Genomic DNA, 576,716 nt, shown 5'->3' on the forward strand with positions numbered 1-576,716 from the left:
AGGACCGTAAATCAGCACTCTTTTGAGGCATCCTTGTCTTTCTACGTAGATCCTACGTATCCACAGACTAGTGTCTGTCCTGTGGACAACGGTCCACTTGGATCGGACATACATGAGCATGTCCGTCCTAAACATCATTGAAGACACAAGGGTGGATGATTCAACTGTGGTCCACATCTTGAGGCGACGAGAACAGGTGAATCAATGCAGTGAACTGCGCTTATTTATAGGCAGAGGAAGGATTGAATCGGATTGAGTCCATTCACCAATCCGAACACGCGTTACAAAATTCAGTCAGCCCGCATCCAATCCGAAGAGAGCAGTCTGTGACGTCACGTGGTCTATATAGATTCGCTAGCGCCTGTGTGCAGTCAATATGCGACAGTGATTCAACATGACGGAAACTCAGAAAACGATCCATTGGGGTGCACCAGCAGTGGAGACCGCCCAAGGGAACCCGGACTTACTTTCAGAAGAGGTAAATTGGGATTTTGTGGATTTTCTTACCTCGCAAGAATTTGTTCCGGAACCTTCGTTACCTTCTTCATTACCGCAAGTGGAGAATTTTAGACAGAGACAGAAAGAAGAATTGGAGAAATTTATACAACGACAAAAGGAAGCGGAACAAGCTTTTCTCCTACAGCAACAGCAGCAAGAAGAAGAGGTAAGAAAAAAACAACAACAGGAAGAAGTAGCAGCAAAGAAACAAGAGGGTGAAAATCAAACGGTCACGGTACTGTTGGACATTTTAGCGGAGTTAAGAAGTCTGAAACAAATGTATCAGACTTCTTTATTACGACCGAAGAGAATACGACCTTCCCGAGCTAAACACGTTATCCCTGTGACTAAGCCTACCGTACCACCCTTAGTGATTTCAACCCAATCATCATCATCAACAGTACGCAGTCCAGAAGTAGGCCTTGGCCGTGGCAAAGGCTTAAGGCAGTTAAAGTTGATTGCTTAAACTCACCCCTACACCTTCTTTTTTTAAAATCAAAACTCAAAGACACTTACCTTATATAATTAATTTATTCTTTTATCCATAGTTACAATCCAATTCACAATTCACAACAGAGCACTTTAAAAAGTTCATTGACTTCTTCTATCTCATTTTTTTTACTCTCTCTGTTTTTTCAATCTCTTCACCGTCACAGTTTTTTCCTCCTCTTCCTCCTCACTTTCTTTCCTTCTTCTTTTCTTCTCCTGTTTCTTTTTCTTTACCTGGCTGCTTTCTTCCTCAGAAGAATCCCTCTCTTCCCCTGAGGAATCCCTCTCTTCTTCTGAAGAATCCCTCTTTTCTTCTGACTCCTCTTGTTTCTTTTTTGGCCAATCTGGAGACCAATGTCCTTTTTCTTGACAATAATAACAGGTATCTTGACTTTTGTCTTTTCTAGCCCCTTTTTCTCTTTTTTGATGGTCTGGACACTCTGAAGACCAATGCCCTTTCTTCTGACAGATATAGCAAGTATCTTGACTTTTATCTCGAAAGGAGGGAGAGTAGTCCGTCGGCTGGTCTGAAGAGAATTTTCTAATGACCCCTCGCAAAGATCTGATGAAACGTTCCATCTGGGTAGTCTCTTCTATCGTTGTGCTCGGTTTGAGAGTGAAATGAATAGTGAAAGGACAAGACACACACCCTTTTATATACGCTGGTCTGCCATGACTATAAATTAGTCCATGGTGTTTAAACTTGAGTCATGTGACGTTTTTTTACTCAAGATGAAACGATCCTATTCATTCGAGAAGAAAGAAGAAGAAAGTAGAGGCAGAAACGTGATCTCGTACCAGAGCTGAAGTCTTGGCACAAATTCATGCCAGTGATTTTGAAGAGGACATGAGTGAACCAGAATCCGAACCCTCTAAACCAAGTTCACCACCCTTAGTCAACTCTGAAAAGTACTATTCCATTCGAGAGACCGAAAAGCGCTCCTCTAGAAAATTGAGAACCACGGCTTACAAATACACAGTGAAGTTTAAAGATTTCAAGGCTGAAGTACCGTTAGAGAAAGCAGAAGGGTTCATCACTGGGGTGTGGGATTCTTTGCTCACCTCACTCAAGCGACAATGTCAACCCAAAGAAGACGATCGCTTGAGACTTTCCATACAACACGACGGTTTGAAATCCCCTGTTTGGATTGAGTTTAGCACCCCTGCAGAATTAACCGCTTCCAAAGTCATGGACAAGATTCAACACGTGCAACAATCTAATGACCAGTTTGACATCACCGATGGTAAAGCCACACTGGACATGACCCAAGTCTCTCCTCCTCAAGGGACCGGACAACGCAATAAGGTGTTACTGGTGAACGAGCTTCGCAGCACCAAAGAGTCTCGTCCAAATTCACAATTATCAAGACCAGATGTGTTTAGCCCGTGCCATCGTGCTGGGACGAACCTATGCCAACAAGAACGACACGGTAGAATGGAAAAGAACCTGGAAAACTATTCAACGATCCGATCGAGCCAAACAACGAAATGAAGCAGAACTCCTGTTACAACAAGCTGGCCTATCCAAAGACACACCCTGTGGCATTCCTGAAATGCAAACATTGCAAGATATCCTAGCTCCACGATACACCTTGAAAGTGCACCCTCAAGAAATGCGCGGGCCTCTGTTGTTTCGAGGGAAAGACTTTAAGGACGGAAAATACATTCATGTCTATTATCACGATGACCATTTCGATACCATTACCAGTATCACCGGATTCCTGGGATACGGTTATTACTGTGAGAAATGTGACCATGGTTATAATAATCGAGAGCAACACAAGCATTGCGGATTGAAATGCTCAGGATGTTTGGCCTCTCAACCCTGTCTGAGCGAAGGACCAGTGCCTTGTTCAACTTGCCTGCGCACGTTTGTCAGCCCTACCTTTTACCAACAACATTTGAAGACGCAAGGTTCACAGAAGAAATGTGCTTGTCAACTGCTGAGATTGTGCCCTACGTGTGGACAAGGCATACGTACCAATAATGCCAAGGCACACGTATGTTCAGGAAAGAAAAAATGTCACATTTGTCATCACATCGTGGACTTGGAACACCAATGCTACGTGCAAAAATACCAACCCCCACCAGAGAAAGAGGACGGTCAAAAGAAGAAAGGGAATTTCATATTTTTTGATTGCGAATGCATGCAAGAGACCGGCATTCACATTCCTAATTTCTGCGTGGCTCATCGAGCGTGCGAGAAGTGCATTCAGGAACCTATCTTCAGTCATTGCCCTCACTGCAACAAGATTCCTGGAGGGCGTGAAAAAGTCTTTCGGGGACCCAACACGTTAGCCGATTTTGCCCAATGGGTTTTAGACCCCATCGACAAGACGTGGAGCCAAGAGGACATCGAACGTTACGGAGATTGTCATCGTCATGCCACGGTGATGGCTCACAATTTCTCCGGATACGATGGACAGTTTCTTTTGAGATACTATACGGAACAAGGCACCGAGCGTCCTAAAGTCACTTTGAACGGAGCCAAAATCATTTTCATGCAAGTGGGACAAGTACAGTTTAAAGATTCGATGAGTTACTTGGCCATGCCTTTAAGCCGAATGCCTAAAACGTTTGGAATGACATAAATGGCTAAAGGGTACTTTCCACACTTTTTCAAATCAACACGCCGTTCTACCCCATTTACCTGAGGCTCACTATTACGACCCCGACAACATGCGTACCGAACAACGAGAAGTTTTCTACGCTTGGTACCAGGCTCAAGCCTCGGACCCTTTCGACTTTCAGGAAGAAATGTTAAAGTATTGTCGTTCCGACGTGGACACTTTACGACGTTGCTTTGGAAAATTTCGAGAACTGTTCATGGAACACGGAGGGGTCGATCCTTTGAAAGAAGCTTGCACCATTGCCAAAGCGTGTTCCTTAGTGTACCGGCAACGATTCATGCCTGCAAACACCGTAGCTGTCATCAGTCCTCAAACGACCCACTATGTCAAACGTCAATACTCGGTCAAAGCCCTACGCTGGTTACATTACTTGTGCGACAAGGAAGACAAGTGGATTCAGCATACCCGCAGGGCCTGTCCTGTACACGTCTCCGTCCTCGACTTAATTTCACTCCACAAAAAATCTATAAAAACCTCAGACCCTTCTCGTCTGTCTCACACACTGTGAACATGACGTCCCTTCAGTCGCATCTTCCCGTCAAATTGATTTGTGCCTTGTATGGCATCAGTCGAGAAAAAAATCCACAAATACGAGCTCGTGTCTTAGAAGCTAGTCTCAAAGAAGTCTTACGATGGTTCACGGTGACGACACGTCAAATACTCCAAGGAATCATTCAGATTCCTCATCAAACCAAACGCTTTTTCGATCGAAACAAAGTTGATTTGACCCAACTGGCCGATCCCCGCATCGACACTCAAACCAAAAAACAAATCATTTTGAAACCTGGAGGGAGCGGTACTCTAGGAGGGGTCATCATTCGCTCTCTCTTAAGATGGGATCCTAATGCCCCCAAACTTCTCCCCAAGAAAAAAGTCAAACGAAGCTCCAAGAAGAAGAGGAAAAAGACCAGGTCCCCAAGAAGAACTTCTCCAGTGGCGGGACCCTCCTCTTACCAGACACCACCCCGGAAAAAGAAAAGAAGCCCCCAGAAAAAGAAACAGAGAAAAAGTGCCCAGAAAAAGAAAAGTCCACAGAAGAAAACTAGTCGCAAGAGAGGCACTTCTTCGGCCAGGACGCAACCTTACACTCGCAAACCACGACCTGCCACGGCGGTGACTGCCTCTCCGGCAGCCTCACGTTCACCCACTTCTCCGTTGATGACACCAAGAACTGAAGAGTACTTGGAGACGTTGATTACACCAAGAACTTCTCCGTTGATGACCCCAAAAAGAACTTCCCCAGTGGCAGGACCCTCCAATTTAGTGGCAGTGGCTGCTGCTCACAAAGTACCTTCTCCCAAAATCAAAGTCCAAGAAAGATCGGGATGTTACAAAGTTTACTGGATTTGTCCAAGCAAGAACTGGCTCGATTTAGTCCGTTGCGTACCCCTGCACGACGTGTCATGCCTGTCCTCAAACTGATACGACGTAAAGACAATCAGTGGCGACGCGTTCCAGTATAAAAAAGGCCTGTGACCAAGTCGGGGGTATCAGTGTTTTTGGTGCTCCTGAAGACTCAAAGATGTCACCCTCCAGAAAACCCCAAGGAACGAAAAGGAAAGGACTACCACCACGTTTAGTCAAACATGGGGACATGTTATCTGTCCTGTCCAAAGCTTCTCCACCTCTACGAAAAAAACTCATTCAATCGGCCTCCAAAGAGGTCATCGATACCGTGTGCGAATGTTGTTTGAACGTCTTGAAAGGCACGATCCCTTTGTCCAAACACCAGAAACAATGCTTAAGCAAACATCGTCACGTTCTTCGCTAAATGGTTCAAAAGAAAATTCCCATTCGTCAAAAGAAGAAGATGTTGGTCCAACGTGGAGGCATTTTACCCCTCTTGTTAGGTCCCTTGCTGAAAGGAGTCTTGGAAACCATGTTGGGAGGACTGGTGGGAGCAAGATAAAAAGGCCCTCGGAAGTCCCAAGATCTCAGAATCGACCCCTGACAACCCCATGGAAGGACGAAAACTAGCTTTAGTGCCTTACAAACGATGGATGGAATTCCATCGTTGGCAAGAACAATGCACCCCGCATTTACCTCCCAATCCCCATCTGAGCGAGATGTCCCAGTTACAACACGAATTGCAGTCCTTGATGGATCGCCAAGATTTGTCCGAAACAGAAAAATCGCAAAAGTACGGTCAACTCTTGCAACGACTGCAACTCTTTCACCAGAAAGCTTTAGACGAAACAGCTCTACCCACTCTGAAAGATTTTAAGACCTTGATGAAAAGTCCAACACCATCATCACTACCACCACCACCATCACTACTACCATCCCCAGGGGTCACCAGAGATGCTACCCCACGAAGACCTGAGGAAGAAGAGATGCGAGAAGTGTTTCAAACACCGTCAGCAGCTCCCATTTCGAGTAAGATTGCAGCATCCTTGTTGACCCCGTCCCCCACACCCCAACGAGAAGAAATGAAAGCTTGGTTTAAAAAGATGATGTCCACTCCTCCTTCGACAGAAATGAAAAAGAAAGAAGGGAAACCAGAAGTGAAAAAAGAAAAGAAAACCAAAGCCATTCCATTGCCACCTCCACCACCACTACCTTCGACTTCTACTCCCGTAGCCCATCGGACACGTAAATCCGTTTCCAAACCACACTTTCGACCCACCCAAAGTAGCATCACCGAAGAGTGGGTGACTTATTAATATACCAACCAACACAAAAAAAGAAATGGAAAAAGTCTTAGCCAGCATTTACTACGATCCCTCGCATCCTGCAGGTTACGCAGGAGTACAAAAATTGTATCATGCTGCCAAAACTCGACTGAAAAGTCTCCGTTCACCTCATGGTTACAAGAACAAGCTACCTACACTTTACACAAATCCATTCGACGCAAGTTTGCCAGAAGTCGCACCCGAGTGGAAGGCATCGATCATCAATGGCAAGCCGATTTAGCCGATGTCTCTCATTTGGCCAGCTACAATCGTGGCTACAAATATTTGTTTTGTGTCATTGACGTCTTTTCCAAATTTGCCTGGGTCGTGCCCTTGACTTCCAAATCGAGCAGCGAGTTAGTGCGAGCCATGCAACGGGTGTTGAAACAAAGTGGTCGTCACCCTCTTCGATGGCAAGCGGACAAAGGCACCGAATTTCTGAACCAAGCTTTCCAAAAAGAATTAAAGAAACGTGACATTCATTTTTTTACCACCGAGAATCCAGAAACTAAAGCCAGCATCGTGGAACGTTTTCAACGCACTTTGAAAGAACGCATGTGGAAATATTTTACGCATCATCACACTCTGAAGTACATCGACATATTACCGCACGTGGTGCAAGCGTACAACCAATCTTACCATCGAAGCATCGGACGTGCCCCGCAAGAAGTGACTCCCGACAACGAAGTACTGGTGTTTGAGCGTCTGTTTGGTGCGTCCCCGACGAGGGCTGTCCCCAAGAAAAGTGGAGAGTTGGCCGTAGGAGACTGGGTGCGCATTGGCAAAACCAAACGCACTTTCGACAAAGGTTACTTACCTAACTGGACGACCGAATTGTTTCGTGTCACTGGACGAGTGTATGGCCGTCATCCTGCCGTCTATAAATTGGAAGACATGAACGGAGAAGTGCTCAAAGGAACGTTCTATTTGCCCGAGTTACAACGTGTCACCAAAAAAGAAGATGACGTGTACGACATCGAAAGCATTCTCGAACGCAGAACCAGTAAAGTGGGCAAACGACGTGTCAAAGAAGTGAAAGTACGTTGGAAAGGATATCCACCCAGTTTTGATTCTTGGATCGACGCTTCGCAAGTCATCGACTATAAAAAGAAGTGACCATCATGCCCTTTCACACAGACGCAGCTACGTCGACCACTCCTTCACCTAGTTCTTCTGTGCAAGATTTACAAAAACAACCCTTGTGGGTGTGGTGTGGAGAACGTGTGCCTAAAACGCAAATCGTCTTTTTCTGCCAAATCTCCGTGGTGTATTGTGTCATCGGGGCAGCCATTTCCAATTTGAGTTTGCAACAAGGAGACAAACAATTGTGGACCATTTTATTGAGCAGTTGCATCGGTTACCTGCTTCCTAATCTCTCCCTGAAATTCTCCTCGAACGGGAACCACGGGAACCTTGTGTCCAGTGCCAGTGTCAGTCACCACTCCAACAACAGCCACAACCAGAACCCCATTTTGGGCGGAGACACGCCTCTAACGTCCAGTAACCCCTCGGACAGCCACAGAACTCTGGAATTATGAGTCACCTAAACCAATTTTACTTAACCTTACCCAGTGACAGTTCCATGGAGGTCTTTCCCCACAACACGTTGTGCTGTTACACGGCCAAATTACCTCAGGCCATCCCATTAGATCACGAAGCCCATTGGGAAGTGGCTTTAGTAGAAATCATTCGCCCGACTCAAGTCCTCAATGTCCTTCCCAATCAAATTTTTTTTACGGTGGAAGTTCATGACGAGCAAATACAAGAGTACTTGGATACCCATGTCAAATATGACAAGAAAACCCGTAACACACAAAATCCAAAGTGGACCGACTATCACTTGTTCATTCCCGCAGGCTATTATTTTAGTGGTTTAATGTCGTGTTTCTGAAAGCTTTGGAAAGTGTCAAAAAAGTGTCACCCTGGAATACCACAAAACAGCTCGACGCTTCCTGATGAAATTTCCTGAGGGGGTAAAATCATGTCTTTCTTATTTTGTCCTGAATTGTTTGTCATGTTGGGCGGGGACATGGAGATGAGGAAGAAAGTAGGAAAAGAAAAAGGCGAATTACTAGTCATTTCTGACAACGATACTTTTGCCAAGTATTTTCCTACCCCGGTAGAACTGAACCAAGGACTGAATTTGATGTTTGTGTACTCCGATGTGGTGGAGTACAACGTAGTGGGACACACCTCCGTACCGTTACTGCGTGTCATTCCTTTCAAAGTGGATTATGCCACGGCCGCTGACGAGGAAAGTGGAAACACTTATCACGTCCACAGCGAATTTGTCCATCCTCACTATTTGCCTGTCAGCAAGTCGTATTTGGACACGGTCAACATTGTTATAAAAGGACATCTGGGACAAAATATTCCATTTACCAAAGGAAAAGTCACGGTGAAACTCCATTTTCGAAAACGGTTATCTCACGACTCGTAAGTCATGTATCCAGTGTACCGAGGGGCTGCTCGACAGCGAGGACACGGTTTAGGAGATATGTTAAAATCGGCCTTTCGTTCGGTGGCCCCTGTGTTGAAACCGATGGTGACACGCGGATTGCACGCCTTGAAAGATGCGGCACTGACGCAAGGCAAAGAATTTCTCCAAAATGTCATCATCGACAAACAAAACCCTAAAGAAGCCTTCATGAGGGCAGGCAAAAATGTCTTGCTGCAAACGGGCAAAGACCTTTTAGGCCGACGAGACACACCTATAAATGCACTGCACGCTACCGAATCAGGCATTCAGCAAGGACAAGGCAGAAAGAGACGACGAAGAAAACACCCTTTCACCAGACTTCACACTTCTAAAGCGAGAAAGGCAAAGAAAAGAAGAACCGTTCGAGGCTTAGACGTTTTCGATTATTGAGACACAGAACAAAATAAAATGATGCACCGAGAATCTTGCGCTTGTTCCAAGTCGGAACTGGATTTGTTTGCCATGCCCCCCACCATGATGACGATGCAAGAATCCCAGTTGGTGGAATTTCATCCCGTCTCCTCATTGACCGATTCCGCTCCCATAGAGTTTGAAATCAAAGGACAGCCCGAAGATTACATCGATCTGAATAGCAGTTACCTATACTTGAAAGTGAAAGTGATCGAACCACCCAACGCTAACCTAGACAATGATGATGCAGTAGCTCCCGTCAACAATTTCATGCATTCCTTGTTTAGCGAAGTGGACTTGTACTTGAATAACAAACTGCTCAGCAGCAGCATGGATACTTACCCTTACCGAGCCTACCTGGAAAATCTCTTGACGTACGGAAAAGAAGCCAAGAACACTCATTTGGATGCTTGCGTGGTATGGAAACCTGACCAAGCGACTAAGTTTAACAGCATTACACTTGTTGGGGATGCTTCAAATCCAACGGGATTTATAGAACGACGAAAGGAAATTCATCTAAGTCGTAGTTTAGAACTGATGGATCGTTTGCATTTGGACATGTGGTTACAAGAAAAATATTTGCTGAACGGGGTGGATGTCCGCCTGAGACAGAATCGGAGCACTGCTGCTTTCCATTTGATGGCTGCTCGTGATGCCGTTTACAAAACCGTCATCCAAGAAGCCAGACTCTACGTGCGTCGTGTGGAAGTGTTACATAAACTGGGAAACGACGTCAGTCAGACGTTGAGCAGAACGACCGCCAAGTATCCGATACGTCGCGTGGAAGTGAAAACCTTCACCATTCATGCTGGACAGCGATCCATGATCGAAGATCATCTGTTCCAAGGACAGTTACCCAAACGTTTGATTGTTGGTATGGTCCTGAATTCAGCCTTCAACGGAGCCTACCATGAAAATCCTTTTGAGTTTAAACACTTTGGTGTGTCCAAGATTGAAGTCAGTCGCGATGGAAAGACCTTGTGTACCCGACCTTTCGAGCCTAACTTTACCCAGAACAATTACTTGAGATCGTACTTGTCCCTGTACGAAGCTATCTGACAGTTAGGAACCAACACCAGTCACGGCATTACGTACGACGATTATGCAGGAGGCTACGCTTTGTGGGCTTTCGATTTCACTCCAGACCAAGGCAGCGACGAGGGATATTTCCACCCTATAAAATCCGGCCAGATTCGTGTGGACTTCAGTTTGCGAGTCCACTGGATGCAGGAAACACAGTGAACGTCATCCTGTATGCAGAATTCGATAATACCATAGAAATCAACAGTTTGAGAGAAGTCATTCTAGACTATTAGAAGCCATGGAAGACTGTTATCCCTCTTTACCTAGTGGAGAAACTTTAGACATGAAATGTGAGGAAACTGTGGAAGAAGAATCCCAAGACAAAGACGAAGAAGTGATCATAATGAAGTCAAGATGGCCAGAACAAGAAGCCCATTTAGTCTGCTGTTTTGCCAAACGCTTGGTCGAAAAAATGACGGAATTGATCAAGAAAGATTGCTATGGATGTCAAAACGATCATCCCAGTCAAATTCAACACGATAAATGCCTGATGCTGAGTCAAGAAGAAAAATTGGACGAGTATCTGGACGAAGCTTGGAGTCTCATCTCGGACGAAGTCGTGTTGCATCAGTGGTATAAAGACTTGCGTGAACATTCTTGTCCACCATTAACCACTCAAGAGATCCATCGTATCGAAGCTCTCCTGAATCAGAGTGAGGAGACGAAACGAAGAAACGGTTATTTGTCAGACATTTTCAAGCAAAAAGTCAGGATCGAATTGATGACTTATTATTACCTGTGAAGAAGAAAAACCACACAAAACATGGATACCTGGGAACTTTATTACCTTTTGAACCACAGTTCGTACACGGCTTCTTGGAATCCTGTCGTCTGTGCTAAAGATGAACTCCCTCATCGCAAACCTCAAGACCATCTAACTTATGTGATCAACACGGACGACAGTCATCTCCCAGGTACCCACTGGGTAGCCGTTTACTTTCCTCAAGAAGGATGTGTGGAATATATTGATTCGTACGGATTGCCTCCTTTGGAAGACGATATCATCGACTTTATGTGAAGAAATGCTCAGACCACCCGATTCAATAATGTGAAATTACAAGGCACAGATTTCTTGGTGTGTGGACAGTACTGTGTGTATTTTCTGCATCATCGCAGCCTGGGCTATTCCTTAGAACATTTAGTGACTCATTTTGATCCTCGTTCTTCTTCAAGAAACGATGTGAAAGTAGATCAATGGTTTTGTGACCATTATGCTTATCTTTTGTCTCAAGCTAGGAAACGTAGTGTCCATCAATGGCCTAATGACTTCCGACAGTGGAAATCACAATTTCGTTCACAACGTTGTCAGCCCTGTTTAAAGTAGAGTGTTAGTTGAAAAAAAATGTTTGTGATTAGAAAAAAGATGTTTGATGTTATATGGTTGGATTATTGTTAAAAATGTTAGAGTTGTTGGTTAGTGTTAAGTGATTTTTGAATAAAAAATGTTGTGTTTTGAAAAAAGTGCCTTTGTCTTTTGTTTGGCTATAAGAATGTTGATTCGTGCTCTTTGACTTCTTACTAGATTGTGAATTGAAAAAAATGTTTATCATTAGAAAAAAATGTTTGATGTTATAATGTTGGATTATTGTTAAAAATGTTAGAGATGTTGTTTAGTGTTAAATGATTTTTAAATAAAAAATGTTGTGTTTTGAAAAAATGTTTGATGTTATAGTGTTGGATTATTCTTAAAAAATGTTAGAGCTGTTGTTTAGTGTTAAGTGATTTTTGAATAAAAAATGTTGTGTTTTGAAAAAAAATGCCTTTGTCGTTTGTTTGACTATAAGAATGTTTGATTGATGCTCTTTAATTTCTTACTATCCCTCTCATGGCACTCATTGAACGTTCCGGCTCGAAAACCGTGGAGGGATGTTTTCCTTCACGTCCGCGCTTTGACTTTAAGAACCGGGGAAGTTTCCAGTCTAACCCTCCATTGTCGACTCCTACGAAGATGTGCTCCAAACTAGCTAAGCTAACCGAAGCCTACGTGAATTTGCATAGGGTCAGACACAGTCTGATACAGAAGCCAGAAGAGATAGAGAATGTGAGAATGTTAAAAGTCACTGAAGACCTGATAGAAGAGCTCTTCAGAGAAGAAGTGAACAGGGAGAAAGAAGAATGGACAGAGAAGTACAGACTTCAGAGACAGCAACAGCAACAGCAGCAACAACAACAACAACAACAGCAGCAGGAACCTGAACCTGACAGAGGCTTTGTCGATTGTCGTATCGACACCAAAGAGTTCTTCTTCTCTTTCCGAAGAAGCAGACCTATCGTCAGAAAGTCTATCCTCAGAGGACGTCGCATTCTTAGAAACTAAAAGATTGCCATAGCAAACAAAAAAAAAACAGCCCTTTTCAGGGCTACCCCAATACTCTAGAAAAGAAATAACAATCGATTTGCCAATGTGTGTAGGTAGAGTAGTGTGAATATAAACACTGACTCTTTTTATAGTGTGAGTGTATGTGTTTGTAAGTGCTCACGTAGGTTGGTGTGAATAGTAGATTAAGATCATGTTTTTTTTTGCTGTTTGAGGTGTGGGGACAGTAGATTTGGGGGTTTGATTGGATTGCTTTGCGTATGTGGATAGTATATTGAAGTGATTAATGAAAATTTTTTTAGAATAGTGATGGGTAGTATAAAAAAGTGAGTGCGTGTTTCTTTTAGGTCAGCGCGTTGTTTTGGTCATGATCTAGGTAAGATCAATTTTATGTTTTTATGGGGATGTTTTCCATCACGTCCGCGCTTTCAGTATAAATTGAAACTCATTCGGCAGTCTAGCTACCCTTGTTGATTGATCAACACCACCAGAATGAACACCAGAATTGTGAAACTGCTAGAACTCCAGATGCACCTGGAATATGCCAGGCGCCCGTTGAACGAACTGGCCGCGGAGGCCATTGTCGAAGAGGGAAGGATGAGAGAGGAGGAGGAAAGAAGAAAAAAAGAAGAGGAGGAAAAGGAGAGAAGAAATTTCAGAATCCCAGAGACAGAAAATTGGGATTCTGAAGCCACTTAACCCACCTCTGCACTCCCAAGAAAAAAGGTAAAAGGAGACTGGGGAAGAAGATGCGTGTGTGGCGCCAGACCAGGAAGGTGCCAGCATTAGATAGGTGCATCTGGAGTTCAAAAACCAACAGCCCTTTTCAGGGCTACCCCAATACTCTAGAAAAGAAATAACAATCGATTTGCCAATGTGTGTAGGTAGAGTAGTGTGAATATAAACACTGATTCTTTTTTTTTTTTCTAGTGTGAGTGTATGTGTTTGTGTGTTTGTGTTTGTAAGCGCTCACGTACGTTTGTGTGAATAGTAGATTATGGGTTTGTTTATTGTTTCTTAGCGTATGTGGAGAGTATAGTTTGGGTTTTGTAACGGCTCACGTACGATTGTGTGGATAGTAGATTATGGATTTTGTTTTAATGATTTGAGTGTGTAAATAGTAGATTTGGGGTTTGTTAAATGTTGCTTCACTTATGTGGATAGTAGATCATATGAAATGAGAAAAGTAGGGGATGTTTTCCTTCACGTCCGCGCGTTGTTAGGTCATGATCTAGGTAAGATCAATTTCGTTTGAGGGGGGATGTTTTCCATCACGTCCGCGCTTTTCGTATAAGAACCCACAGTATTCGTCGTTCAAACCATTCTACAGAGAAGATGGCTTCAAACTACCTCGATAAAATGCAAATATTGCAAGACGTCCTGGACAATTTGGGCATGATGGAACAAATGCTAGTGAGACTAAATGAAGACCACTATTCTTATAGTCCCCATCGAGTAAAGATGGAGATTAACAACTTAAGAAAAGTAAAGGACATGATAAGTGCTGTGATGAAAGAAATAAAGGAGGAGAAGGAGGATGAAGAGGAAAGGATAAGGATAAGAGAATGGAATGAAAAAATTGAAAAATAAGAAGAAAATGAGAAGAGGAAGAAAGAAGAGGAGGAGAAGAAGAAAGAAGAGGAGGAGAAAAAAAAGAAAGAAAAGAAGAGAAAGAGTGTAGGAGAGAAAATAAGAAGTTGGTGGAGAAATAGAAGAAATTAGAAGCAGAAGAAACCCAAAGGCCCTTTTCAGGGCCACTCATAGGTCTCGAAAAGAGAATGACTTTCGATTGCCTACCCCTTTTTTATTTTTTATTTTATTTATTTAAAAAAAAATCCCATGTTCAATTTCCCTTGACGCTATACAGTCCCACCCTGTTTAAATTCCTTTGACGCTATACAGTCCCCTATTCCCATGTTCAAATCCCTTTGACGCTCAACAGTCCCACGATTTTTCTCCATGTTAATTTCCCTTGACGCTAAACAGTCCCACGATTTTTCTCCATGTTAATTTCCCTTGTCGCTAATCTGTCCCACGATTTTTCTCCATGTTAAATTTCCATTGTCGCTAATCTGTCCCGGGGGAGGGGGGTCTGTAATGCTAATTCCCATTGTCGCTAATCTGTCCCCCTTCACTACTCTTATACAACTGAAATGGTCGGTACAATGTCGTCTCCGTACCAGTAGAACTATAATTATTTCAGTTATATAGGCAACCGTCCTAAATCAATACAAAATAGGTCACTAATTACAATCAGTATTGGGACTGCAATGCATTAATTAATTTAATTTTCTGTTTCACAAGTCAGCCCTATAATTAAATGGAATTCACTCTGAAATCGATGAAGAAAAAAGGTAAGTGCATGCAAGTTGTTAAGTGAAAGAGTGGAGAACAATTAATGAAAAATGAACACACGAACTAAAACTCTAAAGAAAAAACTAGAAACAAACCTAAGAGACTTTCGACAAATATTAGAATTGCTAAATATTTGAATTTACAAACGAAATTGAATAAACAAGAGAATAATATATTACCGTAACATTTCGCAAAGCGGACATTACAACTTTTTGAATGGTAATTAAAGATAAAAATTACGATTTTGAACGGATCTTATATTTGAATGGTAATTAAAGATAAAAATTACGATTTTGAACGGATCTTATATTTGAATCTTTTATATTTACCGCTCATTTCTAGGCCCAACAACAATGTATATTTTTTAGCCGACATATCTCTAATTTTCAAACCAGATGATTTAAAGACCACAAACATGTATTTATTTCTTGTATGTCCTCAAATGGTTTTAATTGTATCTGTGTTATTTTGTACACACTGGTCTGAGTAGAGAAACATAGTTCTCGCTGTAAAAGACATTGTTCGGTTTAGGCTTTACACTGTGCATGCTATGTTTGAAGGCAATACGGAGATTCACGCTAGGTCTTGTACGGAATTGACATCAAATTATTTATATTCTAACAAGGTGATTAAGAAATTTTCCATATTGACAGATGATAAATCAGTTTTATACTCGGCGGAAATCAGCATGGCCCAGCATGCTTGTTGCCCATCGGCTACCCCATCCTTTGTACTCGGTCAAGATCCAGTGAGTGTAAATTAGTTCTTCCGATTTGTAATATATACCAGTGTAACTTGTACTGGAATTTGAGTTACCACTGTTGATTGCATTATTCCACGGAACCAAAAATGCAACTATTCTGTCCTGTCCATCTTCACCAGTCACTATATATTTGCCGGATAATTCATAAATCTCATATCCGCCGTTAACAGGAATTCTATATATACCATGTAGTGATCCTTCCCCACAAGAAACGTCTATAAAGGACCCCAGATCATTTATCCAGGTTCCATCAATTCCACAGGGATGACACAAGTTTCTTTCACACTGGTTGACATCTACAAAAATAATAATAGTCATAATCACTATTGGACCTTTTTGAAGGTGAATCTGTATAAATATTCATTTTAAATGCGATACAACTTAACTGTGTGTGTCTAGCTGGTGTCTATACCATAATGCATAATATTCCGAATTTTACACACTGTAGCAACATATAAAAATGGAGGGAATGTTGCTTGTTGATGATTATGTATGTTTCTTACACAGATAATCCATACAAGCTATGATATTACTTAAAGGAAAAACTGCCCACTGATAACCTATACAAGGTCTGATGTTACTTCATGCTAATAAGTACCTTCATGTTATGTATACAAAGCTTCATATTACTTAAGGGAAACATCCGCACTCAGATAATTTATAAAAAGGCCTCACATTACTTTTGGGAAGTTGCCACCATCAGGTAATGTATACAAAGTCTGATATTACTAAAGGGACACAACCACCCTCACGAGATAGAAATAATCCAAGATAAAACAGTGACTGTGAAGTGCAAGCATTGATCTTGCGATGAGTTTCAAAGGCCAGCATCTATAAATTATTCTTAGACAAACAAGTCTAACATCGGTGCTGAATGCGGTAATATATATATATATATATATATATATATATATATATATATATATATATATATATATATATATATATATATATATATATATGACACAGACTTATATTTTTCTTTTGTTTAGTCTTCACTTAGACAAAACACATGAGCAGATGCTTCGTCCAACCCAGAATGTTTATACCCATTGATTATGTCACCTCTGTCTTAGTAAATTATTTTACATCTTCTACATATATAGCCTTAAATGTTTTCAAGAAGCTTCCGACATTTTCTCTTCAATCTGGGATATTTCATGGATTTTTATACAAAAGAAATGACCGAAACAAAACTTAAAAGAACAAAAGCAAGAATAATGTTTCCTTAAATATCCATCCTTCATTAAACAGATCAAAAGAGTTGCAATATTTTCATAAATCAGGCTCAATCCTTTTTTTCAGCAACTGCAATGCTGTTCTACGAGTTTGGGTTTGATCACGCCTCAGTCTTTAATAGGTATAGTACGACTACATGCAACATAGACTGATCTACCGTCACATTCTGCACAGGCAGGTCTCGGTCTGTGATGTATATTCTACTTATTAGTCATAGACAATTGCGTACATCGGATTTCTGTATGCGCATTAAATGCGGTAATTTCGCGTTGAAGTTTTCCTTTAAAATCATACTCGTGACCAAAATAAAAACATAATCTTTAAAACAGCAACTATTATCGTCGTGTAGAATAATATTAATAATGATTAAGTTTAAGACAACACTAAAGTCAACAACATCATATATCCAAAAATAATGAAAGGCTATGAACGAATTCTGGTTCACGAAAGACAAATAAAAAATGCATGTATTTGGCAGAATTTATATAAAAAATAAATTCCTTAACGCTTAAATGTTTTTTAAATGTATTGCTTATTTCTTGCTGCATGTACGTATTTATTTATTTATTTATTTATTTATTTATTTATTTATTTATAAGAAAGGCATAATATTGTAGAATTAATGCATTTTGCAAATTTTATTTAAAAAGCATAAATTACTTAAGGTTCAAATATTCTATATATTTATTGCTTATTTCTGACTTTACAAACGTATCTATTTATGCATTGATTATGTCCTATGTGTTTTATGCGTTGTGAATATGTCACGGAAAAAGACAACAAAAAAAAACACATTTTGGTATGCCTTATGAACAATTTGGTTTATTAAGTTCACTGACGCATACAGAATTACATAGGATGGGTCTTATTTTGTTTTGCATGACTGAACATTACATGCATCTCGTCGTACATCGTTCGAGGCAAAACACTCGTACAGCACGTTATGCACGGGTGCTTTACCCCTGGTCGTGAACATCTTTTATCTCATGTATTTGTAGGAGGAGTATTTGTTCTGTGCGATGCAGTGATCACTTTGATCTTGTCAGAGTGTCAAAGCTTTCTTCGAACTACAGCCATACAGCTGGCTGGCTGGATAGACGGATAGATCGGCTAGAAGAACCAGTATGGTGAATCTAGTAGATGTAGTATGCAAGTGAAGCCATTTCAACCGACAGTGTATATGTTTCATGATTAGAACTGATGAATATGGACGTATAATTCTGGAGAAGGACGAGGAATTATGACGTGAATTATCAACTCCTGAATAAGGACTATTATGACGTGTAATGTATACAGGGACACGAGGTTGTGAACCATACTTATTTTTTTCTTTGCAACACGTGGTTTTTTTAACCATACATACTTGACTTCGTGGCATTTGGTTATGTGAACCATTCGTATTTTCCACTGCTATCATATGGTTGTGTGAACCATTTATTTTTCATTGGTATTACATGGTTGTGTGAACCATACTTATTTTATATTGCATCATGCGATTCTGTTAATCGTACTAAAGTATGTTAATTTGTCTTGTATGATTCTGTATGCATATTCTTATCATTGTGCTCATTGTGAATGTGAGAACCATATAAATATTCTTGTTTACATGTATCTACAACATGTTCAGTAAAGTAGAACTGTATTATATGTAGTGGGTGGGTGTGCAAGTCAATTTGCATGCGTGTTATAGTGAACATTTATTTATTCATCTTTTATTTTTCATAAACATTCATAACTCTGTGTTGCGTTATCATTCAATACAGGCATCCATTTGGTTTCAATCTTGTTACAGAGGGGCCCCGAGTTGCCCAGTGGTCTAAAGCGCTCTAAGTTACGGATCACTTCCATCTCATTTGTCTGCGTGGGTTCGAGTCGAGGATTCTGCCAATGTGGGTATGTGAGAAAGCTTGCCAGTAGCTTCTCGTGTGGTCGGTGGTTCTTCCCGGGGTTTTCTCGGGTTCTTCCTCCACCATTAATACTGGGTGCTATGCATAGCATATCGTGCGCTGAATAATGGCGTTAAACCCAACAACAATCAATCAATCAATCTTGTTACAAAATGGTTTCTTAAGTTTTTTTAATTCGACATTCAAAGCAGATTTTCCATACCGAGATATTTATTGTTTCTTTAAATATTTGTTCTATGAGCTTTTAATATGAACTTACCATACACAGATACACTGATAAGATATTCGTTGTAATTTTATATTTCATATTTAAAATACTTACCAGTTTTTGCAGTGATGTACGTGAGGAAAAATAAGGGGAACAAGACACCACTTTTGTTCATCGTTGACCTAATCTATGAAAGAGAGAAAGTGTTCTTATGAAAAATAGTCCGCATTAATGTATTATGAATTGTATATAGCTAACCATTTATATATTCTTTGTTGGAATGAATGTTCAATAGACATTTAAATCTATGGAGAATAACGATTAACGGATAAAACATCCATGTTAAATTATATATTTTGAGACACTTAATAAGATGAAAGAAAAGAACACAATATTTTGAGTCATGCTGTGCCAGCGTAACGTTCTTCGTAACCCAGCCTCTCTCTCTCTCTCTCTCTCTCTCTCTCTCTCTCTCTCTATATATATATATATATATATATATATATATATATATATATATATATATATATACATACATACATATATGTATATGATGTATATATATATATATGTGTGTGTGTGTGCATGTGTGTGTATAATAATAATAATAATGAGGACTTTGTATAGCGCCTTTAGAGGCTCTGTGTGCTTTACAACATTAGACAACACCTATAACATAAAAAACATAACACTATTACAAAAAAAAAAACATAAATTAAAAAAACATAAACAACATGCTGAAAATATTTAAGGTAGGAAACACTAGGTCTTTAAGTTTGTCCTTGCAGTCGACATAAGTGAGTTTTAAGAGCACTCTTGAATGTGATCACTGTGTTTTTGTGTCTAAGTTCTGTGGGCATTTCATTCCACATTGCTGGGCCCTGGTATGCAAAAGAACATTGTCCATATGACTTTGTTTTCATAGTGGGAATAATGAGTATACGATTGTCAGAAGAGGAGTGTAGGTACACATGGGTAAGGTCGGATGGGTATGTTGCCAGTTAAAGGTAGCACAGATAACAAATGCTGTTTGATTCTGGATGGAATGGATAGCCAGTATAAGGTACAGAGCAACGGGGAGGTGTGGTCTGATCGTGGTACTCTTAAGTATGATTCAAGTAGCTGTGTTTTGAAGTTTTTGAAGTTTCTGAAGTAGATATTGAGATGAACCAGACATAATTGAGTTACAAGAGTCCAGCCTTGAAAGTGCTAATGAACACACAAGAGTTTTAGTGGCATCATCTGAAAGATATTTGCGAATTCAGCTGATGTGTCTCAGCTCAAGATATGCAGCCTTGCATGTGTTCGTGACATGTTGGTGTAACATGAGAGCACTGTCCACAGTGACAACTAGGTTTCGTACTGATTGTTTGAATTTAATGTTGGTGTTACTGATATTTACTGTTGGAGGTTAAGGATGTGACTGAGAAAGTATGTGTTGTGATCAGAACGGCCTCAGTTTTATCATCATTCGTCCGCAGCTTGTTACATGTCATCCATGATTTCACATCAGAAATGCACCTCTCTACACCTTGGATTGTATCAACTTCAGTTGGGTGGCTATATTTGTATATTTGGGTGTCTTCAACTCACAATTGGTGAGACACTGGATGATGATATACGTATGTGTGTATGTATGTATATATGTGTGTATATATATATATATATATATATATATATATATATATATATATATATATATATATATATATGAGAGCAAAATAAAGTGTTTTTCTTCCTTTGAATTGTTTATATTTGAGAATGTTTTTAAAATAATTTCAAATTTTACTGATAATGTTTATCAAATTATATTGATAGATCATTTTTCCTATTCAAGCTCGTTTTCGAATAGAAATTATCCTATAAGAAATAATGCTTTTAAAACTTCATAACAATCCATATAAAAATAATCCATATATTTTATTGCATGACATGACAGCAAAGATGACACGTTGGAAGAAAACTTGTGTAAAATGCAGGAGGTGGTTATTTTTGGTGGAAAAAAAAGGATGAAAAGAACACAGATCGTATTTAATCATATAATTGTCAGAAATTACTAACTTTAATAAGATAATGCAGAAAAATAATGATTGATTACTTACCTTTTATGCGCTCTCTGTTCACATGCAAACTGTCGATATGCTATCGTACTGTAAGCTGGCTCTTAAATAGATGAAACGTTTTGACATGTTTTGATCTATTCAGACGTAAATAAAATGTACTGACCTGTCATTGCTTTCGACTGGCTATATTAGATACAATTTGTGTATCAGCAAATTTCTAATTTCGCACTTAACTGATCCCCACGTATGGGTCTGTATTGTTATGATTATGCACTTTATTGATGTACTATCCAGAAACGGGCTCCTCTTAAAACATGAAACGTTTTGACCTTTTCATGATCTATTCAGATTTGTATAAAAACATACACTGACCTGTCATTGCTCTAGACTGGCTGCATTATAGACAATATGTGTGTGTACATTTCCAATCTCGTAATAAACTGATCCCCACATTTAGGTCCGTATTGTTAGGAGCATGCCCTTTATTGATGAACTATCCAAAAACAGACCACACCAACGTGTGTATATTAACAAAATGGCCAGTAACTTTCCTTTGTTCGTTGCTTCTTACGTTGGTCTACACGGGTTACCAGCGGTAGAAGAATATTTAGAACGAGGCTAATGGTGGACGAGATGTTGCCCCACTGCCGTACAGCTGGGGGACGGCAAGAACGTGATAGACTTAAAATAGTTCTACCGTAACAAATGCTCTCGTATAGAATGTATTTGAAGGTATTAATTTTAAATGGGGCCCCGAGTGGCCGAGTGGTCTAAAGCGCTCTCCGTTACGGATCACTGCCATCTCACCTCTGTCTGCGTGGGTTCGAGTCTCGGATTCGGCTAATGTGGGTATGTGAGAAAGCCTGCTAGTAGCTTCTCGTGGGTCGGTGGTTCTTTCCGGGGTTTTCCCGGGTTCTTCCTCCACCATTAATACTGGCCGCCATGTATAGCCAATCGCGTGCTGAAAAATGGCGTTAAGCCCTACAACAACAACAACAACATTAATTTTAAATAATGATTTTATAACGTAACTAAATCCATATTTTGTTGTTTATTCATTTCAAGTTAATTTTTTGCCAGTTTTTAGCTTCTTTTTTGTGTTCTTTTTTGTTGTTCTTTTTTAAAGTAAACACTTGTCGAAGAAGCTCCTATATTTATCAAGTGCTGTTAGTCGGTAAACTGGCTTTTGTAGTTCATTATGTGTGTATGTATGTATATATGTGTGTGTATGTGTATATATATATATATATATATATATATATATATATATATATATATATATATATATATATATTTTATTTATTTATATATGAGAGCAAAATAAATTGTTTTTCTTCCTTTGAATTGTTTATATTTTAGAATGTTTTTAAAATAATTTCAAATTTTACTGATAATGTTTATCAAATTATATTGATAGATCATTTTTCCTATTCAAGCTCGTTTTCGAATAGAAATTATCCTATAAGAAATAATGCTTTTAAAACTTCATAACAATCCATATAAAAATAATCCATATATTTTATTGCATGACATGACAGCAAAGATGACACGTTGGAAGAAAACTTGTGTAAATGCAGGAGGTGGTTATTTTTGGTGGAAAAAAAGGATGAAAAGAACACAGATCGTATTTAATCATATAATTGTCAGAAATTACTAACTTTAATAAGATAATGCAGAAAAATAATGATTGATTACTTACCTTTTATGCGCTCTCTGTTCACATGCAAACTGTCGATATGCTATCGTACTGTAAGCTGGCTCTTAAATAGATGAAACGTTTTGACATGTTTTGATCTATTCAGACGTAAATAAAATGTACTGACCTGTCATTGCTTTCGAGTGGCTATATTACATACAATTTGTGTATCAGCAAATTTCTAATTTCGCACTTAACTGATCCCCACGTATGGGTCTGTATTGTTATGATTATGCACTTTATTGATGTACTATCCAGAAACGGGCTCCTCTTAAAACATGAAACGTTTTGACCTTTTCATGATCTATTCAGATTTGTATAAAAACATACACTGACCTGTCATTGCTCTAGACTGGCTGCATTATAGACAATATGTGTGTGTACATTTCCAATCTCGTAATAAACTGATCCCCACAGTTAGGTCTGTATTGTTAGGAGCATGCCCTTTATTGATGAACTATCCAAAAACAGACCACACCAACGTGTGTATATTAACAAAATGGCCAGTAACTTTCCTTTGTTCGTTGCTTCTTACGTTGGTCTACACGGGTTACCAGCGGTAGAAGAATATTTAGAACGAGGCTAATGGTGGACGAGATGTTGCCCCACTGCCGTACAGCTGGGGGACGGCAAGAACGTGATAGACTTAAAATAGTTCCACCGTAACAAATGCTCTCGTATAGAATGTATTTGAAGGTATTAATTTTAAATAATGATTTTATAACGTAACTAAATCCATATTTTGTTGTTTATTCATTTCAAGTTATTTTTTGCCAGTTTTTAGCTTCTTTTTTGTGTTCTTTTTTGTTGTTCTTTTTTAAAGTAAACACTTGTCGAAGAAGCTCCTATATTTATCAAGTGCTGTTAGTCGGTAAACTGGCTTTTGTAGTTCAGTATGTGTGTATGTATGTATATATGTGTGTGTGTATATATATATATATATATATATATATATATATATATATATATATATATGAGAGCAAAATAAAGTGTTTTTCTTCCTTTGAATTGTTTATATTTGAGAATGTTTTTAAAATAATTTCAAATTTTACTGATAATGTTTATCAAATTATATTGATAGATCATTTTTCCTATTCAAGCTCGTTTTCGAATAGAAATTATCCTATAAGAAATAATGCTTTTAAAACTTCATAACAATCCATATAAAAATAATCCATATATTTTATTGCATGACATGACAGCAAAGATGACACGTTGGAAGAAAACTTGTGTAAAATGCAGGAGGTGGTTATTTTTGGTGGATAAAAAAGGATGAAAAGAACACAGATCGTATTTAATCACATAATTGTCAGAAATTACTAACTTTAATACGATAATGTAGAAAAATAATGATTGATTACTTACCTTTTATGCGCTCTCTGTTCACATGCAAACTGTCGATATGCTATCGTACTGTAAGCTGGCTCTTAAATAGATGAAACGTTTTGACATGTTTTGATCTATTCAGACGTAAATAAAATGTGCTGACCTGTCATTGCCTTCGACTGGCTATATTAGATACAATTTGTGTATCAGCAAATATCTAATTTCGCACTTAACTGATCCCCACGTATGGATCTGTATTGTTATGATTATGCACTTTATTGATGAACTATCCAGAAACGGGCTCCTCTTAAAACATGAAACGTTTTGACCTTTTCATGATCTATTCAGATTTGTATAAAAACATACACTGACCTGTCATTGCTCTAGACTGGCTGCATTATAGACAATATGTGTGTGTACATTTCCAATCTCGTAATAAACTGATCCCCACATTTAGGTCCGTATTGTTAGGAGCATGCCCTTTATTGATGAACTATCCAAAAACAGACCACACCAACGTGTGTATATTAACAAAATGGCCAGTAACTTTCCTTTGTTCGTTGCTTCTTACGTTGGTCTACACGGGTTACCAGCGGTAGAAGAATATTTAGAACGAGGCTAATGGTGGACGAGATGTTGCCCCACTGCCGTACAGCTGGGGGACGGCAAGAACGTGATAGACTTAAAATAGTTCTACCGTAACAAATGCTCTCGTATAGAATGTATTTGAAGGTATTAATTTTAAATAATGATTTTATAACGTAACTAAATCCATATTTTGTTGTTTATTCATTTCAAGTTATTTTTTTGCCAGTTTTTAGCTTCTTTTTTGTGTTCTTTTTTGTTGTTCTTTTTTAAAGTAAACACTTGTCGAAGAAGCTCCTATATTTATCAAGTGCTGTTAGTCGGTAAACTGGCTTTTGTAGTTCAGTAGGTTAGCATATTACAAACTATCATAATTATTTTCTGCCATAAATAACTAAGGATAACATTATGCTCCTAAACTACGAGGTTGTTCTTAGAAGATTGCATTACCGAGTAGTAAATAGGGGTTATTCTAGTTAAAACGACTAGAGTTATTAACTGTTCAATAATTTGATCGTTTTATTTTGAAATTGTGACGTATAATTTGTATCCTGTACAAATAATCAAAAACTACAGGATAACATAAATGGTGAACAACTGAGACGATACAATAATAAATCTGTTTCTTCAATATAGTAGTTTACATATTGCTTGCCTATAATTATGTATATAAAACCACATGAAAATATCGCAAGGTAGGAACAGATAACGGATAGATTTCATCTCGGGGAGTGAAAACCATAAGTATTTGTAGCCACGAGAATAATTATAATAACCATTCACTAGTTTCAAGTTAATATCCTCAATGTAACTCTTGTAATCCACACTGCAAGGTTGACAACTCTTGACATCCACACTGCAAAGTTGACAGCTCTTGACATCCACACTGCAAGGTTGACAACTCTTGACATCCACACTGCAAGGTTGACAACTCTTGACATCCACACTGCAAGGTTGACAACTCTTGACATCCACACTGCAAGGTTGGCAACTCTTGACATCCACACTACAAAGTTCGTCAAGACGCTGCACAGCATTCATGAAATGACCCTTTTAGCTATAGTCAATTATTAAAAATATGGAAAGGTCTTTTTAATATTAAATATAAATGCATGTTTTTCTTTAATCGATTAAAATTCTTTTCATAAATCCAGATTCTGAAGAGACTATAACATGTGACAACCATAGACAAGACCAGACCATTAATTTTTAAAAAGTTTCTCTCACTTCTGATCATACAAACTAGTTCAATAGTCCAAGACCAATTCAGTTTGATATCCAACATCTCGGCGGCTATCGAATTCATCAGAGATCATGTTATTTTTTCTAAAGAAGCATTAATTAATTACTTGACTCGTACATACTGCCCGAACTGTTAACCGCAACCTGAGTGAACTATAGTTCAGTACCTAGAGACAGTGAAATATGTTTCGAACCTGGGTTACCTTTTGTTCTAAGGTGATCGCCTTTGCGGGTCACTAACGCGACACGTTATCAGCGTGCCTTCGAGCCATGTCTCGATCAATATGGGAATGCATGATTGCTTACCTCTACCTTCTCGCGAATCAGTGTTTGCGGGGTCTTCATGCTGAAAAAGTCTGGCCGGCATGTTTAATTTATGTTGTGCTCAAAATGGCATTAAACATCCCCAAAAATAAACTTCCCCAAAAATAAATATTTGATGCGAGGTAAGAAACTCTTTGATCCATCAAAATACAGATTCGTGGGTTTTTTTGGTTGAAGTGCTAGGTATTGACCAGAAAAGTAATAAGATGGTACTTGACAAGATTATAGTAACTGGGGTCTCTTTATGGATACATTTGTCATCAGAAACCCTCCAAATAAATTCGGATTGACTATGTTTATGCCAAGCATACTGCTGTGGATATCACACTTTGTGGTCGTAATTGGACTGGCACTGAAATATTGACACGGGTCTGCATGTTTCCCAACAACGCTTTCGTACGTTGTACCCCATTGATTACTTTTCAATGGAACATCTGGATTTGTTCTGGCAATCCGTCACTGGCATATATTTTGATGCAAGTGTCCATAACGCTGTTGGTGCTAAATACAAGTGCTATGTTGTGATACTTTCTGACAAGACACTGTTTCTGTAGGTTGATGGTGGTCCAAGGATAAACCTGTGGAAAATTTAAAATTGAACGTATTACGCATTTGAATAATAATGTCCTATCTCGACGTGAAGATCGATCTTACTCAACGGTAGCTGGGACAAATGAAATACGCAATCAAAAACAATTCTAGAGTCACACTGAAACAGTTTACAGCGCAATTAAATTGAAATTTCCCTATGTTACTGACTCAAATACAGCTTGCTCATCTTAATGCGGACAAAGACAAAAACACTTCAGTAACATAACAATTGCCCAAGTAATAGGTGACACACATGTTAAAACTGGTGATTTGATTGCCATGAATAATAACTCTGTGGGTCAAACTTCACTGAATATTGGTCAAAGAAAAAGAAAAACCAACTAAAGAGGTAATCGTAACAAATAAACAACTTTTATTCCGTCCTGGTGCAAATGGTTTGGATAGATCTAAACCTCACATTGTAAAGGTGCACAAAACCGGAATAATACTAACTGTCTGTAAAGGTGGCCATGTGGTCGCGGAATTTACTAATGGGGTGATAGTTGAGCTGGCAGCAGATGTTAATATCGATGACAATTTTGTTCCCCTTGTTGAGGAATATCTGCGACAAAACGGTGTTACCAAACAATCGTATGAACTGTCATATAACTTCGCCAAGGGTCAATTAGAAATTGCGATTTTGAATAACTCTCTAATGTACCACTACCAATTCAAGCCTGCTTGGAAGCATCACACATGAGAGTGAAAAGCCGAAACGTTAACTACAGCAGCAGATGCAAAACCGAAGTAACATTCGCTGTTGTATCCCCCTCCCTTCTTACTTTTACCATCGCATCTTTTAAACTAACATTGATTCAACTGAGAAAAAAGGTCTCCACCATTATTTAACAAGGACACGCTTGTTTGAATGACAGTTAGTGAGCAGACATGATCGCTCATTGAGAAAGACTGTCATGAATTCTGTATGTTTTTGTATGAGAAGTGTACCAGGCCACCAGAACGCTCATCGCCAAAGATATCAATATCCCCATGGCAGATATCTCCATGATCATTGTTTCGGTCTAAAAGGGTAAGTTAAAGTACAAGATTGTATTATAGATACAAGAACTATGACAAACTCTCAGTTCCACCGATTTGAAAACAGAACTGCAGAGTTGTATTGCCTCTCTCTCTCTCTCTCTCTCCAGGCTTTACGTTTCCACAGACACTGCAGATTGAAAGTAGGACTGAATGACCTTATTCGAAACCCTATGCCCTATGGGGACACGGACAGCAATACAGATCCTTACCCACACAACTGGGTCACACGCGTCATGTAAATGTCTACTCCTCAAGCGGCCCCTCAACAAAAAGTTGATACAAAATATATGACCTGCGCAAATGATAATTTGCAATGGAGCTTATTGGCGTGGATGGGTGTCCGTGGACACATATGATAGCGAACAGTGCAAAAGACCCACGTGCTTACTACTCGCCGTCCACATATTTTCAATGAACGGAAGGAATTTTAACCCAACATTTAATTTCACACACACATAACTACACTTCCCACCATAAGGGAAAAGCTTGATTTAAACGGACAATCACTGTCTTAATCTTTGAAAGTGATCATCTAGAATACTAAGTCAACCAGAGAATGTGGCATATCATGGAGCACCACTCTTCCTCCTCTCTCTCTCTCTCTCTCTCTCTCTCTCTACAAACATTATTCAGAAAAGGTTTTCATTTGAACAAAAATGAAAACGTATTTTTTGATAACATTGCTCAACTTTATATATATACAAATACAGCAGATTATGTGTCTAAATATAAAGGGTGCAAATGGAAAATGATTGTGTTAGTCTTTGGAAAATGATCATCGCAGAATGTAAGACACAGATACAAATTGATATATGATGGAGCATCTCTCTATCAAATATTTTCATTTCATATACACACTCACATAAGTGCACACCAGATTATGTTTATGTATGTACGGGTTGTGGTATTTCCCATAATAAAATACATTTAAAAGGTACCACAGAAAAGACAGTGACCAAAGCAATGATATATATATGGTTTCAATACATGACTATAATATGAATATAGGTAGATTTCGTTTGATGGGATATCCATTGTATCTTTTTGCCATTGTCAGCATCCTTTCTATGAAATTATTGATGGAGGGGCATTAAATCGTCATCCAATGGTGACAATAGTTCTTCAGATTGTGGCAGTGGCTTGACAATTAGTAGGATCTTGTTATATGTACATACACATTACTTTCTCTCCCCAATATTGTTCATGGGAGCCATGCAAGGAAGTATTATTATATGTGAGGTCTGTACAATGATAATATGGATATGTCGTGTAGCTAACTATTTTAAGCTGATTGAATAGAACGAGTACATATGATACATTTAATAATAAATTTCATGCTATAATAGCAATGAAATAAGCATATTTTCCACACTGTGCTGGAAAGTTGTTGTATGTCACTTTTATTTATAAATTATTTTGAATGTTTTTCACTAACAGGTGATCTTTTTTATTTTATTTTTCTATTGCTTATAATATACATGTATTATAATTAAATGAACGAATTGTTAATAATGTTTTGAAGAACTGATCTTATCTTCAGAGTTTTACTTAGCATCTGCAGGTATATGACTTTCTAACCGTGTTGAAAAATTGCACATATATTGAAACTTTTCAGCAAATCTAAAGATATCATAATACTTGGCATCATTACTTAATGGGAAGCAAGCATTCACTTGGTAAATATTTATAAAGCTTATTACGAAAGTAATAAATATTTACAAAGCTTATAACAAACGTAATATAATTTTACCCAACATTATTAGAGTGTCTCAGTTAAACTTAATAGGTTATGCTGTATTTATTTTCGGAAACAAATTATCTGTCATTCATAGTTCTTAAGTGTTTGCTGTAATAATGAGTTTAGAATTTCATATTTACTTTACCAGATTTTAAAAAAAAAATTGTAAATGATTGTTATGAATGGATTTGTATGCACACAATGTATAAGACTTACTACGAAATATCTTACTGCAACTACCATGTTAATCCTTGACCGTTTTATCTATATACAGTTCACAAGGAATGATATGGGCTGCATCATTTGCAAGGGTGGAGCAAATAAAGTGCTTTCAAAAGATATACATACGCAGGTACAAATATACTGGTTTCAGTGAGCATAAATGTAGTACATGTTGAAGGATGAAATGATCTTGGATCATGCCTGCATTGATTTTTACTGATAAATGTTAGAAACTAATCACACACACACATACACACAGAAAGCAAATATACTAATATATAACCCATATTAAAAATGTTCTAATAATACTGTCTGCTACATCAATGTTATTATCAAGTATACATCATACAACAGATAAATAAGGATCATTATGACTCGCATACATTTAAGATGTAATTGTTAGGTATTGTTGTTGTTGTTGTTGTAGGGTTTAACACTATTTTTCAGCACACGATAGGCTATACATGGCGGCCAGTATTAATGGTGGAGGAAGAACCCGGGAAAACTCCGGAAAGAACCACCGACCCACGAGAAGCTTGTCCCAACATTTAAGGCCCATCAAGTTACTAAACGCGTTGGTGCGGCACGTGACCGGTACCTTCTTGTACGTATTGTCTTGATGCAACATTGGTTGTTTCGACATAGTTCTTGAATCATGCAACCGATACACCGCTGTCTCGGATTTCACCGTTGCCAGTCGACTCAACCAGATTCCTTTGCAGAGTTTAACTTTACAATACTAGCTTGAATGTCTACATTAGACGCTTTTAGTTTGTCAGAGTTATGTTCACAAATAAAAATTTCAACGCCAACAACACAACTAGTAAACTCAGACAAATTATCCTTGGTGGCAGATCTGTGTCAGTCCGTCATCGTCTAGCTCAGTAACTTCAGAAATTGTTAATAAACATGTATAATGCTAAACATACGTTAATGTGAAATCAACAAGGGTTTGCGTGGTTGATGCACGCTAAAGGGTGCAGAAAGCATCAGCATCAACATCAAGATGACCGCATAAGGCCCATTCAACCGATTTTGTGCTGTCATAGTTGAATAAAATAACGATTGATGTTTGCCGCGTTTGGTTAAATAATTAACAACTTTAACAAACAACTCTACTCCATACTAATCAAAATGAACTCAATGTTGTGCGACCAAGTATGTGAGTGTCTGGTCCTCTTGTCAAGTCTCGTTTGACGATGCGTGTTTCACGTGTGAGTGGCACCATTGATGCAAGTTCATGTCTCATCAATAAACACGATTATGTTTCATTCATTTTACCATCGTCAGTAAAGTAGGAATGGTAAACAACGTGATTTTTAGAGCTCTGGTAATCTAAGACCTTTGCCGGAGGGTTTCTGGACGACTCGTGCCAGGTAGTCAATTTCCCTTGTTATACGGGAACCAACTGCTTTTAATGTCATTCCTGATGGAGTGCCTACAGCCCCTAACACTAAAACTTTTGCATATAAAAATCACGTAGCCTCTGTATGTCCTTGATAAGAACCAATCAATTTACTCCGAGAATAAAAGTTGTTTACTTGACCCTCAGTCAAGGCCAGTAAGTAAGTAAAAAAAGACACAAGTGTTCCTATAATTAGGTATTAAAGGAAAGATTCGGGTCAAACTGAATTGTCTGGAAAATATAAAATTCCCAGTAAACAAAATTACATTACATTGATATGTAAAGAAAATAAAAAGATTCCCAAACCCGGAAACAATCAAATCAAATCTAACACAAATTAAATCAAACATAAATTTGATCAAATATAGGTAACAATCTTCGCAATTTGATTTGCAGTAAAACTGACCTTTTCCTCGTAATATAATATTGTATTTATCTTAATACATAATAGGCTTAATTATGAGTCATTCGAATTTTCCACAGGTGCATCGATAACCGTCATTCGGTCTCCATCACCATCCAACAATGATGTCTTCTCAGAAAGTATCACAGTATATCATCTGTAATTTGCATCAGCCGCATCTACATGTGCATGAAATGACAAGTACACGAATGATTGCCTGATCAACTCCAAGTGATCCAATGAAAAGTAATAAATCTGGTAAATCGTGTTGGTATCCTCACGCCCGTCTCAGTCTATAGATGCAGGTCCTTATACGACACAAATTGTGATGTGCACGTGCTGTATCATTGGCTTCAAAGTTAAGTTGAATTTCTTGAAACCCCAGTCACCTCTAAGTGGTTAAATATAATGTTACTCTGTGTTTGATCATTGCCTAGACCTGTAGGATGAAAAGCAGCATACGTTTTGCTGCAGTAAAGTTATGTTGGATATGGATTTTCCATGTGAACTGTCCCACAATAGTAGTTGGTGGCATGTGCGAGAAATGACCGCGTTGAAGCGTTTCCACATTGCATAAACGATAATAAACGTGATTATGCAGACAGCAAAGGGAAAAACACACTGGTCCACACTGTTAACGTTTCTAATTCAACGCTACCTTGAGCATTAGCTGCAACACACCAGATAACATCATTGGGGTTGTTTATACGACTTAATGTGACTGTCTATTTTGCTTCAAAAATAACTTTGAAAGCATATCTATTAGGACAGAATTTTTCAGTACAAGTAACAAGATTGAAAATTCCTTTAAATTGTGTTAAGAGTAAGTTTTGATTAAACTGTATTAGAAGTAAATTGATAAATCATATTAGAAGTAATCTTCTACTAGAATATATTGAGATTTAATCCATTTATTCGTATCCTACTATTCAACAGTGATTGCGCTATTATGATCAAGTACGAACCGTCTTATACAAAACATTACTTGTATCTCAGACTCAGCAGAAAGAGAGTACATTCATCAGGTTATAACAATAGCGAACTAGACAGATTCCAAAAATTCTTATGGAGGGCAAATGTGCTGATCTTGCAGAAGTACTTACGTAATAATGTACATAGGCCTAGACAATAATCTGTAAGAGACTACGAAGCCTCGCTTTGAGATTCTGGCCAAACGCAAGAGCTAAAGAACACGCCATATTTGGCGTTGTCTTAAGAAAGCGGGTATATTAAGCCCAGCCGCGGGTCGACACCAGTTTTGCTGGCCAGAAGCTCAAGCAGGCTCTGTCTTTTGCAGGTAAGATAACCGTCTATGTACAGTTTTTCATAGTATAAGACTTTTTAGTGTCATAAGAATTTTTAGTGTTATAAGAATTTTTAGTGTTAAGATGTGAACCTAACATCAGTATGTTTAAACATTAGATAATTTTAATATTTCTTTGCTATTCTTTAATATAATGTATCGGAAAGTTTAATTGTTTGAAGAACTCATATTTACTTATAATTATATTATTGATTATAGTAAAAGTAACGTTCGCTACCAACTTCATACTCAGTAATGGTTAATTTGGAAATAAAATACTCTTTAAATAATAGAGTTTAATATGCTGACATTTTAGAATAAATTCAGTAAAATATATTTGAATTACGGTATTAGTCTGAAATATTGAATTTTAGATTCTTTTGCTATTGTGAATTTATTCGATATTTAATTATCTGTATTACATTCAAAATGGCAGTTATTATACAAGTATGATGTTGGTACGTGAAAGAATATCGTAGTTTTATATGTATTTCTTATATCCGTAAATTGAGCTTGTTGTAGTTTGAAATTGAAATGTAAGTTTATATGTTGAGTATTTCAATAAAGTTTTGCGGGCCAGAAGCTCAAGCAGGCTCTGTCTTTTGCAGTTCGATCCCGAGTACCTTCAATTCCCCAAGAATGTAGTCACGTCTTCATCATCGAGTGACACTTACATCAAATGACTTGAACTTCCTTTCTTTTCTCTCTCTCTCTCTCTCTCTCTCTCTCTCTCTCTCTCTCTCTCTCTCTCGGAATTGAGAACGGATTGACTTAGAGTTTACGAAACAAATCTTCACGTAAAACCTGAAGAAAAAAATCTTCTTACGTAAAAGTTGGTGGAGAAAGAACAAAACAATTCGTAAAATATCTAAAAAAAACCAAATATGTGTCTGACGAGAATTGCACATGAAAATCGTAATTAGGCTCCACGAAGTTGTCCTTTTGTTGCACTAAATAAATATACAATTAAATCTACCGTCAACACTTATAACAACACCTTAGCATCATTAGCAGTGTCAGTATATCTTTCAGGTCGCCTAATCGCATAATGCTGAGCGTCAGGATTGATAAACATCATTGCTAGGCGAGATGTTCTCGTTATAATCATCGCAGTATCTGGGTTGTCCAATAATTGTTGTGGGAACGTTACGTTGAATATAATTCATTCGATTTCTTTTTATTTGACGGAATAGTGTGCACAGGTAAACAACGTAATTATGCCATAATTAATAAATCTAATTTTGGCGTTGGTAGTATAATTGGTACAATCGTTTTGTACCAGCTTTTCCTAAGCTGCTAAGATGAAAAAATAACTTGTAGTATTCAACACTTGCAATTATTTTTAATTGATTGGGATCCCTGGCCGGATATGAGTACTTCTGAAAAATCTCTCCTGCACCAATGTCAAATGCGGGATCATTAAACTGGGCCATGTTGAAACTATACATTGTTGATTTTTTTTAATATCACTACGCATCAGCTTGCTGTTTAAATCCACTCCCACTTTGCCAGATTTTCAATCACAATCCCTGTTACACTGACTCATTAGTAACTTTACCAACTGCAATCGGCATTATCTCTGTTGATGGTAACGTAATTGGAAACACCACTAATGGTGCATGTATCTCTAATCGTTGGAATCGATCTTGAAGCCACTAAGTCGCCTGTACTCACAGTCGTTTAAATCCATCCGAGTCGCCACGTACTAGATGTAGTCAATGAAGCTGCATCGATTTGTAAGCGGTTGATCACCAGTCGCACCAAGGATAAAGACACATATCGTGCTTTAATGAATAAACTTATTATAGGTATTCCTGATGTATACGACAAAGTTTCGTCAGCACTGATGGGTTCTGAGGATGTTGATACACCCCGTGTTGAGATGCTCTACGTCTCGGATGAAATATATGCTAGGATGCAACAGGTGGTTGTTAAACACAATACAGGACGTTATATGATCATCCTAATCTTCTCCATAAAACCAAAATTCAATGTTTGCACCTGAGTCACCCTAATATCACAGTAAGTGTATTACAGCTGACCTAATGTCCGATCTCAACAGTTTGCACGCCTGGCCGCATTTTTGTTTTCATCAGACAACGGTGCCACCTGGAATACTGTTGAACTCACTGAAGACACATACAATATAGAATCGAACAATGAAGTAATTTGAAGCCGAATCAATCTGGTGATCGGTTAAGACTAAATGTTTCATATGTGCCAATGAGCCCACACTCAGTTATGGTATTGCTAAACGAGTGTTACGTGTGGGATAGCATATCTAGCCTGATATTTTCAGCATTACTTCAAAGACTCAGGTCAATACATCTTGTGACGCTGTCAGTGATAGTTACGAAAGCAGGTCTGAAACGACAAGCGTAGTTGATCAGGGTTATGTTCTGTTTAGGTTTTCGACAAATGTGGAATCAGATGATTTATTATCGATCAGGCTCACTGCACATGTTTATCTTCCATCACATAACAATCGACTGATATATTCGTTCTACACTTGTGGATCAAATCTGGCACGTTGTCGATCCTTGCTGTGAAATATAGACGACACACCTGTACATTTAGCATGTCATTTAATAACAATGACAATCGTATTTGGATGTGTGAAACCCGTTCGTACGGTTAACGCAAGAAAACCCGTTTACATCACATATTACAGAGCTGGCTTTGGTGATACTGTTCGTGGATTATCTGCAGGCGCACCAAAAGTGTTCTCGGCCTTGTCATCTCTCGCTGCACCTATCGCAAAGCAAGTTGCAATGTATCTCGTGGAAACATTAATACCAATACCAATCGATCCTAAAAGTTTTGTCCATCAATCAGCAAGGTCGTTAGCGTCCCACAGTTCAGCAATGCCCTCTCCTTTTTTTTAGACGGCTATACATCCACTTATGAATTTGGCTTGCATGCCCGTGCCACATATGTACTTGTTTCTTAACCCATTCGGATTTTTCAACCGGTGAAGGTGTGCATGTAGGTACATACCGCTGCCATTATTTGGCGCTTAGTTTGTTATCTGCTATGGTTAGACCGTTTCCCTTTTTGGTACCTGCTTGCCAGGACGTATAGTGTCTTGCCACTGTTATACTGGCTTTCTTTTGGCACTGTTCTTATGTTTCCGGTGAGCTAACGTTGGGGTCTAGGTTGTTATGTTAACCGCTAGTTATCTTCTTATTACGTTTCTTGATATGTATGTTGTTCCTCTGTTATATATTCAATGTCGGGGTCGTCAGGAGGAAGTTGCTTTGGTTGGTCAAAGTAATGAACGTTCAACAAAATCTCTCCAAAACGCTTCACCGTTTTCTATCTCTTCACTCCTAAATGCTTTATACGTTTTCAAAAAATGATTGCACCAGATATCGGCAGCTTGTTTCCTTTCGTTAATCTCCATGAATACCATTTTGGGCCATTCGCTACACATGTATGTATCATGTGTCTTTGCTGCCACTTTTAGCGGAATTTCTGTTAAGAGCAACTAAATTAGGAATTGCAAAGATTGTGTGGCGAAGCTTTCCTTTAAAGAATTCAGGCGGTGTTCGCATCTCAGACTTGTACTCAGGTGCCACATCTGGTATGTTGTCAAATACCTTTTCATGTCCTCATCAAGTGCATGGGTACCTTTGCAAGTACATTAGTGGCGTATCCAATTTCATCAAGGTCTTATTTGACTTCCACATTAGCCTGTGACAAATGTGTTATAGTCCCTGCAGTTGCTCTTGTGCCTACTGGGATATATATGAAAGATTCGGCTATCTTAGGAAATGGACCAAGTGCTTCTGTTCAGTTCACGTTAGCGCTCCCACATGTTCTACCGTGACCTTTGTAGCAGTTTTAATATCCTCGGCTCGTTCAGAAATATACGGTGTGGGTTTAATCATCTGTGCATAAGTTTGTTCAAACCCAGCTGTGAGGTCTTCTCGTGCAGTGTTTTGTGACAGTAACACATCTTTGACTACTGTGCATCCTTCTGTCAATTTTGAATCAATTCTTTATGTTCTATTGCGACTTTACGGGGTCCTTTTCCATACTCATCTAGGACGACACTGATGGGTACTTTAAATGATTAGTTCTTGATTGTGAAGTAGACGCATCCTCATCTAAAGTAGCACAATATCTACCGCGGCAAGTGCCAGTCAAATCAATGGTGAGACAAATGTATATGTATGAGTGGATCCGTGCAAACATGTCATAAACACGTTTGATTAGCAGTACACCAAGTCCAAAGAATGTTTTCAAGCCAATGCCAGTCAGTACAATAAAATATTATTAAAATGTTATAGTTGTCACTAATCAGTGTATACACATGAATGGATCGTTGAATCAGATAAATCACAACTGCGTTATGCTGTTGGCCTCGTGAGAATATTTGTGCGGTATTGACTTGATTCTCAAGCATTACATTGTTGTAAACGACAACAATAATTTTATTTGCGTCCAAATCATCAATGGCAGTTGCCTCTTCAATGTTGGAAAAATGAAGGGTAGGAATACTACTGCTTCCCAACTATTCTGTATCCGTCAACTCTTGCACTGGAAGGCAAAGAATCTCTTTAAAAGCACATTTATATCCGAATAAACAACGGATACAAAACTGACATTATCCAAACTGCACAGCTTATGGAGTGGTGGAGCAGCCGTGAAACAGCTAGCCAGTGCATTCAAGGTCTCTCTTGTTTATTCCCGATCATGGTTGGACACAAACTCTGTGGCAAATGTACCTGCCAATACCAAGAATATATTTACGTGGTTGGTTTGATGTCCAAATACCCAAGGAGGTTTATCAGGCTGATTTGCTGTTTCTTTTACGAAATAATACCCGTAATAAGCAAGGTATATTGCACACCTAAAACTACGCGCTAACCATTGTCACTATGGCCAGAGGAAACAAAGAAGCGGAGCCGCGGACATCAAAAGATTCAGCGAGTGTCGCAGATGCACTCGAACGTATTTAGGCACGCGGACCGCTCCATTCAAAACACGTTATTACAAATGGATTTGGTAAATAATTTCTCGGATCTTTGGCTGACCAAACATCATATGCAAATACGTGTCGGACATGTTAGTGTAGCACTGTGATCAAGCTATTGTAGAATACTTTAGTTGCACTCTTGCAGAACAGTTATTCAGTCATCATTACTTGCAGTAATTGTTTATGAGGCCAGATCGGTCTCAGAAACGGCTAACCCGACTCCCATTAATCATCATCATCAGTCTTTCTCAGTGAGTCTCTCAGTGTTAAGCCTGTCCACTCTCGAATGTTATCTTCCCACCTATTTATTTGCCTGCCTCTCTTTCTTCTTCCTTGTACAGTGCCTTGTATGATTGTCTTGGCAAGTCCTGATGATCATGAGACATGCCCATACCACTGCAGTTGCCGTTTTTTCTCTATGATCAGGAGATCATCGTGAGACCCAATGGCTTGTCTTATCCTTTGCCGTATTTCTTCATTGGTGATATGTTCTTTGTATGTGACGCCGAGGAAAGTTCGGGAAACATCTCATCTCTGTAGCCTGTATCTTTTTTTCCAAGTCTGCTGTTATGGTCCATGATTTGCAGGCATAGAGAAATATGGAGATCACCAGTGAGTGCATCAGTCTGACTTTTGAGCTGAGTGCGATGTTCTTGTCCTTCTAAATGGGCTTCAGGTTCGTCAGCGCTATTGTTGTCTGTGCAATCCTGGAGAGTATTTCAGGTTTCAATTCTTCATCTGTTACAGTTGCCCCCAAATACTTGAAGCAGTATACCTTGGACCCCGATGTCAGTGCTAATGCTTTTGATGTTGTTGGTCATCATGTTGGTCTTCTCTGCACTAATTTCCATGCCATAGGCTGCAAATATTTTGTCAAAGCTCTCTACTAAGCTAGCTAATTCTTGTTTATTCCCTGCTAGGCCTGGAGAGGGTTCAGCTCCGCCAGGCGACAGCTGCCCTAGACACACCACATTAATCATAGCAGTACTTAATAATGAATTCATATTTAAGTAGGGATTAACAACATAAAATGCGATTCGATAAAAGACTGCTACTGTTAATCGGAAATAGTTTCACAGCCAGTAACGTTAGAACTATTAAGAAACGAGATTTTTCGGCATATATATTCACTTGGGTAGGTATAATGCAGTAAACAACGTCGTGCAACAGGCCCATTAATGTCCGTGAATGTTTTTTTATTATTTCAGAATGGATTGATACTGAGAGACAACCAAACCGTCACTGATTTAGAACACCACTTCGTGAACCAAAACGTCCTAGCAGAACATTTTGAGAAAGGAATAGCATGCCGTTTCAGCAAATATAGAACTGCCACCATGATTTTGTGTTAACATGTTATACATTATCTGTGCAACAGCACGATGTCCCAACGCGTAAGTAGTAAATTCCATCCAGGTGTATCGATCTCTAAATAACAGGCGGGGACCAATTCTCTTTGCTGCATCTGTAAACACCCATGCGATGTTTCTTGGATCGAATTATATTTGTTGTGTGTACAAACTTACGCCTGTGTCGAGGACACTTCGACACTTCATGTATAGTTCATGCTTGAGATCGTTTTGCATAATAACCTCTGGCCATTTTAATATTTTTGTCGGAGCCACAAACATCAATCGAGTACATTTTGCGTAGCAGTCCCACAATCCTAGCGCTTAGTTTACCTCATCGTTTGTCTGGAAACTTAGCATTATTTTATCATTGATGTTACTAAACAATCAATGATCTTTAATACTAGCTGGTATCAAATTCGTTGTCCCAACCTGGCTGTGCCATGTCCGATTGCACATCATCGGTGATGATATGCATCAGCAACAAATCAGTGTCAGCATAAGGCATCTTGACAAAGTCTTGGTTAAACGGTGTGATCTTGTCATAGTAAAACTCGCACATAAGCAGTTGCGATAGATTGAACACGGACAATACAACGTCTATTGGTTTTGTCAGCCTTAGTTTTTATTTTTTGTACTGTGAAAGGGAAAACTTCCACCATCAAAGATATTCCTGATTTCAAAGGCCGACTCCGTAATGAGCAATTGATGTTCATTTTGTTCATTATCACAGACAAGTTCGACTCGAAATGGTTTGCACCAATTCTACTTGGTTTTTCCAAACACGACATTGTTCTTGAGATTGAAAAGGTCCTTTACAAAATCATTGTTGGGTGCGTATTCATCCGAGTAGACAGCACCATCCAGACTTGTTCTTAAAAACAATCACTCGAATGAGCTTTGTTACATGCATACCAATCGCAGATACAACTGCAAATTGCGCACGTGTAATACATAATGTACCAAAGACTTGTAGATGACTGGTTAATTCACCGTATTTTCGTTCGGATTCATCAACGCTCGTGCATTCATACTATGACAATCACGTACCGGTCACAGACAGCGCTTCTGGTGTCAGCGGATAATCATTGTATGCACCATGTAAATGTCTTCACTATTCCAGATCAATTTCAAAGATTTTGCCGTGGTCACGATTGATGTCGATATCGTACACTTGTTTTAGCGGTCACCGTGTAGGGGATCTATCCACTAAAATACTCCAACCGGAAGTGGTTGCATCTTTGCCAAATCATAATGGTTATGCGAACTAGAACATGATGTAACTGTTGTGGTCAACGGCATCATATCCATCCACGTTTGGTTTGTTGGCACGAGCGTATCTCTGAATCGACATTGACATTCCGTCACGAAGTCATCGCTCGATGAACATATGCTGATCAACGTCAGTAAGTACTTCCAGCTTGATTTCAGTTTTGTACAATAATGCATCCCATTCCATACGCATCGACGAAAACTTATGCACGGGATCCTGCCGTTACACGCGCATGGTTTATCACGAAATTCCTCAAACACATCAGCGAGCAACAACACATCAGTGCGTAGATACAAATCGTGATAGTCGACCAGGTTTTTCGCATCCGAACGCATATCAAACTTTCTTTGCATGTTCTTATTCGTCTTCTGAGAGAGCTTCACGTGAGAACGATGAAAAGAACGCTTTGTTTGGTGTCAGCTGAGTTTCACACAATTTGTTCTAGGTATTCATGTACTCCTGTGGATATACACCTTTTCTCGTCAGCAGGTTTGTGTTGGTTGGAAGGATAGACGAGTAATTACAAAGTTATTAATGGTTAGATGGTTCAATACCTTGTTCAGTGCTGAATTCATGAACTATAATGAATCGACAACCAGCGACTGACCCATCATAAATGGAATGTATTTTTCTATGTTGCTGGGGACCACGCTTATTGGTAATTTTGATATCATGGCTACTGCTTGCATTATTAAGTAGCCATCGTAACCACGCAAGTTATAAAGTACCTCAGGCGTTTTTGTTTTGCTGGGGGTAAATTATCATCTGTAATTTACCTGAGCTGTTTGTGGCTCCTCTGTACGTGCCACTGATATGAGAGTGGTCACGAACTTTGGAACCAGGACTTTGCAGTTCCGTAGAAGTAAATGCTGTCGAAATATCAAGTATTTTATAATTCGTCTTATTGTGACTGATGTATAGTGGAGCTGCTGTCGAATCAATCTTGACGTTCCTTCAATCGATCTGAGAAACACATCAACTGTGTCTGGAGCAATGGTGCTCTGAGAACTGCCACACTATAGGCACGATAAAGGTCTGGTGGCTCTGTAGCTACCATCACATCGAACTGTTACATAAAGAATCCGGCATGGGATTTGTTTAGCGACGTGGACTATTATTATTGATAGTATAATTATCAGAGCTGGGTGTATTAGGGCCTGCCACTGAAACGTTCGGACATTCACATGTTATAAGGGGCATTTATCTTTCGCTGCACTGCTGTAAATTTGACAATGTTTTCACCAGGATCTCGCATTATTTTACGCTAGAGTTGTTCACTTATACCACCACAGTACAAGTCATGACTTGTCAGCAGTTGTTCAGTCATAAATGCATGCATACAAAATTTGCATAAATATTTTTATTGCGATGATTGCTGTTTCGGTTAGGCAGCCAAGAATGATTCGTTATCCATGCATAGGGTGATACCAGTTATGTTTCTTTCATTTCACTCAGCAGCAAATCAATATGCTTACGTCTGCGCTGTCCTTATGGCGATAATGCTAACGGATACAAGCCTCTGTCATATATGAACATTAACAGCGGTACCTGGATTAAGAGGATCAAATATGCTAGAATTGGTTTTGATAACCTACACGGGAGATTCAATACCACCAAAGTTAAGTTCACCCAGCTGATGCTGATACTTTTGAGACAGTTCGTGGTTAAAACTGGCCGGATATAAACTTGCCCATTCAAAACATTGGTTATCATTTTTTGTACCTTTATAACTATCATTGCGGTACCCACGGTGGTGTTGCTATGTAACTGGATCAACGAAACGGTTGATAATGTAAGAGATGGGTCTCATCTTAAGTACATCGCACGAAAGTCTGTTTCCATTATGCATTGGTACATTTGCCCAGCATTTCGAAAACCTATTTAGTTTCTCTGCCAGTTTCACCGCTGATAACGCTTTTGTCGCTGAAGTTCAGGCTTACAAGGGGCACCACTGTGAATGCATGGTGTAGTAGTTTTAAATCGATCCATGTCACAATTACGCATCATAACCATATGCACGCTGCTTTAACGCCAGCGCGACCAACTTTGTGTTACACCTCTATGATTCCAGGAAATGTATTTATATTTGTCAAGAGTTATCAAGCGTCTTTGCTTGGTTTGCATGTGGGTGGGATTCGATTGTGAGCCTACCAGAGTCTATCATGCGCCTTTATGGTAACTCGAAGTACTAAACCAAGTTTTTCAGATAAAATAGCTATTTATTATGATTCGCATGATCACAATCAAGATAGATTCAAGTGTCTCATCAGCCCAAACGAGTTCGAATAACTCGTCACGAAGAGAACTCTGCCAAACCGAGCTGGGCCACACTCGGTGCCTTGAAATCCAATATCGTCAAAGACAGCTGGCAAATTTCCTCCGTCGGATTTGCTTCGTAATATTGCGGTCGGTTCTTGCGCTGTTGTTCTTCTGAGTCCTGCTAATACCTTTCGCAGACAATCTGAAGAGTAGTGAGTTTGAAATACAATCTTATATTATGACGCAAAAACACTTGTTTAATTTACCTGAACTTGGATATCTTCATCAGTGACCTCAATAATAACGTCACTCCCTTCAGACGCAGTTGGCGAGTTATTTTTCTTGTCCGGTCTTTCTTTTTTCATGTACAATAATGTGTACATTCTCTTTTAGATTTTCTTTCTCAAAACTATATCTAGGTCTATTTCATTCCATATCAAGGGTCAGACTAAAGTTCACGAATTTTTTCAATGTATTTTGTGCATGATTCCGAAATCGCATATAGAATCATATGAGCCTTCCTTATGATGCATTCAAGCGATACAGCGATCTCGTGTTAACCCCTACACTTTTGACATCCCAGCCTCATGGCAGATCAATGCCACTGTAATAGACCTCCTTAAATGCCTTCAGTACTCTTTGAGAATTGATCACCTGACAATTGCTCATCATTTCTATATAAACCTCCGCAATACTTTCTTCAGCAGGAAAATATTTACAGCTTAAGCATATATTTCTTTTTCGCCAGTACACATTATATAGTATAGGTCTGTTTGATAAGGGGAGTATAGTCCCTTGGATTATCAATTTCCCTTATTAACTCATGCACAGTTCTATCCTGTGTGCAGTATATCTTTATAAATATTAATATAAGTAGTAAATGGGGATAGATTAGCGACAATGGGAATTAGCATTACAGAGACCCCTGGGTCAGATTAGCGACAATGGAAATTTAACATGGCGAAAAATCGTGGGTCAGATTAGCGACAAGGGAAATTAACATGGGAATAAATCGTGGGTCACTCTAGCGACAAGGGGAATTTAACATGGAACTATAGTGTGGGTCTGTCTAGCGACAAGGGGAAATTAACATGGGGAATAGAGTTCGGGCTTTTGGGATTTTTTTTTTTAAATTTAAATTTAAATTTAAATTTAAATTTAAATTTAAAAAAGGGGTAGGCAATGGAAAGGCTATCTCTTTTCGAGAAATATGGCTGGCCCTGAAAAGGGCCTTTGGGTTTTCTTCTTCTGCTTCTAATTTCTTCTTTTTCTCCACCAAGTTCTTATTTTATCTCCAACATTCTTTCTCTTCTTCTCTTTCTTTTTCTCCTGCTCTTCTTTCTTCTTCTTCTCTTCCTCCTCTTCTTTCTTCCTCTTCTCATTCTCTTCTTCTTTTTCAATCTTTTCGTTCCATTTGCTTATTCTTATTCTTTCCTCTTCATCCTCCTTCTCCTCCTTTATCTCTTTCATGACACCACTAATCTTGTCCTTTACCTTTTTTAAGTTATTAATTTCCATCTTTACACGATGGGGACTATAGGAATAATGGTCTTCAACCAGTCTTATCAACATCTGCTCCATCATTCCTAAGTTGTCTAAAACGTCTTGTAATGTTTGTATTTTGTCCATTTGGTTAGAAGCCATCTTCTTTTTTTATTCTTTGCAGAATGGTTTGAACGACGAATACTATGGGTTCTTATACTTAAAGCGCGTACGTGAAGGAAAACATCCCCCTAAAACGTAAAATTGATCTTACCTAGATCATGACCAAACAACGCGCGAACGTGAAGGAAAACATCCCCCTACTTTTTCATTTCATATAATAAAACCCAAACTATACTTTTTCATTTCATATAATAAAAACCCAAACTATACTCTCCACATACGCTAAGAAACAATAAACAAAATCCATAATCTACTATCCACACAATCTTACGTGAGCGCTTACAAAACCCAAACTATACTCTTCACATACGCTAAGAACAATAAACAAATCCATAATCTACTATTCACACAATCGTACGTGAGCGGGTACAAACACAAACACAAACACACAAACACAAACACACAAACACATACGCTAAGAACAATAAACTAATCCATAATCTACTATCCACACAATCGTACGTGAGCGCTTACAGAACCCTAACTATACTCTTCACCTACGCTAAGAAACAATAAAGAAACCCATAATCTACTATTCCCACAAACATACCTGAGCTCTTACAAGCACCAACACACAAACACATACCCTCACACTATCTTAAAAAAGAGTTAGTGTTTATAATCACACTACTCTACCTACACACATTGGCAAATCGATCGTTATTTCTTTTCTAGAGTATTGGGTAGCCCTGAAAAGGGCTGTTTTTTTTTGTTTGGAACTTCATGGACACCTGGTTAATGGTAGCACCTTCCAGGCCTGGCGCCGCATACACATCTTATCCCCCAATTACTTTTTACCTTTTGAGGGGAGAGAGCAGAGGCAGGATATGTCGCTTCAGAATCCCAATTTTCGCTCTCTGGGATTCTGAAATTTCTTCTTCTTCTCTCCTTTTCCTCCTCCTCCTCTTCTTTGCATCTTCTCTCCTCCTCTTTGTATCTTCTTTCCTCTTCTTTATATCTTCTCTCCTCCTCTTCTTTGTTTCTTCTTTCCTCCTCCTCTCTTATCCTTCCCTCCTCCACAATGGCTTCCGCGGCCAGTTCATTTAATATGCGCCTGGCATATTCCAGATGCATATGAAGTTCCAACAGTTTCTCCAGTCTCGTGTTCATTTTTGGTGTTGATCAATCAACAAGGGTAGCTGGACTGCCGAACGAGTTTCAATTTATAGTGAAAGCGGACGTGAACGAAAACATCCCCTAAAAACATAAAATTGATCTTACCTACATCATGACCATAAAACAACGCGCGGACCTAAAAGAAACACTCACTCACTTTTTATGCTACCCATCACTATTTTAAAATTTTTTATAAATCACTTCAATAGACTATCCACATACGCAAAGCAATCCAATCTAACCCCAAATTTACACCTCAAACACCAAAAAAAAAAGACATCATTTTAATCTACTATCCATACCAACTTACTTAACCACTTACAAACACAAACACACAAACACATACCCTCACATTTTTTTAAAAAAGAGTTAGTGTTTATTTTCACACTACTCTACCTACACACATTGGCAAATCGATTGTTATTTCTTTTCTAGAGTATTGGGTAGCCCTGAAAAGGGCTGTTTTTTTTTTGTTTGCTATGGCATTCTTTTTAGTTTCTAAGAATGCGATGTCCTCTGAGGATAGACTTTCTGGCGATAGGTCTGCTTCTTCGGAAAGAGAAGAAGAACTCTTTGGTGTCGATACGACAATCGACAAAGCCTCTGTCAGCTTCAGGTTGCTGCTGCTGCTCTTGTTGTTGTTGTTGCTGCTGTCTCTGAAGTCTGTACTTCTCTGTCCATTCTTCTTTTTCCCTGTTCATTTCTTCTCTGAAGAGCTCTTCTATCAGGTCTTCAGTGATTTTTAACATTCTCACATTCTCTATTTCTTCTGGCTTCGGTATCAGACTGTGTCTGACCCTATGCAAATTCACGTAGGCTTCGTTGAGTTTAGCTAGTTTGGAGCACATCTTCTTAGGAGGATGAGTCGACAATGGATGGTTAGACTGGAAACTGCCCCGGTTCTTAAAGTCAAAGCGCGGACGTGAAGGAAAACATCCCCCACACGGTTTTTGAGTCGCAACGTTCAGTGAGTGTCATGAAAGGGATAGTAAGAAATGAAAGAGCATCAATCCAACATTCTTATAGCTAAACAAAAGACAAAGGCATTTTTTTCAAAACACAACATTTTTTATTCAAAAATCACTTAACACTAAACAACAACTCTAACATTTTTAACAATAATCCAACAATATAACATCAAATAATTTTTTCAAAACACAACATTTTTTATTCAAAAATCACTTAACACTAAACAACAACAACTCTAACATTTTTTAACAACAATGCAACACTAAAAGTTTCTCCACTAGGTAAAGAGGGATAACAGTCTTCCATGGTTCCTAGTAATCTAGGATGACTTCTCTCAAACTGTTGATTTCTATGGTATTATCGAATTCTGCATACAGGATGACGTTCACCGTTTCATCAGGGTCTCGGTCTTTAAACTGAATTTCCACACGAATCTGGCCGGATTTTATAGGGTGGAAATGTCCCTCGTCGCTGCCTTGGTCTGGAGTGAAATCGAAAGCCCACAAAGCGTAGCCTCCTGCATAATCCTCGTACGTAATACCGTGACTGGTATTGGTTCCTAACTGTCCGGTGGCTTCGTACAAGGACAAGTACGATCTCAAGTAATTCTTCTTTTTAAAGTCAGGTTCGAAAGGTCGGGTACACAAGGTCTTGCCATCGCGACTGACTTCGATTTTGGACACACCAAAGTGTTGAAAGTAGAAAGGATTTTTTTCGGCAGCTCCGTTGAAGGCTGTATTCTCGACGATACCAACGATCAAACGTTTGGGTAACTGTCCTTGGAACAGATGATCTTCAATCATGGATCGCTGTCCCTTGGGAATGGTGAAGGTTTTCACTTCCACGCGTCGTATGGGATACTTGGCGGTCGTTCTGCTCAACGTCTGACTGATGTCGTTTCCCACTTTAGGTAACACTTCCACACGGCGTACGTAGAGTCTGGCTTCTAGGATTTTGGTTTTGTAACCCTCACTATCAGCCATCAAATGGAAAGCGGCACTGCTACGATTCAGTCTCAGGCGGACATCCACCCCGTTCAGCAAATACTTTTCTTGCAACCACATGTCCAAATGCAAACGATCCATCAGTTCTAAACTTGTGTCGGCTCCCGTGATTCTCTTTCTTCGTTCTACAAATCCATCATTGTTGTCTTTCTTTTCATCAGTTTCCAATATTTCAAACTTGGTAGGTTCGTCAGCTTCCCATACCACACAGGCATTGAGATGAGTGTTCTTGGCATCTATTCCGTACGTCAAGAGATTTTCCAGGTAGGCACGATAAGGGTAAGTATCCATGCTGCTACTGACCAGTTTGTTATTCAAATACAAGTCCACTCCACTGAACAAGGAATGCATGAAATTGTTGACGGGAGCTACTGCTTCATCGTCTATAGCACCTCCAGTCTTATCTAGAATTTTGACTTTCAGGTACAAGTAACTGCTATTCAGATCGATGTAATCTTCGGGCTGTCCTTTGATTTCAAACTCGATGGGAGCGGAATCGGTCAGTGAGGAGACGGGGTGAAATTCCACCAACTGGGATTCTTGCATCGTCATCATCGTGGGGGGCATGGCAAACAGATCCAGTTCCGTCTTGGAACAAGCGCAAGATTCTCGGTGCATCATTTTTTTTTTGTCTCTTTTCTCAATAATCGAAAACGTCTAAGTCTCGAATGGTTCTTCTTTTCTTGGCCTTTCTCGCTTGAAGTCTGGTGAAAGGGTGTTTTCTTCGTCGTCTCTTTCTGCCTTGTCCTTGCTGAATGCCTGACTCGGTAGCGTGCAGGGCATTTATAGGTGTTTCTCGTTGGCCTAAAATGTCTTTGCCCGTTTGCAGCAAGACATTTTTGCCTGCCCTCATGAAGGCTTCTTTAGGGTTTTGTTTGTCGATGATGACATTTTGGAGAAATTCTTTGCCTTGTGTCAGTGCCGCATCTTTCAAGGCGTGCAATCCGCGTGTCACCATCGGTTTCAACACCGGGGCCACCGAACGAAAGGCCGATTTTAACATATCTCCTAAGCCGTGTCCTCGCTGTCGAGCAACCCCTCGGTACACTGGATACATGACTTACTTACGAATCGTGAGAGAACCGTTTTCGAAAATGGAGTTTCACCGTGACTTTTCCTTTGGTGAATGGAATATTTTGTCCCAGATCTCCTTTTATAGCAATGTTGACCGTGTCCAAATACGACTTACTGACAGGCAAATAGTGAGGATGGACAAATTCGCGGTGGACGTGGTAAGTGTTTCCACCTTCCTCGTCAGTGTTCGTGGCAGAATCCACTTTGAAAGGAATGACACGCAGTAACGGTACGGAGGTGTGTCCCACCACGTTGTACTCCACCACATCGGAATACACGAACATCAAATTCAGTCCTTGGTTCAGTTCTACCGGGGCACGAAATAACTTGCTAAAAGACTCGTTGTCGTAAACGATGGGTAATTCGTTTTTCTTGATCATGGTCTTTCTCATGTCCATGTCTCCGCCCAACATGTCAAACAATTCAGGACAAAATAAAATGGACAGGATTTTACTCCGTTCAAATTTCATCAAGAAGCGACGAGCTGCTTTGTGGTACTCCATGGTGACATTTTTGTTGACATGCTCCAAAGCTTTCAGAAACACGACATTAAACCTGGAGGTTATGGTGCTGACCAAATGTTGACCACTAAAATAATAGCCTGGGGGAATGAACAAGTGATAGGTGGTGTACTTTTGTGTACGGGTTTTCTTGTCATACTTGACATTGCTATCCATCCACTGTTGCATTTGCTCGTCATGAACTTCCACATCAAAAAAATTTTGATTGGGAAGGACATTGAGGACTTGGGTCGGGTGAATCATTTCTACTAAAGCCACTTCCCAATGGGCTTCGTGATCTAACTGGATGGCTTGAGGTAATTTGGCCGTGTAACAGCACAACGTGTTCTTGGGAAACACCTCCATGGAACTGTCACTGGGTAAGGTTAAGTAAAATTGGTTTTGGTGACTCATAATTCCAGAGTTCTGTGGCTGTCCGAGGGGTTACTGGACGTCAGAGGCGTGTCTCCGTCTTAAATGGGGTTCTGGTTGTGATTGAAGTGGTGACTGGCACTGGCACTGGACACAAGGTTCCCGGGGTTCCCGTTCGAGGTGAATTTCAGGGAGGGATTAGGAAGCAGGTAACCAATGCAACTGCTCAATAAAATGGTCCACAATTGTTTGTCTCCTTGTTGCAAACTCAAATTGGCGATGGCTGCCCCGATGACACAATACACCACGAAGATTTGGCAGAAAAAGACGATTTGCGTTTTAGGCACACGTTCTCCACACCACACCCACAAGGGTTGTTTTTGTAAATCTTGCACAGAAGAACTAGGTGAAGGAGGAGTGGTCAACGTAGCTGCGTCTGGTGTGTGAAAGGGCATGATGGTCACTTCTTTTTATAGTCGATGACTTGCGAAGCGTCGATCCAAGAATCAAAACTGGGTGGATATCCTTTCCAACGTACTTTGACTTCTTTGACACGTCGTTTGCCCACTTTACGGGTTCTGCGTTCGAGAATGCTTTCGATGTTGTACACGTCGTCTTCTTTTTTGGTGACACGTTGTAACTCGGGCAAATAAAACATTCCTTTGAGCACTTCTCCGTTCATGTCTTCCAATTTATAGACGGCAGGATGACGGCCATGCACTCGTCCAGTGACGCGAAACAGTTCGGTCGTCCAGTTAGGTAAGTAACCTTTGTCGAAAGTGCGTTTGGTTTTGCCAATGCGCACCCAATCTCCTACGGCCAACTCTCCACTTTTCTTGGGGACAGCCCTCGTCGGGGACGTACCAAACAGGTGCTCAAACACCAACACTTCGTTGTCGGGAGTCACGTCTTGCGGGGCACGTCCGATGCTTCGATGGTAAGATTGGTTGTACGCTTGCACCAGGTGCGGTAAGATGTCGATGTACTTCAGAGTGTGGTGATGCGTAAAATATTTCCACATGCGTTCTTTCAAAGTGCGTTGAAAACGTTCCACGATGCTGGCTTTGGTTTCGGGATTCTCGGTGGTAAAAAAATGAATGTCACGTTTCTTTAATTCTTTTTGGAAAGCTTGGTTCAGAAATTCGGTGCCTTTGTCCGTTTGCCATCGAAGAGGGTGACGACCGCTTTGTTTCAACACCCGTTGCAGGGCTCGCACTAACTCGCTGCTCGATTTGGAAGTCAAGGGCACGACCCAGGCAAATTTGGAAAAGACGTCGATGACACAAAACAAATATTTGTAGCCACGATTGTAGCTGGCCAAATGAGAGACATCGGCTAAATCGGCTTGCCATTGATGATCGATGCCTTCCACTCGGGTGCGACTTCTGGCAAACTTGCGTCGAATGGGTTTGTGTAAAGTGTAGGTAGCTTGTTCTTGTAACCATCGTTGCACTTGAGGTAAACGGAGACTTTTCAGTCGAGTTTTGGCAGCACGATACAATTTTTGAACTCCTGCGTAACCTGCAGGATGGGAGGGATCGTAGTAAATGCTGGCTAAGACTTTTTCCATTTTTTTGTGTTGGTTGGTGTGTTAATAAGACACCCACTCTTGGAGGATGCTACTCTTTTTCTCTTGGGGTATTTTCTTGGATTGCAATGCTTTGCGTGTGCGGCCAGCAATAGGTGTCGAAGAGGAGAAGGATGTCTGAGCGGGGGATATCGGTTCTTGTTTCACTTCTGTCTTCACTTCTGTCTTCACTTTCTTTTTCTCTTGTGAGGAAGAAGGGGTGGCCATCATCTTTTTAATCCATCCAATTCTGGAGGTAGGTGGTGTTGTTAACTTGCGTACTTTTTCTGGTGGAGTTTGAAACCCTTCCTCTTCTTCTCCTTTTTCTGTCTTGGTCACGGGTACTGGTGGTACTGGTACTGGTACTGGTGATGGTGTTGGACTTTTCATCAAGGTCTTAAAATCTTTCAGAGTGGGTAGAGCTGTTTCGTCTAAAGCTTTCTGGTGAAAGAGTTGCAGTCGTTGCAAGAGTTGACCGTACTTTTGCGATTTTTCTGTTTCGGACAAATCTTGGCGATCCATCAAGGACTGCAATTCGTGTTGTAACTGGGACATCTCGCTCAAATGGGGATTGGGAGGTAATTGCGGGGTGTGTTGTTCTTGCCACCGATGGTATTCCATCCATCGTTTGTAAGGCACTAAAGCTAGTTTTCGTCCTTCCATGGGGTTGTCAGGGGTCAATTCTGAGATCTTGGGACTTCCGAGGCCTTTTTATCTTGCTCCCACCAGTCCTCCCAACATGGTTCCCAAGACTCCTTTCAGTATGGGGCCTAACAAGAGAGGTAAAATACCTCCACGTTGCACTAACATCTTCTTTTTTTGACGAATGGGAATTTTCTTTTGAACCATTTGGCGAAGAACGTGACGATGTTTGCCTAAACATTGTTTCTGGTGTTTGGACAAAGGGATAGTGCCTTTCAAAACGTTCAAACAACATTCGCACACGGTATCGATGACCTCTTTGGAGGCTGTTTGAATGAGTTTTTTTCGTAGGGGTGGAGAAGCTTTGGACAGGACAGATAACATGTCCCCATGTTTGGCTAAACGTGGTGGCAGTCCTTTCCTTTTCTTTCCTTGGGGTTTTCTGGAGGGTGACATCTTTGAGTCTTCAGGAGCACCAAAAAACACTGATACCCGACTTGGTCACAGGCCTTTTTTATACTGGAACGCGTCGCCACTGATTGTCTTTACGTCGTATTAGTTTGAGGACAGGCATGACACGTCGTGCAGGGGTACGTAACGGACTAAATCGAGCCAGTTCTTGCTTGGACAAATCCAGTAAACTTTGTAACATGCCCGATCTTTCTTGAACTTTGATTTTGGGAGAAGGTACTTTGTGAGCAGCAGCCACTGCCACTAAATTGGAAGGTCCTGCCACTGGGGAAGTTCTTTTGGGGGTCATCAACGGAGAAGTTCTTGGTGTGATCAAAGTCTCCAAGTACTCTTCAGTTCTGGGTGTCATTAACGGAGAAGTGGACAAACGTGAAGCTGCCGGAGACGCAGTCACTGCCGTGGCAGGTCGTGGCTTGCGAGTGTAAGGTTGCGTCCTGGCCGAAGTGCCTCTCTTGCGACTAGTTTTCTGTGGACTTTTCTTTTTCTGGGGGCTTCTTTTCTTTTTCCGGGGTGGTGGTGGTGTCTGGTCAGAGGAGGGTCCTGCCACTGGAGAAGTTATCCTTGGGGACCTGGTCTTTTTCTTCTTGGGGCTTCGTTGGACTTTTGTCTTGGGTATAACTTTGGGGGCATTAGGATCCCATCTTAAGAGTGAGCGAATGACGACCCCTCCTAGAGTACCGCTCCCTCCAGGTTTCAAAATGATTTGTTTTTTGGTTTGAGTGTCGATGCGGGGATCGGCCAGTTGGACCAAAGCGACTTTGTTTCGATCGAAAAAGCGTTTGGTTTGATGAGGAATCTGAATGATTCCTTGGAGTAATTGACGTGCCGTCACCGTGAACCATCGTAAGACTTCTTTGAGACTAGCTTCTAAGACACGAGCTCGTATTTGTGGATTTTTTTCTCGACTGATGCCATACAAGGCACGAATCAATTTGACTGAAGATGCGACTGAAGGGACGTCATTTTCGCACTATGTGAGACAGACGAAAAAGGGTCTGAGGTTTTTATAGATTTTTTTATGGGGAGTGAAACAAGTGGGTACGAAATCGCAAATCCTCAGGAGTCGTAGGTTTCAAATCGACGAGTAAATAGGCGTGTGGCGTTTGAGTGGCATCGTCGTACGCCTGAGTCAGCCAAGGCGTTCCTAACTGTTTGGCTAAGACTTGCACTTGCGATTTATCTCGAGGGCTTTTAAACAAGACCACGTAATGCGCATTGAGACTGATGGTGCGATGGGCTTTACTTTGTTGAAACAAATTTTGGGTGATGTAAACGACACTGGCATTACGGTGATGCCCTTTGCGCGTGAACCACAGTTTAATTTCTTCTTCGTCTTCTCCTAACATGTCGTCGAAAATGACCAAATGGGTTAGACGGGAGTCAGAGACGATGCCGTCGTCTTCTTTAGGAATGCCTTCCACAAACACGATGGAATCGCCTTGACTTTCTCGCAAGAGGCTGTACGCCGATTGCCACTCTTTGTAACACCACACGATTCGTTGAGGGGGTCGATCGATCAAATGATGTTTATGTTCGATCAAACGTTTGACGAATTCGGTTTTGCCTGAACCGCTAGGTCCAGCAATGAGCATGTTAAAGGGATGGCGAAGATACAAAGCCTCCCAACTGGCACGATCTAAGTGTTCGTCGATGACTTTGACAGTAGAGGAAGAGGGAGCAGAGACAGCAGAGGTAGCCATGGTGTGAGAAATGTCACTTGTGACACGAAAAACAAACAAGACAAGAGTTTATATACTTTTTCAGAACACGTTTATTGAATGTTTCAAACATAAATACGAAAGACAAAAATGCATAAAAGCCAAAGGCTTAAGTACAAGAATAAAAGGCACATGATAACCATGAACGTGGAATAAATACAAGTGTCTGTACAACATGTTTTGGGTAAAGTTCTAACCAGTTCTATAGTAGGGGTAAGGTCACACAAGTGTCCTCCCGGAATGACCTTTCAGGCCTGTCCACGACAGTCCTGTCCTGGGTGACGGGTTCTTCTGGCACCGTCACTAACACAGGTTGAAAAGTAACTTTTTTCCTTGAATAACTCTCGTGCATACTAGGCCACCTCTTGTGTCCAAGCCTCAAAACCCTGGTCTCGGTGATGTCCAACATTTGACTCCTAACCAATCTGGTTTCTTCTTCGTCAACGACATGGTAAGTTACTTCAATGAACAATGAACTATCGATCTTGCCTAGGGTTCCTTTTCATATACAGACCAATACCGACGTGACCGTACGGTAAGGTGAATAGATTGGGAAGTCGCACTCGCTTCTGGTATACAATTTGATAGACTTTTTCCAAGGGTCGACTGACGATGTGGTGAGTGGGTAAACGTACAATCTTGTTCGGTTGATAGGTGGTCACTTTAAAGTTTCCATCCTCTCCCGATTGCAAGGCTTCTTTCAATACCCCAAAGTTGACCACTCGACTGGTACGATGATTCAGAGTCAGTCCTTTCACTTTGCACGTCGTGTGCACTTCTCCTTGTTTGTCCCGGTATTCGTAGCCGTAATTTTTGGGACCACCACTGACGAAACTTAGAATCTTGTCGTCGGGATGCTCGTCTGTCCAGGCTCCTAAACGGTCTCCTTCGATGTCAGGGTGCTGTTGACTCGGGTGATGGATGTAAATGCAACTGTCCGTGTCAAAGTACAGGACGCGTTCTTCTAACAGTTCTAAAGCTTCGTACAATTTTAAGCGAGCATGAGCTGCCACGTAAGCCGCAATGATGACATTTCCAAAAGGGTCGTCTTGTACAAAGTCCAGATCTTCTTCGTAATTGATCAAGATCAAATCCTCTCGAACGACGTCCACGTGTTTCATGTATTTGGTTTTGTCGTGAATCATCTGGAAGTAGCGGGAAGGTTCTGTCAAATATTCCGTCTTGGGTAAACACGGTCGTTGTGCCATTTTACCCCACAAGCAATTTAACATCACTTTGGCAAACGATCGCCTGCCTTCGTTTTTCTCGATGTGGTCTAAAGAGATGCCTTCTTGTTCATAGTATTTCTCTTTGAATTGTATTTGGTCTTCGGGAGTGTGACACCAGGAAGGATAGCCGCTGGCTTCTTGTTTCAGTTTCAAAAAGGCATCCACGTAGTCGGCGAAAATGCCTTTCTGAGTAGGCTCACCCTTGTGGTACTGTTGTGTCTTGGGAAAGTGGCAAATTTCGTACACTTCTAACAGTTGGTATCCCATGTCCAGAGCTTTGAACAATTCCACGCTGACCCAGGTTCCCGTCAAGGCACGTTCTTCCTGGCTGTGATGGCAAGGTTGGTCCTGGTTGCACGTTTCGGCACAAGTACGGCACAAGGGAAACATCAGTTTGCCTTGACAATGGTGAGGTAAGACGGGATGGTATAGGTTCGTGGGAGGCAAAACTTTACACTTGATCAAGCCTTCGTATTGTCGAATGTTTTTCAGGTCAATGTGTTCCGTCAACAATTGCGGGTGCCCTACAGGAAAGCGACAATATTTGCACACGTAGGGATACAGCGAACACACGTCCAAGTATTTGATTTCTTCTCCTTTCTCTTCGTCGGCTTGGTACAGCAAACAGGTGGCATTGGTCCTTCCTCCGTACAAACTATCCCTCGGGTTCAGCGGGTCCATGAACTGGTAACTTTCCACGAGGCGTTTAAACTCGGGATCGGTTTTCAAACGGTGATCGTACTCGTGTTCCCACATTTCCACCACTTGGTATCCTTGCTGTTCTAACTTTAGGCGTCGCTGACAAGTGTCCTGGTACAAGTCTTCCATGGTTCGTTGCAAAAACTGATTTTTAGTGTCACGGTCAGGGTAACAGACGGGACATCCGTGAAATAAGCAACCGTTAAACTCGTACACGATCTTGGGGTTTTCTAAGTCCCAGCCATCTACCGAATACGTTCCGATGGTCTTTTCGCCTCCTCCGTTGCGGGCATGCTGAATCCATTTGTCTTCCTTGTCGCACAAGTAATGTAACCAACGTAGGGCTTTGACAGAGTATTGACGCTTGACATAGTGGGTCGTTTGAGGACTGATGACAGCCACGGTGTTTTCAGGCATGAATCGTTGGCGGTACACTAAGGAACACGCTTTGGCAATGGTGCAAGCTTCTTTCAAAGGATCGACCCCTCCGTGTTCCATGAACAGTTCTCGAAATTTTCCACAGCAACGTCGTAAAATGTCCACGTCGGAACGACAATACTTTAGCATTTCTTCCTGAAAGTCGAAAGGGTCGGAGGCATGAGCATGGTACCAAGCGTAGAAAGCTTCTCGTTGTTCGGTACGCATGTTGTCGGGGTCGTAATAGTGAGCCTCAGGCAAATGGGGTAGAACGGCATGTTGATTGGCTTCCGTATTGAAAAAGTGTGGAAAGTACCCTTTAGCCATTTCTGTCATTCCAAACGTTTTAGGCATTCGACTCAAAGGCATGGCCAAGTAACTCATCGAATCTTTAAACTGTACTTGTCCCACTTGCATGAAAATGATTTTGGCTCCGTTCAAAGTGACTTTAGGACGCTCGGTGCCTTGTTCCGCATAGTACCTCAAAAGAAACTGTCCATCGTATCCGGAGAAATTGTGAGCCATCACCGTGGCATGACGATGACAATCTCCGTAACGTTCGATGTCCTCTTGGCTCCACGTCTTGTCGATGGGGTCTAAGACCCATTGGGCAAAATCGGCTAACGTGTTTCGTCCCCGAAAGATTTTTTCACGCCCTCCGGGAATCTTGCTGCAGTGAGGGCAATGACTGAAGATAGGTTCTTGAATGCACTTCTCGCACGCTCGATGAGCCACGCAGAAATTAGGAATGTGAATGCCGGTCTCTTGCATACATTCGAAATCGAAAAAGATGAAATTGCCTTTCTTCTTGTGACCGTCCTCTTTCTCTGGTGGGGGTTGGTATTTTTGCACGTAGCATTGGTGTTCCACGTCCACGATGCGGTGACAAATGTGACATTTTTTTTTTCCTGAACATACGTGTGCCTTGGTACTATTGGTACGTATGCCTTGTCTACACGTAGGGCACAATCTCAAGAGCTGACAAGCACATTTCTGCTGTGAACCTTGCGTCTTCAGATGTTGTTGGTAACAGGTAGGACTGACAAACGTGCGCAAACAAGTCGAACAAGGCACTGGTCCTTCGCTCAGACAGGGTGGAGAGGCCAAACATCCTGGGCATTTTATTCCACAATGCTTGTGTTGCTCTCGATTGTTATAACCATAGTCACATTTCTCACAATAATAACCGTATCCCAGGAATCCAGTGATACTGGTAATGGTATCGAAATGGTCATCGTGATGATAGACATGAATGTATTTTCCGTCCTTAAAATGTTGGCCTCGAAACAACAGAGTTCCACGCATTTCTTGAGGGTGCACTTTCAAGGTGTAGCGTGGAGCTAGGGCATCTTGCAATTTTTGCATCTCAGGAATGCCACAGGGTGTGTCTTTGGACAGTCCGGCTTGTTGTAACAGGAGTTCTGCTTCGTTTCGTTGTTTGGCTCGATCGCATCGTTGAATAGTTTTCCAGGTTCTTTTCCATTCTACCGTGTCGTTCTTGTTGGCATAGGTTCGTCCTACCACGATGGCACGGGCTAAACACATCTGGTCTTGAGGGTTGTTAATTCGGACGAGACTCTTTTTGGTGTTGCGAAGGTCGTCCACCAATAACATCTTTTTGCATCCAGTTCCTTGAGGAGGAGAGACGTGGGCCATTTTCAGTGTGGCTTTACCATCGGTGATGTCAAACTGGTCATTAGATTGTTGCACCTGTTGTATCTTGTCCATGACTTTGGAAGGGGTCAGTTCTGCGGGTCTGCTAAACTCGATCCAAACAGGGGATTTCAAACCGTCGTGATCTATGGATAGTGTCAAGCGATCGTCTTCTTTGGCTTGACATTGTCGCTTGAGTGCGGTGAGCAAAGAATCCCACATCTCGGTGATGAACCCTTCTGCTTTCTCCAAGGGTACGTCGGCCTTGAAATCTTCAAACTTCACCGTGTAGGTGTAAGCCGTGGTTCTAAATTTTCTAGAGGAGCGCTTTTCCGTCTCTCGAATGGAATAGTACTTTTCAGGGTTGACTAAGGGTGGTGAACTTGGTTTAGAGGGTTCGGATTCTGGTTCACTCATGTCCTCTTCAAAATCACTGGCATGAATTTGTGCCAAGATTTCAGCCCTGGTACGAGGCGATAGATCACGTTTCTGCCTCTTACTTTCTTCTTCTTCTTCTTTCTTCTCGAATGAATGGGATCGTTTCATCTTGAGTGCAAAACATCAAATGACTCAAGTTTAAACACCATAGACTAATTTATAGTCTTGGCAAACCAGCGTATATAAAAAGGGTGTGTGTCTTGTCCTTTCACTATTCATTTCACTCTCAAGCCGAGCACAACGATGGAAGAGACTACCCAGATGGAACGTTTCGTCAGAGCTTTGCGAGGGGTCATTAGAAAATTCTCTTCAGACCAGCCGACGGACTACTCTCCTTCCTTTCGAGATAAAAGTCAAGATACTTGCTATATCTGTCAGAAGAAAGGGCATTGGTCTTCAGAGTGTCCAGACCGTCAAAAAAAAAAAAAACAGGGGCTAAAAAAGACAAAAGTCAAGATACCTGTTATTATTGTAAAGAAAAAGGACATTGGTCTCCAGATTGCCCAAAAAAGAAACAAGAGGAGTCAGAAGAAAAGAAGGATTCTTCAGAAGAAGAGAGGGATTCTTCGAAAGAAGAGAGGGATTCTTCAGAGGAAGAAGAGGAAGAAAGAAGACAATTCTATTTAAAAGAGGAAAAGAAACAGGAGAAGAAAAGAAGAAAGGAAGAAAATGAGGAAAAAACGGTGAAGAAATTGAAAAAACAGAGAGACTAAATAAGGAGAAAGAAGAAGTGTAAGAACTTTTTAAAGTGTTCTGTGGTGAATTGTGAATTGGATTGTAAAAAATGGATAAAAGAATACATGAATGATATAAGGTAAGTGTCTTTGAGTTTTGATTTTAAAATAAGAAGCTACACTCAAGCACTCATACACAGACACGTACTATAAGGGTAAAATGGGTGGGGTTTATTTTTGAGTTATTGGCAAATTGAAATTGTATTTCTTTTCGAGAAATGTGGGTGGCCCTGAAAAGGGCCTTTTTTCTTTATGGTGTAGGAGTGAGTTTAACCAATCAACTTTAACTGCCTTAAGCCTTTGCCACGGCCAAGGCCTACTTCTGATGATTGGGTTGAAATCACTAAGGGTGGTACGACAGGCTTAGTCACAGGGTTGGCGTGTTTAGCTCGGGAAGGTCGTATTCTCTTCGGTCGTGATAAAGAAGTCTGATACATTTGTTTCAGACTTCTTAACTCCGCTAAAATGTCCAACAGTACCGTAGCCGTTTGATTTTCACCCTCTTGTTTCTTTGCTGCTACTTCTTCTTGCTGTTGTTGCTGTTGTTTTTTTCTTACCTCTTCTTGTTGCTGTTGCTGTTGCTGTAGGAGAAAAGCTTGTTCCGCTTCCTTTTGTCGTTGCATAAATTTCTCCAATTCTTCTTTCTGTCTCTGTCTAAAATTCTCCACTTGCGGTAATGAAGAAGGTAACGAAGGTTCCGGAACAAATTCTTGCGAGGTAAGAAAATCCACAAAATCCCAATGTACCTCTTCTGAAAGTAAGTCCGGGTTCCCTTGGGCAGTCTCCCCTGCTGGTGCACCCCAATGGATCGTTTTCTGAGTTTCCGTCATGTTGAATCACTGTCGCATAGATTGACTGCACACAAGCGCTAACGAATCTATATAGACCACGTGACGTCACAGACTGCTCTCTTCGGATTGGATGCGAGCTGACTGAATTTTGCAACGCGTGTTCGGATTGGTGAATGAATTCAATCCGTTTCAATCCTTCCTGTACCTATAAATAAGCGCAGTTCACTGCATTGATTCACTTGTTCTCGTCGCTTCAAGATGTGGACCGATGTGCAATCTTCTACGCTTGTGTCTTCCATGATGTTCCGGACGGACATGCTCATGTATGTCCGATCCAAGTGGACCATTGTCCACAGGACAAACACCAGCCTGTGGATACGTAGGATCTACGTTGAAAGACAAGGATGCCTGAAAAGAGTGCTGATTTACGGACCAACAGTGAGACGTAGCCTAAGGACAAGAAGAAGACCAATGAGGTACCATTTATGTTAATGAATACATTAACATAAACCCAAAGGCCCTTTTCAGGGCCAGCCATATTTCTCGAAAAGAGATAGCCTTTCCATTGCCTACCCCTTTTTTAAATTTAAATTTAAATTTAAATTTAAATTTAAATTTAAAAAAAAAATCCCAAAAGCCCGAACTCTATTCCCCATGTTAATTTCCCCTTGTCGCTAGACAGACCCACACTATAGTTCCATGTTAAATTCCCCTTGTCGCTAGAGTGACCCACGATTTATTCCCATGTTAATTTCCCTTGTCGCTAATCTGACCCACGATTTTTCGCCATGTTAAATTTCCATTGTCGCTAATCTGACCCAGGGGTCTCTGTAATGCTAATTCCCATTGTCGCTAATCTATCCCCATTTACTACTAATATATAGACCGCTCCGGTGGTCTAGTGGTTAAAGCGCCCGCCTCAGAAGTGGCACGTCGTCGGTTCTAACCCCGGCCGAGTCATACCAAAGACTTACAAAGGTGTTACTGACAGCTGCCTCGCTAGACGCAAAGCATAAAGAGGTTAGTGTTAGGACTGGCTGGCCTGGTGTCATGATAATGTGACTGGATGGGGTATCATGCTACATGTTTGCGGCATGATACCCCAGTGTTAGACATCACTATATACTTCCACTCTGCAGACATCGTAGCGATATGACTATAACAGTATTAAAGCAACATTAAAAATCCTAATCACACAGACACACACACACACACATATACATCAATACATGCATGCATACATCCATCCATCGATACATGTTGTTGTTGTTGTTGTTGTTGTTATTCTAGGGTTTAACGCCATTTTTCAGCACAATATAGGCTATACATGGCGGCCAGTATAACTGGTGGAGAAAGAACCCTGGAAAACCCAAGTAAGAACCACCGACCCACGAGAAGCTACTGGCAGGCTTTCCCACGTACCCACGCTAGCCGAGCCTTGGACACGAACCCACGCAGACAGAGGTGAGATGGCAGTGATCCGGAACGGTAAGCGCTTTAGACCACTCGGCCACTCGGGACCCCACTCGATACACACACACACACACACACACACACACACTTACACACACACACACACACACACACACACACACACACACACACACATACATACATACATACATACATACATACATACATACATACATACATACATACATACATATGTAGCAGTAGCATATATTTTATAAGTTTATATGTTCATGTTTTAATTAGGCAGAAGTAGGTATTGTATTATTTTATGTAGTTAATGTTTATTAATGAATTAAATAAAGTCATCAGTTGCAATTATTGTGTTATTCTCATTTGACTTATATTTAGCCATTTAGGTAACCTTGAACCAGAACTACCTGTTCGTGTTTTGTTCACTTAACAATGAAGCTACCCTGATTACTGTTCATGCTGGTTTGTTCTATTGTATGGCAAGTGATAATTAACTTTCTGATCGGTTAGTATAAACAACATAGTATGAACAGCATATTAGTGGTGGTCATTCCATTGGAGCTTCTAAAGGGTGCTGATCATGGCATTGCATTAAGAAAAGTGCATGATGATTCTTTTGCTTGAAGGAAAATGTGACGACATTGGTTCCATATGATAAGGTAAATAGATTTATAATATGGTTAATGTAACAGTTTATTTTATATATACTCTTCATATTTTTCTGGAATGTATATTGATGCATTTTAATACATTTTAATAGGTTATCAACCTGCAGATTCTTTTATGAGCATATCGGTCTGTCCATACACCTGTCTGTATGTTCTCTACTTTTGCTCTAAACACTGATTGTTTAGGTTTAGGTTTAGTTGATCCTCTATCTCTCTAGATGGATAATTAATACATATATGGTGTAGTAAGTTGTTCGTATTGAATGTAATGTAAACAGAATCAATGTAAACATGCAGAACAATAATGCACTGATGACGGTATTATTTATTGTTGTAGTAAATGTACTTTTATTGTATTTTTAGGGTGTAACAAAACAGGAGAAATCTATTAATCTCCGCTTATCAACCTCAATGCACACCAAAATCCAATAATAACAAATGCTGGACTTGTATCATATATTTAGTGAGTAGAAGGCAAATGCTGTAACATACATACATACATACATACATACATACATGCATGCATACATACATACATACATACATACATACATACATACATACACACACAGACATACATACATATATACAACCATACATACAGACACATACACACACATACATACATACGTACGTACATACATACATACATACATATATACATACATACATACATACATATATACATACATACATACATACATACATACATACATACATACATACATACATACATACATACATACATACATACATACATACAAACATACATACATACAGAATATGGTTCGTCGTAACGGTATGAGCACACTTTTCTAGGGATTTATCTTAAATGTTTATAGAATCGATGATTCAAAGTTACAATAGCCTGTCGACAATATAAGGTACGTTTCTTGGTTACAACGCCAACATACAGTAATGTATTTAATGCTTTATTTTTGTTGTCATTGTTATTGTTTCTTAAGCCTAGTAGAATGGTCTATGTGTGTGTGTGTGTGTGTGTGTGAGAGAGAGAGAGAGAGAGAGAGAGAGAGAGAGAGAGAGAGACTTGTTTGGTCGGTAGTAATGTTAAATAAAGCATAATAATGTCTCATATCAATTGTAAATATATTAAATATTTTAATTACCTCTTGTTGGTTCGTCAGTTTCCGTGCTACCCTGACATGATCCAACAACCTAATTTAGGCTGACTTTCAAATTAGCTTTTATCTTCAGCGCCTCTATTAGGTGTTGGTCCTGACCTCTCTGTGGTGTAATAATTATAACACTATTTATACGTTTTGGCACCTTTTGCGGCTAGTTGTTTCTCTAAAATAAACTTCCTATGCAGGAAATAAATCCTTGCGACACTTCTTCTCATACATTATAGCATCTACAGTATCAAGACTCTCATCAGTTATTGATCCGCTTAGAGTATTGTAGAAAAAGTTCCAATTTTTGCAACGTGCACTAATGTATGCCGAAAAGTGATTAGTTGTTTCTCTAAAATATTCCATGCTATGTTACTTGAATGAAGGTCATTTGGTCTATGTGTGGCCACGAACGTTATATAGATATATCGTCATATAGAGGTGTATTTGATTTTACTGTTCTGTTCATCAAAATAACCATATCCGTTTGGGTGTTGTTATTATACGGAACGGAACACATCTACACCTATATGTACGGCTCATAATTCCAGAACTGACTGGTCAATAGTCTGTCACTCTGCTTGAAGATGACTTAGCAATGGTCATCTTTACTTCACAACATTCCCAATTTGATTCTTTTAAAGACAAATAAAAAGATAGTATTTTGAGAAAACTCCTATAACTCTGATTCCGTTCCCTTCCGGGTGCAACCAAGAGCCCTTCTTTGTAGAAATATATTAGTGTACACGTCAGCCACAGCGTTCAAAAAACATTAATTGGGATAAGTTTTAATAAGAATGATACGCATTATATACAAATATATGAAAAGGTATGATTCTTATGAACTGAATAAATATGAATAATTAATGTGTTCCCGTCAAGGCGCGTTCTTCCTGAGTGTGATGACAAGATTGGTCTTCGTTGCACGTTTCGGCACAAGTACGCACAAGGGAAACATCAGTTTTCCTTGGCAATGGTGAAGTAAAACGGGATGGTACAAGTCCGTGGGAGGCAATACTTTGCACTTGATCAAGCCTTCGTATTGTTTAATGTTGTCCAAGTCGATGTATTCTGTCAGCAATTTCGTGTACCCTGCGTAAAAGCGACAATATTTGCAGATGTAAGGATACAGCGAACACACGTCCAAATATCTGATTTCTTCTCCTTTCTCTTAGTCAGCGTGGTGCAGCAAACAGGTGGCATTCGTCCGTCCTCCATAAACTATTCCGCAGGGTCAGTGGGTCCGCCAGCTTGTAACTTTCCACGATGCGTTTAACTCGGGATCGGTTTTCAAACGGTGATCGTATTCGTGTTCCCACATTTCGACCACTTGGTATCCTTGCTGTTCTAACTTCAAACTGCCGCTGACAAGTTCACTGGTACAAGTATTCCATGGTTCGTTGTAAAAACTGATTTTTGGTGCCACTTTGAGGGTAACAGAAGGGACATTCGTGAAATAAGCATCCGTTAAACTCGTACACGATCTTGGGGTTTTCTACGTCCCAGCCATCCACCGAATACATTCCGATGGTCTTTACACCTCCTCCATTTATCTTCCTTGTCGCACAATTAATGTAGCCAGCGTAGGGTTTTGGCTGAGTACTGACATTTGACAAAGTTCGTCGTTTGAGGGCTAATGGCAGCCAGTGTCTTTTCGGGCATGAAACGTTGGCGGTACACTAAGGAAGGCTTCTTTCAAAGGATCGACCCTCCGCGTTCCATGAACAGTTCTCCAAGTTTTCCACAGCAACGCCGTAAAATGTCCACGTCGGAACGACAATACTTTAAAATTTCTTCCTGAGAGTCGAAGGGGTCCGAAGCGTGAGTCTGGTATCAAGCGTAGAAAGCTTATCTTTGTTCGGTATGCATATTGTCGGGTTAGTAGTCGTGAGCCTCAGACAAATGGGACAGAAAGGCGTGTTGATTGGCTTTGGTTTTGAAAAAGTGTGGAATGTAGCCTTTGGCTATTTATGCCATTCAAAAAATTGTGTGCATTCGACTCAAAGGCATGGCCAAGTAGCTCATCCAATCTTTATACTGTACATGTCCCACTTGCATGGAAATGATTTTGGCTCCGTTCAAAGTCACTTTAGGACGGTCGGTGCCTTGTTCCATATAGTATCTCAAAAGAAACTGCCCATCGTATCCCGAGAAATCGCGAGTCATTACCGTGGCATGGCGAAGACAATCCCCGTAACATTTGATGTCCTTTTAGCTCCACGTTGCGTCGATGGGGTCTACGATCCATTGGGCGAAATCGGCTAGTGTGTTCCGTCCCCGAAAGATTGTTTCACGTCCTCCAGGAATCTTGCTGCAGTAAGAGAAATGACTAAATATAGGCTCTTAGATGCAATTCTCGCACGCTCGGTGAGTCATACAGAAATTAGGACTGTGATTGCCGGTCTCTTGCATGCATTCGAAATCGAAAGAGATGAAATTCCCTTTCTTCTGGTCATCGTCCTCCTATTGTTTGGAATGGTATTTTTGAATGTAGCATTAGTGTTCCAAGTCCACGATTTGACGACAAATGTGACATCGTTTCTTCCTGAACATACGTGTGTCTTGGCACCATTGGTACGTATGCCTTTTCCACAAATAGGGCACAATCTCAGGAGTTGACAAGCACGTTTCTGCTGTGAACCTTGAGTCTTTAGACGTTGTTGGCAAATGGCTGGACTGACAAAAGTGCGGTGACAAGCAAGGCAATGCACTCGTTATTGTCCTTCGTCCAGACAGGGTTGAGAGGTCAAACATCCTGAGCATTTCGATCCACAATGTTTATGTTGCTCTCGATTAGTATAGCCATAGTCACATTTCTCACAGTAATAACCGTATCCCAAGAATGCGGTGATACTGGGGATGGCATCGAAATGTTCATCGTTATAATAGGCGTGAATGTATTTCCCGTCTTTGAAATCTTCGCCTCGAAACAACAAAGGTCCGCACACTTCATGAGGCTGCAGTTTCAAGGTGTAGCGTGGCGCTAGAACATACTGCAATTTATGCATTTCTGGAACGCTACAGGGTGTGACTTCGTATAGACGTGCTTGCTGTAACAGGAGTTCTGCTTCGCTTCGTTGTTTGGTTCGGTTCGATTTTCGAATGTTCTCCCAGTCTCTTTTCCATTCTACCGTTTCGTTCTTATCGGCATACGCTTGTGCCACCACGATGGCTCTGACTAAACACATCTGGTCTTGAGGGTTATTAATTTGTACGAGGCTACGCTTGATGCTACGAAGGTCATCGACCAATAACACTCTTTTTCTGCGTTGTCCAGTCCATTTGGGGAGAGAAACGTGGATCATGAATAGTGTCGATTTTCCTTCGGTGATGTGAAACTTGTCGTTGGACTGTTGTACACGTTGAATCTTGTCGATGACTTTGGAAGGTTTTAATTCTGATGGGCTACTTATCTCTATCCAAACGGTGGATTTTAAATTGTCGTGATGAATGTAAAGTCTCAAGCGATCGTGTTTATTGGCTTCACATTGTCGTTTCAGTATGCTTAACAAAGAATCCCACACCTCGGTGATGAAGCCCTCTGCTTTCTACAATGATACGTCAGACCTGAAATCTTTAAATTTCACCGTGTAGGTGTAAGTAGTCATTCTAAATTTTCTAGAGGAGCGCTTTTCCGTCTCTCGAATGTGGTAGTACTTTTCGGGGTTTACTAATGGTAGTGAACTTTTGCTAGGTGTAGACTCTCTGGGTCTGGGTTCTGGCTAACTCATGTCATCTTCAAAATCACTGGCACGAATCTGTGCCAAGACATCAGCTACTGTACGAGGCAATAAATCACGTTTCTGCCTCTAACTTTCTTCTCCTTTCTCCACAACATGATGCGATCGTTTCATCTTGACTTCGAAAAGTCAAATGACTACATTTTAAACGCCACTGGTCACGTTATATCCATGTTAAACCAGCTTATATATAAAGGGTGTGTGTCTTCCCTTCCAATATTCACTTCCCTCTCAAAAAGAGAAGAACGATGGAAGAGTTCACACAGATCGAACTTTTGATCAGAGCATTGCGGGGTGTCATAAGAATATTTCTTCAGACAAGCCGAAAACTACTCCCCCTCGTTTCAAGATAAACGTCAAGATAAATGCTATATCAGTAAGAAGAAAGGACATTGATCGTCATAGTGTCCAAACCGTCAAAAAAGAAAAAGACAGGTGTCAGAAGAGAAAAAAGTCAAGATACCTGTTATCATTGTCAAGAGAAAGGACATTGGTCTTCAGAATGTCCCAAAAAACAACAGCAGCAAGAAGAAGAGAAGGGTTCGGAACAGGAAGAAGAAGATTGCCTTCCCCAAAGGAAGAACCCAGACACGTGCAGAAAGAGAAAAAAGAGAAGAAAAGAAGACGAGGAGAAAGTGAGGACGAAGAGGAGGACAAAGGAGTGAACATGAAGAAATTCAAAAAAACAGAGCGAACAAAGACACAGAAGAAGTACGTGAACTTTTTAAAGTGTTGTGTTTTGTTGTGAATTGGATTGTAAAATTTGTACCAGAATAGCCAGGCAGAAAACGTAAGCGTCACATGGTTTTGATTTTTTAGAATATGGACCTACACTTACGCACTCACTCGCTCACACACGTACATCATGGATAAAAAAGGGGTTTTTGAGTTTTAATTCATTTTGACAATTGAATGACTATCTCTTTTTCCGACAGCAACACCATAGAATTGTACGAAGATGGTGGCGTTAAGCCACTCAGCAATACCTGTATTGCTTTAAAATGTGGTAGAAGGCCCCAAAATAGTAAGAGGTATATTACAGTCGCTACAGCCTGCGCTACAAAATTTCACGGCCGGGTTTGAGCAAACATTTGCGCCGCTCATTAAGACCACCAAAGAAATTGCAGAATGGGTCGAGGATATTAAAAAGGACACCAACAGTTCAGCAAGTGGTAGCATATACTGGAACAGAAGAAATACATAGGCCAGAATAGCTAAACTAAATATATCTAGAAAGTCACAAGAAAACATGTTGAAGAGGTGGCAGCACTAACTAGAACAAAGAAAACCGGAGCTAGTTAGCAAAAAAGCTAAATGTACCAAAGATATTAAAAAAAGCAACAACAGGAGCAGCTGCAGAGACTATCCCACACTTATCGGTGGAGATGGCTGTAGTCAAAGACGACGTTGAAGTGGCGATTATGCATCGTTCACAAGAGAAACCACCCGACAAGAAATATTTATTAAAAGAACCAAAAGAAAAACGAAACTAAGTAACCGGCAGGGCAGGAAATATATGACGATCCTATACGATTTACCTCTTGGTACATTAAGAATGTCATCTAAGTATATGCTGTAAAACAAACTACCAGCGAAAATCGATCATAGTTACTTTGAACAACACTGGCTTGAGTGGGTATACAAAGATTGGACGAAACGAAGCAGATTAAGCAGAAGAGATCTTATGTGACCTGAGTTTGCAAAACCTGTTAACCGCTATGAATTCATAGGTGAGAAAAATACAAACCATATTAGATAATTTCAAACAAAATTGCATAGGGGCACGGAACCTTATCTATGTTTTTTTAAAAACAACGAGTAGATGCGCCTTTTAAGGAACTACCTAGGAGTCATAATAAAATGGCAATCAAGTATATCCCATTACAAGGACAAAGCAAAAACGGGAGAAAGGGCTTTGGGGTGGACTTTGTGAAACAATCTTATGGATCGATTGTAAATACTTGTAGGGTCAATTGGTGCAGTCAACAATGCCCCCAAAGTCATCAATGAAGCCATATATATTTGCCAGCTGCTGATCACCAACAATTTCATAGACAAAGACACGTAACGTGAGCTGATGCATGACGATGTGGAAGATATTCAAGACATATGGGGTGACGCTTGGCGGTGAAACAATTCGTGTGTTAGGCGAAAACGTGAATCCATGCAACAGTGGTTGCAAACAGAGCATAGAGCCTGACCGCAGCGATTACCATTTCATGCATGACTGATAATTTAATTGTTTGTTAAGCTTGATATTGTTGTTTTTGCTTCTTTTCTGTTACTTTAGTTTGCGACCATACAGTCGTAACTGTAAGCGCACCCCAACATATTAAAAGTCGAATAAACGAACATGGAGTAACTGCAGTTGAAAGTACTACATACTTCGCATTAGAAAATAAAGTTAAGTAGAATACTGAATTTCTATTTGACTTCGGTATTATAATATTACTAAACTACAGCATAGTTCGTAAGAAACGAATATCAAATTATACCGCATCGAGACAGGAAAGGCCAGTCCTGAATTGTACCGCATTCCGTGCAATATACCCTACTTACGAAGATGTAAGTGTCGTTAACAATCAGTCGAGATTACATCAGTCTGCTGACAAAGTCCTTAGTGTGAGGACGAAAGCTACAAGTTAGCTTTCTTTGTAATGTTTTGTGTATGTGATTAAACAGTTAGAACATTCTCACAAATAATTAACTCATGTTGACTTCGTGATTTATATTTAACCCATCCCAGGGCCGAATCAGCTTCGTTATACCTATCGAGATCCACGGCAAAATAACCGCGTGCACATGCACCGGGAATTCGGCATGAAACAACAAAATGAAAGCGCACGAGTAGCATATGCTGCTGCATATCTTATCTTCGGAGAAATAAGAAAATGGATACGATTGGTTCTGGGTGAAGCGTGGATATATTTTACGTGCACAGAATTAAGCTGATGGTTCATCATTATCATCATCATCATCATCATCATCATCAAATTGAAATTACAATGTCAAACGTTCATATATTTCCTTGCCTAATCGGAATAGCTATTATAGCTGAATACATTAAATGCGTTATTATATCAGAACAAACCTTTATTTTGCTGCCAAACATTACGTCAATTCCCAGAATACAGCTATATTAATTAGCTGCAATAATTGTACGAACGAGATTCCTGTGACTAACGAACTAACGTACGGATAGTCATTCAAGTGCAAGTAAAGATGCACAGCTGGTGTAAGGAAAGAAAGAAAACCATACTTATATTGCATATTAAAATCTCATTCTTTGTTACATGTGTATTTTCCTGTGTACGTAGTATTATATGTATGCACATCGTACGCCTGACTGACAAAATTAAAATGGCTTACTAAAATGAAAATGTATAGAACTCAATTCCAAATACCCTCTTTTCTGCTTTATGTATCTGTTACAGACTGAAATCAATTTAATTAAGTGCTTCTTTGCTGGCTCGTAATTGCAAATTGCAAATCTATTCCCCCACCCCTTTTCCCTAAGAAACCCCATTTTCATCTCATTACCTACACTACCCCTTTTTGTTGAACAACATTGACCAGAATCCCAAATCGATTAGATAGATGGCGTATCTTTGATGGTATGACTCCATACAAAACGTTTGTTTAAAGAATGCCTAAAAAAGGATTTCACTATTTGTACCATCATTTGTCTTCAACATTCCTGACATTCAAACGCTGTAATGTTCGGAGATAAAACTTCATTCCATGTTAAAGTACTATAAACATTATCTTTAATTTTATTCGTAATATTCTGTGTTTCTGGATTCCTGTGGCCCATATAGCACACTCACTTGGGTACAAATGCCTTTTATTATTTATATATATATATATATATATATATATATATATATATATATATATATATATATATATATATATATATATATATATATATATATACATATACATACATACATATATATATATATATATATATATATATATATATATATATATATATATATATATATATATATATATATATATATATATATATATATATATATATATATATATATATATGTTTGTGTGTGTGTTGTTCTTTAAGAATTTTACTAATGTCTTCTGATTTTAATTGTCACTGCCAAATTCCGTATTGTTATTGCAATCCCAGTATTATCTTTAGTCTCAGCCATATTGTATGATTTTTCGGGGACATTCGCTTAGTCACCACTAATTTTTGTGTCATTGTATGAATTTTAGTATGAATTTTAATAGAAGCCATAATGATTTTTATTCCGGATTTATTTTGGTCTCCGCTAATTTTAGTTCTACTTTTAGTTTAGGCCATAATGTTAACATTTATATAAGCAACAACAAACGTCGGGTATGCTAGTAAAGATAAGAAACAAGCAATAGCAAAATAAACGATATTTTGGATATTTCTGCTTGTGGATATTGAACAAAGTTGATGAATGTTATATTTTTGTTTCTTTGCGAAGCAGCAAATGTTCACAAATACCAGCGTTGTTAAGTTTTGGATGTTGTCTATGCCACACGTTACCAAAGGTTCGCTGGTATTACATAATATAAATCTAGTATTGCGTTTTCATAATGTAAGCTCTGTATTTGGACTTTTGATATTTCTAAAGTAGCTTTAGCAATGTTTGTGAAATATCTACGATGTCTGAAGTGCGGAATTGTTATATTGATGTCGAATATTGGAGCATCATGCAGCAGACATGTAGCATCATTTACCACCTTTTCACATTATTAAGATGCCGGGCCGACCAGTCCTAACAATAACCTCTTAATGCTGAGCGCCAAGCGTGGTAGCTGTTATTACTATTTTTATAGTCTTTGTTATGACTCAGTCGGGATTCGAACCTCCCACATCGTAGGCGGAAGCTTTCACCACTTAGGTCACCGGAGCGGTCTGTATGTATAATAATATAATAAATATGAAAAAGACAGTATAATGTTGAATCTCTAGTTTGATACTTAAACTAGTCCTTAAACATGTCTACTTTTGTAAAAACAACTCTTTCCTTACAACTCAAAATGTGAACATTAAATTAGAGCGTCGTCAACATAATGTCACATGTTGTCTCAGCATATCATAGCTCAAGGAACTCGAGTTTGGACATATAATCATATGGTTGCGATTTATTATTAAATAATGAAAAAGAAAAATGCATATACAGTTTTAACAATCGCTATAACAGCCATGTAAAAGAAACTGATGTAACAACTTAATGTTACGACATCCCTTCGATCATCTGTTACGATTTACGATCTACCGTAATTCGATCATCTAGGAGTTACTTTGCGGAAAACAAGCCTCTGTGAGATGAAGAAAATTCATATTATGAACGAACCACGTGATAACCATCATTGGCTTTTTGCAGACTGTTGTTTTGCCTATCAAAGTGCATTACAATAGCAAGTACATAACACTTGAGCAGAAAATTTATCTTCATTGCAAAACCATAATAAATGAAACGGCATACATAGGTCAAGGTGACCTCGTTTGGATGGAATAATGTTGTACTTCGAGAGACACATCCATGTTCGAATTTGAATGGCTCAACAGCTAACAGCACCTACATAGATACCCTCAACCGATATTATAGGAACATGAAACATTGGTAATAATAATGACAATAATGATAATAATAATAATAACAACAGAGACTTTATTTTCAGATGGTGAATAAATTTGATGTTTATATAATATATTTAATCCACCTTAATGCCCTCTATTATGTATGTATATACTACAAGCTAATACTAATAAATTCACACACAGAGTACACACAACTATCTACATAAATGTTACATTACTGCCTAAATGAAAATGAACATTATAATTAGGAGGTGGATAGTGTAAATTTTACTTTAATACGTACATCACCTGTTTTATATGGGGGGGGTATGATTTTTTTCTCCATCTAATAGATACTTCGAGCTGATTGATACCGTGGAGAATGTTCTTCCACGAAACACCTGAAAATGGAGAACATGTTTTGAATAGCTTCATCTTAGACTTGGGTACTTTGAAAGTGTAACCTTTCTGTGGTTTTAGATTTGCAGTACCAGTAGAACACGCCAATAAGAAGACTTTGTAATAATCATGTTCTACGCCCTCTCGGCCATCTTAATTTTACAGCAGTTTTCTCAAAGCGAGGAATGTATTTATCTGCTTATCTGTTTGCTATAAATGGGTAATAAGTAGAAAGCAAATATTTATGGATGAATAGAAACCTGTAATTGTGTGTAAATGGGTGAGGGGTTCTCCGCCTGCCAGTACTACTTCTTTTAACTGCATTTCCCCTGGTTTTCTCTCTTCTTTCGATTTGAATCTCTCTCTCTCTCTCTCTCTCTCTCTCTGTATTTCTCTATTTTTCTCTCTGCATCTCTTGCCTCTCTTTGCTATTGCATTTGCTCATAGATAATTGCTGATTACTCGGGTTGAGAAATCACTTTCAAACACCAACTCTCCATAATCAACAACTAATTACTAGAATGTGACAAATCTACAACGTGGATGTAAATACAAATAGGATATGCCCTTGGCTTACTACATAATTTAGTGGAACTCATCTGCTACTAATGAGAAATATTTCCAGACTCCAGAAAATGGCATGCAAAATGTTTATTGATCAGCAAATAAATAACCTTAAAAATGCAACGCTTACAATGAACGTATTACCTGAGGATGAATGAATATTCTTTACAAAGGCCAAAATAAGGTATAAGGTGTGTACGAAATATGTCCCCCACCCCCCTCACCTGAGCATCATTTTCCAGCACAGAGAATCTAAAAATAGTAAAACTAAAACATAGTAAAAACTAAGAGGGTTCTTTTTTTTTTTTTTTTTTTTTTTTAAAGAAAACAGTTTCCAAGCCTATCCAATCTAATCAAGGGTCATATTTTAGGTCTGGAATTTTCTAGCAAGTTATACCTAAATTAGGCATCCAGCCATTTAAATGTTCTGCCAATCACCCTGAAAGTAAATGGAAAGATTTCATTACACATTGAAGAACATGATTCCGTCAATGTACTGATACCGGAGAAGATTGGGATGTGTTTGTTTGTTTGCTATTGTTTGTTTTTAATGAATCAGTTCAATAGTAGCTGGGGTTTATTCCTTTTGAACTACAGTTTGGAAATAATGTCCATGGATAATGGAATGTATCTGATTTCATATATAACTTGCGAATGGCTTGTGAAGTAGAAGGAACTAATCTTCACTCTTCTCAGTCGAAAATGAAATTATGGTATGGCAAGTAAAAAGGAAATGGGAGTTCAACTTGATGATAATGTTCTGGATCTCTTACCGACACCTGAAAACTCTTCGGGCTAAATTTGTATGTCCAATGTATAATTGAAAATACAGTAAATTAAATTATATCATTAACATTCCTTGGAGGCGAAATATATAAACAAGCTTTGTCACATAAATATGATTTTACTTTTATGATAGAAACAGGCCTGTTAATCATTCAGTCAATTTAGTTGTACCTACCCCACAGTGAGGGTGTAAATGATGGAATGTAATCTGGTTGTAATGATTTTGCTTTAACCAATCTTCAGAATTAAGAAATATTAAACAATCTGGACCAGAAACATTCAGATCTACAACCAAAATAACTGAGTGAATTAAAATAGTTTTTATGTGAACATGATTACTCGTTTCCTGATGTTCCCCCACAAACAAATTGCTTATTATCATGCCGTTGAGATACATGATTCTATACCTGTGAAACGGTTTCCGTAAAGAATGAATCCTCGCAATCGGGGATGTTTGAAAAATTAATCGAATGTTTGATGGAGAATGATTTCATAGAACCAAATAAATGTTAACAGTGCGCCATTTATTATAGTGCCTAAAACTGATAATACTTTCCGCATGTGCACCGACTATAGAAAAGTGAACAGTGGAACCAAACGAGATTCGTTTATAATGCAATGAATCGACGACAGCTTTAATAAAATTGGAAACGTAAAATATGTCACCAATTTGAGCTCGTGAAGGGATTCTGGCAAATTCCATAACTTAACCAACAAAGGAAAGTTCAGTATTCATACTTCCAAATGGATTAAAATGAAGCCGTTTGGCATGAAAAATCCTCATATGATAATATCTGGTCCAGATAATTGTGACACTTGTATGGATACGTCATCATCTACAATTACATCTGGAAAGATCACTTGGAAACCATTTTTGATCAACTCAGCAATCTAGATTTGACAATTAAAGCATATAAAAGTGAGTTTTGCCTTGCTTGTGTTACATGTTTAGATAATATTGCACGACACGGTGACGAACCAAGTAAAATCACTCGAATTCAAGATATATTCCTGTGACGAAACCAGATGATATCTTCCGTATGTTGCTCGCTATAGAAAAGTGAACAGTGTTACCAAATGAACATATGGTCTATAAATCGTGACGATAAGTCAGCGTCTACATCAATACTTGGAATGGAGCTTGGCAGAAATGGCAGTGAAGGTGTGTGCAATGCCCAGCTGTTTGTCCAGAATGTACAGCCAACTTATCGCGCTTTGTCATGCTATCCGTGTATGATATGGGAAAGACATTGGTAGTCGGCATGCTCTACATGGTGTTCTTGTAGAACAGTAGTGCACAACCTTTTGCAGCCAAGAGCCAGATTGCTTTTTCTAAGACCACTAGAGGGCCGCAAACACTAATTTCTTTAATATAAATATTGTCGACGGGCCAGATTTCTGTGTTGTTTTAATTTGCCCTGAGCGCCGGACAGAACACGTTTGCGGGCCGGATCCGACCCGCGGGCCACGGGTTGTGCACCCCTGATATAGAAGCATTCTTACACTCCTTAGTAGCCTGACTGCAAGCTAGTGAAGGTCTATCTGTTTGTTTTCAGTCACGGTACTGAGCAGTGGAAGAGTGTAGGGGTTCCTATTTTTCACAGTTACTAACATTTCTCATTCCATCAGAAACTGACAATAACATCAATACCCATGCCTTGTACCGTGGTGCTTTTCTTTTCTGTCAGCCACACGCTTAAATAGACATGCCACAACTCTGAAGGCCTTCTGTTTTATTTGGCCGGATGGATTGTCTCCCCTTTCACCGTTTTACTAGTTACCTGGACATTTCCTTCACATTTTGCCTCAATTTGCAAAGAAATCAAGTACCCAAGTTATTAGTTCGGATTCAACAAGACTTATATTAGTCACAAAACTGGACACAACACATATAAAAATCAACATAGACTGTGATGCAATTTCTACAAATTTTATGCATCTGAATTAAACTTTTCTGCCAGTGACCTTTCCAGAACCGACTGAATAATGGTGGCTTGCATTGTGTTATTACGCAAAAAAGGAAGTGACTGAATTCAACAATGATTTCGTTCTATGTTTAGACTCTAATGTTGCTTTCCAGTAATGAAAATAACATTTTTCACTGGTCAGCAAATCTCCAGTACAAATCTTAAGCAATAAACATGAAAGATTTCCGTAAGGACTGCAATACGAATGCAACTAGAGCGCTTTGGCCCGATTAGTGGCGTGATAGTTACCATACATCTGTCAGGGATAAGGTATCAAAACGGTAACATGATCAGACTCAAAACTTCCAGATTTGGAACGGTTTTCACTATCACACATGTTGTAAACATCGTAGCATTTTATATTTCTTTATATTCTCCTTCGGCTTCCTTTTTTTAGGCCTGTCGTTAAGGTGTCAAATTTACATGTATGAAATATTAGTTAATTTATTTACACGGTTGCTATGGCAAATCATGTCGGTTATTTGGATCAGAAGTAAAACATCAAGCTAGCAGATAATCGTATCAACAAGTTTGGGCAATATTTTTTGTTGTCATTCTCAAAATATTGAACGACACTAAAACATTTATATAAAACCAAAACAATCAATTTTAGCATCTTTTTCAGATTCCATTTTCTCAGAAAAATCCTTTAAAGCTAAAATTGTAAACATCTTAATATCACAAGGAGTGCAGAAACACCTTGTTCATACAGTGCGGAAAGCATTTTGCACTGTTGGCTCCCAAGACAAATTCGTATTAAGGGTAATGAAAGTACATATAAGGTGTCAAAAGATACTCTTTGGGCACTTTTTTTGAATGGCATATTCTATATACTGACTAAATATGTACACGTCGGCACGTTCTCTATACTTGGTAAATTATATGGAATTAAAATTAAAGAAAAAATCATTGTTTTCCTCACATAGAACTAACTGCAGAGGTGAGGTGGCATATATTCTGTTGATCGCGTATATGACAAGATTATCGTACACGTGCATACCCCCTGAATGGTTAGTCCTGACCAGAGTGCATACCCCTGAATGGTTAGTTTTGACCAGAGTGCATACATACCCCCTGAATGGTTAGTCTTGACCAGAGTGCATACCCCCTGAATGGTTAGTCTTGACCAGAGTGCATACATACCCCCTGAATGGTTAGTCTTGACCAGAGTGCATACCCCCTGAATGGTTAGTCTTGACCAGAGTGCATACCCCCTGAATGGTTAGTCTTGACCAGAGTGCATACATACCCCCTGAATGGTTAGTCCTGACCAGAGTGCATACATACCCCCTGAATGGTTAGTCTTGACCAGAGTGCATACATACCCCCTGAATGGTTAGTCTTGACCAGAGTGCATACCCCCTGAATGGTTAGTCTTGACCAGAGTGCATACATACCCCCTGAATGGTTGGTCTTGACCAGAGTGCATACATACCCCCTGAATGGTTAGTCTTGACCAGAGTGCATACATACCCCCTGAATGGTTAGTCTTGACCAGAGTGCATACATACCCCTTGAATGGTTAGTCTTGACCAGAGTGCATACATACCCCCTGAATGGTTAGTCTTGACCAGAGTGCATACCCCCTGAATGGTTGGTCTTGACCAGAGTGCATACATACCCCCTGAATGGTTAGTCTTGACCAGAGTGCATACCCCCTGAATGGTTAGTCTTGACCAGAGTGCATACATACCCCCTGAATGGTTGGTCTTGACCAGAGAGCATACATACCCCCTGAATGGTTAGTCTTGACCAGAGTGCGTACCCCCTGAATGGTTGGTCTTGACCAGAGTGCATACATACCCCTTGAATGGTTAGTCTTGACCAGAGTGCATACCCCCTGAATGGTTAGTCTTGACCAGAGTGCATACCCGTGAATGGTTAGTCTTGACCAGAGTGCATACATACCCCCTGAATGGCTAGTCTTGACCAGAGTGCATACATACCCCCTGAATGGTTAGTCTTGACCAGAGTACACGCATCATAAAGGGTGAAGCTCAACCAGAGTACAAACTTCCTGAAGAGAGAACCTCAACAAGAGCCCATCGTCTGCTAGTATTCACTGACAGCGCAACGCATTCATATGCAGTTTATCAGCACACCCACCCGCCCCCGTAACAGGTTTATTTTAGTATGTTTTTCGTTGTTTTTTTTTTTGTTTTGTTTTTGTTTTGTTTGCTTTTTGTTGTTGTAAAACCTCAAATTTTAAAATTCACAATGATATACCACCAGGAAAAATTTCGTAATGGAGGGTGGGGGGTGGTGGAGGCGATTCGGTTTATTTAAAAATGTAACCGACAGATATGACCATGTCTTTTAAGGCTTCTATATTTTTTACTTTATTAAAAATACCTCTGACATAATGGGAACAGCTTAACATTGTATCTATATTTAAAAGTATCTAGTCTTTGTAAAGTTGAACTTTGGGCCAGATTTGTATAATTGCATCATTTGGTCTTTCAGGACTTTATTTTTATTCCACACTATTATCCATTATTGTGTTTGCGTGCCGTTAATATATATGTAACAGGATTAAAACCGAATGAATTTTTGGACTGAGTGATAACGCAACACATTGTGAGTGAACTCAAGTTTCGGATCATCTGTCAACATCAAAGGTGGATGAAGATTTAAACGTTGTTCTTTGGAAGAAAAAATGCGAAATGTCATGAAGTCTGTCTCGTGCGGTTGACATGCCTTACATAACATGATGATATCCTTACGCACAACATGAGACGTTCCGTCATCATTATCTGGGTAGAACAATGGTGTTAGGTGTCGGTTTGCATAGTTAGGGAATCAAAATCGATATGAAAGTCCACATGTTTGGTGACACAAAGTGAAAACGTTGCATCCTCATATAGAACAGTTTGCACATTTGAGGCGGAACTATTACTTTCATGTATGGAGAACGCAAGCCTGACTCTCATAGTCGCTAAATAAGTGATTTCTACTACCTCGCGATAAACTATCTAATTTAGATATTATCCCGACTCCCACCAACTCCGAGATCACGTATGTATGCTAAGAGCATCTAATTAGTTCCAAACATCTGACGCATTGCTTTCTTGATTTTCATGATATACTGGAGTCAGATATTGCATCTCTTGTAATTAATTTTAAACTAAGAACAATCCATTTTAAAAGAATCATTTTTAAAAGAACTGTATGTTAATATGTGCTATTACAAAATGTAAAATTCTCGATGCTTATGGGATCACTTTCGTTGTCAAATCTTCATATTCGGAGGTACGTACTCTGCCCATTGTAAAGCTCTTCATTTTCGGAGGTAGGTAATTTTGCTTGTAGATCCCAATCCCATAAGGACATAAAACATAATTAATTTTATTATATGTTCTCTACATTTGTTTCTCAGTACTGACCTTTCCACTGTGTGACAATCAATACAAATCATGTTATTTAAAATACCTTCAAAGATGACTTCACGGTGAAGTTCTCGTCAAAGGTTGACCTGCTTGTTTTTGAGATGCTGGACTGTCTGCAGCATGTAAACAGAACACAAATTTCACTTCCGGATTATCACCAGGGCATTATTACTCACTGTGCACTGTCGCCGAAATACACACAGACAACAACACCCTGAGCTCATATTCTCAAGAATAAACAGTTACCTTTAAATCCCTACCAAAAAAGCATTAATAAAACCCTTCTGTCACCACCAAAATAAGAGAGGGGAAAATGTTCTAAAAATAGACTAGAACTACATTCGTGGGTACTGAACTGGAAGTATTAAATGTGACCCGATTCCATAACGCCTAAATAGAAGTGATCTGTTTTAAAGAACTCCAACACTTGTGGAGTTTGTCATGCCTGACTGTGTAGACTTACTGAAGCGTGAACTTCGACAGAGTGTACACCATGCCAATATCAACTGACACTAGGAGATCGACCTCTGATATGCGAGATGAAATTGTACTGATATCATCTCTTTGAGAAAATTGTGATGATATACTTAAAGACTCGTAACCTTTTGGCTTTTGAAAGGAATGCTGTATTAGGGCATTGCTTTCCCTTTAATGTTTAGGTTATTTACCTTTTTAAGAACTTTAATGGGTTGCCGTTTACCTTTGAAATTTGAGGAGAACATACGCATTCTTCGTTTTAATGGATTTTACCTTTACATTTCCCTAACTTCTCATCTAATCAACGCTATATAACCTTGACTGTGCTAATGTGTCGTTAAACCACATGCATGCATACATGCCTACCTACCAATATACGTGTATACAAAATCCATGATACGCTTGTCCATCGCCTTATTCAAGTAAGTATAAAGCAATATAAACTACTTATCTACTCGTGCATCTACATAAAGGTAAATAAATAGGATTTAAATATATATATATATGTATGTATATCGCAAACGGTCAGAATAAAATAAAACATCACTTGAAATACTCTCTACAATTAGAATGATTAATAAAACCCAAACGAACAAACTGACAGCGGTGGTAGCAACATGTCAAATTGTTCTTTTTTTAAAATTAAGTTTTCGAATGGATTAAATATTCAGACTTTTTCAGCTCTCTCTCTCTCTCTCTCTCTCTCTCTCTCTCTCTCTCTTATCGGGGCCCCGGGTGGTCTAAATCGCTGTCCGTTAGGGATCACTCCCATCTCACCTCTGTCTGCGTGGCTTCGAGTCTCGGATTCGGCTAATGTGGGTATGTGAGAAAGCTTGCCAGTAGCTTCTCTTGGGTCTGTGGTTCTTCCCGGGGTTTTCCCGGGTTCTTCCTCCACCTTTAATACTGAACGCCATCTATAGCCTATAATGGCACCGGGTAAGGAATCTTATAGAGCTACATTAGCTAGAATAGGTTAGAAGCAATCAAAAAGTTTTTGCCTGTTTTTGATTATTTTAGACACAAATTTCAAGAACGTCAAGAGTCACAAGTTGAATATGCAGAGGGTACAGAAAAAATATTCAAACCTATTAAGAAGGTTACTGAAAGAGTTACAGAAGCTACTGAAGCTATTCTACCAGCAGTAAAACAGACTCCTAAGCAAACAAAGAAACGAGAACTAAACAAGCAAGAGATATTTTGAAAAATCTTCCAACTGATATAACTGCAGCTCAGCCTCCCCCTGCTGATGTATGTGATGCTGAAGGTGGAGAACCCAAAAACAAAAGAAAATATTAAATTATTTGATAAATTTGATGAAGACATTATTGGTATAGTAAGAAAAAATAATTTAAAAATACCAAGAGACTTAGCTAAATTTTCTATTGCGAGTTCTGATAATAGAAATAAATTTTTGAAGCCTGAACATATTGATAAACCAGTTTCAAGAGACGCTTGGTTAAGTTGGATATTTCGATTATGCAAGGGAAGTAAGCAGTTTCAAGAGACACTTGGTTAAGTTGGATATTTCGATTATGCAAGGGAAGTAAGCAATTTCAAGACACTTGGTTAAGCTGGATATTTCGATTATACAAGGGAAGTAAGCAATTTCAAGACACTTGGTTAAGTTGGATATTTCGATTATACAAGGGAAGTAAGCAATTTCAAGACACACTTGGTTAAGTTGGATATTTCGATTATACAAGGGAAGTAAGCAATTTCAAGACACACTTGGTTAAGTTGGATATTTCGATTATACAAGGGAAGTAAGCAAGCTTGAGGGGATGATATTGACTATATTGCATATAAAGATGAAATAAGAAAAATATCGTTACTTAATCAAACAGTTAAAAGAACAACCACTTATACCTGGTATTTGTCTTCAGGATAAATTTACGAAAAGTGGTCTTTAAAAAATTGCAAATGCAGATCCGGAAGAAGTTTGTGATATTGTTAGAAATATAGAAGATGGGGTAATTATTTGAGATCAAAATATGTTGATTCTTTTACAGAAGATGATTGGGAGAGAGATGTGTATCTCATCTTTACTAAGCAAAGTTTTCTCAAGGCTAACTTCAAGAATTTAAAAGAGAATTAAGAAAAATGAAACAACAAGGATTTGTAACTAAATATCAATCACAATCTCCTCATCGACAACTTCCTCAACTTCCAACATTTCTTCCAATTACTCCACACAAAAACAAAATATATAAACTTAACTTAAATCTCAATCTCCAACACAAGATAAAAAAGAATATTCAGAAATTATTTGATCTGAGATGATGGATAAATTTACACCTGTTGGTTTACAAACTATCAAGAATAGTGATGGTTTTAATATATTAAAAATTGCTGAGAATTATGACGAAAGAGATACATATTTAAAGTTTAGGGAAGAAACTACAGAAAAAGATTGGATTGACTATATATTGATTGTTGGTTTTGGTAATGAAGAATTTTTTAATCCAAGATATCGAAAAGAAATTTATAAAGATGTAGCAAACATGAAGGAATATCTTCAATCTAAACAAGAAAAAAAAAGGATTTTCCTGATAAACTGGTGATGAAGCAACTAAACCAAATCCCGGACGTGGTTTATCAATTTGTCCGGCAAGTGTTTTTTTCTGACCTAGATAGATTAGAAGTTCTGATTGGAGGAAAATGTACTGGAAATAATTCGCTGGAAATCATTAATGAAATATCTGATATATTTGTCGAAAAGTATTTACTGGCTTTATTATGGATCGCACCATTTATCGTTCTCTCATCGATGAAATTGCTGATGATTATCACAGTGACTAAAAAAACAATCAATTAATCAAATTAAAAAATGATTGTACACAATACACAACGTAGTCCCGTAATGGTCAGGGAAGTGAACTCACGATTACCAACTTACAAAGCGGTGTACAGAGATGGACTTGGTGATATTGTTCAAGGTCTACTTAGAAGGATAGCCCCAAAAACAATACCGATTATAAAACTATTAGGGATGAAGGCTATTGAGACTGTTCGTGACAAAGGCATCGGCGCTATTGGTAATCTTGCCGGTAAAGCGTTCTCGACAATCAAGGATAGACTAGCACGGTTAATTAGAGGAAAACCACAACCAGTAAAATTACCTAGTACTGAAATTATGCCTGAAAATGTCAGTAAAATAATAAATCAAGCCGCAAACCAGAAGCTATCAAAGTTGGCTGGTGAAGCAGAAAAAATATAACTGCTAGTCGGATAGCAGGACGCGGTCTTCGTGTTAGACGATAACAATTATAATAAAATGTTCAGACCTGTATCCGATTCAGCGTTCGATATAGACGCACGAGTTCTCAAGGATGAATCTATACGTGGTTATCAATTTTATTCTTACGACGCAAGACAACCAAATCAGCGGAGAAGAATCGAATTACAAGTTCACGATATACGTATATATTTCTTACTCGCCGAAGCATTTATTGAAAGTAGAAGGTAGAATTTTGCAAGATGATTGTGAAGCAGTTGCACTCGGTGATGATCTTGGTTTTGTTAACAATGGCATCATGGCGTTGTTTGAAGAGAACCCCTTATCGGTACGGAAAGGTTTGAGACTTCCAGGAAAACTTCGTTAATCAGTCCAATGTGTACCTTTGATTTACTAGATGCTGCTAAACATTAATATACAAAATATCAGAGATGTTTTTATGCGTGACCAATTACCAAAACAACCAAACAATTTTGAAACAGGTATTATTAATCTTGATGATAATTCAGGGCCTGGTACTCATTGGGTGGCTTACGCAATTGATCCACGTGGAATCGTTTATTTCGAGTCGTATGGGTTGACTCCACCAATTGAATTTTTAAAATATATAAACACAATTAAAAACCCAGTCTGGTATTCAACATAACCAACACAAACATTAACTGATCCAGCGATATGTGGTCGTGAAGTAATTAATGTACTCGATGCTATATCAAAATCTTCCGATGCACCTCATAAAGTCTTGCATGATTATACAAGCAACCGAGTCATTTTAAACGGATCTTAAAGTATAATTGTTGATATTTACTGAAGATCTCCTCTTACTGGTACCACTAAGGACAAGAAAACAAAAGATGATATTGATTTGTCAAATTACGCGACTAAAGATGAACTTGCCGATATTATGAACCTCTCTGGGTTGACCGAGATGAAGTTGTTATTTTTCAGAATAAATACGGTGTTTTAAAGACGAATAATATCAAATGGAATGATATGGTTCGTGGAGTTCTCGGTGTTACTGATGATAACTTTCCAATATTTACCAATGATGGTAAAATCAGAGACTCAAGTATATCAATCGCAACTATTAGAAATGAAATTAGCAAAGGTGTTGCCAATCGTTTACGATCTACGGTGATACAATGACAGGTGAACTCGGCATGAATGGAAATAAGATAGTTGTTTTAAGAGATCCAAAATCTGATGAGGATGCTACAACAAAAAAATATGTAGACACAGTAGGTACTAAATTATCCACGCTACGAGCTGAGTATGATTCTCACGCAATCGCCTTTACAAAAATATAACCGGAAAAGAAGCGAAAATAGCTATTTCAGTTCAAGAACCGACGTTATCATCTGCAAGTGAAATATATTCTCCGGATTACATTGTAGATATGTATCAATCATCAATCAGATATGTTTTAGGTTGGCCTGAAATTCCATCAGAGTATGAAAGACTGCGAGAACCTCAATAAGATGAGTTCTCTATTAACGAAAATAAAATTATGAATGAACCACAATATCGAGATGGATGTCCATGGCATAATTATGCAGTTGAAATATCAGATGTCTCCGAAGCTCATTGCTAAAGCATCGAACTCTGATACTCGAAGTCTGGCGTTCGAATCCCATGACTGACAACTATCGATGGTGGCGAATATTTCGCGAATTTTCTATATACAATTGGGGCCCAGCCCAGCCCCGCCTCGAACTTCAACAGAAAAAAAACCCACACCCCTCCACTATATCACCACGTGGTGAGTGATCTTTTGCACTCTCCCGGGGTTGATTATGGGTGTGTGTGAAAAAACATGTTGAACGTAGAGAAGGCTCCCGTATATGTTTTGCTGTCCTTAACAGAAAAATGATATGTATTTTTGCCATCCTTAGAGATAAGATTGTATATATCTAAAATCTTACTAGCCAAATCTCAATTTGGCTATTCTCACTAGACAAACCTGACGCTGTCTAGTCTTCACTAGCCAAATCTTAAGTTGGATGTTCTCACTAGAAAAATATCAATTTGACAAACTAGAAAAATATCAGTTTGGTCATTCTCAGAACAAATATAAATGTGGTTATTCTGACTAGACAAATATCAATTTGGCAAACTAGAAAAATATCAATTTGGCTATTCTCACTAGACAAAGGTCACTTTTTGACGTCTTTATAATTAAGTATATATACGCTGTAAATATACTTATAAACAATGCTGTAAATATGCTTCTATATGCCTTTGTGCCGTCATAAAAAAACGGTTAATGATGACCTAATATATTTTATTTTAAATATATATTTTATAATATATATATATATATATATATATATATATATATATATATATATATATATATATATATATATATATATATATATATATATATATATATATATATATATAATAATAATAATAATAATAATAATAATAATAATAATAATAAATGTGAAAATATTAATGCTATTATTTCTGCAATAAAATTTTCTTAAAAGACGGCATAACAATTCAACTTTATCCTAAAAAAAAAAAAATGTCTGATTTTGAACCATTACAAAGTCGTAAATTTCAGGGTGGATATGCACTATCATTTGAAGATCGACCGATTAAAAATATACACGAAATTATGTTGCAATCTTTATCAACAGTAAAAGATACAGATGTAGAAAACTTCGTATCGCGTTCTATCGCGATTGACAATGTTAGATCAAAATTATCTGACGAATATGAGACAAAAAAGATTATGAATATACGCTTGAGATAACTGGAAAAAAAAAACATATATCGGATATTGAAAGCCAAAACACCGTCACTTATAAAAGAAGTGAAAGTAGCGATTAACAAAATATTCCGCTATAATATATATTTTATTTTATTTTATTTTTTTAATGACACCAAATCAGATTTTTTATTCAGAATTAGACAATATTTTTTTAAGTTGACCAAGTTTAATAAAGAAATGTGCACAATTCAGAATCTGATCTCTATCACACGTGATCATATAAATATGTTCCGCGTCAACAATATTCTTCTTTGCCGCATTCATCAAAAGCTATATCATTTCTTAATTGTTTTGTGTTTACTGGAGACTATAATTATTGTTCCTATGGCATTTTCAAGTACCTCCTCCTTATCGTGCATGAAAACTCTCACATATTGATCATTATATAATGCACCTCTTGATTAATTGCAAAAATCGTTAAAATCTTACGCATAAATTTATATTGAGATTTTCATGTCTTAAATCAGTTAAGTGTCCGGATTGGTCAGTAAGTTTAAAATGCATTCTTTATAATAATTGATTATGACAACGTAGATAAACAGGATTAATAGGTTCTTGTACAAATATCGAGAGGTACTTGCGGAGTGAATGTATTCAGAATATTTCCTTGTTGAGCCTGGTTTGATTTTTCAAGATCTATTTGAAAGCTGCTATCAATTACGTCACGTACAAGATTGACTGCAATCGTTGAAGTTATATTAACGATTCCTGGTGAAATATGACGACCTTCACCATATGGATTATTATTGTGTCTTAGAAGAGATATTTTTCTCTATGACTCAAGGATTTTAGGAACGTTTTCATTGATAAGATCGTTAAGTAACCATTTTAGTTTCAAATTTCAAATCCGGGAAGTATAAATTTTAGTAAATCTCCGTCAGTTATTCTATAGTGATTAATATATAGTTGTCTGATATTTGTTATTTTTTACTTCCGATATCATAGGAACATAAATTTATTATTTCAATAATAACTCGATTAGCAAACTCAATATCTGATACAATTTGATTTAAATGTTGTATCCTTTCGGTAATTTTCTTTCTTAGATCGTTATTAGGATACTCCAGAATATAATTTTAAAATAAATGCACTAATGTCGTGAATGTAGTTGCATGATTTGTTTTTATTTCATCAGCCAATGATCTACGCAGAAATATATACTATATAATGATCTCTCTTGTTACAGTATTATCTCTCTAGGAGTAGTAGAAAAATGAGGGTTTATGAAGATATATTTGCTACATAATTATCTCTCTTGGAGTAGTAGAAAAAAGTTTTTATACATTCCATCTACAAACCCTCACGATGACTTTTTAGGGTCTCATCGACATAAATCATTTTGAAATGATATATTGACAGTTGTGTCATAATTAATTAATTACTGAAATATGATTAATTAAAATTAAATAAATAGTTAGTAAATATAAGCGGAATAAGTACTTAATTACTCTATCGGATATATCTTAACTTGATAGTTATCTCTCTTAACAATAATTGATGATCTTTTGATTATATTTTTTCAAAAAGCCGATTTGTTTATATTTCTGCAGAATTTGTACTGAAGGCATGCAAATATCAAAATATTTGCCAGCTGCATGCATCGACGGGAATATTATTTCTTCGCCAGTCTCTGTATTTACAGACTTAATCGCCCTCTTTGCAATTGTTTAATATTTACCAGTACCACCACATGCAGAATTCTTGCAAATTGCGCAAATCATTATTAAGTTTTGACATTAATATGATCGATCACGATATCGTCTTCGATTACTCCGTAATAATATTCAAATATGAACCTATGGCAGAAATAATGTTTCCCTCCCCAACAAGAAATGTGAGATAACCAGTACTAGTGACACCTCCGACTGGTTTTTAAGTCGACAGTGTCTGATTACACCATCAAGAATTGCTTCGTAATTCGTTATGATTATACGTCTTACAAAGTCTTGGCTTGAGTGTCTAGCAATGTCTGTTTGCTCCATTTAGATATAAATATTATTTGTTTAATTGGTTACTTGTTTAAATTATGACTTTGAGAATCTTATCAGGTAATCTTCTATATTTGTATAACGCTGTCACTGTCATTAATTTTTTTATCATAGTACCTTTTCAGTTCTCTGTATCTTTTACCACCACATAGCATACACAACTGAGTTTTTTCTCAAGCTCCAACACCGCATTTCAAACACGGTCATGGTCCTAGACTTCCATTACGAACGCTACGCAAATGATGTCCGCATAATTCGTGTACGCAAGCTTTATTACAAGGAGTCGGAGAACCTATCATTAACCATATGCATTAATCCTTTGTTTGAATCATTATATATATGAACGAATTTGAGAGATTATCTAAGACCAAGCCTTCTAAAGATAAATTTAATCTTGATAGAGGTTTTCCTGACTTACCGATAAAAGTTCTAGTTAATTCGAAGAATAAAAGTTTGATTAATAAAATTCAAGACGCCAAGAAAGAATTTCGCAAAGATGGTGCTTCTCATGTGTGGTCAACATTCAAAATCACCGATGGTGTCGATGTTATGATAAACGATAAACAAACGGCAACGATCATTAATTATCTCGACACTGGAAAAATATATTTTTTAAGTAAAATTTGTTGTAGTAGCAGAAGCAGACAAATGGATTATTCGTGTCAAATATGATCCTGTCCTTCATAACGAAAAAGTTGCCATACTGAGTAAAAATTCCAAACCAGGAATGTTGACTGGTATTGATAAACCGCATTATGAAAGAGCGTATCCTGTAACCGCGATTATTTATGGAATTTATCCGACAAATAAAAAACCCAACGTTGATAATTTGAAACCAATGAACTATTCAAAAATAAATTGTGCGTGGACTAATGCAGTAACAATATTTTCACAAAATCGAACTGTTACATTTTATAACGATGATATATTTGATTTTATTAACGAAATAAGTAAAAACGACCCTGTATCAGTATGGTTATTTCAGAGTTCTGAAAACGACGATAAATTGTTTGGACCAGATGGAAATATCTGCATCGAAGAAAGAAGTAAATTTGATCAGTTTGTAGGATCAAATGGTGAGATTTATCAAACAGATTTTCTTCATATAAAAATAAAAAATCTTGCATTAAAATATACGGATGATACTGAACAATTACTCAGTAATTGTTTTACGATTCTGTCAGTTGCGGCTCATTTTATTATAGAAAAATTAGTGGAAACCAACTCGGTTTGATTTTCTCAATGATATAATATCAAACTGTATCGAATACGGACACGGTGGATTATGGAATACTAAAGACGATCATAGAGATGTTATTTCGGTTGATATGGTTGCATGTTATCCCGAAAGTTTTCTTGGTATGCGAGAGTGTTCTGAGTATTTTGAGCGATTTGGTCATCCCACACACGACATGATCAGAGTATAGCTAAACAGATCATTACCAGATTTTTACTTGACTGGATTTTCCTGTATTGAATCATTCGAGTTTGCTAAAAGTCTTCATCATATTTGTTATGTTTGGTTTGGCAAACATTTTTCAGAAACAACATGGGCACTAAAAGTATTATTATGATATATGCTCGATGTAAACATACTGATATTTCTGAGCGTAAGCGAAGCAATTATATCATATCGTCCGCAGAAAGAAGTTTGGTTATCACAACAAAAGAAATATTCTGATGATGGAAATCCTGATATAACAGATTATGAAAATAAAATTGCAAAAGATCTTGGCAGAAAAATAATCGGTAAAAAGACACAAGGAGGATTATATGATCATAAACGACATTGTACAATATTTATTATAGACGATGCTGAGTTAGATTCTATAATTGCTGATACAACGGGAGAAAAAAAATACATTTATAAGTAGAAGCAATGCTAACTTATCGGACGGAACTAAATTAGGTACAATTGTGATTTATATGGACGGTGAGTCACTGCAATTTACTCATTTAAGATCTTCAATACTTGTGTACGTCTCGATAAATTTATTATCGATGATAAATAGGTTTATAGGTTTGCTGTCAGAGTCGCTACAGATTCGTTTTATATCAATACAAAATATTCAGGATTGTTGAAAAAATTGAATATCGGCACTTATGCATCATGGGGCGAATGGAGAATAAAACAGGATATAAACGTGATTATTCTGAATCAGCCGACGTTGCAATCAAATATATTTATTGCGAAAAAATCAAATATCGAAGTTGTCATTTAGAGAGGTTAAGAAATTAATCAGACTACAACCGAATAAAGTTCAATGTGATATAATGCGTGATATAATTTCAGAAACTCCTATAAACAAATTTTGGAATTTGTGGAGACCAGATGATTTGATAGTGGCAAGTAGAAAGATAGTTCATGATACAATTCAACAAAAATTATTTATGTTACATAATAAAAGTTTTCAAATCAACCCGTACCATTATGGTATAGATCGGTTGATACGCGCCAGCTGAATATCGAAGTTGATATACCAGGATTGTCAGAAAAACATAATCATGTACTAAATGATATTGTTCTAGTTGATGTCAATGTTGTTGAGAGCGCGTTATCTATTGACAAAACTCCGTGCCGCTATGATAGGCAATGACGATTCATTCATCTCAGGGGTTAACTATTTCTGATATGCGGGTTTGGATCGTCGATGATCGTATCGAACGGTCAAATTTAGTTTATCTCGCAGTGTCTAGAGTTAGAAAAATATCTCATATGGTTAGGGTTATTATAGACATTACAGAAACCACTGGCGATGTTATTGACAATGATATAATAAAGAAAAAGTAGTTATAAACAGTGTGACACAAAATAAGCGCGACTTTGACGTTGATGCTGCACTTATAATGATGCTGAAACAACAGCAAAATAATCATTGTGCGAGCTGTAATGCAGCAATGTTGTGGACATACTCGAGTAATGATCTAAGACAGCTTACTTTAGACAGAATTAATAGTAAGTTTGGTCATACACGGGAAAATGTAATGCTGACCTGTCTTCAATGTAACCAACTTCGAGGTGTTAGTTTCCAAAAGTCAATGCGGTGGTAATTGTGTGTATTCATACTTGTAATTGTTCACGTACAAATCCACGTTGAGGAGCGGTTGAATCTAATTTGCAGATTGCAGGTCTACCGGTAGATATTATCACGCTAGATATTGTATGTGTCGTGACACTCCAAATAGGATCACTCGCATTTTTTTTTACCACCTTCAAGTTCACCGGGTTCATATAAATACCTGACAGTAACATTACCTAATACTGGTTGGTTTGAAAAATCATTTCGTTTTATTGGCATATGTTGTTTTTTGTAATTGCATTAATATGTTTCATGGCAGTTGTTCGAGGAATTTCATTATTTAATGCAGCTATCACTTTTTGCAATCTTGCAACTCACTCGCGGGATCTCGTATCTTGAATTATTTCATTCGCATACTGATATCAATATAACCGCTCAGCAAGCGTTCGATTAAATCGTTCAACAATTGCCTGATCAAGATGTATTGCAGAGTGTCCTCGTCTGATTTCGACGTTGTTTTTCATCAGAGATGATACTGCACCGAGAAGTCCCTTGCCAGGATCAAACTGTAATAGCTGTGACCATCGTTAGGGTCTTCTTTGATAAATTCCTTCAAAAGCAGATACAACTTCAGCAGTTGTTTTAGCTGATAGTGGATCTGCTTTTTATAAGCACTTTCAACGTCAACGACAGCTAACGCGTATTTATATGTTAAATGACGTTTTACAATTTTGATAGTATCGTGTGGTAACAATACAATATCTGCCTGATGAACTTCTTTATGAATGCTGATATCAAAACGTGCATGCTGAATTCGTTTAGGTGGTGGTAGGTAAATTTGCCATATTGCCTGTCGTGCTAACCATTTTGCAGCAGCAAAACGTGTAACATTTGCTGCATCGGCAAGTTTACTAATTGCTGCTCTACCTCTTCAATATCTCCTTGGGCTATAATAAATTGATTCCATTATTTTAATAACTGGTTAATTAATTACCAGCCCCTAATGCTAGTTTACCTTTCAACGCGGATCTTACCAAACAGTTGGCGAGTGATTCTCTGATATTTTTATGGAATTTAACGAATGAATCAACTTCACATCTGCAATATGTCTATCTTGTACACTTTTACTTTTATAAGCTACATCATGAACGTGACATGCTCGATCAATATCATTTATAGGATACTCTCCAGGTCTTGGCTGATCTTGGTTACCAAGTCTGATATCAAGTCGGGTACCAGGACCACAATAATTATATCCAAGATGATGTTTTTCTCCTGGGTATTTAGCCCATGGTGTTCCTGGAAATAATGACATTAATGTAGCAATATCACCACCATCATTACGTTGAATTCTGTGTAAAAACGGGAAAAATCTTGTACATATTGCACATTTTCCACCATATGCTTTATTGTAACCGTGCCTAAATCAGTGGTTGGAGTTTTAACTCTACAACGTAAACAATATAGAGTCATGTATATTTATAATATGGATGTAATTGATTTCTCAGCGACACGAAAGCAAGAGCCAGTAAAACATAGTTCAGCATTACCAAATTCTATCAGAATGATTATAATAGGTCCATCTGGGTCTGGTAAAACGCAATTACTGCTTAATCTTATAATGAGATGGTTAAAGTGAGACAAGTTGTATTTAGTTGCACCATCAGTCGATGATCAGAGATGTTATGATGTACTTAAAGATTTTAATGAAAATGCAAAATTGTTAAATGAAGATGGTGACGACATTATTAATTTTATAACCGAGATTGATGAAGCACCGTCCGTAGATGAATTAGATGGATTTATTAATAATCTCGTAGTATACGATGATGTGATGCTGGATAAACAATCAAATCCAGCTTGAATATTTTCAAGAGGCAGGCATAAAAATAATGCTATAAGTTATGTTACTCAACGATGTACACAAATACCAAAAGTGATCAGAGATAACTGCAACATTTTAGTTGTCTTTAACGGAGTTAATACACATACCTTAAGAAATATTCATCAGACCTGGTGCAGCGGAGATGTGAACATAATTAGATTTAGAAATTTCTTTTCAAAAGCACAGTCTGCTCCGTCAAGAATTTATAACAATAAATTTACACGTTCCTCGATAGCGATATCTTATAGGCCTTGATAAAATTTTGGTTGATAATTATAGCAGTAGAGGAGGCTGGACCACAAATAAGAGTACCGACGGGAAAACAAAGTTTTTAAACAAACAAACAACACTTTGACCTTACTGACCTTTTTTCGATTTGTAGGAAGACTTAGTTTTTAAAAAATAGACCTTCAAGCGATGCTATCTTCACTATCCCTCCTTTTTTCTTCTTATTTTTCGTAGGAAGCCTTAGTTTTAAAAAATGGACCTTCGAGCAAGTATCTGTTCGCCTGCTCTGCTGCTGAAGGTGGTCTTTATACACAGGTAAATATGTTTTGATTTATGTTTCAATGGAACATGTATAAGCTAGATTTTTATATACATGTGATCCTTATAAGCAGGTTGACATTATCGCATTTCGTCTGTATAGTCAATTATAAATGGACCCCGTTGTTTCTTAATCTATTTTCCTTACGTCTTAGTCAGTAAAACAAAAATTGCTAAATTTCATTTAATCCACTTATAAGTCCTCTTCTGTCTACATTATGAAACATAAAGAGGCAAGACATTTTGGGTTAGCCGTGCCCTGACAGTTAAAGCGAAAATCAGCGACAACATATTTACATTTATAAAGAATTTGTTTGCTTGTAACGTAAGGCTAAAGTTACATACTGTGCATATACACGACCTAGTTTCAGTATGTATATCTAGTCTAAAAATAAACATATATGTAATATAGGTCTAAAGTAACAGATGAATGATTCCTTTATAATGCTTCCAGCTCATTGTAAACAGACGGGTGTTGTTTTCCCTCTTGGTTAATATGGTTTATATCCTAAAGTGATGATAAGAATAACCCGACCGTCGGGATTGGGTGGCCTCAAAAAGTTATCAGTAACTGGGTCATATATTTCAACCCAAATTCTGGATGAAAGTTCGTTTTTCACAGTAGCGTACAAGAGGGGGGTGGGGGTGGGGGAAGGGGCAGTTGTCCCTGGCGCCAGAGGTCATGGGGCGTCAAAACCCCTTTGGGCCATTATCGTCGCCCCGGTGCCATATATTCGTAGTATGCTCCAGGTTTTTTCAGTGTCTGAGACGGTATACAAATAATTCTGGCCGACATGTTTTAGAATGTGTTTTTATCATGTAAACTGACTTGAATATCTAACAGATGTGATAAGTGTGATAATATACGTGTTATTTTGACACCAAATATCCATAAAGAACAATCGTCTGAGTTCTTGATATTATGACAACAAATATCCTTATTAGCATATGTACCAAATTCATAATAGTAGGACACTAATTGTCCCTGATTAAAATTCGTACGAGTTCTGGTCCACTCAGTTCACTTATTACTGACTGGGGGTATTACATTTCAAAGGGTGTATCTATAATGGAAATGGTATATCTATAATTGAATATGAAAACCCTTTAAAATAGGGTAGGGTTCCAAATTCTCGTATGGTACAAATCTAACATTTTCAATATACGTGTCCGGCTGGTACATTCTCTCTCTCTCTCTCTCTCTCTCTCTCTTCCATATACAAGATATAAACAAGTATACAAACACAAGTCATTTGCGTGGACGACAAAATAATGCATATGGCATTATAAACGAACAGCCAGAACCAAGCTACGTTTACTGGTCATAATAGCTGTTTCTGTATAACACATGTTTCTTTCCTCTAAATGTTGTATCATTTTATTTAAATGACATCATTAATTGATAAGGAAAATTAAATGAACATAGGAGGAAATAATGACGTTATTGCAAATCAATTTATATACGTGTAAACTATATAGATGTCTGACTTATTAGGGAGACACGCCCTCTTCATCCGACAAGCTTAGCATAAAGTTTGTTTGCCATTACGTAATTATTCACACAATATTTTGAATATTCACACACTGTTTTGAACAGAAACATGGAAATTAACTTACAATTTATGATTTATAGGCTGAATTAGGTGATTCTTCAAATAAAGAAGTTTGGATTGAGTTTAAAACATGGCAATCATAGTGCAGTAGCCTACTAATAAACTGAAACTCCTAAAGCGCAGCTATAATGAAGCGTACTTTAAAATTGGAATAGTTACCCTGGAATAATAAACTGTAAATTCATCACCTGTGTCATGGCTATGTGTTGTGTCTCCTTGTTATCACTGTATATTCAATCAAACTTGTTCATTCACGTACCTCCCAGGACCGCCAAAACTACTTAAATGTAATAATAATTATTTATTATACACCTATGAATTTTTGTACCCAGGACAGATACAGCGATTTTGGATTTTTAACGTAGCTTTAACAATTTGTCAGTCATGTCGCTACGATGTCTGCAGTGTGGCAGTTTATAGTGATGTCTAGCACTATGGCATCATGCCACAGACATTTAGCATGATGTGCCACCCAGTCATCCTGACACCAAGCCGACCAGTCATAACACTAACCGATTAATGCTGAACTTCAAGCGAGGCAGCTGTTTCATTTTTTGTAAGTCTTTGGTATGATTCGGCCGTGGATCGACGACCTCTCGCATCCGAGGCGACGCACTAACCACTAGGCCACCGGACAGATTTTACCGTCACATCATTCAGGTTGAAAAACGATAATCTCGTTTCTATTTCCGAATATTAGTCCACTGTTTTCCTCACTTACGTTATAAATAGGAAAATAATGTTCGTTATACTGCATTGCATATATAGGGCTTTCCCAGCATTACACTGGGATATTTTAGAATGATAAACGTCCATTTACCAAAACCTAAATAAATAACTGAAATTAAAATAAATTTGAAATATAAAATATATATATATATATATATATATATATATATATATATATATATATATATATATATATATATATATATATATATATAGTCGCTGTATCTCTTGACTTGATGTAATAAACAGATATATTCAATTTTTTTAATTACATCGTCTCTAATCAAAAAAGGTTTCATCATCTTTTCCACTTATCTTTTCACACTCACCGCTTTGAATGTGACAACCCATACTCTTGGCTGCCTAGGTACATTAGTACAGAGTTTATAACGGAAATGAAGCAGCCAAAGCTACCCTTCAGTTACATGTTTCAGGAAATACGATTCCATGTAGTGACTTAAAATAGTATATACATTGGCATATCCCATATACCTGCCAAAATATGAGAAACAAAAACTTAACAAAACAAGTTTCGGATCATCAGTCAACAATAAAGATGGATGAAGATTCAATTGTTGGTCTATTGAAGAAAAAATGGGAAAAGTCATGAATTCTGTCTCGTGCGGATGACATGCCTGTCAGAATGTGACTATGAGAATTTCCCTACAGTCGAGGTCGGTGGCTCAGAAAATTATCCTTAACGGGGTCATATTTTACAACCCCAAATTATGGATGGACGTTCGTTGTCAGAATAGCGTTATAACGGCGGGGAAGGGCTGGACGAGGTGGTTTCTCGGGCGACAGAGGTCTTGGGACGTCAAAACGCCTATGCGCCATCATCGTATTCCCGTGCAACATTTACTCATAGTCTGTCTGGTTTTTCAGTGTCTGAGACGGTATAAAAATAATCCTGGTTGACTTGTGATAGAATTTGTTTTTATCAGGTAAATTGACTTGAATATCTAACAGATGTAATAAGTGTAACAACTGAGATGTGTGTATGTATCGTAGGCGTGTAGCATGATATCCCACCCAGTCACATTATCCTGACACCAGGCTGACCAGTCCTAACACTAACCTCTTAATGCTGAGCGCCAAGCGAGACAACTGTTACTACCATTTTTGTAAGTCTTTGGCATGACACAACGGGGATCGAAGCCACGACTGACCGCATCCGCACCGCTCCGGTGGCCTAGTGGTTAGAGCGTCCGCCTTGGATGCGGGAGGTCGTGGGTTCGATCCCCGGTCGAGTCATACCAAAGACTTACAAAAATGGTACTAACAGCTGCCTCGCTTGGCGCTTAGCATTAAGAGGTTAGTGTTAGGACTGGTCGGCCTGGTGTCAGGATAATGTGACTGGGTGGGACATCATGCTAAATGTCTGCGGCATGATGCCCCAGTGCTAAACATCACTATAAACTGTCACACTGCAGACATCGTAGCGATATGACTGAAAAATTGTTAAAGCTACGTTAAAAATCCAAATCACACACACACACACACACACACACTGACCGCATCCGAGGCGGGCGCTCTAACCACTATGTCATTAATAGAGATGTGATGAACATTCGTTTGAGTTCTTGTTATTATGACACCAAATATTCACGATGACAATTCGTTTGAGTTCTTGGTTTTAGGACACCAAATATTCACGATGACAATTCGTTTGAGTTCTTGTTATTAGGACACCAAATATTCACGATGACAATTCGTTTGAATTCTTGTTATTAGGACACCAAATAGCACTGATTAACATTTGTACGAATTCTAGTCCGCTCAGTTCACATATTACTGACCCGAGGTATTCAATGTCAAAGGGTATATCTATAATGGAAATGGTATATCGATAATGGAAATGGTATATCGATAATTGGAATATAAATACCTTTTAAAATAGGGCGGGTTAATAGTTTCGCACCAAAGTTCAGCTCGGAGATTCAATATTTTTCTAATCCGAGTTTCCTCCGAATATTCCAACCCCACTTTTCACATTTGGACATTTAGGATGGAGTGTGTGTTCAGCTCAACTACATACAAAAAATTTGGAATCTGCCGCCAACGTAAGATAGCTTACCAGACGGCCTAGCGAATGTAAACTATTGTTACAAGTCAAGGATATTTACTTGACCGAGCGGTTGTCAAACCCTGGCGCGATTCTAGCTAGAAATCATAAGTTTACCCCAACTTTCCAAAGACTTCCATACAACTTCAGTTGTAAATTAGAAAGCCCGACGTGTCCATTCTATACCTACGTTTACACTAATTAATGTAAGACCACATATAAAACAACCTGCAAAATATATATCAACCGCACATCTGCGTGGTTTATCTTCATCATGTTTCTGTATCGCCAACCGTTCACGCCTTAGAAAATATACGAGTATCGCCTAACAATGGGAACTATTTTACCTCGGCCACCTTAGGCCAGTCAGTGTATGCTCCCCAGGCACATTTCGCCAATATAACTGCACCACATTTACCCCCATGTCAGCATAAACGGTATCTGCCGATTCCCTTCTTATTTATTACCTTGTGTAATTTACCGGTTTCCTACCATAAATACTGCACTGCAGTCACACCACCAATGTATACCACTAGATTTTAATATGGACTATCTTACGATCGGTGTGGCAGGCCAAATTAACCCCTGCCCAGATTAAACCCGGGTATAGTTTGGCCCAGGCCAGAGTATACTCCGGGGGATAAAGTGCCCTAGGCTAAACTATGCCCGGGGGTGTAAAATAGCCTTGGCCAGACCATACCACATCAGGCCAGAATATGCCCCACTTATATATTAAATTAATATTTACTTATCGTTCTGGTCTTTAATTGTAGCAAGAAAACATGAACAACAATCATCACCGCCTTTTCTGAGTTTATTGAGGTATATTTTAGCTTCAGCTTAAAGAAATAAGAATACCATTGTGATTTAAAAACTAGAACATATTGATGGGAGTGTTGGAAATATAATAGTTAATCAATACAATTGGACTGGAAGAATGTGAGGTATATATTGTATCATGATTCTTGATTATTTCTTCAAGTTTTCCACAAAAAGCTCAAACTGTTGTGCATTGACACTACCACGATAGCGTACCACATGATTAATACTGTCTCTGGACATGAAGAGTGTGTGTATATATACATATATATATATATATATATATATATATATATATATATATATATATATATATATATATATATATATATAATGTTATCTTGTATGTATATACCCTGACAGACTACGAGTACGACGGAAACATGTCACTTAACTTACCTGACAAAAAATGTATATCGCTCAACACTATTGATATCATGGGTGTATAATTTGGCCTGAAGGGTGTTAATTGGCCATGGCCATAATATACCCAAGGGGTATAAATTGGCCCAGGCAATAATATACTCGGGTATCATCTGGCCTAGGCCGCATTAACCCCAGGTATAGTCCTGACTGGGGTTATACTATTGCCTGTTACACCGGGACATCCATTCGGTTTGGGCCGGAATTCACTACTAATGAACCATGGAATTGTGGAAACTCACTAACACTTCACTCCGTGACGTTTGCTCCAAGTAATTGGCTAATTATTTCGGGCTATGGATATTTCAATTGCACCGAATTCTAATAATCACACAAGTAATCACACAAATCTAAGAATTCCTTAAAATGGGGCGCTATAACTAAATGCGCATAATCTAAATTTATTACACTATGTTATATCGACTTATACCTGCATGAAATCGATAGGAAAATTATGTATTGGTTCAAAAATGGCAAGTATTATAATAGTTATTTCTTTAATCCGCTGACAGACTAGACGAAACTCAGCATAGATGAAACCTGATCTGGTCCTCGCCATTTGCGTTCATAGTCACATTACTTCACAAATCTCAAACAACGACATTGGAAGTCCAATAGTCACGTGATATCAATAACAAACTCCTTTCTAATGTTGTTGTGCAAAAATTAAATTTCATTAAATGAAAATCTGATACCTTTCGTAAAACCAGAAAGAACATATAATTCTTAACATATTTATTTCGAGAAAAACTACAAGAAACCAGTCTGATTCATCAAGCAGAATAGTGTGGTTCCCTGCTTCGTATGCTCCCTGCATGATATAGCACATGTCAACGTGATAGTCACGTGATACAACAACACTCCGGAAGTTGCTCTCGGAATAAATATAGAGAATTTTGTGCTCTTTCGTTTTTCCTATTTTTTATACAGCCATTATACGACTTCCATATTTTTTTCTACAATATTTGAAAATGACGATTGTGAGATTATGTGTGCTCGTGTCACTCGAAATCGAAATCGCTAGTACCAGCTCAAAGTTCATCAACTCATCAATTGTTATCGTCTTTCAGCAGATTAAAGACATAACGATTTTAATACTCGCAATTTCGATTTCATGCACGTATAACTCGATTTACTAGCCACCATGTTGGTCTCTTGTGATGCTAGACTGGTTTTCATGCGTTCCATAAAAAAATGATACGGATATCGAGCTGTCTGTGAAACAAAAAGTCTACTAGACGAATCGAATCCCTTAAGCGTTTGGATTGTGTCAACAATATATTTATGGCAAGAGCCCAAATGATCCATACTGTAACCTCCTAATATTTTGGTTAGAACTCGATACATTTAACTCACGATGAGTTCAGTTAAGACTCAATTACATAACTGTTTCGAGCGTCAAGCTGTGGAGGAAAATTCCCGGATTTTTCCCGACTTTCGTAAATTCAAGGACTTTTCACGGTCGGGAAAAAAATTATCATTTCTCACGACTTTTCCCCGATTTCCCGGTAGCGTGGGAATCTTGCTGCTTAGAACTAGAAAGGTCAGCTTAGTCGTTTCATACATGCTCTCAGACTAAGTGTTCGATCGATGACAACCGCATTCCAATGTAAATGTTATGTACACCAGGTACAAAATCGGGTGAAACATCACGTGCAGCCGCATGTGTTCAGTTACTAGTGCCGGACTTAGGAAAGTGTACGGCTTCGGATCCAAGCATAAAGTAAACCCAGCTTAGCTTAAGCGATGCGTATCTGGGAAACAAACTTGGATCAAATTTACTTCGACATATGCGTTGCAGTGCCATAAAATACGAAATAAAACGAACAAACACTATAGATGTTCGATCAGACGGTTACTTTCGCTTCTGCCATTTGTCGGAAAAGAAAATAGACGGCGAATCGCTGCAATGCATACCCGCAGAATAACAGAGTCCGAATCAGGTTAATTATGGGCATTTTGCTTTTACTTCTTGTTTTCAAAGTATAGTTGTCTTCATCGAAAGACCCCTTGTCCATTTGCACTCCCGTCTGAGTGATGCAACCATGGCTTCCGTATGTTTAAGGCGAATGTATGCAACGCTAACGTTCAATGTGATACATAAAAAGAGAAGAAAAAACCCGTCTTGAGGAAATTTAAACAACAGATGTAAATCTGTTATGCACAATGCTTACATCTGCAAAAATGATTACATTTTTATTTATTGGGCGGAGGAACGGGGCCGGTATTTGTTTGTTTGAAAAATGTCCCCCCAAAATTCATGACACCGCTTTGAGAGGTAGGCCCCAGGACTGTCAGTATGCCTCACGTGATTTGACAAAGAAATTCTGTTTTGAATAGGGAACAAAATTTCGGAGGTATGGCAACATCCTCCTTGCATGATAAACTGATTGTTGCCCTATGCTTCCTTAAAAAAGCCCTTCAAATGTATCAATTAAATCATTGTAAAAAATCAATAAATGTATCAAATCAATAAATGTATCAAATCAATATTCCGATTTATTTACCCTTAACACTCGTTTTCTGACGCATCGCGCGCCCATGTTCTCTTTGCTGAGGCATTATACATTAATTGAATTCCTTCTATTGTTTTTATGCTGCTGATGATCACATCGTAGAAAGTAGGATTCTAAATGCAATGGTCTTTGGTTAGATAACCGCCCAGACCAGCCTTGTTGTAATAGGAAGGTGTGTTCTTGTGCACGGTATTTATCCCCATTTCAATGGTATGATATAGCCAATAATGAGTTAAACATACTGTAAAATACACCCACCCACTCAAACAAATAATAGACCTTTCTTCCAATAATAAACTCATTCCACACCCCTGACCCTAAACTAAATAAATAAATAAAAATAATAAATAATAATTAGCAATTGTAATTAGCAATTAAACTCTACGATGAAAATATCACGTAAGATTTGATTCAACAGATTATATTCAACAACAAAAATGCAAATGTGAAATATGCTGACCTCGGCATGTAAGCTACAGATATGCTCTCTTGGAACCTGAATTTGAATGTGCCATGGTATATGTGTGTACTCAAGGTTGGCTTTTTCATATATTCTTAGGTTTATCCCACATCGTTCAAGTTGGCAGAACTGTAGTAGTTGGCAGAGTTGCTGGTGTATTTGATCTTAAATGCAGGATTTTCAAACCGACCGGTCGTACTTATAAAGATGTCAGGAGAGGCATGGCTATTAAAGCAATCATGCACGAATTAACATTGAGAAGTCTGTTAATTACCATAGTCAGAGAGAAAATGACCCAGCCCATTTAATTAACTTAAACATCGCCAGCCTCTTAAATTAAATGAAGTTCAGACTTTTTGTTATATTTGATTTACTTGTATCGGATTTAATATATATGTATTTAATTGTTTGTCAGTTTTATTTTATATTTAATTTTTCCTTACATGATATTGTATTGTAAATGTATTCACTAGAGATACTTTTTTAAAGAAAATAGTTTGACCTTGACTGTAAGTTTATAAACACCAGGTGTTGTTCTTAATCCTGACCTAGTTTCAGAATTTGTAGCAACCTTCGTAAACAAGTTCTATTTTATTTTAAAATGATTGGTTGTTTCAATGGTCATGCTGAGACTTTGTCTTTCAAAGAGCAAAAATGATTGGTTTTCGTCAGGCTCAAACTGGGTAAATGTGATCTGTAACAATTAACTTTCCAGAAGATGATCACGTGACCCCTTGTTTACGTTTTAGAAAGACCATATAACCCATGTTTTGGAGAATTAATCTTAGTAGAAGCTGGGCTATTAAACTGTTAGTTGTATGTTGTGCTGTTTGGAGTTATTTCAAATTACTTCGATTCAAAAGGATTATTTCTGTTATTTTTTCTGGAAAATACGCGTGCTCATGTAATATTGTGGAACAAGGACTGTTTTGTTTTTTGTTTCCTTTTAATAAAAAATTATTCATCTATCACAAACCGGTGTGATATTTCTTGTTTCTACAAGGAATTGCAGACTTCAACACTACAGATTGCAGAATACGTCATCGTCTTCCATCCTCGATTCTTCGTCGGGAGTCGTACGTGAAATCAGTAGAACATTTTGTTATTCGGACTACTAACATTTTCTTCTTGGAATATTCGTTGATTATTCTTGGATTATTTTTGGATTTGTTTCTATAAAACCGTTTGTTCGTATTTTTTCATTTTTACAGAATTTTTTCCAGGGAAATAAACTATTGTAGTTTTTCAAAGCTTGTTGTTTTCACTCTAGTTTGTTGTTACTGTTTGTTCGTGCATAAACTAGTGACACAGGACTTTTAAACCAACTTGTCTTACAAATATTGATCCCTTTCCTCTGCCAAGATTACCTAGATTTCTTAAAAGAGTATAATTAGCTTGTCATTCGTTACTAGAGACTTAGGCCGCATTGTATTTTTCTTTATGTCAAGCATACTCCGATTAAGTTTCAGAATTTCGTTTTTGTCAAACAAAACTATATCATATTATATCGTACCATGAGATTCTCTCTCTCTCTCTCTCTCTCTCTCTCTCTCATATACACACACGCAAACGCAGACACACACGCACACATACATGGTACTTCAAAATGCAAGAAATATTTTTTTTTTTAAATGGCGGTACTTAGGTTCAAGCTATATGTGGAAATTATAACATAATATGTCAAATATCCAATACATGTACGAATTACATTTTTGTCGATTGAGTGGATGCTTACAGTAATCTAAGATGGCATACGGTGATATGTAGTATAATTGTTGCATAAGCTTTCAAGAAGGTCATATGTCGCTTATCATACCAGCGATCAAAGCATTGCTTTAAAACGCGCGATATTGACCCCACGACCAAAAGGTTGAGAGAGCAAGTAGAAGAATAAATTATTTTAACTTCATAATGATTCTTTCACTGTATCGACAATCACAGCAATGAGTTTAAGAAATACAGAGCAAATGAAATATTTCCTTCATCAAGCGTTAAGGCATAGTTTCTTCGACAGTGACCTTGACAAGAAGGTCAAATGGGCAAGATTGCCTGCTGCAGTATGAACTGGCTTAGCTTCATAAAGATTCATCCAAAGTATGAATGAAAACAATGATAGGGTTTATGAAGCATACGCAAATGAATAGACACTTACAAAAACCTTAAGGCACATTTTATATCACTGACCTTGATTCGAAGTTTCCATCAGTGTGACATTGATTCCAAGATCAAAACGACGATGTGCCTGTCGCAGACTTACTTGCCTTAGCTTCATAAACAAAGATCTCAACAATGAAGGCAATCAGTGAAGGGGTTTTAGAAAGAAAGAAAAAATAAACCTTCCAAAACCTTAAAGCAAATTTGATTTGACTGCTATCTTCACCCAACGAACAAAAGCCCAAGATAACCTATCGCGGAAGGAATTGTCTTAACTTCGGAATGATTTATATTTCTAAGTATGATGACTAGCCATCAAGTGCTTTAAGAAATGTATATACCAGTTTTAACAACACACCTTGAGGCAAATTTCCTCCTACAGTGAACTTGAAGGCTCAAATGTTCAAGCGAGGGTGTCTTAGTATCGATTATTGTAGCTACATATAACTATTTCACGGTTGTTGTTTTTTTTTTTTGGGGGGGGGGTAAATATATGCAAATGAACAACTTGAACCAAATACGTAACCAACTGTTACTGCCGTCGGAAAAAGACTGTTTTAAATAAAAATCCGTGGTTAAATCAAAATAATGAAAACGTTGGCCTTGGACAACATGGATGTAACTCTCTCTCTCTCTCTCTCTCTCTCTCTGAAATTTATTAGACCAGGGTTCAAACCTGTGTTCCGTGATATGGGAGGCTAACGAGGATACGTGATCGAGCCTATCCAGTCTAGGTGATATCCGTTGGTTCAGGCTCCTGGATAGCATACACCTCTTGAGCGTTAAACTGACATTTTTGCCTCGTCCGGTCATGTAAGCTCGTTTTTTACTGATTGATACTGGAAACTCCGTTTTGTACTCCAGTTGAGAATTTTATGATCTCAACGCCTGATTCGTCGAGATAACACAGAATAAATTGCTTAATGTTTAATAGCTATAACATTAATGATGTTAGAAGAAATCATTTACGTCTGGCAGTGTTACCAACGAATCCAATAGCGCCTAACTTTCTGTCGGGCAATATACACACCTCTGTCTCACAATACGGCTAGTAAGTAAGCGTACTGTTTTGTACTTTAATTCTGCATTTAAGCCCACCTCAAGTTTTAGGCAGCCCCATAAACAGAGTGTATGTGTTCATGTAAGCGGGACGTATAGCTGCCAATTAATATTCAGTTACGGAACATGCCCTAACTATAGGCGGAGGAGCATACGACAAGAGAAGTTATTGTGTTTTAAATAATCCATGTATGGAAATCGTTACGTGTAGGTAGGAATGCACCAACCTGTCAGTGTGCAATCCGGGTGTGCCGGGGTCATTCAGTCATGAAAAAGACGTGGGCATGTGCAATTATTGGTATCGGAAATGCTCGTTCAATGTGACATAGTTTGAGTTCAGTGATTATGCCGCTCGCTTCTCATTAATACATTGGATATATCAACGCTTGGACATAGTATAGTAACTTGGGTCTAAACGTCTGTTAGTGACAGACCTACTTGGTTTTTCTGTATTTCAGGCATTCAGACACGAAGAGATATAAAATGGGTGTAATTCTCCCCTTGAATTTATATATTATTCTATTGTTTCTAATAGTTCAGACTGCAAATGCCTTACGGTTTACAGGCGCGGCTAAGTCATATGCAAAGTTCCCAAAGTGGAATGCATGTGTCAATGCGACTTTCAGTTTCGAGTTCAAAACTACGCAGACAGATGGTCTGCTCATGTACACAGATGACAACGGCACGTATGATTACGTAGAAGTTCTGCTAAAAGACGGTCGAGTCAGATTACGTATGAACATCGTCGACGGTAAAGAAGGTAGCATCGAAATACTTCTAGCATCAAGATTAAACGATAATCGATGGCATCGGGTTGAAATTCAGAGGAATCGTATGGAAACAATACTAATCGTTGATGGAATATCGGACAGCCGGGTTGCGTTCGGGTCGGATTTCAGCTTTGGCGAAATTTCTAAAAATAATTACGTATATTTCGGGGGTCTTCCTGATTATTATACCTTGGACCGAAATAAATTAGATCAGCTCTCACTTCCATCTTCTTATTTTGAGAAGAGATTCACGGGTGAAATTCGAAATGTCATTTATGGAAACTGCACCTGCATTCCAGTCAGAGGAGAAATGATTGAAGGAAATTCCGTGGAAAAATTTCCACAGGAAGCGTGCGAAACTGACAACCGCTGTGGAATTTGTCTTTGCCTCAGCCGTGACGATGGGCCAGGATGCAGGTGTGTTGGATTACAGTGCGCTGAAGGTAAGTTCATTATTGAAAATATAAAATAAAATAGCGACTTTTTCAGATTTCCATCTAGCATGTATATAATCGTTTAGTGAAGTTCAGCCATATTAAAAAAGAAAACTTTGTCATCCAAATGAATTTTGATTGCATAGTGCCAATCCTTGCTAGGGCAATCCTTGAATTGTATCATGCATAATAATGAAAATATAAACTCGTTAAATATATTGCGATTTGTGCGTATTTAATATGCTCGAATCCTGTTCCGAGTGTAAAATAATACTAATATGGACTTGTACTGGTCATTACATTGTGTTCCTGTATTTCAAGTCAGCTTTATGTGATATCTTATACAAATATTGTAGGTGTGGGTGTGTACGAAAACGAGAGAGAGAGAGAGAGAGAGAGAGAGAGAGAGTCATTATTGGAACCAGTTACGTTCGTGAAATTTGGCAGTTTCAAACTAGTGGATTCTTCTAACGAAAGTGTTTGACTGTTCCAACATTTTGTCAAGTTCGCATTGATTTATAAAGGCACGCTGGTATTGTGTTCGCTTTTCCACGGTAAACAGACTTTGCCAAATTATGTTCGAGACCTGGTTCTTACGCTGCTTGAGGAAATTTTAATTGAATGGGTCTTATCCACTATTCATCGTATTCGTGTTTGACTAACCTTGTGATATTAAACTATATGTTGCTGAAATGTAATTAGGTTGTTGCTAAATTTTACTACATCTCCCAACGTGGTTGACAAAATAAGTTTTGCTCTTAGCATGCGTTGCAATTAGATACCAATTTCCAGAAACTTTAGCGGGAACGTGTTAAGTTTAATGCATAGCAGCTGTCGGAGAGAAGGCCCCTTACATCCTTGAAAGAAAATCCTACTGGTGTAATGAACATTTTTAAGAATTCGTTTTTGCTTGGATTGCAGTCAAGATTTTACTCCAGAAAGAAAAACGTATTTTTTTTATGTTTAAATTGAAAAGATGATTTCTTTAATATAAATTTTGAAAATTACATATATGAATGATTGTTAATATTCCCGAAACCGCACAGAACTTAATTGATAAAAAAATGTCTTTATCTTCCAATGAAAATGGCCATCTAATTGACGTAACTAATTGTATAGTATATATTTTGTGCTTTTCAGGCTTACTGAGGTTGACATAATTTAGTTATGTGCATGAATGACATACCTGTGATAGTGTACGGACAAAAACAAATAAACACATCATTTACAAAGTTATTTATATCGTGGCATATTCTAATCTTTTTTGGACTTGGCAATTTTGGCAGTTCGTTATCTGGAGTGCAAAATAAAAGAATTGTGGCAGACACTATTTACTGCTCCATAGGAATGAAGGTCACAGTTACTTACTTTTCTTCATTTATAACAATGAACATTGTTTAAAGGTTAATCACGTTGTAAATTTTCTCGTGACTCGTTAGCAGTGCTAGGGGTGGTATATAAGTTTAGTCATGAAGTGCACTGCATCATTTTGAGTTACCTCGGGGAAAAGTTGGTTACATTGATTAAAAGTTCTCAAACTTTTTGACCTTGCTATGTACGGGTTAGCCCTTGTATAAAGGTTTTATCAGACGTAGACGAGCTTTATTATAAAAAATTTGTAAGGTGTTCCTTGTAATGAATTTGCTGTTTGAGTTGAATCGTAGCATAAAATATCTGTATTAAAAATTACAGACATCCGTTCAGTATTGAACAATTTAAATGTCACTGAATGTATAATGAAATGTAATTCTTCAGTTTAAAATATTTTATATTCTGGCGATATCGCGGCATTAAAGTCAGTTAAAGCTAAAGAAGACATTAGTATGTCATGTCACTTGCATGCTCACTTTTGGAGTGACCGCAGCTGTGACCTATGTGCCTTGTATCCCAAGCCTATCATTGTATCAAAATAGTTAAATGGGGGAAAAGTGATAAGTAGCTATTGTGTGATAGTCTGTTAGTCAGCGGAAATAATACTTTTTCGTCGTCTTGGATTATTGTCTCTGAATCTCTTAGTTTCCTACCAAAACCTTCATTTGTATTTTTTTTCCTCAAATTTTGCGTTCTGACTGGCTTGTAAAATGGTGCATCTCTGGTGTATATGCGATAGCCCTTGGCCACATTATGCTTTTATATGCAATGTTTATAGACGCTAGAGAGCACTGGACATAGTCTGAATCGTTCTATTAGCGGAAGTAACGAATGCTTCTCCTAAATGATCAGAATGGTATTTTTAATTACTGCGTATCTCATGTTTCTTGTTGACATTGCGAACATCACCTTCGTTTAATTGTTTGATCGAACGTTTCGTTTGTGACTCGATGAACTCGTCCACATCGTTATCTTTATCATCTCTACTTTCAAATGGACGAAGCCACTTGTTTAGTTAATTCACAAATATAATCAACCAAAAGCAAAATCGCCTATGATAAGAGTGTATATGGTTTGTTTACATAGTAGTTCTTAATAAACTATACTATTTTTAGGCACACGTGTCGTGCAGTATGAGGCCGTGCAATATGGAAAATACTGCATGAATAAGACAACATAAAGTTAACGGAGAAAGGAACGAACATGTACTAATTCTGTCAGATAATCATTGTAGGATTAAAATGCGTGAGAACACTTGTTAAATTTTTAAATATTAAATCTTATAGTATCGTTTTAAAAGTTTTAACAGCAATGCACGCTTATGTTTTTATTTATGCCACCTTACAGGTGTGTAAAATTTCACAGATGTCACCTTACAGGGGAATAATATTTAATGTATTTCACAGTACAATGTATGGCACAGCATACATAAGTCGATAGGGGAAGTGCTTCATAAACCTTATGATTATAAATTGTTTTGCACTGTGTGTCATAACTGTAACAGTTTTGCGCTTCGTGCACGATTAATTTGTGTGATCAATAAATCATTAAAATTATGTTAAGCCTGTAAATGTTAGTTGTGTTTCCTTATAGTAAACAAAATGATGTTGTCGCACGGTGGACGGTTTGGTTTAATTTTTGGGGGTTTAACGCCATTTTCAGCATACGATGGGCTAAACGTTGTGCTCGGTATAAATGGCGGAGGAAGAAACGAGGGGGAGGGAGACTTAAGTAAAAGCTAACAATCAACGGGCAGATAGTGGCAAGCTTTTTCACATATCCACATTGGCCGAGCCAGAGACTCGAACGCTCGTAGACAGAAGTGAGATGACAGTGATCGGTAACAGCGAGCGCTTTGGGCCACTCTGCGAGCCTCGTCCCGAAACGAAATAATGTTGCAATATATGGCCAATAATGAAAATGTTACTGTACTTGGCCTCGTTTTAAAATATAAACAAGTATTAATAACAGGCAAGAAATGTATTCTTGAGTTGATTTGAATTTCATAATAATGAATGAACTGTAACAGAAACGGCGTGGGTGCTTTTGGCTTAAAACTTTCCTATGTACAGCTATAAAGGCTTGTTATATCTGCAGTGTTGGTTGACGTTTAGATGAGAGAGAGAGAGAGAGAGAGGTGGACAGAATTAATAAGGTATCAAACCTCATATTTGGTTTTACATAGCATCTGACAGATAATCATATTTGGCTTAATTAGTTTTTAATTGTGAACCATTTTTTTTCCTTCTTTCTATTTAATGTTACTATGGACTGATAACATAGTTTTCAACTATGATATATGGAGAGAAGAAAAAAAATATCCACCTTTCTGTTAATTGACTTTAAATCCACGACAGCTTGCTTCACATCTTATATGTCCGTCCCCCCCCCCCCCGGACTATGTAATTCACTCATCCATCAGCTGTTAAACATAAAAGAGCTCACTTTATTTACTGTGTACATTATTGCGAGAACTGTATACATTTTGCCTTTGTTACTCATCGATAAGAGTTTTTATCTTGTCATGATTGACTGATATTCACAGCACAAGTACAAAACTTTTTTCTCCATATGTAGAACAAAAATATCTTCCGTCAATGGCTATGAATACAGTTTTGTCCCACTATGACACTGTTACCCTTGCCTGCCCGTCCGTCCGTCACACACGGGTTCACAAAGTTTACGTTTACGTTATTTCAGACATTATGCTGTGACATCAGTGCTCCATGTACGCATGTCTGGTTTACCACAATTAGATATGTGTAGTTAGCTGAAGAGTTGAATTTTCCCGCTAAGGCAAATTATTATATTTTGTAGTTGTTGTGCTCTGTGCGTTACTGATATAACGTGTGTGTATTATAGTGTCGAGTGCATGTAGGCTTAGACAAAGACAAGAATATTCATCAAGCTTTGGCTGAGTTGAAAAGGAAACTTTGCAACGAATAACATCGAAAGCTGATGCGCAAGATATCTCTTGATTAGACCCGAATTTGTCAGATCCTTTAGGGTAAGTTTGGGGTCTAGGCCTAGACCTTAAATAACAAATAACTTGAGGGGCCCCGAGTGGCCGAGTGGTCTAAAGCGCTCTCAGTTACGGATCACTGCCATCTCACCTATGTCTGCGTGGGTTCGAGTCTCGGATTCGACCAATGTGGGTATGTGAGAAAGCTTGCCAGTAGCTTCTCGTGGGTCGGTGGTTCTTTCTGGGTTTTCCCGGGTTCTTCCTCCACCATTAATACTGGCCGCCATGTATAGCCTATCGTGTGCTGAAAAATGGCGTTAAACCATACAACAACAACAACAACAAATAACTTGAACGACTTGTGAAAAACTTCTGCCACATTTAACAATCTTGTTGTAATGTATCCAGAGATAAAGGGCAACAACTGCATTCGTCTAGTTTTCGTGTGTTATTTTTCTGTACAATTCTTACACGTCGCTGTCAGTAATGTACTATGATATCATCTTTCGCAGTGAAAGTAAGCTTCTCATCAAGCCAGCATTATTTTATTGATATACACACTTCTACACAGATGGTCACGTCATTACTATGCTATTGATATGTACACATCAGGTCAAGTCATTACTATGTTATTGATATGTACACATCTGGTAAAGTCATTACTATGCTATTGATATGTACACATCTGGTCAACTCATCACTATGCTATTGAAATACACGCCTACACAGATCTAGTGATTAATATGCTGTTGATACATACTCCTCTACATAGACGGCCAAGTCATTGTTATGCTAATTATACGTACACCTCTGTTTATGTCATCACTATGTTGTTGATACGTACACCTCTGTTCAAATCATCACTATGCTGTTGATACGTACACCTCTACACAGATCTGGCCAAAGGATCACTGATCTAGTGATACCTGCACCACTGGTCAATTATCACTGATGTTGGTACGTACACCTTTGGTCAAGTCATTATCTCTACAAATATCTAGTCAGGTCATCACTTTGCTGCTGATAGGTACAGTCTGGCTACTGTACCCGGTACACCTGTACACATAATCTGGTAATGTCATCGCAAAGCTATTGATATCTACACGGATATGATGGCACACTTAATACAAAAATTGTTAAATCAAAATTTGTTAACAGCAGACTCTGGGCATTGACAAATTAAAGAGTTTTTCGTGTCCGTTTTTGTAATGTAAACGACCTAAACGAAGTATACAGTAATGTGTATTTAATTTGCTGACTTTTCGTAATGATTATATGTTATGTATATTTGTAGTTTGTACCTGGTCTTGTCCAATATCAAGTTCACTGTGTACCTGACTAGGGACATTTATTTTGTGTGTGTGTGTGATTTGGATTTTTAACGTAGCTTTTTTTTTTTTAAATTCAGTCATATCGCTACGACGTCTGCAGTGTGGCAGTTTATAGCGATGTCTAGCACTGTGGCATCATGCCGCAGAGATGAAGCGTGATGTCCCACCCAGTCACATTATCCTGACACCAGGCCAACCAGTCGCAACAATAATCGCTTAATGCTGAGCGCGAAGCGAGGCAGCTGTTAGTACCATTATTATAAGTCCTTGGTATGACTCGGCGGGGGATCGAACCCACGACCTCCCGCACCCGAGGCGGACGCTCTAACCACTAGGCCACCGGAGCGGTCCGTCTATTTTGTATGCAGCATATTACATAGCTGATATTTTTCTATGAGAATATATTAAATGTTAGGATCATTATCAATGCACGTAAACATGTTTATCTTAATCTGAGTTTAGGACATATGATATCTCTCCATGAAAAACCTGGTCTACCTAATGTAGCTCATGTTCTTTATTACAATTTTAGTAATAGACCTTATCATATTGACAATTCTGAATAATCTACAAAGGAACTTTTGTCCCTCGTCCTGATTCTGTTTTTGTGTCTTAGCTTTTTATATGATGTTGTTTACTTGAAAAATTAGTAATTCTTGCCTTACCATCTTGAGACAGAATCAGTCTTATTGTTTTGTTCATATTTTTATTTGGGTGGAAATATTTATTCAGTGTGGAATTATTTATTCAAATTATTATTCATTAGAAATCCAAAGCGCTCTTCAGTAATATTATTGGATAGAAACATTAATTTGGAACTATAGTGAATTCAGACATGAACGTTTCTGAATTATATTTTGTGATATACTTTTAGCATATCGCACAATCCGGGCCATTGATTCATTACCACATTATAGACTTCAGGCATATGAACACATTCAATATTGGAATTTAATTGAAATACCACTGGAATTCAGTTATAATTATTTACATTTGGACTTGTGATGAAAGATTTATGAATATTTAGGATTTATTTCACAATACTTAAAGTTCTTCTTAAATTTTTACTGTTTTATTTATTCTAGGGAAATAAATTATTTTTAAAAAAATGTCGGTTTTCGCTCTTTTCTGTTACAGAGTTTAGGAATTAAGATTCGTAATAATACACGTTCATCTTACAATTGCATCGTGCAATGTTAGAATATGTGCCAGCTGACTAGTCTATTTATATGTCTGGCCATGTTTTGTTGACATAAATATTTACATTCGAGCAGAATGTCAATGAGGTCAGCGTATTATGACAGTGAAAATGCAGGATATAACTCAGACTGGTACACACGTATTTGCATTCTCTCTGACTTGTGTATTTTTAGATTTTTAACGTAGGTCTAACAATTTGAGTCATATCGTTAAGATGTCTGCAGTGAGGTAGTTTATAGAGATGTCTAGCATGTGGCATAATGTCCCATCCAGTCCAATTATTCTGACACTAGGCCAACCAGTCCTAACACTAACTTCTTAATGCTAAATGACAAGCAAAAAGGAAATATAGCATGACTCGGCCGGGATTCGAACCCACGACTTCCCACATTGGAGTTGAACGCTCTAACCACTTGGGCCACCGGAGCAGTCCTGTGCGATTTTCACTTTTTAGTTGAGATATGCTACAAAGTTCACAGGGCTATAAGTATTTCTCCTATTGGCCAGTCTTAGAAAAACCAGTGACTCGCACGTTAGGAACACAATGTTCTTTGACATGTTCCCCGAGTGGCCGAGTGGTCTAAAGCGCTCTTCGTTACGGATCACTGCCATCTCACCTCTGTCTGCGTGGGTTAGAGTCACGGATTCAGCCAATGTGGGTATGTGAGAAAGCTTGCCAGAAGCTTCTCGTGGGTCGGTGGTTCTTTCCGGGGGTTTTTCCGGGTTCTTCCTCCACCATTAATACTGGCTGCCATGTATAGCCTATCTTATGCTGAAAAATGGCGTTAAACCCTACAACAACAACAACAACAACTTTGACATGTTCTCTATATACAATAAACCTATGTGTTGTTGGTTAACACCTGAGAGTCATTTCCTTGTAATTATATTTTTTTTTGTTTACCTTTTGAACATGCTTATAATGCCTGAATATGTTACGGTTCAAATCAATGTAGAGTATATCAAATAATATCAGCTGCATTATGCAATAAATGTTTGTTTTTCTAGTACGGTAACAAAAGAAAAACTGTATCACTGTCACTTGGAGATTTTTTGATACGGAACGGTGCAAGTCCAATCGTGCTCAAACTATTCTCGGCTGCGATGAACTTTTTGTGTTGTTGATTTCTTATTTCTGCAACCTAGTTTCCAGATAACCGTATGACCGTTTTTTGTTTGAAAATGCAAACATGAAGTGGTTAACGATATGTTATTGGAACGTATGTATGAAATTAGTGTGCATAACTTATTACGTTAAATGCATTAGAAGACTGATAATTTCACGGAATAATGCAATAAATTGTGTAACTTTTAGCCGTTGGTTAAATAGCTAATTTTTGGAGTTAACTTCTGGCATAAACATGTGCATTTAGAATGTATTTATGATATAATGTATTTTTGATAGTACGTATTTATGATAGAATGTATTTATGACAGTTGATAGATTATTTTGAGATTTAAGCCGACATTGTTTAAGATAGCTGATAGACTGTGTTTAAGATAGCCTTTGCTTAATTATAGATTTGTCACCTTTGCAAACCTCCAAATATGTCTTGTCGATCGCGTTAGTGGCATGCTTTTGGACACTCCGATAACCCATTTAGAGAACGAAACAACAACAACAACAACAACAACAACAATAATAATAATAATAACATTTCTTTAATGAGGATACAGGTATTCTAAGTTAGCTAAATAGAGTATTATGTGCGAACCTATTGCAGATTCAAATTTTCCATTTTGTTAAAACAAAACCCTACGCTTTTTTAATAGTTGATCTTTGTTAGCAGCCACATCCGAAGCAAGAAACAGCACCCGTGCTGATTGGGGAGGATAAAATACAAGGTGTACTATAATAATAATAATAATAATAATCTTTATTTAACGAGGATATTACATTTGGTAATGAATGATCTAACATGTGGATCTAACTGTTTTAACAGGTTATGTTTTTAAAAAAACGTGACGTACACAAACTCACATATGCTCGCACACGTACTCGCGTATATTTAAAGTGAATTAAACGTATGTAACTGTTGTGATCAACAGTTACATATATGAACATCATCAGAGTTCGAAATGTTTTTATTAGCGGTCGCTATTGAAAAGGGTAAGAATATAGAAGTTTCGTGCATTTTTTGAACGCTTACAACCTCTGCATTTATTCTTAATCGTATTCATGCAGGTTTTGCAAAAAGTACGCTAGTTTTGGGAATTGAGCATGACCTTGCGTGTTGTGTTCAAAAGGTTATGGGAATACATGTCATGGCTTTCTTGGTCATTTATTGCCCGTAACTCTCCGCTGTACTCGTAGAGGCATGCCTGATACAGGACCCATACTTTCAACAACTAAACACTAATCACCCAAATCTGCCAGTCGAAACAATTAGGCTGCCTTTCTCCGCATTGATTATGCTGCACCCACTTTTCGCCTTGCTAAAAACCTCGTTGAACAAAGAAAATACATTGACTTGACAATCAGTGTAGTGCCTTTCTTGTAATCTGGAATGAGAAAGAAACGTCGGAGGATAAGTATCTTGGAAAATATTAATCTGGGACGTGTTAATAATAATAATAATAATAATAATAATAAACTGTTGTGTGTAGGATGAATCGAAACGGTTAACGTGTTTGTAATAACTCGCATTTAGAATGCTTAAACAACTACGTAGGGACCTGATTTCACACCCATTGAGTCTTCAGTCCCTACCGTAAGAATTCCGTTAATCCGTTAATTTTTCTGCTGTATCTCTTACACAACGATGGATCACGTTGATGGTGAGTCTTGCTACAAATACTGTACTCCCATCGAATATAGAAAGCAAACAAAACATGCGACCGTTAATTCGGACAAACAAAACCACTACTTTGCACTTTTCATGTTATTTCATTTTATTTTTCTTTGTTTCTCGTTTGAAAAAGATAGTTGTATAATATATGTAGTACTTAATGACTGACGGGAATTTATGAGCTTAATGGTCTCGCGTTTCATTACCAAGGGTATGCTAGACTCAGTCAAAACCTTTACGATGAGTCATATATTTTCTGTTGGCTTTATTATGGAGACATGGCAGGAATCTGCCAGAAGCAACTAAAATAAATCTGCAGGTAAGAAAAAGTACTGCGACAATGAAGATAACATAGTTTTTCATACACATAAAGAAAACAACAAAAGGAAAGCAAAACACGCGAGTGATTCATGAGTTGTTTTCAAGGTATATTGCAAGTTGTAACCAAGCCCAGGGCTATGTCTTCAAAATCATACATCTGTCCATATTTGTTTAGTTCGTGTATCAGAAAAGGTCAGAAATATCACCATTGCTAAATATCGGCGGTATCACTGTTAATATCATAGTAATTTCGTTTCGTCGTTTTACTTTTTGTATACGTACTTTTCAACCGTATGTTATGTTGTTGTTGTTGTTATTACAGGGTTTAACGCCATTTTTCAGCACACGATAGGCTCTACATTGTGGCAAGTATAAATGGAAGAAGAAGATCACGGGAAATCCCCCAAAAGAACCTCTGACCCACGACAAGCTACTGGCAAACTTTCTCATGTACCGAGACTCGAACCAACGCATACAGAGGTGACATGTCAGTGGCCATATCTTATGCAGCCCTGGCATATATATATATATATATATATATATATATATATATATATATATATATATATATATATATATATATATATATATATATATATATATATATATATATATACCCGGGGGCCTGGACTGAACAACACATTAACTGTATAAAACAATTTTTTTGTTTGAACAAGAACTAGGAGAGGCCGAGGTGTTTCTTCCCCACAGGGCCCGTGGTCGCTTGCTACGGCCCTGTTGAAAGTTCACGGTAATCGCGGACTTCCTTGCTATAGCGTATGCAGTTTCAGCGGAACAACAGCTACATAGATCCGTTGAAGACCTAAGCACGCTTTTTCCTGCTGCCTTACATGATATGTTGATTAAAATCAGCTGTACAAAGTTTAGAAAATTTTAATATTCCACAAACTTTATGATCATCTAATTGACAGGTGTCATCTAATTGACAGGTATCATCTAACGACTTCACTACGTCGCATTATATTTCAATGCGATAGCATTGAGCGGTAATTCATGCCTGATTCAGTGTGTCAGTCTGCCAAACAGCTGACTAAGCAGGGTGCGTGAATATATTGTCTTGTTTAGAATATGGCTCTTTCAAATACCATATTCAGCCGTGAAAGGTTATCTCTGTCTCACCTCTAGATGTTGCATTTGTGACACAGGACAAATGAGCATTTATTTTTTATCTCTTTGGTATTATTAATTTTCGGCGGATTTTAATTCTAGGAAGTGTCTTCAACCGGTGGCACATTCATGAAAGAAATTATAAATTCTAACCAATACCTTATTAAGTACAAAATTACCACGTGCTTAGTGTTTTATTGAGAGGTAGACCTTATTTTCGACATTAGTTTTTAGGTTTATACATGTTTATTTTCGGGGTCTGGGCGAATGGAATAGCTTTAATTTTCAACAAATTATTTTTAAATTGTTTAACTCTTGCGATAAATTTACTCTTCCACCTTTGGGACCCAAATTTGACAGTTTTATATGTCTTCCTCTTAACTGTAAATTGGACTTGTAAGATAAGTCCTTTGTTAACATTATATTGGACTTGTAGTAGGACAGGTCCCTGTCAACTGTAAATTGGACTCGTAAGGTAGGCCCCTGTTAACTGTAAATTGGACTTGTCAAATTTGTACATAGTTAACTGTAATTTGGACTACTAGGATGGGCCCCTGCTAACAGTAAATTAAACAAGTAGGATGGGCCCCTTTTACCTGTAAAGTAGACTCGTAGGATGGACCATGTTAACTGTAATTTGGACTCCTATGGTAGACCCCAGCTGATTGTAATTTGGACTCGTATACTGGATCACGTTAGGTGTGCATTGGACTTGTAAGGTAGGCCCCTGTTAACTGTAAATTGGACTACTAGGATGGGCCCCTGCTAATAGCTAATTGAACCAGTAGGATGGGCACCTTTTACCTGTAAAGTGGACTCGAAGAATGGACCACGTTAACTGTAATTTGGACTCCTAGGATAGGGCCCTGCTGATTGTAATTTGGACTCGTAGATTGGACCACGTTAAGTGTAAATTGGACTTGAAAGGTAGGCCCCTGTTAACAGTAAACTGGACTTGTAAAATAGGTCCATCGTTAAACTGTAATTTGGACTGTTATGATGGGCCCCTGCTGACTGTAAATTGGACTTGTAGGATGGACCACTTAACTGTAAATTAAACTCGTATGATAGACCACGTTAAATGTAATTTTTACTCTTAGGTTGGACCACGCTAACTGTAAATTGGACTCGTAGGACGAACCACGTTAACGGCAAATTGACCTCGTGGTATGGACCACGTTAACTGTCATTTGGACTCCCATGATAGGTCACTGCTGACTGTAATGTTGACCCGTATGATGGACCACGTTAACAGTAAATTGGACTCGTAGGATGGACCACGATAATTGTAAATTGGATTCCCATGATAGGCCCCTGCTAACTGTAATTTTGACTCATAAGATGGACCATGTTAACTGTAAATTTGACTCATGGGATGGACCACGTTAATTGTAAATTGGACTCGTAGGATGGACCACGATAATTGTAAATTGGATTCCCATGATAGGCCCCTGCTAACTGTAATTTTGACTCATAAGATGGACCATGTTAACTGTAAATTTGACTCATGGGATGGATCACGTTAATTGTAAATTGGACTCGTAGGATGGACCACGATAATTGTAAATTGGATTCCCATGATAGGCCCCTGCTAACTGTAATTTTGACTCATAAGATGGACCATGTTAACTGTAAATTTGACTCATGGGATGGACCACGTTAATTGTAAATTGGACTCGTAGGATGGATCATGTTAACGATAAATTGGACTCGTGGGATGGACTACGTTAACTGTAGTTTGGACTCCTATGATAGGCCCCTGCTGAATGTAAATTGGACTCATGTGATGGACCACGTTGACTGTAAATTGGACTCGTAGGATGGACCACGTTAACTGTAAATTGGACTCGTAGGATGGACCACGTTAACTGTAAATTGGACTTGTATGATGGACCACGTTAACTGTAAATTGGACTCGTAGGATGGACTACGTTAACTGTAGTTTGGACTCATATGATAGGCCCCTGCTGAATGTAAATTGGACTCCTGTGATGGACCACGTTGACTGTAAATTGGACTCGTAGGATGGACTACGTTAACTGTAAATTGGACTGTTAGGATGGACCACGTTGACTGTAAATTTGACTGTTAGTATGGACCACGTTGACTGTAAATTGGACACGTAGGATGGGCCACGTTAACTGTAAATTGGACTTGTAGGATGGACCACGTTAACTGTAAATTGGATTTGTAGGATGGACCACGTTAACTGTAAACTGGACTCGTAGGATGGACTACGTTAACTGTAGTTTGGACTCCTATGATAGGCCCCTGCGGAATGTAAATTGGACTCATGTGATGGACCACGTTGACTGTAAATTGGACTCGTAGGATGGACCACGTTAACTGTAAATTGGACTCGTAGGATGGACCACGTTAACTGTAAACTGGACTTGTAGGATGGACCACGTTAACTGTAAATTGGACTTATAGGATGGATCCCTACTGACTGTAATTTGGACTTGTAGGATGGACCACGTTAACTGTAAATTGGACTTGTAGGATGGACTACGTTAACTGTAATTTGGACTCCTATGATAGGCCCCTGCTGAATGTAAATTGGACTCATGTGATGGACCACGTTGACTGTAAATTGGATTTGTAGGATGGACCACGTTAACTGTAAATTGGACTCGTAGGATGGACTACGTTAACTGTAGTTTGGACTCCTATGATAGGCCCCTGCTGAATGTAAATTGGGCTCATGTGATGGACCACGTTGACTGTAAATTGGACACGTAGGATGGACAACGTTAACTGTAAATTGGACTTGTAGGATGGACCACGTTAACTGTAAATTGGACTTATAGGATGGATCCCTACTGACTGTAATTTGGACTTGTAGGATGGACCACGTTAACTGTAAATTGGGCTTGTAGGATGGATCCCTGCTGACTGTAATTTGGATTACTAAGATAAGCCTGTGTTTGTCATATTCTCCGGTACGTGAGTTGACATAGACTATTTTACATATTATTTATTCACTAAAATGGAGTTTTGCTAGTCTTCTTAGCACGGATTTATATTAGTTGTCTGACTAAATACGATTGTATGTGTTACATAATGGACGTCATACAGTCAGCAGACCGTGGAGATACCGCTGATCGAATTGTGAAAACAAAAATTAAGTCTTTTTACATTCCTGTAAATATTTATATTTCGGTAGATGAGTTTATGCAAATACAACACTAGATACAGGTAAGTGATCTTTTGTGTATGAGACAGGTTAGTGATCTTTGATGTATTTATTATACAGGTAAGTGATCTTTGGTGAATATTTTGCCGTATAACACCTGTCCCATGCTTGTAGCAAATAATCATCATCACTTTAGAAATTATCAGTTTTTACAAATCATCTTTTCATCAGATGGGGTTATTTTTAATTTTATTTAGCCGTAAAATAATAGCTGTACTCATGTTTACCACATCTACCACACAAGGTCAGTTAAGTAAATCCACGCCTTCCACATTTACCACACTAGGTTAGTTAAGTAACTCCCTGTCTTGCACATTTTCCACACTGGGTCACTTAAGTAAATCCCCACCTTCTACATTTACCACACCAGGTCAATTAACTACATCCCCATCTTCCATATTTACTACATTAGGTCAGTTAAATAAATCCCCGTCTTCCATCATTTACTACACTTGGTCAGTTAAGTAAATCTCCTTCTTCCACATTTACCACTCTAGGGGTCATTTAAGTAAATCCCTATCTTCCACATTTACCACGTCAGGTCAGTAAGTACACCCCCGTCTTCCACATTTACCAAACTAGGCTAGTTGAACAAAGTCCGGTCTTCCTCAATAGGTCCGTTAAGTACATCCTGGTCTTCCACATTTACCACACCATGTCAGTTAAGTAAATTTGGAATACAATTTGGTCACCTGATACTAGATGTATTTTAATTATACATTAGTTCAACGCTGCACAGTGATATACAGATACCGACTCAAATTATGCTACTTGAAATTAATGGCTACACTACAATGAATAGTGGGGGGGGGGTGCCCGAGTGGCCGAGTGGTTTAAAGCGCTCTCCGTTACGGATCACTGCCATCTAACCTCTGCATTCGTGGGTTCGAGTCTCGGATTCAGCCAATGTCGGTATGTGAGAAAGCTTGCCAGTAGCTTCTCGTGGGTCGGTGGTTCTTTCCGGGGTTTTCCCGGGTTCTTCCTCCACCATTAATACTGGCCGCCATGTATAGCCTATCGTGTGCTGAAAAATGGCGTTAAACACAACAACAACAACAACAACAATGAATTGTGACAAACGTTTTATTATTTCTTGCAAAGCTTTTTTCTGCACATGTTTGCATTGATCAATATATTATCGCTTCTTGGTACGATTTATCAACTGAAGCCCCATTTACTACATGTGCCACATCTTTGTGCATTACCGAACAGTGTTTTTACAAAGCACTGATTCAAACTGTGCTACTTTCAGTATATGGCTACAGCACTATAAAATTGTAGATAAAATGTTGTTGATAAGTGACTTTGAAGAAACTCTCTCATTATCTGCAAAGCAGTATTCTACAAACAATATATATATATATATATATATATATATATATATATATATATATATATATATATATATATATATATATATATATATATATTTTTTTTTTTTTTTTTCACGATAGGCTCAAACGCATGCACCAGCATCCTTTATGTTGCCTTATGCCAAAGGGTCCTTTGTACAGTAGTTTGCAAGAGGATGCGTATTTAAAATTTAGGACTGACTTCTAGTTTTATCGCATTGCACAACACACGTGTAAACAGTTTGGCAATGTTCATGATAAGCTGACGCAGTTAATCAAACTAAGCCAGGTTTACGTCTTTGAGGTTAACACACATCATAAACTCTAGAAAGCTTTTTGTACCGACTCTAAATTCTTGTAAATTGTTATTTTTGTGTAATCCACGTCATGCCTTTAGTAAAATGGATGGAAAATGGTTAGTTTGGATTTGTGTGCTTTAACGCAGTTTTTCAGCACATTATAAATATACATGGCGGCCAGTATATTTTAGAGTAAGAAGAACCCGGGAAGACTCGGGGTAGGATCACCGGGTCCATTTGAAGCTTCTGATACGCTTTCTCATATACCCACGCCGAGTTCAACCCAGACTCGAACTCAGGTGGAATGAGTGATATATAAAGGTATCTATATTTGTCGTATAAATAATTCTGCAAATGAAAGTTTCACTGTGAGCAAATCTGACTCGCAATCCGATTTAACAACAACTTTAAAGAAGAACAAAGGAGAAAATAACCAACGCCCCACCTCCACCCCCATCAAACAAGAAATAAAACACAACCACGATGATTTCTTCCCGCCCACTTAAAAAGCAACATCAACAAAAGCGACACACTCCGTCCACTTACAGTGATACATGTGTGCAATGTTGGCACGTTTCTTGCAGGTAAGATGTAATGATATTTTGGACTGTTGAAGATAAAGACCGTTTCATATGAAACCAACTACATCGCAGTAATATGAAGGATGAGATGCCGCTGCATGATTATGTAAAGCAGTCCAGGGTGGTTTGTTTTATCACCGTAATATGTTTAGTTGCGTCGGTCGGACTCCTACAGATGATTATTTGGTCGTATATGCTAGACACAATGAAGGTCGCATATACTGGACACAGTGAAGGTCGTATATGCTAGACACAATGAAGGTCGTATATGCTGGACACAATGAAAGTCATATATGCTGGACAGAATGAAGGTTTTATATGTTGGACACAATGAAGGTCGATTATGCTAGACACACTGAATGTCGTATCTGCTGGACAAAGTGAAGGTCGTATATGCTAGACACGATGAAAGTCGTATATGCTGGACACAACGAAGGATGTATAAGTTGAACACGATGAAGGTAGTATATGCTAGACAATGAAGGTCGTATATGCTAGACACAATGAAAACAGCTACGCTTTACTTTTCATGTGCATGGTCTGACGTGTACCTCGTGCGGATATGACAACCTATCACCAAAATTCGATCCAATGCTACGGTTATTTCAATTCATCGAATGTTACGGTTGTCTCATTTGATCAAATCTTAAGGTTATTTAGTTTGACTTAATGTTACTGTTATTTCATTTCATCAAATGTTGCAGTTGTCTCATTTGATCAATTGTTAAGGTTATTTAGTTTGATCAAATGTGACGCTTATTTAATTTGATCAAATGTAAGGGGTATTTAGTATGATCAAATGTGACGGTTATTTAGTTCGATCAAATGTTACAGTCATATAGGTCGATCAAATGTGACGGTCTTATAGTTCGATCAAATGTGACGATCAGATATGACGGTTATTTAATTCGATCAAATGTGACGGTTAATTTGATTTAATGTTATTGTAACTTTACTTTCCAGTTAAATTCCCACGTTGGTGTAGTTCGTTCCTTCCCTCTAATAATACCCGTGTTGTAGTTGTTGTAGTTGTTGTAGGTGTTGTAGTTGTTGTAGGTGTTGTAGTTGTTGTAGGTGTTTCTTTTTGTTGGTTTTAATAACACTATTCATGATAAATCGTGTGGTGAAAGTAGTATTGGTAGTAGTAGTAGTAGTAGTGGTTCTTATATTACCGCTGCTGCTTATCTTCTTCTCGTCCTGACTCTTGTTTCTCATCTTCTGCTTCTTCGTTTATTAAAATAATAATAATAATAATAATAATAATAATAATAATAATAATAATATTTTATTATTATTATTATTATTATTATCATTATTATTATTATTATTATTATTATTATTAACTTTATTAAAAAATCATTTGATGAACTGACCAGTCTTCCATGATGAAATAGATGGATGGATGGATGGATAAATTGATTCCACGAGCTCTTCCACCACCAATTATACAGGCCGCAATGTATAACATGTCATGTGCTTAAAAATTGCGTTAAACCCCAAAACAAAAACGCGCGCGCGCGTGTGTGTGTAGTTCAAACGCACGTCAGCACAGTTCTAGTCAAATAGTGCTGATAAAACGTTTAACGTTAAATGTGCAAGAAATCCCCCCCCCAAAAAAAATAAAAGAGTAGGATAACGTAAACATGTATTTCTGTAAAATAAAACATACAAGTTAAAAAAATTTAAAATTTAAACAAATGTATAACGATTTCGAAAAACAGGAATAAATATAAAATCCTTTAAACGTTTAGTGTCATACTGTGTTCTATAAACTACATCTTTTAAAGAAATCCTAACATTTTCAAACGGCATATTGTTGAAAAGCTACTTAATTTAATTCAGTTTTAAAAAAAAATAAAAATGAACAAGGTTGATGCTTTCAACCAGAATTCGTCCATTTGCCAGTGCACACTGACAAAGTATGATATCAGGTCGAAGTTCACCCTTTAGAATGTATGCATAAGGCAGGTGCGTTTATTCTTTACGCGAACGACACAGTACCACCTCGTTGTTATTTGTTCAAAGTGATGGATGCCAATCTACAATGATTACTTGGAGATATCGAAGTTTATATGTCAATTTTTCATTCCATATATTTTGCCAGGTATATAAAACATGTCAGTTTAAATATTATTTGAAGTCAATATGTGGAATCTTCCATTCAAATAAAAGTGATGGCAGGGCGGCTTTGGCTTTCATGTTACCTCTAAGTTAAAAAATATCACGTGATTCAGTGTATGGTAAAATTTAGAAGATGGATTCCTATAGTTTTTGTTGCTATACAATTCCCCCGATAATTCATACTGTAAGATTACAAACTAAAAGGCACTTTAACAAATTGTTGCTAGCGGACGCCATTTCACAGATGACGGGCTTGTGTGGCCTGATTATGCAGGTCGTTTCCAGAATTAGCATAAAAGACATCGGTCAATTTAACTCTGTGAATATGCTATACTAGAACCGAAATCCCATCTTCTGTCATAACATACAAAGAATGTCATGACCCCATGCTAAAAAGACCTTCAATCTCTGTTTTACGTGAAATAGTATGCGAATGTGGATTTTTTAGGTAACCGATTACTGTCATACCCGATACGGTGACTAATTTCTCCCTCGCATAATCAACAGTTTGGAAAAAAGCAATAGACTCGACTTGCATTATAAATCCAGTTCACTGATGTCGACATTTCAGAAAAAGAGAATATATCTGTCTTATTTCAGAAATATTTTGTTAATCTTACTGGCCATGATAAATATATGGAGAGCAAAGGTTGACTTTATACCGCATTGGATTATAGGGTCACCTAAAACAAAACGCGGATGTAAAACAGACTTTAAGGACTGGAAAAAAAAAAGAAGCTTTAAGGTTCTTAGATACCAGCCGCATTTATTAAGAGTATCAATGTCACTGATACATTGTTTGGAAATTTAAAAATACAGCATACTTCACCGAACTCCTGAGAGGATGGAAATAATCTGTCAGTGTAGAGTGTGTGTAATTTCAACAGTTAGATTATGGTGTCTTTGTTGTTATTAATGTCCGTCAGATATGATATAATTATCTAATTGGATAATTCATGTAGGTCTTGATGCTTGCAACGCTTACGATACCACGTCCATACAGTAAACATTTGCATAAATTATTAACAAAATTATTTACAAATGATAATAAGAAATGGATAGAACATAACAGGAAAATAAATTATACCAGTATATTGGAATGAAATCATATCGACCCTTCGAGACAAATATCTACCCGATACTGAATTCCTAATTCTTCAAGAAACCCTGGACAATATTTTCAATAAATGTATAGCTTTGGTTTCCAATTGTAGGATGTTGTTGCCAAAATGTTGATTGCATGAATTAAATAGAATTTTAGTGGAATAATAAAGTTTTTCTTCTTTAGTTACTGCGCATGCAGTTTGGACATAACACACAAGGTTCAAAACAAAATGGAGGATATTGACCGTTCCCTTTGTTACTGTGTGGCTGTATGTTTTTGTATGGTGTGTTCTGAAAGATGGATTTACCTTAAGTTACTATGTTTTTGTTATATATTTATTGTTGTTGTTTGATTTTAGTACAGCTACGTCAGGCACAGTAGAAGACAACGAGGGTTTCTTTTTTAAAAGTAGTTCTCATCGCGTGTACACCTTGACTGAGACGGCTGGTCTGAGATGACTAGACTGAGACAGGAAAAGTAAGGTTAGCAAAACAGCTTGATTTCTCTGTCACATAAATGAGAAATGACGTACGCTGCTACATTGCTTACGGACAAAGAGCAAGATGGAGTGTACACGTTGCTCAGATAATGTCAATGAGTGCAAAATAGCACTTACCTATTCGGATGCAAGGTAATTCCGCTCCGAATGTGTTTGGCCATTTTTAGGCATGACGTCATTACGCATGGTCTAATTCATAGTCTGCCATTTTGATATTATGTTCGTAGCTAAAATATATGTGTATAATTTGGACTTTTAACGTAGCTTTAATCACTTGAGTCATATCGCTATGATATCGGCAGTGTAGCAATTTATAGTGATGTCTAGCATTGGGCATCATGCCCCACGCAGTCACTAGGCCGACCAATAACCTCTTAATGCTGAGCGCCAAGCGAGGAAGCTGCTGGCACCGTTTTTATGTCTTTGGTATGACTCGGCCGGGTTTCGATTTCGCGACCTCTCGCATCCGAGGCGGACGCTCTAACCACATCGGCCACCGGAGTGATCGGGTAAATGAATGGAGAACTGGATAGCAGCTCTGCCGCCTAAAATTGAATCAAGTATCTCATGAAACAGTACAAGGAACGCGTGAAACAGAATACATATATTTACTGCATATCGTGTTCGCTACATTATTCACTGCACTGCAACTCTCTGTAGTTCAACTCTGTAGTTCAATGTCAACTCGATTAGGACGCATTTTTAGCGATGATCAGATCCCTTATTGGTCTTCCTGAAAGAATGAGGTTTGCATAAATAAATAACAACATTTAATGTAAAGATATTATCTTTTTAAGTTTTGATTTCATTCATTTGCGTTTTAATTATTTGTGATATCATTAGTCTTTTCATCTTTATCTATGTGGAGTACACGTGTAGTTCTATTTTTTAAATTTATATCTTCCTGGAGATTTTAGGATTTTGCTACCTTTACAGTTTTACGGTTGACAGTATATAGACACCTTTGGGCTGACCACACCCAATATATAGATGCATGCATGCATACATACATACATACATACATACATACATACATACATACATACATTCATTCATTACCGGGGCCCCGAGTGGCTAAGTGGTCTAAAGCGCTCACCGTTACGGATCACTGCCATCTTACCTCTCTCTGCGTCGGTTCGAGTCTCAGGCTCTGCTAACGTGGATGCATGAGAAAGCTTGACAGTAGCTTCTCGTGGGTCGGTGGTTCTTCCCGGGATTTTCCAGGGTTCTTCCTCCACCAGTTATACTGGCCGCCATATATAGCATATCTTGTGCTGAAAAATGGCGTTAAACATTACAACAACAACATATATTACATTCAGATCATGTCACGCAACATGTTCCACACCAACCTCTGGCGATTATGTTTCAACCAATCTCAGATGACGCTACTTTTGAAAGGACTTATCTGATTGGATAATGTTTAATACCTAACTCCAAACTAAAGCTGAGTGGTCTAAAACACTTTCTTTTGCCAATCACTGCCGTCTCACCTTTGTACGCGTGGGTTCCAGTCAAGGGCTTGGCCACCAAGCGTGTTTGTGAAAGCTTACCAGTAGCTTCCCGTGGGTCGGTGTTTTTTTCCCCGGGATTATCCAGAGTTCTTCATCTAACAGTTGATGAGGCCGCCATATGTAGCCTAACATGTGCTGAAAATGGCGTTAAACCCGCAAGAAACTCCAGCACTGAGTGTCACGATCTTCATGCTTGGACCATCGTGTCCGTAATTCGTCCAATGTACCTCAACCTCTGTGAATTATTATTATTATTAATACCAAGCGTTGGTCCGTGTTTGCGAGAGAATCCCTCACTGATCTGCACGCCTGTGTATACATGAGAATATTGCCAATACAATTCCGAACTAGACAAGTGTGTCGTCACACAAACGCTGGCATGTGCATCTTGTGATATGTGATGAAATTGTCACTGTTACCGTGACACAAGACGAAACATCTCAGCTGAATAGCCATTGAATTGTCACTGCCACAGTGACAGAAGACGAAACATCTCAGCTGAATAGCTATGGAATTGTCACTGCCACAGTGACAGAAGACGAAACATCTCAGCTGAATAGCCATGGAATTGTCACTGCCACAGTGACAGAAGACGAAACATCTCAGCTGAATAGCCATTGAATTATCACTGCCACAGTGACAGAAGACGAAACATCTCAGCTGAATAGCCATTGAATTGTCACTGCCAAGTGACACAAGACGAAACATCTCAGCTGAATAGCCATGGAATTGTCACTGCCACAGTGACACAAGACGAAACATCTCAGCTGAATAGCCATGGAATTGTCACTGCCACAGTGACAGAAGACGAAACATCTCAGCTGAATAGCCATGGAATTGTCACTGCCACAGTGACAGAAGACGAAACATCTCAGCTGAATAGCCATTGAATTATCACTGCCACAGTGACAGAAGACGAAACATCTCAGCTGAATAGCCATTGAATTGTCACTGCCAAGTGACACAAGACGAAACATCTCAGCTGAATAGCCATGGAATTGTCACTGCCACAGTGACACAAGACGAAACATCTCAGCTGAGTAGCCATGGAATTGTCACTGCCACAGTGACACAAGACGAAACATCTCAGCTGAATAGCCATGGAATTGTCACTGCCACAGTGACCCAAGACGAAACATCTCAGCTGAGTAGCCATGGAACTGTCACCTTTACAGTGACACGTAATGAAACATTTCAGTTCAATAGCCATGGTTTGTAAAAACAAATAACGATATTGCCATTTACCCCCCCCCCCCCGCAATGTACCTTGTTTTTTGGTTGTTTAAAGGGAGTGGGTGGGGTGTAGAGGGTGGGAGGGTATATCACATCAATAAAAGTAGGTTATTTAGTGCCGAGGCAGTTGCAAGTAAAGAGTTCTCATCAACACACCCTGGTAAATGTCCTTATACTATATTGGTGGAGGTAAGATTGGCTTCGATGCGAGTAAATTTAATGTTGATTCTTCAACATTTTGCGTTACTCATTAAATGAAGGAAATTTCAATGCGAATTAAAGTTCCTGTTCTTTGGATACCTGCATGAATGATAATTTTTCACTGTCAAACTTTGAAACTGAGATGCGGTTTGTACTGCAAGATAGATCCATCACCCATGTAAAATTATATTATAGCCCGACTCTTTTATCAGTGCTAATGTTTATGCTTTTGATACTTTTCAAGGGGTAGTATCAAGTGTCCAGATTGAGTACAAAATTGCCCACTTCTAATGGCATGGGAATATTGTATCTGGTCAACGTATTTTAATGTCTCTACTTGTATGGCTGTAGAGTAACATTAACCGTCATAAGTGTCACCTTTTGTCCCTTGATTTATTGTATGTAGTATTGTTTTAAGTAGCTATATAGTGCCAACAAAAGGCTCAAGTTTCAAGAATGTATCACTCGATTTAAAGGATTAGTGACCGACCAGGTAAGACGGATTGGCGGTTAGAGGGAACTAGGATTTTATTTCTGACTGGGGATATTATTTTGTTTTGTCTTTTAGCTCAAGAACATTTTTTAATTCAACTAATTTAATGGATATGACATGTTCTTCATTATTTTATTAATGGATATGACATGTTCTCGTTTATTTTGTTAGTGGGTATGACATGTTCTTTATCCAGTTAATCAGAGAAATACTATTCATGTAAAACTATTTTTGAGGGCCACAATTACATCACGAACAGATCCCAATCCCTCCACCCAATTAACCGGTTGCTCCCTTATACAACACGTATTTGTGTTGGTTTGTGAATTGTTACATATGTGCTGTGCGCATGTTAAGCAAGTTTGTATTAGTCTGTGAGACTTTCAAGACGAACTCTCTTCTTATTCTTAGTTTTCTCAAAATATTTATACTGCATTGTTTTTCACAAGTTTTAATAAATCGGTTGGACAGAATAAGGTGGGGCTAGACTTGTTTGTGTCATGTCGCGCATAATAAGCAAGTACTCTCTGAGCAACTAACATCTGCAGATATGAAACAAAGACTGTATTTTCGTTTAAATCACGTCTGTGATTTAGTATCAACGAAAGTACATTTTCCAGAATGATTTCATTTTCTGTCCATTCCAACAGCTCTCGCTATGGTGTAAAGAAAGTATGTCTGCATAGATCCCGAAGTATGTATCAAAATAAAAGTAGGAGATTATTCTGGTAAAGATATTGGACGCATTTTTTTGTGCATAGCTTTCTTGTATGTATGTGGATAAATAGTTTTCGTTTCGTCAGTTTCTAATGCTTACATATATTTCATTTCACAACGTGCACCTCATAATATATGGATTACTCCAGTTTTTATCGTTTTTCTATCACGTGGGCTATGCCTCGAAATTTTGGTACTGATATGTAGAAACAAAAATATCTAGAACTTACTAGTGTCTAGACTCTAGATGAAGCTTTTAAATTATGAATTTCAAAACGATAACGATATCGATTAATATATTGTAATAAATAGCGATTAACCCTGCTGGATTATTATTTTTGGATTTCTTTTATCGGTGGATTTTATCGTTGCTTTTATTTCCAATATCTGATTAAGGTTTCGCTCTTTATTCCTATTGCAATACTTTGCAAAATAGCTTGGGTAATATACGATAATTAAATTTTCTGGAGAGAAATATATATTCTAACTTACTGTAGATATTTAGATGACGGGTACATTCAGTTTTGTTGAGAGGGTGAGAGAGAGAGAGAGACGTCCACCATTTTAGAATGAAACCACCATAATGAAGTAATATTCGAAACAGAAAACAAGTGGACATACTGCATAAAACATAAAGAGATTCGATGTCATATTTTGTTTGGAGAATAAAGTTGTTTCTGCAGAACGCCATTAGGGCTGAATGCTTATTTTAACTCTAAACTGGTGAACGCTTATTTAAAACTAATGGTACACTAAATGTTCAATTGCCACTTGGAGAAGTGCGTCCGTTGTCCGTCTTAATAAGATATGTCAAGGATAAGGTTTTATTTTGCATATCAACGGGTTTTTCACTTGGTGTATTGCTTAATTCAAAAACGCAACCCAATGTCTCAGAATATAGGTGAATAACTTTATCTATGCCTTCAGATTGTTACCTGTGCTTTGACGAACAAACATCATCTGTTGCAGATTTCATTGCTATCTCGCCGCCCTGACCCAAATTTGCGCTCAGTTGAAGATGCCTTTCAAACTTAATTGTCTTTCAACAAACCAGGAAATTACTGCCGATGTCTGCTTAGGGAAATAGCTAATCAGTCATTGTTTACAGTGTGTTGTTTGAGATGCACTCAGTATCTTGCAGGTCTCTCGGGGCATTAGAAAACTGAAAACGCTAACCAACTGAATGCCATTAACGAGTCGCGGCAAATAAAACGAATCATCTTAAAGGATTTTGTTTTGTCCACCTCGTTGTAGGTGTGCGAGTGAACTGGAAACAATATCACCATTTATTCACACATAAAAACATATAGTATAACAACAATATTTGGATGCAATAAATCAGGATACTGGAAAAAAAATGTCAGCTTCTGAATTTGTGTTTGATGAGTTCTTTATATTCTGTTGTTAAATTATGGTAGTTGGCTTTTTCCACAGTAGGGGGTTGGGGGAAGCAAGGAGGTTAGCACATATGTGTAATCTTGTACGTAGAATAATGACCAAACAACATGCCGTAATGGCGATTGCTCTGCGATTTAATAAGATAGGTGTTGTCACAACTTTTGTTAAATTTGAAACGCAAAACGTTTCGTGCTTGGAACAGTACAGCACAGATATAGTGGCTCAGTTTAGCAACAGATCTAGCAAAACTACAAGGTGACGATGGCTCGGTTCAGGTTTAGTTAATGGACGCTCTTGGATTCAAAGGGCTAATTGGTTCCCCGCGTCGTGCTGCTGCTGTTGGCATGGCAAATTCACCTGCGATGTTTATAATGGACTCAAATTATGAAAATGTGTTTGACATGTGCATTGAAGAACTGGAGTTTTTGTTAGAGGTAATACAGCTGGACGATGCAATTGGAAGACGATTGGTGAACGAATCAATCATTATTGCCTTCTTTTCTGCGCATATATTTGTACATTAGAACCAAAAAACGTATTTAATATTGTTTTCCCTGCAGGTGTTTAACTTTTACAGTTTAGTTACTATGGCAATAAAATGCAATTTAAGTGAATATTGTCTTACAGGGATATTAAGGTTTCAGTAATGGTAATACACCTCACCCCCCACTCCTCTACTGGAATATGTTAATCAAGGGAAGATTTATATCACTTTAAAAAATAACGTTTTCTTTTGTTTGTTGTTTTATACCATAACAACATTGATCTAATCCGTGTAATGGCTGAACTGTTCAGATTAGATGGTAAGATTCGAACCCACACAGTTTCAGTCGTGAGTCCAACACTCTTGTCATTGAGTTACAGCGATTCTTACCGCCAGTAATCGTCACTTATGACATGCACGAGTGCGGGAGAGAGAACATATGACCTATCATGTAACCCCGAGTCCTTCACGCAAACCACTGAGCCGTCGGCCTCCTGCCATCTTTAGTAACCATTGAACTACCGGTCTCCTAACTTCATTAGCAACCACTGAGCCACCGGCCTCCTACCTTCATTAGTTGAGCTACCGGCCTTCTACCTTCATTAGTAACCACTGAGCTACCGGTATCCTGCCTCCATTAGTAACAACTTAGCCACCGGCCTCCTTCCTACATTAGTCACCTTTCACGACATGGAGATTGAGTTGTATTTGATCAAGTGTTCATCTTTATATAACGATCTTATTTCTTTGTAAAACATTTATAGCCAGCATACGAAACGAAACCAGACCTTGGAAGATTACATCCACATGCTGGTTATATACGATAAATAAAGCATGTATCTGTTTTGTGAGGAAAATTACCCCCCCCCCCCATAAATTAAATACCAAGAACCTTTTTTTAAGACTATGCACTTTTTCTGTTTTTCTGTAAGATGGTAAAGAGGCATTTAACTGAAGGCTCTATGCCGCTGTGTCGTGTTTTAAATAATTAAGTGAAACCAAGAATAAAATGTGATGTCAGAAGCCTGTTATTTCTGAGAATGTTTCCAAACGTATAAAATATGTAAACTTTACGATTATTGTATCAAGTTGATATCATACAAGATTGCATGTTCTGCATCAGCTTTGTTTCGATAGTATTGTTCTGTCATCACAAATGATATCCGATCTATCGCCGACACATTAGTCATCATTATTAATAGTGTCATGTCGTCACCAAGCTATATCCGATCTCTCGCCAATACCTTGGTCTTCCCGACAGATTGTACCATTTTTGCGATTTAAAATACGAAAATTATGACGGATACAAACACAAAAATAATGCACAAACATGTAATGCCTTCATTACTAACCTGATTGTAGCCGGAAGTCTCTAACACTCACCTTGTTCACGTTTCAAACCATGCTGGAGATGTCGGTATAAACAATGAACCTGTTCAATGTCTTTTTCCGGTTCCTGGAAAAGATCATTTTCATTGAAAGGTTCAGGCTACTAGAACAGGGGCAAGGCAAGCATATCTGAGACATAAATATTTGGATTTTTTCGTAAAGGAAGACACGTAGGATACTATCTTTGTGACACTGTGTGAGTCGAGGTACATCTTTGAAATAAGTCTTACCCATACAGTGTTTCATGTAACAATATTGACGTACCTCTCACAATTGAATTACTACTAAAGTATTTTTTTAAAATAAAGTGAGAAGTTTCTATATTATTGATATTTACATCAACCTTTACTTACCTCTGTTTCCATTATAATTACATTAATCTATGAGAACGTGACAAAGCTTGCCAGTAGCTTCTCGTGGGTTGGTGGTTCTTTCTGGACTTTTCCCAGGTTCTTCCTCCGCCAGTTTTACTGGCCGCCATGCATTGCCTTTCTTGTGCTGAAAAATGGCGTTAAACCCGATAACAACAATACCATTAATCTATGCTTATTTCAGTTTCCACTACAATTACATTAACCTATACTTCATCTTAATTTCTTCAACCATGTTTCAGTTTCCATTAAAATTACAGTAGCCTATACTTACTGGAGTTTCCATTAAAATTACATTAACCTAAGTTTACTGTAGTTTCCGGTCGTTTGAATCATTACATGTCTGCGCCTTCGTGATTACTGGTATATATCACATGGAAAATTTAACTGCGCCTATACATTTGATTATCAGAAATGCGCTGGAACATTTTCAGTTTTCTTTTTGCTGCATCAGTTCAAAAGATAAGTTCTTAGTATAAAGAATAAGGATGCAAGTTGTGCAAAGTCTGCAATAAATGGTACAACTCGCCAGTCAGATGAAACTCTTTCAAGTGGGGCTTTTATAGCTGATATGTTACTGTAGTATGCAAAATAATTTTCTCATGGACAGTTATCTTCAAGGTCTCCAGTTTTTCTGTACATATCAAGTGTTTCTTTGGGTTACATGTAAACGAGGTTCAATAAGGGACCGACCATTTAATATTTGGTTCGGGAAGGAAACAAGTATAGGGTGGGGATTGCGGGGAGCGAGCTGGACAGGCTTTTCCTTCCATCCATATTTTTTCTCTCAAGATAATTTTTTTCTTCTCTCAAATTAATGTCATGATAGAACTAATTCTTCTTTTCAGTAAATCAGCGCAAGAGCTTTGTTTCAAGCCATGTAGTGGTGGTGGTGGTGTGGCAGAATTTACGTTCAAGAGAGTGCTCCACACCTCCTAAAAATGAAATGGCCGAGTCCTAATAGAGTCTGATATATCTTAATAGCAAATCGTTACAAAAAGTCATGGCTGCACTTTCATTCTAATACATTCATATCCAGTCTTTGTATGTATACCACATGCATCATGCAGAATGCTTTACATAATGTCAAGCCGTATATAAATGCAATCGAGTCCCGTGAGGTGTAGATTTTATTTATCAAAGATACCTATAATATTTGGGGTCGAGCACGACATAATGGCTCCACACAAGTTACTAATTTCTGTTTATTTGTAAGCGGCCCTCTTAAAATTTCATTTTGTTTTTGCCATTCTAAGAGAGCGAACATATTTTATATTCTTTTAAGATACTGTTTCACGTCTATGTTCTTTCTTTTCTTAATTTTCTTGGTTATAATTTTGCTAAGTAGACACACAGCATGTTTATGTTACAATGCCGTACGTACGGAATGTTAGAACAGAACGATTACATTGTATTAAGCAAACAATTACGCTAATCTTTGAAGTCTGGCAGCAAGAATGATCTGGAAGAGACGTTTGTGGCACTCAAGCTTCCATTTCGTCTGTACGATATAGACAATAACGTGTTAAATATGCCATTAAAATCAACAAATGTACCATTTGTGACAAATTGTTACATGAGCGATACCGTAAATGTTGCTTACAATAAAATGCCATAGTGTGGGGAAAGGAAACAAATGTCTGGAGAGAGTGGAACATCTCTGCCATTTTCCATCGTTCATTTATCTGAATAAAATCGATTTAATCGACACAGCGGCGATCTGATTGGCACGTATAAAAGTTATGATATTCTGTTGCCCATTGGAGTTCCCCTTTTTTTAGTGTGCCTATGAGAAAAAACGGTTCAGTTAGCCTTACGGACAGTTATCGTTACTGGTGATGTATTTTGACTGACATATTTCATTTTTGGATATAAGAAAGTTGTAAATGTTATTGGTGTAGTAAAGTTCAACAACATTACGTTGTATCCATGCTCATCGAATCTGCGTGGTACAAGACTTCGTCGCGAGACACGGGATACAACCCATGCCCATCGAATCTGCGTGATATATGACTTGGTCACAAGACACGGATACAATCAAATACGCTCCATTATCACCAGTGTTCACCTGTGCAGAAATTGCCTCGCTTCACACGAATATTTATCAACCTGCTTAACAAATCACTGCAAACGCCAGTAAAATAATACCACCATTGTGACCTATTGTTGCCGTATCGTCTACGCCGATGTTTATGCAGATAGATAAGGTAATTTAATCGAAAATATTCTGGCTAACAACTATAAACCCATACTTTCAATATATCAAGTGAAAAGCAACTGCGTATTTTTATTATTGATTTTACTAATCTAAAATCGAGATACACCTATGCCAATCGTCGCAAGCCACGGGAGTCAATCCGCTACGCTCCTTTATCATCCGTGACTGCATGTGCGGAGACTATCTCTTTTTTCATTAGTTCGCATAAACAAAAGTACGTTATAAACAAATCATTTTAACAATCTCAAACACATAAATGAAAGTATCATTTTATCGATTGTGTTTGAAAGAGAAACTTTTGAATGGCTCATTCAAGCTGCGTGAAAGATTTTGAATTATATTCTTTATAAGTTCTGTAATCAATGGAATAAATACTATCCTTTATCTTAATGAAATACTTGGTATGTAGTCATATCACATTAATTCATGACTCGATATCCAATGAAATACTTGGTATGTAGTCTTATCACATTAATCCATGACTCGCGGTCGGGTCCAATGGAATACTTTGTATGTAGTCTTATCACATTAATCCATGACTCGAGGACCAATGGAATACTTGGTATGTAGTCTTATCACATTAATCCAAGACTCGCGGTCCAATCATTCTGAGATATCGTTTAAACCACCAAGTAGCATTATTAATACATTATCATATAACTGATACCAGAAATAAAAGCAAAATCTCTGGCGGTATCTGAGAATGGACTTTCCATCAAATGGTTTCTGTCGTTGAAGGTTATGAACGATTCATTGATATGTGTAGCATATGGCCATCACATATGGGAAAACCACAACACACACATAACTTGCTTCCATTTCTCCAGTACGGATTAATGTCGTGTACTCCACAATTTCTGCTTGAGTCAGTAAAAGCGAGTTCTATAAGTGGTGCAATTTTTGCATAGATAAATTTATAACAATTGATACTCTTTTAATGTTTTCTCTCCTCGACTACCTGTATTTTTGTCCTAATTAAGTGTTTCCTTGTTGATTTGTCAGGGAATCTGCCAGTGAATGTTATGTAATACAACACATATACCGAAGAACTGTAACTATGTTTGGGGTCAGAAATCAAATTACCACAGTACAGAGGAAAATCTTTTTAACACCTAGGTTTGCCGATGTTCTACACATGCGACCTAAAAATAGAAGCTTTTACTTATATGCGATCTGCCATTGTAATCATTCCAAAACAGGATGTAGTTTAGTGTAGCAGATCCTTTCGGTATTTCGGCAGTCTTGGAGGAAAACCTTGTACTCTCCGGGCGAAATGTCGTTCTATTTTTCTTCAATGTTTAAATGCCCTGATATGTAATACTGAACCAGAGTTCTGAATCGTTTTAAGCAGACGGCAACATAATTCTTTCCCAAACTTTCACAGACTACACAGGATTCATTGAGAGAGAGAGAGAGAGAGAGAGAGAGAGATTTAAGTCGTTCCTCTAATACTGTGCACAATTTACAGCAGTAGATAACGAGGCGCCAAGGTGAAAGGCCCAAGATAGCATCAGATATCGGTGAGTAACGGGATTTGTTATAATCGCACGTGCTCATTATTCTTCCACTGTGAGATGATAAAGGACAATCTTTGCTTTCATTACAACCGATTTGTAATTAGGGGAGTCTATGCTTTTCTTTCAACTGATTAGTAATTAGGCGAGAAAAAGCCAATTTTTAATGATAAAATGTAGCTATTAATTTCCTTTTTGTAGGTTTAGATGTCACATTGCACGAGACGTATGATGAATTAAACATAATGATATACGCCTTCATAAAAAAAATCGCTTTTCTTACCTTCTGGATTATGTAGCATATAAATAGCCATGTTATTACTTTGTTGATAGTTAAACACATAAACAGCCATTTTGTTATCTAGCTGTACAGGCCATTGGTAGTCTAATGATCTAAGGTGCTCCCTTCCTGACGGATCACTCACATCTCACCTCTGTCCGCGTAGTTATTGTCATACATACATACATACGTACGTACGTACGTACGTATACATACATACATGCATGCACGCACGCACGCACGCACACACACACACATACACACACACACACACACACATACATACATATATACATTCTGAGGACCACATGGCAGATGGGTCAGCCATGACCAAATGTGTTATCCTCGTTAAAGATAGTTTATTATTATTATTATTATTATTATACATACATACATACATACACACGCAATTGAATGAAACATTTGTCAGAGAGAGAGAGAGAGAGAGAGAGAGAGAGAGAGAGAATTTTGATGATAAGATCGATTAGTTTTATAGCTGGCTGGTGCTTGTCTTGCTTATGCAGTATCTACAATGATGGAAAGATTAGCACGAACCTTAGCTTATCTGTCTAATATAGTAATCCGCATGACTGTCACATTTATTTTCACCGATGTATGGATAGGTAACGTTTCCCAAAGATATATGCCTTCGGACAAGCGGTATCTAATCATTAATAGTCGCCATGGAATATGTGGATGGACTGCGTGGGCAAATGCCTCTTGTTTCATGAGTCTTACATCATTGAATAAGTGTATTGATCTTAGGCTTATGAATACTCTTTTGTCACATGTTTTGCTGACACCAGAAGTTTAGGTTTATGCATATTTTAGGGTATGTTTTGTTTAATTTACACCAGAGTGTTTTAGGTTTATGAATATTTGTATGGCATATGTTTAACTGATACCAGAGTGTTTCGGTTTATGCGTAATTTTAAAGTTTATATTAAGCTTAATTTTAGCCGAGTGTTAAGTTAATTGCGCGCTCTCTTTGGCATATATTGAGTTTAATCGTCACCAGAACTTTTGGTTTATGCGTGCTCTTTACAGCTGATATTAAGTGTTATGTTTACAAGAGTTATTGGTTATGTATGCTCTGTGTGACGTATATTTAGCTTTTCTTAGTACACAAAATACATCTTAAGAGAACCCTTCCGTCTGTACCTTTTCAGCTCTTGCAATCACTCATTCCTGTTTCTAGAAGAAGGAAAGGCAAAAGTTCGTATGGAGAGAAGAGCTCGATAAAAATACATTAACATGCACATTTTGAAACAGTGCCTTTGTTGTTGATATTATGACATATTTCGTGGTAAAGGGAACAATTGCTTTTTCAGTCTTCAGTTATTTTTAGTTTCTAAATGTTTTTGTTCATCTGACTATATTACAATTTGCCGTTCATTTAACCCCATGAATCTCAAACAGTGGTGCCACATATCACCGAGTCTCCTCCATTCAGGTTAATCTTTATTTTTAAGTTCTTCTTGTCGTAAATCTACTTTGTAAGTTGACAACGGTAATTAGACTCAAATATTCTTACAAACACTAAATGCTGGAGATTAACCATTAACATACGTTTTTAATTAGGTTTCTTTGACAGTAGAAGCATAGGGCCAGTGAATCAGCGATCATTTAGCTGTATGCAAGAGTGGTGATATTTCTGTATTCAGGAGTGGTAATATTGCTGTATGCAAGTGTGGTTGTTGTTGTTGTGGGGTTTAACGCCATTTTTCAGCACACGATAGGCTATGTATGGCGGCCAGGATTAATGGTGGAGGAAGAACCCGGCAAAACCCCTGGAAGAACCACCGACCCACGAGAAGCTACTGGCAAGCTTTCTCACATAGCCGCATTGGTCGATTCAGAGATTCGAACCCACGTAGACAGAGGTGAGATGGCAGTGATCCGTAACGGAGAGCGCTTTAGACCACTCGGCCACTCGGGGCCCCGTGCAAGCGTGGTAATATTGCTGTATGCTAGAGTGGTGATATAGCTGTATACAAGAGAGGTGATTTTTAGCTGTATGCAGGAGTGGTGATATAACTGTATGCAAGAGTGGTCATATTGCTGTATTCAAGAGTGGTAATATTGCTGTATTCAAGAATGATAATATAGCTGTATGCAAGAGTGGTAATATTGCTGTATTCAAGAGTGGTAATATTACTTTATGCTAGAGTGGTGACATAGCTGTATAGAAGAGAGGTGATTTAGCTGTGTGCAAGATTGGTGATATAACTGTATGCAAGAGTGTTAATATAGCTGTGTGAAAGAGTGGTGATATAGCTGTATGCAAGAGTGGTAATATAGCTGTATACAAGAGTGGTACTATAGCTGTATACAAGAGAGGTGGTATAGCTGTATAAAAGAGAGGTAATATAGTTCTATACAAGAGTGGTGATATAGCTGTATGCAAGAGTGGTAATATAGCTGTATTCAAGAGTGGCAATATAACTCTGTACAAGAGTGGTGATATAGCTGTATGCAAGAGTGGTAATATAGCTATATGAAAGAGTGGTGATATAACTGTATGCAACAGTGTTGATATAGCTGTATGCACGAGTGGTGATATCGCTGTATGCAAGAGTGGTAATATAGCTGTATTCAAGAGTGGTGATATAGCTGTATACAAGAGTGGTAATATCGCTATACGCAAGAGTGGTAATATAGCAGTATGCAAGAGTGGTGATATAGCTGTATACAAGAGTGGTAATATCACTATATGCAAGAGTGGTAATATAGCAGTATGCAAGAGTGGTGATATAGCTGTATGCCTGAGTGATGTTATCGCTTTATGCAAGAGTGGCAATATAGCTGTATGGAAGAGTGATAATATAACTGTATACAAAAATGTTTATTTTAGCTGTATGCAAGAGTGGTAATATAGCTGTATACAAGAGTTGTAATATAGCTGTATGCAATAGTGGTAATATAACTGCATACAAGAGTGGTGATATAGCAGTATACATGAGATTCTTTTTTAAAAAAAAGTAATGGTTCAAACGATAAAATTCACATGGTCCCTTACCATCGTGGGTTCGTCCAAATTTCTCCGAATTGTTATACTGCTCTGTTTGCAAAGTTTCGAATTCTTTTTTTTTTTATTGTTGTGGAGTATGTCGAAACACGCACTGAAGAATGACTCTTTAATATGGTTGTCGCGGGTTTTATTAAATATTCTGCAAAGCTGGCACAATGCTTTTTAAGACAAAATCTGAACTTGCTTATTAAATTTGAGTATACTAATGTTAAATATACTTCTTCTTCTCCTCAAAATAATATTACAACTTTAGTAGACAGGAGTGACCGACAGACGGACGAAACCAGAAAGATACAGAAATTCAACACAATAAAAAATAGGTTTATAATGTATTTTTGTGATTATAAATGTCAACATTTTTCCCCATAAAAATTCAAGTTTGTTTGCATCATGGTATAATATGTTTCGTCATAAAATGTCGTAGCAATTGCGTTACACTGTGGCGTAGCACTTAGCAACGCCACACACATACGTAGTTGATTATGTCTAACTCTGGAGAAACAGTAACTAGCGTGTTATGAAAACGTTTTGATTCATGCAAAGTCCTTAACGTTATAAAATAAATATAATTTTTATATTTAAGTTGATTTGACACATATATTATGAAGCTTGTTGAACATGAAAATTAAGCAGATTTGGCGTATGATATTCGTTTAATAAATTTGATATCAAACAAAAAACATATAAGATCCTGTTTAATGATAGTCGATTTTGAATTCATTCCATAATCTTCATATGAAATGAAGATTCGTGTAAGATCCTCTGTTTAACGAAGGGTGATGGGTATTCAAGTTGTTACATAAATTCGATATGAAATGAACACTAGTGTAAGATGCTAAGTTTAATAAAGGTTGATATTCAATCGATTTCATAATTTGATATCAAATGATTCATCATGAAAGATCATGTTGTTCTTGTTGTTATTGCTATTGTTGTGGTGTTTACGCCATAATTCAGCATATAGGTAATATATGTCGGCCAGTATATCTGGTGGAGGAAGAACCCGGGAAAACTCCGGGAAGAACCACAGACCCACGGGACGCTTCTTGTAAGCTTTCTTGAGCCCCTGACTCCAAACCACGCAGACAAAGGTGAGATGTCAGTGACATGTAAAGGCGAGCGCAGTAGACCACCCGGCCACCCGGGGCCCCTGTAAGATCCTGTTTTAATTAAGGTCAATATTCAACCAATTACATAATTTTGATACTTAAGGAACACCGGTGTAATATCACGTGTTTAATTATGGTGGACTGTTAAGCATACAATAAATCTGATACAAAATTAACACTTGTGTAAGATTCCCTGTTTAATTAAGGTCTGCATTCAACTAATTACATAAAGTTAACATGAACTGAACACTAGTGTTAGATGCTCCATTAAATGAAGGTCGATGTTAATCCCGTTACATAAATTTGCATCAAATAGGCAATCGTGTAAGACCCACAATTTAATAAAGGTCGATTATGGCACTCGTGTAAGACCCACAATTTAATAAAGGTCGATTATGGCACTCGTGTAAGACCCACAATTTAATAAAGGTCGATTATTCAATAGGCTCTACAAAATTCTACGGCGCTCCCGACGGATCAGATGGTGTAATATGGTTTTATAGGTGGAGAAAGATGGAATTTTGTGGGGGGAAAGCCATCAACTTTTTACAACCACGTGCCATTGCGCGTGGCAGAACGTGCATGAACTCCAGGTTGAAGAGGTGCACATTAAAACATGCGCTTTACATCTGCGCTATCAAGGCTGCACACATCAAAGTGGTTGTTACTTTTGATGTCAATGCTGTGGTTATCCTTGCTTGATCGTTTGGTACCCTCTTCATTTGACATAAATATATCTACTGCAAAATTGTGCTTAATATCTACTGACTGGTAACTAGGTAACGTTTGGTTAAAAAAATGCCACTAATGGCAATTATAAGTGATGTATAACTTACTAAATTTATCGGAAAACATGGTTTCTGCCAAAGTTTTCTTCAGGCACTATAACTAGCCCATGTTGTTAGTCATTGCCTCGAGTACAATAGACTATTCGGGTCATTTTCTTAGGTCAACAGGAAGAATATTTACAAAGATTAAGGACATCTGAGTGAAGTCGTCAAAGATCTTAACCTCATTACAAAATATTTTACTTTGCCTGATTAGTATCAGTAGTGGATTCAAATTCTAGACAGCAAACTATATGAGAAGCATTACAAGTTTTCCGACCAGTAAAATAACGTTGTAGACCTTAACCTTAGATAATTGCGCTTGGAGCATAATGGCAAATCTCATCTAGATTTAGATACCAACATTGAATTATCTTCATCGTTAACCTTTTTCTCGTACGGGGAAGAGTGCTGGCAATTTACGAATGTATGCGCACCCACGTTCATGCATTGATCCATGCTTCTATCCGTTACTCATGCATACCCTGTATCTATGTCTATGCACGTGCTTATATGCATACACATGTTACTCATGTCTAAGCTTTATCCATTTTTATGCACATGCCTATATGCATACACATGTTACGGATAAATTAACTCCATTCCTGTATGCAAATATTTACAATAGAACAAGTTAAAGTTTTCAAAATGTATCATATAGGTTATACAATCTTGACGGTCCACGTTCAAGTTTTCCAAATGTATCATATAGGTTATACAATCTTGACGTCCACGTTCAAGTTTTCAAAATGTATCATATAGGTTATACAATCTTGACGTCCACGTTCAAGTTTTCAAAATGTATCATATAGGTTATACAATCTTGACGTCCACGTTCAAGTTTTCAAAATGTATCATATAGGTTATACAATCTTGACGGTCCACGTTCAAGTTTTCAAAATGTATCATATAGGTTATACAATCTTGACGTCCACGTTCAAGTTTTCAAAATGTACCATGTAGGTTATACAATCTTGACGTCCACGTTCAAGTTTTCCAAATGTATCATATAGGTTATACAATCTTGACGTCCACGTTCAAGTTTTCAAAATGTATCATATAGGTTATACAATCTTGTCGGTCCAGACGTTGGTGTATGATGCTCATTTTAAGGCACAACAAACTCTAAAATCATAAATAAAAAAAATATTCTGAACTGTGATCCGGGACAACTTAACATTGCATGTATCTGACACGATTTGAACCCGGAACCGCAAAGGTGCACAGAGAGTGTAAGGACGGCACTATCCAGGCATTACAATTGTCAGATCAGCTTTCTTTTGATTTCAGTCTGTATGGATCGTGATACATGAGTCATTATAGTCAGTATGAGTTTGACTAAAAAAAGTCATACAATTATCATACAAAAGTCATGCAATTATCATTATATAACTCATAAAATTATAGTATAGGCTATACAATTACTGTATCATAAAATGTCATAAAATTATCGTAATATATCATACAGTTATCACGATATAAGTCATACAGTTATCATCATATAGGTCATGTAACTATTGTAAGTAATGTGTCATATAATCGTCATAATATAAGTCATATAATTATCATGTCATACAATTATCACAGTATAGGTCATACAATAATCCCATTATAATTCGCACAATTATCATAGTGTCATACAATTATCATAATATAGGTCATACAATTATTATAATATAATTAGTATGTCATACAATCATCATAATATAGGTCATACAATTATTATAATATAATTAGTATGTCATACAATCATCATAATATAGGTCATACAATTATTATAATATATCGTAAAATTATTATAATATAGGTCATACAGTCATCGTAATATAAGTCATACAATTATCACAGTATAGGTCATACAATAATCCCATTATAATTCGCACAATTATCATAGTGTCATACAATTATCATAATATAGGTCATGCAATTATTATAATATAATTAGCATGTCATACAATCATCATAATATAGGTCATACAATTATTATAATATAGGTCATACAATTATTATAATATATCGTAAAATTATTATAATATAGGTCATACAGTCATCATATTATAAGTCATACAATGATAATAATATGTCATACAATCGTAATATAAGTCATGCAATCATGATAATATAAGCCATACAATCATCATGATATAAGTCATACAATTATTATAATATCATACAATTATTATAACATCATAATAAAGGTCATACAATTATCATAATATAGGTCATACAGTTATTATAAGTCAGAACTTAACATATAAGTTATCCAATCATCATAATATACGTCATAAAATTATCATACAAGTCATACAATTATCATATAAGTCATTCAGTCATAATACAAGCAATATAATCATCATCATATAAGTCATACAGTCATCATATAGGTCATATATAAGTCATACAGTCATCATATAACAGTCATCATATAAGTCATATAGTCATCATATAAGTCATACAGTCATCATGTAAATCATACAATCGTCATATAAGTCATACAATTATCATCATAAGTCATATAATCATCATGTAAGTCATGCAGTTATCATCATATAAGTCATACAATCATTATCATATAATTCATATAATTGTTATAATATAGGTAATACATCATGCAATCTTCATTATATAAATCATACAATTATCATCATGCAAGTCATAAAATTATTACAGAGAGGACTTCCTGCATTGCATATTAAGTGGGCAACAATCTTATTATAATATGATTTTAATTTAAGACAGACATTTTCTCAGCTACTTCTTGTTGTTATTTAGATTTCAAACATATTTTTATTTTATTTAGTTTTCAAATAGATATTTGAATTTGATTTAGGGTGTAAACATATATTTAAATTTGATTGGAATTTATAAAAGATGTTTGAATTTGATCTAGATTTCAAATATATATTTAAATTTGATTTAGGGTTGAAACATGTATTTAAATTTGATTTTAATTGTAGAAGGATATTTGAATTTGATTTGGAATGTAAACAGGTTTTTAAATTTGATTTAAATTTTAAAAAGAGATATTTGAATTTGATTTAGATTTTAATTAATATTTGAATTTGATTTAGATTTTAATTAAATATTTGTATTTGATTTAGATTTTAAACAGATATTTAAATTTAATTTAGACACATATCCGGAAACGTTTTCATTTACTCTGTACACTCGAACAGCACGACAGTGATCAAGAGTTAAAAGTTTCAGAACACTTATATGGATCTTACCCGAGTGTTCATTTTCCCGTTATTTAAGCTCTGATAATGTTAATATTTGAGTATTTTTGTTAAATTGTCCCGTTATATATGCTGTGATATGGTTACTATTTTGGTGTTTTGCTAAATTGTCTCGTTATATAAGATGTGATATGGTTACTATTTTGGTGTTTTTGCTAACATGCCCGTTATATATGCTGTGATATGGTTACTATTTTGGTGTTTTTGCTAACATGCCCGTTGTACAAGCTGTGATATGGTTACTATTTTGGTGTTTTTTCTAACATGCCCGTTGTATAAGTTGTGATATGGTTATTATTTTGGTGTTTTTGCTAACATGCCCTGTTATAAAAGCTGTGATATGGTTACTATTTTGGTGTTTTTGCTAACATGTCGGTTATCTAAGCTGTGATATGGTTACTATTTTTGTGGTTTTGCTAACATGCCCGTTATATACGCTCTGGTATGGTTACTATTTGTGGTGTTTTTGCTAACATGACCGTTTCATAAGCTGTGATATGGTTACTATTTTGGTGTTTTGCTAACATGCCCGTTATATAAGCGGTGATATGGTTAATAGTTGAATATTTGTTTTGGCTGACATGTTCCGTTACATAAGCTGTGATAGTGTTTCAAAATATCCACAAGTTGTAACAAGAATGTTAATTGAATGCTCAACACCAGCCAGGAATGAATCTTAATGTTTTCTTTACGTCATTTTAACATGATAACAGTTGAAAGAGCCCTTCACACAGGCCTGTGTAATCTGCACATCAAGACTGCAGCTGGCAGTGAACAACAATGCAACTTGTACCACAACAAATGTTTACTGCATCTTTATTCATTGAGTACTTACGTAACACATGCTCAATTTTTACAACTTATCAGCTGTCTTGGGTTGTTGCCAGAGGGATACATTAGGCAGGTCTATTATTTTCCAACTTGTGCTGGTTCATCGCTTTATTCTTTTGATTGGCATACTTCACTTAAGAAGTGCAGTATGTTTAAATAATACGCAAGGACATGAACGGGAGGTGGGTGGGGTGGAGTAGAGGCTAATACTGTACACTGGAGTTAGAGACCGATTCTTCAGATAAATACACCATCTTTCATATGCAGCAAAATTGATCTAAGAAACCTAAATCATACAATTTTATAAACTTATTAGCAAAAGTAAAAGCATAATGAATTAAAATTCTGGAACGATATTATCGATTGTTTTTGGCATTTCTGAACTTATGTTTGAATTTGTCATTTTCAACTATCCTGCTTGGTGATCAACCCGTTATATGGATAATTAATTGCTTTTTAAGGGGATCGTTTGTTGATTTTTTTTTTTTACATGGAAGCCGCGGTGACTCATGTATTATGCGGGTAAAATCAAACCCACCAGACCAGTCTTTGTTGGCTACCGTAGTGTGTCCTTGGGCAAGCCACTTAACTCTAATTGCCTTAGCATTAAACAACGTATATATGCAGTGAAACAACAAACCAGACGAAATTCCACTCAGGCGGTGTTCTTATATTAGAGATCGGTTTGATAGAAAATTGGAAGAGTTTCCCGATTTGTTACGAGTATTCCAGAAGTTTAATTTATGGAAAAATTCAAGGAAAAATATAAATTAGGCAAAACAATAGGTTCGTTTTCCTTGAAAGAAAAGTCCCAAATAGCGCATATAACCTTCGCCATGCAGTACAGCGCAAATAGTATCTTTGTCATGCCGTAATGATAACGTTTATGTTACGTCAAGTATGTAACAATTTTATTCTTCTCGTGGGTCGATGGTTCTTTCAGAGGTTTTCCCGGGTTCTTCCTCCACCATTTATACTTGCCACATGTATAGCCTATCTTGTGCTGAAAATGGCGTTAAACCGTACAACAACAACAGTTGTATCCTTCTTTGTTTTATGAAAAGGATAATTATTTACAGAAAGGGGATAAACGTACAAGTGAAAGTCTGTCAGCGATTAAGTTTATTAAGTAAATATATTCATTTCATGTATCATTATTTCATTGTACTCACAGGGAATGTGAGGGGCGCCCATATAATTGTTTTCAGGGTGGGGTGGGTGGGTAGCAAACATGTTGTGGTCAGCTATCAAGTTTTATTCATGTTGGCCAAAACATGTTTAGAGTTGAAAACGGGGTCGGGAAAGCTCCCCCTCCCGCGCCCCTTTTTGTGGGCGTCCATAGGAATGTGGGAATTGGTGAACTTAATCGATATAAAGCTGGAACTCCCCACTCCAGTGTCCTTCCTCCTTGAAAATGACTTAGTTTTTATGGGACTGTGCAGATACGTTAGTCATTGAAAATGACTTAGTTTTTATGGGACTGTCCAGATACGTTAGTCATTGAAAATGACTTAGTTTTTATGGGACTGTCCAGATACGTTAGTCATTGAAAATGACTTAGTTTTTATGGGACTGTGCGGAGATATTAGTCATTGAAAGTGACTTAAGTTTTTTGGACTACACAGAGACTTGTCATTGAAAATTACATAGTTTTATTGGACTACACAGAGACTTGTCATTGAAAATTACAGTTTTATTGGACTACACAGAGACTTGTCATTGAAAATTACAGTTTTATTGGACTACGTAGACTTTTAATTGAAAATTACATAGTTTTATTGGACAATACAGAGACTTGTCATTGAGAATTACTTAGTATTATTTGATTACACGGGGACTTGTTATTGAAAATTACGGGTTTATTGGACTACACAGACTTCGCCATTGAAACGTACATATTTTTTATTGGACTACACAGAGACTTGTCATTGAAAATTACATAGTTTTGTTAATTGCGCACATACATTCGTCACATTATTTAAATTTTAGTTTTGCTAAGCATACGAAATGTAAGCATTATATTTAGTGTATTTATTTAGTAGATGTTAGTACGTTGTAAAAGGACTTGAATGACCCAAAGAACAATACAGCTGAGAGAGAGAGAGAGAGAGAGAGAGAGAGAGAGAGAGAGAGAGAGAGTATTGCGGCTGATGTCTGTCATTTGAAACTTTCATATATGCATTGATTACGTCAATAAAAATTGTCACAAATGAGTAACAATTTAATTTTTTTAAGAACAAAACTGGATATCACAGCGGACACTCTTGAAAATTCTGCATTCTTTGATTTTAAGCCGGATTTAAGAAGATGCAAGATACAGCGATTACCCATGTAAGGTCATTATGTTGTATGCTCCTTCCATTTACCCACACCTCGGAAATTTCGTCACGCCAAAACTGACGATGTTTTGTGAGCACGGAGAAACGTTGGTACAAGTTGCTCTAATGTCCAAGTGAATGTTATATTACCATACCCCTCGTGCATGGTGTTATTGCTGTGGACTGTCTGTACATTATTTTACAACAGTGTTTTGTAATGCTTCTTAATAACTTCTTGTCAGCCTTTCGAAAAGGCTTAGTTTTCTCGGCACAGTAATGAAATGTAGTCACAGCCTTAGTAAGAGTCGGAAAATCTTGCAACATAGTTTGATCAGTTCGATGACTAATCGACTATACGGCTATCGCCCATGCTTATACTCCATCTTACTGTTGTGATCTGTACTAGGGTTACACTCACTCATACTACCGTGATCTATACTGATGGTTACACTCACTCATACTAACGTGATCTATACTGATGGTTACACTCACTCACATTACTGTGATCTGTACTTATGGCTATACTCCCTCATACTACTATACTTATTGTTACACTCCCGCATACTACCGTGATCTGTACTTATGGTTTCACTCCATCATACTAATATACTTATGGTTACACTCCCTCATACAAATATACTTATGGTTACACTCCCTCATACTACTGTGATCTGTTCTTATACCTACACTCCCTCATACTACTGTGATCTGTACTTATGGCTATATTCTCTCATACTACTATACTTATGGTTACACTCCCTCATACTACTATGATCTGTTCTTATAGCTATACTCCCTTATACTACTGTGATCTATACGTATGGCTATACTCCGTCATGCTAATATACTTAAGGTTACACTCCCTCATACTACTGTGATCTGTTCTTATAGCTATACTCCCTCATACTAATATACCTATGGTTACACTCCTGCATACTACCGTGATCTGTACGTATGGTTACACTCCCGCATACTACTTGGATCTGTACTTATGGATGCAATCCCTCATACTACTGTTATCTGTACTTATGGTTACGCTACCGCATGCTACCGCGATATGTACTTATGGTTACACTCGCGCATACTACCGCCATCTGTACTTACGTTTACACTCCCTCACACTAGGGCGATCTGTAGATATGGTTATACTTCGTAATAAATGTGTGGTCTGTACATATGGTTATACTCCGTCACACTAGTGTGTTCTGTACTTACGGTTATGCTCCTTCACACCGGTGCGATCTGTACTTTATGGTTACACTCCCTCACACTTGTGTGATCTGCACTTATGGTTACACTCCCTCATACTGGTGTGATCTGTACTTATGGTTATACTCCTTCACACCAGTGTGATCTGTACTTATGGTTATACTCGTCACACTAGTGTGATTTGTACTTTCTATACGTATGGTTACACTCCAAACAATACTCTGATCTGTACGTATGGTTATACTCCTTCACACCAGTATGACCTGTACTTATGGATATACTCCTCACACTTGTGTGATCTGTACTTTCTGTACTTATGGTTATACTCTTCATACTAGACCTGTACTTATGGTTATACTCCCGCACACTTGTGTGATCTGTACTTATGGTTATACTCCCTCACATCAGTATGATTTGTTCTTACAGTTATGCTGTCTCTCACACAGGAGTGATCTGTACTTATAGATATACTCCTCACACTACTGTGGTCTGTACTTTCTGTACTTATGGTTATATTAGTCATACTAGATCTGTACTTATAGTTATACTCCCTCACACTTGTGTGATCTGTACTTATGGTTATACTCCCTCACACCAGTATGATCTGTTCTTACAGTTATGCTGTCTCTCACGCTGGTGTGATCTGTACTTATGTATATACTCCTCACACTACTGTGGTCTGTACTTTTTGTACTTATGGTTATACTCTTCATACTAGTGTGATCTGTACTTACGGTTATACTCCTTCACACCAGTATGAACTGTACTTACGGTTATGCTCTCTCATACTGGTGTGATCTGTACTTATAGTTATACTCCTCACACTAGTGTGATCTGTACTCATGGTGATACTTCCTCACACTTGTCAGATCTGTACTTACAGTTTCACTTCCTCACACCAGTGTGATCCGTACTTATGATTACACTCCTTCATACTGGGGTGATCTGTACTTATGGTTACACTCCTTCACAGTGTGATCTGGACTTATCGTTATACTTGTCACTCTGGTGTGATCTGTACTTATGGTTTCACTCCCTCACACTAGTGTGATCTGGACTTATGGTTACACTCCCTCACACTAGTCAGATTTGTATTTATGGTTACATTCCCTCACACTTGTGTGATCTGCACTTATGGTTACACTCCGTCACAGTTGATCTGAACTTATCGTTATACTCCTCACACTAGTATGATCTGTACGTATGGTTATACTCCCTCACACGGGTCAGATCTGTACTTACGGTTTCACTTCCTCACACTAGTGTGATCCGTACTTATGGTTACACTGCGTCACACTTGTTTGAGTTATCGATACATTCCCTCACACTTGTGTGATCTTTATTACTGTTTAGACCCCCTCACAATTGTGTGATCTGTATTTATGGTCACATTACACTCCCGTACACTAGTTGAGCTGTACGTATGGTTATACACTACACTCCCGAACACAGGGGACCAGAGTGGCCGAGTTGTCTAAAGCGCTCACCGTTACGGATCACTGCCGTTTCACTCCATGGGTTCAAGTCTCAGGCTCGACCAATGTGGGTACGTGAGAAGGCTTTCCAGTAGCTTCTCGTGAGTCGGTGGTTCTTTTCAGTGGGTTTTCTCGGATTCTTCCACCACCATTATAACTGGCCGCCATGTATAGCCTTTCTTGTGCTGAAAATGGTGTTAAACCCTGCAACAGCAACTCCTTAACACATACATATACACACATAAAGTACACACACACACACATACTATATATATATATATATATATATATATATATATATATATATATATATATATATATATATATATATATATATCAAAAAGAAAGTGTTTTGTAAAACCTTTCCAACATTTTATAAACAAAATGTAAAACTACTCATGGACAGCCTGACTTTGGATATAAATCTTCCTTATGTATGTATTATGTTTGCGGCAACCAAAGCAGGTGTCAATGATCAGAAGATATGTTTGCCAAGTAGATGCCTATACTATGCAATAGTTTCTGAATGCAACATGCAGTCGGGAAATAAATATTGTTTATCTGGGCTGCGTGGGTCAATTCGCGCTTTGCAGTTCTAGAAAGTGATTTAGTTTTATCTGTAAGTGGACAGACGAGTATACCAATTTTTAGAGTTATTACAAGCAAAGTGCAAATTCGTCGACCTGCCTCGTATATGGGATCCTAGATTGATGATCTACGCCTTTGCCCAGAGCTGTTAAGACGATAAATATCTAGCATCTTCAAACTTAAATAAATTTTTATTACACTACAAGTCAGACGGGTTTACGGTGTGGTTGTGGCGTAATCATGTCAGGGTTTTACAGTAAATCCATCAATCCCTTTGTCGAGTTGCGCATGACCGTAGGAAAGTGTATAATATACTGCAGAAAAAAAAGTAACCACATTCAGTTAAATGTTCCTCGAAATTATTAAATTTAAAAGATGGAATTGGTAAAATATTAATTGTGTAAGCAGAAAAGGTTTAGCTGAAAGTCCAGATAAAATAGAATTTACATAATTTCATGAACGAGTCAAAATATTTCAGAATTATGAAGGCCTTTGTAGGCCCGTACGGTCATGACAGCAATTTGAACAGATATGAAAAACAAACATCCGGTTTTAAAGTGAATTGAGGTCACGTGTCATGTAAAACGGGTGTTTCTATGAGGGGCCGTAGCGGACAAAACTGGTCCAATCAATTGTTGTTGTAGTTGTTGTTGTTGTTGTAGGGTTTAACACCATTCACGATAGGCTATACATGGCGGCCAGTATTAATGGTGGAGGAAGAACCCGGGAAAACTCTTGAAAGAACCACGAGAAGCTACTGGCAAGCTTTCTCACATACCCACATTGGCTGAATTCGAGACTCGAACCCACGCAGAGGTTAGATGGCAGTGATCCGTAACGGAGAGCGCTTTAAACCACTTTGCCACTCGGGGCCACTGGTCCAATCCGAACGTTGCCGTTGAAATTTTAATGTCATATGTCCAGATTTCCAATTTCACGTGTTGTATCAAAATGCTTGTCCTTAAAGTTCCATTTTCTAGGTCGAGATTTTAGACTGTATCTGTTGAATTAAACAGTAGTGCTTGATTGTTATATTTTCTATGTCGAGGTTTTAGATTGTGTCGTTTGAATTACACGGCGGTGGTTGAAATTGCAATGTCATACGTAGAGGATTCCTAATTTACATATTGGTTTAAAGAGTTTCCGTTGAAAGTTACATTTCATCTGTTGAGTTTTTAGATTTCATCTAATGGACTTATACAAGACTGGTTGAAAATTCGATATCCAATGTCGAGTTTTTAGATTCTATCTTTTGAATTACACGGCGGTTGTTGTTGAATTTTTAATGTCATATGTCGAGAGTTTCAATTTAACATGTTGAATCACAAGGATTGTACTGAAAAATCCATTTCGTATGTTGAGTTTTTAGATTGTATCTGTTGAATTACACAGCGGTGATTGGACATTTTAATGTGATTGTTGTTGTTGTTGTTGTGGAATTTAATGCCAGTTTTCAGCACACGATAGGCTATGCATGGCGGCCAGTAATAATGGTGGAGGAAGAACCCGGGAAAACCCCGGGAAGAACCACCGACCCACGAGAAGCTACTGGCAAGCTTTCTCACATACCCATAATGTGCTTGTCCGAATTGTTGTTTTTATATGGTGAAATGATGTGTTGGTGTTAAAAGTAACATTACACAATGTCCACTTTAACAATTCAAAATAATATCGATTAAGATACATCATTCGTGTATTCAGTTATGAGGTGCCGTTACATTTCATACATTTACAGTTTGAAATTCACCATTCACAGGTCGAGAATTACTATGAATTTTTTCGCTAGAGGTCGCTCTCGTGAACGGACCGCGTTACTTTTAAACAAGGAGGCTGCTTCTAGTTGGTGTGAAATTCAACAGATGAAATCTAAATACTCGCCATATGAAATGGAAATTTCATCACAAGCAGTAGAATACATCGCGTGAATTAGGGATTCTCGACGTATGATATTGAAATTTCAACTACCGTTGTGTAATTCAAAATAAACACTTTAAAACGTTGACATAGGAAACAGAACTTTAAACCAACACTGTATAATTAAACATATAAAATATAAAATCTCGATCTAGAAAATGGAACTTTTAGGACATACAATTTGATCATACACGTGATATTGGATTTCTCGACATACGACATAGAAATTTCAACAGCAACTTTCTCGTTCGACTAGCTTTTGTCCGCTACGGCGCCTCATACATGCTTGCACAGACGTCGCAATGGCTGAATCTTTCTTATCTACCCCGGAAAATTATATGCTTATCCACCATTGCAGATGAAGAATGATCGTACGAAACGCGACGTCCCTGACTAGACTATAGTAGATGTAGAACTCTTTGATGATAGCTGGCTGTTCATTCGAAAACTGGGATTCGTCGATGCTTCTCTTATTATTTGGTTATATACTTAACATTCAACAAAGAGAATAGATTAAAATACAGTTAAATATCTTTACCTCCGCTGTTTTGATTCATGCTTTAATCTTTCAGGAAAATCAGAATTTCCTCAGCTTGGAATATTTCCTAAACTAATTTTGTCCAGAAAATAAAATACCAGATGTACCCACTTCTCCCCTCCCTCTCCCAAGAAAAGAAAAAGAAGTTTAAAAATGTTTCATTGTCTCTTTTTCTTTCCAAGAAAATAAATCTCGATATTTTCAGAAGTTAGGTTAATATTAGGAAGTTAAGTTAATATTAAAAAAGATAGCTCAAAATCTAAACTTGAGTAAGTTGGTAGAGACATTTTGTCAAATCGGGACCAGATAGCAAGTGAAACCGGGACCTGGTAAGTAGTACTTGAAATGTTTCCAATTTAAATAATGTATTTATTGCAAGCATAATTAATTCTCTTTGTGCACGAATACCGCATTGCACGGTGATTGTGTACACTGTTTTATGCTTAAGTAGTGTACGTATTGGCAGTCTACGGTGATTGTGTACACTGTTTTATGTTTAAGTAGTGTACGTATTGGCAGTCTACGGTGATTGTGTACACTGTTTTATGTTTAAGTAGTGTACGTATTGGCAGTCTACGGTGATTGTGTACACTGTTTTATGCTTAAGTAGTGTACGTATTGGCAGTCTACGGTGATTGTGTACACTGTTTTATGCTTAAGTAGTGTACGTATTGGCAGTCTACGGTGATTGTGTACACTGTTTTATGTTTAAGTAGTGTACGTATTGGCAGTCTACGGTGATTGTGTACACTGTTTTATGTTTAAGTAGTGTACGTATTGGCAGTCTACGGTGATTGTGTACACTGTTTTATGTTTAAGTAGTGTACGTATTGGCAGTCTACGGTGATTGTGTACACTGTTTTATGCTTAAGTAGTGTACGTATTGGCAGTCTACGGTGATTGTGTACACTGTTTTATGTTTAAGTAGTGTACGTATTGGCAGTCTACGGTGATTGTGTACACTGTTTTATGTTTAAGTAGTGTACGTATTGGCAGTCTACGGTGATTGTGTACACTGTTTTATGTTTAAGTAGTGTACGTATTGGCAGTCTACGGTGCTTGTGTACACTGTTTTATGTTTAAGTAGTGTACGTATTGGCAGTCTACGGTGATTGTGTACACTGTTTTATGTTTAAGTAGTGTACGTATTGGCAGTCTACGGTGATTGTGTACACTGTTTTATGTTTAAGTAGTCTACGTATTGGCAGTCTACTGTTTTATGTTTAAGTAGTGTACGTATTGGCAGTCTACGGTGATTGTGTACACTGTTTTATGTTTAAGTAGTCTACGTATTGGCAGTCTACGGTGATTGTGTACACTGTTTTATGTTTAAGTAGTGTACGTATTGGCAGTCTACGGTGATTGTGTACACTGTTTTATGTTTAAGTAGTGTACGTATTGGCAGTCTACGGTGCTTGTGTACACTGTTTTATGTTTAAGTAGTGTACGTATTGGCAGTCTACGGTGATTGTGTACACTGTTTTATGTTTAAGTAGTGTACGTATTGGCAGTCTACGGTGATTGTGTACACTGTTTTATGTTTAAGTAGTCTACGTATTGGCAGTCTACGGTGGTTATTCCTACAGGTGCATGTAAGCTAGCACGAAAATTCATCAAGAACTTAAAGTATTGGGAACTAAATCCAAAATAGTCCAAAACGTTTTATCACAAGTCCAGAAATATAGAGTATTCCGAACGAATTCCAAATAAATTACCTAAATGAATTCACCGAAACCATAAAATGGTGGTTTAGTCCGAATGTCAGAGAGAGAGCTTTTGTCACAATTTCATTTATATAACATTCTAAGTTGTCGACAAGATTGTGACTACTACGAACAGTTTCGCAAAGAACATGGGAAATATCAGGTACACGAGGAATCCCTGAGGGGAAAAACCGGTGACCTGAACTTAAGTCCACGTAAACACGTTTACCTTCAAATAATAATTTTAAATATAATCCACAATCATAAATAAAACTTAGCTATGCAATAGGTTTCTTACACACAAAATTTAATAGGTAGGCCCAAACTGCTACTCTCAGTTATGGGCGGACAAAGGTCAATGACACAAAACAAATTAAATGTACATAACACCTGTGTACACACACCGTACACGTAAATGTAAGGAGTATACGATAAGTTTACACATAGACGTATGTGTGCTTAGTGTACGGTGAGGGTACATTCCGATGTATATGTAGATTGTGCATGGTGGCGTACTTTTGGATTTCTGTGTTAATCCTCAGTTGGAGTTTACCTGTGGATGTAGGCATAATTAAAATAAGAATTCATGCATCAAGCTATGTGGTTTCTTCTAAGGATGGTCTGATTTGCATTAACGGCGGCAACGACTACTCCCCTTTCATGATTCAACATATTATATTGAAAAGATGTAATTATGTATGAAATGTAAACAACTGTCCTCGATTAGTGACCCTTTGGCAGTTTTGCATTAAGATAGAGCAAACAACAGCCATTTGAGTGGATCAAAATGGACGCATTTAAGGACACGCGGTACTAATTATATGGAAAAATTGGAACAAGCCTGGAAATGAGTGAACATACAGTAGAGTGTATATGGGTTTGGCTGGTCAGGATTGGTTAATAATGTAGGTTGTTTTAGGAAAAATAATCTTTTGGGTGCTTATCCTAGTTGTAAGTAAAAAAAAACAGCAACAGAGACATTCATTTATTGATGGAATTTCAGTCCTTTAAGTCTTGAGCTTGGAACACTCATTGCTAAAATTGGCACCTGGCTCTTTGGTGCGGAATTGAAAGCACATGGTTCAAACACATGCAGGTCAAGAAAATGCCGCGGCTCGTATTCTTTTTTCTACACAGAAGCTGACATCCAGGTTTCATCTATACTGATAAACATAGGCTTATCATAAGCACTCAGAAATGTTAGGTTATTGAATTTTTAATATCATGGTGTTTGTATAGGTTTACTATAGGAAATGAATTAGTACCGTGAGTCCTTTAAGCCAATAACGAAATATTCGTGTCATAGTCAGGCATATCCGTATCGTTATCGAAATAATTCAGATTGGAAGTGAAATATACTGAGCAATGATGCAAATATTAATAAAAATGCACAAGACAAATACATGTTTATAAATTCACATATAAGATAACGAGTCAAAGAATATACACTGTATCATGTATGTCAATTGTAATAACGTTTTCAACTTGACATTTTTTCCTCATTTACCCTCCGAAAATGTCCATGAATTCAAACCACAAGCTACTACCCAGCCCTTGGTTATAAAAGTCGTCCATTAATTTTTTCAAGCTGTTAGACCTATCGGTTCGCTGTAAGAAAGGAAAAAGATCCCAACAAGACTCATAAAGCATTACAAGGGAGCAAATGTATTGATAAGAAGCCACCTGACGAAAACCGCGAGAGTAGATAACAGCATTACAAGTCAATTTATGATGCACGTCCTACGATCTTTGTCATCGTGCTTGTGGTCTGATTAGTGGAGAGTTAGATGACCTTTGGATCAAAACAGTCCTAGGACATCAATATATTTTAAAATAGTATAAGCCGTGAGGAGAGATAAATAGATCAGCTTTTACATACGGTAGCCATTCATTCGGATAGAAACCGTCTCGTTCCCTTCTGATACGTAATCGTTGTGATACGTTTCGAAATTGGCAGGAATAGCATTCGGTTAGATGTGCGAAAAAGAGATTCTTACAAAACGAAAACTAGTTTACGTTTCTGTAAAATGCCTGAACTTTTAATTCTTACTGTTACACCAGCAATTTTGCAATGAAACATTCGAAAAAATAATTGGGTTTTAATAACCTGAAACTATTGCTTGCGTTGTTGTTAGTGATGACATGTCATCTAGTAATTATAACGCGACGAGGTTATTATTACGTATAAACGACCACGGGCTTGGGGGCCCCGAGTGGCCGAGTGGTCTAAAGCGCTCTTCGTTACAGATCACTGCCATCTCACCTCTGTCTGCGGCGGTTCGAGTCTAAGATTCAGCCAATGTGGGCATGTGAGAAAGCTTGTCAGTAGCTTCTCGTGGGTCGGTGGTTCTTTCCGGGGTTTTCCGGGTTCTTCCTCCACCATTAATACTGGCCGCCATGTATAGCCTATCGTGCTGAAAAATGGCGTTAAACCCTACAACTACAACCACAACAACAACAACCACGGGCTTGATTGCAGTTGCAACTGGCCATGATTTACAACCGAATTTTTTAAATAATTTTAAAAAAAATTTTTTATATTTTTAAATCGTGCAACAGGAAAGGCAGAAGACGCTCCGATTAGGTAGCCCTTCGTTTTGCTAAGGTTCAGACTCTACTTTTTCCTCAAAAGAATGGTAAAATTTAGGACCGTATATGTGCAAATAAAAGCGTACATCTTGCTAAGTTTGTTTGTAAAAGAGCAACACAAACATTCTTCGCCAGTGTTGTATACTTCAGTTACATGATTAAGTGTCAGAATGATTTAGTTTTGTTGTAAAATATAATTAAAACAGGTAGAGCCTTCGATCTGATCAAATATGGATGAACTCCATAAAGGAACAACAAGCAGCGGGGTTAGGCTTTAGAGAAACCGACCATTATAAAAATGTGCATATAAATGAAAATAATACATGGGTTGGATTGCTGGTTTTAATTGCATTACAAACACATCTTTGGCTACATAATATGGAACAAATGGGAGCAAGTGCTTTTCCCAAGGACACGCCAAGGCAGCTTATTTTGGTTTGATTGAACGGTAATTACCCATAATCGTTGGATTACAAATATCACAATAAACTGCTACACTGCAGACATCGTAGTGGTATGACTGAATATTGTTATAGCTGTGTTACAAATCCAAGTCACACACACACACACACACACACACACGACGTCTCCAGATGTATCCCGTTTAAAGTTGGATTAGGGTCAATGATAAACAGCATAAGAAAGGCAAGCCGACTGAAAACAGCCGAACTATTTTTTAATTTTCTCTAAGCCACACGCTATATACTATTCTCGGTTATTACGCTTATTTAGTACTACGTTATCGGCTTTGCTTGTCAACTTTTCACATTATATGTCAACGTAAACTCAATGAAACTTAATGTGTCCCCCACTTGATAAAGATTGAGTTTGCATAAGTTTAGATTTATGATCGGTCACGATATGCGATAAGTGGATGTCAACATTAAAATCAAATACGATCCTTAAGAATGGATAGAAATTATGCCAATACAATTTGAAAACTTGTCTTTCATTTAATGTTATTTAAGTATGGTGGTTTTAAAAAAGGATCAACTGACTGTTCGTTATCGCATTTAATGTAATTCAGAATGTTGTATGTTTTGGTTTTTTTACCTGTAGATTTAATTACATAACAGTGAATTAACTGCGTGATGTTTGCACCTTTACCAGTTTGGCAATAACATAATTAAAATGTGACTTTACAGTAAGAACACTTGTAGTAGAGAAAACCATATGAAAGGAATTTTGATATTAGTTTGTACTTTCATATTACCATAATTACTTTTGTATCCGAATTTGATATGTTTGGATTACAGTCCATTCCTTGAACGCAAGTGTAATCTCAGACATGAACAATTTCCCTTCAGTGCAAGCTAGCTTGTTTGTAAAAGATATTTCGCATCTGTCCGACCGAGTTCGAGTCTCGAGTCGGCCAAGGAGATTACATGAGAAAGGTTGCCACTAGCTTCCCGTGGGTTGGTGGTTATTCCTGGGCTCGTTCTTTGTTCTTATTCCGCCAAAAATACTGTTCAGCACGTATAACCTATTACCTGCTGAAATATAGGCGTTAAACCCACAAAATTTGAATCAAACCGAACTCATTAATGTCCACGTTATGGCCCAGGAGTGGAAATTGTATGCCCTAGGGATGTGTTCATTCAAACACCAATCAGGGATATGTTGACACTTGGCTCAGTGATCATCGCACCTTCTAATACACGCAAGATCAAACCAATACCTGTGTAACACCGACCAGTACTGCAAATAGCAACGATATGAGGCATCAGGTGATTTGCAGACGCCATGAAACTTGTCGCTCTTCCAGTTATAATGTCCGTTAAATAAATAACTGCGACTTCATATTATATACAACATCTAATCTTTATAATTTAAATAGTTAAACATGCTTTATTAAACGTTCAATTTACTCAAAAATAATTACACTGATTCACACGTGATGTTGTTGTTGTAGGGTTTAACGTCATTTTTCAGCACACGACAGGCTATACATGGCGGCCAGTATTAACGGTGGAGGAAGAACCCGGGAAAACCCCGGAAAGAACCACCGACCCTCGAGAAGTTACTGGCAAGCTTTCTCACATACCAACATTGGCCGAATCCGAGACTCGAACCTACGCAGACAGAGGTGAGATGGCAGTGATCCGTAACGGAGAGCGCTTTAGACCACTCGGCCACTCCGATTCACACGTGTCGATGCAGCTATGATTGATTTACATCGGGGACCTGTCAACGCGAATAAGATTTTCATGTGTTGTGCTGTTGAGCTGGCATGATTGTCCTTGTTCTGCCGAAAGACCGCTCCATAAATGTGCTGTTATCATAATGTAGTAGTTATTGTCACTTGTTTCATAGCCGCCACAGATCCCCAGTCCCACCACCAGGGGCTGTAGTGAATTCTAAACCATTATGCACACCTGCAGACTGTATACCTCTCCAGACTATCGTATTTTTTGAAGTCGTTTTGCCTCCAATCATATCTTATTGTTTGAGGTCTGTGTAGGAGGAGTTGCAAATATTTAATAACACACGCATGGGTGTATGTACATAATTCCATCTTTTGTCCAAAATGCGTGGGCATAGTTATGAGACCAGTCGGAGCACAGAACAAAATATTTCTACAGGTAATAAGTGCTGACTAATTCGGGGAAATTGAAGCAAAACATGGTAAAATTAGATAATTGGAAACAATCTAATCTTGATAATTGTTGTTCAGTGTGCATGCACACAGTTGTGACAAATCGGTAGTTACTTAATTATGACGAAACTGTCAATATTGTAAATCATGTACACCAATTAAAATAAAGATATATTTTACATTTTGATACTCTGTCTTATTCTGGAGAAAGAAAAAAAAAAGGAATTACGCTTGGACGATTACTTTAAGTAACGTTGTAAATGTAATTGATATAGTGACAGGGCCGTAGTTTTATTTAATTGTATTTAGAGAAAACGATATTTAAGATGTCACGCTGCAAATACCCACATTGACACTGCACCTTCTTTAACCTTGGACTTTTGAGCCTAATTTAAAGTCATTACGTATCGTGAATGTTTTGACTGAATAGGACCAGCTTATGTATCAGATTGTGTAGACAAGAAACAGATTCATGCCGATGAACGGAAGCTGGCTCCAACCAAGATTCGTCCTCAGGATGAACGACAGCCTGCCACGTTTACGCCTCATGCGTGTTAGATTCGTTGAACTTCAACGTTGGGAGAGGAATTTTAAAAAGAAAGAAAAATTAAATAATTACAAACACTTTTTAAGGAAGTCATTCTTTGACATTTAAAATTGAGTTTGAAATTTACCCCTCCGTGAAATGTTTTGGTGCATATAGTGTATGTATCTTTCTAGAAGTCCTTATGTATCTTTCTAGGAGTATCTTTCATGGAGTCCTTATGTATCTTTCTAGAAGTCCTTATGTATGTGTATCATTACAGATTTGTATGTATCTTTCTAGAAGTCCTTATGTATGTGTATCATTACAGATTTGTATGTATCTTTCTAGAAGTCCTTATGTATCTTTCTAGAAGTCCTCGTGTACCTTTCTAGAAGTCCTTATGTATGTGTATCATTACAGATTTGTATGCATTGGCTGAGAAATGTATTTACACATCGTACTTGCATTACAAAATTAGAGATGACATGCAGGAACTTTAAACCACGTCATGCAGTAAGATTCATCTACAGAATAATTTTAATGATTAATTATATATCCTATCCACTGCATAATAAAGTAGGACGTTGTTGTTTTAATGCTACGAGTTGATAAAATTGTATGGTTTACATAGTTAAAGTTCATAACGACCGCGACACCGTTGTTTTGGCTATTCTTGGTTTCGTCCGAGTCATCTGTTAACATTTAGAATTCAGTTACCACTTTGAAAACTTTAACAGATCAGGTTGTGTGCTGCCATGTCAACTTTGAACAGAATAAGCAGTTTTTCCTTCACACGTGCGAACGAAGCAGAAGAAATTTGTTTTGTTCTCACCTATGTCATGTTTGCATAACAAAAGAGAAATAAAGCGCAGTGTTAACTTCGCGAAGACTTAATCATTAAGGCGTCTGCCCATACTATTCAAATTAGTTACATAGGACCATTGTTTCGCTTTGATTGAGACCATCCAGTTGCAAACTGATTCAGACCGTCTCGTTCCCCTCTGATAGAGACCGTTTATTTCCTTTGATATAGACCGTCCTTTTTGTCTGTTTTATTATTCGTTCTTTTGAAAACAATTTGTTTTACTATAATCGGAACACATTTCAACGTGTACCCTAAATTATTGTAGCATTGAAGATGTATCATATTTTGACATGTCCTTGAACGTGCTCTCGTGCTACGGCAGAGCAATTACTGCTGTACTTCTTTGCAGTTTTCCATTCCTGTTTTGATACGGAAGGCAGATTTCTTAAGTATCTTTCTATAAAGCTTATGGGCAGAACAAAGTCCATTTTTAACTCTTATGTTCGAGAAAAGAATATCCGTCAAACTCCCCATTCGAGAAGGCAAGCATCCAAAAAGATTGAAGTTGATTTCTAAGAGATTAAGATGTCGTCTTTTTCTAAATTCACAAACAAAATTCTTGGAATACACTATATAAATTGGAGTATTTCGGTAAACAAAAATAATTTTTGAAGGATGCGAGAACTCGAAAATGGTCATAACTTGGTCATTTGACCTATAAGTAGGTGATAACACCGATGGCAAAACACAAATAGGTAAACCAAATAGTGGGCAACCGTCGCGTCAGAGTTAAAAGACAAAACAACAAATATCTAATTTATGACCCACATATAGACAATGTTTTTATTACATATAACAATGATATAGTTTTTGTCCTTGAAAATTATCCGCGCAAAAAGGATAGATTTTAATTAAACGATGCGGAGTTCAGTTTTTAAAGGGAGTTTTACAATGAGACCAGGTTAGTGACTCTACGTCTGCATATTATTTCCAGGGTCTTCTATAAGGGTCTGGTAACTGCTGTTAGTTCTTCAACGTGTATGCTTAAAACTTTCTTCCCGGCTACCATGAAGTTCTGAGGTTAATCACTGACCTCTAAAGGGCAATCATTGCATTTAAGTGTGCTGATATTGGAACGTTCTTGGAAAAGTCACGTGTGCTTAAAGTGCCATAAAACTTCAGCCAACCAAAGAACCCATCAGAAGGAACACAACCCGGTGTTGTGTACATTCTTTTTGGCTGACACAGGTGATATGATAACTTTCATTCATCCAGTCAACTGATAGAAAAAGTTCGAGTCAACATTTTCTGCTCGTACCCAATATCCCTAGTTAGTGAAATTTTTACATCAACTGCGCCGTTGTATCAATACATGCTTTGGAGTAGTTATCTGTTTTGATTGCTTTACCTGGCTTTTGATTTGTAAATCTACTGAATTTGTTTGCTTCAGATAATTAATTGATACTCAACATGGCAAGTTAAATACCCCCTGTAAGGACACAGAACCTTAGACAAAGACTTAGTGGACCTATCATACACGCGCCTGTTGTGCAAATATATTACCTGATATACTCAAGTTGGCGTATCTGCGGAAGCCTAGAAGGGACATCAATAAATCAGTTATGTCGTAGCCATGAGATACTATCTCGTGCTTATTGGCGTATCTGCGGAAGCCTAGAAGGGACATCAATAAATCAGTTACGTCGTGGCCGTGAGATACTATCTCGTGCTTACTACATAACATATTGTAGCCACGAGATATACTTTGTTTTAAATCCATGATCTGCACATGCTTTCATACATAACTAGCAATGCTCACTTTGAAATATACGAGGATTTTTTTTTTTTTTTTTTTGAAGTGTGACTAATTCGTTCATAACTAATTATAGAATCTATTTCATACAAGTCTGTAATACAGGGTTCCCACGTTACCGGGAAATCTGGAAACAGTCGGGAGATATGATACTTTTTTTTCCCCGACCGTGATAAGTCCTTGAATTTTGCAAATATTGACAAAAGTCGAGAAACAAGCAGGAAATTTCATCCACAACGTGACGCCGAAACAATTACGTAATTGAGTCGTAACTAAACTGATCGTGAGTTAAATTTATATAGTTCTGACCAGAATATTAGGAGGTTGCAGCATGGATCATTTGGGTGCTTGCCATAAATATATTTGTTGAGACAATCCAAGCGCTCAGTGGATTAGATTCATCTTGTATAATTTTTGTTTCACAGACAGCTCGATATCCGTATTTTTTAAAATGGAAGGTATGAAAACTAGTCTATTATTTATTTTATCAGAAATTGCGAGATTATTAAAAATCGTTGTCTTTAATCTGCTTAAAGACGACGAAACTAATGCGTTGATGAAATTTGAGCTGGTATTAGCAATTTCGATAGCATGTCGCACGAGCAAACATAATCTCGCAAACGTCATTTTCAATTATCGTCGAAAAAAATAATAAGTGAGAGTCGTATAATTGTTGTAATAAAAATACAAAAACGAAAGAGCACAAAATTCTCTATTTATTTAGATACCAACTTTGGAGTTTTGTTGTGTCACGTGACTACCACGTTGACATGTGTTCTCTCACGTAGGGAGCATACGAAGCAGGGAACAAGACCACTCGGCTTGAAGAGTAAGACTGGCTAAGTTTCTTGTAGTTGTTCTCGAAATAAATATGTTAAGAATTATATGTTCTTTCTGCTTTTTACAAAAGGTATCAGACTTTCATTTAAAATAATTGAAATTTTGTACAACAACATTAAAAAGGAGTTTGCTGATGATATCACGTGACTATTGAACTTCCCGATGTCGTTATTTGAGATTTGTGAAGTAATGAGACTATTAACGCAAATGGCGAGTAGCGGGTCAGGTTTCATCTATGCTGAGTTTCGTCTAGTCTGTCAGCAGATTAAAGAAATAACGATTATAATACTTGCCCTTTTTGAGAATAAAAAATTTCCTATCGATTTCATGCAGTTATAAGTCGATATAACCTAGTTGAGATTTGCTAGGCCAGCTGGTAAGCTATCTTACGGTGGCGGCAGATTCCAAATTTGCGATATGTAATTGCTCTGAACTTTGGGTTCCATCCAAAATGTCCAAATGTGAAAAATGGGACTGGAATATTCGGCGGAAACCCGGATTAGAAAAACTTCTAATTTCTGAGCTAAACTTTGGTGCAAAACTATTACAAAGTGACAGCTAGCTTGAAGCATTGGTTTCAGATCTTTAATGGACCCCAGGAGAAATGGGAAATTGTCGTCCCTTTTATTATATATTAAGAAACCATAAGAGCCCATGTATCAATACTGGTTTGGGGACTGGTTTATTGAACTACAAGAAGACAAGTTGATTTTACAGAACATTTAGTCCTTGTTTATACAACAGTATATTATTTTGAAGGTCTTTTGTCAAAATTTAAATCAACCTCTTTGTAAATATCTTTAAATGATGGAATTTTTAACCAAATCATCTTAAGGAGTTTAGGTTGGATGAAAAACCTTGTTTGAGATTTTATTGGCACACATAAATTCAGGGTTAATCTTTTTTCGTAACAAGATAAGATTCGAAAACTTTGCATTTATTTGGGTTTTTCATACTGTGTATAACATGCATACATATTGCGCTAGAATTCTTTGGAATCAAAAGTGTTAAAGGAAACAAAATAATTTATGCTCATTATGTTGTTTCCACGTAGCAACATAATGCAGGTCAGCAAAGTAAAGTTAGGATTTGTATTCTTACATTAAAATGGCTTTAAATGCCAATTTATAGGAATATTGTCAGATTTGTTTTGTGTGACTCATTTTGTTGTTCTGTACATGATTATCTTTTCTGACATATATGTTTTGCAGAGTCTTGAAAGAGAAACATCTTCAGATTTGGAAAATGTATGTTTTATAATCCAAAATATTCTTTAAGTACATTCAGTAATGGTCATATGTTATCCTCTAAAAAATAAAATTCATCCTGGAAAAAATATGGAAAAGACGTGGACATTTATATTTAGAAAAGCGTTGGAATCATGCTAATATTATCTTGCTAACATCGAACAACTTTAAATTTATTTACATTTAAACCGTCGTGAACATACAAGTCCTAAACATATCTGACAGTACACAGTTTAATACTTAATGGAAATAGCCCCACAAAAAACGAATTCTTTAACATTAATTTACTGCTAATATAATATGGTGACATGATAGAATTCACCGCTAATATAATATGGTGACATGATAGAATTCACCGCTAATATAATAGGGTGACATGATGGAATTAAGAGCTAATTTTACAGTGTGACATGATGGAAGTGGATGGAGAGTATTGCTTTTTTTTAAAAATCAGCCATGGACTCGAACTGTAGACAAACAGGACACACAAAAGAGAAAAACGAAACAGCAGCACGAATTGGTTCCGAGTTAATCAACAGTAGCTTGGTATATCTGGATCATTACAGTCTTGTATATTGCATGAGAATAACGTACGACGTCTGACCACCCTATTTCTGACCATTTCATGGCATATACAGTTTGACAACACTGACACACTGACGAGCGCATATTGTGTACGTTGGATTTGACACATGGGTTTCTACGTAACATAACATCACATCATGTCTATCTTGACGTAAACATAGATACAAACGCGACGCCACCTACGACCTATTTTTGCGGGATTCGGTTATGCAAAACAGGACACGATTTTTTCCTCCACCATATTTGTATTAGCTTTCATTTTGTTTTTGTAAAGCGATTTAATGTTAGTTTATTATTTAAAAAATTGAGTTAAATCATAAATAAATTCTAGTGCTTTTTGTTGGGTATTTTGGTCTGGCTTGAAGGATCGCAAGCTCGCCCCGTTTTAATGCAGCCTTGTGCTCATTATCCAAGAGTTAAACCAAAAACCACTTTAATTTATAATTTATAATTGTTTACTCTCCTACTTGACTGTGATAATTAAATGATTACAGTATTTGAGGTTTTGACCAATACACGTTGTACATTTATTTAAATAGGATACATAGAGTAATAACAGCGATAGTATAAAATGCAAGTAATAACATAGATAGTATAAAATGCAAGTAATAACATCGATAGTATAACATGGAAGTAATAACATCGATAGTATAAAATGTAAGTAATAACATCGATAGTGTAACATGCAAGTAATAACATCGATAGTATAAAATGCAAGTAATAACATCGATAGTATAACATGCAAGTAATAACATCGATAGTATAACATGCAAGTAATAACATCGATAGTATAACATGTAAGTAATAACATCGATAGTATAAAATGCAATAACACTGATTTTACAACAGTGGGAATATACAAAACCATTACACTGTAATTGTTTTAAGTTGAAATTAAAATTTTAATTATTACTATAACCAGAATGCATTATAATAAAATAACGATGTGAGCTAAATCAATTTCCATTTGAAATTTACAAGTGGTGATGCATTAATGTGACACATCGTTTAAAAAATTACAAAATACAAACTTCCTTATATTTTCTCAGTTTGTAAACGCTAAGTAAATGTAGACAAATTCTTATAAATAGCAATGTCATCGTATTTAATCAATATCAAGTTTTCCTTTCAAATACAAACGTTTCACGTCTTAGTTCATTGAATAATTGAAATGACAATCAGAAGTTTACTTAATTTTCACTTATTGTTCTTTCATAAATCCGTATAAACTAAATAGACAGTACGAATATACCCCTCCGTCATTTTGTTTTCTGCATATGAAAGTGAAAATTCAAGACGCTGTCCCTTTCTATAATAAAACTAAACATTTATGACGAGTTTCAATTGCTTGATTGATTGATTCGATTGTTTGATTGATTGATTGATTGACTGAAAAGTTCATCAACACTTGAAAGATTACGTAGTGCTAATGTAATTGGAGCTGCCTTAACCGAAAACACACTACTGTCTGCATTGCGCAGGATTCACACACACACACACACACACACACTTATTTTTGTTTCTGCAATTATTCAGTTATGAGTGTACAGTTTTAAACTTTGTTGACCTGAAACTTGGTAAACGTTTTAGGTGATTTCGCAATGCTGACACAATTATTAATGCATTTTTAAATGAACGCTCTTACTGTGTTTCAGCAGAGATGTTAGTCTATGAATCAAGGCTGAAAATGCACGGTCCTATGTCACATTAAAAGCTTTGTGACATTTAATCCAACCAGGTGTATCAGATACGTCAGAAAGTTTCGTTTATTTCATAATAACATGCAATAACAGAATAATAACGATCTAAAAGTATGCAGGTTGGTAAACGTTCTTAACATATCATATTACACGTATCATAATTCAAGTATTGCTGATAAATTAACGGTGCTTGTATATATTCCTTATCTACAGAATCTGAGTATGTCATTTTCCTTCCAACGTAAAGTTATAGACATGCAGTCCGAGTACTATTCCCTGGCCAGTTTTATTTTTAGAACAATAATAAAATCAGATGAAAGTGGACAATGAACGAGCAGAATTTATTCATTCGATGACTAACCAACATTAGTGCTACCCTAGTGAGATCGCAGTCAAAACTGGTTGCAGTATACTCATCTAAACTGCTTACGTGAGAAAGCTTGCCAGTAGCTTCTCGTGGGTCGGCGGTTCGTTCTGGGGTTTTCTTGGGTTCTTCCTCCACCATTTATACTGGCCGCAATGTATAGCCTATCCTGTGGTGAAAATAGGCGCTAAACCCTATAACAACAACAGCATACTTTGCCTTGGGACATGTTTGTGTTAGTAATGACCTTAATTATGGGGAAATTAGACCATTAACCTTTATGAACCTGATCTGTTCCATCCCTTTTCAAACGGTAAAAGTTTTTGTTGACATCTCAGGAATAATTCTGGCTGGTTTCATATTCCTGTCTTTCAGCATAACATTGCGATGTTGACAAAATGCAATGTGCATTTTTCAGATAGCTCACATTGCATCATAAGGGGGTGGGGTGGTGGCGCTGGGCTGGGCTTGTGCTGGACTCTGAGATTTTGAAGTACTGTTCTGTGGTGGGGGGAATAAAGGGGAATATTTCAAAAGGAGTACATCTGGAGTAAGGCCAATCTGTATTATCTACAATCCATATTATACCCATTATACCCATCAATCATACACCTAAAAAGAGGGAATTAAAGGTTCTTTGAACAATACCCAAGTTATACAAGGTCTTTCTAAATATCCAGTATAACCAGCGAGGAAACCCGGTAAAATTCTATTTCTTTACAATTCTAACTCAATGCAAAATACAAAACTGTAGAGCGCGTCATTTGGCGGACGTTTTTTTTTTAGTTTGTTTCTTTACGCCGAATAGTTTTCTTTTGTTAGACTGTCTAGGTCTTGTTAACACAAATATATATATATCATTTTAATAAATTATTATTGTACCCGTCACCTACTCCTTAAATTGAATATAGTAGCCTACATATGTAAAACAGCTCATCTCCGAAAAAGTGAAACAACCGGATTCCTTTCAGCTCTCTTCGCTGAATGCCAGCTTCTGAGCATGCCCAGCAATAATACGTGTGTGATAAGTTAAACTATACACTCCAAATAAGGCTGTGTAGGTAGATGCGCGTTCTTTCTTAGGCTGTTGGGTATACATATACAAGGAAATGGAGACAAAATGCTTTATTCTCCTTTAAATATATATTTCGTACATCACTACAGAAATTGCCACAAAAAAAAAAAACAATTAATTTATCAATGAAGTTTATATCTAATCTTACGATTTAAACCTATTGGATGGATAGATAGTACACGGACGTTAAATCCAGTATATATTTTTCAAAAGACGTTCCATTTCCCAGTTAACAATATGAATTACTTTAAATGAAATTTCTTGTAAATTATGTAAGCCGTCTTTAATGTGTGTGGAGACGCGCAAATAAAGAGATGGGTCGATAATGTTATTTATGTCATTTTTGTGTTCATGTGTTTGTATCATAATACAGCCTAATTAGTATAAAAATGCATCGTAATTAGTTCATAATACATCCGAATTAGTATAAAAATTCATCGTAATTGGTTGATAATACATCCTAATTAGTATCAGAATGCACTGTAATTAGTTGATAATGCATCCTAATTAGTATAAATTTGCACTGTAATTAGTTGATAATGCATCCTAATTAGTATAAAAATGCACCGTAGTTGGTTGAGAATGCATGCTAATTAGTATAAAAATGAAACATAATTAGTTCTTAATGCATCCTAATTAGTATAAAAATGAAACGTAATTAGTTCATAATGCATTCTAATTAGTATAAACATGCACCGTAATTAGTTCATAATGCATCCTAAATAGTATAAAATGCACCGTAATTAGTTGAGAATGCATCCTAATTAGTATAAAAATGCACCGTAATTAGTTCATAATGCATCTGAAACGTTTCTTTAGTGTTACTGGTACTGACGTAAGTATTTTCATCAATGAAAGAACAGTGCAAACATGTGGGTATATTACATGTTGACATTTAAACATTCGGGTATATTACATGTTGACATTTAAACATTCGGGTATATTACATATTGACATTTAAACATTCGGGTATATTACATATTGACATTTAAACATTCGGGTATATTACATGTTGACTTTTAAACATTCGGGTATATTACATGTTGACATTTAAACATTCGGGTATGTTACATGTTGACATTTAAACATTCGGGTATATTACATGTTGACTTTTAAACATTCGGGTATATTACATGTTGACATTTAAACATTCGGGTATATTACATGTTGACATTTAAACATTCGGGTATATTACATGTTGACTTTTAAACATTCGGGTATATTACATGTTGACATTTAAACATTCGGGTATATTACATGTTGACTTTTAAACATTTGACAACTTTTACATCAGTTAGTACTTAAATATATTACAATTTTAAAAATGGATGTCAGAATAAACATGTATTACTCTCCATTTATGTTTTTCTTATTTAATATATATATATATATATATATATATATATATATATATATATATATATATATATATATATATATATATATATATATATATATATATATATATATATATATATATATATATATATATATATATATATATATATATATATATATATTTTTATTTGTTTTTCGGCTACTCTTGTTATGTATGCAAATGTACATATCCGAAGTTCCTCCAGTCAGCTTTATTTGATCTTTGTGTAACCTTGATTAGAAATTTGTTACTCACCATTACTCAAGTGTCCTCTATTGCTAGGCGTCTAGTAACCAAGTACAAACAATGCTCAAGTACAGATCATACTCAAGTACAGAAAATTATCAGACTTGAGACCGACAAACGGTTAGTAGAGTTTTTGAAAGCTGTAAGTTTTTATGAGACTCCAGGTCAATTATAGGTGAATTTATGCATTTTGTGCATTCCATTTTGCTGAATCAGTAAATGGCGATAGCTTTTTTAATAAATGAAGCGTACCGCATAAAATACATGAAATGATATCTGAATTCTGACGTCTTTGACATGTCGGAATGTGTACAAAAGCTCCTTACGAATCCCAGGCACTAACACCATATCATCGTAGCTATTATTAACTTTACGGTGATTTGGTTGCCACATTTCCCCCTCCCTCACCCAGAGAATACAAACTGAAACTGCGGTGCATTATTAAAATGTGATTGTCTATTACATCCTTTGAACATATATAAAAGGTTTCGAGACATATTTGATCCATTGATACATTTAAGTGTGTGTGTGTGTGTGTGATTTAGATATTTAACGTACCTATAACATTTGTTTTCCTCAGTCATATCGCTACGATGTCTGCAATGTGACAGTTTAAAGTGATGTCTAGCACTGGGGCATCATGCCGCATATAAGTAGCATGACGTCCCACCCAGTCACATTATCCTGACACCAAAATGACGAGTCCTAAGATTAACCTCTTAATGATGAGCGCTTAGCGAGGCAGTTGTTAGTACCATTTTTAAAAGTCTTTGTTATGACTCGGCCAGGGTTCGAACCCAGGACCTCCCGCACCCTGGGTGGATGCTCTAACTATTAGGCCACAGGTGCGGCCCGAAACCTTTAAGTAAACAGTGTATATTGCTTCTAGACAACACCACGTGGACTGGTAACCTCATGACATGACGTCTGCGTACAACTAATCTTGCCAGAATAATGTAAACACTTTCGTCGGAGACATTTCATGTTTATTTTTTAAGTTTACTTTTTTAAAGTGTGTCTGGAGTGTTTGTAAACATATGTTACTTGCAGATAGATAAAGGTTACAGCATATGCTTCGAAACTTCTTACAGTTAAAGGAATGTGTTCAGTGATGTATATTTGTGATATTTCATCTTCATGTAAGCTGAAGATGTCTAACTGATTGTTAAAAAAAAGTATACTAAGATAGAGGAAATGTCTGAATCCCACAAGAATTCTTAGGCATAATGTTTTCGTTTTACAAACATTTTATCAACATTATTTTCCGTGTATCGGCGTGTCTCACGTCTACTACTACATATTTATACCGACTAATGTCTACTACTACACATTGATACTGTCTAATGTCTACTACTACACATGTATGCCGTCTAATATCTACTACTACACATTGATACTGTCTAATGTCTACTACTACACATGTATGCCGTCTAATGTCTACTACTACATATTTATACCGACTAATGTCTACTACTACACATTGATACTGTCTAATGTCTACTACTACACATGTATACCGACTAATGTCTACTACTACACATGTATACGTCTAATGTCTACTACTACACATTGATACTGTCTAATGTCTACTACTACACATGTATACGTCTAATGTCTACTACTACACATTGATACTGTCTAATGTCTACTACTACACATGTATGCCGTCTAATGTCTACTACTACACATGTATACGTCTAATGTCTACTACTACACATTTATACCGACTAATGTCTACTATTACACATTTATAATGTCTTTGCCAATGACAAAATGACTTTCATTTTTCAAACATATATATTGAAAGAAGGAGGAATTAGGTATGATGTAAAACCTTCAACTGCCACTTATCAAATAAATTATATTTTCTAAGTTGGGTAAGATGAAATAGAGAAAAGACATCGCTGCATTTTCTGTAGCTTTGTTCATTTAATTAAAAGACCTGAAAGATCGATAGATTTAGCAGTCATTTTAATACTGCGCGTGTGTGTTAACTTCCTTTGTTTAACCAAGATGTCAAGTAATTATAGTACTTTGCAATTTTCGGAAACCGTTGTCAGTATTTATACTAATTTAAATGGTTGTCAGTATTTATACAAATTTGAATGGTTGCTGAAACCGTCAAGTAAATATCGTAATTTGCAATTTGCTGAAACCGTAGCCAGGTAATTATAGTTATTTCCGATTTGCTGAAACCGTAGTCAAGTAATTCTAGGTAATTGCATATTTACTGAAGGTGTAGTCAAGTAAATGCAGTATTTTACGTCTGGTGAAACCGTAATCACGTAATTATATAAATTGCTTGTTTGGTGAAATCTTGGTCAAGCAATTATAGAAATTGATTGTTTGGTGAAACCATAGTTAAGTAATTTTAGAAAGTGCTTGTTTGCTAAAAACTGATAGGGCAAGCTCAGAAATAATTTTCGTGTGAAGAAATGTCTTTTAAAGGTTTAGACTATCCTGCACAATACAATACTACCTGATATACACAGACAAATATTAAATATATATGGTTCTAAACCCACACGTTAACTTTGTTTACCCTTCATGTAATCTTCTTTTGAAATATTTCATAACACTCACTCCCAGCGTGATTTATATCAGAGGTAGATATATGAGATAGATAGATCTTGTCAGTATCCTTTAAGCACTACAGGTTACAGAGTTTTAGCTTTCACGACTACATCACTTAAATTGCAAGCCACGGAATTTGCCATAAGTAGTTGTGAAAGCTATTTATTGCAATTTTTTTACAAACCATAGAATTAGCAGAGAGTCGCAGTGTAAGCTATTGACTACTTTAGTTTCAGAATTCTTACGAATATAGCTTGCTTGCTAAAAAATAACAGAAAAGATTGTTAAAACTTGCTGAGAGAGAGAGAGAGAGAGAGAGAGAGAGAGAGAGAGAGAGATTAGCGTTCATGGAACAATGTATTGTTTATCCAGTCTGCAACGATCACACCCGTAATAAAGTCTATTTTCTGCGTACATGAATGTATTGTGAGGTCTATTAGACACTTGAAATCCCAATAATAGTTACGATCGTGTAGGACTTCAGGTATGAGATAACTGTACTGTTTGGAATCAGATCTGATTCAAGGTCGTGTAGGATTTCATATAAGATATACTGTACTATTTTTAATCAGATATGATTCAGTGTCGTGTAGGATTTCAGGTAGGACATACTGTACTATTTTGAATCAGATATGTTTCAAGGTCGTGTAGGACTTCATGTAAGATATACTGTACTATTTTGAGTTATGTATGGTTCAAGGTCGTGTAGGACTTCATGTAAGATATACTGTACTATTTTGAGTTATGTATGGTTCAAGGCCGTGTAGGACTTCATGTAAGATATACTGTACTATTTTGAATCAGATATAGTTCAAGGTCGTGTAGGACTTCATGTAAGATATACTGTACTGTTTTGAGTTATGCATGGTTCAAGGTCGTGTATGACATCATGCAAGATATACTGTACTATTTTGAATTAGATATGGTTCAAGGTCGTGTATGACATCATGCAAGATATGCTGTAATATTTTGAGTTACGTATGGTTTAATGTCGTGTAGGAGTGTAGGACTTCATCTAAGATATACTGTACTATTTTGAGTTATGTATGGTTCAAGGTCGTGTAGGACTTCATGTAAGATATACTGTACTATTTTGAGTTATGTATGGTTCAAGTTCGTGTACGACATCATGCAAGATATACTGTACTATTTTGAATTATGTATGGTTCAAGGTCGTGTAGGACTTCATGTAAAATATACTGTAATATTTTGAATTATGTATGGTTCAAGGTCGTGTAGGACTTCCTGTAAATTATAATGTAATATTTTTAATTAGGTATAATTCAAGGTCGTATAGGATTTCAGGTTATATACACTGTTCTATTTGGAATCAGGTATGGTTCAAGATCTGGTTCACTGTCAACAAATAACAGCATAAATGTCTTCATGTTTGTTTTGTCAAAAGAGATTTTATTCGTCAAATAAAGATATCAATTGTTTTTATCTATTTGTCGGTCTACCTATCCTTCTGTCTGTGTATCTTTCACATTGATGAACACAACTTAATTCTTCTTTCTTACTGTATGTATATGAAAAATTGTAAACGTCAATATATGAATGAAAACATAAGCTTGCTTGTATATGAAGAATAAGATACATAGAGCGTTATACGGTTTATTCACATTATATTTTGCTTTGATTCTCTGTTATTTCTGTTTTTGAAATGATGAATCAAGCATTTTTTTTCTCGCTCCGCACTACAATAATCCACACAAATTATGACAGCATATGCACCTGCGGTGCAAAATACAAGAGGTAATTTGCAGAACACTACCTGCTGTACCGCAACGTGTCGAACCAGTTCTTACATCTGTTGCTCGTCAGTAAATTAAAAACTTCTGGTTGTACGTAAAGTTCGTTCACGTGTTGTTAGTCTTTCTGCTATTACAAAAAACAAAATAAAAATGGCATGCTTTAAGCGTCGAGGATATTGTGATTTCTTCCATCAGTATGTCTATCTGTCGGACTGTCTAATTCCTCTGTCCGTTATTCGTTGTCCAAATAAAAATATGTACGATAAGAATCACCTAATACATTATGGGAACCATATAAAGTTATATATTTGGATTCCCTTTTCTTGGATCCCCTGGATGGAGTTAGAGGCCAAAAGTACAACTATTTAAATGAAAGTGATATTTGCAAGCTATCTGTATCATGACATTATATATAAACACCCCCATACTACTACTACTATTGTTACTCATGATCAGTGTTGTGACAGGACTAATATATCGCTCTGGTGGGATAATGCTTGATATTATCAGTAAATTGCTGTTGAACTGATAGTTTTCATTCAGTTGTCTAACGGCTCGTAAACTTAAGTTGTTGTCAGTCAGTTAATGAAGAACGATTAGTGAGGATTCAGCCAGGCCATTACATTTATCGATCTTACTGGTTATTTTGACTACAGATATGTTTTGAGAAGTGGCTTGAGAAAATATGTATCATGCACACGCACACGCACACGCACACGCACACACACACACACACACACATTAAAGTGATACCAAAGTTTTGGCGATTACTAGTGTTAGAATCTATTGACTGGATATCAGCCAGATAAGGATAATCGATACAAGCACATATGAATTCTTCTGATCTTGATAATATGGTTCTTAATACATTAAGATATATGTAGAAAATAACTCTCCTGGACTGCTCAGGTGTTCATTTTCTGGAACGTGTCTTTGATGATTAAATTGCATTCTGCGCTTAAAATGTTATGTACATTTGTGCTGGAATACTTACGATTAGCTTTCTGTAAAAAACGTTACCATTTTTACTGATACAGAATGGTACTTTGACATCGGTCGTTAAACTTAAATGCATCTAGCATGTTTATCTCTTAAGCTTACACTGCAGTGACTGCGTGAGAAACAAATTATCTTGGTATCGGCACATTCTTGCGAAGAACCTCGTTTAATCGTCGTCGTTACAACAGCGTGAATCCATACATAAATGCAATTTATAGGTAAACACTAAACTTGCAGGTAACTCACACAGTCGAGTTTAGTAGTTGCTTACATATTAATGTGTGTAGGTATGTGTGTGTGTGTGTGTGTGTGTGTGTGTGTGTGTGTGTGTGTGTGTGAGAGAGAGAGAGAGAGAGAGAGAGAGAGAGAGAGAGTCTTTTCACACATTTAGACGTAAGTGGCAGAAGCAAAAACTGATTCAAGTCTACACCTTGTCGTGATTCATCCCTAGTTTTTGTTTAGAGAAAGCTACTCTCGTTTGATTCTATTTCACCTACTGTGATTGACAATTGTTTCGCCTACTGTGAGTGGCAATCATTTTCAATTACTATGCGGAAAACTATGTGCTGTCTGAAGCAGACAACTGATGAAAATGACTATGCTGTCTTAAGCAGACAGCTGATGAAAATGACGGTACTGTTTAAAGCAGACGGTTGACCAAAATCGTTATGTGTGCTGGGATAATGTATTCAAAATAAAATAATTTCTGCAAATTGAACACAGAAACACATAATGTGGGTGTTACATTATTTAGGTGCACTTCAATAATTTTAAAAAATCAGGTCACTTAGAAAGGTTATGAATACATTTTTTATAATTTAAATTTTAAATTAAAAACCGCTCATTGCGTTGGCAATATTAAATGACGGATATCAGCTACAAGTCCAGGCTGTGTACATTCACAATCCAAATCAACCTTCATCATTTACACATTAAGTAAAGCCTGACTGTGTAAACTCAAATCAGCCCTCATCATTTACACATTAAGTAAGGCCTGACTGTGTAAACTCAAATCAGCCCTCATCATTTACACATTAAGGCCTGGCTGTGTAAACTCAAATCAACCTTCATCATTTACACATAAAGTAAGACCTGACTCTGTAAACTCAAATCAGCCCTCAACATTTACACATTAAGGCCTGATTCTGTAAACTCAAATCAACCTTCGTCATTTACACATTAAGTAAGACCTGACTGTGTAAACTCAAATCAGCCCTCATCATTTACACATTAAGAAAGGCCTGACTCATTAACTCACACTTAAGAGTAGCCCTCATTATATAGATACAAAATAGATGAAGCTGCAGTTTCTTTAAGCCTCCTAGGATTTACACGCTTCTTGTTTTATAACAATGAGTTCCAGATGTGTATCTGTAGTGTCATTTACTTTTGATGCGTCAGTTTAGATTGCATACGAGCTACAAATAGGTGTTTACAAGTCCTAAAATCAATCTTAATAATAAACATGTTGACAAGTTTTCGGTAGTTTCCCATCGGTTGATTTACTCAGGTGGGTTCTGTTCCGGCATGAGGTGTTGTGATATACGTCACGTGGAAGATATTGTAACATAGATAGAGTTCCAAAATATTGCGATATAGAATCGTGATAGAAATTGGGGGCTCCTCTGGGGTTTGAACCAGGGATCAATCACAGCAGTAACACCTTTCCTTGAAATTTGAAACCCACTTTAAACATGCGGCATTCTGGAGCCAAACCTTAAGATAAATGCGAGCATTCATGTAATTTGTTTTTTATTTTGATATGACCATACATGATGTTCTGAATTAATATTAATGATATCTATGAAATTACAAAAGAAATTGCCCTTTCTGCTCATCCTCACTTAAGTTGTCTTGAGGAAGTATTGTATGCAAACTGTGCTTTATTATGAGAACTTTAGAGCCCTAGTACTTGACAAATATGATAACTTAAGTTTAGAAAATATGGATTGTTTCAAGACAAAACAAATATAGCAAAAATTATCCATTTTTGATGGTTTTAAAAACAAACACAGTTAAAGAGCAATGATGAGACGGCAGTTTCCTTGGCTTTCGGGTGTCAGTAAAACTAGCAAACCTTTTACACACTGAACTATGAACACTGCGACAATAACGAGTTACATCAGTTTCAGATTGGAAATTTATCAGCGATATCTGAGAAAAAAATGTGGCAAGTTTCATGTTCCTATCTATTATAACTGCATTGGTTGATATGTTAAGAAATGAAACGTGCTTTTAAAATTAGCGAGATTTCACGACTGTAGGGTGCTGGAGAATGTGAGGTGATGTGGAGATTTTTGACTTAATATACATTGTTACGACTGCACCACTCCGGTGGCCTAGTGGTTAGAGCGTCCGCCTGGGTGGCGGGAGGTCGTGGGTTCGAACCCCGGCCGAGACATACCAAAGACTTACACAAATGTTACTTACAATTGCCTCGCTTGGCGCTCAGCATTACCGTGTTAGTGTCAGGACTGGTCGGCCTGGTGTCAGGATAATGTGACTAGGCGGGACACCATGTTAAGTGTCTGCGGCATGATGCCCCAGTGCTAGACAACACTATAAACTGCCACACTGCAGACATCATAGCGATATGACTGAACAATTGTTAAAGCTACGTTAAAAATCCTAATCACACAAAGAGCCACACACATTGTTACGACTATATGGTCTTACAAAAAGCAACAGAAAGAAGAAACACCAGCAGGTTTTGAAAACTTAGCAAACAATTTATTTATCAAAGTTAAAAAAAATATGAAAGAAACTTACAGTATTAAGAAGTGAATCCAAACTAATCCTTATAAAGGTCTGTGAAAGTCCTAAATAAATGAGAAGTTCCTTATAAATTTCAAAACAGCAAATGTACTGGTCCTCCAAGAACTTTCAAGATGGCGTTGTCCAGAATTCCTTTCAATAATTTATAGCAGTTCCAGTATAGTATTATAGTCCTAATAATGAACACTTCTATTTCCATTATACAGTCCAAACAAATGTCCTTCTGGTTTTTCTCGAAGGTTTGGAGCACCGCTGAAAAACGGTGAAGGCATATAGCTACGGTTATCGCACTGCAGAGAAAATTAACATGTGTGTACATTTTTTCATCTTGTTTATTATTTAGTTTTGATAACTATCAGGGAAACTTTGTTCTGTCTGAAGCAAACAGCTGAAAAATGTTTGATTCTGTGTACTAGGGATATGTAACTTACCTTGATACAGTGCACGTACACTAACGTCGTTAGTCATTCAAATGCAAGAAAAAACAGTTTTGACAGCGTAAGTGTTTATAATTACGTAAACACAAATGCCAACGAGACCTTATAGTTCACATATATTATAGCCTATGGTATTAGTCAAAGGAGGCCTTATTATTCACGTGTGTTATTCCCCGTGGTATCATTCAAGAAGGCCTGTTATTCACTTGTGTTATTCCCCGTGTATCAGTCAAAGAAGCCTTATTGTTCATGTATGTTATTGTCCCTGGTATCAGTCAAGGAGGCCTTATTGTTCACGTCCCCGTGGTATCAGTCAAGGAGGCCGTATCGTTCGCGTATGTTATTCCCCGTGGTATACGTAACTCGGCGAGTTTATTCTTCTCATAGCTATGCATCTACCGATGAACCAACTTCTATCTTCTTCATCAAAACTGATATTAACCCCTGCTATCCTCGAACTCTGCTGCCCTAGTCTTTATCTCGGATCATGCCCCAATGAGCTTCATCATTATCTGGAGTTTAGGCCCCGTGATCGCCATTAGCTTCATAATCATATCTCCCATAACAAGATGGCTGTTCCGTCAAATGACATGCCAACGTACCTCATGCTGTTTTTAATTTAATTTCCTTACAAATTTATATGTACAGTTGTGACAGTAGGCCTCATTACGACAGTGCTTAAAGGATAAGTGAAATCAGTAACCGGCTACATAAATGTTCAGTCAATTAAAATAATCAGATACTTGTAAGTATTTGCATGTGCAATATTGATAATCAAGATCACGTAAAGCTCTAAGCATATATGCATTTACATTATCTGTTATTTGCTTAAAGAAAGAATTGCAGTGTAGCTCACCTTGCAAATTATGTACAAAATTCAACAAAGGTCAGAAACATTTAATGACTGCTCATCAGTCAGTCTCTTGAGAAATCAGTCTCGAGAGATTCTGCAGTCAAATTAATTATTCAAAGGCTATTTGAATGACATATTTGCACATGTCAGTGTTTGTAAACACTGTCTTTCAGTTTGATTCATTTGAGTATAGTGGCACAAGGATACGGAATACAAACTCACAAGCAATATTAATGAAGTACAAAATCAGGTAATTGTAGCCCCCCCCCCCCTTTTTTATATATATATTTTTATAGACAATAACAGACACGGCAGAAAAAGAAGAGAAAAAAAGCCTCGCGGTTGTCTTTGGCACGGCATTCTTCACGCCAAATACTCCTGTATACGTCGTCAGATAGTCTGTATGAACAACAGTATATATGTTGCCCTGATCAATCGGCGTTAAGAGGCATACAAAGTCCACGCGACACGGTCCATCTACAGGTAATGGGAGTAATGGGGCTGACTTTCTGGCCTTCGGGGCTTTCTTGCTTCCCATTCTACACATGATTTGACCCAATGATATACAGTGTATGTCCTTATGCATTCCAAGTTACGAACCCAGTAGAACCTGTCTGGCAGCTTTTGGTACGCCCTGCAGTTACGTCATAATGTCACCAGTGCATTATTTTTTTTAAATAATGAGGGTGGCATGGCTGGCTAATTGTTCTATCTTACTTTAATTTTGAACCCAGTTGAAATATGTCAAAAATCATATTTCATACTCCTAGTATTAAAAGCTGAGATAATTATCCAGTAATTTGTTCTCACGAACTTTTTTATTATCAAGATGTTACAGTGGCACATCAGTCCTTGACCGTTACCGTTAAAAACAGAAACGTCAGATATAATTCACTGTTATTGAGAACTATATTTTGAAATACTGTTGTACCCATGTTACAATATAGTTGCAGACAGAGACAGCCATAAATGGAACATTCTCGACCTTTTCTGTCGTAAAATATGTAATCACCAAAACCCACTAAATTTATTGTATTCATGCAGTTACATACGACGTTGTTTGTTTGTTTTTGTTTTTTATGTGGCTTTTTCTCGCTTCACGCAAATGATCGGAGATATTCCGATTGAGTGGCAGATGCAATTGTACAACGACAGTCCATGCTTAACTCAGCTAGTGGCTAAGTAAAGTGTAAAGCGTAGAAAGCACGCGCTGTCACAGTCCAAGCGCCGCTATAAGACGATTTGTACGTAACCTACGTATAAAAGAACAGTAGACCAAATACAACATCATGACAATCGCCATAAAAATGGGCATGTTGTTAACAATTTAGGGAAGTCAGTCTCGCCAGCAAAAACCACAGGTCATTGAGTATAAATAATGTTATTTCTAGACAACAGCACGAGAGTTCCCGAGAAAATAATCTAGCAAAACTGGCCATTTTATATAATTGTACGCGAGCCCCCTCCCACCCACCCCTGTCTTTGACTTAGGAGTCTAATCCAAACCTCCATCGGTCTTACGTTGTGTCCATGATGTTATACATTGCTTATCTAATAATTTTGAAGTCATTTTAAATTGAAACCACGCCGCCACTCAGGTCACAACAACAAAGCTGCACTGCAATTTGATAACCGTTGTGCATTTGTACATACAATTCAAAATACAATCAAAAGTTGTGCAGTATATATCTTGAACGACAGAGTTGCTCGCTAGAACTCACATACGCACGTATTGACATCCGAATAAATTAGTGATCCCCCCCCCCCTTCTTCGAGAAGCTGGAAGACTTGTATTTTGTTCTGCGATTTTGTACCAAATATAAAAACAGAGGCGCTATGTTGAACACGAGTGATAAAATATTGGAAGAGCACATGCAATATCCGTGTTTAACGTAACAAGTCAAAGGTGCAAGACAAGCGGCCTTATCATGTAAGAAGACTTTATTTCTTTTGGCAAGCTAACCACTCAAACAGTGCAGGGATAATAAAAACTTTAACGAAAACTTATTTGCCAGTCTTTTATGCACGTTCCGATTGCAATGGACAATTAATTGTATGAATATTTCTTATACACGTTAAATTGCAGAGGACAAGAAATTTTGACTACTTATTTATATAAACGCCGATTGCAGTGGGCAAGTAATCATATGGCTATTTCATTATACACATTCCGATTGCAATAGACAAGTAATTATATGACTATTTCGTTATACACGTTCCGATTGCAAACGACAGGTAATTATATGACTAGTTATTTATATACGTTCTGACTGCAATGGACAAGTAATTATATTATATGACTAGTTCATTATACACGTTCTGATTGAAATGGACAAGTAATTATATGACTAGTTCTTCATACACGTTCCGATTGCAAAGGACAAGTAATTACATGGCACTTTTGATTACAGTATTGTAGCTTCTTGTTACTTACCTGCTCAGTGTCTGAGAAAACTTATTCTTAGAGATTTTCAAAAACTGGAATCATTGCCAAAGAATGCGGTTGGAAGATTCTATCAGATTTCATCCCGTCTTAGCCTTTCTGTTTCTTTCTTGTGGCTATACTCTTCAAAGTTAAGAAGTGAGGTCAGATGTTCTGGGAGGTTCGTTCAATACACTTAACATAAAGTACATCCGTTTACGATATGTTTATTTTTAATTTACACTAATTATAATGGACAAGAGTAAATGGTTGCTGGATTTTGCTGAGTCAGATTAATGATTAAAATGCGAAGAAATTACACGTGCTGATAATGACTGAAATTGGTTTTTAAAAAATGTCCATGAAAAAGAAATAAATTACCATATACCATTTACCATATTCGTTATCTCGACGTTTTAACGATGGGAATGTTGTGATGCAATACGTCTGTAAATAGCACCTTCTCAACAGTTGGAAGGAAATTCTACGGGACTTGGCACTGGTCGGCCTGGTGTCAGAATAATGTGACTGGTTGGGACGTCATGCTTCATGTCTGCGGCATGATGCCCCAGTGCTAGACATCACTATAAACTGTCACACTGCAGACATCGTAGAGATATGACTGAACAATTGTTAAAGTTACGTTAAAAATCCATATCACACACACACACACGCGCGCGCGCGCGCACACCTTCTTAACAGCTGGAAGGAAATTATACGGAACTTGGCACATTAGTAAATGGTGGGTCTCTTCGAGGGGTCAAAGGCGAAATGTATGGACATTTTACCTGGAGTGACTAAACTGTGTTCCTTCATTCATAAGCATAATGTATTTCATTACATCTTGTTATTGATATTTTGGTCATTGTCCAGGGGATAAGAAAGTGAAAGTCAAAAATGAAATTAAACTATGCTTCCCTTATTTGAAAAATAATCTTGGCTATTTGCGATTGTGAGCCATCGAAATTGATTTTTTAATATATATTTTTGTAAAAGATAAACCATGTTCTTAAATAGCTTCAAATTATTTGTGTATGTTTTGAATTGGATAGAAAACATAAATAAATAAACAAACACAGACCAACTACTACCCCACCATAAAAAAGACCCCCCAACTCCTCCCCCCAAAAAACCAACAACCGAGCAGCCAAAGAAAGATACCATTACATGCGTATGTATTTTATAATGACGCAATTCCATAGGTCATACAGGAATTTTCTCCCGTCTCGTAAAATGCCATGTTTACATGCAGACCGAATTCCCCTGTGAATTTCCAAAACTAATATTTTAGAATTTTGTGTGAATAAGTCTGTTAGGATAATGATCACATACAAAATAACAACGTTGTAAACGTACTTGTTTTAATCCCTCAGCAAACTCTCAAATTTGACGCGCACATTCCGCACACGGTATTGAGATGACAAACTGATATCTCAATTACTTTTACAAAATTTCTAGTTGAAATTTCAATAAAGAATACGATACAGCTTGCCACAAAAATTTCCGTTGAGCTAAAGGGTTGAGATCATAAGAATGTACATTGTTGATTTGTAAAATAATATCAACATAACTCAAAAGTTTTATCTAGAAAACAGGATGTAATGTACTTACCATACCTACTTAAATGCTAAAACGTGCTCCAAGCTTCAACATTCTATACATACCTTTGAACATTTCGGAAATATGATCTTATATCAGCACGTGCGACACCGTGTCCCCTAGACTTTTAGTAGTAAGTATTTTATCACGATAAGACATCACGTATATGTGTTATCACGATAAGACATCAAGTATGTGTTTTATCACGATCATTCAGCAAGTATGTGGATGCTGATGCTATTTTAAATCTTTCGAAAAACGAGTTGATACGTTGTGAATATTTACTGTTCATTAAAAAAGCAAACTAGGCAAGTGTTATGTGGGAGCATTTGTGTGTGTGTGTGTGTGTGTGTGTGTGTGTATAAAGTACATTATTTAATGGACCATATGTGTGAGTGTATGTGAATATCAGCGTGCACTGTTCTTCTATTTTTTTCTTTCTTTATTTTGTTGACTTCTTCAGTGATGGATCATTTCAACAGCTACAGCTACTGCGATCTGGTTTTCATTATTGGAGGACATGAACTTGATATGCTTATTTTAAAAATGTGATCCTTATTTTTTAAACTCAGATTCACTTAAATAACTAGCACGGTGTGAATTTTATTTCATTGATGACATAACTAAATTCGCTTTTCCCTTAATCACAACAGTCTCGTCATTATTACAGCTGTCATAGGGACAAAGGAAATACAGAAATATGAACAGAATCCATTATATGCATTTTCGTACGACAGTGTTGTCTGGGCGCAACATGCCGATTGGTCCCACGTTTCACGCTGGCATTTTAGTAAATACACACTAAAGTCACATAAGGAGTGTTTACGTAGATAACGCGTTTTATCTGTAACTCTTATCAGGAAAATTAGAGATGCAGTCATGCGCACATTTTGAACAGCCTTAATCCAAAGAAATTTCAGTCACTGTACATGCAAAGTAAAATACAGATATGCCAACTTTCTCTCTGCTGTGCATGTTGCAAATGCAGACTTCACCTCACATGTCAGTCTCTCAGAAATTCATAATGTCCGTAGATAGCCCCTATAAAGATTACATAAGTATGTATGATTTAATTTTGGTTGTATATATGAAACATTTGCAAGCATCAAAGCTGTCGTTTTGGATAATTCTGTTTTTTGCCACAGAATATTATTCATTAGTAGTAACGTCTCACGCAAGCCCAACACCACCACCACCACCCCGCCCAAAGCGAGCAGTTTTAAAACATGCACATTTTATGCTCTCAGCATAGCGACCAATTTTATGCTGAAAGACTGGAGCATGCAAATTGCCACAATTGTTCCTTAAAGTTAACAAAATTAACTTATTTTTTATCTCTGCCAATTAGATTAAAATGTGCAGATGGGAATCGATTTTCCACGCTAACGATAACTGATGCCTGCATGAATATTTTATTTTTGCGTTGAAACATCTCATCTGGCTTCCAAAGAGGCTCGGTGCGAAACATTTGCTTTGATTTCACTCTCAAATGAACTACAACGTTTGTTTTGAAAACTGAAACGGTGCAATTTTCATGGATACCGCTGATTAAAAAAAAGTGGAATGTGTGTATTTAGGTACAAAATGATCCTGTTATGTGGACCTATCAGTTGTTCTTTATGCTATTATCGTTGAACAGAGAATGATTGACCCGTACTAAACCTATCTACAGTGAGTACGGATAATCGACATTTAACTATACGAATCAATGTGGGTTCTTATTTCTTTCTTTGAGTAGAAACGAGTAAAATAAACTGCTGTAAAATAGCTGCCTCGCTTGGCGCTCAGCATTAAGAGGTTAGTGCTAGGACTGACAAATCGTTAAAGCTACGTTAAAAATCAAAGTCACACACACACACACACACACACACACACACACACACTGTTGTAATGACACGACCAATATGATCAGTCTGAATGAAAATGAGTATCCAGTTTTCTTGGTGTCTTCAAACGTTTTGTTAAAAACAACCTATGTCTATACTTGCGTACAAGTCTGAGTCAACTGCAATTTGCACAGACATACCATAATGCGCCTGCAGGTCATTGTCTATGCTGTTGGACACATAACAAACCTTCTCCATATGTTCCGTTCTTTGCGATTACAGCAATCACTCTCAAGTCGAGTACACTGAAGGACACCGCTATCTTAGACATGTGCTGCTAGTTATACCATTAGCTGATAAAAGACTTAATCCAGCATGGAATGAATTAAGTTTCATTCTGCTAGTTATTCCATTAGGGGATAAAAGACATAATCAAGCATGTAATGATCCAAGTTTCATTCTGCTAGTTATTCCATTAGGGGATAAAATACGTTATCAAGCATGTAATGATCCAAGTTTCATTCTGCTAGTTATTCCATTGGGTGAAAAAGGCTTAATCCAGCATGTAATGATCCAAGTTTCATTCTGCTAGTTATTCCATTAGGGGACAAAATACGTAATCAAGCATATAATGATTCAAGTTTCATTCTGCTATTTATTCCATTGGGTGAAAAAGACGTTATCAAGCATGTAATGATCCAAGTTTCATTCTGCTAGTTATTCCATTGGGTGAAAAAGACGTAATCCACCATGTAATGATCCAAGTTTCATTCTGTTAGTTATTCCATTAGGGGATAAAATACGTTATCAAGCATGTAATGATCCAAGTTTCATTCTGCTAGTTATTCCATAAGGGTGAAAAAGACGTAATCCACCATGTAATGATCAAGTTTCATTCTGCTAGTTATTCCATTAGGGGATAAAAGACGTTATCATGCATGTAATGATCCAAGTTTCATTCTTCTAGTTATTCCATCAGTGGATAAAAGACGTTATCAAGCATGCAATGATCCAAGTTTCATTCTGCTATTTATTCCATTAGGGGATAAAAGACGTTATCAAGCATGTAATGATCCAAGTTTCATTTTGCTAGTTATTCCATTAGTGATAAAATAATTAGGGATAAAATACGTAATCAAGCATGTAATGATCCAAGTTTCATTCTGCTAGTTATTCCATTAGGGGATAAAAGACGTAATCAAGCATGTAATGATCCAAGTTTCTTTCTGCTAGTTATTCCATTAAGGGATAAAAGACGTAATCCAGCATGTAATGATCCAAGTTTCATTCTGCTAGTTATTCCTTTAGGGGATAAAAGACGTAATCAAGCATGTAATGATCCAAAGTTTATTATGCTAGTTATTCCATTAGGGGATAAAATACGTAATCAAAGTTTCATTCCGCAAGTTATTTTATTGGGTGAAAAATACGTAATCAAGCATGTAATGATCCAAGTTTCATTATGCTAGTTATTCCATTAGGGGATAAAAGACGTAATCAAGCATGTAATGATCCAAAGTTTATTATGCTAGTTATTCCATTAGGGGATAAAAGACGTTAGTAAGCATGTAATGATCCAAGTTTCATTTCGCTAGTTATTCCATTAGGGGATAAAATACGTAATCCAGCATGTAATGATCCAAGTTTCATTCTGCTAGTTATTCCATTAGGGGATTAAAGACGTAATCCAGCATGTAATGATCCAAGTTTCATTCTGCTAGTTATTCCATTAGGGGATAAAAGACGTAATCCGGCGTGTAATGAATTAAGCTTCACTCTGCGTACTTCCTTTCGTCGAAAGCAGCTCTTTTGCTAAATATCTCATCACACACAGTGCATCAGTGGAAACAATGGATGCGTTTAACTTTAATTATCGGTTCTACTGATTTTCCCATGATTGGCATATATAACGTGACTTTATTTAAAGACACAAGGTCATTTACTTCTCAGGTTTTAGGATGTACAATTATAGCTTTATGTAGCGAAGAAAGGTCACGTAAACACATTGAAATCTGATATAACAGACACGATTGTAGAACGGCCACCTTTATTTGGCAGCTACTCGACCCAGGGACGAGTGCATAGTAAAGTGCTACTTGTCCCAGTCAATTTTTACCCGATAGGCACGAGTGGAAGAGCACATTTCCTTGGTCATGCTTTGTAAATTTACCGGCAACGTGTAGGGTGTATACTTACGGATTTGTGTGCTTTTTATTTTCTTAAATGTTAAGTTTTAAATTTTGTTTATCAAAATTATTTTTAAAGTACTTGTGTTAAATGCATGAAATTTGACCTTCGAATTAGTGTATAGTTGTCATTTTCTTGATAAGCAATACAACTTGTGGTGTGTGTGTGTGTGTGTGTGTGTGTGTGTGTGTGTGATTTGGATTTTTAACGTAGCTTTCAAACAGTTTCAGTCATATCGCTACAGTGTCTGCAGTTTATAGTAATGTCTAGCCCTGGGGCATGATACCGCATACATGTAGCAAGATGTCACATTATCCTGACACCAGGCTGACCAGTCCTAACATTAACCTCTTAAAATGCTGAGTGCTTAGCGAGGCAGCTGTTGGACAAACGGTACTAATTGTATGGAAAAATGGTAACCAGCCTGGAAATGGGTGAACATAAAATAGAGTATATATGGGTTTGGCTGACCAGGATTGGTTAATAATGTAAGTTATGTTGTAGGAAAAAGAATCGTGTGAGATCTTATCGTAGTTGTAAGTGAATGACAATAGAGACATTGTTTTTATTGATGGATATTCACTCCTTTAACAGTCTTGAGTTTGGAACACTCATTACTAAAATTAGCACCTGACTCTTTGGTGCGGGATTGAAAGCACATGTTTCAAACACAAGCTGGTCCAGAAAATGCCGCGGCTCGTATTATTTCTCTACACAGAAGCTGACATCCAGGTTTCATCTATACTGATAAATATAGGTTTGATCATGGGCACTCAGAAATTTTAAGTTATTGAATTTTTAATATCATGGTGTTTGCATAGGTTTACTACGGGAACTGAATTAGTACCGTGAGTCCTGTTAGTACCATTTGTATGTCTTTGGTATGACTCGGCCGCGACGTCCCGCATCCGAGGCGGGCGCTGTAACCATTAAACCATCAAAGCGGTTTGGATTAGTTTGAATTATCAAAATATATGTTGTTGAAGTAATCAAGTACTACCAAGTCACATGACAGGGCAATCGGATTTGTCAACGACGGGGACAGGCACAACACAACGGTATTTACTACAAAGAGTATGTGTGTGATTTTGATTTTTTAACGTAGCTTTGACAAGTTTTCAGTCATATTGCTACGATGTCTGCAGTGTGGCAGTTTTTAGTGATGTCTAGCACTGAGGCATCATGCCGCGGACATGTAGCATGATGTCCCACCCAGTCACATTATCCTGACACCAGGCCGACCAGTCCTAACACTTAATCTCTTAATGCTGAGCCAGAGGCGTAGCTATGATATTTTGCGCCCGGGGACGAACTATAAAATTGGCGCCCCAGCCCCCTCCCCGTTTAATCACATTTTTGAATATTACCCTTGTTTACTTATTATAATGTAACGTTGTAAGCCTCATTTTGGCGCCCTTGTACCTTGGCGCCCGGGGACATATGTACCCCCCTGCCCTCCCCCCCCCCAGCTACGCCTCTGTGCTGAGCGCCAAGCGACGCAGCTGTTAGTAGTATTTTTGTGCGTCTTTGATATGACTCGGCCGGTGATCGAACCCACGACCTGCCGCCTCCGAGGCGGGCGCTCTAACCACTAGACCATCAAAGCAGTCTGTATTTGTTTGAATTATCAAAATATATGTAATGTTATCGAAGTAATCAAGTACTATCAAGTCACATGGCAGGTCAATCGGATGTGTCAACGACGGGGAGAAGCACAAAACAACGGTATTTACTACAAAGGTAATTGTTGCTGCGTGATGAAAAAAAGGAATAAAGATAGAAGTTTTCACATGATTATCTTAATCTGGTAGATCCGTTTGTTGTTAATCTCAAACTGTAATCCAGATGGGGACAAATTTGTGTAGATTAACAGAAATAAGTCAAATAGGGCGGCCTGTGTTGCAAAACCAAATAAAATCAAGCAAAATCAGGTGTCCAGATTACCGAACAGATGACACTGGCGTACAAGTTCAGGTATTTATTAAGCATATCATACAGTTAGATTTTGACCACGCAATTTGAATTTATTGTTAGTTAATTAGACGTGAGTTTAATTGTTAGTAGTTGGCTAAATTATTCTTTCATGGTTAGTAAATTAGATTTTACGTTAATGGTTAGTTAATTAGTCTGCTTGGATTTGGAGATAAACAGCTAATTGTGTTCATTATATTAGGAAAATAAATCATCTAACCCCACCAACACCCCAGAGAGAGAGAGAGAGAGACAGAGAGACAGAGAGAGACCTTCGGTCCGCAACATTCTATTGAACTCTGATGTTATTTGTGTTATGTCCATTTTCGTTGAAGTGGGTCCTGATCAGCGGAACATGCGAGTTTACCGTTGTTCGAAATTGCTTAATGGTACAAACATTAAAAATGTAATAAAACCTAAAACCTTATCACCTGTTGTATAATATACTAGACAAAATCTTTTATTTCAATGTTCTTCGTATCACTGTGTAAATAACGACAACAACGACTTAAAGACCGCTCTCTGAGAAGTGCTTTTACAGAATCTTTGCCACGTGTCTGGCCTAGTAATACATACGCAGATCATTATAGCAGGATTCATCAAAGAACTTCAAAATGAAAGAATAATTGCAGCCACCATAGACTGTTTATATATTGTTTGTGTATTCCACAGTTCAAGTGGCTGTAAATGCAACATTTGGAAGCCAGGATCTGATAACCAGGCATGTTTCAACGAAGCATATTTTTGCTATAATGTTAATCGTGCCGGAAGCTACTGCAGTAATTTTACATTGAAAAGCTTTCAGGTGCGGAGTTACTGAAATTACTTATTAAAGAGATGTTTGTAACTTGTGATCCAACAATAGCATTTTACGAATTGTGATGGATGCCCGTTAAAGCGTATCTTCAAAAGTGATACCAACTGAAAATACGAACCTTACAGCGCCGTTGACATAAGAATTACCGCTACGGTGGCCTAGTGGTTAGAGCGTCCGCCTCAGATGCGGGAGGTCGTATGGTCAATCCCCGGCCGAGTCATACCAAAGAGTTACAACATGGTACTAACAGCTGTCTCCAGTGGCACTCAAGAGGTCGGTGTTAGGACTGGTCAGGATTAGGGTTAGGGTTAGGACTGGTCGGCCTGGTGTATGGATTATGTGACAGGGTGGGACATCATGCTACATGTCTGCGGCATGATACCCCAGTGCTAGACATCACTATAGAGTGCCACACTGCAGACATCATAGCGATATGACTGAAAAATTGTTAAAGCTACGTTAAACATCCAAATCACACACACACACACACACACACACACACACACACACACACACTGATCAGAGTAGGTTACTAGACAATGGCTTGACCAAGTGACCTCATGTTTGTAGTTTGTCTTGCCTTATATTTAAATAGGCCTTTGTGGTAATTGACATTAGGCCCAGCCCACATTCAGTTACTTAATTAAAGCCCCGCCCTCACATTTATTTAAGCAAAGCTCCGCCAACAATCAATTACTTAGCAAAACATCGATAAAACATGACATATATTAAATTTTAAAATTCAAGACGACAGTATGAATAAAATCAAAACAGTTGTTTCTGAGATATTTTCGTTGACTGACATATAGGAAACACATTTTCACATGTTCATACCCATCTGACGACCAAGTCACGTACGTATGCATCCATTTATAGGCAAAACTTAAAGTCATTGTTCATCCTGCCGTACTGTTGTCTGCAGCACGCGTGCGAGTGCATTAGAGTCGGTATAGGACTCACGGTACTAATTCAACTCCAATAGTAAACGGGGCCCCGAGTGGCCGAGTGGTCTAAGCGCTCTCCGTTACGGATCACTGCCATCTCACCTCTGTCTGCACCGGTTCAAGTCTCGGATTCAGCCAATGTGGGTATGTGAGAAAGCTTGCCAGTAGCTTCTCGTGGGTCGGTGGTTCTTTTCGGGTCTTCCCGGGTTCTTCCTCCACCAATAATACTGGCCGCCATGTATAGCCTATCGTGTGCTGAAAAATGGCGTTAAACCCCACAACAACAACAACAACCAATAGTAAACATATGGAAACACTATCATATTCAAAATTCAATAACTTACCATTTCTGGGTGCTGATGATGAGAGCTACAACTCTCCATGCACATCTAACCTTGGTGCAAGCTTATGTGTGGAGAACACCATATGAGCCGCGGCATTTTGTTTATCTACATGTACATGAAACACGCTATTGATTCTGCACCAAATGAATCAGGTGCTGCTTTTATTATTGAGTACTCCTGAGTCAAGCCTGTAAAAATACTAAAATTGCATCAGTAAAACTTTGTCTATATATTTTTTTTTAAATTACATATAGGATAAGCTCTCAAAAGATATTTTTACTAAAATTTTAATTTTCATTATTAACCAATTATGGACTACCAAACCCGGAAATAATCTATTATTTGTTCACCCATTTCTAGACTGGTTCACAGTTCTTCCGTATAATTAGCACCGTGTTTACTATAAGCACAGAAAAACAAGATTTAAAAAATTAAAAAGTACTAGCGCAGCAACTGAATTTACGGACTTTATTAACGGCCTATGTCAAAACAAGTCGAACCAGGCACAACGTCATATATCATGTGTAAGAATATTTTATGATACCCTATTGTTAAAGTCTGGGATTATTCATGAGATATATTTTTCTATGCTTTTTCTTAGTATAGAGTCAGGGGCTGAGTAGTACTAATAATATAATATAATGAATTCCTTTTGGGAAAGAATAGATCGAATCATCAACATCGATATTAATGATTCAGAGCTATTTTATTCCAATTTTAAAAGCAGCTTTGATCATCATTCTTGCTTAATCTCCACAGATGATCACAAATGTTGCCTTTCTTGGAGATGAAATCCATGAAACCCCGAAACACTTTGAATGAAATCCAGCTGATAGTGAAATTATTGTCATAATTGCCACACAAGAAAAGTGTAATTATTGTCATAATTGCCACACAAGGAAAGTGTAATTATTGTCATAATTGCCACACAAGGAAAGTGAAATTATTGTCATAATTGCCACACAAGGAAAGTGAAATTATTGTCATAATTGCCACACAAGAAAAGTGTAATTATTGTCATAATTGCCACACAAGAAAAGTGTAATTATTGTCATAATTGCCACACAAGGAAAGTGTAATTATTGTCATAATTGCCACACAAGAAAAGTGTAATTATTGTCATAATTGCCACACAAGGAAAGTGAAATTATTGTCATAATTGCCACACAAGGAAAGTGAAATTAATGTCATAATTACCACGCAAGAAAAGTGAAATTATTGTCATAATTACCACAGAAGGAAAGTAATTATTGTCATAATTACCACATAAGGAAAGTGAAAGTAATGACCTAATTAGCACACAAGGAAAGTGAAATTGTTGTCATAATTACCACACAAGGAAACGACAAAGCTGCCGGTCCAGCTTCTTAATTACTTACAAGGAAATTTTCACTTTGCCATTATGTAGTATCATTTATATCTGTACATCAGTGGTGTACTCTCCATTGTGACTACCATTAGCCAAATTGTCGAATTTTGGTTTTTAAATTATGTATAATGAAAATGATTTTCACTATAACTATAAATTTCATTTTATGTTTGGTCATTCAGCCATTGTATGTCAACGCCTTTGATAGTGTGTAACATATGGAATAATTACTTAAATTGAACATTTTTAAGAAATTTATTGTCATGGATCGATGATTACTCAGGAGACGCTCAACATATATTACGTACAGAGTGACTGATGTAAGGTGACGTTGTTTGCATTTGCAGCATGCAGAGTGGAGAATATATTGGTATACCTCTATGTTCCTTTCAAATGTTCTGGCTGTCATTTCTTTGGCTATTGTATTTGTGGAAATTGTACATGAACTAAGCGCACATCATACTAATACGGTTGCTGCTCTGTAGTCGAAATATCAGTCTGAACTAGGCTTAAAGTATACTGTATTTAGCAGTTATTTTTGGTAGACTAGATAATACCAGTTTTTGAAAGTACAATGAAGGAATTACATAATATGTATAAAAATATAACACTAATAATAATATAATAATAATAATAATAATAATAATAATAATAATAATAATAATAATAATAAACTATCTTTAACGAGGATAACACATTTGGTCATAGCTGACCCATCTGCTATGTGGTCCTCAGTTTTTGTAATCGGCTATGTTAAAAATAAATATATTTAATACAAAGTAAGAAAGAAAAAAAAGTACACAAAAGAAAAATAGAAGACCATGCACATAACCAGGTATCGTCGCACACTCATGGGTACATATTTAACATGAATTTACTGTGAGACATACAAATATAGCAAAAATTATCGTCTCATATTTTACAATTTACCCATGAAGTCATGAAAGTGAAAATTACCGAGCGAAACTTGCAGGTTCTCATTCAGTGTTACACCTGAAATAAGGCCAAGCTATATATTCTATAACTCAAATTACACCCATCAAAAACATGCACCCAAAGATAAATGGAAATTTGAAAGTTCTTTTACAATTCATAAGATATTCAAGGTCTTTTAAATAACCAGGATAACAAATGAGGAAATCCTGGAAAATAATTTTCTTTAAATACTTGAACCCTGTTTAAATACGAAACTGTAGAGCGCCACCTTAGCTAACACGACTCGTCGATCCATTGTAGTAAACAATATCTCAAACTTTCGTTCATCAGTACCAGGTCCCTTATTTTTCTCCTATACAGCAATCTCATAGCTGGCAGTGTACAGTAATCACATACCTGACAGTATACAGTATATCACATAGCTGACAGTATACAATTATCAAATGGCTGACATTATACATTAATCACATACCTGACAGTATACAGTATATCACAAAGCTGACAGTATACAATTATCAAATGGCTGACACTGTACAGTAATCACATAGCTGACAGTATAAAGTAATCACATAGATGACAGTATAACGTAATCACATGGCCGACAGTATACAGTAATCACATAGCTGACTTTATACAGTAATCACATATCGGACAGTATACAGTAATCACATAGCTGACAATGTACAGTAATCACATAGCTGACAATGTACACTAATCTCATAACTTATAGTATACGGTAATCTCAAAGCTGGCAGTATACAGTAATCACATAGCTGACAGTATGCAGTAATCACATAAATGACAATGTACAGTAATCACATAGCCGACAGTATACAGTAATCTCATATCTGGCAGTATACAGTAATCTCATAGCTGACAGTATACAGTAATCTCATAGCTGACATTGTACAGTAATCTCATAGCTGACAGTATACAGTAATCACATAGCTGACAGTATGCAGTGATCTCATAGCTGACAATGTACAGTAATCACATAGCTGATAATGTACAGTAATCACATAGCTGACAGTATGCAGTAATCACATAGCTGATATAATTCAGTCACCGATTAGATTATTTGCAAACTATTCCACTTTACAGTGCATATCGACTAATCCAGTTTTCATTTACTGTGTAGTAAACGATGATCTTCCAAAAAGTATTGAATTTGAAAAATATCTGGCTTGTTAATTTTAATCCATCTGAAAGAGAGTCTTCTTTTCAACAACATAGAATCTGAATACTTCCCCGATCTTGAATTTTCAGGTGGAAAAATTCGTTTAGTCAGATCTAGATATCATCCAGTAATTATTCTAGCAACCAAGTGCATTTTATTAATTCATTCTGCACCGGTACGTATTGGGCAACTGAGGAATTGTATATATGTTTAACCAAATATTATCTGAATAATATATAACCTAAATTAGCATAGTTCTGAAAATTTTATCTTTTTATACTATGATTTCTAATTAAGTCGAGATGTTACTACTTCAAGCTGCCGATTTGTTCCTGAACTTTCAAAAAAATGCAAACAGAAACGTACTTTATTTCGTAACCTAATGACGTACTCTCCCGGAACGGGAAAAAAATAAACAGATCTCTGCAGTTTTGTCCAATACAGGTTATCAACAACCAGTCTGTTGATTATATAACTGATTTTTTTCTCACCTTGTTCACGAACCACGTTGTCTTAGAGTATGAGAAACTCGAACAATATCAACGTTGTTATTGTTGTTATAGGGTTTAACGCCATTTTTCAGCACAAGATAGGCTATACATGGCGGCCAGTATTAATGGTGGAGGAAGAACCTGGAAAACCCCGGAAAGAACCACCGACCCACGAGAAGCTACCGGCAAGCTTTCTCACATATCCACAATAGCCGAGCCCGAGACTCGAATCCACGCAGACAGAGGTGAGATGGCAGTGATCCGTGACGGACAGCGCTTTAGACCACTCGGCCACTCGGGGCCCCAACAATATCGACGTAGAACCAGTATTAATATTGTATATACTAACACATATCGGATTATGGGTTGATCTGCCACAATGCACGAAAAGCTGTTCCTCTATGCAAGCCTTTGCAAATAAAATTAAAGAGCACGAAATTTCTGCTCCCATTTATTTAGCACTGGGTAATACACGATCTCTTGTACTATCAAGCCGATAAAGACAAAATACAGATGTTGTTGTTCTTGTTATAGGGTTTAACGCCATTTTTCAGCACAAGATAGGCTATACATGGCGGCCAGTATTAATGGTAGAGGAAGAACCGGGAAAACCCCGGAAAGAACCACCGACCCACGAGAAGCTACCGGCAAGCTTTCTCACATATCCACATTTTGCCGAGCCCGAGACTCGAACCCGCTCAGACAGAGGTGAGATGGCAGTGATCCGTGACGGACAGCGCTTTAGACCACTCGGCCACTCGGAACCCCCAAAATACAGATGTAATATTATCCAGAGCCTTCGTGTTCTCGCATATTTCCAACAGAACATGGTCGTCTTATTTCTTTTTGAATGCAGACCATTTATTATCGCAAGAAATGAGCTTTATCGCGGATTATCAATAATTAATATTATCAATAATTAAGAGTATCAAAAATTAATGTTAATTTGGATTCTGATACGCATTGATCGGGCAACGAACTTTTACACAGCAGAATCATACATATTGCTGAAAAAGGAAAATGCAGAACTTGTTTATGAATCCATTTTTGCAATTACAAGATCCATCCCTCCTCTCTTTGCTTCTCCGCTTTATTTCATCTCTCTCTCTCTTATATATATATATATATATATATATATATATATATATATATATATATATATATATATATATATATATATATATATATATACAGTTTTTGATACCTTTTTTATTAGTCTTTGGTATGAATCTGCCGCGACCTTCCGCATGCGAGATGGACGCTCTAACAGCTAGGCCATCGGAGCGGTATAACCTAGAGAAGAGAAACGCTTAGCTTACAGCAAGAAAATAAATAAGAAAGAAAACTTTTTCATCCACTGCTTCAATTACGAGGATCTTCTTATATTTTTTTCAGCAACTGTAACGCACTATCATCTACCGATGGACACCATCAGTGGAGAAATACTCGAGAACCCTTCTGGTCTGGATGCCAGGGTTAACGGCCAACCACATATTGGTTTAGGTGTTATGAAGAATTCTCTTACAATTGATGGGAAAACGCAGTGGATTAAAGTCAGTGGACCAGGCCACAGAAAAGAATGTTTTGGTGATCTTGACCTCTGTACTCTAGGTAGGTATGACCTTGCACTCTTGGTAAGTAAGACACTGCACACTATGTAGGTAAGATCATACACTCATGGTAGGTAAGCCCCTGCACTCTAGTTAGGTAAGACCATGCGCGTTAGGTGGATAAGACCTTGCACTCTAGGTAGATAAGACCCTGCACTCTGGGTAGGTAAGACCCTGCAATCTAGGTAGGTAAGACCCTACACTCAAGGAGGGTAAGACCCTGCACTCTATGTGGGTAAGAGCCCGTACTCTAGGTAGGTAAGACCCTGCGTTTTAGGTGGGTAAGACCCTGCATTCTAGGGGGGAAAGACCCTGCACTCTAGGTAGGTAAGACCCTGCACTCTGGGTAGGTAAGACCCTGCACTCTGGGTAGGTAAGACACCGTACTCAGGTAGGTAAGACCATGCGTTTTAGGTTGGTAAGACCCTTGCACTCTGGGTAGGTAAGTCCCCGTACTCTAGGTAGGTAAGACCCTGTGCTTTAGGTAGGTAAGACCCTGCACTATGAGTTGGAAAGACCCCGTACTCGTGGTATGTAAGACTCTGCGCTTTAGGTGGATAAGACCCTGCACTTTAGGTAGGTAAGACCCTGCACTCTAGGTAGGTAAGACCTTACACTTCAGTTAGATAAGACCCTGCACTCTAGGTAGGTAAGCCCTTACACTTTAGGTAGGTAAGACCCTGCACTCTATGTAGACCATACACTTTAGGTAGGTAAAACCTTACACTCTAGGTAGGTAAGACCTTACACTCTAGGTAGGTAAGACCTTACTCTCTAGTTAGGTAAGACTATACACTTTAAGTAGTTAAGACCTTACACTCTAGGTAAGTAAGACCATACACTCTCGGTAGGTAAGACCTTACACGCTAGGTAGGTAAGACCATACACTCTAGATAGGTAAGACCTTACACTCTAAGTAGTTAAGAGCTTACTCTCTAGGTAGGTAAGACCTTACATTCTAGTTAGGTAAGACCTTACACTTCATTTATATAAGAGCTTGATGAAAGAAAACTTAAAGTCAAGCCTTAACTTTTAAAATTAATTAGCGGTCGTACTAGATCCAGGGTGGAAGCATCGTTTTTATTAGAAAATGGTCGTTGATCATTTTTGCTTCACATCAACCCTTGGCATGTAACAAGCCGATACCACTTTGCTATTTGGTTGGATGCAGAAACTTGTCCAATCGGATTACTTCGGAAAGTAGACTAGATGTGAATACTCTCATATCATAACTTGGATTTTCCCATTAGGCCTACACATTTCTCGTTTTCTTTTGACATGCAGACACTATAGCAGATCTTTTTGATACAAAAAATGAAGCGTTGACAAATAGAACAATAGTGTTTTACATATTGAAAACGTCCAAATATTTAACAAAGATATTTTGGATATAGAAAAGAAACACCTAAACATTGACAAGTAGAATGAAAAACACCAGAAATTTGACAAATAAAAAATGGTGTATTTGCATGTAGAAAAAAGCCAAACATCGTGCAGCGGTGTTTTGCATATAAAAAAATACCAGAATGTTGACATATATAATAATGGTGTTTCTTGCACAGAGATAAACACCAAACGTTAACAACGGTGTTTTTGCATATAGAAAACCACCTAAACGTTGACAAATACAACAATAATGATTTTGCATACAGAAAAACATTTAAGAAAACGTCAGAAATTGACAAATAGAGCACTTGTGTTCTTGAATGTAGAAAATACCAAAAGGTTAATTTAACGGCGAAATAATTATATTTTTTCAGAGTTACAATTTAGGAATATGAAAACAAAAATCATTGATGATGTTGGAAATATGATAACATTATATTTCATTGCATCAATTTATACACATGCTGGAAATATCATCAATAACGTGGCAGTTCCCCGTTTAGAATTGAAAGACGGAAAACAACTCCCCTATTTTAGTGTCTACCGTCTGACCTGGCAGGTCCAGTGTTCAAGTCTGACTACTGTGCCATTAATAAGATACCTGACCTGCTGATGAACTGCGTCGCAGTTGTTGACATGGTGTACTTCATTTTCACCATTTTTTTTAAAAAAGTTTTGGGGGTTATTGTGATTGCCTCAGTACTTCCGTCCGTCTAAACGTTGATCATGTCATCTCATCCTTTATAAAACTGGTAAGAAAGTTCCCCAATGAATGAAAGAGTCGCAACACGTATTTTCTTGGTATATTCAATCCCCATTGGGCTCGAGGGATGGAGTCAAAGGTCAAAGATCAAAAGCTGCACTTTGTTGCAGTATATTGTTTTGAGATGTTGGTATGGAATTGACAGCAGATGAACGCCGATATTTCATACATCATAGACGAACTCAGATGTCCGGCCAACATTTGCCTTGCGGGGTATTCTGACCTCAAGGGACGTGTAGCTCTTACGTTTTAGCTTGTTGACTGCGACTTAACTTTACAATTGTCCAGATCACCACCCATGTAAACTTACTGAATAGACGAAGTATCATCTTCATTTGACCTTGGCCCCCATGGATCTGCCCTTATCTCAAGCAGCAGTATTATATATGAATAATAACTTAGAAACTGGTGAGATCTCCATGATATAACCTCATTTGTCAGAAACCATTCTTTAATCCCGTGTCTCTTGTTATTCGTCGCCACCCACAGCACCATCCCACTGCGGTCTATTCCATTGTCCCTTACATGGAAGCCACGCAGATCTCCATCCATATATATGTATGCATGTGAAACAAAGATTAGCCCCTTTGTCATGTGACCCAAATTCGGAGCTGGTGGTTAAAATATGTAAGCATGTGGATGTTTTTCACAAGTACAGACTTCTAATTACTGAGGTGTCATTTTTATTTCCCAAATAAGTTGTTCAAAAAGAATCATAACTAACTTATGCCACCAAGATATAAAACATGTCTCCTATTGAACCCACTTTGTTGGATTAAAAAGGTGATGCTTCTTACGTTGTTTTTGTCTCTTCATTTCAGGCTACACGTTGGCCATGTGGTTGAAATTTGAAAATGTCGGAAACGATAATGGCGTCTACCTATCAAACGGGGGCCACAGTTCTCAATCTCATGGAGTGGCCATGTTGTACAAAAAAGGCATGCTTGAATTTGTATTTCGAAAGAAAGATGGAAAGGAATGGAAAGTAAAAGTACGCGATGTTTTACCGAAACGTTGGTATCACGTGACCGCCACGTGGATTTTGGACGACGGATTGTCTGTCTACGTCAATGGCAAACTCATGGACAAAGCGAAAGTTCCAGCAAACAGGTAATTCATTGAAACTCTACAAGACTCCTTTGTTGTAACAGTTTTAAACAAATAATTTGTTTATAAAAGTAAATTCAAAGATATCGATTAAAACATACGTTTATTAAATTAATTGTTACTTTGTGGTTGGGTTATCGTTATATAGAGGATAATCGACCAAGATGTTATTGCCAGGATCGAGTAAATAATAATAAAATATGAAATTTATTAATAGAATAAATGGAGACCTGAGAATAGATATAGAATAGAACAACACGAGCTCTCGTATACAGAATATAACAATTTAATTAACTAGATACACAAAACTAAATCGAACATGACATATGAATGATACAATCTCTTCGAAATAATTTCCAAGTTTATGAGATAAATGCAAATGGCCATTCCGATAAGACAAATTGCATCATGAAATCGAGCTAACGATTAAACTCAATCTGATCATAACCTGGTTGTGTGCCGGTCATTTTAAATTCAACTTTTGGGCAAGTTACTGTCGACGTAGTCTCTGCCTGTCTGTCTGTCTGTCTGTCTCTGTCTGTCTGTCTCTCTTCAGAGACAGCCCCCCCCCCCTTATTTAGCTTAGCCAATCGGGGTTAAAAGTGTCTAAACCACATACAATTAACACACGTCCATCACAGTGAGAATAATTATCATTATTCTGTCCTTATTAATAACGGTTTCTGGAAAATTTCATTTTATGACATTTATTTTAAAGGACATCAAATTGTCACTGCACCGTCTCAGCTCATCTTTCCGGTACTTAAACCCCCAAATTCACCTTGTCTTGTCCATCTGTCTGACCGTGATAATGGATTCTAATTAAATATCAATCACGCCCCCAAACCAGGTATGTACAAACCACCGATTTAATACGGTACTAAACCCACTCGTTAATTTTCATTGTTACATGTCTCGCTGACCGCGGCTAGTGTACTACATGACAAAGATTCACACTGGTGCGTTGGTCAGCAGCTTGGCTGACAACTTTTGCCCATCCTTGTGAATGCTAAAAATGATCCATCACTCGGCCAAACTTTGGTAAAACGTTTTATTGCCAATGTGATGAATTTTAAAAATCTACAGATGTTAATGCCTTATTTGCAAGCTGTATTGGGGGTTTGTTGTTGTTGTTGTTGTGGGGGTTAACGCCATTTTTCAGCATACAATAGGCTATACATGGCGGCCAGTATTAATGGTGGAGGAAGAACCCGGGAAAACCACGGAAAGAACCACCGACCCTCGAGAAGCTACTTTCTCACATACCCACATTGGCCGAATCCGAGACTCGAACCTACGCAGACAGAGGTGAGATGGCAGTGATCCGTAACGGAGAGCGCTTTAGACCACTCGACCACTCGGGGCCCCTATTGGGGGTTTGTACATCAAGTTGCAAAGTGATTACGTTTAGTTTTGATGGTTAAGAATATGCCACATTGTATAAAATTACCGTTGTCAATTATTGAATATTGTATTATATATTGCATTGAATATATGTTTCCATTTCTATTTTATAGAGGAAAGGCAACATCGGATTTTCTCTTTAACGACTTTTATGTTGGTCGTGCTAACGACAACTCTGGGACACGTGACCTGGGTACCATGGTGATTGACGAATTTCATTTCTGGTCCACATACAAAAATGAAAAGCAAGTCAGAGAAGAAGGTATACATAGAACTGTGAAGACTCCAACTGGTATTATTTATGTAAACCCATCTCCCGCCCTGCAAAGGATGGGAAATTTAGTGAACTGTTTGAAAAGGTGACAAAATATGTGAAATAAAACAAATTGAAGTCTTTTCTCAACGAAAAATGTGTACGATACATTGCTCAGCTTGGTCGACTGTTTTTGATACGTTTTTTAAGACTGGGTTTATGACTTCTTGTATAATTTTGCATACAAGCAAGTGCAGGTAACTTTTCGTTATCTCAAATGTTTAAAAAAAAAGACAAACTATGTCACACGTGTTTATTTTACCCTCACCATTGAATAGTGAAGAACCTAAATTGAACTAATATGTTTCAAATAAATTAAATAAATAAATTTAGATATGGTCTATATTTTTTTAGATTACATTTCCAAGAGCACTGACATTTAAGTCCTTGCTCTATAAGTTGCAAGAAGATTTTGTATAATCGATATAAAAGTGAATTATCTTGTTTTTAAAACAAAAAATAACAATGCACATTTTGTTTAGAAACCTTTGGGCTTGGTACTTTATTTCGATTTTTAAAAACATCTCATGTGATGTAAATTAAAAAGTCTCAACTACGTTGTGATTGTAACAAAATCTCAGACTTTACGTTTTTGTCAACGTAACTTGAAATGTAAGCTAGATGAGTCTTAAATATGGTGAACCTATTATATTTTTAACAAATATATCGAACTTCAAAATTGAAATTGTAATTACAGTATGTCGAACTTACCATTGAGATTGATAATTGCAGTATATTTGAACTTTATCATTGAGATTGGTAATTACAGTATGTCGAGCTTCATTGAGCTTAGCAATTACAGTATGTCGAATTTCATAATTGAGATGAATACTGATAGTATGTTGAACTTCATCATTGAGATTGGTAATTGCAGTATATTTGAACTTTATCATTGGAAGGGTAATTACAGTATGTCGAACTTACCATTGAGATTGATAATTGCAGTATATTTGAACTTTATCATTGAGATTGGTAATTGCAGTATATTTGAACTTTATCATTGAGATTGGTAATTACAGTATGTCGAGCTTCATTGAGCTTAGCAACTACAGTATGTCGAATTTCATCATTGAGATGAATAATGACAGTATGTTGAACTTCATCATTGAGATCAGTACAGTATGTCGAACTTCATAGTTGTGATTCGTAATTGCAGCATGTCGAGCTTCATCATTGAGATTAGTAATTACTTTATGTCGAAGTCCATCAATGAGATTAGTAATTGCTTTATGTCCAAGTTCATCAATGAGATTAGTAATTGCTTTATGTCGAACTTCATCCTTGAGATTGGTACAGTATGTCACACTTCATCAGTGAGATGAATAATTACAGTATGTTCAAGTTCATCAATGAGATTTATACTTTATGTCGAACTTCATCAATGAGATTGGTACAGTATGTCGAACGTCATCGTTGGAATCTGTAATTATAGTATGTCGAACTTCATTATTGAGAATAGTAATTACTGTATGCTTGGTTTTCCTTCAGGCGCTGTATATAGATACTACCTTTCAATGGATAGTTTAAATGGCAGAAAGCTTGAGGCGGCAAATCTGATCCCAAACGTCACAGGTAACGTTCAGCTTGTTCCAGGAAAAGTCGGAAACGGGCTCCGCCTCTTGGGACAATACCAGTACGTAGATCTTGGGTCGTTCACAGACTCTTGCATTGGAAATGTGTCCATGTGCATGTTTGGATTTACTGTCTCATTCTGGGCATCATTTGCAACTCTGGAGAACAACGCTTTCTACCTGGCGAGTGGACAAACAGGCTTTACAGTCTTTTCTTATGGAAGTCGTCTCTATGCCGACGTGCAAAGCGGTGACCGCCAATACCAAACCTCTGCACATGGAGTAGAAAAGGGTCGTTGGTACTTTGTAGAAATCACATGGTCTCGAAATGATGGACTCAGTATATACCTGGATCTAGAACTGAAAGCTTTTCAGCCAATAAGTACACATGTACAAATCGAAGATACGCCCTATGATAACTTTTACATCGGTCGTGCGAACACTCCAATGATTTCAGAAAGATACGCTGATTTCGTTGTTGATGACTTGGAAGTATTTAATGCCGATCGGAAAACGCTTCTCTTCCTGGACTATATACAAAGAGGTATAGTGGATGACCATGTATGTATGTATGTATGTATGTATGTATGTATGTGTGTATGTGTGTGTGTGTGTGTGTGTGTGTGTGTGCGTGCGTGCGTGCGTGCGTGCGTGCGTGTCTGCCTTCCTGTCTTTGTAAATTATATGCAGCAATAGACAGGAGAGGATAAGATGTATCAAATACAAAATCAAAGGATGAAGTAATTGATTTGATTAAATAAGTATTATTAAGTTAATGGGACTTATGAGACCAGAAAATATGCCAATAAAATGATTACTAACGATGGGGTATAGTGGTCTACCCTAACAGCTGCCCAAAAAGATTTAGATGTTGAAACGAGATGAATTTTTAAACTGAGAATATGTTTATAGAACACGGAACGCATTTGTAGAATATAGGATCTATTTACTTGTTTGTGTTTGTGTTTACAGTGTTTCATATCTGCTGTCCGAAATTAATAAGCAAATCACGCGTTAATACCAAAGTAAAATTAAAAACAAACAAACCGGTAAAATAAAACACTATTATAGTTCTGCCTTTTGCAAGAAAGTGTTTTATTTCATATTGTTTTTACACGTACAGTATTTCAGTTTATTATTCGTTGTAGGACGACCGACGAAAAATAATTTTGAACTTGAACAGAGGTCTGGTACTCGAATAATTCATCCCTCGATGGTTATTGAAACGTTCGGAAACCCTAGTCTTGTCTCGGGAAAAATTGGCAAATCTCTCCTTTTGGATGGTCGAAATCAATATGCTGACTTCGGTGAGCATGCGCAGGATTGCTTTGGTAACCTTGACAACTGTCCCCACGGCATGATGATGGCTCTTTGGTTCAAGCCCAAAACCTCTGAAGATGGTATGCAGTATTTATCGAGTGGACACAACGGTATTAATGTAATTTACAGAAACGGAAAGTTTAAAGTGACAGCGGAAACATCTACCAGAAAATGGATAGCAGAAACTACTTATATCAAACAAAACGAATGGAATTATCTGGAAATTTCATTAGACCCAGGAAAGGGTTTGCGGGTTTATAGTGATAACCATCCCATCGCAGAGGATACTAAATCTGAGGGCAAACAAACTATGGCTTCGGACTCGTCAATATCTCATAGGTTCTATCTTGGTAGAGGGAATGGCGTTGTTGACGGAAACGTAAGTAAGTCTGGAGCTGCCATATACGATGAAATGGAATACTGGTACGGCACTAGAGATTTCCTTCTTGCATTCGGATACATTGAGAGAGGTGAGATTTGAAAGAGTATAGATTTATTTTTGCATTACCTTTCATTATATTTTCTACAATATGTGTAGATTTCAGAGTTTTAACTAGGTCTTCTACGTATATTTTTCATCCCCTTTCTGACAGTAGGCCAAACTGGCTTTATTAAATGACCTATTTTATTTTATTATTGAAGACGTTAAATAAATTTTCTTGTACATAGAGTGTGTTATATAGGAGTAAGAATATTGCTAATATAGAACCGACATGTAAGGGTCGATAACATGATTGTGCAGATGAGAATTGATTAGGAATTTTGTGTAAATGAAACAAACGTTGCACTCCCCATGCAATCTTGTCAATATTTCAGTCAGGCATAATGTTATGACCCTTGCGCAACTCTTTGCTTCTCACTGTGATATCTCCTTGCCTCATTATTATTATTATTATTATTATTATTATTATTATTATTATTATTATTCCTTTTTCGTTACCGTGGTATAACTATACTGGTCATAGATCAGAAGAGCTTAAAGGATGGCTAGTTGTCCGTTGGCCGTGATCTGACGTCCGTCTGTCAATTAGTACAGTTTTATTACCGCTACTCCTTAGAAAAACTATTTGAATGACTGCAATGAAACTTTATACCCACCTTTATCCCAAAGTCTTGTTAATCCGAAATAACAATACTGGTGGGGAAGAAAGAAGGCGACGCCACAGCGGCTTTCTTAAAACTCTTGTCGTCGCTCTTCCTCTCGAATAGAGCTTTTACTGTAAGACTTCTTATGATGTTTACTTGGTCAGAATGAAAATAGTTCCGATCCGTTATCCAATATGGACACCATGGCAGATATCTTGTAAGTCTTGTTATCGCTATTCCTCCTGAACTGATTTTCATATTAGCATGGGGTTTTGACGTAAAGACTTATTATAATGTTTTGTTGGTCCAAAATTAAAATGTTGCCGATCTTAAATACAGTATAGCCTCCTCAGGAGACAGCTTGAAAATCTTGTTATCGCTTCTTGCTCAGAACAGATGTGTGTGTGTGTCTGTATGTGTGTGTGTGCGGCAAAGTTGCATGCAGGAAAACTTGTACATTTCATATATATATATATATATATATATATATATATATATATATATATATATATATATATATATATATATATATATATATATATATATATATCGTTTTTGGCTGATATTCTTGTATGGTATCCATGAAAAATTAAGAAAAATGAAACGTACAAGTTTTCCTGCACGCAACTTTGTCGCTGATACACCTGAGAATTTGCTGACTACTCCAAAACGATAACTTTGCATTATCAAAATAAGTTTTCATGTCCATTTTCCTTATTGTTGTACGTTAATATAATATATACGCGCCTTGACAACATATAGCTATGAATCTACAAGAATTCTTCATATCATTTTCGGTACTTTAATTTTAGGAAAACCTTTTCACTATATAATTGGCATGGATAAAATCCGAGGCAGCCAGTTGGAGCATCCCTCGCTTAATATTGAAGTCCTCGGAAACCCAGTATCAGTTCCTGGAAAAATTGGAAAGGCAATTACCCTGAACGGTCCAGACCAGTATATTAATGTAGGTGACCATCACGATAAATGCCTTGGGAATCTAAAAAAATGCCCGCATGGAATAACACTCTCTACATGGATTAAATTTAACGATGAAAATAATATGTACATCTTGTCGACCGGTCAGGATGGAATACGTGTTTTCTACAGAAACGGATATATTTACGTAACATTGGAAACGATGGGAAAATCCTGGCGTGCTAGCGCTCCAAGTCCGAGGATCAGAGAATGGCATTATTTTGAAATTTCGTGGCACCCAGATTTTGGGTTAAATCTCTATATGGATAATAAATTAAAAGAGCACGCAGACTTCAGAAATGTTCCACCCTCACCTGATGGTCGTGCAAAGATGTTTTATATTGGTAGGCCAAATGAGGGCGATACAGCTGGGGAAAGGTTCGATTATTCTCGGATGTCGGTGGATGAAATGGAAATCTGGTACGGAAGGCGGGAAGAGTTACTGGCCTTTGATTACATCGTGCGAGGTAAGCTTCAAAACTATTAAATATAACGTGATTACTAATTGGTATTAATTGATTGATATCAAGTAATAATGAGACTGTAGACCATTACTTAAATTAGTCTAATAGTCGTATTTCCGTAATCGTAATGAGTGTATGACATATATATATTTGGAAGACTAAGTTTTCTTTTCCAGCGTCTGTAACTTGTATTATATCCATAAAGATAACAGATTGTACCTGAATAGTACTGCTAAATCTAAAAGACAGAATTCATACCAATTTTTTTTAATCCACCGGAGCGTTAGCTGAAGAATGTTCGCTCTTTTAAGCAAAATCGCTTATATATATATATATATATATATATATATATATATATATATATATATATATATATATATATATATATATATATATATATATATATATATATATATATATATATATGTGTGTGTGTGTGTGTGTGTGTGTGTGTGTGTGTGCATGCATACGTGCTGTATAACCATGTAAAGGAATTTTGGGGAAGCCTATATGAGTTTTGAACCCTAAAAGATGGATTACATCAGCATGCATTTTCAAGCCCAAGATTTCCGTTGAAATGTCGCAGACATGGATTTGACCCAAACAAATACACATCTTATTGTGTTTGTGCTGTGTTTTTGTGAACTCTATTTATGGGATTGAATTACAGTCTTTCAACGATATATACTGTCCTGTGATTATATACACATACATTTATTTTTCCTTCTGAGAGAAAAAATTGATACATCGTCAAACACGTAAAACCAGTTACGATTAGTGTTAATTGTCTTTATTGGGTCGCAGTGCCGTGAAACGCCAGTACACACACACACACATATATACATATACATATATATATATATATATATATATATATATATATATATATATATATATATATATATATATATATATATATATATATATAATATGACGTTTCAATACCAGTGTTTCTTCCAATGAATATCGTGTTTTGAAAAGTGTATTCCACTCCTTCCTAAGAAAAAAAGCTTACAATTGAATCACAAAAAGAATGCTGCATTTTCTCCAAACGCAGAATAAACAACACAGTTGGGATACAACGATGTATCAAATTTCATTTCTGTATCGACACTAATGTGCATCGTGTTTTGTGGTATTGTCTCATAGTTATAATAATAATAGTAATGTGTAGTAATCGCCATCTAATAATCATGTATTGTGAATATGTGATGACATAAAAAATTGCATCTTGGATATATATCATATGAAGGTCTGAATGAAATTATTATATATACTTGTATATACTGCATACCCGTCTCCCGGTTGTTCAGTCCTCTGTTATACATGTACTCTTGTACTTTCACGTTTAAACGGAAGCTTCATCGTGTGATTTTCGAACTCATTGATTTCAAAACTCGTTCTTATGTTATTATGATTGCGGAGGGGACGCACTTGATATGTTACTATATTTCCGTCTGTCAGTCATTGCGTCTGTACGTCAGTCTCGAGTAAATTGTTAGCAGTTAGCAGGATTATACTAAAACTACATGACGTAGACAAATGGAATTTTGTAGAAAAGTTTGTATGCAAATGTAGATGAACCTTTTATAACCTTTTGCATAGACCGTGTTTGCACGATTGGGCAAATTCCACTTGACACAAGGCGAAAAAACTGTAGGCATGCTTGGTCTGTGTTAATGACATTATTAGATTTGAAAGTCACTAAAGCTAACTCGTTGTGAATTTTGACATTCATTGTTTGGGGAAAAACCTTGCAACATGACCGTGTAAAAAACAATTTGACATCGACATGTGAAACTGGAGAGGCTTGTTAGTATGCATTTGCTGCTATTGGGCCATACTATTTTGCCGATCACAAATCTTGTTTTTGAGGATACTAGGACTTAGTTTATTTAATTATGTTTATTCCACTCTGCTTAGCAGCGCATGGTATTTTGAGAACAACAAACGCGTCAGAAGCTCATGTGTGTTCAGATATTGGGGAAAAGATTGGATCATTCGTGATGAAAATTACATGTATGTAGTTCAAAATCATACGTGCAGTAATGGAAAGTAGTACTTAAATTTCAGAAATAATAACTTTATTGCAGAATGGAATCACCATAAAAAATTTTGTGTTCACACGTACTTGCTTCAGAGTGTTGGGTGTGAAACTAAGTCGATTTTTCTGGTCGATACAGTTAACTTCAGCAAGAGGGGTGCTATCGTTTGACTTCCTTTACTGGAATTTTGGGAAGGGCAATCAAATTACATACATATATTTGCAATGGCGAATCATATGGTAGCTTTTTTGTTGAACGTATGTTTTCTATTAACCAAATTTTTCTTGAGCCATCAATATTCAATGAATATAATATAGACAATTAATTATAAATAAATAGCCGTTACATATTTTGATTTTGTAAAACTTTTTCCATTACTCCATGTTTATGTGCAGTGTGAAGACTGGACTGGATATGCACTTTGACATTATCTACAATTAGCAATTTCGTGCCAAATGTATCACAGACAGTAGCCTAAAATAATTATCTTAATATCTACACTTTGCTGGAGCATTATTATGTGTCATTTCCGGCCCATCAATGTGTCCGTTCGCACATCCGTTTGCCAGTCTTTTTGTCCTAATGTTACTTTGTAACCTGCACTCCGTCCACACCAGTTAAATGAGGTCGATCATACAAAATATGAAGATAATCATTTTACAGCTAAAATTTCGAATTCATATCGGAATCTTAGGTAGGGAGAAGGGGTGTTGCAAAAAATCAAAGGTCAAATTTACAGCAGTAGAATGGCCCCTTGATATTTCTCATCCTTGCAACGTGAACTACAATACATGATTCTAGTTTGGTGGCTATATTTGACATGTTTGATAGGGGTGAGTCAATCACAATGAACGTTTTAAATTCTGGATAGAACCTTTTAGTAAGGGTTGTGTTATAAGGGTTAACGAGGGCTTCGAGAAAAGTACGGACACCTAGGACTTGTGCTGTTTTTATTACGAATGCTCCTATTTTTCGAAATTAAATGACATTTCGAAATCGCATTATGTCATTACATGACAGTTCGAAATCACATTCTTTCATTAAATGACACGTCGAAATAGTATTACGTCATTACATGACAGTTCGAAATCGCGTCCTGTCATTAAATGACACTTCAAATTCGCGTTCTGTCATAAAATGCAGCTATCGCGAAATTTACTTTGAGGTAACTACTGATCTTAGCATGTGTTCTACTTTACAGAAAAGAAATGCAATTGTGAATGAATAGAGTGAGTAACTAATTCACTAAACGTTTTCAGCCTAAAGACATTTTTTTACCATGCGCCAGCAGTTTTTTTTATATTTGCCCAAAACTTGTCTTTATTTTAGTATGCATGCTTTCATTTTGTTGCTGTTATTTTCATAGTTTCAAGGTCCATCACAGAATGGACATTTGTGTTACTTTTATATCATTTTTTTGTTGTTGTAGCTGAATGCCTTGGTTATCCTTGAATGCCTTTTCTCTATGTCGATCCTTGAGAGACATGTCATTTATTTCATTTAAATTAGTTTTCCTAATTTTATTCAAAGTGTTTGCATGGAGTAGGTATCCATGAGTTTAGTCAGTGTTGTTTCGGTTATTAGTTCTCTGTGGAGATGTTATTTTCTCAGTTCCTTCTGTTCATTTTTTTTCTTTGCTTTGTTTTCGGTTATTTTATTATTTAGCTCTCTAATCGTTGCACTTCTAAGATTTGATTTTTTTTTCTTCAAGTTTGTGCCGCTGAAATGAAGTTGTTGTGGATGTTGTTTTGCACTTTTTGGATGTGTTGTATAGTTTTGAGCATGGACATTTTTGTTTCCGTGAGACTAATTTACTATAAAAGCTGAAGAACAATTTGATAAGGACTTTCAATGGTATTTGATACGGTCATTCACTGGAACTTTATAAGGACTTTCAATGATCACATTAAAATATTTTAGTAAAAGAAAATCAGGAAGTAGAGAAGTTACAGAATTGTAACATATTTAAGCAAACATTTATGTTTATTTTCATCATGGACAAATGTATATGCTGTGATAAAGGGTACACCTAAAAATGATAACCGCCATATTAAAGCAAGGAAAATAGATACGGAAAAAACAGCACCAAAGCAATTAATTATCGAGGGGTTTGGCCTTCAGCTACCGATAAAATGAATATTAAGGAATATAGTTTGTGTTCCTGCCCTTCGTTTGCATGCACAAATATAACACGTAGACACGTTTGCAGTTTTGAAGGACAAAAATAGTTGCTCTGGTTTATATGCATGTTTTAGAATAAAATAAATAGATTGTTTGTTGAAATATAATATAGAAACTAATATGGAATGCTAAGCATTTATGGAAATTATATAAGACTTGTATAGTTTGTGGCAATACCAGTATAGGTCAGCATAATACAGTATAAAATTGTAGAAATACTAGGTCAGCATAATACAATATAATATTGTAGAAATACCAGTATAGGTCAGCATAATACAATATAATATTGTAGAAATACCAGTATAGGTCAGCATAATACATTATAACATTGTAGAAATACCAGTATAGGTCAGCATAATACATTATAACATTGTAGAAATACCAGTATAGGTCAGCATAATACAATATAACATTGTAGAAATACCAGTATAGGTCAGCATAATACATTATAACATTGTAGAAATACCAGTATAGGTCAGCATAATACATTATAACATTGTAGAAATACCAGTATAGGTCAGCATAATACATTATAACATTGTAGAAATACCAGTATAGGTCAGCATAATACATTATAACATTGTAGAAATACCAGTATAGGTCAGCATAATACAATATAACATTGTAGAAATACCAGTATAGGTCAGCATAATACATTATAGCATTGTAGAAATACCAGTATAGGTCAGCATAATACAATATAACATTGTAGAAATACCAGTATAGGTCAGCATAATACATTATAACATTGTAGAAATACCAGTATAGGTCAGCATAATACATTATAAAATTGTAGAAATACTAGGTCAGCATAATACAATATAATATTGTAGAAATACCAGTATAGGTCAGCATAATACATTATAACATTGTAGAAATACCAGTATAGGTCAGCATAATACAGTATAAAATTGTAGAAATACTAGGTCAGCATAATACAATATAATATTGTAGAAATACCAGTATAGGTCAGCATAATACATTATAACATTGTAGAAATACCAGTATAGGTCAGCATAATACAGTATAAAATTGTGGAAATACTAGGTCAGCATAATACAATATAATATTGTAGAAATACCAGTATAGGTCAGCATAATACATTATAACATTGTAGAAATACCAGTATAGGTCAGCATAATACAATATAATATTGTAGAAATACCAGTATAGGTCAGCATAATACAATATAATATTGTAGAAATACCAGTATAGGTCAGCATAATACATTATAACATTGTAGAAATACCAGTATAAGTCAGCATAATACACTATAAAATTGTAGAAATACTAGGTCAGCATAATACAATATAATATTGTAGAAATACCAGTATAGGTCAGCATAATACATTATAACATTGTAGAAATACCAGTATAGGTCAGCATAATACAGTATAAAATTGTAGAAATACTAGGTCAGCATAATACAATATAATATTGTAGAAATACCAGTATAGGTCAGCATAATACATTATAACATTGTAGAAATACCAGTATAGGTCAGCATAATACAGTATAAAATTGTAGAAATACTAGGTCAGCATAATACAATATAATATTGTAGAAATACCAGTATAGGTCAGCATAATACATTATAACATTGTAGAAATACCAGTATAGGTCAGCATAATACAATATAATATTGTAGAAATACCAGTATAGGTCAGCATAATACAATATAATATTGTAGAAATACCAGTATAGGTCAGCATAATACAATATAATATTGTAGAAATACCAGTATAGGTCAGCATAATACAATATAATATTGTAGAAATACCAGTATAGGTCAGCATAATACATTATAACATTGTAGAAATACCAGTATAGGTCAGCATAATACAATATAATATTGTAGAAATACCAGTATAGGTCAGCATAATACATTATAACATTGTAGAAATACCAGTATAGGTCAGCATAATACAGTATAAAATTGTAGAAATACTAGGTCAGCATAATACAATATAATATTGTAGAAATACCAGTATAGGTCAGCATAATACAATATAACATTGTAGAAATACCAGTATAGGTCAGCATAATACATTATAACATTGTAGAAATACCAGTATAGGTCAGCATAATACATTACAACATTGTATAAATACTAGGTCAGCTCAGATGAAATACATTCATAACAGTAATGCTTAATAAAATGTCATCATGAATAATGAATAAAAGACAGAACATTGTTTAATAAATGATTGTAGAAAAGTACATTAAGTAAATGTACATTTCATGCATGTGTTAAAATTATTGTACATTTCATGAATTAATGTAAAACTTATTGTACACATGATGTTTGAAATGAAGTTCTTTGCGTTGACGAGTTTAAGTTGACAATACTCTTGTTATATTGGTACACATAGTTGTTACATATATTTGTAATGATAATATACTGTGGAAATAATATAGGTTATAATAATGTTTTACAGCATACATGGAGGATGTCTCGTGATTTTGAAAATGGTGCTAGTGTTCCTCTTTTCCTTCCTTTTATATGGTACCTACACTTACGTAAGAGCCTCTGGTACCTTCCCGTAGACGGAAGCCTTTAGACGTTGGCTCTTGTAGGGGAAATAACTACATTAACGACTTGATTATAAACATTTCTGTGTTGCTTCCCTTGGCATTTTGTTTTTCTTTCTTGGAGATATTCGAATTCAGCTCGGCTCTGAGGCACTGGATTACAGGGAAGTTGCACCCTTTTTTGTTTGCTTTTGTTTTATTAAATCAGACGTTTATTTATGCATTTTGATTTTTTTTTCGCTATTTTTCCTTTTCAAAGTTGGATAGTTTTTTTCCCGTTGGGATTTGAATTATTATTGCATTCAATCTGATTAAAATAAGATCACTGTTATATTTGAAGATCTGACAGCGATCGCTTAGGGATCATGTTCTGGCAACAAATGTTATTAACAAATTCGCTAAATCAGATGAAGTCTTATATCTTCGCGTCTGGAGACTGAGCAGGGTGAAGAGTCTGAATGTGTACCGAACGATTTGATTCACTTTCTTCATTTATATTGGCTAATTCAATGGTTACCCCAACATGATCCCTAAGCGGTCGTCGTCATATCTTCACGTAGGACAGCGGAAACCTGATTTTAATCAAATTGTTATTGAATTATGAATAATCGAGATCTACGTCGTAACGACGATATCACGTACGTCGATGTGATGTTACGTTCTCTTCCTCTTTAGATTCACAAATCATATTATAGATTTCAAGTTTAAAACACTGAAAAACTTCATACAGAACGTAATAGTGTCTAATGAGAACGTCGTATATTAGGAATGCAACGTTTCATCTAATATGTCCCTTCAGTAGTAGATCTCGATTGTAATTGTTTATTTATGTAGAAACATAATCTGTTTTATTTTATTTTATATATTCAGCACAATATAACTCCAACATTTCCTCAAACTTTAGTTAATAGTCATTTAGTAGTAGTATTACTATTATTATTATTATTATTATTATTATTATTATTATTAGTAATAGTAGTAGTAGTAGTAGTAGTAGTAGTAGTAGTAATATCAGTCATTATAGCATGTCCTCAAACTTCACTGTATCATGTGTAAGCCTCGCAATCCAATCAATCTCATGAGTCAAAGCCCTAAGACAAATAGTTCCTTACTTTATCACAGACAACGTCGTGCACGAGACCTTCTCCATGGAAAGTGCCACCAACAACATCCTTGACAACCCTCGATTTTATGTTACTCTAGAAAATGGTGCTAGGCTTGTACCAGGCAAGATTGGAAACGCCGTCGCCCTAGATGGCAATGGACAATTTGTCGAGCTGGGAAAGGATATGCATGAATGTCTAGCCAATATCGAAAGATGTAATCACGGTATAACCTTGTCTCTCTGGTTAAACCCTAGACGGCTGATGAACAATACATATTACCTATCGTCCCCAACCTACTCGTTGTTCTTTGAGGATGGCAAGCTGAAATCAACATTCATTTCTGGTGGGAAATCGTGGACCACATCCACGCCCAAATTCCAAGCCAACCAGTGGCAGAATATTGTTCTGTCGTGGTCGCAGGAAGAAGGTTTGGTAATGTATGTTGATGAGCAGCTGGTAAGTACTGCACGCGAATCGACAGACGTTCTTCTCGGAGACCAGGCACGAGATCAAAAACTGTACATAGGAAAATCTGTCGATCCAAACACAAAGAGTACGGCGGATGCTTTAGTAGACGAAGTCCAGTACTGGTATTCTAGAGCTGAATGGCTAAATGCACATGGCATGTATGGAGGTAATGTAGCATTAGAATGCACTTTTCTTTTAAACAACTACACAAACAGGACTCACACAATAAATGATTTGGGAGATTTATTAAAAATACAATGTGTACAGAAAAGAAACCGTGCATATACCATACAAGATTAAATCTGATTCATAAAATAATTAAAGCTTTGGATTCTCTGAATTTAACTGAAAACAGTTTAATATTAAAATAATCGTTACATTTCGATCCTCCCCACCACTCAGCCACATTATCGTCAACATCCTTATCATCTACGATTATTAAGAGATTGTACCATATAGCACACTACATATGGGGGGAAAATGATGGTCAAATAATTATTTAATATTCCGTTTCAGCAACTATTTCTCTGGTTCTTTGAGAGAATTTTAGATATTTGCAGTGTTCATGTTTGTCCAAAACAATGAAGAACACGGTGCAATAGCCACTCAGAGAAATCGTTACTATTATATACGTTTACTTTCTGGTGTTTTTATTCGTCCCCAACCACCAACCCCCATTAAGACGGACTTTGACAGGACGTGTTTCAATTATATTGGCAAACCGTAACGTATGCCTTACCTAGAAATCATTAAATGTTGGAGTCTGAATAATTTGTGACAGCTAGTCAAAAGAGCTGTTACTTTTTAAAAGTTACTTTCTATTTTTTTAAAGTCATTTTTTATTGGCTTGAATTGGAGTTAGAATTCCAAACTCATAGTTTCTGTATTTTCACGGTTAGATACAATATTCCATATGAGACAAGTCACATAATGGGTAGTTGTTTGTTCTTTCTTATTTCGTTATATTTACACAATTATTAGCTGTCCAAATCATGGTTGTTGAGAGCGCTCCGGTGGCCTAAAGTGGTTGGAGCGTCCGCCAGGTGCGGTGGGTCGCGGGTTCGAACCCCGGCCGAGTCAAACCAGAGACTTATTAAAAAATGGTACTATCAGCGGTCTCGTTTGGCACCTAGCTTTAAGAGATCAGTGTTAGGATTGGTCAGATTGGAGTCAAGATAATGTGACTGGATGGGACATGATGCCACATATCTGCGACATTATGTCCCAGTGCTAGACATCACTTCTTTTAAAAAGTATCTCCTAGCGCGTGGACACCACGACTGAACGATCGGACTGAGACAGTCAGACTGAGATAAGAAAAATAAGGGTAGAAAACAGCTAGATTGCTCTCTTGCGTGGGAGAGAAATCACTATAAACTGCCACACTACAGACATCATAGCGGTATGACTCAGTGTTAACGCTACGTTAAAAATCAAACACGCACACACATACACACAAACACGCACGCACACACACACGGTTGTTGACCAACTGAAATTCGTACTTACTTGAAAGACGAGGTGGTTAAATACAATAAGAGGTGTGAAATACGGTTTATATATTATTATGTTTGTAACAATATATCTTTTCTAACATCTTTTAGTCAGAACCACATTATATATGTGATTTATTAGGTCAAAGTTTTTAAGAATCGTACAGCAAAAGCATTGTTATTCATTTGCATATAACGAAAACCATAGTACCTTATTTTTTGTTGTGAAACTAATACACTATGGTAGCTCGTTCAGCGTAATTAAAAGACCAGCTTAATTGAATGCACATTCCAGTCGCGTATAATTGAAATTTAGAAATGCCAGAAAATATTATTGTTGATGTTTTCTCTTTTTCTTGTGTGTCATATATTTCACCTTGCCATTTATTTCATGGTTTGTAACATTTAAATGACGTTCATGCTTTATGACATTGGAATTTAAATTATTGAATAAAATATTATTTACCAGGACAGCTTCATGAATCCTTTCCTCTTGGAAGTTTCGATTCAGCAGGAAAAATCCGTCTTCCGGGTAGAATTATAACTCTCCATGGCAACGCTTCCATAGTTCAAGGGCAGTATAACAGTGCCGTCCGTCTCCATGGTAAAGGTCAGTACATTGACCTAGGCGAAGACTTGATTTGTGGAGGAAATTTGGAACAGTGCTATCAAGGTTTCACCATGAGGTTCTCCACAAAACCTGACCGTCTTTTGGAAAACAGCTACTATGTGGATAGTTTCCCTGTCACTGTTCAATACAAAGACGGAAAACTGTACGCTACCGTACGAACACCGAATAAATCTTGGTCCGTGTCCTTGCCTGGGATCCGCACCGGAGAGTGGCAGGTGGTGGATGTATCTTGGCACCCGGAAACCGGTAATTGTTTTTGATTATCGTAAAATGTTTTAGAAGCACTCATAAGATCAGATTATTACAATATCAAAGTATTACATGGCGTTACTCTGCGTTAGCACATTGTATTATGTTTTCGAGAAATGTCTTTCACTGGGAGGTTTCAGCCTGTGCCTTGTTGTAAATGTTAACCAGAATTGTATATATTCCAAGACATGTAGGTGTAAACTTGGAATCGAAGCCAATACACAATGGCTAAAGGAAGAAAGGTTAGATATATCCTTATAGTTTCATTTTGAATTAGGCAATATGGTAAGCAAAATAAAGTTAATGAATGAAACTAGAATCCAACATTGTTGAGATGTCCTTGAACGGAAAGTAATTTAAAATCAAACCATGCAAATTTGATATCTTGGAATATCCCTATTACATTTTTAATTTTCAGAACTTGCGTTTCTTACTGAACAGAATTGACATATCACTGATATTGTAAAACATATACGGTTTCGTAAATGTAGAATGTTTGAGCAACTGATATGGAAAATACTATTTATTTATCGGAAATATAAAGAAATCGGAATTTTAACAAATCTACAGTTTTACTGTTTTTTTTAAAATGCTTTACATCAAATTCAGACTTATTAGTATCATTGCCGGATTATCCTAGTAACAAATAGCATATGCTACGGGCCCCGGACTTTCAAGCGCCCCTGACATTCAAGGGCCCCGTGCTAAATGCTTTCAAGCTATCAATTACCTACATGTAAATAATACTATTACTGAAATGTCAGATATATTTGTCGCATTGTCTGGCAGTATAGCAAATGAAAAAATACAATTAATTTACTATACAAGGTAAAAATGAATGTATTTTAATATTTATGTGGGGACCACTCCGGTGACCTGGTGGTTAGAGCGTCCGCCTCGGATGCGGGAGGTCGTGGGTTCGATCCCCGGCCGAGTCATACCAAAGACTTACAAAAATGGTACTAACAACTGCCTCGCTTGGCGCTTAGCATTAAGAGGTTAGAGTTAGGACTGTTCAGCCTGGTGTCAGGATAGTGTGACAGGGTGGGACATCATGCCATATGTCTGTGTCATGATGCCCCAGTGCTAGACATCACTATAAACTGTCACACCGCAGACATCGTACCGATATGACTGCAACATTGTTAAAGGTATGTTAAAAATCCAAATCTCTCTCTCTCTCTCTCTCTCTCTCTCACACACACACACACACGCACACACACACACACACACATATTTATGTTGGGTTTTTAATTTAGGGCCCCTTTATAGCATATGCTACAGGCCCCGCACTAGCTTAATACGTCACTAATTAGTATTTAGAATCCTGATGTGGTCACACTAAGGAGAAGATACGAACGCATGAGGAAACTGACGGTAAATGAGGAGTAGAACGAATCCATAGTGGTCTTGGTGGCAATGAGCAGTAGGCCTAGAATATAACACGTATATAATTTGCTTCAGTTATTTCCTCTTTCCACAGGGTTGACACTGCACCTGAATAACCACGCTCATGCACTCATGACGCATGGGACAGCGACGGAGGAGGTCACGGATTGGGATCACAGAACATTCTTCGGGCGTTCTCTAGCCGACATGAACGATAAGCGGTTTGTGACTTCTTGATAGTCTTTAATTACAAAATAAGGCATAACACAATGAGCTTGCTGGAATCTTCATAAATTAACCAAAGTTCCATCACACACCGATGACATGACCAAATACAAAATGAGGACGTGGTGAAATCGAAAACAGTCGCACGTCCATTATTGACATTAGTTTGCTTGGTTCTGCTCTGACATATAAATAAGTTGTAAATTCCTGTCTCAATAAATAAGTTGTAATTTCCTGTCTCAATAAATAAGTTGTAATTTCCTGTCTCAATAAATAAGTTGTAAATTCCTGTCTCAATAAATAAGTTGTAATTTCCTGTCTCAATAAATAAGTTGTAAATTCCTGTCTCAATAAATAAGTTGTAAATTCCTGTCTCAATAAATAAGTTGTAAATTCCTGTCTCAATAAATAAGTTGTAAATTCCTGTCTCAATAAATAAGTTGTAATTTCCTGTCTCAATAAATAAGTTGTAATTTCCTGTCTGAATAAATAAGTTGTAATTTCCTGTCTGAATAAATAAGTTGTAAATTCCTGTCTCAATAAATAAGTTGCAATTTCCTGTCTCAATAAATAAGTTGTAATTTCCTGTCTCAATAAATAAGTTGTAAATTCCTGTCTCAATAAATAAGTTGTAAATTCCTGTCTCAATAAATAAGTTGTAATTTCCTGTCTCAATAAATAAGTTGTAATTTCCTGTCTCAATAAATAAGTTGTAAATTCCTGTCTCAATAAATAAGTTGTAAATTCCTGTCTCAATAAATAAGTTGTAATTTCCTGTCTCAATAAATAAGTTGTAAATTCCTGTCTCAATAAATAAGTTGTAATTTCCTGTCTCAATAAATAAGTTGTAATTTCCTGTCTCAATAAATAAGTTGTAATTTCCTGTCTCAATAAATAAGTTGTAAATTCCTGTCTCAATAAATAAGTTGTAAATTCCTGTCTCAATAAATAAGTTGTAAATTCCTGTCTCAATAAATAAATTGTAAATTCCTGTCTCAATAAATAAGTTGTAATTTCCTGTCTCAATAAATAAGTTGTAATTTCCTGTCTCAATAAATAAGTTGTAATTTCCTGTCTCAATAAATAAGTTGTAAATTCCTGTCTCAATAAATAAGTTGTAAATTCCTGTCTCAATAAATAAGTTGTAATTTCCTGTCTCAATAAATAAGTTGTAATTTCCTTTCTCAATAAATACGTTGTAATTTCCTGTCTTAATAAATAAGTTGTAATTTCCTGTCTCAGTAGATAAGTTGTAAATTCCTGTCTCATATCCTGAGCACTTGCCTATATCAATAAAATTAGCCCCTTGTCTGTGAGCAGCACCTGTAATAAAATTACCCCTTGTCCGTGGGCAGCATCTGTAATAACATTAGCCCCTTGTCCTTGGGCAGCATCTGTAATAACATTAGTCCCTTGTCCTTGGGCAGCATCTGTAATAACATTAGTCCTTTGTCCTTGGGCAGCATCTGTAATAACATTAGCCCCTTGTCCTTGGGCAGCATCTGTAATAACATTAGCCCCTTATCCTTGGGCAGCATCTGTAATAACATTAGCCCCTTATCTTTGGGCAGCATCTATAATAACATTAGTCCCTTGTCCTTGGGCAGCATCTGTAATAACATTAGCCCCTTATCCTTGGGCAGCATCTGTAATAACATTAGTCCCTTGTCCTTGGGCAGCATCTGTAATAACGTTAGCCCCTTGTCCGTGAGCAGCACCTGTGATACAATTAGGCAAGTATATGATATTCTAGTGATTCGATGACAATCGATTCCCACGTAGATAATCTGAATCATTAAGCAATCTTACTTGTGGTGTTTGGACGGTTGAGAAAGAGACTTTGTTTACCCGAAAGAGTCTTCTTGTCAGATTTCTTGTAGCACAAACATGCACATTCGGAATGCCTTGATTTATGTTCGAGGAATCTGGAGTGACTATATTTGGGGTGGGGGTGGGTGGGATTTGTTATATGCTTAGAAGAATGTCTCTGTTCACTTTTTACGGGATGTGTGCTTTGTAGAGGTGGTTGGTGGGTACAGGTAAGGTAATGGGTGACATAACTCGTGGACTCGGATTCAATTTTCAGTAGGGGACAAAATATAATCATCTTACCTGTATAGTAATATTCTTTATATTCAGTTTCAAATAGCATTAAACATTGTGTGTGTGTGTTTATATATATTGTATATATAAATGCACAGTATATGTGTCAATTACTGTAAGTTTATTTTCTCTAAAACACAGACTAAGAAGAATATGTTTACTTATAGCTATAATAAGAAGAATAAAGTAATAATAATGTTGATAGGTAATACTACTGTTGGTAAGTAATACTACTATTGATAAGCAATAATACTATTGATAATGATACTATTGATAAGTAATAGTACTATTGATAAGTAAATACTGTTGATAAGTAATAATACTAGTGATAAGTAAATACTAGTGATAAGTAATAATACTAGTGATAAGTGATAATGCTGTTGATAATGTAATAATACTAGAGATAAGTAATAATAACAGAGATAAGTAATAATACTAGTAATAATATTGATAAGTAATAATACTAGTGCTAAGTAATAATACTATTGATAAGTAATAATACTATTGATAAGTAATAATACTAGTGCTAAGTAATAATAATAGAGATAAGTAATAATACTAGTAATAATAATATTGATAAGTAATAATACTAGTGCTAAGTAATAATACTATTGATAAGTAATAATAACAGTGATAAGTAATAATACTAGTGATAAGTAATGATACTGGTACGATATAATAGGTTCCGTGCTGAAGCAGTTTTTTGACGAAGCAAAGTATGACTGGAACAGAATATGGGCTTCGTGGTTCTTGAATCATGAGGGTCATTTGTATTCCAAGGATACGTAACTTTGGCTGACGGTAGTAGCTTAGGCCCTGTTATGGCAAAGCTAACGTATCTAAACAGGGGTCACACACACACACACACACACACACACACACACACACACATATATATATATATATATATATATATATATATATATATATATATATATATATATATATATATATCCCCGCTCTCACTCACGGCTTGGTCAAGAATTGCAGTGCCTCAGACTTAGATTCTTGACTTATTTTTTTCCAGTTCGATCCCAGTACGTCTTCGCACATATTCACAATGTAACTCTGCACTGCTAGAGTGACACAGTCACTTAAATGAAGCCAGAATGACATATTTTCTATCTTTCGATCTGAGAGTCGTCCCATCAAAAATGGGAATGGCAAAAGGACTTTATATTCAATAAACGGACCATAATAATGGGTTAAAAAAGATCCATTAACGTCCTCTTTTTTTCTTAAAGTACTAATAATAAGTAGTGGTTCTAAAAACAAGTAATAATACCACTAATAAGTATTAATACTAATACTAAGTAATAATGGTAATGCTAAGTAATTATAAGTAATGATAATAATGATTACTAATGAGTAATTAGATGGTACTAATAATAGCTTGACAGAATATTGCTCCCTTTTTTCGAGGGGATACTGTGCGAGAGTATGTATGTAATTTAATTGTACGGCACATTGGCAGAATATTGATTACATAGTGAGACGGTGAGGATCATTTTATGTTTCTCCTGCTGAAAGTATTTTAAGCTGTATATTTCACGAAGAATGAAAATATTTATTTTAAACCTTTTTAATTAAAGGTATGCCGAAACAGTTGTGGAAAACTTTGAAGTATGGAACGTACGTAGGGACGTTCTTTTGTCCAACAGAGCCATTACGTCATCAATCGATAGGCCCATCACGCAGCCACCTACACGCCCACCGCCCCGCCCTGTATTTGAGCCAGTAACACCTGATAAAGGGGAAGGGAAACAAGAATCAGGTAAGTTACGTACATGTATTTCCTCTAAATCAGATATATATATATATATATATATATATATATATATATATATATATATATATATATATATATATATATATATATATATATATATATATATATATATATACTTGAGTAAGTTGTTGAGCTATGGTCAGAGGTTTCTCTCCAGTTTTCTTGATTCAGTTTTCAGCTTCTTTACGGGAGTGGGAAGAGAAACAGTCACTTTAAACTGAAAGACCATGTGAACTTAGAAAGTATTCTCATATTCCACTTGTTCGACGCAAATTATATTCTGCCAACCCCCCAACCCCTTTTAACTACGAGTCTAATATTTATTAAGGCCAATGCCACTTGCTACTTGTACCATTTTCTTGTAAGCATATCGAAAATTGTATTTCCTATGTTTGTGCTGAAGTAAACTAAAGCAAATCGTTTCAAAGGTCTCAGTCCTTATTGTTCTGACACATGTATCATCCAGTGATTGTCCTGTTACATGTATCATCCAGTGATTGCCCAGCTACATGTATCACCCAGTAATTGTCTCCGTACTTGTATCACCCAGTGATTGTCCAGGTACATGTATCACCCAGATATTGTCTTGCTACATGTATCACGCAGTGATTGTCCTGATACATGTATCACCCAGTGATTGTTCTGGTACATGTATCACGCAGTGATTGTCCTGGTACATATATCACCCAACGATTGTTCTGGTACATCTATCACCCAGAGATTGTCCAGGTACGTTTCAACCAGTGAATACCATGGTACATGTTTCACCTAATGATTGTCCTGGTATATCTTTCACCCAGTGACTGCCCAGCCACGTGTTTCACCAAGGGATTCTCCTGACACATGTTGCGCTTGTTCCCTTCAATACTTTCATAACTCTAACATTTATCCAACCAGGTATATGTTTATAGATGTCCGTAGGTGAAACCATGAAACACGCATACATATATAATCATGTTTATACCCAGCAACATTTAACAGAATTCGTAAGCTAGCATAGCTGGATTCTCAAAATAGCATAACAGGATTTTTACGTTAGCATAGCAGGATTCTTACGTTAGCATATCAGGATTATTATGTTGGCATATCAGGTTTATTACGTTGGCATATCAGGATTCTTACGTTGACAAATCAGGATTATTACATTGGAATATCAGGATTCCTACGTTGGCATATCAGGTTTATTACGTTGGCATATCAGGATTATTACGTTGACATATCATGATTTCTACGTTGGCATATCAGGTTTATTACGTTGGCATATCAGGATTCTCACGTTGGCATATCATTATTCTGACGTTGACATATCATTATTCTTACGTTGACATATCATGATTCTTACGTTGACATAGTATGATTCTTAAATTAGCATAGTATTCTACAGTTCTGAATTATTACAGATGAGACAACTACAATGCGATCTGTACGAACTGGTGGAGGTAAGGAAACATGTGCCTTGCAAATTTTATGAAGACATCTCCGAAGTAATGAAATTCAATTTTAACATCGATGCAAGTACCGTACACCCAATTTCGTCGCGAGCTTATACTTTTCTTGGAGTTTGTGGGAGGATATATACGTGAACTTAAGAAGCCTCTGACACACGCATTTGTAATAACCTTGCCAAAATGAGTCAGATTTGCAAAACAAAATTGCTGCAAGTTTCTTTTCCATTTTGGCATCTGAGCAAACCGCATACATATCTTGTTGCCTCTATAAACATTGCTTAATTGCACACGTGACTTTCGAAAAGTTTCATGTTGAATTTATTTCAGTTCTTATTAATTTTGGTAATACTAAGAAAACTGCTAATAATGGCAAAAAATTGAATTTCATTTCTTTAGCCAACTTGTTGTTTTAGTGTGTCCACTTTTCAGAGGCCTTTTTGTGTGATGGTGGAGGGACTCTTCCTTGTCTGTATGTGTATTTGTTGCTTCCTTTTTGTGCTGAGTTTTCAAAACTATTTCAGTTTGTTCAGGCGTTTCGTAATTAATTACATTATTCTTTTTTCAGAATTCAGACTGGAATATTACACTACAATATTATACTTGGATATTACACTACAATATTACACTGGAATAATAAACTTGACTACTACACTGGGATATCACACTATAAACTTTGCACTAGACTATTACACTAGAATATTATCCTGGAATATTACACTATAATATTAAATTGCAATATTACATTAGATTATTACACTGGAATATTACACTATAATATTAAATTGCATTATTACATTAGATTATTACACTAGAATATTACACTGGAATAATAAACTAGACTACTACACTGGGATATCACACTATAAAATTACACTAGACTATTACACTAGAATAGTATCCTGGAATATTACACTATAATATTACATTGCAATATTACATTAGATTATTACACTGGAATATTACACTAGACTGTTATACTGGAATATTACTCTAAAATGTTACACTGGAATATTACACTAGACTCTTACACTGGAATATTGCTCTAGACTGTTACACTAGATTATTACACTAAAAAATGCTGAGTTCACTAAGTGTGAGGTTTCCATAAAACGTGCATTACATGTACATTTTGAGTGGTCAGTATTTACCTGGTGGAGGGTTAAGTAATAGGACATGATTCGTTACTCTAAAATGAATGGTAATTTGTGTGTGTAAAAACGAGACAAGATGAATTCGTTACTCTGAAACGAATGGTAATTTGTTTGTGTAAAAACGAGACAAGATCGACTCGTTCGTCACGTTATAGTGCAATACGCCATGAATTCACTTTTTTGTTGTCGGTCAGAATCATTGTTTGGGAGATAAATTCCTGGTTTGTAGTAGGTGTCCTATTATTTTGTTCACAAGGATCATTGTTTCACGGCAGCTTGTGAAAAAAAAACCCAAATTGTATCGTTAATAAATAGGTTCATAGGCATCACAACAGTGATTATAAAGACTAAAGAGATCCTCAGTTAAACGCATGTAGGAATACCTATGTAGACCTACATGTTATAACAACATGTTTAAACATTCTTATACACGGCCTACAAGTTATATCATGTAGGAATTCATATATACGACCTGCATACTATAATAGCGTATGATGGAATACTTTTATACGACTTACATGTTATACCAATGTATGATGCAATACTTATATACGATCTACATGTTATAACAGCGTACGCGGGATAATTGTATATGACCTTTGGTAGTAGGCCTAATAGAAAGATTCCAAAATTGTTTTATTATAGGCGTACGGTTCCTATTAATTATAAATATTCCACGCAGATGTGCTGCCTACTGCCCATCACTTGAGCGATTACTGACAAACTTAATACAATGATATGTATGAAGTCCGTCCTGATAGTGTTTATTTTGATCTCTCATAATGAACATAATGACTAACCTGCGTCTGAATGTTTTATTTTGTTTTTGTAACTCTAAATAGATTGGGTAACGCTTAACGTAAAGATCAGCATTCCATGACATGAATGTCAATGAATGTATTTTTTTAATTTAATATTTACATAGATTATTTGCATTATCTCGTTTAAAATTATAACGGTTTAATGTGTGTGTGTGTGTGTGTGTGTGTGTGTGTGTGTGTGTGTGTGTGTGTGTGTGTGTGTGTGTGTGTGTGTGTGTGTGTGTGTGTGTGAGTGTGATTTGGATTTTTAACGTAGTTTTCAACTATTTTAGTCATATCGCTACGATATATGCAATGTAGCAGTATATAATGATGTCTAGCACTGGGTTATCATGCCGCAGACATGTAGCATCATGTCCCACCCAGTCACATTATCCTGACACCGCTCCGGTGGCCTGTTGGTTAGAGCGTCCGCCTCTGATGCGAGAGGTCGCGGGCCCGAACACCGGCCGAGACATACCAAAAGACTTTAACAAATGGTACTAACAGCAGTCTCGCTAGGCGCTCAGCACTAAGAGGTTATTGTTACTACTGGTCGTCCTGGTGTCAGCGATATGGCAGAAATTTTTAAAGTTTCGTTAAAAATTCAAAATCACACACACACACGCGCGCTTATGCGCCTTTGGTATTTATTTCTCGGCCAGGGTTTGAAACCGCGACCTCAAACATCCGAGGCGTACGATCTAACCAATATGCCAATGGAGCGGTTGGTTTGTTAAAAACTTTGAAGCAGATATGATATTGAATGTTTACTTGGAGAAGATGTACGTGTATTAATCCCATACGTGTGTGTGTGTCTGTGCGTGCGTGTGTGTGTGTGTGTGTGTGTGTGTGTGTGTGTGTGTGCGTGTTTAATTTTTTTTTAGAGAGAGAGAGAGGATAAGGGTGTCTTCTTTTATTAAATACATCAGCACCTGAAATACACTCGTTTGAAAAATTAACACGCTTAGCCAAGGCTGTGGGAGTAAACACTAAGGCCTTCCGAATTTGCCAGCCTATAGGTTAACATGACATAAGATAAAATCTGCCTTTCATGAATATTCATCCGAAGCCTGATAAGTCTTTATTATTCAGTGTGTGTGGAGATTATGCAGTTTTGTCATCTCAGCCGATTGTCCATTAGGTAGTCAGTTAACTTTAGTAACATGACACCTATATTTTCCAATGCAAGGAAGGAACGTCGAAGTACTTAGTAGTGCATCATATGTGTTGGGTCTTGTTCTAGTGGCAAGAATTTATAGTTTCAGCGTAGTGTACCTGAATTTGTTGCTCGGCAAAGAAAATCTCATGAAACGCATCTTACCTTGTCTTTTCCTTTTTTATTACTAGGGCTGTGGTCCCAGGTGACCGAGTGGTCTAAGGCGCTCGCCTCTACAGATCACTGTCATCTTACCTCTTTCCGCGTCGGAGTCTAGGGCTTGGTCAACGTGTGCGTATATGAGAAAGTTTGCCGGTATCTTTCCCTGGGTCGGTGTTTGTTCCCTGGGTTTTCGCCGGGTGCTTCCTCCGCCATGTATATCCTAGGCCGATAAATTACCCCTTCACCCGTGATGATATTGATTTTCGGGTGAGGGGCTGATTTCACCTATTCATTAAAAGCTGCAATTATCTGCATACAAATTTGGCTGCACACATCGATGTATATTATATACACTGACCAGTATTTCTCGTGGCTGTGCAGCTACCGTCGGTTGAAGGGTTCTTTTTGTGACATGTATATTATATTTCCTGAGCAAATCATGTTTGGTGACTTGTAAATCCACCTGGAATAGCACACCCATCTGTCATGTGGCCATTTGGAATTTCGCGCTTGATATGGTTGTTACCAATTACCAATATGTGTCTAAAGTGTACGCGGGTTTATCCGGAATGATTTGCATGCAGCAAAAGTGCATATTGTAATGAACATGTGACATCAGGCCCACTACATCGTCCATAAGTATCTCATATCGTGCGCTGAGAAATGGCGTTACACTCATAACACCAACAGTTATTATTATTATTATTATTATTATTATTATTAGGTTCCATACAGAAATGTAATTTATGAATATATTTGTATCAAAGGAAATCGCTAAGAGGATTGATGACTTTTCAGATTGAAATTGCTACCCTCCAGCTTAAGGGCTATACTGCAGAGTTTATAATAATATGTATATTGGTTCTGCAAAATTAAATCAGGATTGAAATTAAAACGAACGGTTTTCCGGACTTTGTTAGCAGAAAAAAGTAGTAGTGAACTTCTGTTTAAACATATAATATTGTCATAAATGTTAACAACTGGGGTCGGGCTATATGTTCTCACACCTTAGAGTAAACCCTTCCCCATCTGCAATCGATATGACAATTACATGGATAAGGGCATTAAGTAATATGATTTCGTACATTTATATGTAAACATACATGAATTTAGGGGTGAAAAAATCTTGAGAGGTAGAGAGATGAATACATTGGTAATCGTGGCAGAAATTATACAATCGTACATACACCAAAAGACCGCTCTGTTGGCTTAGTGGTTAGAGCGTCCGCCTCGGAAGCGGGAGGTCGTGGGTTCGAACCCCAGCCGAGTCGTACCGAAGACTTGCAAGAGTGTTTATAACAGCTGCCTCGCTTGGCGCTCATAGTTAAGCGGTTAGTGTTAGGACTGGTCGGCCTGGTGTCCGGATAATGTAACTGGGTGGAACATCCTGCTACGTGTCTGCGACATGATGCCCCAGTCCTAGACATCACTATAGACTGCCACACTGAAGACATCGTAGAGATATTATTGAAAATTGTTAATAGCTACGTTAAAAGACAGATTGATAGAAGAGGTGGGTGGGTCAAAATTCAATAACTATCAATCAAAGTAGAAAGATAGACATTACAAATTGCTCGTATTTATCGTGAATAATGCCAAGGAACACAGAATGGCGATAACGCGCCCCCCCCATAGAGAGAGAGAGAGAGAGAGAGAGAGAGAGAGAGAGAGAGAGAGAGAGAGAATTTCGATCTTTATTCACGAAATGAAGTGATTGCCATTGCAAGTGGTTGTTATTTTCGTGTTTTCCTGCAACTGAAACTAAACAGTGAACGGGAACGTGAAATTGCTACAAACAATGCAGAATCAACAAACTAAACAATACCTCACCAAGACCTCTTTAAACACACTGCATTGTAAGTTTTACCGTTTTCTATATCTAATTATTTTGCACTATCCGGATGTGTTCTAGTTGTTGTGTATTGTATAGGATGTGTTCTAGTTGTTGTGTATTGTATAGGATGTGTTCTGGTTGTTGTGTATTGTATAGGATGTGTTCTAGTTGTTGTGTATTGTATAGGATGTGTTCTAGTTGTTGTGTATTGTATAGGATGTGTTCTGGTTGTTGTGTATTGTATATGATGTGTTCTAGTTGTTGTGTATTGTATAGGATGTGTTCTGGTTGTTGTGTATTGTATAGGATGTGTTCTAGTTGTTGTGTATTGTATAGGATGTGTTCTGGTTGTTGTGTATTGTATAGGATGTGTTCTGGTTGTTGTGTATTGTATAGGATGTGTTCTAGTTGTTGTGTATTGTATAGGATGTGTTCTAGTTGTTGTGTATTGTATAGGATGTGTTCTAGTTGTTGTGTATTGTATAGGATGTGTTCTAGTTGTTGTGTATTGTATAGGATGTGTTCTGGTTGTTGTGTATTGTATAGGATGTGTTCTAGTTGTTGTGTATTGTATAGGATGTGTTCTGGTTGTTGTGTATTGTATAGGATGTGTTCTGGTTGTTGTGTATTGTATAGGATGTGTTCTAGTTGTTGTGTATTGTATAGGATGTGTTCTAGTTGTTGTGTATTGTATAGGATGTGTTCTGGTTGTTGTGTATTGTATAGGATGTGTTCTAGTTGTTGTGTATTGTATAGGATGTGTTCTGGTTGTTGTGTATTGTATAGGATGTGTTCTAGTTGTTGTGTATTGTATAGGATGTGTTCTAGTTGTTGTGTATTGTATAGGATGTGTTCTAGTTGTTGTGTATTGTATAGGATGTGTTCTAGTTGTTGTGTATTGTATAGGATGTGTTCTAGTTGTTGTGTATTGTATAGGATCGTCAAACGAGACGCTGCTTATTATAGGTGGCCTCAGATATCTTCAGTATCTTTTAGACTCTGTTGCTCTGCATCGATCAATGTGTACCAAAAAAGCTGTATGGAAATGTCGCCCCAGGAACATCGTCTTCGGATACTTTTCCTTATTGAAACTTAGTAGCCATGTTACGATGTTTGTCCGTATGGTATAAAACAAGGTCGACGTGGGGAATAGTTTAACCATGAGGTCATAACATTCGTCAAATTCGTACTCTGCAGTAAAGTGCTATTACCTTGGCAAACCCCGGCTTCCGATCAGTCTTGAGTTGGAATAGGATTTGAATCACACCTTTCTGGTCGCGATTCTGGCTCGCTAAATATAGAACCGCCCCGATTACCTCTGACTTTAAACGAATTTTAGAGACGAACGTTTAATAAATGTCTTCAAGTGGACGTACGTACATCTTCTTTTTTGGTTAATATCAGGAATTGCGCAGATTATACATTTGTGGGTTTCTGATACTGTCTAATGTAAATGATGTTGTGGATTTCTGATAGTGAGTAATCGACGAATCAAATAAATTAATAACCACAGCTACTTATGAACACCGCTTTACAAAGCGATTTTCTTATTTTCTTTTGATTCACAGCAGAAAATTCGGGGAAAATGGCTAAAATTTAGAGCGGTAATGGAAGTTTGGATTTGTACATGTTTTATAGTAAAACAGGCTAAGGTGACCGACCATCTGTTGTTATTCGGTTCGCTTTATGGACATTTAGCTTGACATGATAACGCAAAAATCAAAACAGATCCCGACTTCAGAGTAGACCGCGGTCCATTGAAATAACAAACGCTTGATTGACGGTTGCTGGTACGGAGGTGGAGTTTGAAAAACTTGTCAGGTTTATTCTGTAACTAAGCCTGAAGATATGTACGTATATTAAATTGACCAGCACTGGTATTATCTTCTTCGTTTGCGTCTTATTTACGTGTTTAGGCTCTCATACACAGTAACAAAAGAAAGAGCGAAAACAACAACCTTTGAAAAAATGTAGCAAATAATTTATTTCTCTGGAAAAACATGTTAGAAAAATGAAGAAAACAATAAATAAGATCTTACGGTTTTAAGAATTAAATCCAAAAATAATCCAAGAATAATCCACAAATTACATTTTAGAGCTGTGTGTGTGTGACTTGAATTTTTAACGTATCTTTGGTGTTTATGTGTGTGTGTGTGTGTGTAATTTGGATTTTTAACGTAGCTTTAACAATTTTGCAGTCATATCGCTACAATGTCTGCAGTATGACAGTTTATAGTGATGTCTAGCACTGGGGCATCATGCCGCAGACATATAGCATGATGTCCCACCCAGTTACATTATCCTGACACCATGCTGACCAGTCATAACACTAACCTCTTAATGCTGAACGCCAAGCAAGGCAGCTATTAGTACCATTTTTTTAAGCTTTACGTTTTAGAAGTCTTAGTAATGAAATGTCCTAAATAATTCTAATTCGAGTCACGACGAAAAATCAGAAATGGAAGGCGATGATGTATACTGTTGCCTTTATAGTGATGTAGTGTCTACAGTTCTTTGTTATTCCACTGACAATAATATTCCGGTGTTTGAATTTCCGAATAAAATTTAAATAAATATCTTTATCCACGAATTCTGAATGAGCACTCAAATAGTTCGAGGAAGAAGAACTTATCTTTTAGAATCCAAATAATTTGAATAAGAATTAAACTATGACTCCAAACTGTCATAACAAAAGAAACACCTTTACGTCCCAGTGTTTAGAAGCCCAACTTCCTAATTTCTCTATAAATAAAGGTTGTACAGTAACTTGAGACGCAAAACATATTCCGGGATGAGGGTCACGTCATCACATTCTAGAATTGTTTAGAAGGTATCTACAAGTGTAATGGCACGTAGTCCAGTACAGCCTCGATTTCACTATTATCATTCACACATTAAAAATGAGTTAGAAAAAGAAGTCGTCAGCATAAGATACAAAGTTCGGTGCTTACATCTAACAGTCAGGTCATACCAATTTCTGGAAAATATAAAATTCTTACTGAATAAAATTACATTACTTTCACATATAATGACTATTAAAAATAAAAACGATTTTAAAACTTACAAACAATTAAACAATTAGATTAAATCAAATATAAATTATTCAAATATATATAACAGTCTTTCTTTCAGAAAATACCTGAAAGTAGGTTTGAAGAGCATGTGATCTAAACCGATACATATAATTTTGCTGTGGTAAATGTGTACTTGTACTTGTATCAACCAATCTTCGTCCAAGTGGCACAGACCGTCATGTCAGCAAGTATCAAATATACATCAACAGGGCGTAATTTTCGACACGTAAAGTGAGTGACGAAAGTCCATTGGATTAAAAAGAACATATTTGTATATGTCTTTTGGTCATGTCCCCATAGTTGTAGTTTTATTTCCCAATCCAAAACCAAACGAGTAAGTGCAACATATGGTACTTGTTTGCTGCGTGACTGCAGTTAAAGAAACTTTTTTCCTTTGAAACTAATTTTAAAAAAAATGAAATGCTCAGAATGGAAAAAAAAATTTCTGTTAAGTGTAAAAGTATCGAAAGTAATCATTTTATTTCATACTTAGTTTCATTATATTGTTTACCAGATTCGAGGAGAAACGAGTCTGACAGCGAACCTTCTTCATCTTATGTATAAATCATATCTGACATAGGTAATGGGGTCCTTTCGTCGCTAAAGTTCAGAGAACCAATACATTTTATACTAAAGGGTTTTATTACAACAGGATGACAACAAGTGTTGTGAATTGTGAGACAGGACTGACCAAAGCCTCGCCCAAAGCAAGATGCACACAGGCGAATGTCTTAATAAGCAAGTTGCATTAATCTCTCTTTGTAGGCGTAGAAATACTTTAATATGGCCCGGCCTTGCCTCTCGGGAGCTTTTGACAAAAGTCCACCTGTCTGTATATTTACCTGTATTATTTTGAACAAGATACAAATGGTGCATTTTCAAAATAAACGTTCATTTCTTAACACATAATCAGTTATTTGTAGTTGTTGTTGTAACTGTCGTTTTATTTATTTATTTATTTTTTTTGTTGCCGGCTAACTTCACAATCGTAAATATCATTGCAGTGCTTTGTCTCTTGCTACGCGCTCTCGCTTGACGCGAGAATTTATCTCCTTCATCTGCACCTGCAACCATAAATTCTTTGGTAAAAACTCGTATATACCTACGTTTCCAATCTTTGGGCTTCCTTCCTTACCTTGACCAGCTGTGATAATTATGTGTCCACATACTGTTGCAAACCTTTCTTGAACTGCCTTGACACATAATGGAGCATTTCTTTCATTTATTGTTGCATTATAGCAATTCTAATTTGTTGTGTTTTCAGATTTAGAGGTTTTCAAACATTTGTATAGCAGGGAATTAGACTTTCTGGCGCATGAATGATCCACGATTTTGTGCAGTTAGGCAGTTTTCTATAGGCAACTACGTGCATTTATCTGGTGGTTGCATTACGCATATAGCAGGGGTTAAAGACAGGCGAGCATTTGGAGTCTGCTATGCTTGAATCGAGAATATCATTTACCTTAGCCTACGGTACAAAGGAAGCCAACATGTTTTATTTATATATAAAGCCACGCAGAAATGCGTCATTGTTGTTTGCATGCAAAAGCTTTACATGCGTGCATATTCAAACATAAATCAACTTGACGGTATGTGAAGGAATCACGGAACGAAACACGATTTTACCGAATATATCTTTAAGATTGATTGTTATTTACTTGAAAAGATGCAACTGTTCAATAATAGGCTTGTCAGCATTATAATGAAATAAAGAACATCGTCATATTTTTGGTTTCTTTTCAGAAGATAAAAGTATCGTCTTTTCTTATATCTGCATGATTTGAGGTAATGCAGATAACAACGGAAGACGTGCCGTAGAGGCCCAGTGGTTAGCGTGGCAAATTCGCGACCAGAAGTGTGCTGGTTTGTGTTATTTTGCCGCGGAAAAAAAAAACCAAGCCAGATTAAACTAGCGTTGCAATTGTTTTGTTTGGATGAATTTGTGTGTTGTTTGGATATTTTTCTATATCTTTCGCTGAGTCAGCGAAAAGTTTTGTAATCATTCTTTTTTAGTACTTAAGAAATTCTTTCAGTAACCTTACGGCGTTTGCAGATTAGAACAATATGTTACCGCATTTACAGGACGTTACATGTGTTCAGGTATCATTGGAATGCGTGATCTATTTTAAGAATGATCGGATTAGTTAACGGAAATATCTGCCAGTCTTAATCAGGAGTTGTAAATTATTTGATGCTCGATGAAATATAATCTAAAATTGTTACGTTCTTAACAATCGGACCTCGCTCGGGTCTTTTCTGCAACAATGGAAACCCCCACCCACCCCCACCACCTCATTACATGGCGCTTCATTGTAACACGGCTAATGGTATAAAATGGGTATGGTCTTGGATCCCACAGCATAAGTGGCAGTCAAATATGTTTATAGTTTTGTTCATTATGAAGCAGTTTCTCTGTAAGACAGTATACTATATAACTTCCATGGACAGTTTTGTAATTAATACTGTACTTCATTAAAAGACAGTCTCACTGTAAGACGATATATTCTATGACGCCCATAGAGTTTTGTAATGAGGTAGTACTGTGTTATTGTAGCCGCCACTGAATATACATATATATTTCTTACTAAATGATGTCGTGATAGACTTTTTATTGGCTGAAACATCCCCAAGTTTTTGTTTTTCTTTTCAAGCTTGACTTTATTATATCACTTTCATTTTACTGAACTTTTGCAAATAATACCACAAATGTAGCCTAGTGCTTTTGACTTTCTTATTTTATATAGCGTACTTTAGTGTGACTGACTTGGAAATTTTCCGGCGATGTTCCGCTTATCACGCAGTATCATCTCATCAAAGTAGTTTAGGTGTAAAATTGACGTTATATTTTTACTTTATTCCATTGAGTATAATTTCATACTTTGTTTAATTCTTCGGCTAAACATTTGTAATTGTACGTCTATGTATATAATGTATTTGATACCGTATGCCAAATCTAACATGCAATATGTTGGACAAACACCTCAACATTTTTCTATGAGAGTGAATAATCATCACATTCATGGAATAGAATGTATGGATCCTGATTTAACATCAGACGGTTTGACTGATGATATTCACTCATTAATTCTTTCATTCGTGACATTCGATATTTTCCATACACAGACTGATCGATATTTTCCATACACAGACTGATCGATATTTTCCATACACAGACTGATCGATATTTTCTATACACAGACTGATCGATATTTTCCATACACAGACTGATTAAAATACGTGACAGGATTCATTAGCTTCATACTTTCTATCATAATGCCCTTAATACTTTGGCAGTGTATACAATTGTAGATCTGTATCCCAGCGGCCTTAATACTAAGACAGTGTATAAAAGGGTACAGCTGTATCCCAGTGTGCTTATTACAAAGGCAGTGTATTAAATTGTACATCTGTATCCCAATGGCTTTAATATTAAGGTAGTATATAAAACTGTACATCTGTATCCCAATGGCCTTAATACTAAGGCAGTGTATTAAATTGTACATCTGTATCCCAATGGCCTTAATACTAAGGCAGTGTATTAAACTGTATATATGTATCCAATGGCCTTAATACTAAGTCAACCCTCATCATTGCTTAATTGTAACATCCCGCACTCCTTATTACTTTATTGCAACACCCACACTCATTGCTTAATTGAAACAACTCGTCGTTGCTTTAGTGTAACACCCCGCCCTTGTCGTTGCTTTATTGAAACATCCCACACTCGTCGTTCCTTTATTGCAACATCCCCCACCCCTCATTGCTGAAGGCCACAGCTCGGGGTACTATCTAGCTGCTTTTGGAAGACTTGCGTTATTGGACTTGTACATTGTGACTATTTGCATTATTGGACTTGTACATTGTGACTATTTGCATTATTGGACTTGTACATTGTGACTATTTGCATTATTGGACTTGCATATTGTGACTATTTGCATTATTGGACTTGTACATTGTGACTATTTGCATTATTCGACTTGTGCATTGTGGCTATTTGCATTATTGGACTTGTATATTGTGACTATATGCATTATTGGACTTGTACATTGTGACTATTTGCATTATTCGACTTGTACATTGTGGCTATTTGCATTATTGGACTTGTAACGTGTGTGTCGTTGCATTATTGGACCTCTACACTGTAATCCGTTACATTATTTGACTTTTGCATTGTATACAGTCCATTACATTAGCGGATTTCTACATTGTAGCACATTGCATTGTTGGATTTTATACATTGTAGTCTGTTGCATTATTGGACTTCTACACTGTACCTCGTTGAAGCTGTAGATGCTGCTCTGTTTTGTGGTACAGGTGTTCTTTCCACTTTTTTAGTCTCTCTTGGATAGGTGCCGAGATCAAGATGCGTGCATGAAAGGAAATCCAAATGTGCCAAACAACATGTAATTTTAAACTAATTCGTGTCGGAACATCAAGAAAGAAGAAGATACCATTGTATCCTAAGGAATGCAAAGGAAACTTGGTCAGCATTTATCCGTATCAGTTTTTGATAGCGCATAAAACACGGTCCGTAGTTTCAGCTTGAAAATGATGAAATGACTTTCTTGCTAAATTCTTGCTAAATTTAATATGTCAAGTTATATTTGCCCATAATTTAAACCCACCAACGTAATAGTCATCCCGTTTTAAAGTTCTCTCTCCCACTGTCATATCCAGTTAAAATACCCAGTTGAGTACATTTGTCCTTGTCCATGACCTGCCGGAAAATGTACATTACGACATTGTAGATTTTTCATAGTTAAAATAGCAGCTTCTGTCAGCCAATGTGTACATTAGACTGAATCATCAGACCATGCACTAAAAATGCATATGTCTATGACCAACTCAATATGGATGCAGTATTTGAAAGAAATCTGCAATGTCAAAGAAAATTCAGTATAGTATGATGGACACTTGTTCCAAAGGAGGGGTTTCTGACACTATACCTTGAATTAGTAAACTTTCCACAAGGGGGGGGGGGGAGATAGAGAAATTATTCGAAACGTGATGATCAAATACCTTGAAAGTCAATAGTGGCATTCACTTTTCTGCATTTATTACAAATATTCGTGCAAATTTTGACAGGTCATGAATTATAAATTCAAACATTTGCATGTCGAATACAAATATGTGTCTTTTGTATGAATTCAAGGTCTGGTTTGGTGTTTCATGGCACACTAACTGAAACGGATTATTTAGCGCCAAGGCATGTGCTTTACCCAATAAAACGCTACTGTAGTCGTCACAGGTTGATCCGATGCGACAATTCTAACCCACAGTCATTCGCTCACGAGTTTAGCCCGTAAACCAGGTAGCCGCAGTGTCACACTGGTTAGCGAGCATGACTTGCGACCGAAATGGTGCGGGTTCGAATCTTATTATCATGCTCATCCGGCTTTTGTCGTTGGACAAGGCATTTTTCTTCAAAAAAATGCTTCTGCACTAAATATCATTGCTCTGCCGTAAAACACCAACACAGGCCAAAAGCCAACCAACATACCAACCAGCCAAACAAATAAAAACACATGTTAACCACTGAGCTCTACCAGTTACTACCTTCATTAGTCACCATCTTACGACATGCGAGAGAGCACAGCGGGTTTATTCTACCGCCTGGAGATAACTTAAGTCCGACATCAGGTTTATCTTACCGCCTGAAGAAAACTAAACTCTTACCTTTATTTTGATGTTGTGTTTCCACTTGCACTCAATCAACAGTGGGGTAAAAAAACCTACAAGCATCAGCATCTTGCCGAGAAGAAACTAGATTCAAGTTATTGTTCCTTTATTTAATATAAAAACTCTCTTGTTATAATTAAATCTCTTCAAACTTGACCAGTATGCAATACACACCGTGAAACAGAGAAAATGACACTGCACAAAGATGTGGAGTAATTCATTTTAATTAGAGTAAATTTTGCAATCTAGTTATTAGGGTTGATTAGAGATAATTTGAAACATATGCATGCACATTCATGACAGCATGTTACTGTCAAGCCATTTTGGAATCCAGGGCTCGTTAAACTCCGTATGCAGTCTGTAACTCAACGCAGATTTTATGTTGGTAATGGTAATTACAGTGCTAGGGGGAGCTACAAGAAACAAACAAGTATTGCTTTCCAATTCTACAACACGCATTTGCCTTAGCTGTGTCCAGTATAAACAAGTCTGTCAACAATATGTTTTCACAGTTGATACACTTTTACATCTCATCGGCGAAATTATTTTTTGAACATATAATTGTGCAACTGTCGGCTTGTAATGTGAAAATGTCGGCATGTAATGTGAAACAACTAACTGTAGGTTCTGAACGCAACTTCTCGAATAAACCACTGACTGACTTGTACTTGGCGAACATGGATCAAAACTAATTAGCAAAGATTGACTCATTTACACAGACTTGATAACTCGTACATATATACATGATAAATAGCTAATAATAATTACACATTGCAGAATCTTCTTACACACCTGACTAGGATTAACCTACTCTTGTGCACTTTGCAAATACCAACTGTAGGATGGTAAAATACGACTACATTTGTACAAGTTCTTATCGTTGTCATTCTATAAATGTATACCCTCAAAATAGATTTTAAGCTGTATTATATATATATATATATATATATATATATATATATATATATATATATATATATATATATATATATATATATATATATATATATATATATATACATACATACATACATACATACATACATACATACATACATGGATTTAGCTCTTTTTTCCGGTTTACCGTTTGGGCTGTCTACTCGTACTAGGCACGACAGACCCCACATTGTACTGATATGCCTTTAAACCCTATACATACGAAATACAGTGTTCTTGCCAAATATTGAATTAGTCACGCGTACTTTGCAAAGGTTGACTACCTCGAGATTCCCGAGTAAATGTGTGTGTGTCTGGTGTTTCCTTGGAAAATCTATATAGAAATCGTGAGACGTACCAGGGTAAAGACGTACTCCATTATCGTGGTAAACACTTTAATTTGAGCTATATAGAAATCGTGTGAGGTACAAAGTTAAAGTCGTATTCCATTACCGTGGTAAACACTTTAATTTAAGCTATATAGAAATCGCGAGAGGTACAAAGTTAAAGTCGTATTCCATTACCGTGGTAAACACTTTAATTTGAGCTATATAGAAATCGTGAGAGGTACAAAGTTAAAGTCGTATTCCATTACCGTGGTAAACACTTTAATTTAAGCTATATAGAAATCGCGAGAGGTACAAAGTTAAAGTCGTATTCCATTACCGTGGTAAACACTTTAATTTGAGCTATATAGAAATCGCGAGAGGTACAAAGTTAAAGTCGTATTCCATTACCGTGGTAAACACTTTAATTTGAGCTATATAGAAATCGTGAGAGGTACAAAGTTAAAGTCGTATTCCATTACCGTGGTAAACACTTTAATTTAAGCTATATAGAAATCGCGAGAGGTACAAAGTTAAAGTCGTATTCCATTACCGTGGTAAACACTTTAATTTGAGCTATATAGAAATCGCGCTAGGTACAAACAAAAAGTCGTACCCCATTACCGTGTTAAACACTTTAATTCAAGCTATATGGAAACCGCGAGAGGTACAAAGTTAAAATCGTACTCCATTACCGTGGTAAACACTTAAACGCAATGTGGAGCTTTGGTAGATGGATAGTAAATCATCGAGTTAGTTCATGGAAGTTATGGAGAATACAATTTGAACAAATTAAAACAATAGAACAATTTTCATTTTCTGCGATTGTTTCTCTTTTGCGTGAGGTGATAGATCATGTAGAGTAGAATCACATTATGCTCAAAGGGTGTGTTCATTTCTAATTGTCATAAAAATTATTTAAGCCCCCCCCCCCAAGAAATACTAAATAAAAAATATGTTCATTCTCAATTTACGGTAGAAAAACGTTTAACATAATTTACACAAAATCTACATTATTTGCAAGCGTAGCTGTCAAAGTTCGTTCTAAGTAGAGACCGTTTACTTCGAATAACGTCTGTCCTTTGAACTCATTATCGCTTAAAAATCAGCATCGAGAATAATGTGCCTTTTGATCTGTCAGCATGAGCCACTTTAACAATGTCATCCCAAAATGTTATAAGAATAAGGGGTAAAAAATGACGGAATCAGTGCAGACAAATCCTGCAGCTGTTCCTGTAGAGCCGCAATTGCTCAGCTGATTGGGCATCGGACACGTAATTCAAAAAAAGCGGGTTCGATACCAGCCCCGGGCCAGTTTGAGTCGGTTGTGTGTTTCCTTGGGGAAAGGTACTTAGCGTCTATTGTATAGGCTTCATATGGCCACTATTGTCTTTAAGTAACATTGAAAACCAAACCAACCAAGGAACCAACATTCTTTGTTTAATGGTCATTGTTTTGTGTTTATTTTGCAAGCCACGAAATTCATCCTACTTTTCAAGCAGAGCTGCTGAACTTAAGTTACTCGTTGCTAGACGACCATAAACACTATTCACGGACAGATATATAGTATAAAGATGTATATTATATCAGCCTTAAACATAGTGCACGGATGGGTATATACTATATCGCCCTTAAACACTATGCACGGACAGATATATACTATGTCGCCCTTAAACACTATGCACGGACAGATATATACTATGTCGCCCTTAAACACTATGCACGGACAGATATATACTATGTCGCCCTTAAACACTGTGCACGACAGATATATTGCAGATAACGCGTGTACTTCTTGATTTAAGTTAGCTTAAACTTTTGAGATAAATGTTCCTGACGCGGGATACCAACAGAAGCTAGTTTAATCAGAGGTCTCGCACTAGCTAGGCAGTGGTTTATTGTGTATTGACGGGAAAAAACTAACTGGTGTCACTACACTGACAGTATTACTGTATAAGTTGAAATAACCGATACAGGTCTCATAAAAATCAGGATGAGAACAATCTAAGCTGATATTATAGTCAGTTCACTGACTCCAAAGTATTAAATATACTATCCATTGTTCCCACCATACTGCAATCACCTTGGGATGGTATCTCCTTCAGTCGCAAAAATTTGATGTAAGGATTTTGTAAATCTCTCTGACAAACAATATTGGTACTGTTCTTTATGAGGAAACCTCACGCTACCTTGCGCCAGATACAAGTATTCACATTGATCCCTCCACTTTCTAACTGGCATCGGCGACAATCCACTACGTTCCTTTATCGACATCGCAGCTAAAAACTTTCTTACCGACATGAATTTCATGGCATGATATACAATAAAACGAGAAAATTCTAAAGGAACGTTAGTAATCTCAAATAAAGTACGAAAATTACCCTGCAATGATTGGTTAATCGATTTCAACAAGAATTTGTTCAAAGGGGCAAATCCTTGCCAATAAAAAGTATTAAATTGCAGCAATGATGACACAACACTGTGTAATGACGTTTAAATGAAATTGCGGTAAATGGGTGTAATAAAGAGATATGCCGGTACAGGGCATGTGTTTAATGCCAGCAGTGTAGATGTATGTTGGGGAGCTCAACATGGTTGCATATCGAATTTATTGCTTCACCGCACCTCGACAGGCAAGCCGCTTTTCAGCCCGTCTTACATCTGTGATCATCCGTTAGAACCTCGGTTTTATACGTCCAACTTGTACTCCAGGCTTCATTACGAACTCATTACTAGATCTTTGACATAGTAACTTGAATGACTTGCCTTGGACCGTATAATTGGGTGTTTTTTTATACTTCCGTTTCTTTATTTGCCATCATTAAATCCATGTACACGCTGCACTAGATAATCTGTACTTAGAAGTTACATTTTCAAGAGCAGTGCAAATCCACAATAAAAGTTTGTTTACGTTTTCAAGACCAGTGTCAGATGTACTTCAGCAAATGGCTTTTGGGGATTCAATTCTAATGTGCGTGGATATTGTGATACAGTTTGTATGTCTGTACATTGTAATGCCCTTGAACTTCTTCTATGCGGTTCACAGATCAACATAGCTCAATTATAGTTATATATGGGAGTAATTGTGCTAACATTTGATATTGTGAACACTGGGGATGGGTGGGCAGGGGTAGATGCGTTCAGATAAATAAAAAAAATTTATACACTTTTAAAGGAACTCTTGTGTTATATGTCGCAGAAGTATGAGAAACAGCGTATGTGATCGATTCGATCCAGAGTGTTAACACTTGTAAGATTGGGTCCCCTGGTGATGCTTTAGGGTCTTGCCTACTCCCAGGAAAATAATCGACCATAGATACCCTTCACTGGGCAAGACAGGAAAAGACAAATAATACAGCTGAGACTGACCCAGGGTGCGATTCCTACTCCCTTAAAAAAATTTAACTCCTTGGCTTACAACTTTGAAACGATTGACATTCTTACAAAATAACCATACAGACACTAACTTGTCACTAGAGTAACCTTTTTTATAGCTTCAGTCGACATTGGCCCCAGGGTCCATCCTTACTCCCATAGCACTAGACCCTGAGTCAAAGTTTAGTAATGATTGTGATTCGCACCCAATTGCCGTTTACATACTGGGCAATAAAAAGACGAGTGGACTGTTATTAACCTCAGACAACTAACACATGAACCCCCAGTTTGGGGTTGGAGTTCACAATGGATAAGCGCGTTGATACATGTTTTGCAAACAATTATTACTGACTGTCTTCTTCGCATATATGTCGATATAAATGTGTCATGAAATGTCTGGTTTCCCCAAAGTTTGGAATACTGATATTGAATTTTAACCATAAAATGACTACCAATATGGAATTTCAAACACTGATAACCTTTGTTTCCGTTAGGTTTTATTAACATTTATTAGGGTATGTTGAACACACACACACACACACACATCATATGGCGAATAACAATCCTTTCAAGTGCACTGGATCCAGCAAGGGATCATGTGTGTCAGGGATTGATTAAGATAAATGTAATAAACTGACATCGAACAGTGCGAAACTAGTATTTAACTAGCATGAGCGTTTTCGACTCTTTAATGGGTCTTTTTCAAAGTCAAATACAAAACATAGACAAGACAAACAAATACAACAGAAAAACGGTTGTTTTTACAGGAAATAAACCGTTACCTTTATTATGTTTAAACGAGTTTATTTGAACTTGTTGCTGACAGTGTAAAATATTTGTATTGAACTAGAAATCGATGAGCCATAACGACATATGTTATTTTATGTAAATTAATATATGCACAAACTATATCTAGGATATTTCATTGCTATAGTAGTCATTAAAGGCTATTAGGCAAATTTAGAGAAGTATTTAAAAGAAAATGTGTCGGCTGCAAAATAATTTTATTTGTGAATGGCTGTCTTTTTCTAGTCTTTTTGGTTTAAACCGTTTGGCTTCAATGTTCTAAGGCGGCGTATCCGGTAAGATTGGGAACTGAGTTAGGGTTGTGAGCAATTGCATATATATATATATATATATATATATATATATATATATATATATATATATATATATATTGAAAGTATAAATCATTATATTTGAGTTTTGTATTTATACCGTTTTGGATATGAACAGCTTTACAGGTAGATTTATGTTTTGTATTTGGTCTGTTGTGGATGTCACTACCTTTACAATTATGCAGTGTTTTACCTGTCAATGAGCATATCTTTTGAAGTTCTGTGGCACTGAACGATGTATTATTATTATCAGCAAAAAATAAAAATAGTTCGTAGGATATTCCAACGATGGCATTTTGTAGGCACGATTTATGATGATTTTAATACCAATCGTTTGTGGACACTATTTATGATGAACTTAAATGTACGAAAAGTCACTTAGTTCCCATTTCATCGAGTGGCACGAGGTTTAGGCGAATCTGTTTATAGTTTTAAAAGATTATATTATTGAGGGCTACATGTAACATTGGTTTGATAGGTTCATAACCAGATATATTAGTCTCCGAATTACTACTACTACTACTAATAATAATAACAATTGTTATTATTATTATTATTATTATTTACTCGCAATTGATAACGTGAAGACGGGCACTATACAGCATGTTTTATTTATCCTGTTAGTTTCGACACTGAATATAAAATTTGGCGCTGTTTTGTTTGGCAGACGAATGACTAAATTCTTTAAAACTCAGCATAAATAAAATAACTACATGATGTTTGTCGATTATGCATAACATTATGCGACAGGGGACGTGTAATAACTAGACTGCTTCAACGGCTCGTACGAAGCAGATGACGAATACCGTGTGGCATATGAAGCGTGACCTACGCTAGCTTGTTTGACTGCTTTGCTACAACCTGCCAAGGTACACCTTTTACATTCAAAGTAGGTTTTGGTCACATATACAATTCGTTAAGCACACGTCTAGTTTACACGCTGTTTTTTTTTTAGGTTGAAGATCTTGTTTTTCATACCTGTTTCTGAGTTAAGCTTGTGGCAATGCTCGCGAAAACACAAACAGACTGTTCCGAGTTGCCTATTTTTGGCGAGATGCTACGTTGTATGAAGCTACTGTATTATGGTGACTAATGATGTACCTCCAGGGAGACGAGGTCTATAGGGGGAATGTTATAACAAGTTAATTTTTGACCTCGACGTATATGGTATTCATTCTCACATGTAGAATACATAGTATAACCATACCAGTGAATACGTTTGTTGGAATATATCGCACCGTTTGACGAAGCAGGAGGCTTTTGGTCTCAGACACCCCTCGTGGGAGGAGTACATCAACCCACCATCCGGACGTGACGTCAGTGATAAGTCTTGCTACTGGTGGAATGGCATCTCTCATTTAGGGTACTAAAAATAGCTCTAGTTTACCAGTAGTAATGCGAGAGGGGTGTGCAAGTGGGTTGAAGTGTGCGGAAACTGATTCAGCGAGGAAAATATGTACCTTGTAAGAGCGAATGGCTGCTGATCAAGCTTGCTCCATAGTGAGTAGTTATTTTCCGTTCACCATTCATTCATACAAGGCTAATACATCGGATCGCACAACTCTATAGTCCATGACTTGGAACATTCTTCATTCAAGCTTGACTGCGGATTCACTATTTTATTGATGTTCTAGACATTAAACAAGGGATCTACCATTTAAATACGGCCTGCTATGTGCATATACTAGTATGACACCATGAAACCTGGAACTTTACCAGTAGCACTTCTGACTTTTCTCGGTAAGTTGAAAATGACCTAAAACGGCACTTTCTGCATATATTCTTATTTAACCATGAGAAGAAGAGTTCGACGGAACTCAAATACGACAGGTTGTTTTAATGTCAGCATTATATATATCTTCTTGTGTATGTACCATTAGCATGCGTTTGCAGTTATATAAATATGGATTTAAAAAAAACCCACAACAAATATAAGTTGTTTAGGACGATTTAGGAATTTGCTTTGATACTCTTGATAACAATTAGCGACACCCATTAGCGTTACTTGACTGTGCGGTAGGTCTTGAAACTTTTCGATTATAACCATTGCTGATTTTTATTATGTTGAAATTGAAGACTTCATTCACTGAGCAAGACCCCTTAAATACAATATTTATTTTAATTTCACACATTTATCTTTCCTTTTTATAACAGACGCTTACCCCTTTGTTGATGCGACTTAATTCCGAAATGTTAGACGGGCAAATAAGCCTCTTTTGTGTTCTTACAAAAGATTTTTTGTGAACTTGAAACATAACCACTGTAATAATGTGTAATAAATAAATACCTAGGATATTTTCAGAAACAAGGATCCCAAACACAAAGCCCGAGAAATGTATTTGTATATGTTATTATCAGAGATCAAGTTCGACCTGGATAGGAAACCATTTTCTAGATGGTTTTAGCATTTACAAATTGCAGTACTAACTGAAGTCTGCAAGCTCTATTTCGACAACCAGGCAAATGTGTTATGTATAGTCTACTAATACGACTCAGACTAAGTTTTTTTCTTTCTTTTATCTTTAATTGTGTAACTTTGTTTCGGTAAATATTTGGAAGAGCTTGTACTACTATAGATTTCTACAATTGTTTTACCTTTATACGTGGAGAATATTAATAAGAAATACATAAGCATGTTTATTTTGATATGCCGTTAAATCCTATCTAGAGATACACGCGTACGTGCGTGCGTACTTACGTACATGCATGTATACATGCATACCGATAATTTAATTAGGGGAGTATAGAGGGTCTGGGATTTATCCTCAAAACCAAGATATTTTTTCCCCCTGAACTCTATATTTTTCTCAACTTATTTAATTAATATAATTAGTGCTATTTTTTCTATAAATCAGAGGAAAAATATATTTGGGAGCTATCTGAGAATCGCAAATACTTTTTTTGGGAACAAATCCCAATCCCAGGCCACCATCCCCTCCCTTGTTCCCGCCCCTGAAAAGGTCGGTACCTTAACTATATCGAATGTCAAGGCCCATTGCTCTTTCTACATTCAGTTTGGTTATAAGCCAATCATACAAGTTGATTATAACGTACGATATTTACGATCTGTATAACCGCTTACCAAACACTGTCTGATTGTGAAGGAATTCACAGATTAGCGTAAAAAATTAGTCAAGGTATTATTTGCTACATGTATAATTTGTAGCTCTACGGGTGATAGACCAGTACAAGACCAGAAGAGCTGGTCTCTTTTCCGTCGTCCGTCTGTCGGTTAGCACGTTGTCCGTCTGTACGTTAGCACATGTTATCACTACACCTCCTAAACTACTTGTAGGGTTTCCATTAAACTTTACACAACCATTCATCGTTTTATCTGGTTGGTCTAAATGAAAGTGTCCCCCCCCCCCAATTTTTTTTTTTGGCTAAATTCTTTTCAACTGATGGTCGTTATCACGGTTAGGTTTTCACTAAAAGACTTCTTGTAGTTGTTGTTTGGTTCTCAATGAAAATGTGCCGATCTGATGTCCAGTACGGCCGCCACGGCATCCGTTTGGAAAATATTGTTATGCTACTAAAGCTGAATGGATGGGCATATCAATTTGGAGTTTTCTTATAATTATGTTTGGTTGGATCTCATTCAAAATAGTACAGAACGGAAGTCAAGTATGGCCATCGCGGTATCAGGCTTGAAAATCGTAATCTCATCTTGAAGAGGAAGACATGGAGTTTTCACACTGCTTATTCTATCCAGCTGCTTTAACTAAACGGGCAACCTATCTGACGTCCAGTTTTGACCGCCACACAGTTGTCATTTTGGAAATCTTGTTTTAGGTACTTCTACTGAAAGGGACAGTCAGTCGTATCAACATGAGGTGTTCACGAAAAGACCTCTTTTGATGTCTACTTAGTCTCAAATTAAAATGATGGTGGTATTGGGTCTGATATGTCGGCCATAGCGGATGGATTGACAACCTTGTTATTACTACTTCACCTGGATTGTCACATCATCTTGGGGTTTCAAATCAGATACTGGTTTAATGATTTATTTACTTTTTGAAAACGGTGCTGATCTGACTTCCAGGAAGTGGCCATCTTGAAAATCTTGGTTTTGCTATCCCTTTACGGGGAAAGTCCGTTTTTACATGGGATTTTCATTAGAAGAGTTCGTATGATGTCATTTTGGTCACAAATGAATATGTACACCATGCTGGCTATCGTGCAATTATATTTTCTCTACTAATAAGTGGACAGTTGTATAAACATGGGGTTTTCATAATTAAACTTCTTATGATACCTAGTTGGTCTTATATAGACCGCTCCGTTGGCCTAGTGGTTAGAGCGTCCGCCTCGGATGTGGGAGGTGATGGGTTCGCTCCCCGGCCAAGTCAATACCAAAGACTTACAAAAATGGTACTAACTGCTGCCTCGCTTGGCGCTCAGCATTAAGAGGTTAGTGTTAGGACTGGTCGGCCTAGTCTCAGGATAATGTGACTGGGACATCATGTTACATGTATGTTATTGGCGTTAAAAATCAAAATCACACACACACTGACACACTGGTCCTAAATAGAATTGGTACCAGTCATATATCCAATATGATTGCAGTGAAGGCAGTCATGAAAATCTTTTGTCACTACTCTATCAGAGTGGATGGTCATTATGACATGGGGATTGACCCAAGAACTTCCAATAAGGTCTACTTTATCCTAAATAAAAATAGTGCCAGTTTGTTATGAAATATGTCAACCACCTTAGCTAGTTTAAAAATTTTGTTATATAGAAGTTTCTCAGAGACGATTTAAACACGCAGGAGTTAAAACGCGTAAATGGTCTTATTTTAAATTCCTGGAAATTTTCGCATGTTGGAGTCTTAGTCCCTTTCAGGGACTATTGAGTTTATTTTATATTTAATTGCTTTATTTCAATACAGACGAAGTCGATATTTAGCTTTCGGTAGGATTATTGTAAGTTTCCAAAATCTTGGAAGCACGCTGGCGGAAGACAATAAAATGTGAAACATACACTGGCGGAAGAAACTAAAATGTGAAACATACACTGGCGGAAGAAAATAAAATGTGAAACATACACTGGCGGAAGACAATAAAATGTGTGTGTGTGTGATTTGGCTTTTTAACGTAGCTTTAACAATGTTTCAGTCATATCGCTACGATGTCTGCAGTGTGACAGTTTATAGTGATGTCTAGCACTGGGGCTTCATGCCGCAGACATGTAGAATGCTGTCCCACCCAGTCACGTTATTAAGACACCAGGCCGAGCAGTCCTAGCACTAACCTCTTAATGCTGAGCGCCAAGCGAGGCAGCTGTTAGTACCATTTTTGTGATGTCTTGTCATGATTCGGCTGTGGATCGAACCCACGACCCGGACACTCTAACCACTACGCCTCCGGAGCGGTCACAAAAAATGTGAAACATACACTGGCAGGAAAAAAAAGTGAAACATACAGTGAATCACATGTTCCATTTATGCGATTAGCTCCATGCTGTATCGGTGATTTATTATGATTTTGTTTTTGTTTTAATTATGTCTGAAAAACAGCAGATCACATGGCATTATGCGGTAATTGTGGCTCTTGTTAAATGTGTATATGCATCAATATTATGTTTAATTGTTTTAGATATTTTTTTTTTTAAATTCATTTTTGTAATAACCACATTGCAAGGACACATTAATGTGTACCACACTGGGAGTAATATTTCACTACTGTGTTTGACCTGTATATCCATGCTTCATGGCATATCTAGGCGATACAAATGACTGGAAGATGAAGAATTAATTATAACAGGCATGTGCAACTTCATCTAGGGCGCAGGCCTGATAAATTATTTTTAAGGCCACACCCATTGGTGTAAATAAACGGATAAAGCAGGTCGCGGGCCATAGATTGCACATGCCTGGATTAGAACATGCATACAGTGCACTTGGTCCTACAGCTACACTTGAATATAATCCCGTTTTTTAATGGTTAGTGATTATCGAATAACTTTTTGCATGTAGCCAGTACCTAGGAGGACACACAGGCACACACGTGTGTGTGTGTGAGAGAGAGAGAGAGAGAGAGTCTCAGTTTGAAAGCTGGTTTACATGTCAGCTATCGTATCAGAAATTACATACGCATGCGTAGGCAGGGCAGGCTGTTTTTGTAGCACTTGGTTAGTAATAACATCAGTTTTTTGGAGAACTACGTAATTTGGTAATCCGTCTGGTCATTTCATATTATTACATGAACGGAAGAATAACATGGCGTTTGCTTTGTTTTACACAGATCAGTTGACATGGTAACTATCTAATGAATGAAACGATTTTTAAACTTTCTAATTTTGATATAATGGTAAAATATACTAAAGATTTATCAGTGTTTGAATTTTTTTTCAACGTTTATAAATCCCACTGCACTTGACGTCTCAATTTTTTTTGTTATTCACAAAATAAGCAATGTGATGTCATCCTAGCCGGCTCTGAAAGGGCGATCATGCTGGGCAAAAAAAAAAGGATATTATTGACTGGGCCCCCTATTTTATTTTAAACGATATTAGTACAATAATGTGGGTATACGATATCACTACTATAATGTGGGTATACGATATCACTATGATAATGTGGGTATACAATATCACTACGATAATGTGGCTATACGATGTCACAACGATAATGTGGATATACGATATCACAACGATAATGTGGCTATACGATATCACAACGATAATGTGGCTATACGATATCACAACGATAATGTGGGTGTACGATGCCATTAATCTAATGAAGTGGGCTCAGTAGATGACCTTAGTTAATCACGACTCATTTTTAATCAGAGTTGATTTCCGTATTAGATTTAATCTCTCCAGATCAATACCTCGGTCCGTATTTTTAAGATCTCAACGTACGGAGTTCCTTGGAAGAATGCCAGTACCTCGCTTTTTTTTCTTTCTCCGTAACCTGCTGTGAATAGAGTGTATTAAATATTATCTGGACTGCTTATGTCAGGAAGTTCCAACAGCTAGAGCACACAAAGTAAATAGTCAACCAGTCCAAACTGGAGTGGCCATTTTATTCATGGAGTTCCAGATTGGAGTGGCCATTTTATTCCAAGAGTAAATACTCACCAAGTCCAGATCTGAGTGGCCATTGTATTGTCAATGAGTAAATAGTTACCCGGTCCAGATTGGAGTAGCCAGGTTATTCACAGATTGACCACACAGATTTTGCACGAAAAGCTTGGTTTTAACTGTATTCAGGGAATAAAATACACATTCAAAATGAAATTACTTAGGAAATCGGTTGAAGCAGAACAAAGCTCGAGACGTATATCATTTCCATGTTATTAAAATGGAACGTTCCAGCTGGCAGTATTTTCAGATGTGGAGACATTTGAAAAACTAGATTTAGTTTTAGACAGTTACTAAACGCAGCAAGTCAAATTAAACAGCCTGCTTAACGATATACATTAAATAGCATGTTTAACGATATACATTAAATAGCCTGTTGAATGATATGCATTAAATAGCCTGTTTAAAGATATGCATCAAATATCCTCTTTAACGATATACATTAAATAACGATATGCATTAAATAGCCTGTTTAACGGTATACAATAAATAAGCTCGCACTTTTAATGAATTGTCGGTCCGTATTTCCGAACAACATGCAGTTTGTGGAAATTATCCGTCTTTATTTCCGCAAATTCTCACCTTGGAGACATCAACTGTCCTTATTTCTTCAGAAGATGCGTAACTGTTGTAAACGAAAACTAAAATGTAATAGGTAAAAAAATGTTTAAAAAAAGCCTGTATAGATAAATATTAAAATCATCTCAGTGGTTGTTCCTTATTATCATGCAGATAATACAAAGATCTTTCAGCACCACCCCCACCCCTCTGACCCCTAGGGGACTGAGTGTAGAGCGGTGCATATGATTAGGTACGCTGGCAATGCGGGCGCATGGGGGTGGTGTCGAAAGTCCACAGCGGCGTTTCACGTTTCTCGCTTGTAATCCAGTGGTCACTTGTTCGATTCCCGCCCAGTACAGTCGCAGTCGACTGCACCGGTGTATGATTGAGAACGGCACTTAGCTCAGATTCCTCTGCATCGTATACACAATAATGTGTTCAAAGTGCCGTTAGAAGCAACGAAGGCAACGTTTGCTTTCTGATTTGCACATACCTCAGCCTTACAAGTCTGCATACCAATGGAATCTGTTAGTTAAGCAGAAAACGCATGTAAAGAATAGGTATGTGCAGTTATCCTTTTGACGAGGAAGGAAGTTTGTAGCGTTTCTTTATATTGGTACCGTTTATATGTTAAAGTTCTACACAATATCCATTCTGGGAACTTCAGGACGACAAAAATTCCCGTCCTTGGTTTTTCTCCCCAGTATAGTAGTATTGTAAAATTAAAAAGACCAACATACACTCCCTAATTACAAGTGAGATCAACAGTATTCAACTCCAATAGAAGAATCTATACCACTCATTAGTTCAGTAAGGTTAAGTCTCATTAGACACAGAATTAGGCTGCCATGAAGATAAGAAGGAACCCAAGTTTCAAAATCAGATGTAAGCACCTAAATGGACCAAACTATTGGCTTACACAACTGCTGAAACTTAACCCTACATCACGAATGATATACACGTCTGGCTTACAGGGCATATATCCCCTCACAGGGCATATATCTCCATGCATATATTTTACTTTGAGCTTTGCCTTGAATGAAATGTTAAATTCTCATCAAAATCTGATAAAGCCGTATCTATCACTTCTAGCTCAGCTGAGGTATTCCAGTATAGAAATCTCACATTCCAGAGCTTGTGTGCCAGACATCTTCTTTTAGGGGCTGTATCAGTGGAGGCCCTAAATGGGCGTGATTTTTAATACTGTATAAGTAGAGGCTCCAAAGGGGAGTAATTTTAAATACTGTATAAATAGAGGTCCTGCATATGAGTGATTTTCAATAACGGTAAAAAGTAACGATTTGCGCTTGTGTTTGGGGATATATCGGGATAAACCAATTTTCGCATATGCTTGTGCAATATAGTATTTGTGCTCTGACCACTATATAGGGCAGGGTACTGGGTGGCTCTCGAGGCATTTTGACTGTGATGCAGTCTCTACTTGGAGTACCCTCTGCATGATAGAGGACATTTGCATGTCACTGGTACGATAGTATCTACACCGGAAGTAAAATAAGAAGATATTGGTGCCATAAGTTGATGCCCAAAATGCACGTGCTGAACGTTACCGTATACCATGTATTAAGCTGCTGGTGCGACAAGACAGGACATGCTCTTTGAAAGACATTGTACATTCATGGAAGGTCAGGGTACAGAGCCTTCCTAAAACTAGCTCAAACCAACACTACAAGTATCCAAGTGCAAGTACAGATGTGTTGAGACCGCAACCACTCCGTTTGAGAAACCTACATGAAAAGTCTGAGATACGATATAAGCAAGTTCGTTCCTCACCTCTGATTCTTAACTGAAATTACTTTCATCCTCATGTTTACTCAATTATCTCACTCCCCATCCACATACACGCGCGCGCGTGCCCTTTATCCACAATCTGCTCTCCTGAGGTGTTGGATCGAAATACTAAACCTTTGGACGCACGTCTAACTACTACCCTCAATCATATCTCGCAGTTTGAAATCTCCATCTTAAGAATTCGCATGGACTGGATCGCATTATCGCACCATTTCTTTAAAAGATTTGTTGATAAATTGGGAGGATCCACTAGCGTTGCATGGGGAAGGAGAGCGGTATAGAGGTATATACCATTTCACAATGTCCCAAGCAAAAAGCAACCTACTCTCTCTCTCTCTCTCTCTCTCTCTCTCTCTCTCTCTCTCTCTCTCTCATTGCAGTCAGTGACACGATATCGGACGGGTCTCTACGTCGAGAATTTATACGGCATGCACAACTTTGCAGGTTGAAATTCAGTTTAATGACATTTTCGGTGGTAGAGTGGTTAGATCGTCCGCTCGGATGCGGGAGGTCGCGGGTGCGAACCCCGGCCGAATCATACCAAAGACGTATAAAAATGGTACTAACAGATGCCTCGCTATGCGCTCAGCATTAAGAGGTTAGTGTTAGGACTGGTGGGCCTGGTGTCAGGATAATGTGACTGAGTGGGACATCATGAAACATGTCTGCGGCATGATGCCCCTGTGCTTGTTATCACTATAAACTGCCACACTGCAGACATCGTAGCGATATGCCATTTATTTAACTGAAAGCCTTTCTTTATTTTCTTTGCTGGACTTACATATTTGTAATTTTGAAAATTCTTTTTTTTTTTACCTTGAAATATATACATGTATTCAAATGATAGACACGATATTACCTTGAAACATGTATATACATGCAACTGATATACACAATATTACCTTGAAATATATACATACATGCAATTGATAGACACGATATTACAGTGCAATATTTTGATATATGCAAATAATAGACACGATATTACCTTCAAATATGTACATACATGCAAATGACAGGCACGCTCAACATGTATGGTTCCAACAATTGCCATATTCCTTCTTTAAAAGCTGTCATCATATGACAATGTAAATAATTTGTTGAATGTTGTTACTTTTGTGCAAAAGTTGCAGCGAAATAACAACTCGGGCGTACAAGCTCAACGCTTATTCGGGATTCATTTTCTTCTTCAATTTCTTTAGTTACACAGTATCCGAACATGTGCGTTTTTGCCATATTTCCGTGACGCAGTATCAGAACCTGTGCTGAGGTGGGGTTGGGTTGGGGTTGGGTTTATGATGTCTTCAGCATTGGAACCCGTGAAATTTTGTCATTTGTCTGTTACACAGTAGCCAGTCCATGGTTGTTTTGTCATATTTCCGCTATACATTGGGCCTTTGGTGTCTTATTCCGTTGTACATTGGGCCTTAGTTGTCTTGTTCCGTTATACATTGGTCCTTAGTTGTCTTATTCCGTTACACATTGGGCCTTAGTTGTCTTATTCCGCTATACACTGGGCCTTAGTTGTCTTATTCCGCTAAACATTGGGCCTTAGTTGTCTTATTCCGCTATACACTGGGCCTTAGTTGTCTTATTCCGTTACACATTGGGCCTTAGTTGTCTTATTCCGCTATACACTGGGCCTTAGTTGTCTTGTTCCGTTATACATTGGTCCTTAGTTGTCTTATTCCGTTACACATTGGGCCTTAGTTGTCTTATTCCGCTATACACTGGGCCTTAGTTGTCTTATTCTGCTATACACTGGGCCTTAGTTGTCTTATTCCGCTAAACATTGGGCCTTAGTTGTCATATTATCAGAATTGTTTAACTTACGTATTTTGTGATTTTGTTAAAAAAGTAACATTATGTTTTATAGCTTTTCTAGAAACGGCTTAAAGGTCATACACGCTATCAGTATGTGCAGTTGTCCCCAGGCATCTTTATTGTTAAAGCTATTCAGCTTCGAAGAACAAAAACCCTGTTATTAGTGGCGATCAGCATAATTTAAACGAGTGTCTTTCGTGTCTGATTATTATTTGTATATTCGTCCTCCATTATAGAGATTGGTAGAATCTCTTTCTCGCTCTCTCTGTCTCTGAACCGCGATTCCATCATTCCATCCACTATGAGTCACATAGCTAGACATTACAGGTGTGGTTATTTGTAGACAAAACGAAGGATTAATTACCTCTCTCCTTCCAGGTTGTAAATCCAAGCTAGCATCATGAAATCAATCAAGCAGTCTTCTAAGGTTAACCTTTCAAAGAAAGGCTGCTGAGCCAACAAAGTAAAAGTCAGATTTTCGGCTAACACATAACTTTTCCATATAACGAACAACATTATGAACAGATTTTGTTGCATTTCTGCTATCAATAATGTATCCCCACCTAACGTTTTGTCGGGAGGAAAAAGGTTGTATGAAGGTGATCATTTGTAACGTAGCTTATTATAAAAAGATTGTTTCTGGCACTGAAAGATCTAAACTGTAAACTTGTATTTGGAATATTTCAAATCATTCAGCGAAGAAACGTCCTACATCATTGTAGATTAACGGAAACAATTATGCAATTTGTCGTACAGACTTCTCTGTTCTCGACTTGAAGCCTATAGAATACGTAAGCGAAATAAAAGCAACTTTTCGGGATAATTGTATTTTCTCAAATAGGCACATTGTCTTGATATATTTTGTGTAATTGTTCTAATTTAAAACTATTGATGTACATCCATAACAGATGTAGCCCCGACTACTTATTAGTGAGGGACATGAGACAGAATCGACCGATTCGGACAACGTTATCCCACCTCACCGCCTCGAATAAGTATGAAATTTTGAACTTCAAATATATGCTGACAGTTTTTAACTGCGATAAATTTTCATGGAAGCATATGGAAAAGAGTATTTTCACCACCCCATCTGCCACATACTCTGGATTTTAGTTCTGTTTGGTCATACACCAGAAAAGCATATGGGGTGGCATGTTGTCCCTCTGTCCGTTAGCAGAAGTTTGTTATCGCTGCTCCTCCTAACCAACTTGGATGGTTGCCTTGCAACTTAACACGAACATACATCCCTTGGATTAGTTGGTCCTAAATGGACATGATGCCAATCTCACTTCCATTATGGCCTTCACAGATGCTATGTTAAAAATATTGTTATCGCTACTCCTCATGACTGGTTGGTCAGGACAGCCTGTGCTTTTGACTAAAAGACTTCATGTGACGTCTAGTTGGACCAAGTTGAAACTGGTGCCAATCTGGAGTGTAATATGGCCACCATGACAGCTCTTGAAAACATTGTAATCATTACTCCGCCTGAAAGGATGGTCATATCAGCATGCTAAACTACTTGGCTAAGTGCCATTAAACTTTATACACAGATTCATCGCATGGTTTAGTTGGTCCTAAATGACAGTGGTGCCCATACGTTGTCCAGTATGGCTACCATAGTGTGAATCTTGTTATCGCTACTGCTCCTGAATGGACGGTCATATCAACTTCAAAACTTTTTATGATGTATATTTGGTCCGAAATGAAAATGGCACCGATCTTACGTCCAATATGACTGCCATGGTAACCCTCCTGTTAACAAAAGAGCTACTGAAACAGGAAGTTATATTGACGTCGAGTTTTAACCAACAGCAGCCATCTTGAAAATCGTGTCATTGCTACTCTTGAGTGAAATGTCAGATCTTGAAAATATTATCTATACGCCACTCCAAATGGAGGGCTATATGATAATGAGGTTTTCACTAATATATTTATTATGTTATTTAGTTGTTCGTAAATGAAAATGGTGCCAGTCGCATATCCAGTATGGATGCCATGGCGACAGTCTCAAAACTTGTTTTTGTCTCTACACGCCCCTAATGGATGATGTTGATTCTATGAGGTTTTCACCAAAAGACTTATAATTAAGTCCACCTTGTCCTAAATGAAGTCCACCTTGTCCTAAATGCAAATGGTGTCACGCCGACATCCAAAACATGTATCACAGCAACAAATTGGAAATTCTTTTTATCGCTGAAGAATGTCGGAGATGGTGTGAATACTTCGCATTTAAAAAGAAGAAATGGTCTTATCTTGAATTCCTGGAATTTCTTTTCGCCCAATAGAACGTCAGTCCCTTTGAGGGACCCTTGAACGTCGAATTTGATCTAAGACGTATATAAGAAACACAGGGACCGTTGGATTAGAAACTGATCAAATACGACTTGTTGTAAACAGTTCGATAACTGTGTTAGTATTGCATTATGGAACCTCAGAACGGAAGTGGCCTTCTAATGTCAACAAAAGGCAAAGTTCGAAGCATGTAAAGAAGATGGCAAACTTGTTTAGAAAGTTAAACCATCCGCAAAATTTTTAATTAAGTACAACAATAAAAACGTACAAAACGTAATGATTTTCAGATTCTGTTTGATGTATTTAAAATAATAGATAATGATGACTAGTGTAAAATCCTTAAAACGTTTTTAAAGTTTGTTGTACAAACCGCATATTCGTAGAAGTTCAAAATATTCTTGGGTGGTGCTTATTCACACATGACTACATTATATTGAAGCTGTTAACGGTAAACATAGATCGTACACCTTTGATTATGGCTGTGGTTGCTGCAGTAAACATTTGAGGATATTTGGGCTAATTGGCTCACGGTGGTGCCATGCGTTGATGCGATGACAAATCCAGTTTTGTCTCCATGCCTCCAACGTAATGGACGTATGCTGCAAGCTCTGATTTCAGTTCAGTTACTCTGAAAATAGAAAGAATTTTTTGGGACGTTTTGAAATCGCAAAGGTCAAATATTATCTTAAGAAATTTTGATCACAACGGTAGTGATTTGAAAATACAGAATGTGCAGTATTTCCAACACTGATGTTTACTACTTGGTAGTGAAGAAGAATTCGTTTGGCAAAAAGTGGAATGAAGTTTGTTTTTTTTAAAACTATAACGCAGGGCATTGGAACCTTTGCATGATAGATGTAGATGTTTAGATGGATTAGAATATAGTTTGGTACTACTGTACGGATGAGCCATTAGTTCATCTGAGATCATGTGCCTGGAGATAATGCTTTTCTGAAGGGGAAGTTGTAAATGCACTCAAGTCCAAGTCCCGGACTGTGCATCGGGTCGAGCATCTGCAGGCAATATAGCCAATCATATCATTGTCAGGCGTTAATCTTCGTTAATCTTATTAATGACTGGTATCGATTGAGTAAAACCTTCCGATCTCCTCCCCGATTTGCCTAAGTCACTACTTGAATAAATCCAGGTTTTTATTTTTTAATTTGTCCCTATGTTATCAAGTGTATGTAGAAAAGTTTAAAGCCCAACCATTTCGCTGTCCTATACAACATGCATAGGACAACATTCAAGACAGAGCTTTTGGTCATCAAAAATGGTCATTTCACTATGCTGTTAATTTTTATATTGAATTACTTGGGTTTCCGATAACGCACAGATGTGCGTCCTTGACGTAGTAAAATTAAAAATGACGCAGTAAAACCCCAGCCTAAGAGTTCCGTAGAACGCAACAAAAATTGCTGACCAAGTCTATTTCTAGCTTACGGAGAAGGTCGAGGTTTCTCAAAACAGACGTCTCAAGGATTTTCAATGCCGTCTGTTGAGGTCATGCTCATTTATGATGTGTTCATTTTCGAGTGTAGCCAAATAAGTATAGTGCACGTGATCTCGAAAGGACGACGCGTTAAGGATTCAAATTAAATTAGAAGATAAACCATACGGTAATAAATATTACTACCATTTGTTGCTTTCACGTCGAGACTTGGACAAAATTCCGTTTGCAAACTTAGATAAGTATTTTGGGGTTTAAATGCATACATTGCAGCTATTATGCTTTTGTCGTCATCATTACGCCGTTTTCTTCAACGAATTACGTTTTATATTCTCAAGTATATGGACTACGCTGTTTCTGTAATTTAAAAAATAAAATAAATAAAAATCAGTAACAAGTTGTGTTTATACTTTTTAGTATTTTCTCTTTAATTCTACTCGTATACATTTTAGAATCTGCTTTCAAAACATCACTATTGCGTAAGAAGTTTCCTTGTTTTCTATTTCTAGCAGCGGTATATGACCCATTTTATTTCCAAGAAAACATACGGATTTCATCAACTTGAACTTGGCCTCAAAGATTCATTATATTCATAATAAAATTAGGTAGCGGACCAGTCTATGGTTTTATAGAAAATGCTGCCAGATTATAAGATGCTTTATCGTGTGACTTATGGATGTTATACGACGGAAAATATTAGAGCAGATGGATCTTTGCAAACTTCAAAACATGTCAGATCGAAAAAAGGACAAATAAACACTATTTTACAAACTTTAAAAGAAGAATATGAGAGTAATGTAATAACAGCACTCGTGATTGAGCACATGAAAGCTCATTGCAAAATTTAAAATTAAATTCACGATCATCCATTTCTGTAATTAAGACGCCTCGCCCGATATTTTAGTTTTGGAGGGTGCAACACATTGTCTAATAAACAGCTTTGTGTAGCGTGTTCCCGAGTCGACTGACGGGATATAAATTTTAGTACATGAATATTTAAAGAATTACAAAAGACAAGTTTTGTGTCTCTTTATTCCTGACATTTTAATGGACATTTATCCACTTCATATATTCCCAACATGCTTCTCAGAGAGGATTGCAACCTTTGCTGGTGAAACTCGTATTTTCACCGAAATTCTGGTGAGACCACTCTCTCGCACCCCCCCCCCCCCCTACTTTACTGTAGAAACTATAAAGTGTGACCCTTTAACATATTGTAAGGACCCTATACAATTCAAATGTGGGGGTCCTCGGGACTCCATAAAATATCAATTTAACGGAAACAGTTTAGGTGACTGGCAATATGCTGCCCCAAACTACAATCATCTCTTGTTGATAGCTTTTATAAAGGATGCTGTCTGTTTAAATTCTCATGTTTATGTCCTTCAAACCTAATTGAGATAATAGGTAGACGGCCAAGTAGCAAGTCATTCATTACGCTGCATTTCCAAGTGGTGTCGTATGCTTTCTCCAAATCGAAAAAAATAAAAAACCACACATATATTGTCTTTCTTTATAAAAGCTTCTTTGGTAAATACATGAAGTTTGATAAGTTTGTATTTTGCGCTTCTCTTGCGTCTGAATCCAGATTTAACGTCAGATAGTAGCTTATTGGATTCTAGATACCATCGTAGTCACTCATTTATAATCCGTTTCATGGTTTTATAAATACATCTTGCTAATGATGTGGGATGATAGTTAAAAGGGTCTCTGATCCTTTCCAGGTTTGGGTATTAGCATTACCTTTGCTTCTCGACAAGACTTATGGAGTCACAAGTTTCCTTTCTTACAGTGAAAATGTTTAGCTGTTTACTAAGAGCTGTGTCAGTTACAAGTTTTAGAAGTTGATAGTGGATATCATCTGGTCACGTGAAAGTGTTTAGAACTTTTTCTTAAACATTTTTGATTTAGCGGAGGTTTTCAGAATAATTCTCATATGAGGAGTTCGTCGAGAATAATTCGGTCAGTGCATTCGAGATTTCTGATATGATTGTGACTATTTCATCAGAACTAGATGAATGCGTGATACAGCTGCTTCCATATTTGCCCATGCTCTTTCGAAACACATTCCTTACCGATTTAATAGAGGTGCGATTGATCAAACTGGAACCACGGTAACTTCACGTTGTTCTCTTGCTCTCTGATGTTACGACGAGCTTTAGCTCGGCCCTTACGGTGTTTATTCAGTTGTTGGATTGCCATTGAATGTTCCGGAACCCCTGTTCCGTTCCCTGACAGTGTTTTCTCGTGCACATTTAGGAATCTCCCCAGTTGTTGCTGTTGCATCAGAGGGACATCGTAGAGTAAATACAAACATATAAATTTGCGCTTCTGGGACAACACATGAAAACGAATTGGACACTAGGAGGAACCATTGTCAAATATGTATTCATTTGACAACTAGGACACGCAACAACCTTTGCAATACCTCGTATATTTGGCGAGACACTATTCTGTGAATATACATTTATAAGAAGTGTGTGTGTGTGTGTGTGTGTGTGTGTGATTTGGATTTTTAACGTAGTTTTACCAATTTTTCAATCATAACGCTACGATGTCTGCAGTGGGACAGTTTATAGTGATGTCTAGCGGGGTGGTGGGGGTGGCGGCATCATGCTAGGCAGCTGCTAGTAACATTGTTAATATTTCTTTGCTATGACTCGTTCGGGGTTCGAACCCGTGGCCTCACGCATCCGAGGCGGACGCTCTAACCACTAGGCTATCGGAGCGGTTATATTCAGAGATAATGCAGTCTGGTTATATATAAGCTGAATCAGAGACACCTAACTACATTTATATGCAAGTCAAGGCTTTCAATCGATTTAAGGTTACTTGAGTAAATATGTAATATACATTAAAGTATACGTATTTTCTTGCCTCAAGCCATACCTTAATCTTGAAGGAGGTTTCTTAAGGTCCTCTGTATATTTGTAAATTTTGCACATGTTGCTAATATTTCAGTTACATACATGTACTACTGAATGATCTTCAATTCCATAACAAAATGAACTAAATACTTTCGTACCTGTCTATCGTAACTATGAATTTTTTAAATTTTTTATTTTATTGTTATTGATCAAGGTGCCATATGGTGGATGGGTGATGGCGTAAGTTTCTGAATGCATAATCTATATCCTGCAGGTATGATCCATAAGTGAATATATGACAGTGTGGGTGTTTTTCAGGTGACTTGACAGACCAAGATATAAAGTGGTTTTGTCGACATTTCCATTTGTTATTGAATGCTTGGAGCTAAGGTGTGCAGAATGCTATACGAAGAAAAACTATTCACCACACGTACTCAATCAAACGGCAAAGGACCCATCCTAACTCGTTGAGAAGGTCTCTCACCTCATTTAACCTAATTTATTTACGTATTTTTACGTCAGAAAAGTAAATTATGCAGCAAACAAACATTTAGGCTGATATATATATATATATATATATATATATATATATATATATATATATATATATATATATATATATGAATGAAATTATCACTTGAGCTATGTATTTCTACACCAAGGCACACGACAGCTGTCGAATCGCTTTACAGTTTATACGTGGTTGACTGATTTGTTTAGTGTTGTTAGTTGTATCATCATTTTGAATACATTATTGGATATATCTTGCCGATGAAATCAGTACTAAGTCCTTTACCCAATAATTGACAAAGACAGTCGATGAGGACTGTCCTTGGCAGGTATCGAACCCGCGTGTATTGGTTTACGAGTACGAAATTCTGCCACCTGAGCTACAGCATATGTGGCTGACGCAAGCTTTATGTTGCCCGCCCCTCCCCCCAAAAATAAACAAAGACAAAAATCACACCGAGTGACACAATTATCTCAGATTATTTTATGATCGTCACGCTCACCTACAACCTGTGGTACTTAAAGAGAGATAGTGTATACGATTCTACGAAACTTTCCTTCTTGAATTTGCGGGTAATTCTAAGGCATACTGATTACGTTCTGTGCTTGGCATAATTTCTAATAAAAATAAATAATATTTAAACATTTATTTAAAGGTTTGTTATGATTGTGTTCAAACTTTCATATTTGGCAGTTCGAGCTAGATTATACACACTAGTTAAATGCACGTCTGCTTAAATGGTTTTAGATACGGACCAGTTCACAAGTATTAATGTCCACAGATACTTAGAACTATTTTCATCTTTTTGCTGCATATTCCAAATGCACAATCGTTGTCCCTGTCCCAAGGATATTGTCTCTTTGTGCATGTCCGACGTAAAAAGAGCACACGCTTTGTTGTTTTGTCGACAAAATTAAGGGATGTCTTCCTGTTTGAAAATGTATTTTGTTGTTAGTGCAACCACTTGGGAGCGTTTTAATGCGTCTTGGCTAATGTATTTGTCATCATCATCACGTGATCACATTACACGTCTTTGAAATTTTGCTGCTGTTGTTTGGGATTTAACGCCATTTCTTATCACAGTATAGTATATACATGACTGGAGGAAGAACCCGGAAAAACTCCGGTAAGAACCACCGACCCACCGGAACCACAAACAAGCTTTCTCACATACCCACGCTGGCAGAGCCCAAGACTGGAACCCAAGCGGACAGAGGTGAGATGGCGGTGATCGGCAAAGGCGAGCGTTTCAAACCACTCGGCCACGCAGGGCCCCAATATTTGAAATGCTACTTCTTTGTAACAATGTACGAGGTTTCTCTGTGCTCGGTGTCTTATGAAAAAGTATAATAAAGCTGAAACACATTTTAAAATGCGTATTTAGATAGAATACTAATACCATGCCACAATGATGAAAATACGAGTAGTTTGCTTAACCCATTTAAGCTAACTACTATATGAAACAGAATGGGCGTACATCTGGACGGACAGTTGTGTCAATATTTGTCCATGACATGTTTGCCGAAGGAAGTATTATTCCTGCAAATATGTGTACTCATTTAATTCATTCCACTTAAGTCCTTTGGAAGGAAAAGGAGATTGATAGACATTCTTTCAGAAAATTAGTCATTCTAGATTGGTTAGAAATTATTTCAAAACATATTTGACATAGTGTAAACATGATACGAGATAATGCACAAATGCAAATCTATATATGTGGAACTTCCAAGTCTCTTAAAGATAACACGACTCATATGATTACACTCCACCCCCACCCCACGTCCTGCATATCTTCTGACGCTGATAATCTCGATGGCATGATATGCAGTCATACATTAATTAGATAAGCTGATTTTGCATCTGGACTCTTAACACTTTACACGAGCTTCCATGCTGGACTGCTAATACTTTACACGATTTTACATGCTGGACTCCTAATACTTTACTGGAGGTTCAATGCTGGACTCCTAATACTTTTTACGATTTCCTATGTTGGGCTCCTAATACTCTACACTAGTTTCTATGCTGCACTCCTAATACTTTGTACGAGCTTCCATGCTGGTCTCCTAATACGTAACACGAGTTTCTGTTCAAGACCCCTAATACTTTGCAGGAGCGTCATGTTGGACTCCAGATAGTTTACGCGAGTTTCTGTGCTGGGCTCCTAATACTTGACACTAGTTTCCATGCTGCACTCCTAATTTTTAACACGAGGTTCCATGATGGACTGCTAATACTTAACATTAGTTTCCACACTGGACTCATAATAGTTTACACATGTTTTTTATGCTGGACTCATAATAGTTTACATTAGTTTCCATGCTGGACTGCTAATATTTACTGGAGGTTCCATGCTGGGCTGCTAATATTTTAAACGAGGTTCCATGCTGGACTGCTAATACTTTACACGTCTTTCCAGGCTGAACTCCTAGTACCTTACACGTCTTTCCATGCTGGACTCAAATACTTTACACGAGTTAATTTATTTTATCTCACCAGCCCGGATCGGCATCGCCTTGAGAAAAGTATTTAGCTCCCATTTCTTCGGCAACATATGCCAATAACGTGTCAAAAGCGGCGTTAAACTCCATTTTGTTTTACATGTTCAGTTTTATCTGTTATTTCTATTAAGTCCCCGAATCGTAGTGATCATTTCACAGCATCTATAAGTAAATGAAGTTAGATAAAGGTGTCATGTTCCGGAATATGTCCACTCATCTTGGCGGCAAAAGGAAAATTAATGAACTTTAAGCTACAAATTATACTATTTAAAATTGGAAAGTTTTACTTAGTAATAATAATGATGATAAAACTGAACCCTGACTTAAGGATAGATGCCTTGTAATGTAGTGCCGTATTTCATCGTATTTATTTACACACTAGCACGCGACAAAGATGGGCATAACTATGCTTATTATTTCAACAAGAAGAATAAATGGAAAATCTATTATGTCGGAGTGGTTAGAGCGTCCGCCTCGGATGCAGAAGGTCGCGGGTTCGAGCCTCGAATGAGTCATACCAGCAACTTATAAAAATGGTACTAGCGGCTGTCTCGCTTGGTACACATCATTAAAAGGTTTGTGATAAGACTAATCGGCCTGGTGTCAGGAAAATGTTGATCGGTGGGACATGATGATACATGGTTCATAGGCCGATAAATTAGCCCTTCACCCGTGATGATATTGATTTTCGGGTGAGGAGCTGATATCACCTATTCATTAAAAGCTGCAATTATATGCATCTAAATTTGGTTGCACACATCGATGTATATTTTATACACTTACCGGTATTTCTCGTGGCTGTGCAGCAACCGTCGGCTGAAGGGTTCTTTTGGTGACATGTAGATTATATTTCCTGAGCAAATCATATGTTTGGTGACTTGTAAATCCACCTGGAATAGCACACCCATCTGTCCTGAGGCCATTTTGAATTTCGCGCTTGATATGGCTGTTACCAACTATCGGTATGAGTCTAAAGTGTGCGCGGGTTTGTTCCGGAATGATATGCATGCAGCAAAAGTGCATATTTTAATGAACAGGTGACATTAGACCCACACCATCGTCCATCAGTATCAACACAGATTTGTGGGGTTTATTTTTTGGACTAGATGTCTCACTGCTAGACATCACCATAAACTACCTTAATGCGGACATCGTAGCGATATGACTAAAATTATTAAAGCTTAAGTTAAATATCCAAATTTCTCTCTCTCTCTCTCTCTCTCACACACACACACAGACACACTATGTCGGCGTTAATGTTGACAATCATTGCTTTTGACGAAATGTTCCTGGCCGATGTAAGAAAGGTCTATAGTTAAGTGTATCACACCTCGTTTATAATATGTGTCAACCGTCTCAGTGTTGTATTCGCATGTTCTTAATACGGTATTAGCTAAGGACTATTTTCGAGACGAGCATTTCATGTACATAACAATTTGTAGTCACGTGGTCTTTCCAATGCCGCAAGTTCTGGCGTTCTAAGTGCCTGTGATTGTGTTGTAATTTTTACCGTAAAGGATTGTGAGCAGCTATAACATTCGAACGGCTATTACACTGGCTTAGATACATTAAACGCATAGGATGTATGCAGCTATTACATTGGGCTGGATACATTAAACGTATAGTATGTGTACAGCTATTACATTGGGCTTTATACATTAAACGTATAGGATGTGTACAGCTATTACATTGGGCTGGATACATTAAACGTATAGTATGTGTACAACTATTACATTGGGCTGGATACATTAAACGTATAGGATGTGTGTAGCTATTACATTGGGCTGGACACATTAAACGTATATGATGTACACGATTTTTGCACTGGCTTAGATACATTAATGCCATGTGATGTTTACAACGCTTGCTCGCTCATCATCGTGACTAGTTAGAGTTTCCTCTGACCCTTGTTACCCCATTTTTAATATTTGGACATTTATGTTGGGGGTGTATAGTCTGAGTCCATTCTCTATCGAAAAGTTGGAATTTGCCGACACCATTTGGTGTCGGCATGGGGTAGCCGCTCACTAGCCGGCACAGCAAACTTGAACGAACCTTCTTCGAGATAAACTTGCATGAAATCGATAGAAATATGATTTGTTTTCTCAGAAATTGCGATTTAATCCACTGACAGACGAGACGAAAGTATATCGTTGCTGAAATTTGAATTCCTAGTCACGTGACTTCACAACTCGCGCAACCTACATGTCAATGACATCAGAGGTCATACAGGCACGTGATACCAAAATAAACCATTTTTAGTGTTGCTGTAGGAAAACAGATGAACATATAAATGAAAGGCACGTACATTTTATAGAAACATGAAAAAAACATAAACTTCTCAAAATATTTATTGTGAAAACAACGACAGAAAATGCGTAAATGTTACAGCAATTTGAAGAAAATCAGATTCACTACGCAGAGAGCACCTGTCAATGTGGTAGTCACGTGACACCAACAAAAACATTGCTGACACGTGCTCGGTACTTCTTGCAAATGGTTTTCTCAACCCAGCTGCGAGACCAAACGGTATCTGGTCGTTGTTCTCAGAATATATATGTTGAGAATTAAGTGTGCATTATAAGTGACTTCGATATAATATATCCAAATTGTATGTACAACTTGGACATTTATTTATTGTCAATATCACGTGACTATATGACCTCTGATGTCATTGACATGTTGGTTGCGATATTTGTATAGTCATGTGACTCGGGATGCAAATGGCCAGATCCATGTCAAATTTCGGCACCGATGTACTTTCGTTTCGTCCGTCAGCGAATTAAAGACATGGCGAATGCTATGCTCAAGATTTTTGAGAAAATACATCATATTCCTATCAATTTCATGCAGGTATATCTCGATGAAAGGCAGTGACGTCATTTCAACTTTTTTCGGGTGGGGGGCAAAACTTGATTCTTGCAAATATCAACGCGCTGGCTCAGGCCGAATAACAGATTAGAGAGATAGTAATAGCAAGGATGTCATTTCAATTTGTTTTTTTATTTATTTTTTTTTTTTTGGGGGGGGCGGGGGCAAACGACGGGCTTGTTAATTTTCGTATATAGGCTACAGCAATTTTACAGCACATGCAAATTCGGGGGGGGGGGGCAACTCGATAGGGAATGGTCTCTGACTCTACACACCCAACATAAATATCCAAATAATATAAAAACTGGGGTGACAACGGTCAGAGAAAACTCAGACTACCTCGTGACCTTTATGGTCACTTTGGGTTGGTACAGCTATGTTGTTGATTTGGTTTTACGTTTACAATACAGCAACACAAATAGGTTACGTTATTTAGCTTAAGTCAAAAAGGTGCCTTACCAATGATATACCACGGTAGCCAACCTGAGTTTATATGTTCGTAGGAATCGAACACAGAACCCTATGAACGCGAGTTCAGCACGCTAACCATTGAGCCACTGCGGGTCATGGAGCTGTGTTGTAAAATGAACAAAATTTGTCACTTGTCGCATAGTACATAACCTGTCATGTTTTATGTAGTAGAACATCAGCATTGGAATGAGTGTTGTAATCACTAACTGGCGATCTTTACGCTCGAATAATAGAAGATTACAAAGACAACATAGATTCACTACCGTGACGCCTCTTCGTTTACATATTTCGCCGGGTTTTATAATGGGCCGTTGAGCGTCAGGTTTGAAATACGATTCTAAGTAAGTTGGAGATCAATGCATGCTGGCGTATATGGCGCTCAATTGTTGTAGTCCCTGTAGAGTTCAATATTCAGTTTTCTAGGTTGACACGATGTTTTGACTGCTGGTATTTGTATTAGTGAACTAATGGAGCTTTATGAGATTGCAGATAGACTGCTAAACATTTAGCCCAAGGGCAACAGATTTATGTCTTTCTTAGAGACAGCGATGGTATTGTTTCCTGTTTAGGCTTACACAAATTGATAGACACAATTTTATATCGTTTTTATAAAAAAAATGTGAAAGTACTTCACGCATCGCCCCCACTTCACAGCAGACATCGTAGCGACATGACTGTTGTTGCTGTAGTTGTTGTAGGGTTTAACGGCATTTTCAGCACAAGATAGGCTGGCTATACATGGCGGCCAGTATTAATGTTGGAGGAAGAACCTGGCAAAACTCCTGAAAGAACCACCGACCCGCGAGAAGCTACTGGCAGGCTTTCTCACATACTTACGTTATGCCTAATCCGAGACTCGAACCCACGCAGACAGGTGAGATGGCAGTGATCCGTAACGATGAGCGCTTTAGGCCACTCGGGGCCCCGCTATTTGACTGAAAATTGTTAAAGCTACGTTTAAAAAAAAAAACAACACACACACGCACACACACACCTTATGTGTTGCCTTAAAAGACCATTTTTCAGTTCATACGGTGAAGTAATCATGGTTTGTACTAAGTCAAGGCTTACAGAACCAGCCAATTGACCCCTTGAATATCTATTAAGTACAGTGTGTCCACATTATTCACTGGTAGTGCTTTTGTTTGGTTTGGGATTAAGTGTGGCACAAGAAAAACTTGTTTGGGTACCTTAGCGCGAAAGTAATAAGTCGCCCGTGTTTAACACGCGAATGACGAGAACATTGAGAGCAGGGCCGGACAAGGGGTGGGGTGATCACTTGAAATTTGACCATCGTTTTATTATTGCTTACACAGCTTCGGTGGCCTAAGTGGTTAATGCGGCCGCTTCGAATGCGGGAAGTATCGGGTTTGAACCCGGTCGAGTTTTACTAAAATTTATAAAAATGGTACTTGCGGAAGCCTCGCTTGGCGCTCAGCCATGAAAGGTTAGTTAGGAATGTTCGGCTTGGTGTCAGGATAATGTGAGAGGTTGGGACATGATGCCCCAGTGCTAGACATCACTTAGCCTGCCATAATACAAAACCGTAGCGATATGACTAAAATTGTCAAATCTACGTTAAAAACAATTAAGTAAAATACACACACACACACATTTTTGCTCAGGTTTATTTGGCATTATGCACAAAATTTTGAGTAAATAGACAATAGACTTCGTCTTTTCTGTTTCGAGGACAGTTAGGTCCCTTTTGAAATTTTGGGAATATTTATGCATGATACCATCTGTGTATGAGGATACGTACGTACAAGGTCTCAGTTCCATCTTGTCAGTAACCATTACTCGTATGCACTCAATTCCATCTTGTCAGTAGCCATTACTCGTATGCACTCGGTTCCTTCATGTCAGTAGCCATTACTCGTATGCACTCAGTTCCATCTTGTCAGTAGCCATTACTCGTATGCACTCGGTTCCTTCGTGTCAGTAGCCATTACTCGTATGTACTGAGTTCCATCTTGTCAGTAGCCATTACTCGTATGCACTCAGTTCCATCTTGTCAGTAGCCATTACTCGTATGCACTCAGTTCCATCTTGTCAGTAGCCATTACTCGTATGCACTCAATTCCATCTTGTCAGTAACCATTACTCGTATGCACTCGGTTCCTTCACGTCAGTAGCCATTACTCGTATGCCCTCAGTTCTGTCTTGTCAGTAGCCATTACTCGTATGCATTCAGTTCCATTTTGTCAGTAGCCATTACTCGTATGCACTCGGTTCCTTCACGTCAGCAGCCATTACTCGTATGCACTCAGTTCCATCTTGTCAGTAGCCGTTACTCGTATGCACTCAGTTCCATCTTGTCGGTACGTATTTCTTGTAATGGATTTTTCACCAGTTGCCTCAGTTCCATGGGACTTACCTTTCAGGAGATAAACAATTAGTGGGATGTATGTACCGTGTATATATATATATATATATATATATATATATATATATATATATATATATATATATATATATATATATATATTGACTTATATTAACCTTACTGTACACAGTGATTTAGTGTAACCACTGTATCATTGTCAAATTTAAATGTCTATAGTGTCCTTAAATTTATAAAACCACCGATTCTGCATATTTCTGGGCCAGATCATTTCTTGTCCTATCTAATGATGTTTTTAAAACCACCATCATGGCCAAAACATCTTGAACCATTAAAGTAGAATTTACATGCATACACATATATTCAATACTTGTGAATATATATATATATATATATATATATATATATATATATATATATATATATATATATATATATATATATATATATATATATATATATATTCATTCATTCACAGGTATTGACGATCATTGCGTGCTTTGTAATATTTCCTTTTGTTTTAAAACTTAAATAACAATAGTCGAGGTGCGAGTTGTAACCAGCATTACAAATCAAACTTATATACTTTGTACTTAAGACAAGGTCATTTTAAGTTTTTGAACAATTGACGTTAAACACACTCCATGTCTAGGTTGCCTTAAACACACTCCATGTATAGGCTGCCTTAAACACACTCCATTTCTAGGTTGCTTTAAACACACTCCATTTCTAGTTTTCCTGACACTTAGAGGCATAGTTTCTGTAGCTCAACCGTTGGCCCATTCCGCGCAGTAGGCATAATACTCGAAAGATTCTAAAGTACTTTCCAGTATACGTTGAGCTATTTTTTTCTTCTTCTTCTTCTGGTGTTACCATATGTACACTACGATGTATTAATCATAATGGATAGCAGAAACGTTGGGAGACTGAATCATGATACGGACGATAAGAGCCCAAAGCTAAGTCATTGGCCTCCCCAGCTTCTTCACCTCTGCTCATCTTTGCCAAGTTCTAGATATGCCGTATAGCTACTGTTACATTAGCCACCATCTTCTTCTCTTACATAGTTTAAAAACCCGAACCAAATATTGACAGTGCTACTACTACTACTACTACTACTAGAACAACAAAAACAAGAACACAATAATAATAAGATAATAATAATAATAATAATAATAATGAAATATTTAGAGTTTAATGTAATCTAGTGCATTCGACTGATCTTAGGTGACGTCGTGATGTTGAATGACGAGCATCGCATGACACTTGAGATATTTCTCGCCGTTCTTGCAATGTGCACAGATAGCTAAATGCTGTTACACCGAATATATTTTGGTTTGTTGGGGTGGGTGGGTATTATGTTGCTTTTAATTTTAATTTAGTTTATTCTACACGTTTTTTATATACTGATTTCTAAACAGAAATACACATTAAATTATCCAAAAACTGGATGAGTCAGTATTTGAGATTAATGGTTGCAAGTTTTCTCGTTAAAAGGGCATCGCGATCAATGGAAGATTACGTTGTCATTTTTATTGTTGTCTTCGTTATTGTCACCGATATCCTTATGATCTTGCTTCGCTTGCCATGCTTCTCAGTACCATCATCGTTGTAGTTGTCATTGTCATTGTATGTCATCAACATTGCCGTTCTGTTAATAATAATAATAATAATAATAATAGGACCGCTCCGGTGGCCTAGTGTTAAGAGCATCTGCCTCAGATGTAGGAGGTCGTGGGTTCGATCCCCGGCCGAGTCATACCAAAGACTTACAAAAATGGTACTAACAGCCGCCCTCGCTTGGCGCTCAGCATCAAGAGGTTAGTGTTAGGACTGGTTGCCCTGGTGTCAAGATAATGTGACTGGGTGGGACATCATACTACATGTCTGCAGCATGATGCCCCAGTGCTAGACATCACTATAAACTGCCATGCTGCAGACATCGTAGTGATATGACTGAAAAATTGTTAAAGCTACGTTAAAAATCCTAATCAGTCACATAATAATAATAATAATAATAATAATCATTGTTATCACGATCAACAACAACAACAGTAGCATCAAGAAGAGGAACAACAATTTCGGAAGTAGCACCAGTATTTATGTTTCAGCTAAATACATGTATATGGGAGATCACTCTATTCATTGTTTTCAGTGAGACGTGTGCAGAGCAGACCTGTTTATTCACATTGTTTCCAATGAGACAGCTACGCAGAGCAGACCTCTTTATTCAAATCTGTTCATGCATGTACTTTAATTGTATCAAAAAGTTGTTTACACCTTTAATTGCTAAGACATTAAAATGTAGACAAAATATCATATATGATGTGCTATTTAGAATTATAGATTATTTTCAAATTAGAAAAAAGATGGACCTATATTGTTCCAAGATTGTAATCCTCGTTTCGTTTTTATGTTTAATAAAGCCTTGGTACTGTGTGACGTAAGATTACTTTTGTTGGTGATATGACGCAAGTTCATGTGCTTTATCGGTGCTTTAAAGCAATGACTTGCCGGAGATTTTCAACCGAACAATACGAGTATAACACATTCAGCTAGAGCTATTTTATACAAAGAAATTACAAAGTCAGTTATCCAGAGTTATTATAATTTACAGTATCCCTGTTCTGAGATTTAGAATTGTGCTTACGTATTTGCCGTATCCGCTACTTCCACTCGTGTACCATCTGACAAACATTTGTTCGAAATTACAAGGGGGGGGGGGCTGTTTAGTTTTTTCTCTGATGTGATCCATTACGTAATGATACCTATTGTGCAACGCTTGTAGGACTTTGCGGACGTTATCTGTGTTAAAGGGTAGACGAGTTGACATTTTCCATTAAAGAATCTATACATTCAATGTTTAATAACTTTGTTATTTTAATTTCAAATTTCATTAAGTTGCACTGTATGGGGTAAGTATATATATTCAGTAGATATATTTAAATTTCAATGGTGAAAATTCCGTTTTACCGTGTTGTCGTGCTGAGTGGTAGTGGTGGTGGATATAACGCATCGGAAGATCCGTCAGTTCAAACTGATATCACTTCAACATATCTCGACCTATTTTCCATAAAGTTTCCGATGCTATTTTGCAAAACACCCGCGAACAGAGTGTTACAATTTTACAACGAAAAAAAAAATGATTTATTTGATAGCAAAATAATACGCTAAATAGGATACGTGGTTATCTCTGATTTGGCAGTTTATTAATTCATGTTGTGTACACTAGTATACCACTACCAGTGAAAGATCTTGACGTTTATATATAAGCTCAAGAATCAGTTGGTTCATTTTCAAATATACTTCAGCTCCTATCTGCTTCCTAAGTCCTGAGAGGCATACCAAAGTAGACTGGAGTCCAAAGGATGTCTATCGGTTGCTAATCTCGTATCTAAACATTCCAAATCTTAGCATCACGCATGCGTGCAAGCGTACTGAGTAGTATTAACGCAGCAACATGCCGGGTTGAGAGTTATTCCAGTACGACTATATACTGCTGTGCGTTAATTAGTAACAACATTTTCCAGAGGAAAAACTGACATTCTTCATATAATTGGTTGAAGTAACCCATTTTCACTCTCAAACAGATAGCAGGTGGTTTAATGTGTTCTTTGACCTGGCCAAAGCGTTTTGTCCATTTACGATTAATATGTAAACATTACAGTATATCTGAGAGGAATACGGGTCAGCCTTCCATTTTCTTAAATGATTTAGATTCGTTTTTAGGTCTACAGGTTATAGGCGAAAATAGCTTTGGGATAGCCTGTTGTCCGTCATATGTCGGTTAGCACAAGTGTTTTGCTACTCGCCTTAAACTACTTAGATGACAAACATTTGACACAAATTCATCAGAATTTTTGTTGGTCCTTAAGAGAAAGGTAATATGATCACAACAGTGACCATCTTGGACATCTTGATATAATTTATTCTCCTTTAGGGAAGGTCACATCCACATGTCAAGTTGGTCTTATATTAAACGCCATTTTGTCATACAATATAGACGCCAGTGTGTGTGTTTGTGTGTGTGTGTGTGTGTGTGTGTGTGTGTGTGTGATTTGGATTCTTAACGCAGCTTTAGCAATTTTTCAGTCATATCACTACGATGTATGCAGTGTAACAGTTTATAGTGATGTCTAGCACCGTGGCATCGTGCCGCAGACATGCAGCATGATGTCACACCCAGTCACATTATCCTGACACCAGGTGGACCAGTCCTAACACTAACCTCTTAATGCTGACCGCCACGGGAGGCAGCTGTTAGTATCATTTTTTAAAAGTCTTTGATATGACTCTGCCGGGGTTCGAACCCGCGAAATCCCTCATCCGAGGCGGACGCTCTAACCACCAAGGCAGCCATCTTATTCCATTGATATTCAAAACAAAAAATGGTATATATTTAGTAACCATGGTCATCAAATTTTAGTTGATTGATGCAAATGGCTTTTATCTTTTTGTCCGGTCATTTTTACAAGGCCTAATGTCATATCACTGTGGCAGATACACACATATTGATATGGTGAAATGTGTACAACATGTATTTCGTTTTCATTCCGGGAAAATTTGTATTATTATTATTATTATTTACTGGTTCTGTTCTTTCGTTGTCAGTGCCACGATAACGTTTAAACAGGATTTGTTTGGAACATTCCCAAAATATCTTCAGGCCATTTTATATTTCCATTGAAAGTTAATCTCAACAGCCTCAAATTTAAACAATGTGAATCTACTAGGAACCATAAACATGTAGCATTTTATTTATGTCGTGTAATTGGGACCGCTTTGTATGCATGCAATATCAACGTAATGCGGCTTTAAATAGACATGAAGACAATTTTGTATAGTTACTGTAAATAAAAAGAAAGCGCTTTCTTGCCTTCATGCAAATACATTTTATTTATACAACTACTTTGCTTTCCAATTTTTTTAAAATATTATCAGCGTGTTCTTGCAGCACCTAACAATGTAACCATGCAAATTCTTTATATTCATTCAAGCGTTCTGTTTTACTGAGAGACCGTAATTTTTGCTGATTTTAAGCATTTGTATAAGAAATAATATCCTCAACTTGTATATATTTAAACGGTCTATCTTATCATTACTGTGGGGCGATAACTTGCGCGGATTTGACAAGATCACGCCCTTGCATAGGAAATAATATCCCGAATTTGTATTCATTTAAATGTTCTATTTTTCATTACTGAGGGACGGTAGCCCAATTCCTTATCTTGTGCGGATTTGACAAGGTCACGCCCTTTTAGACCACCTCATTAGCTTGTGCGGATTTGACAAGGTCACGCCCTTATAGACCAACTCCTTAGCTTGTGCGGATTTGGTAAGGTCACGCCCTTATATACCAACTCCTTAGCTTGAGCGGATTTGACAAGGTCACGTACTTATAGCCCAATTCCTATAAATAATGTTATGCCTTCATTTTCCATGATTGTATTTGTGCTTTAGCATCATGTTTGTGTCGGTTTTGTTTTGTTTGTGTGTTTGTGCATTGTGTGTCATGTATTATTGTGTAATGTGTTTGTGCAGCGTGTACCTCGTTATTTTTGTGTTCTGTTTCTCCAACTTGTGCCTTGCTATTTGTGTGTACTGTGTATTGGTGAGTGTAATGGAGTTTGATGGGTCGACGTAGTTTTGTGGTGTGCTAAGGCATTTGTAAGTGTGATATTGTACATGTATTTGTAATCGGTAGTGCATCAGTGTTTGTCACATGCAAATACGTTAAGAGATATATAATAGACAGGCTTATTGCCAAATTTGTAACTTAACTAAATAAATTACCGCTCAGGTCAGAGCGTCCGCCTTGAATGCGAGAGGGTTGTGGGTTCGAACCCCGGCAGAGTCATACCAAACTTTTAAAAATAGTATTAACATCTGCCTCGCTTGGCGCTCAGCATTAAAAGGTTAGAGCAAGGACTGGTCGGCCTGGTGTCAGGATAATGTGACTTGGTGGGACATTATTCTGCACGTTGGCGGCATGATGTCCCAGTGCTAGATATCACTATAAGCTGCCACATTGCAGATATCTTAAATATATGAATATAATTGTTAAATCTATGTTAATACGCCAGAATCTCTCTCTCTCTCACACACACACACACACACACACACACACACACACACACCGTAAATCAATGGCTTCACCAACACACTCGACGTAGATCGACCAGTTTGGCATTGTATTCATTCCTAAAATTGTTAAAATGCTCTGTATTCAGTCTTGTACCAGATCCTAGTAGTTTGACCAATTTTAGGTCGGATACGAATAGTCTAATAGCGAGACTTAGACTGTTGGAGCACGTGCAATCTTACGCTGGTCTTGTCCACACCTGGATTCAGTTCTGGCTTGGTTGTGTACAGGTGCATGCGCTGCCATAATAATAACTGCTTCCGCAAAGGTTAAAGTTTGCAGAGAAAAAAAATACATGTTTAATTCGTCAACACTATCAAGGATAAGGAACAAATGTACGGAAGAGTATCTTTAAGAAGTACGACAAGCTATTGAATAAGATTCACAGTAAGAAAAGAAAAAAAAAAAAAAAACACCACACGTCAAGAACAATTTTTAGCACGAAGGTTTGAACATCGTATCTATTTCGTCTGACACAAAGTCGTTGCTCTAATTTCCGGTGAATGTATTGAATGCATATCATATTGCATCGTTTATTTGATATATGATGGAGATGGTAAATAATCTATGTTCAAGCCTTGCCAGTTGTACCGTTATGCTTTGAATTAGGCGTGTCATATCCATGAGCTCTTCATCTTTGGAAAACAGTTTATTTAGTATTCCTGGATGATTTCCTGAACGCCATGCGTCCATTTTGAAACACATATTGACTGTTTCCTGGAAGGAAAGCTTGTTATTATCACCGAGCTTTTCCAAGAAACGGCTGGAGTATATTATCATGCACATCAGCGTGCTTGTAGGAGTGAGTGAATAAAGTTGCACACATCATCTTACACAGATCCTACATCCTACAAACTTCAGAAACCTGGGATAAGGTTGCGCGTACTCAGTAAATGTTCAAAGTAATTTTAAAATTTCAGTGCTGTCCGGGGGTGCGGGGCTAGCTTGGTGGGGTGATGTTTTGCTTAAGTTTAAAGAAATTTAACAGTTATATGACTACGATGTCGAACACTTGGTTGACTAAAATGCAAATAATTCTCAGATTAGGTTTAAATGAGAATATTTGGTCTTATCACACACACACACACACACACACACACACGGGGCAAGAAAATACGAACATATTATATATGTGGCTGATATTGGTCTCCTGCGAGTGGAACAAAACTATAGATGGTGGGAATGTGTGTTTTAAAGAACCAACATAGCTGTAACATGATGCTCAAATCAAAGAAAACATTTTTTTTTTATACCCTGGATATTTTGTTGTCTGTTCCACATCAACAATACCCTGGACATGGTTATTGTGTTGTCTGATCCACATCAGTACCCTGGACATGGTTATTGTGTTGTCTGATCCACATCAGTACCCTGGATATGGTTATTGTGTTGTCTAATCCACATCAATATTCTGGACATGGTTATTGTGTTGTCTGATCCACATCAGTACCCTGGATATGGTTATTGTGTTGTCTAATCCACATCAATACCCTGGACATGGTTATTGTGTTGTCTAATCCACATCAATACCCTGGACATGGTTATTGTGTTGTCTGATGCACATCAGTACCCTGGACATGGTTATTGTGTTGTCTAATCCACATCAGTACCCTGGACATGGTTATTGTGTTGTCTGATCCACACCATTAATACCCTGGACATGGTTATTGTGTTGTCTGATCCTCATCATTAATACCCTGGACATGGTTATTGTGTTGTCTGATCCATATCATTAATACCCTAGACATGGTTATTGTGTTGTCTGATCCACACCATTAATACCCTGGACATGGTTATTGTGTTGTCTGATCCACACCATTAATACCCTGGACATGGTTATTATGTTGTCTGATCCATATCATTAATACCCTGGACATGGTTATTGTGTTGTCTGATCAACACCATTAATACCCTGGACATGGTTATTGTGTTGTCTGATCCTCATCATTAATACCCTGGACATGGTTATTATGTTGTCTGATCCACATCATCAGACCGATTTAGCGAGGCGTTATTTCTTGATTCGTGAGAAAGTCAATTGCTTCATTGATGCTTTCGTCTGTACTTTAAGAAATAAAACAAATTCGAATTATAGTTCACACCATAACAGTACTACTCGACCATGTTAAAAAAGATAAAACAATATTTAGACGTTTCTTATCCAAAAGTACACGCCATCCAGCTTTCGGTCATGTGATATTTGTTCTCCACAGCCGATTATCGAACAATTAAAAAAAACACCCATTAAATATGCAAGATGAAAACAACAGTGTTAGTTGCTTGTTGAGAAACAATCGGTTATGAATACAACGATGTTGCTTTACCTAGTGAGAAATGGTGTTACGTTTCGTAGTGAGAAATACGCAAATATGAATACAATGGTGTTACGTTGCGTAGAGAGAAATACGCAAAGATGAATACAACGGTGTTAAGCTGCGTAATGAGAAATAAGCAAAGATGAAGACAACGGTGTTACGTTGCGTAGCGAGAAACACGCAGTGATGAATACAATGGGTGTTACTTTGCGTAGTGAGAATTATTATATGCTCATCGTTTCCCCCGTTAACTTTACATTGTCAGAATCGTTCAGTATTCCCCGATATTGAACGCGCGCGACAATACACATATAGCATTCACGTGCATAAAGGAACTACGTTCTATTGTAAACAAACAATGGACGCAGACGCCAGCACTTTTCATTTGTACACAAATCATGTACACTCGCGTAAGAGGCTCTTTACGTTGTGGTTGTTTAAATTTGTTTCTGAATGAACTAAAACATGTTTCGTGGACTGCCAAAAAAAAAAAAAAAAAAAAAAAAAAACAGTTTTGGCACATTCCGCGTCGATACAATGTTACGGATTTAGGCTAGCTACATTATATGAAAGACGGAAGATAAGGTCCTTACAAATAACATACAAGTGACAAGGCATATACTGTCTTCTTTAGCTGGTGATAAGAATGGCAAAATAAAATATACTTACAGTTTTACATCCTGAATTTCCTCAAAACGTATTTTCTTAATTCTGCAAATCCGAATTACATGAGCCATGTCATAGGTTTTCAAACTGGATTACACATTTTGAAATTGTGCCGTAATTTCGATAAGTGCAGTTGCATCCTATTTACTGCACTCAAAATGAAATAAGCATTAAATTCCATAGCTTCCTTTTGATAATTGCTATTGAAAGACTTCATATTGTTCCCACATCATGATTTAAAACATTCAGTGACAGTAACAGAAACATATTTGCAGACGTAAACACGCTTCTCCCGCGCCACTTCAATCCGATGTATTTCATGTATAATTTGCGCAGATGAATCCAGTCCAAAATCACAAACTTTCGTCGAATCGAAACAAAATGCCAAAATATATTCATTCCAGATCAAATGGAAAAGTTGTTGCAATGCGCATTCATTCACAATATGACTGCAAATTTCAATTTTAACTAGACACGCCATTTTCTTTCGAAAGTTATGTCGAGCGCGCGACTAAGTTCAAATTTATCTGGGCGGAGTTATGTGCGCATTAATACTGATGTCATTATGTAATGACAAATCTGCGCTTGTGTATTAATTTGGAATAGGGCATTCATTCATTTACGTTGTTTCTTGTAGTGTATTTTGTTTATATTATGAAACCTTAGGTAGAATAAAAAAATGAGCATATAATAAAAAGGTTACTGCATTTGTATGGGAAAATATGAAATCGTTTTGTTGGAAGGATATACTGCACTCCCAAGGTCGTGCAGTATTCCATCCCAAAACTCGTTCATATTTTCCCATACAACTGCAGTAACCTATAAAAACGCAATTATGAATACAATGGGTGTTACGCTGCTTAGTGAGAAATAGGCAAAGTTGAATACAACGGTGTTACGTTGCGTAGTGAGAAATAAGCGAATATGAATAGCACAGTGTTGCTTTGCGTAGTGAGAAATACGCATAAAGGAGTACAAGAGTGTTGCGTTCTGTAATCAGAAATACGCAGCGATGAACACAACAGTGTTTCGTTGCGTAGTGAGAAATACACAAAGACGAATAAAACTGTTATACTGCAAGTCTTGACATGTTGCATAAATATGACGAAGCTTGGCATGGTTGGGAAAAAGAAAATTAACGCGAGACTTCTGTAAGTTTATTTTTATTGTTCCTAATGATTAAGTAAAATGAGTATTATTTTGATTTTGATTTACGCATGTACATGATATTGCAACATTTAATAAGAATTACCTTACCGTCATTTATTATGGGTACATTTTTTTTTATTGGCCTTGAATGGTTAAAGGGGCTCCAAGTGGTCTAAAACGCTTACCGTTATGGGTCACTGCCATCTCACCTCTGTCTTTCTTGGTTCGAGTCTCTGGCCAGGCCATTGTCAGTGGTTCTTTCCTTTATATTCCCGAGTTCTTCCTTCACCAGTTATACTGGTCGCTACATATAGCCGATCTTGTACCGAAAAATGGCGGAAGAACAATAACTAAAAACAAGAACCAGATCTTGAATAAAAGAAAAACATGCACTTAATTTTTGTGTGTTGGCAATTATTTTCGGTAATTTGTTTTACAAGAAAGCAAGGTAGCTTTTGACCATATATGCACGATAATGCGAACGGTGAACTAGATATTAAAATTCAAAGCATATATATATATATATATATATATATATATATATATATATATATATATATATATATATATATATATATATATATATATATATGTCACATTACTATAATTGAATAAATTCTGCGCTTATATATTAATTTCGCTGAAAACGGTAAAATTGTTTGAAAATATTATTCTACGATATCAATTTTCAAGGTTTAATACATTTAAAAGAATGCACATTACTTAAATAGCATGGGATGTTGAAGCCATTCGTGAAGATCATGTCTTTTCTAGATGAAGTCTATATAGATGTATATTTCAATGAATTTCGAACAATAACTTAAATCTACTTTCCCTCGCAAGAAGCGGTCATTGTAATAAAGGGAATGATGCCATTTAGCGACTCTTTCAATGGATTGTATTGAAAATAGTTGGAACTTACGTGCACCAAAGTACAAAATATAAATGGGGACGACGGGGGAGGGCAGATGATTGTTGTGTTGACTATATTCAGGTACTTGTTGTTGTCTATATACTGATATCTGTTGTTGTCTATATTGATACCTGCATCTGTTGTCTGTAAAGTGGTATCCGTTGTTAATGCTTTATTTTTGTTATGGATGGAAAAAGAGACATACTGGATTGGTTGATTGCCATTTTTTTAGACTATTGGTTTATATCAACTACGAGGTCCCCACTGCACCCACTGATGTGCATGTTTGATAGAACTAAAATCGATTTATCCAAACTCTTTTTCCGATGTTTTTTTGTGCTTCTCTGAGAAATAAAAAAAAATACAGTATGAATGGGTACATTCTGTTATGGGTTACTATTATTATTATTATTTTAGTCGTCATCACTCACGGTGGAGCTCAGCTAAGTCCTCAGTTACAAGGAAGTTCAAGTACTTCAAAAATTATCCGTTTCCTTGGCAACTCATACATACAGTATGACTTCAATGTGTTACTACAGGAGCCACTTAGTCCCGTTGCTAACGAGACTCACACGTTCCAGTTTATTACAACTGTGGGGGATGGACTCCTGTGGCTCTTCAAGGGCGATAACCGAGAAGTTATCCACATCAGTTTGAAGGTCAGTGTACTGTACATTATTTGCTTATCTCTCTCTCTCTCATATATATATATATATATATATATATATATATATATATATATATATATATATATATATATATATATATATATATATATATATATGTGTGTGTGTGTGTGTGTGTGTGTGTGTGTGTGTGTGTGTACGAGATATTGGACTTTTTAAAACACATTTGAAAAACCTGAAAGTTAATTTAACAATGCTAATAAAAAAGTTTAATTGAGCATAAGAAGCCGTTTCTTGCCATGCTGCAAACAGTTTTTCAGAAACATGAAATTTTAATGTATTTTTTGTGGCATCAGTCCGACATTCAGTATGTCCACAGCATCTAATTTGAAAAGTTTGTTTCACTGAAGAATGATGAAGATGGTTTCAATGCTCAGCAGTTAAAAGAAAGAAATGGTCATGTCTTGAACTCTTGGAAATCCTTTTCGCTTGTTAGAGTGTCAGTCTCTTCAAGAGACTCTTGTTGTAAAATTGAATATATTATTGGGTAATTCATTTGTCCACAGCTGTTCAAATTTCAAACTGTTGTGTATATTTTAGACTGGGGACCTCCTATTTATTTCAAACTGTTGTGTATATTTTAGAATGGGGATCTCCTGTTTATTTCAAACTATTGTGTATATTTTAGGATGGGGACCTCCTGTTTGTGTATGATGATGGATCTGGCAACATCGAGCAAAGAATCGTTCGTGTACCTAGCAGCGTGCCATTGAATGATTTTAGATGGCACTCATTCAAGGTCGAGAAGTATGGCACAAGTGTATGTATTCCTATCTCTCTCTCTCTCTCTCTCTCTCTCTCTCTCTATCTCTCTCTCTCTCGTGATGATTTAAGCAAACTGTCCCTTTTCTTTTGAATACATGTGCTGACAATTTTAAATATGGGAAGTATGATGTTTTGAAACATGGGAACAACGAGGTATTTGAAACTTGGGAATCATAGTGCATTTAAAATGTGGAAATAATGACGTGTTTGAAACATGGAAATAATGAAATATTTGAAACGTGGGAATAACTTGTATTTAAAACATGGGATTAACTATGTAATTTAAACATGGGAATAATGTTTTTGAAACATCGGAACAATGAGGTATTTGAATAATGAAAATAACGACATATTTGAAACGTGGGAATAACGATATATTTGAAACATGGGAACAACTATATATGTGAATAACGATGTATTTGAAACATGGTAAAAATGATGTATTTGAAACATGGGAATAATGATGCATTTGAAACATGGGAACAACAATGCATTTGAAACATGTGAATAACGATGTATTTGAAACATGGTAAAAATGATGTATTTGAAATATGGGAATAACTATGTAGTTGAAACGTAAGAATAAAGGGGTATTTTAAACGCGGTAATACCAGTGTATTTTGATTATGTATTTGAAAAGTGGGAATAATTATGTATTAGAAACATGACAATAAAGATGTTTTCAAAATGTGGGAATAACGATGTATTTGAAACGGGGGGGTGGGTGGATAATTATGTATTTGAAATATGGGATTAATAGTATATTTGAAACGTGGGAATAATGATGTATTAGAAACATGGGAATAACAATGTATTTCCAACATTGGAGTAATAGTGCATTTGAAATGTGAAAAATATGATGTATATTTGAAACGTGGGAATAATGATGTATTTGAAACGTAGAAATAATGTTGATTTTGAAACTTAGGGATAATGATTTATTATATTCTTAAGTATGAAATATAGAGACTTATTGGCAAAATAATATATAATAATATATTTTCATTCCTTTATTTTCACTTGAAAATATAAGATTTCCTATCATGCTATGTGATACTTTGTTGTGTGTGCCTACAAAATTCATACCTTCAGAAACAGAACGAGCACTCTTGAAAATCATGTCAGTTTCTCCTATGGTGTTTAGTTGGTCCTACATGAAAATATTGCTGATCTGACATTTGATATGGACAGCATGGTGTTTTGTTGGTCCTAAATGAAAATGTTGCTGATCTGACATTCTATATGGACATCATGGTGTTTAGTTGGTCCTAAATGAAAATGTTGCTGATCTGACATTCTGTATGGACACCATGGTGACCACTTTGAAAATCTCATATTGCTATTGATTTGTAATGGATGGTGATAGCACTATGGAGTTTTCATCAAGAGACATGCTATCTTAAAGCTAGACCTAAATAATCTGGTACCAGTCTTACATGCAAAATAGGAGCTCAACAACGGTCATCATGAAAATATTTTATCACTCAGCATCCTGAAAGGACAATTATATTGGCATAGGTTATTCACCAAAAAACTTACTATGATGTCTAGTTGATCCAATATTAAAACTTTCTCAGTCTTATAGCTGATATGGATGCTGTTTAGTAAATATCAGTTTCTTCAAATGATTCTTGTTTCAAAATTGGTGGCACATTAGTAGGGTCTCTGTCTTCAGTTGAGATAAAATATTCAACCAATATCTCATATAATCAATGCATTAATATTTTCAATAGCTGTTAGACTGAAGGAAGGAGAGTAAAGAATGGCAAGAATGCCAACACAAATTTATATTCCCAAAATAATTTGCATTTTACCGTCAGCTAACTTATATTAACAGCATACATTGACTAACTACGTTGTTGTATGTACACAAGCATGTTTAAAATGAGTGGATAACTTTGTTGCCCATGGCAGGCAGTACCAACAAATGTGTTGCCTTGTGTGGACATTACCAACCAGTTTTACCCTGGGTGGACATTACCAACCAGTGTGTTGCCAAGGGTGGATATTACCAGTCAATTTGTTGCCAAGGGACTGACATTACCAGCCATTGTGTTGCCCTGGTCAGACACCACCAGCCATTGTGTTGCCCTGGGCAGACACCACCAACCAATGTGTTGCCCTGGGCAGACATTACCAATCAGTGCATTGCCCATGACAGACGTTACCAACCAATGAGTTACCCTGGGCAGACATTATCAACCAGTGAGTTGCCCTGGGCAGACATTACCAACCAGTATGTTGCCCTGGGACTTACATTACCAGCCAATCTGTTGCCCAGGATAGACATTACTGACCAATGTGATTCCCTAGACAATACCAACCAATGTGTTGCGCTGGGTCGACATTACCTACCAATGTCTTGCCCTGGGAGGACATTGCTAACCAATATAGTTTGATATTACTCCTTGGACAGATGTTATTAAATCCCAGTATGTACATTCATTACATATCTGACAGATGTTATTAAATCCCAGTATATACATTCATTACATATTTGACAGATGTTATTAAATCCCAGTATATACATTCATTACATATCTGACATATGTTATTAAATCCCAGTATATACATTCATTACATATCTGACAGATGTTATTAAATCCCAGTATATACATTCATTACATATCTGACAGATGTTATTAAATCCCAGTATATACATTCATTACATATCTGACAGATGTTATTAAATCCCAGTATGTACATTCATTACATATCTGACAGATGTTATTAAATCCCAGTATATACATTCATTACATATCTGACATATGTTATTAAATCCCAGTATATACATTCATTACATATCTGACAGATGTTATTAAATCCCAGTATATACATTCATTACATATTTGACAGATGTTATTAAATCCCAGTATATACATTCATTACATATCTGACATATGTTATTAAATCCCAGTATATACATTCATTACATATCTGACAGATGTTATTAAATCCCAGTATATACATTCATTACATATTTGACAGATGTTATTAAATCCCAGTATATACATTCATTACATATCTGACATATGTTATTAAATCCCAGTATATACATTCATTACATATCTGACAGATGTTATTAAATCCCAGTATATACATTCATTGCATATCTGACATGATATTAAATCCCAGTATATACATTCATTACATATTTGACTGGGTATTCCAAGCACTTTTGGGATATCAGCAAATACTATTAAAAGCACTATGCTGTTGTTACCATCCTTAAGCCTCAATATGAAAATAAAATTTAGAAAAAAATCATGTAAATCAGTCAATTACTTTTCAAGATATGACCTTTCAATGTTTTTAAGGAAATTTGAGATTCCCACCAAAAATGTAATTACCATTAACTTCAGATGGGTAAAAAAAATAATTTGAAGCTTTACAACAGTGTCATTTACTGGAAAGCTAGACAAGTTCCTTGTTATTCAAGAAATGCAAGCACTACAATCAAACACAACAAATCCTCTTTATTAGGTTCACTCTAAATCAGTAAAACTCAGAGGGCGGTCTTACTGGAAAAGCCAGAAATTGAGCTTTTCCATGTCTTTGCATCCTTGGTATAATAAGACCATGACATTTAAATGCAAATCAAAGTATGTTCATGTGAGAAAACTTTCTGAAAACAAAGCCCAATTTTTTCTGGGCCAAGGGGTATGAAACTTTTACCGTACTAGATCATAGAAATCGCGGAAAAAGAGCAAAATTGTGAATGTCAAAAAAAGATGCAAAACTGACAATTTTCAGAAGGTCACAACTTTCTTATTTATTAACAGATTTTAATAATTTTTGTACCAAAATGCCGGGTGTTATTTGAAGAGTTCATGCAACAAACAACGTTAGTGTGAAAGTAGGTTTTAAAGCAGAAGCAATATCTGAAAATAGGCAAAAGTGGCAAAAACAACAATTTTCAAAAGTTTCCAACTTATCAATTAGTAACTGATTTTTGATAGTTTTTGCACCAAAATGGAGCATAGTACAGCCTTAATACATGCATGCTAATAAAACAAATATAATTATGATAAAGCAAAGATAGGTTACAAAGCAAGAACCATTGACAAAGTATCAAAATGTTTCACTACGACTACAGTTGTAAATGTCATAAAGAACTGCCTTGTTTAAAATAATCAGAAAAGTAACATCTTTAACAAAGTTTTAGCTTGAGAATTTTATTCTGCTTTATTTTGCTGGTCAATTTGTCCAATAATTTTAACTTTCCAAGTTCGCTCATCACTTGAAATTGGTTATACATTAAAGCTCCAAACAAACACAAAACATGACTTAACCTCGGCAATGTCGTCACTGGCTGGCCATTTTAAATGTTTGGTTTTGATTTTTGTCTGGCATAAAAAATGTACGAGTGTCAGATTAGGTTGGTGTACTTCCAACACTTGTCCAGTGTAATATTGGTCATTGTAATACACAGCTATCCATGTGAAGCAGAATGAGGATAGGAATTTAAAGATGTTATTAAATCCCAGTATATATATTCATTACATATCTGACATATGTTATTGAATCCCATTATATATATTCATTACACATTTGACATATGTTATTAAATCCCAGTATGTACATTCATTGCATATCTGACATATGTTATTAAATCCCAGTATGTACATTCATTGCATATCTGACAGATGTTATTAAATCCCAGTATATACATTCATTACATATCTGACAGATGTTATTAGATTCCAGTATATACATTCATTACATATCTGACATGTTATTAAGTCCCAGTATATACATTTATTATATATCATGTCACTATAAATAAAATTGATATACTTGGTCATTTCTCATATCACTGTTTAAATCATAATTTAAACACTTCACCACCCGATGTACTGATATTTTTGTTTTATGCATACTGAGATTTAGAACACTAATATTACATATAATGGGTAGTTGAACCTAGTGAACATTTCAACATACCTATTTTACTTGTTCTGCATTGTATTCTTTGCCATGTGATCCATTTACTCATCAAGAAACAACTCAGTTCTTAGTATTATAGTGTTATTATATTCATTAAAGAGCATGCTTTGTTAGTGTCAGTCAGCAAAGAGTATGTTTTGTTAGTGTCAGTCAGCAAAGAGTATGTTATGTTAGTGTCAATCATTAGAGGGTCTTATGTTAGTGTCAGTCATGAGAGAGTATGTGTTAGAGTCAGTCATTAAAGTGTTTTATATTAGTGTCAATCATTAAAGAGTCTTATGTTAGAGCCAGTCATTAGAGAGGATATGTTAGAGTGAGTCATTAAAGTGATTTATATTAGTCTCCATCATTTGATAGTATGTTAGAGTCAGTCATTAAAGAGTCATATGTTAGTGTCAATCATTAAAGTGTTGTATGTTCGTGTCAATCATTAAAGTGTCTTATGTTAGAGCCAGTCATTAAAGTGTCTTATGTTAGAGTCAATCATTAAAGAGTCTTATGTTAATGTCAATCATTAAAGTGTCTTATGTTAGAGCCAGTCATTAAAGTATCTTATGTTAGTGTCAATCATTAAAGTGTCTTATGTTAGATCCAGTCATTAAAGTGTCTTATGTTAGTGTCAATCATTAAAGAGTCTTATGTTAGAGCCAGTCATTAAAGTGTCTTATGTTAGAGTCAATCATTAAAGTGTCTTATGTTAATGTCAATCATTAAAGTGTCTTATGTTAGAGCCAGTCATTAAAGTGTCTTATGTTAGAGTCAGTCATTAAAGTGTCTTATGTTAATGTCAATCACTGGATAGTCTTATGTTAGTATCAGTCATTAGAGCATCTTATGTCAGTATTGAGAATATGCTATGTTAGTATTAATCATTAAAGAGTCTTATGTTAGTATTAATCATTAGAAAGTCTTATGTTAGTGTCAGTCATTAAAGTGTCTTAAGTTAGTGTCAATCATTAAAGTGTCTTAAGTTAGTGTCTATCATTAGAGAGGATATGTTAGGGTCAGTCATTAAATAGTCTTATGTTAATATCAATCATTAAAGTGTCTTATGTTAGTGTCAATCATTAAAGAGTTTTATGTTAGAGTCAATCATTAAAGTGTCTTATGTTAGAGTCAATCATTAAAGTGTCTTATGTTAATGTCAATCATTAGAGAGTATATGTTAGGGTCCATTATTAAAGAGTCTTATGTTAGTGTCAATCATTAAAGAGTCTTATGTTAGTGTCAATCATTAAAGTGTCTTAAGTTAGTGTCAATCATTAAAGAGGATATGTTAGAGTCAGTCAATAAAGAGTCTTATGTTAGTATCAATCATCAGAGAATATGTTAGTATTAATCATTAAAGTGTCTTATGTTAGTGTCAGTCATTTGAGAGGATATGTTAGGGTCAGTCATTAAAGAGTCTTATGTTAGTATCAATCATTAGAGAATATGCTATATTAGTATCAGTCATTAAAGTGTCTTATGTTAGTGTCAATCATTAAAGTGTCTTATGTTAGTGTCAATCATTAAAGAGTCTTATGTTAGAGTCAATCATTAAAGTGTCTTATGTTAGTGTCAATCATTAAAGTTTCTTATGTTAGTGTCAGTCATTAAAGTGTCTTACATTAGAATCAGTCATTAAAGAGTCTTATGTTAGAGCCAGTCATTAGAGAGGATATGTTAGAGTCATTAAAGTGATTTATGTTAGTCTCCATCATTAGATAGTATATGTTAGAGTCGGTCATTAAAAAGTCATATGTTAGTGTGAATCATTAAAGTGTTGTATGTTAGTGTCAATCATTAAAGTGTCTTATGTTAGAGCCAGTCATTAAAGTGTCTTATGTTAGAGTCAATCATTAAAGTGTCTTATGTTAATGTCAATCATTAAAGTGTCTTATGTTAGAGCTGGTCATTAAAGTATCTTATGTTAGTGTCAATCATTAAAGTGTCTTATGTTAGATCCAGTCATTAAAGTGTCTTATGTTAGAGTCAATCATTAAAGAGTCTTATGTTAATGTCAATCATTAAAGTGTCTTATGTTAGAGTCAATCATTAAAGTGTCTTATGCTAGAGTCAATCATTAAAGAGTCTTATGTTAGAGCCAGTCATTAAAGAGGATATGTTAGAGTGAGTCATTAAAGTAATTTATGTTAGTCTCCATCATTAGATAGTATATGTTAGAGTCAGTCATTAAAGAGTCATATGTTAGTGTCAATCATTAAAGTGTTGTATGTTCGTGTCAATTATTAAAGTGTCTTATTTTAGAGCCAGTCATTAAAGTGTCTTATGTTAGAGTCAATCATTAAAGTGTCTTATGTTAATGTCAATCATTAAAGTGTCTTATGTTAGAGCCGGTCATTAAAGTATCTTATGTTAGTGTCAATCATTAAAGTGTCTTACGTTAGATCCAGTCATTAAAGTGTCTTATGTTAGTGTCAATCATTAAAGAGTCTTATGTTAATGTCAATCATTAAAGTGTCTTATGTTAGAGTCAATCATTAAAGTGTCTTATGTTAGAGTCAATCATTAAAGAGTCTTATGTTAGAGCCAGTCATTAAAGAGGATATGTTAGAGTGAGTCATTAAAGTAATTTATGTTAGTCTCCATCATTAGATAGTATATGTTAGAGTCAGTCATTAAAGAGTCATATGTTAGTGTCAATCATTAAAGTGTTGTATGTTCGTGTCAATTATTAAAGTGTCTTATGTTACTGTCAATCATTAAATTGTCTTATGTTAATGTGAGTCATTAAAGACTATATGTTAGAGTCAATCATTAAAGTGTCTATGTTAGAGCCAGTCATTAAGGAGTCTTATGTTAGTGTCAATCATTAGATAGTATTATGTTGGTATCAATCATTAGAGTTTTTGTGTTAGTGTCAATCATTAAAGTGTCTTATGTTAGAGCCAGTCATTAAAGAGTCTTACATTAGTGTCAATCATTAGATAGTCTTATGTTAGTATCAGTCATTAGAGAGTAATTGTCATTATTGAGAATATGCTTTGTTAGTATTAATCATTAAAGGGTCTTATGTTAGTGTCAATCATTAGAGAATATGTTAGTATTAATCATTAAAGTGTCTTATGTTAGTATCAGTCTTTAGAGAGTCTTATGTTAGTGTCAGTCATTAAATAGTCTTATTTTAGTATTAATCATTAAAGTGTCTTATGTTAGTATCAATCTTTAAAGGGTCTTATGTTAGTATTAATCATTAGTCTTGTGTTAGAGTCAATCATTAAAGTGTCTTATGTTAGTGTCAATCATTAAAGTGTCTTATGTTAGTGTCAATCATTAAAGTGTCTTATGTTAGTGTCAATCATTAAAGTGTCTTATGTTAGTGTCAATCATTAAAGTGTCTTATGTTAGTGTCAATCATTAAGGTGTCTTATGTTAGTGTCAATCATTAAAGAGTCTTATGTTAGAGTCAGTCATTCAGGTGTCTTATGTTAGTGTCAATCATTAAAGTGTCTTATGTTAGTGTCAATCATTAAAGAGTCTTATGTTAGTGTCAATCATTAAAGAGTCTTATGTTAGAGTCAATCATTAAAGTGTCTTGTGTTAGTGTCAATCATTAAAGTGTCTTATGTTAGAGTCAATCATTAAAGTGTCTTATGTTAGAGTCAATGATTAAAGTGTCTTATGTTAATGTCAATCATTAAAGAATATATGTTTGAGTCAATCATTAAAGTGTCTTATGTTAGTGTCAATCATTAAAGTGTCTTATGTTAATGTCAGTCATTAGAGAGTATATGTTAGAGTCAATCATTAAAGTGTCTATGTTAGAGCCAGTCATTAAAGAGTCTTATGTTAGTGTCAATCATTAGATAGTATTATGTTATTATCAATCATTAGAATGTTTTATGTTAGTGTCAATCATTAAAGTGTCTTATGTTAGAGCCAGTCATTAAAGAGTCTTATGTTAGTGTCAATCATTAGATAGTCTTATGTTTGTATCAGTCATTAGAGAGTAATTGTTAGTATTGAGAATATGCTTTGTTAGTATTAATCATTAAAGTGTCTTATGTTAGTATCAGTCTTTAGAGGGTCTTATGTTAGTGTCAGTCATTAAATAGTCATATTTTAGTATTAATCATTAAAGTGTCTTATGTTAGTATCAATCATTAAAGGGTCTTATGTTAGTATTAATCATTAAAGTGTCTTACGTTAGTATCAATCATTAAAGAGTCTTATGTTAGTATTAATCATTAGTCTTGTGTTAGAGTCAATCATTAAAGTGTCTTATGTTAGTGTCAACCATTAAAGTGTCTTATGTTAGTGTCAATCATTAAAGTGTCTAATGTTAGTGTCAATCATTAAAGTGTCTTATGTTAGTGCCAATCATTAAAGTGTCTTATGTTAGTGTCGATCATTAAAGTGTCTTACGTTAGTGTCAGTCATTAAAGAGTCTTATGTTAGAGTCAGTCATTCAAGTGTCTTATGTTAGTGTCAATCATTAAAGTGTCTTATGTTAGTGTCGATCATTAAAGTGTCTTACGTTAGTGTCAATCATTAAAGTGTCTTATGTTAGAGTAAATCATTAAAGTCACTTATGTTAGTGTCAATCATTAAAGTGTCTTATGTTAGTGTCAATCATTAAAGAGTATGATATGTTAGTTTGAATCCTTAAAGAGTATGATATGTTAGTGGGAATCATTAAAGAGTATTTTATAGTAAATTAAATGTAAATCATCAAAGCATACAATCATTACAACATATGTTATTTTTGTGACAATCATTAAAGCATGTATGTTAGTGTTAGCCATTAAAGAATGTTTATCTGTTCCCATCATAAAAGATACGTGATGTTTGAGCACAGCATAAGTTAAAAGAAGTCATATGCTTTTGTATATGAAAATACACAGTATGGCATATGTGTTTGAATGAGTTTGATATGGCATATGTATTTGAATGAGTTTGATATGGCATGTGTTTGAATGAGTTTTATATGGCATATGTTTTTGAATGAGTTTTATATGGCATATTTGTTGGAATGAGTTTTTTATGGCATATGTGTTGGAACGAGTTTTATATGGCATATATGTTTGAATGAGTTTGATATGGCATATGTGTTTGAATGTGTGTGTGTGATTTGGATTTTTAACGTAGCTTTAACAATTTTTCAGTCATATCGCTACAATATCTCCATTGTGATAGTTTATAGTGATGTCCTGCACTGTGGCATCATGCCGCAGATATTTAGCATGATGTCACACCCAGTCACATTATCCTGACACCAGGCCGACCAATCCTAACACTAACCTCTTAATGCTGAGTACCAAGTGAGGCAGCTGTTAGTACCATTTTTGAAAGTCTTTGGTATGACTTGGCTGGAGATCGAACCCACGACCTCCCATATCTGGTGTTTGAATGTGTTTCATATGGCATATGTTTGAATCAGTTTGATATGGCATATGTTTGAATCAGTTTGATATGGCATAGTGATACATACTCGTATGCCGTATCAAACAAGTTCTTTTCCTGACTTAGAAAAAAAAAGCATGAACGTGGTTTTGTATTTATTAACCCCCCCCCATTTTATGCTTTCTAAATATTTTGAGCTTGACAGTATGAATACACTAGAAGAAAGCTTGATTCATTGCAAGTCAAAGAAGAAACCTAAGTAGTTTAAATTTGGGTGGGTGTTCAATTATAAAGACCAGATTGAGTAGATTGAATGTGGGTGGGTGTGCGAAATGAAACACCAGATTGAGTATTTTGAATCTAGGTGGGTGTGCGAAATGAAACACCAGATTGAGTAGTTTGAATGTGGGTGGGTGTGCGATATGACACACCAGACTGAGTAGTTTGAATGTGGGTGGGTGTGCGATATGAAACACCATACTGAGTAGTTTGAATGTGGGTGGGTGTGTGATATGAAACACCAGACTGAGTAGTTTGAATGTGGGTGGGTGTGTGATATGAAACACCAGATTGAGTAGTTTGAATGTGGGTGGGTGTGCGATATGAAACACCAGACTGAGTAGTTTGAATGTGGGTGGGTGTGTGATATGAAACACCAGACTGAGTAGTTTGAATGTGGGTGGGTGTGCGATATGAAACACCAGACTGAGCATTTTGAATATGGGTGGGTGTACAATATGAAACACCAGATTGAGCATGCTGATTACATGAGTATGTAAAAAAAATATTGAGAGTAGAATGAAATACTTCAGAAGATATCAAGGGCTCGATCTGTCGCTGTTATGACGTTTTCTTCTTAATATAGCAACTATACCATAGATCTGCCTTTGTTAAAACGCTTTCTTCTTAATATAGCAACTATACCACAGATCTGCCTTTGTTAAAATGCTTTCTTCTTAATATAGCAACTATACCATAGATCTGCCTTTGTTAAAACGCTTTCTTCTTAATATAGCAACTGTACCATAGGTCTGCCTTTGTTAAAATGCTTTCTTCTTAATATAGCAACAATATCATAGATCTGCCTTTGTTAAAACGCTTTCTTCTTAATATAGCAACTATACCACAGATCTGCTTTTGTTAAAACACTTTATTCTTAATATAGCAACTATACCATAGATCTGCCTTTGTTAAAATGCTTTCTTCTTAATAGCAACAATACCATAAATCTGCCTTTGTTAAAACGCTTTCTTCTTAATATAGCAACTGTACCATAGATCTGCCTTGTTATAATGCTTTATTCTTAATATAGCAACAATACCATATCTTTGGACTGCTTATGTTTCCAATAATACCCTATCTTTGGACTGATTATGTTACCAACAGTACCATATCTTTGGACTGATTATGTTACCAACAATATTTTAAGAACATATTTTGGTTTCTTATATTTAGTTGAAATTCTACATAGATGGCATACATGTGGATGAGATGCGAACTAGGAAGGAGCTACAGTTTGTGTCTCGTGGGAACATTTATCTAGGTGGCACAGCAAAAACCAGTGAATTAACCAATGGCCTTGTTACTTCTAACTTCGATGGCGCCATAACTGATGTAAGTTGAATCTTGTGCTCATTTGATTTTTTTTCTTCCTGGTAGTGGCATTGCATTTGTATCTGTATTGTAAGGATTGTAATTTTAGTCTTGTAACCATGTGGTGCAGGCTTTTATCTCATATATTTATGCAATAAATAATATTGACTAAAACGACCTAATGCAGAGTATTTATAAAAGAATGCTAATAAATTGCTTTTGTCATTTTTACAGATTGAGTTCAGAAAGTACCCTCGACCCCTCAGAGAGCTCATAATCAGTTTACTTCAGTTCGTAGATACAGCAGCCAAGTATGGCGACTTTTATGTTCTAGACAGAGACAAATGGGGAAGTGGCAATTGGTCATGGCCCACACGTGCCCCTCCAACACAACCCCCTCCCCCAACCCTTCCACCGACACTCCCTACCCCAATCACCTTTATGTCCTCTTCATCCGTCTTTGTTTTGAGAGATCCACTTGACATGAGGGCTGGGGGGTCCATCGAATTTCGTTTCAAGACCAGGGAGCCCAGAGGTCTCCTATTTGTAGCAAGTGGCCAAGGAGCCATGTTTCTTGGGATGGAAATTTTTGATGGAAACTTGTACTTTGTCTATAATTTTGGTGGTGCTTCAAATAGAGAACTACTTGATAAAGGAGTTGATGATGGTGTGTGGCATGATGTGCAGATCATTGCAAGAAGTGACCGTGTCCTGGTAAATCTGGATGGACAGAGTGTGCCTATCAGAAAACTAGATTCATCGTCCAGCAGTCAGCTCTATTTTCATAAGGTTTTCTTCGGGGGATACGACAATTATGACAGAATCCCATGGGCAATATACTCTCGCCTTGGTTACAAAGGATGTATGGAATCGTTAAAGATTAATGGAATTGGTAAGAAGTGTTTTATTGATGTTATTATTGACTAACTTGGGTTCCTATCATGACAAATTTATCAAACCATAATATGTATTGACTGGATTTTCAAAAAAAACATAATAAATAAAATATGTTGGATTTTTGTTGTTGTTGATCAGGTCCACTATCTTATGACTTGATTGACACAAAACAAATTGTAATATTTATGTGTGTATTAGGATTTAAAGCACATAACGCACAATACTGGCTATATGGTCCCAATTCAGAGTTTAACTTCTACAAATGTAAATACAGAGAATGATACAAATTGCTTTAAAACGAGTAAGTGTTTCAAGTAAACTTAGACATGAAATGCTATGAGGTTAAATATCAAGCGAAACAATTCAGTAAAATATATGTATAAAATTAAAGTCAGTAATATAAAATCATTAAAATATGTGGTAAATTTTCTCATGTAAGCTGTATGCTTTTGAAATATACCATCCAAAGTCTAAAAGATGGTGTGCTGTTAAACTGTGGTTATTAATATGTACTACCTGTTAAGCTGTGGTTATTAATATGTACTACCTGTTAAGCTGTGGTTATTAATATGTACTAACTGTTAACTATTGAAAATTCAAGTCATGCAATGTATATGTTTTGGCATTATGTAATGTTTCCCTTTATTATACAGTGTATGTTTTGGGATTAATGTAATGTTGCCCTTTATTATACAGTGTATGTTTTGGGATTAATGTAATGTTGCCCTTTATTATACAGTGTATGTTTTGGCATTAATGTAATGTTGCCCTTTATAATACAGTGTATGCTTTGGCATTAATGTAATGGAACCCTTTATAATACAGTGTATGTTTTGGCATTAATGTAATGGAGCCCTTTATAATACAGTGTATGTTTTGGCATTAATGTAATAGAGCCCTTTATTATACAGTGTATGTTTTGGCATTAATGTAATGGAGCCCTTTATAATACAGTGTATGTTTTGGCATTAATGTAATAGAGCCCTTTATAATACAGTGTATGTTTTGGTATTAATGTAATGGAGCCCTTTATAATACAGTGTATGTTTTGGCATTAATGTAATTGAGCCCTTTATAATACAGTGTATGTTTGGCATTAATGTAATGGAGCCCTTTATAATAGAGTGTATGTTTTGGCATTAATGTAATTGAGCCCTTTATAATAGAGTGTATGTTTTGGCATTAATGTAATTGAGCCCTTTATAATACAGTGTATGTTTTGGCATTAACGTAATTGAGCCCTTTATAATTCAGTGTATGTTTTGGCATTAACGTAATTGAGCCCTTTATAATCCAGTGTATGTTTTGGCATTAAGGTAAATGAGCCCTTTATAATACAGTGTATGTTTTTGCATTAATGTAATGTTGCCCTTTATTATACAGTGTATGTTTTTGCATTAATGTAATGTTGCCCTTTATAATACAGTGTATGTTTTGGCATTAATGTAATAGAGCCCTTTATAATACAGTGTATGTTTTGGCATAGATGTAATAGAGCCCTTTATAATACAGTGTATATTTTGGCATTAATGTAATTGAGACCTTTATAATACAGTGTATGCTTTGGCATTAATGTAATGGAGCCCTTTATAATACAGTGTTTGTTTTGGCATTAGTGCAGTGGAGCCTTTATAATACAGTGTATGTTTTGGCATTAATGTAATTGAGCCCTTTATAATACAGAGTATGTTTTGGCATTAATGCATTGGAGCCCTTTATAATACAGTGTATGTTTTGGCTTTAATGTAATGTAGCCCATTATAATACAGTGTATGTTTTGGCATTAATGTAATGTAGCCCATTATAATACAGTGTATGTTTTGGCATTAATGTAATGGAGTCCTTTATAATCCAGTGTATGCTTTGGCATTAATGTAATGGTGCACTTTATAATACAGAGTATGTTTTGACATTAATGCAGTGGAGCCCTTTATAATACTGTGTATGTTTTGGCTTTAATGTAATGTAGCCCATTATAATACAGTGTATGTTTTGGCATTAATGTAATGTAGCCCATTATAATACAGTGTATGTTTTGGCATTAATGTAATGGAGTCCTTTATAATACAGTGTATGTTTTGGCATTAATGTAATGGAGCCCTTTATAATACAGTGTATGTTTTGGCATTAATGTAATGGAGCCCTTTATAATACAGTGTATGTTTTGGCTTTAATGTAATGTAGCCCATTATAATACAGTGTATGTTTTGGCATTAATGTAATGTAGCCCATTATAATACAGTGTATGTTTTGGCATTAATGTAATGGAGTCCTTTATAATCCAGTGCATGCTTTGGCATTAATGTAATGGTGCACTTTATAATACAGTGTATGTTTTGGCATTAATGTAATGTAGCCCATTATAATAACAGTGTATGCTTTGGCTTTAATGTAATGTAGCCCATTATAATACAGTGTATGTTTTGGCATTAATGTAATGGAGTCCTTTATAATACAGTGTATGTTTTGGCATTAATGTAATGGCGCCCTTTTAAATTTATATATTGGCAATAATGCAGTAATGTCCCTTTTAATACAAGATACATATTGGCAATAATCAAATGATGCATGCAGTATATTTTGGGTTTCTTTAACTTAGTGGATATTGGTTCCTTGACATGTTAAATACTTTCTTGCTTGATTTGAAAATATTAAATTCCAGGTAAGTGTATAAACACAAAAATTGATAGTGCAAATGTAAATATTTGCCAGTGTTCTGAGCTAAACAAGATCTTTGTCAGGAGAATAAAAAATGGGACTACAAAAGGCAAACAATTAAAAAGAATGTCAAGAGCAATTCTTGACTTGTACATGTTTAAATAATGGGAAATGAAAACATTTCAAAATTAGGTAAATTACATATCTCTTTTCTCACATAAGTATAGAAAAGAAATTTATCATCAATGGGTTTCTGTGCCTATCTGACAGAGAAATGAAATGTTTTTTGACCTAATTTAAGTAACATGTTTTTTGACCTAATTCCAGGCTGGTTACAAAGAATTGACCTAATTCCAGGCTGGTTACAAAGAATAAAAATCATGTAGTGATCCCATCCCAACCTATACATAATTTAGAGTAGTTATATCTTGGTAAATGTATGCATAGAGGTAAGACAAGAAATGTCAAGAGACAGGTTTAATGGGATACTGGGTAAGGGTACTATTACTGCTTGTAAAATAACACATGTAAAAATTATTGAATATTTACTTGGCTCACAAAAATTTGCACATAATTTTGATATACTGATGCCTGGCTATAGTTCGATAACATTGCATTGGAAAGGTTAGATGTTTCCGTTAAACCAAACTCTCTTTGGTTTCAGCCAAAAGATGTAGGTGAGAAGGCTTGCCATTAGCATTCTGTTTGACAATGGTTCCTCCTGGTGTTTCCTCAGATTCTTCTGGCACCAAATATATTGGCAGCCAAACAACAACAACAGCAGCAACAAAATTACATGAAATACATCACTGGAATGGGTAAAGTTTATAATGATGTGCCTAAAATTATAAATATCCTTTTAGGCGTCGATCTGCACAGACAGTTGGGAAGTACAAGTGGTGTTGTGACTGGATGTAGACCTATGTCAAGCAGTTGCCAAAACCAGCCTTGTGCTAGGGGATACTGTCGGGATAAAATGGAAGACTTCCAGTGTGAATGTGCTAATACACCATACAGGGGCAAACTCTGTGATGAAAGTAAGTTTAAACATGAGAGTGAACAAATGATTTTATTTTATTCAAATTCGATTTGCAGAAAACATTTTAATGAAATATATTTGACTAATGTTAATATGTGTAAATGGTTGTGCATAATAGGTATTGAACCAATTTAGTTTGTGGCCTTGGCAAATTATTGTTTTAGCTCTGGTGTTAAAAAATTATAATGGTCCTAATTTCATATTAAGAACTTGACTTCTTCATCCTGTGTCTTTCAGAGAAAGTAAAATGATAAAGTTGTACATACCTGTTTTTATTTTCCAAAATGATATATTCTCAAGCCAGTATAAAATGAATTTAGTATTTCACTGTACAATCTATAGGGTTGGAAATATAAGCATGACATTTTATTGAAAGTTAGATTCATGGAAAAGTTTTTAATTAAATCTTGTTTTTCCATCAAATATATTACATTATCACATTGCATGAGGATAACTTTCTTTGCTAGTTCCGAATCCAGCCCTCTCGAAATGATGGAAATATATCTTTCTGTATATAGTTTTATACAAAGGGATGTAACTTAGAGGTTATCTCCCCTTTCTACCTGTTAAGTGGCTACTGTTATACCAATTATATGCTAGTTTTGACTCTCACTACCATGCTGTAAAGTTGTCCTCCACATAATCCAGTTAAATTCTAAAAATTCTACTGTGTCATCTCAGAATGGCTGGACGGCCGGGTAGTTGACCTGGCCAACCATTCCTATGACCTTCATAGCAAGCCAGCATTAAGTATGAAGCCATCTGACTGCACTAAATTGACACTGCTTTACTGCCATTCCTTAAGGCAATCAATACTGACAGCATATCCAAAGGGCAAAATGATGATATATATGCAAATTATACTTCTTCATCATTTCGTGTTGATGAAGCAGAGGAAATGGAAATGCCAGAACATCCTGATCCAACAATGGAACAGATGAAATTTTGTTTTTGGCAGCAATACAGGTGATCTATAGGATTTTGTCTCCCTTGGAATGCCATCCTCCATATTTAGGATTTTGTCTCCCTTAGAATGCCATTCTCCACATTTAGGATTTTGTCTCCCTTGGAATGCCATCCTACACCTTTAGGATTTTGTCTCCCTTGGAATGTCAGCCTACACATTTATGATTTTGTCTCCCTTGGAATGCCATCCTACACATTTAGGATTTTGTCTCCCTTGAAATGCCATCCTACACCTTTAGGATTTTGTCTCCCTGGAATGCCATCCTCCACATTTAGGATTTTGTCTCCCTTGGAATGCCATTCTCCACCTTTAGGATTTTGTCTCCCTTGGAATGCCATCCTCCACCTTTAATAAGTGCTATCTACAAGGTCACTTCCTTGATAGATGCTGATGAGGATAACAATCTTGCTGTAGCTGTTCAAATTTGCAAAATATACCTGGTATCTCTTGATGCCACATCAGAGGATGTCAACAATGCTTTATAGACTTTCCCTACTTTATGCATCTGATAATTTTTTTCGTGCAGCCAAAAAGCCACTGAAATTCATTGCTGTTGTTTTTTTTATATACAATCCCTCTTTTTCATGTCTCCATTTATGTTGGTATGTTGAACTGAGGAGGTGAGAAAGCAAGAGGCACAAGAGTGCCCTTTAACTTCCTTTGCCTATTGCAGTATGACCCTGTTAGGGCAAATATGAGAGAACATAAAAATAACATGGAGCCTATCTGACATACAATCTGGCCACCACAGTGGCTATCTTGAAAATCTTATCATTACTGAATGAATGGTCCTAACAACATGGTGTTTTCACAAAAAATCTTCTTATCATGTCTATTTGGGTTTAGATAAAAATGGTGCCATTCTGATGCATAATATGTTCACCACAGTGGCTATCTTCAAAATCTTTTTATTGTTACTTTTATATGGATGGTCATATCAACATTTGGTTTTACTAAAAGACTTTCCATGATGTCTAGTTGGGCCGAGATAAAAATGGTACCATAATGTCCAATATGGCTGGCAAAATCTTATTATCACAACTCTACCTCAATGGAGAGTCATATTTACTTGGAGTTGTCATCACAATACTTTTTTGATGTCCAGTTGGTCCTAATTGAAAGAGGGGATGATCTGAAATCCATTTTGGATTTGAGATCCAAAATGGTGGCCATGTTGTGGGAGTCTTAAAAGTCTTGTTAACACTACTCCTGAATCATATCATCATTTTTTTTCTCACTAAAAGATTTTGCATGAAATCAAGTATGCATTAAATAAAAATGGCCATCTGATGTCCAGTATGGCCACCACTGCAGCCGTTTTGAAAATCTTGTTATTGCTACTCCTCCTGAATGTTAACTTTAAGCTTCCCAAGTATGCAGCCATATCAACTTGATGGTTTCCCAAATACACTTCTTATGATGCCTAGTTGGTCCTAAATAAATATGGTGCTAGTCATACATCCAGTGTGGCTGCCATGAAAACTGTCTTGAAAATCTTGTCGTCACAACACTTACAAGGATGATTGTTTTGGCATAGGGGTTCACCAAAAAGAATTTTAATATCTGCTATGGGTACTTTTCAAGTCCAACACATTCCTGGCTAACTCATTTTTAAGGGATGACAAGTGCTTTAGACAGAGATGTCCCGCAGGTATCTTCCATCAGGATGTTAACAACTGATACTTGACAGGGTAGTACAGCCATGACAAGGTAATCTCCAACTTGCGGCCAAATACTGACCTATCCAGACACATTAAGACTTCATGGAACAGAGTAGTACAGCCATGACAGGGTAATCTCCAACTTGTGGCCAAATTCTGACCTATCCAGACACATTCGCATTATTCATGGTGGCTTGGCATGGCAAAAGTCGTCAAAGGTCAAGCCATCAGACCCTCCCCCCAACTCATAGCTAAGCTGCTATCATCCATGACTTGCAATTTATGATAATGCTAACTTCCTTGTGCATAGTGAGTGAGCTACATATGATATCCATAAATCTAAACTACATGCAGTTCTGTTCTGATGGTTCTATTATTCTTACATATGATATCCATAAATCCAAACTACATGCAGTTCAGTTCTGATGGTTCTATTATTCTTACATATGATATCTGTAAATCCAAACTACATGCAGTTCTGTTCCGATGGTTCTATTATTCTTACATATGATATCTGTAAATCCAAACTACATGCAGTTCTGTTCCGATGGTTCTATTATTCTTACATATGATATCCATAAATCCAAACACATGCAGTTCGGGGCCCCGAGTGGCCGAGTGGGCTAACGCGCTCTCCGTTACCGATCACTGCCATCTCACCTCTGTCTGCGTGGGTTCGAGTCTTGGATTCGGCTAATGTGGATATGTGAGAAAGCTTGCCAGTAGCTTCTCGTGGGTCATTGGTTCTTTCCGGGGTTTTGCCGGGTTCTTCCTCCACCATTAATACTGGCCGCCATGTATAGCCTATCATGTGCTGAAAAATGGCGTTAAACCCTACAACAACAACAACATGCAGTTCTGTTCCAGTGGTTCTATTATTCTTACATATGATATCCATAAATCCAAACTACATGCATTTCTGTTCTGATGGTTCTATTATTCTTATGACACATCCTTGTCACTAGTCAGCCAACGATAAGTATTATTTCATTCCTCCTTTATTGCACTGTCAAGAGAACAAAGATGCAGGACCCTGAGATGTTACCAGGGATGGAGGGATAATATCCACATCAACTGGGAATGACTATTCCTACAGGCATGAAAGCAAAATATAACCGTACAAATGCTGACTGCTTGCCTAAAGGGAGTTATTATACCAGTGTACTCTGAACTCTCATAGGATCAGGTACACTAATGCAGATTTCAGATAAGGAAATGTGAGTAACTTCTATGAGCGTGGCTTTGAATGTAATGTCTCAGTTCAGGACATAGCAAAGTCAGCTGACTTGGGTTCCCAGTCTGTCCTCTCTGGTTTCACAGGATTTGCCAGCTTTTTGATGGTGAGATAATAATGAGGTGCTTCATGGTTACAAGATGATCAGCATTTGAATGATGTAATGGTATTGGGTAGAAATGGGAGTTAACATGTAAGAGTTATTTCCCTTTGTTTACATCATAAATTACTATTAAAAGAAACGTGCAAGTTTTGCTGTCTTAATTGTCAATAATAATAGTTGAAATTTCTCAAGATTTTATAGTTTTAATAAATACAGATCAGTTTTTCAGTTGGGATATGTGGACAAAATTGGTGGGAAAGAGGGGAAACATTTAAGACTGAGACATTTAAATGAATTTATACTTTTTAAGTAGAGTGCACATATTCCTTAACAGAGAAAAATATTTTTAGTTGTCTTTTTACATTAAAGATTTATATGAATGAATGAATAGAATAGTTTAAATGATACATGCTGCTACTTAGAAGAGTGTAAGGGGAATGATGACATATATATCATTATATTAATTGGACAAATTGTAGTCACTGATTAATTTTTAATGGAGTTATCTTGACTAGTGAAAAATCTTGTATGTATTCAGTAGAAAACAGCATTAAGTCTACACAAAGTGTTTGTTGAATTCAGTCTATTGGTTTAATCATAGATAACAGAGCAAACAAGTATGAAACAGCCAGTTCCAGGAAGGTCACATGTACTAAAGCACACGTCATTTCTTTCAAATGCAGCTGTTTGCTTAAAATGCAGCATAATGTATGCAGATTTCTTATGTATGTTTTGTATGTTGCATCTAACACAAATACAGTTGACATGATGTGTTTGAATTTGTAAGTAAGACACTATATTTTATCGCAAATTTATTTTTGAAAATAAAGGAAATATAAAATTAATTTGGTTAGTGTAGTGTCTTGTAAAGTGAGACAAGACAGTAGGGAAAGAAAAGGATGGGATGCCGACTTAATTGCTGTCTAGCTGGAAAACTGACATGAAATTAAATCATCAATCTTACAACTCTTTAACCTTTTGAATTTTGCAGAAGCTATTGTTGCCAGTTGGAATGGTTCCACAGCTGCCACCTATGATTTTTCCCGTCCGCAAAATACTCATACAAATGATTTGTCAGTCCGCTTCAATACGCCTCTGAAAAACACACTGCTTTTCAAGACAGAATGTGACACAAACGATGACTTTATTCAGGCAGAACTCGAGGATGGGCGGGTCAAAGTCACAGTTAGAGTGGATGGACGGACAAAGGTGATAATTTAGAATATCAGCTTTTTACATCAGATTCTGTAGGCTTCTTTGTTGGTATGTATATTTCCTTGTTCCAAAGTCCATTTGTTGGCACTTTTTAGGAATACTATTCATATTAGGTTGACTGTGCTTATGAAATCAACTGTACATACTGGATGGACTATATATATATATATACACCGCTCCTCGATAACTCGTGCCCAGATAACTCGTGATCTCAGTTATAACGTGGTGTCCTTCTTGGCTCCTGATTTTTTCCACAGAAAATGTATTTAATATATCTTTAAAATATGCCAGACGTGAAAAAATTACGATAAGAATTGGTAAATTAAACCTTGATACATTGCTCGTTTTATCATCGAAAATGGTGATTAATGCCTGTAAAAATAGAATCCATATTTTGAAATTTGCAAGTTCTAAATAAGAATTAATTTCAGAGATCTCGAAAATGCTTAATTACATGTATTTGGATGCCAATTTTTGATCTGGGATGCAGAAAATCACTGAGGCAGGAGTCCTCCGTACGCATGTAATAGATGCGCAGGAAAATTCAAAGATTTACCAGTCCTGTTTCAGCCACCTGCTTTGTGGGAAAATGTGTTGATCAGTTAACTGTGCTGATATTTACAATGACAGAATTCAGTGACTAAAAGACTCCTTGATGTACATAGATGTCACCATTTTATAAGAGTACATAAAAAAAGAACATGATGCAATAGCTAGGCAGCTAGTTCAAAAGCTATGACTGGCGGCCGGGTGAGAAAATGTACTGATATTTAGTGATTGAATTCAGAGACAGAAAGACCCAGTTTTAAAATCCTAGCAAGACCTCTGTTTAAAGATATCATATATTATGTAAGTTTTTATGATAAATAGTTGTCAGTATACTGTAAATAAACAGTCTGGTGAAATAGCAATCAATGAAAACTTCTGGTAAATGCTAACAGGTGGCAACAGAGAATGAAATAAACACCAGTTAAATGTCTTCCTGTGTGAAAGTCACGTTCTAATCTGTTAATTGCGTTTTAGTGTAAACATTATAATCACAACATATTCTGTTCATTGAAAACATGAAAAGAGTCAATCGACCGTCACATCAAAACCCGTGAGTACTTCTGTGAAAGCCTACTTACATGCCGGTTTTGTTTTGATCAACAACTTGGGGAAGTGTTTGTTGCATTAAAAAATCGATTACAAGAGACCTGGGGTGCTGGATTAAGGGTCTTGGAGCTGCCTTTGATGTAAAGCAAAACAGTAACAGAGACAGCGACGATGATAGTGACTTTGAAGGTTTCACTGAAACTGATGTCATTAATGCCGAGGCTGTTTGGGAGAAATTCGTACAGACTCATGGTCCTGAGATGGGCATTTCTCTTGATGATATGGAGGAGTGGATTTGTGCTGACAGTGATTGCCACACAGACGAATACATGTTAGATGAAACAATAATTAATTATATAATGAACAATATACTGTAATTTATCTTGAAATTAATGTTGCTCTATGAGGAAATAATAAACAAAGTACACCGTTATAAAGAGATATTTATTCACAGTTAATCTCAGCACGATTATAATGTGAGTATTCAACACTATAATCTGCCTACCCCCCACCATTTTTCCTTTATGTCATTCATCACTTTATTGGTTTTGGGCTTATTTTATAGGTACCTCGATAACTCGTGCCTCATGCCTCACTTATAGTGTGGTCAATGTTTCTGGACCCCGATGTGCGCGAGTTATCAAGGGAGTGGTGTATATATATATATATATATATATATATATATATATATATATATATATATATATATATACACCTCTGTCTGCGTGGGTTCGAGTCCAAGGCTCGGCAAGCGTGGGTACGTGGGAAAGCCTGCCAGTAGCTTCTCGTGGGTCGGTGATTCTTCCCAGGGTTTTCCAGGGTTCTACCTCCACCAGTTATACTGGCCGCCATGTATAGCCTATCTTGTGCTGAAAAATGGCGTTAAACCCTAGAACAACAACAACTTACAAATGTTTTCCTGGTGTAGCTAATCAGTGGATAATTTTATAATATGTTATATTTTACTTACAAGCTTTCACAAGGTTTATTTAAGTGGATAATTTAAATGTTTTAGTTACAGACCTTCGCCCTATTTTTTGTGAAGCTTTCGCAAATACCCCTGCTCTGTTGTGCTTGAATATCCCATAGCATTATCTGTTGCCAACAAAGGCACCAAGGCCATACATTAAAAATATATTGGATTTTTTGTTGCCAACAAAGGCACCAAGACCATACATTAAAAATATATTGGATTTTTTGTTGCCAACAAAGGCACCAAGACCATACATTAAAAATATACTGGATTTTTTGTTGCCAACAAAGGCACCAAGGCCATACATTAAAAATATATTGGATTTTTTGTTGACAACAAAGGCACCAAGGCCATACATTAAAAATATATTGGATTTTTTGTTGCCGACAAAGGCACCAAGGCCATACATGAAAAAATATTGGATTTTTTGTTGCCAACAAAGGTACCAAGGCCATACATTAAAAATATATTGGATTTTTTGTTGCCAGCAAAGGCACCAAGGCCATACATTAAAAATTTATTGGATTTTTTGTTGCCAACAAAGGCACCAAGGCCATACATTAAAAATATATTGGATTTTTTGTTGCCAACAAAGGCACCAAGGCCATACATTAAAAATATATTGGATTTTTTGTTGCCGACAAAGGCACCAAGGCCATACATTAAAAATATATTGGATTTTTTTTTGCCAACAAAGGCACCAAGGCCATACATTAAAAATATATTTAATTTTTTGTTGTCAACAAAGGCACCAAGGCCATACATTAAAAATATATTGGAGTAGTATTGGATGTAGTATACAAAATTGCATGACTATCACTGTATCAATTTTATAAAGTCATCTAAAATTTGTCATATTTTGAGCTTGCAATGTCTTTGATATTACCTATAAATTGTTGTGTTCAGATACTAAAAGTGTCAAGCTTTTCCGGAAGTTGAACAATAAACAAATTTAGAATGTGTCCAAAATACATTTTTCTTTCTTGCCTCAAAACCGGAATTCCACATTTTCTATGAAATAACTCGTGACATATTATTTGCTTTTAGGTATTTCGAACAGGCCAATCTGTCAATGATTACCGTTGGCATACATTGTCCATCAGACGAAGAGCAGATGACTTTGAAATCTGGGTAGATGATAACGATCGCATTGCAGGTAAAAAGAAGCCCATAACTGTAACTACTTGCATAATGAATATTTAGTGAACCAAGCCCTTTGGGTATTGTAAGCTATGTGATTTGGGAGTGGAAAGTTTTTGTACTGTTAAGCTGAAAAAAGTAACAGTAAACTCTGAATTATATATGGCTTATTTCAAAATATTTAAAGAAAGAAATCTAATGTCTGTGTGTTCATGTTATATTCATTTTTGTTCATATTCATTTTCCAACATTTTTTTTAGTAGAAGATTAATTGCATAATTCTTTTGGAACTGCATATGTTTGAACAAATTACTTGATATATTTTGAAAATAAATTTGTAAGAGAATTAAAAGACTTGTAAAGAGTGGTATTAAACTATATTTTTTAACCAAAGAATGGATATTTCTCAATTTTTGTATCTTTCAGGAGTACTTGGGGGTGAGAATTATGAATTAAAGATCAACAGAATCCATTTTGCATCACCAACTGGGGCCCTAGGATCAAACAACTATATCGGATTCATGCAGAACTTTATGTATGAGGATAAAGACCTTTTTGATTTGCTTAAGAAGCAGACGACATCTGTGTTTTGGATCACTGATTATGATGACACAATCCAGCCAACTTATAAACCAGTAACTGTTACTTCCAGTGATACCCATTTCCAGCTTACACCAATGACTGTTGGACTGACCATGAATATCTTATTTAAATTTAAAACCAAAGAGACAAATGGTCTGATCTTATACAACAAAGGCACTGGAAATGATGTCATCGCTGTAGAACTTAGCAACGGAATGATTCGTTTGGCATATAATTTAGGTGGGGATGACCGATTTGTGCTTGTTCCTACGAAGATGCCATTAAATGACAATGAATGGCATACAGTTCGTATCATGCTTAATGAAAAAGGGCAGATTTCTGCCAAGGTGGATGATGCTGTATATGATGTGGCCACGAGTAGTGGGGATGGTCGACTAGATCTCACAGAGTCCTTATACATTGCCGGTCTTCCTGCTGAAATGTTTCAAAGGAGTAGAGTCAGGAATCTTGTTGAGTCTCGCCAAGGTTTCCGAGGGTGTTTGGCATCAATGGATCTTAATGGGGCAGTTCCAGATTTAATTAATTTTGCAAAGGACAAATCCTTGATTAGAGAGGGATGTTTTAGTAAGTAGAGCAATTCATACTTCATGTTTACTTGATTCAGGTTATGGAATTTGTTTTAGAAATAAATATTATTGCCTTCTAAATATTTTATAATTAGATCAAAGCACATTGTCAGTATCTTCTTAGTTTTGCCAAAATCCATATCCTGGAATTCTGCAGTGAGATTCTTTGTTTATAATAACTCCTATGACACTAATCATATTGCACTTTACACAATTGATTCCATTATTTCAGATAATAACTTTAAATTATAGAATTTGTAGCAACATTATTTTGCAGTATGACTTGCATTATTATGTAAACTATTTACTTACCAATAGTGTTGACAGTACATTTTTTTATAGCTAGGCAATGTTTGGTTTTCATTGCTTTATTTCATGTTAGGTACATGTACTTTGTTCTTTGCCTGATAATGGACCCTGCATGCTGGGTTAGCTCCCTTCTCATCTCTCCTGAACATGAACTGTACATACAAGTGATGCTATTATGGAGCGTTATTTTGCTGTATTGAAGTGATCAAGTGATGCTGTATCTTCTCTGATCTAAATCTATCTGTCTTCTTTCTTTTTTTTTTGAATTCATCTCCATTTATTTAGTCATAACCAAAATGTATTCTGTTGTACAGGTCCTTTATAAATCTGTCTTCTCTTACAGATCTGGATATCACATGCATACCAGGTGTTTGTGGACCTGGTGAGTGTGCTCCTGGATTGAATGACTATTGGTGTAACTGTAACATGACTGGTTACATCGGACGTCCATGCAGTGATTGTAAGTATATATATATATATATATATATATATATATATATATATATATATATATATACACACACACACACACACACACACACACACACACACACACTTAGGTAGATGTGCTTCATGTCCTGATGAAACTGCCCAACTCAAGAAATCATTTCCCTGAAATTAATGTACTTAATTCAGTTGTGAAAGTTAAGCAACCTTTGGTCTATGGCTACTTACGTTGAAAGAGTATTTCATACCTAGAGAATCTCAACTGGGTAATGATTTAATATGGAATTTATGAAACTCATTGAATAATGACCAGCTTTTGCAAGCCTTGGCAAGCAAAAGCTGGATATTATTCGATGAGTTTAATAAATGTAATATTAAATCATTACCCAGTTGAGATTCTTTTATACGTAGTTTTTATTTCAATGGAAATTATTTAGATAGAAAAAAGAATAAATAATTTCTTTCATTCCGATAGATGCTTCATGTTTCATTTGTTGTGTGTAAAAAATAGTCCCAAACAAAGTTGAACTAGCATTAATGATTAAAAGTAGATTATACTTTTATTACAAACTATAACTCAAAAAACAAATGTTCTTCTGAGTAAACAGAACATTTTACACCGACAAGATCATTTTTCAGCACAGAATGTCTAATGTGCATGATGTCGCATTGTTTGATGTAGTACCCAGTAGATGATTCATGTATACATTACCTAACATGTCACTTTCACAACTAACCATTACATTGTTGCAATATTCATGACAGGTTTACTGGATGCAGAAATCCCATATTTACTGTAATGTATTTGTGACCAGATATTTGCAGTACTTCACTTAGAACAGTAGACTTCAGAATAGGTAAACAAATTTCATTTCGAGTCGGAATTGCATCAAAATATTTATCGCATAAATATGCAGTGGTTGGATAAACTTCTGTTAGTTTGGAGGCTGATTTATGTCCACATTCTTTTGTGAACAGAGGTGAGTTTATTTTCTTCTGTAAGTTAACATTTAAACCAGGCTTGTATATAGGGTTGGCTCAGTGCTACAAGTTTACTGCCCCTGCCCCCTCCCCCCATCCCACACACCTGATCACAATTGAGCAATACCCTTAGTTTTACATGTTGTTGTTCTTGTCTTGTGGTTTTAGCCGTTTTTCATGTAACGATATGTTATTCGTGACATAACAAGCCCCTGTGGCAGTACATTGGCCATATTCAGGCAGACTAGACCATTATTTTGCCAGTTCCTTTTGTGACTTGAATAGAAAAATGTCCTGCCAAAATGTTCATTGAAAACAAGAAATTCCTGAAGGTGGGGTTAAAAAAGTTTTCCCACAATCGCAGCCAATCAGTAAAGAGAATACTGCACACTAATTTCATGAGCTTATTTTGACCAGTCAGAATCACATAAAGTGATATGTTCACACATCATAATATCAAAAATATTAAACTGTTCACACTATAGGCAAAGTATACCAACTAAGTGGTGATGACTATTATTGTGGCACATGCCCTAAAGTCTCCATTGTGATATAGTGTTATGTATATTTAAATTGCAGTGTTTATTTGTTAGTTTTTTTAAAAGTTGTTTTCTATTTCATTATATGCTGTGGGTAATGAAACATTGTATCTAGTGGTTGTTCTTGTCCAAAATCAGCTGGTCAAAGGGGTTGCAGCAGTTGTACAATTCTATGATCTTCTTAGTTATTTTTTAAATGTATCAAACATTAAAGAGGGCTTATGATTTTGTTCATTTGAGCTGCATGCAGTTATTTTTAGCTCATAACTGTCATCTGATAATTTCAACACTCACATTTTTCAACATAATATTATCAACTTTGATTTAAATAATATTCTAATATTTATTTCTTAAGATCCGATAGTGTACTAACTTGGCAGAAATAGTCTCTTTAAATTTGATAGTGTACTTACTCGGCAGAAATAGTCTCTTTAAATCTGATAGTGTACTAACTCGACAGAAATAGTCTTTAAATCCTGTAGGGTACTGACTCGACAGAAATAGTCTCTTTAAATCCTGTAGGGTACTAACTCGATATAAAAATAAGTCTCTTTAAATCCTGTGGGTACTAACTTGACAGAAATAGTCTCTTTAAATCCTGTAGGGTACTAACCCAACAGAAATAGTCTCTTTAACTCATGTGGGTACTAACTTGACAAAAATAATCTCTTTAAATCCTGTGGGTACTAACTTGACAGAAACATTCTCTTTAAATCCTGTGGGTACTAACTTGACAGAAATAGTCTCTTTAAATCCTGTGGGTACTAACTTGACAGAAATAGTCTCTTTAAATCCTGCGGGTACTAACACAGTAGAAAATATTCATAATAGTCACTTTAGTTGCATATATTTTGCATAATGTGACATTCAATATTATACCAATGCTTTTTGACACTTTTATTAATTGTGTCTGTTGTATTTGTAATAATCAATGGCATTTACAATGTAACTCTCTATTTCAGACCCTGTTGGATACTATTTTGGCAGTATCCTTGGGACTGGTCTCATCAGTTACAAGTTTCCATTTGAATACCAGACAGACTATGACATGGACAATATAGCATTTGGATTCATGACGGAAAAGGAAAACGGCATTCTGATGAGACTTGATAGTAGTTTGGCTGATGAATACATACAGATAGCATTGGTAGGTCTCTGTCACGAAGGTCAATGGCCAATTAATACATACAGATATATTGTTAGGTCTCTGACACCAAGGTCATGGCAGATGAATACATACAGATAGCATTGGTAGGTCTCTGTCACGAAGGTAAATGGCAGATGAATACATACAGATAGCATTGTTAGGTCTCTGTCACCAAGGTAAATGGCAGATGAATACATACAGATAGTATTGGTAGGTCTCTGTCACCAAGGTAAATGGTAGATGAATACATACAGATAGCATTGGTAGGTCTCTGTCACCAAGGTAAATGGTAGATGAATACATACAGATAGCATTGTTAGGTCTCTGACACCAAGGTAAATGGCAGATGAATACATACAGATAGCATTGGTAGGTCTCTGTCACCAAGGTAAATGGCAGATGAATACATACAGATAGTATTGGTAGGTCTCTGTCACGAAGGTATATGGCAGATGAATACATACAGATAGCATTGGTAGGTCTCTGTCACCAAGGTAAATGGTAGATGAATACATACAGATAGCATTGTTAGGTCTCTGACACCAAGGTAAATGGCAGATGAATACATACAGATAGTATTGGTAGGTCTCTGTCACCAAGGTAAATGGTAGATGAATACATACAGATAGCATTGGTAGGTCTCTGTCACCAAGGTAAATGGCAGATGAATACATACAGATAGTATTGGTAGGTCTCTGACACCAAGGTAAATGGCAGATGAATACATACAGATAGTATTGGTAGGTCTCTGTCACCAAGGTAAATGGTAGATGAATACATACAGATAGCATTGGTAGGTCTCTGTCACCAAGGTAAATGGCAGATGAATACATACAGATAGCATTGGTAGGTCTCTGTCACCAAGGTAAATGGCAGATGAATACATACAGATAGCATTGTTAGGTCTCTGACACCAAGGTAAATGGTAGATGAATACATACAGATAGCATTGGTAGGTCTCTGTCACCAAGGTAAATGGCAGATGAATACATACAGATAGCATTGTTAGGTCTCTGACACCAAGGTAAATGGTAGATGAATACATACAGATAGCATTGGTAGGTCTCTGTCACCAAGGTAAATGGTAGATGAATACATACAGATAGCATTGGTAGGTCTCTGTCACCAAGGTAAATGGCAGATGAATACATACAGATAGTATTGGTAGGTCTCTGACACCAAGGTAAATGGCAGATGAATACATACAGATAGTATTGGTAGGTCTCTGTCACCAAGGTAAATGGTAGATGAATACATACAGATAGCATTGGTAGGTCTCTGTCACCAAGGTAAATGGCAGATGAATACATACAGATAGCATTGGTAGGTCTCTGTCACCAAGGTAAATGGCAGATGAATACATACAGATAGCATTGTTAGGTCTCTGACACCAAGGTAAATGGTAGATGAATACATACAGATAGCATTGGTAGGTCTCTGTCACCAAGGTAAATGGCAGATGAATACATACAGATAGCATTGTTAGGTCTCTGACACCAAGGTAAATGGTAGATGAATACATACAGATAGCATTGGTAGGTCTCTGACACCAAGGTAAATGGCAGATGAATACATACAGATAGCATTGTTAGGTCTCTGACACCAAGGTAAATGGTAGATGAATACATACAGATAGCATTGGTAGGTCTCTGTCACCAAGGTAAATGGCAGATGAATACATACAGATAGCATTGTTAGGTCTCTGACACCAAGGTAAATGGCAGATGAATACATACAGATAGCATTGTTAGGTCTCTGACACCAAGGTAAATGGCAGATGAATACATACAGATAGCATTGGTAGGTCTCTGTCACCAAGGTAAATGGCAGATGAATACATACAGATAGCATTGTTAGGTCTCTGACACCAAGGTAAATGGTAGATGAATACATACAGATAGCATTGGTAGGTCTCTGTCACCAAGGTAAATGGCAGATGAATACATACAGATAGCATTGGTAGGTCTCTGTCACCAAGGTAAATGGCAGATGAATACATACAGATAGCATTGGTAGGTCTCTGACACCAAGGTAAATGGCAGATGAATACATACAGATAGCATTGTTAGGTCTCTGACACCAAGGTAAATGGTAGATGAATACATACAGATAGCATTGGTAGGTCTCTGTCACCAAGGTAAATGGCAGATGAATACATACAGATAGCATTGGTAGGTCTCTATCACCAAGGTAAATGGCAGATGAATACATAAAGATAGCATTGGTAGGTCTCTGTCACCAAGGTCAATGGTAGATGAATACATACAGATAGCATTGGTAGGTCTCTGTCACCAAGGTAAATGGCAGATGAATACATACAGATAGCATTGGTAGGTCTCTGTCACCAAGGTCAATGGTAGATGAATACATACAGATAGCATTGGTAGGTCTCTGTCACCAAGGTCAATGGCAGATGAATACATACAGATAGCATTGGTAGGTCTCTGTCACCAAGGTAAATGGCAGATGAATACATACAGATAGCATTGTTAGGTCTCTGACACCAAGGTAAATGGTGGATGAATACATACAGATAGTATTGATAGGTCTCTGTCACCAAGGTAAATGGCAGATGAATACATACAGATAGCATTGTTAGGTCTCTGACACCAAGGTAAATGGCAGATGAATACATACAGATAGCATTGTTAGGTCTCTGTCACCAAGGTAAATGGCAGATGAATACATACAGATAGCATTGGTAGGTCTCTGTCACCAAGGTAAATGGCAGATGAATACATACAGATAACATTGGTAGGTCTCTGTCACCAAGGTAAATGGCAGATGAATACATACAGATAGCATTGGTAGGTCTCTGTCACCAAGGTCAATGGTAGATGAATACATACAGATAGCATTGGTAGGTCTCTGTCACCAAGGTAAATGGCAGATGAATACATACAGATAGCATTGGTAGGTCTCTGTCACCAAGGTCAATGGTAGATGAATACATACAGATAGCATTGGTAGGTCTCTGTCACCAAGGTAAATGGCAGATGAATACATACAGATAGCATTGGTAGGTCTCTGTCACCAAGGTAAATAGCAGATGAATACATACAGATAACATTGGTAGGTCTCTGTCAACAAGGTAAATGGCAGATGAATACATACAGATAGCATTGGTAGGTCTCTGTCACCAAGGTAAATGGCAGATGAATACATACAGATAGCATTGGTAGGTCTCTGTCACCAAGGTAAATGGCAGATGAATACATACAGATAGCATTGGTAGGTCTCTAACACCAAGGTAAATGGCAGATGAATACATACAGATAGCATTGGTAGGTCTCTAACACCAAGGTAAATGGCAGATGAATACATACAGATAGCATTGGTAGGTCTCTGTCACCAAGGTAAATGGCAGATGAATACATACAGATAGCATTGGTAGGTCTCTGTCACCAAGGTAAATGGCAGATGAATACATACAGATAGCATTGGTAGGTCTCTGTCACCAAGGTAAATGGCAGATGAATACATACAGATAGCATTGGTAGGTCTCTAACACCAAGGTCAATGGCAGATGAATACCAACATATAGGATTGGTAGGTCTCTGTCACCAAGATCAATGGCAGATGAATACATACAGACAGCATTGTTTGGTCTCTGTCAACAAGATCAATGGTAGATCTCTGTCACCAATGTCAATGGCAGATGAATACATACTGACAGCATTGTTTGGTCTCTGTCAACAAGATCAATGGTAGATCTCTGTCACCAAGATCAATGGCAGATGAATACATACAGACAGCATAGTTTGGTCTCTGTCAACAAAATCAATGGTAGATCTCTGTCACCAATGTCAATGGCAGATGAATACATACAGACAGCATTGTTTGGTCTCTGTCAACAAGATCAATGGTAGATCTCTGTCACCAAGATCAATGGCAGATGAATACATACAGACAGCATTGTTTGGTCTCTGTCAACAAGATTAATGGTAGATCTCTGTCACCAAGATCAATGGCAGATGAATACATACAGACAGCATAGTTTGGTCTCTGTCAACAAGATCAATGGTAGATCTCTGTCACCAAGATCAATGGCAGATGAATACATACAGACAGCATAGTTTGGTCTCTGTCAACAAGATCAATGGTAGATCTCTGGGACCAATGTCAATGGCAGATGAATACATACAGACAGCATTGTTTGGTCTCTGTCACCAAGATCAATGGCAGATGAATACATACAGGCAGCATTGTTTGGTCTCTGTCAACAAGATCAATGGTAGATCTCTGTCACCAAGATCAGTGGCAGATGAATACATACAGACAGCATTGTTTGGTCTCTGTCACCAAGATCAATGGCAGATGAATACATACAGGCAGCATTGTTTGGTCTCTGTCAACAAGATCAATGGTAGATCTCTGTCACCAAGATCAATGGCAGATGAATACATACAGACAGCATTGTTTGGTCTCTGTCAACAAGATCAATGATAGATCTCTGGGACCAGTGTCAATGGCAGATGAATACAGTCATATCACTGATAGGTCTCATTAAGTTCAGTAATGAGATCCACATAGCAGTAATAGCCCACATTAGTTTTAGAACAATTTCATCACTTCATTCTTGGAGATACGTCATAAACATAATTGAAGCTCTGCTTAATTTTCCCATTTATAGTCATTTGTGTTGATTTTCAGTAATATTTTTTATGTTTGAAATACAGTTCTACCCACATATATCGACATCACTTATGTTGACAAGCCACCTATTTCGACAAAAAAGCAAAGTCCCGGTCCCTTGGTCTATTATTACTACCAAAATTGTCATGCTTATGTTGACGTCGAGATAAAAAATAAATGTACATGTCGACAGACGCCCTTGGTCCCAGCTTGAACAAATCCTTTGTTTTCTACTCATTTATGTCAACAAGCTTCCATATCTGACCCATACTTTGTTCAACAGTTAGTTGATCTTGCCGACAGGCTTCAATTTTCCCACCTAATCATTTATGTCAGCAAGCGGCCATTTCCGACCTGTACTTTATTCAACAACTAGTTGATCTTGCCGCCAGGCTTTAATGTCGCGGTCAGAAGAAAAATAACAGGCTTTTGTTTTGTCCTATAAAGTTGGCCTCTCGCAGCGACTTAAATAAAAGCAATGAAATCTGATTGATTTTTGCATTTTCCAAAGTGATCGGTGATTAAAACAAGTTTATTGTGCTGTGACAGTTTCCTTTTTAACTTTATTTAGCATGTGTCCATGTATACAATATTATGCCTTCATTAATCATATCAGCCGCATATCTCTTGCTCGCTTTTATGTACTTTCACGATGACTTCTGTAACTAAATACATGTATTGTCTAAACCAACTTGTTGACATGTTTTCATTTCCCTGTGAATAGCCCCATCCCCTTGGTAGCCTCAATAAGATGGGAACAGACTTATCAAAATCTAGGCCAATTTTAGTACATGTACTTCAAGAATGTAAATAACAACTATGCAACCATGTGCTAATGCTGACATTGAATATCGTGGTAACCAAAGGTAACCAAAATGTAATTTGTCAACATGCAAGTGTATTTCACACTGGTTTTGTCTTCATGTACTCAAAATTTCCATTGTTTGTTTTCGCAAAGTGTAAATGCTACTCACTAGCAACAGGTCACCCCTTACTGATGAATTTAACTTGTATATTTTTTTCAGACCCCCCCCCACAATACTTATCTCAACATCCGCCTATGTTGACAATATTTCCTCGGGCCCGAGGATGTCGACATAAATGGTTAGGACTGTAACTAGCAGTGTAAAATGGGACTGTTTAAAAATGTGTTGTTTGGCATGCCATACAATTTAGTATGTTTCTGTTTTTGCTAGATATACATTGAGTTGGTGTTATTGCTAGATATACATTGAGTTGGTGTTATTGCTAGATATACGTTGAGTTGGTGTTATTGTTAGAGTAGATATATATAGAGTTGGTGTTATTGTTAGAGTAGATATATATAGAGTTGGTGTTATTGTTAGAGAAGATAGATATAGGGTTGGTGTTATTGCTAGATATACGTTGAGTTGGTGTTATTGTTAGAGTAGATATATATAGAGTTGGTGTTATTGTTAGAGTAGATATATATAGAGTTGGTGTTATTGTTAGAGAAGATAGATATAGGGTTGGTGTTATTGCTAGAGTAGATAAATATAGAGTTGATGTTATTTCTAGAGAAGATATAGAGTTGGTGTTACTGCATGAGAAGATAGATATAGGGTTGTTGTTATTGCTATAGTAGATAGTCCACAAAAGGAAAGATTGTACAATTTTGTATTTTCAAAAGTGTACCATCAGTGTCTGTATATATATCTTGGCTGCTTTATATAAGATATAGGAGTCATTTATGATCTACTTTATTGTACTACCATACTTAGGAGAAAATTGAAATAGATAATATATTTTTTAATGATCTTACTTTCATTAAATAATATTCCAATATTATGTAATTCTCGGTTAACACTATTTCTTTTTAAATCTCTTGTAATTAGATTTTTGTTATATTGAGTGTGAATGTTAGTTGTTGTTGTTGTAGGGTTTAACGCCATTTTTCAGTGCAGGATAGGCTATTCATGGCAGTCATACATGTGAGATGGCAGTGATTCTTAACAGTGAGCGCTTGAGACCTCTCGGCCACTGACGGGGTCCCTTCGGTATGAATGTTAGCATTTAAATTTTTAAATAATATGCTCCACCTGTGTCAGATTTCTTAGTTGAATAAAACAATAACCTGATTACAGTACAACCTGTCATGAATGACCACCCCTTATGCCAACAAATGATGGTTTCTCAAGATTGTTGGTCTCTCTTTACACTTTGTATAACACTATATAATTAATCAGTCAGTGCTTTGAGAACCTGATCTATCAAGACAGATGGTCTCTCATAACAGTGGTATTCAACACAGGTTTTACTATATTGTTCCTTTATGTTTGAACAGAGAAATGGACATGTAGTTGTGGAGTCCAAAACTGGTGAGGGTGTTGTTGTGTTGGAAGAGAGCCGACAGAAATTCAATGATGGGAAGTACCATACCGTGCGTTATATCCGAACAGGAACTGGAAGCTCTCTTATGGTAGACAGTCTGTCAGCCCAGACTGCAGCACACTCAGGTATTATTCTTGTTTTCTCTCATTGCTGACATCTTTCTCTTAACAGCTGGGTGTTGAATGCTTGATGTTGGAATACATTTTAATCATCTAGCCATTTAATTTAACAGTCAAGATATTGTAGTTATTGTGACATGTTTTGACACATGATGACTAACTGTTATCTTTGTCGTATGTTGCTGATACCTGAAAAGAAGTCAGTGTGTTGCTGATACATGAAAAGAAATCATTGTGTTGCTGATACATGAAAAGAAGTCAGTGTGTTGCTAATACATGAAAAGAAGTCAGTGTGTTGCTAATACATGAAAAGAAGTGTGTTGCTGATACATGAAAAGAAGTCAGTGTGTTGCTAATACATTAAAAGAAGTCAGTGTGTTGCTGATACATGAAAAGAAGTCATTGTGTTGCTGATACATGAAAAGAAGTCAGTGTGTTGCTAATACATGAAAAGAAGTCATTGTGTTGCTAATACATTAAAAGAAGTCATTGTGTTGCTGATAGATGAAAAGAAGTCAGTGTGTTGCTAATACATTAAAAGAAGTCAGTGTGTTGCTGATACATGAAAAGAAGTCATTGTGTTGCTGATACATGAAAAGAAGTCATTGTGTTGCTAATGCATGAAAAGAAGTCAGTGTGTTGCTAATACATGAAAAGAAGTCAGTGTGTTGCTGATACATGAAAAGAAGTCAGTGTGTTGCTAATACATGAAAAGAAGTCAGTGTGTTGCTGATACATGAAAAGCAGTCAGTGTTGCTGATACATGAAAAGAAGTCAGTGTGTTGCTAATACATGAAAAGAAGTCAGTGTGTTGCTGATATTGTACATGAAAATAAGTAAGTGTGTTGCTAATACATTAAAAGAAGTCATTGTGTTGCTGATACATGAAAAGAAGTCAGTGTTGCTGATACATGAAAAGAAGTCAGTGTGTTGCTGATACATGAAAAGAAGTCAGTGTTGCTGATACATGAAAAGAAGTCAGTGTGTTGCTGATACATGAAAAGAAGTCAGTGTGTTGCTGATACTGTACATGAAAAGAAGTCAGTGTGTTGCTAATACATTAAAAGAAGTCTGTGTGTTGCTGATATATGAAAAGAAGTCCGTGTGTTGCTAATACATTAAAAGAAGTCAGTGTGTTGCTAATACATTAAAAGAAGTCAGCAAAAAGAGAAATTAAGATATTAAATCAAATTTTCATGATATTAAGTCAAAATAAGAATTTTTACTTATTTGAAATTTCCAGATATTAGGTTGCAGGTTTGAGTGAAAATATTGAAATTGTGAGATTGCATTGCATCCATTGGAAATAAACTTTTATTTAAATTCATCTAAGATTGTATTGAAAATGTTGTGTCCATAAAACGATCACTACTGACAGCATATCCAGTGGGCAAAACGATAATATATGCAAAGGATACTTCATCATCATTTCCTGTTGATGAAGATGAGGAAACAAAAATGCCAGACATGCTGATCCAACGATGGAAATTGTGAGATCGTTTGTACTGCATCTATTAGGAATAAACTTTCAGTTAAATTTATATAAGATTGTATTGAAAATGTCATGTAAGAGAAACAAAACACACAAGAAAGGAAATTATACATACTGGGCTCATACAGCATAGCAGTTATATATATTTGATGAGTACAGCATAGTTATTCCACAGATGGTCAAATATAACAGTTGTTACACATTGGGAAGTACAGCACAGTTATTACACATATTGAAGTACAGCACAGTTGTTACACATATTGGGAAGTACAGCACAGTTATTATACAGATGGGTAAAATATAACCGTTATTACACATATTGGGAAATACAGCACAGTTATTACACATATTGGCATGTACAGCACAGTTATTACACATATTGGGCAGTGCAGCATAGTTATTACACATAATCAGCAAGTACAACACAGCGATAATACTTTCGATTTTGCAGTACTTAAGTAATGTACAGTGCAAAGTGCAAATAAGAAATAAGATTGAATGAAAAACAGGGCAGAAATATGAAATATTACTGGTGTTAACAATTAAGATTTTAAACAATAACACAAAAATTATAAAATAGTTTTGTCATGCTAACCAAGATGCTATGCTTTTTATCAAGGAGGGATACATGCCTCATTCCCATTGCTGAGCAAGGCAGTAGAATCTTTATCAGTAGAGATACATGCCTCATTCCCGGTGACTTGGGATCATTTAGATACATGCCTCATTTTCAGCGACTCTTGATAATGCATTATTCCGCCTGACTCATAAAATAAATTTAGATACATAGCTTATTCACTGTGACTCAAAATAATTAGATACATGTCTCATTTGCAGTGACTCAGGATAATTTAGATTGATGCTTTTTTCTAGTGACTCAAGATAATTTAGATTCATGCCTTATTCTAGTGACTCAGGATAATTTACATTGATTCCTTATTCTAGTGACTCAAGATAATTTAGATTCATGCCTTATTCTAGTGACTCAGGATAATTTAGATTGATGCCTTATTCTAGTGACTCAGGATAATTTAGATTCATGCCTTATTCTAGTGACTCGGGATAATTTAGATTCATGCCCAGTCACTCAGATGATATAGATTCATCCATCATTCTCAGTGACTTGTTAATTTGCTGAGAACTATACCTGTATTTAGCAGTGTACTTACAGGCAGTGTTTTTATTTCTGATCTTTTGACCAAAAATAGGAAATAAAGGAATTTCTGCTTTGCTGTTTACCTGATTAAATACATTATCTTAAAGAGAGTTAAGATTTATAATGCATGTCAAAAATACATCATGCCACAGTATTCGGACAGATGTAAAGTCTGACAATTATAGAGACAGAGCACCATGCTAAAAATACATCTAATGTGTAATACCAGTCTACAGCATTTGAATAGAAATCAGATAATTTTATTTGCATTAGTGATATCATTAAATTAATTTACCATTTACTGGAAAACCCAATTCGTTAATTATATCTGTACTAATCTTATTTCTGTGTTGTGAGTTACATATCCTAAAATTGAGTCATATGGTCATGAGATGTGAAACTGGATTAGCCAAATAATAAAAAGGATTTATTTTCCACTAGGATCAGCATCAGTGTTTGATAAAGTGTACCATGTGATGATTGGTGGGAGGGAGGACTCCAAAGGTGCAATGATGGATAGTTTTATAGGAATCATAGGAGGTAAGTTCATTATATTATCAGACATGGACCTGATCAAATATTACTCGTACTTCATTTTTCATTGGATTACCAAATTTTAATGGATTTAGTTGTTACTGCAAACCAAGAATTCAAAGACCTAAAGGGCAAACAATCTATTGTGAAAGGACTGAAAGTACTGTACCCTTCCCCAGTCCAGGGCAATCATCCTCAAGACCTGCCAACTCTTACAATTTTGCTGTAAGTCTTAAGAAAATTACCCTTAAAATACGAACTTACAGCATACTAGCAAAAACTATGGAGAAATGATTGTTGCTGAAAAATCCGAATAATTGGTTCATCCATGTTTTATTTGGATCCGGGTTTCATCTTATAATTAGTGAAACTAGTTAGGAAACCAGACTAACTTTACAGCAGTGCTCCAGATGCCTTAAACTGCACCTGTTTGTTCATGCTAAGTGTCTGCATGATCAAACTGTTGATTATAGAATTTTTTTAAATGGCATCCAGAAAGTGATGTTATGTTGAAGACTAAAGGGAAAATAAGCTTCTTGAAAAGTGTTAATAATCAACACAGAAGAATAAAAAGGAATATTCAGATTCTTATGAATAAAAGCTAGAAGGGACACAATTATGTTTATTGGACTTCACATGCTAATTTGAGTATGACTCCTGGAGATATGATTGCCATCGTCATGTGAAATAAAAAAAGAATTTCCAAGAATTATGTCAAGTTGAGAGATAGCAACAAGCCATTGAGCTGCATAGGGTTTGGAACTAGAGTTTGTGCAATTGTACTAGTGATAAATAAAGTCTGTGTGTACTTTACAAACTTTTCAGTTGAACATATTGTTTATCATCGATGCATCAGAATTTTAATTACGTTTTCCAGCTTTACAAGAGCAGGTAATGATATTTTGTTACACCTTACTGAAAACTTGTTAATTTTACAGAAAAAAATCAACTGCTTAACTGAGACGGACTCATCAGGGTTTTCAGGTCTGATCATGTTGAGAAAGAATATAAATAATAGTACCCTTTCCCAGTCCAGGGCAGTCATCCACTTGTGAAAGGATATAATTATAGTACCCTTCCCCCAATCCAGGACAACTATCCTCTTGAGAAAGGATAGAAAGTTCAGTACCCTTCCCTAACCCAGAGCAATCATCCTCCTGTGAAAGGACAGAAATTATAGTACCATTCCCCAATTTAGGGCAATCAATCATCTGGTGAAAGGATATAAATAATTTTATCCTTCCCAGTCCAGGGCAATCATTCTCTTGTGAAAGGATATAAATAATAGTACCTTTCCCCAGTTTAGGGCAATCAATCATCTGGTGAAAGGATATAAATAATTTTATCCTTCCCAGTCCAGGGCAATCATTCTCTTGTGAAAGGATAGAAAGAATAGTACCTTTCCTCAATCCAGGACAACGATTCTCTTGTGAATGAATAGAATAGTACAAATTTCCCTATTCCAGGGATTTAAGTACCTACAAATACATTAAAATTTCAATGTATTGTTTTCAGATGTAAACTTCTCTAGCAGTTTTATTGCATGCATTGTTGACGAGTCATGAACTGTCTTCGTGCAGCATGAATAGATCCAATTTCTAAATCAATCCTCATTGCCATCTCTGTATCTTTTTACATATCTCTGTCAGGAAAGCTATTACCCAGGACCAGGTGAGGGAAAATGCATTGTGTCATATTAAACTGGTCTTAAATGAAATGGAGATTACAACTTTGAACTTAAATATTAAGAAAATATTACTTTGTTTAAATTTTGAAACTTTCTTTCCTCAATAAAAGCAATGTTTATTAAATATGATATTTGAAACATTAGAAAATAATATCTATATACATGAATCAAGGCAGGAATTTAGCTGATTTTATTAGAAATATTAACGTATATAAATTAGTAAGGGCCTGAAGTCAAGCAACATATGGGCAAGCAATCAAACAGCAAGCAAAAGCACAATATAAAACCCAAATTCTTTTTTTAAAAATGTATACTAAATGATCATTAACGATGATAAACAAGTATTTTATGGAGAAAAGAGATATAAATGATACTCTTTTTATCCTGTCAGGAGCTTACTGGAATGGATACAGATGGCTTGACCTTTTGAAAGAAGGCAAAGCTGTGTATGGAAACCTTGTCAAAATGAGGGGAGATGTTGTCCTTACAAATGCCTATATACTGGTCAAACCAACGTAAGCAATTTCGTGAATAATTTGTTTTGAATAAATTACCAGCAGAAGTGTTTTATAATCAAAGCAGCTGATGAAAATGACTGAAAGATAAAAGGAACTACCAAACAATATGTACTTCTGCATGAATCATTATTCAGTATCTGAAACGGAATTGTATTACTTTTCACTTCATGTTATTGCAATATATTTTGTTTTGAAATGGTTAATTCAATAACAGGAGCTAAAGTGCTACTAAATTATTAAAGTCATCTGATCATCTTGTACATTTGCGTCTCTGAAAAGTATTAAGATGCAAAGAATGTTTTCTGTTCAAAACATGAAGGTCATGTTAGCTGAATTCTTTTAGTAAACAAGTGTTGTGTTGGATTTCAAAAAAGTTAAAAAGAAGTTGATTTTAAAGATACTAAACAATCTGATACTTATTGATGAAAAAATTAAACTTCTTTCAGGCCATCACAACCACCACCAATTTTCATTCCTCCCAATGGTGAAGTGCCACCTAACATTGGCGGTGGAGGTATTATCAGTGGACCAGGCATTGGTGGCTCTGGCAGCGGTGGGGGTCCAGACATCTTTGGGTTAATTGGTCCACCTGGGTCTGGTGGAATAGTTGGTGGTGCGACAGGGGTAGCTGGAGCAGGTGGTCCTGCTGCTCTCGCTTCAGTAGCGCTGGCTGGACCATCTTTACCTCCTCTTGCCATGGGATCCAGAGCCGGTGCTGTTGTTGGAACAGTAATTGGAACATTAGCTTTCCTTACTAGCCTAATGTGGGCACTGTATGGATTGAAGCCTGGCATTCCAAATATTTTCAGTCCTGGTGCAGGAAGTGCAGCAGGTGGAGTGACCTCAATCTCACCACCAAGAGCCACTAGCAACATTGCTGCAGTTCAGGCAGCAAGTGCTGGAGCTGGCGCAGGAGGTGTGGGTGGTGGAGCAGCTTCCAAGGTGACTGTGGTTAATGGATCTGCCACAGCTGGAAGTGGCGCAGGTGTTGGTGCAGGTGGTGGAAGTTCAACATATACATCCTACTTCCAGTCAACATCTACCGCAATCACAGCTGGAGGTGGTGGAGCAGGTGGATCAAGCTCAGCGACAGCTGGTGGAGCAGGTTATGACACAGCCACTCTAAGGGCGACAGGTACGTTTTCGAACAAAGGGACAGCAATTGGGACCCCCAAAGCGAATCGAGCTCATCTGGGATCAACATCCTCGGCAGTATCAGGGTATTCAGCAGGTTTGTTCCACGCACAGGTCCATGTCACCCCACCTTCCTTTCCTTGTTTGTTTCAAGCTTTGGGATTTGTTTTCTTTATATCTTTTGTCTTAACTAAAAACGTAATCTTGTTCTTTCAATTTCTCAAGAAAAAACAACAAACTATGGTTTCAGAGGTTCATTTTCTTCCATTTGTTTTTGCTGACCTGGCTGTAAGCTAAGTGAGCTTATGGTATGACCTTACACCCATAATGCATCAATTTTTCCTCGATTAACAGTTGTTCGTTGCCATTCTGGAATAAATATTCATGACTCAGTTTCATTGAAACTTAGAAAGTGGGTTTATATGACGAAAATCATGGAGGAGATAAGTAATGAGTGAGATCCATGCAGAGTAATGAGATGACCTTTCATCTGATCGCTTAACCTTGTCACAATCTGAAGGCCTTATTTTTGGTCAAGGTTTGATCAAGCTTAAAAAATATGTTGGTATAATTAAGGTCCTGAACACATTCAGTGATGAGAAAGCTCCATACATACAAATTAAATGATCATGCATCTGATTGACTATGATTGCTACCATGCTGCAGGTCGCATTTCTAATCTAATTTTGATCTAACAGGCAAAATACATTTATGCCATTAAGATCATAGTTGAATTTGACAATGAGCAATGCAAACTAATTAGGTGATCTTGGATCTAATTGGCCTGAAATTGTAAACCATCTGGAAGCCATGACAACCAATCTGATTTTGATCAAACTTTAAATGTGAGGTTTTATAATTGTGACCTTGGAAGGTTCAGTGACGAGCATGTTCCAAGCATATGAATGAAGTAATCTTGCATTAGATGGCTGACCTTGCTACCACAGTGGAGGCTGAAAAGTTGTTTGTGGTCATATGTCATTGAAAGCAATTTATCATCAGGTCTATTATGGATCAGAAGGTTGGTGCTGAGAAGAGCAATTTCCCTCATGGGAGAAAATTTAAACTGGAAAATGGAGTATAATACAGGATAGAGAAATGTCAGTGCAAGTTATATGAATCAGCAATGGACTACACCTTAGGAATTAAATTGAATATCCAGTAAGAAGGCTGAAGAATAAGAATATATATATATATATATATATATATATATATATATATATATATATATATATATATATATATATATATATATATATTTATATTTATATATATATATATAACAAAGATAAAATAGAAGCATACTTGAACAACCTAACTTTTTATTTATTACATTAGGAATGAATGTGTTTCATGTTTTAAAATGGTAATGCTAGAATAATACGTCAAACATTAATTGATTCATTATTTTATGGCTATTCATGTAATCATTGTTATTAGCCCTACATTAATTTAGATTTATATTTGGTAAATTTTGCAGTTAATCAAATAAAAAGGCTCGTACTCCAGTATGCTTGTCTCCTGAACCACTTTAAATTTAATTACTATCATTAGCCAAACTATACCAATCCCCCAGTTTTGCAAAGGCTGATCTGAGAATTTATCTGACTTAAAACATAATTAAAAACCAACAACTATCAAACAAATTCCAGATTTTCTTAATGTTGTGACCAGACTGCATTTCATTTTATTGAAAGGTATATTAGTGATAATGCCGAATTTTTTTCCCTAAATTTTCTTTGAAACCAACAAGATATAGACTAAAGAACATGATTCAATAGTAACCATCTTTTTGTGCTGTTTGGTAAACATAGTCAAGTCACATATACAGCGTGATTCAACAGTGGATGTTTTTTCTTGTTTAATAATCATGATCAGATCACATTTACAGCAAGTTATCAGAGCCACATGATGCTGAAGAAATTATATAGAGAGTGTATATCTAATTTTTTGTGTTGTGTAATATTGACTAGATTGTTTCTTAAAATAATATAATGGAGGCAAGCAACCTACTGTTAATGGTTGGTAAATGGATTGGCGCAAATGAATTTTAAAATATCTCCAGTGAACCAGTCCAATTTTATTGTAGCATGAAACTAGAAACATCCATATTTGTTTTAGGCTTAATTGGTAATATGACAACTAAGTGTATTGAACATTAGTTTCCACTGCACAGCATCATGTCATGTATGAGTTTGCTTTCACAGGCTTACATTTGTCAATCATTGAGGTCAGTACTATCAGTCCAACTTAGGTCTCTTGTTGTTTGTCTATTCTTTTTTCTCTTTAAGTTGGAAACAATCTTTAGCAGCATATTCACTCTTGCTTTAAGCTTTGATTTTTATTTTCTGTTTAATTGGATTAAAGTCAAGTTCTACTTTAAATAGGTAGTTGAGACAGCCAATGATAAATGTTCATGTTCTGCTGACCTTTGGAATCCCAGTCGACTTTTAGAAACCTTTGCATTTGCATTTCATGTTCTGCTGACCTTTGGAATCCCAGTCGACTTTAATTTTAGAAACCTATGCATTTGCATTTCATGTTAGGGAAAGTGATCATTGGAATCAGTACTTCCTAAATATAGCTTTTCACTTCTCATAAATGTGAAACCTTTAATTTGATTGATGAAATCAAAGGTATAGAGAAACATGGCCTTATATTATTGACCTAGAGAACATGGCCTTATATTATTGACCTAGAGAACATGGCCTTATATTAATGTCCATAAGGTTGGCCTTATATTATTGACCTAGAGAACATGGCCTTTTATTATTGACCTAGAGAACATGGCCTTATATTATTGACCTAGAAAACATGGCCTTATATTATTGACCTAGAGAACATGGCCTTATATTATTGACCTAGAGAACATGGCCTTATATTATTGACCTAGAGAACATGGCCTTATATTATTGACCTAGAGAACATGGCCTTATATTATTGACCTAGAGAACATGGCCTTATATTATTGACCTGGAGAACATGGCCTTATATTATTGACCTAGAGAACATGGCCTTATATTAATGTCCATAAGGTTGGCCTTATATTATTGACCTAGAGAACATGGCCTTATATTATTGACCTAGAGAACATGGCCTTATATTATTGACCTAGAGAACATGGCCTTATATTATTGACCTGGAGAACATGTCCTTATATTATTGACATAGAGAACATGGCCTTATATTATTGACCTAGAGAACATGGCCTTTTATTATTGACCTAGAGAACATGGCCTTATATTATTGACCTAGAGAACATGGCCTTATATTAATGTCCATAAGGTTGGCCTTATATTATTGACCTAGAGAACATGGCCTTATATTATTGACCTAGAGAACATGGCCTTATATTATTGACCTAGAGAACATGGCCTTATATTATTGACCTGGAGAACATGGCCTTATATTATTGACATAGAGAACATGGCCTTATATTATTGACCTAGAGAACATGGCCTTTTATTATTGACCTAGAGAACATGGCCTTATATTATTGACCTAGAGAACATGGCCTTATATTATTGACCTGGAGAACATGGCCTTATATTAATGACATAGAGAACATGGCCTTATATTAATGACATAGAGAACATGGCCTTATATTATTGACCTAGAGAACATGGCCTTATATTATTGACCTGGAGAACATGGCCTTATATTAATGACATAGAGAACATGGCCTTATATTAATGACATAGAGAACATGGCCTTATATTATTGACCTAGAGAACATGGCCTTATATTATTGACCTGGAGAACATGGCCTTATATTATTGACATAGAGAACATGGCCTTATATTATTGACATAGAGAACATGGCCTTATATTAATGACATAGAGAACATGGCCTTATATTATTGACCTAGAGAACATGGCCTTATATTATTGACCTGGAGAACATGGCCTTATATTAATGACATAGAGAACATGGCCTTATATTAATGACATAGAGAACATGGCCTTATATTAATGACATAGAGAACATGGCCTTATATTAATGACCATATGATTGGCCTTATATTATTGACCTAGAGAACATGGCCTTATATTATTGACCTAGAGAACATGGCCTTATATTATTGACCTAGAGAACATGGCCTTATATTATTGACCTGGAGAACATGGCCTTATATTAATGACATAGAGAACATGGCCTTATATTAATGACATAGAGAACATGGCCTTATATTAATGACATAGAGAACATGGCCTTATATTAATGACATAGAGAACATGGCCTTATATTAATGACCATATGATTGGCCTTATATTATTGACCTAGAGAACATGGCCTTATATTATTGACCTAGAGAACATGGCCTTATATTATTGACCTGGAGAACATGGCCTTATATTATTGACCTAGAGAACATGGCCTTATATTAATGTCCATAAGATCTTTGTTATGTCAGAGATCTTGACTTTAATCCAGTTGGTTTTTCTTCTAACTCATTTTTTAATATAATATAAAACTCACCGTTTACACTATGATAGAGACTGAGAACTAGATGTTGGCGTTACTGTATTTTTTTATCAGAAGAACATTGAGCTTTTAGTCACATTAACGTTAAAAGAAGTTGGACTTGACCAAATTTTAGTGAGTACCAGATGTTTTTATGTAGTCGACTAGTTTTTATAACTGAAGTCACTCGTGTACAATTTTTAATTTAATGAGTTAGATTGTAACATTTATATATCTGTCTTGAGGATAAATATTAGAAAATTCTGAAACCTCATTTTCTTTCCACAGTATTTTAACTTTTCTTTTTCCTCTGATTTTATGCAATTCAATTACTCTGAGTGCATGCTGCAAACTAACAATCACTGTCCATTAATTCACTTCCTGTCTAATACATGGACACGAGACCTGCGTGAACATCCTTCAGTATTTATTATTTAGATTTAGCAAGGTTTTGCTTAAAAATGGAAAGGTATGTCTTGGATTCCCAGACTGAGTCTTTCGGCCACAGTTGAGGTTGATGTTGATTGTCAGTTTTAATATGCATTATGACACATGAGGAATGATTCTTGTGTGCACAATACTCATGAAATATTGAAATGATTCTAGTTTGATACAGGTTATGAAAGCCTTATTTCCTCATATGGGCATGAAACATCCTGAAATTCACATTACAATCCAAAATTTTGGACCATAACTATATTCTCCATTTAAGTTTGAATAAATCTTTGCCTACCAAAACAATATCGCTTTTGAGCGTGATTTAGCTTCCAGGCATAAAATGTGTACTTGAGTAGTAACACATATACATAACCTAAGAAAACATGTACAAGAGCTCATAACACACTGTACTTAATCTTAAACATGTACATGAGTAGTAACACATATACATAACCTAAGAAAACATGTACATTAGCAGTAACAGACCTGTACTTAATCTAAAACATGTACATGAGTAGTAACACACATATACACAATCTAAGAAACTGTGTACATGACTTCATAACACCTATACATAATCTAAAATGTGTGCAAGAGTTAATAATACATGTATATATAATCTAAAACAGTGTGTACATGAGTAATAACACACCTATACATATTCTAAGAAAACATGTACAAGAGTTCATAACTCACCTTTACATAATCTAAAGGAATGTGTACAGGAGTAAATAACACATCTATACATAATTTAAGAAAACAGGTACACGAGTTCATGACATTTGGAACAATATCAAATTTTTTAAATTTTACTCTTCTTTATACTTGGAAAAAATGTACTATACAATATTAAAGCAAGTCATGTTCAGAAGATGGGGTTGATATCATCTGATGAAGTTATCCTAGATGTATGATGGATGTAGCTTGAATAAGGTAGAATAAAGAACAGCTACATGTGTTGTTTGCTTTACTGCTTACATAGAATCAGAAGCATGGATTAAAATGGCAAAATTATGATTCATGTGTACTTCAAAGCATAGCCAGCTGCACTGATAGATGTAGATACTACAAGATGTACCCAGTATACTTGATTAATATGCTACAAGATGTACTCTGTATACTTGATTGATATGCTTTCAGATGTACACTTGATTTATATGTACAAGATATACATGGCATACTTGTTTCATATTCTCTATGTACATTGTATACTTGAGTCATATAATACTACATGTACATTGTATACTTGTACATTGCATACTCGATTCATATAATGATGTGTGCATTATATACTTGATTCATATGATACTGAGCACATTGTATATTTGATTCATATGATACTTTGTGCATTGTGTACATGATTCATATGATGCTGTGTACATTGTATACTTGATTCATATGATGTTACATGTACATTGTATAATTGATTCATATGATGCCACATGTACATCGTATACTAGATTCATATGAAGCTGTGTACATTGTAATTTTTTGTATACTTGATTTATATGATGCTGTGTGCATTATATTCTTGGTTCATATGATGCTACATGTACATTGTATACTTGATTCATATGATACTTTGTGCATTGTATACTTGTTTCATATGATGCTGAATGTATATTGTATGCTTGATTCATATGATGTTATATGTACAATGTATACTTGATTCATATGATGCTGTCTACATTTTATCCTAAGTCATACTTCATTCCTCAGTTCATCAGGTAAAACAGATATCATAATGTTGCTGTTTTCAACTAGTCTATGTAACTGAGTTACATAGTTGTACAAGTACATCTATTTGTTGCTGTTTTCAACTAGTCCATGTAACTGAGTTACATAGTTATGCAAGTACATCTATTTGTTGCTGTTTTCAACTAGTCCATGTAACTGAGTTAACATAGTTGTACAAGTACATCTATATGTTGCTGTTTTCAACTAGTCCAGGTAACCGAGGTACATAGTTGTACAAGTACATCTATATGTTGCTGTTTTCAACTAGTCCATGTAACTGAGTTACATAGTTGTACAAGTACATCTGTATGTTGCTGTTTTCAACTAGTCCGTGTAACCGAGCTTCATACATCAGACTCGTTAAGTTTTCTTTAAATTGTTTTCCCTTGGATAAGTTTTGTAGTAAGTTTGAGAATGTCAGTATATTGGAATGTCCACTTGTTGATTATGTTTAACCCTTAGTGTTCTGGCTGTTGTCATCATCATCAGTGGCATCATTTTGTCCAAAAAGTGAAACATTTATGTTTAGGCTAGTTTCTTTGACACATTTTCATGTACAGTAATTAGGTCCGAATTAGGAATTATTATTGCAAAGCATTACTGTCTATCCAACATAAAAACACCTGTATGATTCAGTATGGCGAAGTCACCTTTCATGTTTCCTGACAGCTTCGGTTAATAGTATTTGTACTGTTATTCTCTTTAGATTTTTGTTTTTCAGTTTGAATGAAATATTCAATCTTGTTCAAATGATAATATTTATAAATGACTAACAACAGGTTATTCTGGTGGTGCAGATGCAGGAATTGTTGGCAGTGGTGGCGGTGGTGGCATGAGCAGCTCATATACGTATGATAGGAATTACATGACATCTACATCTTCAGCTAGCGGTGGTGGTGGTGGGTTGGATATACCAGATTACGATCTGCCAGTCAGCGGTGGAGGAACATTGTCTTCCAACTTCAAGAGCAGTGCCAGCAAAGCTTATTCCACATCAACACTGGCATCAAATTACAACTATCAGGTAGGATTTTGCAATTTCTTTATTTGCTTGTGATTTGTTGTGTACTGTGTAAAGTGCTGACTTGTAGCCAGTGTCTGAGAAATTGGTAATATTCTGTGATGTTTTTTCTTAAAAATTCACCATGACCCAATTATTTTGAAAGTTATATGTTTCAGGCTTCTAGATCTTTAACTGTCAATATATTTCTTTACATTTTACTGGGTTTTCCTTGACATTTTAATTGTAAAGATATAACTTGAACGTGTCTTCTCCAGTGTACACATTTAAAAAAGTATTGACTATTCTGGAGACCCAGTATCATGACTATTCTGTGACTCGAGGCACAGAAACATGACTACCAGTATTATGTGACTGGGAACACAGTATAATGACCATTCTGTGACTGGTAACACAATATCATGATCATTATGTGACAGGTGTTACATTACTATTACTATTCTAAGATTGGGGACAAGTTCCATGACTATTATGTGATGGGCGACACAGTGTCCTGACTGTCATGTGACTGGTGACAGTATCATGGATGTTATATGACTGGTGACACTGTATCATGACTATTATGTGAATGGGGACATAGAACCATGATTATTATGTGACTGGGGACACATTATCATGATTATTGTTGGACTGGTTACTCATTACCATGATTATTATGTGACTGGCAACATAGTATCATGACCTATGTGACTGCAGATGCAGTATCATGACTATTATATGACTGGGGATTCATTACCATGACTATTCTGTGACTTTGGACATAGTGCCATGACTAGTATGTGACTGGGGACATAGTATCATGATTACTGTCTGACTGCAGATGCATTATTGTGACTATTATGTTACTAGGGACACTGATCATGTCTATTCTGTGACTGGGGTCACATTGCTATGACTATTATATGACTTGGCATACAGTATCATGACTATTATATGACTGGGGACACATTATCATGTCTATTATGCAAATTGGGGCTCAGTACCATGACAATTATGTGACTTCAGATGCGGTATCATAACTATTATGTGACTGGTGACACAGTGCCATGGTTATTATGTGACTTGTCATAGAGTTTCATGACAATTGTGTATCTTGATATGCATGGGAACACAGTTATTATGTAACTGGGAAACAGTTATTTAACTGGGAACACAGTATCATAACATATGTAACTGGGAATACAGTATCATGACTATTAAGTGACTGAGGACACAGTGCCATCACTATTTTTTGTCTTGGGATAGAGTGTCATGATTATTATGTACTTAGAGCAAATGGAATCCACATCAAATAAAGAAAATGTGATACTTTGGGCAAATGGAATCCACATCAAATAAAGAAAATGTGATACTTTTGGCAAATGTAATCCATATGAAATAAAGAAAATATTACACTTTGGGCAAATGGAATCTACATCAAATAAAGAGAAATCCACTTTTTTCTCAGATAATGGTTCACAATCACTATAGCTTTAAGCTTTTTATTCAGGAAGCAATTTGTTTATATAAAGAATGTCTGTTGTATTTGTTGAATAACACCTATGCTTAATATACTTAGAATGAACTCATGATAACATTATGTTGGTGTTTGGGAGGACTATACTAAGGCCTTAATCAGTCCTATAGAGCTTCAATTACATAACTGTGTAAACATCTATTGCTTATATCACTCCAACAAGTAGTGCAAGCATTCATGACAAGAAGAGGTATATATATATATATATATATATATAGAGAGAGAGAGAGAGAGAGAGAGAGAGAGAGATTTATCATCTACATATTTCTTTATGTTGCTGTGCTATACAGTGTGATGTATCTTTTTCTAACTTGATTTTAAATTGTTTTTATGTTGGTTTCTTTAGTTGGCTAGATGTATAGATTTTCTATTCACATCTAAATATTTTAGATGGATCAGATACTATGGTTTCATTATTTTGTTGTGGGTGTCCGTTATTTTAGTTTGGTATTAAAATACACTTTTTGGGTAATTAATTTCATGGAATACACTTATTGGGTACTTAATTTCATGGAATACACTTTTTGGGTACTTAATTTTATGGAATACACTTATTGGGTACTTAATTTCATGGAATACACTTTTTGGGTAGTTAATTTCATGGAATACACTTATTGGGTACTTAATTACATGGAATACTTAATTTCATGGAATACACTTATTGGGTACTTAATTTCATGGAATACACTATTGGGTAATTAATTTCATGGAATACACTTATTGGGTACTTAATTTCATGGAATACACTTATTGGGTACTTAATTTCATGGAATACACTTATTGGGTACTTAATTTCATGGAATACATTTATTGGGTACTTAATTTCATGGAATATGCTTATTGGGTACTTAATTTCATGGAATACACTTACTGGGTACTTAATTTCATGGAATACACTTATTGGGTACTTAATTTCATGAAATACACTTATTGGGTACTTAATTTCATGGAATACACTATTGGGTACTTTATTTCATGGAATACACTTATTGGGTACTTAATTTCATGGAATACACTTATTGGGTACTTAATTTCATGGAATACACTTATTGGGTACTTAATTTCATGGAATACACTTATTGGGTACTTAATTTCATGGAATACACTTTTTGGGTACTTAATTTCATGGAATACACTTATTGGGTACTTAATTTCATGGAATACACTTTCTGGGTACTTAATTTCATGGAATACACTTTTTAGGTACTTAATTTCATGCAATACACTTTTTGGGTACTTAATTTCATGGATCACCTCTTTCAAACATTGCATAATATGAGCTGTCTCAAATTAATACACAACAAAATAAAATATGCCAGCAAGAAAGGGTTTTTACTTGAATGCTTAAAACAGTACTAATATCGTTATAAGCACAATCCAAGCACCCGTCAGGATCAGTACCAAATAATGTTTTCTGAGTGTGCGGAATTGATAGGAGTCTACACAGGCAAGAACACTTTTCAAGTAGTTGTTACTGCACATGCATCATCAGTGCATTCAACTATCCTGGCATTAATACAGTGAGTGATTTTGATTTTTAATGTAGCTTTAAAAGTGTTTCAGTCGTATTGCTACAATGTCTGCAGTGTGGCAGTTTATAGTGATGTTTAACACTGGGGCATCATGCCACAGACATGTAGCATCAAATCCCACCAAGTCACATTATCCTGACACCAGGCTGACCAGACAAAACACTAACCTCTTAATGCTTGGTGCCTAGTGAGGCAGCTGTTAGTACCATTTTTATAAGTCTTTGGTATGACTCAGCCTGGCATTAATACAGTATCTTGACATTCATAGAGGATCCTGAAACAATGTGGTATATTGACATTAGTACAGGATCCTGGCATTATGACAGTATCCTGACATTCATAGAGGATCCTGAAACAATGTGGTATGTTGACATTAGTACAGGATCCTGGCATTAGGACGGTATCCTGACATTCATAGAGGATCCAGAAACAGTGTGGTATATTGACGTTAGTACAGGATTCTGGCATTAATACAGTATTCTGGTATTAATACAGTATCCTGTCATTAATACAATATCCTGGCATTAATATAATATCCTGGCATTAATACAGGATCCTGGCATTGATACAGGATCCTTGCATTAATACAATATCCTGGCATTAATACAGGACCCTGGCATTAATACAGGATCCTGGCATTAGTTTAAGAGTGGTGAAAGTCAGGTCATATTGATAATGTCAGTTTATCCTATGATTGGAACTAATCGTTACTGAACACTATCTTTGTGGCTGTGGACTGGAACAATATAAAGTGCTTTGTAATTCTTTTATAATTATTTTTAAAGCATTAAAATAGAACAAATGCCTGTAAAGCACAGTAATCCAGGGGATTGTTTGTGAGATTTAGCTTTTTAATGTAGCTTTTAACAATTTCCTGGTCATATCTCTATGATGTCTGCAATGTGGCAGTTTATAGTGATGTTTAACACTGGGGCATCATGCTGCAGACATGTAGCATCATGTCCACCCAGTCACATTATCCTGAAACCAGGCTGACAAGTACTAATGCTAACTTCTTAATGCTGAGTGCCAAGCGAGGCATCTGATAGTACCATTTTTAGTCTTTGGTATGACTCAGCAGGGGTTCAGACCAGTGACTTCCCATGTCCAAACTCGGATACTCTAACCACTTAGACCACCAGAGCGGTTATCAAGGTGAATGAACAAAAACATAGACTTTTTTATCACTAGGAGCCTAGCACTATGGAATGGGGGTGGGGTGCATGTACTTTTTTTAAACACATAGGGCTTATTGTTTGTTGTTGTACAGAGCAACCAAAAAATCCATTGATACCCCATGAAAGCTAGTACCCGATGAAAATTGGTACTGCATGATAATTGGTACCACATGATAATTGATATCACATGAAAAGTGGTACTCCATGAAAACTGATACCACATGAAAATTGGTACTCCATGAAAATTGATACTGTATGAAAAATTGTACCCCACAGAAAATAGTGGAACCACAGCAGCAGCTATAATTTATGTCATAATCAAGAGACCAAAGAGAGACAGATATAATTTATGTCATAATTGGTGACCAAAGAGAGACAGATATAATTTATGTTATAATCAGTTACCAAAGAGAGACAGATTTAATTTATGTCATAATCAGTGACCAAAGAGAGACAGATATAATTTATGTCATAATCAGTGACCAAAGAGAGACAGATATACTTTATGTCATAATCAAAAGACCAAAGAGACACAGATATAATTTATGTCATAATCAAGAGACCAAAGAGAGACAGATATAATTTATGTCATAATCAAGAGACCAAAGAGAGACAGATATAATTTATGTCATAATCAAGAGACCAAAGAGAAACAGATATAATTTATGTCATAATCAGTGACAAAAGAGAGACAGATCCTTATGTTGACAAATATGGTGACTTATAATTTTCTTTATTTTAAAAAATAAATTCAGAGTTGTCTAAATTTCTATTGAAATAGAACATCAAGAAATACACTAGTCCGTATTGGGCCATGCATATTAAATGCCTGCTTACAGAATATAACAATGCATTCATATTTAAGTTTTCTGAAGTGAAAGTTTCTTTGATGTTCCTCTCTTGCAGTGTTTCACCTAGCCTCAAGATTATTTTATACCTGTTTATTTTTCTTTTGTTGCACTCTATCCCATTTTGAAATGCACGATGTTGTGTTGTGGTGCATGGAGTGGATTAGGCATCAATGATGCTTCTTGTCCCTTTTTCATGGTGGCTTTCTGTTTTCAAAACCCATATGTTTTCCCACATCATGGTCACCATTTGACAATGTTCTTTAGAAGCTAACTAAATTGACCTTATTTAAATTGGTTTGAACAAACACAGTTAAAAAGACCTAATTTGAAATGGTATTAACAATCACATTGGATTGACCGTAGATGAATTGGCATGAACAATCACAGTTAAATTGACCATATCTGAACTGGTTGGAACAATTGCAATTAAATACACCTTATTTGAATTGGTATTTAAAACACTGCAGTCAAACTTGCCTGTTTTGGGATTACCAAACAGACTGCTGTTAGCAGGGTTTACCAAACAGACTGCTGCCAGCAGGGATTAGCCAGCAGGGATTACCAAGTTAATGCAAATATCACTTTCGACAAGGATTCTCAAGCCATTGAAAAGTGACACTTTATCTCTTTCTTCATTCAAGTTTGTTTGATTTATAGGCAGGATTACAATGTGAGCACATTTTGTTCAAAATGACATCTCCATCCAGTTAACTTCAAATGATACCACCTGTCAAGGAGAACCACATGCAGGCAAGCCTGTTGTTCATAACATGGGGCAAAATGATCTTTTGAAATCAAACTACCGTCTAACCATTTTTGTACTATCTTGGGTTTTAATTGCAAAGGTTTAGTGTGTGTACATTTTTTCATTAGAACTAAATATTTACACACATTAACACTGTCAAGAACAAAAGTTTTTTTAGAAAACTTAAAGAGATATCGAAATACAACAAAAGGTCAAATCAGTGCATACTTGAGTTTTAGAGTTTGTCATTTTACTCCCCATTACAACTCATCAGGTGAATCAGAAGACTGAACCTGTAAGGAGGCCATTAGCCCTTAGCACTCATCAAGATGGAAGTCATGGTGTTTCCAACACCACTTACAATACTTCACTCAGCTCCACGCACAGTTCTACCCTTAATTACCAGGTAAGGTATCAGCTCCACGCACAGTTCTACCCTTCATTGCCAGGTAAGGTACCATCACCACGCACAGTTCGACCCTTAATTACCAGATAAGGTACCATCTCCACACACAGTTCTACCCTTAATTACCAGGTAACGTACCATCTCCATGGACAGTTCTGCCCTTAATTACCAGGTAAGGTACCATGTCATGAAATCACACAGAGCATTTTGATATTGCAGTATATCTATATAGGCATATGATGTACATATTCAACCAATCCTTTTGTATCAATGTTTTGAAAGGAAGCAAGAAACTTGGCTCGTCAATCCACTCATATTCAATGCATCAGACGTCTCTGCCAATTTAACAACTCAGGGATTCTGAGTGACTGTGCACCTTTTCTTTAAAAAAATAAGTTATTGCATTAATTCTCACCTCACTGCATGTTTTGAAATTTATTGCTGTAAATTTCGATTTTCACATTATAAATCCAGATCCTTTACTTTGGGTCATGTTTCCTTATTTTATATTTCTTTATTGAATCCTGAATTCATATATTAAAAATTCCTCCAGATGTTCTCCCGATTATTTTATATCTCCTCTCCATATCACTTGCATTTTCTTATATGTACATATGATGCATGTTTCTATTTTCATGAGATTTAAAGCAATTTGCACTGACATAGTTCTATGTTACCTGCATTGTTATCAAAAATTTTATTGAATAGATCTAGAAATAAAGTGAAAACTATGAAATAAGAGCGATATAAGACATTGCAATGTTATGAAATTTCAAATAGTATTGGCAGTGGATAGAAGTAGGTTACAACATCAGTCAGTCTGGTTATACATTTGCATTTGTGAGCTGTATTCTTATCATATTCTGCATACTTAAGTCTATGTAAGCAGCTTTTAGTATCATCTGATCATACTGCCTTATTTATATGTATACATTCTAACTTTATATTTAAATGCTTTCTTCTGCACGCTTGCCTTCTTGTGCCATGCATGCAGTTTATCCAATAATGCATCAGTGAAGTGTATCTTATAGCCCTCATTTACATTCTGTTTCTTGTTGTTGTTTTGTTGTTGTTGTTGTTGCTTTTTATTTTGAATGGACAATATATAGGGTGATACATTGTGTATTCAAACAAAAACAAGCAAGTATGTATGTATGTATGTATGTATGTATGTATGTATGTATGTATGTATATGTATGTATGTATGCATGCATGCATGCATGTCTGTGTGTGTGTGTGTTTGTATGTATGTATGTATGTATGTATGTATGTATGTATTTATGTATGTATGTATGTATACATGTAGGTGTGTTCACATTTGTATCCCTCTGCCATCTTCTGCAGAAGAGCTTATAGTATCATCCATGTGACTCAATCACATGATGTCAAGTGCTGACCATCACAAATTTTGCTTTCTGCATACAAAAAACATGTGAAGTACTGCTGAACCATATTTGGGGTGGAACTTGATATTAAGTAGATTCAGGTCAAATTTGATTTTCACCTTCTCTTTACAGTTAGACATAGGCTCCCAAATGACACATTAAAGTCCCCATTTGACATAGTTAGGCCCACAAATGACACATTGAAGTCCCCATTTGACATAGTTAGGCCCACAAATGACACATTGAAGTCCCCATTTGACATAGTTAGGCCCACAAATGACACATTGAAGTCCCCATTTGACATAGTTAGATCCCCGTTTGACATTCAAGTTTACTTTGCTTCCAGCATTCCATTTGTGCTCAATGGCTTTTGAAGAGCTACATCGACTAAAATGAAACATGGCAGGTCAAGTGAATTTTGTTTTCCATATGTTGCTGCTAAATTTGACAGGCACAAACCATGTTACTGCTAAATTTGACAGTCACAGACCGTGTTACTGCTAAATTTGACAGGCACAAACCATGTTACTGCTAAATTTGACAGTCACAAACCGTGTTACTGCTAAATTTGACAGTCACAAACCATGTTACTGCTAAATTTGACAGTCACAACCATGTTACTGCTAAATTTGACAGGCACAAACCGTGTTACTGCTAAATTTGACAGGCACAAACCATGTTTGTCAAAGCAGAATGCCAATGCATTATGAATATCCTTTACACTAAATTTCTTTTTGAAAGACTTCCTGAATTGAAACCAAATTTAATACAGTGTGTTAGACTTGAAAGACCTACAGCATGCTTGATTGGCACCTCCTTTTGTAAACTCTTGATAGATTATAGCCCTGTTTGATTTAAGAAAATGATGTTACATCTTGTATGAGGGTGTTTTCAATTACACCATCTTTTCAGGGGATTCATTTGTTCTGAACATGTTTATTTGTCTTAGTCATGTAGTAAAACCTCATTTTCAATAAATTCAAAGATGCATTTATTTGTATGGGTACCATGATGTGTTTTCAATAAATTCAAAGGTACCATCATACATTTCTCCTTCATATACGTTCCCCAATCACATTAACGTTAGAAGCCTGACTATATCCTAAATCCAGCCCTCCCAAAGATGCAAATTTAGAGTTTGCTGTCAATAGTATATAGACAAAGGGAAATAACTCTTGCCCATTACCACATACAGGTGGTGTTAGTTTTAAGCTTTTGCCTGTGAACTGTCAACATTGTTCATGTTGCCTCCCAAAATCCATCAATAATTGGTGCTACTTTTCATCTCATCCATTGAAGATTTTGTTATTTTTGGATGTATTAAAAATTATTCTATAGGTGGTATACATTATGTTTTGAATTTTGACCATAATTATGTGAATTGTACACCTCTGCAGACTTAGTTCATGCGTTCTCTGACAACATGGCAAAGCACATCTGCATTGTGATAGAATGTGTTGAAGTTCAGCGAGTACATTCAATTTATTTGTCACTCCTAGTATAGCATGTGTTTCTGACAGTCATAACACAGTTAACTATGCTTTTTTATTCTTTTCATACATTACTGTTTCAGAATTAACTGCAACAACTGTGTAAGCTAAATGCAAGAGAAATCTCATGGCTCTTGTCTTACATGTACAAAGTATGCATCGTCGGCAACATTGCAACATGTGCACCAGTTGGTTAAAGAATACACGATCAGCAGTTCTAAGGAAAACTGCAAGAAAAGGAGTGGAAAATAGAAGTACCAAGAATATTGATGTGTTTTTGAACATCTGAAAATTAAGGGACCAAGGGTATTGATGTTTTGAAGATTCACCATGTATTGAGTCTTTACCCAGTCTAGTGGTTGACATTGTTACCTCTGGGGAAATGGAGGGAAGCTGCAACGTATCCTCCACTGCCTGCACCACCTCTGGAGTTGGAAGTGCGACATTTGGTACAACAAGCAAGGACAGAGTTGATTAATTCTGGCAAATATCTCCCTGTCCTTTTGCCTTCCTCTGTTTTAGTTGAGGAATTATATATTTTGGGGAGATTTGACCTAGTTCTAGGCAGCTGAGGTGGTGTAAGTCCCCTCCCCATGACTGAGCATGTTCTTCTGGGTACATGGTGTTTATTAATGACATCAGTAAGCCCTGCAATCTAGCCGCACCTCAGTTTTAATGCTGTCTTGGCTGCCAACCATACTGTCCAGCCATCCAGTTCTCAATCTGTTCTGATCAGTGATGGCTTCCATTGCATATCAACCTATGCCTTCAAAGGTTTAGACATGGAATGTTAACATTACAATGGATTCTATTGATAGATCCATCTGATTGCCTTAAATTACCTTTACTCCAGTGGAATGGCTGTCTACACTGCTGTCCATACACCAAACATCTATTCTGATGGTAATTTCAACAAACCGTCCACATTGTTTTGATGACTACATAATGCGGATATGGCTAGCAATTTACTCACAGCTTACCCTTTTGGATGGTACCATGACAGCCTTATAAATGATAGACATGCCTCGTCAATCCATCTTGGAATTTGTTATATGGACATTGATCTTGATTCTGACCAGGATGACCTGCTCACTGAATTTTGATGATAGTCCATGCTCCAATCTCACCATAGAATGTACTGAGTATAGTTTTAAGGCATCATTAGAGGAATTTGTGGGGTGTTACAGAATGTCTGCTACCACTGACAACCTCTTCTACGCTAACATACAGGGCAAGGCTAGCAGTTGGGAAAAATCAAGGAAATTGCAAAGAGTCTATTGGCCAAGATCACTGACCCAGGCCAGTCCAGAGCCCCTAATTATTGTGAGGGTAAACACCATTCTTGCCAATCTGGTTGTCATATGACCTATTCTGACCCCTTCTTCACAGATCTAATTTTAGACAAGGACTATGTTGTGGTCATTCTGACTTCTGCTTCCATACAGTGGATAAAGACATTCTGCACACCACTTAAAAGCTTGTTTGCAATATAGTAGCTACGTCTTTGCTGTTGGACATGGCATATGTGGCAGTTTCTTCATGCTTGAAGACAAGGCCAGCAATGCATATCTCACCCTGATCTGGCACACTTGCATATCAGTTTTGCCTGTCACCCCTACTGGTGTATAGGCCACCCACAAAATATCACCAGAGACTTCTGTCCTGTGCCGTCCCCTCGAGCTGACTGCAGGTGTGACCCAGCTTAGTGATGTCTGCCTCATGGTCATGTCGCCAGTTGTTTCTTGATAGGAGTTGGCCCCTACTCTACTCGCCTTGCTAATTCCACCTCAATGCCTGTCTGGTAATGTTGGTTTGTAGCTTATGTAGGGTGTGTCCTATCCAACCCCACCTTCTCTTCTTGATCTTCTCCTCTATAAAAAGCTGGGAGGTTCTCTGCCACAGGTTGGCTTTGCTGATGGTGTCTGACCAGTGGACATGTGCATATGGATCAACTTTACTGTTCTGTGGTAAGATAGAGGAATTGTGGAGACAGGTAGCCCAAGAACTGCCCCTCTCTCTCTCTCTGCACAATCACATTATACATCATCTCTGATTCATCCTTAATGACGTGACAACCACAGACAAGGGGATATGGGATCATATGCTGCACAAACCAAAAGTCAACTACAATCGTAATCCTACATATGACGACAGTATACGAAGATAGTCTGCTAATGAGTTTTGGAGACAGTTGAATAAATGGGTTAGGAAACACAGTTTCTCTGTCTCCATGATGCCACTCTTTCGCCAATGTCCCTGACCAGCCACAGATATACTTTAGGTGCATTTTCTTCAAGCCTTTTTTGGTTACAATGACTGATGGCATTCAAGATGAAGATGCCATGATCAGTCCTTTCCATTGTCATCTTCATATATTTCCAAAGCAAAATGGAGCAGAAATCTGCGTGTTTCTGAAACTCTTCGAATTGTTTGATACACCAGTAGATCTTTTCCTGATTGGTTGCCTCTACAGGCACCTTTCGCAATGACATTGCTATCCCAAGGGACTCTCTCTTTCATGCCACTCGATTACAGGATCAGTGTAACGAGTGAAACAATATCAATCCTGGACCGGTGGCGCAACCAAGGCTGGCTCATGACAGGAATACCTCTCGAACAGCCACACCCAGATGTGACCATTTGTACAGACACTAGCATATGTGGTTGAGGACCCCATCTGTTACCTGACTTAGGTACTGTCATTGACCAGTGGGTTCTGGAGGATATAGGTCTCCACATCAATCTCTTTGAGATGAAAGCTGTCATCATTGTCTTTCATTTTTGGAGTGATCATCTTCAGAACAAGATAATGCTCATCAACTCTGTGGTGATGTACCTCCTCAAACAGGGTGGTACCAAATCACTTTAGCTGTACATTCTGATCTTGGCATTCTGCCTTTGGTGCATAGAACACAATACAGACATCCCGATCAGACATACTCTTGGGAGACTCTGTGTCTTGTCCGATTCTCTTTCAAGGAGGGAACCTATTCTTGTTACAGAATGGTCCCTCCATATGCCTGTCTTTCATCAGATTTGTCAGCTGTGGGGGCATCTGATGATTGATCTTTTTTACAACCAGGTAGATTTACAAATGGTTTAGTTTCCTTTATCAAGTACCAGATCCCGAGGTTTTATCCATCAATGCTTTTTCTGCTCTTGGGAAGGGTATATGTATGTTTTTGTACACCTCTCCAACAATCTTAGTTCTTAACAAGTATTAAGAAATAATTAAGAGGCCTGAAGTGTGAGATGAGTGTGATTTTCGCCTCTCCACTGGGACAAATCCTTTATCGACATTGCCTAATTTTCTCAAACAGCATCGGACCCTCTTGTTCCATACTTGTACAGACTTTCATGCTAAAGACTTGTATGGAGAGCCTTGCCGCATAAATGATTCAACTCTTCAGCCATGAACAGAATTGCTCGAACTAGAAGGCCTTCCACTTGTGTTTTTCTAGGGACTAGTGTAAAGCAAAGCATTTTCACTTTGAGTGCCTCTGTTCCACAAGTAGCTAATTTTTCCTTTGCATGTAAAACATGCAAAAAAGTTGGCTCCTGTTACTGTGAAGGGCATATCCTGTCCTTGTGGTCAGGAGGATCTTGGTCATAACAAAGACTTATTTGACTTGTTCCTCAACTTTGACTTCATGTGCCTAAGTCACACATGTTGTTTACCAATTCGGAATCTTTCCTGGATTTTGAATTGGCCGAACTAAAGTAAATGATAGACTTTAGCCCAGACCTTGCTGAAACTTGTTTCACTGTCAACCCAGTCTACCTTTTGATCATACATCATGGCAGCCCATATGACACAACCTGGTTTTGTCGCAAGGAATTGGTTGCAGTCAGTGAGCATTCAAATAGTCATCATACATCCTCTCTCCTGTATTGACACATCCCAAGAGGCTTTCAGACAGGACCAGGTATGTTTTCTTATATTTTGTTTGTGGATCTATTAAACGCCTCTTTCTGCCAGTTAAACCTGGGAAAGGGGACACAGTGCCTCTAAGCCTTCATGGTTGAAGTGAATAATATGCATGTCATACTGTGACAGATATCTAGAATAGAGCCATCTCATTTTAAATTCTGCTCATGAGATAAGAGTAATCTCCATGAGCCTTACCTTGACTGTCATATCTCTATCATAAATATCATTGAGGGCATCAGCTGACATGCACAATCACCCTGGTATATCTACAAGACTTGGTTCCACAGTGATAAACTTTGGATCTAGTAAACCAGCCACAGCTACACAGGCAGCTATCAGAAAAATTTGATATTAGCACAACCTCTGGACAGGCTTCCTATGTAGCTTTTATTGGATTTGTCCAGACTTCTTTGTGGTAAAAAGATCTTAATTTTTCATTTCACAGACTTAAAAGCAAGGCCTCAAATTGTGCTGCTGTCTTGATATTAATATGATCTGGGAATGTATTTGAAGGAGAAAGCAAAGTATGTTTCTCCTAGAATACTTACCCAATCATATTACTTTAACACCCTCCCATCCTTCCCACAATGGAAGCATCCTGTTACATGATGTTAGGCTCAGCTTTGGGAGGTATTGGGCCAGAATTATTACATTTCATCTACAGAATATAGACAGAAAAGTCAAATTTTGGCTTTTAGGAGGGCTGGATTAAGTAACTGGTCAGACTTGTATTCCTAATGTTAATGTGTCAGGTAAGTATTCTAGGACAAAGATAATTAACTGAAAAATTTGCTTTTCAATAAATTCAAAGATATGGGGTACCATCATGCATTTTCAATCATTTCAAGGATACATGTATTTTTATGGGGGAATCATCTAATATTTTAATAAATTGAAATAGATCTGTATTTTGATGGGCTACTATCTTGCATTTTCAGTATAATTCAAGATACCTTATTTTTTATATAAATCTCCAATGATCACATTGTCTTTTTCATTAAAGTGATAAATATACATAAATCTCCAATTAACACATTGTCTTTTACATTTAAAGCAATGAGCCTACCTAACTCTCCAATGATCACACTGTTACATTAAAACAATGAACCTATCCAACAATTTAAATAATCTGTTCTGACTCGGATGTTGTAAACAGTATTATTTATTATGCTCAGTCTTGTAAACAATATTATGTATTATGCTTGATATTGTAAGCGGTATTATTTATTATGTTTTATGTTCTAAACTGTATTATCTATTATGATCAATGCAGTAATTTTGTTGGATCAATTTTTTGCATTTGTATTGAAGAAGAAATAATAAGTTTCTTTTTTTATTACAATTTACAGGTACAGTCTCTCAAGACTGTGACAGTAAATCGCCAAGGCCAATACATGATGTCAGGTGGGTCCATGGGAGGAACTGTGACACCTGGGGCTGCGGGTGATGAGGTTAGGGTAGATTGTTGTTTGATGACAAGTGATGGTGATAACGTAGTCACAGGATCAAGTCTGGGACCACCACAAGTCTGGAATATGCAGGTATGTATCTCCAGTCGACCTCGTATGAGAGTTTAACTGCATGCTGAAGAATTCTTGAGCAAATTCAAATTGCATACCTCTGAGACAAATTGAACATCTTCAGATAAATAGTTGCTGAATGTGCATTTCCAGTAATCATATTTAGCCTCATCTACAAGATCAGCCATTTGCTAAATTGTTGTAATTATCATACTTAGTGTCATCGACAAGAAAAGCAATTTGCTACATTTGTTGTAATTATCATACTTAGTGTCATCTACAAGAAAAGCAATTTGCTACATTTGTTGTAATATCATACTCAGTGTCATCTACAAGAGCAGCAATTTGCTACATTTTGTTGTAATATCATACTTAGTGTCATCTACAAGATCAGCAATTTGCTACAATTGTTGCAATATCATACTTAATGTCATCTACAAGATCAGCAATTTGCTACAATTGTTGCAATATCATACTTAATGTCATCTACAAGATCAGCAATTTGCTACAGTTGTTTTATCATATCTAATATTATCTACAAGATAGCAATTTGCTACAATTGTTGTTTTAGTATAACATTTCAGTCATTCTCTTTCTGTCTGTCCAGTAGATAAAGTTTTGCATGCAGATCAATTGTCAAGCACTGCTGTTTATTTATTGCATGAAATACATTTCTAATTCATGTTAGTTTTGGATAATGGATAATGATAATTATTTCCTTGTATAAAATTAAAAGACATGGTCAAGAAAGGATACTCCTTAACAATGGGGGTTGATTGCTTTCCCCATAAATAGATTTTGCAGATGTTTATTCACACCCAGGTATTATATAACCTTTGATAATATCCATAGAATCATATATTTTGAAGTTACAGTGTTTTAGAAATGTATGAATTGCATTCATAGAGTTTGGACAATATATATATATGATTAATTAATATGTATTTAACCATTACTTATGTGAGAAATCCTGCCAGAAGCTTCTCGTGGGTTGGTGATTCTTCAGGGTTTTCCTGGGTTCTTCCTCCACCATTTATACTGGCCGCTATGTATAGCCTATCTTGTGCTGAAAAATAACAACGACATTACTTCTGACACAGTTCTAATTTCAACATTTGTGTAGGTTGCATTTTCTGTGCTACTCAGAGATAAGCATTGCAACAAGAAGTAAGATATAAGTAAGATATATTTCATATTTTCTTACAGTCAGGTGAGCTTATGCGCATTATGAAGGGCGATACAATTGGTTCCACCCATCTTCACCTGGTCTGCGGAGATAGGTTGTTGGTTGGTTCTGTGCATGCTGATCTGGAAATCAATGAGTATTCTGGCAGAAAAGGAGTCTTCAACCATACACTTCAGGTAGGTTATCCTTAAATCCTTTCTTATCCAGGTACTCCTAAATGGGGCTTTTGGAAGTCTTTCAGTGGGAGTGACTTAATATCTTTGTATTGGTTGCAAGTATCATAGAAATGAGATGGAAAAGGTCAGTTCAAGGTCATTCTGATCCAGATATTAAGCCTTCTATTGTCAGTAGATCTTTTGGATAGAAAATTTGGTAACAATGATGTCTCTTTGTGCCATTACCGTGACAAAGCTTCGAGAAGCGGATTCAGGTATGCAATGTTTCTGGTATGGATAAAATCTCCAAGAAATATTGATTATCAATAATAGTATAAGACAGCACCACCATTGTGAAACTAAGCAGCCACAACCTTGCAAATGTAATATGTAATTAAGGTAATATGTAATTACAGTGTGCTATAAAATTATGTTTTATACAGACACTTGCTGGAAGAGACATGATATAAATTTGTATAGTCAACAAGAACGATAATCATTGGTAAGTACATCTTTTCAGTATTTGTTCCAAATGAAACATGAGGAATTTATAATAAATCCGTTTGATATAGGCTTGTAATCAAAGTTTTTTATTTCATTTACTGTTACATTTTTTCACAGATCTGGGACTTCGTGACAGGCAAGCCACTTGAGATGGCAGAAGGAGAATATTGCTCAGCCCTCTTTGTCATGAGTGACAATGACAAAATCTTGTTTGGACGAACTGATAAATTTGGTGATGCCACAAGTATTATAGCCTGGGACCTGATGGGCAACCAACCAATAAAAGAAATGCGATATGATGCTCCAGTTGGTAACAATGATTACATCAGCTTCTTGAGGCTGTCAAAAAATGATAGATATGTTGTTGCTGGTTTTACGAATTCCTTTGATAATTTTGCAGAATTTTTGGTATTCGACATGACACTTACCAGCTACAACATTTTGGAGCCAGGTCATCTACGTTTGGATGCTAACCCGGAGTGTACAGCTATCATGAACAATGATGAAGCCGTGACAGGGCTGAGAAATGGCGACTTGGTCATATGGAATCTCAGAACTGGCACAGCGAGTCGTCAGCTTCTTGCATCATCTGGAGCCCATGCCCATACAAGAGAAGTGAAGGCCGTCACTCTGTCTGATGATGGGAGATACCTGGTATCAGGATCAGCTGATGGCACATTGAAAGTATGGGATATGGCCACGGAAAGGCCTCTTCATACACTCTCAGGCCACTCTGATGAGGTAAAGAATGCTAATTGTCACACACCTTGGTTGGATGGAAAATCTTAAGTCTGATTAGCAATCCCAATAATAAGGAAGCATCCATGACCACTTCCATAATTATTTATTCCCAGAAATATATTATAAAATAGGTCATGCTCCAAGATTTTGTCCATATCAAAATAAAACAATTCTGGTTGTTTAGATTTTTCATGAAATAACTTTTTTAAAGATAATTTAAAAATTGATTGAAAAGTTCATTTGATTAATTATAAATAGCAATAGTTACAATTTGTATATGCAAATATAAATATTGAATATATGGCATATAATATTTTTGAACCATGATGAATCTTGTAGTTCAAAGTATTTTGCTAGCATGTCAAACATTCTAACCATGTACTACAAATGAAAGAAATTAAAATTAATTTTTAAAAAATTCTAAACAGGTTTGGTGTGCCTCAATCTCTCCAGACAACGAGATAATAGTTTCAGGTTCCAATGATGGGACAATTCGTCTGTGGAGGATGAAGAACGGATCTGAGATGTGCGTCTTCAACACTGGGGTTGACATCTTCCAGGTGACCATGAGTCATGACAAAGGGACTATTGTTGCTCTGGGAGACAAATATGGTGCAAGGAAACTCATCATGCTTCAAGTTGTACGCACAAAAATCCGACGCCAGATAGTTTCTTGATGAGTGACATATTTTTAACAAAGGGGATTTCAGGCTGGACAGAAAGTTTTATAAAATGGACCTTTGAGAAGAATTTCTTGCCTATCAATTTATAGAAGCAGTGGTATTGAAACATTCATAATTTTAATTGTGAAACATTCATAATTTTAATTGTGAAACATTTCAGTTTAGGGATGTAGGACAGGATATTGTTAAACTTGACAGAGGCAGGAGCTAACGTTTTTCATTTTTGAAAGTGCTTTCCATAAGCAGCTACTTGTTGTACTTAAAAAATGTAATGCGATACATATTGAAAAATATAACGCTGCATAATATTGTTTAGCTAAAGGAGCTTAAATCATATATTAAATCTACTCAAAGTTTCAGCATATCATGCTAATGCTGTAAATCATGTGCCACAGAATAAAAAGATAAAATCCCGTAATGAACACGTGAACTCTCATGGTAATTGGCTGCTCTCAAATGTAGACTCTGACATTATGTGCATGATATAAGCTGGCATATGTTTTACACTGTCAGATAAGGGATCCTTAACTGTCCACACATCAATTCAATATCAACAAATTCACCCAAGTGTCAGTTCTTGAGACATGACATAACTGATAATCCTTTCACTGATACTGTGATATAATATAAATAATATAATGGAGAATATCCTTTATACAAGTGTTAATAAAGAACTGTTATGACATAATTTTCACGAAGATATTCCCATTTTGCACTATTTTTAAAAATGAATTTGACTTGCTATTCAGTAATTGAATGTCATTGGTACTTAGTGTGCTTCAGAAACCATATGGTTTAATCCAGTTGCTTACTTAACCTAATATGCCATTGCTATACATTTCAACCTGGTACTGCTTTGTAAAATATATCGACTTTAAAATAATGAGATAACATCACTGAGTCATTTTCATTCTCTTTTCAAGTTAGCACAGACAGTTGTAACAATTTCTGTTGATAGTTGTCACCTGTATATACCGTATATACTTACTTGTAAGATGAGCACAACTGCAAACTGTATGGACCCAGATCTGCCCTCACATAATGTGCTGGCAGATATAGATCTGTGCATTTTGTTAGGAGTAATCAGTAGAGCAAACAACATAGACCTTGTTATGCATGTGCATTATGCTAAAGCAGATCAGGATCGTTGTTGTTTTCAGTTTGACGCGACCTATAAAAGAGAACATATGGTAGTATACATCATATTTAATCCATAGCCGTTTCATACATCTCTATACATATTGTTACAAATGCATGTCCAAGTGAACAAGAATTTATCATTATCGAATGTGTGTACAATTGATTTATAGTTTATTCCCAAATGCTTGTTCAACACCAAACTTCTCTAAATTGCTTCCAGTTTATTTTTTAATGAAACAGATTTTACAAAAAGGCAAATCAAATCAGAAGTTGGACAGGATGGTCTTCTAAGGATAGACATTGACAAAAAGGAATATTTGGCAGTTTCATATATGGATGCCAATGGTTTTCTTTTTTTTTAGCTGTAACTATATCGATAGTTTGGACAATTTTTATACATAGGATTAGCTTTATGTTGTATGCTAACATTTCTCAGATTATTAAGTGCAATGCATTTTATCTTGCTTCACCATTTTGCCAAGCTTTATAAATCACTACTTTTTTTGTACCGAGATTACATTGCATTGATACTGTAAATTTGTGGTTGTATGTTTGTTGTTGTACTATATATTTGTAACATGGAGTCTGCTTTTGTACATGGTCACTTAAGCTCAATACTTATTTTATTAAGAAGATCTATTATGACTTCTGATCAAAGGGCATTCAGAATGCCTGTCTATTCTGGTTTAATGATTTATTCTGTTTTGAATGAAATAGAAATTCACTATTGGTATTTTAGAAACTTATGTATACTTACAATGAACACTTATTTAAGGTATGCATACACTTATGTAAACAAGAAACATGGTCACCTGCAGGAATATTTTGTAGTGGTGGGTAGGGGGTAAGCAAGAATCAAAGGGACAACCCCAGAAAGACACTAAGATCAAGTGGGGAGCAATCTCCCCCAGTCTGATTTGGATGCTTTAATATTTTGGGAGTTTGTTTAAATCTTAGTGCAGGCTTTCAGGTATATTATGCAAAATGGATTTTTTTTAAATAACCAGGTCAGGGAAAACGAGGTGGAAACCACTTGACCCACTCCACCCCATAGATACTCGTGGGCATAGTTGCACCTTAAAAATCCCGTTAACAAGCTAGACTAATTTCAAAATACAGCATTAACCCGTTTGTGGTGTTAACTGCTTGCAGATAATGCCCTAATAGGCATTTCTCTCATTTCCACTTGGCAGTATTGGACATCCATTATATGTTATTAAGTACCGGTATGGTGTACATTGGAACAATAAGAGAACAGAATTGACATACTAAACCAGCAAATACTAATAGGTAATGATGTAATACTGGATACAGACTTCTTGCAGTAAAAATGGTTATTACATGATAATGTTCAATTCATTTAAATAGAAAAACTTTGCTGTACTGGGTGTCTGCAGGAAGTTTTCCAGAGGGGGTGGAGTAAGGTGGGAGTCAAAATGAAGGTGATATATTTATATATACTCTACAAAAGATCAGGGCAGGGACAACCGTTTCCCTATGCCCCCACTCCTACCCCTGTGGACATCGATGTTTGCTTTATGTATTAATATGGAATAGTAACAGACATTCATTTTAATGTAATGGTCATCCATTTTAATGTAATGGTCATCAATTTTGATGTAATGGTCATCCATTTTAATGTAATGGTCATCAATTTTAATGTAATGGTCATCAATTTTAATGTAATGGTCATCAATTTTGATGTATGTGTGAATTGCTAACATCATAACATCAATTATTGGCTTTAACATCACATTTTAAGACATTATTGGCTGCCTGACATGAAAGACATGGGAGGTAAGTGCTTTTCCAATGACACAAAGAGGCATTTGACCCATTCTGACCTTGGCAGGTATTGAACACTCGGCTGTTGAATATTAGGCGATGAATATATTTTTTCACTTTAATATCTAGTACGCTTACCTGTGTTAAGATGTGGAATTTAGATAATGACGTTGACTGTTTTTTGACAACACAACCATGCCTTGTGTAATTTTACAACAAATAACAAACATCATTAAAACGTGTTAACTATATTTAGATTAACTTTGAAGAAAAAAATATCTCTTTATGTTTATCTATGAATTTCAAAAGCACTTGACATACAAATATTTTTGAAAAGTGTATGTCAGATCATTTTTTAAATTTTAATTTATGAAAATGTCAGTTGGTTTCTTCTAATAAGTTTTAGTTTATGTAGACATCAGTTGATTTCATTTAATAAATTTTAAACCATTCACTCGTCAGAATTTTCAATTAAAATTGATGACTATCCAGGACCATACCAGATTCATGCAAATATAAGGACAGACTTTGTACATAAATTGTTGAACATAGACTATTCTATTGCAAAATAAAATGTGCCGAAGTGAATTTTGTATGATTGTTATAAGTCATTATTGCATGTACATGTAAATCTGTATGCTATTTATTTTGTGTATTTGCCTTCCTGCAAGCGGTGTAATGAATATTGACATTTAAATTTATTATTAAAGAAATCCTAATTATTCCACACTTGTCTTCTTTTCAGTTTTGTTCCATCCACTATAGATAGGGTTTACTTTAGTGTTTCATTGATGACTTGAACATAAAGGAACAGTTTGTTTTTTTTGGACAAAAGTTATATAATATTACTTTTATGTTACTTGTTTACCTCTCTGGTGGCCTAGTTGATAGAGCATCCACCCTGGATGCAGAAGGTCTTGGATTCGAACCCCGGCCAAGTCATACCAAAGACTTCTAAAAATGGTACTAACGCTGCCTCGCTATGTGCTCAGCATTAAGAGGTTAGTGTTATAACTGGTCGGCCTGGTGTCAGGATAATGTGACTGGGTGGGACATAATGCTAGATATCTGCGGCATGATGCCCCAGTGCTAGACATCACTATAAACTGCCATAATGCAGACATTGTTGTGATATGACTGGAAAATTGTTAAAGCTACATTAGAAATCTAAATCACACACACACTCACATATAATATTAATTTTATGTTAATTGTTTCATGAACATTCTGGCCTCATCTGATGGCCAAGATATTTTATCATTTACAAGTCTAGATATCAATCAAGCAGACTTAGTCTTTTTGTCATTATGTCAGCTGATCACTGTATTTTGAAACAAATAAATGTCTCATAATTGGTTTTAAATACTAATAAATGCACAAAAGTACCAGAATCTCAAACTTGATTGTATTCAACTCCATTAATTTGCTGGCCTAAATTAGCTTGTATGTATTCAACTCCATTAAGTTGCTGGCCTAAATTAACTTGTATGTATTCAACTCCCATTAACTTGCTGGCCTAAATTAACTTGTAACAAATATGATAGATCTATTAATTAGCAGACAGAGAGACAGTCACATGGATATAGAGATAAATACATGTATAGATATGTATATACATAATGTGTTAACTCAGCCAGCAGTAACACATTTTATTAAGGGAGTTAAAAACTTGTTGCAGCTGAACTTGCACTGTTTGTGACAGCTTGGCTGTATTTAATACCCAGAACTTTTCTATGGTTTGTGACAGCTTGGCTGTATTTAATACCCAGAACTTTTCTATGGTTTGTGACAGCTTGGCTGTATTTAATACCCAGAACTTTTCTATGGTTTGTGACAGCTTGGCCCTATTTAATACCCACAACTTTTCTGTGGTTTGTGACAGCTTGGCTGTATTTAATACCCACAACTTTTCTATGGTTTGTGGCAGCTTGACAATATTGAATGACCAGTGGTTTTCTACAATTTGTGATGGCCTGATGATATTGAATGACCAATGGGTTTTCAAGAACTCGTGATGGCTTTACACTATTGAATGACCAGCATTTTTCTATAATTTGTGGAGGAACAAACAGTACACAACTGCATGGTGGTTAACTTAGGAAAGATAATTGCTGATAACCACATATTCTAACCTTGTGTATTTGAGCCCCCACCCCAATAAAAATAAATAAAAACGTATAGTAACCAAGTATGACAAATTGGTCAATATTAAACTGCGTTTAACGTCCTGGATATAAACTGATGTTTTAATGACAAGCATTATCCCACGGTAGTATAGCATGGGATGTAACTCCTAAAATAGTATTCATGTAACTTATCACAGCAGTACTTTCCCCTACACAGCAAGAAGCTGATTTCAGGCGATGAAGATTGTCGGGACTGTCTTGTAGAGACACTGTTGAGGATTTTTATTTTTGATTGACAATTTTATCTTAACAAGTCAGATAGATATAAAAATTGACGTGTAACGTCAAGATACATAGATACATGTATAAGTAAGTACCATAATCGTACAATTAAACGTAAATAATGAAATCCCTCTTTCCATCCATCCTAACCTGCTGATTCACGGACTTGCCAACCAGGACGCTAATAATAAAGGATACACTAAATGTCAGAGGGAAAATCTTAAAGCAATGGAGGCTATGCTGTGAGGATAGAGAGACAAATACCAGTGAAATATACTGAATTATACCTAAGACGAATATCAACTGACAGTCACATAAAGGTTAAATAAGAAGGATTTCAAGAACAATATGATATAGGACAAACTTATATAGGGAGGAGGGGCACGGATACAAGACCAATAGGTCGTAGTACCTTAGGGATGGGAGTACTTGACGCGGAATCCCAAAACACAAGAAAACTTGAGATTTGCAAAATATTCAAACAGAAGAATGTCACAGAAATAATTTCTTGGATTAACTATTAAAAATACTCCAAATTAAATACAATGCTGCCTTTTGAACCCTATGTGAAATTAAAACAAATTCAAAATTTATATCTAAAAGTCTTTTTGGTAATTTAATGTTTATTTGAGGGAAGGTCTGTAAAGATCTAATGATCAACATATGCTGGGACGGACAGTAGAGATGCCCACAGGGGAAAAATGTATCCTGTCCAACACAGTTGAAACAAGAAAGAAAGAAAAGTCATTACATTGAGGTGAGCACAGCTAAAAAACTGCACGTGCAAAATGGACTACAAACAATAGGAAGAACGTAAATAAGTTAAACAAGAGAACTCTACCGAAATGCCATACTACATATGGGTTTTTATCCCAAACGAGGCTACCCGAACCGAGAGAGGAAATGTATTGGTGGCAAATCGAAGATCATAAGCACAAAGAATAAAAACATCACAGTTGTCACTCGATCTTCGTGCAAGAACGTGCTCAGCATCTGAATGGAAGAAAAATTTAACATATATGAATTCAAGCCCTAGCGCACAATGGGAAAGGAATGTTCATAGTACATCCGAAACATGAACGACCTTAATTGGAAATGAAATCCTTAGTAGCTAAAGCAAAATTAATAAGAATAGTGTATGTTCCAATGATCAAAAGAAAAACAGTGTTAAAGTATACGGATATCTACCTCACTGTGATACCAAGGGAACTACTGCTAGAAGTAATTAGTAAATAGTAAATAGAGAGGTTCCACGAATAATTTGAGATACACGGCAAAAAAATAAAAATGTCGATACTAAGCTACGTTTGTCTATACCCATGGATTCCTTGTATATTCCACAGAAAGTGCAATAAGTGTGAAGAAAAAGGAAACAGTCCGAGACATTGTACTAAAATGAAGGAACCAGAACCAGAAAAGACTAAACAAATTAAAATACCAAAATCAACCAATGATGTGACAGCCAGAGATAAAGACGAGAAACCCCCACCCCCACCAAAATACCAAAATCAACCAAGGAAAATAACCTGAATAGCGAGAGGCGAAGCACCCTATCAGAAAAGAATTATCTGGAGAGGTTGAGAAGGAAAAATGAAGATCGGAGAAAGGTACAACCAGAGAAATACAAAATGTGTGAGATACCGCCTTACAGACGGAAAACTGTCAATAGTAAACAAAAAAAAAAAAAACAACAAAAGAAAGTCATCAAAAAAGAGCTGTCCATAGAGACAATTAAAGATAAGAAGAGAAAACACAAACCACAAATAAAAAAGGAAATAATGCAACAAACGATGCAGATAAAGTAAAAGAAAAGATAAAAACGCACACGCATAGATACAAGAACTCTTTCTGTAAAACCAAAACAGCAACTAAAAAATGTGACCCTCGTGCCTAAAGGCTAAAACTAGAAACACAAACATATTATAACACTATCAAATTTATTACATTTATTAAACATTATCAAATTTATTAAACTAAACAGGCGTTACGAAATCAAAGACTTCAGGGCAGAGATCACTTCAACCAGAAACTGAAGTGGTGAGAAGGGAAAGGAAATGCCGTTCTACAGGTGGAGGAAGGTGAGTACTAACCTGGAAACCCAAATCTCACGAAAACGTGACTCTTTAAGAAAACAGAAACGAAGAACGTAATAATAATAATAATAATATTAATGGAAAATCCTTTATTAAGCTTCCTTTTGATCCGCCACACTCCGCCACACCCATTCGAACCCATCATTCACTGCCACTGTAACCTTTACTCGAACTTTGGGCAATTGATAATTTGTCCTTTTGTACTGTACTAGGTCCACTGGCCAATCATTGACACGTATGGTGCGTACAGTGCTGACTTTTCCTCATTGTACATTTATACAGTACATGATCGATTACGTCAATTTTTGGCATGCATGGTGAGCACAGTGATGGCTTTTCCCCATTGCCTATTGACTTCGTATGGATAATTTTTTCAATCCGATTTGTTTCAGAGTAATAGTTTTCCAATAACGGACATGCTTGTGTGCTTTCTTGATTAGACTGACTCTACTCGGTCCTCTAGTAATTTTGACGATAACCTCATCGTCCTTACAAAGCGAGAACTTGTTGAGTGGTTGCTGTTGTTGGTTGTTCTAGGGTTTAACGCCATTTTCCAGCACACGATACATGGCTGCCAGTATTAATGATAGAGGAAGAACCCGGAAAACCCCGGAAAGAACCACCGATACACGAGAAGCTACTGGCAAGCTTTCTCACATACCCATATTGGCTGAATCCGAGACTCGAACCGGCGCAGACAGAGGTGAGATGGCAGTGATCCGTAACGGAGAGCGCTTTAGACCACTCGGCCACTCGGGGACCCTGTTGAGTGGTGATGTGATGTGATGTGATTTTTATTTTTAACGTAGCTTTAAGAATTTTTCAGTTATATCTGTGGCAGTTCATAGTGATGTCTAGCACTAGGCCATCATGCCGCAGACATGTAGCATGATGTCCCACCTAGTCACATTATCCTGACACCAGGCCGACCAGTCCTAACACTAACCTCTTAATGCTGAACGCCAAGCGAGGCAGCTGTTAGTACCATTTTTTAAGTCTCTGGTATGACTCGGCCGGGGATCGAACCCACGACCTCCCGCATCCGAGGCGGACGCTCTAACCACTTGGCCACCAGAGCGATCTGTTGAGTGGTAAAGAAACACATGGGGGATACATCTTAGTATGCTGCTACATAGGTAAAGAAAGTATGGTTACGCGAAGAAATGTATTGCTCAAAATAATTTATTTCTCAAGAAAGTGGCTTTTATTCCTGCAGTAACGTGCTCCGATATCGATTGAAATGAAAATCCCAGTTGAATCCATACGAAATTTAATTGCATCATGGAGTTTTAAAATATTACTAGAATAAATATTTGTAGAATTGGTATTTTTTTTCGCATGTAATTATCAGCTTTCTGCATTTAATATTTTTTGCAGCAAAATTCATATCTATAACCGTCAATTTCAATGCTTTAAAATGCTTTCCGGTAGTAAACGAACTGATCTAAATGAAACAGTTTTGCCATATTTGGTTGAGTATATACGGTATATATATTCATGGCGCCTATTACAAAAGCCGTTGTCAGATGAAATACATTAATCGCTCCAGACATGTCGGGAAGTTTAATCGGGCGTTAATACATATGACTTAAATGAATATCAGACTATTAATAATCTTTTAAGACTGATTTCCAAGCTAACAGGTAACAGGTAACTTAATTAAGCTCATTAATGGACAATGGGCGAGGATTTTTCAACATTCTGAAAAATGACGATTACAATGATTATAGGTTTCAAAAGTGTCAACGAAAATCACAGTAATTATATTCATTTTTGTTGGCATCACTACTTAAGTTTTTTTCCACTAAGGGACTGGAAGTCTGACCATTCGGACCATGTGCAAATTATTATCTTTTTTTCTGGGAGTCTAATTAGTTATGAAAGTTATAAATAAACATGGAAATGTTTGCAATAAAAGCTCTGCATAAGTTTCGTAATAATGTAACGCTTTTAATTATCTTATTATGTTCATTATTTGCAACCACAAGAGTACATTTGGAACTTACCTGGATCTAATAGTTTCCTTTGAAAAGTTAACAGATTCAACGCAGCTCATGGTCTAGCTTCTGTTTCCATTTTTACCTGAAACTTAGAGTTTCCAGTCCTAAACAGCCCTGCATCCATACCCCCAAGATTTAAACTTTTAAATATTTTTATGGTGCCAAGTGAAAGGTACATTCTCGTGACTGTAAATAGTAGAATCCTTGTTTTATTTTAATTTGTTTCTTGTTACGAACTCCTCAAAAATTTGTCGAGATCGTCAAATTTCCTTACTGATAGTCCAAGGGGAAGATTCGTTTTAATCGTACTTTAGTAACTGAGACCTACATAAAAGTCAACGAAATATTCACTGTTTTAAATAAAGTAGAAATGCAATTATTATGTAATCCTATATTGAGAAATAATATTGGAGATACATACATAAATCGAAGTGAGACCACTCTGCCATCTAGAATAAATAAATACATTTCCTAGCCCATTATTCAAAACTATTCAACAATGCCTTGCCGAGTAATCATAAAACGCCACACCATGGGTTTACGTGCAGAAGAACTGAAACTGCAAAATTATCCATGCACATATAATCTCTAAATCCCATAGAGTTTAAGTAGGGTACAACTGGAAACAATCGTAGATCAAGATCTGCAGGCGCAATATGCTAGGATAGATCTAGGTAGGCCTATATGCATCATGCAGTGGGAGCAGACTTATACGAGAGTACAAACGGTAACAACAATTCCTTGTATGCAGTGTCTCAAATATATTAAATGCGACATTAATTAAGTGTGGTTTTGTACTAATAATCTTTGTAAATAAAGAGCCTGAGACAACACAAGAGCCATGAAAAGAGATAAAAGTGATATTTGTTCAACTCTAAGCAGCATAACAGTAGATATTTAAAGGTCAAGGAATATTTCGCTGATTTAGCCATTTAATACCATTTCATCGAAACCATACCATTGCAAGAAGGGTTACTAAGTTTAAGTCCAATTTATTGGATCATGTAATGGCAGGTTTAGTAGGCATGAACAAAGCACTACTCGGATAATTTTTTTTTCTTTCAAAGCTAGTAATATTTCACAATAACACGTGTACTGTTTCTAGGGTTTGGTGAAACAACCAAATGACCTTGTATGAGGTAGGAGAGTGTGCGGTAATTTTGGTTGATTCCAGTGTTCCCAACTGTTGGCACTCCTTAGCTCCATTCCATCATGTCTTGCTGGTTAGAACTTTGGAGTAACAACATGTTTTTCTAAAAGTGTGTTTTGGTGAATGTTTCCACTGTCCATCCCATCCGTTTTGTTGTTTTCTTGTTCAAAAATAATAATGTATTTATTAGTAATTTAGTCAGGGCTGCCCCATGATTTGTTCGTCAAGTCTATGAGTTTGATTTATCCCAATATAACGCTAAGCCGATGTGTTCTCTTCCCTTTGCTTAGGCCATTTTCCAGGTTGAAGAAACAAATAAACAAAAAAATAATATACATCGAATGAAAAAGTCAAAGAAAACGCATTTTATGTGGAAAAAAAGATAATAAGTAATCCCACAAGACGTCCTATCTTCATAAGTTTTGCGTTTGCGTACAACGCAATTTATGCTTAACACTTTGCTGATCTCACAACAAATTCTAGCTTGAGTTTAGGTTAAGATGGTATATTCTATATACTATGATTGTATGCTCTCTCTCTCTCTCTCTCTCATGCATCCGAAATCATCGGATGCTTCTTTTAGACCTGCTGCACAGTGCTTTGTCATGTTGGTCTTTCAATGTGCGCGTGTTTGTGTTTGTTTGTTGTGTGCGTGTAATCTTTTCTTATCGTTCGTTTTACATTTTAATTATGGCTGTCAAATTCAATTTTGTGATGTGCGAAGATGTGAGGTTTAATGTAACTGAGGTTCAGAAGGCCATTAATGGTTTATTTTTGTCCGAGCAAGTGTTGTCTTTATTTTCATGCCTAGAGAGAACGCTTTATCGAAGGTCGATCACTGAGAATAAAGCAGTCGTATTCATTCAAAACGTTTACGTTTTCAGTCATATTTAAAACTGGATAATTTTCATTCCTTTCGGACATCGAGTCTGCAGTACGCGCATTTGAGTTCATGTCAAAATGTTTATCACCTGAAAACATCACGGACGATGTCAGCGCCATCCTTTGGTGATAAGAAAATTTCTGTAAGTATGATCTAAAAAGCGAATACGAAGCCACATGATTTAGATGGCACAGAGAGAACAAAATTCGGATCACGTTAACATTTGTAATTTGAAATACATTCAGCGTGAATGACAGCACATTCACTGATGGTTCAAATATCAAATGGAATCTGCTATGTAGATATCGGATATGATAATACGATTCGTTCATTGTGATCAGAAAGAAACGACTCAATATGATTTATAAACCACTATTGATTTACCATGCAAATCCAACTCAACATCCAAAGCAAACGTTTTGAAATACCCTTATTAATGCAAAGATCAACGTTCTTAAAATAAGATATTAATTGTCAGAATTAGACTACATGAATTGTCAGAATTAGATGACATGAATTGATCAACAACTGAAATAAGGCTTTGACAGGACCCATCAACACACACATTTCTAGACCATTTCCATAGAAAAGTCAGGCTTTGACAGGGCTTAGCAACACACACATTTCAAAGCGTTTCTATAGAAAAGTCCGGCTTTGACAGTGTTTATCAACACACACATTTCTAGACCATTTCCACAGAAAAGTCAGGCTTAGACAGTGCTTATCAACACACACATTTCTAGACCATTTCTGTAGAAATGTCAGGCTTTGACAGTGCTTATCAACACACATTTCTAGACCATTTCTGTAGAAATGTCAGGCTTTGACAGTGCTTATCAACACACATTTCTAGACCATTTCTGTAGAAAAGCCAGGCTTTGACAGGGCTTATCTACATACACATTTATATACCATTTCTATAAAAACGTCAGACTTTGACAGGACTGATCTACACATACATTTCTAGACCATTTCTACAGAAAAACCAGGCTTTGACGGGACTCATCTACACACACATTTGTAGACCATTTCTATAGAAAAGTCAGGCTTTAACAGGAATCATCTACACACACATTTCTAGATCATTTCTATCGAAAAGTCAGACTTTGACAGGCCTCACCAACACACATTTGTAGACCATTTCTGTAGAAAGGTCAGGCCAAATTTGACAGTACTAATCAACTCACCTATATCTAGACCATGTTTCTTTAGAACAGAGTATGTTTTGTCCACTCAACATGACACAGAGATAAGGACTTGTGTTGATGTAAGGACTAAATGTGTGGAGGACTTGTGTTGATGTAAGGACTAAATGTGTGGTTAATAAGCATTTGAAAAGTTTGTTATTGTCCATTCCCAACAATTTAAAAATGTTTTGACAGTTGAAAATTAACTTAATATTAGTTAATGGCACTCTTTGTGAATACAAAATGTGAATATAGTATCAAACACAGGGCAATTAATGTCTGTTTAGTTCTGTAAACGACCCCGTGGATCTAAAAACGACTCATACTCTATCATGTGGACACTGCTGATATACTTTGCATAGATACATTTGTTGAGCAATTACAAGTACCAGTCTAATATTTATAGGGGCATGCTACTCCAAGAGCTACAGCTTATGCGGAGGTTTTACCAAAATGAGTGTTATGATGTTTTTCATTTTTTTAAATATCTAATAATATTCAAATATTGAATAAATCGTGTCTTCGCAAATGTAATGATTATTTATTGCTAGAAATCTAAGTTGCTAACAAATATCGGAGAAACTTCATATCAAGCGAGTATCTATGTTGAACTATTGATTTGTCACCTGTGTTATAACGTGGCATCATGATTTTATCGCCGCCTTTGAGATCCCACTAAACATAACATTTATTCGTTCATTTCGCTACAGATAAAAACAAAACATCCGCTACGTTGTTCATATCTTTAATGTGTTAAGTATATTTAATTTGTGTTATATCCATATATATATATATATATATATATATATATATATATATATATATATATATATATATATATATATATATATATATATATATATATATATATATATATATATATATTGATTGCGTGGCTGACCCTGGTTAGTAACTGAGTTTATTCGCGTCTACCTGACTAACAATATATTTTCGTTTCTTATATAAATAACATATTACATACCTAACATGTTTATATGCTTTATTTTATTTTATAGTACGATCATTATGAATTGGAGGTAATTATATAGATCAATACTTTCCTCATCTTGAAAAAATTACTTAAATGTGCAATGGCCGAGAGAGCAATCTGTTTAATTAATGTACATTATATTCACTGAAGAGTTTAGGTATTACGTCCATAAAGACGTCAATGACCTACCGTAACGAGCAAAAAGGTCGAAACGTTAGAAAAATGCTGGTCGTACAGCTGACTATTATTCCTTGACTGACCAATTGTTGTTAATAAGTCTTCCTCTCTCTAGTTGTCTGCGTAATTCAACATCTCAGTTCTCATACAAGTACTTCCCAATCTCAGTCTGGCACAACGTTTTGGAATCAAAATGCCGTTAAGACTGATCAGAAAGCCCAATCGCTTTCTGCTTGCACATATTACTGGAAGAAAGGTACGTTATTTCAGATTCTTACAGATTGAAAAATAAACAACAGAATAAAGATAGATTTATTCCAAATGCTCTTATTTCTTAGAGGTCAAGGTCACAGTCATCAACATAAAACAAGACAGTTGTTTGGTTAAACAAAACCCCAGTTTGGCTTTTAATGGATAGAATTACGAAACACATCAACTCAAAACTTCTGTATCACTTACTGGCGATTCTGCCAAATATATCCCTATTAAAATATCTAGAGACACAGGATCTTCTCAGAGTCTTTTATTATCAGGTACCTTTTCCTTTATCTGAGAAGTACTTCTAGTGAACGTGTTCTTGTTCAGAGAGTAGAGTGCGGATATGTTAATGTTTCATCCTTTGTGTAATTTGTCATCGGTCTTAGTTTCAATTTAAGAAGTGACGTCTCTATCCATCAGTGGTATTAATTTATTACTCGGCACTGATCGAACTGGAGATAAGTTTGTGGTTAATCGACTTGTAAGTGCAAGCCTTGTTTCGATCGGAACGTCAATCCCATCGTGAATGAGATCCTTCATTTTTACCCAGATGGTGCAATTAAGATCTCTTAAGAATGATGTTGATCAGTAAATTAATTCTTTAGCTGACAAATGTATGAGTCAGCCCATTTAAGACATTACGTTCGCTCCTGGCATTGATCAGTCAAGAGGTATTGATTGCAAGAATCCTGTTTTGTTTACCACTCATTATCTTTATTCTAATCAGGATGATAAACGACAATCACTTGCTGTCGAACAAGAAACAGATCCTGACATCACCCGTTTGTTTCAGAGGGCTATTAGCGAAACAGCAGACAAACAAGTACCTGTTTGTCATTTTGTGAAAAATAGGGTGCTTATGAAGCGATGGATAGTGGTCGGTGAGCTGTCAAATTGCTATTCATCTCTCATATAGACAGGAACATCTATGAGAAATCCTTTGGCAGGTGATACATGGATTAATAAAGCTTAAGACAATATCTTTAATCAATAATTAAAAGTGATGGTTCTAAATTCTGTAGATCTTGTCACACTTGCCAAATGGTAGCAAAGCCAACCAGAAGGTATATAAGGTTCACATGCCACCCATTCTTGCATTTGACGAACAATTTATCAGAATACTTGTAGACTGTGAGGATCCCTTACTTTAGACTATCAGGCAACCAATGCTTGGTGACAATAACCTTTCGTCCACAAGGTTGCCAGGGGCAATAACTTTGAGGAATATATTAAGACTAAAACCATAGCAAAAGCTTTGATAAAGTGTTTTGTTTACAGCCTATGGCATTCCCAAATGTGTTCAATCTGATTAAGATTCAGATTTTATGTCTGAAGTTTCCATCAAGTTATGCATGAAATAGGCACCCAACATTTGAAATATTCTGCCTATCACCCTGAACGTCAAGTAACTTTAGAAAGATTTAATCGAACTTTAAAGCACGGGATTCGGTCAGATTTCTTTGATACATGTCAAGATTGGGGACATTGGTCTTAATTTACTGTCGTTTGATGTTAAAGAATCAGTTCAGGAATCATTAGGTTTTAGTGTTTATGAACTAGTTGTTGGATATACTGTTCGCAGACTATTGACAGTATGATAAGAGAAACATCTTTCAGCGGAAGAATGAGGAATTATTCATCTTGACTGTATCCTTGATTTCAAATACAAAGTGTTACTTACCAATGAAGTAGCAAGAACTAATCTTCAGTCAATTTAGGTAAAAATAAAATTGAGGTATGACATAAATACAAAGGGAAGGAGTTTTCAGCCTGGCTAGAAGGTCCTGGCTTTCTTGTCATACCTCAAAAGTCCTATTCAGACCAGGTATTATGCAACTTATATAGTTGAAAAGAAAGGAAGCGACTTAAATTATATCAATCACACTCCTGGGAAGCAAACACCAAAACAACTTTGCCATATAAATATTGTAAAGGGGTGTGCTGATAGATATAGTTCTGTTACTCATTTTGCCAGTTTATTTGTACATGTTCCACACAGTGACGATGTAAATGATGGCATCCAATTGGACTAAGTAACTTTGGTGTAACCAGTCTTCGACATTTTGAAATATTGAGTGATCTGGACCAGAAACTTTCACATCCAGAGCCCTAAGAAAAGACTGAACTAACACATATATTATGTAAATTTGAGTGATTATATCCAGATGTTCCAATACCAACAAATAAAATCCTCTATGACATTGAAATTTTATATTCTTCACATGTGAAATAGCATCCGTACAGCACGAACCCTCTCAAACAGGAATGTTTGGAAAAAGAGAAATTCGAGATTTGCTTTATAATGATTTATAGTCCAAGCGGCTTTTGTTCACATTGTATTCTTTTTCCGAAACCAGATCATATCCGCATGAGCACAGACTATAGAAAGGTAAACATTATATCCCAAACAGATTCATTTCATTGCATGCATGCATACATACATACATACATGCATACCCATGTTGACAATGAGACAAATCGATCGGTATCTTTCATAACAAATTTTATTCGTATCTACTAACAAAAATAATTACAATTTTGTATGAAATCTGTTCCAACAAATGTCGGTACGAATTTATTTATCCTCTCTCGAACAGATCTCGTTCGAGATAAGTATGCAAGGGCAGCGCCTTGAGGTAATATGTGATATAATAGCAAAGGCATGTTGCAGTTCTGGTAATAAAAAAAAACATGACAAAATTATTCCTCACTTTATGTTGGAATGGACTTCATATTTTCCATCTGAAGACGCAGAGTAGTAGAAAAATAGATTAAATCAGTCTCAACATGGCCTAAGGGACATAAATCTCACCGTAACTATTTAGAGCATCCGAATCGACGGATTCAATGCAGCCTAACTGGTTTGATAGTGCAAATCTAGGGACAAATTATAGTGCATTGCATATTTATTTGTATTACAGCCATACAATACATTGTCATAAGAACTTTTTACTAGCGCTGTCTTTCGATTGTAATTAATCTGATACACAGTTTTGTTACCTGATGCCATAATTCTGACCCAGATATTGGTGAAAGAAAACTGATCCCAGCCCATGCCATATGCTTCTGTGAATTTCTACATTAGTTTCTTGTAATAATGCCGGTATTGTACTTAGGCATTTGTATACATTACCTGGAGTTCTCTTTTCGTGTCTCAACTTTACAAATACGCCATTCATGGTTCAATACACATTTATAGCTCACAACCCGGAAAGACGAAGAGAGGACCCTATGAGGAACTGATATGGACAGAAATGAAGCAGTCTCTATGTGAAACTGACACGAATAAAAATGACAGTCAATACGGTATATATCATATTAATCAGAGCCTTGAAAAATAAATATTTGCGCAAATATCATACTAATAAGCAAATATTCTTTAAAGGCGGAACAATTTTTGGTATTTTTATGATGTTTTCCTTTTGAACGGCGTATCTTAAATGCGCTTTTAATCATATCAAATACATTTTTTTCACTTCATGCAAATGTGGTCATTAGTAGGTCACACCATGTGCCAAACACTTTAATACAGCTAGCAGGTGTAATAAAGAAATATATTGTGTAACTGTCAACCACAAAGTCTTTAAATGTAATTCAATTTGCTATTAATTGGATCGAGCGAGGAGTATTGTTTTTGGTTTATTAGATATATCTGAAAAATTATTGTAATTCGCTTTAGCATATGTCGTGATGAAGAGACGGACATAACGTTCAGTATTCCTTCTACTCTGCCTTTGAATACTTAAATATAATATTTTCTCGGATTACATTGCCATTTAATAAACTCTCTTCTAATTAAATGATGACAAATGGTAAAATAAAATTTATTCCCACTTATTACTCACAAACACACAAGGACATACGATAGTTGGAAGATTAACTGTTGGAAGACTAATTGAAGAAAAATGTATTGGCGTGTATCAGTCAGATGTATTGTTGTTTTGAGATAAAACGAATGTGCATATATTTGTAGGAACACGCTTTTGTAGAGGAACATAACGTTAACGTACATGATAATGTCTTGATATCTTCCGGATGTTATCCTTTCGAAATCAAAATCTTTACCAAGAGAGAGAGAGAGAGAGAGAGAGAGAGTAATATTTATTTCTTGTTTTGTAGATATAGGCCTTCTCTATGATATTTCGATAAGTTGTATTCATGATAGCCCGTGTCTGTGAATTATGTGATTTTCCTATTGATTGTACATAATTGACTATCTGTGTTTATTACGTGTCCCGAGAGATATTTGAAAGCTAATTGATACAATATTTACTGATGGAACCATTTCTCATGCAAACAATCTTTGAGATCTAATTTTCTCGATAACATGTTTTCTGTTGGGGATCGCTGTAGAAGTGTCTTATGTCTAGCGCAAAGATAGCCACACCAAGAAGTGTCTTATGTCTAGCACAAAGATAGCCACACCAAGAAGTGTCCTATGTCTAGCACAAAGATAGCCACACCAAGAAGTGTCCTATGTCTAGCACAAAGATAGCCACACCAAGAAGTGTCCTATGTCTAGCGCAAAGATAGCCACACCAAGAAGTGTCCTATGTCTAGCGCAAAGATAGCCACACCAAGAAGTGTCCTATGTCTAGCACAAAGATAGCCACACCAAGAAGTGTCCTATGTCTAGCACAAAGATAGCCACACCAAGAAGTGTCCTGTGTCTAGCACAAAGATAGCCACACCAAGAAGTGTCCTATGTCTAGCGCAAAGATAGCCACACCAAGAAGTGTCCTATGTCTAGCACAAAGATAGCCATACCAGCTCATTAGTATGCTATATAATATAAAATAACGTTGTTTCTTTGACAATTATATTCGTATGGAGTAGTATGAACGCTGTAAATCCGTATAAAGTAATATAAACATTGTACAATCTTATATAGTAATATGAACACTATACATCCGTATGGAGTAGTATGAACGCGAAGTGTATAATGGAAAGTTTATAAAATGTATTTAAAAATGATTAAATTTGTATAGGTTGCATTGTTTCAGTCGACAAGGTGAAGGACATGAGACCAGAATGTCCGTCAACATGACCACTAAGCCGCTGATTAGGTAATGCATACTATCTTTCTCGGTTTTATTATTGATTAGGGTTATTTGAGTATCGGCAGATGTTTGACTGTAATGGTACAATATTTTGTACATGCTGTCGCAACACGGTTTGCCTTGGTCAGCTTGATGTGACAGGCAACAATTCACTTTGACGTATGGACTATGCTCCTAAAATGTTGCTGCATGCGGAAATAGGATGTGCTCTGTTTGGGGGCATGATTGTAATTTTTTTTTAGGACCTGCCAGGATAACAGTCCGCCAGAGATATTAACGTACGGTCAAGTAGCAATTAGAGGAAGACAACAAATTAGAGACAATCAAGAGACAATTTGTGCCATTGGAAATGGGTGTCATAAAATGAAATTTGTCCAGGGATAGTTATTAATAAAAGCGGATTAGAGAGTATGATTCTGACTTCGATGGAAGTGTTAGGATTTTGGCGGTTAGAGACCTTTAATTCTGACCGGCTAAGCTAAACGAGCGCGTGTGATTCCCAGAAGAAATTCAATGTTTTAAGTAATTTCCATTGATAAATTCGGCAGTCCAATTTTTCTGCAGAAAGAGACGTCTGGGGGACTCCTAGGAAATTAACAAGTAATTGTTCTCGTTAAATAGATTGTGCAATGACGGCAGTATGGAAGCATATGAGAGACCAGGAACTAAGGAGAGAGAGAACGAGTCTCGAAAAGGCACAACTATATTATCTCAGTCACATACAATATGTCCTTTGATGTAAGTGCATGATTATTTGTTGAATTTAATCTTTTATATTCATACTTCAGTTTTTATTGAATTTAGACGTTAATCGCACATTAATTGCATTGAATGCTATACAGTTCGTGTATTTTCAGAATGCCATAAAATATTTCATTGATATGAATTTGTTCGGATTTAGTGGTTTATATGTATCCGAAAATAAGTACTGTAGGAATTTCATGCATTACTCTGATAAGAATTGTGAGAATTGATTTATCTGTCTTAAATTATATGTATTATGTATGCCTATAATTGATTTTAATATGTATATATCAATGAATCGCTAGTTAGCAAGTAATGTAGTTAATACAAGCCGTGAAGTTAATTAATTCATCTGTCTAATAAGGTTGCGAATTCTTTTAGCCGAGGAAAATCGACCTGTTTCGAACGACATCATTCATCCACTAATTTACAACCCAGAGTTCTATGAAAGTCCAAGAGAATTAAAAATTGCCTATAACTTTCATAACTGAAAATATACTGGTCCGCCAAGATTCGCGACGTTGTCAAAAGGGTTTTGTCCAGAACTCCTTTGAATAATACACAACTGTTTCAGAATAATATTATAGTCTAAAATAATGGGCACTTTCTTTTCCAATGAACCGTCCAAACAAATGTTTTTCCCTCTGTAATAATATCTAAGTACAATGCAGAACACATATGCTGACTTGATGTTACAAATGGAGCACAATGCATTTGAAGGACTCCAAGATATGAAATTAGATTTGATTGCGCAGTTTTCTCCTTATATACAGCTTCTATTTCAATTATATTTCACAACATATACCCACGATACAAAATCAAATATTCATTTTAATGTTTCAAAATACCTATTTCACGTGAGCTAACTCATCCAATAAGAATTATCTTAATTCTTCATGAACCGTCCTAATCGATATGTCAAATGGGAAAAATTCAGCATGTCGTAAACATGATTACTAATAATTCTATTATTAGTAACTGTCAGGAATCAGGTAAGGATTTATATATAGATCCTATGTAATGTTACGCTCTTGCTATTTCTAAAAGAGATCCTACTCGCGTAGGCAAAATCTAACAAAAGATAGTCACTACGAAATTTACAGCCATGAATAAAAATTACAAAAAATAGATAAAATCAAAAAGATTATGTTAATGTGTAACTAATGTCATTGAGAAGTACAGTAATGGTCATAATAAGCTAACGTCAATTGATTTATCCAGTACTTACCAAGGGGCATTGTTATACACAAATGCATGACTTGGTTGACAACAATGCCGAAGAAGCTTTCACAGATGTCAAACGTAATTAAGGTCTATTAGGAGTGATAAATAGGTCATCGTTACTTAATGTTTTAGGTTTCTATTTATTTAAAGACTGGCCGAATTGTCAAACTCAAGAAAAATATGACGAACAGAATGGTAACACTAAATGTCTCATCTACAGTTGAGGCCGGACACAAAAGTCATCCTCGTCCTTTTCATTTTAAGGTTCCATGCATTCACAACGAAATATACTTAAATGAATGTGTTGCTTGCTCATGAGAAAGCAAGGACGATATACATTTTAATTCGGAAATCAAATTATGTGGACGGTAGATACAGATCAAAGATGACAGTAAACGAACACCACCTAGATTTGTGTTTGTTCATTTTCGTCCTTCGCAGATCAAATGCAACATTTTTCTTTGAATCCTTTGCCAGTCTTAATCATTAAGAAAAATATTACTACAAACCACGCTTAATACATTTAATGAATACACTGGCAATATCAGTGCATTGATTGTAATGAGTTAATTACTGGAATTATTTGGGAGAATGTTACAAACCTTTTGGTAACAGGTTATTATGATCCAGATATAAAACATGATGGTCGATGTAAATGGCGTAGCTTTGTAACAGTATGTTGTATTTTCGTTGTAAGAATATTTACTATTTTCGTATATGGCAAAACCCATTTTCAGATTTGAAAATTGCCAGAAAAGAATGTTAGGGTTAGGACTGGTCGGCCTGGTGTCAGGATAATGTGACTGCGAGGGACATCATGCTATATGTCTGCGGCATGATGCCCCAGTGCTAGACATCACTATAAACTACCACACTGCAGACATCGTAGCGATAGGACTGAATAAGTGTTTAAGTTACGTTAAAAATCCAAATCACACACACACACACACACACACACACACACACACACACATGTATATACATTCCGGAGAAAATCTCGTGACGCCCATCACGTCCATCAATACCTTACTGATATAAACAAATTTTAGACAAATTTTTCTGTATCATAATACGTATTTAGGTGATATAAATGACTGTATTTTTGTCTGTCTTGTACAATCTGTGAATATTTTCAGGATGCCTCAATGTGCCTGAAGTCATTTTCAAATCTGATATTGGTAAAAACTCCTTTGATATATTTGGACGCGTTCTTTCACGTAACGTAAAATTCGTGTCATCTGTCTTATAGACTTGTGAGCTATAACTATATTCTTCATCTCTTCCATTTTTAATTGCTTGTAACTTCCTAATGTGATAAATATACATTATTGTCACATGTTGTGATTAAAAGTGAATGTGCTGACATGATTACATTTATGTACATTTAGGTCACGCACATGTCCCAATCTTCGTGTCGCCTAGCCTGTCATAGATCTTTAAAAGCAAACATCTTAAAAAATGTCATCAGGTACCATTTATGTTCATAAAGACCCTGTTTGCGTAATGGCTATGTATGGGAGCACAGCCACTTGAAAGTGCCGAGGAAAGCATGTTTATATTAATAGAATTACCGACAAACACATTCACATATATATCTATATATCTATATGAATATAGAATATTATAATTGGTAACGAAACTGTCTTACAATAACGAAAAATAAAATTGCAATGGCACAGTACAGCTAAAATCGATTGATTATATATCATTTATTAAACAATATGTGAGAGGTTTAAAGTGATATTTGGCACCCATTTTACTGTGACGGACTGTTTTCATGGCCATTAGAAATTTCAATTATGCCTTTGTGGAGGGCAATATAAGTGCCTAATGTCCTTACAAAAGCCAATACAAGTGCTGTACGCCTTTGTTTTGGCCCATGCAAGTGCCATATGCCGTTTGGGGGCCCATATACAAGTGTCATGCCTTCGCTTAGATCCATACAAGTGCCACACGCCTTTAGGGGGCACATATACGTCCCATATACCTTTGTGGAAGCCCATACATGTCTCATATACATTGTGGGGAGGCCCATTCAGGTGCCATATGTCTTTGTGGAGGCCCATACACTTGCCATATGCCTTTGTGGAGGCCCATACAGGTGATATATGCCGTTGTGCAGACCCATACAAGTGAAATATACCTTTGTGGAGACCAATATAGTGCCATAGACCTTTGTGGAGGCCCAAACAAGTGTCATATGTCTTTGTGGAGGCCATTACAAGTGCCATATATCTTTGTGGAGGCCCATACAAGTGACATATGCCTTTGTACAGACCCATACAAGTGCAATATACCTTTGTGGAGGCCCATACACATGCCATATGCCTTTGTGGAGGTCCATACACGTACCATATGCCTTTGCTGAGGCCCATACACGTGCCACATGCCTTTGTTGAGGCCCATACAGGTGATATATACAGGTGATATATGCCTTTTCGCAGACCCATACAAGTGCCATATACCTTTGTGGAGGCCCATAAAAGTGCCATATGCCTTTGTGGAGGCCCATACAAGTGTCATATCTTTGTGGAACCCCATACAAGTGCCATATGCCTTTGTAAAGACCCATACAAGTGCCATATACCTTTGTTGAGGCCCATACAAGTGCTATATGCCTTTGTGGAGGCGCATACAAGTGACATATGCCTTTGTGGAGGCCCATATAAGTGATATATGTCTTTGTGGAGGCCCTTCAAGTGCCATATGCTTTTGTGGAGGCCCATACAAGTGCCATATGCCTTTGTGGAGACCCATACATGTCTCAGATATAAGCTATATATTATTGGATGAACAATCTGCCAATATCAGTGTTACTTAATTATTCATAGTCATATGTCTTTCGGATAGGATGCTATTACCGTTTCATAAAATTACCAGTGTCAGTTGATAGTTTACCAGTTTATGTGCGTAAAAAGAAACTAGGGTGTATTTTTCGCATTACAAAACACTGCTCTCCGAAATTTATTATATCCTTCCTTAACGAATTTCTCACCCTTTTCGTTTTATGTGTACAGATTTAAGTCAACGGAAAATAATCAAACTATGTGGCGACTTAGAGAAAATGCTGATATGATTCTTGTGTCCAGAATAATCAGCTACAGACGGGTACTCATATCTACTAATTAGTTCTTGATAGTACATACAATAGTTTGAAAATAGAGATATCAAAGACAGGTGTATAGTTGCTTGAAATATAGTCAGTCGAGGGATAAATATTATTTGCAGATGCCATTTTAGAATTTAAGAAAGATTCTAGTTTTCGTTGGTTTTAGACCTGTAGTTTCTTTGGATATACTTTCACATTAGTCAACCTTATGAAAGCTGAAAGTTTCTGAGCTTTTTATTCGCAAGAAAACTTGTAGCTTGTGTAGGCAACTCGTGAATTAAATATATATGCATTGATTTCATACATTTTTCACACACAGCATGGCAGTTGATTTATAATTTGATTAAGGCAACTGGACGTCTTCTCAAACTGAAAGATAATGTGAAACTTGAGTTAAGAGACAAACATCTATACGTTTCATTAGTGTTTAAAGCTACGCATCTACTAATGTAAGATTTGCTCAGACCTCACATTTCTGAGTCATGATGATAGATCCATCCAAACGTGACAAATTGAAAGCAACAACTGTGGATATATTAAGTCTGGATGTGTTTGAATGATCGCCCTAACCTACAACTAAATATCATGGGCAAATATAATTTGAGTGTCATCAGACAGAACAGTAACTGTCTATTTCAGCCGACAAAATCAAATCCAAATTTTGAGTGATCCCAAGTTTCAAAATCTATTTTAGCATATACTGTCTCCGTGGATGATTAAAAAGAGTGAATTACATATCTTTGTATTTGTCTCTTTTTGAGGTACCTCTTTTTAGCCTTGCTTATTTTGCTTTGGTACATATTACTTGGCGCTTTAGTAATTTTTTAAAAAATTTAGACATTTTGTACACCTTCACCCATGGGCACCAAAGGCTTCGCATCCTGGGTAAAATTTTTATATGTACGAGTTAGCTAATTCAACGCATAATACAATTATTACATGCCGCATCTTCGTCTGACACTACTGGTGGGTATCTCCCATGCTTTGACTTGACAAACATTCAAAAACCCTGATGGAATGCTCTAGGCTGTTGTAATAGTCCAGAGTTTATCTGACTGAGCTCTCGTCTTGTGACAAAGTATTCTGTCGGGACAAAGGTCTCTGTTGTCTAGGGTATGTTTGTTGAGTGAGAACAAGTTTTTAAATGTCTTAATCAGAGTTTCAAAATCGCATTGAATAAAATAAAGAACCTTTAATTGAACCGACTTTTTTAATTTAAAACTGAACCTTGTTTGAGGATTTATATATACAGCATGCTATCTGCACTGTATAAAGGTCGTTTGGTTTCTTATAGTTCCTGTGGTGAATAGTAATATATATATATATATATATATATATATATATATATATATATATATATATATATATATATATATATATATATATATATATATATATATATATATTATTGATTTTGCACTATTTGTTGGCTTCTCTTAATGACTGTAGGTTATGTATATCTGTATTTTGTACCTGACCTGTCCAAAATTTTTCATATTGTAGCAGATTAGGAACATTTATTTTGTAAACATCATAATGCATAGCTAAATATTTCTCTATGAAATGGATCATATATTCAGATCAGTATCAATGGAGGTAAACATGTTTATAGTCTTGATTCTGACCTAGAAACGTCTAGAACGGAAAATTCCATTAATCTGACAGAATATTGTCAGAAAATGGAAATTGTGACTTAGGTCAAGTACGTAATAGTGTTTACCTAAGATTTACTCATCCAATTGTTTTGGTAGTTTGAAAGGCTATAGCTGGATGTACCACAGTTAAACTATGTATTCTTTATATCACGGATAGAAGGTTTATCGCAAACCAAGCTGGACAGTCTGTCTTCAAGGTAAGCTTCTATTTAATTGACCCGTTGGTTCTTTTTTGACATTTTAGATCATTTTTATTGCAGGCGATTAACTTCTAGATTTAAAAATTAACAGGGGAAGTAATCTGACATGACTTAAAATACATATCCAAATCACACACACACACACACACACACACACACACACACACGCGCGCGCGCGCGCGCACGCACGCACGCACGCACACACACACACACACACAGAGTCGCAATACTGTGCACGTGCATTTGTCAAGGAATTACACCTCTACCTTTGTTCCAAACGAGACAAATTTCAGGTTGTGAAGACTGCTATTTATTTATGAAAAAAGTGTCCCGTAGAATGTCTGAATATATTAACTTGAAGTATACACGTTATCGGGTTAATATTCCGTACGATGTATAGAAAGTAATTTATGATTAAAAGAAAGTAAATATTTTTATCAACAGTGTTATAATTATTAGACTTTGGAGAAAATGAGTTACATAAAGCTCCTGAAGACACATTACATAAAAATGCAAATACAGTCAATACTAGTTAAGCTGATCAAGTTAATAGACAGGTTGGTGAGATCTCTTCTATAATAACATCTGTATAAACTAAAATGTTTCCCATAAAAAAATCAAACAGTCGTTTGTATGCCATGGTCTTTTGCAACATATAATTTTCTACCACCGCAGACATATAAAAGGAGTAACGACAGATTGATTTCCTATTTAGTCATTGATTTTTAATGAGCAAGTTTCCGCCATGGGATTTCGACAACAGACTGGCAATATTAGCCCGTCTTAGACCGTTAATGTGATTGTTTGATTAAATCTGCTAAAAGGACCTTCTACAATGATCTAATCTCATATGGTAATTCTGATAAAGATATAGCCAAACGTTTGGTGATCAAAACGTTAAACGTCTTTGATGTAAAGGGTGACAAATCATCATGTATACGAATACATTTTATCTACGCGGGTGGTATTTATGAGGTTTGGCTTTATCTGTAGTATGGAAACTTGAATAATATCCCACAAACAAGAATCTTTAAAAATTGCTTCCACTAGATAAAGTCCTTAAATGGAACTGTTCTCCAGAACTTAAATACATGTAAACATCCTTTTGGAGTGATACAAATCTCAAGAGACTTAGCAGTAACTTCACATTATCATTGTTTTGCGTCATTTGCAAGAATAACTGACCACATCAGTGATAGTTGCTTTCCCACTGATGATGATGTTTCTGTGAAAACAAATTTTAAAAAATCCCAAAACAACAGAATCATGTCTGACCTCATGAAAGAGTTATCGCCTGTGTTTAAGTCCAAAATTACACCTTGAAATGTTAGAACTGCTTGTATTATTATGTATATTTAAGCTGCTTTTTTGACCTGATTATTATGTTATGTATATCTGTATTTTGTATATCTGTATCTTGTACTGCACCTTTATCCAAAATCAATTTAATGGTGTACCTGTCCAGTGACATTTATTTGCTAAACAACACAATACATACCTAATATTTCTCTATGAGTATAGATTAAATATGCAAAGCATTATTAAGTATACACTTGTTTAGTTCAGTTTGAGTTAAAGATACATTCTTGATTTTGACCTGAGAAAGTTCCAGAATGGAATTTGCCATTCAGGTTAAGGCTATTTCCAGAAATTGGCACTTACGCTATGGGTCAAGTGAAGGGTGCATAAACGTGTTTGTGTTAAGATTATTCATTCCTGCCTTAACATCCGAATCAGAACCAGTTTTATGGTTGTGTTCAGTTGTTAATTAGGATGGATTTATTTATTCACGTTATTATTTACTGGAATGACAAAGTGCTCAGACACACCAATATTGGAGTTTATTTGGAATATCGCTGGAATTCTAATGGTACTTCATACGTTTGGATCTGTGATATAACCTTTAGATTACATGTTTTTAAATTAGCAATAATGTAAGTTCATTTTACATTTGAGCGTTGTATTCTGGGGAAATCAATTATTTGTTTAATTTTACACAAGTTGTTGATTTTCGCTCTTTTTTGTTACTTCGTTTAAGACCATAGAGTCGCAACAGTATATTTGATAAATGGAGTGGTTAGAATTGCGTGCAGATTTAATAAATGGAGTGAACTGCGTGTACATTTGATAAATAATGTGAACTGCATATCTACTGGATAAATATTGTAAAATGCGTCGACATAATATAAATATTGTGGACCGCTGGTCAAATTGATAACTGGTGTAGTTACAACTGAGAGGGTGAAGGTTGTGACTTGTAATGAAGTTGTAAATGGGCTAAACCCATGTGATTGGTCATGAATGTCTGAGCGTACCACACCTACGTTTTGTCTGAACGTCCACACCTACGTTTTGTCTGAACGTCCCACACCTACGTTTTGTCTGAATGTGAACACCTACGTTTTGTCTGAACGTCCCACACCTACGTTTTGTCTGAACTTCCACACACCTACGTTTTGTCTGAACGTCCATACCTACATTTTGTCTGAACGTCCACACCTACGTTTTGTCTGAACGTCCCACACCTACGTTTTGTCTGAATGTCAACACCTACGTTTTGTCTGAACGTCCACACCTACGTTTTGTCTGAACGTCCACACCTACGTTTTCTCTGAACGTCCATACCTACATTTTGTCTGAACGTCCACACCTACGTTTTGTCTGAACGTCCACACCTACGTTTTGTCTGAATGTCCCATACCTACGTTTTGTTTGAGTGTACCACAACTAAGTTTCGTCTGAATGTTCAACACGTACCACGTACGTTTTGTCTGAGTGTACAACAACTACATTTTGTCTGAGTGTCCCATACCTACATTTTGCCAGAGCAAAATACAGGCTTCTTTCAATAGATTATTTTAATAAACAAACATTGTTCTCCTGATGCCGCATGCTTTTTCACCAGGGCTTAGATCAATGTACATTGTTCCCCTGATATCTCATGTATAGTGGGGTTTTTTAAATACAAATTTAGATCCATAAACGTTGTTTCCCTACTGCCTAAAATTTTGAACATATAACAGAAATTCAGTGATTATTTGATTGAAATATTTCTTTGTTTTACTCCCTTGTATATTTTTTTGCGTTTTCCCAGCGGTAAAGAGGCGAAAACCATAAGATTTCTCTGCAAGACTATCAGTTGTATGGTAAAAGTGTTAAGGTCCTCTCATTGATGTTATAGGACGGAATTTATGTATTTAATATTACAGACGGTCTACAAATTAAAGTTATAGGACGGTAATATGTATTTAATATTACAGACGGTCTTCTCACTGATGTTATGGACGATAATATGTATTTAATATTACAGACGGTCATCTCATTGATGTTATAGGACGGTAAGATGTATTTAATATTACAGACGGTCTTCTCATTGATGTTATGGACGGTAATATGTATTTAATATTACAGACGGTCTTCTCATTGATGTTATAGGACGGTAATATGTATTTAATATTACAGAAAGTCTTCTCATTGATGTTATAGGACGGTAATATGTATTTAATATTACAGACGGTCTTCTCATTGATGTTATGGACGGTAATATGTATTTAATATTACAGACGGTCTTCTCATTGATGTTATAGGACGGTAATATGTATTTAATATTACAGAAAGTCTTCTCATTGATGTTATAGGACGGTAATATGTATTTAATATTACAGACGGTCTTCTCATTGATGTTATAGACGGTAATATGTATTTAATATTATAGACGGTGTCTTCTCATTAATGTTATAGGACGGTAATATGTATTTAATATTACAGACGGTCTTCTCATTGATGTTATAGGACGGTAATATGTATTTAATATTACAGACGGTCTTCTCATTGATGTCATAGGACGGCAATATGTATTTAATATTACAGACGGTCTACAAATTAAAGTTATAGGACGGTAATATGTATTTAATATTACAGACGGTCTTCTCATTGATGTTATGGACGGTAATATGTATTTAATATTACAGACAGTGTCTTCTCATTAATGTTATAGGACGGTAATATGTATTTAATATTACAGACGCTCTTCTCATTAATGTTATAGGACGGTAATATGTATTTAATATTACAGAAAGTCTTCTCATTGATGATATAGGACGGTAATATGTATTTGATATTACAGACGGTCTACAAATTAAAGTTATAGGACGGTAATATGTATTTAATATTACAGACGGTCTTCTCATTAATGTTATGGACGGTAATATGTATTTAATATTACAGACGGTCTTCTCATTGATGTTATAGGACGGTAATATGTATTTAATATTACAGAAAGCCTTCTCATTAATGTTATGGACTGTAATATGTATTTAATATTACAGAAAGTCTTCTCATTAATGTTATGGACGGTATTATGTATTTAATATTACAGACAGTCTTCTCATTGATGTTATAGGACGGTAATATGTATTTAATATTACAGAAAGTCTTCTCATTGATGTTATAGGACGGTAATATGTATTTAATATTACAGACGGTCTTCTCATTGATGTTATAGGACGGTAATATGTATTTAATATTACAGAAAGTCTTCTCATTGATGTTATAGGACGGTAATATGTATTTAATATTACAGACGGTCTTCTCATTGATGTTATAGACGGTAATATGTATTTAATATTATAGACGGTGTCTTCTCATTAATGTTATAGGACGGTAATATGTATTTAATATTACAGACGGTCTTCTCATTGATGTTATAGGACGGTAATATGTATTTAATATTACAGACGGTCTTCTCATTGATGTCATAGGACGGTAATATGTATTTAATATTACAGACGGTCTACAAATTAAAGTTATAGGACGGTAATATGTATTTAATATTACAGACGGTCTTCTCATTGATGTTATGGACGGTAATATGTATTTAATATTACAGACAGTGTCTTCTCATTAATGTTATAGGACGGTAATATGTATTTAATATTACAGACGCTCTTCTCATTAATGTTATAGGACGGTAATATGTATTTAATATTACAGAAAGTCTTCTCATTGATGATATAGGACGGTAATATGTATTTGATATTACAGACGGTCTACAAATTAAAGTTATAGGACGGTAATATGTATTTAATATTACAGACGGTCTTCTCATTAATGTTATGGACGGTAATATGTATTTAATATTACAGACGGTCTTCTCATTGATGTTATAGGACGGTAATATGTATTTAATATTACAGAAAGCCTTCTCATTAATGTTATGGACTGTAATATGTATTTAATATTACAGAAAGTCTTCTCATTAATGTTATGGACGGTAATATGTATTTAATATTACAGACAGTCTTCTCATTGATGTTATAGGACGGTAATATGTATTTAATATTACAGAAAGTCTTCTCATTGATGTTATAGGGCGGTAATATGTATTTAATATTACAGAAAGTCTTCTCATTAATGTTATAGGACGGTAATATGTACTTAATATTACAGACGGTGTCTTCTCATTGATGTCATAGGACTGTAATATGTATTTAATATTACAGACGGTCTTCTCATTGATGTTATGAACGGTAATATGTATTTAATATTACAGACGGTCTACAAATTAAAGTTATAGGACGGTAATATGTATTTAATATTACAGACGGTCTTCTCATTGATGTTATAGGACGGTAGTATGTATTTAATATTACAGACGGTCTTCTCATTGATGTTATGGACGGTAATATGTATTTAATATTACAGAAAGTATTCTCATTGATGTTATAGGACGGTAATATGTATTTAATATTACAGAAAGTCTTCTCATTTATGTTATAGGACGGTAATATGTATTTAATATTAAAGACGGTGTCTTCTCATTGATGTCATAGGACTGTAATATGTATTTAATATTACAGACGGTCTTCTCATTGATGTTATGGACGGTAATATGTATTTAATATTACAGACGGTCTTCTCATTGATGTTATGGACGGTAATATGTATTTAATATTACAGACGGTCTTCTCATTGATGTCATAGGACGGTAAGATGTATTTAATATTACAGACGGTCTTCTCATTGATGTTATGGACGGTAATATGTATTTAATATTACCGTCGGTCTTCTCATTGATGTTATTGACGGTAATATGTATTTAATATTACAGACGGTCTTCTCAATGATGTCATAGGACGGTAAGATGTATTTAATATTACAGACGGTCTTCTCATTGATGTTATGGACGGTAATATGTATTTAATATTACAGAAAGTCTTCTCATTATTGTTATGGACGGTAATATGTATTTAATATTACAGACGGTCTTCTCATTGATGTTATAGGACGGTAATATGTATTTAATATTACAGAAAGCCTTCTCATTAATGTTATGGACTGTAATATGTATTTAATATTACAGAAAGTCTTCTCATTAATGTTATGGACGGTAATATGTATTTAATATTACAGACAGTCTTCTCATTGATGTTATAGGACGGTAATATGTATTTAATATTACAGAAAGTCTTCTCATTGATGTTATAGGACGGTAATATGTATTTAATATTACAGACGGTCTTCTCATTGATGTTATAGGACGGTAATATGTATTTAATATTACAGAAAGTCTTCTCATTGATGTTATAGGACTGTAATATGTATTTAATATTACAGACGGTCTTCTCATTGATGTTATAGACGGTAATATGTATTTAATATTATAGACGGTGTCTTCTCATTGATGTCATAGGACTGTAATATGTATTTAATATTACAGACGGTCTTCTCATTGATGTTATGGACGGTAATATGTATTTAATATTACAGACGGTCTTCTCATTGATGTTATGGACGGTAATATGTATTTAATATTACAGACGGTCTTCTCATTGATGCCATAGGACGGTAAGATGTATTTAATATTACAGACGGTCTTCTCATTGATGTTATGGACGGTAATATGTATTTAATATTACCGTCGGTCTTCTCATTGATGTTATTGACGGTAATATGTATTTAATATTACAGACGGTCTTCTCAATGATGTCATAGGACGGTAAGATGTATTTAATATTACAGACGGTCTTCTCATTGATGTTATGGACGGTAATATGTATTTAATATTACAGAAAGTCTTCTCATTATTGTTATGGACGGTAATATGTATTTAATATTACAGACGGTCTTCTCATTGATGTTATAGGACGGTAATATGTATTTAATATTACAGACGGTCTTCTCATTGATGTTATAGACGGTAATATGTATTTAATATTATAGACGGTGTCTTCTCATTAATGTTATAGGACGGTAATATGTATTTAATATTACAGACGGTCTTCTCATTGATGTTATAGGACGGTAATATGTATTTAATATTACAGACGGTCTTCTCATTGATGTCATAGGACGGTAATATGTATTTAATATTACAGACGGTCTACAAATTAAAGTTATAGGACGGTAATATGTATTTAATATTACAGACGGTCTTCTCATTGATGTTATGGACGGTAATATGTATTTAATATTACAGACGGTCTTCTCATTGATGTTATAGACGGTAATATGTATTTAATATTACAGACGCTCTTCTCATTAATGTTATAGGACGGTAATATGTATTTAATATTACAGAAAGTCTTCTCATTGATGATATAGGACGGTAATATGTATTTGATATTACAGACGGTCTACAAATTAAAGTTATAGGACGGTAATATGTATTTAATATTACAGACGGTCTTCTCATTAATGTTATGGACGGTAATATGTATTTAATATTACAGACGGTCTTCTCATTGATGTTATAGGACGGTAATATGTATTTAATATTACAGAAAGCCTTCTCATTAATGTTATGGACTGTAATATGTATTTAATATTACAGAAAGTCTTCTCATTAATGTTATGGACGGTAATATGTATTTAATATTACAGACAGTTTTCTCATTGATGTTATAGGACGGTAATATGTATTTAATATTACAGAAAGTCTTCTCATTGATGTTATAGGGCGGTAATATGTATTTAATATTACAGAAAGTCTTCTCATTAATGTTATAGGACGGTAATATGTACTTAATATTACAGACGGTGTCTTCTCATTGATGTCATAGGACTGTAATATGTATTTAATATTACAGACGGTCTTCTCATTGATGTTATGAACGGTAATATGTATTTAATATTACAGACGGTCTACAAATTAAAGTTATAGGACGGTAATATGTATTTAATATTACAGAAAGTCTTCTTATTGATGTTATAGGACTGTAATATGTATTTAATATTACAGACGGTCTACAAATTAAAGTTATAGGACGGTAATATGTATTTAATATTACAGACGGTCTTCTCATTGATGTTATGGACGGTAATATGTATTTAATATTATAGACGGTGTCTTCTCATTAATGTTATGGACGGTAATATGTATTTAATATGACAGACGGTCTTCTCATTGATGTTATGGACGGTAATATGTATTTAATATTACAGACGGTCTTCTCATTAATGTTATGGACGGTAATATGTATTTAATATTACAGACGGTCTTCTCATTGATGTTATGGACGGTAATATGTATTTAATATTACAGACGGTCTTCTCATTGATGTTATCAACGGTAATATATATTTAATATTACAGACGGTCTTCTCATTGATGTTATGGACGGTAATATGTATTTAATATTACAGACGGTCTACAAATTAAAGTTATAGGACGGTAATATGTATTTAATATTACAGAAAGTCTTCTTATTGATGTTATAGGACTGTAATATGTAATTAATATTACAGATGGTCTACAAATTAAAGTTATAGGACGGTAATATGTATTTAATATTACAGACGGTCTTCTCATTGATGTTATGGACGGTAATATGTATTTAATATTATAGACGGTGTCTTCTCATTAATGTTATGGACGGTAATACGTATTTAATATTACAGACGGTCTTCTCATTGATGTTATGGACGGTAATATGTATTTAATATTACAGACGGTCTTCTCATTAATGTTATGGATGGTAATATGTATTTAATATTACAGACGGTGTTCTCATTGATGTTATGGACGGTAATATGTATTTAATATTACAGACGGTCTTCTCATTGATGTTATAGGACTGTAATATGTATTTAATATTACAGAAAGTCTTCTCATTGATGCTATAGGAGGGTAATATGTATTTAATATTATAGACGGTCTTCTCATTAATGTTATGGACGGTAATATGTATTTAATATTACAGACTGTCTTCAAATTAATGATTTAGGACGGTAATATGTGTTTCATGTCACAGACAGCCATGAAATGACTGTTTTACGACGGTAATCTAAATTTCATATTACAGACTGTCTTCAAATTAATCTTTTAGGACTGTAATATATAGTTCATGTTAACGACAGTCATCAAATTTCTGTTTTATGACGGTAATATGTATTTCATATTACATACTGTCTTCAAATTAATGTTACGGGACTGTACTATGTATTTCATGTTACAGACGGTATTGAAATTAATGTTATAGGACTGTACTATGTATTTCATCTTATAGACAGTCTTCAAATTAATGTTATAGGACTGTACTATGTATTTCATGTTACAGACGGTATTGAAATTAATGTTATAGGACTGTACTATGTATTTCATGTTACAGACGGTATTGAAATTAATGTTATAGGACTGTACTATGTATTTCATGTTACAGACAGTCTTCAAATTAATGTTATAGCCTAGAACTGTAATATGTATTTTATTTTACGGACGGGCTTCAAAAATAAATGTTGTTTAAAAAATAAAATAAAAACAAAAACAAAAAACATATTTCATGTTATATGTGGTCTTGAAGTTACTGTTATAGGACTGTAGTATGCATTTTATGTTACGGACGGTCTTCAAATTAAAATTATAGGACTGTAGTATGTATTTTATGTTACGGACGGTGTAAAAATTAACGTTATAGGTCTGTCATATGTATTTGTGTTACATGACGGGCTTCAAATTAATGTTTTAGATTTGTTACAGAAAAGCGTATATAATAAAGGAAGGTATGACCCCACCCCATCCCCCCAAAAAAGGATAACAGCGAGCGACGAAAACAACCAATATCTCTAGTATTACTTTTAATTTACTTCAAGTCTATATTTGTCTCAACTGCTGGTGATTTCAATCTGCAGTATTACGCAATTACCAATTTATACTGATCATGCTTTCCCAAGCAGACAAACGAATTTCAATTAATTACAAACACCATTAATATCCTATCTGAAGTTGGCCATGAAATCATGAAACGAAATGTTGAAATGTGTAAGTAAAGGTAGCCTGCAGGCTATTAAATTAATCATCATCGAATAAGAGCGTCGAGGCAAACAAATTTATACTATAGTTTGCCGTGACAAGATATTTGCCTGGCGAAAGCTTGGCGTTACGAAATAAATATTGATGGGTGCATTATTGGAACGATTCATTAAACAAAATAAAGGTATCCTTTCAGACAGTGATGGAAAACTGGGTTCCTTCTTACGAGAAAAAGAAATCCACATAAAACAAACCCCCACCCTTACCCACCCCTAAAAACATAACAAAACAGAATATAAACCCCCAAATACTGATGCCATGTAGAAATTGATCATTTCTGCAAACTCCAGATGATTCCGATAGATTCAGAAGTGAATTATGTGTGTTCAGTTTTTTATAACAGTTGGCGTTTCACTCGCAAGTATATTAACAACATCGAATATGAGTAACCAAATTGATCAAGTACCACTCCCCCTTTCTCCCTAATGATAAATGTATATAATTTTGTGACGGTGCCACTAAATTTGTAAAATTATCCACGCTGCTCTCAAGTCCCTGAAGATTTTACAAGCTAATAAAATAGCTCAAGTTTCTCTATATGTTTTCATGGCTAATGCTGGAGGAATTTCGTTGTAGAATTTAGATTTCAGATAAGAATATGAAGCAGAATTATCCCTTGTTCACTGCTGAATGTTTGTTGAAGAATGATAGAGCTGGAGTCTACATTTTTTTCTGGTAGACAACTGCTCCCATATTTTTTTAAATCTTAGAACGAACTAAACATTGACAGAACCATTATGGAATTATAATATTTATCTTTTTACGCCATTTCAAAATAATTCATTGTGCAATGATGTGTGCATCTTCCGGATCTGTATTTATAAAATATTAAAATACTGATTTCATCTGGAACTTTGATAAGAAAAACAAGGTCTTTTTCAAAGCTGAATGTGTATCAGTGGACAAGGTAAATCTATTAAAGTTTGCTATTCTAGACGTATATAGGAGAATTAAAATATACCATCTGACACACAGTTCATTTTAAGCAAGTTTTCATACAGTTTACATAAACTACCCGAGAATCATACAGGGAAAATATATTTTCGTTGGATGGAAATTTTTAGTTTGTCACAGACAAATAATCTCATGACGATGATACACTGTTTGATGTGTGCACATGTTTGCCGGATGATGTGGTAAATCCAAGAATTTAAAATATTTCCCGAGCATATTAGCAAACTTTTTTATACATGTTATGTATAATCATTCATTATTTGACATTTGTTCCTATACCAGTATATATTTTGTAACTCTCTGCACACACTAACTCTCAATGGCTAACCAGTTTGTGGGTTTATTTTGGGTCCGTTTTGTGTTACCAAGGTAAAGAGACGCACGTGATCGAAGTAACAAACCACTGATCCTCTCTACAAAGCAATTATGTGACACTTAACATATCACAGTGTTCAGTGCATAACAGGCAATTTTAACAACCTGTACAGTTTTGTAAAATTGTACCGTCTGTCTTCTTTTTGTCAATCTGGCTTGCAATATTTGATAATGAGCCAAGCATACAATCGAACTTGGTATCCCTCTTTTCTGAATAGCTTCATGATATGAAACTAATTTTTGGTATTATGTATTCTTCCGCATGACTTAAATTTCCTGGCTTTTATGGCTTACTACAGCTTACCTAACATAAACGCATACGTCTGATAAGCCAACAACTGTCATTTAATGTAAGAATAATTATTTTCATGTCCAAATTATCTTACAATGCCGATATTTGACATCGCCCCGTACGTATGGATCACATAACAGTTGCTAAGAAATTGCTTGAGCATACAAACCCGACTTTATCTTCGTCAGATATTAACGATTTGATCTGATTCACTTCGAGGCTTTAAACGACTCAAAAAGCACGCTTATATTATTTTAAAATATTATAGAACTGACTGAACAACTTAACTTAGCACACCAGGTCGGTTTGTGCATGTAGGCAAAACTCGTAGTATATTAGACCAGTTTGCCTGTAGGACATAAAATCTGAATCCGCTCCCCGATGTAATTAGTCGAAGTTGCGTATTCGCTAGTCGCTGACAACTAATTAAATGCGTAAAATGCGGCAAGCTTTGTAGAGTATTCTGAAGAAGCGTTGGTGACAAATCCTGATCGGTTCGACGCGTTGAACATCAGCGATGGTATAACGCCAATGTTGTTTTTTAACTCAACGCGCTACTACGTAAAGTTTATTAGTCACATCAAAACCGTTACTTGGTGTCGACCACATAAAACGTTTATTATAATCCAAGTTGATTATAGACATAATTAAAGGTCCGGCCAGCATACTGGCTCGAGCACGATCGTTACACAGAAGCGATAGCAGAAATTGTTCCGTCGGTTCCAACTAATGTAATGGCTTCTATTGTGAAGTGAATACTTTATCAAGGTAGATTGGAAAACATGCGTGACCTTTTTTTTGTGTGGTCAGCTGACCACGGGCAAGCTTACCACACCTATCGTTGCTTTATTGTCGAACTGGATAAGCACGGGTGATGCAGTGTTTGCTGGGATTTTTTTTAAACATAGCCACACATTATAACAATGCTCTCACCGTACACTACGGATCATGTTAACATAATCATATAACATAAACATGTAGTATCAAAAAACAAACCTAATTTTGTGGGAATATCAACAGCGTGCGATAGCGCGAGTTGCTTAGCGTGGCACCAGAGTCACGTTAATGTTATTCCCATCTCAAATGATCACGGAAATACCTCATATAATTATGCTTACACGGAAGCACCAAAAGGCGTTAACAGCTGCGAGAGCGTCGAACTCCCCACTGATCCCTAAACTCTCAGGGCCATGTATCTAACCATGGAGGGATTTCTAGGGGCGATATGACCGATGTTGGCTTCGTAGGCTCCAAAAATCGTACCCGTATTAGGATGGCTAGGCATATCAGCAGCTCTTGGCGCCATCTTCAGAGCAACTCACAAAGCGTCAGTCGCCCGGCGTGCCGACACAGCGACTTAAATCGCCGCGAACTATCATTACTAGCTGGCGTGGATACGGCAACGCCGGCAGCAACGCTGCTGAAGGGAGCCCGCAGGTTGAGGACATGATTTTAAGAACCATCAAAAAAAGTGGCTTTTCGTGGACTCGTGGGCAATGCCGTCTTTTCGTTGAACCAGCATAGTATAGCTAATATGTCGTATTAACAGATTGGACTTGCACTGAGCGAAATCAACGAGCCAACCTGGATTAATCAGCAAAACGAGGATGCTTGTTCACGTTACGGGTATCCAAAACGCAGTTACATGGAAACGATAACGTCATGGTCACCACGCAACAGCGTGATAAAATCATGAACCGAAACACGGCTTGTACTGGAGTCACATTAAAAATGTCGGCGACGCAGGCAATAAAACCCCAAGTGTCGTTTTCTACCGCTCGCTCCGTTGTTCATGGTTTAGGCTGGCATGATGATACCAGCGTTATTTGGCAGATGCATAAATAACAGGTGACGTTGAATAAAAATAGCGATGTGAGCGTACTCAGGCCGAGGTTTATTTGTTCCTGGTCTGGTATGCCCTAAATAATTTTCATATCAATGAGACATTGCCGGATATACAAGAGTTTAATGGCCTATTTTCCAAAGATCAGTTACCAGTGTCCAGTGCAAATCATGAGTCATCAGCATCGAAAATGCTAAACTCGGTTTCTCGCAGTCGGTTTACACATTTTTGCGTAGTCGAGTAACCCCATCACGTCAAATACTTTTCGGAGGTAAAATCTAAGTTGACAAATTTTGTCTTCCAATTTTGCTCGGTCTTCGTACGACAAGTTCAATTTGGCGAGCTTATTTCTGATGTGAAAGTTTTGCGTTTATTTGTGTTGGGGCCTGCAATTCAAATACTGATGATCGAGTTGATATCGGTAATAATCTACGTCATCAAACATTATTTATCTAATTTTTATAATAACATGAGTGACGAAATGGTCTCTGTCGAGGTTGAAGATGGATTGGTCTACGCGCATTTGTTTCTGGACTGTCACATTAGCGTCAGGATGAGAATCAGAGGCGCGGGTTGTGTGAAAATATTACTCACCGAGGAACAACGACGATATTTAGCCTTCTTTATCGACTATTCCAAACAAATGCTGACGAGTTATATGAACATACAGCGGTATGACAAGCATGCTACTATGCATCAGCAAAGACCAGCAGCAACGATCGGTGTAGCTGCACCAAATGCTACTAATACTACCAATTAAACAAGCATTGTGATTAATATACGTCATGGCAACAGTACCTTACTTACTTCACAGGGAGGCATTTACGGGCTACGACCAGATTTATCAGGCTGTGATAGACGAGAATGCGACAACGCTTCATCAGCTTGCGGAATGACCTAAATATATGGTTAGACGCATCAACGACGCTCTTTTAGCAGTACCTCGAGATAACAAAATCACGTTAGCAGTCACTGCCGGGTACACAGGTTAGATGGTGCGGATTCCACCCCGACGATTGTTAAAAAATCAAAACAGGTCACCAACCGAATTTACAAAGTGAGAAAATTAATTTGTCGCCACAACCAAACATTAATATCAGATTACACAAGATAAGGATATGAATGGATGCTTGCAGGTATTGTTAGCGCAGATCTTAAAGTATCCAGGTATAGTCTGTTACACGAAAGATCATATATGATGATGCACGAATCAGAAAAGCAAACGATCTGTTACATGTGGGCGGTGTTATCAGCGTTAGACCTTGCTAAAACCCCTAATCCTAACCAGGTCAATGATTATAAACTTTTCCAGGGCATGCTTGATTTTAGCGGAATCAATTTTTTAACAAGATATCGCTGTTTGAAAGATACGTTTTTCATTAATACTTTTGGTATGGGGGATTATGACAGTATAATTTATCCTTTATTGATATCGAAATGAATACCTTCTGATAGCACAACGAGACTGATCTATTGTAAGTTGAATATGATAAACATCAAGGACACTACTGGTGGAGCAAACATATTTCGGGGTTCATGCATCATGAAAACGGAAAAGAGCATAAGGATATTACCGTCGACTGTATTTACACGCGTATGCGAGTGTTGAGTGGTTAAATGATCATAGATTCGACTGCACACAAAATATTCATCCAAAGCTGCCAAAAACGGCATACAAACGAACATTTTGTACCCGTTATGCATCACGAGAGAACTACATTGGACCTCTTTGTGATTTACGTGGATTTTGAGTCGTTGTTGACACCGATATCAGATGTGGAAAATCATCAGGATAAACCTTACACGACAAAGTATCAGGAAAGTATCTTTTTATCGTTTTCCTTATAAAGTTATCACGCAAATCCAGTGTTGTCCAAACTGTTTGTGTTGTATTGCGGTCCGGATTGAAATATCGAATTTATCGACGCTTTGTTGAGTGAGATTCACACAACCACACATGATACGATTCCGTTGGTGATTCGTATTTTGCGAGGGTATGATTCACATCTCATTGTCAAATGTTTTGGGCAGTATCATCAAAAGATGTATTCCGAATAATATGGAAAATATATATGTCCTTTTCGCTGGGCTGGTGGAAGTTTACTGAGAGTCTGTAACTTGTGAAGGCGAGGATGGATGAATTGGTCAAAAACTATACCATGTATACACGAGGAAAATTTCAACACGATTTTGATATAGTGTCAAGCGAAAGGGTTTATCCTGACGAGTACATGACCGACTGGAAAAAGTTCACATAAACGTCAGTGCTTCACAAGGAGCATTACATTGTACGCCAACCGGTGAGACGATTACAGAGGATAATTACGCTCATGCGCAGCAGGATTGAAAGTATATAGGGTTACAAAAATCTCGGCGAATATATATATATATATATATATATATATATATATATATATATATATATATATATATATATATATATATATATATATATATATATATATATATTGTTTGCAACTCCTGGTGCATGGTTTTGTTTAATTTTTATAATTCCTATATATGGCTGTAATGTCACAGAATAAATTTAGCTAAGGTTGAACTAAGTGATTTGAAACTGTTAAGAGTATAGTATTAGGTTATTTACCATATAGTCGTAACCGTGCAAACGTTATTATCAGTTCGATCCGGCATGATATTATTCGTCTCCAAGTCTCTCACTGGATACCACTCTGAAAATTAATCAAATCATGCTAAAATATGGGATAGATGTCGATATATTCAAGTGGTTCAAAAAGGAATTCGAGGCGGTATATCAGTGATCGCACGCCAACGTTCGCGCGCCAAAAACAAATATTTGCCTGATTATAACCTAAGCAGTTAATCCAACTATATCATTTAAGTAATCGTGATAATCTTTATGGCAAGGCGATGTTGCAAAAATTAACGTAGGTGAATTTGTATGGATGAATCGGCAGCGGTTTAACCAACGGTTTCTCGATTCTGATTATGATACGGGTTATATTGTAGAGGTCTATCTCGACTATCCCACCAAACTTCACGTGGAGCATAACGATTATCCAGTAGCGGCTGAATACATCATCGTGTGTGACGATATTAAGACTCCACGAGTTAGCGGCTGAACGTGAAATTAAGTAACGGAGCGAGCCTGAAAATCCGTTCCCAATCTGACGGACACATACGGATACACGGTACCTTACAAAATCTCAAATATTACACGGATATAGGGATGCCGGTGAATTTTATTCACTGTGAGCTTAAGTTTAAATAACATCACTGGCATAAACGTATATCGGTTTTAACACCGAAAAACTAAAAGAAGCCAAGTCGGATTTTGAAATGGCTTGTTTTTAAAACTCACGGACAACCGTGTTTTTGGCAAGACCATGGAAAACATGCGGAAAAGTGTCAATGTCGAGCTGGTTAATTATGTGACCAGGCGAGATAAATTAGTCAACTCTCCGCATTTTGTCAGAATGACAGTATTTTACTACAGTATAGCAGATATTCTTATTAAATGGACTGTAATCATCGGATTTACCGTCTTGGAGTTATCCAACTTTATAAATTAAGAAAGTCAGTACGGGTTAATAACAAAAAAAAAAAAAAAAAAAATATGGCATCAGAGCAAAACTGCTCTTTGCTGATACAGATTCACACTGCTTTGAAATTAAGAAGGGACATATGTAGGCAGAATTATTTGGAGCGCGTAAACTTTTTAATTTCTATGATTATCACCAGAACAGCGAATATTATGGTTTGGTTTGAAAGAAGGTTTAAACAGATGTCTTCGGTAACCATAGCGGAATTTATTGGGATACACAGAAATATATATTCCATCAACATATCGGACAGGAGCAAAACAGAAAGTCAAAGTCGATAAAAAATATATCGTGAAGAAAAACTCCACCCATGAAGACTTATTTGTCAACGTTAAAGGGTGAGTTACCTATACCTCCATAAATACTATAAGATCAATAAATCACATAATGTACACGTGCGAGCTCAACATAATTGGGTTGAGCTGTTTTGACGTTAAACATTATATACATGCTGACCTATCGCATGGCCACGTGGATGCTATTGGCGAAAACCCCACTGACGCTGATTTGTTAGCTGAGTTAGGATCATACTAAGAACAATGCATTTGAAATTATATCAATGTTAACATCATTATTGTAATCTATTACAATACTTGGCCGCTCTATAATTTCGAAACCATTGTGAATTGTTCAAAGGAGTTCTGGAGAACGCAATTTTGCAGGCCAGTATATTTCCTCTAACATTTTGATTTATATCTTTGAGAACTAAATTATATGTATGTATGTATGTATGTATGTATGTATGTATGTATGTATGTATGTATGTATGTGTGTGTGTGTGTGTGTGTGTGTGAATGAAAGAACTACCTTGATCCAGTTTCTCATTTATCTTTCAAATATTGATTTCTACCAATATATATATATATATATATATATATATATATATATATATATATATATATATATATATATATATATATATATATATATATATATATATATATATGTGTGTGTGTGTGTGTGTGTGTGTGAATTAAAAAAAGTACATTGATCCACGTTCTCATTTATCTTCAAATATTGATTTCTACCATGATAACAGTTCATCTCAGAACGTTTCATTTGCGTTATCAAAGTCTTCCAAAAAATATACAGGGATTTGCAATTTTAGAACCTTGTTTTGCGTGACAATTTTATGAAGTAATTGCCATTAACACATCAAAGGAATTAATTCTCACAAAATGATCTTGAAACTCTGTAAGAGAAATTCGTCAAAGTACGATGTCTCCTAATGAGAAAAAAATCAAATATGTTCGTTAGATTCACGTCAAAAGAAACGTTTTCAAATTAAGCAATGGACTGTCTTTGATGAATTAAGAAGTGAATGCTGTCAGTATTAAGTAACAGCCTAGAATAAATTTCCTTTGGGAAAAGATAAAAAGTAAAAGAGAATTTAGTATTTTTTTTCTGAGTCCTATTCAGCACGGGGTCTTGTAAATTATGTTGGTGCAATATGAGTTGGTCTTTTGACGTAAACAACTGATCTCAAATTAGATAGAACACACACACACACACACACACACACCATACATACATACATACATACATACACACAGAAGAGCCAGGATGTAGTTTCAAAGCTCATTTCTAACAAAACTTATAAGTTATTTTCTTTCTCAAAGATAGTTTGAGAGATTCGCGCCTATGCTAAAACCATCCCATGTGAAAAAAGTTGCTTTTCACATTATGAAAACAAGTAAAGACGAATTGCAAACACAGTCCCTTTTTATAAAAAAGTAAAACAGTTTTGTCAGTACGATATTTTGTCCATTTCATTATTTTTTATTGAATCAGTATGTTGCTGTTGGTAGCGTGCTGCCGTATTAAGTGTTAAACGTCTTTATCGTACAAACGAGATTGATTGTCAGTGGATGTGTTGGAGTAACGGCTGATTCACATTCTGTGCCATTGTACAGCATATCATTGTTTATCATTGATAACAAGAGCGACACGTCTGCCTACATTATTCTGTATCCTCAAGAACTTGTCGCATATGCCTTGTCGGTCTATTGCCTTCTTGTCTGTCTATTGCCTTGTCGGTATATTGCACTGTCAGTAATGCTTGATATTAATTGTAATTCCTAATAGCCTTCCACACCCCACCCCTTACTGATGCATACAACAAATGTAAAACCTTGTTTACACTACATTTGTGAATATCACTGGGTTGACATTTCTAGTTTTCTTATTTTCAAGTGTGCCTCTTCAGCTCAATAGAGAAGCAGTCATTTATCTATCAGGCTTTACCGTACGTATCCGGCACACATCCCTACTGCATAACACATTTAAAGAGGGCAAAACTAAGGAAATCTATTTGCAAATAAATATTTAAAGAAGGCAATTAAGCCTGCTCTCTGAAAATATCCAGGAATTTTAGTTTTTAATGTTTGGGTGAGTGTGATGGGGCCGTTACAAAGGTGATTTTATTTCGTCGGTCTAACTACGCAGGTTTTTATTAGGTAACGTTTTGAATTGGTCGTGGTGGGAAAACTGATGAAAGAATTTGTTTTTGTTTTCTAAAATCGATCTTATCATGGTTATAAATTTGCGTACCTGATGAAAATATAAGACAATATTGTAGACATGATGAAAATTAAATAAAAATGCCACGACAGGAAAAAGCTCGTCGTCTTTATAGATGAAATGATCAAACGATTGAATTGCTAAATGCTTAAGCATGATAAATTTAACTACAAACAGTAAAGCGTTTGGTCCCTTGACCTTCTATGATTGCTCGAGCCTTTTATCCTCCTTGGTAATCACTAGCAGAAAATGGTTTAGTTCTATGACCTTTAAAGATTGCCCGAGCCTTTTTGAATCCTCCTATATAATCACTGGCATAAAATGTTTTACAATGATTTTTCTGCTAATTAATTTGTGATTCACTTTCCATCCATGAGCTCGTTATTTTCAAAACTTACGTATAAAGCTATATTTGGTTCATGTGGCCACTACTGAGACTCGATTATTGTTGTCTCCCATATGCATAGATTAGTAAACGTTCGTGGTACATTTACAGAATATAAATAACGATCTGTTTTTCTATTTTAAATTTCCTTCACGTATTTTCCTGACTATCGCACTATCACAATCGTATTAAACAAAATCTATGCTGCAAATAAAGTACTAATTTTTATGACGATTCATATCAAAATAACTCATATGCTTATAAAGTCGTCTGCAAGCATCGCTATTCCAACCATTGACAACCACACTGGCCTAAACAGCAAGCAATGATTTGGAGGGAACAAAATAATAAATAAATTAAATAAACTGTACAAGTAAATAGTCATTTGCCTTTACATTTAAAATAAATTGTTGAAACATTGTTTATCATCCTCCGAAACAACTGTTAGCTTTCGATAAGGAAATGAAATACCTATTTGTTCCCTTGTGTTTACGCTGTCTCAGAATTGAAATGTCATGCGTCTGTTGTTTTTTAAGTATGATCGTATCCAGTTTCGTTTTAAAGTTTCATTAAAGAAGAAGCTCCTACGATGTCTAAAGGAAATCTGGTTTTAGAACCCCAATATGATTTTCTAGATTACCACAAACAAACAAATTGAATGTGAATTGATATAATTAGAGTTTTCGTCCACTAAAAAGAAAATGGATCATTCGCAGTAAATAGAGCTAAGGTTTACGAAACTAAACTTTCAGTCTTTGAATCTGATAGCTTAATTTTCTACGAGACTGGATACATTTAATTTTAGGAAAACAGTTTCATCAAAATCTGACCCAGTGTGTCATCAGTATATATAACACAACTGAATTAGTTATGATTATAGTGTCACACGCTTTATTGAAGACGCTAAATAACACCAGGCCATGAGGAAATTCCATTTTGGTTAGCATCGATCCGCCACTGGTACAAGTGGTCTATCCACAGCCACATTTTCAAATCCAATATTAAAGCGATTGCATATTAGATGCTATTTTAAAGATTCTAATAATGGAATAATTAACCGTGTTGTATTCCCCGTTCGAATCGTGACTGTTTAGGAACAGTTATGTATATTTGTTGTTTTCATTGTCATCCCAAACTAATTTCTATATTATAAATATTATATTATAATACTATTGCAATACGAGATTGTTTGAATGTGCCATGCTTCAATCGCTGTGTGATCAGGACACATTGTTTTATAAAAGTAGGACCCAACAACAAAAACTATGCGGTGATCTGCCGTCGAATAATACAGCGGCATATCAGGGTCTTTGTCGATGGTTGTACCTATAAGTCATACAAAACTTCATAGACCCATAACAGCTGGAGCATTAGGCGACGACACATCTGATCCTGTGCTGCTTCGAGTTGGACAGACATCATACGGCACAAGTTTGTTTTCCCCTCTACGTCCCTGCTGCTTGTTGGCTGCTTGTTTATTTAAATTTACATTCTGTACTTCGAAGATTGAAATTAAATTTTTCATGAAGCTAATACATTTGGTCATTTTTGGATTGTTCATTACATTACGTCCATCAGTACCGTCGTAAACACACAGAGAGAAGATGCGTATTGCATGTCCACCCATCGATGTTAGTGAAGAGACATCTGTGATATTTGGCTTCAATGATAACCTTTCATTGCCCTTCAACATATAGTCACAATTAGATCGACACAAGCAACTGGCAAATGGTGATTTTGACGATAATCTGGTCTGAAGTATACTGATGAAGAAACAGAACAGCCTTCACCTGTAGGTGGAGAACCTCGTGGAGCTATGTCTTTGTTGGAAGAGAGTGGTATATATTTGATCTCTGTAAGGGTAGAACCTCATGGAACTATATATCTTCTACAAGAATGTATGTACTGATTTCTATAAGTGTAAATCTCATGGAACTATTTCTTTGTTTTATGGGTGTTTTATGTATTGATTTTTGTAAGTGTAGAACCTAATGGAACTGTCTCATTATTGTACGAGAATTAATGTACTGATTTATGTAATGTAGAACCTCACTATCTCTTTGTTTCACCTGAATGGTATGTCTTTTATTTCTGTAAGTGGAGAGCTTAATGTAGAACCTCACTATCTCTTTGTTTCACCTGAATGGTATGTCTTTTATTTCTGTAAGTGGAGAGCTTCATGGAACTGTCTCTTTGTTTCACTAGAGACCTATGTATTTGATTTCCGTATGTGTGGAATCTGACAGAACTATCTCTTTGTTTTACGTTATTGTTATGTATTGAGTTTATGTTAGGTAACTTCATGAAACGATCTCATTGTATTAAAGGAGTGACATGTGTTGGTTTCTGCTTCATGCTATCAGAAATAGTATGGTAAGTGGAGAAGCTATTGCCACATTAAAAATGATCCGAACAGTCGAATATGAGATTCGCAAATCGACATTGCATGTATGATAGAAGGTCTACGTTACCTAAATGGAACTTTCTGTGCAAATGATAGACACAAAACACGAAATGGGGAGATAGAAATAGTAATTCTAGTAACTGGTATTACATTGTGAAACCCCATTTCATGACTAACTGCAGATGTGATACACATATCATTAAATAATAAATACAGATTAATTATTGAATAAATAACTAAAGTAACAACATCTTTTATATATACATCACTGAATAAAAAACGATAGCTGCGATATGCACAACATTATATGATCATGCTTTATTTTACAAATAAATTACGAATTCTGACATTTTAGTAGAAAAGCAACGTTTAAAAGTTTAGGAGTTTGGAAGTACTGAAGCCTGTACACTGAATGAATAGTTAAATGATGTGACCGAAATGAAATTTGTTTTTACGGAATGACGTATTCCACTTTTGTTTTCAGAGGAAACGCATGTTTTGATCCAGACGGTCAGAAAACACTGAATCGGTTAACTGAATGATTTAAAAGTTTGAGTTCAGAATATATTATTAATCTTTCTAGGGATTGGAAACATTATAGAACTTCACTAATGGTAGACAGCGGCAAGTTGCTTAAATTAAGTCAGAATAATGTCCATGCAGAACAGCATGATTCAGTAAAATACACAGACATTTACAGAGATATAAAGAGGCTTTTCTTGCTTAAAGGATTACAAATAATTTACTATGTTGTGATAAATAGTTAAGTATATTTGAGTACCATCTAAATTGTTTACATACTCAAGCTGAGTAGTTTATGTATGTCTATATTAGGGATTTTAATTAATGAATTGTAATGGTCATTTAACAAATAGTATATTAAATACAAATATGCTGTATGACTGTATATCAAGATGAGATCATTCTTAAATACAGTGCGTAGTTACAACGAAATGGGATGTTCTCTTATTCATTCACACATGCTGAAGTGAATTTGACCTTAGGACACGAGTTCTTGAAAAACAAACACCAAAAAAAGATCAAACCCGGATGACTTAGTTTTCGATTGACTAATGGTAAAATAATTGACCTTGTTTATAAGTTTGGGTGCACAGTCATAGGAGACATTCCCTTTTTCTGTTTCTGAAACAAGGAATTGGTTTTCTGTATGAGATGATTTACTGAAAGTTACCTATTCATAACATAAGCGTCAATCTCAGAGGCGTTGTATGGTTGTTTTTAATTAGAGGATTTTATTTATTTAATTAATTAATTTATTAGAACTAGAAAGTGATCAGATATTCGGATTTAACAGCTGTTTCAAAGTTAGCGTGAATTTTGTGAAAGACATCTCGTAATGTTTTGTTGTAATTTATCAAGGCTATTGACACATCAGCACAATAGATTGAACTTCATTCGGGATACCATTTAGATTACTCGACACCTTTTTTCTGTGATAGAACAATTATTAAATTATTTATAATTTTTCACTTTGTATCTTATGGAAATAAATCATATTTTTAATTTCAAGAAACGTGTTGGTTTTCGATCTTTTCTGTTACATAGTTTAAGACGCCATAGTCGTAACGGTAGATATAAAGACATCGTTTTCCTTTAGACATTGAACTGTTTCCTTGTCCAAATAGTCTAATTTGTATGCCAATAGGTATATAAACACTACCCACATCTTTCACGATTAACTTGGTGACAGCCATGCATTCTCAACGGTTGTTTATTTAGTTGTTTTCATTTTACAGACTCTCGTATTTTGTTGTTACCGTTTCCAGATTCAGCTCTACAAGACCTCCATCTGTAAAACAACATGCTCGAAGACATATTTTATAACGAGCTGTCTAAACACAGACGAAAGTAAATCAGCTTTGACTATTGAAGCGATAAGCCCATTATTTAATAAGTAGAATTGTATTGGGAAGAATGATTGTCAATTTAATATCATCTGGAAATTATTATAGTGAAACACAAACTAGATTATATTTGTAATGGTATAGTGCGTATGTTAATGCCATAACAAATTCTTTATTATTATTATTATTATTATTATTATTATTATTATTATGATGATTATTATTATTATTATTATTAATATTATTATTATTAAATCTAGCACTCTATAGTTATGACAGGTATTTACATTATAACACATTGTTTCTAGTGAAATCACAATTTCAAAGGGTTCATATGACTAATGTATTACCCAGTTTTAGCTCATCGCCTAAATCATATAAAGTTTCGGCTAGACGGCTGGCATGCCTATTATGCACATAAACGAATCAGCATACGTACATGTAGCGCATGTTATCATGCATCTTTACTCCCCTCAAATAAATAATAGGTGCACCCTTGCTGTGATATCACGAAAAATTTACAACAGTGCTAATACTGGTATTATGGAGACTGCTAAAATGACGTCACTTGTCTAGCTTAAGTCCATTATATATATATATATATATATATATATATATATATATATATATATATATATATATATATATATATATATATATATATATATATATATATATATATATTATGCGCTATCTGCAGGCGACAGAAAATCATTTCGAAATAATTGTTGCAACTCGTTATCGATATTCGATTATACTTTCTTTCACAAATCCATAACTGGTGTTACACTATCTGTTAATTTAAACCCCTATACCAAATTAATATTTCATTATAGATAGTGGAGGTTGCAAAAATGTATTAATATATAATAACAAATTGTAAAACTGCGAACGCGAAGGCAATTATATCAAAATTAAATGGGATATTAATTGGTGTTTGAAAACAGTTTGTTCCTACATTTAGGATTGACTGATAACACGTTGCACTTTAGAATGTTTGGTAAGCGAATATATAGAGTTTGTTGAAGACATTTGCGAAATTTGTATGCATACCCTTAAGCGATGATGGAAACCTGACGCAAAGAAGTAAAGCTACAATCCTGCAAGCTGGGGCCGATACAGTCTGCACTAAGGCACGCGTTTTTATGTCGCCAACTGTTTCGAGCATGGACTTTTCTCGCTCCAAGTCAACACAAATATTAGTGACGTAGCATGTGTGTGTGTGTGTGTGTGTGTGTGTGTGTGTGTGTGTGTGGTCTGCTTAACCGATTTACATGACTGTAAGCAACGTAATGTAACCACGTTGTTTGCATACGTAATTTTGTTCAGTGCCTGCTTCAAATTTGATTAGAACATTTTCTATTACAATGACTCACACATAGGTTAACTGAAAAAGTGTATAAATAGGGACTTGGTAAACAAATAATTAATTCCTGTTTTAAGACCATTCTGTGGGAATGCTTTACAGTTGAATTATGTATTTAGATATTAATTGGAATTACTAGTATCTGTTTGACTTTGGATTAACGCATTATTTTGAAATTAACAAGAACGCATTCGGACACATTCAGAGTTGTATGATTGTGGTACAGCAGGACGATCAAGCCTAATGGGATTCATTCGGAACATTCTATATATTGCGACTATTGATATGACATTTGCCTTTTTTAAATTTTTAATTTACAAGAATGCAAGTGTCTCTCGTGGTTTCATTTTGTAACTTAGACAAATAAGTAGTATGTTGATTTCACTTGTATTGTTGATTTTAAATCATTTTCTTACTATATTTAAAGCCTAGAACATTCTTGGGAAGTAACATACCCGAGATGAAAAAAAAAACGCATTTCAGCTTCATAAGGTATTATTTTACACATGCTCATTCGTGGTCATAACATTTGGACTGCATATGGATATAGACAAAATCTGTAGTAAGAGTTTACCATAAATACCTGTATCCATATATATGACTAACACACTTGTAAGACTTTAACAAGACGATAGATAATATCAGCCTGACACGAATACGTCTATCAAAGGCTTTAAACAGTGTAATTGTAAAAGTTAAGACTATAGCAAGGCAAGACAAAACATGACGTCAGAGCATCACATAAGTACATCAATCCATAGCTACAATCAGTGTACTTATAAATGTTAAGACAGTAAAGAGACGCGACATAACATCAGAGGAATGTCCGATCGGAGTGCCTTATACATGTCATTATCTATGTCTTTAAACAATGTAACTGCAAACGTAAGGCTTCATCGATATAAGGTCTAAATTCAGAGGGATAGCGTTAACTTGAAATAGTGTTTTTATAAATATATCGCAGCCACCAACAATTCTAGAACATGTTGTGGCCTGGTTTCCTAGCGTAGCTTTAAGGTTATTAATCACGTACAAATAATGATCATTTACGATTCCGTAACGGTGTGCAAAATTGAAACTTGTCAAGAACGATCAAGGTAATTTCCTTCTAATTCAGCCAACATGTTTACTTTCCGGAACCATGAAATAATTCTACATTTTGTTTTATATTATGCCATCGAAATGCGTCCACACACAGGATATCTAGTATGCCATCCAGATGCTTCCTCATACATGGGATTCATTATGCCATCGATCTATTGCCACATATATGATGGAAATCCTTTAAACATAATTCCGTTTTTTTTTTACATAACTGTATTATGTAGCTACACTTGCCGTATGCATCCAAATGACAGTGACACCGTGAAGTAGAGGAGACAGTCAAGCGACGAAGTACGATCAGTTAACCTGTTCGTAGTCATACTATATCGCCATCTCGTGCACACTTATGCTAAGTGTCAATGAATCAACATAATATAAACACTCGTTATCCATACAACATTGTATTGGCACAAATACATTTTTCCTTAAACTGTTTGTATGTTCAATTGCCGATAACATACATTTCGTCATGACCCCAAACTCTGTCTTGGTAATCATCTTATCCCTGTTATGACGGAGACCAAATTATTCGGGCTTGTTCTTGCCCTTAGCTATACAGACACCTCAGGAACAAATGTCAATTAAACCCTACGATTTATGTCAATAACAGATTGTGCAGCAGACTGAGAAGGTCATTGCTGGGTTGAACGAACCTTTAGTAGGATATGAACTTGTCTGAGGTCCGATTGCGTATAGATCACCTCACAAGTCTTGTCTGCAGATGCTTGAGTCAATTTGCAGTCAGTCAGGCACTTAGACTGTGTCTCGTAGCATTTAGAACTTTCCATCTGGATAACATCTATGTTGAGGCAAATGAACCATCATTTGATCTCAAACGAACAAAATTGACTGTTTCGTATACTACCAATCTAAATTCTAATCCATCTAACACTGAATACGATGTGGACTCTAGGACCAATTACCGTCACTTGCACGCTTGAAAACCATTTTTAATTCCACTGTTTGGAATTAGTCTTATTCTAAAAGCCGCATAGATTAAGTTGGCACATTATGGAGAATTATATCTCCCAAATCAGCTCCTTGGATATTAAAACCCCCACAAATAATTTGCAAATCAAACACGCCCTCAACCAATAATCTCGTTTTTCAGATTATATTAAATTAAATCAGACCTTCCGTCTATAGAAACTGTAACAAAATACCGAGAAAATGTCGAAGATCATCCTTGCGATTCCAGAAGAAGTCTCCATTTATTGTAATACAGAAAGTACATCCACATTCAGATTTGTGAAGTATTGTTCTACATCGTAACACTTAAGACACGAACTTCATCGTATTTGCGAATTCCCTCGCCACTGTAAAATCATTGCGAAACCCTTACATTTGACAATCTATTAATATCCAAATCACCTAATACCTAATTTGCAAATAAAATCTAAATAATTACTAGGTACTGTTTGCTGCATTGCCACATGGGTATAACGGAAATTGGCAACTTAGATACATTGGTATAACGGGCTGACAAAGAAACCCAATTAGCGTTGCTGTCACCCGTTTCTGAATGATAGATTATATATGTTAACTTCAAATATTATATATATCGGCGTGAATCGGCAGAATAAGTTTAACAAAAATTCCATAACATAATGTTCGGAACAACAAACTAATCTTTGGAGCGTCACATCGCTCATGTAGTACCAATGTCTTTGTTCCTCTCACGTATAGAACAGACATGCATCCCTGAAAGATACCCCTTGAAGAGTCAATCTCGGCCACATATCATACAATTCCAGTATTTAGTGTGCATACGTTGCCATACGATGCCGAGAAATGCATTCCATATTATTTCAGCCCAGTTATGTAATATTTTGATAACACGCTAGTAGAGAGAATATTAGTCATCTTAGAAGAGTGCGGTACACACCCCTTTATATATATATATATATATATATATATATATATATATATATATATATATATATATATATATATATATATATATATATATATATATATATGTGTGTGTGTGTGTGTGTGTGTGTGTAGGCCTTTTGAACACCTTAAGATGATATATAACCTATATATACCTTATGATTGAACATATCAAACACTGCAATGTCATATTGAACCAATACATAAACCTTATGCCTGATTATATTGAACATGTCCTTAGACCTTACGATTGAATACATTGAACACATCCGTAGACCTTACGATTGAATACATTGAACACATCCGTAGACCTTACGATTGAATACATTGAACACATCCGTAGACCTTCCGTTTGAATACATTGAACACATCCGTAGACCTTACGATTGAATACATTGAACACATCCGTAGACCTTACGATTGAATACATTGAACACATCCGTAGACCTTACGATTGAATACATTGAACACATCCGTAGACCTTACGATTGAATACATTGAACACATCCGTAGACCTTACGACTGAATACATTGAACACATCCGTAGACCTTACGATTGAATACATTGAACACATCCGTAGACCTTCCAACTGAATACATTGAACACCTCAAGTAGATTTTTAGCCTCTTCCTGTATCATTTTGTACACAGATTTGGTGTTTACAATACACTGTCTGAAGATTGACAACACAATGTTTGATAGGTCATCTAAGGTATGCAATGTCATACTAAATCACTCTATGCCATTTCAATCCTACGTTTGTCTGGTATCATATGTCTAAGAAATAACTCTGAGACCACTTCCATCCTACGCTTGCTACGTGCCAAACGTCACTCTCCAAGAATCAGTAGATTCCTTGTAGTTTTTTTTTAAATTCCTGCAACGAGGATAAAGTTATGTGAAGTTACGCGAAATACCGTTTGTAGTAATTAAGGGTATAGGCTGTCGATATGATAGTGATATTGTTTTAAAGTTAGTGTTGTTAAGGAATATCCCTCTAAAGCAAAAAGCAGGAAACCTATTTAAATTGAGGAAAGACGCCCACATATGACACAGAACAAACAACATACAATAATTAAACAACTCAAATAAGTAAAACAAATCAAAAAGAAAGAAACTAATATTGTATAAATTAGATACAAAATAAATCTTTAAATATATTACTTTATTAATACTTTCACAACTCAAGCATATATTTTTATACCTCAAGGCTTAGAACTCCAACCACTTTTCTCTCCATTATGTTCTTGAAGTTTATTACTATTCTTAATTATTTTCTCGTCGAGGTTATGTAGGATTATTCTCAATTATTTTTCTTCATAATTATATATGATTACTTCCAATTATTTTATGTCAGTGATTATGGTTATTTTCATTTATTCTCTCTAAATGTTATATTTGACTATGTTCAATAATTTACTCTCCTAACATGCGTTTCCTAAAACACACACACACACACACACACACACACACACACACACACATATATATATATATATATATATATATATATATATATATATATATATATATATATATATATATATATATATATATATATATATATATATATATATATATATATATATATATATATATATATATATGCACACATATACAACACATGAATGCCGTCAGTTGTTCCAAATTATAAATCATATATGTTATCTAAGACTCATACCAACTTCAAATATTCTTCGTTCAAGCTGTGAGATATTGGAGTTCTCCCTTCCTCTGATTGATATCGTAAAGTTTTATAATGCTTTTTGTGTCCTGTAGTTTGCCGCCTGGTTTCTGCAGACTCATATCATCTCATCTATTGACTGCATGCCTTCAGCTTAAATTAGAAGGAGCGGTGTTGTAATCTACCATTTTTGACAAGTTTAGAGTCTCCATTTCGTTTCTGGTACTGCATTTCTCGACTTAGAATTTCGTCATTCAAACTTAAATAGAAATAATATTCTGAATTCATCATTGAACAACATGACACAATGTGATTATTTAGTCCGAATGGTTCTATCTTAAGATTGGGGTGATCCGCATGAAGTGCATGATAACATTGCCTTACTTCAAAGCGAACAACGAACCGTGTCTACTAAGCTAGTCTAAACATTTCTCTCTAATTAGATACTTTCTTCTTTTCTCAAACATAAGTTCAAGCTTTTTCTTTCTTCCCATGTATATCTCGTACAATTATGTTGGCAATCGCCCATACACATATTGCTGTTATTTCAACATCGAAGTTTTGATTTTATACGGTACAATTATTTTACATGAATATGATATAAAGAAATATTGCATTCAAGACAGCAAATACGTATCTTAAGCGTGTTTCGGTCGTGCATGACGTTGTACAGACACAAGTAATAATAGAAACAGTTCGTTACAATTAAGCCCACATCGTACAGCAACAATGAATATTGTTCAACCAGAATCTGGCCAGTCAGGACGCTCTCTCGCCGTAGCTTCCCGTCCTGCGGAAATGAGAGACCCCTCAAATGATTGGATAAGAAAATATCACGTATACAATGCTACGATCCTGTACACTGAGAACCAATCATTTGTTTGAGTAAACATACATGTTTCTGCGTGAACATCACACCAGTAAAATCAATAAAATTGTAATTGGAATATATGTTCATTCCATGATATTGGTTTGTGCCTTGAAAGGTTCCATATTGACCAGTAAGATGGACAAGATGTATGGCAATATCGGTCATTAATAGACGGTTCAATAATTAATAAACAAATTAAAACAAACAACGTTGAATGTTTAGACACGAACTGTTACATGATCGTTCTCGCCCAAGAACTGTTGCACGGACAAATTCGTCCTTGTTGAAGAACCGTTGATAATTTTTACTTCTTGACTGTCTCGAACATGGTAAAGTGCCAATGGCCTGAATTGTGATCAGTATTTTCATGTATTAAAATAATATAGTCCAAATATGTTAGTCTCTGAATTCACTATAATTCCAAATTAATGTTCCAGTTCACGAACTATCATTGACAAGCACATTGGATATCCAGTGAATAATAATTTGAATAATTAAACAACCCAAATTAAAATCTGAACAAAATAATAGACAGATCCTACTTCAGGATGTTAAGGAAAGACTGAATGATTTCTAAAATAAATCACATTACAAAAACTCACAAAAGATAGAGGCAGGATGAATGTCAGGAATGCATTTCTAGAACATTCTAAGTTTTCAATAAAGCATACTAGTAAAGTTATAATAAAAACATGAGAAGCATCATGCACACCTTGTTTCTCCGTAGGGAAATGCTAATATCCTATACTCGGGTTAAGATAAACATGTGTACCTCCATTGATAATGATCATTGATAATGATCCTAATATTTAATCTATACTAACATAAACGCATTGGCCATGCATAATGTTGTTTGCTAAATCAATATTCCTGGTCAGGTACACAGCTAATTTGGCTTTGGACTAAGGTAAATTATAAAATACAATTAAACATAACATATAATCTTGGAGAAGAACGTCAACGATCAATATAAATCAAATATACATAGCATTAGGTGATGTTCCTCATTAATGCCAACCAGTAATATGTGATTTGACGGCTATGAGCGCAATTCCATACCTTTCCATCTACCAACCTTTATTTCGGGCTGCAAACCCTTCTTTGTTGAGTTTTAGGTGTGCTACGAGCAATCCCTGATTGCTTTATAAAGATGTTATCCGTTGCCCGTGAAAACGCTTATAAAAACAACAATTTTGTTATTGCTCGCCAAAACACAAATTGCTTACTTGCTTGATATTTAGCATCGCACGGCCGTCAAATCACATACTACTAGAGAAAGACTGATGACTGACGCGTTTTAATGTGAGCATAATTACATTATTAGCATAAAACCTTTTAACAATAATTTTTGCATATATTTTTCGGGTCGTTATTATTCATAAATTACGATATTTTTGAAAACTAGATAATATCTCTACCAACAATATTATTCTAAAAACAGTTAAAAGTCAATTTTGATAGTTCGCTATGAGCGCAATTTCATATTTTTCCATCCTGAATTATTAGATATAACTGAAAACGCTTCTATAAAATGTTGGTTTGATTATGACCTAGTGCAAACGTGTTAACACCATCCACAGAAAATCTTGTATCATCAAAATTAACCAGACCTTGCTCATAAATTTTGTCTTGTCTGATTTAATGCTTTTCTGATCTTATAGCGGCCATCGCAGCAATGTGATTTTTTTCTTCATCAGATAGTACTTGTCTGAATAAATCGTGGGTTAACATTTTCTTAACAACCGCCTTTTTAACGCCTTTGGCATTCATCATGCTCTTTTTAGTGTTTAAGGACAGTACAGAGTACATTTTGCTACCTAGTCCAACAAATTCGATGATTGCCTCGAAGCAGAATCCGTCTTTCATTTTACCGATTCCTTTTTTGTTTGTTGGGTCGTGAAATCCTGTTTCTTTAAGCAACATCTGATAAATCAAATTCTTCTTTGTTATTATAAATATCCTGACAGACGTCATTATTACCACATTCAAGGCCATTGATCTCATACCCGAGATAATTGGTATCTGTAAATAACATTCTTGCACTTGGCCACTTGTTCTTTACAAAACCATAATGAAAGTCGTACATCAGCCATTTTGAGATTTCAAGTACAGATGCACCAACATAGATTCGTTTATCAAAAACTAAATTGGTTTTAAATTTCTTTTTCATTTTAAGATGTTTGTTGTTATTTATCATCTTAGCAAATCTTTCTGAAGCAACGAGTTTATTACGTCGTGTGGTGTGGTTAACGAGCTCAATATCAACTGTATTACGAATATTACGTTTTGCGAAACACCGCATTGTTCATGAGCTTGAAGAGATCCTTCGCAAAATCTGTATTTGCTATCGTTCTCATATCAGTATTAAATTTGATATAATCACCATCCAGCGTGACTGCTTCACTTTCAGAATACGATGTATTTTTGTAATGATTAAACCATTATCAACTGCCTGTTTCAGCAAATCTGTAATGACAAATATAATTTTGTTTCTTCATCAGATTAGGTACCAATTTCGCTACTGAGCAGGGTTTTCCTTTGCGATTTGATAGTTGCTCGTTGGATAACAATGAATCAGGTATCACCATGTTTTCTGCCATAAAAGGGTAACCATTATGCAAACCATGAAACGATTCCGGGTATTCAACATCAACTTCAACAAAGTAAGTAAAGTCTGAATCAGCAAGATCTCTTGTCAAATCCATTTTTATTGTAAGGAAGTCCTCCAACGATTCCCAACCGACACAACCAGTTGGTATTAATTCTGACATCGCCCAACCATACATATTGTTATTGTAAAAGTACAGAATATATTTTTTAGGTTTAGTTGAATCGTAACCTGGTAGATATTTATTGTTCGCGCGGGCATGTTTCTGAATCACAACAATGATTCCGCCCCGAATTCCTTTCTCAATAAAGTAGTACATGTCAGGATCGGATATCAATTCCATTTCTGCTTTAGTCAGCTTGAAGAGCGCATCCCACGCCAAACCAGGTGATGAGAAATACCAGCAAGGATCAAGTTGGTACATAACGATACTCTTCCTGCGAAAGCTCTGAAATATATTATCGAGGAACAGTACGTACTGAGTCAAATATAAATGAAGATAATCACCAATTGTCCTTCAAATGAATTCGATTCAGACGCAATGTGCATTGTCGTATTCGTCACTGGTTGTATTTTCAGCTGACAGTGATGAGTAAAAGTTATCAAGGTCGGGTAGGATTGTTTCGTTAAGGTGCTTGAAGCTGAGTAGATACTCGTAAGGGAAGATGCCCTTCTTTTTCATCAACTCTTTTCTGGTGCCGAAATGTTTCTTTAATGATGGAAAATCCTTAAAATTGTTTGCGAGTAAATCGAGTGACGAGCTCATGAACTGCAAACTGTCAATGAAACGTAATTTTCGAACCGTGAGTGACATAAATGTTTCAGAGTTTGTTGGAGTACCATATACTTTACGATCATTACATAATTTGATGATATCAGGATGACCAAGGTCTGTTATGATAAAATGTCTATCATAACTTCTAAAATTATGCGCTACTCAAGGAATGAATTTTAATGCATGAATTTCAAATTACATTTATTATGAGTTGCTCCTCTGTATTCACCTGTTATAAGACATTGACCGCGAACTATAGCGAGTTCGTTAATATCATCAGGTAGAAACGGTTTCTCGCAAATGTGGCGACATGCAGCTGTCTCGTAATCGTGTTTCTGCTCTGGCGTTAGTGTGTTCAACGGAGTCGGATCTGAACGGCGTTTGAAGATTTTATTTGCTTCCATGAATTTTTTTTTAATAACCAGACAGCTGGCTCTTCGTCGTTCTGTCTAATACGTCGATATAATATAATAGGTTCTGATAACGATAAGTCAACGGCACATGTAACTTTGTAAGCAACGGATACTAGTACGTGTTTGTGGGTGTGTATGGACGTTCGCGATCCCGAATGATCAGTTTATTCTGGTATTAGCTCCTGAACGTGTTCGAAATTGTACATGATCGTGAAAGGTATTACGAATTTTTTTATATGATGATTTTTAAATTTTATGATTTGTTTTCTTCCTCAGTTAGCAATGTTACTCGCTGTTGATAAATACAATATTTGTTAGGCTTAAGGAGGAATTCTTCTTTATAAAAACCCCACAAGCAACGATATCATAAATATTTCTTTCTCTTGTCCCTGTTGAACTGTTTGCCAGCCAGAGCATTAACGTTCTTTATTAACGAAAACTGTCCTTTACAAATCAACAAATTTATTGTTTTACTGTTTGCTTTCTTCGATATTCTTCTAGGAATGATTTTACACTCATTATGAACGCCGAATACGTTTTATACGTCAGGCAACTATTCAGCCTTGTTTTCTTCCAAAAGGTCGTTTTGTTTTATCTTGATTGGATAGAACAAATAGACCGTTGATTCCTCGTTAACAGAGCATGTTAGATTATATCAAAGACAATCCAGTTGGGAATCAATAAGGGGTTCGGGTTGAGAAGACCGGACTTATTCAGCCGGTCACTAAATTCAGTTACTTCAAATTTCCTTATTAGGTTCATTCTCAACCTGCTGTAGGCATGGCATTGCCAGGGAACATGTTATATACTTAATCTGACTGGATGTCGTTTGATGCTATACCAGTACTATGAAACAGCGTGCGTCCTGAGCAAAACAACAAACCTCTTACGATTGCATATTCGGAGATTCACTGTATTAGAATAATCAATTTCTCTGTTTCTTTGCATACAATTTGGTTTTCTTCACAAACTATGATTTCGTGTGTGTCTGTCTTACATACATTAATGTTTGACTTAAACCAAGCAACTCTCTAAATGGAACGTTCATTTAGTCATCCTTAAAAATGCCAGAAACTGATCGATTTATGGTATTCCAAATACTTTTTTGGATAGGCACCATTATTATAGATCTTAATGTCATCCTTAATGGCTTTCTTAAAGCTGATGTCTTAACGCAGGTTCACACAAGACCTACATAGGCATGAGTAGTTCGTTACCATTTTGGTATCTTAATACACAAAAACTATCAATTTGCACGATTAGTCTCCCTATAAACGAACGCACGCAAGCACACACACACACACACACACACACACAGATTAAACACTTCATCTTCAGCTACTGTAATCTAAAATTGTGTTTGATGGTACTGTACAGTGCTCATTCGGCATCATCAGTATCGAATAAAAGTTTCATATATATATATATATATATATATATATATATATATATATATATATATATATATATATACAGAGAGAGAGAGAGAGAGAGAGAGAGAGAAAGAGAGAGAGAGAGAGAGAGAAGGCAAGCAGTTTAATGGTTTGTTTTGTAAATCAGGCTTTATTTATGATTATAACAACCTCTTCCACATAAACGTATTATGGTCGACAGACTTTTCCAGTAAATGTCAATTACGGCAGTTTGAATTTGCAAATAGTCTTCGAATATATTTCGAGGACTCTAAATATTGATAGCACTTCCAACAGCAATATTTTAGTAGTTCTTCACATTGGCAATTGTCAATTTGGCCGACACTTGTATAACGACAAATGAATGTGCAAATCCTCTTGTGAAAAAACAGGCATGCCAGTCATGAAATTGCCAATTCTCTTTGCATTGATCGGGTTGCAGGAAATACAGTTAATAAATTCCTATGCAAGAATAGATACTGCTTAATATCGACCGTATAACATATACTTGGTCTGTAGATTAATGTCAGTTGGTCTGCTATTAGGGCCAAACGGCACTGATCACCTATACCGACCTTCATTTGCATAGGTTGTCTGAAATAATTGCTAATAAATGTGTTATGTTTGTTTACCACTTTACCGTTGATTCAAATCATGGCAGGTTTCAGTGGGTAGCGTACCTGTTCGGGGTTTTGGACGAGCGTGTATCGGCATTGTATCTTCGTTGCATAGAAGTCCTCTACATTACGTATCTTTCCTCTAGTATAGAAGCACATGACATCTTTAACGCTTGAGTTCGAATGTGTCAGAGTATCATGTGCAGACAGAGCCATAGGGGAGTGAGTTCGAATGTGTGAGAGTATGATGTGAAATCAGAATCATAGGGTGCTTGAGTTCAAATGTGTGAAAGTATGATGTGAAGATAGAGTCATAGGGTGCGTGAGTTCGAAGGTGTGAGAGTATGATGTGAAGATAGTCATAGGGGCATGAATTCTAATGTGTGAGAGTAAGATATGAAGACAGCGTCATAGGGGCGTGAGTTCGAATGTGTGAGGGTAAGATGTGAAGACAGAGTATTAGGTTGTGTGAGTTCGAATGTGTGAGAGTATGATGTGAAGACAGAGTCATAGGGAGTGATAGATGTCTTTAACTAAGATAAATGGCCACAACCCTGACAAGTTAATTGTACGCTCCTTAGGCAAGTGAAATCTCAAGTTGCTTTCTTATCATTCCTCTGTTCCAACAATAACTCTGTTTCAAAACATCCCAATAACATAACTAATTCAAAATACAAGGCTGTCGTACATCCAACATGTTCTGTACCATAATTAATTCAAATTACAAGGCTGTCGAACATCCAACTTGTTTAAGTTTGATACGTGGGGTAGAGCATACCATTATTAGAAATAGGCGAGTACCCATGCAATGTTAACAAATGTAGCATGACTCGAAAAGCATACCACTGTATGGTAAATATCTTCATTTGAATTACTAAGGCTACTTTTCAAACAAATGTAACAAATTGACATTTAATGCATACATGTAAGTGATAATTGCAATCCCATTCTAGTTTAGAAAATGGTTATAAAGACATCCCCCAACCTCCCAGGCGGTTGTAAGTTTATCTGCAAGCATTTAATAATTGTCTAAAGATTTAATCCTCCATTGAGGAGATTCCAAAACAGCTGATTGCGTTACCTAAAGCAAATGTAACGATCGTATCATAGTAAAAGGAATATTAAACTCACGATAAATAATTTTTGAGAGGTGTAGAATTTATCAGTCGATGTTAAGTTGTTGCTTGCACATCATGATTTGTTTTATATAGAAATCATCTTGGATAGACTCCTTAGTAGCTTATCATCTTGGGAAATGTTCTTTATAACGTATCATCTTGGATAGACTCCTTAGTAGCTTATCATCTTGGGAAATGTTCTTTATAACGTATCATCTTGGATAGACTCCTTAGTAGCTTATCATCTTGGGAAATGTTCTTTATAACGTATCATCTTGGATAGACTCCTTAGTAGCTTATCATCTTGGGAAATGTTCTTTATAACGTATCATCTTGGATAATACCTTAATGACTTATCATCTTGGACAAAGTTCTTTATAACTTCTCATCTTGGAAAAGTCCTTAACGTATCATTTTGGCCAAAGCCCTTACTAACTTCTCAACTTGGGAAAAAGTTCTTAATGGCTTCTCATTTGGGAAAAGTTCGTAATAACTTATCATCTTGGCAAAAGACCTTAATAACTTATCATCTTGGGCAAGGTCCTTAATAACTTTTTATCATCCTGGGCAAAGTCCTTAAAAACTTATCGTCTTGGGTAAAGTCCTTAATGATTTTTCATTGTGGGTAAAGTCCTTAATAACTCTTCATTGTGGGCAAAGTCCTTAATAACTTTTCATGTTGGGAAAAGTCCTTAACAACTTATCGTCTTGGGAAAGGTCCTTAATAACCTATCCTCTCGGATAAACTCCTTAATAACTTATCATCTTGGGTAAAGTCCTTAATGACTTATCATCTTGGACAAAGTCCTTAATAACTTCTCATTGTGGGCAAAGTCCATAATAACTTCTCATCTTGGGAAAAGTCGTCAATAACTTATCATCTTGGGCAAAGTCCTTAATGATTTATTTTCTTGGGCAAAGTCCTTAATGATTTATCACCATTTAATTTATAGATAACTCTTTTCTTATAAAACTTACATTATGTGAAAAGTGTTTTAGAATATTGATAAACAAATCCTGACCATCCGATGTAAAGTTAGTTGAAAGAATGTAGGTTTTGCTGTAACTTTAGCTGGTAGGGTGGCTGTTTACCAGGACGGAGTCGCCGAAAAAATCCAGGAATAAATGTTTGAAACATATGGTCCCATTAACAATTTATTTAAGAAAAGGCTCGGAATGACAGGGAAGATACTGCAATCTAAACTTAAAGATAAAATATGTAGTACAACAGCTACCATTGGAACAAATACCAGTATGCAATTTTACTATTTCATGTAACTGTTTTGTTAAAGGTAGTAACAAAAAAAAAATAAATGATACATTCACATTGAGCATAATAATACATTTCACCAAGTTATCATAACACGTTAAGTTGTACGAATATCAATAATGGTCATTAATCGTAATAAATTGATGAGCGAAAAAAAAAAGGATGTTGCTACGTAAGTGATAAGCCTGGTAAAGTCTTCCTTGACAACATGTCGATCAGAATAATAAACACCACTTTCCCCGACGAAAGAGTTTTCGTGAGCAGATGATTAACTGATTGTGACGACTTTTGGTGAGAAGAGGAGTATTATAAATCTATATTACTGATTCTTTATCGACGAAGATAAGGAATCTACACGATAAGGAATCAACACGATATCTATTTTGGTTTTATTATGAAGATGATATCACACAAAGGAGGCATCGTTATGAAATTAGGCACGTTTGTATTTCGTATTCGTCTGTTTTCCTTTGAAATTTAAAATCATTGATATTTAGATCTAAAACAATAACAAATCGTTGTCTCCATCAAGAATAACCATCCAGCCATCTTGTTATTTCATTAAATTCCTCACTGGCACTACTAACAATGATTAAATTCGAACCACAAACTGCGATGAGTCGCTGACATGATTCGTGTGCAAAACCAATCATGAAAGTGTTAATAATTGAAGGATATATGACGCCAGCTTCGTTGGTATAATAATTGTTCGTGACTTCACTGAAACAAAATGGTGAAATATGTTGTCTGATAATCAAATAGCAGGTACCATTGTTGTACAGCTGTGAATTATGTGGAGAAGTAAGGTTCAAGTTGCTCGTGTCTATAGTAAACGTCAAGACCTATACGCACATTTACTGATCTTAAATATAAATTGTTGTTTTAAAATTTAATAGAAAGTTTGCCAAACCAGTCTAGTCAATCCTAATTATTGAATACTCTGCACCGTAATTGTCATGACGAAACAGCGCGACGAAAATTATCTATCGCTGTGGACAATCGTTGCCAGCTACTAAACTTGGTCAGAAAAAAGAGCACGTGGAGTCTATTCGTCACAATAGACGTAGTACGAATTAGTTCGGCAAGGTGCGTAACTTTCATTTTGATAAATAACATTCTCCTCCAAACCCGTCCCCGTACTTTAAGATTTATTTTGCAGTATCTATTTCTCGGGGCGTGTAAATAACGACCTTTTAATGGAATACGGATCTTAGAAAATCCAAATAAAGTAAATAAATACCGTTAAAGCAGAGCTGTCCATCCCGCGGCCCGCAGGCCGCATGCGGCCCACAGGCTGATTTTAAATGGCCCGCCAGGGCTCGAGCAGCTATAAAATCGTTGCTTTTCAGTTTTCTGCTGCGGCCCTCGGCTTCAAGAAAAACATTTTTCAGTGGCCCATGGTGTCAAAAAGGTTGGACAGCACTGCATTAAAGGTAAGTAGAATGTAATTCTACAAAGAAATATACCATTACCGTTATATCAGATGCCGAACTCCTGCCTGTATGACCTGTATGACGTTAACTTTAGACAAAGACCGGTACATTGTTGTATTTAATTGCAAATTGATACCGAAAATATTTATATAACTTCTAAAAAAAGAATAAGAAAGAAAATATTCATAAATTGTGGAATATATTTAGGTTGCTTGACATATGTGTTAGAACGAAATTACGCCAATGTGGTACTTATGTGATATGCCTAATCTTTTTGGGCAAATTCGTCTCTATTCTAAAATGATGATTCCCATCACATTATTCTCAGATACGCTGCGGTCATGCTAGATAATCAATATTTGCTTAATAATACTCTATCAGAAGTCTGTCTAGATACTACCTGATTTAGCGGAGTCTATTTTATCGTGCCATTGATTAACCAGATAAGACGGAGGCTCCACGGAAATTTTATAGTTCACGTATCGTCAAACGAAATTTGCCTGTCTACCTCAGCTATCTTATGCAAATTGATGGCTCAGTCTACGAAGATATTTATTGCTGTTCAAACAATTATTCAGTGGATTTTAAATACGAACATGGGTCTTATTTCCTATCTAACAAATCTGAGATTTAGGCCTATTTTACGAGTATCTAAATCAAACAGTGAATATAATTATGCGACCAAATGACGAATATGAACAAACCTGACATTCTGTTGTTTTCAATTATTCCAAGAAAAATCTCCTTTGAAGCGTACGCCATAAGCGAACTGAATAGTTCTAACCAAAATCCGTACAACGTATCATAGGTTCCGAATTGAAATTGGAAAGTAGCAAAATTTGGATATATCGGAAAGAGATGGGAATTATGTGGCTCATAAGATAAAGGTGATGCATATCACTATCTTTTCAATGTCAATATTTTGATGAAATAAGAAAATAATATATAAGTAAGAAATATCTCATAAATATACATAACAATAACTTAGGGAGCTAACAAATAGCACAACTGTAAACGTACAAGCAAAACTAAAGAAAATCATTATATTCTGATGTAGTTTTCAAAATTGCTATGTCTCGTGAGTTTCTATTCCATTCTTGCAATCCATCCATCGAGAGGTCGTGGGTTAGATTTCCGGCCGAGTCATATCAAAGACTTACAAAAATGGTACTTACAGCTGCCTCGCTTGGCGCTCAGCATTAAGAGGTTAGTATTAGGACTGGTCGGCCTGGAGTCAGGATAATGTGACTGGGTGGGACATTATGCTACATGTCTGCGGCATGATGCCCCTGTGCTAGACATCACTATAAACTGCCAGACTGCAGGCATCGTAGCAATATGACTAAAAAATTGTTAAAGTTACGTTAGAAATCCAGATCACACACACATGTGTTTCTTTCTTCCGCCCTTCCCTTTTCTGTCTTTCTTTATTAGCTACACCAACATCAATAATAATTTGTATCAGTACTTTATTTTATATGGCAATGCTTTCATGTTCTATTCTTACTGGGTCCTTATTTACTGCATTGAGAAATCATGTTCTGTTCTTACCGGGTCCTCATTTACAGCATTGAGAAATCATGTCCTGTTCTTACAGGGTCCTCATTTACTCCATTGAGAAATCATGTCCTGTTCTTACTGGGTCATTATTTACTGCAATGAGAAATCATGTTCTGTTCTTACTGGGTCCTTATTTACTGCATTGAGAAATCATGTTTTGTTCTTACTGGGTCCTTATTTACTGCATTGAGAAATCATATTCTGTTCTTACTGGGTCCTCATTTACTGCATTGAGAAATCATGTTCTGTTCTTGCTGGGTCCTCATTTACTGCATTGAGAAATCATGTTCTATTCTTACTGGGTCCTCATTTGCTGCATTGAGAAATCATGTCCTGTTCTTACTGGGTCCTTATTTACTGCATTGAGAAATCATGTTTTGCTCTTACTGGGACCTCATTTGCTGCATTGAGAAATCATGTTCTGTTCTTACTGGGTCTTGAGAAATCATGTTTTGTCCTTACTGGGTCCTCATTTACTGCATTGAGAAATCATGTTCTGTTCTTACTGGGTCCTCATTTACTGCATTGAGAAATCATGTTCTGTTCTTACTGGGTCCTTATTTACTACATTGTGAAATCATGTTCTGTTCTTATTGGGTCCTTGTTACTGCATTGAGAAATCATGTTCTGCTTCATTCGTTCTTTATTCGATTTATGACATAGAATTCAAAATGTAGTGCTTTCTCATATTCAAAGTGCGATGTCCTGCTGTCTAGGATTGGCCGCACGAATGTTAAATACTATGCAAGTCGATCAAAACAATACACAATAAAAATGAAACACAAAACCAGCATCGTCGCACGATTGGTGAAGGCATAACACGGTATGGTAGCAGTTTTTAATGGAATGACATGCAAGTTTACAGAAAGTACGTCAAAGTGACCTTTCTTACTGGTTAAAGAAAGTACGTCAAAGTGACCTTTCTGTTTTTGGACTATATACCGCTGTCGGGTTTTTCTGCACATCTAAGAATTCCGTAACCAATGTTAGCACAAAACACATACCAAATTCGACCAATTGACGAATGCTTACCATTTCAAAAGCAGCAATTGTCGCCAGAACATTCTGTTCAAAATAATACTAATGTTGGACACACGGAATACCACCCCTGTGTTTTCATGACTAGCGAAATGTCGGCCTATTCTACGTATGGCTTTAAAACAATGTAATATTTCTGTACTGGGCTATGGAAATTAAATGCATTACTTTGGACTCTGTCTTTCAGTACTTCAGCCGAGAAACTAGGCCAGTCTTATAGCTTGTTCAAAACCATTCAACGTATCAATGTCACTAAATGACAAGAGATAGTAAGCAAACCAAACCGTTCTTGTGAAAATGTTTTGAAAATAAATCAAGATTTTATACATAAAATAAGCTATTATTCTGAAGAGGAACAACAATTAATAGAATGTAATGTGTTTAGAGATCTCGTTTATGAGAAAAAAATTACTAAAGAATTTAAAAACAGATTATACACCTGGGAAATTCTTGAGTATCTGTTCGAGCGGCAAGTTGACAATCTGGATAGCAGACGATAATGTAGGTGTGAGACAACTTCTTGCAAAATTAGAAACTTGGATTAAAATCCAGTATTATTCCAAGGTAAACATTTTTAATTTGTAAATAATATATTTATTTGTATGATTCTAAAATATAAATTTTAAATCTTTTTTTCTCGATTACAAGTTCAATAAGGTCACGGAGTGGGTCTTCGCGTTGACATTTAGAGATCACATTTTCATATGCATATATTATATAAATTTTTATATGCATTTAGAATATAAATGTGGGGTATTTTTGTATGCTTTATGAATATCACTTTACTTAACTTAATGACGATCCATCATTCTTGATACAAATTTGATTTGCGACCAAAAACAACATTTGAGCCAATGTTTACAGAAATGACGTACCGTTGCTCAGAACACGACGCGCATAATTATACGACGTGCAGAATAGGCTGACATGTTGGTACTTTAAAAAAACAATCCCATTTAAGTCTGAAAAAATTATTATGGCATATTCTTACATTTTCTAATTTTGAGTGTAATTTTTACACTACTTGGTTATTTATTGGGAAACATGGGAACAAACTTTTCAAACATGTTCCTAAACGGCAGTACAGCTTTTAAAGTTTAAGGGTGTACTCTTTCATTAACGTGATTTCATTTTGATGTCACAGTCAGATATATGCTTTAGTAAAAGCCAGCGGAACCTCCACGTGGGTGGGGCGGTGGTGTGGAAAAGAGTGAGAAAACCGAATAAGCAATCTGAGAGGCTTAGAATTTACAGGCGATGTCAATCTACTAAGTGCATCTGGTATTGGATATATTTCAGGTGAGGATTCTTAATGATTTCTAATCGATAAAATAAGACTAAACCAATTATCATTTCAATCAGATTCTATTATAATATTTCTGTGATATTCATGATGAAATTTCAAGCAAAAAGTGTATACCTGGTTGCATGAATGTATCTTTTGTAACACTCTTGATGGAGTTTCCTTTACAGGGTAACATCAATAATCCGAAAAGAAGTGTTTGGACATTTATCCCGAATAACAAATGTAGTTGATATAATGCATGTAAAATAGTCAACTGTGTTAGGAGTAGTAATAGAAATAAACAATAATATTTGTTTTAAAGGTTTTATGTCTTTGATATAACTTAATAATTGTTGCTTTCATATATAACAATAACATGCATGTAATTTAAAGTGCATACAAGATTTTGTGGCCTGAAATGCCCATCGCACATCATTAGATAATAATTCGAAGACACCTGTTGTGATTTAGAATCATTAGAATGGACTAGTCTAATTTAAAGAGCTTGTCGTATAGAGAAATATGTGACTTGGCTTGAAAAGATTTACCAGTCTTTACTTCTTTACTTTTTGAGAAGCATGTTATCTTAAATCAGTATTCCTGTATATTTATGGAAGAAAATATACGTACATAATATGTAGGAATTATAGACTGGTTCCATTTACATAAAAGAATCAGAGAAGAGAAACACTGTTATTAAGCTAAAAACACGGCCAACATGCAGGGCTCCATTACGACGTTAATGAAATGAAGATGAAAACTAATATGATTGTCACATTACCATTAAGAATGAACGTCAGGCCATTTCCTTGCAGCATTACAGTCATGAGGCCAAAATTAATATTTATGGTTCAATAGCAGACAGACGTTTCCTTTCTTACGTCAAACAAAGGTTTATTACATTTGTCAAGCATTCCCATTGTCTTGACTCCATACGTGTTCCGAATATAAACACTACTTTGGCAAATCGATTATCTATGTGTGTGTGTGTGTGTGTGTGTGTGTGTGATTTGGATTTTTAACGTAGCTTTAAATAATGTTCAGTCATATCGCTACGATGTCTGCAGTCTGGCAGTTTATAGTGATACCTAGCACTGGAGCATCATGTTGCAGACGTGTAACATGATGTCCCACCCAGTCACGTTATCCTGACACTAGGCCGACCAGTCCTAACACTAACCTCTTAATGCTGAGCGCCAAGCGAGGCAGCTGTTAGTACCATTTTTGTAAGTCTTTCATATGACTCGGCCGGAGATCCAACCCACGACCTTTCTCATCCTAGGCGGACGCTCTAACCACTAGGCCACCGGAGCGATCCGAATACATATGTGTTTTCTATTTAAATCATAATTCTAAAACATAATGCAGATTTTATTTTTTTACAACTTCTGAAATAAAATTGTACATCATGCTGTATTTGTTAAATTTCTGGCAAAATAAGGGATACATATTTCACATATACATGTATTCAAATGTACTGCTACGATGAAATGACTTGCAAATCAATTAGTTTTTTATATTGGCCATTGTCCGTATCAGAATGTTAACTTCAGTTTAGAAATTTCTAGAATACTTAAAACAAATGACTACTCATTGTCCTTTCAGTGCAAGTTTTGTGCAAACAACACATTGTGTGTGTGTGTGTATGTGTGTGTGCACGTGTGTGTGTGTGTTACAGATTTACCGTAACTTTAACAATTTTTCAGTCATATTGCTACGATGTCTGCAGTGGGGCAGTTTATTGTGATGTCTAGCACTTGGGCATCATGCCGCAGACATGTAACATGATGTCACACTTAGTCACATTATCCTGACAACAGGTTGACCAGTCCTAACACTAACCTCATAATGCTGAGCGCATAGAGAGGCTGCAGTTAGTAAAATTTGTATACGCCTTTGAAATGACTCTGCCGGGTTTGAAACCAGCGAACTCCCGCATCCGAAGGCGGACGCTCTAATCACTTGGACACCGGAGCGGTGAAACAATACATTGGCACGTAAAGTTTTCAATGTGATTCAATATCGACCTCATTAAAATCAAGGCTGATTTGTTTTCGTGTGCCACATGATAAAATATGTTACTATGTCATTTGTGTATAAACTGATATTGGCAAAGAAATCGAAAAACAAAACAAAAAATACACCCAAAACAAACGAAAAAAAAAAAACAAAAAAAAAAAAAAAAACCCAACAAAACAAAAATAAACAAAATATCCAAACAAATAATATAATAAAAAATAAGCTTAGAACAGACAGCAATCGACATTCCTAACACAAAGGTTTGACATCCGTTATCCATATCCGAACTATTACCCAGATAAATTTGAACATATCAAGTATTATTATCCCATTATATTTGAACATATCAAATTATTTCATGTTATTATATTTAAACATATCAAGCTTTATCTTTGCCGTTGCATTTGCACGTATACAATTTTTTTCCTGTTATTTACTTCCTCACGGAGAGTAATATATAGGTGTACGTATATTTATGGTACGTGCCATTCATGCCTGTACGTATCTTTATGCTACGTGCCATTCATGCATGTACGTATCTTTATGTTACGTGTCATTCATGCATGTACGTATCTTTATGGTACGTGCCATTCATGCGTGTGCGTATCTTTATGGCGACATGGGTCAGAAACTTTATACTTCACTGAGTGGAATACAATTTTGTTCACACTAGTAATTGTTACGAATCTTTGCTTTTAAACTAAGTAACAGGAAAGAGCAAAAACCAAAACATTTTGCAAAATTCAACAAATAATTTATCTCCATAGAATAAAAAGTGAAAATTTAAAACAAACTTACAGTATTTTGAATTAAATCCCAAATAGTCATAAAACTTCTATCACAACTCTAAATTTATAGAGTTCCAGATGCATTCCAGTGGTGTTCCAAATAAGTTCCATTATTGAATGTTCTGATATGTACTTAGTCTCAAATGCGCTTGTGACCTGGAATGGGACGATGTGTTAAGTCTTTTGATGCATAACAATAACATAATCAAAAATGTCCGTGACTTAACAGTATGCAGCAAGGAAACAATAAACAAGGAATAGCTGAACACAAAACAAGAAGGGAGATATGAATACTTTTCAAGTAAAAAGCATTGATAGAAAAAGCTAAGACATAATAATAGAACCAAGCTGAAGGAAGTTTCCTTTATAAAACATACGAAGTTGTCAACAAGTGTTGGAATTTCCAAGTGAAATACTAATGTCCTTGACCCCGATTCAAGTAAACATGTTTACCACTAATAGTGATGATCTGAATATTAAGTTTATAATCACATAGAGAAAATATCTATTTATGTTTTTATGTTGTTTAGAAATGAATATCACTGGTCAGGTTGACCATTAATTTTATTTTGGACAAAGGTCAATTACAAAATATAGATGTATATAACATAATCACTGGGAAAAGCTAACAAACAATACAAAGTAAATGTAATAACATAATCTTTTCCTTGTTTAATGTTTCCTTGATGCATACTATTGTCATACTTGTAATGTATTTCTTGTCTCCTCGTAATATAGTACTGATATAATAATTGCCGCATACTACTGTATGGGGAGTGAATGAAAAAATCCCTCTTATTAATCGCCAAAATGCATGTACAGTCAATGGAAATATCTGAACACGTCAATAACTGAAAATCACTGATATAATTCCTTGAAAGCTAACCAGTGACCTGCATAAAACTTTATCATGGTTTATAAATTTATATTAAGGACAAAAGGGATATATGTCTTTAAACTACCTTTTCAGTGTAATTACTTACACATTCCGACAACCTTTGGCCATGATTGTAGATTGTAATGATCATTTGTAAACAAAACATTAAATATATAAATTTTGTCGACGATTGTTTATGATATTTTCAGATAATGAAATAATTTTAAAATTATAAAAAGGGTACTTTCATGGGCTTGAGTTCTAGATATAGCCTTGATTATAAAGTCAGAATGTTCTAGATAATGAACCTATTTACAGTCTGGGGTAGTATTATGTTGGGAAGATTGATTATTGCAACGTAGATCAAGAAACGGTGTATTGCGACATACAGTAATAGGGATGTAAATCAGGAGAAAGAAGGCACAATTATTCCGTTTCTTGTCTCCGTGCTTCATAATATTACATCCTATTCCTATGTTAACATATGTCTAGTTGTATATCTCGTTGTATATCTAGTTGTATATCTAGTTGTATATATAGCTGTATATCTAGTTGTATATGTAGTTGTATATCTAATTGTATATGTAGTTGTATATCTACTTGAATCAGTCCATTAGCTGTGTTAAGTTATAATTTGTGAAGAATATTTGTCTAAATTATTTACTGACACTGCAAAGGGTATTTTGATACGTTGTACAAAATCACTATTTTGAAAACAATGTGAGCTATTTCAGGGGCAATTGTGATGAAGCAAGACTATTGGCACATCAGGTCGTCGAAGACTAGTGACACATTAGCACATTCAGTACTGAAATTGATTCGGAATGCCCTGTAATTCTGGACTGGAGAAAGAACCTGTTCGAATATTTGGAATTTATATCACAATACTTTTAAATTTTCACCATGTATTCAAGGGAGGATGATTGCAATGCCAGTAGCTGGTAAAGGAAAATAACATTTCCATTGATCAGAATGTTACCACGTGATCAAAACGAATTGCGTTTATTTCTGTATGCACTGTAGGTAGAACTACTTTTTTTTTTTAATGATACCCACTTCTATAAATACCCACTTCTATAAATAGAGTCACGTGTTTAGCATAAGATAAACATGGCCAGTGAAGGCAGACAGGAAGTAAGCATTAATGGAAAAGAATATTTTAACAATTTACAAACAAATAATTGAATAAATTTAATCTGAAAGACTAAAGCAACCAATATTTCTCATCTTTTATGAATAAAAGCATTTTTTCTTTGTCGAAATTTGTGAAAAATATATTACGATCCAGCAGGACAATCTCAAGTGCTATAAATAGCTACGTAACATAAAAATCTCAAACATGTATTACTACGCTCAATTAAGATTTCTGTCTCCTTTTTTAATGATGCAAATAAAATAACATAACGAATAATTGAAATTTCAATTATAAGAGTTTAACGTTGTTTTTTTCTGAGTTTATCGTGGTATAAACTGTCAGTTGCCGACTCACACAGCTTACATAACGCCCTTCGGTCGTTATTTGCTGCGTGAGTCGGCAACTAACAGTTTATCCCACGATACACTCAGAAAAAAAACGACGTTAAACTCTTAATAAATTATTTGTCGAACTTTACGAAACCTTTTACTGTTGCTATTCCTGGGATTTATGTTAAAACCATAGAGTGCCAAAACAAGGGCGAGAAACTTATGTCAATAAACAAAACATTTCAACGTGAAAAACATCCAAACTGTGTAGCTCACCAGCACCAACTCTTTTCCACTGTCCTGAGGACCAGATGAGATATTTACCAAGTAAGAGTCATTTTGTACAATAAGGGTGTTCTGTCATGATGCAGATTTACTTCACATAGATTATATTTGAAGGATATTCACTCGTAGGCAACTGAATGTGGTGAAATACGTAGATAGCCAACAGAAAAAAATATGGGTGTTTAGCACAATACTGTCATATTCCTCACACTTCGAAAATGATTTGAGCACAGCGAAGAACAAGTTTCTAGTAAAGCTTAATTCACATATGAGTTTGTATTACACAAAATATGACACAACATGCAAAATGACGAGAGAGAGAGAGAGAGAGAGAGAGAGAGGAAACATATCATGGGATTGATGTAACATTTAAATGTCAATTTCTTGGTGTAAAATATTTGTACTAAGGGGAATATATTCAACGACCGTCGATCAAAACCGTTATGTTTCTCTGATAATGAAATAATGGCAACATACTGGTCGTACCAATCTGTGTCATTTGATAGAAGCACATATAATGATCGTACCAATCTGTGTAATTTGACAGAACAAAATAATCATAATTATCTTGAACATTGGTTCAATGTGTTTACAAGATACATAGTTTTGTTTTCCCGCTGACACTGTCTCATGTTTGATGAGATATTATTTTTTTTCTTCTGCTGACCCTAGTTCACGTTTAATTGGATAATATTTTTTTTCTACTGACATTATATCATGTCTGATTAGATGATATTTATTTATTTATATGGACACTAGCTCATATTTGATTAGATGTCATTGTTTTTTTCTACTGAAACTAGTTCACGTTTGATCGGATAATATTTTTTCTCTACTGACAGTATATCATGTTTGATGAGATGATATTTATTTATATGGACAGTAGCTAATGTCTGATTAGATTGAATTTATTTATTTTTTTCTACTGACATTAGCTCATGTTTGATGAGAAGATATTTATTTGTTTATTTATACTGACACTAGTGAAATGTATAATATGATCTGCGCCATATCCGCTAGTTTGCAATCATACCAGTAGTACAAGGGGACAGCTTGGGATCAACTGAAACTGTATGTTTTAACATATAAAGGTCTAACATGGGTATGTCAAAATGGCGTAAATGGGAAATTAACTTTATAACCACACTGTTTTATTTTTGCAAAGAATACATAATCATTGGGAAATTAATATTGTAACCCCACAGTGCAATTTTACACTTTAAGTAGTAAAAGGGAACAAGCTGTCGGGGGGAAAGAGAAAATGTAGTGTCAAAACAAAACTTAGTTTCCAACAACTACACCTACTAATCAATGCTTCATGTGGATAGGGTATAGTAGAATATACAAGAAAGGGGATGAAATAGAAGTGAAACTTCTCATAAAATGAGTTTAAATTACCCTTATTTCCTCTAATCCTCTATAATTTCCGTTCCATCATTTATGAACGAACGTGCCGAACGTATAATTTAACGAACATTATTCATCATCATCATCAGTCTCATGACCTAGTGTGGTCGTTGAGGCACTGTCCTGCTGAGCATCTGTCCAGATCCCTCCACTTGTCTCGATCATGTGCCAATGCCTGTGACTCCGCAAAACTTTTCCTTGTCCATTCTGTGATGTTGTCAGTCCACTTTTTTCTCTGTCTACCTCTCCTTCTGCCACCCTGGACGCTGCCCTGTAGGACTGTTGTGGATAGACTGTTGGCTCTAGTGACATGGCCATACCATTTCAGCTTTCTCTTTTTGACGGTGGTGAGAAGGTCCTCATATTGGCTTACTTCGCGCCTGATGGTGTTAACCCTAACCCTAACATTATTAGTGAAGTGAAATGAAACAAAAACGGAGGAATAGACACAAATTATCCATAGAAACAAACATATTACCATACATAAGAGCAGGAGTGTGCACACACACACACACACACACACACACTATCATACTATCACGCACAAGAGAGTGGAGTGGAGTCGGGGTTTAATTTTTAGCTGTAAAAAAAGCTATAAAGCACATACTGTTTTAGCTAAGTTTCAGTATTGTATCTTGTCAACAAGAAATGGGTGACCATGTAAAGGATCGTAGGGGCTGTTGACCAAAGGGGGTCAGCACATACCATACCGCTTCACTGCTCTTAAAGGCAATCTTCTCCTCAATGCTAGCCTATATATCATAATTCTCTTTAGACATCTCTGTCTATCTGCACACATTATTCGTTTCCAAAATACATTATTTATAATCTTGGAAATTGCCCACTCCATCTACACCGTGAATCGAGATTAAAGACACCGATGGACGACTATCATCGTCATCATCATCACCTTCCACGACTAGATCGATGGCCACTTCTAAAACTCTAGTGGTGGCAGCCGTCACTATTATTACTACAGCAGCAGAAGTACGATTTAGAGGTGGAAAATGTCTACCGCAATTACAGTTGACACTGTCATGTCCATAATTTCGTTTTAAAACCCAGAGGTTTTCCTTTGACGTTTTGGATGTTTTTAGACCAATATTCTTTCTACTGACAGATATAACAGGTACATTCACTTTTGCCTCGATAGGAGTAGTCAGATGTTTTGTTTTAGGTGTATTTTCGAATGACTCTTAACAATTATCTGAATACACTTTTGATATGTTGTGGCTCTTCAATCTTCACCAAGAGCAGCTGAACGGTTGTATTCTCTTAGCTTAGAGGCGTGTTTTGTATGTATGGGGAGAGAGGTAACATAGCCATATGAAACTTGAATCATCTACATGCATGACAAGTCAATACGTTTCCAAAGAAACACCAGAACCCAACAGTCTCAACGAAAATCTGGAACGATCTTTAGCGGATAAGAGAGACCCTTGTCCCTCCCATGAAGATTACGTTCACATTTGAAGGTTTGTTAATTCCAGTTCCATCTTATTTTTAGAAATGTAGTTCTTTTAATTTCCTATCAAAGCCAGAGGCAGACATCTTAATCAAATTCCAATCATTATTATTAAACAATATAATTTCCCACCAAGTTACTCATTATCTCATGTTTGTTAAAAATGCTTTCCCTTCAGAAAGATCATAATGTGTGGCAAGCTGAAGCAACATGTCCTTGTTTCAAAACTCTAGCCCATCCCGAGAAGGTGTTCTATACAGATAAGTTGCATTGTTTATTTGTTAGTTTTTTTCTTTTTATTTTTCATTATATGCTATAGATAATTATATTTTGGACCTGACCTTCTAGAATGAGATTATCCAGTACGTGATATTTTTAGAAAGTGCTATTTGTGACCTGACAACATGTAGAAGACAATATAATCTTCTTACTGGAAACATTATTGATTCGGGCTAAACGATCTTGAGGCAGAATCACCTGTATTATTGTTTTGTCCAGCAGTTCCTTTGGGCTGGAATTTTTTTTGGTTAAATTAGGTAATTTCAGTTTTCTGCTCGGAAATACAAAGCGCTCAAAAATAGTATTCTAGAAATAGAGACTGGAATTATTGTGAATTTCGAAAAAGGATTTTTTCTTGAATAGACTCAGTGTGATTCAACATAAGCTGCTGATATATCACCACGACACAGGCCACCACAAAAGCGTCAACACTTCGGATTTAATTTGGATTTCCACTAACGTTTATTCAGTACTTTAATCATTAGGACTTTATGCAATGCTAAGATTATCTGGGTGTTAATTCGTAATAGCGTAAGTTCTTTTTTCTCGTTTTCAAACTGAATTCAAGGAAAATAAATTATCGGGAATAAAACACCGATTATTAGGTATACCGGTAATACCGCGCACCTCTAATACAAGGTAATTTCCACAAGTCTTTGTACTGTACTCACAACAAGCTTTTGAGTGTGTGGTTTAAAATTAATCGGCGTGCAAACACTGGCAAATGTCCCTATAAGTAATACACAATATTTTTCGGATTTAAAAGTTTACTCCGTATTAAGTATATGCAAATCATTGATTAATGAAAGAAAATTAAATAATTGATCAATTAGAATTAGTTCTTTTTTGGACTGATATTTAAGAATATTATTTATCTTCCATCTCCGTTGTATCGTGGTAGCTTCCGGTAGAGCAGCGGCTCCAAACACGTGGGCCACGGGGTTATACCAAGGGGTACGTAACTGACTGACTAAATAACATGCATCGTACTAAAATGTGAATTCCTTTACTGCGATTCCGCTGTTCTTAATATGTTTTCGTCTTGATGTATGTTCGCAATCAACGTAGCCTAAAAGTATAATAATCGTATGGGGGTCCGCGAAAAAATGTGAAGTTAAGAAGGGGTCCTCATACTCGAATAGGGTCGGAACCACTGATGTAGACGATTCTTGAAGATTGGTTATTGAGATACAAGAATACCACGTGTACGCTTCAACACGATAACATTAATTGAAGAATAAGTCAAATGCATTTTTTCTTCTTCAAAGCGCAAATGACATATTGCTTAGACTATGCTATAATTTCAATAGTGACGAGGAGATGTTGGACTTGATTATGAGTCCATAATATTTCATTAGGCTATGTGCTATTTAACATTACAATATGTTGCGTGCATTTAGAGTTACTTAATGTTATATGTTATTAGTATTACGTTAGGTTAAAGGCTATTAATGTAAAATAAGGGCATATGCCTTGTGGGTCATTATATTGCGTAGTATTATTGTTCGTGTTACAGTGTGTTATTTACTATTAGTGTGAAATTAGATTATATGCAGATAATGTAACAGTAGGATATGTTTTATTGATGCTATATTATGTTATGCGCTATTAGAATTACATTAGGGTATATTCTGTAAGAGCTACATTAGGGTATATTCTATAAGAGTTACATTAGGATATATTCTATTAGAGTTACATTATCGTATATTCTATTAGAGATACATTAGGGTATATACTCTGTTAGAATTACATTAGGGTATATTCTATAAGAGCTACATTAGGGTACATTCTATTAGAGTTACATTAAGGTATGTTCTATTATAGTTACATTAGGGTATACTCTGTTAGAATTACATTAGGTTATATTCTATAAGAGCTACCTTAGGGTATATTCTATAAGAGTTACATTAGGGTATATTCTATAAGAGTTATATTAGAGTATATTCTATTAGAGTTACATTAGGGTATATGCTATAAGAGTTACATTAGGGTATATTTTATTAGAGTTACATTAGGGTATATGCTATTAGAGTTATATTAGGTTATATGCTATCAGAGTTACATTAGGGTATACTCTGTTAGAGTAACATTAGGGTATATTCTATTAGAGTTACATTAGGGTATATTCTATTAGAGTTACATTAGGGTATATTCTATAAGAGTTATATTAGGGTATATTCTATAAGAGCTACATTAGGATATATTCTATTAGAGTTACATTAGGGTATATTCTATTAGAGTCACATTAGGGTATATTCTATAAGAGTTACATTAGGATATATTCTATAAGAGAAACATTTTCGTATACTCTATTAGAGATACATTAGGGTACACTCTGTTGGAATTACATTAGGGTATATTCTATAAGAGCTACATTAGGGTATATTCTATTAGAGTTACATTAGGGTATATTCTATTAGAGTTACATTAGGGTATAATCTGTTAGAATTACATTAGGGTATATTCTGTTAGAATTACATTAGGGTATACTCTTTTAGAGATACATTAGAGTATACTCTGTTAGAATTACATTAGAGTATATTCTATAAGAGTTACATTATGGTATAATCTATAAGAGTTACATTAGGGTATATTCTAGTAGAATTACATTAGGGTATATTCAATAAGAGCTACATTAGGGTATATTCTATTAGAGTTACATTAGGGTATATTCTGTTAGAATTACATTAGGGTATACTCTTTAAGAGATACATTAGGGTATACTCTGTTAGAATTACATTAGAGTATATTCTATAAGAGTTACATTAGGGTATAATCTATAAGAGTTACATTAGGGTATATTCTAGTAGAATTACATTAGGGTATATTCAATAAGAGCTACATTAGGGTATATTCTATTAGAGTTACATTAGGGTATATTCTGTTAGAGTTGCATTAGGGTATAATCTGTTAGAATTACATTAGGGTATATTCTATTAGAATTACATTAGGGTATACTCTTTTAGATATACATTAGGGTATACTCTGTTAGAATTACATTAGAGTTAATTCTATAAGAGTTACATTATGGTATATTCTATAAGAGTTACATTAGGGTATATTCTAGTAGAATTACATTAGGGTATATTCAATAAGAGTTACATTAGGGTATATTCTATAAGAGTTATATTAGAGTATATTCTATTAGAGTTACATTAGGGTATATGCCATAAGAGTTACATTAGGGTATATTTTTTTAGAATTACATTAGGGTATATGCTATTAGAATTATATTAGGGTATATGCTATTAGAGTTACATTAGGGTATACTCTGTTAGAGTTACATTAGGGTATATTCTATTAGAGTCACATTAGGGTATACTCTGTTAGAATTACACAAGGGTATATTCTATAAGAGCTACATTAAGTTATATTAGGGTATATTTTATTAGAGTTACATTAGGGTATATGCTATTAGAGTTATATTAGGGTATATGTTATTAGAGTTACTTTAGGGCATACTCTGTTAGAGTTACATTACGGTATATTCTATTAGAGATACATTAGGGTGAGCTCTGTTAGAATTACATTAGGGTATATTCTATTAAAGTTACATTAGGGTATACTCTGTTAGAATTACATAAGGGTATATTCTTTAAGAGCTATATTAGGGTATATGCTATAATAGTTACATTAGGGTGTATTCTATTAGAGTTACATTAGGGTATATGCTATTAGAGTTATACTAGGGTATATTCTATTAGAATTACATTAGGGTATACTCTGTTAGAGTTACATTAGGGTACATTCTGTAAGAGTTACATTAGAGTATATTCTATAACAGTTATATTAGGGTATATTCTATAAGAGCTACATTAGGGTATATTCTATAAGAGTTATATTAGAGTATATTCTATTAGAGTTACATTAGGGTATATTCTATGTGAGTTACATTAGGATATATTCTATTAGGGTCACATTATACTATACTCTATTAGAGATACACTAGGGTATGCTCTGTTAGAATTACATTAGGGTATATTCTATAAGAGCTACATTAGGGTATATTCTATTAGAGCTACATTAGGGTATACTCTGTTAGAGATACATTAAGGTATAGTCTGTTAGAATTACATAAGGGTATATTCTATAAGAGTTACATTAAGGTATATTCTATAAGAGTTACATTAGGGTATATTCTATAAGAATTACATTAGGGTATACTCTGTTAGAATTATATAAAGGTATATTCTATAAGAGTTACATTAAGGTATATTCTATAAGAGTTACGTTAGGGTATATTCTATTAGAATTACATTAGGGTATATTCTATACCAGCTACATAAGGGTATATTCTACAAGAGTTATATTAGAGTATATTCTATTAGAGTTACATTAGAATATATGCTCTAAGAGTTACATTAGGGTATATTTTATTAGAGTTACATTAGGGTATACTCTGTTAGAATTACATTAGGGTATAATCTATTACAGTTACATTAGGGTATACTCTGCTAGAATTACATAAGGGTATATTCTATAAGAGCTACATTAGGGTATATTCTATCAGAGATATATTAGGTATATTCTATTAGAGTTACATTAGGGCAAATGCTATAAGAGTTACATTAGGGTACATTCTATTAGAGTTAAATTAGGGTATATGCTATTAGAGTTATATTAGGGTATATGCTATTAGAGTTACATTAGGGTATATACTGTTGGAGTTACAATATGATATACTCTATTAGAGTTACATTAGGGTATATTCTATAAAGTTACATTAGGGTATATTCTAAAAGAATTACATTACGGTATACTCTGTTAGAATTGCATCAGGGTATATTCTGTAAGAGTTACATTAGGGCATATTCTATTAGAGTTACATGATGTTTTATTCTATAAGAGTTATATTAGGGTATATTCTATAAGAGCTACATCAGGGTATATTCTATAAGAGTTATATTAGGGTATATTCTATTGGAGTTACATTAGGGTATATTCTATGAGAGTTACATTAGGATATATTCTATAAGAGTTACATTATCGTATACTCTGTTAGAGATACATTAGGACATACTCTGTTAGAATTACATTAGGGCATATTCTATTAGAATTACATTAGGGTATACTCTGTTAGAGATACATTAGGTTATACTCTGTTAGAATTACATTAGGATATATTCAATAAGAGTTACATTAGGGTATATTCTATAAGAGTTACATTAGGGTATATTCTATTAGAATTACATTATGGTATATTCTATAAGAGCTACATTAGGGTATATTCTATTAGAGTTATATTAGAGTATATTCTACTAGAGTGACATTAGGGTATATGCTATAAGGCTTACATTAGGGTATATTTTATTAGAGTTACATTATTGTATATGCTATTAGAGTTATATTAGGGTATATGCTATTAGAGTTACATTAGGGTATATTCTATTAGAGTTACATTAGGGTATACCCTGTTAGAATTACATTAGGATATATTCTATTAGAGTTACATTAGGGCATACTCTGTTAGAATTACATAAGGGTATAATCTATAAGAGCTACATTACGGTATGTTCTATAAGAGTTATATTAGGGTATTTTCTATCAGGGTTACATTAGGGTATATGCCAGAAGAGTTACATTAGGGTATATTCTATTAGAGTTACATTATGGTATATGCTATTAGAGTTATATTGGGGTATATGCTATTAGAGTTACATTAGTTTATAAGCTATTAGAGTAACATAATGGTATTCTCTATTAGAGTTGCATTAGGGTATATTATATTAGAGTTACATTAGGGTATAATCTGTTAGAATTACATTAGGGTATATTCTATTAGAGTTACATTAGAGTATACTCTGTTAGAGATACATTAATGTATACTCTGTTAGAATTACATAAGGGTATATTCTATAAGAGTTACATTAGGGTATATTCTATAAGAGTTACATTAGGGTATATTCTATAAGAGTTACATTAAGGTATAATCTATAAGAATTACATTAGGGTATACTCTATTAGAGATACATTAGGGTATACTCTGTTTGAATTACATAACGGTATATTCTATAAGCGTCACATTAAGGTAATTCTATAAGAGTTACATTAGGGTATATTCTATTAGAATTACATTAGGGTATATTCTGTAACAGCTACATTGGGGGGGGGGCCGAGTGGCCGAGTGGTCTAAAGCGCTCTCCGTTACGGATCACTGCCATCTCACCTCTTTCTGCGGCGGTTCGAGTCTAAGATTCAGCCAATGTGGGTATGTGAGAAAGTTTGCCAGTAGCTTCTCGTGGGTCGGTGGTTCTTTCCGGGGTTTTCCCGGGTTCTTCCTCCACCATTAATACTGGCCGCCATGTATAGCCTATCGTGTGTTGAAAAATGGCGATAAGCCCCAAAACAACAACAACAAAGCTACATTAGGGTATATTCTACAAGAGTTATATTAGAGTATATTCTATTAGAGTTACATTAGAGTATATGCTCTAAGAGTTACATTAAGGTATATTTTATTAGAGTTACATTAGGGTATATGCTTTTAGAGGTATATTAGGGTATATGCTGTTAGAGTTACATTAGGGTATATGCTATTAGAGTTACATTAGGGTATACTCTGTTAGAGTTACATTAGGGCTTATTCTATTAGAGTTACATTAGGGTATACTCTGTCAGAGTTACGTTAGGGTATATCCTATTAGAGTTACATTAGGGGATACTCTGTTAGAATTACATTAGGGTATATTTTATTACAGTTACATTAGGGCATACTCTGTTAGAATTACATAAGGGTATATTCTATAAGAGCTACATTAGGGTATATTCTATAAGAGTTATATTAGGGTATATTCTATTAGAGTTACATTAGGGTATATGCTATAAGAGTTACATTAGGGTATATTCTATTAGAGTTAAATTAGGGAATATGCTATTAGAATTATGTTAGGTGGTATGCTATTAGAGTTACATTAGGGTATATATTATTAGCGTTACAGTATGGTATACTCTATTAGAGTACATTAGGGTATATTCTATAAGGGTTACATTAGGGTATATTCTATAAGAGTTACATTAGGGTATACTCTGTTCGAATTGCATTAGGGTATATTCTATAAGATTTACATTAGGGTATATTCTATAAGAGTTACATTAGGATATATTCTATAAGAGTTTCATTGGGGTATATTCTATAGGAGTTATATTAGGGTATATTCTATAAGAGCTACATTAGGATATATTGTATAAGAGTTACATTATCGTATACTCTATTAGAGATACATTAGGGTATACTCTGTTAGAATTACATTATGGTATATTATATAAGAGCTATATTAGGGTATATTCTTTAGAGTTACATTAGGGTATATTCTATTAGAATTACATTAGGGTATACTCTGTTAGAGATACATTAGGGTATACTCTGTTAGAATTACATTAGGGTATATTCTATGAGAGTTACATTAGGGTATATCCTATGATAGTTACATTAGGGTATATTCTATTAGAATTACATTAAGGTATATTCTATAAGAGCTACATTAGGGTGTATTCTATTAGAGTTATATTAGAGTATATTCTATTAGAGTTACATTAGTGTATATGCTATCAGAGTTACATTAGGGTATATTTTATTAGAGTTACATTAGGGTACATGCTATGAGAGTTATATTAGGGTATATTCTATTAGAGTTACATTAGGGCATACTCTGTTAGAATTACATTAGGGTATATTCTATTAGAATTACATTAGGGCATACTCTGTTAGAATTACGTAAGAGTATATTCTATAAGAGCTACATTAGGGTATATTATATAAGAGTTATATTAGGATATATTTTATTGGAGTTACATTAGGGTATATGCTATAAGAATTACATTAGGGTATATTCTATTAGAATTACATTAGGGTATACTCTGTTAGAGATACATTAGGGTACACTCTATTAGAGTTACATTAGGGTATATTTTATTAGAGTTACATTAGGGTATACTCTGTTAAAATTACATAAGGGTATATTCTATAAGAGCTACATGAGGGTATATCCTGTAAGAGTTATATTAGGGTATATTCTATTATATTTACAATAGGGTATATGCTATAAGACTTACATTAGGGTATATTCTATTAGAGTTACATTATGGTATATGCTATTAGAGTTATATTGGGGTATATGCTATTAGGGTTATATTAGGGTATATGCTATTAAAGTACCAATAAGGTATACTCTTTTAGAGTTACATTAAGGTATATTCTAATAGAGTTACATTAGGGTATGTTCTACTAGAGTTACATTAGGGTATATGCTATAAGGGTTACATTAGGGTATAGTCTATTAGAGTTACATTGGGGTATATGCTATAAGAGTTACATTAGAGTATATTCTATTAGAGTTACATTACGGTATATTCTATAAGAGTTACATTAGGGTATATTCTGTTAGAGTTACATTAGGGTATATGCTAGAAGTGTTACATTAGGATATATTCTATTAGAGTTACATTACGGTATATTCTATAAGAGTTACATTAGGGTATATTCTATAAGAGTTATATTAGGGTATATTCTATTAGAATTACATTAGGGTTTATTCTATTAGAATTACATTATCGTATACTCTATTAGAGATACATTAGGGTATACTCTGTTAGAATTGCATTAGGGTATATTGTATAAGAGCTACATTAGGGTATACTCTATTAGAGTTACATTAGGGTATATTCTATAAGAGTTACATTAGGGTATACTCTATTAGAGTTACATTAGGGTATATTCTATTAGAGTTACATTAGGGTATCTTCTATAAGAGTTACATTTTTGTATATTCTATAAGAGTTACATTAGGGTATATTCTATTAGAGTTACATTAAGTTATATGCTATTAGAGTTACATTAGGATATATTCTATTAGAATTATATTGCGGTATCTGCTGTTAGTGTTACATTATGGTATATGCTATCTGTCTGATATTAGGTTATATGCTATTAATGTTACTTTAGGCCATGTGATATTAATGCTACATTATGTTATGTGTTATTAGAGTAACATTATATTTTATGCTACAATTGTTAAATTAGGTTATATATTATTAGTGTTGCATTGGGCTGTTAATATACTTGAAGATGATGTTTTGTGCAGAACTACATATTATAAAGAATAATTACGTAAACATTTTGACCCAGTGTACGATAATATTTCATGTATATTTATTGATGGTATAATTTGTTTCCATTAGCGTTACAGAAATAATGAACGTTTTCATTCGTTATGTCCGGTAAACACAATAATAAATATATTGACATATGTATCCAAGTCTGCTAGTAATTCTCTAGATTAGAAAATACTCATGAAGAACCTTAATGGATTCAAATTACCTACGACAATGAGTGAGTTGTATAATCAAAATTATTGCCCCATTAGATAGACAAATTGTCCCTTTGATTTCTGCAATCAAACAGTAGAAACACCAATATATAAATGGGTCTCAACTTGGCGAATAGCTTCCAGTAGACTTATGCAGTCAAATAGTAGATATGTCAATATAGTTATAGCACGGTCTCGACATGTGACTAGTTTCCAACAGACTTCGGAAAGTACTCTTTATCCATGTTTCAATATCTCAATATCTGAATTTTGAGTAACCGTTCACACCAATCTGATATTGACTTAGTAACTACCTCTCATGTGTAATGGTTTCAAAATAGACGATACACTGTATAGATAGGAAATAGTGCTTCTCTCTCTCTCTCTCTCTCTCTCTCTCTCTCTGTACATGTTTGTTCAAGACATATCATCCTCCACGAACAATCGATGTGCAAAGATGTTATTTTAACAATGGTACATTTTTTAGGCAGAATGTTCACATGAAAATCCCTTATCGTTATGCATTTATTGCAACCAGCGGCACCAAATTTGTAAAAAATGTGTACAAGTCAAAATAGATTACTTCAATAAAGCGTGAACTAAATTAAACTAAGGGATGTCATACAAAGTTACTTATATTCTGAAAAGATCTGTGTTATAATCATTACTCAACAAGAAGGCCAATAAATCATCAGTGAGAAAAATAAGGAGAAATAGGTGTGCGGTTTTCTCTATTAAGCACAATAAAAGTTTGCTTAGCTATGCCGTGAGTAGTTAAGGACACACGGTACTAATTATACGGAAAAACTGTGAACCAGTCTAGAAATGGATGAACAAATAATAGAGTATTTACGGGTTTGGTGGTCCATAATAGGTTAATAAAATTTTAGTAAAAATATCTTTGGAGAGCTTATCCTATATGTAATTTAAAAAAATATAGACAAAATTATGTTGATGCAATTTTAGTATTTTTACAGGCTTGACTCAGGAGTACTCAATATTGAAAGTAGCACCTGATTCACTTGGTGCAGAATCAATAACATGTGTTTCATGCACATGTAGATAAACAAAATGCCGCGGCTCATATAGTGTTCTCCACACATAAGCTTGCACCAAGGTTAGTTGTGCATGGAGAATTATAGGTGTCATCATCAGCACTCAGGAATTTTAAGTTATTGAATTTTGAATATGATAGTGTTTCCATATGTTTACTATTGGAGTTGAATTAGTACCGTTAGTCCTTAACGGGGGTATATAGCGTCAATGGAAAATGCGTTACAGACCCACTTTGGCCTTTATAGCGTCAAGACTATTCAGATCAACCTGGGCACATTTAACGTCAATGTGAATTGAACATGGGAAATATTTGGCCAGTATAGCGTCATGGAAAAGTGGGTTAGCTGTATAGCGATAATAGGACGTGACGTCACGGTACAGGACATTGGTAACAATATAGCAATGGGTTAAACTCAGTTGGGCTAAACACTGGCAACAATGTTGCAAGTGGCTGACCTGAATCCGCGCTACCCTAGGATGAGACATATACAGGAGAGATATAGGCATAGACATATATAACACATACAACACATAAAATAGATTGATATCGTATGACAAATGAGCACATATAAGTAAAACCACCGTGGGTACGTATAGGGACAATGAGAATTTAACATGGGGAAATTTAACATGGCTGGGACTCTAGCGGGACATGGAAAAGTTTAACATAGGTTTGAACTGTCTAGGGAAATTGTTTAGGCCTTTCTATGGACAAGGATGGCAGAGGGCCAAACACAACAAAGACAGAAACATACAGAATCTATGTTGGGGTTTGGGCCGGGACAAGGAAATCCCAGTCAAGGGTTTATATTATTTGTCTCCCCACTAGGCTTGCCCAAGTGGGGAGACATATAATATAAACTCGCGACTGGGATTTCCTTGTCTCGGTCCGAACCCTAACGTAGATCATTATTCTCACCCAATTTTTTCCTTTAACTAGTGTTAAAATCCAATGTTTACATGCGGCGCATGAATATCAATATGTTAATGCGGGCTGTGTTATGACCGTTGCGTCCGAAGTATACATTTTGTATGCGTGAGCAAAGAAAAATAACAACATAAAACGTCGCATAATAATGAGATATTATCACATTTAATATATGGAAGTTATATGCAATTCATCAGTTCCAATGTTGAAAGCTATATTGTAAATAATAAAACGATATTGGCTACTTAGCTCTACTGTAGTTAAACTTAGCACAAGCTGTAACGAAGAGTAACATCTTTCTTTAGATTATTCATGGGTAATTAGAGATCTGTGTCACTATCGTATACAACTATTCTTTTCGTTGGAGGAGGTGAAACTGTGTGTGACATACTTGTGTTGTCCTTAATATAGATTGTAAAATTAACCCCGTGTATAATAGACCCTTCAAAAACGGACTCGAGCGTATAACCATGTGCTAAACTTTCAAGTTCACGAATTCTTTGAACATTTATTTGTCTGTCCTGGAAATATGGCAAGTGATACAGTGAAATTTGCTTATGGACTAATGTGTTGACGGATACATGATTCCTTCTGGCTGGTAAGTGCATTAGGTGTCATTAAATAGTTCAGGTATATTTTTGATTCAACCGCATGTTTTATATAACACTTTCATGGCTGTTACTAAGTTTTCCGTAATTGTTAAGAGAGCTGGGAGGCTATGAAGTGTATAGGGCTATAGTCTATGTGCATGGATCAGTGTCTTCTATTATAGTTCATTCCACAGAGCATTGAGAATTTTATCCTATCTCTAGTACAGACATTTTTCAGGTCAGTGTCATTAAATGTAGCTAACAGTGTATAATTTGTTTCACAGAAAGTATTTAAAACAGGTCAGGTAGCTTTAGCTACATTTAATGACGCTGACCTGAAAAAATGTATTGAGCTAGGCCTGCATATAGATAAAATTGACCATACTGTGTGGAACGAAATAGCACAATACCGAAAAGTTCGACATCGTATGCGTTTGTGTCTTTGTCTCTTTCGAAATGTTTTTTTTATGGTGTGTTTTCAAAGATGGATTTACCTGAAGTTACTACGTTTTTGTTATAGATTTGTTGCTGTTGTTGTTGTTGTTTGATTTTAGTACAACTACGTCAGGCAGAGCAGAAGACAACAAGGGTTTCTTTTTTTAAAATTAGTTCTGAGCGCGTGGACACCTTGCCTGCGACGACTGGTCTGAGTTGACTAGACTGAGATAAGAAAAGTAAGGTTAACAAAACGGCTAGATTTCTCTGTCGCATGGATGAGAAATACATATACTAATACAAGCCCGAAATTTATGTAAAAAGCATTACCTCGACCTGGCATTATGCTGACAGTGTTAATAAATCTGCATAATTGTAATGATGCTATGAACATCAAGGAAAAGACAAACGCCAAAATGGATGTGACTAAAAGTAACGCAAAATTGACGAAATATTCACAGAATTTAATGGAGACAAAATATATTCCCGAATACTGATTTACATTGGTTCAGACTAAAATGAATAAACGTAGAAACTATTTATAGTCTCAACTTGTGTGAAGATCAAGGATAAACATCCATGTATATATTTATAGCTATAACCTGTTGACATCCGAAAAAAAATCTCAATATCTATTTATAGCTACAACTTGTGGGATATCCCAATGAAAAAACCACTATATATTTCTAGCCTCATCTTGTGTGACGTACTTGTTTGAGAACCCTATCATCTATTTATAGCTATAACCTGTGGAAAAACCCAAGTGTATATTTATATTCTCAAAATGTCCAGCTTCAATGATGTTACTATACTGAACTCTAGTGGAATAATGGCATCAGTGTTGCAAGTGGTTGACCTGAATACGCTCTACTGTAGGTAGGTAGGTAGGTGAAATGTATTTGATAGGGTTAAAGTGAGTTTTATAGAGACAAAGAACAATACATACACACACAAGCAAACATACGGGCAAACACATATACACAATCACACACGAGCACCACAGAGGGAAGAAGAAAAAAACGAGTGTAACGATGGTTACAAGAACAAGCCACGCACACTTTACACAAACTTATTAGACAGAAAGTTCCCAGACGTCTCAGCCGAGTGAAGCGCATCGTTAATCAATGGCAAGCCTGTTTAGGCGATGTCTCTCATTTGGCCACCTACAATCATGGTTACAAATATCTTGTGTGATCGACGTCTTTTTCAAATTTTAAATACGACATCATTGACTTCAAAATCGAGCAGTGAGTTAGTGCGAGCCCTCAAACTGGTGTTGATAAAAGTGGTGGTCACCCTCTTCGATGGCAAACCGACAAAGCCACCGAATTTCTGAACCAAGCTTTGGACACAAAAATTAAAGAAACGAGACATTCATTTTTGTCAACACCTAGAATCCTGAAACCAAAGCCAGCATCGTGGAATATTTACAACGAGATAGGAAAGAACACATGTGGAAATATTTTACCCATCAACAGTCTCTCAAGTGCATCGACGTCGTACTGCAACTGGTCCAAGCGTACAACTAATCTTAGCATAGTAGCATCGAATGTGTCCCTGAAGAAGTGACTCCCGAAAGCGAAGTGACTGTTTTTGAGACCTTGTTTGGTAGCTGTCCCCGAGAAAGGTACAGCGTTGGAGCAGGAGATTGGGTGCGCATTGGAAAATCCAATCGCAATTTCGACCACAGTTACTTACCCAACTGGACCACCAAATTGTTTCGTGTCACTGGACGAGTGTGTGTTCGTCATCCTGCTGTCTACAAATTGAAAAGAAATGAAAGGGGAAGTGTTAAAATGAACGTTTTACTTGCCCGAGATGTAACGCGTGACTAAAAAAAACATAAAAATCATTCTCGAACGAAGTACCCGCTGTTACTGTTGTTGTTGCTGCTGTTGTTGTGTTTAACGCCATTTGTCAGCACACGATAGGCTATACATGGCGGCCAGTATTAATGATGGAGGAAGAACCCGAGAAAACCCTGGGAAAAACCACCGACCCACGAGAAGCTACCGGCAAGCTTTTTCACTTACCCAAACTGGCTGAATCCGAGACTCGAACCGGCGCAGACAGAGGTGAAATGGCAGTGATCCGTAATGGAGAGCGCTTAAGACCTCTCGGCGAACGATGAACAAGTAAAGTGGGAAAACGCCGTGCCATATAAGTCAAAGTGCGTTGGAAAGAATATCCTCCTGGTTTTGATTCTTGGATCGACGTTTCGCAAGTTATCGACTATACATATTAAGTGAACATCATACACTTAAACACAGCCTCAACCGCTACCACCTCAGTGACCACTCCTTCATCGGGTTCTTCTCTGCAAGATCTATAAAAGCAACCTTTCTGGGTGTGGTGTTGAGAACGCGTGCCTAAGACGCAAATCGTCTTTTTCTGCCACATTTTGTGGTGTAATGTGTCGTCCATGCGGCCATTGCCAATTTCAGTTTGCATCAAGAAGACAAACAACTGTGAATCATTTTACTGAACAGTTGCATGGGTTGCCATCACTCCAATCCTTCCCTGAAATACTGCACAAACGGGAACAACGGGAGTCTTGTGTCCAACGTGAGTCACCACTCCAACAAAAACAACAACAGCAATCCTCTTTTAGACACTCCTCTGACTTCAAGGTACCCCTTGGACAGCAGGAGAACTCTGGAATTATGAACAACAACTAATTTTGCTTAACGTTACCCAGTGACTGTTCCCATGGGGGTGTTTCTCAACAATAATTTGTGTTGTTACACGGCCAAATTACCTCCGGCCATCCAATCAGATTACGCAGCCCATTTGGAAGTGGCTTTGGTGGAAATGATTTACCATAAACAAATCAAAAGCATCATTAAAACTCAAAACACTTTCTCGGTCGAAATCCTGAACGTCCAATTGCAAGAAGAAATTAATAAATTCGGGTTTTCATGTGTCACAAATTCAGCAAGCAATTCATCATGCAGGATCTACACATTGAAAATTTCGCCAGGCTATTGTTTTAGTGGTGAACATTTTGTGGAAACGATTTCTGATAGGTTCGAGGCAGCGTTTGGCAAAGCTCTGGACAGAGTAAACAATTGTTAAGATTATCATAAAGTGGCTTGTCGGCTACAGATTTCAGGATACTGAAACATTGTCTGTCAGGTTTAATGGTAGTTAGTTTGAAATTTTTGGTGGACATCTAAAGGTGTAGCACAGAATTTGAGCCCGATTATCAACAGTAATATTGGCTTTTGGATCCCCTGTAGATCTGAACCGATGACTGAATTTGTATTGCGATGTTTTGGAGTACAATATAGTGGGACACACCTCCGTACCGTTACTACTTGTCATTTCTTTCAAAGTGGATTCAACCACAACCAGTGACCTGGAAGGAGGAGACACCTATCACGTTCACAGCTAATTTGTACATCCTCATTATTTACCCGTCCGTAAGTCCTACTATGATACTGCCAACATTGATAGAAAAGGAGAGCTGGGACAAAATATTATATTCCCCAAATGAAAGGTCACTGTGAAACTTAATTTTCGAAAACGATTCTCTAACGAGATGTAAGTCATGTCTCCAGTGTACCGACGCGTCTCTAGATAACGAGGGCATGGTTTAGGAGATATGGTGAAATCTGCCTTTCGTTCGGTGGCCCAGGTTTTGAAACAGGTAGTGACACGAGGATTGCCCGCGTTGAAAAATGCCGCATTGACGCACGGCAAAGAATTTATCCAAAATGTCATCATCGACAATCAAAACCCCAAAGAAGTTTTCTTGAGAGCAGGCGAAATGTCGTGCTTCGAACGGGCAAGGATATTTTGGGCCTAATTGAAACTCCAAATAAAATACTGTGGATGGTGCCGAGTCAAGTATTTCTGCGTCCCTGACGCCACAGCATGGACAAGGTAAAAAGTGATGACGAAGACAGCGTTCCAGAGGACTTCACACCCGTAGAGCTAGAAAGACCAGGAAAAAAAGATCCGTATGAGACTTAGACGTTTTTGATTATTATAAAACAGAGAGAGAAAAGAAAGAAAGGAAATGAGGCACCGAAAGTCATGCCCCTGTTCCAAGTCGGAACTGGATTTGTCTGCCATGCCACCCACCATGATGACGATGCAAGAATGTAAATGGGTCGAATTGTATCCCGTCTCCTCTGTCAAGGACTCAGGATCAGCTCCCATCGAGTTTGAAATCAAATGACACCCCGAAGAATACATCGATCTCAGTAGCGGTTACTTGAAAGTAAAAGTTATCGATACATCGACGGACGGTCCCAGTATAAAAGACGAAGATAAAGTATCCCCCGTCAACAATTCTAGATATTCTTTGTTCAGTGGACTGGATTTGAATTTGAGCAACAAACTGGTCAGTATCAGCATGTACACTTACCTTTACCGAGCGTGCCTGGACAATCTCTTGACGTATGGAAAAGAAGTAAAGTCCACCCATCTAGATGCTTCTATGGCATGGACACCTGACACAGCAGGCAAATTTAACGATACCGATCTGATTACAGATAAAGAACCAAGCTACAATGTTTGATTCAACAATCAACGAAACAAAAGCAAAGGACCCAACAAAATTTTAGAACTGATGGATCGTTAGCATTTAGAGATTTGGTTGCAAGAGAAGTATTTGCTAAACGGAGTGGATGTCCGCCTAGACTGAATCGTAGCAGTGCCGCTTTCCATTTGATAGCTGGGTCTGCCTATTACAAAACAGTCATTTAATAAGCCAGGCTCTACGTACGAAGAGTGGAAGTGTTACCTAAAGTGGGAAACATCAGTAGCACTTCGAGCAGAACGACCGCCAAGTATCCAACAGAACGCGTGGAAGTGAAAACTGTTATCATTCCCACTGGACATCAATCGATGGTCGAAGATCATCTGTTCCAAGAACAGTTAACCAAAGGTTTGATCATTGATATCGTCCTCCATGGAGCCATCGAGGAATATTCTTTTAAGTTTCATCACTACAACGCGTCTAATATCGAAGTCAGTCGAGACGGCAAACCCTTGTTTACCAGGCCTTTCGAACCTGACTTTAGAAGAAGAATTATTTGAGGTTATACTTTTCCTTGTACGAAGCCACGGGACAGTTAGTAACCAAACCCAGTCACGGCATTACGTACGAGGATTATGCAGAAAGTTACACTTTGTGGGCCTTTGATTTCACTCCAGAGCAAGGCACCCAATAAAATCCAGCCACATTCCTGAGGAAATATAATTTGCAAAGACAATACCCGTAAACAACACGGTGAACATTCATCTTGTAGGCCAAATTAATACTATAGAAATCAACAGTTTGAGAGGTCATTCTAGACTATTAGAAATTATGGAAGCCTGTAATCCCGCTTCGAATAGTAGAGAATCTATGGAGATGTAACGGAAGGATAGCGTGGCAGTAGTATCCAAAGACAAAGGCGAAGAGGACATAGTCATGAAGTCCAGATGGCCAGAACAAGAACAACATTAAGTTTCATGTTTTGTCAAACACCTGTCAGAAAAATTACGGAATTGATCAAGGAAGATTGCTATGGGTGTCAAAACGATCATCCCAGTCAAATTCAACACGATAAATGTCTAATGCTGACTCAAGTAGAAAAAATGGACAAGTATATGAAAGAAGCTTGGAGTCTCATCTCCGAAGAAGTCGTGATGCATCAGTGGTATAAAGGCTTTCGCTAACATTCTTGTCCTCCATTAACTACTCTAGAGATCTATCGCATCGAAACTCTCTTGGCTCAGATTGAAGATACAAAACGGAGAAACGGTTACTAGTCAGACAAATTCAAAGAGAAAGCCACTTATCATTACCTGTGAAGAAACGCAACACAAAAATGGATACCTGGTAACTTTATTACCTTTTGAACCACAGTTCGTACACTGCTTCTTGGAATCTTGTCGTGTGTGCTAAGGATGAACTACCTTATCGCAAACCTCAAGACCTACAAGCTTATGTGATCAACACGGACGACAGTCATCTCCCAGGAACCCACAGGGTCAAAAAGGATGTGTGGAGTATTTCGATTCGTATGGATTTCCTCCTTGGGAAGACGATATCATTGACTTTATGAGAAGATATGCTCAGTCAACACGATTCAATAATGTGAAATTACAAGGCACAGATTCCATGGTGTGTATACAATTTTGTGTGCATTGTCTTCATCAAAGCAGTCACTCATCTAGAAACGACGACAAAGCAGATCGATGGTTTTGTGACCTTTATGGCTATCTCTTCTTTTCAGCTAGGAAACGTAGTTTACATAAATAGCCCAATGACTTCCATCAGTAGAAATCTCACTTCACTTCAGAACGTCGTCAACCTTCCCAAAAATAGTTTGTTTGTTTGAAAAATTGTTTGTTTAAAAAAAAGATGTTTTATGGTTAATTATTGGTTGATAATTTTTCGAATAATAACAAGTTTTGGGGAAATTTTCTGCCTGTCGTTTATTTTAAATTTTTATCATTATACATGCTCTTTAACTTTTCGTTATCCCTCACCCTAAAATCAATTCTATAAATTCTGACCCAACAAAAAGATCGTTGAGACGTTTTTTATCACGTCCGCGCTTGAACCATAGAGAGCGAGGCAATGTCCAGTCTGACCATCCATTGTTGACTGTTCACCTATGAAGATGCCTTCTTATTTAGCTAAACTAAACGATGCCTACGTGCATTGGCATCGTGTCAGGCAAAGCCCGATACCCATACCTGAAGAGATAGAGAATGTCAGGATGTTGACTGTAGCCGAAGACCTGATAAAAGAGGTTTTCAGAGAAGAAATCAAGAAATAGAAAGAAGAGTGGACAGAGAAGTACAGGCTTCAGAAGCAGAGAGAGCAGCAGCAACAACAACAAGGAACCAGACAGAAGATTTGTTGGCTGCCTTGTAGACGCGAAAGAGTTCTTCTCTTTCCAAAGAAGCAGTCTAGATCCTGCGGTGAAAATTGTCGCCAGATGGCGGCACAATCATAGACGATAGAAGATTGCCACAAAAACAGCCATTTTCAGGACTACCCCAATAGTCTAGAAAAGAAACGATTCAAATAACCAAGTGGTATGAATATTGAGTAGTGTGATTATAAACACTCACTCCTTTGCTTATATGTGTGTGAGTGTATTTATATGTTTGTACGGGTTCGCATGCGTTTGTGTGGATAGTAGATTGTGGGGTTTGTATGCGTACGCGTACGTTTGTGTGGATTTATTTTACAGTAAATATTGGGGTAATTTTGATAGTAGATATTGGTTTATTTTCCCCTTCCCTTCTGTGTGGAATGTAAATTTGAGGTTTCTTTTGTCTTCTTCCTGTGTGTCGATAGCATATTTGGGGGTTGTATGCGTTCGAGTGCGTTATCTGGATAATATACTTTTTTTTTTTCTTTGCTCTGTGTTGTGCATGTGTGTGTGTTTGTTTCTACGCGTTCGTGTACGTTTTTGTGGATAGTAGAGTACGTGTTTATAATGGTGCGCGTACGTTTGTGTTGATAGTAGATTTTTTATAGTAAATATTGTGGTATTTTTTATAGTAGATATTGGGTTTTCACCATTCCCTTCTGTGTGGATGGTAGAGTGTGTGTTTGTATTCGTTCAAATACGTTTGTGTGGATAGTAGATATTGTTTTTTTATATAGCAAATATTGGGGTATTTTTGATAGTAGATATTGGTTTTTTACCCTCCCCTTCTGTGTGGATAGTTCATTTTGACTTTTCTTTCTTCTTTCCTATGTGGTGTGCATGTACGTCTGTGTGTTTGTGTATTTGTGTGTTTGTATGCATGCGCGTACGTTTGCTTGGATAGTATAGTTGGGGTTTGTATGAGTGCGCGTACGTTCGTGTAGATAGTAGAGAATGTTTGTATGCGTTCGCGTACGTTTGTGTGGATAGTATATATTCTGATTGTATGCGTTCGCGTATGTTTGTGTGGATAGTAATATCGTGTTTGTATGCGTGCACGTACGTTTGTGTGGAAAATATATATTGGTTTTTTGATAGTAAATATTGGGGTATTTTTTATAGTAAATATTGGACTTATTTTCCCCTTCCCTTCTGAGTGGATTGTATATTTTGGCTTTGTTTTTGTCTCCTTCCCTCTGTGGTGTGTGTGTGTGTGTGTGTGTGTGTGTGTCTATGAAAGCGCGCGTTCGTTTATGTGCGTGTTTATGTATTGATCTTTGTTTGTCTCTATAAAAGTCCCTTTATCCCTATCAAATACATTTCACCTACCTACCTACATACAGTAGCGCGTATTCAGGTCAGCCACTTGCAACACTGTTGCCATTATTACCCTTGTGTTCAGTACATTGACGTCATAGATGCTGGAAAGGTTGAGACTATAAATATAGACTTCGGTTTTTCCACAGGTTGCTGATATACATAGATACTAGAGTTTTTAAACAGGAACTTCACAAACGTTGAGGCTATAAATATATAGTGGGCTTTTCCAAAAGAATTTCCCACAAGTTGTAGCTATAAATAGAGAGTGGGGTTACATTGAAATTTCAACAGATTTTATCTATAAATAAATACATGGGTGTTTGTCCAGGATCGTCACACAAGCTGAGACTATGCATATCTACTATGTTAGTCTAAAGTAATGTAATGCAATGTTGGGAGATGTTTATTCTCCTTTAATTTCTGTGATAATTTCGTCATTTTAGAGTTACTTTTAGTCACATCCATTTTCTCGTTTGTATTTTCTTTGAATATATATATTTATAGCATCATTAAAATTATGCAAATTTTTTAACACCGTCAACATAATTTCAGTTCGAGGTAATGCTTTTTATAAATATCTCGGGCTTGTATTAGTACATGTATGTCTCTGACTCTGAAAGACGATTGGCACATACAGAGAAAAAAGAATTAGGACACGATTACATATGACATATATCCCATAAAATAATTATAACTAACTCACTAGAGCCAACAGTCTATCCACAACAGTCCTGCAGGGCAGCGTCCAGGGTTGCAGAAGGAGAGGTAGACAGAGAAAAAAGTGGACTGACAACATCACAGAATGGATCAGGAAAAGTTTTGCGGAGACACAGGCATTGGCACATGATCGAGGCAAGTGGAGGGAACTGGTCAGATGTTCAGCAGCACAGTGCCTCAACGACCACACTAGGTCATGAGACTGATGATGATGATGATGAACTAACTTAAAACAAAGGTAAGGACAATTAAAACGGGAAAGCATCACTTATCAAAGGAAATATACATTAAAATGAAATCGTAGACATGGTATGTCCTGAATACGTCTTCTTAAATGTTTGAATGCGGATAGGACATTTATTATGCAACAAACGCTTTCAACTTTTGATGTGACGCTTACCAATATACGTACGTAACCATCAGAAATCGGAGACAGATCTAACAAAAGGAAACCCAGAATAGACAATGAATTAAATCAAATGACCAGTTTTGTGTTTGGAAACCCAAGTCATGTACAACCTTTCACATTAAGCATCACAGACGATAATCCGAATTGAACAAACACCGAAAACATTGAGCTGATATGGCATAACAGCAGTGTAAGAGTGGCAATCGCAGTTTACAATTATGCGCAAGCTGCGGTTTGGTATTTTCCATAGTCTATCAATGCATGTCTTTTACGGATTAACCCAACTGTCATAATAATAATTTAAATGACAACGAATTAGAGGGTTATGCAAGATTTTTCTATTAGGAATTGAATATAAATAAGAAGCATAGTTCAGAATCCCAATAAATCTCACGTATTAGCCATTCGAGATGACTTTATCCGCCAAGTGTTGGATAAAAATCTTTTAATAATTATTCTCAGATTCATTATTCAGCTGCAGATTACATTCCAAAATCATACATGGAGCAAGACTGCACAGTCTTTGGTTAATTGGCACGGCGGCCAAGATTACAGAGGGTTTTCCCATACTGTATTTTTCTATACTATTCATTTCGACCGTCACCACAAATTAGTTTCGGGCATGATTCAAAATAAAAATCGATATAGCGGGATACAAGTCGATACAGACGCAAATTAGATTAGGATCCTTGTTGGTCTCACGAAAGAGGATCATTGTTCAAATTAAGTCAAATAATTGGCAGTGATAGACGATAATGTACACCTCTGCTACCGTCATCGAAATTTTTTAAAATGCAATTGGATATACTACATTAATTAGCGTCAAATTCCGCTTCCCACTGAGGACTGATCTGAGAAGTAGAGATAGTCAAAGTTTCCATTATTGCATTTTCTTATTTACATTTGCAAGAAGTACTTACTAGTAAAGCTAATAATTATCACGAGATCTGTCGTCATAAACTAAGTAATAGAAAGCAGTAGAAGCAACAAGTTTTGTAAAATATAACTATTTAGTTGTCATTGTAATAAATTCAAACGCAAAAGGAACTTGGAGTATCAAGAAGTAAATAAACAATAATCCTAATAAAGTTCTATAAAAGTCCAAAATAATGAAAAGTTGCGAATAAATTTAAAAACCAGAAATGTCCTGGCTCGCCAGCAACATGTATTGTCAAGATGGCGTTGTACAGAACTCCTGTTAATAATTCACACCAGTTCCAGAATAATATTATACACCAAATAATGAGCACTTGTTTTGTCCATTGAACAGCAGAAGCAAATGTTTGTTTCCTCTAGAATAATATCTAAGTACAATATAAAACACGTCTGCAGACATACAACATGAGCACAAATCATGTGGAAAACTCCAAAAAATAGGAATCAATTTGATTGCTCAGTTATCTCAACGTTTAATACGACTATGTTTCACAACACACACCACGTAACAGATCTTAATACTCAATTTATCCCGAAAAGGCCATTCTTGTGACCTAATCTAACCAATGGGAAAGTACTAGAAATGTTTAAACCCCATCAGTCAGTTACAAAGTAATCCAAATTCGTCATTACGTTTTATTATTATGATTATTATTTGTAGATTCTATGTAAATTTACACTCTTAATATTCGTAAAACAGACCCTAGTCGCGAGGGAATATCCAAGTAAAGATAATTTGTACAATTTACAGCCATGAATAAGAACTTAGACAATTAGATAAAATCATATTCCAGGAGTTACAAAAATATAATTATGCGTATCACCTTACTCATAAGGAAAACAAAAGCTTTATGTAAACAAGATATCTTTGTCCATATTAATCAAACATATAAATTATAATACTAATGAAATTACACAGGAGAATGTATAATGCATTCGCACAAATATATATCAATAAAGCAAGGTAAAACTCCTACACAACTGAATGCGTATCTGCGATTAAATTTTAAAGTCATGTATTAGGGGTTACACACTATAGACATACATAATAAAAATAATAATAATAATGATAATAATAATAACAATAATAATAACAACAATAATAATAATAACAATAATAATAACAACAATAATAATAGTAATAATAATAATAATAATAATAATGAGGACTTTGTATAGCGCCTAATCTTTAAAAGCTCTAAGCGCTTTACAACATTATACAACACCTATAAGATAAGAAACATAATAATATTATTACAAAAACAAACAACATGAAATTAGAGAAACATTAAAAATAAAAAAAAAACATGCTGAGAATATTTCAGTTAGGAAACATTATTAGGTCTTTAAGTTTGTTCTTGCAGTCGAAATAAGTAAGTTTTGAGAGACCTCTTGAATAGGATCCCTGTGTCTTTGTGTTTAAGTTCAGTGGGCACTTCATTCCACGTTGCTGGGCCCTGGTATGAAAAAGAACGCTGTCCATATGACTTTGTTTTCATAGTGGGAATAATGAGTATACGATTGTCAGAAGAGGAGCGTAAGTATCTTGCTGGTGTGGACACATGGGTGAGGTCAGATAGGTATGTTGAACTAGAGTCCGACAGTGAAATGTAGCACAGAGAACAAATTTTGTGTTTGATTCTGGATCGAATGGATAGCCAGTGTAGAGTACAGAGCAGCGGGGAGGTGTGCTCTGGTCGTGATTCTCTAAGTATGATCCGAGCAGCTGTGTTTTGAACTTTTTGAAGTTTCTGGAGTAGATATTGAGATGAACCGGACAGAATTGAGTTACAATAGTCCAGTCTTGAAAGTACTAATGAACACACAAGTGTTTTAGTGGCATCAACTGAAAGATATTTGCGAACTGAGCTGATGCGTCTCAGCTCAAGATATGCAGCCTTGTATATGTTCATGACATGTTGGTGCAATGTGAGAGTACTGTCCAGAGCGACACCAAGGTTTCGAACTGATTGTGTGAATTTAATGTTGGTGTTGCTGATATTTATTGTTTGAGGTAAAGGATGTAAATTAGAATGTATTTGTGTTGTGATCAGAATGGCCTCAGTTTTATCATCATTCATCTGCAGCTTATTACATGTCATCCATGACAACAATACTCTTAAGATGACAATGATGAAACATATATATATCTGTCTATCTGTCTATCTATCTATCTATCTATCTATCTATACACAGACAGACAGACAGACATAGACAGGCAGACAGAGACAGCGGGACAGACAGACATACAGAGAAACCCGCTTCAGCTGAGTGATTTTTGCCATTTAATCGACGGTTTTTTGGTTGTAGTTGAACTTTTATGGTTTGAAAAAAAAAGCCTCATCGCGTTTACCTAATACAGGTTTAGTCACTTTCCGTTTTACCTCAAAGATAGTGTGCATGAAGTGACGTTTACATCCAACGCAGAGCATGGTCTGAAGACAGGTACATGTTCCCCTCCTTTGCTATTCCTCGATTCTGATTATCAATGTCTTACCTTTAATTATTGGGTAAAATTATAACCAAGCACTACGGGACGCAAGTGCAACACATTATGGAAGTTGTGCTTGAAAAAAGGCTTGACTGTTAATTTATTGTTTAAACAGAAATTTTAAACGTGACGTTTATATTAAGTTTAAACAAATTGAAGTTCTCTCGACATTTATTCTCTTTTAGACTTCGAAGCACCACTTGGTTCAATGTGTATTGAAGGGTGCATTGTAGAGTTAAAGACGTGTTCGCACAATTATTCTCTATATTACAGTTGAATATTGGCTTCATTAATTAAAAAGACGAAATAAAGAACTTGATAATTTAGCAGGTACTTGTTCAGATTAATATCCTTGACATGTGTTGCTAAAACAATTTCCTTCTGTGTATCAGAGTGTATGCGACATTTAATCTATTCACCAAACAAAGCGACGTAATCCATTAAATGTCAGGCACACATTCTTGTATGACATTTTAGTTTGGCACTGCAGGCAGATTTTTGCTGTTGAAGTGTTATTAAAAGGAATCAATATAAATGGAAAATATTAATCTAGAAACATTTGCACTACTAATAGCTACCATTTTATTTTGTAAATATTAAGAATTTTCTGCAAGCTTATTTTCCATTAGATAGTGACTTTTTAAGAAAATCTTAATTACAACCAAAGGTCAAGTGGAAGATTAAACAACCTTGTTACTGGAAGATTATTGATTTATGCTTAAGATCTAGTAGAATCAGTTTGTCTTATTGTTGTACAGTGTTCATTTAGGCTGGAATTTATTTCTTCAAATTGTTTTAATTCATTGATTATTTTCTCTGGATATACAGAGCGCTCATAAAAAGTAATATTTATAGTAAGAGACATTCCCTGTGATTTATAGTGAAATCAAACCTGGAATTATATTATTTTGCAATTTAAATTAATAATTTAAAGTCACAATTCCTCCCAAATTATATCCAAATACAACTACATATTCTGAATATCTTCCCAAAGACAGACATGAAACATGAACTAATAATTGTTTACCTATTCTCATTTATATACAAACTGTCACGTGACATTCGATGAAAGTAATGTTTCCAAATGAAAAATGCCATCAAATTGTTAACATGTTTAGGCCTTAAACTTACATTTTGATAAGCATCTTCTTTACCCATTACAATCACGAGAACAGTCAGTCAGACAAACCATGACAATCGTCAGTTAAAGCAACAACCCTACTCTCAATCATAGAGAAGGGTCAAACCCACATTACAACTTAAAAAAGTACACAGAGTATAAAGCATACGAAGAAAAAAAAGCATTTTTAATTCGGAGATTTGTTGACGAGTAAAAGTTTCATTTATGTTGGTTATAAAAAGGTGCATATTAATTATACATGTCTTTGTATCAGTTGCCCGTCTTTTCAGGAGGATAATACATTTTATCTCTATTGAATATTTATGTTTTATATCCTTCCCTTTTACAAGATGCTGTGTCTAGTGAATTACGCAGGTTTTGTGTTGATTGTGATAGAAAACTGAACACTGTCCCTGACTTTTGGAGCTGGTTATTCAGTACGAACCTTTTCTGAACCTATTAAACATTTTGTAAAGAATGTGTGAAGATCGCAATTTATAATATTCTTCCTTTGTTTTTGTTTTACTTATGTTTGTTGCATTTTTCGTTACAAAACACAAAATAATGTTTCTTGGTACTTCTTTCCTGGCTCCTGTTTTATACACATATACATGTCCTAATAACGTCACGCTGAATCAGCATCTATCGTTAGTGTGTGTGTGTGTGTCTGTGTGTGTGTGTTTGTGTGCTTGCAATACAGTTATTACCTTCAAATTTGGTGACACCCTCTGCAAAGTAAAATATTACAGTAAATGACTTGTTCGTTGCTTTCTGGGAAAGTCAGTTTGTGTTGCAGTCTTTACTAGCTGGTATAATTTAAACAGTATGCTAATCAATGAAAAATAACGCAGAGGATTCCGCCTTAAGACATACATATCCTTAGCTAACAAAAACCGATCCCATCGGGGATATACGCTCATTAGGTTCATCTTTTCTCTTGATTGGTCTTTAATTCATACAATCAACTCTAATTACTAATTACTAACATAAAGAACCTGTACAAGACTGTAAATATATACAGCCAGTTGGATCAGGCTTTCTTGGAACATCGTCTTAGTAACAAACTATTGACCAATCGATGCATTAGGCTCGAAGTCATTAAAACTCATTGCAAACGACAATCTAAGCACCTAGGTTAACAAATAAAAGGTTTGGTTGAAGATATATTCATCGTATAAAATTCTTCTGCACGGTGTGACAGGTTGACCTTTCATTGTTGTGTCTTATTGTAAGCCTAAAAAAATCCAAAGTTAAATCAGCTCGCAAGAGCACACAAAACCAATACATCTGCGCATAAATCAACCGTTCGGCAGAATGATATAGCCTTCCATTATAGGGTATTAGCGCATTATCCCTCTGATTATACTTCCACATGCCATTGGTCGAGTTTCTCTCTCTTGCCATAAAACACAATGCACCACTAAGTGTATTCGTCATTGATGACACACACATATTTATGCATGTATGTGTGTGTGTCTGTGTGTGAGTGTGTTTAGCGACACAACATTACCACACTGGTAGCATGTTAACGTGTAAATGTGTGGTTATAGACATAAAGGCTGGGACAATTTTTTGCACAGTCAGTGGACACTTGAAAGTTGTGTGGTATAATCGAATTTCCTACGTCAGTCCCTCTCTGCCAGTTGGTACGTACGACTTGTACGTTCAATGATAGGTTTCAGATCCGTGATACAAAATTCGATTCAAACCCTATAAGTAAACTCACAAATACCAAATTGTTTGTTTTGTGTTTATAATTATTTTCTATATTATTGAAAATTATTTTTAATTTAATTAGCCAAACGAAGTGACAAATTGAACTTGCAATGTCCGGAAGCACCCAGACCTAGTGATGTAACAAGAAAATCAATCATGCTAGTTGTATGTGTATTCCACTCATATACATGTTTTAGGGGTCATTCTATTGTACATTGTTTTGATACAGTTGTTTGCATACAAGAAACTAATGCATGGAAGGGTTGTGTCGGTGCTACATAACCAACAATTAACTGAGAAAAAGCATACATGGATAAATATTTGTTATTTCTCCGTGCGTTGTAAAATGAGATAAATCTGGTTGATTCTAAAATGTTATTTTGTCGATGCTGCATAACCAACAATTAACTGAGAAAAAGCATACATGGATAAATATTTGTTATTTCTCCGTGCGTTGTAAAATGAGATAAATCTGGTTGATTCTAAAATGTTATTTCCCTTGACTATCTTGCATTACTAGTGGAAGCCGTTCCATACACAGTGTATCCATCAGGGGTGTAAAGTTGAGGGTTAAAGAAACCCCTTGTTGTCAGAACTGGGGGTCAAATAAACAATGTGGGGGTAAAAAAATGTACTGACATTTTCATATGACTTGTACTTTCTCAGCTTGAAATAGGATATTGCAACTTGCACAACATTCTCTCTCTCTCTCTCTCTCTAAACATACAAATAAATCAACATGCACAATTAACAAACAAATGCATTGTCCATTCAAAGAATAATTTTATTAGGTCATTTTTCTTTTAAATTCGTACTTTTAACAGTCTCCTTATAATCAATATAAAGCAATATTATAGACCAACACAGTACATACAAGCCAATAAAAAAAGCCAAATAAATCTTTTTAACAAAATGGCAGTCAAATTACTGCCTTTCAAAAAATGTGTACTATGATCGGTTTCATTGTACTTCGTCCTAGAACATCATTATCCAAATATCAAGGTGGACAATGATTCATCTTCTTTCTAATAAGTTACACTTGAACTTTAAGATCTATCTTTTTTTGCAGCAAAGTTAAAAACCAACAAAATATGCAATGACCCGCTGACTTTGTAATCCAAATAACACATTTGTCTATGCAAGTTTACTAATTTCTTTGTTGTGAAAGAATATCTTGGGTTATAATGTGTTCTCCAGATATCTTGCGGCGAACGAGGGCAGATTTTTTAAAATTCTAAAACCCTGCCAAGAAAGGATTATTCACTTTTGCAGTCTTCGCAACCACGCGATCATAAGTCACACCGGTAATCCTAGTGAATGAATACCGTATTCCAGTCAAGGGCATTATTTTCTCCATGTTTCAGTAAAGTTAGATCCACAGTTATTCTTTTGTGTTCTGCTTCTTTCACTTTCTTCGCTAATGATTTTTAGTGCACTGCGTTTTAATCTGGAGATCACTTTCTAGTGCAACACGCATTGAGATTAAACATTTAGATGACAGCTTGCTGAGCTCGATGGAAATCGCGTGAGAGCTCGCGAGATTAGGGAAAGCTACTCCGACATAACATTGCCTATGCTAGTCTGGTTCATTGTTTCAAATGTTCCCTGCGTTGCACTCTGCTATACGAATAGAGGAGCGCAAGGCAAGTAACAAACAAAGCAGGGAACCAGTCCATGCATATGCTCGAAGAATATACGATGCCATCCAGCGTCCAATGCATTGGGTATTAAAAAGATCCTAATCACATTACGAAAATCCTTTGCGTCAAGAAAACGCGTGGCAACACAATGTGTGCGTCAATTTTCTCCAGCGTGCGTCCCTGACGCACAAATGTGCGTAAAGGGAAACACTGTCATACAGGTTAGACGTTCCATACAGGCAAGACGTTTGATGTGTCACTATTATGGTACGCGGAATACACGATATATACAGGTGCCAAAACAGGATCGATATTTAAATCTACATGTAAAATAAAGCAAAAGAAACTGAAAAATTCTACGAAGAACTGCATTGTAATAACGAGCTTTCAGCTTACATATATAATTGACTCATCATGATCTGATGTACGCATCATTTCATCCAGCAGAATGAAAGCGTATTAAATCATTAATTATATACACAGTTATGTATGTATCATCAGTGTATGTGTCATCATAGTGTATGGGTCATCATAGTGTATGCATAATCAGAGTGTATGGGTCATCAGAGTGTATCGATCTTAAGGGTGAATGCATCATCTGAGTGTATGGATCATCAGAGTCTATGCATCATCAGAGTATATGCAAAATTAGAGTGTATGCATCATACTAGTTTGTTCACCATCAGAGTGTATGTATCATCAGAGCGTATGCAGCCTCATAGTGTATGGATCATCAAAGAGTATGGATCATCAGAGTTTATGCATCATCAGAGTATATGCATCATTAGAGTGTACGGGTTCATCATCAGAATGTATGTATCATCAAAGTGTATGGATCATCAGAGTGTATGGAGCATCAAAGTGTATGCATCATCAGAGTGCATGCATCATCATAGTGTATGCATCATTAGGGTGTATGCATCATAAGAGTATGCATCATTAGAGTGTATGCATCATCATAGTGTAAGGATCATCAGAGTGTATGGATCATCAGAGCATATGGATCAGCATAGTGTATGTATCAGCAGAGTATATGTAAAATCAGAGTGTATGCATCATCAGAGTTTGTGCATCATCCGAATATATGCATTATCAGAGTGTATGGGTCATCAGAGTATGGATCATCAGAGTGTATGCATCATCAGATTGTATGGAACATCAGAGTAGCCATCATCAGAGAGTATGGATCATCAGAGTCTATGTATCATCGGACTGTATGGCTCATCAGGGTGAATGCATCATCAGAGCATGCATCATGAGAGGGTACGCAACATCAGAGTACGTCCACCATCACAGTGTATGCATCATCAGAGTGTATGCATCATCAGAGTATATGCAAAATCAGAGTATGCATCATCAGAGTTTTTCCACCATCAGAGTGTATTCATCATAAGAATGTATGCATCATCAGAGTATGCATCATCAGAGTATGCATCATTCCAGTGTATGGATCAACAGAGTATATGGATCATCAGGGTGTATGCATCATCAGAGTTTGTGCATCATCCGAATATATGCATTATCAGAGTGTATGGGTCATCAGAGTATGGATCATCAGAGTGTATGCATCATCAGATTGTATGGATCATCAGAGTAGCCATCATCAGAGAGCATGGATCATCAGAGTCTATGTATCATCGGACTGTATGGCTCATCAGGGTTAGTGCATCATCAGAGCATGCATCATCAGAGTATTTGGTTCATCAGAATGTATGGATCATCATAGTCTTTGCATCACCAGAGTATATGCAAAATCAGTGTGTATACATCATCAGAGTGTATGGATCACCAGAGTGTATGCATCATCAGAGTATGCATCATCAGAGGGTAAGGATCTTCATAGATTATGGATCATCAGAGTGTATGCATCATAGTGTATGCATCATTAGAGTGTATACATCTTCAGCGTTTGTGCATCATCAGAGTGTATATATCATCTGAGTATTTGTCTAATCATAGTATATGCATAATTAGAGTGTATGCATCATCAGAGTGTAAGGATTATCAGAGTGTATGGATCATGAGAGTATATGGATAATTAGGGTGTATGCATCATCAGAGTTTGTGCATCATCCGAATGTATGCATTATCAGAGTGTATGGATCATCATAGTGTATGGATCATCAGAGTGTACGTATCATCAGAGTGTATGTATCATCAAAGTGTATGGATCATTATAGTGTATGCATCATCAGAGTGTATGCATCACCAGAGTGTATGGATCATCAGAATAGCCATCATCAGAGAGTATGGGTCATCAGATTCTATGTCTCATCATACTGTATAGCTCATCAGGGTGAATGCATCACCAGAGCATGCGTGATCAGAGTATATGCTTCATCATAGTGTATGGATCATCATAGTCTATGCATCATCAGAGTATATGCAATATTCAGAGTGTATGCATCATTAGAGTGTATTGGTCATCAGAGTATGGATCATCAGAGTGTATGCATCATCAGAGTGTATGGATCATCAGAGTGTATGCATTATCAGAGTATGCATCATTAGAGGGTAAGGATCTTCATAGATTATGACTCATCAGGTTCTATGCATCATAGTGTATACATCGTTAGAGTGTATATATCTTCAGCTTTTGTGCATCATCAGAGTGTATGTATCATCTGAGTATATGCCTAATCATAGTATATGCATCATTAGAGTGTATGCATCATCAGAGTGTAAGGATCAACAGAGTGTATGGATCATCAGATTACGAATCATCAGAGTGTATGCATCATCAGACTGTATAGATCATCAGAGTATGCATCATCAGAGTATGCATCATCAAAGGGTAAGGATCATCATAGATTATGGATCATCAGAGTGTATGTTTCATCATAGTGTATGCATCATTAGAGTGCATGCATCATTAGTGTTTGTGAATCATCAGAGTGTATGCATCATTAGAGTATATGCCTCATTAGAGTATATGCATCATTAGAGTGTATACATCATCAGAATTTAAGGATCATGAGAGTGTATGGATCATCAGAGTGAATGGATCATCAGAGTTTATGCATCATCAGAGTGTATGCATCATTATAGTATGCATCATCAGAGTATCCATCAACAGAGTGTATGGGTCATCAGTGTGTATGCATCTTCATAGTGTATGGATCATCATAGTGTTTGCATCATCAGAGTATATGCATCATCAGAGAGTGTGTCGACGTTTTTTGATAACTAGTTGGTCTTGCTGTTGTCTTCATATGTAAGGATGAGTGCAGCTTTTTGCCGTTGTAGTTTAAGATTATGAGGATGTAGATGGTATTCGATCATCAGGACACTCCGGTGGAGATTTGTTTTAGTGTTTTGATAAACTGGTCTTTCTCGTGAACACAAACACACACACACACACACTACAATATATATATATATATTATCAGAGTGTATACATCTTCACAGTATGAAAAGAGTTTCCATCTACAAAATAAGCCTTTTTACAATAAAAAAGAATCAACATTTACACCTTCTAGTGGACGTGATATTTATCTCGATTTTTATATTGAAGCAACTAAACAAGAAATTTTAAATAGCAGTCCTAAAAGAAAACATTTTACAAACATATCTAAAGAAGAATTAAATTCTTTACGTAGCTTATCGCAAGATAAAAGCATTATTATTAAAAAAGCGGATAAGTCTAGCACCATAGTAATTATGAATAAGGAGGATTATATTAAAGAAGTGGAAAGACAATTAAATGATGAAGAATATTACACAAAACTTTCCTATATTCCTTCTGAAGAAACGAAAGAAAAAATAAGCCAATGTATTAATTTAATCTCTGTACACAACTGTTCTATATATGATGAACTAGATATCTTCCCAAATAAAATACGCACACCTCAGTTTTATATTTTACCAAAAATACATAAAGCGGTTGATAAGTCACTACCTTTAGGATATCCAGGTAGATCCATTATTTCTACATACAACTCAGTTACAAATAATATATCGCAATATATTGATCACATTTTACAACCACTAATGAAATCACTACCTTCATACGTCAAAGATACTTTTGATTTCATTACCAAATTGAAATCTTTACCGATACTAACGGAAAATTCATTCCTTGTTACACTTGATGTGGTTTCACTCTACACGAATATACCACACAATGATGGTGTCGAAGCGTGTAAATATTATCTTGAAGATAACGAATTTACATATCAAAAGAACATATTTGTGATTTGATAAAACTTGTGCTCGAAAATAACTTTTTTCAATTTGGTAATACAAACTATCTCCAAAAAATGGGAACAGCAATGAGTAGTCCTATGGCACCTGCTTATGCATTTTTATTTATGGGAAAATTAGAAAATGATTTTCTAAATAAATGCCTCTTAAAACCGGATGTATGGTTAAGGTTTTTAGACGATATTTTTATGATTTGGAGTTATTCATTAGAAGACCTTTATTACTTTATAGACAGTTTAAACAAATTACATCCAACAATAAAATTTACATTCAATGTCTCTAAAACTAAAGTTTCATTCTTGGACGTTGATGTCATGAAAAATGAAAATAATGAAATTACTACCATGGTTCATGTTAAAAACACGAATATTCATCAATATGTTGAATATTCTTCATGCCATCCTAAATCATGTAAAAATGGGATAACATATAGTCAAGCAAAAAGATACAGAAGAATTATTTCGGATGATGCTGTTTTTAAATCATCTTTGACAGAGCTAGGTCAGCATTTTTTAAATAGAAATTACCCTATTGACATCATTAATACTGCTTTCCAAAAGGTATCTTCTCTTACACAGCTTGAATCTTTACAATATAAAATCAAAAATAGAAATGAAGATATCATTCCTTTTGTTATTGAATATAATCCAAGTTTGCCTAATATAGGTAAGATTATCAATAAATATTGGGATTTATTAAACTTATCATGTAAAGCAAGTGTTAAATCGCTACACGAAAGCAAACCCACACTTGCTTATAAAAGGACTACAAATCTTAAAGATTTCCTAACTAATTCCAAATTAGAAAAACCATCATATAAAATAGGATCATCAACTAAATGTAATAGACCTAGATGTTCACACTGTTCATTTATTAATGAAAATACTTCTTTCAATAGTAATAATACGAAAGAAATTTTTAATATGCGTTGTGACATTAATTGTGCAACATCAAATGTTATTTATTTGATAACGTGCAAAAAATGTGGCATCCAATATGTTGGACAAACCAGTCAACAAATATCTAAACGTATGAACCAACATAGATCAGATATAAAAAATTATATCGATCAATCATTTTCATCTCATGTTGCCGCACATTTTAACAAAAATTCCCATACATTGCAAGATTTCTCCTTCCAACCTATTGTTAAAGCTGATTCTGAAATGGAACGTCTACTAAAGGAAACCTGTTGGATTCACTGTCTTAATACGGTATATCCAAAAGGTCTAAATTCAAAAACACTATATGACATTTAGTAATTTTTTATTAATTTTTAATTTTTTTTTTTTTTTTTCTGAATTATGTTCCCTGTTTACAATTAGATATGAATATTTCATATTATTTTACTTTGCAGAAAATCTTAATTGGTAAAAGTATAATCTAATAACATAAAAATAAGTTTACTAATTCTTTAAAAATGAAATTGAAATTTTAATTAATTATCATTATAATATGATTAATTATTTATAAAATACTTGATAGTAACCGTAATGCACACCATATTTTTATTATATTTTTATTAAATAAATTGAGTTCTGATAACCACTTTAATAGCTATAAAGATTATACTAGTATATATGTTGATTACATTTATCTTTGTAATTATTTTTTATTTTAATTTTTTTTTTATTTTTTTGTAATATATTTTCTTTTCTTCTAATAAGCGTGTATTATACATAATACTAATATTACTAAAACTGTTTATATCTATTTGTTAATAAATTGTATATATGGCACTAGTTTTGCTGTTGTTTTTGTTATTTGTTTCGTAAAAACCGTGATGCCATGATCTCTTTTGTGCAATTGGTTATAAACTTACTCGTTTTAATGCTTGATAACGTTCTACCAGGGCCGGTTCTGAATAAGAGATGTTGTCCAGATGTACGGGATGAGGTCTTTTGACCGTGAAACAATTATTTGTGCTCGATAAACCTACCCATAGTATAGAGTTATGCATACTTAATTTACACCGAATGCTTTAGGCATTTATCTTTGGTTGAAGATTATTGATCGTCCTTTTGAATACCCGACTTTTGTTATTATTGTGATTAAGGGTTGTGAATCTAGTTTTTGCACACCTGACGCTTGTCATGAATGTAAGTGGTAAACACAATGTGTACTAGAATTTATGTTCAAGGTAGAATAAATTGTACACTGAAACGGGAACATTTACTTCTTGATACGAGAAAAAACCACCTTTAGACGTTTACGTGTATTTAAAAGACCTTCATTTGAGTGCTAAGAAGAAACAGGAAGACAAAGACGTTGTCTCATCTGCAGCCATGTGTATTGTGATATGTTCAGGACTTCTTCAGTTATTTACAATATCAATGTATGGTTGATTGGCATCAGGAAATCATCATTTACCTTATGTCATGAAAACTTTATGGCATACAATGTGATGGCAATAAAAACTAGACTGTATATGCGAACACGTGACAAATTATTTAAACGAATACCACTTGTTTTAAAAGGTCAGTTTTATCCACCTTGTGTTAGTTTCTTTTTCGTTAGTGTACCTAGCTTCACTCATTTCTGGTGACAACAAGTTGATTATGATTATTTTTATTATTATTAAAACCTGTCACCTTCCTTTGTAACGTGGATGTATATATATATATATATATATATATATATATATATATATATATATATATATATATATATATATATATATATAATATTGTCTGCTAGATTTTTCGGTCCGTGAGAGGAACGTGGAGGACAAAATATTTGCATGCCTGACGTTTGCCATGATTGTGATTCAGTTACTTGAATTGAGTTTTTACCTACCTAATCTTTGTCGTGTTTTAGTAGTAAACAACATCCTTACAGGAATCTGAGTTCAATGTTTAGTGGAATTTTCCATGGAAATGATTAGTTTTCCAGAACATTTTATTGCGACGATGGTCAAGTAAACTATGTATAAAAAGAGGGTAAACAAACAATTCATGTTTGCAGATCAGTCTGTCCAGTCATTTACCGTTGTGTTCAGATATAAAAAGAGGTTAAACAAACAATTCATGTTTGCAGATCAGTCTGTCCAGTCATTTACCGTTGTGTTCAGATATAAATAGAGAGGAATCATTTAAACTGTTTATTACAATTACAAGCGCTCGTTAATATTTTTGACTAAAAATTAATTTGGGAATATTGAGAGCTCATTCAAATACATCATGGATTCTGAAACATCAGAACATTTAAGACCATTTGAATGAATTAGGAACATTCGATACGTTTGGACTTGTGCAAAGACATTTAGGATTATTTAATTCGAAATATAACAAGTGTCTCTTAAATTTGCATCTTGTAACTTAAGAAATAAATAATTTGCTGACTTTACTAAACTTGTTTGTTTTGCTGCTGTCTCAGTTTCAGAACTAGATTCGTAATAATACATTGTTATCTTAGGTTATCGCAGTGGATGTTATATCCTGGATTTAAAGCCAGACGCAACGCTACAGATATCGCACTATGAAACACAATCGCATCGTTGCAGATATGCAAGTCAAGCCAAGCAGTAATAAGCTGTTGGGATGAATGTATGTATGTAAACTCGTTCTCAGTATTCATTTGTAATTTGTTCATACTTGGAATGGAATTGATATGATCTTGTTAAATTGAAATTAACAACGTAAAATGTTGTAAGACGTCTTCAATAAGTGACGGAAGCTAATATTCACGAACTAAACAAACTTAATCAGGACGAAAATTAATCTAAAGGTAACAAAAAAAAGCAATGTTATCGATTAATTATTAGTTTATCATATATCATATACTTATTTTAGAGGATTTTCAAAACTGCAACAGCCGTAGATCAAGTATTGTGATAGTTTACTAGCCAGTACATTGTGAGTATTCAAATAATGCGTGTTTTCAGTTAACTTAGGTCTAAATGTCAATAAATGGTGTGTGTGTGTGTGTGTGTGTGATTTCGAATTTTACCGTAGCTAATAATTTTTCAGTCATCACTACGATGTATGCAGTGTGGCAGTTTATAGCAATGTCTAGCAATGGGGCATCATGCCGCTGACATGCAGCATGTCCCACCCAGTCACATTATGCTGACATCAGGCCGACCATTCCTAACCCTAACCATTTAATGCTGAGCGCATAGCGAGGCAGCTGTTTGTACCAATTTGTATGTCTTTGGTATGATTCGAGTGGGGTTCGTACCTGCAACCTTCCGCATCCGAGTCGGAGGCTCTAATAACTAGGCCACGGAAGCAATCTTCAATTGAAAGTGAATGAAATTTTAAAAGGATGAAATATAACATTCAGTTTAAGTCACTGTTCGATTTTGGTATCACGTTATGGTGTGTAAAAAGCTCCCTGTTCGTTAATATTTCTTTTCCACTTTTCAGTTTTCTCAGACGAATATTTGATCATCATTCATCAATTATGCAAGAAAGAAATTTAAATTATCAGGGGAAAAATTGGAAATGTCGCTTCGGTTGTTGTAACAGGATGACCCTGGTTGGGGTTAGATTAAAACAGTAACACACAGAACACTTGTGATAATGAATCTGACAACAAACTCTGACTCATAAAATCCAATAGATTTAACAAAATTTTAACAAGATAACCGGGTTGGATGTTAGATTTATAACAACACTTTTGATGGTGATACAGATGCAATGTTTATGGATGAATGACTCAAATGAAGAAAGAATTATAAGTAATACGTGTATAAGATCCAAATATTGGACAAATTAACGATCCGCACGAACCTAATAATGTAAGATAAATGTGAATACAAGTAAATGACCTTTCACAGTACAAGGATAAACGTTACTGATTCACCGTAATTTCACACAACGAAAATAATGAGTTTTACTCAAATAGCAAAAATGATTCACGGTAATTTCACATGATAAAAAGAATGTTTTACTCAAATAAGTATAAATGATGTACTTTACTTTCACATAGCAAAACGATGTATTCACTCAAATAGTGAAAAAATAAGCTACTTTACTCAAATAGTAAAATGATGAAACGATGGGACAGATATCATACAAAATATCTTTACACTCCCAAAACACTGCGTTTAATAAATCCCAAAAGTAGGCCAGGGCTAAAAGAAATACATTTATGGAGTTAAACCAAACACCCCGTACTTGGCCACAGTCACACTGGTCAATCAAGCAGTCAGCAATACAGGTAGTCACCGGCCACCGTTCAATTCATTGGTCAATCAATCACTCAGCGCCCAACAATCTGTCAGCAACGCCCGATCACCTGCTTCTCGACCAGCAGCACACACTGTTCATTCAGCTTTACAGCTGCTATGGTCAGCTTCTATTTTCAGCTCTACAGCTGAAGATGTGCAAGTCCTTAAGTAGACTACTCGATGACAAGACCCCACGTAATATAAAGATTTGTTCCTACGGCGAGTCATTTATAGCCCCACATCGTCTGTGCGCTTAATGAATCGTTTTTTTCTCATCGAAAACACTTCGCCCATGAGGCATAGGATGAGCCAAACTCACTGTTTCGAAACATTGTACAATATACATAAATCACACTCTGGAATATTTGTACCCACCCACCCACCCCCCCAAAAAAAACGAAACCCGAGTACATGTATTTAGCAAATAAAGTGATTTATACAATTCCGTGACAAAAATTATGCCCAAGACGTTCTGATAGAAGACGATATCGTTACTAATTGGAACTAATTAGAACATGTAACCTAAACGAGTAACTAACAATAACCTTACATAAACAAAACTTATTTACTATTAGATTTAACACCGTGGGTTATCAATGTTAAAACATACATTCAAAAGCGAAAAATGTTTTACCTACCAATGAGGGTATAAAGTATGTGGATTTACACAAGTACGGTTATGTTATTCTTTTATCAAGGGTGCACAAAGTATATATATATATATATATATATATATATATATATATATATATATATATATATATATATATATATATATATATATATATATATATATATATATATATATATATATATATATCTATATCTATATCTATATCTATTTATATATATCTATATATCTATATCTATATCTATATATATATATGTGTATGTGTGTGTGTGTGTGTGGTGTGATTCTGGATTTTTAACGTAGCTTTAACAATTTTTCATTTACATCGCTACGATGTCTGCAATGCGGCAGTTTATAGTGATGTCTAGCACTGGGGCATCATGCCGCAGACATGTAGCATGATGTCCCACCCTGTCACATTATCCTGACACCAGGTCGACCAGTCCTAATACTAACCTCTTAATGCTGAACACCCAGAGAGGCAGCTGTTAGTACCATTTTTGTAAGTCTTTGTTATGACTCTGACAGGGATCGAACCCACGAACTCCCGCATCCGAAGCGGACGTTCTAACCACTAGGCTACCTGAGCGGTATATATATATATATATATATATATATATATATATATATATATATATATATATATATATATATATATATATATATATATATATATATATATATATATATATATATATATATATATATATATATATATATATATATATATATATATGAATATTTGTGTATGAGTGTCTCATACAGTGATACTGAATGAATTGCTTTCATTTGAATAGTCACGGAAAAGAAAACGATCAAACTAGCTAAACAAACTGCAAACACATTTCAGCCTAGAGACCACAAGCATAGCCGGTAATCACGTGGAAGACCTGACTGTCGGGGTCAATCAGGAACCTTCATCAAGAATAAACAGTTTTTTAAATAAAAAGAACAGTACTGCGGAAATCATCCTTTAGATCTTCAGGCGAAGACGATGAAACTAAAAGCAAATTATTTGGAACATTTCGGCTTCTCTCTCACCATCCATTTTACAAAATCCTATGGAATGAAGAGTCTTACGCAGGAAAATGGTCATCACTGACACAACTGGCAGACTGAGCAAAAGTGATATAAAATCTATATATGATGATAGTAGAGAAAGGCTTAAAACTTATGCTGCAGACAAATTATGTTGAGCACATCTTGTATAATACTCAAATCATGACAAAAGTCAGGTATGGAAAATCCCTACCCTCAAACACAGACAAAAGTCAAGCACAGTATATATATTAATTATGTAGAGCTCTAATATCAGGACAGGTTGGATAAAATGTACGGATGACATTTCTTGTCATATCATGCATCTTTGAGGTAAGTTGTCGTTCTGTAGATATGTGGCGTATCTACGAAGATGACCCATATTTTAAAAAGCCTGCTGTCTGAGATTGGTTAGAGGGAATTGACCTCTGTGAGAGGCAATTAAGGAATATACTCAATACATAGTCCAATGTCTTTTAATTCATCAGCTCTTCCAAATATATTGAAGACTCACGTGAAGCTCACATAAGCTTGTGCAAAATGGATCGCGTATTCGTCGACGATTATTATGAAAAAATAAGACAAGGATTGAAATCGTCAAACTGCTATACGCCAAAAAATAAAAGGGTGCCTAAATACAATTGTCACAGAAGATGAAAATTAGTCTACAGTTGTTAACCCGACCTAAAGAACATAATACAGTTTGAATCGAGAAAAATGATCAGAAACACAAAATCGACGCAGCCAGTCTGTCATACTAGATTCTGAAGCATAATTGTTCGCTGGAAAGGCCTGCTCGTCCAGTTATAAGCTCTTTACTAGTGTCGCTGAACATTTGTGTGATGTCTAAGTGTTGCCAAATGACGTGAAAGAGCATCTAACTACACATCTTCGTGATGGTAACGAATGTACCTTTCTACCTAGCATTAATCCGTATTGGTGTCGACTTTCTGAAAGAGCAGAGCAACCAAACTCTGCCGCATCCTCCATTCTGGCATGATGTAGCTTCAAGTAATTGTTGGCTGAATCCTGTTGTTACAAATCCGTTGAGGGGCTAATAATCTGAAAGCAGCCATGATAGTGGAAATTTAGTTTTCTGGTGTACAAACAGTATACAAAGTGAATGTAAAATGATATTTAATAATTCCATAATCAGGCTGAAAAGAGCACGGAGATTACTTAAAGGGATACACTTATGTACAATAGTAAAGAATTTTTAAAATACCCCTCTTCCTACAGTACCTCTAGAAAAACGATTCATGTTGATCCTCAGACGCGTTTCCAAAATATTGCAGCACTCAGATTGTCTAAAAGTATGTCCAATCTATTCTCATTTGAAGCATGTGATTCTCATTTGAAGCATGTGGCGTCATTGGCTTTCATTTTGACTCTTCAGATCACAAACTACGCCACTGAAACAAGCATGTGCTCATGAAGTACAATCCTTTGGTGATTAAGGTAAGTCGAAGTAACCAAGATCCCCAGAAGTATATGTCTTTATGGAGGATTACGTTTATCGCAAATATTAATAGGCACCTAAGTCTCTTCAGTCTCTATAATATGTGTAGACTATGCCATGAAAATGTATCAGTCTCCATAATATGTGTAGACTATGCCATGAGAATGTATCAGTCTCTGTAATATGTGTAGACTATGCCATGAAAATGTATGTCTCTATAATGTGTAGACTATGCCATGAAAATGTATCAGTCTCTGTAATATGTGTAGACTATGCCATGAAAATGTATCAGTCTATATAATGTGTGGAGACTATGCCGTGAAAACGTATGTCTTTATAATATGTGTAGACTATGCCATGAAAATGTATCAGTCTATATAATGTGTGGAGACTATGCCGTGAAAACGTATGTCTTTATAATATGTGTAAGACTATGCCATGACAATGTATCAGTCTATATAATATGTGTAGTATATGCCATGAAAATGTATCAAGCTTTCTCATGTACCCGCCTTTCCAAGTCCGATACTGGAACCCACGCAGATAGATGTGAGATCGCTTGGATCCGTAACGGTGTTCGCTTTGGAGCACTAAGCCACTTGGGGCCCCTTCATAAGTAGTACACATAGGTATTTATAACGGGGTTCCTTAAGGAAGACTACTAGATCATCTACGTTTCACAATATTGTAGAGACGATGTCTAGCACAATTTGTACCACCTGAATCCACAGTTGCTGAGTATCATAATACAAGTGTAGTTGCAACGGTAGCAGCGGATTTAGGAAAGCATAGATCTTGGGCCACAGGAATGGGGCGAGATTGTTTCTCAGGGAAAACTGGCATTTATAGCCTCATACGCATCTAGCTCAAGCGCTAGAAAGATTGTGATAACTGTACCATACATCCGCAAGGCAAATTGTTTTAAAAATGAGGCACGTATAGGAACAACGAACTCCATTGTTTTATTCAATGCAATAATTGTTGATATGTTATGTATAGATATGTATCCGTTCCCACAGAAACCGAAATAAATTAAATCCAGATAAAGCAAGCAGTCTGAGTATGACCTTGTTAGTATTTGTATCACAGACATTTGTCTAACAATCTTGCTACCATGATGTATATGCTCTTTCGTGTTGCATATAAATAATTATTTCTATATAATTCGCCATTGCATGTCAAAAATTAAGCTTACTTCTTTGTATGGAAGTCTTTATATCGAAATCTAAAAAAAAGTCACTCATGGTTTTTAGGTATATTTTTACTATGCCAATTGTTTTTCATAATAATGGTTCTTGTAAACGTCACTTCCTTAATGGCATTGTATTGCTAATATTCTTACATAGTAGTTTGTCTTTTAGAGACGAGTCATGTAGGATGCCTAGGCCGATTTTATTCATAGAATTCCAAGGATGAGATACACTAAAGCTCACATAAAGATCACGTCATCCAACAACGACATGCATTCTGTTGATAGGTCAGAACGACCTATTTACTGACAGGCCAGAACCGGTATAGCTGATTTATTTATTGCGATGACTATTTCGAAATACCAGATAACCAATTCCAACGCATTGTATTCCATTCTCGCTATTGCGTGTTGATTTACTATATAAGTGAGTTATTGTTAGGTGTTGTTCATTCTTAATGGTATTACTAGACTTGTTTGAGTGATATGAGATGAAGGATCCCTGTTTTTGTTTCAATAATACGTTGGAATGAGTGTGCATCAACATTCATTCAATGACCATTTGCATAAAACCTGTATAGATTTATTGTGTAACATTCAATAACATTTGGATTAATAATTGCATTGGAATTACAGTGAATTCGTTTAAGGACATTTGGATTTATGATATAGTGATTAGTATGTATAGTGCTATATCATATAACACTGTCATCATTTGAAATATCAATGGAACGTATTAAGATTACGTGAAACTATTGAAATTGACAGAAAGTTTAGGATGTTAGGAATTCATTCGCGATAATGTAAATTCTTTTTAATTATTTCTATTTGTATTTTGGCTAAATTAATAATATTTTAAATTCTACAAAACGTGATGATTCTCGCTCTTTCTTGTTACGTAGTTAAAAACAGATTAGTACCATGATGTGACGTATCACAGGCATGAAGTCTAATAAGACTAGTAATAAAGTCCCAATTTACGTATCTCGTATTTACCTATCTCGTATTTACGTATCTCGTAATAATAATTATATGGCTCTATCTTTACTACTTTCTTAAACACGTCTAGATCTTTAACAGCTCCTCATTAGCAGCATACGTGGTGCTAGCAATGAATGAACCCCAATCATATACATGTCTTGAATTGAAACGGAAGAAAACGAAGGAGAAACAGTAGTGCATTTCAAGTTATACATATATGGGGCTGTTCATTCATAGAGCGAGACTTACTGTAAGAATTTGAATTTATATTTATTTAACTATAATGGTTATCAAGCTGGAACTCTTTACTGATTATACATATTTGTATGGGTTATATTTATGCGTGTGTGTTCAAAAGGCTTTATTGTCAATAAGCAAACTAATTATGCTCTTGTTTTGTTTTCTTTCTAATACAGCCCAGTGTGTGAAGTATATAGTAGTTGATTATTAATTTGTGATACTCATCATAAATATAAAACAATTGCAATAAATGATGGTAAAATAACTTTTGACCGGAAAATGTATGGTAAAGTCACGTATTGACCTCTTTTTTATCGTGGGAGGGTGATACTGTTAGATAAAATGTAAAATGCCTATTTGATGGAACTATCTTCGAAACTTATACGCAAACCATTGTATAATATTTGCTGAAACTGTAAAACATCGTTATCGTCTACAAGCTGATGATTGGTTAATTTCTTAAGAAAATCAGGTGGTGGGTGACATAATGCATTGACTTAGCTATATTCCCCCGAATTCTGTTTTCCACGATGATGTGTATATCATTCATAACGCATATATCTAACTGAGACATGAAACATGCTTTCACTGCAGGTAATGTGGCGTCGGGCTTCAGTTTAGGTATTGGAATAGATTAAAGCGCTGTAGTAAGGAACGCACACAGATACACATATACACGTACCAACACACACACACACACACACACACACACACACACACACACGCTTATATATATATATCATAGCTCTATCTTTCACTTGCAATTAGAATACATTTTTCTTGTTCATGTGACATTGTGATTTACTACAATATTTCTTTATAGGATAGAATTGCCTCCTGAAAAACTTGGGAAAAGCAATATCGTAGGTCACAGATAGCCAGCCTATTTCATTTCCTCCGTTGATTTATGTCATGTGGCGAGTTTCTTTTATTTTCGGAAATAATGAAACATCCATAAAATGAAAAGATCCACCACTCTTAATAAGGCCTTTACTTCTTCTATGAAAGGTCATGCTTTGATATGAACGCACTTTGTTTGCAGATGTGTTTGCATTGTGCGTTTGGACATTGGACTTAATACGATTTATTTGAAACGCTTATTGGCTGTCGTCGGACAAATCACTTGATAAAACTCGTATTTGTTTGAAGAAGCTATCAGTAATATTGCAGTTTGTAGGAAATGTCCAATCGAATTCAGATAACATCATAGTTCCAAGATGTTGTTTCATTTCACTTGCTATCGGTAAAATGTTGATGCATTCGAAAAGCATTGTTTAACATTATTCGGTTTGAATATCAATGATATATAAGGGGTATAGGTTATAGTCAAAAGCCAAGCCAGTAAGTTAATGTTAAATCCATTTTCCCTTTTATTATTGACTGTGCTGTCGTTTTAAAAAAAAACAACGTAACATAAATCACTTGCATATTGCCGAATATCATAAGAATGTACCTATCAATAAAATGGCTAGTGGATTCAATTCACCTGTATTTATTTTTCATTAATGTCACTGTGAACTTAGAAATTCGTTTAAATGCCTAAATTTCAATACAATCATTATGTTGGATATATTATGTTCAAGCCTTTGCCAGTTAACGTTTTACTTTAGATCTCGCACATGACGAGAACGATCGGTATTGAATACGAAGTAAAATAAATCTTCACAGTACTGATGGAGGGAATGTTAGCAAATAATTTGGTTTATGTTGAGTCGCCAATAAAAGTTTGTTGCAGCTTCGGGATAAACCTTTGACTTGAAAATTACACACACTCAAATACATACACACACACCCACACACACTTTATTTAAAAAAAAATGCAAGGTGCGCCAAATCCAACATTTTAAAAATGATCCATATTCGCCCATTCCTTTTTACATACTTAAACATAAATTATAATTCGTGTAGAACAGATATGAAACAAAATTAGCCCTAAAACTGTACGTAACAGCTACATTAAGCGACAAGTCCTAAACGTATGTATGTATGTATGTATGTATGTATGTATGTATGTATGTATGCATTCATGCATGTATGTGTCGACCTCCCCGGTGGCGTAAGTGGTTCAAGCATCCGCCTCGATATCAGAAGACCTTGGGTTCGAACCCTATCCGAGTCATACCAAAGACTTATAATATGTTACTATCAGCTGCCTGACTTTGCATTCAGCATTAAGCGGTTACTTTTAAGACTGTTCGGCCTGGTTTCAGGTGATACATGATGTTACATGTCTGCGGCATGATATTTCAGTGCTGGACATTAGTATGAACTGCCACAATTCAGTCATCCTGGCGCTATGAGCGAAACATTGTCAAAGCTACGTTACAAATCTAAGTCACACACACACACACACACACACACACACACACACACACATGTGCTGAAGTCTGATTCTCACTAGGACAGTTAAAATCATAGTTTCGGGCTGTCTTCCTATTACTACGTCAGTTTAAGCCATAGTTTCGTGCCTTCTTCGTATGAGTAGGACAATGCAAATTAGACTGAGGAAGAAAGTTACAGAAATAGTCTCTTGCCGTTATCGTGTAAGGTCGACAGTTTAAACTGGTTGTTGTATATTCATAGCTAGTACGCTGTTTATTTTTTTTTATATATCACTGATATCAACCACAATATATAATGTTCCTAATCCGAAACGCTCAAATCATTTAAATATAATCTTTGTCTTATGTATATCTTCCATGTTTAATAAACCGTAATTGTAAATCTGAGTAATGTCCAACAATTACCGACCACGGGTTCAAGTTAAAGGCAACGAAAAGCATTTAAAACGATACCTTCAAAACATAACAACTTTTTTAGCACGGGAAAAGAAAGTAGGAGGTAACTTTTTATAGAGTTCGTTTTATCTAGCAGCAATGTTTGACTAGTATATATATATATATATATATATATATATATATATATATATATATATATATATATATATATATATATATATATATATATATATATATATATATATATATATATATATATATATATATATATATATATATATATATAAGGAATATATTATCTAGTCACGCCATTTCATCGTAGTAAGTACACAGTGTTATTATCATCGTTTCATTATTTTTAGTTATTATTGTTTCATTATGCAGATTAGGATAATACGCATAATGCAAGGAACATATTTGTCCTTGGTATTAAGAGTCTAAGCATAACTTTGACATAACCTTTCGATGCATTAGTCTATTTAGTTTTACTCAGTGAAACTATACATTGTCAGATGGACATGTTCACAGTTATTATGCTTTCATACGAACATTTCTTTTGAACATCACTTCCCACCAATGTACATCTCGTTCAAGGATTTCGGACCTTTCAATTTTGTTTTTAATGTGGCAATGTCAACATGTTCGTACTTCTTATTAAATACGGTATACGGATAAACACTCAGTCTAAAACAATCATAACAAGAAAAACGGTGTGCTGAAAATGACAAATATTATAGTCACGTCTTGTAAGGTAAAAATCGAGGTTGTTAATCAAATACGCGTGCCATGTTTACTTAGTCATATACAAGGGTAATCCTTGGACAAGTCAAAACACAATTGCAATTTATTAATATGAAGGAGAAATGTTACTGCTTAGTACGGATTGAAATTTATGACTTAAAATAAGGCAATGGATCTGCCGTATATTGTTACAATGAATTCTTATTTTGTTTCTCTTTGTTGTTAATGGATTTGTCAACATTACAGTGCCAACCATTGTGTTTAATTCGTTTCATGTTTATTGTAACACTTTATCATAATAGCTTTCTTTATGCTAATACATCTGTAAACATTCTGATCTTGACATGACATGAATTTCTTTCTAACGTCATCCTATGTCATAATGCTTAAATATCACCATTTCAAAGTGCGAGCTGAGTGTGTGCGCGTGTACACACCTTTACAATTGCAAATTGATACTTTGACATATGAGTTATGATTTTAAACATTGATATACAACAGTCATGATGTTTGTATCCAGCCAATGATTTTAGGTACTGATATCCAACAGTCATGTTGTTGTTATCCAGCCAATGATTTTAGGTTATGATATACAACATTCATGATGTTGTTATCCAGCCAATGATTTAAGGTATTGATATACAACAGTCATGATTTTGTTATCCAGCCAATGATTTTAGGTATTGATAGACAACAATCATGCTGTTTGTATCCAGCCAATGATTTTATGTATTGACATACAACAATCATGCTGTTTGTATCCAGCCAATGATTTTAGGTATTGATATACAACATTCATGCTGTTTGTATCCAGCCAATGACAAGTCAAAGAGCACAGTTGCATGGCCATACATTAATGTACCATGCAACGGGAAACAGATCACTTGGATGACTAAACGTAATGTGCCATGCCATGTCAAAGAGATTACTATGATACCAATAGGTAAGCCACCATGCCATGTCAAAGAGATACTTGGATGGTCATAAGTAATTCACCAAGACATGTCAAACAGATCAATTGGACGGCCATATTAAATAAACAATGCAATGTTAAAGATATCACTGGGCCAACCGTACCTAATGCATAATGCCATGTAAAATAGGTCACTTGGATAGCGATAATTACTGAAATATGTTATGTCAAAGAGATAGGTTGTATGGCCACATGTAATGCACCAATTAATATGGGGATTTCATTGATAACATTTCCATTGTGTATGCATTGGACAAGGCTTTCTCGATCGCCATCATAAATAGTCGGATTTAACATTAAATATTGTCTTGGGTAGTGTCCACAACAATATAAACAGTCGGATTTAACATCAAATTTTGTCTTGAGTAGTGTCCGCAACAATATAAATAGTCGGATTTAACATTAAATTATATCTTGAGTAATGCCCGTGAAAATGTAAATAGTCGGACTTAACATTAAATGTCTTGAGCAGTGTCCGCAACAATATAAATATTCAGATTGATCATTAAAGAATGTCTTCAGTAGTGTCCCTAACTATATAAATAGTCCGATTTAACATTAGATATTGTCTTGAGTAATGTCCGCAACAATATAAATAGTCGGATTTAACATTAAATGTTGTCTTGAGTAGTGTCCGCAACAATATAAATAGTCGGATTTAACATCAAATTTTGTCTTGAGTAGTGTCCGCAACAATATTAAATAGTCAGATTTAACATCAGATTTTGTCTTGAGTAATGTCCGCAACATTATAATTAGTCGGATTTAACATTAAATATTGTCTTGAGCAATGTCCGCAACATTATAAATAGTCGGATTTAACATTAAATATTGTCTTGAGTAGTGTCCGCAACAATATAAATAGTCGGATTTAACATCAAATTTTGTCTTGAGTAGTGTCCGCAACAATATAAATAGTCGGATTTAACATTAAATGTTGTTTTGAGTAGTGTCCTCAACAATATAAATAGTCGGATTTAACATTAAATGTTGTCTTGAGTAGTGTAAGGAACAATATAAATAGTCAGATTTAACATTAAATATTGTCTTGAGTAGTGTAAGGAATAATATAAATAGTAGTCGGATTTAACATTAAATATTGTCTTGAGTAGTGTCCGCAACTATATAAATAGTCGGATTTAACATCAAATATTGTCTTGAGTAGTGTCCGCAACAATATAAATAGTCGGATTTAACATTGAATGTTGGTGTCTTGAGTAGTGTCCGCAACAATATAAATAGTCAGATTTAACATTGAATGTTGGTGTCTTGAGTAGTGTCCGCAACAATATAAATAGTCGGATTTAACATTGAATGTTGGTGTCTTGAGTAGTGTCCGCAACAATATAAATAGTCGGATTTAACATTGAATGTTGGTGTCTTGAGTAGTGTCCGCAACAATATAAATAGTCAGATTTAACATTGAATGTTGGTGTCTTGAGTAGTGTCCGCAACAATATAAATAGTCGGATTTAACATTGAATGTTGGTGTCTTGAGTAGTGTCCGCAACAATATAAATAGTCGGATTTAACATTTAATGTTGGTGTCTTGCGCAGACAGTAATTAATTTACCAGCATTAATCTTTTCTTATGCCAGCGATTTCATCCTAATTTTAGCGTACGTGTCCAGTATGTGGTATACATATAATACATAATTTGAATATTTCAATCTCAACTGGTTCTGTATACTAATATAGGTACACGGATGCGTATATATATTTTGATATTATGTGTACGTCTCATTTATTAATGTTTATATTTATGAAAAATATTCCGTCTAGTAGACATTCATGTGATGTGATAATTGATTACAAGCTATGATGACTTGAGAACAGTTTGGGAACGACTGAATTATTGGTCGTATTCAGTGACCAGAATATTCATTGTGTTATACGCCTGATCGATGGATTTTCTCTCAATGCTTTTAGGGCAGCTGGTGGACACACTGGTTATTTCTGCATGGGAAACTGGACGAATTGTGTGTCCTCATTGGGGGCGATTCTATATGGTGACAAACATGAACTGATCATTGAATTAGGGCAATATCACATTACTATTTGACTAACTATTGCGGTGTATAATCTGAATAGCTAATGTTATCATTTCTATAGAGTAATTATTTCAACCAATCACCTGGACAAGAAACATTCAAATTCTGTTTGCATAAAACTCAATCGAATGTTTTGGATATTATTATGAAGCGTGTAACTTAAGCTGTGTTCCTATATAAAGATTAATATATATTGACAGCGAAACATTCTTCATAAGATATAAACATTTTTAATTTGTTTTGAATTAGTTTAATATATTGTGAATTCATGTTAATAAAGGAACATGATATCCCACATTTCCACAGATATCGTAAGGTATCGTAAAATTATTTGGAACTTAAAGGGGCAATACAACATATAATTTACCTACCAATCAAAGGATATATTATATATTTGAAGAATTCTTCAGAATGTCCTATTTTATGTTGGCATAACGACATTGATATATATATATATATATATATATATATATATATATATATATATATATATATATATATATATATATATATATAGAGAGAGAGAGAGAGAGAGAGAGAGAGAGAGAGAGAGAATGATGCAAAATCAATTGAACGTAATAAATACCGTTGTATCCTGATTTAACGTTGACAAATATATTTGAAAGCAAGGAAAGAAAGAAATTTATATTACTTTCTATCAATCCAATCTGTTTTTCAAAATATATGTTTTCAAAACGATAAAAACAATCAACTACACAGGAACTTATACTTGCTTTTTTCGCTTTCTTGTTGTTCTTTAAATTAATTTTATTTTCTCATTTTTTAAAACCTACATCAGTACTTAATTAATAAATGATGCGAAAACAATATTAATAGATTTCTGCTATGTGACTAATACAGGGATATGACGAATATATCTAATGTTTCAGAACATAACCTTAAACAGAGTATCGTCTACCCCCAAGTATACTCTATTGTTCATATTCTAAATAACATACACTAACTATATTGCTGGAAGCAAACCCTTTAGACCAAACTGTAAAATTTGATTTGCACGACACGGATTTACATATCGTCATATTCCAAGTAGCGTATCGTACATATTACCATCTTATATAATTATATTTTATTAAGATAGGACACGTCTTGAACTGTAAGATCCAAGAGTTGTAACGAACGCGATTAAATCAATATCGTTAGCTGTTCTTGTAGGTAACTAATGCCTTTTAAAAGTTATGCAAATTTACAATCTATTTAATTATCGAAAAATTGCATTAGTACATTAGTACAATTGCAGTAATTAACTAAATTTCGAAAACTACCCACGGCTAAATAATAATCTTTGAAATCTTATTTTAGTAATGAATAATTAATATGATTTGCTTGCACACAGCTGTGTTTGATACATTCTAGTTCAATTTTAGACAGTTTGCATTCTTTTAAAATAAATTTATCCCTTGAAAGAATTGTCTTTAATTTTACATTGGGCCCATCAGTATTTGTCTGAACAGCGACACGTTTATATCTTACTTACGGTTTGATCGGAAATAGTCAATTACCTTCAAATATCCATAATCTTAACATATTGATATGATCTTGGGTTTGGCATGGGCAAACAGTTATATTACTCATGTCTTATCGTGCATCGTTTCTAAAGTTATCATATGACAATATCACAGTCTTTCTATAAACGAATTTTGAAAGAGTATCCTGGATATATATATATATATATATATATATATATATATATATATATATATATATATATATATATATATATATATATATATATATATATATACTATTACCAATACGTACTTAATTCGAAATCAACTTTCGCCGTGGTGTTTAAACGTGAACAATTAACAGTCAACTCAAGTATAACAACGAATGATACAAGAAACTTCAAATAATTACATCTGATTATTTGAATGCCTGATATGATTTAGCAGTTAAAATATGGACAGCCCTTACTTTAACAATATGTGCAATTAAACAGTTGAGAACCTGCATAACTTCAATGTTCATAAAACTAAAGGCCATGCATAACTTCAGTATATCCACGAAAGTTCCCAAAATTTGTTTCGTGTAATCTTCTTTCGATGTGACAATGCTGATTTCATAAGATGCTTTTGATTACGGCTTTTGCAATGCAGAAATCTCTTTGACAAAAAATGACAAAAGAACAAATAATGCGCTTTTGCCATTCATATTTACCACACGCCTTAATGTAAGGGGTGTGAATATTTTTGTAACCTTCAACTGTCAATCCGTACGTTACTCCATAAATCGATATCATACTAAACACTTGGGTCAAAATTCAGAACAGAAATTTTAGTGTACCTCACAGTGGAGTTTTATGGTCAGGAATACAATATCGTGCAACTGCAGTGATATCATTGAATATTTTGACCCGAATTTACGCCTGCAATCTTAAACTCAGATCAAATAATAGTTGAAATAGATTTAGTTGTTACAACCCCTGTGTTGGGGACATGAATCTGAAATCAACACATGAAATGTTTCTCTAGTTGGTTTGACGATAGCAACATTTTTTGTCGAAGATACATGAAAGTGTCGACAAATAGCAGAGTGCTTGTTTAAAATAAAGGAAAACAAAATGATAAATTGGGATTTAAATAATATAAACAGCATCAAAGCCTGTCAGCTTAGATAGCAAATCAATGGGATCTACCTTAAGAATTAATTGTTTTGGTATAATCCGTAAAAGTCATCAATGGTTTTTGTTAAAGCCTGTGTTTCATTCATATAATTTATGCCGTAGAATGTCTTTTTTTTGGATCATTATATGTATTATATTATCCAGAAGCAAAAGTAAAGTAGATTGATTAGTAGTGTTTATGTTGTCAGCTCGATTATTGATACGGACATACATTTATATACAAGCTGTGCATTGTAACATAAGTATTTATGAGCAGGGCAAAGTATGAGTTTACAGGATTCTCTGCAAACCAAGCTGTGTATTGTAACATAAGTTTCCGTTCATTGCCCCGTAAACGGCGTATGTATAAACATACTACAATGAGTTTAATGGGTTCTTTAGGAGATATTAAGCAACTAATGTTGTGTCGACGGTTATGGTTGTTACTATTGTTTCCTTTAGACTTGTGTACTGGATAGAAACGAATAAATATCTCCTGTTTACTATAAGCGCCTCAAAACCTAAACCTTCTTTCAATTCTCTTCCCTTATGTATTCCATGTCTAGCACGCTGAGTCCTTCACCTCCTTTCGTTCTATATAGTTCATTTCCTTATTGATCGCACCTGTTTCCGCATGCTTATTTGATTGTTGCTGATCACCTTACTTATCACATCATCGATACCGTTCAGCATACTGTGATGGCAATCCTTTTGTAAAAGTGTATTGTATATCAACATTTCAGATATTAACATTGTTAAAATAGACGCACTGAAAGACGTTGAACAAGTGCACCAGTAACTATTCGCGCAACACCTAGTCATAGTTTCACGTACTCAAATAATATCTGTAACTGTTGCCGTACTAGTCTCCACTCAATTCAGCATCATGAATTCTAATTTGCGTCTCTTTCAAACACCTCTATAGTGTTCGATTTCCTTTACAAATCGTTCTTAACGTCGTTTTTTCTTTTCTTTCTTCAGCAATTTGTCATTAATACCATTGTCATTTTTGTTTTGCACACACTACGACGTTTGTAGTGTACGACATAACGGTTCGGAACTTGGTTTCTTGCAACTTACAGATGTGCTGTTCATTTATGGGGAACTAGCATCTTAGATTTTAAGTTGTAACATGATTAATTCAACCAGCAGCTGCATTTATAATCATCCATAGTCAACATTTTGTAAGGTTTTTCTGTCGGTGTGCCATTATAATTTGTGAACACTTCGCCTCTGGCGACGACGGTACTTTTGTGGTACACGCAAAGTCTTGGAAACTTCTTTTTTGGCAACGATCTTAATATTTATCTTTGGCTTGAAAGAACTTTTCCCAGAAGTAATCATTTACTCTGTCAGTAATGTTTCACCTGCATATAATCATTCTCATTCGGAAAGGCTATTACAGAGCCAAACTTTTGTATTTGAAAAACTGGTATCAGGCATAAGTTACCATTGTCAGAAACTCATGAGTTTTATTTGCATTTGTTCATAAAATGGCAAAATAAAACAGCATTAGTCATTATACAATTTCTGACATATCGGCTTTCATGGTGAACTAATGGAAACCTCAACAGATGTTTCAAAAGACTGATACATGTGAGATTAATGTTGCGTGGTAATTTGTGTTTACATTGCTATTTATTTCAGTAAACATTTGCTGGTATGTAAAGGATATGCAGTCTGACTATAAAAGCTGCAATATTCACAACCTATCTTATACCACAGAAATAAATAAAAAAATAAACTAAATAAATCAATAAAAATATGTTTAAAACAATAAAGATAATCAGCGTTGCACGTTTGTGTTGTCGACTGCTATCTCAAAAAGTGATAATTAAATAAATGAGTTCGTAAACGAAATTTGTTTTTTGAAACAACGATCATATGGTTTAATACTGCATTACAGACATAGTTAAGAGTTTTGTTTCATTCAGCATTGGTTTGTAGGTAAAATACGTTTCTATGCCTTAAAAGGTAAAACAACTGTGTCTCCAGATTCTGGTACAGTATCACACGAGTATTTAGATTAAACTGTCCACGACTCATATACCAATATTCTTAACATGAACACATCCAAAATATCAAGGGATGGACCAGCTATACAACTTAAACCCGACACGATGAGAAACGTTTCTGGCCCACTTCAAATCAAATCAGGCATCAGATGATTTTTAAAAAAAATAACTGCAATGCTCGAATGTACTAAGACGCTCCATGACTTTGCTAGATTACTAATACCAAAACGTTGTGGATTCCTAAACTATTCATTGATGATGCCTGCCAAGACTCCATCATGCAACTGCATTATGGCATGGCATATTTCAATGCGAATCAACAGCTGAAGCTCTGAATACATTTCACATATAGTGGGGTAAATATCGTCGTATGAATGGCAAAAGGCAGGTGAAAAATCCAATATCATGTTCACATTTCCTGAATATTCTGCGGACGTGCGCCAGCATATAACTATTCTGAATCATCTACCATGTCTAACACCTGAAAGAAAATACCGTTTATAACACATGAAATAAAATACCGTTTATAACACATGAAATAAAATACCGTTTATAACACATGAAATAAAATACTATGAAATAAAATACCATGTCTAGCACCTCAACGAAAATACCATGTCCAACACTAGAAAGAAATACAATGCTTAACACCTGAAAGAAAATACCATGTCTATCACCAGAAAGAAATACAATGTTTAACACCTGAAAGAAAATACCATGTCCAACACCAGAAAGAAAATGCAATGATAACACCTGAAAAAAATACAATGTATAACACCTGAAAGAAAATACCATGTATAACACCTGAAATAAAATACCATGTAAAACACCTGAAAGAAAATATCATGCATAACATCTGAAAGAAAATACCATGCATAACACCTGAAAGAAAATACCATGTCTAATACCAGAAAGAAATACAATGTTTAACACCTGAAAGAAAATACCATGTCCAACACCAGAAAGAAAATACAATGATAACACCTGAAAAAAATACAATGTATAACACCTGAAAGAAAATACCATGTATAACACCTCAACGAAACTACCATGCATAACACTTGAAATAAAATGCCATGTATACCACCTGAAATAAAATACCATGTATAACACCTGAAATAAAATACCACGTAAAACACCTGAAAGAAAATATCATGCATAGCACCTGAAAGAAAATACCATGTATAACACCTCAACGAAACTACCATGCATAACACTTGAAATAAAATGCCATGCATACCACCTGAAATAAAATACCATGTATAACACCTGAAATAAAATACCACGTAAAACACCTGAAAGAAAATATCATGCATAGCACCTGAAAGAAAATACCATGTATAACACCTCAAATAAAATACCATGTATAACACCTCAAACAAATACCATGCAAAAAAACCTGAAAGAAAATACCTTGTCTAACACCTGAAAGAAATACCATGCACAGCACCTCAAATAAAATACCACGCAAACAAACCTGAAAGAAACTACAATGTCTAACATCTCAACGAAAATACCATGTCTAACACCTGAAAGAAAATACCATGTCTAGCACCTCAACGAATATACCATGTCTAACACCTTAACGAATATACCATGTCTAACACCTGAACGAAAATACCATGTTTAACACCTTAATGAAAATACCATGTATAACACCTGAAAGAAAATATCATGCATAACACCTGAAATAAACGCTCCTTTAAGTAATCGAATCTTCTTACGCTAAGCATTACAATAAACATGTGTCTATGAAAACTACAAGATTCTCTTCATTGAACCCATATCCCTTCACCGGGACCTGATATTATCCACTAACAATTTCGGAAACACGTACATGGTACATACCTCAATACGCTACTAAACATGATCAGCACCATTTGGAACGCTGGTGAATTTTCGATTTGTCATGACAAGAGTGTTACCAGCACAACAAACTGCACAAAGGACCATATGAACTCTTCAAGCTATTGATCCATTTGCACTATCACACAAAAGACAATATCAACCTTTCAGGTTATTGTTCCATTCCACTATTACATAAAGGACCATATCAACTCTTCAAGCTATTGTTCCATTTCACTACCAACCACTATTTGCACAAGTATGCAACGCATTATAAATAGCAGTCCAGCCAACTACTACAAGGCTTTAGAGCAGCAGGGAAGTCGTACAGACCAGGTGGCTCAGATAAATTTAACCCTCCCACCAAACATTTCTCCGTAGAAGCCTCAGAAAGCAGAAATAACGCCTCCTGCGCAAATTAATCCGCAAAATTTCAACCCAAAGTGCATTTTTAGGCATAAAAAAAAACAGCATTTTTTGGGGGGTGGTGGTAAAATTTGTTTGTGCCATAATGAATTATGGTGGGCTGCAATTTTATGAGTAAATTTGATCAAGACCGACTCGATATCTACTACGTGGATCATGAAGATTAATCGTGACAAAACCGTGTGGTGTTGCCTGAGCGTGACTGAAGAAATTTTTGAATTTATTTATATCCATGTCGCCATTGCACCAAGTTTGATGGATATTCCTCAGCGTGTGAGTATCAACGCCATTAAAAACTGATAAAATATTACAATTGTCTCTAATAACCTTCGGAATTTGCGTATATCGCTGCGTCACGTAAATCACATCGGTGTTCTTGTGTCGGCCACGCGAGAATATCCTAGCTGGGTTAGTTTGTTTATCCAGCATTACATCATCGAAAACAACAAGATTATTAGCATCACCGTTTAAACTTTCCACTGATGGAGTTTCATTTATGTCCGTTATAAATTCTATTGTGCCATCCTCAGTATTATCGCTAAATTCCTTTAGTACTTTATAACATCGCTGATCATCAACAGATGGTGCAATCAAATACAATTTATCCCATTTTAGCCATCGCATAATCAAATTTAGCAACAATTGCGTTTTTCCAGAACCAGATGGTCCAATGATTATCATTCTAATCGAATTTGGTAATGCCTCGATATGTTTTACTTGCTCGCGTTTTTTCGTGGCTGAAAAATCAATTACATTCATGTTATTAGAATATTATGGATTCATATTGTGTTAAGTGTCGCACTCGAACTGCTACGATAAATCCAATCGAAGTCGTTACACGTAACAACAGAAATGCAATCAAGGGAGAATGTGAAGTTTGCAAGACAATTAAGTTTAGATTTGTAAAAAAAAAAGTAGAACCGGAGGAGACATCGCAACCTCCTTAACAAATCTGCCTGGAGCTCCCTGGGCGAAATATCCCGGAGAGAAACATTTACCAGGATATAATTACTGCGGACCTGGTACAAGGCTAGATATAAGACTTAACGATAATAATCAACCAAATCCTGGCGAGGATCCAGTAAACGCCATCGATAACGCATGCTACTATCACGATCTTGCATATCGCAGCGGAGATTTACAACAAAGACATCTCGCTGATATTAAATTAATTCACGCAATAGATGCTATTCCTGATAAAAATTTCAAAGAGAAATTGGCAACTTGGTTGATAAAAGGAGCAATGAAAGGTAAATTAGTACTAGGTGCTGGTAATTTATAATGGAGCAAATATATTATTCTCCGCGAGGATTTTGGCGAGGAAAATCAGCAATAGACAAACTTGCTAAGGCAGCAAAAGTAAAGCAATCTGTCGCTGAATCGTGGCTATCGAGGCAAGCAGTCTGGCAAATTTATCTTCCTCCGCCTAAGAAAATATCATATGCGAGTTTCTCTGTCAGCGTCCCTAATGAAGTCCATCAGGCTGATCTTATGTTTCTTCCTTACGATACCGTTGACGGAGTTACATACAAATATGTTCTGACGGTTGTTGATATTGCAAGTAGGTACAAGGAAGCGGAACCGTTATCGAATAAAACAGCAACAGATATTGCTAAGGCGTTTAGCGAAATTTATTCACGATCTCCATTAACATGGCCGAAGCTTCTCCAGGTTGATCCAGGACGAGAATTCCTCGGTGCGGTTACTTCACTGATGAAAAAGAATAATGTTAAAATCCGTCGCGGTATTGTAGGTGTTCATCACAATCAAGCTATCGTTGAGAGATTCAATAAAACTCTTGCAGAACGATTATTCGGATATCAGTACGCGAGAGAATTTATTCAAGATAAACGATCTCACGATTGGGTAACAAGATTACCTCACGTGATTAACGCACTAAATAACGAAGTAACACGAACAATATCAATGAAACCCGCAATTGCAATTACAAAGACAAAAATACCACTAAAGCGAGATTCTACTATTCCACCTGTGTTAGGTAGCGTCACGGTCAGATATTTATATAAGGAGGGAGAAGCCGAGGGTGGCAGAAAAAGAGCAACTGATCCAAATTGGAGTGTTACAACACATAAAATATCGGCAGTAACAAGATCATCAGGAAGACCAGCAATTTATTTTCTAGATTCACTAGCGCCACAACGCGGATTTACCAAAGAAGAATTACAAATAATACCAAAGGATACTCAATTACCACCATCGTCGTTAATGTGAAATTTAATTCTACCTAACTGAGATAATTTTCTTACTCGAGACACGGCCAGATAAACTAAATTTGACCAGGAAATTCTATCATCGACGATCCAGACCTGGCCATCTACTGTTAATCCCTGTGATGAATGTATCGTTGCTGCGTATCCGAGTTTCCATGGCGATCTTTCTGCGTTTATTGCATCATTGACAAGATTAATATCAACGAAAATAATATCATTCAAAACTAATATTTTTTCTTCTCCACATGGCAAAATAACATTGATATTTTGTTTCCTAGTATCAGCGGGTCTGTAGCACAACGGCACCTGCAATGTTGGAAATTTCTCACAGTGAAGCTTGAATAGTATTTCCTGAATAACATCGCGAACAATTTTTCTGCTAGCAACGATCAAATGATCTGGACGCCACAAATTTAGAAAATTATCCATCGAAGTTTCGTCAATTATTTTTCTCATCACATCACATTGAAATTTATTAGGTTGCAATCGAATCATTTTTTTAAACTCGGTCAGTAAATTATCATTGGATCTATAATCAGCGTCAATCTCTTCATAATAATCTACAAAGTTTCTAAGCCACCCGTGTGGAGATTCACCATCAATAGGATTAGGTTGGCCGTGATCTCCGCACATTATTACTGCGGTATTTTTTTCTTCTAGCCAACCCAGGAATAATTTTAACACAACTAAATTTACCGTGCAAATTTCATCAAATATTATAATCTTGTTGATATATTTATTTCCCATTCGAGCTGAATCCCACCATCCACCGCTATATTTGAAATAACTATGATACGTACAAGAATTAACTCCACGTTGTTTTATTTCTCGTGCTAATCTGTGAGTTGGAGTCAACACGATCATATCAGAGTTTGAAAATAAGTTTATTGCTCGTGTTGTTTTACCACTACCACCAGGACCATTTAGGTAAACGAATTTGTTTCGTGAAATTGGATCAAACACTGATACTGCTGTTGATACTTCATCGCATTTATCTTTATGAAATTTATCGCAATCTTCTACATCCGCGTCCTCACAATAATCTAGAATATCCTCGTTTTTTATTCTCCAGGTTCCCCAAGAACCATCGGTGATTAAATTTTCTAATCTGCACTGATATTTCTTATCAATATAAAATGAATCCGTTGCAACCCTTACCGCGATATCAGAAAATTTATTTATCATCGACAGTAAATTGATACTCACATAAGCGAGCATTGATGATCTTAAATGAGTATACTGCGCGGATTCTCCATCAAGATAAGTGATCACTGTACCCAACTTCGTTCCATCAATAATAATATTTTCTCTGTTGCAAAATATTCCTCTTGACACCGTATCGGCAATAATAAAATCCATCTCAGCATCATTGATAAATAACCTAGCGTGGCGATGTTTATGATCAACTGATCCTCCTTGAGTAAATTTACCAATTATTTTTCTTCCAATATCTTTCGCGTTCTCACAATCTGTCGGCAACCACACCTCGGTCTGCTTTCTATACGATATAATCGCCTCGCTCACCGTCAACGATATTAACATCGACGAATCCAGCATATATCTCAACAATACCGTAGGGACCCATCTGCGTTGAGATAAATGCCGACCAAACCAAATATAACAAATTTTATGCAAATTTTCAGCAAGTTCGAATGAAGTAACATGAGCGAATCCTGTCATGACAAAATCGGGTAACGGTCCGTTAATTGCAACTCTAGTCATCTCGTTGGTGGGATGGCCAAATTTAGCAAAGTAATTTGCACAATCGCCATACCCAAGGAAACTTCCAGGATAGCATGCGCTCATATCAACGGAAATCATATCCTCGAAATAATATTTGGTATTCCATAATCCTCCATGGCCGTATTCGATACAACTAAGTTGAATATCATTGAGAAATTCATTTCTTGTAGGTTTCCACGAATTTCTTTCTCTGGCAGCATGAGCAGCAACAGACGGAACAGTAAAGCAATTTGTCAGTAATCGATCTGGATTTGACGAATACTTCTCCGCGATATTTTTCATCGATTCATGTAATATTTCATCTCGGTAAATATCTCCGCGTGGTAAGATAAATTGATCGTATCTTTCTTCGCTAGAAAATAACCAAATCGATATTGGATCGGACTTGGCTAATAGTTTGATATATCTAAACATTGCATCGGAACTATCTTTGGATTCCACGGGATAAAACTTAACAACACGATCTCGCGGGAATATCATTACCGACTGACTCCACGCATGTGAATTATGATCAACAATTTCGATTGGTGTTCCTCGAGAATTATACGGCGATGAATATAATATTTCTCCCGATAGTGTTTTAACCGTAATAGGAAATTTAAGTTTCTTACTTAACGCAGCAACATCATCGATTGATGCGCCATCAGTAACTGTCTTTGCCCATGAATTAATTTTATCCAATCTCAATTGAGTCAGACCAGATCCGCGACGGGCATTCCTCATATGTTCGATAACTCGCTCAGCTACGCAGTTTATTATCGGAGATTCCCTCATCGCAGGTAGATTTTTCACATCAGGATTATTATTCAGCCGATAAATTCCATAAACAACAGCACTAGAAGGATACGCCCTAGCATAATAAGGACCATCAATCCCCAGCAGCAATCCTGGTTTCGAATTTTTATCAAGAACAACATTTTTCTTACCGCCGCGTACCGGATCTCGTTTATCGCGAATAATCCAAGTGTCATCGGGTATTTGTGCAATAAATTTTATTCCGAAAATAAATCTCTCTTCTTTATGTGAGTTTTTTATATGCTCAATTATCTTCTTCGCTCGCTCCAAATTCATCGTAGCATCAACAAAGTTAGTTTTCCATGTCGACCAAACATGAATCGCTCCATCATCAAAAAATTCCTTCTTCGCACTATCAACTTCAGGAATGATATATTCTGCCTCATCGAGATCAAATAAATCCATTATTATATTTTAGACAAATATCTAAATTATAATATGCAATGCAAATGGATAATAGTCGGATCAACAAAGTCATGTGACAAATCCTGCAGAGGCGAATACTGTGGTGCTCACATATACGAAATTCGACGAGGCAACAAAGGACCACAGCGATGTTTAGTTTGCCAAGTTGGTATTCGAGGAAAGACAAGATTGTGTTTCTCCTGTGGAGGAAAGAAATATCGTGAGTTACGGAGATATTATGAAAAAAGATCCTCCTCGGTAATAAAATGTGAAGAAGATTATATTAATCGTTTCAAAGCAAATTTCGATTTAAACAAAGAGAATATCATATATGGAAATGAAATCAACGATTCCCATGAGTGAGTATAAATCGCATCCCATCATCGAAGGTTACGAAGCATCTGAGGATGGTAATGTCAGAAACATCAAAACAAAGAAACGTGTTGGTAGTATTTGTAATTCGGGATATCTCAAATTTACAGTCCATAAAAGAAATGAAAGAACAGAATGTTATTCGAATCATAGATTTATATTCGAATGCTACAAAGGACCAATAGAGAGAGGACTTGTTATCGACCACATTGACGGTAATAAACTTAACAATAAACTTTCCAATCTGCGCGCGGTAACCCAGAGTGAAAATTCAAGATTTGGTAATAACCGTGGATTTCCTAATTATTCGAGGACTGTTAAATCAGTGAATCAAGCAACAGGTGAGGAAATCGCGTTTACATCGATGAGTGCAGCAGCAAAACATTTCTTTATTGAACCACGATCAGTACAATTTGTGGCAGAAGGAAAATACAACGCAACATTTTCTTATGATGCTGATTCATGGATCAAATTCTCCTACGTACCAATAATATTTGATTCGGAGAGTGACGAAGAATAATTGAATATCTCCGCAAAACAAAAAAAAAAGATTAATTTTGAAAATTTCCCTGGATTTTATTTATTTTTTTCGCCCATTTTTCCCCCAGAAATATTTCTGGGATACAGATTTGGAAAATCTCACTTGCGATTTAAAAATCGGGAATCAGAGATTCTCACGATTTCACCAAAAGATTGATACTCACAGTTTCTCCTCGTATATCAAGTAAATTTCCTTTCTGATCCGTTAGTTTGAAATTTATTCTTGACAAAAATCGATTATGACATCGCAGGTAAAACGGATTCATTGGTTCCTTGATTATCAAATAACCGGGAGATGCGCTAGGTGAAAATGAATACAATATAAAACCCTGATGAGCTTGATTTGATTCTGACGAATCCACGTTGTAGCTACCCTCGACAACATCCGCGTGAAGATAAATCGCGATAACTTCCGTTATATTAACGATACCCGGCGATATATGTCGTCCACCTTTGTCAGGATCGTTATTGTGTTTAAGAATCAATTCTGAATGTATTTTTTTGGTCCATGCGGCATATAATTTCGGAAATAAATCATCAATGGTATCAGTGACGGATTTTCTCATCGCATCAAAATCAGAATTGGGAAATTTGAAATTTGGCAGTGTTTCCTCGGTTAATTCAAATACTCTCATGAATTTTTGTTTCTCACCCGAGTTCTTGATCAACTCGAATTTGCTAATAGGAAGAACATAGTCGGCAATTGATATATCGTCGACTATCGCCCGAATAAACATATCATGATAATATTCAATATCATTTGCAAGTTGATTTAAAATTTTCACGTGCTTTATAATTTCGCTACATGAACCAGATTTATTTAGGATGCATTCATGAAATGATCCTCGCAATAAATTTAATTGTAATTCGTGTTCTTGAATAAACTCGTCTAGAGTTCTTCTTACCAAGATACCGTCTATGGGGGCTATTATCCTGTTAATGTGGGTAGCGTCGAAGATTTTCACATCTGGGGGGATTTTAGGAAGAGGTAACCACGAGAGAATTCTTTCGTTAATAAAAGTGAAAGCGAATATTACCAGGTTAAATTTGTGGTTATTCATGAGATTGATGGCGCTGTGGATCAAAGGTTTGTGTTTGATATCTCCATACCATCCTTCGTCGGTTGTAAAATCTTCCTTTTTTGGTTCCGGTAGTTCTGGAAGGGTTTCATCATACCAACCTGGAATAATAACATCCGATTTCTTTGGTTTTATCAGAGGTGCGACCTCGGGCCAACCTAATATATTTCTAATCGATGATTGGTAAATATCTACCACGTACGGTGATTTCACTTCTATCATTGACGATAGTGTTGGATCATGTGCAGATATCTTTATTCCCGGAGTAGCATCGCCGGTTAAATTTGATATTCTAGTGGTAAACTCGCTATTCAGCTGATCAATTTCGTAACTACCGGTTGGTATACCAACGACGATCCAATCGGGTGTTCCATCGGGTTTATTTTTATTTGCAAAAACAAGTGAATTATTTGGCATCAAATTACCAAATGATTTCGATCTAACATTAGGCCAGCTGTTGTAGACGCGCAATTGTGTTAATGCAATTTCGTTAACGCTAATTGGTGTTGAGAAATTAATACTAAACTCGGGTTTCGTTGAACTTAGCGATATTAACGTTGTTGTCGGCGGTGTCGTGTTTGTCACGATCTGGGCTAACTCGGACATTATTAATATTCATTTGTTCAATCTCCGAGTAAATACTAATCATTGAAGAAAATTCTAGATCGGATATAATACCGTCGTTGAGACTTTCAGAAAGTAACAATGATAACTTCGAGTACGCGTCACTAACTTTAGCAAGTTTACTTTTGTACGAAGATAACTTTTCACTTGTGCACGAGGATATCTTTTTCGCGATGATATTAAGAACACCGGCAATTGCTGTTGTTGACGATATTATTATTGTTGCTGCAATTGGCGCTATCATTGTTACCGCGGATAGAATTATTCCTGCACCAGCGACCACAGCTGATACCGCGTACACTGCAACATCAATGATAACTAATTTGCGCTGGTATTTATTTATTTTTATCTGATAATCGTCAAGTTGTTTTCGCAACGAATCCTGCCATGATCGCGCAAGATTATATCGATAATCCGATGCGTTCATATATAATATAATTCTCTGAATAATTCTGGGGATGTTTCTGATAAATATTCGAAAACTACAAAAAAATGAATTGGGGTTGTTATGGTTCTATCTGGTGGTACCAGTTCGGTATAAATTATTTGCCCTTCACTTAAGGGTACAATAATAAAACCAGGATAATATTCAATGAAAATTGCATTAGTGGTTTTTGCATTAAATTTTATCCTGGAGATAATATATATTCGATAAATACCCGTAATTGGCGCTTGAAGGAAAAATGGGTCAACCCCAGGTGTCCATATACCTTTATGTGTATTTACCACAAATGGTACACTACAGGTAACATTTTTTATTTCTACTTTTTTTGGTATCGAAATTCGCGATAATCCTTCAAGGTTCATTGACGATATTTTTGTGGTTATTTCGATAATTTCTTTACCTAATTGCTTTACGTCAGTGGCGTGATCAGTTTTATCGGCGGATTGATCAATTTTTGCTGTTGCAGCAAGAAGTTTCGTGTTTAAATCTCGAATTTTTTCATCGTACGTTGATGTATCTAACTTTTGACGCGCCAATTCACGTACCACGTTAATTTCATCGTTGATGGATTTTATTTGTACTTGCATCGCGTTAATCCCTCTGGTAAATTCAGGAACAACAACATTACCGAGTTTAATAATTTCCTCGTTGATTTTTTTGTTGAGATCTTCGATCGATGGTTTCTGACCCATCGAGATATTTACTTCGTTAATTTCGGCAAGAATATTAGTAATTTCCTCGTTGATTTTTTTTATTTTTTTGTTGAGATCGTCGATTGATGTTTTATCGATTTTCTGACTCATCGAGATATTTACTTCGTTAATTTCGGCAAGAATATTAGTAATTTCCTCGTTGATTTTTTTTATTTTCTCGCTGAGATCGTCATCGGCTTTCTTATTTGCTAGTTCGTTTGCGGCGGAGGAAGTATCACTGGATGTTTTTATATTCTCGTCAAATTTTTTGCTAAATTTAGCTAAAATATCGTCAAGTTTTTTAAGATCGTTATTTAGTTTGTTAAGTCTTTTTGTCATTCTATCTTGAAGTTCGTCGTGTAATGTTTTATCAGCCTTCAGGGGTAACTTTGCTATAATATCGGCGATATCAGCAACAGATTTTAATACCATCTCCGATTGGCGAGTAAATTGACTAATGTGATCGCGGTATTCGTCTCGCTTGATTATGTCAGTTATTTTAACGTTGCTAGTTTGTAATCGCCCTTCGGTATTTTGAAAAACAGCAACTTCACCAGGATCAACTTCTGACAGCGATAAAAGATTGTTAATATCATCCCTCGTGGCAAACTTTGATGTATCGATGTCGACTGCTCCCTTTTTTTCTTTTCTGAAGAGAGATCTACCGTAAATGTCAACCATGATATTTATCTACGGTATATTCAAATAAAATTTTGCGATAAGGATTGGATGATTTTGAAATTGCATCAAGGACATTAATTGACTCCGGGCCGCATATTGGTGGATCTGCTAATGTTTGTGTTGGAAGTGTTGAATACCAAACCGGAAGTTTTAGTTTTGACACGTATTTGATAAATTCATTTGGCGGTGCTAATCCATATGAGTCGAAGTAAATAACTTCGCGAGGATTAATCGCATACGCAACCCAGTGAGTGCCAGGGCCGGAATTTTTATCGAGATTTATTATTCCTGTCTCGGTGGGATTTGGTTTATCTGGTAGTTGATCTCGCATAAATACGCCCCTGAAAAATTTTATTTTCTTTTTTTTTGCTTCACTGATTAAATCTAAATTTGAGGCTGGTAGGCTCGACTTAGACCGGATCCGTACGGGGGTCGTCTTAGGTAAAGTCCTGATCCTTGTTGCGGCTGCAACAATTTTGCGAGAAGAGAGGGGAAGAGAAATCCTCCCTTTTTTTTGCGATATCTTCCTCCGACGATCTTTTTTCCTAATACGTTACCTATCCCACCAAGTGCACCTAATCCTACTGCCTTTGCAATCATGGGGGCCGCTGCAGCTATTAATCCTGGAATAGCGGCGAATAAAGGAAAAATACCACCTACTTTGATCATATCTCTGATTGCACCTATCGAGAGATTCAAGCGAATACCAGTATTTGCTGATCTGGCTCTGGTGAAATGTCCGTGTTGATTTTTAGTTAACGATAGTTTGTTAGGTCCACCGTGAAGTTGATTACTTTTTAAGGTTAAACTTAAACCTCGTCGCGCTGTTGTTGCTGCATGAAGTTTTTTCACCTGACCGGGGGTCAGAGTTACGCTGACGTGATCGTATGGCATATTAATAATCACTTAATCTAAATTTAGAATTTTGTTACATGTTCTCTACGGGTGCATCAATGACTCTCATTCTTCCACTAATACCTTCTAGGATCATTGTTCTATCGCTGAGAATAACCGCGATTGCTCTTGCTGGTCCTCCTGTGTTAATTCTGGCTTTGAAATGAATATCGACAACCGACTGCTTTACTAAATCGAGATGTTCCAGGGAAAAGTAATAGATGGGATAGAGAGTATTAAAATCTAGTTGTGATATTTGCAATCCGGTATCAATATTTTGATCGCGTCCCATAAAACTTAGTAATCGATGATACGCGCGTGCCGTCGAATTGTTCTCAAAATCGATGGCTATTTCCTCGGATGGCTCCTGTTGGCCATTTATTCTCAACGATACGTTTGTTGCCTCTAATCTATCGAATATCATGTTACTATGTAATTGATCGTCTCTAATCATGCTTTGCAGAGCAACAAAGATATGTCTAGGTGCGGAAGAGCCTTGCTGTGAAGCAATTCGCCAAGTAAATATTCCGTCCAAATTAACATTTTCGTTGGAGTCAGTCATTGTTGTCAACCAAGACATGATGGATTTTCCTCCTTGATTCATAAATGATAATAATTTTTCTTCTATGATCATCGATGGAACTATTGCTGGCATCCACAAGGTAATTTTTTCAAGGACAACTTTACCAGGATCACCAGGATCTCTCCAAATGGCTCTGTCATCATTGGCATCTCGAACGAAAGATATCGTATGCTTCGCTCCGTAAATAACTTTTCTGAAATGTCTGCAAAATCCAAAAATATGAGATAATGGAATTGCACAGGAGAATTTTCGTTCAGCTCCCTTCAACATATTTTTTCTTATGGCAAATCCAAGATTGTAATTGCCATTGGGGGCAATCATCGCTGAACGAACATCAGCGGGTTGGCCAGCGGGGTCTACCGGTCTACCAATATCAAATGGTAAATGTTCAGGGTAGTTGGAATTATCCTTGGCAAACATCATACTAGGACCGGCTGACCTGGTAAAATCATCCGAGTATCTTGCTAGACCTATGATAGTCGTTGCTATATCAACGTTGTTCGTAATTGATTCAATCTCTCTTCCATCAATCATGTAAGTGGCATTCTTGAATAATGCCATGATACCATTATTGACAAACCCAACACCAAAATCCGCATCGTAGTTGGTACCATCAGCTGCCTTTACAATTTTACCAACAAATTCGATATACGCCTCAGATGGAAGAAAATATCTTGTTGTATCGTGGACTTGAATTTCCTTCCGATTTCTTGAATCTGGCTCAACTACATCGTACGAGAAATACTGAAAATCTCGCACTGATGTGTCCCTACCTACTGGCTCGTCCATATCAAATACTTCATTTGACACTTGTGCGAACATTTATTACTAATAATATCGTTTAAAACGAAGACCACTACCTGAAACAAAACTTGTATTTGCTAAATTTGTATTAGCAACATTCTGTGCTGGATTTATATTAGCAACTTCCTGCGCTAGATTTGTTATAGCAGCTTCCTGTGCTAGATCATTTATTTTTTTATTTGCCGCATCATTTATAACCTTACTAACTTCGGGTGGCATTTCTCTGGTGCTAGGTAATTTAACAGGTTGCTTTTTACGTACTAAACTTAATATTTTATTTTTGATAGCGTTGAAGCCTTTACTGGCCAAATTACCGATACCAGAAATGGCAGTCTCACCTATCTTTCCTATCGCTTTCAACCCAAATTGCTTAATCACGGGTCCAATTTTAGGTATTACTCGCGTGACAAGACTTCCAACGATATCGCCGAATCCATTACCGTGAATATATTTGTATACTGGCAATCGAGAGTTTACTATGCGAACCTGATTAGGTCTGCGTTGATGTTTATGAATAATCATATTATTTCAATTGTATTGATTTAATCGATGAGTTCATCGACAAACTCCTTGTAAATGTGAGAATCGATGATACCACCACGGAATAATCGCTGACAAATATCTGATGCTTCGTTGACTATCTCACGGGAATTATTTCCGGCTCGCTTTCCTCCGATTAATACTTCGAGGCGAGATACATCGTTGACAACACTATCGGGACAAACTGAATATCCACTTCCTGTGTGTGATTCTGGAGATTCCAATGGCGTTACGTAGAATAAATCGTCTGACGGCGTTGAAGATGTCCCTGACGACGATAACCCTGACAGCGTTGAAGATGTCCCTGACAATGACCTTGGTGGCAAATCCCCTGTAGGACTATCTTGTTTAGGATATTTATCCCTTATAGTAAGATAAGGACTTATTTCAGCTTTTTCAGGAGTACCACTCCTCTCAGGTGGCGAGCTTTTAGGTGACGAACTTTTCTTACCTGTAGGTAATGAAAAGGGAGTGGGGCGAGGAGAAAGAGGTAGTGATAAAGTAGAAACATCTATGGGGTATGGATCGAAGTGGGGGTATGCTGATGCAGGAATATCCTTTTTATGTGTTTCTAAAAATACTGCCCTTGCCGTTCCCTCTGATAACTCTGTTTTGTACCTAGAAACATCCGATAAAAAATCTAAAAATTTTTCATCAGCATATCTTACTGGTTTTCCTGGATTACCGAAATAAATTATTGCATGCCAATCCATAAAACCGACGTTATCAGCATCAATACCTTTGCGTAAAATGAATCTTTTATTGGCCGGAGAATCATCCGCAGCCACCATAATTTTTGATCTATAATCTCTGGTTAAATGCAAAAGCGAGTTATCCAAATAATTATCCGCTGTTATATTAGGATTAATTCTAAACACACTAATAGCCGGTGATGATACATGTTCGGGAACAATTATCGGTTCATCACTCTGATCTTTTTTCTTTCTTGATTTTCTTTCTTTTTTCTGTGGTGGAATATCTTCCTTTGGTCTAGCTCCTAATTCCTCTGGTTGAAATATTGGCTCCTGTGGTTGAATATCTTCCTGTGGTGCTGCTTTTCTTCCTCGTTTTTTAGGTGTTGGTCTAACTTCTAATTCCTCTGGTTGAAATATTGACTCCTGTGGTTGAATATCTTCCTGTGGTGTTTCTTTTCTCCCTCGTTTTTTAGTTTTTTCCTTCTTCTCCTGTTGTTTTCTTTCTTTCTCCTCTTGTTTTCTTTCGTCCGCTACTTGCTTATTAAATCTTTGTGTATCTCTTGCCGCTTCTAAAAATCTTCTGTAACGCGGATCCGTTACTACACTCACATGTGTTTTTCCCGTATAAACTTTATATACCATGCTGTACCAATTATCACGAGTTCCATATCTTTTTTTTCCTATTGGAGTCAAATATTCATTTCGATCGCTAAAATAATTTTCCGCAAAATCACCAATTTGTTCTATAGTATACAATGCCGAGAGAGGTCGCGATATCATATCCCATCCCTCCTCGGTAAAATTTTCTCTTAAATTCTCAATATTAAACTTTCCTTTTATCATTAAAGGTTTTCCTCCAGGTTTTTTTCCTCCAGGTTGTCCTCCATCATCAATTGCAAGTTGTTGCGCCGCTGCTGCTATTGCTAATCGCTCGGGTAATGTTCGTGATTGATCCTCAATACCTTTCAACATAGGAAATATTCCACGTTTTCTAGCATCTGGATCTTTTTCGTCGCCATATACAACCTGCTCAATTGTTCCGGTCACTGGCTTCAACCATTTTGCCGAAGTTTCTGAAATTCCATGTTGCATATCTTCGTAACCACGAACATTTCTCTTAAATAATCGTTTTGTCGGAATGAACTTCTTTAATACCGCTAATTGCTCTCGCGCTAATCTGGCAGAATGAGGTTCTCCAACTGTGCTAACTTTTCGACTCATCTTATTTTCAACGATATTGTTTTAATGTGAAATAAAATTAGTATCAGCAGCCCCAATCTTGCAATCACAAACAAATTTTACCACCCCCCCAAAAAAATTGCTGTTTTTTTTTATGTCTGAAAATGCACTTTGGGTTGAAATTTTGCGGATTAATTTGCGTAGGAGGGTTTATTTTTGAAATCTGAGGCTTCTACGGAGAAATGTTTGGTGGGAGGGTTAAATTTATCTGAGCCACCTGGTCTGTACGACTTCCCTGCTGCTGCTTTAGTTTAAATTCAAGCACGGACCATCTACAATCAGTCTTTAAGCAATTATTAGAAAAAACTTTTAAAACTAGCACACTTACAGCTGCTATATTGTTTTGACGTGAAGAAAGGTACATCATAGTAAATGACCCAATCAACTCAGGTCTAAAGTATCGCCTGATTATCTTTATATTTAATTTTTTGAAAGATAGATATTCCAGAGTTAAGGTAGGTATTATCCTTTCTGAAGGCTACTCTCAGTATATGGATGTACCCCAGGGCAGGATAGTTTTAGTCTGAGCAGGAAGAACAGTGACATGGCATAGCAACTATATTAGATAAGTGGTTTAGAGGTTGACAATGAATATCATCTTGTTTTGCTGACGTGTCATGAACTCAATCAAGCAAGTTTTGTTGTTCACTGAGAGTGAAATGTTTATTGTAGTCATTAACATTAGGTAATGTGAAATGAAACGAAACTTTTTATTTTATATTTTTTAACGGAGCAAAAGTTTCTTTCTTGATGATGTTTTGGATTTGGAGAACTTTTACACCACCGTATCTGAGATTTCTGGTAGTGTTGCGGCCATTTCATTACATGTATTTAAGTGTTTGGTGCAGTTAGTTTTTAATCTTTGCCAAAGATTCTATGTTCCCAATCCCATACTGAATTTATAGACTAGCTAACTTTCATCATAGAGAAACTAAATTTGACTGAGCCTCCGTATAATCGTACCACATGCATTCGTCTGGTACATGCTTTATTATCGTACCACATGCATTCGTCTGGTACATGCTTTATTATCGTACCACATGCATTCGTCTGGTACATGCTTTATTATCGTACCACATGCATTCGTCTGGTACATGCTTTATTTATTAGACTTCAAGATGTTTGATTATCATTTCAATTTTCAGAACATTGTATCTGCTCAATGATGGCATCTTTACAATAATCATTATAACACGGTGTTATTGTCACGTTTGGGAATCGTCAACTTTGTCATTATTGTTTCCCCAGCTACATCTTGGAATATATATGCAAATAAGGGTATATTTGTGACGGAATTGTAAACATTTATTGTTAATGAATATTTGGAATAAATGTGCTCGTGTATCTTTTCTGTGTTCAGCGTTACCTGAGAGTAGTTATTTTTATCATACATTGTTTCGATTTAGTGAGTTCGGTTTACTTCATGCTGCAAGAGCTGAATGCTTACGATGTGAAAAGCGATTTAATGTGAGCACACAGGCCATGCATGGCAACATAGCCATTGTACATATAGGCTCATGCTACATTCAAACTTGACATTACGCAAACTCTTGGCAGTAAGCGGTTCACTTTATGGCGCAATATATCCAGCTGTAGAGGTATGTGAATTGTATTTTCATATCGATTATACGATATAATGGTTTTATTGTAATATTTACAGAGCATTATTGATAGTTCCGAACTGTGTAATACAATGTTAGATTTGATTATAGCCTGTTTTCACGTTCACCTGTATATAACTGAACAGAATAATGTATTCACATTACTGCTTCATGAATTAGGGGATGAGTGAATGTTACTTTAAGTTCTCTAAGATCTTGTTAGATACAGTTTCGCATGTGAAATTAATTATTATGATAACCTTGTACGGCAGTCCCGATGATATGCTTTTTTATACAAAATAATCAACTCCACGTACACGCATGCGTCACGTACATAATTGCATGTAATACATGACCCCGTCACTGATGTTACACGGATTTAGATACATTTTAACTGAAAGTGCTGAAGGGTTGAAAGCATTTAAGGGGTGAAGGAGTTGCGTAGTGACAGAGCGATAGTGACATAGCTATGATGCATCTTTTTGTCTGCACCGTACTGAAGATGTATGTTAAGCCGTGGTGCTAATTGGGTTGGTATACACCCGGTGTGGTGAAGTCGGTGGTGACATTGACCCTGAGTAAGATAGTGGTTATCTTGTGGTGATACTTTAACTTTACGTAAACATGGATCGCCAACTGTAAGGGTAGCACATCAGACAATGCGACATTATATTTATTGGAAATTATGTGTTGAAAATTGTTTTTGTCTGCGTAAAATGTTCTGTCTATTCGGAAGGAGGCTTGTTCATTGATTTGCAGTTTGTAAGAAAAGTATAATCTACTTTTAAGCGTCAATACGAGCTGAAATTTGGTTGGGTCTTTTTCTTTACGCACAATAAATGAAAAGTGCATTGCCTGTAAGAAGGAATGAAATTATTCCTTCTACATAATTTCCAATGAATATAAAACTGATAAAAAGAATCTCAAAAGGGTAATGATTTAATAGTAAATTCATGAAACTCGTTGAATAATGTCCAGCTTTTGCAAGCCTTGGCTCGCAAAGGCTGGACATTATTCAATTCGTTTCATGAATTCAATATTACGTCATTACCCATTTGATTCTCTCTCTCTCTCTCTCTCTCTCTCTCTCTCTCTCTCTCTATATATATATATATATATATATATATATATATATATATATATATATATATATATATATATATATATATATATATATATATATATATATATATATATATATATATATATATATATATATATATATATATATATATATATAATGGGGGTAGGTATGTTGGTATTCTTGAGCGACTTCGCAATAAAAAGCAAGGAATGCTATTTTAGTCTTAGTTTCTTTATCTTTCGTTGGTATCCCCAATAGTTATGGTGCCGGTTAATGTGCCAAGAAGACAAGTTGGTATCTTTAATACTATGGTTAGTATCAAAATGATTATTGAAGTTTTCTGAGGGAGAGGTAGTGAGCAGCAAGGAAGCCTTTTGTTTATTGAGACATGAATATATATCTATTCGTCAGCTCCTAATGCACTTAATCGAATTTGTCGTACGTATGTCCTATCTTCAAACATAATCAAGTAAATAAATTCTTCCCTAGTGAGGTGTACTGATGCTGGGAAGAATGAAGACTCTTATCACGTGATCCAAGGCTGTCACGCAATAGCTTTCCACTCTTAGGGTACATTTCGAAAATAGTGACCATGTCATGCTTTTATAATACGAAAAATAATTACCTTGATGCCTACTTTGTCAAGTACTATCTTCTCATGATTATATGTTTAGCATTTTTAATTATTGTAACTTCAGCTGCATTCCTACTCGCGATGGCCTTTCAGTACCACGCTCTCCAGCGTGGAATTACGTTTCGCGGCTGGGTGCCACAAACCTATTGATTGGGTGCTTGTTTTTCTCTTAGCAACAGCATTGACATATAAACACATAGCAAACGACTGTTCTGGACTAATTGTTTAGACACTGAACACCAACGTAGTGGTTGTTATAAACGGAACACATTCCAAATTACCGTTAAACCCACTCAATGGAGGGATACTAATCAAAACAAAATGTCAACCCCTATCCTGAGTGAAAGTCCCAATGCAAATATGTAAATTATATGTAATCTCCAACCCTACAATCCAACAGACAGAGATATTGCGTGATGTATACATTGTAGTGAAAAAGAGTCATTTTAAACCCCAAAACCTTCTCCAGGATCGGGTACAAGTCATTACAATGGAAGAGGAAACTGCAATGAATACTTGTATTGAATAATTGTCTCTACTGTGGATGAGTGTGGTTCCAATGTTTGTGGATATAAATATATAGACATTCTGACGTTTTTTTTTCTTCTTCTAGGGCTAGCCTTTGGCTAATTTTTATGAAACAAAGTTACTGCAGGTTATGAATTTGTTTATATATCGCTGTATTTAAAATAGGCTCTTAAATTTAGCTGTACTTAGAGCATGAAGAACTGAGCACACCCACCCCTCAACAAATTGTAATAACATGCACATGTTTATTATTTAGAAGTAACACATATTACAATATAGAAGTCATCTTCATCAAAGTTTGTATGTCATTATTTACAGTACTTGAATTACCGTCTTTTTTTACAAGTTGGTATTTACGAAACTTTAGTCATATTTCTTACAAGTTGTTATTTACAGAGTTTGAATTGCGGTAATATTTCTTATAAATCTTTACTTACAGATCTTGAATCGCCGTCTTAATTCTTTCTCTTTCCTGGTCGTATTTACAGAATATGAACTACCGTCTTATTTGTATCATTGTTGTATATGTATGGCTGTGCCTTCCAGTGTAAAGTAGACCAGTTAACATCTCCTTAAATATGGTAACACACACAATGAAAACTTTAATTTTCTCTAAAAAAATGTATATGTGCCCTTAAGTGTGTGTGTGTGTGTGTGCATTTTTTATACCCCACGTTCTGCATCCAGAAATATCAGAAAAATACTGTCAGTATACAACGGTATTAAATTTCTAGCTTGCATGTGTGATGCGGTTAGATTTTTCAACACTATTTGTACATGTCAGTCTCGATAAAGATTGAAAGCCATAAAATAAAGAACATAGTGGTAATAAAATATGTAAATTAACAGCAAGGTAACTGGTAGATTTTAAAAATATAATAAATACAATTTCCTTTAAAGTTACTTTGCAGCTATGCCAGTACAGCAAAACATCACTATATAAGCCGCGTTCTTTTCAAATGAACACATGAGAACGAATGTTCGCGTCTATAAAAAAAAAATACTGTAAAACGCATTGCTGACACATTCGTTAATATCGACTGAAAAAGTGGGTACAAAGAACTAATAGCCTCCTGAGCAATGAATTATCAGCTATGGGATATAGTCGATTATGCTTCGTCACTCGTGTAATTGGCGCTCCGTTGAAGACAAATACAGAAAATCGTATAACGTAAAGATATTCACGTTTGACTGTGCCGCTTCCAACTTTGCTGTGCCGATATGAATAATGAGCTATATTTTTATACAGTACACATAACCAGTGCTTGTTCACCAACATAAGCAAGAATCTTACTTGGAATTTTATATACTTCATTTTAAGAACTACTGCTCTGTGACCTTTACTGTGTACAGACCGATCAGTTCCTTGAAAGCATACGAAAAAAATGACTCTCTAAGAATGAATAGCAAGCATTTGTGAACATTATATATATATAATGTGTTCATTTTGTTCTCCGTTAACTTTTCATTGTCAGAATCTTTCAGTATTATACGATACTGAAATCGCGCGCAACTTCATATTGCACTCATAAATGAACTACTTTCTATTGTAAACAAAGACGCAGATACCAGCACTTTTTTTGTAAACAAATCATGTAAAGTCTAATAGTAGGCGGTTTACGTTTCGTTTGATTACATTTGTTTCTGAATGAACTAAAGCAGATGTTCGGTAGACTGCCAGATAACAACTGCTTTGCTACATTCCGCGTTATCTTTTTTGATCCAATGTTTTGGATTTTAGCGGGATATACCAGATTTCATAATATTGGGTACCTAGAAATGGCATGCAAGTTGCAAGACATAAACTGTCTTCTTTAGCTGGTAGTAAGAATAGCATAAAATATACTTACAGGTTTACATCCTGAAGTTCCTTTCTTAGTTCTGCAAATCTTAATTGCACGAGCCATGTCATTGGTTGTCTAGTTTGATTATGCATTTCGAAATGGTAATGTAATTTTGACTATATTCCAAGCTCAATTATATCCTCCTTACTGCTCTCAAAATGAAATAATCATTCAATTCCATAGCGTGTCTTTTATAATTCCTGTTGAAAGACTTCATATTTTCCCCACATTATGATTTCAAAAATTCAATGACAGAACAGAAACACACTTGCAGATGTAAACACGCTTCTCCCTCGCTCTTTCAATCTGATGTATTTGAAGTAGAATTTGCACAGATGAATCCAGTCCATAATAACGAAATTTCGTAGAATCGACAAAAAATTAAAAATCTATTCATCCCAGATCAAATAAAAACGTTGTTGCAATGCACATTCATTTACAATATGAATCTAAATTTCAATTTTAAGTAGACCAAAGAGCCATTTTCTTTCAAAAGTTATGTCTAGCGCGCGACTAAGTTCAAATTTATCTGGGCGGAGTTATGTGCGCATTAATAATGTTGTTGTGTAACGTTGAATCTGCGCTTGTGTATTTAGCTTATAATACGGCTTACATTCAGTTACGTTGTTTCTTGTAGTGTATTTTGTTTATATAATTTAGCCTTAGGTAGAACAAGAACAATGAGCATACTATAAAAAGGTCAATGCATCTGTATATGAAAATATGAACTCGTTTTGTCTGAAGGATATACTGCACTCCCAAGGTCGTGAAGTATTACATTCGATAAACTCGTTTATATTTTCTCAAACAAATGCAGTAACCTGTAAATATATAATCTCGTTTGTAATAACACCTCATGACGCCACAGACTACGTCATAAAGTCATAAAGAGGAAAACGCATGCATTACGAAGTCATTCACTGCAGTATATTGCGATTGGTTGTAAACAAAATCAGCATGTAGCGATATCAAGAATCTCACATTTGATTTCATTTTAAAAACAATAAAGAAAATTATCAGGCACGCAAAAGATATAAATCATTTGATTCGCTTCATAAATTTTGTTTGAAATGAGTGCAACATCATCTATATAAAAAATGATGTGGATGGAGTAAATTTTCTTTACCTCACATTATGACTTGGAATAAACAAGATGACATTTGCATCGATATTAATATCATATTTTTGCTAATATTTATATCGTATATGTATCCATGTTTACATTCATATTATATCGTATATGTATCCATGTTTACATTCATATTATATCGTATATGTATCCATGTTTACATTCATATTATATATATATTAATATCCATAATTTGTATTGCTATTTAATATTAAATCATTACCTATTTTGTTTATTGCAGTGGAAATTATTTAGATGGAAAGAAGCATTATTACAGATGGTGTATCTTTCATTTGCTGTGCGTACAAAAAGTCTCCACCAAAGTTGAACTCGTATTGACGTTTAAAAGTAAATTATACTTTTCTTACAAACTATAAATCAAAGAAGAAGCGTCCTTTCAAATAAAAACGACATTTTACAGACAAAATCATTTTTTCAACACAGAATGTTCAATGTGTGTGATGTTGCATTGTTGGATGCATTATCCGTACAGTTGACAATCCATGGTGACATAACCTTAAAGTGTCACTTTCACAAACAAGGATTACATTGATATTGTTATATTCATGTAAAAGAATGTTTACTGGATGCAGAAATTCCCATATTTACTTTAATGTATTTGTGACCAGATATTTGCAGTGTTTGATTTGGAACAGTAGACTACAGAATATGCAAACAAATTTAATCGCGACTCGGAATTGCATCACATATTTACCGCATGAATATGAAGCGGTAGGACAAACTTCTGTCAGTTTGGAGACCGGTTAATGTTCACATTCTTCGGTGAATAGGAGTGAGTTTATTTACTGCTGTAAGTTATTATTTAAACCACGCTTGTATATAGGGTGGATTCATGCCACGTATATACCGCCTCCCTCAACCCCCACCACTCCACAAAAGTATTGCCCAATATTTTACTTGTTGTTGTTATTGCTTTTGTCATGATTTTAGCCTTTGTCATGATTTTAGCCATTGTTCATGTTATGATATGTTATACATGACATAGCCAACCCCAGGTGGGTGGGTAAATTAGCCAAATTGAAGCAGACAAGACAAATTTTCTCCAATTCCTTTTCGCGAGTCCATTCGAAAAATGGCTGCCACAAATGTTCATTGAAAACAAAATATTCCAGAATGCCGGGTTAAGTTTCCATGATAACAGTCAATATAAAAAGAATACTGTTAACTAATTTCATGTGCTTAATTGGACTATTCAGAATCAAATAGTGATAATTTAAGGTATGGTGACATCAAAAATATGAAATTACACATACTATAGAAAAACTATTCCTACTATGTGATACTTATATTTATACCAATATTTGTATCCCTGTTTGCATCCATATTTAAATAATATTTGTATTCTTATTTATTCCCATATCTTATATATCTTGTATTTGTGTCCATTTCTTTATCCATATATTTTATTATTTATTTTCATATTCATCAGCATATCTGTATTCATATTTATATCTATAAATCAAGCTTATCTGTATTTTCGCACGCTATTTGAATAATAAGATCTCAACGTACATTTATGTAAATCTACTGTAATAAATTTGGAATATTCGCATTTGTTTTTAACTCTCCACTATAAGTATTTATTAGATTTTTTGTGATTATCTGTTTGATTAAAGGAATTATGTGCTGGGGATATTGTCCTGAGACCGAAATAATTAGCCAATTACTAGGGGCAGACGCCACGGAGTGAAGTATTAGTGAGTTTCCATGATGCCATCGTTTACTTTTGGTGAATTCAGCATATATCCGCATGAGTGTCCGATCGTTCAGTAGTCCCTATTAAAATCTAGTTGTGTACATTGATGCTGTCACTCCAGGTGCAGTATGTGTGATTGGAGACTGATACATTAAACAATGAAATAAACAAGAAAGGTGTTTCCGCCGTCGGCAGGCGTTTATTGTTGTCATGGTAGTAAATGTGATGCAAAGTTACAGACGAAATGTAGCTTAAAACCATAATTTGACTGGCCTAAGGTGGTGATGTAAAAATATTACCCTGCATTAGGTGGTTGAGTAGTATAGTTTTACGGCGTGAGATGCTGAGGGCACGTTATGGAAAGTTAATGAAGAGAAATCACGCAGTTGATAGACCATTGTGAAGTTGTGAGATCTGTGGTCTTGCATTAATTGGAGTAAAATTATGTACAGAATGGACAAGTTGGACTTCCCAGTTTACACCAGTAGCTATATAGAGATCTTTGGAATCGGGGGAAACTTATGACTTTTATTGGAATCGCGCCAGGGTGTGACATCGCTCGGTGAAGTAGCCCCTTTGTTACAATACATAACATTGCAATTGACATACAAATACAGTTAAAACCTGGGAGTTTGTATACAAACGTAACTACTATAAATACAGAAAAACAGGGAAACCATATAAAATCGGAAATAAAATTTGAATAGAACTAAGGCAGGGAACACGTATAAAATTTGTAAAAAATAAATAAATACATAAAACAAATTTTATATGGACATTTCATAATAAATAATAACATTGCATATCAATGGTAAATTACTGCATTTCAGAAATCCTTCTTATTTTGTGTCGTAAATATTGTTTGACATCATGAAGAGGGGTCCCATTATTTTAAATTATCTCTTTTGAATTTTATTATGATTTTCAAAGACAAGATTGCGTGTTTTATGAAGTATGATATAAAATTCAATATTGAATGAATGTCTGAATATAACATAACTTGCACATCATATTTCCTTTAGATGTGCATATCTCGTTTTGATTAAATATCAACAATTGAAGGTTTTCAAACTTCGATCGTATTAATCCAGTGCCATAAAAGAATGCTTTGCAAACATTTAATTAAGGCTTGTAACACCAACATGTTGGATGATATTTGTTGGATGCATCAATGAAATTTATTGAAAGTGACACTATATAAATTTCAATATTGGCATGGTTAAAGAATTTTGCATAGAGACGGGCATCGCTAAGGAAGGATCAGGTCGATAATTATGTTTACTAAAGAGCGGACTGAAAGTTAAAGCACTTATCAGGACGATCAATTTTGTCAAATTATACCCATTAGTTTTAATCGTTTATATTTAGGTTATTAGCAAACTTAAAATAATACAATTATTCTTCTCTATTCGGACTTCTACAACCATGACTATGATACTATTTGTATAATATTCTCTATTCGGACTCCTACAACCATAACTATGATACTATTTGTATAATATTCTCTATTCGGACTCCTACAGCCATGACTATGATACTATTTGTATAATATTCTCTATACGGACTCCTACAACCATGACTATGATACTATTTGTATAATATTCTCTATTCGGACTCCTACAACCATAACTATGATACTATTTGTATAATATTCTCTATTCGGACTCCTACAGCCATGACTATGATACTATTTGTATAATATTCTCTATACGGACTCCTACAACCATGACTATGATACTATTTGTATAATATTTTCTATTCGGACTCCTACAACCATGACTATGATACTATTTGTATAATATTTACCTAAAGGTTTTGAGAGAAGGACAAAAAAATTAGATGACTCTTGAGATGGCACTCTTTCTTTTGATATTTTACCATGAACGACACGAATCGTGATAATACTTGACTCTATAATTTATACCTTGAGGAAACATTAAGATGAACTTGGACACATCATGCAAACATAGGGTATGACAGAAACACGCAATTGCTGTTCAACGTGATTGGTAATTAGTTTTATTTCTGAGCATTGTTATTGTAACTGAAACTAAGTTTCGTTCATTTGCCTGGTATTTATTTGTATTATTGGACCTTCTTTCTATAAGACGCATGTGATCTAAAAATTCTTGACTTTATATATTTGAATTGTTATATACTAATTTCATTTTGACCCTCATGCAACTTGAATTCAAGATGTCCGCCATCGCTTAAGCGGCTTGAAGCAGCTGTTCCGTTTTTTGTGCCGTTTTCATGATATTTGTGTTTGTTGCCTGTCTTCGTCTACGTTATTGTGTTCATTATGTATTGGTTGTTCAGTTCGTATGTGTTTCTTCATCTCCTTGCTTTCAAAACGAGAGCAATTAGACTTTATCTCAGCTGTCTTGCTCCACTGCCACAACTTCCTTTTGTTTTTTAACAAACCGCCATCACGTGATATTTGCCAGTCGACCCATTTATGCTATGATGGACCTTCATTAATTGCTTTAAATGACCATTCCTTGGTTCTCCACACTACATTAGACTAAACGAACTGGGACTACATTCATCATTACCTAAATGTAAACAGTCGCGAGAAAATAAACGTTGTTTCAAAGCTGGTAGGCGAAGAACAGGAAGAAGAATTCCAGTTATCTCCCTTCTGCCCTTTCCGGCTCAGCAATTTAAAAATTCGACCGTTAATTTAGATAACCTAATTCAAATCCCTATTAATTCGTCAACCTTTGTGTCAACTATCCAAGAGATACCTCTGGGTAGTGCTTTATTCAATGCCCATTCAGTAGGACCACCGGAAAAGCGCACAGAAATAGTCAATTATATCAACGACCAGAATATTGACGTTTTATCCGGACAGAAATATGGTTAAAACATCAGGCGATGAGCCCAAGTGTGCGGATCTAACACCCACGGGTTACTCCATCGACTTGATGTGGTGTGGTTAAGACGTTTGATTATGTAGTTCTTTGTGATGACAGCAATTCCCCCGTCGCGAGAGTTACGGGGGAACGACTTGTTCCCCCGTAACTCTCGCGACGGGGGAATTGCTGTCATCACAAAGAACTACATAATCAAACGTCTTAACCACACCACAACATTCAATTTCGACCACATATCGTTTGAACTTGTCCAAACCACACTCACACTGGAGCAAATGTCAATCCAGTTTCTCTGCCTATTCCGCCCTCGTCCTAGTAGAAATAAAACAAGCTGACTGAATCTATCTTTTTGGAGCAGTTTCCGAATCTCCCGGAGTACGGAAATTTTATAGGTTGCAACCTAGTTATTCTTGGAGATTTCAACTTTCACTTTGACTGTCCGGGAAACCCAAATACATCAAAACTCCCTGATTCCATTAATGTTTTCAACCTCAAACAGTCAGTTAACCAACCCACCCATAAACATGGTCATATTTTAGACTGGATTCTTCATAGACCTGATGATAACATTCTACGGTCCTCCCTGGTATCCCATGACCTTACATCAGATCACCTCTGCATTATATGCCGTCTTGACGTATCAGTCCCTAACCCTCCACCTTTATCTGCTACTAAGAGAAACCTTCGTATGATAAATATAACCAAACTAATGCATGACATCCAAACAAACCTTACAACTTGCTTACCTCCTACAGCAGAACAACTCGATAACTGCCTGTGTTCATTGCTCGACAAACATGCCTCAGCTACCAAGTGCAGAGTAACAATTGAAAAGTGTTCTCATTGGTATAGCAGTGTTAAGGACCAGCTTCGCGCCGCTAAAAGAGACCGGAGTAAAGCTAAGAGGCTTTTGCTTTCCACCAGATTCGCTATTCATAAGTAAATCTATGTCACAAATATAGTCCATGCTGCGCAACCAGCCCAATACACTAATAAGATCATGGAAAGTTTTAGCTGCAAAGAGCTCTTTGAGATTACTAATAAGCTAATGTCAAGGAACAAATGTACACCACTTCCAACTACTTTCTCTCCAGTCGACCTTCCGGACATGTTTGTAAATTTCTCCTGTGACACAGTACAAATCATTAGAGATAAGCTTGACGCCACAATTTCAATTGACTCGTCGTCACCATACAGTTTGGATACAGAATTTGAGCGGCAACCATTAGCAGAATTTGAACCTGTCTCTATGGATTTCGTATGTACAATCCTGATGAAGAATGCACCAAAGTCATGTGAACTTGATCCAATTCCAACATCACTGCTGCTTGAGGGATTAGATCCAGTATTGCCTTCACTAAATGATGTTATTAATACCTCTCTCTCTCACTCGGGGAATTCCCATCATTTTTCAAAACTGCCGTTGTAAAGCCTCTGCTGAAGAAACCAACACTAGACCATAACGATTTAAAGAACTACCGCCCAGTTTCTAATCTCCCATTCATATAAAAAAATCTTAGAAAAAGTTGTTCTATCCCAGCTTGTGTCTCATCTGAATTCAGTCTTTTTAGCAATGTACAATCTGCATATCGCCCTTGCCACAGTACTGAAACTCTTCTTCTAAAAGTACTTAATGGCATTCTCTCTGCGTTGGACAGCGGAAAGATTAGTCCTCATCCTCCTTGATTTGTCTACAGCATTTGACACAATAGACCATGATATCTTACTTCACCGTCTCCACCATGTATTTGGCATTCATGATATATTATGTCTGCAAATGGAATACACTCCAGCCCAGTTGATATATGTTGTGGTGTTCCACATGGGGTCTGTCCTTGGACTTGTTCTCTTTATTCTATACACTCAGCCGCTCTCAAGTGTCATAGATCATCATCCAGTGTCTCACCAATTGTATGCTGATGATACCCAAATTACAAATATAACCACCAAACTGAAGTTGATGCTACCATGCAAGGTGTAGAGAGGAGCATTTCGGATGTGAAGCCATGGATAACGTGTAACAAGCTGCAGGTGAATGATGATAAAACTGAAGCCATTCTTATCACAACACAAAGGCTTTCAGATTCACATCCTTTACCTCAAACAATTAATATCAGCAACACAAATTTATCCAATCGGTACGAAACCTAGGTATTACTCTGGACAGTACTCTCACATTGCACCAACATGTCATGAATATATGTAAGGCTGCACATCTTGAGCTGAGGCGCATCAGCTCCATTCGCAAATATAGTTCAGTTGATGCCACTAAAACGCTTGTGTGTTCATTAGTACTTTCAAGACGGGACTATTGTAACTCAATTCTGTCTGGTTCATCTCAATATCTACAAAAACTTCAAAAAGTTCAAAACACAGCTGCTCAAATGATACTTAGAGTACCACGATCAGAGCACACCTCCCCGCTGCTCTGTACCCTACACTGACTATCCATTCGATCCAGAATCAAACACAAAATTTGTTCTCTGTGCTACGTTTCACTGACGGACTCTAGCCCAACATACCTATCCGACCTCATCCATGAGTACACACCAGCAAGATACTTACGCTCCTCTTCTGACAATCGTATACTCATTATTCCCACTATGAAAACAAAGTCATATGGACAGCGTTATTTTGCATACCAGGGCCCAGCAACTTGGAATGAATTGCCCACTGAACTTAGACACAAAGACACAGTGATCACTTTCAAGGGTGCTCTCAAAACGAACTTTTTTTGGACTGCAAGAACAAACTTAAAGACCTAATAATGTTTCCTGCCTTAAATATTATCAGCATGTTTTTATGTTTTCTAATTTCATGGTGTTTGTTTTTGTAATCATATTATGTTTTTTATCTTATGGGTATTGTCTAATGTTGTAAAGCGCTTAGAGCTTTTAAAGATTAGGCGCTATACAAAGTCCTCTATATTATTATTATTATTATTACTAAATATTGACGTGATAAACTAAACGTCTTGCTTGCTTTGATGGCCTTTTATTGGAAACTTGCTTGATTACTTATATCTATAAAAATAATTCGGCTGTTATGTATCATTCTGACTGCAGGAAGGACAAGCTATTATCAAATTTATTCCATGGAGGAATGGAACTAAACATGAATTTATCAGTCGTCACCACGTTATTACACAAATTGTTCGTTGTTTAAACATGTCCTGCCCACAGTATAAGCCTGCAAATTGTTTCTACTTGGGACGATAAACCTGCAACGACATTGTATTCGATCGGTGACCTTTGTATGTGTGCCAAGCACTAAGCTTGGATCAAAAGAGTCTACTATTAATGAGGCATTAGCGATTGGGATGCTATAATTTTTATCCCGTAAAGTGGACAGCTTCCCGAAACAATCGCTGCATTGTTGATGAAACATTGACAGTTTACTACATACATGCCCTGGTTATGACTAAACGAACATCAAAAATCTCCGGTATATGGTTTATCACAGCAGGCACATTGTGCGGGCAGCAATGGGTAAACGGATGGTATTTGGATATATTACCACTGCTAAAACTACGCACACTCTGGCAACGAAACCCATGTACATACTCGTTCACAATTAATTCATAAACATTCTACTACACACGATTTAGTGACAATTTTATATCTATCATTGAAATAACTGCATTATAAAATAAGTTCTATAGTAATAATAATAATAATAATAATAATAATTAGAAAGAAGCTATGCATATTATATCTATAAACACGGCTAAATCGAGTTTCGAGAATCTGATACAAAATCACATTATCGATTTACGTTTTCTTTTAACTGATATATAAACGACCAAAATTATGGTAATTACGCCATTATATGTCTTCCCAAACCAGAAATTATTTCTGTATATGGAATGGGGTCCTAAACATTTGCAATTGCACAGAAACAAATTCCGACCAAAATAAATAACCAAATTCGTTATCGATTAATTGGTAATTTGATTGAAAGCTGTCGAGGCTTGACAAAACCGATTAAAACGAAAAGTACTTTCTAAAGTGACAAATTGTTTGAGCTAACAATTATTATGGAAACATATTGTTTCAAAACATCGTTGAAAAACCATACGTCATTTTGAAATTTAGTGAAATGTCATGTTACTCATCATAAAATTTGTCACACAACACATTTAATTGACAGTATCAATACAAATATTTAACATTGATACTTTAATATCTCATTTGAATGTTCTAACGTTTCCTCGTCTCTTATTGCAAGCCATCGCTCTGCACCATATTGCACTGCAGACTTTAATCGCTTGAAATCACATATACGTAAATGTGATGCAACAATGTGTTCCGTGTTTACATAATACAATGGAAGAAAACCGGTCCCAATGCACATTATAAAAAATATTATACAGGATCCCACAGGACTGGACAACTACAGCGCCTTTATCATGTTGTATTCCACTACCCATAAATATTGTAAAGTGATTCACCATTACTCATTTCTGTTTAGGCTTCAAAATAACATACAAACCGCATATACTATCCATGCACAAGCCACCACTACAATTCAGCAACCAGTTCTTGATTATCATTTATAGACACACCACTACCACCTAATGAAAAACACACTTTACACAAATATTTTATCGCACATAAAAGGATGGAAGTATTCACAGACACAACAGTATGTCCCTAACCGTAAACCATCACATAAAGAGATGGAAGTATATATAAATACATACAATACCATTACATACGAATACACACAATCACAAAAGCAGTGGTGAAGGGGATTTAAGCAACGTTTCCTCTAAGCGAATGGTAGATGTGCGCACTATGCGCGTTGCATTTTATTGGGGGGGGGGGGGGGCACCAGACACATGCCCCCACCATTTTCCCCCCAAAATTAAAAGTGTTGTTATATGTTTGTGTATCCCCCAAAAGTATGTATGTTTGTATATTTTATTATAGGATTTTGATCAATAATTTTCAAATTTAGAATTTTTGATGAGGTATTTGTATACCTAGTGTGAACTATAGGGTTGTTCATCCAACACTGGATTTTTGTCCCTAATGTCAGAAATCCTTCCCCTTTTTGTTTTGGTGATCTTTGCCAGAGATCTCGTTGGTCTCGTGTATGCTATATATGTTTGCTATATTGTGTGTGTGTGTGTGTGTGTGTGCTATGTATATCTATGATGAGACGGCAGACATTATCAAAATATTCCCAGCTGTCTTATCATATAGTTAGTTTTAGTGATTTGGAAATTATTTCCAAATTATTGAGGTTTATTTCGATTTTTAAATAGTTTGATTTAATTTACAGAGAAAGTTTGAATTTCGTCGAGAAAACGGTGTAAGTTATAATTTTAAAAAGAAACTTATTGTTTTAGATGAGTGATAATTGCGTGTCGTTTTCTCGCTATATCTTAAGTACTTCAGACTGAGAGGCTTTATCTGAATAAGGACCCACATTTTTCTTTATTTGTTAATGTTCCTCTTTTTGCAGAATATAGTCTTCTCTTTATTTATGGAAAGGTTATAAAATGCCCAAAAGTATATTTTTATTTTTCTTCTTGTTATGGTGTTAGTCCCTACAGGTTAGTATGGGTAGGTACTTATTTTTTGTGAGTTGTTTTACTCCCCTTGTTATTTGTTCTGTTTGTCCATTTCCAAAGTATGGGTTTTTCTGTTGCTCTTTCGCAGGTCTGTTCAATTCGCGTGGCGCCTTGTGACATAGCCTTGCGACGTGTGTGCAACATACTTCACCCATATCGTGGTTTTCCCTGTTACACTTAATCTATGTTATTTAGTGGAGAGAGAAAAAGAATTCTATTATTATTCAGTTCTATGTTTGAGTTTCATTTTTTTATACTATGAGGAGAGAGTCGGGGGCTGGGCTCCAGCTCGCTTTTGCGTTACTCACCCTTAGCGGGCGGTATTACCGAAAATCCTCCCCCATTTCTCCCTCCGTACCGAAGCTTCACCTTATATAAAAAGTGCTTTAGACGAAAATGTTTTTAATAGTATTCATTATTTGATAATTTTTATCATCTGGCCACAGGAAAGCATTGATGTTATTATATAATCAATTATTTTTAAAACCACTTTAATTTCATAATCCACATCTACATATAATGTATTGTTCCTCTGATATTTGTATTATTATTTTCATACATATTTTCATAATCAGTAGTATCCTATTACTTTTTGCTTTATCACATTGGGCAATCGTATGTAGTTTGGTAAAATTTGCTGTTTTGCATAAAGGGCATTTCGGTATTATCCTAATCATACGATGTATAACAGCTTCTTCGCCCGTAAGCCAGGCGTTGTGTAGATATTTAAAACTAATACTTTGTGTTTTTACAGTTCTTATTTTCTCACAGTTTTTCCAAGTTCTTGCCCTACGTCTTATTCTTTTAGTTACATCTTCTCTGATCCAGTCATAACTCTTTTTACTATCTATTTGCCATAACTCTGTCATATCCCTATATTTTAAAAGTATATCTTTTATATATTTAAATTTACGTAGCACATCAAGTTTTATAGTGATTGTACTGTTTCTGTATATCTCATGTCGGCTTGTCATAGTGACTACATTGTGCAAGCATTACGGTGACTTGAGCGGAGAACAATTCAGCTGCGCTGGGATATCTGAGCAGCTGCGCGCGCAGCTTAGAACGTTAGGTTTAAGTTGTCGTTTCACAACAAACATACATGTATGTATGTATGTATGTATGCATGCATGCATGCATGCATGGATGTATGTATGTATGTATGTATGTATGTATGTATGTATACATGCATGCATGCATGCATGTACGTACGTACGTATGCATGTATGTATGTATGTATGTATGTATGTATGCATATATGCATGCATGTGTGTGTGTGCGCGTGCGTCCGTACCTGTGTGTATACAGCTGTACCTATTACAGGAAGTCAAAACCTTTACATTGGGACTCACTTTTACTAGCAATCATTAATGTTAAAAGTTAAGTTGGAGTGACCTATGTTTACCAGATCTGTTTCAGAATGATGCATAGAAAACCATACGTTCAGAAGAGATATAAATTATAGCTAGCACCACTGGCAGTAGGACACTTGTATTGTTAACGTGTCTGCAGATAGCCACCAACGAAGATATAAAATAAGCACTCTTGCACTTCGAGCAGTGAGCTAATGCAATTAATTACCGTCATATATTATTATTTAAAAAAACGATGCAGACATGGATAATTGTTATTGATGCTAGTATATACGCAGTTTTCACGTTTTCATGTGCAATCAATTAGCTGCATATTAAAGTTCTTAAAGTCCATATTCGTAAACAACATGTTCCATCATATATATCTTTTATTATCTTATTCTTCATACCTCAGCGTACACTTCTTAACACAATACATTTAATTAATCTTTTCTGCTATGAGAAGTAAACAGGTATATTAGTTACGCTCTTTTGCATCATAATATTACTGATTATTCAAGTGTTAATTAGAATATTAGTTGTACTAGTGCTGATTATGCAGGTGTTAATTAGAATATTAGTTGTACTAGTGCTGATTATGCAGGTGTTAATTAGAATATTAATTGTACTAGTACTGATTATGCAGATGTTAATTAGAAAATTAGTTGTACTAGTGCTGATTATACAGGTGTTAGTTTGAATATTGTTTGTACTATCATTAATTCTTTAAGTGTTAATTATATTATTTGTACCAGTAATGATTCTTCAAGTATTAATTAAGATTATTTTATTGCCAACTATTCTAAGTATATAACATCTTCCTCAAATAAGGACCCACCACCACGACAACATAATAGGAGTCCATTTTACATCACACATCTTTAGAATTATGATTTCATTGTGCATCATTTGTTGTATATAGACATTCATGATAACATCTATAGCAACAATCAGTCTTCGTGTTTGGGAATGTATGCTTAAATTTAAGTTTCTAGATAAATTAATTAAAGCAGTTAATCATCCAATCGGTCTGGGGATACATAATAACATTAATACATTAATGTTGATGGAAACACGTTTTTCGTAGCATGCAAAGCTGCCCTACGGAAGGCATTCTTAAAATGTGCTATCACAAGAGGATAAACCATAAAGACATGCGCGAAGTATGAAACTTAGATATTAGCGTGAATTGAAATCTAGCAACGATGCTCGAAATGTTTGGGAATTAGCAACATACATGAAGAAATCCTGCTTGAAGGGTGTTTCTTTGGAACAAGCTTAAGCTATTGTTGGTGTAAAATTATCACAGTGTGCAAGACCAAGATGTAGCTTTCCACATTTAAATTGCGGCAGATAAAATAAGTTGCCTCTCTTGGCAGTAAGCTGAAAATTGTGTCTCAACATTTCAAGTACAAATTCAATTAGATTCAAAACTCTAAGAACTTTTGCTCGCAAACCAACAGCTTTATCCACAGAATGAGCAGCCCCGTACATGGCTTGCGCACAATACATAAATTTGTTTAATATAATATGTTTTCTTCAGCTTAATTTATTACCTTCATGATTGTTATTTGTATTTAGCGTATTTTTGGCAAAACGATAAGAGAAACCTCATACAAAAAACAAAGATTAGAAGAAAAAAAGACATGCTTTCGTATAGGTCACTCTACTTATGGTGTCTTAGAAGGACTTTATTTGCTATATTGTACAACATATCAGTTCCTTCTTGGTTGCTTATGACAATAAATTGTAATGGTATCAGCCGGTTCTAAAATTCTACAATAATGAGAAGACCACGTCACTGTTAGCATGAATAGCTAGACCCTTTCACGCAACGACAACGACAACGACGACGATGATGCTTACAACAACGATGATATTGCAAATAAAACAAGTATGGGTTGCATTAAATGTCAGCATATTGAGCTATTGAAATAAATTATATCCAAATGGACTGAATTTTGAAAACTCTATTCAAACATTATATTCAAGTCATTTCTGCAACGATGCTTGCAGAGTTATTCATTATATAAGCCGAGCTATTAATCATTTTGAAGATGATTTAACAAACTGGTATTGAACGATAATGAATTCAGAATTTGGTATATGACGATCATGATCTTAGAAGTGGGTATTTGACGATAATGTCGATTTCAGATGTTGGCATATGACGATATAGTAGAACATTGACTTGATAAGATGAGTCAACTTTTTAACCTAAATGGGGATGTTTTTTATCTGTGTTGTTCTATAATACGGCTAAATCCATAACAGTTTAATTTCACGGGCACAAGTCAGACATTACCTAGAGTCAGACTGACATTACATAGTCAGACTGACATTACATAGTCAGACTGACATTTCCTAGAGTCTGACATTACCAAGAATCAGACTGGCATTACCTAGTGTCAGACTGTCATTACTTATTGTCAGACTGACATTACCTGGGGTCAGACTGACATTACCTAGTGTCAGACTGACATTACCTAGAGTCAGAATGACATTACATACAGTCTGACATCACCTAGAGTCAGATTGATATTACCTGGTGTCCGACTGATAGTAAGTAGTGTCAGACTGATATTACCTAAAGTCAGACTGACATCACCTTGAGTCAGACTGACATCACATAAAGTCAGTGACATCACCTAAAGTCAGACTGACATCACCTAAAGTCAGACTGATGTCACCTGAAGTCAGTGACATTACCTAGTGTCCGACTGACATCACCTAGACTTAGACTGACATTACCTAATTTCAGACTGATAATACTTAAAGTCAGACTGACATTACCTAGAGTCAGATTAACATTACCTAGAGTCAGACTGACATTAGATAGAGTCTGACATCACCTAGAGTCAGACTGACATTACATGGTGTCAGACTAACAATACCTAGTGTCAGACTGACATTACCTAGAGTCAGACTGACATTACATAAAGTCAGACTGACATTACATAAAGTCAGACTGACATTACATAAAGTCAGACTAATATGACATAGAGTCTGACATCAGCTAGAGTCAGACTGAAATTGCCTAGAGTCTGACATTACCTAGTGTCAGACTGACATCGCATAGAGTCAGACTGACATCACATAGAGTCAGACTGACATTACTTGGTGTCAAACTGACATTACTTAGTGTCAGACTAAAATTACCTAGTGTCAGACTGTCATTACCTAAAGTCAGAATGATATTACCTAGAGTCAGACTGACATGAAATATAATCTGACTGACATCGCCCAGAGTCAGACTGACATTACATAGAGTCTAACTGGCATCACCTAGAATCAGACTGACATTACACAGTCTGACTGTTATCACCTAGAACCAGACTCACATTACCTAGAGCCAGACTCACATTACCTGTTGTCAGACTGACATTAACTAGTGTCAGATTGACATTACCTAGTGTCAGATTGACATCACCTAGAATCATACTGACATTACCTATAGTCAGACTGATATCGGGACATTTTGCAATCCATGAAGGAGGCTTACTACATGCATTTCCGTAATGTGCACCTTCTTAGGTTCTTAAAATGATTTCTATTTCAGGTGTTTTTTTAAAATTAAATATCATATCATTATCATCATTATTAAAGACTTGAATTTTCACTATCTATCTATCTGACTGTCTGTCTGTCTGTTTTGTCTGTTCTGTCGGTGTGTATGTGTGCCTGTGTACCTGTCTGTGTGTCTGGCTGTCATATATATATATATATATATATATATATATATATATATATATATATATATATATATATATATATATATATATATATATATATAATCACACGCACTAATCACAACAGCATGAAATATAGTTACAGAGAATCATTTGCATTTAGCTAACATCTGTTCATTGATCTATTTTTTCTGGCATATTAAGTGGTGAGTAATTATGATATTTGTTGCAGCTGTCCAGTTTACAGCTCCCAAACCTAAATTCTATAAATACTTATTTAACTGGAACAATGTGAATCTGTTTTTTTTTGTAAAGAGCGATCAGTTATTTGATAAGCCTTTCCTTGCTACGATTAGTGAGCGACAAGCTGATGTTTTGATTCCATTTATATTAAATGTATGTATTGATGTCCAGCATAATTTCAATTATGTCTTTGAAAGTCCTAAACAAATGAAAAGTCCTTATAATTTCAATACCGGAAATGTAATGTCTTCCATGAACCGTGACGTTGTCAATATGTCGTTTACAAGCATTCTTTCAAATAATTTATAATGTTCCAGAATAATATTATTGTCGAAATAATGAACACTTTCTATTACCACCGAACAATGAAAACTAATGTTCTTCCTCTCGAAAAATATGTAACTACAACATACATCTGCAGTCATACATCAGTCATACATCAGGAAGACAAAATGAATGACTCCAGAAATCAGAATGAAACGACCTGCTCAACTTTATCCTTATGTACATCGTAAATTGCGACTGCATTTTGAAAATGACCCCATATGACAAAATGCACTATTGATTTACGAGGTACTAAGTCGCGACGTATGAAAGTCACATGACCTCAAGCAACCAATTCGGAAGCCACACAATTCTTCTCGAAACTTCCATATCACATCAGTGACTGAGAAACTACGCCATAGGCGCCATTTTAAGTAATATTATTACGATTGTCATTACAATTGTCAACATGTAGGTAAACAACGATTATCATTACTACTTGACAACATGTAGATAAACAACTATTTATAGATCCTAGGTAATTTTTTTTTTCAACAGAGCCAAATTACGAACACAATTTATAACAAGAACATTCTATGCAGTTTACGGTGGTATGTCTTAGTGAATTCCGAATGACCAGCCATATGATATTCATGGGCTGCATTTGTAAGTTTCTGTCTATAGGTATCACTACAGTGTCAATTTCGATAATAACCTTCCGAAACAAACTGGAGATCTAAGGGTCTCGTTCCTCCTCAACGACATATGATTGTCGTTTGTCACTCTGACTAGACGCAAGAGAATGAGTGATGAAAGATCACCATGGTCAATACCTTTTGATAGATCAGTAACAGAAGAAAAAGTGACCTAATCAAAAGCTTGACGAATACTTGTGTCAGCCAAAGGAATAGTATCCTGATAAACTTCATTCCTCGAGAGCCATATCTCTAGTAACTGCACAAGTCGGGTATAAATCAAAGATTTCATTCACAATAGGCTCAACCGTTTCATCCAAGCAAGGCTTGTCAGTTATAAGTGGATTAACCACAACCTTATCTCCAGCTAAGTCAATGCAGAGCAATCAACGAACATCCTCAATGGGTAAAGAAACACAGCGCCAACGGGCACTGACCCTAAAAACAAAGTCTGGTGTTAAATTATCATTATGGAGAGGATTGGAATAAAACAAGAACTCTACTCTCTGAACAAGAACACTTTCAGAAGAAGACAACGTCTCAGACAGAGGCAAAGTATCTAACAGTAAAAGACTTTCAGAAGCTCCTGTTTCTCTTAATATTTTAATCTTGATAGAATCACCCATAAGTGATTTAGAACCCTTTGACATGAATGGTTCATAATTCTCCATAATAAAAGCAGACTGAGACTGCGATTTATTTGACCCCACAAATGTATTGTTTTTCAATACCTGACCATGATCTTGACCTATGAGAAAGCAAAACATTTGGAACTGCTCTGTCTTTATTACGTTGCTTATTGTTTTACTTAAATCAGTCAGAAAAACGTGCCAAAACTTCTCGCAATAAGTATAGATATGGAGATCTGACCAGTCTTATCAGACGCTTGAATCCGATACATTGTACCAGATTTAACTTTGTAAGTGTTCGATTGAGACTGATTTGGTCTCCTAATAACCATAAGCTGAGAGGAAGACTTATTGACAAATGAGACATTGTGAGCCAAGGAATACTCGTCAGCTGCACGAGCAACGTGTTCTAAAGTATCTGTCTTATGCTCATCAAGGTAAATTGTCTCGTCACTATGGACGCAGTTCTTGAATTCTTCCACTAATATGAGTTTTCCAACCTTTTCACAATTTTACTCAATTGTTTTAGGTGTAAATCACCTATACAATTATCGTTCTATTTCTCTAGCTTAGCAAACTCGACATCGGTGTGGCTATTTTCTATTTTACAATTCATAAACCTCTGTCGTATGCCCCGTGTACCAAATCACAAGCTTTCAGGATACATTCCTTGACTAGATCATAACCAATACTTGCTTCTACTGATAGCGAAGTATACACAACTTCTTTCTTCTTTTCGTATCTGCCGCTCTTCCTTTTCTTTTTGTTTTCCTTTTGAATATGCAATTCATTTGCATTTCTCTTTCTTCTTTTTGTTTCTGCATTTACCGTTCTCTTTCCTTTTCTTGAATTTGAATTTATCATTTACAACTGTTTCTTTCTCTCCTCATTCTGTTATTAAAGCTCAAGTTTTTTTTGACTTCATTTCACTCCTGTATTTTAATTGGAATTCTATGACGTGCAAATTACAGCCAGATTCGGATTTATCAATCAAACGCAAGGCACTTTCGTGAAAGATATTCTTTTGTATCATATATTGAACTAAGCTGCCTCTGAAGGATCATTATGTCTGGCAAGTTGAAGCAATTCGTCCCTTTTCAAGAACTCTAGCTGTTTTTGGCTAGGATATAAAATAAAGTTCTCCACTTTAGCTGACATTGTGAACGCTCGTTGGTTTCACTATGTACAATCAAAAAGATGAAGGGGCTAAGAAAATTCCGAAATAAAATTAATTTTAATTTTAAAGCTATTTCAGTTTCTGTAAAATTCGTATCTCGGAAGAGCACTCGATTTTCTCTTACGACTCTATTGTCACAAACTTAAGTAACAGAAAATAATCAAAACCAAAACCTTTTGCAAAACTCCAGAAACAATTTAATTATTAAAGTGATAAATGAAAACTGTGAGACGAATGTACAGCATAGTGAAGTGAAAAAATAGGTCCTTATAAAAGTCGTTGAAAGTCCTAAACGAATGGAAAGTCCCATATAAGTTCAATACCGGGAATATAATGGTACTCCAAGAACCGTGGCGTTGTCAAGATGGCTTTGTCCAGAATTCATTTGATTATTTTATAAGAGTTCCAGAATAGCATTATTGTCCAAATAATGAGCACTTTATATTACCACTGAATATGTTTTTTCCTCCCAAAAATATCTAGATACAACAGAAAAGACATATCCAGACTTACATCAGGAACACAAATGTGTGAATGGCTCCAGAAATCGAAATGAAACCGATTGCTTAATTGTATACTTATATTGACCGTAAATTCCGACTGTTTTTCTAATTGGACCCCATATGAAAACATACACTATTGATTTACGATGTACTGTCACGACGTATTAAATTCACATGACCTCGCACAACCAATGCATAGATGATAAAAACTTTTTTTTCGTTTTTTATTTTACCTCCAAAAACGCGTTTTTTTACGTTATTTATTTTTTTGCGTTTTTTATATTTGGTACTTCCATTTTTTTTTATCATCGGCCATACAGGCGGTCCTCTGTCATACTCTAGATAACAAATATCGATCAATAATGAATCTATGATGCTAGCCTACGATACTTTACGTAAACATGCTACAACATAGTGCTGATATCTGGTAGAGTAGGTCAGGCGTGTATACATTTGTATCACTGAAACTTTAAAACTGGTATGTAGCGTGTAAATAAGTAAAATATTGATTTTTGTGTTGCCTAAAAACTACTGGAACGTTTTTCTTTCGTTTTTTATTTATTGAGAAAAAAATGCGTTTTTTACGTTTTTTATTTTAATTTTAACGTTTTAAACATCTATGAACCAATATGGAGTCCCAAAAATTCTTCTCAAAACTTCCATATCACATCCGTCATTAAGAAACTATGTCATAGGCGCCATTTTAAGTTTTATTATTACGACTATTATTACTAATTGTCTACATGTAGGTAAACACATGTTAATAGATCATATGTGATTTTTGTTTTCAACAGAGCCAAATTACGCACACAATTTATAACAAAAATATTCTATGCAGTTTACAACCATAAACAAAAATTATGAAAATGAAAGAAAATTAAATAAAATCATTCACTAGAAGTATATATATATATATATATATATATATATATATATATATATATATATATATATATATATATAGAGAGAGAGAGAGAGAGAGAGAGAGAGAGTGTATTTAAGTACCTTTCCCTTTCGACGTAGCTGAAAAACGTAAGCGTCCTGGTATGTATGTTTCGTTAGTCTAGGGTGAATTGTTCATCTGATATTCACAGAACTAAAATAACAAAAAATTTTGTTCTGAAAATTTTGATATATTATATGGATTGATAACAGTGACACCTGTTGCGTTTCCAAAGATCAATGATCTTGGATTGATAACAGTGACACCCGTGGCGTTTCCAAACATCAATGGTCTTCTGCCCGTTTGATAACAAATTTGTACGTCTCATTGCCAAAGAGAACGTTTGAATGCGTTTTGTAGTTGTTGCAGTCTTGGGTTTAATACCATTTCTCAGTTTAAGATAGGTGCTACTTGGCGGTCTGGATAATTGAAGAACATTAATAAAACCACCGTAAGAAATAACAACCCGTGGGAAGCTGCTGCTAGCTTTCTCAAGTTTCCACATTGGCCGAGCTCGAGACACGAACGACGCGGATAGAGGTGAGATGGCTGTGATCGGTAAAGGCAAGCCATTTAGACCACTTGCTCAAGGAGTTTTGTAGCCTGGATTACTTGATACTCTCTTTGATACCGTCGATATCCGACAAGAAACCATAGCGGTTGAATACCGTGGGTATCCAAAAAGAAGATAAAACTGTATCATATACATTTGTTTCAAGCGAAACCTAACCCTCTGCTGTTTAGTTTGTGCACACACATCTTTATTTCTTGAGGACTGTGAAGAAAAACTATAAAATGCAAGTTTTGTTTTTAGGAAGTTTCGACCTTTTCCTGTAAATGAACTATATTGAAGAATCCACGCATGATGAGAAACACTGGAAATATCAAGATCTTATTATCTCCCTATGAGTATGTATATGATAATTATACTGACACTTGTAGTGTGTACTATAGAAGAATTGGCAGTTATAACCATGACAAATAAAGAAAGCGTCAGTAGTGTATATGAATCAGTTTGCTGCTAATAAGAACCATTCATGCACATCTTTATTAATAAATATTTTGTTACTAACACCCACAAGCTAATCCGCGTGCACAGAGGCATCCAAATTCCTTTGCCTGACTTGTGCAAAGATGGTATAATTTCCAATATAAAAGTGTACTTTTCGAAATAGGATCTTTTCATATCCATTTTCATTATTATGTTTTTCTGTCTGTTTTGTGTCTTTAAGAAAACTAACGATCCTTCTCCGTAATTGGTTCAAGCATTGTTGTATGTAGTGGAAAATTGAGCGCACCAAATAGGGCTGTCTTAATTTGTCCACGATTCCTCTGAGGATAATACAGTTTTCTCCACATAGCGTGCACCATGTTACGGAACGTTGATCTTAATGAGGTGCTATCGATTACAGCAGCATAGTTATCTTAATTCTCATCGTCTTGACGTACTTCATTTAAACTTAGTATTTATTTTTCTGATGTTCCTTACAGTGTGCGATTACTATCATCGTGTTCTCTTTCATAAACACATGTGGTGATCAAAGAATATATTTAAGTATGAAAATATATAATGTCAGAGACGGTAATTATGACTAAAACATTCACAGGTTTTAGAGAACCTACATTTTTAGTTTTTATTTCGTATATCGTTATTTTTGCTGCAGATATATATTCAGCTCAAGAATACTACTACTACTACTACTACTAAGGGTACTTTGTACAGTGCATTATATTTAGAAGATCTAAGCGCTTTCAAATATCAGATCACCTATAAAACTCATATAAAACAACGAGATTACCAAAATATGCACCATATCTATCTATATCTATCTATCTATCTATCTATCTATCTATCTATCTATCTATCTATCTATCTATCTATCATCAACGGAGTTTTGCCATATATCGCTGCCTATGACAAAATGAAAATTGAAGTCTCTAAGAACAATGAGGTTGCAATCTTGTAGAATTTCCATCGTCCAGGAGGTTCTGAAACTGCTCCAAAATAGAGAGATTCGGTTACCTTGCTTTTTCAAGTAAAAGGAGGGCGATATAGGCAGAAAACATTGATTGACCTTTGTTAGAATGTGAGGGGAATTAGGACCTGATATTAAATGCTGTAGAGTAGTTAAGACAGAATAACGAGTTCTTTATGATGACAGCCATGTTGCATCCACAGACATGGCGTGGGAACGGCATGATGGAGTAATCTAGGTTAGATCATCACACTGTTTGCTCATCTCCTGACAACGTTTCTTTATTTCGCAGCCGTTTACATTTAAGTAAAGCTGAATATAGTCCCATGTTGTTAATGAAACAACGCATTCCACCAGAACTGCCAATGTATGACGAAACCACCTAAGTAGATGAACACAGTTAGTAAACACATACGACATTAGAAAAGGATACAAACATATATAGTAGCTGAAAAAGGTTAAATTATGTCGGCAAGTTTGCATCATAATGATTCAAAATGAAAATCTTTGCCTTAAGATATGTCTTGTACATTCAAATACGAAAATCATTCAACACATTGTTATAACTATTTCGATCTTTAATCTTGACAGATCAAATGATATTCGACAGACTGGTGTTGATTTAGGTTAGTAAACTAGAAACAATACAATGCTTGCTTTCTCATACCTCATAATAAATAAAAGGCCCAAATCAGCTTGAGACGGTATTGAAATAGTCCAATGGAAATGCTTGTTTTAAAAATACATAACCTTAACTGTATAAGAAACAAAACTCATCCCCCTTTTCTCGGCTTAGATCTATCATTCCTGTTTGCCATTTACACTCTCATAATAGCATCAATATATTTGCAGTAAACAACAGAGTAGTGTTCGGACAACACCATAGCTTTCAATGTCTGATTATGGTCAAAAAGGGCAACACAAGGAGTCCATATGATTGTACTAAGGATTAGTTAATATTGATTGGATGCAGAGATGGATATTCAAATATCCGTTTGTATTGTATCCAAGAGAAATGACTAATGCCATTATTGTTTATAGCAAGAGATAATTTGAATATTTTCAGATACACCATCACCTCTTAATTCTATTAATAAACCAAAATGGCTCATTGATGCATGTAAGAAGTCACCAGGTAATATTCTTCATTACTGAAACTGAGTCATTCAGGAGATAATATGATGTTTCAAATCCCTTGATGCATGTTAGATATCTGTTTTATAGGACTTGATGCCTGTTAGATACCTGTTTTATAGGACTTGATGTATGTTAGATACCCGTTTGATAGGACTTGATGTATGTTTGATACCTGTTTTATAGGATTTGATATCTGTTAGATACCTGTTCTATAGGACTTGACGTCTGTTAGATACCTGTTCTATAGGACTTGACGTCTGTTAGATACCTGTTTTATAGGACTTGACGTATGTTAGATAACTATTTTATAGGACTTGATGTCTGTTAGATACCTGTTTTATAGGACTTGATGTCTGTTAGATACCTGTTTTATAGGACTTGACATATGTTAGATAACTATTTTATAGAACTTGATGTCTGTTAGATACCTGTTTTATAGGACTTGATGTCTGTTAGATACCTGTTTTATAGGACTTGATTGGTAAAAAAATGTTTTATAATACTTGCTGTCTGTTAGATATCTGTTTTATAGGACTTGATGTGCGTTCGATACCCATTTATGTTATTTGATCTATGTTAGATACTCACTTTTGCTTTCATTATCTTTATCACTTTGAGAGGTGTGGCTAATTGTATATGCAATAATTTATTTTCCTCACGAACTTGGCAAATGAAGTCAAGCTTAAACTCAGGTTGAAACGAGTAATTACACAAGTCTGATACACAGATCTTGATTACAAGAATCTGCATTGGGGACGATTACTTTACGTTTCACATTAGGTTTAACCTAACGTCTATGTGCTTGCTGGCACAAGAGTAAACTCAATTCCTCTACATCTTCCTACACATTTTCGACAGGCCTTCTAAAATGTGAGATTTGATTCCGCTTGCTATTGTTTTGGAGTAAGACCCATATCTTTTATTGATTATATCGAGTGATGAACCACATAGGTCTCAAAGGCATAGTTCCTGGTCGAAGAAACGCCTTCAATGTTCATAGAGATGTCCATTTAACATGTCTTACATTACCAGTTTTCCTTTCATAATAAAGTATATTATTCGAGTAATATAATTGATTGCTTCCACCATACCTCTAAAATTTGAAACCAAGCTGCACAAATATGACAACTAAACCCCAGAAGCCATTTCCCAATTCATATTGTCAGAGCCCATAGGAAAGTATTTCCAAAGTCATGTTGTCAAATCTGATAGCATCAATTATTTCCGAATTCATATCGTCATATCCCATTAGACGTTGTTTCCCAAGTCCTATTATCAGATCCTATATGCAATTATTTCACGGGGCCCCGAGTGGCCGAGTGGTCTAAAGCGCTCTCCGTTACGGATCACTGCAATCTCACCTCTGCCTGCGTAGGTTCGAGTCTAGGATTTGGCCAATGTGTGAATGTGAGAAAGCTTGCCAATAGCTTCTCGAGGGTCGATGGTTCTTTACTGGTTTGTCCCTGGTTCTTCCTCCACCATTAATACTGGCCGCCATGTATAGCCTATCGTGTGCTGATAAATGGCGTCAAACCCTACAACAACAACAACAACAAAAATTATTTCACACCACTCAGGTGGCCTAGTGGTTAGAGCGTCCAACTCGAATGCGTGAGGTCGTGAGATCGTGGATTCGATCCCCATCCTAGTCACACCAAAGACCTATACAAATGGTACTAATGGCTGCCTCGCTTGGTACTCAACATTAAGACGTTAGTGTTAGGTCTGGTCGGCCTGATGTCAGGATAATGTGACTGGGTGGAACATTTAGAATCTATCTTGGGGTTTAGACCGAGACATGGAAATCCCAATCCAGAATTTCTCACTTCTTCAATATAATTCACGCGCCAATGTTTACATGCGGTGCATTAATACAAATAAGTTAATTGGGACTGTGGCGTGACCGTGTCATCTGAAGTACACAGTTTTTATGCCTGAGCCAAACAAAATAACAAGAAAAAACGTTGCATATTATTGAGGTATTATCACAATTAATATATGGATGTTATATGAAATTAACAATAAATAGTTAATATTTATTACAAGAAAATGTTTCATTTTCATCAGTTCCAATTTAGAAAATTATATTGTAAACAATGATACGATACTGGGCCCACACCTATGTTGTAGTTTATAGGCTATTATTATAACGAAAATTTACATGTAGCATGAGTGTCTGTGCTTGGGTTATTCACAGGTAATTAGTAATCTGTGTCACTATCGTATATAACTCCTTTTCTTTGGAGGAGGTGAAACTGTGACATAATTGTTGTCTTTAATATTGATTGTAAAATTACCCCCGTGTATAAATGACCACCCAAATACGGACCCTGGCGGATAGCCATGTGCTAATCTTTCAAGTTCACGGATTCTTTGAAAATTCATTTTTCTGTCCTGGAAATATGGCAAGTGCTACCGTGAAATTTTTCTTATGGATTAATATACTGACGGATAAATGATTCCTTCTGGCTGGTAAGTGCATTATTTGTCATTAAATATCATAGGTATATTTTTTTTATTCAACTGGGGCAAAATGGAGATGCTTAACAATATTAGATTAAAACAAGTTTGACAGTACACATTTCTGGCTGTTACTAAGTTTTCGGTAGTTGTTAAGAGAGTTTAGAGGCTATGAAAAAATGTAGGTATAAAGTCTATATACATGGATCAGTGTTTTCTGTCGTATATCATTTCACAAAGCATTGAGAATTTTATACTATCTGTAGCACAATCATTTTTCAGGTCAGCGTCATTAAATGTAGCTGACAGTATGTAATTTGTTTCACGCGAAGTATTTACAACTAGTTACGTAGATTTAGCTACATTTAAAGACGCTGACCTGAAAATATATTGAGTTAGGCCTGCATATTAGATAAAATTGACCATGCTGTGTGTAACGAACTAGCATAATACCAAAAAGCTCAAAACTGTATTCGTGTGTCTTTGTCTCTCTAGAAATGTTTTTGTATGGTATGTTCTCACGGATGGATTTACCTTAAGTTACTATGATTTTGTTATATATTTGTTGTTGTTGTTTGATTTTAGAACAACGGCGTCAGGCACAGCTAAGAAGACAACACGGGTTTCGGTTTTTAAAAGTAATTATGAGCGCGTGGACACCTTGACTGAGACAACTGGTCTGAGATGACTAGACTGAGATAAGAAAAGTAAGGTTTGCAAAACAGCTAGATTTCTCTGTCGCATGGGTGATAAATTATGCTACGTGTATGTGGCATGATGTCCCGTGCTAGATATCACCATAAACTGTCACTCTGCAGACATCGTAGTGATATCACTGAAGAATCATTTAGGCTACGTTAAAAATCCAAATCAGACTCACACAATTATTTCCGAGGTCATGTTGTTAACTTACATAACATAATGCATTACCAGGAGCATCAATTTCGAAAGCCTTGTTCATTGTTTCATCCATGTTCACATTTTGTACAATATGCGAACGAATGGGAAGTGGGAATAGGAAAATGTTTCAATGTTTACTGCAGTCAACTTTGGAGTTCAAAATTTCTCCAACCAAAGAGTTTCAAATATATTGCTTACTAAACGCAATCACAGACTTTTAGTAAATAGCAGTACTTAGGAGATTATTTCGATAAAAAAATAGCAATCGATATGTATGCCTCGACAAAATAACAATCGATATGTACGCCTCGGTAAACAAAATAACAATCGATATATATGCCTCGACAATGTTATTTAGTAGCATTTCTCCAGATACTGACGCTTATTTGGATTTGAAATGAAGGATTGTTTTCCTTTGAAAAAGTTTGCAATACGCATCCTGTAAATATAAGTTTATGTCAAGAAATACGATTTGCTGATCATTTCTTCTTCTGTTTTTGTGTTTTCGTTTTTGTTAATGTATCTCAGTATAGTAATCTTTCGATGTATTAAGACACATTTCCAAGGAATAAACTATAGAGACCGAAAATCATTACTTGATTAACCTGGCGTTAGTTTAAAACAGTGAAATAGATCGGTCTCTTTATATGTGCTTTCCTTGATCCATACAAGTATATTAACTGATTACCCTAATTGTCATTGATAACACAACCTTGATTCTCCTTGTGAAATTAAGAATTATGCAAACTTTATTTCTGCAGTGAAAATCATTCGAGATAAAATTAAGTTGATAACGCAACATAAAAAAAAATCAGATTGAATAAGAAATTTTTACTAGCGCGTCCATTGATCATACATGCCTAAAGTCAATAGCGGATTGGAATCCATATATGTGAAAGGTAAAGCGTTACAAGGTTATAAAGTAGCCATGCCTATGATTAATTGATTAAGTGCTATAATACTAAGAAAATGTGTGGAACGTACTCACGATTAAATCTGACGTTGTTCTTGTTACAATAAACCGGGACCGCTTCAATGGCCTAGTGGTTAGAGCGCCCGCCTCGGATGCGGGAGGTCGTGGGTTCTATCCCAAGCCGAGTCATAACAAAGACATACAAAAATGGTACTAACAGCTGCCTCGCTTGGCGCTTAGCATTACATTAATAGGTTTGTGTTAGGACTGGTCAGCCTGGTGTCAGGATAATGTGACGCGGTTGGACATCATCCTACATGTCAAAGGCATGATGCCCCAGTGCTAGTCATCACTATAAACTGCCACACTGCAGACATCATAGTGATGTGACTGAAAAAATGTTAAAGCTACGTTAAAAATGCAAATCACACACACACACACACACAATAAAGCGTCAGATCAATTTGGGTTGAAACCTTATACACGTTAAAAATGCAAATCACACACACATACACACACCACACACACACACACACACACACACACACACAATAAAGCGTCAGATCAATTTGGGATGAAACCTTGTGATACATAGGCAAGCTCCACTATTCGCAAGCTTCAGCAGAAATAATATTTATGCATCAACAATAAAAACTATATGCACTATACTATATATCAAACTATATACACGATACTATATATCAAACTATATACACGATGCTATATATCAAACTATATACACGATACTATATATCAAACTATATGCACTATACTATATATCAAACTATATACACGATACTATATATCAAACTATATACACGATGCTATATATCAAACTATATACACGATACTATATATCAAACTATATACACGATACTATATATCAAACTATATACACGATACTATATATCAAACTATATACACGATACTATATATCAAACTATATACACGATGCTATATATCAAACTATATACACGATGCTATATATCAAACTATATACACGATACTATATATCAAACTATATACACGATACTATATATCAAACTATATACACGATGCTATATATCAAACTATATACACGATACTATATATCAAACTATATACACGATGCTATATATCAAACTATATACACGATACTATATATCAAACTATATACACGATGCTATATATCAAACTATATACACGATACTATATATCAAACTATATACACGATACTATATATCAAACTATATACACGATGCTATATATCAAACTATATACACGATTCTATATATCAAACTATATACACGATGCTATATATCAAACTATATACACGATACTATATATCAAACTATATACACGATACTATATATCAAACTATATACACGATGCTATATATCAAACTATATACACGATGCTATATATCAAGCTATATGCACGATGCTATATATCAAACTATATACACGATACTATATATCAAACTCGTCCAATCTCCTACAAAGATGAAGACTAGAAACCGATTTGCTTGAATCTAGTAATTATATGGACACTAGAGTGGTCATAAAGCTTTGCACAACCAATGTCAGTGCCAAAATCCTTAATTGCCATTACACTATGACGATTGTGCTGGACCTGCTGTTCATCGAAACAATTCGATCACGTGATAAGCTGAAGCTTCAAAGCAAATGTTTATGAAATATTATAATAAAGGTTGAAGCTAGAGGTCGACATGGTTATTTATTAGTCAGCCAAGATAGATAGAACATGCACTGCATATTTTTGTACGAAACAAAATGTTCTTTTTGTTGGATATGATCATTTCCACTGTTACTACCATTGTTAGTTATAGAAGACTTGATCTATCAGTACACTGCAAATTAAGCACTGAAGACACATGCAAAAACATGTAAACATATTGGCAGTGCTTCCCACAGGAGTTGTTACAGGGAATGGCATGTAATTTGCATTGGCATGGAACGACCGAATTCTGTGGAATTAAAACACATCTGGAGATTTATCATCCGCTTTTAAGGACATATTACCGAAATAATAATACGTGTTGCAAACAAATTTATTTTAAAGTGATAGTAATTTTGTTGAGTAGAGTGTTATACGAAATCGAAGAAGGAAAAATATCTCGATTTGTAAATAGATACATATCGCCTTTTACATTACTGAAATGTTCGAAATTGTCAAACACAATCAATGTAGAAAATAACGTTCACTATCGGACATTGCAATATGTGATCTTTGCATTAAATCCGTAAAAAAAAAACCGCCCTGTAACAATCGAAATCGTCTACAGTTTACAGCCCTGGATAGTGTTACAAATAAAATGAATTTCCTTTATGCTATACATATTAATGTTATTTGGTATATTAATAACATGTTTTAAATGTTCTACTACAAAACACGTGTTCGTGCAGATGATAATAATGTAACAAAATCAACAAAATGATGTCTGCTGCTAAATCAGTACTTAAAGATCGCTCGTAAATAAATGTTTTCCATATTCGTATTCATTCCGTCATACACTTGTTAAACCTGTTTATTAAGACCCGTAAACAACGAATTTCCGAGGGATTTATCATGCAGATTAATCAACCTGTCATACATTGTGTCAAACTGCACGTGCAGCCCGTCTAAAAATTCTAAAGCGGACTTAGCTAGCAAACGCTTGCCAATATTGATTAGGAAGTGTCACATAATATTTAATTGTATACATGTCAAATAAAACTCATAATCAGACAATATGGAAACAAACTTGAGTCTGTAACATTGCAACGTGGTTCGATGACGCCAATCATATTATCCAACGGTAAAAGATGCAAATCTGAAAATTGATAACTGCTTGAACTTCAGGCATCAATGCAATTTATCATTATCATCATCATTCTATTTTAATGAGAATTTTAATATTACACGTTTTCTAAGATACTTCATCATTCGCCTAAACGCCAACGCTGAAAGAAGTGTTGATGAATATTATTAAAGTATTGAGAAGTAAAGCTGGTTTCAATTAGTCTTACATTATTATGCTGTTTGACAGCTCAGTAAAATCACAAGTCAGAGTAGCTTCAGTTTAAGCCAATCGGACCTTCCTATTGGTTCACTTCCCTATTACCGTCGCCTTTTTTGGCATCGTACACCTTCATTTCTACTGAGTACTTTCGCAAAGAAATGCCTGTTTAACGTCTAGGTCCCTCATTTTAGAAAACATTTGCATCATGACTTGTTTTTCTTTTTAAATTTTAATATTTTCTTTTTTTTCATAGTAATACAATACGCTAATATAATTTCGATGAACATCTAATAAAATGGTGACAGGAAATTTTATAAACTGGTTAACATCTTCAACGATGTATATCTCAGAGATCTGACTGCGATAGTGCAAACGTCATTACTGAAAGTCACCGCGATCTATCCGCTATGCTCTTTTCTCACTTTTGGTTGTTTGTGGTAGTATTTCCTCGTCTCGCATTAATATTCATAAATCTACTTATTCAGTCAATGCAAGCACAATTAAACTTTTCTAGCCGTTTTGACACAACACATCTTTCATACTGACTGAATTAACCAATCAAAGTTTTTCTTTGAAATAGTTACTAAACAGTCGATCAACGATCAAGTGAAAATGAAGTATAATGTAATAAAGTCTGTGCCGTAAGACGCGATGGAGTAGGGTATATCTCAAGATCTTGGGCAATTTGCAATACAATATCCGTCTTGTAGTTGGATACATTTTGGTTTTAGTTTTTTTTTATACATCAAATTGAGATAAACTATGGGCAACATATTATCGAAGTACCGACTTAGTCGAGACCTTTGCTGTCTTGGATGCTATTATCCCAGAATAACTTTTGATCAAATTTGGTATTCACGCCTGATTGATAAATAGGGTGGTTATGTTTTATAAAGAAAACCTTTTCATTTATCATTTTAATATTCCAGCATGATATTTTCTGAAGTTATTAGCACCCTTGATGCTGAGGTTCTGGACAAAATGTGAACATTCTTGGTACGTAGGCCATTATGACTCATTTGGCCACATTTTAAACATATGTGGTATGTACGTACACTATTTATGCGGGCATGCGTCTAAGATTTGAAAGATTGTCCACACTTTGAAGTCTGAATATGTATTGCTAATATTCCCGGTCCATTGTATATTGTTCCTTATTTTAAATTGGTTACATCAAAGGTACAAGTTCCTGACCAGTAACACCACTGCATCATGTGCAATGTTTTTGTTCCAGATATGTGTACACAAATGGTTCAAAATGTAAACCATGTCATAAATCAACTGTAAAGTAATAATAATTTATTCTCGAGCCGAATCCCGTCTAAAAAGGTAGTAAACACGGATGCGAAGGAAAGTGAGCGAGAAATGTCATGCTGAAAGTATTTGATGCATCTATCTCCTGAAAAGCTGCATGTAACATGCGTGTTGTATACGTCGAAGTGGCACATTATTGTATTTTACTCTACTTGAGTCTAGATGACGTAAAAGAAAACAATATAGGATTGTTCAAATAACTTAATTCTGGTTATTTGCATATGGTCCCTTCACCACGGCATTAAAAGGACCCAATAACACTGAACCATGCACTCGGTCTTTATTGCTCTCTATAACCACACTTGAATTATTCAGAATTATTCAGCTTAGACTGAACGCTTCAAGGTACTCGATGGCATCGAAAAGGAATATGTCAAGGAAGATATTTAGGGTCATTTATAGCATCCAATGGCAAGTATCATGCCATGCGTTACATATCCAGCACAGTTTTCATTCGGTTTTACTAGCGCCATGCTACGCCAGGATAAGACGTTGGAAATTTTGGAGAAAGCCTAAATTTCTTTCGCTTAAAATTGAATTATATTAATTTTGATAAACTTGCTGATCTTATGTTAATTGCAGTTTTAATTGATTGTGTGTAAGACAATGCTACACACGTTTTACCATCGTGATGGAAAGAATTTCGCTCTGTCATCATTTTGAATTTATATTAATTTATATATCCTTTAAAAGAACTTCGGCTATTGCAGCCGGATGTATGCAGTGGATGGCGATTTTTATTACATTGTAGTTGAATTTATATATTACAATTTCAACGTTGGATTTATATATTACAATTTCAAAGTTATCTACAATATGTTGCGTGGTTTAAACGCTAGATTTGTTGGGAGAAGTAAAAGTGTAACGGTGTAACTGAAAACAGACATCGTATTCTCGACAGGCAATTATAGTTCGTAAATTTATCGTGATGGAGTGACTATATAGAAATAGGTATCTTTGTTTAAAGTTTTCTTTCCTATTAGAGTGGAGTCACATTAGCATTGGCTTTCCTAGTCTTGGGGTTCCATGGTTAATTTTAGTAATTATTTACTCTAATTACCTTTGTCATGGTTTACAAGAACTGCTGTCTTTGATTGCAAATATATGACAAACTAAAAGCAATAAATATGAAGTCTACTGAACCTTAATGAAGAAACATGGAGGCGTCCAATGACTGGGAAGTAATGAGACTGCGTGCCGCAGTCTGTCTCAAGAAAATCATCCAGTCCCTTGTGTTAATTATACTGAATGTGTGATCAGAATCGTTTGTCATTGTCATTTGTAACAGTCGTCTGCACAACTCACTAAGCATCAGTTGCGTGGGCAAACGATTATAACATGGAAATCGGAATACTCCTTTTTCATTCCACAGCTGGAATGCAAAAATGCATTCAGTTTCACTTCCTTAGAGATTCTGTGCCCCAAGGTATTTGTTAAGTGTGTGATAACAAGCAGAGTAGGGCATATTTATCTCAAAGAAAATGTTGATTTCTAATTTATCAAAAAATATGTATAAAATAAAACTATTTAGCAACATAATATATACACTTGTTAACATGCTAAAGAGTACAAGAACTATTTGCCTCAAAGAGAAGTCAATAAAAGCTGGAACAGTGATTGATCATTACTGATTCCGTCTTAATTGATGTTCCCACCTAATAACTGTTTACTCAGTAATAACAGGTGACAAGTCGCACGTAGTAATATTATGTTGGCATGATTAGAACATCTTTGATTGGAGCTAAGGGATGTTCAAAAGAACTTCAACAGAAGGAACGATATAATCTCTTTGTCCTTTGGTCACCTGTTTAATATGCGAAATATGTCGCCAGTTGCAATTAATATCGATAGCACGTTGAGACATATTACCAGTTTCATTGTGATTTGTGACCTACAAGAAAACGAATGCATCGATTAAGTCTTTTATTTTATAATTAACGTTTCAAAAGATTTTATATCCCGTCTGACACTGTTCTGTTGTACTTTCTGTCTACCCTAGATTTTTCATCTCCCGAATAAATTTAGATTTGGGTCTGGAAACCAGCGATCTAATTAGATGAAATCTAAATCTTACTTGAAACTGATCGATCAAATGGCATCAGGAACGAATTCAAAGTATAATGCATTAACCTCGTTTTCAAATATTCGAGAAAAAAAGACAAATCTAATCAGACTGTACATCTACATAACCTGGTTATAATGGTACTAATTATAAAATAGATTCTGTCATATTCAAAATGTAATATTATTTTTTTTAAAATTACAAACTGAAAAAGAAAAACAGTTCTGAAATAAAACGGTCGAGTGTTGTTTGAAAATTACTGTGATATTTCTTTCACTGATGACGTGTTCATTTGTGACATTACATTTTTGGCATATAAGTTAGTGAAGTATAGTATTCCAATAATTTGGTAAGTGTTATTCATTTCCATATTTTATTGATTCCTGGTACATAACTTATCTAACCTTTTTAAAACTTTTATTCATGGCTTTAAACTGTACAGAATATATTTTTGTGAGTTTTGTCCACGTGACCCGAGTCTATTAGGAGCATAATGTTACATACGATCTATAAATATATGCTTATGTATGTGTTGACAATTATAAATAATTATCTTAATAATAAGACTTAATCGTGTCTTTGGATTACTATCGCTTTGGCTGATGGGGTTTCGACGTTTCTAGAATTCAGAAACTTCCCATTGGTTGGGCTAGGTCACATGAATAGACACGTTGATGCAAAATAACTAGTGCGATCTGTCACGAGGGTATATTGTGAAATAATGGTCCTGATATTAGATGTATATAAGGAGGAAATGGAGCAATCAGATTTATTCCACTTTTGGAGACATTTTCATTTCTTGTGTTCCTATTGTAAGTCGTCAGACATGTTTTACGTTATACTTAGATATTATTCGAGAGGAAACACATTTTGTTCGCACTGTTCAGTGAAAATAAAAGTGCTAATCATTTGGATTATAATAGTAGTTCGGAACTGGTGTGAATTTTTCGAAGGAATCCTAGACGACGGCGTCTTTACAAGGTCTCGATTTTTGGCGGACTAGTACATTCCTGTTTCGAAATGTATACAAAATTATCATTTATTTAGGACTTTCATAGAATTGTATCTGGATTATTTTGGATTTCCTTTATAGTACTGTAAGTTCCTGTCACGTTTTCATTTATGATTAATTAATTATAATTAAAATTTGTCTTAGGTTTTACAAAACATGTTGGTTTTGCTTCTTTATATTACTTAATTTGTGACCATAGATTCGTAACAGTAAGAAAGAATACATTTGAAACTAAATCATTTAATATTATTGGATGCCACATAACACCTTTTTGATAGAACCATTTGTCACATTTGTTTAAATAAGACGAAACAGGTCATGACATGCCTAAAGGTCAGTAAATGGCGCTAAGCCCAAATCCTCAGACTCATTGTGTCCTTTTATTGGCATTGTTCACCATGACGTTAACACAGTTTTTTGTTCTTCACTCAAGTTTGTTCAATTGCAGCTATTCCAGTTTTAGCATTTATCCCGTCACATTCAGCACATATCTTACTTTGTAAATCATCACTCTGACCCTGCAACAAATCCCCTTTTCTGTAATGGTGTTCGATCATATGTACACCTAATTCTGGAAGTGTTTCAATAAATAAACATTGTTAACAATAATTTCCGGGGAAGATAATACATGTAACGGGAAAGGGATACAGTTGTTATTGCTATTATCGTCACACATTACGCATGACCGGTATATGTTGATTGATTCATTTAGTAGTACTTTAGGTTGGAGTGTGCATGTATACGTGCGTACGTACTTACGCACGCATGCAAATACCTAACTATATACATATATACACACATACACTAATATGGAATCATATTTAATGTGTGATATTTGTTAAGATTAGAATAAGATTAAGTAATTGACCGTTAATCTTATTCACGCATATGATTTGATAATTAGGACCTAATTATTGTTTTATTTTGCACGACTGGTAGTTCAACTGCATCTATAATTTTAGTGAAAGTTAATGTGTCCAAACATCGGGAGCGTATGAAAAGTCGATATAAATTGACTTCAGTTCCCAGTCTGGATAGGGAAGTGTACTAAATCAGACGTTTTCACGGCAAATACAATTGACTTCATTCCACAGTCTGTTATACAGAAAACGCTCTAAATCAGCCGTTTTCACAGCAAATAGAATCGAATTCATTTCCCAGTCCATTACACAAAAATATTTGAAATCAGACGTTGTCACAGCAAATAAAATGTGACTTCAGTTCCCAGTCTGTTATTCAGAAAATGCTCTAAATCAGATGCTTTCACAGCAAATATAACTCTTGTAAAGACGATCCACACTGCCACAGTGGTATAGGGCTGGTTTCGCTACCGAAACTGTGCGGGTTTGAAACCCTTATAGCGGATCATTCTAGGTATCTTGCTGTGGTTTGCCCATTGATGCAAACTTTGATCCAATGGGCTCGTCATATAAACCTCTGCTTTTGTTGTTGCGTCATTAAAGACTAAACCGATACCATGCGAAACTACAGCGAAAGAGAACCAGTTTCTAAGACATGTAGACATATGTAAACCATGCCTGGACATCCAGCTATCACTTCCAATTTGTCATAGAAGACCAGACTAGATTTTGGATTTTCCGATGATTTCCACTGACATATTTATCAACGTTTTGCGTGCGTGCGTGTGTGTGTGTTTGTGACTGACCTAAACAAAATTATTTATTTTCATTAAAAAGACATTAGGCAGAATAAGAAACAAAATTAGATGTGAAACTTGGGACTGCACGAAATACAATACCTTTCTTTATGATAGGAAATAAACGTCTTTTTAATACAGAGAATCAAATTTAAAATGATTCTTTCTGCATAAAAAGGAAACAACTATCGGTAAAATTTTTATTAAAATATTTAATAAACGATCTGATTTACGCTACCATTCCTTTTCCCCTTTTATGTTTTCATGTGCGCCAAAATTATTGCAGTTATATGGTGGCAAAAGATGCATTTATTTTCAAGCTCGTATTAGGTTTGTTCGCGTTTAAATTACCAAGTTGATTGGGGACGATGTCTTGAATATTTGGATAAAAAAATCGTCTGAAAGAACGTTGCATGGCAACGTTAAATACTGGTCATTGTTATTGATCGAAATAGACGCAACTGTTGTCAAATCTCAAAATGGACACAATTGTTGTCAAATCTCAAAATGGACACAACTCTTGTCAAATCTCAAAATGGACACAACTGTTGTCAAATCTCAAAATGGTCACAACTCTTGTCAAATCTCAAATGGTTGTCTGTACTCTCTAGTTAGCCAGGATGTTTAAACGTTATTTGAAATTTAAGTTATACAGTAAACATCAGTGAATATAAAGGTTCTAAGATATGCAAGTCATCAACTCAGATTAAGTAAACCATCATAAATGGTAAATTTATAATACAGTAGTGAGAGGGAGTCTAATTTATCCAATGACATATACAAAGTTTAGATTGACCTTGCGAACATATTGCATCTTTCCCACTACATAACAAATATTATTGACACTGTATGAATCATCTTCAGCTTTTGGGATCCAAACAGTTTTAAAAAGTTGTGCATGTGCTGTTGATGTCGCTATGTACGTCAATTGTACTGTGAATGATCGTGTTTCCATGGTGCATGAATCGGAGCTGATTTCTTGATTGCGATTTAAACATAAATGTAAAGACCTATAAATGCAAACACTTTAACTTAAACAACTATGACCCTATCTGTCTTAGGCTACTAAAATCATATATCAAGCTTTAAGAGCCTACGAAACTTGTAACTTACGATACAAGATACTACTAAACTCATATATCAAGATTTAAGAGCTTGCTTAACTCGTATCACAAGTTTAAGAGACTACTAAACTAAAATATCACGCTTTAAGAGCCCACCAAACTCGTATATCAAGCTTTAAGGAACTACCAAAGTCGTATCTCAAGTTTTAAGCGCCTACTAGACTCGTATCAACTGCTTGAAGTGACTATTAAAATCGTATTTCAAGCTTTAAGGGCCTGCTTAACTCGTATTTCAAGCTTTCGACGCCGATTAAACTCGTATCTCAAGCATGTATAGACTACTAAACTCGTATCTAAAAATTTAATGCGTAATGTCAAATTTCTAAAGACAATTTTAAACATTACTGTGTTTTATTTGTCATTGAATTTGGATGTATAACATTTATATATGATCTAGTAATGTGATCAATAGTTATAATTCTTCTAGTAATGTGGTCACTTGTTATAATTCTTCTAGTAATGTGGTCACTTGTTATAATTCTTCTAGTAATGTGGTCACTAGTTATAATTCTTCTAGTAATGTGGTCACTTGTTTTAATTCTTCTAGTAATGTGGTCACTAGTTATAATTCTTCTAGTAATGTGGTCACTTGTTATAATTCTTCTAGTAATGTGGTCACTAGTTATAATTATTCTAGTAATGTGGTCACTTGTTTTAATTCTTCTAGTAATGTGGTCACTAGTTATAATTCTTCTAGTAATGTGGTCACTTGTTATAATTCTTCTAGTAATGTGGTCACTAGTTATAATTCTTCTATTATTGTGATCACTAGTTATAATTCTTTTAGTAATGTGGTCACTTGTTATACGTTTTAAAGGATTATATCTAGTAACCATAGTTTATGTATTTTCAAGGTCTTTTTTTATTTAATCCAACATAAAATCACATAATTAGAAAGTTGGCAACATTTGGTCAAACATTCATTACCTCAGTTGTAAATATCTCGTTTCACCTGTAAGTATGACATACCTACCTACCTACCTACATAACTACCTACCTACCTAACTACAAACATACACACATACATTTATACCTACCTACCTACATACATACATACACATATACATTTATACCTACCTACCTACCTACATACATACATACATACATACACAATGACAATGCTTTTAAAGTGTAGGTACAAAACAATTCGATATATTAATGCGGTTGGTGTCTGAATCTAAATGTATACAGGGCAAGGACAGTTACGTCATAAAACCTGCACCAGAAGAGTAAACTGCACTGGAAGAGAGAGCCAATAAAAATTTAGTACAACTGTTCCAGAGCTGTCTTGAAGCTCTCACCGTTTGTGCGCACAAAACACAGTCACTCAGATGATTTCGGTCCACGATATTACGAAGAAAGAATTTCTAACTTGTTATGTTCTACATTCCTCAACTACGAAATATCTACTGTTATTTATTGCATATTTTTCAACAATGTTTAAAGTTTCAAAATTAGAATTGTTCTAGTTTTAATTTGGCATTTTTATCTTAATGGTTTCAGAAATATATTTGGTGCAAGAGCCGGCACTAACCCAACGACTATTTGTAGAGGTATATCAATCAGATCATAGTATACCTGTCTTGGAGTGTTGGCAGAACCAGGTCATTTAACATTTTGGTGACTCATCCTGCTTCACATATGTTGTGGTCACTAGATTCAAATCTAGCTGGCTGGTGTTGAACCATCTGGACTCTCTCTCTCTCTCTCGCAAAATGGAGAGGATACTGGAAAGTATGCGGCGTGTGAGAGAAAAACAAAGCTGAAGTTTCATAAAGTAACCCACAAGAACTTGGATCTTCGTAGCGGTTAGGTGTACACATTCTATGCAATTTTTTATACAGTTTAGAATGCCAATGATACAAGGTTGCAATATCACGTGAAGATTATACGGTACATTTATTGCTTAGGAAGACGACTCATACTTAACCTATTTAAGACTTTGTTTGTTTTTATTTCTTCCTTCCTATTTTTTAAAACATCTTAATATGGGTCTGAAAATAGATTTTGTATTGTTATATTATCATAATATGTCTGTCTGTCTCTTTGTCTCTCTTCTTTGTGTAGAACGATAACAGCGATAATCCATTAATAAACGTTCCTGTTGGAGGGTTTCTTGTGTCGTGTGACTATGTCTCTGGAATGATGGCAAAATGTAGTCACGCGAGGCACCGAAAGGGGGGAAATAAGAATTATTGAGGATATAAACAATGGTATAGTTGGTAGCACAGTTGCTTATAGTCAGTCTTAATTTTGTTGGAAAAGCAAGTATGTGTTGTTGTATATGACATAAATAAAATGAAGGTGTTGCGTGTACGCTGCATCATTGATATACCACTCCTTGTACAGATTTCTCATGAAAAGGAAGCTCGGAAACCACACTGGACAACAAATTTTTACAAAAGTCATGTTACTGAAATAAAATTAGTCAATTCTTATCAATTTTTATGTGCTGAACACGAATATGACAGTCAAATTGCAAAATTGGCTCTAGTTTTTTTGTAATCTGCAAGAAATTAATGTTTACATAACGAAATGCATTCCAATAGTAAAAGGTCAACTGTAATAGCCTACCTATAAAAAATCAAGTCATTGACTACATCTTAGATTTCTTCGCCTGTCTCTTGTACAGCTGTTCGGGAGCATCTCTGAGGAGTGTCCAGCAGTAGTCAGCCAGCATTGTAGTGGACCATTTTCCCTGGTATCTTTGTTCCATTGTTGCGATATCTTGATGAAAACGTTCGCCGTGTTCATCACTAACAATACCACAGTTGCTAGGAAAGAAATCCAAATGGGAATGAAGGAAGTGAATCTTTAGAGACATATTGCAGCCAAGTTTCTTATACTTCATCAACATGTCTTCTACTAGTTCCTTATAGTTTTCTGCCCTAACATTTCCGAGGAAGTTTGTAGAAACTAGGCGAAAAGCATTCCATGCTTGTTTCGCGTCACCTTCCAGCAAGTTGTTGAACCGGTCATCTTTGAAAAGCTCTCGAATCTGAGGACCCACAAAAACTCCCTCTTTAATCTTTGCTTCGCTGAGTCGAGGGAATTTTTCATGCAGGTATCGGAATGCTGGCAAAGTCCGGTCAATGGCTTTCACGAAGTTCTTCATCAAACCTAGTTTGATGTGAAGGGGTGGTAGCAAGATTTGCTGAGCCTCAACCAGAGCTGGGTGTTGGATATTCTTCTCTCCAATGGCTACATTCTGCCTGTGAGTCCATTCCTTCCTCATGTAGTGCATTTCCCTTGCTCGGCTATCCCACTCGCATAAGAAACACATGTATTTTGTATATCCTTGCTGCAGTCCCATTAAAAGGGCAACTACCTTCAAATCACCACAGAGGTGCCAGCTGTACTTGTTATACTCAATGGAATTCAGTAGCTGCCTTAAGTTATCGTATGTCTCTTTCATGTGGACAGCATACGCTACTGGAATAGATGGAAGAATGTTTCCATTGTGCAAAAGCACAGCCTTGAGACTCAGTTTCGAAGAGTCCACAAATAGTCTCCATTCTTGTGGGTCATGAGTGATTTTTAAAGCATTCATGAGGCCCTCAATATCGGAACAGAATATCAGATTACTTTCCTTTCTGAAGAAAGGCTCCAATTGCTGGTGGCGCTTTCGATATGCAGTAATTGTGACATCTTCTTCTAGAAGATTCCATTGTTGGAGTCTTGATCCTAGCAATTCTGCCTTGTTCTTTGATAAGTCCAAATCACGAATCAGGTCATTTAGTTCTTCCTGTGTTATTCTGTGTGGGGTTGATGATGCACCACAGTGAAAATCTGGATCACTGCATGCTGATGGACCAGGAGAAGAACAGGTCGACTCACCTTTGTCTTCGTCAGATGAATCAAGAGAATATTCTGCTGGAGGTTCTGGAATAGGAAGTCCCTCACCATGTGGAACTGGTCTCAATGCAGACGGAATGTTTGGGTAGACTATTCTCGACTTCTTTCGCTTCGTTATTCCGCCGGAAAGAGGAGGAACCAAGCAGAAGTAACAGTCATTTAGGTGGTTGCTTGGCTCTCTCCACACCATTGGGACTGCAAACGGCATTGATGACCTTTTGCAATTCAACCACTGTGAAAGCTGTGTTGTACATGTAGCACAGCATATATGCGGAGCCCAAGGCTTGTCTTGGTCACCAACCTTGCATCCGAAGTAAAGATGATATGCCTTCTTCACTTGAGAATTGATACTTTTCTTCTGGTTGGCAAATGTCACTTCCCCACAAATATAGCAAAAATTGTCCGCGGTATTAACACACTTTCGAGGCATTACTGTTCTTTATTGTACGTAAATGGATAAAATAATAAGTTTTATGTAACAGTAGCTTGAACTGTCTCGCACAACGTCTAAAATATTTTAAATGCTGAACCTATCTGATTGGGCTTTATATAGTACACTGCTTACGTCAGCTTCAGCAGCCGCCTGGCATTAGTATAATAGGCCTACACATGTATAGTACACTGCTGACGTCAACTTACTTCAGCAGCCGCATGGCATTAGTATTGCATTGCATCAGAAAATGATGCAATCAACTGTGGATGATGTGAGCATGATGGTATTATGCAATGTTACATCATTATTCCGGATGTTGCTGCAGTCCTACTGGAGAAATTTACACAGTGAAACATAGAAAATGAGGTATATGAATATCTTCAAAACGAGAGCCAATACAAATTTTTCACGGTTATATTCGTGTTCGGCACACCAAAATACTACAGATTAGGGCCTTTTCAAGTCAGTAATGATTTCACTGTTGACCAGTGCCATCGTTTCTTTTGATGCAACAGTACGCATGCGATATATAATCTACATGTGAACATAGCATAATAAAATGCACACTGAGTTCATGGGCCAACACGAATATAAATAATCTAATTAAGAGCCCGTTACATAAGTATTGGCAACCCTTTGACTGAAATCTACAAGTCGTAATTTTAAAATACTACTGTAACGATATACCTATGACACTGACTGTATATTTGATGGACAGATAATTAGCTCTCTAAGCCGTAATGTAAAAGACTTTAGGCAGAGTTAACGTTAGAATAAAACTGAAATAATTCGTCTTGCTTATGAAAATTTAAGAAAGTACATATATGCTTTCTTGCAGATTTAAATCGTTCTCCTCTTTTATTACCCTGGCTATATGATTGGCAGGAAATGATTTTTATTAGGACATTATATCATTTTTTTTGTGTCTAGCTTATCTTGTACTGGTGGTTTAGGTTGTCAGAATACACATTTTCACCGGTATGATAAATATATATTTAAGGTAAACTTCTCACTTGCACTATGATACTGTATATAGCGCATATAAGTTCCAGACATTTAATATATCATTTGGACACCCTCGGTTGTATATGTATGTCGGTGATGTAATTTGCAGAAAAATCATACATTATGTTGGCCTGAAATTTCTCCTTACAAAATGAATGCTTCGTGTATTCGGATCATCTGGACTATACGACTCACTGTAGGATTGACCGAGAAGTTACAAGAAAAAGAAAAAAAATTGACGCGTTAGCAACTTCTTGAATATTTATTGTTTCCTACATGTCCAAGATGAACGGCAGCTACAGTCATACATTCGATGTAAGATGGGGCACCGAGTGGCCGAGTGGTCTAAAGCGCTCTCCGTTACGGATCACTGCCATCTCACCTCTGTCTGCGTGGGTTCGAGTCTCGGATTCGGCTAATGTGGGTATGTGAGAAAGCTTGCCAGTAGCTTCTCGTGGGTCGGTGGTTCTTTCCGAGGTTTTCCCGGGTTCTTCCTCCACCATTAATACTGGCCGTCATGTATAATATATCGTGTGCTGAAAAATAGCGTTAAACCCTACAACAACAACAACAACAACAAAATCGACGTCAGATGCGTAGGTTTGATCTCGAATTTGCAAATGATACTGTATGCCCAAAACGCCTAGTAATGACCACGCTCGTATAATAATAACAGCAAGAGCATATGTTACGTGTTGCTTGCTTCGTACCTTGCACGCGTGGTGATAAGTTAATGATTGGCACGCGGGTTAAACCTTTCTCAGGTTCACTCCCTGATGCCAAACGTGTTAATATTGATCGAATGTTACATCCAATTGCAAAATGTACTTTTGCACAAAGTCGAGGGCATAAGTTAGTATGAATTTAATAAATCAACAACGTAACTAAGACCTACCTTTCATACTTGAAGTACCACGATCAGAACACACCTCCCCGCTGCTCTGTACCCTACACTGGCTATCCATTCGATCCAGAATCAAACACAAAATGTGTTCTCTGTACTACGTTTCACTGTCGAACTCTAGTTCAACATAGCTATCCGACCTCACCCATGTGTACACATCAGCAAGATACTTACGGGCCTCTTCTGATTGTAGGAAACTCATTATTCCCACTATGAAAACAAAGTAATATGGACAGCATTATTTTGCATACCAGGGCCCAGGAACGTGGAATGAAATGCCCACTGAACTTAGACACAATGACAGTGATCCCATTCAAGAGTGCTCTCAAAACTCACTTATAAAGACCTAATAATGTCTCCTACCTTAAATATTCTCAGCATGTTTTTTATATGTTTTCTAATTTTATGGTGTTTGTTTTTGTAATCATATCATTATATGTTTTTTTTTTTATCTTATATGTATTGTCTAATTTTGTGAAGCGCTTAGAGCTTCTAAAGAGTAGGCGCTATACAAAGTCCTCATTATTACTATTATTATTATTATTATTATTATGAGGTACCAGTTTCACCTTTAAGTGCTGTTATGCCGTATTGGTGTCGATAATGATTGTTTTTTATGCCATATTGATGCCGATCATTGTCACTGAATGATCACACATATTGTATTGACTATAATGAAATAGAGAAAAGGCTTCAGTTCAACCGATGCAAGATGAAATATATATCGCAACACCATGATAATTCAAAATATATGAACTGAAATAAATTGGTAGACCGGATGTCATTCTCTAGGCTGCATATGCGCAGTTTCTATTGTAAAATAGATTACACTTATGCTTATTGTAGGAAATAGCTAGTGATTTATTCCTTTTTGGTCGGTAGTGATTACAAACTGTAGATAAATATTCACACCAAGACGCGTTTGATGTATATGTCTTGATTCGGTAAGTGGCATTATCAGTACCAACACGCCTTAAATGTCTATGTCTTGATTCGGTAAGTGGCATGATCAGTACCAAGACGCCTTAAATGTATATGTCTTGATTAGGTAAGTGGCATTATCAGTACCACGACGCATTTGATGTCTATGTCTTGATTTGGTAAGTGGCATGATCAGTACCAAAACGCTTTTGATGTCTATGTCTTGATTCGGTCAGTGGCATGTTCAGTACCAAGACGCCTTCGATGTATATGTATTGATTCGGTAAGTGGCATGATCAGTACCAAGACACATTAGATGTCTATGTCTTGATTCGGTAATTGGCATGATCAGTACCAAGACGCATTCGATGTCTATGTATTGATTCGGTAAGTGGCATGATCAGTACCAAGACACATTAGATGTCTATGTCTTGATTCGGTAAGTGGCATGATCAGTATGACTACTCTTTTGTAAGTTGTTCAGTTATTATTGGACGATTTAGTTGCGTCTGCAAATACGGTACATTTCACAGTACCCATTGTTCTGTATGAAAGAAAGGCTTTGGCAGGAGGCAATACATGTCTGGCAACAATTTCGCCAAACAGTCTGGTGAACGTCCGAATTTGTATGGCTTCATTAACTTTGTTTTGTACATACGGCGCTTTCTATCGAAACGCATTTAAGTCATACTCTGTGCTAATTGATCGATTTTCAAAACAGCTTACATTTTGGGTATGTCGCACTTTAAGTAAATGCAATGTATTGATATGTGACATTTAATCGTTTTTACTTTCATTTTGTGCTTCGCTGCCTTTTGTTTTCTTGCGGGAAATTCTGAACCGACGACAATTAATATGCATTATGTGATATTCCTGTTTGTTTTCACTATGGACATATTGAATGTGTCCAGTTCGTAATTAACTTGGTATGTGTTTCAATATCATGACATAATAAATATCCTATCCCTGCATCTAGATCATATTTTTGGAAAAATAATAATATGAAAACACTTGAATATATACCACTTTAAACTCTGCAATGTTCAAAAATATACAGAGTGTAATCATATACTTAGTTTGGGATGTTGAACCTCTATTCCACAAAGGATATATAATTAATTACTTAGTACTTGTGAATGGCATCATCTGCGGCTTGGGTTAAGCTTTAAAGAACATGTTGCAAAAATAAAGCGAATATAGCATAGTATATATTATATCAAAGGGTATTTGCAAATAGAACATAGTATATAATATATCAAGGGGTATTTACAAATAGAACATAGTATATAATATATCAAGGGGCATTTACAAATAGAACACTATATTATGTCAAGGGGTAATTACAAATAGAACTGAATTTATATTATATAAATGAGCATTTACAAATAGAACACAGTATATAATGTATCAAGGGGTATTTACAAATATAACACAATGTATATTATATCAAGAGGCATTTACAAATAAAACACAATTTATGTTATATCAAGTTTTAATTACAAATAGAACACAGTATATATTATCTCAAAGGGTAATTGCAAATAGAACACATATATTATAGCAAGTGGTATTTATAAATAAAACACAATTCATATTATATTAAGGGGTAATTACAAATAGGACACAATTTATATCATCTCAAGGGGTATTTACAAATAGAACACATTATATATTATAGCAAGGGGTATTTACAAATAGAACACAATTTATATTATCTCAAAGGGTAATTACAAATAGAACACAGTATATAATACCTCAAGGGGTATTTACAAATAGAACACAATTTATATTATATCAAGGGGTAATTACAAATAGAACGCAATTTATATTATCTCAAAGGTTAATTACAAATAGAACATAGTATATATTATCTCAAGGGGTAATTACAAATAGAACACAGTATATAATATAGCAAGGGGTAATTACAAATAGAACACATCATATATCATAGCAAGGGGTATTTACAAATAGAACACAATTTATATTATCTCAAAGGGTAATTACAAATAGAACACAGTATATAGTATCTCAAGGGGTATTTACAAATAGAACACAATTTATATTATATCAAAGGGTAATTACAAATAGAGCACAGTATATAATATCTCAAGGGGTAATTACAAATAGAACTCAGTATATAATATCTCAAGGGGTATTTACAAATAGAACACATTATATATTATAGCAAGGGGTATTTACAAATAGAACACAATTTATATTATATCACGGGGTAATTACAAATAGAACACATTACATATTATACCAAGGGGTATTTACAAATAGAACACAATATATATTATATCAAGGGGTAATTACAAATAGAACACAATTTATATTATATCAAAGGGTAATTAGAAATTGAACACAGTATATATTATATCAAGGGGTATTTATAAATAGAACACAATTGATATAATACCAAGGGGTAATTACAAATAGAACACAGTATATATTATATCAAGGGGTAATTACAAATAAAACGCGTTATATATTATATCAAGTGATAATTGTAAATAGAACACTATATTCTGTCAATGGGTATTTACAAATAGAACACAATTTATATTATATCAAGGGGTATTTACAAATAGAACACATTGTATATTATATCAAGGGGTAATTACAAATAGAACACATTATAATTTATATCAAGGGGTAAATGCAAATATAACACTATATTATATCAAGAGGTATTTACAAATAGAACACAATTTATATTATATCAAGGGATATTTACAAATAGAACACAGTATATATTATATCATGGGGTATTTACAAATAGAACACCAGTTATATTATATCAAGGGGTATTTACACACAGAACACATTATATATTATATCAAGTTGTATTTACACATATAGCACCATTTATGTTATATCAAGGGGTATTTAAAAATAGAACAGTATATAATATATCAACGTGTATTTACAAAATAGAACACAATTTATATTATATCAAGAGGTATTTATAAATATAATACAGTATACATTATATCGATGGGTATTTACAAATTTAAACATGACGGGTAATGTGGCCTAATTGGTAAGTGCGGGATGCGGGAGGTAGCTGGTTCGAACCCCGAGGAGTGGTCCCAAAGCCTTATAAAAATGGTACAAGCAGGTGCCTCACTTGGCGCTCAGTATTACGAGGTTAGTTTTTTATGACTGTTCGGCCTTGTGTCATGATAATCTGACTGTGTGGGACATGATGTTACATGTCTGCGGCATGACGCGATAGTGCTAGACGTCACTATAAACTGCCACGCTGCAGACATCGTTGTGGTATGACTGACAAATTATTAAAGCTATATTTACAAATTTGATCTGAGTATGCAATATACCAATAGGTATTTACATATTTGAACTGAGTATGCAATATATCGATGAGCATTTACAAATTTGAACCGAATATGCAATATATCAACGGGTATTTACAAATTTGAACAGAGTATGCAATATATCAAGGGGCATTTACAAATTTGAACCGAATATGCAATATATCAAAGGGTATTTACAAATTTGAACCGAATATGCAATATATCAAGGGGTATTTACAAATTTGAACAGAGTATGCAATTATATCAAGGGATATTTACAAATTTGAACAGAGTATGCAATATATCAAGGGTATTTACAAATGTGAACCGGGTATGCAATATATCAAGGGGTATTTACAAATTTGAACAGAGTATGTAATGTAGCAATTGACTTTCCAACAGATTACGTGTTACTAGAATTGATTATGTAGAGTTCACATTCTGAATATCAGTAGCTATGCTCTAATTCTCCAGCTGTATTGGCCACGTGCGTCTCTTTACAGATAATTATCCACCTGTGTGGGCCACGTGCGTCTCGTTACATATATTTATCATAGTGGCTAACCATGCATGGATACATACGTTCATAATGCTGAATACTTGCTACATTACCTATGTAGTTTGTCCGGTTTTTTGTCATACGGATTCAGACCATGAGTGAGACAAGTCTGATAAAAGCTCAACATGTGTACTTTTCTCTGATTGTCATACCATAAATACACGTCGGACTTACATATTATAGACGGAAGTCAATGGGCGACGATTCCTGGGGCAATACGGGCAAGGCACAGACAAATAGCTTGATGGACGGAAATATAAGCTTGCGACCATATCGTTTATTGGGGAGAGAGATGGAGAGCAACAGCAACTTCAGTTACAGTCTCGCATATTATAATTACGGACTGACTACGTTAATCGATATCGTTTACACCGTCTTAACTTCCATAACTGGACAACGTCATGCCAGCGAAGATCGCCATGTTTTATCACTACCAGACTCGGCCATATAAGTCTGATCGCAATAGGCCACGACCCCAATGGATCGTACAGTATCAGCCACCACAAAACAAAACAAAACAATCTTGTCCATTTCCACGAATCACATAGAACTGCAAGACACTTCCTGCCTATGATGCAAAATTTAGTGCCGTGATTACCTAAGAACCCACTTCGTGAAACCAATTACACAGCATAATACCTGCACATTGCTGCTAAGCACTTCCTACTAACGACTCACTTCCACCCAAAGACAGTCTCTAATTAGCGACACCTTAGAATAAAGGGGATTCAGTTCATAATGTGATGCAAGTGTAGTGAGCCGTCATCCTCGACATTCTTTATCCAACTAATTCGCAGGCAACACAAGAGTCGGCTTCACTATCTTAATCCAAGACCGCGGAAAAACTGGCCCTCAAATTTCGTCGGCATTTTTAGATCTTGCTGAGATGAGCGAAATTCCGCATTGAAGATTTAGATTAAAGAAGTTCACCGCCCATTCCCAACGAAGTTCTGCCATTCTCTTTCCTCTACATCACTCGCTGGGTATACAGTATCGATATGATGAGACCATTTTGTACGGAATAAAACTACTTTCAGTTGCTTCCACAATCTGAACAGTTACTCACAGTTTGGCATTACTTATATCATGAAATACAAGTTCCAAGCGTCTGCTTATGATTTTTCTTGCAAATGTCTTCCCTCAGATATACCTTTGAGTTGATTCCTTACGTCAAGACCGCGATCTTCTACAGGCGGAACACAACGTACTTTCTCCCACCCTGAATCTTATCTGAAATACGTGGGAGCATGTTTATAAACTGTCCCACCTCCGAACATACAGGCAAAACATACTAGGGCCATAAATGGAACAGCAGCTTTGTGCTTACAGTAGTTGGAACAATACGCAATGCTCTCCACCTTTCTAAAGATCATCATATACCAAGTTACACTCGCAACTATCGTTGTCTAATCACCTCTGTACTGATCAGGTTAATGGAATTCTAAGAAAATCCAGGAAGAATGCATCCTTCAAGCCCTCACAGTCTTAGCTACAACCTAGGGTTTTGCATGGTAGCCACAAAAGGTCAAGGGGATGTCCAAAGAGCTCATGCATCGGGTAAGCATATGAGTTTAAAGAGGTAGATCGTTTTCGCCACCATTCCACGAGACCCTCCCTATCTCAAATGACATGCATTCATGCCCCAACCCACTTTTATCACACGGTAGAGAGTACGATACAATCATTCGATGCCGAATGAGGAAGATGTACTATGACATGTCTACCCGACAAGTGGTTTTGAGAGGGTCCGGTATCACGTCCAGTGCACCTCCTAAGCCTTTCGCCATACTTCTTTCGGCTACAATGCAGCACTTATCATATGGTCGTCAACCTAAGTGTATTCAACCAACTCTTTTACGCTCTATGGCTTCACGATTCCATGCAACAGCGAACTCTGATACCGTCCATTGTCGAGACTATGGAACTAATGCGGACTTGCAAACGGCGTGACTTCACGTCCCTCTCATACGGCTTCCAGAAATTGTGTAATTCTCCATGAACATGCGGAACAAATAGCAGGCTAGTTATCTTCTGAAGCACGACATGGTTTTACGTGTTACCCTCCTTCTCATTCTCACTCTCTCTCTGTCAACAATTACATCTCCTACCTCGTACCCGTTTAATATTTCGGTCAACTAGGTCTGGCTTCTTTATTCAGGCTAATTTATGTTTCCCCAGGAACGAGAATTGTGTTTGTGTGTGAAATGGATTTTTAACGTAGCTATAACAAGTTTTCAGTCATATCGCTACGATGTCTGAGGTGTGTCAGTTTATAGTGATGTCTAGCACTGAGGTATCCCACCCAGTCACATTTTCATGGCACGAGTCCTAACTCTAATCTCTTGATGCTGTGCACCAACGGAGACAGCTGCTAGAACCATTTAATATGTTTTTGGTATGACTCGGCATTGGTTCGAACCAGCGAACTCTCGCATATGAGAAGGGCGATTTAACTACTTAGATCACCGGAGCGATTGAACGAGAATTAAATTAATGATATGGTACATTAATGGTCTATTTGGGCAATCCGTCGGCCAGAAAATTCCTTCGCCTGCCGAATTTTGCTCATTGTATCAGCAGACGTCTTAGTCCTTGGTCGCTTTATCGGCTTCCGATAACAATGATTTGTAGTCCAAATAGCGACCGAAACTTGACAATTGGACAACCCTTCACAGTCTGCACGATAACAGACTTTATCTCGAAGGCAGGGAACCTACTCTGGACTCGAGCCGGGGATACCTCTGCAACTACAGTATCCGGCAATCATGATCAGTACGGACGCGAACGCAGATGACTCAAGAGGCAGGTCTCCTACCGTTTCGGGAGTCTGTAGTGTGTGGACCCCATAGGATCATTGTTTACATATCAACGTTCTCGAGACGGGAACCATTTTGAAAGCTTTTAGTTGGTGGCTGCAGAACCTACATGGGAATGGAATTCTCATTCTGTCCGATAACTCCACTGTCGTAAATTGGTGAATTATCTTAAACAGAGAAGCTGAACCAAGTCACCAGACCTTTGTATTCTCGTTTGGGAAAGTGGTGTCCTCAATAACAAATCCACACTTACGTTCGAAACATCCTCCGCTGGATAATGGTTTGTGGACCCATTGCCCTGCTAGAAGGAACTTATATGAAGAAAATGGTCTCTTTATCCCTCACTTGTCTTTCGATAGATGCTCAGTGGGATCGACCTAAAGTGGATATATTTGGGACAAGGTGGAATGCTAAAATCCCAGCCTTAGTTTCACCCGTCTTGGATACAAAAGGCTTGGATAATAGATCTTTCAATGCACTGGACTGGTCAGATGTATATACTTCTCCAACACATCGTGTTGTGAAGGTGATACAGGAACCAAAATAGTTGAGATGTCGCTTCGTCCTTGTTGTTCCACTCAGTTGGAATCGTGGATCATCCTAATCAGTCTCGCAACAGAATCGCCAGAAATTGCGATATTCGCTCACTTGCGTTAACCAAACACGATCGCTAGTGTTTCATCTCCACCCAGAATTACTAGCTCTGCACTTCTGCATCTTGTCAAAATACGCCCTTTAGAACAAACCATTCTAACAATAAGTGGTGGAAAATCCCTCAAGTGAGATGGCTATCCACCTTAGAAATGTACGATGGCAATGGCATCAATTTTCACTGAAACGCACAAAAACACTATGTTCCAATATAGGCATCCATGACTCAATACTTACGTACTATGTCTGTGTGTTATCATGGAAGAGAGGATATCGGACAAACAAAGACCCATTCGATCTTCCATTAATGTTGGACTTCACCTGGATATTTACAGTGGATCTTGTCCAAAGTGGAATTTTTCATGGGGATTTACTATGCTGAATAGACACCATTTTAACTGCTCCCAAGAGCTTAATTAGTTGACCTTTCATACGAGTCCTGCCTTCTCACTGCTTTGACAATCGGCATGCAAACTCAATGAATACATTTTGCATTTGTTCACATATTGTTAACGTTTGTTGTCCACTTTGGACACTTCATTTTTAAGGCCATCTACAGACTCTAGTGCGAGCTTTGAAGTGTTATTTCAAGAAGACCGAGCCGTTGCATCAAGGGAGATCACACCTTATTTTGTCCTCAAAAAATGGGGAAGGAAGTATTATCAACATGGGCATATTCGTCCTGAATAAAGTGGGCTGTCTGTTCCGCATATCGGACTAATCCCACACCAATGAATTAGCTAAACGGTATTTTTTAGAGTTAGTTTTGATTGTAAATCTTGACTTGTAAGTCAGGCGTTCAAAAAATATTTTTAACTGCTTATGCATCCTTCAGATTATAAAATGTTTACATACATATTACATACATACATGTCATAGATCATAGATCATCATCCAGAGTCTCACCAATTGTACGCTGATGACACCCAAATATACAAATCTAGCCACCCAGCTGAAGTTGATGCTACCATCCAAGGTGTAGAGAGGTGCATTTCTGATGTGAATAATGGATGACATGTAACATGCTGCAGATGAATGATGATAAAACTGAGGCCATTCTGATCACAACACAAAGACTTTCTTATTCACATCCTTTACCGCAAACAATAAATGTCAGCAATGCCAACATTAAATTCACACAATCAGTACGAAACCTAGGTGTTACTCTGGACAGTACTCTCACACTGCACCAACATGTCATGAACATATGCAAGGCTGCATATCTTGAGCTGAGACGCATCAGCTCAGTTCGCAAATATCTTTCAGTTCATGCCACTAAAACACTTGTGTGTTCATTAGTACTTTCAAGACTGGACTATTGTAGCTCAATTCTGTCTGGTTCATCTCAATATCTACTCCAGAAACTTCAAAACGCTCAAAACACAGCTGCTCGGATCATACTTAAGAGTACCACGATCAGAGCACACCTCCCCGCTGTTCTGTACCCTACACTGGCTATCCATTCGATCCAGAATCAAACACAAAATTTGTTCTCTATGCTACGTTTCACTGTCGGACTCTAGTCCAACATACCTATCCTATCTCACACATGTGTACACACCAGCAAGATACTTACACTCCTCTTCTGACAATCGTATACTCATTATTCCCACTATGAAAACAAAGTCATATGGACAGCGTTCTTTTGCATACCAGGGCCCAGCAACGTGGAATGAATTGCTCACTGAACTTAGACACAAAGACACGGTGATCACATTCAAGAGGGCTCTCAAAACTCATTTATTTCGACTGCAAGAACAAACTTAAAGACCTAATAATGTTTCCTACCTGAAATATTCTCAGCATGTTTTTTTTATTTTGTAATGTTTTTCTAATTTCATGGTGTTTGTTTTTGTAATAATATTATTATATGTTTTTTTTTTATTATCTTATAGGTGTTGTCTAATGTTGTAAAGCGCTTAGAGTTTCTAAAGATTAGGGGCTATACAAAGTCCTCATTATTATTATTATTATTATTATTATTATTATTATATTCGAATAGTTCATTCACTGACGAAAATGGATGACGCAAGTCACGCCGTTTGGAACATAATATAACTGATATATGTTGTTACGTCCATGGTTAAACTATGAACGTACCATAAAGATGTTCAAGCAATTTCGTTGTTATATTTGCGTTGATTATTTGACTAAATACTCCTGAATAAAAATACGGGATGGGGCTGTTCCTGCATTTGATTCGATGGCATGGAAATACAGAAAATGTGATTCATTACTCCTTTATTGACATTAAAGCAAGAGAGTTACAATCTACGCATTGGAAATAGAGACGAAAACCGTGTACAAGGTTTTCTAATCCCCGGATATATCGTATTTCACTTTAACTTCAGCATATGTACGATGATTATGGAAATCTTTTCTTTCCGAAACTAAATATGCTTCCTGTATCTCCTTGATCAATTAAATCACCTAGCATTCGAGAAAAGGAGGACTTATTAATTAAAATGTATACAACTGTTAACATATATATTAGAAGTAGTTAGCGTTATATTTATTTTCACAATATAATGGGAACAGTATCCATTACTTGGGAATAGATATTACAGTTTAACTAGGAGTTGACTACTAAGCTACGTGATGTATAGATAACGCCTGGCTTTTACTACTAAGCTGCGTGATGTATAGATAACGCCTGGCTTTTACTACTAAGCTACGTGATGTATAGATAACGCCTGGCTTTTACTACTAAGCTGCGTGATGTATAGATAACGCCTGGCTTTTACTACTAAGCTACGTGATGTATAGATAACGCCTGGCTTTTACTACTAAGCTGCGTGATGTATAGATAACGCCTGGCTTTTACTACTAAGCTGCGTGATGTATAGATAACGCCTGGCTTTTACTACTAAGCTACGTGATGTATAGATAACGCCTGGCTTTTACTACTAAGCTGCGTGATGTATAGATAACGCCTGGCTTTTACTACTAAGCTACGTGATGTATAGATAACGCCTGGCTTTTGCTACTAAGCTGCGTGATGTATAGATAACGCCTGGCTTTTGCTACTAAGCTGCGTGATGTATAGATAACGCCTGGCTTTTGCTACTAAGCTGCGTGATGTATACATAACGCATGGCTTTTACTACTAAGCTACGTGATGTATAGATAACGCCTGGCTTTTACTACTAAGCTACGTGATGTATAGATAACGCCTGGCTTTTACTACTAAGCTACGTGATGTATAGATAACGCCTGGCTTTTACTACTAAGCTACGTGATGTATAGATAACGCCTGGCTTTTGCTACTAAGCTACGTGATGTATAGATAACGCCTGGCTTTTACTACTAAGCTACGTGATGTATAGATAACGCCTGGCTTTTACTACTAAGCTACGTGATGTATAGATAACGCCTGGCTTTTACTACTAAGCTACGTGATGTATAGATAACGCCTGGCTTTTACTACTAAGCTGCGTGATGTATAGATAACGCCTGGCTTTTACTACTAAGCTACGTGATGTATAGATAACGCCTGGCTTTTACTACTAAGCTACGTGATGTATAGATAACGCCTGGCTTTTACTACTAAGCTACGTGATGTATAGATAACGCCTGGCTTTTACTACTAAGCTACGTGATGTATAGATAACGCCTGGCTTTTACTACTAAGCTGCGTGATGTATAGATAACGCCTGGCTTTTACTACTAAGCTACGTGATGTATAGATAACGCCTGGCTTTTACTACTAAGCTGCGTGATGTATAGATAACGCCTGGCTTTTACTACTAAGCTACGTGATGTATAGATAACGCCTGGCTTTTACTACTAAGCTACGTGATGTATAGATAACGCCTGGCTTTTACTACTAAGCTGCGTGATGTATAGATAACGCCTGGCTTTTACTACTAAGCTACGTGATGTATAGATAACGCCTGGCTTTTACTACTAAGCTGCGTGATGTATAGATAACGCCTGGCTTTTACTACTAAGCTACGTGATGTATAGATAACGCCTGGCTTTTACTACTAAGCTACGTGATGTATAGATAACGCCTGGCTTTTACTACTAAGCTACGTGATGTATAGATAACGCCTGGCTTTTACTACTAAGCTACGTGATGTATAGATAACGCCTGGCTTTTACTACTAAGCTACGTGATGTATAGATAACGCCTGGCTTTTACTACTAAGCTACGTGATGTATAGATAACGCCTGGCTTTTACTACTAAGCTGCGTGATGTATAGATAACGCCTGGCTTTTACTACTAAGCTACGTGATGTATAGATAACGCCTGGCTTTTACTACTAAGCTGCGTGATGTATAGATAACGCCTGGCTTTTACTACTAAGCTACGTGATGTATAGATAACGCCTGGCTTTTACTACTAAGCTACGTGATGTATAGATAACGCCTGGCTTTTACTACTAAGCTGCGTGATGTATAGATAACGCCTGGCTTTTACTACTAAGCTGCGTGATGTATAGATAACGCCTGGCTTTTACTACTAAGCTGCGTGATGTATAGATAACGCCTGGCTTTTACTACTAAGCTACGTGATGTATAGATAACGCCTGGCTTTTACTACTAAGCTACGTGATGTATAGATAACGCCTGGCTTTTACTACTAAGCTACGTGATGTATAGATAACGCCTGGCTTTTACTACTAAGCTACGTGATGTATAGATAACGCCTGGCTTTTACTACTAAGCTGCGTGATGTATAGATAACGCCTGGCTTTTACTACTAAGCTACGTGATGTATAGATAACGCCTGGCTTTTACTACTAAGCTACGTGATGTATAGATAACGCCTGGCTTTTACTACTAAGCTGCGTGATGTATAGATAACGCCTGGCTTTTACTACTAAGCTACGTGATGTATAGATAACGCCTGGCTTTTACTACTAAGCTACGTGATGTATAGATAACGCCTGGCTTTTACTACTAAGCTGCGTGATGTATAGATAACGCCTGGCTTTTACTACTAAGCTGCGTGATGTATAGATAACGCCTGGCTTTTACTACTAAGCTACGTGATGTATAGATAACGCCTGGCTTTTACTACTAAGCTGCGTGATGTATAGATAACGCCTGGCTTTTACTACTAAGCTACGTGATGTATAGATAACGCCTGGCTTTTACTACTAAGCTGCGTGATGTATAGATAACGCCTGGCTTTTACTACTAAGCTACGTGATGTATAGATAACGCCTGGCTTTTACTACTAAGCTACGTGATGTATAGATAACGCCTGGCTTTTACTACTAAGCTACGTGATGTATAGATAACGCCTGGCTTTTACTACTAAGCTGCGTGATGTATAGATAACGCCTGGCTTTTGCTACTAAGCTGCGTGATGTATAGATAACGCCTGGCTTTTGCTACTAAGCTGCGTGATGTATAGATAACGCCTGGCTTTTGCTACTAAGCTGCGTGATGTATAGATAACGCCTGGCTTTTGCTACTAAGCTGCGTGATGTATAGATAACGCCTGGCTTTTACTACTAAGCTACGTGATGTATAGATAACGCCTGGCTTTTACTACTAAGCTACGTGATGTATAGATAACGCCTGGCTTTTACTACTAAGCTACGTGATGTATAGATAACGCCTGGCTTTTACTACTAAGCTGCGTGATGTATAGATAACGCCTGGCTTTTGCTACTAAGCTGCGTGATGTATAGATAACGCCTGGCTTTTACTACTAAGCTGCGTGATGTATAGATAACGCCTGGCTTTTACTACTAAGCTGCGTGATGTATAGATAACGCCTGGCTTTTGCTACTAAGCTGCGTGATGTATAGATAACGCCTGGCTTTTACTACTAAGCTGCGTGATGTATAGATAACGCCTGGCTTTTACTACTAAGCTACGTGATGTATAGATAACGCCTGGCTTTTACTACTAAGCTACGTGATGTATAGATAACGCCTGGCTTTTACTACTAAGCTACGTGATGTATAGATAACGCCTGGCTTTTACTACTAAGCTACGTGATGTATAGATAACGCCTGGCTTTTGCTACTAAGCTACGTGATGTATAGATAACGCCTGGCTTTTACTACTAAGCTACGTGATGTATAGATAACGCCTGGCTTTTACTACTAAGCTACGTGATGTATAGATAACGCCTGGCTTTTACTACTAAGCTACGTGATGTATAGATAACGCCTGGCTTTTACTACTAAGCTGCGTGATGTATAGATAACGCCTGGCTTTTGCTACTAAGCTACGTGATGTATAGATAACGCCTGGCTTTTACTACTAAGCTACGTGATGTATAGATAACGCCTGGCTTTTACTACTAAGCTACGTGATGTATAGATAACGCCTGGCTTTTACTACTAAGCTACGTGATGTATAGATAACGCCTGGCTTTTACTACTAAGCTGCGTGATGTATAGATAACGCCTGGCTTTTACTACTAAGCTACGTGATGTATAGATAACGCCTGGCTTTTACTACTAAGCTACGTGATGTATAGATAACGCCTGGCTTTTACTACTAAGCTGCGTGATGTATAGATAACGCCTGGCTTTTACTACTAAGCTACGTGATGTATAGATAACGCCTGGCTTTTACTACTAAGCTACGTGATGTATAGATAACGCCTGGCTTTTACTACTAAGCTACGTGATGTATAGATAACGCCTGGCTTTTACTACTAAGCTACGTGATGTATAGATAACGCCTGGCTTTTACTACTAAGCTGCGTGATGTATAGATAACGCCTGGCTTTTACTACTAAGCTACGTGATGTATAGATAACGCCTGGCTTTTACTACTAAGCTACGTGATGTATAGATAACGCCTGGCTTTTACTACTAAGCTACGTGATGTATAGATAACGCCTGGCTTTTACTACTAAGCTACGTGATGTATAGATAACGCCTGGCTTTTACTACTAAGCTACGTGATGTATAGATAACGCCTGGCTTTTACTACTAAGCTGCGTGATGTATAGATAACGCCTGGCTTTTACTACTAAGCTACGTGATGTATAGATAACGCCTGGCTTTTACTACTAAGCTACGTGATGTATAGATAACGCCTGGCTTTTACTACTAAGCTGCGTGATGTATAGATAACGCCTGGCTTTTACTACTAAGCTACGTGATGTATAGATAACGCCTGGCTTTTACTACTAAGCTACGTGATGTATAGATAACGCCTGGCTTTTACTACTAAGCTACGTGATGTATAGATAACGCCTGGCTTTTACTACTAAGCTACGTGATGTATAGATAACGCCTGGCTTTTACTACTAAGCTACGTGATGTATAGATAACGCCTGGCTTTTACTACTAAGCTACGTGATGTATAGATAACGCCTGGCTTTTACTACTAAGCTACGTGATGTATAGATAACGCCTGGCTTTTACTGGTTATTCACGCAATAGGCTTCCAGCCATTTCTAAACTCAAATGGAGTAGCCCTTAAAAGTGACACGGATGGAAGATGTAGCAGCTGGACGCACTTTTGTGTGGAGGGAAACATTGGTTCTGAGAGTCTGATTCAATTAGAACGAACTGTTTATCTCTGTTTATTTGTCAGAGTCTATGGCAGCGATATTCGAGACCATACAATCACCGTATGCATCATTGCTACGCAACAAGATGTACCGTGTCGCTGTCGCTGTCGGCGTCTGTCTAGACCTTTAAATCATACTGAGAGGCACGTCTACGCAACAAGAAGTACCGTATCATTTTCATTGTAGGTATAGGCTAATAAATCACCGTGTCATGCATTTCTACGCAACAAGAAGAACGGCGTCACTGTCAGTGTCAATCTAGACTACTAAGTCGCCGTTTGATGCGCGTCTACGCATCAACAAGTACAGTGTCACTGTCAGTGTTGGTCTGAACCAATAAATCACCATGTCATGCATATCTACCCCAAAAAAAGAAGAACGGTATCACTGTCAGTGTCCATCTAGAACACTAACCTACCGTGTGATTCGATACAGTTCAGCAAGATGTAAGTATGCACTTTATACCACTATTTATGTCAGTAGGTTGCATAATACAAATTAGTATAGTACACAGAATTGGTGGATTGTGATTCATTATAGTACACGTGAACACACATCACTGCAGAGTACGTTATACAACATTGTTTTATTAGATTTCGTTCTAGTTTACTCATAAACAAGCCATAACCGAGCATCGTTCACAATATTGATGTATTAAGATTCATTCTAGTATATAGAGACACATGTGGCTATCGAGTATAATACACAATACTACTTTTAGGGTTCTTTATAATACAGACTGACACACATTACTACCTAGTGTAATAGACAACAATTGTGTATTGGGATGGATTCTAGTAAATACAGACACGCATTACTAGTTAGTGTGGTATGCAACTTTTTGAATTAGGATTCATTATAGCAAATACAAACATCACTACCTAGTACGGTATACAACATTGGTGAATTCCGATTCAATCTAGTTGATAGACACACATCATTACCGAGTATTGTGCACAACAGTGGTGTATTAGGATTCATTCTAGTACATACAGACACACACACAACACTACCGAGTGAAGTTGACAACATTTGTTTATTAGAATTCATTCTTATACATACAGACACATCACTATCGAGTTATGTGCACAACAATGGTGTATTAGGATTCATTCTAGTACATACAGACACACACACAACACTACCGAGTGAAGTTGACAACATTGGTGCATTAGGATTCATTCTTATACATACAGACACACATCACTATCGAGTTATGTGCACAACATTGGTGAATTAGGACTTACTCTAGTACACACAGACACGTTTCTAGCTAGCACAGTACACAACATCAGTGAATATGGGACTCATTCTAGTACACACAGACACGTTTCTAGCTAGCACACTACACAACATCCGTGAATATGGGACTCATTCTAGTACACACAGACACGTTTCTAGCTAGCACAGTACACAACATCCGTGAATATGGGACTCATTCTAGTACACACAGACACGTTTCTAGCTAGCACAGTACACAACATCCGTGAATATGGGACTCATTCTAGTACACACAGACACGTTTCTAGCTAGCACAGTACACAACATCCGTGAATTAGGACTCATTCTAGTACACACAGACACGTTTCTAGCTAGTACAGTACACAACATCCGTGAATATGGGACTCATTCTAGTACACACAGACACGTTTCTAGCTAGCACAGTACACAACATCCGTGAATATGGGACTCATTCTAGCTCACACAGACACACATCAGTATTGAGTATAGTACACATCATATGAATTCCTATTTAATCAATGTTCGTAGCCACACATCACTATCGAGAATAGCACACCACATTGGTGTATTAGTATTCATGCTAGTGCATACCGATAGACATAACTACCGAGTGGAATACTCAGCAATGGTGTATTGGGGGTTCATTCTAGTACTTACAATCACACATCATTACCTGGTAATGTATACAACATTATTGAATTCTGATTCATTCTAGTACAAATAAACATACATCGCAAGTCCATCCAGATCAAGGGGTTTATGTGGTTTCCGTAAACCCTGGCTCAAAGGTACACACACACACACACACAAAGGTACAGTCACCGGTCATTTGAAAGTTTACCATCGTTTTATTCTTACGCACGTTTGTTGGGTATTATGCACATTTTGAGTAAATATATACATAAGCTTTTGCTTTGATGCCTTTTATATGAAGCCAGGGTCCTGTGGAAATTTTGGAATCCTCCTTCACGACACTTGAACCAATCCTGCCCTGCATCACTAACTATGCCTGATATACACCACTGGTATTTAGTATTCGTCTAGGACATAACGACAACACCAGTGCGTAGTATAATACACATCATTGGTATATAGGGACTCATTCTTGTAAATACAGAGACATCACTTCTGAGTGTAGCACACAACATTGGTGATTTAGGATTCATTCTTGTACACGAAGACACACATCCCTACGGTGCATAGTACAATTTCAGAGAACTAGGATTCAATCTAGCTCACAGACACACATCACTGCATAATACAACATACTAGTGTATTATGATTTGTTTAAGTACATACAGGCACACATCAAGGATGAAAGTCGTTTACAAAATGAGAATCACGTGATTTCTATAGTTGGAATCCATAGTAAACATCGCGTAATAAAGGCAATTAGTGTAACCAATATGGAATTGGTAAAGTCATTCGTCTCTTCTTTAACATTAATAACACATTAGATCCTGAATACTCTCAAGATCGGATTTTATTTATAAATGCAGGACGACGATTGGCAAATAAGCGAAATAATTAACTCTACCCCTCTCATTAAAGATATTAATTGCGTAGAAAAACGGCATTTTAAATTGACGTGAATAGGAGGTTGTATTTTAGTGTGTTTTTCGTGTCTTTCCTATAAATGCAAGGGAACTGTTTTGGTTATATTATATTGGGCAAACATTAACGTCAGTTTTTACGTTGACAAAAATGATTGTTTTCTACTCTCACGAGAAGAAATAAACATATATTAAACATTCTAAACATAATCGATTCAATGCAGATTCGAGTAATGGCAATGAACACTTTTACCTACATTCTGGATCTTGAGCTACTGATTCAATTTGTCTATTAAAGCAGGATCATACAGTTTTCCTCTAATATTTCAAGATGTATAATTGTTGTATATTTGGTTTTCTTAGACG

General features: G+C 36.2%; 2 protein-coding genes and 1 long non-coding RNA gene across 9 annotated transcripts in view; 2 read left to right on the forward strand and 1 right to left on the reverse strand.

Annotated features, from left to right (window-relative positions):
- The first annotated feature begins 105,403 nt into the window (after positions 1-105,403).
- On the forward strand, positions 105,404-359,356 carry LOC149790563 (uncharacterized). Of its 5 annotated transcripts, none has more exons than XM_089972628.1 (32): positions 105,404-106,556; positions 200,028-200,243; positions 203,213-203,501; positions 205,016-205,164; positions 206,704-207,330; positions 207,935-208,576; positions 210,005-210,637; positions 218,515-219,132; positions 220,929-221,336; positions 222,823-222,949; positions 226,649-226,830; positions 228,246-228,284; positions 286,100-286,341; positions 286,997-287,128; positions 298,882-299,040; positions 299,254-299,911; positions 303,438-303,611; positions 308,570-308,787; positions 311,909-312,017; positions 312,428-313,168; positions 313,823-313,939; positions 316,409-316,593; positions 323,534-323,705; positions 326,789-326,887; positions 328,960-329,083; positions 329,533-330,317; positions 337,640-337,884; positions 343,978-344,109; positions 352,265-352,456; positions 353,642-353,797; positions 354,398-355,021; positions 355,450-359,356. In XM_089972628.1, exons 1-32 carry the CDS (start codon positions 105,827-105,829, stop codon positions 355,696-355,698), a joined length of 10,173 nt encoding a protein of 3,390 aa, XP_089828754.1. In that variant the 5' UTR covers positions 105,404-105,826; the 3' UTR covers positions 355,699-359,356. The 5 variants fall into 5 exon arrangements, with proteins under 5 accessions (XP_089828754.1, XP_089828757.1, XP_089828756.1 ...); XM_089972631.1 differs by having other exon boundaries at positions 329,533-330,221; XM_089972630.1 differs by having other exon boundaries at positions 218,596-219,132.
- LOC149790564 (uncharacterized) lies at positions 115,274-135,113 on the reverse strand. Of its 3 annotated transcripts, XR_016423873.1 has the most exons (4): positions 134,877-135,113; positions 134,226-134,298; positions 127,415-127,535; positions 115,274-115,913 (listed from the first exon to the last, which is right to left on the reverse strand). It is a non-coding gene; the product is annotated as an uncharacterized LOC149790564 (long non-coding RNA). The 3 variants fall into 3 exon arrangements; XR_016423871.1 differs by lacking the exon at positions 127,415-127,535; XR_016423872.1 differs by lacking the exons at positions 127,415-127,535; positions 134,877-135,113 and adding an exon at positions 134,585-134,853.
- Positions 359,357-573,477: 214,121 nt separating the features above from the next.
- The window catches only part of LOC149790565 (annetocin receptor-like), a 119,806-nt gene continuing 116,567 nt past the window's right edge, over positions 573,478-576,716 (forward strand). The window contains exon 1 of the mRNA XM_089972634.1: positions 573,478-574,001. The gene's annotated coding sequence lies outside the window, so the exon portion shown is untranslated. The remainder of the gene's footprint in view (positions 574,002-576,716) is intronic.

The sequence above is a fragment of the Sinohyriopsis cumingii genome, chromosome 10, assembly GCF_028554795.1.
Source record: "Sinohyriopsis cumingii isolate HCF-2022 chromosome 10, ASM2855479v2, whole genome shotgun sequence".
NCBI lineage: Eukaryota > Metazoa > Mollusca > Bivalvia > Unionida > Unionidae > Sinohyriopsis > Sinohyriopsis cumingii.

Bases quoted from the DNA above. Each gene is read 5' to 3' on its own strand.
- LOC149790563 (XM_089972628.1), top strand. From the start codon at position 105,827: ATGGGTGTAATTCTCCCCTTGAATTTATATATTATTCTATTGTTTCTA. The intron at 323,706-326,788 runs GTATTATTCTTG...ATTTTCCACTAG, and splicing joins CCAGACTGCAGCACACTCAG to GATCAGCATCAGTGTTTGAT. The intron at 329,084-329,532 runs GTAAGCAATTTC...AACTTCTTTCAG, and splicing joins TATATACTGGTCAAACCAAC to GCCATCACAACCACCACCAA.